The 576,716-nt window shown below is 38.4% G+C and overlaps 17 protein-coding genes and 4 long non-coding RNA genes across 28 annotated transcripts; 11 read left to right on the forward strand and 10 right to left on the reverse strand.

The window, feature by feature from the left end:
- Positions 1–874: 874 nt before the first annotated feature.
- On the reverse strand, positions 875–65,171 carry LOC120495098 (carboxypeptidase Q). Its single transcript, XM_039694508.2, has 8 exons — positions 65,088–65,171; positions 64,197–64,650; positions 63,909–64,116; positions 62,838–63,045; positions 24,776–24,887; positions 22,782–22,873; positions 13,043–13,244; positions 875–1,507 (listed from the first exon to the last, which is right to left on the reverse strand). Exons 1-8 carry the CDS (start codon positions 65,109–65,111, stop codon positions 1,347–1,349), a joined length of 1,461 nt encoding a protein of 486 aa, XP_039550442.2. The 5' UTR covers positions 65,112–65,171; the 3' UTR covers positions 875–1,346.
- Positions 36,899–53,249, forward strand: LOC148976968 (uncharacterized). The gene is made up of 2 exons (XR_016145694.1): positions 36,899–36,953; positions 49,688–53,249. It is a non-coding gene; the product is annotated as an uncharacterized LOC148976968 (long non-coding RNA).
- Positions 65,172–68,445: 3,274 nt separating the features above from the next.
- On the reverse strand, positions 68,446–103,822 carry LOC120495069 (syndecan-2-A). Its single transcript, XM_039694463.2, has 5 exons — positions 103,556–103,822; positions 74,603–74,714; positions 70,853–71,034; positions 70,409–70,541; positions 68,446–68,889 (listed from the first exon to the last, which is right to left on the reverse strand). The coding sequence occupies exons 1-5, from the start codon at positions 103,613–103,615 to the stop codon at positions 68,726–68,728; spliced, it is 651 nt and encodes a 216-aa protein (XP_039550397.1). The 5' UTR covers positions 103,616–103,822; the 3' UTR covers positions 68,446–68,725.
- Positions 103,823–106,382: 2,560 nt separating this feature from the next.
- Positions 106,383–116,187, reverse strand: mrs2 (magnesium transporter MRS2). Its single transcript, XM_039694560.2, has 10 exons — positions 115,534–116,187; positions 115,296–115,332; positions 113,696–113,808; positions 112,679–112,852; positions 111,836–111,966; positions 110,204–110,320; positions 109,897–110,049; positions 107,396–107,513; positions 106,902–107,015; positions 106,383–106,812 (listed from the first exon to the last, which is right to left on the reverse strand). The coding sequence occupies exons 1-10, from the start codon at positions 115,813–115,815 to the stop codon at positions 106,741–106,743; spliced, it is 1,311 nt and encodes a 436-aa protein (XP_039550494.1). The 5' UTR covers positions 115,816–116,187; the 3' UTR covers positions 106,383–106,740.
- An 803-nt stretch (positions 116,188–116,990) lies between these two features.
- On the forward strand, positions 116,991–132,230 carry LOC120495120 (lipid scramblase CLPTM1L). Its single transcript, XM_039694542.2, has 17 exons — positions 116,991–117,530; positions 117,626–117,720; positions 119,095–119,269; positions 120,908–121,029; positions 121,119–121,206; positions 121,300–121,417; positions 121,554–121,648; positions 121,738–121,822; positions 121,915–122,018; positions 122,122–122,166; positions 122,264–122,314; positions 122,438–122,520; positions 123,022–123,056; positions 123,155–123,210; positions 123,293–123,337; positions 125,282–125,397; positions 131,400–132,230. Exons 1-17 carry the CDS (start codon positions 117,330–117,332, stop codon positions 131,482–131,484), a joined length of 1,599 nt encoding a protein of 532 aa, XP_039550476.2. The 5' UTR covers positions 116,991–117,329; the 3' UTR covers positions 131,485–132,230.
- Positions 132,231–132,423: 193 nt separating this feature from the next.
- Positions 132,424–136,961, forward strand: LOC120495121 (ly6/PLAUR domain-containing protein 2). Its single transcript, XM_039694543.2, has 3 exons — positions 132,424–132,860; positions 134,082–134,198; positions 135,666–136,961. The coding sequence occupies exons 1-3, from the start codon at positions 132,722–132,724 to the stop codon at positions 135,881–135,883; spliced, it is 474 nt and encodes a 157-aa protein (XP_039550477.2). The 5' UTR covers positions 132,424–132,721; the 3' UTR covers positions 135,884–136,961.
- Positions 136,962–138,445: 1,484 nt separating this feature from the next.
- On the reverse strand, positions 138,446–171,352 carry cep192 (centrosomal protein 192). 3 transcript variants are annotated; one of them, XM_039694466.2, is made up of 48 exons: positions 171,154–171,352; positions 170,281–170,495; positions 168,021–168,131; positions 167,551–167,705; positions 167,310–167,371; positions 165,714–165,858; positions 165,490–165,602; positions 165,335–165,415; positions 164,983–165,132; positions 164,724–164,877; positions 164,432–164,637; positions 163,471–163,590; positions 163,000–163,399; positions 162,709–162,861; positions 162,014–162,078; positions 161,671–161,889; positions 159,677–159,818; positions 159,507–159,598; positions 158,322–159,408; positions 157,588–157,705; positions 157,237–157,381; positions 155,962–156,715; positions 155,713–155,861; positions 154,710–154,940; positions 154,431–154,556; positions 154,163–154,306; positions 154,026–154,089; positions 152,630–152,769; positions 152,403–152,495; positions 152,164–152,282; positions 151,763–151,948; positions 150,539–150,629; positions 147,316–147,495; positions 146,974–147,234; positions 146,665–146,786; positions 144,506–144,615; positions 144,255–144,417; positions 143,994–144,163; positions 143,735–143,858; positions 143,493–143,598; positions 142,461–142,668; positions 141,963–142,039; positions 141,775–141,870; positions 140,335–140,454; positions 140,080–140,192; positions 139,776–139,905; positions 139,469–139,527; positions 138,446–139,097 (listed from the first exon to the last, which is right to left on the reverse strand). In XM_039694466.2, the coding sequence occupies exons 2-48, from the start codon at positions 170,463–170,465 to the stop codon at positions 138,965–138,967; spliced, it is 8,172 nt and encodes a 2,723-aa protein (XP_039550400.2). In that variant the 5' UTR covers positions 170,466–170,495; positions 171,154–171,352; the 3' UTR covers positions 138,446–138,964. The 3 variants fall into 3 exon arrangements, with proteins under 3 accessions (XP_039550400.2, XP_039550401.2, XP_039550398.2); XM_039694467.2 differs by having other exon boundaries at positions 142,005–142,039; positions 143,994–144,175; XM_039694464.2 differs by having other exon boundaries at positions 143,994–144,175.
- An 842-nt stretch (positions 171,353–172,194) lies between these two features.
- On the reverse strand, positions 172,195–180,802 carry LOC120495129 (nucleoporin SEH1). The gene is made up of 8 exons (XM_039694551.2): positions 180,577–180,802; positions 180,390–180,440; positions 178,641–178,787; positions 178,055–178,266; positions 176,353–176,451; positions 176,110–176,250; positions 174,860–175,014; positions 172,195–172,927 (listed from the first exon to the last, which is right to left on the reverse strand). The coding sequence occupies exons 1-8, from the start codon at positions 180,685–180,687 to the stop codon at positions 172,779–172,781; spliced, it is 1,065 nt and encodes a 354-aa protein (XP_039550485.2). The 5' UTR covers positions 180,688–180,802; the 3' UTR covers positions 172,195–172,778.
- A 160-nt stretch (positions 180,803–180,962) lies between these two features.
- On the reverse strand, positions 180,963–182,276 carry LOC120495130 (protein Bouncer-like). Its single transcript, XM_039694553.2, has 3 exons — positions 182,077–182,276; positions 181,539–181,649; positions 180,963–181,448 (listed from the first exon to the last, which is right to left on the reverse strand). Exons 1-3 carry the CDS (start codon positions 182,180–182,182, stop codon positions 181,234–181,236), a joined length of 432 nt encoding a protein of 143 aa, XP_039550487.1. The 5' UTR covers positions 182,183–182,276; the 3' UTR covers positions 180,963–181,233.
- A 3,294-nt stretch (positions 182,277–185,570) lies between these two features.
- Positions 185,571–188,267, reverse strand: LOC148976969 (uncharacterized). The gene has a single exon (XM_089117525.1). The coding sequence runs from the start codon at positions 187,936–187,938 to the stop codon at positions 186,109–186,111; it is 1,830 nt and encodes a 609-aa protein (XP_088973651.1). The 5' UTR covers positions 187,939–188,267; the 3' UTR covers positions 185,571–186,108.
- Positions 188,268–189,909: 1,642 nt separating this feature from the next.
- ptpn2a (protein tyrosine phosphatase non-receptor type 2a) lies at positions 189,910–199,460 on the forward strand. 2 transcript variants are annotated; one of them, XM_039694488.2, is made up of 9 exons: positions 189,910–190,182; positions 191,170–191,260; positions 191,670–191,770; positions 192,594–192,692; positions 194,141–194,278; positions 194,374–194,583; positions 194,719–194,892; positions 195,473–195,657; positions 198,400–199,460. In XM_039694488.2, the coding sequence occupies exons 1-9, from the start codon at positions 190,126–190,128 to the stop codon at positions 198,590–198,592; spliced, it is 1,248 nt and encodes a 415-aa protein (XP_039550422.1). In that variant the 5' UTR covers positions 189,910–190,125; the 3' UTR covers positions 198,593–199,460. The 2 variants fall into 2 exon arrangements, with proteins under 2 accessions (XP_039550422.1, XP_039550423.1); XM_039694489.2 differs by lacking the exons at positions 189,910–190,182; positions 191,170–191,260 and having other exon boundaries at positions 191,670–191,790.
- Positions 199,461–201,217: 1,757 nt separating this feature from the next.
- Positions 201,218–216,001, forward strand: cep76 (centrosomal protein 76). Of its 3 annotated transcripts, none has more exons than XM_039694558.2 (12): positions 201,218–201,481; positions 203,058–203,216; positions 203,366–203,447; positions 204,281–204,505; positions 206,704–206,889; positions 207,175–207,272; positions 209,295–209,423; positions 209,503–209,691; positions 209,834–210,000; positions 213,476–213,809; positions 215,241–215,458; positions 215,635–216,001. In XM_039694558.2, exons 1-12 carry the CDS (start codon positions 201,419–201,421, stop codon positions 215,771–215,773), a joined length of 1,989 nt encoding a protein of 662 aa, XP_039550492.2. In that variant the 5' UTR covers positions 201,218–201,418; the 3' UTR covers positions 215,774–216,001. The 3 variants fall into 3 exon arrangements, with proteins under 3 accessions (XP_039550492.2, XP_088973652.1, XP_039550493.2); XM_039694559.2 differs by having other exon boundaries at positions 201,228–201,481; positions 203,058–203,213; XM_089117526.1 differs by lacking the exon at positions 209,503–209,691.
- An 8,247-nt stretch (positions 216,002–224,248) lies between these two features.
- On the reverse strand, positions 224,249–226,103 carry LOC120494999 (serine/threonine-protein kinase pim-1). The gene is given in 7 exon segments (XM_039694348.2): positions 224,249–224,352; positions 224,525–224,701; positions 224,804–225,185; positions 225,314–225,364; positions 225,445–225,481; positions 225,483–225,600; positions 226,094–226,103. Coding segments are annotated over 7 exon segments (879 nt in total).
- A 3,331-nt stretch (positions 226,104–229,434) lies between these two features.
- LOC120495061 (uncharacterized) lies at positions 229,435–233,032 on the forward strand. Its single transcript, XR_005625964.2, has 3 exons — positions 229,435–229,547; positions 230,893–230,965; positions 232,888–233,032. It is a non-coding gene; the product is annotated as an uncharacterized LOC120495061 (long non-coding RNA).
- A 24,332-nt stretch (positions 233,033–257,364) lies between these two features.
- LOC148976970 (uncharacterized) lies at positions 257,365–265,959 on the forward strand. Its single transcript, XR_016145855.1, has 4 exons — positions 257,365–257,403; positions 259,199–259,250; positions 263,923–264,007; positions 264,348–265,959. It is a non-coding gene; the product is annotated as an uncharacterized LOC148976970 (long non-coding RNA).
- An 88,847-nt stretch (positions 265,960–354,806) lies between these two features.
- id4 (inhibitor of DNA binding 4) lies at positions 354,807–357,375 on the forward strand. Its single transcript, XM_039694449.2, has 3 exons — positions 354,807–355,296; positions 355,751–355,809; positions 356,747–357,375. Exons 1-2 carry the CDS (start codon positions 354,964–354,966, stop codon positions 355,793–355,795), a joined length of 378 nt encoding a protein of 125 aa, XP_039550383.1. The 5' UTR covers positions 354,807–354,963; the 3' UTR covers positions 355,796–355,809; positions 356,747–357,375.
- Positions 357,376–422,649: 65,274 nt separating this feature from the next.
- Positions 422,650–495,954, forward strand: ncalda (neurocalcin delta a). 2 transcript variants are annotated; one of them, XM_089117528.1, is made up of 5 exons: positions 422,650–422,806; positions 429,848–429,925; positions 486,476–486,875; positions 491,202–491,307; positions 493,448–495,954. In XM_089117528.1, the coding sequence occupies exons 3-5, from the start codon at positions 486,498–486,500 to the stop codon at positions 493,543–493,545; spliced, it is 582 nt and encodes a 193-aa protein (XP_088973654.1). In that variant the 5' UTR covers positions 422,650–422,806; positions 429,848–429,925; positions 486,476–486,497; the 3' UTR covers positions 493,546–495,954. The 2 variants fall into 2 exon arrangements, with proteins under 2 accessions (XP_088973654.1, XP_039541214.1); XM_039685280.2 differs by lacking the exons at positions 422,650–422,806; positions 429,848–429,925 and adding an exon at positions 463,939–464,079.
- Positions 462,736–465,189, reverse strand: LOC148976971 (uncharacterized). The gene is made up of 2 exons (XR_016145695.1): positions 464,940–465,189; positions 462,736–464,031 (listed from the first exon to the last, which is right to left on the reverse strand). It is a non-coding gene; the product is annotated as an uncharacterized LOC148976971 (long non-coding RNA).
- Positions 495,955–500,231: 4,277 nt separating the features above from the next.
- Positions 500,232–516,580, forward strand: grhl2a (grainyhead-like transcription factor 2a). Its single transcript, XM_039685275.2, has 16 exons — positions 500,232–500,519; positions 501,419–501,605; positions 501,724–501,782; positions 502,151–502,499; positions 502,640–502,698; positions 503,977–504,133; positions 504,220–504,331; positions 508,755–508,849; positions 511,509–511,667; positions 513,108–513,192; positions 513,397–513,533; positions 513,704–513,741; positions 514,798–514,880; positions 514,983–515,068; positions 515,674–515,738; positions 515,848–516,580. The coding sequence occupies exons 1-16, from the start codon at positions 500,503–500,505 to the stop codon at positions 515,960–515,962; spliced, it is 1,803 nt and encodes a 600-aa protein (XP_039541209.2). The 5' UTR covers positions 500,232–500,502; the 3' UTR covers positions 515,963–516,580.
- Positions 516,581–517,536: 956 nt separating this feature from the next.
- Positions 517,537–527,659, forward strand: tapbpl (TAP binding protein like). The gene is made up of 9 exons (XM_039685284.2): positions 517,537–517,750; positions 518,920–519,132; positions 519,223–519,501; positions 520,618–520,815; positions 521,590–521,757; positions 522,676–522,779; positions 522,849–523,077; positions 523,788–523,862; positions 524,329–527,659. The coding sequence occupies exons 1-9, from the start codon at positions 517,714–517,716 to the stop codon at positions 524,334–524,336; spliced, it is 1,311 nt and encodes a 436-aa protein (XP_039541218.2). The 5' UTR covers positions 517,537–517,713; the 3' UTR covers positions 524,337–527,659.
- Positions 527,660–528,358: 699 nt separating this feature from the next.
- Positions 528,359–532,485, reverse strand: vamp1b (vesicle associated membrane protein 1b). Of its 2 annotated transcripts, XM_089117530.1 has the most exons (5): positions 532,396–532,485; positions 532,058–532,304; positions 530,986–531,118; positions 530,664–530,822; positions 528,359–528,482 (listed from the first exon to the last, which is right to left on the reverse strand). In XM_089117530.1, coding segments are annotated over exons 2-5 (366 nt in total). In that variant the 5' UTR covers positions 532,060–532,304; positions 532,396–532,485; the 3' UTR covers positions 528,359–528,410. The 2 variants fall into 2 exon arrangements, with proteins under 2 accessions (XP_088973656.1, XP_088973655.1); XM_089117529.1 differs by having other exon boundaries at positions 532,058–532,449.
- Between the last annotated feature and the right edge of the window lie 44,231 nt (positions 532,486–576,716).

Genomic DNA, 576,716 nt, shown 5'->3' on the forward strand with positions numbered 1-576,716 from the left:
TTTTCAGTCAGCTATCACTTCACCGTGAGGGCAGTAGCATAGCATTAGAAACCTCAGCTCCACTCATGTCCCGCCTCTTTGCCCATTTTAATTGATCCGGTAGTGATGAGAGGTGACGCACTGCCAAGATGGCAACGGCCGGCCCCGCCCAATTTAGGCATCAAAAACGCTCTTCAGAAACCTACGGGTGACGTCACAGATACTACGTCCATATTTTTTACAGTCTATGGTTTATATCTGGCCATTCTGACTTTATAACTCGCAATTGCACGTTTATATCTCGCAATTCTGAGAAAGAAAGTCCGAATTGTGACATAAAAAGTCACAATTATCTTTTAAATTGTTTTATTCCGTGGCGGAACAGACTATCAATGAAAGAACAGAAATAAATCGCTCAGATCTTATTAAAAATATCTTCATTTGTGTTTTAGTGATTAATGAAAGTCTTTTGAGTTTGGAAGGGCATGAAGGTAAATGAGTAAATGATCATTTTCATCTTACCAAATTTAATATTTAATATATACTGTATATATATATATATATATATATATATATATATATATGAAGAGTTCAGATGCAAAAGCCTCTAAATGCCATTTGAAATTTTCTTCTTTAATGATGATTTTTATCAAACTTGTATATTTAAGTTCAGTAATTTCACTTAAATAACAATTAATAGGTAATTATCATTGCCATTTAAGTGAAATTACTGAACTTAAATATACAAGCTTGATAAAAATGATCATTCTAGAAGAAAATTTCAAATGGCACTTAGAGGCTTTTGCATCTGAACTCTTCATATATATATATATATATATATATATATTACATTAGAGGAAGGATGACTGGATATTTCCATTACCTTGTTTGTTTTAGGAAAGCGGAACCGGGTTTAGTTTCCAAGGGGAAGTCATATGATCTGAGGAATGACATATGACATCATACCAGCATCACACTGTTTATCACTGTTTATATGAAATTGTGAAACCAAGACTATTCAAATTTTAGTCACGGATGCTGGATTTTTATTCAGTTTTTTTAATGTACATTTTAAGATTATTAACCGCCTATGTGTAAAAATTATTCAAATCAATAAATAAATTACAAATCACATTATAAAATAGGATAATAAGACAATTAAAAAAGAAAATGACACATGTATCAAAGTAGCAGTACATACTACATGACAGTGGAGTGATCAGGACTGTATCTGAGGTTATGATAAAGTCAAATCACAAAAAAAAAAAACCATCAGGCTGATAGAGAATTCTCAAGGTAACGGTTTGATCGACCGGCAGCTGTAAGCTGATGGAGAGGGGTTTGTTCAAGCGTTTATGAGAGACTCACTATCTGGGGAGCATTTCCTCCAGGTCAGCGACCACGTACGCCACCACAGCCCAAACAGCGGAACACAGGTTCATCTCCTCTGGGTTTTGGACGCTCATTGTATCACCGTCGCTGTGGTGGAACCAGAAGTACCGCTGGTCTGCAGTGTGCAGGCTGGCGCCTGGGGGAAAAAGACAGAATGAACAGAACAGTGAACACAGCTGAAATGGTGTGATTCTGTGTTTCACATGTGTGAAAATACTCCTTCTGCGTTAGAATATTAAAGAGTCTGGATACGTCTGCTCTTTAAAAGAGTTCACCCATAATTTACACATATAACAAACCAAAAGGCCATGAAAGCAGAATCTAAGAACAAACAAGACTTAATACGTTTGACAATATACAGGGAAAATTAGCCCATGCTAGTCCCATAAAAGCACCAATGGAAGTGGAAAGTTCTGGGTGTAATCTGCTGACGGGCAAATTAAAGAACATAGACGCGCCAGCCGGATCATTTGCATAATGACCTACTGTAAGACTTGAGAAATTAGGAAATGCCGGGCAGTCTGGCAACTCCCTGAGAAGACGAAGGACCTTACTGGAAATTAACATTTGAACTCTCTCTTGTCAAGTTAGCATCACCTCAGAATACATCTCTTTCTCTCTTCCTCCACTCCTTCTCCCTTCACCAAAATTCACCCAAGAATCAATATAGTTTAAAGGGATCATGAACTAAATTATTATTATATTGTTGTCTGAGGTCAACTTGCTTGGTTTTTGCGTTCAAAAACATCAAAATGAATAAGTAATAGGCTATTTTGTACCCTAGTTTTGAGCCTAGCTATAAAACGCTCGGTTTTATGGGCGTCTCACACTGAAGACTTGGAAGTAAACGCCCACTGCTGTGAGTGGATAACAGTTTTGCATATTACAATGAGTTTCAACTCACCCGTCGGTGAACTTGGGGGAAATTGTTTTGAAAATGTCCAATGTTGTAAAATGGCAACCGGAATGATTCGCCCATACATGTTCGACCCAGAGTCTGTGATGTGTTGCACAATTCCTGTCGGATCCAATATAGACGGCACAGCACCGTTCTTTACTCTTAATCGGTCTGCAAATCCAGTCTAGTTCACAAAACAATCCTCAGTGAAATGAAGCGAACCGACGGACAATGCTTTACCTCATCAGCTGGAACGTCATTAAAAATAAAGTTTATCCATGCAGTCCTATTGGAATCCAGAGGAAGCTTATGCAGCGACGGTCTTCTTCCACAACCAGGCACTGCACAATATTTTGTATTGCTTGGTAGCTCGATCCGGTTTGTCATCACGATGTAGGTATCTATGTTATTTAGCTATGCGTGTAATGCGTGAATCGGTGGGCGGGGCTAAACCGGCCGTGTTGAAGTAGGTGTTGATCTTCTTCTGCAGGGGTGGTGTTTTATCCTCTTTGACGTCATAGTTCCCCACTGAGCCTGGTGTCAATAAAAGCTTTTATTGGACAAACAAGGACGTTTTCAGTTCTGAAACTTACAGGATATTCTTATAATGTGATGACCTCTTAGATGTCAAAAGCTTGAGGAACTTTTATTTCTCAGTTCATCACCCCTTTAATGTGAATAATTATCATACAGTATTACACATGTTTGGTGTCATTTGAAACGTCTCAGTGTGTCTGGTACAAAGGTCTCATTCCCGAAGAGATAAACCAAAAGGTAATACGTTATTAAGAGTTTTAGGGTTAACCTGTACACAAAGGAGAGGTTTTCCAGGCAAATGGCACTCCTGCTCTCAAAAGGTGTAACCTCTGAATGCAAATTTGCATTGTTAACAGATGTTTCATGAAAGAGGTTTCTGTCTATATAATGATTCTGTAACCCAGACCAGCCTGTGATGCGAAGTGTAAGCATTCTGTGTTTTATAATGTCAAGGTATTGCATCTTATCTCATTCTCTTTATTCCAGAGCATTTGATGTTTTGTATCTATTATCTTTGAACTGATTATGAAATTGCAGTATATTTACCTGACATAATATTTTATTCTAATCAACTAGTCAAACATTCGCTCACATTTAATGATGCACTGACATGTCATTACAACTTTTTATTTTATGGAGTCAGATGAAGAAACAAGATGAAAAACAAGTTAAAGGAGTAGTTCACTTTTTAAAAAACTTGCTGATAATTTACTCACCCCCATGTCATCCAAGATGTCCATGTCTTTCTTTCTTCAGTCGAAAAGAAATTAAGGTTTTTGATGAAAACATTCCAGGATTTTTCTCCATATAATGGACTTTACTGGTAACCAAACGGTTCAAGGTCCAAAAGACCTTGTTCAAAGGGCTTTAAACGATTCCAGACAATGAATAAGGGTCTTATCAAGCAAAACGATTGCTTATTTAAAAAAAAATAATAATAACAAAGTTTAAGTTTTATAAGCTCAAATGCTCGCCTTGCTCTGTTCTGTGATGCACGTGCGTGACTCTCCTGTTCGAACTCGTTCATCAAAATGAGCAAATCTTTTTCCGAGTCAATTCGTTCATTTCATTCGCTGAATGAAGCAAATGACACCAAATTCATCAAAAACCTTAGTTTCTTTTCGAATGAAGAAAGAAAGACATAGACATTTCGGATGACATGGGGGTGAGTAAATTATCAGCAAAAGTTTTTTTTTTTTAAAAGTGAACTACTTCTACTAGTTCACCCAAAAATGAAAATTCTGTCAGTATTTACTCACCCTCATGTTGTTCCAAACCTCTATGTGTTTATTTGTTCTGCTGAACACAAAGGAAGATATTTGGAAGAATGTTTTAATCAAACAGATCTCATTCCCCATTGACTACCATACACTCTAAAAAATGCTGGGTTGTTTTAACCCAACTTTGGGTCAAATATGGACTAACCCAGCCGTTGGGTTAAATTTTTACATTACATTTTTAACCCAACATTTCGGGTTTGTCCATATTTGACCCAAAATTGGGTTAAAACAACCCAGCATTTTTTAGAGTGTAGTAGGAAAAATACATACTATGGTAGTCAATGGGGAATGAGATCTGTCTTTGTTAATGTCAAGTTGTCATAACAAAGACATTTTAAACAATGTCAACTTTGCAACTTTGTGTTACCAAAACGGTTCATCTAAACTGTTCAAACTATTCATCTCACTAGCACAAAAACAGATTCAGTGTTCCTCAGAATGAATAAAAACAGTGAAATACAAACTCAAAATACTACGTAGACATGCAATAATTAAATATGTTAAATAACACAAAAAATGTAGTGACCAATGTCTTTGCTGCTGACCTTCAATGATCCAATTCAACCATACTAATAAGCAAAAATGACTTTAGATGAACATCACATTTGTGTTTAATTTCATTTGTAAGAGTGGTGTAAGAGAATTTCTTCTGCTGCATCATATTAGCTGCGCATGTACGAGTCTAGAATACATTTTTATTTCTTTTAGCCTTAGGCTTATTTTTTTTGTTTTGTTGTTATTATGTCCAGCCCAAGTCAGAAAGCAATGCAATAGTATTGTAACATTACTTTCCATAAAAAGTAACTGAGTAACGCAATTAGTAACTTTTTAAGGGAATAACATAAGACATTACTTACAATAGCCTATTGTAAGACATTACTTTCCCCAATAATGGTATGGTGCTAAATATTTTTCAGAAAGTACACGTATATTTCTGAACACTGTCATATTTCGTTCAAATTTTAGGTGGATGTGGTTCTCAATTCAAGGATTCAGTGGTTTCTGCAGCAAACTGGTGAAGATTATATATTTTTCACACAAAGCTATCGACATGAGTCACATCAACCCATTTTATGATTGATTTATGGTGCTTTTGAGTCGTATTTGAAACGACTTCAGAATTTTGCTTCATGTGTTTCACTGCGCAAGGAAAGTCATATGAGTTTCAAATGACATGGTGAGTAAATTACCATTCATTTTTGTGCTATTACAGAACGACAGAAGGCATTTTCTTTCTTTCTATTTACTTTTAACTCTGAATGGTTCTAGGCCTTGATCCAAGTGATGCTGATGAAAGGCTGACCAGCCAGTGACTCATTAACACAGCATCACTCATTCATAATCAGTTTTAGATCAGTGTGCTGTAAAAACGTTTGCTATTTCCCACTGCAGGCCTCTTTCTCTTTGTTTGGAGGAGCAATAAAACATGGAGAAAAAGAATCCAGAATGCATGTGGTTGCAGTTAAAGACTGTTTGCCTGCCATCTATTTCTGTACTGATCCCATATGTGAACAGGCACCAGCCACAAGATTCTTTATTCCCCTGGAAATACAGTTTTGTTTGACCTTAGAAGGGTGCTTGGTGAAGCATTGCTTATTCTCTGCCCTAGAATCGATAGTGTGAGATGTACGGTGCAATGCACGCTACAGGGACAATTCTAAAGGGCAGTGAACAGAAAAAAAAAACGGCACAGGGTTGAGGCTATGTTCCAACAAACCTCAAATGTAAACACAGCTCAGTGATGTTTTTAATATGTATTTGGTTAAATATTTAAACAGTCATTTTTGTGTATGTTGTATTGTCTAATATTAATATAACTGTCTATCTATCTATCTATCTTGATCTATCATTCAAGTTTGGGTTCAGTGTGATTTTTAAAAAGTGAACACCACTATTTAGGATGCGTTCATTTGATCAAAAGTGACAGACTTTTATGTTGTAAAAGAAAATTCTATTTTAAATAAATGCTGTTCTTCTAAATATAAATGTATCACCATTTTCACAAAAATATACAGTAGCACACCGTTTTTAACTGTTTTATTAACAAAAATGTTTCTTGACTAACAAATCGTTATATTTGAATGGTTCAATTCTTCAAATTGATCACAGGAATAAATAAAATGTGAAAATATATTAATAGATTTAAATTGTAATAACATTTCACAATATTACTAATTTAGCTGTGTCACTGAAAAAAATAATATGCTTTATCTAACCAATAAAATTGTGGCAACATATTACAAGCAATGTTATTAGTTAAATTGTACAAATTAGAATTAATTAGAATGTTAATTTGATGAACTATTACTCAATTCTAATTTGTTCAATTTAATAAATAATATTGCTTGTAATCTGTTGCCACAATTTTATTGATTAGATAAAGCATATTCATTTTTACAGTGTATTTTTGATCAAATAAATGCAGCATTGCTGAGACTTCTTTCAAAAACATAAAATCTTACTGACCCTAAACTTTTGAACAGTATCAATCTTTATGCATTCATACATTGATTTGTATAAATCTTTTATTATCATTTTTTTACAGTACTTCAATCCAAATTAAGTAACTGGATTGTAATCTATGGAATTCTCAACTTAATTGTGAAAAGTGCACAAACCTGGTGCATGGTGAAAATAACACTGCACCTTTAACGCTAAAGATAAATGCTCAGAATCGTATTTTCGGTCCATTCTACAACATTCGACAGCAAACACAAACCGTAAGCTCCGCTTTGAAGTTGGTTAACTGCCATGACTGTAACAGGAACCATCTTAACTTACAACTTTAAACTTTAGAAGGGTTGTTCTTGAAAACAGATGCCAATATTTCATGTTTGAATTTGCAGCTTTGTCAAGGGGAAGAACTACAGAGCAACCAAATGCGGCACAAAATCTTCAGTTACTCTGTGTGTCTTTGGCTGTTTAGACAGCTGTGCGGGTGATTTCATTCGTTTAACGTGTTGGCTTTAAACTTCAGTGGAATTTTACCATACATTTCTACATGCCTCCTGCTGCGTTCATTTTTCTTGCAGTGATGTCATAGTCAATTCATCTGAAAACACTGTGTGCATTAGGGGAACAACCGATCCTCTTGTGTGCCTTAGTTCATTGGTGGTTAAAGCAATCAGACTGGTGACTAGACATTAATGAGATTTATCCATTCTTATGGACAAGTAATTTAATATGATGATAGGAGAAGGAAGTACAGCTGCCATGCTTGACTTCACAAGAGCTAACGTATGTTTATACAATTAAGTCCCAGAGTCTGAGAGCTTTTTTTAAACCAAAAAACCAAGAAATGTTATGAAATAAAAATTAATACCAAATATTTATATGACAACTCTCGGAGTGTTTGGCATGGTAATGGATTTGACAATGTTAATATGTTTGGCTTTGGTTGAATGGATCTGCTCAATGGTCTCGTCACCAACATACTTCAAAATATCTTCTTTTATGTTCAGCAGAAGAAAAAACTCATTTAGGTTTGGAACAACATACGGGTGAGTAAATAATGACAACATTTAAGGAAAAAGTAGCCTGCACCATCTAGAGTAGGGTTCCTCAAATCCGGTCCTGTAGGGCCACTGCCCTGTAGAGTTTAGTTCCATCCCTAATCAAACACACCTGAAACAAGCTAATCAAGGTCTTCAAAGTGCGTTTGATTGGGGTTTGAGCTAAACTCTCCAGAATTGGATTTAAGGACCCCTAATCTAGAGTATCAAGTGAAAAATAATAAAAGGTCAGATGTTCTTCCTTCAGCTGAAGAACAGGATGTATTTTGCTGGATGACATCGATCATCCAATCATTAATTATTCATTTAAACTTTTTACTCAAGTTTTATGCTGAAGAAAAAAAGTGTTTGAAATAAATGGATACTGCAGTCCAAATTCAAAATATTGGAGTGAGTTGTTAGCCCCGCCCCCTCCTCTTCAGACTCCACGCTCATGTGGGTTGCCAGATCTAAGGACACTAAGCAGGAGCGAGTGCAATTGACAACGAAATCCGAGGAGACTTACACACTATATTTGATGAGTTAATTTATCTGCATTTAATAGGCTCCCATTCATAGAGATTTTTATATGGACGCCAAGGCTTTTTAGGTAAGGTAATCTGCGATATCTGACACAGTTAGTTTGGCTGCCGTACACTGTATTCCTTCAACTGGCAAGAGTGTCAAAACAATATTAAATTGGCAGTGGGCGGGATCTCAAGGACCAAAACAAAAACAGACATTCCAACAAGGAACTCATTTAGGGGTTTGGACGTTTATTTGGAAGTTTTGGAAGGGTCCAAAATGGCGTTTTTCAAAAAATCTTCTTTTGTGTTCACATAAGGAAGAAATACAGGTTTGGAATGACATAAGAATTTTCGGTAACACACTGTAAAACATAAAATTAATATTTACTCAATTAAAATGAGTTAACTGCACTCAAATAATACCGAAACTTGAAGTGGCTGAAATGACTGAAACAGAACTCAAACTGAATGAGTTAGAACATTTCTAGAACCCAGATTGATAATTGATTGTATATTTACGTGATCAATTAATTGATGTTTGAGCATTAGTGATGAACACCTGCTGTTAACAAGCAGAATCACTAAAGGACAGAGGAACACAAGAAATACAAGGTTTAAGGTCACCATGATGGAGATCAGCATCTGCTTTAGTTTAACATTAACAAGGTTTTCTTTGGCTGCTGTAATTGTGTTTATGAAACATTTATTAACGCACAAAATTTAAGAAAGAGTATGATTGGTGATGATGGTCAAGGTTTGATGATGACAACCATCACTTAAAGACTTAAATCACTTTTCTCATTCAGAGTCAAATTTTGGACTAAAATGGTAACATATTATTAGTTTTGTTTGAAAATGAGAATATACAGCATAAGGACTTTTTTTGATGGTCCCTATAGAAATTTTGCTGTGTTGACTAAGTAATGTTGCATTAACGTCAACTAACACACATTAGAGTATTAGTAGACTGTCTGCTTAATATCTGCTAACTCTTTATTTAGATTCTCCCCCAACAGATATTGACTATAGGTAACGTTGCAAGTACATAAAGTAGCAACTTGTTCTACTATCCATAACCTTACCCTTAACAGTCTACTAATACTCTAGTGAGAGTTAGTTGACATGTTCAAAATAGAATGAATGACTGCAGCGTTGCTTTTTGGAGAAACGAGTATGTGAACTAAACATTCCTAAATCTCTGCGAACAAATTAGCCGTTTCTCAATATGTGTACTTGTCTGTACTTGTGTTCTTGTGGACTTGTGAAACGTCATCAGTCGCTGCCCAAGTACTGTTCCAATTCAAAGTTCACATCTAGCCAAGTCCAGTTCAAATCCCCGGATGTGTTCTTGATCCGCCCCGTTTACCGAGGATGCATCGAGAGGTGACTTGTGTGGACTTGAGATAGCCAGGTAACCCAGAATGCACCTCGCACCAACCAGCAAGCGTCAATAGGAGAGGAGAAAACCCTCGAAATATCAAAATACTACTGTTATCGAGTCATGAAATGTAATTTTAAGAGTGTTTCAGGCGAGAATGTGGTTGTTTAAATCTCAAATCTGTAGTTTATTTATAAAGATAGCGCCTATCTGAAAAATGCATCTGACGTTTTCGGAGTTCTGACATCCAAGCCTTCAGCGGACACTCAGCGAGATCAACCCCGACTGGAACAGCTTATCCTCGGCTAGACGTTTGCCGCCGGCTCTGATCTCTCTAGTCTAGTGGATAAACCTTGACGTATAATAATTCGTCTTTTGTATAAGTCTATCTTTGGTCTCATTAAACTATAGTTTGTTCCATGACAAAAAAAAAAAAAAAAAAAATTGTTTTGGAGGTTTCATAACTTTACGGCTATTTAACTTTAACAACATTTTTTTTAATATTATCTGTATGAGCAATAAAATAAAATGATATAACCCTGTCTCTGTTTGATAAATGTCAATAAAAATCAATGTTTCATAATATTTTTAAAATGAAAACAAAAAGATCATATGCAAATAAATATATGCAGTGAAGAGAATTGCGTTGCCTGAACCACATGGCCATTAGGCTAATATGTTGGGGGGTTTTTTGTTAATGAAAAGAGTCAGAGTGGTGTTTTATAACATATTTCGTTTTATTGTTGACGAAAAGATGCAGAGTTGTAGCAAATTTCGTTTTATTGTTGCCTGAAATATAGGCTATATAAAGAGATAACCGGAGTAGCCAGAGCGTGCTGAGTGACGCGATCAAGTACGCTCTGTTCCATTTGCAGAAGAACCGGACTTGCGTCCTCGCATCCTCGGGAGTTCGTTCTCCTGAGTCGAACTTGGCAAGTCTGAACTACCAAGGATGCAAGTCTGAAGTCTGCGTACTTGGTATTGAGAAACGGCTATAATGTTACGCCAGAAAGGTAGTGAAGACTAATGCTACTGGTACTGACATATATTTTTCTTAGGAAATATCGAAGATATTGTCATGGTTTGTTATTTTATTAGCAATAAAAAAGATCAATAGTCATAAAAAGCTAGGGCTGCATGTATTCTGAGTATGAAAATATAAAATGATATAGTACATTGCACCTCTCCAAATCTGCTCCTGAGGGTTAACAATAAGAGCTCACTGTACTTCACTTCTGCCAAGAATTCATGGCTTTTCAGAGCTAATTTCACAGATCATTGGCTGAACTCAAACAATTAATGCAGTTCTTTCAAGTCATTAGACTGCTGACGTCCCTTGCAGTTCATATGAGGGAGGTAGAAAAGTTGAAGATTGTAAATGAAAAGAAAAGCATACAAAAAAAAACAATACAAACGTGTCAAACCATGACTGGTTTAAGCCTTTTAAGTGAGTGGCTTCTTAGCTTGAATACAAATTAAAAACTTGAATACAATTACAAAATGTGAACATTGTTCCACAAAATATCCATATATCCTATTTGCTAAACCACTGTTTCCACTCATATTTCAGATGAAAAAGAAAAAAGCTGTTCAAATTTTCCTCACCAAGCTTGTGATTGTTTCATTGTGAAATAGCATTGCAATTTAAAATAACTGGTTTAAGTATATTTATTATGTACTTTTTCAATTCAAGTTTTGGAAGGGTCCAAAATGCCATTTTTCAAAATAGCTTCTTTTGCGTTTACATAAGGAAGAAATACAGGTTTGGAATGACAAAAGAAACACCCATTTTTTTGTGTTGACTAAGTAATATTGCATCAACATGTCAACTAACACACATTAGAGTATTAGTAGACTGTCTGCTTAATATCTGCTAACTCTTTATTTAGATTCTCCCCCAACAGATATTCTACTGACTATAGGTAACTTTGCAAGTACATAAAGTAGCAAGTCATTCTACTATCCCTAACCCTACCCTTAACAGTCTACTAATACTCTAGTGAGAGTTAGCTGACATGTTAGTCAACAAAATATTTAAAAGGCACCAAAATAAAGAGTAACAACTGTCTTTCTATGCTGTCTTTCTTTGCTAATTGTAACCAATAACAAGGCAAGAAACAACAGCCCATTCTCACCCCCAAGGCGTGACTTAACTGACGCCTTGGGAAGCATTTGGACATGCTTCAATATCTGACGCTTTAGACGCCCTTTAGCGTCAGTAAGGGCCGTTACATAGTCAACGCGAGCTACGCAAGAAAGCAACGCAAGTGACGCGAGCGACGCGCTTCCTTTCATAGTGTTAAAGCAGACGCAAGCATCACGGGCGATGCGTAAAATGCAATACACCGGTCACGCAACAGAGGGTAGTAGATTTTTCACTGCAAACCTGAAAAAGCGGTGAAGCTCGTGAAGGCGTGCGTGGCTCTCCACAACTTTCTGGCATCCACTGAACGTGCCAGATACATGCCCGCCACCTTTGTGGATGCGACGCCTGACATCGGAGAGGTCCAGCCTGGAGAGTGGAGTGGAGGCAGCACGTTGTTGGGGACCAGAACATGGTCGACGGACCACGGTTTTCGGTCGGCAGCAGCAGACCCTCCCGGAGAGCGGCACTTGTAAGGGAGCAGCTGGCTGATTACTTTTTATCAGATGCTGGCGTGTTTCCCCACCAATACAGTGTGCTACGATTGGGTGGCAATGACAAATAAATTGATAAAAGTTTGATTTGAAGCATGAGTTTTTTTATTATTATTTAACACTTTACACATTTTAACTTATTTGGTATTATGTGAAAACCATTACACATTTGTTTATCATTTGGTATTATTTAAATTATGTAAAAACCATTACACATTTTAACTAATTTGGTATTTTAATTCATTAATTCATATCCATAAATCATTAATTCATATAACCAGGCTGGTAAATTTGTCACGAGCACTTTTCCAGTCCGTTTTCACCTGATTCTGTCTTTCCCATCGCGATTGCAACCTCTCTACAGGCATTTTCCAACGCAATTTTATTTGAGTGTACTAATTGTGATGAACTGTCGTATAAATGCGGATGATATTAAATGCTGGTATAAGCTCGTATAATTATTCCTCCTCGCACGCCATTGTATTCAAACCTTCTTCTTCTGTTAACATATATTTGAATTAATGTACAATTCTTGCAATGTCGCCCCCACCGATAACGCATAGTATTGCGTGCATCAGTGCGTCGTGTATCAAAAACTAGGACGACACATTTGGCTACGCATCGACGCATAATGGCGGCCAAAGCGTAGCGATGCATAGCGATGCATGCGTTGACTATGTAACGGCCCTAAGATGACGCCCTAGGATCGCGTGTACCCTACCCCCACCCCACACCTAAACCTAACCGCGTCCTCTAACTGACGCTTTCCTTTAGCGTCAGTTAGATGACGCCGTAGGATCGCGTCATGTAAGTGACGCTAAAGGGCGCCTAAAACGTCAAATATTGAAGCATGGACAAAGGTGACGCCTTGGGGTGAGAATGCGTTGGAAACAAGACTGAATTCTGCTCTAAATGAAACTGACCTGGAACCCCAGCCGTCATCCACATGTTAATATCCGTTCCTTCTCCGTGTTCTTCAAGCGACGTGACATTGATGGGAGCCAACAGTTTCATCACCTCCTTCATGATTATCCGAGCTTTGTCGCTGCCAGTGAATTGCAGTCCCAGGGGGCTGAAGGTGCCTAGATCAGACTCCATAACCAGGTCAAAGTTTGAGATGTTGGCCTAAGGAAAAGTGACCACAAAACCAGAATATAATATACAATTTTAAGGAATGTTAAAGCTGAAGAATATTTCAATAATATTATATTGTACAATATGTATTATGTTTTTATAATCAACCCAATATAAAGTAGCACTGAATGATTTTTTGAGATCTGGTTTAATGTATCTGCCACAATTTTTTTTTCTACTAAAAGAATGATGGTTTGTTTCATTCTCAGCAGTGCATTGCCAGTCCACGTCATAGAAAGCTCTACCAAATATCTACATAATTGGATGTAATACAGTAAACATTTGGGTCAGTAGCCAAAACGCAGCATTTGAATCCAGCTTGGCCTGAAACCACCGCTCTATGATCAGAATCCAACCTCATAAAGTCAAAAACGAAATCCCATGGCAGTGCGCAGATACAATAGAGTTTTATGTCTGCTGACTAAATTGTTCCATACCATAAAGTATCACCTTACAGCGCACAGACCTGACAAATACGGTTTATTGCACTGTTCGCTCCAAAACCAGAAGAGTCCAAGTAAAACATTTTTGACAGAAATTTCATCCAATTTGCTCCTCCAGCTAAAATTAGGATCAATTCTGGGAGTACTTTCAGCATTAAAACAGACACCACACAGACCTGGTAAAACCTTTTTGTCAGATGCCATAATCCAAAACAGTAAAATAGGGTATTTAAATCATTATAAACAGGACTAATTGTGACGGTACTGTGTATTTTCAGGATAAGAGATCCTGATGGAAAATTTCAAAAAGTGCTCTCAAGGACAAAAGAGTACTCACATAATGAACAGAAAAAAATGTGCTACATTAAATTTATTAAAAGTTCTGTGTTTAACTGATACAGTCGTGGTCAGAATTATTGGCACCCATGGTACATACGATGTAAAAAAAAAAAAAAATCTGCATTGTTTATCCTTTTGATATACATATATATTTAAATCACCTAAATCCTAACCTTTAATTTAAGTAAAACGTATTAAAATGTCTTTTCTTTAATACATGTTGGCCACAATTATTGGAACCCCTAAAAATTCCTATGAGTGAAATATCTATAATACGTTTATTCCCCTTCATATTTACAATATTTACAGGGTGACTAGGAACAGTAAGTTAACCAGCCATGAGTTCCTGTTTCACAGGAGTATAAATATGAGGAAACACAAAGGCCATCATCCATCACAATAGGTACAACAAAAGAATATAGTTCTGATGTGCTGAAAGTGGCAAGAAAATAGCTAAAGCATTGAAAATTCACATTTCCACCATCTGGGATATAATTAAGAAGTTCTAATCAACAGAAAATGAATCTGCATGGAAGAGGACACGTGTTTGAGTGGCCAAAGACTCTCCAAGGATCACAGCTTGACAAATCCACAAGGGGTCAAAAAGCCTAAAAAAATAACAGCACCTATCACCAAGTTGTTCGGGAGGGTTTCAAGGAAAATCCTCTGCTCTCATCTAAAAACTTTCGCATATTCAGTTTTCAGACACTACTTGACCTTCAAACAGGATGGTCAGCACTCAGCAAACACTCAAGTGGATAAAAAAGTACCCCATATATACAATTAAACACACTGCTGGATTTTTAATGTTGTGGCATCGTGGATTCTATCAAATACCAACAGATAAAACATCAAAACCTGACTGTTTCTACTAGAAATCTTCAAATGGGCCATTGTTGGATCTTCCATCAGGACAATGAGCCAAAACAAATATCAAAATCAATACAAAAATGGGTCACTGAGCACAAAATTGAGGTTCTGCCATGGCCATTCCAGTCCCCTGACCACAATCCTAACTGAAGAGGAGAGTGTTTCAGCATGGATCTGGGAATCTGAAGGATCTGGAGAGGTTCTGCATGGATGAATGGTCTCTGATCTCTTGCCAGGTGTTCTCATCTCCTCATCTTAATTGTGGCCAACATTTATTTCATAATGTGATTTTCCCCCATTTTAAATTGTTTTAAATCAATAATGAATATTTTGAAAGAAGGTCAAAAGGATTAACAATGCAGATTTGTTTTAACAGGCTTCTTTGTTCATAGTTACCAAATGTGCCAATATTTCTGACCAGGACCGTATACCTACATTTAAAAGTGTTTTTCAAAGTACATCGAACATGCCATTAGTACAGACAACTCAAGTGATCTGTAACACATTCTAGAACAAGGTCACTTCATGATGCTTTAATAACTAATATGTTAGTAAATATATATGGGATTTACTAATTGCATCCACCAGACATTACATGTACTGTACCATACAAGAGTGAATGACATACGAGTGCCAACAATAAATAATAAGAACAATTGGTAACACTTTACAATAAGGTTCATTAGTTAACATTAGTTAATGTATTTACTAACATGCACTAACCATGAGCAATACATTTGTTACGGCATTTGTTCATCTTTGTTAATGTTAGTTCATGAAAATACAGCTGTTCATTGTTTGTTCATGTTAGTTCACGGTGCATTAACTATTAGTATTAGTAAATGCTGGAAATAACATTAACAAAGATTAACAAATGCTGTATATGTGCTATTCATTATTAGTTCATATTAACTAATGTAGTTAACTAATGTTAACTAACGAACCTTATTGTAAAGTGTTACCGAACAATTCTTAGAAATCTTAACTGTATTCTTTGTATTCATGTTCATATTTTAAAAGTTTCGAGAGAAAAGTTTCAATTAGTCAATCTAATAATGTAACCATTAAGTATAAAGTAACAACATATCAATGGTTAATGCTTAACATTATTATTATTATTATTATTTTTTTACAATTAATGAACTTATTAGTTCATGAACATCATTAGGTTTGGGGGATTTGCACTTCATGGCATTTTACAGCCTGAACTTCTCCTCAAATTATTTGATATTTTGAAAGACTTTAAGACCTTGACACAGTGTCACGAGTGTTTCTCTTTATGATATAATTTCCTCTTTTGCTATTTTTTTTTCTGGCTTTATTTCTTCATTATGTAATCAGGACAGTTGTGTCACCCAGATATTTTTTACATAAATGTCAGAATATATGATTGCCTTTTGAATGTCAAATGTCTTTTTGAATATATTTACGTCACTGACACACATATTAAATTGGTAATTAGTGAATATTTTTCAAAGAACTACACTGACAAGAAATGTATTTTAACTACCTACAGCTCTTGGTAAGATAACTAACTACAGTATATAATCCATCTAAAACGGAACATTCTCACAAACTCAGGCATAAAAAAGGAAAATAAACTGTGAGGATTAAATCAATATTAATGCATCACAATGCAAACATGGGAAAATCATCTATTTATTAATATTAAATAACAATAATATTTTCACGATACTAAATTAGCAGTCTACGTATGTCAGAGGTGATCTGACGATATGGGGATCTCGCTTGAGAGACCAATTCACTTCGAGTGTAAACTAAACAAGCCGATGCACATTGGTATGCGATGATTTGCAACAGCTGCTCTGCCTCACAACGTGAGCATGTAACGAACCGCAGGTGCGCCGCATCTCTGTCTTTCGCGTCGGAGCTAGACGGTGAATGCTGTTCCTGCTCTGGTTCTTCAGGAGAATGCCTCTTCAGACAGGTGTTGGTGTTACAGCGCAGACATCGCTGGTCGCAATCTCACAGAGCGTGTCGAGCTGCCGGCTGACAACGTGGGTTGTCATGGTAACCCAGTGCGCATCGTTAGGCGCTCTCGATGCGCAGTCTAGACTCAAGTGCCTTAAACGAGGTGGAATCCCTTTGCCTATTCTATAATCTAGTTCCTCTTCTTGGTGGCCACCAGAAAAGGGCTACTTTTGCACTGGTGATCTGAGGATTACAGTGAGCGTTCCTTGACAAGACCACTTCCTCGGGCCCCTCACTCCTCTAGCGCATCACAAACATGCAGAGACTGCATTCGTGGATGGTTTATGCTCTCTCATGAGACCATGACCACGTCGGCACGTTGTTCATCTTGCCTTTCTCATAAGGTGCTTGAGCGCTCAGTGTGCCGTGTGCCATCGTGTTTGACCGTGTGCCATCTGCCCAGATGTGTGTGAAAAACTTTGGCAGTAGCATATTGGTTCCGATATGGCAAGCAAAACATGGCAAAATCTGCAGAAAAAAAATCCTCTCTCACTACCCTTGCAGGTGGGGTGGCTCTGCTAATTGCAGACCGCCTCTTCCCTGTGAAGGCCACCGTACAAGTCTGTGGAAGGCCAAAAAACTAAATGCACGAGAGTGGTTCTGAGTTTGGGTTGAGTTGCGCATAACTCAGACCTAAACCTACCCCGTCACCTAACTGACGTTAAAGGTAAAGCGTCAGTTGTATGACGTCCCAAGATCGTCATGTAACTAACATTAAAGGGTACCCTAAAACGGCGGCTGTTGGCGTATGGTCAAAAGACCATATAACTGACGTCTTGGGATGAGACTGTTACTTAAGTCACATGGTTTCGGTCAGACGATGTCCACCCTGGTGGTCCATGACTAAACCTGGCAGAGGTGCAAGACATCATCAAAGTTTGTTTTTTCAATGCTTCTATGATTTGCCACTCCCGACCCCGTCCACCTCTATTGCCAGCAGGCAGCGATGTGCAGTTCAGGGACGCCAACAGGCCTTCAAACGCACCCTCTGCCCCAACAATTGGGTTGCGAGCACACTCAAGCAGAAGTGTTGCTTCCTCCTTGGCGCCTCACTGACAGATATATAATGAGCTGCGGGCTGGGCAAAACCTAGACTCTATAGCCTTCGCGTAGAGCCGGTATCTTCCTGTGTAACTGCCTCCAGTGGCCAGTAGCGCGAAGAACCCCTTCTTAGTGTTGGCTTGCAATGCCACTCCCGCCCGCTGGGCCGGATACGTGTGTCTATTTCCAACAGTAGTGTTCCCCAGAAATGGCTAATCCTGTTGAGTTCCTCCGTCACCCCTGCGTCAGTCAGACATTGCGGAGCGCATGACGCCAGGCCTACACTCGTATACACTGTGGAATCTGTGTTAGGCTGGGTGTCCATATGTAGTGGTTCCTGCGGCGACCCCATAAGTGTATTCTTCCACGGTCCAGCTCCTCTGCAAATGAGCCCGTGTCTTTCCCTCAACAGAGTCCGCTCTGTCGTCTCTGCTGGTGTTCTTCCCACCCTAGAACTATGCTGGAACCACCCCAGAGACTGCCATGTGTTGCACTACCCTGCTTGGCTAGTCCATATGTGTAAAGCCTGGAAAACACCAAGCTGACGCCGATGAACTAGCGCTGATCACGTCGGGGTAAAAAGCCGCACTTGAACACACCGAGAGAACTACTGCCGACTGTTGGCTAGAGTGCAACTGCGCCTGTGTGTAAATGAGACAACTGTCTATTTCTGCAGATATATTCATCTATATTCGTTATTCAAAAATGGAAACTTGCAGGCTGCAGATACACACCGTAAACCAGTGTTTCTCAAGCTTTTTCTGCCATTCCCCACTTTGAAGGTAGGGAAGGGTTCGTGCCCCACCCTTGCAATTAATAGCTGGGCACAAAATTACCACATTTTCTCCCGTTTGTCGCGCCCCACACTTTGAGAAACGCTGCCGTAAACAACGCAGTGTGTGCTAACCGTTTTGAATATCAATCCTGCTAAACAATTTCTTTATTCCAATCCGCTCATGTTAATACTGAAATATTCGCCAAGGAACACTCAGGTAAGATGACGTGACATATGTACAGCCTTCTATCTGTACCGTTTTGACTTCTTTGCTCGCTGTTTTGCCATTATTCTCATGCACTGACTCGTTCACTAAGCTGAACAGCCAATCAGAGTTCCCTCTTTCACCGACGGCCTGGCGCCGATTCAACGTCGAACCGGCCAAAACAAAGCCGAGGACCAATTTCAGCCGACGGTGCGGAAACACACTGAGAAGACTTAGTCGGCGGACGCACAAAAACTGCCCAACGACCGACCGTCAGCTTTACTACAGTAAAACCCTACCCAGGTGTGGCTTCCGAAGCGTCCCCTTCTCCAGGAAACGCTTTTCCAACATTATCCAATAAGTCACACTGAGTGGGTCTTGTGGAACAGCAATGACTGACCTTCTCTGCTTAGAGCTCCTACTCTCTGCCCAACACTGCAGTCAGGCCAGAAGACTCAAGCGAAGTGCTGGAAGGGCCAGTAGCAGTGGCGTGTTGGTAGATATCCCCATATCATCAGATCACTGAAGTACGTAGAGAGTGACTGACAAAGGAGAACGGCTCGGTTATGTATGGTAACCCTCGTTCTCCGAGGAGGGAACAGAGACGTACGTCGCCACAGTTGCTGAGTCTCTGCTGTATGGCCGAGTCACAAAGTCCGGCTCCACAACGGAAACACAAAGATGTGGCGCACCTTTCGCTCATTATATGCTCGTGATGTGAGACAGAGCAGCTGTTGGAAATAATCGCATGCCAATGCGATTTACACTCGAAGATGGATTGGTCTCTCAAGCGAGATCCCCATATTGTCAGATCACCTCTGACGTACGTCTCCGTTTCCTCTTCAGGGAACGAGGGTTACCATACGTAACCGAGACGTTTTACAGCTGTAAGTTGTGAAGGCATAGATTTGCATCTTCTTGTTCTTTATAATGAATTGAAATCATAGTTTTCTTAAAACCAGCTGTATTTCTGTTACAGAATATGACTAAGGTTCTGACCCTCAGGAATTCAGTAACAGTGTTTACTCATTTAGCCTCATTTAGACTTCCAGAGAATATGTACATGTTTTGTACTTAATTAATTTGCTCATACATACGTACGGTGGCCGAGAGAGCTCACCGCGCTGCAACCTGATGAAGACGAATGCAAATACAAAAAAACGTGTGCAACTATAAAAACGCGCGCAAATACAAAAAAACGTGTGCAACTATAAAAACGCGTGCAAATACAAAAAGACATCCGCAAATTAAGAAAAACATATTCATCAGTTCCACAACACACGTGTGCTCCAAGTACTCACAACACAACCAAATACAGAAACGCGCTGCAAACGTTCACAACACCACCAAATACAGAAACGCGCTGCAAATAACACGGTCCACAACGGAAATGTTTTCTGGGGAACCAAATAAGTGACGGACCCGACTGGAACCACAGGACGTGCTTACAGCAAAAAACCTTTATTGACAAGAAGTCAAAGCCTATATTTTTTTTATAAATAAACTATACTATTAAAATAATATTGTATATATAAATAATATTATACTATTATATTTTTTTATAGTTCGTCTATACTCAAAATTCTTTGTTTTATTTAATTTCTTTTGACTTTTCGAGATTCAAATTATTATGACATACAACTTGTCATATGTGTTAACAATATGTTCAATGTCATCACAATACAAATGAGAAAAGAACAATGATCTGAAAACTAAACTAAATAAATAAAAAAAGATCTAGAAGAACATGAAGGCAAGATATTAATCTATACATCAGTTACACTATACAAATAGTTTCATTTTATGTTTAAATTTTCATAAGAAAAGTTTCCTAAAAATGTTAGGTAATGTATGGCACTGACATACAGATATATAAAACGGATATTTTAACAGATTTTTATAAAGTAAAAATAAAAAATAAATAATTTATTTGCAACCGTTATGTTCATCATTATATTTCTGTCGTCAGAACAGCTATACAGCTGATGGACAAAGTGCTGTGTTGTCATAGGAACATCCAAGGTAAAAATAATTACATTACGTTGTCTGTTGTTGCTCCCTTCATCAAGTTCCAAGCGGCTACATAAATGACACACTAGGGGTGCTTCTCATTTCTTATTTATGCATCCTCGTTTCCTTCCCTTGCTTCCTTTCCTTGCGTCTCAGCTCCACCCCCTGTAGGACGCGAGGGAAGGAAGCGAGGAAAGGAAAGGAGGACAGAGGAATCGAATAAAACTTTTTTATATACATAGGAATACTTGATCACTCGAGCGTCACTCCACAGTGTCATCAGCAGCGCTAAAAAGACCTGCCCTTATGATGTTGAAGTTTGGTTATTTAATAAATTCATAATAAATAATAATAAAGATAGGCTATACTGTCGAAATATATGAGATGTGTGGTTTATATAAACTGCAAAGGTAAAGTATAAATTGAAATGATTGTGACCAATGTGAAGGGGGAGGAGAATTGACACGTGCGTCACGTTTAGTCAATATAACAGTTCCGCGTAGGATGCACCTGTGTATCCTCGCTTATGACTCCTCAGGAAGCCTCCTATCTCCTCGATCCTTGACTCCTCACGGTGCAATTAGAGAATTGAGATGTCCTTCAAGATGGCTGAGCTCGATCGGTTTCCGGGTCATAGGAGGGAGGACGGAGGAGCGAGGAGACGAGGAGGGATATTGAGAAGCACCCTAGGTGTCATGCTCACGCCAAATTTCCACTTGAAGAGCTTTGCCGTCTTCCCTTTGAAGGGAGTAGGGCATAGGGAAGCTTAGCTCACGAGCAATAAGCAAGTCCCAGTCGGGTCCGTCACTTATTTGGTTCCCCGGAAATATTTCCGTTGTGGACCGTGTTATTTGCAGCGCGTTTCTGTATTTGGTGGTGTTGTGAACATTTGCAGCGCGTTTCTGTATTTGGTTGTGTTGTGAGTACTTGGAGCACACGTGTGTTGTGGAACTGATGAAGATGTTTTTCTTAATTTGCGGATGTTTTTTTGTATTTGCACGCGTTTTTATAGTTGCACACGTTTTTTTGTATTTGCATTCGTCTTCATCAGGTTGCAGCGCGATGAGCTCTCTCGGCCACCGTACATACAAACAAATTAAACAAGTATTTTTTTTTTGTAGAAAGAAAATTGTCAGGTTTTTTTTTCTTTATTCACAACAATGTCTTTAGCATTTGTAGAGACTTAGCATGTTTAATTCTTTATAGGATGTATAGCACAATTGGTCACTATACATGCAGGATGTTCTCTGTGTGGATGTAGTTTTTATGTTACAGTGAAGTCCTGACAAAACTCAGCTTTGAAGGGAGAAGTTATTGTGTTATTGCCTATGTTTAATCTAACTGTGCTTGCAGGGGTTGTTTATTATTTTTAGAGGCATGTAACCATCACAGAGGAATAGTCTCTAGGAGAGTTCAACAGTGTCCCAGATGTGAAGAGTCCTTCAGGAATTTATGACTCACTTGTGAATTTTCTGTGACCCTCACCTGTGACCATTTCTTACACATAAAAGTATCAAAGTGTGTCCAAGATAATGTTTTTAAGTAACCTCATTTGAGTAAAGAACAGACTATCATGTTCGGATGCTGCTAAAACGATCTGTAGTGTTAACCTATCAGAACCTGTAGAAATGACGTCAACTGATAATCCATAATACTATAAGTACTAGTGTTTCTGGATCCAAAGTTAGTCCGAGGCTAGATACAATTAATGAACTTAACATAATTTTATACTTCATCATTTTATATTATACATTTATATTTTTCCCCCTCAAATCATTCCAGGGCTGTGTTTAACACCCTTGTTTTAAATCACCCATAGAACACAATAGTTTTAGTGTGATAGGGAAGAGTACTTTGTGCTGTTGGAAGTACTGAGCAGCTCCCACCCCGCCTGGCTCCTCTGCGGACCACAGCACCGTCCTCAGTGTTCTTTTAGGACGCAGCCCTGGGGACCCAAGCAATAGACAGTATGAGCCAACCTAGTAAAATTTCAGAATACATTTTCATAATGCAGACATTGTTATATTGCCTCACCGGCTGAGATCAAGGTTAGTGGCTTTCATCAATCTGATCATAAGCAGAAAAGGACAGGAGAATATTACATTTAATTTTAAAATAAAAGTGCATTTGTAAGGTCAGGTTCACACATCAGAGACTACATGCTGATTATTCCGGGAAGACACTGCTTGATGATCCAGGCACTTGATAACTTGTCTGTACTTCCAGAATTTGTAAGAGATATTTTGGGCTTAATTGTGTTGGGTTTTTCGATGATCCAGATGGGAGAACTGTCCATCTCCTGAACTGCAAAGTATACATGAAAACTGGTCACTGTTTCCAAGTAAAATGGCACATCAGATGATGCGTCCAAGAAAACATAAATTAATATACCAAAACATGCTAATACGAGTAGTTATATGGAAAATAGCTTACATAGCAAAAATAGAGCCAAGGACTCAATGAACTGAATGTTGTTGAACATTTAAAATGTTGTAGAGAATGCTTACTCTACCAGCATTGAAATGAATCATGTTGTCTGTGGTTATTGTGCACAATTATAGCTTTATTTTGCCAGTGTATGTGGACACCCTTTGCCAAGAGAAAGATCTTAAATACAAACGAGCACAACCCTTGGTATTGCCTGTGCAATAAAGCAACAATAGAGAGGAGAGGGGCCAAGAGACTCACACTGCATTACATACTGACACTCAGCAAGAATTTTAATAATCTCCATTATAATGGAATATTCTCTATACACTGCACTACTCATACTGTTGCTGCAGATGCCTGCAAAACCAAAACATTAACAATTACTTTAAATAGAAATGAAAAAAATGTTTATAATGTTAATGTTTAAATGTTTATAATGAAAATTATGTTTTTTAAAATGCGAATTGAAACACATGCATCTAACACAAAGCATTTTTATTGACAATTCATGGCTATTTTTTAGCAGAAATATTGGTCACATGGTTTTATGCAGTGGCATTATGCATAACATATATTTTTAGACCTGGATAAGTTTATTCTTACCTGTTATTTTGACATGATCCCACAAGTATTTGTATGTATTTTACATAAAGTGTGGTTCTGCACACATACAATTATATTGAGTTACATTGTTTTTATGTTACACAGCTATAATTGTTTAATCACTACTATTATGTAATTTGCCATTGAATACCAAAGGCATTTTTTAATAAATATGCTGTGCCTCAAAAAAAATACTATAAAATACACCAAAAATGCTGTTAACTACGAACCATTGCTTCAGGCCATCAGTCAGTACACTGTAAACGTCAGTGTACTGACTGATGTATGAGTCGTATGAATTATTATTATGCAAATAATGACAAAATTTTTATTTTTGGGTGGAGTATCCTTTTTAACATTTTCAAAAAAAACTGAATGAATTATTGTGATTACACTTACCAGTACCACACTTTCTTAATTTTTTCTTTGTACTGTAAATATTTTAAAGAAATTAATTGGGATCAGATTTAGAGGTAAGAATGGGATTAGCGGCTCAAAAATGTATATTTAATGGTGTGTAATGGCATATTACACTGCGTGTAACACAGCTCACATCACCGAACGTGTCATTGATTGACGATGTAAAACTCCGGACAAGTTCTCTTTCATCAAGTCATCCGTTTTTGACTGCCGTACAGTCTGACATTAATGATAACTGAGATCTTACAGTGTGACATGGCTTACGATTATCATGTTCTTACAGTCTGACAAGCAACAATCGTAAAGGACTAAATCACAATGTGCACCCAGCTTTAGTCATGTGATGGAGAGAGAGAAGAGGTTTTCCAAATGATACCATCTTTACAGGTCTCACCTAAGTCTCTGATCAAAGAAAGTGCCTCCCAGGAAATGGCAACTCCACCTCCATCATCCATAGCGCCCTGACCCACATCCCAGCTGTCCAGGTGACCACTGAGCAACACCACCTGAATGCAAAAAGCATTTGAATTGAACAGTAAAATAAATATTTAATAACATATTTTCTCAGCATAGTTTTTTTTTCATGTATAAAAAGGGTTTACATAACAGACTGTAAAGTGAAAAAAGGCTTCCTGTCAAACTTTTCCAGATGTTGGCTGTCAGTCTAAATGGATCTTGTCAAAGTCAGGCCACAGTGAAAGACTTTAGACTGATGCTCTAAATTAGATTTAAAGTCTAAACATCCTGCTCTCACCTCCCATAGTTCTAATACTGGCTAAAATATCTCCCTTTGCATCTTCCACCAGTTTACAATCACTTTCAGCAGAGCTAAATAAACTTTAGGAATATAGCTTTGTAGGAATACAAATGTATTTAAATGTTTAATTTAGGTTCCAGTAGAATAGTATATAAATCGACTGAATTTAGCATTTGAGGTATAAATGAGCAGATTACTGAGTCTCTTTGACTTTAATGGCTCTGGGAGCCCCTGGCTCAATTTGAATAGATATGCTCAGAGTGTCTCCCCCTCGGTGTAACCCCTCCCATTAAGCTCTATGATAATGTGAAGGTATGAAGGTGATACAATCCGGCTGATTGGATTACTATCACATGACACTGTTATGCTGATGAGATCAGGGCTGGGGAATTTCCGGTAACGAGCTGAATCCTATGCCTCAGTTACATGCTTTGTTTCAGAGTGTCTACACCGCTATGTAACCCATCACCCTTGTAAGGTATATGAACACAAAGTATTTTGCCTTTAGTCAGACTTGGCTAAGATTTTTGGACGAAGCAGACTACAGCAATGCAACAGCAATAAAGAACCCCGCTTAAAAAGATACTTCGAGTTTTACTTTAGAAGAAAAAAGTTCACAACAGCTTACAAATAATTCTCCCATTACGTTTCTCTACTGACAATATGACATTCACACAATAGCCTCCATGGGCTGGTCAAGGAGCTTGGAAATGTATGGCAATAAAAGTATAAATACTTTTAAAAATGATGAACATTTGGGGAATAAAACTCAAACAATGTCTGTTTTTGAGACTCGCCTCAGTTAAGTGAGAATTTTTTTTTCCAAAATCTCATTGGAAAATATACAAATGTGGCCTGGAGATCAGCCAATCCGCTTCAAGCCTTCTCCTTCCAAATACATTTTTGAATGTTATGACAGATTTTGTCTATAAAATACATTATCGTTTTGTTGTCAGTATCATAACAGGTTAACTCCCAATAGCAAGAGAAAAGGCTAACATTAATCAATGCCAACCATCTGTGAGTTTTATCGGTTGGACTCCAGAGCAACAGCCAACGTGCCAAAATTACAAAGACATGTAGTGGCCATTCTTTTGTTCAATGGAGAATAAATGATCTCATCTCGACATTGTGCTCTTGTGATCGAGACATCAGAAGGATGCAGATGGAAGCGTATAGCAATTCCAACTGTTCTTTAGTGCTGCTGAATTATTAAAGAGCAGACAAATTGGGTCGTTATTTAGTCATCCGCGAGCCATCTCAAACACGTTTGGTGTTGCTGTTTTCATTTTGAAGACATTTTGAATAATCTTTATGCAGCTCATTTACAGTATACAGTATACAGAAAGAAGGTCATAATGGCAAGTGTCAAGCTCCAAAAAGGATAAAGCACCATTAAAGTAGACAATATGATTTTTGCACTATTTTTCAAGACTGTAGAAGTCATACGATAGCTTTGTGTGGAAAAAAGAGAGACAATTATTATTCACTTATAATCTTCTGTTTCCCAAAGCTTTGAAATGTCATTCACATTTTGTGTTTAAACGGCCTGTAAGATTTTTTTAATATGTATTAAATGACAATTCAGCTTAGCCATCACAGGAATAAATTACATTTTAAACTATATAAAATGGAAAACAGTCATTTTAAATTGTAATAATAGTTCACAATATAACAGTTTTTACTGTATTTCTATTCAAATAAATGCAGCCTTTTTGAGACTTCTAATAAAAGGTCTTTCCGAAGACATTAAAAAATCTCAAACATTTGAATGTTAGTATAAATAATAGCAACATAAATATATATATATATATATATAATTAATAAAATAGATACAATTACATAAATAAATACATTTTAAGTAAATAATGAATAGAAGTCTTATTTACTCATTCCAATACCTTTTTATCCCTTGAAATTTATGTAAGAAAACAGTCATTGGTAACCCGAACATGAAATGTGGAAGTAAAAATGACATAATTTCCAGTATTATGTCACCACTTACTCAGAATCAAGAACAACTAAAAGTCTGAAAGCTTTATGTCAATGCACAAATCAACATAAAACTTTGTGTCAAATCTAGTAATTTCTGCAATTCTTTTCAAAGCCAAATCGCAAACAGAAGCTATTTTCCACTTCTTTCAAGTATAAAAAGCAAACGAACAAAAAGTTAAACAGATGTCACCAGAGACTGAAGTAAGACCGGTACTGCATACATTACTGGTTTGGCAGGAGGACCGGCCTAAATTGATGTGGTCCTGAAATATGGAACTGATGGATTAACCTAAACATGTTTTTGTGCATAAAGGAAAATAAAAATATTTTTCTAAATGCAGTTTTGGTTTTAAATATACTTAAAACTAACGAGCATTACTGACTAGCAATAATCATGCCGCCTGGCCAAACACACATCATGAGGTTGTGAAAAAAGGAAAAATAAAGAGAGATTTTGTAGCGAGTACGGAGACAAAGGAAGATATGTCTTCAAATTAAACTTAACTTCCTAATAACTATGTGACAGGGTGGAATGCAAGGGCTCACTGACCTCATAATTAAACACTATCATGTCACCGTTAATGAGCTCTGACAAGATGAGGCTATTAATTACAAGGCACTGAAATATGAATGAGGGAGTGAAATTAAGAGAATGCACAGAGAGAGGATGAGTTGAACCTAATGAGCCCGCTATACAAAGGGAATCATATGAAACACGTATTCAATCTTATGCAGCAAATCTGGACAAGACAGGGGCCAGAAGGAAGACAGAAGGTCTCCCTTCCCTACTCAGGGAACGAGGGTTACACACGTAACCAAGACATTCCCTTTCGTTGTCACTCCGAGTTCCGTCGATGACGATGAATGGGGTTACCAGTCTAATCACGCCAACTTCCCAGCTGTCTTCCAGTGCCCTGCGAAAATCTGAGATCCCTGTCGTGAGACTAGCACGGACGAAGGACTCCTATTTAGCACAGGAATTAGAGAATTAGAGGGGGGATTTAAAGACTACACATATGACCCAAAGGAAGCATATGGAAAACACTGGGGTGTCCAGCCGCAGGTGGAATATTTCAACTCCAGGGGTGGCAAGGTGGCTTGCCAAGGGAAAGACACACACCCGAGAGGCTTACAGTGGAAATACCTTTTGGTCACTCAGGGGAGGGACCATGCACACGGGAGGCACTTAGCCGACGCACAGGCAACAGACGTCAGCAGTGCTGGAGGAACTCAGGGCTTGTGAGGCTTACCTGAGGAGAATATCGCACGTATCCAGTCCGTGGAGTTGAATGGCGAGCAAGCAAAGACACCTGAGCGGGTTCTAGTACCAGCTGGTTGAAGTGAGTACACGGGGGGGACACTGGCTCCATTCGGAGATTGTAGAATCTGGCGAATGTGCAGATGTCTGTTAGCGAGGCGCTCTGGGAAGAGTGGCCAGCCACAACAAGGGGGCACAGTCGACCTTGCTGCTGGTATGCCAAGCAATGGCGTCCACATCCAGTGAGACAGCCTTTGCTTGGAGAGAGCCTTTCCCTTCAGCTTCCCACCATAACAGACGAAGAGCTGGTCTGAGGTCCTGAAACACTGCGTTCTGTCTACATAGGCGCGGAGAGAACGTACTGGACAGAGCAGTGCCATGGCTGGGTCTGCCTCCTCTGGGGGCAGCGCTTGCAGGTCCACTACCTGGTAGGAAACTTAGGCACACATCCAGGCCGGGGTCACAGGATCACGTGAGAGTAAGCCGGCTCGAATTCCATACACGCTTCGTCAACGGAGAATGCGTGCAGGTCCACTACCCTCTTGATGCAGGCCAATGCAACCAGAAGAGCTGTCTATAAATACAGGAACTTAAGCTCCACTAATTGCAAAGACTCAAGGGGAGCACTCTGCAGGGCAGTTAGAACCAGTGAGAGGTCCCAAGAGGGGACGAGAGGAGGGCGAGGAGGATTCAGTCTCCACGCTCCTCTCAGGAATCTGATGTTTAGGTTGTGCTTCCCTACGAACTTACCTCACTGTATATCATGGTGTGCGGTGGCACACCAGGGTGGAGGGACTGTCTCGATCGCACCCTTACCAGTAGGGTAGAAGCAACCTACGCTCTCATGATAGGGGTATACTGGAGCCATAGTGGAGCAGACTCCCCTGAAGCGGGGAGGAGATCGTGCAAACTGAATCGCATTGCCGACCATGATGGTTTGTGTGACCCAGTGGGACAGGTTGGGAAGCTCCAGCAAGATTTGACTGTGCCAACAGGGCCACGCGAACCACAGACGTCTCCTCGGTGGCTAAGCAAAGAACGTGGATGGCATAGCGGGGGCCTGCTCTGCCAGGGGTCTGGCAACAGTGGGGGATGAGAATGGTAAGGCCCGGGGCGGCACACACTGTCATCCAAGCTCTGGGACAGAGGAGGATAGGAGTGGCGAGGCTCGTAAGCGGTGCACACTGTCATCCACGCACTCTGGGGGCTCAAAGACGGGATGCAGACGGTGTGGATGAGGGAACTCTCGCTCTATTGAGCTCATTGAGTCTCGACTGGTACATTGCGATGGTCATATTCCCGCTGGGAGAATTTGACACATCCATGAGCACTGTCTGAGTGCGATCAAAGCCACAACACGTCAAAACAGCGCCTGCACCCATCAGCTGAATCTATCAGAATACCGCACTCAGAAATACATAGGCATATTGTCTTTAGAAAGACGTACCGCGTGCACGCTCTTTTTTTGAGAGAAAAACTCGCAGCAGTGCTGAAGCGCCCAGGGAGAAACACACACGCTGTTCAGTTCAGCAGGCAGGAATATGAAACTCGCTGGAACTCGCCATCACACCGACTGGAAGCTGTTCGTCTAGAAGATTCTCGAAGATAATCAGAGAACAGGCTGCTGGATTGAAGAAAACTTCTTGGCTCTGAGGCGAAAACATCTGCATATTGCCAGCTTCCTCCTTGATGCTACGTTCACACCGGACGCGAATAGGGCGTCAGGCGCGAACAATTTCAATGCAAAGACGCTTTACGCGCGTGAAAAATTCCTGCGGCGCGAATGAGCCGTGGAGCGCGGCGCGGAAGACGCGAATACGCCTCGTTCGCGCGAATGCCGCGAATTGAGCGTCTGGCGCACGCGCGAATGATTCAGTTAGTTTGATGCGAATTCGCGTCTGCCGCCCGAGTTGAAAAATCTGAACTTTGGCGTGAATTCGCGCCACGTTAACCAATCAGGAGCCTAGCTGCTTGCTCACGTGGTGAAGTGTCTGGATGCTTCAATAAATTATTTTGTTAATATGACTAAATGCATGTTGGGATTATGCACAACAAAGCAAATGTTTTATCACTTAAAACATTATTTCTATATACGAGACATGTTCATTTTGTATTGAATGTTATTCATTCCATATCTAGATTATATGAAATAGTATTATGTTGTAAAGACAATCAACATATGTGCATAAATTCGTGTCTGGACGTGAGAGAGAGAAAAAAAAAATCACAGGACAGGTTAATAACTTTTGAAGGCTGGCTCTATTTATCATCAAAAAAAAAATAAATGACAGCTAGATTAGATGGATGAGGGCGAGGGTGATCCTCGCTCCGATGCGGGACAACAGGTCATCAAACTGGGCGCGACAGGCGGAAGTACCGCTGACAGCGGCCGTCATCCAGCGCAGCTCCTGGAGCGAGCAAATGGTGAAACTCGCCAAACGGTTCGGCTCCGAAGGGTCGGGTGGACACAAATATACGGCGACGATGATCCCCACGCCACTGTTCTGCTCTCCAGAGTAAATACAGAGCGGTAACTCTCTTGATGAATGCTAGGTCGACATAAAAACAATGGCCGCCAACGGATTTCGATTCTGACGCGCGTCAATTTCGCTTCAAACTTTTGTTTTTACGCGCGCCAGTTTCGCTCTTGACACGCAAATTAACACTAAGTGGTCAAGCGTCAAACTAGATGCGTCAGGCGCGAATTTGATGCGCGATTCGCGTCCGGTGTGAACGTAGCATTATACCCACGAGGTGGGGCGGAGTTGAGCCATGCAAATTCCGCAGACCCATGGCATTTCTTTTCCATGGCCTCGTTTTGTAATACTCAAAGTCGATAGGATTTCTAAGTGAAACCCCATTCATCGTTATCCGACGTAACTCAAAGTGACAACGAAAGGGAACTAAAAGTTGAAAAAGTGAAAAACGCATCATTTTTTTTAATTAAATGCCATTTGCATTATTTTGTCCTATAATGTGAGGATATCCATACAATGTTTTGGGGGTAAATTTTAACTATAAAAGACCCTATTTACTATTAATTATTAACAGAGCAAAGTTTCAAATGGGTACACTGTGGCAGTGATGTAATGAAAAAGGGTGTGCAATATGTATACAATCTGAACACTGAAAATGCATCATGGTTCAATAACTATACAAATACATGAAACATTATCTCATGTTTATTAAAGAGATCTACCCAAAAATCAAAAATCCTTTCATAATTTACTCACCCTCATGCTGTTACAAACCTGTTTGAGCTTGACTTACTTAAAGAATATATTTTGAGAGAATTTTGGGAACCATTTTAGTAAAGGTTTTAGGTATGACTTCCATTATGTGGACAAAAAACCATTAGACATTTCATACCGGTTTGGAATGACAGGCCGAGTAAATTATGACACCGTTTTCGTTTTGAATGGCTTAATGTTATTATAAAAGTTATAATATATTATGTATGAAACTGAGAAAGAGGGAAACACATTCCATTTGCTTTTCTGAAACTTATAACTAAAGGGGGCCATGGGGGTTTTAGTGAATGAGGTCTTCTTTCTAAATTCTTAGGAATGTGGCTGTAAAACACATTAAAAGTGCTTCTCTCGTTTCATTTCATGACAAACATCAACCTACGGTTAAAACTAAAAGACTGCATTGACCAATAAAAAACCCAGTAGAGATGTTTGACTGGTCCACCACAACCAAGATGCTTTCCAAAAACACCAATGCTCATATTCTAACCAGACTGGCATCAACCAGACCCCTAAGACCCCTAAATTAGGTTTAACTACATTTGTACATCTCATTTGGACACACTCCCAGATTTTCTGGTTGATGAAAAAACATACTTCAAGTTTAAAAACATTTGTGTAACTACAGGAGATGTTCTTAGAGTATATTCCCTAATTTATTGAACCTGAATGTTTACAGAAAGGGAATTGTGTAACGTGGAAGTCATCATAAATATGCCCGTGCGTGGACAGACTGTCAGAAAGACAGAGGTTATACAAACTGTCCCTCACTCTCTCCACCCCCACCACTTCCTGAAACTTCAGTATTGTGTGTGCAGCGTTTAGCGCAAAACCAGAGAGTGGTTTAAACTTTAAAGAACGAGTGGTGAGAGAATGAGCAAGCTTGAAAAACGGATGTGGGGAAGAACTCACTGTGAAATAAACAGAAAAATACACTCAGTAAATAATCTGCAAATCAATCTTGTGCTGACTTTTTTGTTGTAATTCAAATCATCATGAAATAGAAGAGGACAAAACTGAAGAAATCAAAAGACAGAGATGAACTGCCTAGGTCCAAGAAATGTCCAAAATGCTGTTGCCTCAAGAACTGACAGGAATGAAAAATTGATTTTTTTTAAAGTTAATTATGTCAAAAATACAGGACATTGTTCTGTTTCAAAAGATTTTTAGGACAGTTAAAAAATATGGGTTCAAAACAAGTTAAGCTCTATCGCCATACAGAATCTGTGACATGACATTACCATTTTGCTGTTGATTACTTTTATTGTCAAAATAATGCACTTACTATGAAAGTCTATGGTTCAATGGTTTTTGGAGGGTTTAAAAGCCGAAATGCACATTTTCATATTTTTAAAAAGCTGATTATGAATTTTCAGACAAATATCCTACAAGCGTTTTTTTCTGTATGTAAACAGTCCATTTCAGATATTCTTTTAAAGTAAGAGTTTACATGGGAATACATAAGAGACTAAAAAAAAAAGGAATTTAAACTCAAAAAATGTATAGGCTATTTTTTCATGTTGATTCCTGTGTTCAGACTGTCTGATCTGTGCCAAATTTAATAACTTTTCCACAAGCGGTTCTATGGTTTGTATGTATATATTTTTTCCATTTTTTTTACCATGTATGTAAAAAATAATCATCATAGGCAGTCTTGATGACCATAAGTAACCTCTTACAAATTATTAAAAAGACATAATTATTCCAAAGTTTTGACAAGTATGCGCATTTAGGTGCCGGTTCCATTAATGAACAAATAATCATATTTAATCATCATTTTCTGAGAAAAGACCTAAAAAAAGAATTCATTTCAATTTAGGCAGATTAAAGCATTGAATAAGTATCACAAAAGTATTATTTAGACAACTAAATTGTTCGTTTATATATTACATAAATCTAACACTGGCCAACATACGCAGCAATCCATTTTGTATTAAAGAAATGTCTAAAAAAAATTGCTCTCTGTAAGTATGGTTTGATGACTTTGAGTTTCTTCTAGTAGCAGCCAGGGCTGTGCTGGCTGCAGAATTAACAAAAATATGATTTGCATTTAGGTAGCAATTCAAACATGCCACAAATTGCTGTCAATAGAGCTAACTTTATCTTGAACCCAGAATTCATTTAACTCGGGATACTGAAATCATGTAGATTTAAACTCTTAGAGTCTGCATGAATTACAGAGACTGAGACCGACAGATTGGTTGGTCAGTTTATTAACTTCTAAATAAATACATTTATTTAGCATTTGCATGGTATTAACTGCTCTGTAATAAATGTCAGCCAATTCCACTACCAGAAAACAAAACATCCCAACAAATGCCGCTGCATAAATTCAAGCACACACAAACATGTCTGGTTTACCATCTTTGTGGTGACTCTCGATTGATGTAATGGTTTTTATAGTGTACAAATGGTTAAATTGTATATTATATCCCCTACACCACCCCTATACCCCTAATACTTTCTGCATTTTTACATTTTCATTGAAAAAAAACTAAAAACTAAAAAGCAATAGGCAAAAAAAAAACTAGCAGCTGTATTTTAATTTTCTGCTCGTACCCAAAATTACACCGTCTGCCAAAAATAAAGTGACTTTTTCAGGTCATCCAGCCACTCTGTGAATTGAAGAAATGAAAACAGAGTCAGACTGATCAAATACACAGATGTACGTAATGAGGCAGACACCACACACTGAAGCTGTCAAATTCACTCTCAAATTCCCCAAAAACCATGAGCCATCAAACATACGCAGACCTTGATCACTTGCATTCAGTTACAGAACTGGAAAGTTTTCATGTTTGAGTTCATGCCAAATGAATGCAAACACTACAAAGAGAACACAGAGGGCTTCATTTAAAGTTCAGAATGGAAATTCAATGTAGATGGTGGTTATTAAGTATTTTATTTCACATTCCTACAAAATTGGGCACTTGGAGGGTTTTTCTTCTTGTAGGCCAAACCCCTAAAAAACAGACACACTTATTTTGAGTGGCAGGATATGAAGTCATCAGAAAACTGGTTTCATTTCCTTTGGCCATTGATGATTCTAGCAGTCATGATCATGACTCATGTGCATTATATTATGGTGCTGTTGGTGACTTTAACCAGTTTTAACAAGTCATAAAATTAACATTTTAAAATATAGTCTTCTTGTGTACCTCCAAATTTAACATTATTTTTTGGAGGGAACATGAGTCAAAGTCCTAGGCAAGATTTCAAACACCTTCATTGTTTAATTACTGAAGTGACTAAACTAATTCAAATAGAGTATTTGATTTATCATTTAACATTAATGATTTTCAATGTTGTGCTATAACAACTAAATTAAAATATATTTCCAATTAGTTAACCTAACAATAATGGATCGACGCATCATTATGCATATTCTAAACTCTTTTCTAAATACATGTTACAATTTAGCAGTAAATGGTCAGTATTATTCCTAAGCATACATTTTATTTCTAATAAACCCTCTATTTTAATAAACCAAGAATAACTGACCATGACAGTCAGGGAACACCAGACATTTACATTGTATGAAAAAAAAAAAAAGAATACTACAACTACAAGAGGCATGGATCCAAGTGCTGTAAACATTTATTAAAACAGAACAACTGAAATATCTATAGACACGATACAACCATATATTCAACACATTCTCACCCCAAGGCGTCACCTTTGACCATGCTTCAATATTTGACGTTTTAGGCGCCCTTTAGCGTCACTTACATGACGCGATCCTACGGCGTCATCTAACTGACGCTAAAGGAAAGCGTCAGTTAGAGGACGCGGTTAGGTTTAGGTGTGGGGTGGGGGTAGGGTACACGCGATCCTAGGGCGTCATCTTACTGACGCTAAAGGGTGCCTAAAGCGTCAGATATTGAAGCATGTCCAAATGCTTCCCAAGGCGTCAGTTAAGTGATGCCTTGGGGGTGAGAATGGGCTGATATATTGGCAACACTAGACAAGGAACAAGAGAAACACCGGGGTATATATATACAAAGGAAAACAAGGTTAAGGGGGAGTGATTAACTGGGAACACACAAGGGTAACCAGGGGAACTTACAGGACACATCTGGGGAGACTAATCAACATAAAAAACTACAAAATGTGGCACTAAGACAGGAAATAACAAAAGTCCTCACGAAAGACAGTGGAACGCAGGCTGGGATCATGACAATATAGAGTCAAATGATCAGTCAAATCTCGACTGGACTGACCAAATGTGAATTTCTACCACAGTATTTTACACATTTAAACTTTTTTAGCTTACAATAATCCTGCAATTTAACTTTCAGAAAGAAATAATAATATTTTTAATTTAAAAATAAATGCAGCCTTGGTGAGCAAAAGAGACTTCTGTTAAAAACATTAAAAATGTTACTGATCTCAAACTTTTGAACAGTAATATACACTCACCTAAAGGATTATTAGGAAAAGCTGTTCAATTTCTCAATAATGCAATTATCTAATCAACCAATCACATAGCAGTTGCTTAAATACATTTAGAGGTGTGGTCCTGTTCAAGACAATCTCCTAAACTCCAAACTGAATGTCAGAATGGGAAAGAAAGGTGATTTAAGCAATTTTGAGCATGGCACAGTTCTGCCAGACGGGCCGGTCTGAGTATTTCACAATCTGCTCAGTTACTGGGATTTTCTGTTGAGACATTCAGATGGTAGAGTCAGAATTTTGGCGTACACAGAATGAGAACATGGATCCATCATGCCTTGTTACCACTGTGCAGGCTGGTGCTGGTGGTGTAATGGTGTGGGGAATGTTTTGTTGGCACACTTTAGGCCCCTTAGCGCCAATTGGGCATCGTTTAAATGCCACGGCCTACCTGAGCATTGTTTCTGACCATGTCCATCCCTTTATGGCCACCATTTACCCATCCTCTGATGGCTACTTCCAGCAGGATAATGCATGTCACGAAGCTCGAATCATTTCAAATTGGTTCCTTGAACATGACAATGAGTTCACTGTACTAAAATCAATAAGTCACCAGATCTCAACCCAATAGAGCATCTTTGGAATGTGGTGGAACTGGATCTTCATGCCCTGGATGTGCATCCCACAAATCTCCATCAACTGCAAGATGCTATCTTATCAATTTGGGCCAACATTTCTAAAGAAATGGTTGTGAGTGAAAATCCCAGTACCTGAGAAGATTGTGAAATACTCAGACCGGCCCATCTGGCACCAACAAACATGCCACGCTCAAAATTGCTTAACTTACCTTTCTTTCCCATTCTGACATTCAATTTGGAGTTCAGGAGATTGTCTTGAACAGGTGGTCCAAATAATCCGTTAGGTGAGTGTATATATTTTTGTTTTATTTTTTGAAGTTGCACTTCCAAATAAACTTTACTTAGGGGGTATGTGATGTCAGTTTAAAAGGTCATAATGAACAATGAAAAAAACAACACAAAACTACATGAAAACTGTCGCTTAAGCTCTTATTTCACAGATAACAAAGGCCACATCTACAGAACATGTGACTCACTGGCTGTCACAGGCACCCTCATTAGCAGTGATGAGTAATCCTCTCCAAAGGTCTATACCGAGGGTTCCCGTTACCATCCCTCAGCGAGAACGATCAGTATTTTCAGCCATGTCTCTGGCTGTGACCGGAGTGTCATTGCTCGCTGTGAAGAAACACCAGGGCTCAAGGTTCTGTTTGTTTGCAGAATGAAGGCCCCCAGCTTGCACAAGCCTTAGTTCTAACTAGGGCAAAGGCTAGAGCAAAGCTTCACTCCCAAAAACATTGGCATCAGTGTTTCACGATGTAAATCAGTGCTTAACAGCACTATTATATTGAATATATGCAGTATCTCACAAAGGTGAGTACACCCCTCACGTTTCAGCAAACATTTTAGTATATCTTCTTAAGGGAAAATACTAAAGAAATGAGTAGTCAATATCCAGCTTGTATAGCAGCATATATTTAGTGTCCTCTGAAAATAATTCAACATACAGCCATTATTGTCAAAATAAATAAATAAATGACATCATGGAGCTGCTGGCTGTTAGACACATGCTACTTCTCCACCTTCTGCTTGAGGACGCCCCACAGGTGCTCAATAGGGTTCAGGTCTGGAGACATACTTGGCCACTCCATCACCTTCACCTTTAGCTTCCTCAGCAAGGCAGTTGTCATGTTGGCGGTGTGTCTGGGGTGGTGTGTCTGCCGTTCTGCCAAGTTTCTAAAGGGACGGCATCAAGTTCTGCGACATTCTGAAGCATGTTGGAATCCATGTTTTCCTCAATGAAGCTCAGCTCCCCAGTTGCAGCCCTAGACCATGATGCTACCACCACCATGCTCGACTGTAGGCAGTTGTCTTGGTACTCCTCACCAGGGCATCGCCACACATTCTGGACACCATCTGAGCCAAATACAGTAGGTTTATCTTAAGCCTAGTTCACACATGATTTTAAAACGTCTTGCTGAACTGTGCGGTTAATACTATATGACTTGCTCTCTGTGAAATCAGCAGTGTTCAAGTTGTTGAGCTGTTCACACCACTGACACGACACAACATGGTTGATCCGCAACAGGAGGTAGCGCAAAACACGAGTTGACAACAACTCTGTCACCCAACGATTCTATCTTGTCTACAAACCACGTTTTATCACGAAAAATCACACGATGAAATGAACCGGAAATGAAGCGAAACAGCACGCACGCCAATACCCAGCGAAGAAGACAAAGAAGAACACGTAAGGGTTAATGCCCGACGAGGTGTCCATTGTCAGGTTTTAATGGACGACGGCGAGGCGTGAACCGGCCGACGTGCAGCGGAGGACGGTTGCCTCCGCCGAAGTCCATTAAAACCTGACAATGGACACCTCGAAGGGCATTAACCCGCTTATACCATGGTCATTTGCCAAATAAAACATTTTTAAAACATTAGCTGCTGGTTTATATTTTAATTAGGCTAAATCTAGTTTTTACAAATAATAACTCGCCTGGTTTATTTAGCAATCGGAGATATTTATAGTCCGCTCAGCTTGTAGAACCCTTCAGGTTCAAAAATGCATTTTTTTTTTTTCATGAAACACAAAGGTAGGCATAGTTTTTTTTTTTTTTTAATTACACATAAAACAATTAATCAAACAGGCTTCTTAGGCTTGAAACGCTGTACTCTCCTCCTGCCGGTTGTCTGGACAGCTGCGTAAAACTCCCGCAGGGTCTCATTCAGAGCAGCAGCGGTGTAATTTTCTTTGCGACGTTTCTCCGTTTTATTTACATTTTTATTTCTTCAGCAGCATCCCAGTCGTCAAAGTTGTCATATTCTCCATAAATGTTAAAAGAAATAACGAAGTCGCTCATTGTTGTATTAGTAGGCTATGTAATATCTAACTAACGTTAGATGTTTGTTTTGATAGAGCAAATTGTTAACGGATACTTTGACTGCCTGTTGCTATGGTTACTCACAGCTGTTGTGGGCAGCGCATTTATTTATTCATTTCGAATGGTAAACAGGCAGTTTCACCAGAACTACTTTACTAGGTGTCCTCTATCACTTTTTAACGGACACCCTGCAGCCAATCAGAATTGAGTATTCACCCAGACCATGGTATAAAACAAGTGAATATGGACGTCAGACAGAAACTAGTGCTGCAAACTATTTGTGCGATGATTTGCTCAGAGAAAAAACGCAAAAAAGAAAAAAATAAGATTTATCTGGTGAACTCAACCCATGCCTTGCTCTGATTGGCTGTAGCCCATGACATCACGTGATGTTGAGTCGTGTGACAGCTCTGGATATCTAGCATGCTAGATATATTTCTGGGCCCAGCGACGTGTCTGCAAGGTGTCTGCGAGCGTCTTTGATGCATTATTGACTCTTTCATTCTAACAGATTGGCAAGCGTTCATCGCCCACTAATCGCCCGCAATTTGCACGCGATAACACCCTGACCTGTCGGCGAGCTCAACGATTTGCAAATCGGGCTTAAAATCATGTAGTGTGAACTAGGCTTTAGTCTCATCAGACCACAGAACATGGTTCTAGTAATACATGCTCTTGGACAGGTTGCTTTCAGCACTAACAAGCCAAAATGACATCATGACTTTTGCGTAAACATACACGCCACTTTCGAGTCAAGTGGCGTGTTATCTCTACGCATTTTGAGCTATCCACGTGTATGCGTGTATGTCTACGCCATTAACGTCCGCGTCATTCTGCATGTCTGTACACGCCGTCAAATGTCCGAGCAAAACGAAGCAAAATATACATCTACATCTGGGGAGCGATCTTTTTTTTTTATCCTAGGATGGTAAGGGAACAGTCATAAATGCCATTAACCCCAGTGACGGTTAGGTTTAGGGACGGGGTTGAGGTAAGTCATATATTTATATAACGTTATATAACGTATATAACGTATAATAAAGTTAAGTCAACGGCGTTCATAAACACGCTGAAAAGCGATTATGCGTGTTGATAGCACGCCAAAAATGGAAATACGAATTGGCGTGTCATACACACGCTACTTCATGAGATCAGTCTGAAGCTGACCTTCCGCTTCTGCAACATCTAAAGCAATGCTGGCAGAACTCATGCGTCTATTTTTGAAGCCACCTTCTGCACTTGACGCACAACACAAGGACACAACTTCTGTGATTGACCCTTGCAAAGCCTGTTCCAAGTGGAACCCGTATTGGAAAACCTCTGTATGACCCTGGCCTGTACTGTAACTCAGTAAACAATTCTAATTCTCAAATCCTTAGAGAGTTATTTGCTATGAGGTGCCGAACATCCAGTGGTCAGTATGAGAGAATTGTACTCAAAACACAAATTTTGTCTAAACTCCTCTAATACAAGATACACAAATTTGTATGGTCCTGTCAAGCAGGCAAAAACATGAAAAATATGAATAGGACATGACGGCTTTGCATGGTTAAACGACATACGGCTATTATCACGCTCACGGGTGAAAACGTAAAAATATTTTATCGGATGTGCCTTTCGTTTACACGGCGATGGCGTTTTTGAGGCTTAAAAACGCAAAAAAGTGAAACCACCCTCCAGAGTGGAAATCTTAAAAACGCTCCACCGCCGCGTTCCCGTGTAAACGGTAAAAACGCAAAAGTCTGCTTGACAGTGAAGGTTGTATGCAGACGCATGGACTTGGCGTTGTTGCAGTATGCACTCCTAGCCGCCTGAAGTGCATACTACATTGAATTTCACATACTTTTGCGTAACCATTTGCACATGAATTTCCCACACAAAACGCTCGTCTAAACACAGAATAAAAAGTGATGACGCAAAACCACTTTTGCATTTTCTCTTCAGAATCGTTTTTGTGTAAACATAGCCTTAGAGTGTACTCACTTTTGTTGCCAGCGTTTTTTTGACAATAATGGCTGTATGTTGAGTTATTTTCAGAGGACAGTAAATATATACTGCTATACAAGCAGCACATTGACTACTCTATACCATAGCCAAGTTTCATTTCTATATTGTCCCTTAAGAAGATATACTAAAATGTTAGCTGAAATGTTAACTAAAATGCTCATGTTAGAATGTTTTTTATGGATTTTACATCAGCATTTAATACTGTACAGCCACAAATTTTAATAGAAAGGCTGCGAGATTTAGGTGTACATAGCTGGTTAATTTTATGGATTGAGAATTTTTTAAGCAACAGGCCACAAAGAGTCCGTGTTAACGGAATTTTATCTGACTACATAGTCCTACATTCTGGATTACCTCAGGGATGTGTATTATCGCCTTTGCTCTTTTCTGTTTATACTAATGAACTTAAGTGTAACATTGATGATCTTACGTTGATTAAATATGCAGATGATTTGGTTTTAATTTCGTGCCAAACAGACAAGAACTGTCCCACCTACTTTGAGTATATCGAAAGCCTTGTACAATGGTGTGACAATAGTTGTTTACAGTTGAACACTGGGAAGACAAAGGAATTATGCTGTGGGAATCAGAATAAGAAATGTACAGGTGTCCTCCAATATGAAGAAGTAACTATAAAAGGTGTAAAGATTGAGCAAGTTAAAATTTTTAAATATTTAGGCACAATCATTGACGATAAACTTTTGTTTTTGGATAATGTGAACCACGTACATAAGAAAGCAAGACAGCGCTTAAGCCTACTTAGAAAGTTGCGAAACCTTGACATCGAAAAGAGGATCTTAACCATTGTATATAGATCGATGATTGAAAGGATTATAACTTATAATATTGTCTCATGGTATGGAAATTTAACAATGAAATTAAAGAATAAATTAACACGCGTAATAAATGAGGCAAACAAGATTATCGGCCATAAACAGAGCACACTACAAGAACTATTCTCAAATTTTATGGAGAAAAAGGCGCTAGTTGGGTTTTCAGATCAGACTCATCCTCTCCACTCATGCTTTGAAGTCCTCCCTTCGGGTCGCAGGCTACGTACACCGTATGCTAGGAAGAATATTTTTAAAAAGATCATTTGTCCCATTGGCAGTGACTGTTTTAAACCAAATTCTCAATTAGGGATGTTATTGTGAATTATGTGCACTGTATTTTTTATTGAATCATGTATTTATTAATTATTATGGGTGTATTATGTGTTTTATGTGTTAAATGTGGTTGTAGAATGTTGTTGAAGCCAGTGTCGAAGATGAATTTCTGTCCAGTTAATCTGAACAGACAATAAAGGTAAAACAAACAAACAAACAAACAAATGGTTTTGTATTGACACATGAAGAAAGGGAGGAGCAAAAAGGCATGGGAAGCCAAGACAACAGCTGAAAACTATCATTAATTAAAAAGCAATCCAGCCCTGTCAGTGCAAATTAATATCAGCTGGTTCAGTCATCAGAACTGATGGCCTACAAAAATGTCTGGCCGTTTCTCAATATGCCTTCTTGTCTGTACTTGTGTTCTTGTGAACTTGTGAAACGTCATCAGTCGCGGCCCAAGTACTGTCCCAATACACAAGTTTGCATTTCGGCAAGAACGGTAAATAAATAAATAAAAAACTTGACCCAGAAATATCCCATAATTCATTTCGGCATTCGTGGAAGGAGTAGGAAGCAGAGAGAGGCAGGTCAATTTTAAGTTACCTGAATATTACCGGCATTTTTTCCCACCATTGGCTGGTGATGTACACAAACAAACAACAGAAGCAGAATTAAAATGAGACAGGTGTTGCTTTATTGTTATGAATATACATTACATTGTAGTCTATAATCCCTGGCTTGGGTGATAAAGCCTGGCTGTTATCGTCAATAATTCTCATTGTTTGGGCACCGCAGACGCCGTCTGTGCGGGGGTAACGTTACTATTGCGCAATACCAGCAAGAGTACATCGTCTCAAACTGTCAGCAGCGTTCTGTGTGCTCATCACCTCGTGAGTTCCTTCTTCCAAGAACAACTAGCAAGAGCTTTCTTCCCAAGAACACAAGTCTGTTCTTTGCATTCTTGGTTTTGAGAAACGGCCTCTCATTGCCAAGGTGTCACATGATGGGTAAAAGCAAAGAGCTGTCTCAAGATCTTCACAACCTAATTGTTGCAAAACATAATGATAGCATTGGTTATTGGCTCATTTCTAAGCTTCTGAATGTTCCAGTGGGCACTGTTGGGGCCAAAATACGGAAGTGAAAAGACAATCATTTCACCATAAATGTGCCTCGACCACGTGCTCCTCACAAGATTTCTGACATAGGTGTGAAAAGAATAAATAAAAATATGCTAAATAAAGTCAACACATAAGTAGGTAAATTGCCTAAACTAAATTGCATTAACAAAAAAGTCAAATATCATATTACTATCAGCACAGCCTTCAACAACTAAGGATTTTGTCAAAGATTAGTACAGGTATGTGTATTTACTTTGCTCTCCTAACTATCCATAATTGTAAAGTTAGTTAAATGTAGTTTTTTAGCATAATTTTTGTTGAAACCCAATTAAAAACCACTAGTATAGACTGAGCGGTTATGGTAAAAATGTACGGTGTAGGAACACATTGGGGGAAAAGTTGGAGGGGACACATATCAAAGTCTTTAGAAAGTTAAATCTATCTTTCAAAAAGAGTGGAAATGAGCGTAGGTTATCCAAAAAGTGGTCAGTGATTGGGCCTCTGTAAAACATAATTTCTTAAAGGGATAGTTCACTTTGAAATACATTTTTGCTGTGGTTACAAGAAGTAAAAACGATATAAATACTGTTCGTTTAATTTGGACTATTCTGTGCATGCTTTTTGAGGTGGAACCTGGGTGGAGCCCATTAACCTCCATTAGATGACTGACACACAAGAACAGTTTGACCTAAAATTACCAAAATTGAAACTACTAAAAATGCTGGGTTGTTTTAACCCAATTTTGGGTCAAATATGGACGAACCCAGCCATTGGGTTACATTTTTAAATGACATTTTTAACCCAATGACTGGGTTCGTCCATATTTGACCCAAAATTGGATTAAAACAACCCAGCATTTTTTAGCGAGTGTGGAAACAAAGACACCTACATCTTGGATGCCCTTGAGATAAGCTAAAACATATCAAAAATTAATTTCAAAATGAACTATCCCTTTAAGGATAGAAAATGGAAAAACAGAAATGGGACTGAAATTTTGGAATATTTATTACCACAATATCCATTCGAAAAAGGAAACCCCAAGTCAAACTTCATTAAGTTGAGTTCAACCGAGCACGGCTGTAGTAAACCAATCAGAATTGGCAGGGTTCCATTCCATTAAACATGAGCCCAGTTTAAAAGCCAAAGTCGCCCTCTCTGAACCCCAAGAGTCATGAGTGCTGTGGACTCCTGTCATCTTCATACTGATGGAGCGTGGAGAGCAGTATAAACTCTGGTTTCCCCTGTGGAATCCCCCGCATACATCACAGGCCAGGAACAATAAACAGCCAACCCTGAGGTGGTTAAATCTGCTCTGGTGTTATCAGAGGATATAAACATCTCAACCTCATTCTGAGACTAAAGGATCAGTTGATGGGCCCAAAACGGAAAGAGGGCAGAGGAATGATGGACAGGGTGAATTAGGAGACAAAAACAACAAGCCAAACCCAAATAAAGAGGAGGAAACTACAATTGTTCTACTCATTGCTTCATATGAGAATGTTCTGGAATTGAGAAACTAACTGTTATTGGAGAGAAATGGACAGATGTGAGGTTTGTGGAAATACAGTCTGGACACATGGTAGTCTTTGCCTGAATGGACTGGGTCCATTACAGAGATGGGAAATGTTACGGGAAATGACAGGACCACATTTTTTGTATCAGTAAACACTCGACTGACTCTACTACACATTCCATAATAGTGGCTATTTTCAGTTTGAGAAGCAGTTCAATTTGTGGGGACAAACACTTTTAATTTCTTCTTCACTATTTCTCTCTTCCCTTTGTTGTTTCTAATTGACCAAACTTTTAACTGAAGCGAGTCTGCGAACAGTAATCAGACCAAACAGATTGCCCAGATACATTTGTGTTTTGCTTGTTTTTTCCCCCAGAAAAAAAAAAAGAAAAGCTGTACCAATATCAAGGACTCTGCAGTGTTTTTGTCCCTCTGACCCAGTAGTGTATACACTCTGGTGACTTTTTTTAAGGTACAACCGATTGTTAACACAAACATCTAACGAGCCAATAACATGGCAGCAATTAGGCATGTAGACAGGGTCCAGACGATCTTCTGGGGCCAGTTGTTCAAAACGTTTAGATCGATCTTTTTGCTATCCAGGATCTTCTTACTTTTGTGCCCATTTTTCAAAGGAAAATTGGATTGGATCACCCTGATCCAGATACAAACTTTCTGAGATTGCCAAATCTTGATTGCTAGTGCTCTATGGAGCACCAAAAAGGACATGGTGATGGAAAAAATATGAAATGGGAAAAAATATTTCAATGATTTTGCGTTCTCTCAGAAAAACTTTGTGTAGCGTTCACCTAAGAAACTTTGCGTTCACTCAAAGAACTTTTGACAGGTTCATCTCTGATGATTGTGACATGTAGTTTACGAACAGTGATTAAAAAAAACACTTTAAATATAATATTTTTATTTGATATTTACAGCACTTTGTGGATTATTTTATGGAACCAAAATCAGTTTTTTACATTTAGTTTAAAAAAATCTTTGTTCCTGAAATCCACCCTTCTGCTGGGATTAGTATAATCCTGATTTATTGTATCAAAAGTATCCCAATCTTAACACTATCTAATCAGCTCGATAGCAGGCATACAGTATACACAGCCTCGGAAGTTTTCTGCATCCCTCCACAACCCCGACTCCTCACTCTCGGCACAGCTGGGGATATGGGGGGGTAGGATTACACTGGGTTTGGGATATATTCCCAACATGGCCAATAGACTTACTTTCACCTTTTACTTTAACAGATCATTTGTAAGTGTGAACTTGTGAAACAACTGCCACAGGCAATCAGACATTATTTTATTTTTTATTTTTTTTTTATTAAAGATTTATTTTGGGGCATTTTTGCCTTTTTATTATATGATTGGACAGTGCTACTCAGGAAGCAAAAGTGGGAGAGAGAAAGGCGGGGGAAAAAAAGTCCACGAGCCAGAACTTGAACTGCCCATGAGGCTTTCGGCGCAGACGATGGGACATTATTTTCAACTTGACTGCAATGTTGCATTTTGCCTATACATAAATGAACCTTCAAGTTTTTTTCATTACAGATTAAAATCTAGGCTATAAATCAAAATATGTATTGCATTTATAAAGAAAAGGCTCAGCACACAAATAACAAATATTTTCATAACAACATGAGCCGCTTAAAATGAAGAAAGTTATCAACTGATATTCAAAATGGTAAGCAAGCGCTGCTTTGTTCACCATTTTGAATATCTGTGTATATATCATATATTGTTTCGCTTTCTGCTTTTGAATGACGAATATAGACTATTGATACCTGCTGATACAGAGTTAATTACTTAAGAGCAGGCACAGAACACGCATGCTAGTTTGTACTGTACTGGCTTTATGGTCCAGACGTAGCCGAGGTGAGGCGACAACACTGTCGGTTAATGTCGCTGCTAGTTGGCTTGGTGTGTCCCATGGCTTCAAAGGGAAATTCCTACAAGTGCACATGCAACAACTTCAGCTGCAAAAATAACCTTGTCTACGTCTTTTCATTGCTAATTTTTAACCAGGTGTCTTAAGTATGTCCTGATAGTAGTTTTTTAAAGCCAAAAGAGGGTTTACACTTGTGCAAGCTGATAATAAATCTGGGCCAAGACTAATTGTCACGGTTTGAGTTTGTTTTTTGCTCTGTTTTCCATGTTCTCTTCATGTCTTTTTCTACATTGGCTTTCTAGTATGTAGATTGGTGCAGTTCTCCTCCATTCCCTGTCTGTTTGTTTCTATGGTTACATATTAATTTGAGTCCTCAGTTCAGGTGTGTTTCATTAATTATCTCATTTGCTCCCTTGTTTGCCCATTCTCCCGTTCTTCTACATAAGCCCTCGCTTTCTGTTAGTTAAAGCGTAACTCTTGCCAAAATTGAACCTAGGCTCTTTTTGTTAATCTACCCGAGTCAAACTTTAGCGTAAAAGCATTATTGGAATGGTAACGCCACTTTTAAGATTGACCGTATTTTTGTTTTAGGTCAAATCGGCCTTTGGAATGGGAGTGCATGCGTTCACTGCTATGATAGCATCAAAATAGCTATTTTTTTAAAACCTTAAGAAAGCTCGACACAACATAAAACTGTGCTCACCAGGGGCTCTACACATGAACTTGAGCATTGACTACATTGTGTACACAAAGGTTACTAAAAAGAAAGGTTTTGAACAACTCTGTAGCTGTTGTTCTTCCCAGCCGGCATTTTGTCAGTCAAAAATAGTCGATCTCACTGAATCATTTCATTATTATATGAGGATCCTTTTTCAAATATAAGGTCAATATTGATTTTCACTAATGACAAAACAACAAATTATTCATGAATTTATATGGAACTAAGCTTTAGAAGCTTTCCATCTTCACTCTCCTCCCAGTTACGTTGCATTCGGATATCGGACTAGTTTTGACTAACAAAATCCTGGCGGCCGGAAAATCTAAGTGATAAAGTGAGTCGTACAAAACCTTTCTTTTTAGTAAACTTTGTGTACGCAATGCTCCAGTTCATGTGTAGAGCCCCTGATGATACTTCGAGCAAAGTTTTATGTTGTGTCGGTCCTTCTAAGTGTTTTAAAAATAGCGATTTTGATGCTATGCACTTCTATGAGTTTAAATGAAAATACGGTCAATCTTGTGTTGAAAGTGGTCGTTTCCATTTCTAATAATGCTTTTACACAAAAGTTTGCCTCATTTATATTAACAAAAAGAGCTTAGGGTCAATTTTGTCAAGAGCTACCCTTTAAAGATTTATTTTGAATCTATCCTTAGATGTGCGCATCGTTTTTCCTCACTTTCTGTTAGATTCTGGTCTTGCATTGTGGTTGTTTGATGTCAGTGTATTTGTGGTTGTGTTTCCTCCAAGTTAATCATTCTTTTCATTCTTGGATTAAAGATTTATTTTGAGTATCAACTTCATTACAGCCACCGCCCATGACTCTAATAAGAGACTTCTTTCAAAAACGCACAAAAAATGTAATATGGGCAAGTTCCATCAACTGGCCCAAAACTGTCTCATGCTGGCTCTGGACCAATGGCCCATCCTTATTATCATGCCCTCGATATCACTTCAGGTTTTTTTTTGTTTTTGTTTTTTGTGATTAAGATAAATTGAATACAGGCTCAAAACTCTTTCATTCAGAGATTCGAGAGTTATTTATCCATAACTGTGTGTTATGAGCTCACTGTTAAATAACAGAAAACAACCAAGGTTAAGATGCCCATGAAACGCAGTGTACAGTAGATGTGGAGTGTTATTCCAGTTCCCCGTCCTTTACTTGGTGGTATGAAGCAGCTATTCTGGGTGCCACAAGGTTTTATCACAGCTCAATGCATTATTTATAAGGCAGAAGCCTGGCCCCTGGAGCAGTAAAATGAATGGTTATGACAGGGTAAACCCCACAAGATGCCAGCCACTGTGCATTGCAGGCATTAGTTGAGTCCAGCTTTTCAAAGTTCCTCTGCTGTTTCTGGGAAACAATATGATACCGCATCTAGGACATTTGATTGTTTTTTTTATGACTGCATTATTTATTTGTCAATAATAGATGTTACAAAACACACAAACCTTCTGGTGGAATATCTATATTCCAGAAACAATCCAATGATTCTGCAGAGCATGAGGTTTATTCACAATTAAAGGGATAGTTCTCTCGTCATTTACTCTTCCAAATCTGTTTACATTTAATTTTTCAGTGGAACAATAAATATAGTTGTTTTGGACCCCATTGGCTCTCATTGTAAGGAAAAAAAAACAGTTGAAACATTCACACACTTTTATGTTCGACGGAAGAAAGAAAGTCATTCACGACACGAGAATTAGTGAATTATGAATATAAATTTTCATTTTCAGATGAACAGAACTATCACTTTAACAAAATTTCATCATACTGACGATCTGGCCAACAGCACACCCTTAAAAATGGCCTATATAAACTTTGAATTCTTAACCTACATTCTTCCCACACAGAATTATATCCCCCACTGCTTCCATATTCATATTTATATTTACTTGGCAGTTAATTTTTCTAGAACAGCTTTAACTGCATACTAAACCACAAATACAAGTCATGGTGTAATTTATCGTTTAATATAAAATTCATCTCCATAAAAATACTGGCGATAGCTATAATGAACAGATGCTAAACATTCATTGGAGATAATAAAAAAGGTTCTGATAAGCATTGACTTTCATTATATTCACTACATCTAATCTCCATGCCAATTAAACTGTTTTGAAATGCAACTCTGGCCTTTTTTTAAACTAAAAATGGAATTAATTGGATTGATTTAAGTAATAGATTTCATGTTTTATAACGAACCTTGTCCTTAATTTAAAAGAATCACGTTTAAAGTTGCATTTCAAAGCTCTTTATGAAATTCAATGGAGTAGGCCTGCTTTTAAAAGTGGAGCTCAGACATTTATTCAGTCTACGGTGTTATTCTTTTCAGACTACAGAAGATGTTGAGGCTGATGATCATGATGGGGATACTTTCCAAGGTTATTTCTTAGGAAATATAAAAGCCATACAACAGACACCATCTGTTGTAGTACAGAGAGATCAAAAGCAGAGAGAGGAAGGAATCAAAAGAAAGAAAGAAAAAATAAAAAAAGAGACTCATATGGGCATTGCCAGGATTAATAAGAGACTGAAAGTAGAACAAACACAGTCTGCCTCATGATATCTTCACTGGTGGTCTCATCTCCTTCGCTCCAGTGGGGTTGAATATGTTCTAATTTTGAATGCGACTGAATGCTACTGACATTCACAAAGTGGGGAATTCAATTAGGCTTTCTGACATCATGGCTGTCATATCCGTCTCCATTAGACCTGTCTCTTTATGGCAATCCATAGACAATCCATATCTTCTGCCCTACTGCTTGTTTTTCTTTCTTTTTTTTTAGTTTAGCAACTAAGGTAGGTAGACTCACAAGAGACAGTATTGTGAGATTGGAGATTCTCACCAAGCCAGACCATTGACTAATGGCATAAGGCCAGGTCCACATTGCAGCTTATTTGGTGTGCCAAACTCCACTTACTTAAACAAGAAGAGATGTTTCACCAAAATATTAAACAACCAGATTGCATTTTGTTTTATTATTACATGGTGTTTAAGGATTTTTAAAATATGCATCAATTTTTTAATAATTTAGTCAATTATTCTGCTTAAAGTTACTACACTTCAAGACTGTAGCTACAGTATGTTTCCATCCACTTATTTTTGTGCAAATGTTGCATAAAAAAATGCTGGATGGAAAAGTCAAAGATGCCCATAAATTCTAAAAATGTGTGTCCTAAAACCTAATGAAAGCTGTATAGACCTTTGAAGTCACTGAAATAATTTGGCACAGTGAAATTGAACTATAATGTGGAAAGGAGAACCCCTTTTTTTCTGTGTCTATACACCTTATAATGTTCATAAACCAATCAGAATCAAGCATTCAACAGCCTCGTAGAGTAAAGCATTAAAATAATTATCAGCTTATCGGTCTCGACCAAATGTTTCAAATCATTGAATCTCTAGCTGAGAGACCCCCATTCTTGCTCGATCAAGATATAAAAGTATATGTTGTTCTCCTGCTTCAGCCAGCCAAGCCATGGACACATTTAATGAACTGGCTCTTTTCTCAGGCCTGTTCCAACTTTGCCACTGTGGGGGAGGATGACACTGGATGTGCAATTACTGTAGACAGGACAAGCTACTCCCAGTCCAGCACAACACAGCAGAGGACAACATTTTGACACAGTGCAGAGCAAAACAGCACAAAGGAATGCTGTGTAATGCATCAACGCTAATTAAAACACAATAGGCCGTGACATGGCATAACCCCAGGAAACATCCTACACAACAACATTACTGCAGGACGGCATAACTCTTTAGGAAATGGTACATGAACAGTGATTCATAACTATGTGACTGTCAAGATTTTGTCAGTTTGTGCTGTCATCTACAATGTTCAACATAGTGACAGCTACGGTGGTTTAAGGCATCTCTACACAGCCAAGTTAAGGCTGCTCTGTGTCTGCTCCGAATTCTATGTAAAGACGCAATGCCACATAAAAGCATACTTAGAATATGACGGGTCTGACCTAGCCTGGTCCTACCAGACTCTCGAACACATTACATTTGTACAGAGTCTGGCCTCTCTCCATTGACAAGCATTAACTTCCTTGAAGGCGGGTACTCTGTTGACGATTGTATCTGCCATAACCAGTCGATAATGTTTGGTCGTGACGTTTGTCTACAACTCAAACTGGCGCACCTCAGTGTCATCGTTCTCAGCCAGTCCCTGTGTTCGCTGATTGGACCGGTAAAAAAACTGATCGGAGAGGTGAAGATCGAGGAGTGAGGAGGCTTCCATAGGAGTCATGAGCGAGGATACACGGGTGTATCCTATGCGGAAGTGTTTAATCGACTAAACGTGACGCACGTATAAATTCTCGTCCACCTTCACATTGGTCACAACCATTTTAATTTATACTTTACCTTTGCGGTTTGTATAAACCACACATCTCACATATTTCAACAGGGTATCTTGCTTTATTGTTAATTATTATGAATTTCTTAAATAAACAAACTAATACAACATAAGGGCAGATCCTTTGAGAGCTGCTGATGACGCTCCAGTGATCAAGTGTTCCGATGTATAATAAAAAAAAGCTTTCATTTGATTCCTCCGTCGTTCTTTTCTTGCCTTGCATCCTACAGGGGGTGCAGCTGAGATGTGAGGAAAGGAAGAGAGGAAAGGAAACGAGGATGCACAAATAAGAAATGAGAAGCACCCCCCAGATGTGGTAGTACTCAAGGAAAATGAAAATTGAGCGGAAGTACGTAGGAGGGCGGAGCCAGGCTAGGTCTGACCCACCTCAGCCCCTAGTTTCAAAGGTGATACTGTTTTGGTTGTGTGTGAATGAACGCAAACTTGTGCCATTCTAAACTATGTCATTAGCTGCGTTTCCATTACCCTTCAATTTGCGCAAATTGAAATTGCGAAATGAAAATACGCTCAATGGAAACACGTCAATTTCGCAAAAAAAGTTTTTACACTCGCATGATGTCATAACAACCAAAAGCAGGCCTGTCAGCTCAAGCGGTGTGAGAATCAAATCATATAGGCCTAGCTCCTTATTGTTATAGGAAAATTTTAAAAAATGTCTACCAGTGTTACGTTCGTAGATATTCTGTGGGCGTCTGTGTTTGTTTTCTGCTTGCGCGCTCTCTCTCTCTCTCTCTCTCTCTCTCTATCAATTTCTTAGGTCAGCCTTCACCGCTTGCTGATTGGCCCAGGAAACTGTCAATCATCATCAAGGGATGTGATGTGGACCCGCTGTCTGAGACGTCCTCACTACCAGTTTAAAGGACGCTGGAAATAGACTGGAAATTAGTCCCGTTTTGATTTCCGTTCCCTTTTTGCTGCCATTGTGATGTTTGTTTTCGTTTGATTTGTTAATTTGCTTATGCTAGTTGTATTTCTTCAGTTTGTTTTTGTTACTTTGTTTGATTACTTTGGATGACGTTTGTTTCGACTTGTGTAGAGCTTGTGCTCTTTTTTTTACCCTTTGCTCCAAGGAATGGGGGATAGGGAAGATGTCGTACGACTTCCATTGTGCAAATATCTAGACTAACCTTTGTATAGAAACACCAGGTAAGAGGTGAACGCCACCCTTGTATGTTTTAGTCTTGTGAGCTAGAGTAGGGAAGAACACGGCGCTCGGCGCTGAAGAAACAATTCTTTTTCTTTCCTTTTCTTTAGCTAGGTAAGAGGGTTGAATTTAATTAGAATTGTTTTCTTTTGTTTCTTTCTTTATTTTGGTGTCACTTTAGTCCCTTTTTCCTTAAGGGTAAATGGTTGCTTACTTTCTTTTATTTTATTTATGACTTATCTTTGTTTTCTCTTTATATAATTGTTTATATTTTTTTGGAGGCTGTTAGCTTCCTTACTGTTCCTAATTTATTTTATCATTCATTTGGTATTCCTTATCTTTTGAATAATAAATATCATTATTTTCATTGGCAGTTTGGTTTCGCTTATTGTTTCTTGACACACACTACCATTTCCACAGTTTTACAAGGTTTTCTTTAATGTTGCTCCTCTAGCCCCTAGATTAGTTTGGAGGGGTCGTAACAACCAGCAAGGGACAATGAAGTAAAAGAGTCCTGTTCTCACATCGTGAAGCAAACCATAAAAATCAGATCACCCAGCTTTGGACGCCACCTTCCAGAGTCTTCCTCTGGGAAGGTAACCCAGAAGAGAGACCAGCGCGGGGCCCAGAGGCGAGGACTGCACCTACACTTTTGACGTAGGCGACTCTCAATCTCAACATCCACGAAAGCTGCCTCACCGTGTTGAAATCCCAAACACGAGATACAGCTTTCATGACTTTCAGAGGGGGACAGAGCCTTACCACACCCAGAAACCAGAGTTGCTCTTTTAGGAAATGGGACCGTCACCAGTGCTGGAGCACCCAGGGAATGACCGCGGCAACACTGAATCAGCGAACTGAAACAATGAAGCACTCACTTTTCGCCCTCTAACCAGCCGTCAAACACACAAACAGTGAAATTTGATGCTGTTAAAACAGCAGTTGAGAGCTCAAAGCTCGCAATCACTGCTGCATTCGCGTTGGGGGGGGTCTTCGCACAAGAACACCATCACACTTGCTTGTTGAAACCAACAGCACTCTTCCGAGACATCCAAAAGATCGGCTCCAAAGTGAAAGGCAACTAGTGCATGCATCCACTTTCGAATCTATATCCGAGCCGCGGGGGCGGAGTGTGTGATGTCATTACGCATGCCAATTCCATTGGCACATTCAATAGTACTCGAAGACGATTGGCTCCCTAGCGTGATCCCCATTCAGTCAACGTCGACTACATCTGATGTTCTCGACTGAAAGGGAACCACTTATACTAAATGAGGCAAAGGTGTAGTACATGCAATGTATTTTATGGTATGGAGAATTTTCCATTTTGCAAAGGAAAAAAGTTTAAATATGTAATTTTTGTGATCAAAGATGAGTTTTAGGGGATAGCATGATTGACTACAGGAGGACTTTAAATAAACACAAAAGGAGGATATGCCTTTTGAGTCCTAAATGCCTAAAACCAATCACCAGGGAAGCTATTTAGTGGGTAATTAATTCATTCTTGCTTGGTTGTCAATTACATCAATATGACTTACAGCATGCTCATCTCTACATTAATGGCTCGTTAAAGGGCACAATGTGATATGTATAATTTCAAGCATGTCCCTTTCAACAATTCATTCTTTGAATGAGAAATCAGTGACTATAAGCTGCTCATAGTGTGGGCAGCAACACTATGTGTGTGGGAGATTTTTTTTTAATACCAAGTAAAAATGTTTCCCCTGCAGTCAGGCATTAGGCAGACATGTGGACACACAACCTGTCACACTATCGTTATGGCTGCCTTCAATCAGAGCAACCCACGCGCGTGCAAAAAAAACGTCACTCTTAGCTATCAGCCCTCTCTCTCAGCCCTCTGTCAAACACACACATACAGACACACACACTCAGGGGGCCCCAATCAACGTCATCAGAGGTCTCAGTTTCTGCAAATGGTAGAAATCAAAACTCAACAGACTGGTTAGTGTAAACACACCAGGTTAGTGACAGACACAAAGCTAAAACCACAAACTAACATTCACCATAAAAAAGGGTATATGGCTATAAATACGGTAAACCCAGAACAAACATTTCTGTTTGAAAGACACAATATGTCATTTCCAGAATCTTCAGATTTGATTAAAGTCAACATTGACCCTATTTACTTTCTCAGTACACGTTCCCAGGCTTATTGTGAACAATTCACTGGTGCATGTCATTCCAAAAGGGGAAAATGTTTGTCTTTGTAATCTTTCATCAAAATGCAAAAACTTGCGCTTCCTAACTTGATTTTCCTTGTCTGATGTTTTCCTGAAACCCTCTTACTTTTCATCCCCTCTCCTAAAACCACCCTTTTTTGTAATCCCCTTTTCACATTCCAAGAAATTCCCTAAGGATGAAATCCATCCCCAGTCCCGTCCAACATTTTTTCTCTGATTTAAATATCCTGTTTCGCTCAGAAATACATTACATTGCGAAAGAAAAATGGTTGCATAAAGCATTTCATACTTTAAATTTCTTCTTTGTAAAAACAGTCTTTGTACACCACTGCTCAAACGTTTGAGGTCTGTAAGATTTAATTTAATTTATTTATTTTATTTAAAGGATGAATTCAATTGTTCAAAAGTGACAGCAAGATATAATTTTACAAAAGATTCAAATAAATTCTGTTCTTTTGAACTTTCTATTCATCAAACAATCCAAAAGAAAAAAAAAATTACCACAGATTCCACAAAAATATTAAGCAAGACAACTATTTTCAACATTGATAATTATAATAATAAATGTTTCTTGAGCATCAAATCAGCATATTAGAATAGTGTCTGAAGGATCATGTGACACCGAAGACTGCAGTAATGATGATGATGAAAATTCAGCTTTGCCATCATAAAAATAAATTACATTTTAAAAATAGTAAATTAAATAATTGAAAACAAATTGTAAATTGTAATATTTCAGCGATGTGGAAAACACAGATGAAATTACAGAATCCAGTCATAAAAACAGAATTTACTGTTTTACTGAAATTTTACAGATTTTCTGAAATTCACGGAATTAGACGTTAGGGTAGACGTTACGTCGACGTGACAACGTAATTGGGATTAATTAATTGATTTTATGAATTCAATTAATTATACATAATTTATTTATATGTGGTTTAATTATACAATTAAAATGGAATCCAAAACTCTTAAAATAGAAAACAAAGAAATTAGTAAAAAAAATCAAATAAAACAGAATTTGAAAAAAAAAACTATGTATTTCATAGGGCCGTAAACATGTCATTTTTGTTTAACTTTTAATAAAGTGTTGTTAAATGAGTGTCATGATATCAATTATTAAGACTTTTTGATTAGTAAAATTTAATTTAACCATTAAAATGGAGTACAAAAAACTAAAAATGGAACCTAGATAGACTAAAACCAGAATCAGGGAATAAAATAAGACGGAATTTGTGGAAAAAGTAAACTGAGAGATGTCTTTAAAAAAATAAAAAAATAAAATATTACTGACTTCAAAAGTTTTGAACAGTGTACATTGTGAACTAATGTTTTTGAAAGTCATTTTTTGTTATGATCTCACAAGTAGTCCTCAAAAATATAGCACATTAAAAGCACTTTTTTATAGACTTAACTGTCTAATGAAGTCATACTTCTTCATTCTCCTGAATAAACAGTTTTAAAATCACTGCTGACAGCAACATTTTTACCAGTGGTATACTTACTCCGAATTTCCTGCCATTATATGTCAATTCTGCATAAATGGACTGGCTTTATGGACTGCGTCTGGTTTTAAAAAAAGGAGGAAATTGTCATGTAAAATGGCAACAGTGAAAGGTTATTCGATGCATGATTGTGCGTGTTGTGCACGTCAAAAGACACTCCTATGACCCAATGAGTCGATGGACAAGAAAAAATCTCTCAATACCAACACCATTATTGCTAATGTCAGATTATTAGAACACAAATACTAAATCCCAATTCAAAACTGAGCGGAAAACACTGACTGACATTGACCATTTCACCTGAAGAAACCTCAGGCAACTATTGCAACATTAGGAAGGAAAAGATCACTGCAAGAATTCACAAAAAAGAATGGTACTAGCTAAATATGAAGGACACCTTAATCCGCTTCACAAATTCATCTTCTTTTATAGGTAAACACAAGTTTACCTATTTTAAACCAGCAAAAAGCAGCATCCGTTGGACAGTTTTACATTTTGTATCCCCGCTCACAAACAGTTGCATCAAGCCCAGTGCATACATTACCTTTTTGGAAGAAGGGAACGCCACTGCCCCTTATCTCAGTTGTCATGTAGCACAGATTTATAATTTTTATTTTTATTTTAATTGGTTTTCTACTCTATAGACAGCCACGTTTTATGAAAAGTCCATCTTGTTACCAGTAAAATCTAAATAAGGCCACGCATGAGGATTGAGGAAGCTTGCGGGATTCACTTCACCACTTTCCTGAAGTTACAGACCTGTTTCCTCTTATTCAAAATTCCTTCTAATTCCAAATGAAGCACTCAAATCATGTTTAGTCAGCAAACCTAGCATTCTGTCTCGCTGAGATCATGAAAGAGGAACAAATCCAGCTTTCTGCATACTTGTGCATGTATATGAGAGAGTACAGAAGATCTCATTCTCTTCTTTTGATTGAACGAGTCACAGAAAAACATGTCACCCTTCAATGGTGATTCAAATTAGATTAACATTAACATCATGTCTGCTATTAGCAAATATACAGTACATTTGGCTGGGAACACTACAGTGAACTAATTTATTTATTAAGCAAGCATGCATTAAATTGATTAAAATGACACTAATGACAGTTACAATGTTAAAGCTGATTTATATTTTATAAGTTTCTGTTGATCAAAGAATCCTGAAAAAGACAATTTATTACAGTTTCCACAGCACAACCATTTTCAACTGTGATAATAACAAAGAAAGGTTTCCTGGGAATCATGTAACATCATGTTCACTATGAATTTATTAAATCATGTTTTTGTTTTTTATTATTTGTTCATTATCATGACTGTTTTCCCATTCAAATAATGCCAACATGGGAAGGATACTTCCAATACTGTTATAAAAAAAATTATTAAAATAAATCTTTCAATGGATTTCGGGGTGAAATATGACCCAGACATGTTCTTGGACAGTTTCACCCAATGACTGTCTATAAAACAATTTAACGTTGGTTTCTGTGTGAGGCTTCAGTTCCTCAAATTTCATTATCTCTCTCTCTCTCTTTCTCGCTCTTGTAGCTGTGGTCATGCATCCGAGTGTGAGGGATAACACAGACCACTCAAGCTGAACGTTTCCATTAATATTTAAGTCTGCAGAATGGTTCTTTTTCCCTTCACACTTAATCACACAGAATCTTTCACCTCCTCCCACAGAATACTTTAACAGGGAAGAGTGCTGAAAATATAACGCATAGCTGTGGAACTGACAGCGAGGGCAGCACACTAATAGAAGTAGAAAACTTTCCCTGACAAGTTTCTAATTAGATATAAGCTGGCAGTGGATGCTGGACAGATGTATGATGATCAGTCAAAGGGGTGTTAGCTGAGCAGTGGAAAAATCATCTACGGTCTATAATTGGGGATAAAGAAGTAGAAACCATATTCCTCTGACTCCTGACTAACAGATTCCTTTCCATAAACACAAGCAGATCTCTGTAATTGGTTCCCTGATATCCTGCTGAGCAGCAATGCAAACAAATGTCAGAATGACCTCTGCTTGGCCCATCATGGAGGCTAGGCATCTGCAGAGAATGCAAAAAATAATGGTTCTGTTCCAAAACCTGGAGAGCGACTTAATGGTCCACTGTTGCCTTCTAAATGAGGTGGAACCTCCAAACTGACTGTTTAGGCAGCGACTCCATGAGACACAAAAACACAGAAGACTCAGCACAAATATTGGATAAGAGTCCGTTTTTAAAGGGATAGTTCACTTTGAAATTATTTTTTGATATTTTTTAGCTTACCTCAAGGGCATCCAAGATGTAGGTGTCTTTGTTTCCACAGTATTTTCAATTTTGACATTTTTCAGTCAAACCGTTGTTGTCTATCAGTCATACACTGGAGGCTAAGGGGGTCCACCAAAAAGCATGCACAGAGAAGTCCAAATTAAACATGATTTAATGACTCGTAAATGTAAGTACACACTGATGGCCTAAGACACGAAACGAGCGGTTTGTGTGAGAAAACGAACAGTATTTATATCGTTTTTACCTCTTGTAATCATAGCCATGACAAAATGATCTGACGGCACGGGCGCTTTGGTCTGCGCATGCGCCGGAAGTGATCGCTTGCGCGCCTACGTCACTCTTTGTTTATACAGAGATTTCGGAAGTTTTACCTTTCACTAAACATATTTAGATATACGGGAAACTGCAATGCAAGACGATTTCGGTATATCTAAATATGTTTAGTAAAAGGTACCGAAATCTCTGTGTAAATATTGAGTGACGTCACACACAAGCGATCACTTCCGGCGTAACTTTGAACTGATTCAGTTCGGTTCAGTTGGACATTGCACAACTGATTCAGATCACTTGGACGTCACTGTGATTACACGAGGTAAAAACGATATAAATACTGTTCGTTTTCTCACACAAACCGCTCGTTTCGTGTCTTTAAATCATATTTAATTTTGACTTCTCTGTGCATGCTTTTTGGTGGACCCCCTTAGCCTCCATTATATGACTGATAGACAACAACGGTTTGACTGAAAAATGTCAAAATTGAAAATACTGTGGAAACAAAGACACCTACATCACAGCGGTGAGCAGCTGGTAACAAAAAGTAGTCGAAGAAGAACGGTCTCGTCTCAGTTCTCGCGCATGCGCCCATAAGGAAGTAATGGAAAGTCGAATAAAGTCGTTATTTACGTTTTTTTTTCGCACAAAAAGTAGTCTCGTCACTTGATAAAGTTATAGTTGAGCCACTTTAGGCACATGGAATATTTAAACCTTTTCTTTTAATGACTTTCTGGGCCGTCAAGAGGCAGTCCCTCAGGCTGTCTATGGAAAAGTGATCCAGCCCTCAGATTCAATCAAAAATATCTTTATTTGTGTTCCGAAGATGAACGAAGGTCTTACGGGGTTGGTACAGCATGGGGGTGAGTAATTAATGACTTAATTTTCATTTTTGGGTGAACTAACCCTTTAAGTTACTTTTCCATTGATTGCACTTGAGCAAACGTCACCAAACCAACCCCACGTCAATCTGATCGTACACCTCCAGTGATTTCCAGGCTTGGAATTGCTCACATGTGTAAAAACTCCTCACCAATACCAGATAATTGTACACATGAAAATACTGTATCTGCAGGCAAAGTTGCATAATCGGTGCTCTTCTTTTGTTGCATAAGGATACACACCATTTATGAATGAAATTTTCGCATTGTACCTCTCTATGTCTTGTTTTAATAGTCTCTTTATAATCTATTACACTTTGTCTTTTCATGATTTGCATAACAATATAAACAGACATAAATATTTGTTTGTAAAACGACATTCTCTGATAAAACGTTGTAAACGCCTATGGTAAACACAGCGGTTTTGCCCTCAAAGATGGCGTCTCCGGGGAGGTCACGTGACAATTTTTTTGCCTGTGGGAACTATGTATAGACGGTTCTCATACTGTGAAACTCTCCCCACATGGGGGAGTCCCCCACCCCACCCCCACTGTTAAACAAGTTACTCAGCAACTTTTACTCATGTTTGAAATTAACTACTTTTTACTTGAGTAAATATTTAGACTGGTATTTTTACTTTTACTTAAGTAAAAATGTATCAAAGTAATAGTAGCCTACTTTAGATTGAATAACATTCTTCCAGTTTCACCTCTGATATTATAACTGTAAGTTACTCTAAAATAGTTATGAATTATTAACAACAAATGACATCTTCAACGGTGTAGTTAGATTCATGTAATAATTACTATCTCTAGAAAGTATTGGTCTACATATTACTAATTACTAAATCCTATATCAACCTCAACCACTTGAACAATACAAGGAGGAGAGACAAGAAACTGCACTTTTAATGCTTTCAAATTAACAACATGCAATTGCATGAATTGATCAAAGTGTGTGGGGGGAGAAGGTTACATAAAAAATATACCTTTTAAAAATGTATGTTAAATCCACTATTGTTTTATACTGAATTGGTCTGTAGTTTATGCAGTAGCCTATTTAATGTAATTGCATCATATTTTATTTAAAATTACAGAAGAATTAAGAGTAATCCCTTTAATTTAATTACAATATTTAGATTACTTGGTAATTAATTACACCCAACACCTGTTTTTGTCTGGCGCTGTTGCCATGGTGACTCATAATATCTGCGCTCCATTGATAATGGCTTTTTATAGTTGTGGTGCACGTGCTTAACTCAGAGTCAGTCAACTCATTTCAGCTGTTCTGTAACCGAAAACTCAGAGTTTCCCATCTCAGGGTAAGTCAACTCAGAGTTCAAGCTTTAACTCAGAGTTGGTTGAACCTCCTTATTGAAACGGGCCCCTGGTGTGAGTGGGTGGAGGCGGGGCTAGTTTGCATATTCATAGAACCATGTCTCCTAAATGAAGCAAGGGTGTAGAGTTACATTCAAGCTATTTTAAGGCATGAAGACATTTTTTCAAGGAAAAAACTTTTAAATATGTCAATTTAATGATTAAAGTTGAGTTTTAAGGGACACAACCATAGGCGTAATTTGCGGATGGGACGGGTGGGTCATGTCCCCACCACTTTGCCAGGGTTGATATTGTCCCCACCACTTTTGAAACATCTCGCGGCATGGATGCAACTAAAATAAATAAAACATATCTAGTTAACTAGTAAAGCATTCATTTCGTTTGTTTGTTAAATATAAAAAACAGTGTTCTCTTGTGGCTCGGGCTGCCGTGCACAGTCTTCACAAGGACACACGCTTTAATCCGTTGCGGGGACTATTTGTTCCAGTGAAATCACAAAGTAAAATGCACACAAACGTGTCCCTGCTTGATATACAACCACTGAGAAACATAATCGGTTTTAATGAAGAAAAAAAAAAACGGATTAGAACCCAGAACCGACAAATACAGGCAGGTTTTGGTTTTGAGATCAATTATTTTGAATACTGAACAAGGATATGCGTGTTATGAAATTTGATTGAAATTTATCTGTGCGTATACATAAGGATGATTTACACAATTATAACTGAATGAGACAATGTGTTTTCCTATAGCTCAAACAATAATGAATTGCGCTATGGTCACGAGTTTGATTCCCATGGAAAGGCAAAAACTGACAAACAATGTGTGACAATGTGTGGCAAACCGTGTAAACAAACGTCTCTTTAAGCTTTTGTGTATAAATGCATAAATGAGAAATGCAGATCAAATAAACCTTGCCTTTTTCATCATTGCACATCATTCCAGTGAAAAAAATTCTTTCAACAAAATAAATAACTTGGTCAACCTGTGGGACAACATTCTTTTTCATCTGACATCGTCTAGGCCGTGCAAGGTTATTGGCTAATGTTAACAAATAGTCGAAGCATTTAGGAAATATATTTGAGCAAATCTTGACTTCATTTTAGCCTGAAAAAAATCCATTTCCAATTTCCAGTCTGGTCCTTCTTTTTTTTTTTTCTTGCTGAATATCACATTTAACTCAGAAATATGTCATATTACAGAAGTAAAATGGGCTGTAAATGCAGTTTCATGTTGACCTAGTTTTTGTGAAATCAGTCTTGACTGGAAACAATTACAAACTCTAAAATACTTTTTTTTACAAGAGCACATAAGTCAACATTCAGTTGTAAACCATTAGTAGTAACTGTAGGGTATTATCACTCAAATCCTTCACATCATGGTGTGCTTTGTGAGATTAGCTGGAGTACATATTTAATTCATAGTATATATTTAAGTGTGCTGTACAAGGGTAGTGGACAAGCAGTATATATTTAAAGTCACCTACCTGTTCAGGATGCTCGCTGCCTGTGATTTCAGCCACAGTGTTGAACGAGTCAACGTCTGGAAGTGTTTGGGCCGCCATTGTCAGACGCACCACAATCCTCTGGCCTCTGCGGGCCATCCTGGCCATCATCTGGGCATCCTCGATAGTGATGCAGGCGGTGGGGATCTGAACCACTCCAGGCTGGTACCACTGCCAGCCAGTGTGGGGACTGAAAACAACATCACATGTGGGTTAAAAACATACAAATCTGCTTTTAAATGTCTCATGGATAATTTTTTACAAAATACACCATTGATCAAAGGTTTTGAATGTATTAATGTAAGTCTCTTTTGCATTTATTTGATCAAAAATACAGTAACAACTAAGTAATATTATTTTTAAAACATTAATTTTATTTATTCCTGTGACGGCAAAGCTGAATGTTTTAGCATTTTTTTTTTATTTTTTTTTTTGTGGTAACTGTGATAACTTTTTAATGATTCTTTGATGAATAGAAAGTTCAAAAGAACAGCATTTATTTATTTTTGTAACATATGAATGTAACAATTAATTGAATGCATTCTTTAATGCAACTTAAAAGTATGACTATATATATATTTTTTTTTTAAATCCTGAATGGTAGTTAATCACGGTTGGTTTCCACAAAAAATATTAAGTTGCACAACTGTTTTAAATATTGATAACAATAATATCAGAGCACCAAATCAGCATATTTAAATAATTTCTGAAGGATCATGTGACAATTCAATATTAAAAACATTGTATGTAATATTTATTACTATAAATACTAAATATTTTACTGTATTTTTCATCAAATAAGTGTAGCCTTGGTGAGCATAAGAGACTTCTTTCAAAAACATTCAGTATTTCAAACTTTCAACCTATAATGTAGTGTATTTTACTTTAAGATACCATTCTACAAAAAACAAATAATCTCTGGAGCTTCAATCTTGAAGGTTACTTTTAAATTTTAATTTCCTTCTTTTCTTTAGACATTATTCAAATTTCTATTTGAAAAGCATGCAGCCTTTTGTTTACAGTGAGTCCTTTTAATGGTGCATTGATTCTGACCTGTTGATGGATAATGGAGTTACTGAACGGATGAGAGAGGCAACGGCTCCAACTTTAGCGGCCTCTGAGGCCCCTGAGGCCCGATAGGCTACAGTCTCCCCATAGCTGACAAACGGCTGGTTATACACAACGATTTTCCCTTTAGCCTCACTCGCTCGCTTCTTCAACTCTTCAAAAGAGTCCACCACGATTACCTCAGCCTCTATACCTGCCAGGAGAACATGAGCTTAGATATTTGCAGGTGCAGGTATTTAAAAGGTCATGACTAGATGAACTGTGACTACTAACCCCCTGGAGGAGTTCCTACACTACTACCAAGCCCAAGTATGGCTAAAGTGTGGTTTCTCGGTAGAAGCATCACTGCACTCTCCTCCCCCCGCACCCAGTGAGGGATCTTCACTGGCTCTAGATGCACGTTCTCCAGTCCGTCCTGTCGAAGGGCATTATACATGTACTTAATGGCCAGGTCTAGGTTCTTAGAGCCACTGACTCTGTTTCCAATGGTGTCAGTGAACTCAGCTAGCCTCTCGTAGGAACGGTTCTGGGCTTTTCCATATACTGCCAGGTTTATGATTTGTTGAGCAATGTCAGAGTACTTAGAAACCTCTCTGGATATTTCAGAAAGGGGTTTACTGTCATAACTGTGAGGCCTAGAGTGACACTGTAGAAGACAGCAGAGGATAAAAAGAGTCCGCAGCACCTGACTGGTGGAGTTATGACCCCTGCTTTTATTGCCAGTCATCTGAAAAGCACATGAGAGATAAAGAACAAGTCAATCATATTTGCCATTTATTCTGTAAAATGGAATAAGTTAAATGAGGCTTTAAATAATTTGTGTCAGATACAGTTCAACTGGTTATATTCAATAAATAGTTTCCTGGAACTGGTTGCAACTTTTTTCATAGTCGTTTCTGATATGAAAACATTTTATACATTTAAGCAAAAACATTTAAGCAACATTTAATGGCAACGCCATTTATGTTAGAATGGCACAGTAACAATAATAATCACAAACGTTATAGATGGCTACATAATAAAAATACAACAAACTGCTTGATATTATGTGCACAAAAAAATAGAAACGTAACGGCTTATTCTGGGTTTTAGAGGAAAAGCATTACAATAATTGTATGCATAATTTTAATAAGTACGTATTAAAAGTAAAATGTATACATTTACCGGCATGGTTTCACAACTGTACATTCCTTGAAAAACCAAAACATTGGGCGCTCATGTGGCTACGGCAAGCGCCCTGGAACAAACACACAAAACGCGTTTCAAAACAACATTCCCAAACCGTTGTAGTTTTATGAAGCAATTCGAAGACAATTTACCATTTATATATATATGAAAAAAAAATCTAATTCTAAATTTATGGATGAGGTATGTAGAGCAAGTAAACGTTTATTATGAAAACATACAAAAAAACATGTATCTATAATTATTATTAGTAGTGTTGTTGTTGTCATCTAACATTGCTCTTATGTCAAAATGATTGAGATGGCCAAACAGCCAAAAGAAGATGTATGTGATCAGAAACCGCACACATACACCCAGCTAACAAAAAAAAAGAAGGTCCACAGAACGTCCCCTAAATGGCTTGTGCGAACGTCCCCATGTGGAGTCTGCTTGATGCGGCTTGATGTCTCGCGGACCTTCGCGTTCGCGAAGACGTCCTCCAGACGTTCAAGAGGACGGGATGTTCCCAGGACCACCAGCGGGCGGCCATTCGGGACGTTTATGGGACTTTCGCGTTTAGTCCCCTGAATATCATTTTATTTTATTTTACTTCTGGCTAAGAAAACAGACACGGTGTAGGCCTAAGGAACAAAGTAAATTAGGCTATTTATTTATACAATTGTAAAGGTGCTATTTCCGTGTGTGTGTGTGTGTGTCTTCGCGCTGACTGCTGCAATTTCGAGTTTTGTGAAAAACATTTTACATTCATTCTGCAATTTTCTGAGATCTCTTTGTACCACGTGACCTCTGTACGACCTGCCGCTTCGGATTCATTCCCAGCCTCCGAAGATTAATCATTCTGGCTCCTTATATCCAGGCCATTTCCTCTTTGAACTGTTTCCGCACTTCCTCTTTGAACTGCAGAGCACTGAGCACCAGAACAGCCAGGCACAAGAAACGTTTCTTTCCTCAGGCCATAGGCCTACCCTTCATAAACAGTTTTTGCCCCCACCGTGCAATAAACATGTGCAATACAGAACACTATTTATAGTTATATTTATTTATCACACCATAGGCCTACCACTTATTTACACTCCTTGCATTTGTATAACATATCTGTACATAGGCCTACGTAATTGTCTGTTGTCTATTTTGTGTATAGCCTAGTTTTGTTTTTTGTATAAAATTTGTTGATAAAATTTTTTTGTTGCATCTGTCACCAAGACAAATTCCTAAACATACTTTGCAATAAAGCTCTTTCTGATTCTGATTCTGATCAGCTCCGAGTATAATGTAACGTGTTGTCTACAGTGTACTTAATCATACTTTTAAGTATATATATATATTCAAATATAGGCCAAATATACTTAAGACTTTTCTGTCAGTATAAGTTAAGTGCGTGCAAATTTAAGTGTATTTCTGAGAGCATATAAAGTTTTTAGTTTAAAAGATACTAATAGCACACTTAAATAAGCTTTTTTTTGGTAAGATTAAGAGGGAATGTGTCCATAATAGCCTAGAGGCCTATATTAGCCTGGCAACACATATTTGATGTTATGTCTGAGCAACAAGCAACACTAAAACGCTAAATAACAACAACAACAAAAAAGTATGAATAATAAATGTCAACTTGAAAATGAAGGGCTTGTTCAGCTATGCATATGATCATATGTTCAGCTCATGCTTCTGCATAAATTTTCTAGAATAGGTGTGGAAATGTGTTGTGACAAGTAAGTGTGAGATTCTTTTGGAATAAAACAGCCTAGTCTAGTACACTTTCCTGTCAGAGCTTTAACATCTAGGGACAACTCCCTGAGCAGTCTTCTTCAGAGGTGTTACATTTCCCCCACAGCTTGTGTTTCATGGTCCAAAGAGAGCTGAGAGACACTTGGCATGCATATTGATTCATCATGCACATATTCATACACACAGTCAGTGATTGAACAGTTGGGAATAATCACCAAAGAGAGGTGCAAGGTGATTTGAGTTTGATGCGCAAGAAGCGTAATTAAAATACCATGAGAAAATGTTTATTCAGTAGTGTTTTTTTATGAAATACAATACTGTTTCTGTAATTCTGTGACATTACCACTCATCACATTTCTCCAGTTCCAGCTTTTAACATCATTCCGATGCACAAATGTCCTTAAAATCCCTGTAGAACTGTTGCAGAACAGTAGGCACTTCAAGGGCTTCTAAAACATTTGTGAATATACATTTTCATAGATTTTTTTTTAACTAACATATTACATATAATATGTAGTATATAAATAATTATATTCTATAAATTATTGTATATTAACATATACAGAGACGTCGTTGACTCTAAATGGTCAGTCAGGTCTTTAAAAGAAACATATTGGAAATGCACATGAAGAGAAGAGTAAAAATGAGCAGATGTGATTCACGTTATTAATCATCATCACTGTTAACAACACTGTTTGAGTCTTTGGAAGGTCAGAGACATTCGGCAGAGTATGCTCGAGTCGGAAACAAAAGAGAAATTCTTTTTAAAAGCTGCTTTAGCGTGAGAGATAATATTACGAAATAAAGAAAAATGGCCTTCATTAGGCTTTCTGTCAAAAATGAACATTGCAAATGGGTCGACTGAGAAGAATGGGGGCATAAAAATATGTAAAACTGCAGACTTTTACTGGGTAAAATAAATGATGTTAACTTGTCATGGAAGATTCATTCTTGGACTCATTACACTTGTTATTAATCCATATCTTATTCTAATGAGCCTTTTTTCCATCCAAGTGTTGGGTAACTGGATCTCAAAAAGTTGTGTTAGGGGTTCTTGACCTTGATAAGCTTGTGTGCAATGCAGACTTATATCACAGTTACAGTAATCTTAATCATTTCAGTCAATTACTGCAATACTGAAGTATGCTATGAGTATGAATGGAGTTGTGGGAGACTTTGATGAAACTAAAAGACAGAAAAAGAGGGAATGAAGGAGTACAAGAATGGAGGAATGTGTTCTTAGCTTTAGGCAAAGTAGAATGTGAACTTTCAGGGACTTAACACTGTACCGACTACATTAGAATCGTGAAATATAACAAAATACATTTAAACATTCTGCAGTATGCTGTGATCTTTGCATGATTTCATATTGGCCAGACGAAAATACAAACATTCAGTTTGACTGAAGAACATAATGGCACAAGCCGAAGGAGAAAAATACCCTTTACGAAAACGATGAGATGAAAACTAAATTACTGATAAAGTCCACACTGAGATAATCAGTGGAAAATTAAAGGTATCAGATATAACCCAGGATTTCCACCCCTGGAATTGTCTTGTTCTTTAATAAAACGTACCTCTACTGTTACAAAGTAGTCACTGACTAAAAACCTGTGAGAAATGATTTACTTTCATATACTGACAACAGTTGTTTTCAAAAACCATAGAGAAACAATCTTTGACATTTTTGATCCCAAAAGAAAATACAAGCCCCGGTTGGGTTTGTAAAGCAAAATTACTTTTTTTTTTTTTGTTACATTTTTAAATAAGTAAAGGTTCCCCGTAAAAAAAAAAAAAAAAAAAAAATCCCCTCGATGTGCTACCAATCCAATGCTACTCTTGGAGAGGAGTTGCTTGTCATAATGATGTTACTGTTGGCAATGATTGGTCATTCAGGCGTAGAACTCTTTACTCGGAGCCTTCTGATAGGCTGAGCTGGGTGGCTTGCGCTCTCCAAGGTCATAGCTCCCCTCATCCTTCTTTCTCATACGGTACACCAGAAGGAGGATCAGGAAGATGGCAAACAGGAAGCCAATCACTCCGCCGGCTATCACCGCTGCACCAAGAAGGATGACACCATGTCAAACAAAAATAATATTACCTTTATAATATCTAACACACACATGCATCTCCAACAAAGGCTCACAGCTACAGATCAAATTAATCAAAATGTCAGTGAAATGAACACAGAGGTCCTGTTTACACCTGGTATTGAGATGCATTTTGGTTGTTTGGAACACAAGTGGACGTCACCAAATATAGGTGTAAAAGGGGTCTAAAACTTGTCTTTAACGTCTTAAAGGGATAGTTTTTGATATGTTTTAGCTTAACTCAACGGCATCCAAGATGTAGGTGTCTTTGTTTCCACAGTATTTTCAATTTTGATATTTTTAGGTCAAACCGTCCTTGTCTGTCAGTCATATAATGCCGGTATATGGGCATAAAGAGCATGCACAGAGAAGTCCAAATTAAACGTGATTTAATGACTCGTAAATGTAAGTACACATTGATGGCCTAAGACACGAAACGAGCGGTTTGTGTGAGAAAACGAACAGTATTTATACTGTTTTTACCTCTTGTAACTACAGCCACGTCCAAGTGATCTGAAGGCACGGGCCTTCAAAAAAAAAAAAAAAAATCAACGTTGTCTGTTGATATATATCGAAATCGTCTTCCATTGCAATTTATTCACAGCGAAGGGTAACACTTCTGAAATCTCTGTGTAAATAATGAGTGACGGCGCTTGCGCAGACAGAAGCGCCCTCGCCCTCAGAGTACTTGGACGTGGCTGTGGTTACAAGAGGTAAAAACGATATAAATACTGTTCGTTTTCTCACACAAACCGCTCGTTTCGTGTCTTAGGCCATCAATGTGTACTTACATTTAGTCATTAAATCATGTTTAATTTGGACTTCTCTGTGCATGCTCTTTGAGGTGGACCCCATAGACCTCCATTATATGACTGACAGACAAGAACGGTTTGACCTAAAAATATCAAAATTGAAAATACTGTGGAAACAAAGACACCTGCATCTTGGATGCCCTTGAGGTAAGCTAAAACATATCAAAAACTAAATAGAAATAGATTTCAGCCCTTTTCTTTTTTATTTGTTTTTATTTTTTATTTTTTTTATTTAATTTTTTTTCTCATTATTATTATTATTATTATTTGAATTTTTTTCATTACTATTTTTTAAAATATTAATATTTTTTATTTTTTTATTTTTTTTATTTTTTTTTTTGTAACCACCTCCTAGTGGACCTTCTCTGTATATGCAGGCTATTTGTCATTCAGGTGTTCCCAATCCAATTAGCATCTACAAAAGAGGGAAAAAATATACCCTGAAGAAGGCTGTTTGTGCCGCTACGCGTGGGTTGTATTTTTTCCCCCACATGTTTTTAACTTTTCTATCATGATATAGCCAGTTCAATAAAGGCTTTTTAATTTTCTAAAGAAGAGTGCCTTGGATTTCCTTTTTCTGATATCAAAAACTAATTTCAAAGTGAACTATCCCTTTATTATGGAACTGAAATTGAAGAATCACCCTTCTGTGTGCTGTTCATTTTAAACATACCTGCCAGCACTTCTGTCCTTTGGAAGAGATTCTCTGTGCGAACCTCATGAAGCAGATCAGCATCTTGTTCAATACTCGGTGAGCTGGTGGCTTCAACGGTGACCTGAGCCTTTTCTGTCTGATCGTCAGAGATCTAAAAAACAGTGAGAGAGGGAGCGAGAGAAAGACCGCTTAACATCAAAATTGCTGACACAAAAAACAATTCAGCTTGTAGATGGTGTCGGAAAAGATTCAATAACAAGATTGAAGGATCCAACTTAACAGTGGTGTTCAGTAAAACTGCGAAAGACAGCAGGTCAGTGTGTGCGTCAAAGAGAGGCAATATCAAAAGTATCATAAGTTGTCACAGTTTTGCAGGCTGTGCAAGTTTTCGGAGAAATGAGTGTCAGCAAAAGCTTTGATAGTGTCAGAAGCAGTACGACTGAAATGGGCAAGCAATTGCACCTCTGGTCCCATGTCTGACTCGATGAATGTCTCTATGCTGATTTTGTCCAACTTTCTGGAAACAGAGGACTCCAAGCTGGGGTTGCTGGTGTAGACAGGCTCCTGAGTAGACCCCGCATTGAATTCTGGGTACCGCACAATTACCGTGGAAGTGTCTTCATCATCATCTGTGTCACTAGAACCTAAAGAGATGAGGGAGAAATAAAGAAATGAAATAAGTCAGTCATTAGAATATACAAATGAAATATAGTTTGTTGCGATCCTTGAATTTGATTGGTTGAGCAGAGTTTTTTACTCAGCTTGTTTTTTTGTTTTTTTTTGTGCATTCCAAAACCTCTGGAATTTTTAATTGTCTCTTTCTGTTACAATAATATGCCAGCAGGTAGAGAAATACGAGTCTTTATGAGTGAGGCATTTGAATCATTCACTCAACCAACTCATTCAAAAACATTGATTCATTTATGAACAAAACAAGTGGCTGTCTTTATGAGTGAGTCATTTGAATCATTTACTCAACCAACTCGTTCAAAAACATTGATTAATTCATGAACAAAACAAGTGGCTGTCTTAATGAGTGGGGCATTTGAATCATTCACTCAACCAACTCGTTCAAAACCATTGATTAATTCATGAACAAAACAAGTGGCTGTCTTTATGAGTGAGGCATTTGAATCATTCACTCAACCAACTCATTCAAAAACATTGATTCATTCATGAATAAAACAAGTGGCTGTCTTAATGAGTGAGGCATTTGAAACATTCACTCAACCAACTCATTCAAAACCATTGATTAATTCATGAACAAAACAAGTGGCTGTCTTTATGAGTGAGGCATTTGAATCATTCACTCAACCAACTTGTTCAAAACCATTGATTAATTCATGAACAAAACAAGTGGCTGTCTTTATGAGTGAGGCATTTGAATCATTCACTCAACCAACTCATTCAAAAACATTGATTCATTCATGAACAAAACAAGTGGCTGTCTTTATGAGTGAGGCATTTGAACCATTCACTCAACCAACTCATTCAAAAACATTGATTCATTCATGAACAAAACAAGTGGCTATCTTTATGAGTGAGTCATTTGAATCATTCACTCAACCAACTCATTCAAAACCATTGATTAATTCATGAACAAAACAAGTGGCTGTCTTTATGAGTGAGGCATTTGAATCATTCACTCAACCAACTCATTCAAAAACATTGATTCATTCATGAACAAAACAAGTGGCTGTCTTTATGAGTGAGGCATTTGAACCATTCACTCAACCAACTCATTCAAAAACATTGATTCATTCATGAACAAAACAAGTGGCTATCTTTATGAGTGAGTCATTTGAATCATTCAATCAACCAACTCATTCAAAAACATTGATTCATTCATAAACAAAACATAAGTTCATGAGTGAGTCACTGAATCATTCACTCAACTGTTTCATTCAGGACTGAAAATACAACTGTCTATAGCTTGAAGGAGCGCTTATGTTAATTCTGCTGTGGCAAGTTTGAAACAATGTTTCACTGACGGAGCAAAAACAGATAAAGTCACTGTTTGAGTATAGTGTCTAAAATATAATTTCCTTAATAATATTACCTTCTATTTTATTTGCCTATGGTCAAATCGTGATGATTATGAAAATATGAGGTTTTGCAAATGTTGACCTATGGTGTGATGAGACTATAATGACATACCAATGCCCGGAGCTTTACTTTGAGCATTCCAAATGTCTCACTTTCTTGGACTTTTAGTTAATAAATACAACAAAACAGAAGAGGAATGCAGTATCAGCACTTTTGCTTAAAGTGTTTCCAAGAGAAACAGGTGAAATGCATAAAGTGTATAAATATTTCAACCGTTCTCTCCATTTTGCACTGTAATTGTGCCAGGTACAAGGCACTGCAGTCCAGCAGTAAGAGGTAGAGAAATGACTTATTAATAATGCAGAATTTTTGTATGGAGCGGGCATCTGCTGAGTGACTATGGTGGTCTTGGCTGACCGCGTTTGACTGCAGGTGAAACATCTGTCCGCTCAAAGGGTGGGCAGCATTGTCTATCAACCTCCTACTGTACAGTAGTAGACCTTCTATTAACAACACTTTAGACAACCTTTAGCCACAACAACACAGGCTCTGTGGGTTAAATGTAAATACATCATTAAATTGTTTTTTCTAGTACATGTACTAAACATGCCCCAATGTTAAGTAAAAAAGCAGATATAAAAGCTTAATTTTGCCTTTTTTACTCGATTATATAGGATAAACATTACAAGACTCTACCTAGACAATACTTTTCCATTTTTTACTCAAATCAAACAACACAAGTGTTTTGGGTGGTTCCCAGGGCATTTCTATGCAGTTGGTTTTAAAGAAGTAGTTCACTTTAAAAAAAAAAAACTTTTGCTGATAATTTACTCACACCCATGTCATCCAAGATATCCACATCTTTCTTTCTTCAGTCAAAAAGAAACATTCCAGGATTTTCTCCATATAATGGACTTTAATGGGAACCAAACGGTTCAAGGTCCAAATGAGAGTTTTATTGCAGCTTCAAAGGGCTTTAAACGACACCAGACGATGAATAAGGGTCTTCTCTAGCAAAACGATCGGTTATTTAAGAACTAAATGAAAAAGTTTAAGTTTTATAAGCTCAAATGGTCGCCTTGCTCTGTTCTGTGATGCGCATTTGTGACTCTCCTGTTCAAAGTCGTTCATCAAAATAAACAAATCTTTTTTCGAGTCATGACTCGAAGGATCCTAGATAAGACCCTTATTCGTCGTCTGGTGTCGTTTAAAGCCCTTTGAAGCTGCACTGAAACTCTCATTTGGACCGTTTAGTTCCCAATGAAGTCCATTATATGGAGAAAATCCTGGAATGTTTTCATCAAAAACCTTAATTTATTTTCGACTGAAGAAAGAAAGACGTGGACATCTTGGATGACATGGGGCTGAGTAAATTATCAGCAAAAGTGAACTACTCCTTTAAGTGTTTTAAGTACATTGTCTACAGCTACTTCCTGGTCCATGTGTTTCTATGCTCCTATTCCAAGTGGCACATTTGGTGTGGACTTGCATTGTCGGACTCGTGCTAGTGTCTGTGATGTCCACAAGACCGGAGTCCCAAATGGTGTCCCATTTTTCATTGTAGGTTTCAAAAGTCCAAAGCTTTTCAGGATTTGGAGGAGAAAGAAAGGAGACAGGAATTTTGAGCGAAAAAAACATCCATTGTCCATTGCGTAATAGTGTAGACTTGTATAAAGCTCACATAGAAGTCACTTTCAAACCTTTCTGTTGGCTTAAGTGACTTAAGTGATCAACTTGAACATGAGTGATATCTGCATTGGGAGCTTTTTCCCCCTCACTCGAAACTCCCGATCATGTGGTTTTCTATGACTGGATTTTTGTTGAGCAATGTTAAATGTGACCTCACCTTTAGGCTTGCATTTGAGACAATGCCTTTGATATTCTAGCCTCTAGATCACCACCAATGATCTCTAGGATCAACTAAGGCTCACAATGCTTTTGGGAAATGCAACCCTGTCCACTTGGGGGCAAAAGTAGCAATATCTCTCCTCAACAAACCACATGATTAGAGATTATCATTCACAAACAGTGTGGGAGTTATGTGCCAAAATGGAACATTTGGTGTTAGGGGTTTGATGCACAGTATGGTCTCTTGAGACTGAATATGCCTCAGAACACCAATAGTCATAAAATAAACTGTTTTAGAACCAGTAACAGTGACCTTACCAGATCCTGAACCAGAATTGAAGTCATCATCATCTACAGGGTAGTCACCAGACTGCTGGTCATCCAAATAGAGGTCATCAGCTGAGGCAGGGGACTGACCCGAGACCAGTATCTGTGCAGGTGAACACAAGTAGAAATTTCAGACTAATTTTATTTAAGGTATTTTAACATCTAGTAAACTTAACGGCAAAGGTTTAGTCATTTCCTTAGTAGACATTTCCACTTAAGTACCATTAACATAATAAACATAATACATTTTTTTTAAACAACACAGAAGAAAACCTTGGCTGATTTTGTTTTAAGCTGAAGACATAAACAACAAAAACGCCTGCCCAAGGTTCCTCCCACTTCTGTTTCCCTGGAAACTACCTCAAAGGAAACTAATATTTGATTCTCTTCCTCTGGAGAAAACTCTGTGGAAACTCTCTGACCCACTAAACAGGTGCTAAAAACCAATCTAAAAGTCAGCATCTGTCATTTTTTTTTTGCACATTGTGGAAGTAACAAAAGGTTCATCGCTCTGAAGTAATACTTCAAGGTTGAGGGGTGGCGCAAACAGACAGACACGGTCTAGCAAACAAACGCAAGAGGCTATCATTGTTGTCAAGAGAGGGGCAGATGGACCTATGTTTATTTCCAAAACCTATGACCCTTTCTTTTTCATCATGATGGTATCACATCCTTCAGCGACTTCGTTGTCTCCCACATACTTTTCCATTCACGCTTGCTGAAGCTCAGCCGTCTCTGATCTTCTCTATCCATATTAACCCTTCAGCAAATCACAAAGAGCCAGCAACAGCCATGCTTTGTGTACCTATGTGTCATTGTATTTCGTACGTGGACGTGGAGGGCAAACAATGAAATAGTGCATGAAAGCGCTGATATTGTCTGTATGTGTGTGTGTGTGTATTTGATTAAAGTCTACAAGAGCGCCTGACAACGATATTGGATAATACTCCAAGCACCTTTGTGTGTAATCTGAACCCTCCCATTCACTCGCCTGATAAATAATGACACTCAGGTGATAAGGTTCAATATTATAGGGGTCACTCATGCAGGATAAAAAGCCAGGAAGAGTGAAGGGGTTGGATTCAAAGCCTGTACAATAACAGGAGGCTGGAGCGGGTGCTGTTTTCAGAGGCACTGAGGGGGAGATTAAACGGGACTTGAAAGCCAATGGAAGACTAAATAAAGCCACAGAAGAGCCAGAGCCTGTGATCAGCCATGGGTCCCGCTCAGGACAGCTCAAACATACATCAGCCTCTGTTTGACTCTTCACATTTTTCACAGTCTCCTCACAAAGCGAAGGCTTTCATTAGCCGTCATTGCTCATCGTGACAGAGAACACACAGGAAGACGGCTTACAAAAACCCTGTTTAACCTTCACAGCTTACGATAACTGAATTTGAGTGACATAAAGGCTGTGTATGTGTACAGTCAGTGACTAAACAGCCGGTGTTGTTTGTATGAATGTTCCTAAGCAAATTGGTTTCACAAAGACTTCCGAGCCACCGTAATCCCAGACAGCAAACTGACATTGAATCAACGTGGAAACGACGTCTCTCATGACATTGAAACAACGTTGATTTGCTCATCGAATTAACGTTGAACCAACGTCAGACGCGGCGTTCTTCAAAGCTAAATGAAATCGAAAATTGGTTTGCTTTCATAACGTTGAAACAACGCGTTGATTTCAAGTTGATTTTCCGTTAGTTTTGAAAGAATGACGCATCTGACGTTGGTTCAACGTTAATTCGATGAGCAAAACAATGTCATATCAACGTTGTTTCGATGTCATATTTCCACGTTGATTCAATGTCAGTTTGCTATCTGGGATGTCACCTAAAATGATTCAGAGCAAATTATTAACGCGAGCTTTAGACATTTCTGAAAATATTTAAAGGGGTCATGAACGTGATCAACTTATGATGTTCGCTTGGTTTTTGCATTCAAAAACATCAAAATGAATAAGTAATGGGCTATTTTGTACCCTATAGTTTTGAGCCTAGCTGAAAAACGCTCGGTTTTTATGGGAGTCTCGCAATGAAGACTTGGAAGTAAACGCCCACTGCTGTGAGTGGACAACAACTCACCCGTCGTGCACGTGGGGGAAATTGTTTTAAAACGTCAAATGTTGTAAAATGGGAACCGGAATGATTCGCCCATACATGTTCGACCCAGAGTCTGTGTGTAAGATCCAATATAGACGGCACAGGACCGTTCTTTACTCTTAATCGGTCCGCAAATCCAGTCCTCAGTGACAATCCTCAGTGAAATGAAGCGAACCGACGGACAATGCTTTACCCTCATCAGCTGGAACATCATTAAAAATAAAGTTTATCCATGCAGTCCTATTGGAATCCGGAGGAAGCTTATGCTGCGACTGTCTTCTTCCACAACCAGGCACTGCACAATATTTTGTATTGCTCGGTAGAACAATCCGGTTTGTCATCACGAGGTAGGCATCTATGTTATTTAGGTATGCGTGTAATGCGCGAATCGGAGGGCGGGGCTAAACCGTCCGTGTTGAAGTAGGCGATGATCTTTTTCTGCGGGGGTGGTGTTTTATCCTCTTTGACGTCATAGTTCCCCACTTTTAAAAACGAGTCGTTTGCTGAGGCTGGTGTCAATAAAAGCTTTTATTGGACTTTATAGTCCCATTGACTTCCGTGTATGGAAAAGAAAAACACATTTCTCAAAATATCTTCTTTTATGCAAACAGGAGAGGTAGAGGAGCGCTTCCTGGATTTTAAAGTTTGGTTAAAGTAGAGGTGCTCTTTGGATGGGAAACTAAATATCAAGAATCAAACAAGAGAACTCCAAGGCACTATCAAGTGAAAAAGTTACAAATTATTATGGCTTGGTCAAATTAACCATCTAAAAAACTCCGTGTTTCGGCTACATGCCTTCTTCTGGGGATAAAAACTATCTTCTTTTATGCTCCACAGAAAAGATTACAGAATAGATTACAGAAATGTAGTTTTTGGGTGAACAATCCCTTTAAGGAGCTATTTCTACCTGAACTTACCTTTAAATACTACTTTTGTTAGTGTAACTTAATGTAGTCAGGTTAATTTAATGATAAGAATCATATTCCATATGAATCATATTTCATTCATGTTACCAATTGAATCACATTTTACCTAACAAAATATCTTTACTGCATCTCTGCATAATACCTTTCAGCATATTTGGCTTTTTACTCTCATACTCATTCTCTCTCTCTTTTACTTCCATATAAAGAACATAATATAAAATGGTGTTTTCTTGAGTGAAAGTCACTGCCGTGATGCTAGCTGCAATGCTATGCATTTGCTAAGGTGTTCTGATCTGCTGTTTTTTGCTATGTGGTTGCTTATTGGTAAGTGGTTTTTAATGTGTTCTGGGTCGGGTTTCCCAAAAGCATTGTGAGCCTTATTGATCGTAGAGACAATTGGTGACAACAAGTCGTGCCTGTTTTTTTAGCTAAGCACTAAATTTCTAAAAATATAAGATAGAGAGTACAGAAGTCAAAGCATCTGAGAATCTGGAGCATGTGTTTCATAAAAACAGCACGTTTATTTGTTTTAAAGTTTAAACTCAACCACCAGTATCAAATCCTAAAATAATTCCAGCATACATTTGTCCCCATTTTTTTCTCTCATAAGAAAGCGTAAGTCTCTGTTGCTTAATCCGTCTTGCAGTGAGAACGATTTTGATCCCTGTGATTTTCTCACCCGTGTGTTCCACGAAAACTCCCTTTAATGAATGGCAAAAGTGATTTAGAAAGTTCTCAAGAAAATCCTAGCGTTTAATTGAATGGGAATGCTCGGAAGAGCTTCGGTGAAATTGCTAATGGGATGAAGGGACTAAAAAGCCATGAATTTAAAAAACTACTGCAGGTGGAGGAGTCAGATCTCAGATTTCAGACTGAAGTCACTTTATTTTTCTTTACTTTGAGGACGGCCATGAAAGAGAGAGAGACGTGAGTGAGGAAAAGAGAAAGAGCGAGAGAGTGCGGTAAGAGTGTGATGGATAATATCTCTCATTCCAAAACAAACTCCTGTCAGCCATATGAAGGTGAGAGCCACATTCCTGAGTTCCCGGACTGCAACACAAGTGCTGTATTGTGCGAGGGACTGAGTCCCTCTCTTTCAGCCCGTGCCAATGATACAGCTGGACAGGAAACTCTGAAACTCACAACCAGCTCACTCTTCTTACTCAAACAGCCTTGCCAAGCAGCCCAGCACAAACTCTCTATCTCTCTCTCTCACTCTCTCAGCACACCGCCACCAACTCGTATGTTACACACAGTGTCCAGCCAGCTGTACGCAGCTGCCAAGTCGCAGAGTTGAAAGCAGAGAGACACATATGGTGGATTTGGCAAGCAGAGGTCTAAAGTACATAAAAGGAAAACATTTACTGCTGACCGAAAATGAGGTGAATAATTCAAAGACAGGAAGCAACAAGGGCAAGAAATTAGAAAAGCTGTCCGTGCCAACATTAAAACGTCTACATCTATATTGAAATTTAATGTGATTTTAATATGATTTCACTTGCCCTTGACATAGAGAGTGACAGTGGCAGAAGCTAAATGCTAGTGGCAGTTCTCCAGGGGGCTCTGTCTGTTTCCCCACCCTGTGAAAACTTGATTGATTAAGTCCACTCAGGCTTCCCTCACACTCTTGCCACAGGATACATTGTGCAAAATACACAAATGTGGTAAATTGAGCTAACAAATGTAAATGCAGCCATTTTTTTCTATTGGCCATTTGCTCTCAAGTCAACAACTTATGTTGAAGTGGATAGGCAGACTCTGGGGCTGGGCTGAAAAGCAGTTCTTTCTTTTAGTCTAAATTGTTAATGTTAGTCTTAAAGGTGATGTATGTAATTTTTTTTGACTGTACTAAAGCATCAAAATATGTGCAGATATGTAGCAAACATGTTCAGTTCACATTGTTTCTCTGAAAAACAATGCTACAACCAGTTATTCTACTTTGAAATGAGTGTTCCGTGTCAAACCGTGTCCACTGCCAATTTACCCAATCGACACAATTTACCCAGTATTTCGACACCCCTAGCTTGCCAGTTGGCAGAAAATAAATGCTTTGCAGTCACGGACGCAAGCAAATTAACTGAGTCAGACATTGCAGATTCTACACTACGTAAAAAAGCCTCAGCATCCATCTGTCCAGTATCTATCCAGAGACATATTAAACATGGATAAATCAACTCAGCCACTTACAGTGTAAGGTTCCTTCCAGTGTTCTTAATCTAGCAACTTGAGTGTGGAGGAAAAAAATTATAATATAACACTTTTTTAAATACTTTTATAATGTAGTACTACTTCTAATACTCAATAGCAATAGCTGTCCAGCTATAATAGCAGGGTGGGGCCGAGAGCCGCGGGAACGGAGCGAGGCCAGTGAGCATCACCTGCGCACCACACCAGTGCGCACCTCCGGATATTTATGTTTGTGTTTTGTTTTAAGCTATGCGGCAGTCGCATATTCCTTTGTCATTTATGTTTATTTTGTGTAGAAAGTTATGTTGAACATACACAAGTTCCTTCTTCTTTTTTTCCTGAGCCTTGAACATCCATACAGACTGCTTCCCCTTACAAACTGTCCTATGGTCTTCATTGGCTGCTCACAAACACTCTCAAAACACTCTTTCCGGCCTCATGAAGATAGGGCCCTGTTTACACCAGATATTGAGATGCATTGGATCACAAGTAGACAAGTGAGACACATTCTCGTTTACACCTGGTGTTTAAATCCATCTCTTTTGTCCACTGTCAACCACTTCTGCCCTTTCTTCAAAGAGAGTGTCTATGCACGGGTAAATGTATGGGCTTTTTCAGATCTTTGAATCTAATGGATGAAATAAGCTCAAGCAATTTACATACGAGTGTAAAAGGAGACGGCGGGAAAACATACAGAGGTTTAGTTTCTGCTTTGACAGCCACAAGACCACACCAAACACTAGAGCCCGACCGATAAAGGATTTTGAAGGCCGATACCGATACAAATATTTTTGGGTTTTAAAATCCGATATGCCGATATATCGGCCGATATTTTATTTTTATTTTATTTCAGAAAGGCGCAACAAAACATTAACAGATTTCCCTAACATTAGTTATTTGTAGTTATTTATGAGTTTTAACCAAAATAATATGATAATGCATTTTAAAAAGAAACTTTCTAAAAGTTTCTTTTATTGTCACAACAGAACAGACTGATGATAGTGGCATTAGCTAGCTTTATGGTTAGCTAGTCTGTGATGAACCATAATTTAGCAATGGATTACGTCATACTGCAAATTGTAAAACATACATTTTCAATATAACAGGCCAAGGAAACTTCCGCCGGCCACAAATTTTTTCATGCTTATTTGAGTTAAGAGAACTGATGGGGATGTTCTTTTAATTTTTATTCAAGCAATGTATGTATCGTGACCAACTCAACGAGTGTTGCCAACAGGGACGGTGTAGAGTGCCCTCTGGTGGACAAACTACACAACACTCATGACATGGTTCAACCGTGTTTCGTCCATTTTTATTTTATTTTTGAAATATTCATTTATCGGCCATTATAACTGCCGATACCGATAGTTTGGAAAATGCCTAATATCGGCCGATAATATCGGCCTGCCGATATATCGGTCTGGCTCTACCAAACACCATGAGTGTGTGTTAGAAATCAGGAATGGTGAGAGAACATTGTGCTTGGTACGTTTTTCGTCTTCAAACCAAACTTTTTGATTTTTAGCCAACAAAGTTTAAATTCCGTCTGGATAGTGCGTTTCCCATAATGTTTCCACATTAAGTCAGTAGACATAGAGCAGCTGTTTTTTGTTTTTTTGTGGCTGTTCAAACATATTCAACCACACGAGCGTTTACACTACGAAAGCAATCCGGTCTAAAGCGTTTTCGACTCTAAAAGTGGTTGAAAGTGGACATGCTCAAAATGTTTTAGAACCCGTTTACACGTTGTGTCATCCACTTGTGATCACAATCAGATTGACAAAAATGCATCTTAATACCAGGTGTAAACAGGGCCTAGAAGATGCTTTATCCTTAATAGTTAGCCAACAATATACCAAATGCATAAGTCAATCATTCCCATCCAAATTGACTTACAGTCCTCTGGGAGTAACCAGGGGTTGAATTTGTTTGTTTAAGTGGGGTGTACCATTCTGGTGGTCCTATTTACATGATAAAAATAAATTAAATCAAGTGAGTCAATGCAAATAAACCAGCATAAAAGAGCACAGGCTTTGGCTTATGAAAAAGAAAAATACAGCAAAAAGAGAGAGAACAGTTTAGAGACTGAATTGAAGACACTGAATGTACGAGACAAAGCAGGTTTTTTTTAGCTGCTGGGTGAAGCTAAAGCTCACACTGCCAGACTAATATGATTATTACACACCGAACGGCCCCTTTACACATTCCAGACTGCATTCGGTTCCCTTAATGTAATCTCAATATTCAGCAGACTGCTGTGTTTCCTTTGAAATTCCTCTCTATGCTCCTGAGGCCTGGTTGTGTAATTTCACATAGTCTGCTGCTCCGCTCCAGCCGCAGGAAAACGTGGTGTATTTTCCTAGTTCAGACTGACACCTATTACACAATGATGCCATAAAGCCACCATCTTTCCTGGCGGAAAACACAGGCAGAGCCAGCATTTGCTTTGGTTCTCTCTGATCAGAGGTGCAGAGAGAATTACCCACAGAGCTAAATCCAGTATGACCTCAGTTGTCTACATCACTTTAATTAGCAGACATACAGTACTTCAAGATTCATGTGTGAAGTTCAATTTAAATTACATGTTGCATATTGCAAACTGTAATAGCTAGTTAGTTGAAAATACACTTAGAGGCTTTTCCCACTGTGAATACCCGTGAGTTAACATAGTTTTTAACCTTCAGGCTACTATTAACCTTGGGTTAAGCAATGTTTCACCCTTTTAATTTTGAATGGGGCTTAGCACTATTTTTTTTTGCTCTGGGTAATGAAGCCCTGCTTAATGCCAACAGATCGCCCACAGCCTAGAACACAAAAATGGCACAAAAAAAATAAAAAAAAATAAAATATATATATATATATATATATATATATATATATATATGTTGGTTTAACTTAAAAAAGTAAGTAACCTGGTTGCCTTAAAATTTTAAGTTGATTGAACTGGAAAAAGTGAGTTAATACAATGAAGGAGATTGATTTAATCATCAGAAACTCAAAATAATAAGTTGTCTCAACTAAATAAATTATTTAAGTTGATTTGACAAAAGAAAATTTGTTGTGATAACAAATCTTGAAAATATTTTTTTTACAGTGACTGGATTTGCCTAAGGTCTGTGGATAAGGTTGGTTTCTTTTATGACATAAAATACACCAGTAATACCTTGATTTTTTTTTTAACACTTTTACATCTCGCAAACAATTGGCTAAATAAGATTACAGAGGTTGTCTGGACATAAAATAAACTCTTTTGCTTTTGCAGCCTTTACAAAATGTGTAAAAATCATCAACTTTTGTTAGCCACAGAGCTTATGTTCTGAAATAATAATAGAAAAAAACAATTTGTCAAGGGAACCAGGGCCATGAAAACTTCCAGGTTGGCCTACAAAATACATAATTTAAGCACTGTATATTGAGCTTTATTTGTTTATCTGTAAAGCACTTACTACGGATGCACAGTCATTTTTATTAAAAAATAAAATATTTGTATACCACTTTTATGCAAATGTTATTTCTTCTGGATCAGAATATTTTTTTCTGATTTTTCAAATAAACCTGCCCCAAAATGGTACAGTACATACAGACACAGTACAGTGCAAATAAAAACAAGCTGTGATTGGTTGCTTTTCATGTCAGTCTGATGGCTCTTCCTGTGTAATAATAAACTGCAATATAGCTGTCTCCGAAAATACCTACTATCCTATATGGTATGCGGAAAACGTTGTACACTAAATGAGTGTCTGAAAATAGTATCGATAAAACAGCAGGCAAGATTTACTGCTTGCGCCAAAACTCTGAAATGTGCACCATGAGAGCTATTCATATTAATATATGTTGGAGAACGTCGATGTGGATGACATCAAGAAATTCAACATCAAAAGTGGTCCATATACTTTGTACTCTGACTCAATTTTGGAGTAAAAGTTATGTGCAAGTCAACAAATTCTAAACTAAACAATGCTTAGTTCCCTCAGATGCAAAACAGTTAAGGCAAGCACCTCCACTGCAATAATAAAAAAGCTTTTCTACAGACAGAGAAGGAGTTAGTGCCTGACATTAACCTCATAAATATGCAAATAAGAATGCTAATGCAGCGTTTAGAAATGCACAGTGTGAAATCTCGAAACTACCCAGTAATAATAATACTACTCGGTAATAATAAATAGAGATAACCCCGGATTACAGTAACACAGTTTAAAGTATGTAAAGTTTTATGTTAACGTATTAGAATATGTGTATACATTCTTTTTCTACTCTTATTACACATTGATGTGGGGGTAATGTTATTCATATGATCAATCAACTTATTCTTTACGCATATTTCATTTTTCAATCCATTTTTTTTTCTCACTACCTTCAAAGGGCAAGAAGATATAAAAGCACAAGAAATTCAATAGAAACATCTGAATCATTCACTTATGTTTTGAATTTAGAAATGAATATGAATCAATTTTGCAGCACAAGAAACAAAATGAAAGGAGAGAAGCTTGAAAAACCAAAAGCACACTGTGTAATGACTATTGGCTAATGAGCTGAATGTGTTGAAAGCTACAGATGTTCTTCTGTCAGCTCGTGTGCAGAGACAAAAACTTGAACACCAAATTGAGTGTGAAAACCACACTGAAATGGAAATTAAAATAGGTTTTTTAGTGTTTCTCAGTTTGAGCTTTAGCTAATAGATGACAACTGGCTGAAACTCTAATGAACCATGAAAGCCAAAAAATATATGTTTAGACCTGTAACCATGTCCTAAGGTATAAACCAAGAAGATTTCAAGTACATTACACTTTCAAGTGTATATTCAATACAGTTAAGCAAGGGACAACTTTATATTTACTTGCTTTTTTGCATGTATGACCTTTTTCAACTAAACCACACACAGTTTGTAGACTAAAACCTTGAGGACAGCTGTCAACCCTGAAGATTGACTGGAAGATTTGAGACCAGTGTGCATGTGTCAGGCCTCCAGGCCTCAGGTAATGATCAGGTCTACCGGACAGTGTGAGAACGCAGCTGAGAATGACTGTGATATCAACCCCAACCGGCTGAGCTCTCGACGCACAGATGATATAACGCCTGACAAGCTGCGGAGATTCAAACAAATAATGCTGCGCACACAGACTAAAACACTTACACTTCACTGCCCATATACACAACATCCATCAGTCTGCCATAACTGTCCAGAATATGCTGGATGGAAAGTGGGAACCAGGATGAATACTGTCCATTCAGACCACAGGCATGTCTGGTATTCCTAAAATGCCTTCTCAAATACAGGTGCTGTCGGGAGAGCAAAAGAAGCAAATAGAACGAGAGAAATGAAGGGTACAGAGAAGGATCGCAGGAGAAAGAGAGATGGAGAGGAGATCCAGACAAAAAAGGGGCTATACATAACAGGGTGCAAAGCTAAAAATAACATTTTTCTTTTGTAATATTTTCTAAAAATTGTACAAGCTGGTTATTATTCTTTATCTATCTAATAATAAGCATTAAAGTGCCCCAGTTATGCTTTTTCGAATATTACTTTTCAGACAGCGTGTTGTATAGCTGTTTGTGAATGTAAAAGGTCTGCAAAGTTTTAAAGATCTAAGTGCATACAGTAACTTACAGGGTACATATCATGCTTTTAAATCATTCATTTTTACTTATAAATCATACATTTGTGGTCAACATAAAGCATAATTGCAATGCTTGGGTCTGAATTCCTCATTATTATAGCTCCACAGGCCCCTTTTCTACCCCTTTTCTGATGTGCGTCTGTGAGCGACCCGTTTCAAAGCGGCCCCTTTAAATAAAATGGAGTTGCTTCTTTCCCCGCCCGCTCTCCAGGTTGCTGAGTTCACGGTCGGTTCAACTCCCCGCGTTCGGCCATTATTGTAGTTTGATAAGAGATATACGATTAATATAGCTTCAAAGAACATTTTTAATCACTCGTTAACAAAATGTCAACAACGGAAGACTTGTCCATCAAGCCTTACATATTCGAGCCAGAGCGAGCGAGTTGATAAAGTCGACGACGAACCTGCAGAACAACGTCTTCATATGGATGCAGTGGTATGTACTGTAAGTTAACTATGTTGTGTTATTAGTGAAAGTCGACTATTTCTCTTGTTAAAACAAGCACACTGACAAGATAAATGACTGCTGTCTGATCTTACCACTAAAAACCTGTATTGATAATAATATAATAACTTATGTTTAGAAAAGCGTCAGAAAACACAGCAGCTAAATGATAGAAGGAATTGCCCCCTCATTCAGACGAAGTCGATCGGCAAACCCTTTTTTATACTGGCGGGGGTTTTTGAAGTGGGGATCCTTGAAGTGCTTCATTTTGACTTTTCCTCTCGTAACTTCTGCATCATTGAGCTTGGACAAAAAATAATAATGGCGGATTGCTCGAAGTGTAGGGCCGGAAGTCAATGTCCTTATTTGTCAGTTCCGCTGCAAATACTGTGACGTAATTGTTCAAAAAACGTAATAGAGAGAACAGAAAAATCTGAACAGGTTGAAAAATATGACCAAAACAGAATATAAAGGTATAAACGAAGCACCTGAAGAGAATAATTTCATCTTTTCTGTACTTATAAACACTCCAAATATACAACAAAATGCATTTAAGGGCTAAAAAAGTGGATTTTGCATGATATGTGCCCTTATTGTCTCCAGAAAGAAAGAACCGATACAAACCTACCTAATATTGTAACACATCTGCATAATCCCAGCCTCTGGTCTTCATTGGCTGCTTGTGAACAACATCTACATGGACACTAAAACACTGCAGTTGGTGTAGTTTGGTTTGTGTTGTCATCATGTCGAGAAGATGCTGTTTTCTGTGCTGCAAAAGCAAATCTATTTTGCATGCAATTCATAGGATGAGATTTGATACGGTAAAACCGAAACCATCGTTATTGTTCGTGTCACCGTGTAGCAAGCGCTTAGGACGCATCTGGAACTGAAATTCAGATGGTAACGAATGTTTCACTTCCAACATACGCTGTAAGCAGAAGACCAATCACAATAGACTGAGCCATCTGACCAATCACAGCAGAGGAAGCTCTCAGAAAGGAGGGGTTTGGAGAGACTATGGGCGTTTTCACACCTGAAAGTCCGCACCAAGGTCTGAACTAAAGTTCACGTTTTGATACATTTTATACTTTCAGAAAGTTTTGGTTTGGTTTCACACTGCAATTATGCGAGCGCACTAAAGAACATTACGTGACATGCTTGCGTTTGACATTGACTGATTTTGTAAATGGATGTGCGTCTGACGTCAGCGTGTTGTCAATTTGGCGGGTAACTTTGACAACATGAATGACAACAAAGGAGGAGAAGCAATCATGCGAGCTCTGGCACCTCCACTTGGGGAGAGACCAAGGTGAGTCTCTGGCAGGAACTTCCTGTAAAAGGTCTGAAACCATACAGAGATGCTTTCATGCTAGAAACGAACCAAACTTTTGTTCAGTTTGATGCGGACCGAGACTACCTCTTTTCGTCTGACCAAATTTCATCTGTTTGGTCCGGACCGTGGTCCGGGGGAGGTTTCACACCTGTAATTTTGATTCGGACCAAACTGAAAAGGGCCCTAAATCCTTTAATGAACCATTTCAGACACTGTGAGAAAAGAGCTGATTATGAGAAAATGAAAGTGTTTTTTGACTTAGGATGCATGTACAAACTATTGTAGGACGCCTCCTAAATAAAATCAGGAATCTTTAAAATAGCATAATAGTTGAATTTTAAATACATATCTAAATTAAATATTTAATATGAGTCAGATTTAAAAATGGCAGAATGGGTAACAGGGTTGAATAATTTAGTAAATTAGACTAAATTATTATATACAGTAAAAATATTTTCAGAGTATAAGTAAGGGCTAATTACTTCACCCAACTAAACAGATGGTAGATGGTAGTGGAAAGTTCTACGTGTGATCTATTGACGCATCGCAAATTAAAGAACAGACACAGCCGGATCAATTCTATAGTGACCAATGCAATCTACCAAGAGCAGCGCAAATATGCGTCTGGTTTAAGATGTGCTTTTTAGGGGGGCATTAAATAATGGGACAAATACCAGTAAATTGACCAGTGCAAACCATAGTAAATCCAGCCCGTTCTCATCCCAAAACGTCATCTAACTGCTTTTGACCATACGTCAACATCCGACGTTTTAGGGTACCCTTGAACGTAGGGGTGGGCGATATGGCAAAAATATCATACCCCATTTTTTTTTAGGAAAATCACGATCACGATTTTTTATCACGATTCTTTTTCAAATTGGTTTATTTTGCAAGTGGCTGTTCATTACAGCCAAACTACTGTCCCTATGTTAAAAACAAAGCCTTAGGTAACAAAAGAAAAAAAGAAAGGCATACATTTAGGCCAGTGGTGAAGATAAAAATATTTGTCATTATTTTCTTTGTTATAAAAAATTTAGACAAGATAAACATTACAAAGATTAATATTCAAATTAAATAAACAGTGCTTTATTTTTATTTTATTTTTGGTACAGTAGGTGTATTTAGCAGTAGCATTGAAGAAAGTAATTAAATGAACAAATATGAAATAAAAAACACTAGACTTCACTGTATAAATGATTGATTCTTATTAAAGCTACTATTAAAGTTCTCAGTCAGTGAGTGATTTTCTCCTTGTGTTTTTTGTTTTATTAACACTAAAGGGATAGTTCCCTCAAAAATGAAAATTGTAATTTAATTTACTCTCTCAAGATGTTTTAAACCCGAATAAGTTTCTTTCTTCTGTTGAAAATAAAAGTTATTTTGAATAATGTGGGTAAACAAACAAGTTGCTGGTCCGCAGTGTATAGTTGTTGTTGGTTTTTTTTCTCTCCTGGATGTTAAGGGACTAGCAACTGTTTGGATACCCTCATTAAAAAAAAAAAAACATGTACTATTTACTACTGTCGCTTTTAGACCAGCACGTGACGCGTTTAATATAGATTCATTTTACACCAGATTTTCTCTCAAATGTTTGCTTTCACTTTAGACACATATCTGTTTATGTAAGCATTGTGTGTATTTAACAGTATTAGCAATAGCATAATAAGACTGGAAAGATAACTTCATTTAGTATTCAGGCGCAGTTTGACAGGCTTCTGGTGCCTGTGAGTCGCGTCGGGGGTGTGCGCTCAGGAAAGCGCACGTTAGAACAGCGCATTACAGTAGTTTTTTAACGTCAAAATAAGGTTTGAGCTGACGCAAGCTGTACTGTAAATCTGGCTGTTAGTAAGTCGCGGTAGCAGAACACTTGAGTGCTTTTTTATTGCCTTTTTTCTCTATCATATATTTTAGCCATCATCATAAATTAAGTATAATTCAAAAGACAGAATTCATCCTGTTTTGAAACTGGACATTGGGTTTCCTTAGATATGGTACTTTACAACTAAAATTTTTCAATATCAATTCCAAATTTGAAACACAAATTGGTTAGACATACGGATTTGATTTTCAAGCAATTTTTGAGACCAAGTTTGTAAAATATTTATTTTGTATAATTTTTTTTTTTGTTCCATACATTTGCTTTACAGTAAACTTAAACTTATTTAACTTTTTTACACTTCGTAGCATCTTCTTCAAAAAGAGACCTGAATTCCAAAGTGTTCATTTATTAATTACAACCAAATTCAGATCTACACTGAAAAAGCGGGATGACAGTTAACAGATTAATACTACTTTTTAATACTATTACTTTAGTTTAGATGCATTCAACTAATCAAAAAGGACATGAAGACATTAAAAATAATATGAAAAAACGGCTTTACAACTGTTTTTAACATTGATAATAATACGAAATGTTTATTGATCAGCAAATCTGCATATTACAATGATTTCTGAAAGATCATGTGACACTGAAGACTGGAGTTATGATGCTGAAAATTCAGCTTTGCCATTCCAGGAATGAATTACATTTTAATATATATATATATATATATATATATATATATATATATATATATAAAATAGAAAAAAGTTATTTAAAATTGTATTAATATTTTACAATATACCGGTACTGTTTTTACTGTATTCTTGATCAAATAAATGCATCAAAACCTTTGAACAGTAGTCTATCTAATAGAGATCACAATGAAAAGCAAAGAATTTGTGCCTCTAATGCTTTAAATGTAATGGAATATCAGGCTTTACTCTATTGGTAAAGTTTATACCTTTATATTGTAATAGACTGCTGAGTTATGATGAAGGAAGGGAAAAAATGACGGTTAAACAGCAGCATGTGAGGTCTACTGCATCTGGAGAACAGGTGAAAACACACACACACACACATACATATTAGTGCATATACTGTACATATATGAAAATGTTCCAGGGTATTTCCAAAAGAGAGTGTATGACCTGGTCCGTGTACAGTTTTAAAGTGACGTTATACTTCAACTTTTCACAGCGCATAAATCAGTAAAATTTTAAAGAGGTTTTAAGAGGTTTTCCAAAGGCGTCTCTGAATTCCACAGTCATCGGTTTTCTGGAGTTCTCTGATTTTATTGAGCGTTGGACTAACCACTAATCCGTCTATTCGACTTGCAATTTATGTACAATTTTTAAGCTAAAACATCAAATACGTCATGTGTAGCCCCATAAAGGTGTTGACTGCTGGTATTTTTTAACGATCTTTAAAAACTGCAAGCATACTGTCTGTCAGTAACTTAAAACCTCATACCTCATTTTGCCATTTCTAAGCACAGTATGTACCATTGTGTCGGTGCACACCTGGGGCTCATGTGGGCTCTTATTTGAGAGTCCTCTGGAGAGCTCAGGTAACCCATTGGGTCATGAAGTGCACACCTGGTTATTCAGACCTCTGATTTACAGCACATAACACACCTGAGCTCTCACATACAGTATATCTATTCACATGAGTGGACAATGAAACTCGAGGACTGATACGGTGAGTTAAGACAGACGGGTCAATCTGTACATAGTCTAAATCTGTTATGAGATCTGCTGTGGGGTCAATGACAAAAAGACTGTCCAAGTTAAAGAAAAGAATGAACTCTTCAAAATGAACTCTTTGAAATCATGTTGAAAAAAGTAAAGATTCTAGTAAACATAGTCGGTTATCTCTTAAAGGAGTAGTTCACTTTTAAAAAAAACTTTTGCTGATAATTTACTCACCCCCATGTTATCCAAGATGTCCACATCTTTCTTTCTTCAGTTGAAAAGAAATGAAGGTTTTTGATGAAACCAAACGGTTTAAGGTCCAAATGAGAGTTTCAGTGCAGCTTCAAAGGGCTTTAAACGACACCAGACGATGAATAAGGGTCTTATCAAGGACCCTTCGAGTCATGACTCAAAAAAAGATTTGTTCATTTTGATGAACGAGTTTGAACAGGAGAGTCATGAACGCTCATCACATAACAGAGCAAGGCGAGCATTTGTGCTTATAAAACTTAAACTTTTTTATTTATTTTTAAAAAATGACCGATCGTTTCGCTTGATAAGACCCTTATTCATCGTCTGGTGTCGCTTAAAGCCCTTTGAAGCTGCACTGAAACTCTCATTTGGACCTTGAACCGTTTAGTTCCCAATGAAGTCCATTATATGGAGAAAAATCCTGGAATGTTTTCATCAAAAACCTTAATTTCTTTTCGACTGAAGAAAGAAAGACATGGACATCTTGGATGACATGGGGGTGAGTAAATTATCAGCAAAAGTTTTTTTTTAAATTGAACTACTCCTTTAAGTGAACATAAACAGTTGTCAAAAAGCAAATGCATGGCATGTGTACAGTATGAATCAGTATATTAGATCCATGCTTCCACTCTTAAAGTGACAGCAGCTTAATATACCTGCTGCTGTATGTGCTTTTTATGTTAATTAAACAACTAAGGACAAAGGAAAAATCACTCGCCGCTCTTCACTTTTGTAACTTTGATAAGGATTGATTAATATGGATGTTTAATTAATACAGTGAAGACTATGCAGTGTTATTTTACATTTGCTTATTTTATTACATTTTTTGTACATGAAAACTACTGTTAGACCTAAGTTTACTTGTCTTTATTAAATTTATATTAGGCTATATATATATATATATATACACACAAACACATACACACCTGGGCAAAGTGACAAATCACTAATCAGGAAATCAGCAAGGATTGCACAAATACTATAGATAGCCTTCTCCATGTTGCAGACAGCTTTTTACAGGAAGAGTCAGTGTTGTTCCACTTATTGTAATGGCTTTAAATAGTATGTTAGTAGTTGAAAATGTCTCCCAGATCGTTTGAGTTATGAGACCAAATATTCACTATCAAGTTTAAATCTGGAGGCCAAACTGTGAGCCTGATGGGCTTGTTCTCAAGCCACTTCTTGATTGTCTTTGAAATTTGGGCAGGAGCATTGTCTTGTTGAAAAATAACATCTGATCATGCCTCTTTAGATAACAACTTTTCATTTGTGGGGAGCAAGCCATTCTCCTGAGCATTAAAAGACTTTTCACAGCAGAGTAGCTCACCAATGCAGCAGCTAAAAGGCTCTCCACACAACCACAGTCTCTTCCTCTCTGCTTCACTGTGCTAGACATGCATTTATTATTATATTTCTCAGCAGATTTTCGAAGACACTTCTCTGGAGCATCACACAACAATAGGTTGTACTCCGCACACAACTTCCCATATTCTACCAAAAAAACGTATTTTTCTGAGAGAGCAATGGCTTTTTAAAAGGACACTCCACCCATTTGCATTAAGATTTCCATTGTTAGAAATCCAGTCATACTATTGAATGGTTGTGCAACACTCTCATTTTCCCTTTTACCTTTTTCATTTCCTCCTACAAATCGTCATTTTACGTCATTGTAGGAGGAAGTGTAAGAGGGGGGGATTTCTGTAAAGACTACAAGCACTAGTTCCCACGCTTTCAAACCCGCCCATAGGGGGCTGAACCTAATGCGCTAACAGACCAATCACAGATCAGTGCCAGTGCGTCTGATTTCACGGGCAGAAACTTTTTGAAAATATGGACGAAGGTACTGAACTAAACGCGGTGCCAATAGGGAACCAGTTCCGACGTAAACGGTAATAACCTGACAGAATAAGAGCGAAAATGTCGGTGCCTGAGTCTAGGTGAAATGAGCTGCAAACACGCAAAGTCTCCCTTGAGAGCGCACTATACGGTTTGGAGCACAGTCTGATCTGTCTCGCATGCGCACTCTCGCTCACTCGCTCTAGAATCCGGGAGATTTGAACAAATTATGAATATGCCGGAGACTCCCGGAACGTCTGCTGATAGCGAGGGGATTAATGAAGATGCCGAAGACAAACGCTCCAAGGTTTGGCTGCATTTCACGAGTAAAATTACGCATCAGAGTAAGTGTGGCGATTGTCTGAAGCCCATATAGAATCACCCCAATCCATTGACTGATGGCGCGGGCGCCGCCTTGACGCTCTTACGTCGTCACATTATATTAGCTCGTATTATCTGATTTCATTGTGCAAAATGATTTCCAGGTGGTAGCGTAGAGTGGAGCTCAACTCTAGTATACATTGATGGGCGGAGTAGTGGGAGTGGCTTACGGAGCTGAGCATTGCAATGCACTATGGAGATTGTTGTCTACAATCCACAAGCACTAAAAAGTTATTTTCTGCCTTTTATCGGCCAAGAAGGACCCAAATTAGAAATTTATGATACTATTCTACTACATATATGACCCACTTTCAATACATGTTCATGTCTCCAACAGTGGAATTACCCTTTAAGTACATTAGTGCATTTACTTAAATGTTGCTAATTTCCTGATCAATAATTAAGACAATTAAAGTGTTTAGCCATTTGGGGCTTGGCCTATATATATATATATATATATATATATATATATATATATATATGAAGAGTTCAGATGCAAAAGCCTCTAAATGCCATTTGAAATTTTCTTCTAAAATGACCATTTTTATCAAGCTTGTATATTTAAGTTCAGTAATTTCACTTAAATGACAATTAATAGGTAATCTTCATTGCCATTTAAGTGAAATTACTGAACTTAAATATACAAGCTTGATAAAAATGGTCATTTTAGAAGAAAATTTCAAATGGCACTTAGAGGCTTTTGCATCTGAACTCTTCATATATATAGGCAAAACTATATTACATAATATTCTTTTTGAGTATTATGTTTAGCTATTTTTAGACTTATGTGCCCCCAAAAAATAATTTTAATAATTTTAAGGGGTCATGAACTGGCTTTTTAAGTTTTATTATATTGTTGTCTGAGGTCAACTTATGACGTTCATTTGGTTTCTGCGTTCAAAAACATCAAAATGAATAAGTAATAGGCTATTTTCTACCCTAGTTTGTAGCATAGCTGAAAAACGCTCGGTTTTTATGGGCGTCTCGCAATGAAGACTTGGAAGTAAACGCCCACTGCTGTGAGTGGATAACAGTTTTGCATATTATAATGAGTTTCAACTCACCCATCGATGCCCTTGGGGGAAATTGTTTTGAAAATGTCCAATGTTGTAAAATGGCAACCAGAATGATTCGACCCAGAGTCTGTGTGTTGCACAATTCCTGTCAGATTCAATATAGACGGCACAGCACTGTTCTTACTCTTAATCGGTCTGCAAATCCAGTCTAGTTCACAAAACAATCCTCAGTAAAATGAAGCGAACAGACAGACGATGTTTTACCTCATCAGTTGGAACGTCATTAAAAATAAAGTTTATCCATGCAGTCCTATTGGAATCCAGAGGAAGCATAAGCAGCGAGTGACTTCTTCCACAACCAGGCACTGCAGCACAATATTTTATATTTTGTCAACACGAGGTAGGCATCAATGTTATTTAGCTATTGAACCGGCCGTGTTGAAGTAGCCATTGATCTTCAGAGCCTGGTGTCAATAAAAGCTTTTATTGGACTAACAAGGACGTTTTCAGTTCTGAAACTTACAGGATATTCTTCTAATATGATGACCTCTTAGATGTCAAAAGCTCAAGGAAAATTTGATTTCTCAGTTCATCACCCCTTTAAAGCATTTTTGAACAGATTATTAAATCTGGAAAATAGAATAAAACAACACAACGCTGCACAAAAAAGGTCATAATTCACTCACCACATTTAATTAAAAACATTCCAATAACTGCTGCGATGCATCTACGCTTAAATATGTGCATGAAGCTCAACAGTACCAGTCCTCCATTATCTTCATTGCACTCCTCTTTTTGTGTTCCTCAAAGGACAGGAGTAAATACTATTACTATTTTTATTTTATTTTAAGATCCTTTAACATGTATAACAAGGTGTAACATTTAAATGAAAAACTTCACTTGGTGCAACAACACAGCTTGACATCTTGCAGTTGATCAGCACCTTCAAAAGGGACATAACTGAGGCATGAGCCTCTCTCATTCTGAGCAGCGTTCCTCCATCTGTGCTGCTGGAGGCCGGCCAAACCAGCTCCCTCTGGAAGGATAACCAGGCTCAAATTTACTGCTTACTTCTAAAAACTGAGCAGACTTTGGTGGAGTCTTTCGTGGACTTTTCTCTGCGCTATTCCAAAATAGCACAGTCACAGTCAGTATCAGACATCTTTCATGAATCTTGCAGGCTGTAAACTGTTTTTTCGCATTCCATCATTTCTAAAAGGGAAAAGTATTATCTCTTCAGAACCTAGGAAACTGGGGTTACTTTACAGGAAATTACATATAGAAGTTTTCTCTAAAATTCAAATAAAAATAGGAGACAGATCATTAGTTTTACTCTAGTCCCAAATGTACACTTCATCGCCCAAGGGTAGTTATGTTTCAAGGATTTTTATAATGCCTTCTCTAAGGTCTGCTGGTTCTTAAACTATGGAAAATCTCAAATGAATATTAGAAATGTAAAAACACTTAACATAAAAATCCACCTCAAAATATGAAACGTTAAATTCTTGGCCCATCAAAGAAGCTTGTTTCTAAAAATATGCCTCAAATTCCAAACAGGCTTTGCTTTGGTAGATAAAAGTGGAGTGAAGAGGGAAAGAGAGTGTGAGTGAGAGATAGGTGGAGGAAAAATACATTAAATCAGATATGATATGTCAGCTTAAACTCTGATAAAATGTATCGGCCACATGAAAGGATCTTTCGTGGTCTGCAGGGTGCTATCGGCTAAATAAGGTTCAACAAAAACAAATCTAAAGGCAAAAAAGAGATTGCGAAACATTACGGAACCCAGAAGGCTTATTCCCCCACCAAATGCAGACTTACTCTATGGTTGACCCGTATGTTAAATGATTCCCAAAATCCCCTAAGCTAAAGATTTTGAGTGATCTGGGGCCGGATTCACCAAACATTCTTAAGGATAAAATTCTTCTTAACTGACATTTTCTTATTATTTTCTTACTTAAGAAAAAAGATAAGAATGTTTTGCATTCTCAAAAACCTTTCTTTAGAATTTTTATTAACTTCTTTTTTCAGGAGATTTTTGTGAATTCTGCCCCAGATTCTCATGATGTGGATTTGACAAGTTAAAATGTTTCCAGGTGAATGATGCTCAAAAAAAAAAGGACTTAAAGGGATACTTCACCTCTGGAAAGATGAATGTGTATTTAAAATGGGTCATTTATGTAAAAGAAATGTGAAATTATTTTTGAATTTGGAGCTTTCTAGGTTCAGAAAAGCCAGAAAATGTATTTTTGGCTTATGTGGATGAAAGACAACAACTCCCAGAATGCACTTGCTTCGCTGCCCTAGGAGGCCACGCCTACCGGTAACAGAGCGCAGTAGTTATAAACAAGTCTAGGCTCCTAGTGAGTCTCTGTGATGAGTCTGCCTGAAAATGTGTTTCGCCCAAAATGTCCTGGATTTGGCTTTTGCGTTCTCCAGACGATGACGATTTTTGCATCATCTGAGGATTTTTCCAGACAAAAAAAATACATAAATCTCTCGTCTCAGGGGGATATGAGGGTGGAAATCAAGGTAATTCGAAAATACTTCAGGTTTTCCACTAATACAAAGCTTAATGCTAAATCCTGAAGTATTCCTTTAAATGCAATGAAACCAAAATATCCACCCATTAAAACAACTTTTCTTTACCGATGACCAGGGGCGGCTGGCCAATAGAGGGCGCTAGGGCACCGCACAGTTTATGAGCCAAATACAATAAATAAGTAAATACATAAATAATGTATACAAATTGTCAATATTAGTGTGTTTGAGATGTTAAATGCACCCAGTTTATGTGAAAAATAAAATAGAAATTAAAAATGTCTGGTTTTTCTACACGTCCACTTCCTGTAGTGCACGTGATCAGCTCTGGGGTGCTGGAGAAATCGCCCCAGGAAGGCGGGTCTCTGGAGCAGCTTAGCTAATCGCTGATTTAAGATATACATGTTTGACATAAACTGTAGCCAATCGTCTTATTTCCTGTACATGTGGAATATTTGCTTGAAAAATCACTCAAAATTGTTGTGGGGTAATACTTTATTTATTTAATCAGCTAATTAAGTAATCACTAAATATATTGTTTGAGTTCAATTTCAAATGGAAAATGTATGCAATATGTGTGTTTTGGTGCAAGAATGCCTCAACCTTTTAATATTGGCATTAAATAATTACTTTTTCACAGAGCACTGGTATCCTTAAATTGGGTGGTTATTAATTATAATAAGAATTGTTAATTATATAGCCTTTCCAACACCCTAGGTTACAATATAGGTTAAGAAATTTAAAAAAAAATAAACCTCAACATCAAAGATCACAGAAAGTAATATTCAGAGGTTACTTACAATAATCTCTTACAATATCCATAACAAGGCAGAGGCCAACATCAAAGCGTATTTAAGCATGTCATGGAACCTTTAAAGATTGTGAGCTGAAGAGTAATATTCAGATTTTTTAAAAGTGTTTTTAAGTGGTTTTTGATGGAGAGAAGGGTGGATTCTTGACAGATGTCTTGAGGAAGAGCATGCCACAATGCTAAAAGACCCATGTCCCATGGTTACCAGACTGAAAATGCCAAATATGATAGATATTCACCAGCTGCCACTGCCGATGACATCACTTAGGCCGCATAGGCTACTTGATAATGTTGACCAGTAGGCAAATAGCTATAGACATTGTTGGCGCAAATGCGCAAATGCTAATTTCTGGCAAACAACACCTATTGGATCCCTATAAACATTGTAATCTTGCTAATTACTTACAAAGCACTAAATGGTTTATCTCCCCAGTACTTGAGCGGACTTAATGCATTATAGTCCTTCACATCAATTGCGATCTCAAAACTCCAGCCAGATGTCAGATGATAATACCTAGAATATCAAAATCGACTGCAGGCGTTAGATCCTTTTCCTATTTAGCACCAACACTTTGCAACAGTCTTCCTAGTTAAATCAAACTTGTGTTAAGCTTGTGTAAGCGGCCCCTAACTTTAATAACTGATATTTACAAAGAAAATGAATCAATTAAAACGTACTGACGCTGGACAATGACTTTCTTCTAGAGCTGTTGTACAACCAAAACAATCTTTGTTGCATTTATTTATCACTGCTGTCTGAATCGGTATTGTAAAAAGCGCTATGAAGGTGACTTGACATGACAATCCAATCAAATCTACAAATCTTTTTTAATTTGTGGTTTTACTCATGACATAACAGAAGTGAAATGGGTTGCAAATGTTTGATGTTTTGTGTATTTTCGCAGCGGTGCTCATTAACGTTGTAGCTGGCAATCCAGAGGAGGCAGATTTTAATGAATCCTCTGTGTAAATTTGTTATTTATAGGGATACATTATACATAAATATAAGCAATATATCTCTAAAAATAAAAGAGAAATCATTATATAATGACAGATTTAGAGCCATTAATCTTAAAGTTTTATTAAAACCAAAATCAAAATCATATGAAACAAACATGAGCATATTTTTCAGAACTTTCTGTATCTTCTTTTTTTTCCTTTTATTCGTCACGGACACTCTTCTTTGCCATTGACAAGTTATAATTATGCATTTTGATTGCATAATACAATTTAGCACAAAAAGTACTCGGGATTCATAAGCAAACAGCTATATGCCACATAACCCAGCTGTTCTCACACTTCCTCTGTTCCTCTTTCGCTGCAAGTATTCCACAACACAAGCTACTCCCACAGAGAGAGCACGGGAACATCTGCATCTTGTACATACAACATCTGGCGTAGATGTTTCTGCATTCTGGACAATAGAAGCATATCCATCTATGGGATTTACGCAGGGCTAGGGACTCTCACGTCGACGCATTCCTCCAAAGTCCGGCAGACAGCGGGCTAATCTGTCTGCGGTATGCAGGATCTGCTATGTCAACACACTGGCATGCCATGGAGAGAAACACCTAAGGAACCATTACTCACTTCAGGACCATATCCTCCCAGATGAGCTATGGCAAATACAGGCACAAAAACATTCACCTTCAACTGGACAGACCTGGACAACCCATTCTTGTGTAGATTGCAAACTAAACAGACCTACACAACACTGATTGACAATGACAACGCTCCAGATTTATAGCTGTTTTAATGAGTGGAACCCACGTAAAACTGTGGACTGACATGTACAGGAAGCAAATTTACCCAGTGTTACGTTTCCCTTTCGAAAAAAAAAAAAAAAGTCTGTACACTGTAAATACAGATGTGTTTCTGAAAGCACGGCCACAACAGATGAGAATACCACACGCCTCTGGCAGACACACTGCTCTTTTCAGATGCTAAATTGGTCTTCAGTATGGATAAACAACACTTGGACTGTTGGCTCATTTTTATAAGCACTTTAATATATCATAATGACATCGTGATAGAATATTGTTCCAAACAGTGCAATTTTCATCTATTACAGCTTTTGTGTACCCTCATTGCAGACATTTTCCACTCAAAAGTGAAGTAAATTCACTATGGTTAAAATTAGCCTAAATCAAAGCGGCCACAAGGCTGGTGAAAACTGTAAACTGACTTCTCTTAGGTGTATTAATAGTTCTTTAGTGGTTTGCAGTGTGGGGTTTTACTGCTACGTGTTATTCACACTTTCACTCCACTCAGCCTACCACCTCTGCACAAAGTTTCCAACTCTCTATCTCTCTTTCTTTCCAATGTTTTATCACTTCCTGTTGCAGGATTCATCACTAAAAAGTGAATATAAACAAGGTTGGCCAAAGTCAATGACACATCCATTCATCCAGACAGACAGAAGTGGCTAGCTAGCTAGCTAGCTAGCTAGCTAGCTAGATAGATAGATAGATAGATAGATAGATAGATAGATAGATAGATAGATAGATAGATAGATAGATAGATAGATAGATAGATAGATAGATAGATAGATAGATAGATAGATAGATAGATAGATAGATAGATAGATAGATAGATAGATAGATAGATAGATAGATAGATGGATAGATAGTCGAGCCAGACCGATATATCGGTAGGCCGATATTATCGGCCCATATTAGGCATTTTCCAAACTCGGTATCGGCATTTATAATGGCTGATAAATGAATATTTCAAAAATAAAATAAAAATGGACGAAACACGCTTGAACCATGTCATGAGTGTTGGAGTTGTATAGTTTGTCCACCAGAGGGCACTCTACACAGTCCCTGTTGGCACACTCGTTGAGTTGATCAAGATACATACGTTGCTTGAATAACTATTAAAAGAACATGCCCATCAGTTCTCAAATAAGCAAGACAAAATTTGTGACTATCATGTCCAATTTTGCTGCTGTTAAATTAGCCGAGAGTGAATTAGCTAGTAATAGTTACGTTACGTTGTTACAGTGTAGTTGACTGACTGTCCTTTTAACTTTTGACAATGTGACTGAAGTATTTCTTTAATAGCGCGTGACAGTTATAGCAATGAGACGTATCATCTCTCCTCGGCCTGTTATATTGAAAATGTATGTTTTACAATTTGCAGTAAATTATGGCTCATTATAGACTAGCTAACCACAAAGCAAGCTAATGTTACTATCAACAGTCTGCTCTGTTGTGACAATAAAAGAAACAAGTTTCTTTTTAAAACGCATTATCATATTACTTTAGTTAAAACTCATAAATAACTACAAATAACTAATGTTAGGGAAATCTGTTAATGTTTTTTTGCGCGTTTCTGAAAAAAAAAAAAAGAATATCGGCCGATATATCGGAATATCGGATTTTAAAACCAACGAATATTTGTATCGGTATCGGCTTTCAAAATCTTTTATCGGTCGGGCTCTATAGATAGACACTGTAAAAAAATATGTTGGTTCAACTTTAAAAAATAAGTAATGCTGGTTGCCTTAAAATTTTAAGTTCACTGAAATGGAAAAATTGAGTTAATACAATGAAGGAGATTGATTTAATCATCAGAAACTCGAAATATTATGTTATCTGAACTACATAAATTATCTAAGTTGATTTGACAAAAGAAAAAAAAATGTTGCGATTACAAATCATGAAAATATTTTTTTTTTACAGTGAGACACAGACACACAGGTAAACTGTCTGACAACATCCCTGTTTCATGACTTCCTCTGCCTGAGGTTATATTATGCAGTCAGCACACAAATATTGTTCAGATACTGGCATTACTAGAAGCACACACAGGTGTTCAGAGTGGGAGTCTGTTTACGCCCATGAATGAGGTGTCAGCACAGTCATACGTCTGTCATAACATGTTGTCTTGGCAATGGGTAGCCTACAGTTTATGTTTGGTTACATCATATTACCATGACATTATTTTGTGAACACCACAATAAGAAAGGTCGTAATAATCTTTTACCAAAAGTTAGTCCCTAAAAGTAATATGTTACATGGTGCTATTTATCCACATGTTTTTTTTTTCTTGCCCAAACCCCTTTAATTTAATGGTAATTGGTAATTGTTTCAAAGTTAGAGCATTTGTGGCTTTGGATGAGGCTATGGCGACTCCAGGCTTCACATTATGAGAATCCTCACGGTTGAGGTATTGAAACACGAAAAGAAATTAAACATGAAAACCAATGGGGAACCACTTTTTGTCATTTTCATTGATTTCATTAGCTCTAAGAATCATGAACATATAAACTTCTGATTTAGAAAACATGTTAGTGTTACAAGTACAGCATTAATATTCCACTCCCTTTAATGTTGAAATAAGATGTCACCTTTTGAAACAGATTGGCTAATACTTAAATAAGGCTGACCAGACTATTTGCTCACTATGAATGATTAGCACTGATAAAACTAGATGTGGTGCAACTTGTTGGATCTCAGGGACAAACTGAAAATCATTGCCAAGGTTACAAAAGGATAGGGAAAAAGATCTCACTTCAGGCCGTTATGAAAAAACACAAGGGCAGTTGCTTCTCTCACACAACAAATCAATAAACGGTATTAGAACAACTGCGCAAAAGCTTTTCAACAATTTCCAAACATCTTCCAGTAAAATTACACTGCGGTAGCTTGATTTTATTGCTACTTTGTAATGGGTTTCATCACAGTTGAGAGCTAAAGGTAATTAACACATACAGATCTGCGCCCTAAAGCAACCTGCCAATTGCTTGACAGCACTTTGAAAGCAGTGTTGCAATTGGGAATCGATGTGCTGCGTTCGTTGCTTTGCAGTCTAGTTCACACAGAGAATAAAATAAAAGATGCAGCCTTAAACTTCTGAGTACCATCAACTTGGATTTGTGAGTCATTGCAACTTAAATCACATAAAATGAGTTGGATCTTGTTGAAATTGTAAAACTAGTTGAAAATTGCCTAACTTAATTTGATGAGTTAAAGCAATGTGAAAAGAAATGTTGTCATAACTTATTGATCATATTATTTTTTACAGTGCGGAACAATCTCTGATAAGCAGGAATTGAAATTCTTCGCATAAACCAAATCCCATTGTTCTCTTCAATGGCTCAGAGCTCTGAAACGGAACCATGACTATTTTTGTCTCAATTTGAATTTGATTTGCGACACACGGGGGTTTTCAGTTTCAGAACTGAAAAAAAAGTCGACTGGATTTCTAGAGAGTAAAACTGGCTGAGAAATTAAGTTCTAAATTAAGTAAGATTAGGGTTCATTGCCTGGGTGACTAAAAGTAAAAGTGTCTGAGAGACACTGAATATGAGCTCTGGAAGGCCAATACATTTATAAAGTGACATTGAACTTTACTTTTAGATATAAAGGTTCAAAAAGGGGGTTTTGACAGTCCATTTTTGGTACCCCAAAGAACCTTTCAGTCAACAGTTCTAAAAAGAAAAAAACATGAAAATCAAAAAAATGTTAAGAACCTGTTTCCAATATAAAGAACCTTTTTTGTGGAATGGAAATATTCCATGTATGTTAAATGTTGGAACCATCAATGCCAATAAATAACCTTTATTTTTAAGAGTGTTCAAGTGAATCTTTTGAGATCGAAATGCAATTGTCATTAGAGTAGGCTACACTAGTAGCTTGCTCATGAATCTCTTCAAGATTTTTTTTTTTAGAAATTTGGACATCCGTGTAAAAAGAATGAGCATTATCACTTTAATGTCTACTTCATAACATCATCATGCTGATGTTACAACAATCCCATAACATGATGGATTTACAGGTCTTCCCAAGATCAAGTTGACACTTTTTCTTAAGCACAAGATTGTTAAGAATCAATTAAACAGTATAAAATAAGCAGCATGTGTGTCATAACAACTCCACACATATGTTTATCATATGCCACATAGGAAGAATGTACACCATCAAATAACTAGTAGACCGGCGCGCAAAACAACACGAACTGAGCTCAAACTCACCTTGTCGCTGGACAAGCAGACAGCGGCGGAAAGTGTCAGGAATATCCAAATGTTCCTCATTATTCCCCTTAAAGAAGTCTTTTGGAAAGAATTCGCTGATGGCACTCGTCTGCGCTCCTTAAACCACTTGCTCTCTTCGTTCTCTTGTACGGTTTAACCTAAAACACAAACGCAAGATCCTTTTCGAGAGATGTTTGGCGTTTTGATCCACCTGATCAAACTTCTCTTTTGCCTTTCCAAACGGGAACTACTGAGAGTGTCTTGTTGTCTTGTTGATGTCTCGGGTCCATGTGAGGCAGCACGGCTCTGCTCGGATAGAGGATGTGAGAGAGAGAGAAAGAGAGAGAGGGGGGGGGGGGGGGGTTTAGGGGGATGTCACACGCTTGACTAATAGGACTTGGACCAGACTAGGCTACATATTGTCTGAGCATCATTTTGTCGTAATTTCCGGCAAAAAAACGTTTCTGTGTACAGCTCATTCATGGGATTTGAGACTGACTTCAGCTAAATGAACGGTAAAATTTACTATAACTAGCTTTAAAATGATATGACAAGTTGGTAGCTGTTGTTGCTGGAGTAGGAGGCTTTACCAGGTTCATTTGTCCGAGACAATATGCCCCTCTGCTAATTCTGTTGTAATAAAAATAAACTGAAAACTATTAAGTTTAACTTTAACGTTACAGCCTTATTGAAAAAAATCATTTTTTTGCCTTTTTAATTTCTAAGATATGTTAATAACTAAAAGTAAATAACTTATATTGGGGCCACGTTTATGTATTAGTGAGCCCTGGTCCAGTGCTTTAAAACAACTAGGAACCATGACCAGATTGCATAAATGTAAATAAATAGCCTAGTGTAAATCAAATATACTGTAAATGAAAATTTCAATTACAAAGCCATTACAGGCAGTGCTACAAGTTTAATCAAATCAAATGTACAGCTTATCATAGTTATTATTGTTCTGTTTATTTGCTTGTAACAGCTGTTGCTGTAATCACATGATAATCAGCCACCAAAGTCATTATCAAAGATAAGGTCACAGATTCTGAAATCTTCTCATAGGAGATCCTAAATTAGTAATGTTTTACAGAGTAGTAACAATAACAGTCCAATTGTATTTTAACTCAAACTATGGTTGTTGTTTTAACTATTGACATGGGTGTAAGTAATGCATCATTAAGTCATTAATTACTTTAAATAAAAAGAGATCACTCTTAATTTTCTGTAATTTAAAGGGTTAGTTTGTCCCATAATTTACTCACCCTCAAGCCAGGTGTATTTAACTTTATCTTTCAGCCAAATACAATGTGAGTTATATTAAAATATCCTGGATCTTCCAAACTTTATAATGGGAGTGAAAAGTAGGTCTAACTTAGATTTTGAAGCACATCCAAAAAAGCACATCCATCTATCATCAAGGCAATCCATACAGCTCCAGGGCCGTCTTAAAGGTGCTATATGTAACTTTTCTTCTAAAATAAATCCTTTTTTATTGCCTGTGTGTGAAGGGGTTGTAATCACACATTACAATGATCCACTTGTCAGGTTTTTCTACCTCTGAACGCCAGTATTTCTTTTTGAAGTCTCTCCGGGTCGGATTTTCTGCGAAATCCATCGGATGTGACTTGCATGCGCGCTCCCGAGCCTCTCTCCTTTTTATATACGGTCTATGCGAATAAAAAAAATCTATCTGCTGAAGCTCGTCAGGCAAAACGTGAAACGGATCGACTTAGGACGAAAACACGGATCAACATCGGCAGAGCGTTTGAATTATGAAGATAGATAACACCACAAATGTAATGTTATCATTGTACGAGTATGGAGCATTAGTTCAACGTCAAGCTGCAGTGAGAGTTTACATGAGTTTCCAGCATGTTGTGAGATGCTTTCTCCGGTGTGTTGAAAGTCTCAGTGTGCTCGCACGTGTTGCAGCATGAGCGCGCTTGTAAAAAATGGTTGCAATCTGAAACATCACAGATAGAGGTCGCTAAAAAATACATATAGCACCTTTAAATGAAGCAATGCATTGTTGTAAATAATAATAATAATAATAATAATAATAAAAAATTCCATATTTATAACTTTACAAACTATAATCAATGGATTCCGGTAACAGCCGTACACAAGCCGAAGAGTGAACTCTGATTGTTAAAATGTGTTTTTAATGAAACCTTGGTCAGATCATGAATCATTTATGGAATTTAATATTTATATGAAATAATTAAAAAGAGCAGTTTCATGTCTATCCTTGTTTTTTTTTTTGTCTGTTAAATTGGTCAAGGTTAATGTGGGATTTAGAACATAAACTGCAGTAAGTAAAGCAGTACTTGGAGAGTAATTAGTCAAGAAGTCTGCATGGCTAAATATGTTTTTAGCTAGATGCTAACTCGATTCTTTTTAGAGTAACTTACCCAACATTGATTATTTCTAAGAAAATGTAATAATATACTTTTAGAACACGTTTCATCTTTTACTGTAGATTGTATTATTTTCAGAATGATGAAACCATTTTAATTAGTAAGATAATGTTTGTTCGTAATGTGAATATCACCATCTGGGACATTCAACCTATCTAAGTGAACATTTTCTGAGTGGGACTTTGTCTCCCCCTGCTGTTCTGCTCGATATAAGCACACATAACACAAGCACACTTTAGAATACATAATGCATTATACACTGCTTTTATTGAGCGCTTTTATGCAAATAGAGGTTCAGAGCATTTTAATTAAAAATCAAAATTTGAATAATGTATACATGAGGGCTTTAGTGCTGCATCAACATCAGATTTTTTATTCTAAATCCCAAAAATAAAAAAACACACAACAAATACAAGTTTTTAATATTTTATTATAGTTATATATTCATAAACATCTGTTTTTTTAAAGGGTAACGAGGGAATCTGAGTAAGTGGCAGATAATTTTGCTCATGAAAGTATGTCAGACACTTTACAGTCTATAAAAGATATCGGATCATTATGCCGTTAAAATATTCACAACAATAAATAGAGAGATTATCCCCAAATAAACTGCAAGACAAAATGTCACGTATAGCAGAATAAAAACTGTCTACATGACACCACATAGGACCTGAATAGTTAAATGTGATTTTAAATTAGACTGAGGTGAGCGAGGTGAAATGCATTGGGGGCTATAGAGAAGATATCGAAAGCGCAGCAGTCACACTATCATCTAATTCCAGGTTTAACGTCTGTTCCTTTTAAGGTGCCAATATGGTTTTTCCTCCAAACAGGGGGAATCTGTCAAAAGACAAAAAAAAAAAGTTACAATCATCACTATAAAGTTGTAGCGCTGTTGCAAAGTAAACATGGAGTGTTGTGTTACGCACAGGAGGTGGAGAGCTGGGTTCTAAGTGTCGGCCCAGGAAAGAGAGAAGTCTTCTCCAGATTAGTCCACTGCCCAGGAACATCAACCCGGTCACTAACCAAAACACACGTGGGTCCTACACACACACACACACACATCAGTGTGGGTCGATAAACATGTTCTCAGTCAGACAGATCTCAGCCTCAGACACTAATATAAAGGCACACAAACGTCGTCTTCTTCTGACTCTTTAAAAAGTGTCCAAGAGTTTTACAAGTCGGCTTGTTAACGAAGGGACATCAACTTCACATTTACACATGATTGGTTGCTTCATATTTGTCAGTCAGACGGCCTGTAGTCTAGACGGTCCTTGGTCAATGAAAGCGGTTATGGAGTCTGAAGGTCTGGCAATGCGAGACTTTCAGATTGATAACACTGCACACAATGCTGGCTATAACACCGAAGTAAAACGGTAGACGGCAATAAAACGGTAAACTGAAGAAAACCGGTACCAACCTCTTCAAAGGAAGATTCTAAATTCATTCCAAAAGCCACACCCATCAGACCAAATAAGGAGAGGGAGAAGGTTCCCATGGTGAGCTGGAGGTTCAGGCGCATCATGACATTCCGATGGCTAAAGGCAAGACACCACAGGTGAATATGGTAACTAATCGGGATCATCATCCTTCTCCCTGTATGGCAAGCCGTTTGAACTTTTATTCATTTCCAGGATATGAATTCTTGATATCAACAATTAAATTCTTGATATCAGCAATTACATTTTTGATATCAAAAATTGAATTCTTAATATCAACAATTGTATTTTTCACTAGTGAAATGTCACCATAGGCTGCCATTCAAAAGCAATTGTTGATATCAAGAATTGATTTCTTACTAGTTGAAATTCCAATTTCACATGTCTGAAATACAATTATTACTAGTAAAAACCTTTATTTTTGATATCAAGAATTCAATTGTTACTAGTTGAAATGTTTATTCTTGATATCCACAATTGCTACTAGTAACAATGGTTATTTTTGATCTCAATAATTCAATTTTTAGTACTGACAATGTTAATTTCTGATATCATGAATGAGATTGTTACTAGTAAGAAAGCCATTTTAGATATCTAAAATAATATTGATATCAGAAATATATTTTCAGATATCAAGAATGATCATTTTTACTAGTACCAATTGAATTGTTGATATCAAGAATAGACATTTCAACTAGTGACAATTTAATAATTGATATGAGGAATTCACATTTTTACTAATAACAATGTAATTACTGATATCAAAAATGATATTTCTAATAGTAAAAAATAAATTATTGATATCAAAAATTTATTTTGAATGGCAGCCTATGGTGAAATTTCACTAGTGAAAATACAATTACAGATATCAGCAATTCAATTGTGGATATCAAAAAAAGTAATTGTTGATAATATCAAGAATTCAATTGTTGATATCAAGAATTCATATCCTGGAAATTAATAAAAGCTAAAACAGCTTGCCATACTCCCTGGTGATTAATCACAGTACATTAAAACAAATGATTTGTATTACAAATTTTTTAAAATGTTATGATTAAATATGCAAAGAAGACAATGGGCCCTATTTTAACTATTTGAAACGCAAGTATCAAGCGCGAAGCGCAAGTAACTTTGTGGGCAGGTCTTGGGCGCTGTTGATATTTTACCGGCGGGATAAAGGACTCTTTCGCACGTTTTTCACAAGTTTAAAAGGGGTTGGTCTGAAATAGCTTCCTTATTCATAGGTGTGGTTTGGGCGTAACGTGAAATAAACCAATCAGAGCATCACCCAACATACCCTTTAAGAGCAGGTGCGCATGTTGCATGGCGGATTATTATTATTATGGTGAATTTTCCAGGTGATTTCGCAGTCTTCAGACTTTTTCTTGATGGACAAACTAATTTGTCAGATGTTCATATATAAATATTTGTCTTGCCACTATTGGGCAAACAGGTCTGATCCATCAATACTACAATTATCCTGAAAAATTTGGGTAAATGTGTAAGCTAGATTTAGGCTACATTTTTTTTTTTACATCTTCATGGACACCACAATGATTTCTTTGCTATAATGTATGATTTGCAAAAATAAAAACTGCTGCATCTGTGTTGATGAGAGAATCAAAGTACACGCGCGTTGTGCACCCACTACATTATTGCCAAGCATGCATGCTTAAAATAGCATTATGAACACGCGCGACTGACTGTAGACTAGGTTTTTTTTTGGTCAGTTGTGGAATTGTTTTCTGGAACTGCAAAATAGCACTAGGGAATGTTTGCGCTGAAACACGCCTCCTTTTTGCGTCGACCCGCCCAGTGAGCGCAAGTTCATTTCCTAGTTTACTGACGTGCGTCTGTGGAGGGAAAAGCCCGCTTTGAGCGGGTGCAAAATAGGAATGATACATGCGTCAATGTGTACAAAGTAATTTGCGCTGGGTGCAAGATAGGGCCCATTATCTAATTAAGCTGGCAATAATTTGCATACATTCTTCAGAACAGAAATGTTGATATTGGATAAAGCCATGTTCAAAAGTCTTGTTTCATTTTGATGACGTATTAGTTGAAGGTTTTTATGAAAGGTAATTTTGGATATCTTTTTTTTATCTCTCCTAGGAAAAAAACATGTTCAAAATGTTTTTAGGAACAAAATATGATATAAATCAGGTAAATATGGACAAACCTGACACATACCAAAAAAGTTTGGTATATGTACTGTAAGTGCATATATGTAAGTGCACTGATTCTGAAGGGGAGATTTATGGAAGAAAATGGCCTTTAAAAGACATGCATTGTAATAAAATTAAAATGTGTATTTTGGATGTTCACTTTCTACAAGTCTGAAAGATAGAAGAGAAATAGGGCAAAATTGAGCAGTGCCTGAATGTGTATTGTGTCTTGTGTCTTGATGTGTATTGCATCATGAGGTAGAGCCCTAGAGCAGCTAAAAAAGGCATTATAGAAGATGAGTTTGCCACTGGAGTACCTATCCAGGTTAATGAAGATGACGCTTTCAGAGTCATCGATGAGGTCTTTCAGCTCTCTGGCTTTGTTGCCAAGCTCCTCTGCTTGCATGAAGTAATTCTCCAGCAGCAACTCCATCTCTTCAGCGTGATCTATACCCAGACTACTCTCCTCACTGCCTCCATGTGAACACATACACACAAACACAGGCACACCAGCAGATAAAAGACCCACACAACAATTATCAGATATTTACACTGACACCAAGAATATTTGTGTTCATTGTAAACGTGTTGCTATGAAGTTGAATTCTGTGATGGGTCACCTACAACACTTGCGGGTCGCTCCACTTGGTGACACAGAGTTCATCTATCAGTTCATCCTCATCCAGGATTTTTAGCAGACTCTCTTTAAACATTCTAATGTCCGTCTCTAGCTCTGAAAGGCTGCAGGGAGATAAAAAGATTTTTTCTCTCAAAGAAAACGATAGATCATGCTAGTTCAAAGCTTCTGCTGTAAAAGAAACACTGCAATGACTTCAATATACTTCAAAAATGAAATCATTTTCTTCTACCAGACAGAACATGTTGCCAAGTAATAATGAGATGTGGACTAGATATGTCATTTTATTAGGTTCACTTTATAACATAGCTAGATGTGTCAGATATAGGTAGATGATAAACCATGATACAAATTACTGATGGTTAGTATCGCCATTTCATATTTTAATTATCATTAAAAACCGTTTTTGATTTGAAAAACTAGCGGTAAATACTGTTCAGCATTAAAGGCAGGATAAGTGCTTTGTTCCAGAAACATTTTTTTTTATTATGTTGGTTAAAAGTCTCTGCACATGCTGAAATCAATCACTAATTTAAGTGGTCTAAATGTATTTAGATGTGTGTGCAGTCGTGCTCAACAGTTTACATACACCTTGCAGAACCTGCAAAATGTTATTTATTATGTATGCAAATTATTTATTTAATCCTGATTCAGATATTTTATGTTAATTTATAGAATTTATAAAAATAGTAGTTAAAAAAATAGTTTTCTAATGCTTTAATGCTCAATAGTTTAATATATAATTTAACCAATAAAATTATTATTTTTATTTTACAGCAAAATAGTAAAAAAAATATATATATACATTATTACATAATAACCACAATAAAAAACACAATTATTATTTTATAGTCATACTGAATGAGTTGGTTCTTATAAGAAGTACACCCAACTGTCAATTACACACATTTTTCCCAAGTTGCTCAGTGCTAAAAGGCTGTTAAATTATTATAATTCTATGCAGATGTACTCCCCTGCAAAACAACCCCAACCATTCTAGTGCAAATTTTTCTTTCCCAATTAGAAAATGTATTCATGTTTTTTCTTTTTCATAACGCAATATCCATCACAGAAAAACAAAATGAATAAAATATTAGATACTATCAGAGATAGTACTTTTAATTAACCCTAGTGATGAGCAAAACTACATATTTTCAAAATTGACAAGACAACTTGGAAGCTCTTAATTAGGCTTTTATACCACAAAACTTTCAAAGACTTAAGCGCAAACACAGCAAGCATTCTCCTTTAGATCACCACCACCCAAAAAAAATATTACAGATACAAAGACAAGAAAAAAAACTAAGATAAACTCACTAGGGGACATTACTAACAACCTAATCAGCTGTTAGACGGTCAAGTCGACTATCCTGACTCATCCCTAATTAACAAGAAAAACACAACAAAACAATCGTTTTATAACTCTGGATAAGCTTAATAGCAAATAGCCTTTAAATTATGTTATAGCGATCTTTCATTAAGATTAGCTAATAAGAAAGTAAGGTTCTTAATTGTGTAGTTAAATGCCTCTCGCATTTGGGGACATAATGTTCTAAATACAACAACATGGCTAGGGAAAGGCATTTAGCGCAGCTTTTTAATGAAGTTAATGAACTCACCTCTTGCTATTAAGCAGGAGCAAATGGAGTTTGCTTCGGTCGGCAGAGAGGAGCTTTGGGTCGACCAACGACTCCAGACAATCCAGAACCTGAGGCTGAACTTCATTCAGTCGCATCTGCAGCAAATTCACCTGTGCACAAACACATGCAACAACACATGATTACACGTACAAACATGGACAAATAATCAAGTAGACACAGAGATCAAGAACAAAAACATGGACAAAGATCAGACTGTGGTACGAAACAACTCCACAGTAGCCATGATGATCACCAGATAGCGATAACAAACTTATATATTTTATGATACATAGATATGATCACTATTTCTGATCAGTCAATTTCACTCACCAATGCTGCATTTATTTGATCAAAAATCCAGTAAAAACTATAATGTTGTGAAATATTTTTTGACACATAATATAACTGATTTTCATTTTAATATATTTTCACTTTTCATTTTTAAAAAGCTGAATTTTTAGCAGCCATTATTACTTCAGTCACACAATCCTTCAGAAATCAGTCCAATATTGTAATTTAGCGAATCATTATTAACAATATTGAAAACAGATCTTTTTGTGCAAACCATGTTTTCAATAGAATTCTTAGATGAACGGAAAGTTAAAAAAGAACAGCATTTGTTTGAAAAAGAAATATTTTGTAAAATCATGAACATATTTACTGTCCCTTTTGATCAATTTATCACATCCTTGCTGAATAAAAGTACAGATTTCCTTCTTCTACTTTTTTAAAAATCTTTCCAAGCCCAAAATTTTGAATGGTAGTGTATTACCCTGTTGTTATTGTCATTTATTTATTAAAAGAATAACTTTAAATACTCACCCTGTGTTGCAGAATGGCTTCCAGAGCTCTGAACTCAAAGGGCAGGGAGTAAGTAGCCAAATTTCCATCTCCCGCCAACTGTGGCCCAAGTTCTAACACCAGCCATTTCTCCAGGCCGAGACCACGAAAATCCAGCACCAGTAAACACTCCGGGGTGACCACTGCCTTCATGGACTACACATTAAATAATGAGGGGGGGGGGGGGCTTTATAATTTAAAAAATATATATTCATTTTCCAAAGACAAATGAGTTTATCTTTAGAATGTTAATTGTATTTGGTATTAAAGGAGTAGTTCACTTTTAAAAAACTTTTACTGATAATTTACTCACCCCCATGTCATCCAAGATGTCCATGTCATTCTTTCTTCAGCCGAAAAGAAATTAAGGATTTTGATGAAAACATTCCAGCATTTTCTCCATATAATGGACTTCAATGGGAAGGGAACCAAACGGTTCAAGGTCCAAATGAGAGTTTCAGTGCAGCTTCAATTGGATTTAAACGACACCAGCCGACGAATACGAATTCGTCTTTCTAGCGAAATGATCGGTCATTAAAAAAATTATTTAAAACGTTTAAGTTTTATAAGCACAAATGCTCGCCTTGCTCTGTTCTGTGATAAGCGTTCATGACTCTCCTGTTCAAATTCGTTCATCAAAATGAACAAATCTTTTTTCGAGTCATGACTCGAAGGGTCATATCACCCTTATTCATCGTCTGGTGTCGCTTAAAGCCCTTTGAAGCTGCACTGAAACTCTCATTTGGACCATGAACCGTTTGGTTCCCATTGAAGTCCATTATACGGAGAAAATCCTGGAATGTTTTCATTAAAAACCTTAATTTCTTTTCGACTGAAGAAAGAATGACATGGACAACTTGGATGACATGGGGGTGAGTAAATTATCAGCAAATGTTTTTTTTAAAAGTGAACTACTCCTTTAAGTATAAGATAAAGATCATCTTTTATGTTTATGAAACAATCTTCAGAAGTTTAGAGTGTGATGACGTGTGTCCATACCTCCATGCGTATGATGATGGCATTGTTCCGGGCCGTAATACTTGTTAAGTGCTGGAATCTCAGATCTCTCGCCTGCAAACTAAGCTCCTGATACAATTCAGTCTTCTTCTTTTCTAGAGAGCAGAATAAGAGCCAGATCCATCCATAAAAATCTAACATGGCATATTTTGGCCTTAAAAAACTAATGAACAAAATTAAAGACAGAAGGATGCTCTCTCTCCTTGTCTTTTCATAAAGAATTTATTGAATGATAAAACAGATTAAAACATGGGTTGATAATACACAAATATATTTTAAAACCACATTATTTCATGGGACTATGTGTAGGTTTTTACTTTAAGATAGAGTCTTTATTTGTACATTAATGAGCAAACCATAATGTAATACAAAGAATGACTGTCCACCACGGTTGCCTCTATCAGCTTGTATTGGCTTTATGTAGCTCCTTATTTCCCGTCTGCCATTATTGGCGAAGCTTGATTAATTCAGGTGTGTCTGTGACTACTGAGGTCAGGCACACCTGAATGAATCAATTTGTCCAATAATGGAAGTAAGGAAACAAGGCGCTGGCTTAAGTTCAGGAAGTAGTGCAGCTGTGCATAAAGCCAATTGTGTGTGGAGGAATCAGGTCCGACGAACTGGCGTGAAAATTCACAAAATGTGACATAATGTGCGTTCTCGTCTACTTGGGCTTACATCTGTACGGCAGCCATTAGTAAGCAGCGGCAATCGCTAGCAGTAGTGTTTCAAATGGACTCTGCGGACGGAAAGAAGCGACCAGCCTCCAGCACAATCCAGATACCCACGGAAACTCCTCATAAGTCAAAAAAAAAAAAGCCTTATCTAGTGCGGCCAACGAGCATGCGCACCGAGAACGAGAATGAGACTGGTTCTGCAGTGCTCCTTTAACATCCTTAAAATTTAATAGATTGAAATAGGTGGTTGATAATAAACAAGATTAATTACAAAAATACACCATTTAAAATTAGAAATAAAATATTCTTCAAAAAAGAAAATAATTTCCCCCAAAAGCAAATATTTAAGATTCATAATATTGGGGGATGTATAGTAAGGGCATTGCAAGATAAAATAAAATCTCCATAAAATGTAATAATATTTTTTATATGATAATAAGCATTTACGAATTTTCAAATTTATTCTCTCTATTGTTAAATAAGTTCAATTTTGCACATTTTTGTTTGTGAAGACACTATTTTTCCAAGTTCAATTGTGCATGTGTGTAAGAGCGTAAATTTCAAATATAATTTATTAGTACATGCATTGCACTGTAATGCATTTCTCCATTAAATTGTATATTTCTTTTTTATATATATATGACAAACATTACTGACTTTTTAAGTGACTCACTTTACGGGTAAAAAATAAACTATATTTTGCACATTTTAGTTTGTGAAGATAGTATTTTCCATAGGAAATACAGATGTTGACAACATACTGCATCTTGCTTTTATTTGAGTAAGAGCATATCTTTTAAATATAACTTATTATTAATATTAGATCAAATGAAAAGGAACTAAGAAAAGGAACATCATACCAAAATCTTGAAAATACAGTAAGTTTGTGAAAGCATCCAACTCACCAAATGTTGTCACATTCCCATCACGCTGAAATTTCATCTGTTGAATGAGAACACAAATTAGTAAAGGTGAGTGAATGACCTTTTAATGGCCAGGTTTCACAGGCAGGGCTTAGATTAAGCCAGGATAATGTCACTGAAACATGCATTTTAGTCTGGGACTAGCTAAAGCCTCGTTTGTGAAACCGAGGGATACAGTGTGTGTGATTAAAACTAAAAGGTGCACAAATGTTTGTCTTACCACAACAAACACTGGAGCCACACTAGACAGGGCTGCCTGGGATGCATCTGTGGCTCTTTGGCGACAGCAGAAGTCTGGCAACAGAAAGAAATGTTTTACTCTGGTTGTGCAACAGGGTCCATGAACTCTCTGCAGAAAAGTGCTGTGATGTGTCCGTCCACACGCTGCTGTAAGAGGGCGTTTGACAGATGATCTTGAGCACTTCACGGGTCTCCATGTCCAGCATTTCATAGACACTTTCCTGAGACTCTCTCGACACACAGACCTCAAACATGGCTCCATATTTAAAAACTCTTGAGTTAAAAGTCCATTTTACCCCGACACCCAGGTGAGGTTACTGTGCGATATGACACACTTGCTTGGGTCTTTCTATAACTCCATTGGAACCCGATTATGTTGCCAAAGTAAAGAACAACATCTCCGAAATCCTGGTTTGAAACGTCCTGGTTTGATGTGTTTAGCTGTCCTGCTAACTCGCTTCTGCAGGTACTTCCGCTTTACTATTATCTCGTAATATATTCAGTATACGAACACATAAATGCAGCAATAGTTCAGCGAGTTGCTGACTTTATCAAAAGTGGTTGAAAGGCATCTTTTCGGAAACTGTTGATGACGTGATGCATGCGTACAGCACGCGCTCGCTGGTTATATGGGTAGTGACGTCACACATGAAGCCGTTAAAGAGATAGTTCACCAGAAATTCAAATTCTGTCATCATTATGTTGATCCCTTGATCCAAAATTGTATGAGTTTCTTTGTTTTGTTGAACACAAAAGAAGATATTTTAAAGACTATTGGTAACCAGACAGTTGACGGTAGCCATTGACTTTCCTACTAAGGAATCGATGGGTGCTGTCAGTGCCATCTGTCTGGATACCAACATTCTTCAAAATGTCTTTTGTGTTCAACAAAACAAAGAAACTTTTGTTGCTGTAAACAAATAAAATTCTGTTGCTGTAAATATTAAGTTAAGGACTGTATGTTGTATATTATTATATTATAGCCTATGTTATTATTATAAAAACAAAGACGACAGAGGGCTTGAATCTACAGTTAGTTTATTTATTTTGCTAGCAAATTTTTAATACCACACATTTCCATAAATAACTTGTTTTTTAAAATGAATTTATGCTACAGTGCAAACTTTGTTAGGTCTTTTTTGTACTAGTGGCCTATTTGTGTCCCATAAGAAATCTTCAAAAAGCTGCATATGTTCCCTGGATGCAATCAATGTAAACAAAGTATTGTTTTGTTGTTGTTTTGTGTGTGTGTGTGTTTTTTTTTTTGTTTTTTTTTTGTTTTTTTTTTGCTTGTCCGCATCTTTTTATTATTTACTTATATTTGAATTTAATTAATTTACAACATTTTTTGGAGGGATGGGGTGGATGTTTCTGGACGTAAAAAGTCACAAGCGCAGATTGTCTTTGCGGCCACACGATGGCGCTCTCCCCATTCACACCACTCAACCCTGCCAAGTGCCCAACACAAATACGGTATAAGATGCTGGTGGTCATACATGAGATCATACGGTTGCATATTCGGTATTTGGGAAATTACATATAAATGATTATCTCCGGTCCAGTTTCTGTGCTCTGGTGGCACTGAAACATCACCTCGCTGCTGCTGCGCTGATGCTTTACAGCGCCTGGAAAAAAGACATCATTTCCCCTCCGCGAGCGCGCAATGAATGAATGAACCAGGCAAGTGTTGCTGTGCTTTGCCAGCTAAGGGGAATCGCTAAAAGAACATTTTCTGCATTCGTCCCCTTACAATAACGACTTGACATCGGCGTGAAGATGTTCCCGTCGTGCTATTCCAAGCCCAAAAATGGCTCTCAGTTCAAGATGTCTTACACTAAAGTGATTTGTGGGGTGTTGGTGGTGTATGTCCTGCATACGTGCTGGGCCATATACGGCTTCATTCACACCAAACCCTGTGACAGCGCCAAAGGGGACAGCTGCGTTACATCTTATCTCACTGTCAAGCCTCGACTTCAGGTGAGTTTATCTCATTTAACTGTCTTTGTCAGATGTATTGTAAGTCACCCGTTGCTTCAAAATCTTAGTTATTAATGCGTGTTATCTGTCAACAGCTCAGTGTTTATTCCGCTTTGGACCCCAGTGATGAAGCTGGACACAACCTGCTTTTCAAAGTGGACAGATTTGATATAAACGCCAAGTTCGAAAGGCAAGCTGATTTTTTATTTTTTTATTTTTTTTGTGAAATAGCATAACATTAATACCGTATAACGGAAATAATAGGCCCTGCATTAAAACTATATAAGCTAGCTACTTAAGTGTGAAGTGAATGTAATAAATTGCAATTCAATTAAAATGTCTTCTTGTATTAAATGTCAAAATGTTTTGCTCCAGCAATATTCAATGCAAACTTCTATTTCTCTATTTCAAGAACGTAGAGTATGAAAAGCACATTTTTATTAAGGTGTCCCCGTGGTACCCTATGCTGATACTGTCAAGGATTTATGATAAAATTGAATGATTTAATAGCATATTTGTAACAACACATTTGTAATTATGAAGTTGCAATTTAGTACATTTAAAATATATTTACTTTAAATTAACTTAGCACACTACATTTAAAATGATAATCAAGTTCTTTACATCTGCTCAACACATCAAAATAAGTGTACTTAAAATATGACAAAAGATAATTAAAACATAAGGATTTAAAACATACTTTTAAATAAAACCTTCAATTTAACCTTTTATTCATTAGTATTATATTACAACCCCAATTCCATTATGTAAAATGCAGTAAAATCAAGAATCTGTGATTTGTTGATTTTCTTGAACCTTTATTTAGCAATTCCCAATGGTCAAATTAATATTTTGTCAATTTTTAACAAATTTTGATTTTGATGGCTGCAACACATTCCAAAAAAATTTGGACAGATGAAAAAGCTCCACAGACATTTGAGCCAATTATTGATTGGGACCAATTAGGTCAAAGTTATTGCAAAATTGCTAGTTCTGTTAGTTTGTCCTGATAAAAGGTCTAACATTAATTTGTTTGCAGATGTTTTGTTTTAAGCCTCTTATTGTTTGATGTCCCTCATATTGCTTTTAATGCATTCTGATCACCCTGTCGGGGTTCATTCTGGCTGGACGTACATTATCCCTTATGTGGCACTCTGAGTTATGTACATGTATTAATAAAGTGTTATATAAATAAAATGGCCATTTTCCTTGCAAATGCCACTTGGTTTGATGATTTTAATAATAATTTAATGAAATTCAGAATTGTTTTTAAATGCGGTTTAAGGGAACAGTAAAGTATTACGGTGTGATACCATATGATTTACCATGTGATCCAGTATCAGATCCATGTAGATCACCACAGTACATTTTCATTAGGGCTAGATGAAAATCTTATTTCCCATTTAGTTGCAGAAAGTACACTGTGGCTCAGAACTGGTGATCTGGTGAGAAATTGATTCAATTTGAGAAACGTACATTAATATGGTTTTTGGACATTTTTATTGTACAACTGAAACTGCATTGTTTGGTTCCTCAGATAGCATACAATGTTTTGTGATTAAAGGAAGGTGAGTGTCGCGGTTCCAGAGATGACCCATAACAACGGGAGCGTCCATGCCGTGGTGTTTGTGCACAAAAGCGGAGTTTCTCCTTGGAAAGACAGCAGACACGTGCGTCTTGTGACCCGTCTCACCTCTCAAGTGATCCTTCTTCAGTCTGGCACCAGCACTAACCCTGAGGTATTGTCGCAAAGTATTACAGCCCACACTTCTTCAAATATTGTGGCAGTTTATTTGGTACCCTTATTACCCTTGTGAAAAACAAGTACATGATTTTAGCATACTCTAAAAAGGACTACTTTTGCAGAAATAATATGCTTTAAAAGAACATACTTGAGTGCAAACTGGATGTAATGTCTCTCTGTTAACATTATATATGGATTATCGTTTAAATTTATATTAAATTCATTTAGTTTAACTTAAAGGAACACTCCAACTTTTTGGGATTTTAGCTTATTCACCATATCCCCCAGAGTTAGATAAGTCCATACATACTTTTTTTTTTTATCTCTGTGCGTGCTGTAACTCTATCTGACCCACCCACCGCTAGCCTAGCTTAGCACAAAGACTGGATGTAAATGGCTACAGCTAGCATAATCCCAATAAGAGACAAAATAACGCAAACATTTTCCTATTTACATGTTGTGATTTGTATAGTCACAGAGTGTACAAATAACAAGGTAATATGAGACAGGTATCTTTTAACCGTATAAATATTGGGAACTATATTCTCAGAAGGCGAAGCGCTCTTCTGAGAATATAGTTCCCAATATTTATATGGTTAAAAGATGGCTGTGTCTCATATGACCTTGTAATTTGTACACTCTGTGACTATACAAATCACAACATGTAAATAGGAAAATGTTTGCGTTATTTTGTCACTTATGAGGATTAGTATGCTAGCTGTAGCCATTTACATCCAGTCTTTGTGCTAAGCTAGGCTAGCGGTGGGTGCATCAGATAGAGTTACAGCATGCACAGATATGAAAAAGGTATGTATGGACTTATCTAACTCTGGGGGATATGGTGAATAAGCTAAAGTCCAAAAAAGTCGGAGCTGCGTTTTGACCCACTTTCAAGAGTTAAGTACATATTTATGTAATTTTATAATTACTTCTGTTATGTTCTGCCAAATGTACCGACAATATACTCCTCTCGTACTAGAGCCCGTACGCACATGCACACTCTTCAGAAACGTTGCTTTAAAGGAATAGCTCACTTCAAAACGAAAATTCGAGAAAAAAAAAAAAACGAAAAAGTTTAATAGACTAAAATCAAAAATGCATCATGACAGATAAGATGAAGAGATAACTTAAAGGGATAGTTCACTTTGAAATTAATTGTTGGTATTAACTGTGGTTTTAGCTTGCCTCAAGGGCATCCAAGATGTAGGTGTGTTTTGTTTCCGCAGTAGTTTCAATTGTGATATTTTTAGGTCAAACCGTTCGGGTCTATCATATATTGGAGGTCTATGGTCACCACCTCAAAGAGCATGCAGAAAAGTCCAAATTAAACATGATTTAATGACTTGTACATGTAAGGACACATTGATGGCCCAAGACACGAAACGAGCAGTTTGTGTGAGAAAACGAACAGTATTTGTATCGTTTTTACCTCATGCTCTTTGAGGTGGTGACTATAGACCTGCATTATATGACTGATTGACACAAACGGTTTGGCCTTAAAATATCAAAATTAAAACTATTGCGGAAACAAAGACACCTACATCTTGAATGCCCTTGAAGTAAGCTAAAACACATCAAAAATTAATTTAAAAGTGAACTGTCCCTTTAAATGTGGATACTTTCCTGTGTAAAGGCACCAGAAGAGCAGCAGATAGTTTCTTACTGGAAATCACGACTTCCCTTGAACGTAATGAATGAGGATTTCACCTTCAACAGTGCAGCGGTGCCCAGCGACCTTCGCCGCTATATGAAAATGTGAGTTATTGTCTGAAACCTTGATTTGTGTGTATATATTACCTGGAAAATTCAACACTGTTTCTTTTACTTTCATTTTATTCCCTCAGAGTTGAAGATGGAAAAAAGGAAAAAAGGAAATTGTATCTGCCACTTTTACTGGTCGATGAACTAAGAAGCAGATTAAAGGACTTGATTGTATGTAAAAACTCTGAGTTTCTATTTAAAATGTAAAAAAAAATTGAAATGCGTTCGATTTTTGAATGCACGTTTACATGTTAAATTACACAGGAGATAAACAGCACCACAAAAGCAGTCCCACTGACAATATCATATGACACCATTACCTTACGCAAATTCAGAATATGGATCCACATACAAGCTGTCATATACTCACTCAAACATTTTGGTGAGTGACATACAATGCATGACATATATGCATAATATACAAAAATAATTCAATAACTAGATTTACAAGTTTTCTCCGATTTATTGTTTAATTCTGTATTAATCAGAAGCACGTTTCTCTACTTTCCTTCTGGCAGGATTTTCGGAGCAGAATCTAGATGAAATTAAAGCCATGTTTGTTGATAGTGGGCTGCACATCTTGGCTTTGTCCATTCTAGTGCCTGCATTCCATGTAAAAATGCTTTATTAAGATATTTATTTTTATTATTATTATTATATATTAGCATTATCTTACCAATAATGTAATATTCTGTTTTGCAGCTTTCGTTCGAGGTCTTTGCCTTCAAGAATGACATAAGGTTCTGGCGAGAAAAGAAGAGTTTAGTTGGTATTTCTAGAAGATCAGGTACTGAATAAATAGCTGCAGTATGTCGGTGCGACAAGACGAGCCACAAATAATTGGGAAAAATGCCTATAAAATCGTGTTTCTGTCTGCAGTTGTGTGGAGATGTTTCAGTACCATCGTAATATTCCTCCACCTGATAGAAGAGAAATCCAGCTGGCTGATTCTGCTTCCCACTGGGATCTCGGCTCTAATTGAGGTATAAAAATAGGTGAAATGTGCTCATTTTGGACAGCTGGCCTTTATTTCTGTTTAAAGCTAACATAACTTTTCTCCTCTGTCATTTGTTCTTGAATTTGTAGTTATGGAAAGTGAACAAGGTCTTAGCACTTTCACCCAAATTTCATGTAAGTGTTTATTACTTGTGCTTAGTAAGCAAGCACATTACGGTCTTTTTAAGGGATATGCTACACATCGTACTCACTGTAATTTGTTTTCTTGAAGGATGAAAGAATGGATGATTTTGAGCGCACAACGGAGGACTATGATTCTAAGGTGTGAACAAATTATTTTCATTGTGTTCATTGAACCATTTAATTCATGTTACCCGAGTCCCTATAGAATTTGTCATTTATCTTTGACAGTTTTATTTTTAGTAGTTTCTCTTTACTTGTACAGGCCATGAAGTTCTTGTCATATCTGATGTATCCATTGTGCATCAGTGGGGCCATATACTCATACTTGTATCTCCAAAATAAAAGGTAACGTTTTTACTTTAAAAATAATATTAATAGAAAGGTTCATGCTTTTCTCCATATATATATATATACTTACTGTAGTGGTACTGCAAAATGTGTGAACCCTTTAGCATCTTTTATAAATTTGACCAATATTGAAATCTTCCTGTAAGTCTCTAACTAGATAAAGAGGAATCCAATAAAACAAGTAAAACTGCATACTTTAACTTAATTATAAAGCAAAATAAATATGTTGTTATCTGGTATGACACCCTTCAGCAGCGATAACAGGAACCAAATGTTTCCATGTAACTGTGTAATCAGTTCTGTATCAGCTTAACAAGTATTTTGGTCCATTCATCCTAACAACACTGCCTCAACTCGTTTAAATAAGAAAGCTCTACTTCGAATTCATATTTATAAAGAAAATTCACAAAAAAGGTTCACAAACTTTTTAGAGCCTCTGTAAATTGATATCTATTAATATATGTATTCATGTTTTGTTGTGTTGTGTACTCTCAATAGTTGGTACTCTTGGATAACCAATGGCCTTATTAGTGGTAAGAGCTTTAATTGTAAAAATGTTAATGAACACTTAATTACTTACTGCACAAAGAATTTCTAAATAAAATTCCTCTTCTTTTTTTTAAACATTAAGGTGTTTATGCGTTCGGGTTTCTGTCAATGGTTCCTCAGCTGTTCATCAATTACAAGGTTTGTTTATAGGTTCAACTCAACTACAGTTGTCTTTTTCCCCAGAATGTTCCTTAAGAGTGTCTCTTGCTTTTCTTCACAGTTAAAATCTGTGGCTCACCTGCAGATGTCCGTCTTGATGTATAAGGTAAGTTACAGTGTTAATTTAAAAATAGAAATCGATTGAAATCTGTGATCTTATTGAAAACATACTGAAACTCTCAGAAAGAGAATTAAAAAAGAGGCTGTTCACATAGGATGCATTTATACTGCAGGTCTTCCTATTCTGACAATTTTGGGTAATTTCATGACTTACTGACAACGTACGTACCGTGTTTCATGCTTGTATTTTCTAAAAGTTTATTTGAAAAGTTTTTTTTTTTTTGTTTATTCTTTGACTATGCACTCCGCGACACAGCGCACCACCAAACACTGACTTAGAAGAACTGAATATAAAATGTGTGAAAGCTTACATGTTCCTGGGTGTGTGTGTGTAGCACCTACAGCTCTGCATATCCTTCAGAAGGATCTTAAAGTTAGGGCTGAAGCTTTAGGGCTGATTTAAAGGTACAATACGCAGGATTTTTACAGTAAAATATTCAAAAACCACTAGGCCAATGTTATATATTTTGTTTAGTTGATTACTTACAATATCCCAAAAAATCGTGAGAAAATTGAGATTTTAACCAAGGAAACGGGGCGTGTGAGCAGGGGTGAGGAGTCGCCAGTCAATGGCGTCATGTCTGCGTTACCCCCGGTTTCCGCCAGGTTTGACCTCGTACTGCAATAGTAACCATGGCGACAGACGTCAACAACTGTGTCATGCCGGTTATGCCTAAAAGGATGCTCACTGTTGTTTTGTAAAACATTATGGACCATGGCAAGCAGACTTTGAGACAAAAAGCGGACTAAAACATCTTTCGAGATGCCGAGAGCTCCACGTCCGCGACTAACTTTGACTTGACAGAGTTTATCAATGTTATAGAGTATATAAGACAGGTGAGTAAATTAATGTATATAAAAGTTATCAATGTTATATAGTTCAACATGTTGAAAAGTTAGAATATGATCTGTATGTTATTCTATAATGTTAATCTAGCTTAGTCTACAGCCAACAAACAACCTAACTAACAAAATTCAACACACTCAAATGCCGTTTATTGTGATAGTGGAACTGTTAGAGCAAGTGAAACAGTACTGCATTACCTCAAGTTTAATTCCTCTAATAAACTGACCTGTGTGAGTATTAATTCAGCATTTGCGTGTAGTTTGGTAGAAGGAAATGTCCTTATTCCTTTATATCCGCGCGACTTGCGTTGTGTGTGGCGCTGGTATACGTCTAGCAATCGCGCCCTGCTTCATACCACAGTCATGTTAAAAACATCAAAGTATTCACTCATCCATAAAAGATCCATCAGCTTGACGACAAGATCCATAATTTCGCATAATGCGGAATATACGTCATTTAATATACACCTTTGTTATCGTAAGAGGTTAGCGACACCTGGTGGCGAAAAATCCTGCAAATTGTACCTTTAATATTGAATAATATTACAATGGCCATAAACTAAATGACTTTGACTTTTAGATGCAAGAAAAATCTCAGATGAAAAAATAAGATAAAACGACCTTTTAATATATATATATATATATATATATATATATATATATATATATATATGAAGAGTTCAGATGCAAAAGCCTCTAAATGCCATTTGAAATTTTCTTCTTTAATGATGATTTTTATCAAGCTTGTATATTTAAGTTCAGTAATTTCACTTAAATGGCAATTAATAGGTAATTATCATTGCCATTTAAGTGAAATCACTGAACTTAAATATACAAGCTTGATAAAAATTATCATTCTAGAAGAAAATTTCAAATTTTGGCTTTTGCATCTGAACTCTTCATTATATATATATATATATATATATATATATATCAGAACAGTAACTGTTTTTAAATGGGGAAAACCAATATAACATTTATTTTAAGTTGTTTCTGCTTAATAGGGAGTCTTAAGACTTAAATATAAAGAGACCCTTTCCAAAATAGACACACTACTGTATGATAAATTGCTTTTGCTTCTCAGGGTTTGAACACATTCATCAGTGATGTGTTCAGTGGAATAATAACAACCCCTGGACCCCATCAGTTGGCATGCTTCAGAGATGATGTGGTCTTCCTCATCTACCTCTATCAGCGCAGGTGGGGTGCATGTTTTACAGTCGGTGCATGTAGAATAGGATGAAGGATTGAACGAGTCTATCCAGAGTAATTTCTGTACAGTAATTCAAAGTAAAAATCTTAGTAATCTAGCTACATTTTCATAAGCATGACATTAGTTCAGTTCTTTTCCTGACAGTATCCAGTTTTCCACAAGCAGGTTATTTTTTTCCAGTAGGTTTCAGTAGCATTAATAAAACACATTCTCCCAAACTGTCTTCTATTTTTGTTTAGATGGATTAATTTAATGATTCACAGATTTCTTTTCTAATCCCTGCTGCTTTTTCCAGTTTTACATTAAATATGTAGTGAAACGGTTTATCACTATGTTTTTCGTACTGCGTTATATAAATCACTTTCTGTATTTTACTTCTTGTATTTAGGTTTTTAGGTTTCAGGTATATAGGTTTCAGATGAATACAGTTCACTACCATTCAAAAGTTTGGCATCAGTAATTGTTTTTGCAATTAGCAATACTTAAGTAACTGTTGTGCAAGGCCAAGGACACATCGAAAGGGACAGGTAAGACATTTATGATACAAATACATTTTATTTTAACAAATGCTGTTCTGTTGAACTACATATTCATAAAAGAATACTGAAAAAAATATCACTGTTTGCACAAAAATATTAAGCAGAATTAATTTTTTTTGGGTGAACCCTTTAAAGAGTGCCAAAAAGGTTTTATTTTTATTGATTTGAATTTTGTAATAAATTTGACAAAGTGTTTCATTACAAAAGTAACCTGCTCTGTGTCTGTCGGTGAGTTTTTTTAAGTTAACTGCTTGAGAAAATGAATGTGTGGCGTGGTGAGAGTTGGCAGTCCTGTTATGGTCAAGGCAGGTTACATATCATATCAAAAATAACTTGATCAAATTTGATAGACAAATGGAACTGTTTTACATAATAGCCTGTTGTTACTCCTGAACGAGCATGCGCATTCGCAGGACTAGCCTGACAAAAACACTTCTTTGCATGAATTGTCAATTGATGATATCTGTAAAGAAGGACTTGCTATTTATGTTCGGGGTAACGGGGATCAGCCAATCAGCGCCGTTGTTTGGGGTCACAGAGAGGGCACCTGCTTACGCAGACTGATAAGTTTCGTTTTTGAGTTAGTATTGAGAACAGCGGATGAACAGAGTAATTTTCATTCCCGCCGAGCAACAGAGTATATATATTGAGGTGCTCAACCCACTATCCCAGACTTTTGTAGAGGGGACCCACGCGAGTTTGCTAGGCTAAAGACCTCCCTGAAAAATACGGAGTAGGTTTAAATATCAGATTCTAGTTGACCATCTCAAATTTGAAGAAGCAATTCTCATTGAAGACTCATACACCAACTGTGCGTCTGTGAGCGACCCGTTTCAAAGCGGCCCCTTTAAATAAAATGGAGTTGCGTCTTTCCCCGCCCGCTCTCCAGGTCGCTGAGTTCACGGTCGGTTCACACTCCCCGCGTTCGGCCATCATTGTAGTTTGATTAGAGATATACGATTACTATAGCTTCAAAGAACATTTTTATTCACACGTTAACAAAATGTCAACAACGCAAGACTTGTCCATCAAGCCTTACATATTCGAGCCAGAGCGAGCGAGTTGAAAAAAGATGACAACGAACCTGCAGAACAACGTCTTCATATGGATGCAGGGGTTTGTAACGTTAAGTTAACTATGTTGTGTTATTAGTGAAAGTCGACTATTTCTCTTGTTAAAACAAGCACACTGACAAGATAAATGACTGCTGTCTGATCTTACTACTAAAAACCTGTATTGATAATAATATAATAACTTATGTTTAGAAAAGCGTCAGAAAACACAGCAGCTAAATGATAGAAGGAATTGACCCCTCATTCAGACGAAGTCGATCGGCAAACTCTTCTGTATACTGACGGAGGTTTGTGAAGTGGGGATCCTTGAAGTGCTTCAGGTCACTACATCCACCAACCGAACATTTTGACTTGCCCTCTCGTAACTTCTGCATCATTGAGCTTGGACTACAAAATCGGAGCGAGAAATAATAATGGCGGATTGCTCGAAGTGTTGGGCCGATAGTCAATGTCCTTATTTGTCAGTTCCGCTGCAAATACGATGACTTGATAGTTCAAAAAACGTCATAGAGAACAGAAAAATCTGAACAGGTTGAAAAATATGACCAAAACAGAATATAAAGATATAAACGAAGCACCTGAAGAGAATAATTTCATCTTTTCTGTACTTATGAACACTCCAAATATACAACAAAATGCATTTAACTGCTAAAAAAGTGGATTTTGCATGATATGTGCCCTTTAAGCAACTGTTTTCAAGAGAATGAAAGAAATGTTCTCCATCTGTCTGGTGTCGAAGATGGACACTGGGGGGTCAAAGTTGTGATCTCGACTCATTTTCTGGCTAAAGAGAGAGTCACCTCAGCCACTCTCAGCGCTGGTCCTTCTGCAATGCACAAGGCCCCGACGGCTAACACTAAGGGATATATGAGGGCAACAACGGGAGCATTTCCGTAGGGTCAATCCCCACAGGCCTCCCATTCCTCTCCTTGCATGTTGCCTCCTGTGGAGTTCCCGGATGAGTTTGATGTTGCGTCACATGGCGCAACATCCGGTACGGTGGCCCAGTCTGAGTGTGACTCTGAATTGGTGGCCATGCTTGCTCAGGCCGCCGAGAGCCTCGGGCTAGAGTGGAATCTCCTGTCCTGTCCTAACGGTTATCGGTTGGATTGGTATCTGGGCTCGGAGCACGGCTCACAGTTGCGCCCCGCCTCAGCACCTTTCTTTCCGGAAGTGCACGAAGAGCTCACAAAGTCAAGGAAGGAACCTTTTACAGCCTGGTTCCGCTTTACAAGCTCTTCCACCCTCACTACCCTCAACGGTGGGGCAGCCAAGGGGTATACAGAGGTTCCACAGGTGGAGCGTGCATTTGCGATGCATTTATGCCCGCAAAATGATGCAACCTGGCGAAATCGTACCAGACTCCCTTTCTAGGGCTTTTAAGTTAACTTTGTCTGTAACAGCGAAGGCTTTCGGTTGCTGGCACCTCCACCCTGCATGCCATGGCCATCTTGCAGGTCCATCTGGCTAAACCTCTCAAAGAGCTGCACGAGGGTACTTCTGTCAGGATTGATGCAGGAACTACGCTTAGCGTCTGACTTCACTCTCAGAGTGACCAAAGTCTCGCCGGAGCCCACAGCCAGGCTTCAGAGTCGAGTTGCTCCCTGGAACGCAACACAGCCCACTCGTCAGGCGACCCGACAAGAACATCAAGAAGGCTTTGAAGCGTCCCTGAGACGGGTGACCCAGGGATGGCAGGATCTGCTCTTTCCCAGGAGGTAACAAATTCAAAGCTCCTTCCCCTGGTGGTGGATGCACGCCAGATCCTTTTATAACCATATGTCCGGGGGAGAGGCGCATGTAAATTCCACTTGTCAATTCTCATTGACCTTTTCGGAAGTATCAGAGGAATCCAAGTATGCCCCCTAGTGTCAGTCTTCAACACCATGTCTCATTCCATCCATCAGGTGACAGAAGTTACAACAGCAACAGAGACCTTTCTTGAACACCAAATCAGCATATTATGGCGCTTTTCCATTACCATCACCAGCATGACTCGCCTCGGCTCTCTTTTCGTTCCGTTTTCCATTGCAGACTAGCCTGACTTCGTCATACTCATATTCTGGTCAGAATAATATTCTAATAATGAATAATATTCATATTATGAGTCTAAGACCGCTCCGTAAGGCTTTGATTATGAGGCGTGTCTTAACCGAACCAGGAAAAAAAAAAACTCTGCACTCAATTGGATAGTCGGAGAGACCTACAACCAATCAGAGCAACGCAGTCAGTCAAATACTTTGCATAGCATAGTTGTCAACAACAGAACTTACTTATTTTAGAAGTAAAATAATGAGTGTTGCTTCTTTCACTTCATGAGTGCGACCAAAGGAGAAACCACAACGACCACATGCTTTTCATTACATCCCATCTTCTTAACTTAGCGACCGTCAGAGCCAGCTGATAAGTTACACATTTTTGCCGAATATCTTTTCGATCGACAAATGCCTTGATTGCAGTTTTCTGTTTGTCTATTAAAATTAATGGCCTGTCGATTAATTTTAAAAACAGACGCGACAGCGGAATCTATACATCTCAATTCTCCAGCTGCAGTCATCTCTGAGGGAAACCAGTTAACGTTAGCGCTCTTTGATAACGTGATGATTACGTCCCTGCAGATCATCTATCCATCATCGTATAAAGCCCGCCCTGGCAATCTGATTGGCCCGATCATTTTTTGCCTGATCATAATTACTCCTCAATGGATCGAGTCCAGACCGAACTTCCCGACCAAAAAATGTTGTGGGCGGAGTTCGGGCTGGCATCCAGGCCAAAAATAGTACCCGGTAGTCATAGCGACGCCTTTCATTCCTCGTTGCCCTATCAATCTCTCGCTGGATCCTCTCTTCGGCCATCAAACAAAGGACAGTCTGCACCTCCTCGTTTGACCACGGCGTATTCTTCCGAGTTGCCATAATAATAGTAGTTAGTTTAGTAACTGTCTCTGGCCTAACTATTTAAAAATAGCTGGGTTATTATGGATACTCCATCTGGCACGTGCAATGATGACGCAGTGAATGGTGACGATTCTCTCTGACCAATCAGCAGTCAGCATTGTTTTCACGTGACATTTTAGTATCGCCTTAGCTCGCTCAGAACCTCGCCGGAGGTGGTACAAAAAAAAGTACCTGAAAGCAGGAACAGGTACAACTTTTACACAGTGGAAAACCAAACAAAGGCGAGCCGAGTCGAGTCGAGCTGGTACTGTGTAATGGAAAAGCGCCATTAGATGGATTTCTGAAGGATAATGTGATTGGCTGCTGAAAATTATTTTTTTTAATAATTACATTTTAAAGGAGCCGTATGTAAGATTGTGGCCAATTTTAAAATTACTGTAGAGCGGTGTATCCCCTCCCTCCTGACTTTTTTTATCCAACACGTTTGTATCTGCAACTGTGGTCACTAAGCAGAGCTGGCAACCCGAATGCTGCAACACAACTGACTTTGTGATTGGTTGATCGGTGGAGGGTGGAGCATCAGACCAAAACACAACATGACAACATCAACATCAGTTCACTTTTTAAATGACAATATCCTGGCTGGACTACAGTTGTCAGTAGGGTTGGGTATCGTTTGAATTTGAACGATTCTGATTCCGATTCCGATTCCTTGTTTCGATTCCGGTTCCTAACGATTCTCGATTTCGATTCTTTTAAGAGGCAGGGTCAAAAAAGTTTAGCTAACCTTGCTAACCAACGGTCTTTCTGAAGGAAATACTCCTTCTGTCACAAATACTTGTCACAAATTTTGCATTTTGCCGAGATTTCGTTAATTTTTAGAAAAGTGAAGCCACACTTTGGACCGCCGACGTAAGCTACTCATGTTCGACTCGCGTGGTTATGCCAACACTTCCGGTAGACGCTTCTTCATTGGTGTTGTTCAGCGGTTTCTTCTTCCGCTTGGCGGACTGTGAATATTGAAACTAGGAATTGAAATTTTAACTTTTGAACGATTCCGGGAAAAACGAAAAGTTAGTCTCGGTTCCAATCGATACTCGATTCTCGATACCCAACCCTAGTTGTCAGTGATATAAGTATTTGAAATGAACATGATATCAGGGCAATTTTAGGATAATTTGAAATAAATTTCTTGCATACAGGTCCTTTAAATATAATAAAATAGTAAACAGATATTTTTTTTATATTTGTAATAGCCTAATATTTCACAACATTGACATGTTTCACTGTATTTTTGATCAAATGAATGCAGACCTCAAACTTTTGAATGGTAGTAACTAGTAAGCCTATGTAAGCTTGAATATACACGTGACATTACCAGTAGCTTTTAACTTGATACAGTGACAGAGTAGTTTTCCAGTCTTTATTGAGGAGACAGTTATTAGCCATGGCTAACAAATGTTAATTTCACTGTCCTCAGGATTTATCCAGTGAGCAAGTCCAGGTCGCGTGATTTCGGGGCGTCGCACAGGAAGAAACCCAAAGGAAAGCTACATGAAGACTAAGGGTCCGCAACGTTCTCTGACAGCTTGCGCTCTCCATGCATGCAATACAGGAGAAATGCTAGAGCACTGAAGAAGGGCATTACAGTCGTCGAAAGTTCTGTGTATTTTTGTAACGATCCTGCCTCCTGCTGTCTGCTGCAAAATCTACACCTACTTGAACTAGCCAGAACTGATGAGAATAGCAGAGCACACCTGCTTTAGACTAAATCAGTGTGTACTATTCACTCAGGCCGATCCATCCAACAATTAAAGTGATGTAAGCTCTAAAAAAAAAAAACTACAGCAACACCCACCTGGGCTTTTACGTCCTTTGAAAGAATGACTGCAATGGCAAAACCTGTGATTACTAAATCTTCACAACTGTTTTTAAAGGTCCAAAATAACACTCACTAGTGGTTTTGAGCAGAAATGCACATTCTACAGATTTTGAAACACATTGAGTTAGCTGCTTTGCAGTTTCTGTTTGAACCATATTTGAATACACAGAAGAACCTTTTTGACATGCTGTGCACTTCAACAGGAAATGAATCTGTTGATAAGGTACTGACATTTTCATTTTCTGAAATAGCAAGCTTCAGTACAGTATTTATTGCAAATGTTTAAAGAGTATCAGTCTGTCATGTGCATTATTTGGTCTTGTTTATTATGAAAGTGTCATTTTACATGAAAAAAGTCAACTATACATCTTGTTTGACTATATCTTATCTGACTTTTAAAGAATGTTTTATTAAAGTTTGACAACAGAATTATTTTCTTCTGGGTTTTTCATCTTGTTGCCTAAACAAAAAAAAGGACATGATTTTTATCTGTGTTGTGGTAGTTTCAACCATTAGAGGAAGCAGTCCGACCTGTTTAGTCTGGACTCAGAAGGGAGGGAACATATTGTACACACCATGATGATGATATCAGATAAACAAACCATATTTACAGACTCGAGCTAGAGTGTAAATGTGCCCTCGTATTTTATGATTGAATAAATTGCTACTGAATTTTTCACTAAAGTCAGTCTAGATTAGTCTGAATTTTCTTACACTAATACGTCTCAGTCGTAAAGCCGAGAAGGATATGACATCACCCGTGACTACAAAATGCTCTGTTTGTAAAATTCAAATCTAACAGTTGTCGTGTAAGAATGCACAATGTGACACAAGGCCAAAAGTATGAGGGAATGCCAGCTGTGCTGACGTGTGGCTTCTTTCACTTGTTCTTTCTAAAGGACAAGTGAAGGAATGTCTGCATGGGTGGATCTGAGGAGACAGTGAGTTTCAGTCAGAAGCAGAAACACCCAGCGAACTTCTCCCACACATCCAGACAGTGCTTCAGCAACATGGAGACTCTTTCTAGTCTGCTCTTTTTACTTCTAACTGTACACTCAGGTATGGCTTTTCATTCACTTGCTTGCATTTTGGATTGTCAACGTGCTTTCATGGTTAATATTTTGTAATCCATTTTGAAAGAACAGTTCTGTCTAATTTTGTGGTTGAATGAAAATCCATTTGCTATTTCGAAACAGTGGTAAGAATTAATGTATGGTTAAAAAAGGATTGATATTATCAATTTCGAGTCTGTAGAATTTTGAATGTTATATAGCCTATGTTCACTAAAGCTGTATTTAATTGATTAAAAATACAGTAAAACAGTATTGTGTACAGTATTACTATATTAATAATTTTATTACAACAGTACTAATAATGTTATAACAGTTTTCTATTTTAATAAATTTGAAAGTTGTATTTATTCCTGTGATGGCAAAGCGTCCAGTCTTCCATGTCACGTGATTCATCGGAAATCACTTTAAAACGGAAACTTTGTGGAAACCATACTTTTTCAGGATTTTTTTAGTGATAGAACGTTCAAAAGAACAGTATTTTTAATCGTCCTTGCTAAATGAAAGTATAATGTTTTTCCAAAAAAAGAGAAAAATATCCCCAAACTTTTAAACGGTAGGCTACCATATGTTCTAGCCCTTTCCATGATTATGTAAGTGACTGTTAATGGGCTATATGCACGCATAAGTTCCGCATTTGACGTAAGGATGCTCGTCCATTTCCGGTTGTGTAGATTAAAGCGGAGGAAAACCGGAGAAAACGGGATTATGGCAGAGTCTTCAATATTTACTGTCCTCCCGTCTTTGAAACGAAACGTACATACGTTTAGATGTAATTTTATATATAGTTATGTTTATTTAATATAATTTAAAAAAAAGCATAAACACAACGAGGGGTGTCTGTTTTATCTGTTTTTGTGACTAACGTTTCATTAGTATAACCATGGAGTATAAAATTCAATATAAATTCTCGGTATTGCATTGGACTCTATGATCGGCGGAAGTTATCGAGCATCCCTAATGCTTCACCGGAAATAACGCCGTGCATAGAGCCCATATTTAGCCCGACCTAACCTGAATGTGTATTGTGTAAACTAAACAACATTTTCCAGCACTAACAGTTTCAAAGGTGGTGAAATATTAGAATACAGTGTTCTTTATTGTGAATTTCAACTGTTAGATTGCATAATAAAAATGACAATTCAATTGAATATTGATAACATAAATTCATGTATTTCTTTAAGAACAGCCTTTGTTTGTTCTTTTGCAGTAAGTGCGCTTAAGTGTTACATGTGTGGCTCTGTGACATCAAATCAAGACTGCAACAAAAACTCTCAGGACTGCCAGGCTCCTCTGGACACCTGTATGACCACTGTAGGCACAAAAGGTGAGCACATTACCTCAGATCACTGTGGTACATACCCTAAAAGTCCATGAAAATGAAAGTAAGATAAGACACTCACAAAATATGTTGCCAAACTTCTTTTATCCGAGGTCTGTAATATATAATACATCTGGGTTTTATGGCTCATATTATGACTTAAATGAGCTCATTTGAAGAGGCCCAAACATGAGCAAATATATGCAATTTGTTGCAGCTGCAAACAGTAAGATGAAATTCTGATAGCTTGTAATGTAGCCTGCCGTGCGAAGAGAAACAACAAGAAAAACAAAACATTTACCGCCACATCGGAAGAGATATGAAGCAAACAGGAGGCACTTCCATTCTGGGGAACATAAACAAAAAGGCTGAAACGAAACATTTCAAATAAGCTTTGCCCTACAAATGATCCTTATCCGCCAGTGTGACAGAATGAACCGTCAATTCCCCTTATTTTCAGACGTTTGACACTTTAATATGTGATATAGGCTTAGGCTAACACAAGAATATCTATGGCAAGATATTTTGTCAGTCTCTGCATTCAGTGACACTTGCGGAATGCAAAGAAAAAAGAATGTAACCCTGCGTTCTTTTCCTCATTATGTTCTCTTATATGCATTCCACTGTAACTGTTAAAGAAAAAAAAAAAGAAAGACAATATTACCCATGTTAGGCTACTGCATTTGTGGTCTATTCTACTGATTTAATTTACAATATCCCATAAAAATCATTAAAGGAGTAGTTCACTCATTTTCTCCATATAATGGACTTCATTGGGAACCAAACAGTTCAAGGTCCAAATGAGAGTTTCAGTGCAGCTTCAAAGGGCTTTAAACGACACCAGACTATGAATAAGGGTCTTATAGGACCCTTCGAGTCATGACTTGAAAAAAGATTTGTTCATTTTGATGAACGAGTTTGAACAGGAGAGTCACGAACGCCCATCACTGAACAGAGCAAGGCGAGCAGTTGAGCTTATAAAACTTAAACTTTTTTATTTGTTTTTTTATTGACCAATCAGTTCACTCAATAAGACCGTTATTCATCGTCTGGTGTCGTTTAAAGCGCTTTGAAGCTGCACTGAAACTCTCATTTGAACCTTGAACCGTTTGGTTCCCATTGAAGTCCATTATATGAAGAAAATCCTGGAATGTTTTCATCAAAAACCTTCATTTCTTTTCAACTGAAGAAAGAAAGACATGGAAATCTTGGATGACATGGGGGTGAGTAAATTATCAGCAAAAGTTTTTTCAAAGTGAACTACTCCTTTAAAGATTTCATAGTAACATAACCTGAAGTTTTAGAATTAGGCTATACTAAGTGGCCTTGCTAAAAAAAAAAAAAAGAAAAGAAAAAAGAGAGCTTCTAAATCATTGAGGCAAGAACAGATTTCAAGAGGTAAAAAAAAATAAACAATTATTCAACATGGTAGAGGGAAAACTACTGTAGATAACTTTGTATTTGTCTTTTTAGGAAGTCTAACAGCCATTGTGAAATCCTGCTCCTATTCAAAAATTTGCGCAAGTGCCGCTGCATCTGCCTCTGTGGACAGCAATGGAGATGGAGTGCAGGTGACATGCTGTAACGGTAACCTGTGTAACTACAGTGGAGCCGCCAGCGTTTCACTGCACAGGTGGCTGATGGTCCTACCTCTGCTCCTCATCACCCTCCTCTTCAGGCAGAACACTTGAAATGAGAAACAATCAAAGGGTATTGATGGATTCAATCCCATCATGGACTAAACTGTTCTTCATATTGAACCTTGTAACTCAGTGGTTCTCAAACTTTTTCAGGAGGAGTCCCCCTTGTGTAGGGTGAATCCTTTTGTGGCCCCCCAAAAGAAAACTCATAACGAAAACATCCTCAAACGTACAATTTTACTTACAAATTTTAGATTGTACCAAAACCAAATGAATTTGTACAATGCTGGAACAACAGTTCTGTTTGTAGCTTTATGTCTTTGAATATACAAAATTAGTTAAATTGTACATTTCATTAAATATAACAATTTTTTATAAAAAATGGTTTTGACAGTTAACAGTAATATTGTCTGAAAAGTGCAACAAAAGTATTGAATACTGAACATTTGTGATGTTCATAGTAAAAGATGAACACTGAAAAATTAATTTGCTGATTGTAAAAAAGTGCATTAAACTTCTTACATTTTAAGGTAGTAAATGACAGTGGCTCAAGTTTGGTTTGCAAATTTGAACAGCAATCTGTTTTTTCAGCAAGAAACAAAAAAAAAATTCTACTCTACTTAAAGAAATACTTTTTCAATATAGAAGACATACAATTTTATACAAGTTTTACAATATAAAAGAAATCATGCAATGCAGATTTCACATAGGACAATCCAAACTTACATACAGGTAAAATAATTTTTTACAAATAATTTCATATTCTAGAATTTCTTTGCGGCCCCCCTAGCGCCATCTAGTGGCCCCCCAGGGGGCCACGGCCCCCAGTTTGAGAACCGCTGTTGTAACTACTCAACTGAGCTATCTAGAAAATGTCATTTTCCCTGCTTTATTAGCCTACTAACGTCATTTTTGTGGAAAATAAGGAGGCCAGTTCATTAGCCTGGATACCAAGTAGCCTATTCCAGACATCTGATGATATTTAAGTAATTGTTTATGAAAACGTATGAAGAATTTTAAAGTTGGCAAGAGTTGCACAAATTATGGCCTGTGTATAATGAAATGTTAACAATTCAGGCCCTTTATTTATGATCTCTGTTTTTGCTTAAATAAAAAACCGCGGTACTAATATTCTGTTTCATCGTAACAAATTAACTTTCAAAACTTACTTTTAAATGGTAATGATACACTATGGAACTGTAAATTAAAACTCAATGCATTTTGCGAATAACCTTGTTTTGTTGTCCTACTGCTGATAAAACACAGCCTAATAATGGGTGTGACGACAGTTTGATTCGTGAAGAAGGATAAGGCGTGGAGAGAAAATTATTAATTGGTCGCGAAAGTGGTCTGTCAGGGTGTAGGGCAGGGTTAAGGTTAGTTTCTTTTATAGAAATTCACCTCTCGGCACACCCATTACTCCAACCTGCAGCTATCCGTGTCTTGTTTTAGATGGATGATCTCAAACTGGGGTGCGTTTCCCAATTGTTGGTTACAATGCAATTTCCCATTGCCAACCAACAAGTTTCTAACAGGTGAGCAACTATGGTGTTGGGAAACGCACCCCCTTGCCAATCGGCAAAGCAATCTGTGGTACACGCCATTTACCAACAAGCGATGGGTAATTCGTAAAGCACAATGCTATTTTCTGTTTTCCCAGCACGATCCCATAGAATGGCATAACGTAAAAGGTTTGAGAAGTAAGAGGCTGGGCATCAGTTAAAACATTTCAAAGTTAAAGTTCAGGCAAACGGGTATTAACCCTCTGGGGACCAAGGTGTATTTGGGGTCCTTGAGATGTTCTGACATGCCCTGACATCTGTGCTTATAAACATATTAATGGCACAGGTGAAATTACACTCTATTTAGCACAAACAGGGCAACCATAAAATGTGAGCAACATGTACATGTTTGTATTTTTGAGATAATATTTCTTATGCGTGGTTATTGAAAAAACAAAAAATGAAAATTTCTGAAATAAGGCCACAAAACACATACGAAATAAGCGTCCACAAGACTTTTGAATAATGGATGTTGTCGCCTAGAGTTTTTTCTTCACAATGACCTGAAAATCATCCTGCCTAATCGTTCACATAAAACTGTCATTTGGGTTATATCATGTATAATTAGGTGATTCTCACCTGAGAGAAACAAAAGACCTGCAATAATAATGAGCCTTTCATTCAGGTGAGTCAGACAAGAAAAAATTGAAAGGACAACATAAAAAAATAAATAAACATTTTAGTCATAGCTGCAAATCCTGGTCAAATTGGTTATATGGGCAATTGTGTAGAATTGGTTCAAAGTTAGAGTTGGAAACATCTTGAAAAGGAAATTCTATTTCCATATTTTTAAAGTAGACCATTTACATTTTATAATACATATTTCAAAGTTAAGGATTCATTATTTTGATATGTGCATTGCATTAGCTTGCATTGGATAACAGTTGATTAGTTTGCCTCAACATTAGCGTTTGAACAGTGCGCGCTCTCAGTGGGCGGGGTCACATTAACATGTCATAAGCTATAATTAGGTGAACTTTAACTGATGCCCCGCATAAATTACATAGTAAAAGGTAGGATACACATTAGTGGAAGACAATTCACCAATAAATAAAATTATTTTTTTATTCATCAAGAACTGATTTAAAATAAATACCTACGACAGACAAAAAAAACAACAACGATTTTTGTGCTGAATAGAGCATATGCAATCTTCAACTAATGGTGATTCAAATCTCTTTAAAATATTAGTCCAGCCTCATTTTGTGATAACACTTCTATCAACAGGTGAGCTCATGTTAATAGTTACACAAAATGAAACAAATCATTACAACAAGGCAGAAAACATTACATCAGTGATACGAAGGTGATAAACCGTGGCAAACACATACAAATGGTGACAAAAGTGGAGAAGTGATGCTGGATATATAATATCCATATTGCATGGTGCTTATATCCAAAGAAAGTATAAGATAGTTGACAACTAGAAAAACTAAGGGTGGGGGAAAACACAAAGCTTGACATTCTTTTGCAAAACATTTACAAGAAAAAGGTTCAAGTATGTCTCTTCATTATTATCTTCATCTTGCAGTGGCCTCTGCTGGCGGTGAGCGGTATGTCGAGCAGGTCTTTATGGAAAGGCTTCTCCGTTGAGTTCTATGGCCAGTTTAGCGTCTGTGCCCGTCTGTACGAGTAACGTGCCGAAAAACTGGCCCGCAGTGGCCGGCACGAACTGTACAGGGAGGTTGATGTAGTGTTGTGATCTAGAAAGACGCATGGAAAAATGTTGAACATGAATTCCACAATACAAAAAAAAAAAAATATATATACATATATAACATTTAGTACACAAACACATGCATACGGTGCAGCAAACTCAAATGAAAAATTATTTAACACCACACACACATTTAGTACACATACACAATCACACAATGCTACAAATAAAACATTTTAAAAAATCTAGCCGACCTGTGGCAGAGCTCAGGTTCAGAGCCTTCACATCAGGCATTGGCAGCAGGAAGTGACATGGAACGCTTCAATAAAATCTCTACTTGCTTATTTCTTAAATTGGCTTGAGCAAACAGTAAGACTTACTACTAATAGAGATGAAGCAAGAGAAAATTTAACTCACCTTAGAGAATAATCTGAATGCTTGATGTGGAAAGGCTCTTTAGGACTTATGAATTTTAGCTGCAAGTTAATTAGAAAAGCTCAAAATAAGTCTCATGCCAGACATTTAGGAGCAGCAATAATAACACTGCACACATCAACATGCAATATGACTGAAGTTGTTAGGACTTGAATGTATTTTATAGGTAAATAATTGCTCTGTGAATTCTTCTCCTCATAGAAACAGAACTTTAAACTACTGTGAGGTGTCTGTATTGATTAGTTATTGCCGCATTAATGACCTTCAAAAGTAGTAACATAACACTCACCTCATGTGTGTCGAAAGAGTTATTTCTGAAGTTAACCTTCAGCGTGCTGGTGACGCCCACACGCGTGGCAGGAAATGTGTACAGACTTTGGGGTGCATACACTCCCCTCTTTTGGTTCTCAGTTGAAGATCTGAATGAATCAAAGAAACAGCAAAATATGCCCTATGAAATGTTTGAAAAATGAAAAGGAGAAAGTTCAATCTTTCTCTACAATCTGCATCTTAATCTAATCTATAACGTTGAGTTCTGCATGTTAATAAGACAGACGGTCAGTAGTCCTTCAGTGTGAAAAAGACCGTCTTACCCGCCGGTCTTTGAGCCTGCAGACTCCAGTCTCTTCCGGTTCTTCACAGTGGCTTCCGTTTTCACCAACGAGCAATTTTCTTTAACACTCGCTCCTTCTCCTGCTCTTATGCCCTGCACACACAAACATTAACACACTCAAAAACTGTGAAAGACTGCCATTCCCAATTAGATCACCCATGTATTGTATTACTTATTGATTCTAGGTTGGTATGGTTATAAAGAAACTACAGAGCACTGGATTCAAGAGACTTACAGAGCCGCACAGCTGGAAGCGAACGCGGCTCTTGTGCTGAGGTTTGGCTGCAGGGTGGCATTCCAAATCCCAAAACTGGGCATAATCCCCTCGGTCACGTGGGAGGAAAGTGAATGGAACCTTTTAACAAAACCCCACCAAAGAAGGGTTAAATCAGGATAAATTGCATTAGAGCTGCCAGAGATGACAAGTACCCCTTTTCCACCGAAAAAAGAACTGGTTCAGAACTGGTGCTGGTTCAAAGTTGGTTCAACTTGCGAACCCATTCAGAACCTGTTTGTTTATCCACTGACTAGAGCGCCCAGGGAACGATGTCGTTACGTCACTGTGCACGTCGCTAGAAACGCTTGCAAGTACATTATTTAGTGGGATTATCTCGAACTCGTGTACCAAGAAAACTTTAAAAACAATTAAAATATGCAAGTCTTTTAATCTTTTCGTTTGATATGCAATTTGCCAGCAGCCATATCACCCTGTAGCCCAAGACTGGTTGCCCATTAAAGCTAAGCAGGGCTGAGCCTGGTTAGTACCTGGATGGGAGACCTTCTGAGAAAGCCAGGTTGCTGCTGGTAGAGGTGTTAGTGAGGCCAGCAGGGGGTGCTCACCCTGTGGTCTGTGTGGGTCCTAACGCCCCAGTAAAGTGATGGGGACACTATGCTGTCAAAAAGAGCACCGTCCTTCGGATGAGACGTTAAACCGAGGTCTTGACTCTCTGTGGTCATAAAAAAAAATCCCAGGATGTCTTTCGAAAGAGTAGGGGTGTAACCCCGGCATCCTGGCCAAATTTGCCCAGTAGCCTCTGTCCATCATGGCCTCCTAATCATCCCCATATACACCAATTGGCTTCATCACTGTCTCCTCTCCACCAGTAAGCTGGTGTGTGGTGAGCGTTCTGGCGCAATATGGCTGCCGTCACATCATCCAGGTGGATGCTGCACATTGGTGGTGGTTGAGGAGATCCCCCCCTTCTATGTGAAGCGCTTTGAGTGTCCAGAAAAGCGCTATATAAATGTAACGAATTATTATTATTATTTATTATTATTATTATTAATCTTTTCTGATAAGTTATGTACCCCTGTCTTGTGTCTTTTCTTTCCATTTATTTGTTCTATATCGTGACTGTTTACTTCTTTGCTTACGTTTCAAATAAAAAATAAATAAAAACGCTTGCGCGTTTCTGCAGTTTCTCCTGGTTTTGCGATGGTCAAAAAATATGTTTAAAACACATCTAAACCCGCCCCCGACGTAAACATGACGTGCTAAAAGAACGGTTCTAATCCAGAAAAGAGTTGGTGCCGCTTTGGAACCAGTTTTCCCAGCCGCGAACCGGTTCTTTGGCTGTCGAAACAAAAAGAACTGGTTCGCGCGCAGGCACCGGCTCTGAACCGGCTCTCAAAATGCTTTGGTGGAAAAGGGGCTAAGATGTTGACACAGCCCTACCTTCATCCTCTCTTGAATCCCCAAAGTCCCAGATACCTTCTCACACCTGAAGGCAGAGTATGTGGCACGGTAAACATCTCCACTGCTATCAACGCCCTGAACCAAGAGACAACAGCAAATTCAAAATCAATAAATCCCTCAGGAATGAAAGGTTTCAAAATTCTTACAAGTGCCAACATATCACACACCTTCACATATGGAGGTGCAAATGAAGAGAGGTACCACCTCACCTCCTCTCCATGATTCTCCACCTCCAGGGAACACTCTGTACAAAGGAAAGAAGCTTTCCTTACACAATCTTAATAGGCCAAGATTTCCGACTTCTATTGAAAGATCTAATGCAGGGTTTCTTAAACTCAGTCCTGGAGGGCCACTGTCACTTCAGAGTTTAGCTCCAACCCTGATCAAACACACCTTAGCAAGCTAATCAAGGTCTTCAGGATCACTAGAAAGTCACAGGTAAGTGTGTTTGATCAGGGTCAGGACCGAGTTTGAGAAACCCTGATCTAATGTCTCAAACTGATCAAAATCCTGTTACTGGACAAATAACGACAGTTGATTTTTGAGAAAGTGACATAGCGGACATAAAACGGGACAACTGGGCCTTTTATATTGAAGACAAAATTACAAAACGCAATTTTAATTAATGATAATGATAAAGTTCAGACGGCCGGTTCTAAGGATACCTGATGACTCTCCAGAGGCAGTGGGTGAGAAGACCAGGGTTCGGTTCTTGATCTCCACCTGAGGTTGGGCGCTGCTGCTCTGAGGCTTCTGTCCTAGTACGGGAGGGGTCTCGGCCTGAGGTGGTAGTGGGTATAAAGAGCGGTCTGTGGCACAGCTAGTGGAGGAGACATCCATGGCCAGATCCTGTCGAATTTGGACTTTGATGGACTTCAAAATAGAGACATAAGAATAGATGTTATGGAGAGAGCAACACCATGATGATTTATTTGCACCCACAGTAACACATCTGCATTTTGTACAGAAGAATTTAAGTGTTTTTTTTGTTTTTTTTTTATGTACATTTGTTGAATGCGTTACACCATATGCTTGTGCAACTGTTCACACCATCAGTTCAAATCTGATTATTTTTCTCTGACTGGAATCTGATCTAAAGGATTGACTGTCCCCATTGTGTATCGCAACGGTTTAGATCCGATTTGTTTTCCCCATGGAGCCGTTTTGTTTCAGGAATCTCTGCATTGACTTCTATGGCGAAGAAATTTCATTTCCAATGGCAAATTAGCATTAGCAACACGGAGAGGTTTGCAATTCATATGCGGTCTTACAGGATGTCAATGGTAAGCCGCGATGCTGGACTACTACACTATCTATGAGGCAGCGGCAGAAACGGGTGAGGCTGGCAAACGTAACTCCTGCCATCTCCGCTTGTCTCAAAAAAGGAGTGTAGGCCAGGCGGACAAGCAGTAAACTGAAATGTTCTGCTTGATCTGCATTTTGCAACAACCTTGTTTCTGCAACAATTTCAGCATGTTTGCATTTTACGTGGCATAAGAAAGAGACAGGCAGAATAGCTACAAACAAATCTGATCAGAGCAGTCAGACTGAAACGGAAAACCAGAAATATGAATAAGACCATTACGTTAAAATGATTTTCTGTGGTAAATCAACAGCATGTCTCACCTGTTGATATATAAACTAGAGACAATCCTTGAAAACTATTTATTTATTTATTTTTTTGAGTGAAACTATACCTTCTGTTGGTTATCACATTGTAAATAGATCTGTCCACTCCAGGGCAGCATTGAGGATTTGGTTGCCAGAGAGGGATTGGGACTGATAAGGATTTGCAAGTGGCTCCTGAAAACAAAAAAAATGGCTATAGATTAATTTATTGCCAAATATTTATGTGCTTTAAATGAAATGTGAGAGCAAAATGTTAAGGTGAGTGCGTTTCATTGATTTTCCTGGTGTTGTTTATATGCAAGTCTCGTACTGAGGTTCAATGACTCCGTGCTGTGGGGTGATGGTAAGGCAGTGGGCAGGCCAGGACAGCTCAAAGCTCAGCTCTCTGTTTGAGCGGTTCAGTATTTGCACATGCCTGGTGTCAGCTGCACTGTCTGCAAATACACCAACAGAAAACAACATCCCCACTATGTTAAGTGCATATGCTTCAAACACATACTAATGTTCTAACACTTAAACCACTTGAGGTCATTTTCAATATCACATTCCTAAACTCAAATGAGTCTTACTGATAGTGGGTGCAGTGAGAACCAGCTGTTCAGGCTTGATGCTCCAGGTGTTCTCCGGGTTCAGCTCCGTTTGTTTCAGCACCGGTCCCGATGGGCTTAATGGAGGACCTTTGACTGGCAGCACGTCCAGAGAAACATTACTGATGTAACGGCCCGATGACCCCAAACCGCTGCGTGGAGAACTACACATTAACTTCATAAGCACCTGAAGTCTGAAAGCATTTATTTGTGCTCACTATGTTATCCGTTGATGATGATTACCTGTCCGATTCAGAAGCCTGCCGTTGTGAAGGTCTGATGGACTCCATATGGTCGCTCTCTCCAGAGTCTGACATTTCCACAGTGCCAAACAGTGACAGCATCACTTTGCTCATATTGCTATAGAAAATTTGAGCTTCATTTGGCCTCTGAGGCAAATCATAGGCTGAAAACGAAGCAATCATAAAGCCAAAAAATAAATAATTCACAACCAAGGTCAATTGAGTAAAAGATTCAATTTGAGCATATCTTACCCTCCTGAACCTGCTCCTCCCCGAGGAACATTTCATCAAAGGGGATACTCTTCAGTAAGCTGTTCTCAGACAGTACTTTATTCCCTGCTTCTGGTTTGATTTGTAGTAGCCTTGAAAACATATTAAAATACTAAATCATAAAACATGATTTACCATCACACAATGTCTAAAAATCCTCACATATTCAAATTCGAATCATGAATTCGATATTTAATAAGGACCTCAAGGAGGTAATGTCCTCAGCAGGTAAGTGTGAATCATGTTTAATTTCCAAAAAGATCTCCAGTGCACTACGGACGGCTACATGCAACACTTAAAAAAAAAAATGTAATAGTCAAGTCACAATTATTTATAGAGCGCTTTGTAAAGCTGCTTTGAAACTATCTGTATTGTAAAGAGTTGGTTGCCTCCACTGATCTATAGAATGATATTAAATAGTATATAATAATATAATGTCATCCTATATAGATCAGTGGTTGCCTCAGATTAAAACACATTGCCCCATGTTCAATTAGAAGCCTCTAAGAAAATACATTATTTGGTAAGTTTACTTATTTTTTCATTGGAAAAGTACATAAATTGAGAATATCATTTATTTGAAAAAGAAATTTAATTTTACATTATGAATCTATTAACTTATTAGCCAGAATGGATCAAAATGATCAAAAGTAATGTATACTGTATTTATTCATCTGCAACAACATCTGTAATATATATGTTACAGATGCAGCATTTTGACTATTTCTGCAGGAGAAAACACGTTTTAATAATTTCTTGGGTCAAGAAAGAGTCGGATTTTGCGATATGTCCTCCTACCAGCGCTCTCTCTACCTGGATGCACTTCACATATGCGCACTTGAATAAGCCCAAAGAACGCGGGTTAATGTGTTTTAAATGCCGGGGGAAATCAGGGTAAGGGGAAAAAATCTGAGTTGATCGGTTTATACAAACTTATGACTTGACTGATAAAGAAAAACGGGTTAATGCGTTTACATGACCACATATTATTTAGCATAATCGGGTTAAGGACGTGCAAGTAAACACGCTCATTCCCTGAATGTGAAAATAAAACCGGACTGTGCTTTCGGCATCTGTCGCTGCATTAACGCCGCATTCTCTCAGAGACGACGATGGATATAATGGTAGGCCTATAGCGACTATCTTAATTTTACTGACTTAAAGGGATACTCCACTTTTTTTGGAAATAGGCTCATTTTACCACTCCCCCAGAGTTAAACAGTTGAGTTTTACCGTTTTCGAATGTATTCAGCCGATTTTCTGATATTTAGAAGAATATTAGTAACCAGACAGTTTCTGGTCTCATTGACTTCCATAGTATATTTTTTTCCTACTATGGAAGTCAATGAGACCAGAAACTGTGCGTTTACTAATATTCTTCTAAATATCAGAAAATCGGCTGAATGGATTCGAAAACGGTAAAACTCACCTGTTTAACTCTGGGGGAGTGGTAAAATGAGCCTATTTCCAAAAAAAGTGGAGTTTCCCTTTAATATTTTTAACATTAAATGACAGTGAAAAAAAACAGAAGAATATTTCTTGTGTTTAAAGCCGTTTTTGATTTTCACAGATGGCAGAGCTGTGCTGTGTTCGTGCACTAAAGACTGTTATTACCTATATCATTTTAGTGATAAAAATTAAGTAGCCTAATTGTATTGTTTTTAGTGTTATTAGTGTCATTAAAAGTTTTTTTAATGTGCTATGGAAACAGATACTGACGAAAAATGCAGTTTTAATCTTTTTTCAACAATTTTGCGTCTGTTAAAACAAGAAATCTTGACAATTTGTGAATGAATGGATCACCTTGCAATTCAATTGTGATGTGGGATGCAGTTTTTAAGTCAGTTTTAAAAACATTTTCTTAGGAGTCCTCATTTACACGTGTTGGTGTTGTAGCGTGATGTTATGAATTTAGGCAAGGCAAATTAATTGTAGTTCCTAATATTAATTTAATAACAATACCATCTTTATAATAATGCTAAAAGTTGCCAAATGCATCTGCCATTGGCGAGATCTATTGATGATACTATCGTCAAAACCCTAATAAATAGTTAATTGAAACCACTTATGAAATATTTTACTAAAATTATCATTTAGTCTGAAAATTCAGTCAATCGAGTCAAATGAGAAAAGTCACTGACTTCCTGAACTGTTGTCGAGAGACCTCGTCCCCACAGAAGAGGCAGACAGTTGCAAGAAGAGCGGCAGCGGACTGACAGAGTGCCTGCTCTCTGCGTGAAGCCTTCATCGCTATTGTGATCACCTGTAGAAGCAGCAATGATAAATCTTCCAAAAAAATACAGGTGTAAATATGGATGGCAGTCCAAAAAGCAGTTTATGAATAAAATCTATAAATGTTATGTGGAAGAAATATTTTCTAAAAATCACCACCACAACAAAATATTAAGGTTTTTTTTTTTAAACTAAAGTAAAATGTGCACTTGGCTCACCTCCTGCGTTCTCTCTTTCAGAACAAACTGTGAAGGGGATAAGCTAATAATGGTCGAGTCCATGACAACTCGATTCTGAAGATTGCTGTAGGGTACCACTTTTACGAAGGCAGCGCGTGAGCCCGTGTTCCGCACGCACACGCAGAGTTTACTGACACGTCCGGCCTGCACTCCACCAATCGTGGCCACATAGCCATCAGAACGCTTCCTCAACTCCTCCAGGATCACGTTACTTGTGCCGCCATATCCCGACAAAGGGATCTGAGAACATCATGATTAAGTGTAACACCACCTATTTGTGACACGATATTACGGTTTATCAGAGATTATGAATAAACTCACAGTGAACTTGACCCCAGGCTGGGAGGCACGAGGAGCAGACTGCTTGATCTCCAGTTTGGCTAGCATAGAGGCAACGCGTGTGGGAGCAAAGAGCAGATGAACAGTCACATCCTCTTTGGGTTTGATTGACAGCTCTCTGTTACGCGTCAGTCGCTCATCTGGGCCGAATGAACTCTGCAGCTGGAGGGTTGAGACAGAAAGACAAAAGAGAGAGAAAAAAAATAAACACTCTGATGTGAATATACAGCCACTGGTTCTACAAAACTATTGGCCTAGGATAACCAACTCCTTAGAGTGCAACAGTTGGGTTCTGGAAGTGAAAAAAAACAAAACACACATTTAAAAACAGACCTACAGTGAGTTCAGAGGTTGTTAAAGGGACAATGTGTACTTTATGTATTTTATTACTTAAAATCAATATTTTTATTCATAAATATGTCCTCAATGGTGTACAAATACCTCTGCCAATTATCTGACTTGTCATGAAGCTGTTATTTTGGCAGAAAACTACAGAGTCTATTTTGTTGACAACAGATTCATAAGCAATTCTTATTTCAAACATGGGAAAAAATGGTGTCGTGTTGCATTTTCAAATCCACATAAGCAAACCAAAATCTCTGTACTAAGGAGTTCACGTGGAGCAGTATTTACTGCAAAACCAGGCTGTCCGAGACACTCAAAATAATAAGCTGCTTGCATGTAACTTATCGCAGAGCTGCGCTTTACTCAAAAACATGCAGCAGCAAGTTACCAATGCTGGTGAACATCAGTTTCGTGTATTTGGCAGCAAAATGAAGAATGTAGGGTTGCCGCGGTGAGGAAAATTTCCCACCGGTTAATCGACGTGTGACAACACCGGTAATCCCGGTGTCACCGTGGAGGGCAGGGCGGGGGGGTTAAATATCTTTTAAATGTGTGCGCGTTATACTTTCACTTTCGAAATAAGCGTCAATTGCTTGAATGGACAAAAAAAACAACTCGCTGATAATAAAACTTTTATTTATAGACAGAACTTTTATTAGCATAACGAACGAATAAAAATAACCCCATGCATAGGCTGAAAAAAGTGAAAATCGGCAAAATGTGGGCCCAAACAAATAAGAACCATAAAACGTTTATTAACGAATAAGAAAATAAAATAGGCCTAAATAAATTAGCCTACACAAAGTTTAAATGAGATAAAACCAATTAAAAAGAGACGAATATAAAATAAAAAAAAATAAAAAAATAAAACGGACCTTAGCCTACATAAATGACATAGGGCCTACTTTCACTTTCGAAATAAGCGTCAATTGCAATTCAGCGTCAATTGCTGGAATGGACAAAAAAAAAAAAAAAAAAAAAAAACAATAAACTTTTATTTAGACAGCACTTTTATTAGAATAATAAACGAATAAAATATAGACAGAACTTTTATTAGCATAACGAACGAATAAAAATAACCCCATGCATAGGCTGAAAAAAGTGAAAATCGGCAAACTGTGGGCCCAAAAAAATAAAACGTTTATTAACGTAGAAAACAAAATAGGCCTAAATAAATTAAACAAAGTTTAAATAAGATAAAACCAAATAAAAAGAGACGAATATAAAATAAAAACTTTAAAAAGGACCTTAGCCTACATAAATGACAGCACTCTAAAAAAAAGTAAAACACTATAAATTGGCATTTATTAACATTAATATATATTGGCCAAAATATTGCCAAACAGGCGCTTTTGCATTGCGTTTTGACACCAAATCTTCCGCCATTATCTTGCTTTTCTGTAATTTGACTCGTTCTCGTCTCCACACGTGCTAAATGGAATCCTGATGCTTGCTGATCTGTGACGTGACGGCACACGTTGCGCAGTTCATTTTTAATTATAATGCTCTCTTCAGAAATAAATAATTGAAAATTATTATTTTTAATTAATTCAAATAAATATTTTAGCAAAAAACGAATACTTAAAAAAAAAAAAGTCAAGACATCGCGGTGTCACGGTGGGAAAGTGATGTCACCGGTGATGGGGCTTAAAACCGGTAACACCGTCAACACAGTCTATCGCGGCAAGCCTAGAATGTACACAACTCTTGTCCCAATTTACATACTATCCATCCTAAATAGTATTCCGAATTAGTGTGTAAAACATACTCATAGTATGTTATGGACTTAGATATGTTATAGTGCAGATCCGTGCACACTCTAATGGCTAATATTGCCCACAACCCATTGTGCGATGGACATGGATTCTATTAAAATTATAATCATGAGTAAAACTTTTATAAAGGTATAATACTTGGTTATTAAAGGTTCTCTAAGCGATCCTGGGTGTTGACGTTCGGAATATTTTCAAACAAATCGGAGGCTAGCTAGACCCTCCCTCCTCCGCATCTCATCTCCTCCCCCTCCCTTCTGTGCTTCTTGAAATAATTGTGAACGTGCATTTCTAGCAAATTATATCCTTGTGTGGGTTTGGCGAACATAAGCGTCAATTTAGAAGAAAAAAAAACATATTAACGTTACCCACCTGTCCAGCAAAAACAGAGCAACCTGAATGTCGGACTGGAAGCCCTTCTGCCGCCGGAGTTCTCGCCATCGTTAAAAAGCTTTGCTACCGATGTAAATTCGGAACTTCGCACGTTCTTTATCCGACCCCTTCTTTTTAATTTGTTCTTCAGAACGACGTCTATTTGGTCGTGTCGGCCATTTTTCAAACTTCCCTCTGATGCTTCTATCTCCTTCACACACACACCCCCTTCATGTGCACGCGCACTAACCCCCCAGACCCACCCTCAAATACTTCTTGCCAGTGATTGGCTGGAACACTGTTTGTTAGGTTTCGTGGTCCGGGTGAGACATGATTGTTTTTGTTGCTGTTTTTGGAGCCTGTGGTGTCTACAGAGACCGCGTTTTTTACAGTGTGTTTAGGGGACAGGCAGCTAGCCGATAGTGAGGAGACGTTTGATGTATGTGACAAAAAATGTTTTGGCCCCAAATTACTTAGAGAACCTTTAATCTGTAAATGCATCATTATGCAAACACATGAGAAGAGTTCTCCGCATGCAAGATTCTCGACTGGCAGATCAACGTGCTATTACATTTCTCTCCAATTTGGAAGGAAATTGAAAATGAAAATCGACAATTGTGTCTCTAACGGACCACTCTGATTAAGTAGTAGGTCCCAAACCTTGCCTACTATTATGCTACACACTCACAAAGCACACAGCAACTAAGTGAGCTTACCTGGAAACAATCTTGGTCTTGACCCCTGATGAGAAGTCTGAGTTGCTGTGATGTTGAGGGTGAATTGTTTCTTAGCACCAGTTTCTGTTGCCTGCAAACACGAAAGCATCATCCACACACATTTCATTTGTATGTTTAAATTTACAGCAGTTTCTTTGACTTTCTATTAACGGTTCTTAGTGAAAAACCAAACTGTATCGTTCTCCACCCACGGTTTCGGAACGCATTTGCACCGTGGTTAATCTCAAATCTGCCGACGCATCTGTGATATGGTTTGGCAATTACAACTCTCAAGTGATTACACGCATACGTTTCATGCGAGTAGCTGTCTGGTCAACAGTTAGTATGTAAATCTGTTGCTGACATCAGTTCTTTACATGCTGGTGTGTTGCAATTCAGCATGATAAGTGAAGGAGACACGCCACTGCATTTAAACCAACTGGGCCAGTGCTATTATTCGTACAGTATATACACGTGTAAAGCCTTGCCAATTTAAACATTTAAGCAAAAGATGACGCAACATAACTGGCACATGTTTTGAGAGGTTTTCTGTGAATAAATTGAGTTTCATGTCTTGTGCTTGAACAGACAATTTTACACAAAATTATGTTAAAATGCCTGTCTTGGTGAGCCAAACAGTCGAGAAAGACAACACGTGTATCAGTACCAGTTAAAAAGTATGTTGCTTAATGTTTCACATGCAACAAGGGGAGCCAGTACACAATTATTTTATGCATTTTAATTTTCTGTGCATAATTTATTGTTAAACTAAATAAATACCATTCTCTGTACCTTATCCTAACTGTTACAATAAAACATCAATTGAGCAATATTACATGCATTTATTCAGTATATAAGCAATATTTTGCTTTTTAGGTTAAAGACACTACTGATACCAGGAGAAATTTACATTCACAGGAAAATAGCCACTTATCAGTTAATCGATCGAGAAGGTCGATCAACTAACAATAAATGAATTAATCCATAATTTGCAGCCCTAATGCTTATTAATCTAAAATAATTATTTTAAGCTTCAGAATCATAAATATATTAATTTCCAAACCCAATGTAATACCAAATTTAGCATTATAAATCAACTGTACATTTTTTTGTTAACCTTTTACCATTCTTTTTGGAGTATCACAATATCATATAGTGAGTTCAGTATCGTGATATGTATCGAATCATGACATGAGGGCATTGTTACAGTCTATGAGTACTCACACTGCTCTGCCCAGCGTAACTCCTCCCCACGCCATGAACTGTTTGTTGGAGAGGATGGGTGGGACTTCAGCCTGTGAGAACACAGCAGGTAGGGATGCCACTTTCCCAGACACTCCTTGGACCATCTCTCCTTTCAACATCACTTCATATTGAGGTCCACTGGGTAGAACCAAAATAGTCAACATGCTAAGAAAACAAAAACAAAAAAACATTAAGTTACTTGAAAGTGCAGCAATATGATGTAGCAAGCATATTTTGAACACACACACACACACACACACAATCTGAACAGTGTCGCATTTAAAATAAGCAAAAAATACAAACCACTAATGAGGTAAAAAAAAACAAAAAAAAAAAAACATTAACATCCACAAAAACTATATCTATATGAATGAACATGCCTCTCCTTGTGTTTCTGTGTGTCCTGGGCAGTAAAAGAGACCACTACGCCTTGCTCCTCCCCAGCTTTCAGAGTCAGCTCCTCTGGCCTCACAGTGAAGCAGCGGTCACCATCAGCACTCTGAAAAACAGCCAGAATGAAAAACAAAGCTTTTGAGACATATTCTAAGATATTTATTCTAGAGTATGTCACTGTATGAGAAACATCGAAGTGTATTAAAAAGTAAAGCTCATCAGGTACCTTTAGTTTGAGCAGAACATCAATGTTGCCAGCATTCTTTAAGGGAAGAGTCTGCTTTGCAGTCTGCCCCAAAGGAGCCTGAAGACACACCGTCTGTAAAGACATTCATGTCGAAAAAAAGTGACCAAGCAAACAAAACCAAGCTAAAAACAGAAACTGAACCAATTTCATAACCCCAAAAAGGCCATGTGTGTCTAGGAGGAAACATTCTCTACAAGCTACATTACCTGTAGGTCTTTGGGTGCATGTACTCTTGCAGTGCCTGCTCTTGCCCTTAGGGCTACACTCTGGATCACATGACTGGGGCCTGGACTGTCCACCTCAATATCCACCCGTGCACTGTATTCATCAGCTGGCCCCAACTCACCTAAATACAAAAAAAGAAACACCAGCTCATGTTCATTGTGTGCCTTATTTTACTGGATAGAGGGCAGGGTTATTATAGACTGGGTTTAACGCCACATGTATTCGTATTGAACTGAAACAATACCGGCGTCACGGTTCGGTACATGAATTTACACATAGAATACACGGAATGAAAATAAAGCTAAATAAAATGTATTTAGTTTAATAATAAATAAATCTGGTGTGCAATTAATGTAATGCGGAACTACTGTTAGATACGTGGGTTCTTTAGGGACACATAATCTGTAGCCGTGCCTAGGCGAGCTCTGCATATGGGCAGTTTATCACTTTATTTACATTTTTTTTAATGTAATTTAGTTAGGAAAAAAAAAAACTAAATTACACCAAAAAAAATTTAAAAAAAAAACTTTATTTCAGGAATTTGCCAAGGCATAATTTCTCACTTTCATTAATTTAACTAAATAAAAGATTAGAATTGAAAAAAAAAAAAAAATCTAAATCGAATAGAAAAAAAAGGGGAAAAGATACAAATAAAACACGAAACACAAATATACACACCCTGATCAGGCATAACATTGACCACCTTCCTAATATTATGTTTTGACCCCTTTTGCTGCCAAAACAGCCATTATGCAGGTATAGTGCAAGTTTATATTTTGCTTCCTAAAATATATTTACACAATGTAAAATTTTCTTTGTTTTCTTTAATTTATTTATTCTTTAAGGAGATCCACTGAATTTTGGTGAATAAGAGGACCTATTTTATTTTGATGCACATGTACATTAGCAGGAATGTAGCACAATATAGATGTGAAAGCAGTTATAATAAGCCTATATGACAATAACATGTGTTTTGATTAATTATCACGATTATTTGTTGATTAACCATGATCCCAATTTTGATTAAAATAATCGTGATTATCACTTTGGCCCAAATTGTGCTGCCCTACTTCTTGAGCAACAGTAGCTTGTCTGTTGGATCAGCCGACAAAGGCCAGCCTTCGCTCCCCACGTGCATCAATGAGCCTTGGCCGCCCATGACAAAATGTTCACTTGCTGCCTAATACATCCCATCCACAAACAGTTGCTGTGATGAAGAGATAATCAGTGTTATTCACTTCACCTGTCAGTGGTCAATGTTATGCCTGATTGGGGTGTGTGTGTGTGTGTGTTATTTTAGTATCACTGATATGCAACTACTACAGGATGAACATTTCTCAACTTGTGTCAAGTTTTTAGGTTTACATACAGACATACCTGAACTTGAAATGTACTTCTGAGGGGCAGTGAAATGAACCCACACCAGGAAGCTTTCTTGATTCTGGGAAAAGACATGCATTTAAACACTAAACTCTGCCATCAGTTCAGAAAAAAATATTTAGAGAGAAATTCACCTCTGAATAACTGGCATGCAGCACATGGTTTATGACTGATGAAGTTGAAAGTGAGGTCATGGTTGAGCCAGAATGAAGGGAACCGTCTGTGCTCATGGCATCCGGGCTCTTAGAGAAGCCGAAACAATGCCATGCTGATGCATTCTATGAGAGACAAAATCTAGAAACTGATTAACAAGCCATTGAACGAGGTCTGCCATTATCTGTCAAGTCTCATAAGCAAAATGTTTAAAACAGGGTTCAAAAAATGGTGAAAGATCTCACTGACCGCACTGATAACCAGTCGAATAGGCACAGTGGCATGAGTCCTGTTGACCACTTTGAGTGGCAGAGTCTTAGTACTGCCCCCTGCCAGGTCCCCGAATTCCAAGCAGCCCGTCTTTCCAACATCTACCTATTTATCAAAATAAGAGAAAGACTGTGTTTTCTGCTTGGATATTACGTGGATTAAAACAAAACTTCTAAAAGAAACCTACAGAAAAAGAAAGTGAATTAGATGCAGTTTTAGTGCTTTGAACTAGCAATAAGGGCAAAGGAAACTCTTAACCTCTATTGAAGGGTTCTCAGCCACAGCGATCATCACCACTTTCTTGGCAAAGACTTCCGCGTGAGCAACCATCTCCATCTCTGCAGATGCAGGCCAGGATGACACACTGAGAGTACATTGATACAGGCCAGCCCTAGGAGCTATGAACAAAACCTTCTGTTCTTCTGTACAATTAGGTCCAATTATGGTCTTATTCTTTACTATCAGCCACTGGAATGGGAGAGACTCCACCTGAGATGCAATGAAACAATTACTGTATAATACTACTACATACAAAAACACACAATAAATAAGACATTTATCTACAAGAGATGGTTCAGATAAACCACTTTTTGGACAGAATTTGCTAAATTTAGACCAAGGCCACCATTATCCACACCAAATATTTGAAGGCCCAATACTCATTTCTAGTTTTTATAAATTTTTATAAAGCAGGACTCCAGACGTTTTAGGAGCTGAATTGTCTTCAATGTTACCACTGATAAACCCATTTACATGCCTTTTACAGTCGTTTATAACCATTTGAGCTTGGCCTCCATGTACAACGTTTATAAAATGTCATGCGAATAGTGAAAAATGTATATTTTTCATTAGAAAAATAATTCTCATTTACATGATTTTCACAAGACATTTTTTTATTTCATTAGAAAACCAAATTTTTTTTAAAGATTATTTTAATACTTTCTTTATCCTATTCAATTTTACATAGTGATGCACCAAAACAAATATCTTACTGAATTTCTTTTCATTTTCAGTGAATGAAAAATTTTAAAGTTCCTTTAATAAAAAAATAGGATTCATTTATTATTAAACACTCAAACTGCGAGTTGTGTATAAAAATGTGTATTGCACAACTGGCAACGTTTTAATTGTATATTAAATTCATTCCTGAAACAAACTTTTAAATGCATCATTCATATCATCTCAAAGCCCCACTGAAATTTAGCTGAGGCCTCCTTGTTGAGAACCACTGATCCAGACAACATTTGACAGATTTTCTCACCTTCTCTCCATCAATGGATAGGCTTGTGACGGAGATGGAAACTTGCTGCCAGCGCTCAGAGGGGTTGAAGATGTTGAGGGAAGTCTGAGAGGCAATTCCCACACAGCAAGAACTGGGAAACTTCAGCTCATTTGGAACTATCACTTGAGCTAAAGTGAAAGTGAGGAAAAAAAGAAAATTTTTTTTTTTATTTTAAGAAATTCTTTCACAACACTGATGTCTTTGAAATACATAAAGATTTCCGCTCACTTCTAAGATCTGCCAGATCCCGTGCAGCCCATGACCCAACACTTGGCTGTCCATAAGTCTTGCTGACTGGATAATGCGAAGGATGTTGTTGACCGGTGTTCAGGTAGCCAGACTGGAGACTTGTAGATCCAGGGACATGCATATGTCCCATTGATGGATGGTTTGCAGGAGGCATTGCAGCTGATACTCCATACAAACCAGATGGCCCTCCAATCTGATAGGGATGAGCATGTAGAGGACCCTCTGAGCTCAGATACTGCTGTGCCAGTTGGGAACTGAAGAGGGAACGTCCTGTTAGGAGGCTGGAAAGGTTTGGCAGGAGACCCTGAGAGCTGTAGCTCGGAACTGGCCCATATGAATGTTTGGTATTGTTGTCATCCGCAATACCAAAACAAGATCCAGACCCCAAGACATGAGGCAACGATTGGTGGGCCGGTTCTGTGGCTGTCCCAGGTGGATGCTGAATGTTTATCTTGCTCGAGTACCCAGAATCCCCTTGAGTGTACAACCTCGGCCCAGGCTCAGACTGGCGGTTGCCATTAGCGTATCCGTTTTCTTCTTTATGGAAGTCACATTCACTCTGGCTACGTGGGCCCAGTTCTGAGGTTTTTTGGTTGAGTCCTGGAATTTTAGAGTGGCTAAGAGGCTCCGGACTCTTTAAGGAACTCAAAACATTCCCATTATCAAACGGCTCCACTGGAGGAGTTGGGCTGGCTCTGATTATAGTGGTGCTTAAAGAAATTGAGGTGTTTTTCTGAAGAAGCAGAGAATAATATTCTTCAGTACATTTAAACCATAAAGCAAATCAGTGGAAACACGATTACCATCAGATAGTGGTCACCTAATATGGACTTCCAATGGCCAATGTCAGTATCTAAAGATCAAGGTAGCTTGCTTGAATTTTACCCAAACATTACTCTGAGAAAATTATCCAATAACAGATATAGCAGAAAATGTTTTTTATAACAAACTTTGCTTTTGTACATGCTCTGTCATCTGATTATATTTAAATTAAAAAGACCTTTTAGTATAATTCTAGAACTGTCGTGATGCACGTCTTTTTTCTGTTAAAACTTTACTGATTTTTATAAAGTAAACGTAAGAATACATTTAAAATGGTTAGTAATATTTAAAAATGAACATTTAACTGAAGCAACTTAGGTTTTTGAATATCTGGGTTAAATAAAGCAGCAACAACTTTACATCCCAAATAGCCAATTAATATTTTAATCCACATAAAACTAAAATGGGTATTTAAAAAAAAAAACCCCTCACCTTATTCTGTGGGGTGGGCATGCATGTGTTCTCATTAATGGAGAGGTAAGTCAGCCTGCTGAGAGTTGGGCTTGAACAATGAGACTGTGAGGAATCAGGATCTCCACCCTCCTTTCCACTACTGGGTGAGCACGGAGACGTCTCTCTATTTCCAAAACACACGGATAAGTGTCAAATCATTTCATTGAGGTTCAATAAATTCAGTAATAACTGCTATGGCTGATTACTAAACAACCAAAACAAGTAATAATATACAGAGAAATTTAAATGTGGCTTACACCAAAAAAAAAAAAAAAAAAAAGTGAGATGGAAATCTGAGCGATACAAGTATACAAGTATTTTATTTTTTACCCATATCCACTTGGAACGGAGGTCTGGCTTGGACTGGAGTGAGTAAGAGGGGAGGTGGACGGTCTGAAATTACAATGGGTCACATCCACAACACCAGGAGCACCACTCTCAGGCGAGCCTTTAATAATAATAATAATAATAATAAGTAAATACAGTTAGTGTCCCTAATTTTCTGAAGCTTGTGTCATGCAAATATAAGCACAGACAAGAGATTAAATGAAAAGAAGTCTAACAAGGACTGATAACAAAATGCATCAAATTATATGATATGCCATTAATCGCATTTAGCAATCAGCATCTCACTATTTGCAGAGTAATACCTGTCTGATGTGAGGCCTGAGCCAGTCAACTTTATAAAAGGGCTGTCAGTTTAAAAATTTAATTAAGTCATGATGAAATGAAGTAGTGACTGATATCTTCTTCAATATTGTGAGTCAAGTATAATTATATTTTTTTTTGTAGGTTTGGAACTCGGTTCTATTCATAAGTTGCTGATTGTATAGAGGCAGGCCTGAAGGCAAGCTTGTGGTGGACTAAGAAATGGGTGAGATTTATGTGACCTAAATGAGAGAGAAGTCTGCCGTTTCACCAGTGATTGCATGGATGAATTGTTCACAAAAAAAAAATAAAAAATCAAAAACACTGATTTAGAAAATAAATAGGATTTTCATTTAATCCCAACTATAGAACGAGCAATATGACAGGATTAACATGTTAAAAAATAAAATAAATACCAAATTTTTCCTCTGTTGCTGGCAGTGAATCTTGACGATCAGGTGCAATTTTGTCTTTTGAAACAGACTGAGAAGCTTTAGGGCTTTTAGGTGACCGCGCCTGGTTTATGACAGGTTTGTCTGTCTGGCCTCCTGTTGTCCTGGGTTTGTGCGGGGAGGTCTTCAATGATGAGCTGCCACCACTTCGGAGGCCAGGTGAGGTCTTTGGGGCAAAAGCAGGTGTTGATGTGGACCCGTTACCTTTCAGAGATCGCCGGTTACCTGTGGTGGAACTGCTGGCTACTTGTGATTGAGCCGTTCCTATTTTGATCTTAGATTCAGCGACACTTTTATTGGTGGATGTTGTTGCACAATAGTCTTTTTTGTTTTTCTCAAAGCCAGGTTTTGGTTTAAAGGATGTGGAAGTTGATGACTGGCCAGAGCCTAACGATCTTTTACCAGGATGCGCAGAGGCAGTGGCAGTTGGTAAACAGCTCGACTTAGGTCGAGGAATTGAACTTCGTCTGGCATCTGACCTTGGATTTGGTGAAACAACATAAGTATCCTCTATGTGTTTGGATCCTTTACTTGCCAGAACCTGACATTTTTTGTTTACTGCTTGCTCTTCCATCAATGAATACTCTTTATTTTTATGGGTGGTTCCATTTTCTAGAGTCGCCGACTGTTGAGTCTTCTTATTAGAACTGGCCAAACTATCAGCCAAAGTGAGGATGTCCAAGCAGGACTGTGAAGTAGATCCATCACTGTCGCTACTTGAGGCCTCAGCCCTCTTCAGATATTTCTCCATGTCGGGAGTACTAAGGTCTCCCAATGATGTGGTCTTCTGCGGGTCTTCCGGTTGACCATTCTGATGTAAGGCTGCTAAAGGACTGATAACTGACTCCTCTGCTACTTGCTGGCGGCTTTTAGAGCGACTCCGTTTGGACAGCTCCATGATCATGGCAGCAAGCTGGGCTGGATCCGAGCTGATGGAGGCATCAGCAATTGCAGAGGCAATTGTACTGATGCTGAGCATAAGGTTGCTGCTGGAGTTGGGCGATTCTGAACTATGGCCAGAAACCTCCTTATCTCCGTATTGTGCAGAGATCTAATACAAAATTAGACAAAAAGAAAAAGGTTTCAAAATTATTGCACATTTTTAACAGACTATATGGCAGCAGTCCAAATCTAAATGGTTGTGAATACCTGGGATACCGGCTCCTCATTTGATTGTAGTTGCACATTTTTCTCATGTGCAACTTCAGTCGTGTTGGGCTCAAGAGTCTTATCTAGATCATCTGTAGTTCACATAAAGCATATCAAATTAATTATCAAAAATAAATAACTAACTAATGTAAGAAGTATGTTGAATGCACCTTGATTAAGAGTTCCATCAGCATCACTTTGCTGACCCGTCTCAATGTGGACGGAGCTTCCTCTGGAGAACAAATCTGAGGGCCGGAGTAATGCAAACGGTTCCCTCTTCTCAGGAGAAGTAATTAAATACCCAAATGATGGCTGAAAAACAAACACCAAATGGTTGACAATCTGTCAGGTTAACTTGGTTCTGAAGACTCGACAGTCAGGGCGTCCAACCTTGATCCAAGAGGGCCACCTTCCAGTAGAGTTTTGCTCTAGCCCCAAATAAACACCAGAATCAGCAGTCTTCAGGATCACTAGAAACTTAGACTATGCAATTTCGGACGCAGCCTAGGAGTAAGTACTCAATTTTGAATAAGTAATCATTTTGCAACTGCTAAAACAGATGTTATATATATATATATATATATACACACACACACACACACACTTTAGTATCTTGCCAGAAATAGTAGGTCATCTAGGTACTTTCCACCTACTTTATGAATACTGTGAATTTGGACTTACTACTATATTTCTCATACTGTTTTTACTTACTATAGTAAGGGACTATGCAATTTCAGATGCAAAAAGGTTGGAGCTAAACTCTTCAGGAATGTGGTCCTTCAGGAGCAGGAGTCAGGACTGGTCAACTCTGCTCTACGGCAGGTGTGCCCAACCCTGCTCCTGCCGATCGACTGTCCTGCACAGTTTATCTCCAACCCTAATCAAACACACCTGAAGCAACCAATTAAGGTCTTCAGGGTCACTTTGAAATTAAAGGCAGGTATGTTTAATTAGGGTTGGAGATGAAATATGCAGGACAGTCGATCGGCAGGAGCAGGGTTGGGCACCCCTGCTCTACGGCAACCCAAGTAAAAAACTGACCTATGGCTAAGCCATGCCCTCAAACGCGATGAGCCAATCACAGTGCGCAGCTAACCCAATACACTCGGACATCCTCTGCTTCCACGTCCATTGAAATGCACTGAAGTTAGTCGGTTTTTATTAGTTATTTCTTGTCATTTTAAGCTTAAAATGGTCAAACAGTGTGCATGGCGTACATGCAACTCCGACACTAGGTTGCCGAGAGGCTGGGCGACGGTGTGTATTTTTACCCTTTCCCAAGCCATATCTCACCCGATATAAGCGTCTGCTCTGGATTAAGTTATGCGGTAGACCACACCAACTAAACGTGGATAAATTAAATAAGGATGTCTGCATCTGTTATAAGTTAAGTCAACAACGTATTTGAACGTTATCTTTAAAATCTCTAACGTAACGTTAGGCAAACATTAGAAAACGTTAAATTTAGCTTCTAGCTGCGCTGTACATCATGTCACTTAGCTTCATTATTGTATCTGTAAATAAGATAAAAAAAAGTTAACAATGTTGTGTTGAACGATTCATGTAAATACAGTAGCACCAAACAGTGAAGGCAACGATATGCGGGTTATGTTTACACTGTGATCTGTACATCTCTGCCTGGAGCTGAAGCTTTTCATCGACCTTCAACAAAATTATTAATATAACCCTCCAATGCATAGTTAAAGTCCTTTAGGTGACTTCGAGATGATATATAATCTTTCTGTCTCCAAAAATCACCAATTGCCTCCAGTGAAATGTCTCCTACTGTGACAGCGGCCATAGCGCCCGTCCCGAATGTTGACTGTTTGTCCGAGTGAGTGGAGGGGGCGTGGCTTAGCCATAGGTCAATTGATGCAATGATTGTTAGAAAAACAGCTGGCCAAATTCTAAATGCACAATTGACTTACACTCCATTTAAGATTTCCATGGATACCATGGAAAGCAAGCCCAAGATTTTTGCATTGCCATCTCCTTACAGTGTAATCTACAGTCAGATTATGAAATCTTGATCGAGTTGCTAGTACACTTTGCATGGCATACAGTGTTTTCCAAATTACTCAACATCCTAACTGCAAAGTAACCTCAAAGATGTTTAGGAGACACTTTCCCAAACTGGTATTTGGGACAGACATATAGTACTTACCCTTTTAATATTGTCCTCGTCACTGCTACCAAGACACCCCAGAGCTTCAGAGCGCCTCTGAAAAAACTCCCCCAGTGAAATGCGCAGATAACTTTGGTTCTCAGCCTCGAATTCAGAGGAGACCTGGGAGGCCCTCAGGAGGACGTTGTTATTTGTTGGGATTTTCCAAGAGGTGTCTCCAAGAACTTCACTCACATTTACAGCTTGAATCTGCTCTTCCTACCAGAACAAAAAGGAAAAACAAATTTGTTGGTTCCTAAATCACATATTTGCATCATGTGTAAAATGGACTTTAGGTTTTTTTGAGTTCAGCCATACTGGAACTAAGGAGAACCATTCATACCTGCATAAACCGGTGCTCCTTTTCAAACTCCTCCTGATCCTCAACTATCTTGTCCATAGCCTGGCCTAAGGGAGGATAACGTAATCCTTTAAATTAATTATTGATTTTTATGGCATAAATGTGCCAATTTACAAATTTTTGTGTTGTTCCAAACATGTTTGACTATCTTTCACAAGTGGAACATAACAGGAGAAATTGAATAACCCCCAGGTGGTAAAAATTATTTATTATTATCGTCATTTTTCATTAAAATGCATCTCATTAAAATGCAAAGGAAATCAGTGAATAACTTGTCACTTTTCTCATCATACAAAGCAATAATATAGCTTTGGAAGACATTTACATTTAGGCATTTGGCAGATAAAACAAAATAAAAAAAATTAATCTGTCAAACTCAAAATGCTTTTATTTATATATAAAATGCTTGCAATTTGCTCTGGACAAAGTGTTAGCCTACTCAATTGTCCCCTCATTAGGAATACTTTTAGCTTTAGCTATGCGTCTTTGTAGCTATTTTGTTGAAAGTAACCTACTTTTATCCATTGAGACATTTCTTTACATGCACCTGTAAGAGCTGTGTTTGGGATTTGGGGGGAGGTGCAATGCATGAAAGGGTAATTTGCAAGGTTGTTTGAACATTTTTTGCAATTACATACTTCCCCTTTAAAGATGAGAAATCACTGCATTCCACTTACTTCCAGCAAGAAAATCTTCAGACTGGAACTGCACAGCAACTTCCTCAGGCATATTGGCCTCCATTTCCTTCTCAAAGGAAGAGTAATAGGCCAAATCAGTGACCCACTTTCCCTCTTCATTCTGATAGACCACGCTATGAGTGGCATTTTCGCCTGAGGAAATATTGAACATTTTATTTCTAGATCATGTATATGGTTTCTTAAAGTATATTTAAAAAAATCTTCATGTAATACTACAAATTTCATAGAAATTACTGACATAATTCAATTAGAAATGGAAGAAAAAGTTACCTTGCTGTAACTCAAGCTCCACATTATCCGGCTGACTATTCCAAATATCATTATGATCCTCATGATTCTCATTAAAGCTCTGGGAAAGGTACCTAGCATCAAGAGATTCTTCAGGTTGATTATCTTTACTGCTGGTGCTTTGCTCCTTGTTGAGACCTGGAGAATCTCCAAGAGGGCCATCACGTAGGCCCATGGCACCGCTGTCCACAGTGTTAGCCAGGTAGACCCTTTCATCTGTTTTATTATGGGATTCCTGAAGAATCTGAGAGAGGTGGAAACTGCTCTGGGTGCCCTGAAGGAAGGGACTGACTGAAGCAGAAATGTCCTGAGGGTTGTGACCAACACCTGCCCTCAAGTATATGGAGTCCAGATGAACTTCTGCTGGGTTATCCATTGCATCCTGTTAAGGAGAAAAGCGTTAAGGGCATCAACAATTTTTACTACAGCAAACGGAAACAGAAAAAGACTTACAAGAGCCTCCTGTCGGTCCAGACTCATGCTCCAATCGACTGGGCATCGACTGACAGGTCCAGATGCCACTGCAGGATTACCAGCCTCCCCTGTGCCAACTGGACCAATACGATCACCCATCTGAAAATATACAAATAATTGCACAATTACAGATTGTATTTTAGTTTATTTTGGATAATTATGGTAGAATATGCACAAAATAAATAACCAACCAGTGAAGCAGTGAACTTTGATCGCTTTCTGTATTTAATACATATTTGTCATGCCTCTAACTACACATTGCAAAGTCTCTAGATTGACAACCATATTTAATTGCGTGATAATTGCGAGTCTGATTGATAATGATAACCATAACAGTAGACAAAATAAAACAATCTGATCAGGAACGTCAAACAAATTCTTGGAGTGTAAATGCAAAATAATAGACCTGACACTTTTTCTATGTAATGTGATGCGTTTACTTTCAAATCAGTGACTTTTTACATATGAATTAAAAATGTTCCAAGCAATTTGTTTTATGATGTTTATTTAATGAATAAATATTTTAAGTTAATATTAAAAACTGTTTCTTTGCATTTACTTTGGATACATTTTCAGTATTGGGCTCAGAGTTCATATGGGTAGGGTACTTAATACTCTATGTGTGGATGGCTGTATTAGTCTGCCACCACAGAAGACCATTTTTGACCCAGGAAAAACCCCGGCAATAATAAAAACAAATGAATAAAGAAAAAAAAACAATAACGATTCTGAATTTTCTTTTAAGCTTTTTAAGGGAAGTACATATGCATGTTTTCAGTGCAGTAAGCTATGTTTTGTTAGCTTAGTGCAACTCTTAAAACAGGAAGCTTAGAAAAACAGTTTGAAGGTAACTTCCTCAAAACTAAATGGCATTTTCCAGTTTGAAAATATAAAATTTTACATTGATCATTATTAAATGCTTACATGCCACTAACTTTACCTGGTCATGCACAATCATGCCTGATCTGCTTAGCAAAGTCTGAAGCTGATCATCTCGGGTTTCTCTGCTTCCACCCACGATGCCCAGGCCACGCAGCACATCATAGGTGCTCTGAACTGTGGTGGGAGGCAAAGGAATGGTAGATACGCCTCCATCATTTCCCTCCTCATCACTCCCACTACTCCCATCTCCTCCTCCTCCATCACCTGACGCCACAGAGAAACACAGTGAGGAAATTCCTGGGATTTTATTTAATAAACATAGCTTTTATATTTAATCAAGAGCACTTTACCAGTAATGGGCGAGTTTATGACCTGTCCCTCCGCAGAGCAGCGCTGCTCAATGCCTGTCCTGGTGTCAGTGTTCCTCCCTGCAGTCTGTAACTCATCATCAGAGCTCCCTCCTTCCAAACCTGGTCGAAAATTAGGCCGATGGCTCTCCCCAACCTGACCATAGAGAAATATTGCATTACAAAATTATTTCCGTAGTGTTTGAATCTGGTCAAAATAAAAGCCATAGATAATGTAAGCAGAAAGGAGTCTAAGACAAACCGGTTGTCTGGAGGTACTTGGTAGCAGGAATCTTGCTCTGCTCCGGTTCTGTAAAGCCTCTAGCTCATCCTCTGTATCCTCTTCATCACTTGCAGGACAAGAATCCATACCTGTGGCTGCCAGACGTACATCAGGCATGTGAAATTCCCTCTGTGGATTGACAGCGCAAGAGCAAACATAAGCCGAACAGTTTCAGAAGCCAGGGAAATTTAATACGGTAAAAGATTAAAAAGACAAATTCTTTGTAATGTTATTAACATGGATATCAAACATTGGTAACAATACCAGAAACAGGCATCATGAAAGTAAATGTGGTCCATTTTGATTTAATTTTAGAAAGATTAGCCCATACTTGGTCATAGTCATCATGGAAATTGTGTCTGTTCCTTTCTGGTTCGGTAGAGGTGGGTTGAGATGAACTGGAAGGCAACTCCTACAACAGGAACAGTGTGTTATTTAAAAAAAAAAAAAAGTTTTTGTAAACAACCAGCAAAAGAGAGAACTCACAACAGAGATTTCTTGTCCTTCCACACGGCCTCTCTGCATTGGAGGTGGGATCAACTTGTTGAAGTACAGCTCCAATTCCTCATCATTGAGTTGGTTCACGTCAATATCATCATCTAGAGGACATAAAAATAAAACAAATTAAAACTAACAGTAAATTTTTGCATTGTTAATGTTTATCTTGGTCCTTTAGAGCTCTTTCGGACATATAACTTGAATTAACCAACCAGTGATATCACTGTCCATGCTGTCCAGAGACATCAGTTTCTCATTAGCCAGGAAGCTGGCGATGCTGCCACAGCACCTTTCACTTCCTGTCCCTTCACTGGCCGAGCCCTCCTCTTCCTCCATCATCACTGGGAGCAATGCGGTCTAAGAAGAACAGAAGAAAGCTTAACCCTACAGCATCTTATTTTGAGACACAAATTACTGTAAATTTACAACATGATCAAAACTTTGCTGAATAACCTGTTGTGTGAAATCTTTATATTTCTATTGTTAGTGTATATTTTAAGACAAACACTCAGTGAAGCAATTATGTATCAAATATAACACATCAGGCTTTTGAGGAAACGTCTTTCAATCATCATTACATTGCATTGCATTATACGTTTTGGGCACGCAATAAAAAATTAAACCTAGAGCTTTGATCAAAAAGCTAAGCATTTAAAAAATATTTCATTCTATATTTATGAACCGTGTTAGTAACAACTGAGAGTTAAATTTAAACAGTGTTTACCCGTTTACCCAGTGTTTACTCAGTGCGGCCACTAAAATGCATCTTTGATCATTTAATGTGAAAAAACCTGCTGTTTTGCAGTACTGGTACCTTTAAATTGTTCCTGTGGGTGTTTGTGTGAGCACTCTGAAGAAGAGCATCAAATGTTTCTATATAAACAATTTTTTTGCAGTGTTGAGATTTGTAGCCAATCCCAGACACGAGCGCATGAACACAATGCATTCAGATGGATTTAAGGTAGTCAGAATAAGTTGGACACCACTCGATTAAATCTGATTGAAAGTGATTTTTAAATATAAAATAGTTCTAAGCACTTTGTTTTGTGATCACTATAGTATTCGCAATACCACACACTGTGTATAGGACGAGGCAGTACAGACCACACATTTTACAAGATATTTGCTAATGACGCTTAGGATCTGTTGCGCACCAAATCCTCTGCTGCCTCTCATAAGTCAAATCTGTCTCTTGCTGCACTGCAGCTTGTTCTGTATGAAGCAGAGCAGATGCTTTGTTTATAACTGTAACGTTGTTGTCCAACTAAATTAAGTTTTTTTTTTTAAATTTCTATAAAAAAACAAAATGATAGTGGGGTAGTGCCAAGTAATGCAATTGTTGTACGGCTGAACAGCTGTGCAAGCCTAACTACAAATGGTTTCTGCGCTTACAAACTGTTTCTTCAGTACTGTAAGACCAGTATTGACAAATTTTTATTGGTCAGTACTGGTATCGCAGTTCACATAGGTAGGGTACTTTGTACCGTGTGCTTGGGTGACTGTTCGTCCGCCACCACCGAAGATAATTTTTTACCCAAGAACAAAGTAAACCCATTACATGAATTTTATAACAATTTCACGGATTTAAAATTACAATATATCAGAATTTAGATTTTTTTTCCTGCTTGAGTATGAGCTCCATATTCTTCTAAATCATATTATATGAGCCATAAAAGCCTGATGTATGAAAAACAACACTCAAAAAAAAAACACATGCAATTCTTATTTTTCAGATTTTGTCTAAAAATGTTCAATAATCTGTTACTTCTTTTATATTATATTTATCATTTCATATAAAAAAAGGGTACCTGATCTGCCATTGTTTGTTTGTCTCCAAAATGAGAGAATGACAGTAGACCAGTTGAGAGGTCTAATGAAAGAAAAAATATATTTCAAAATACTTTTCTCAGCTTGAACAAGTTACCCAAACTCCACTATTTTGCAAATAATTTGTCAATAAAGCATCATCAATTAGACATCATTAGGCCTGCCATTAAATTTAAGACAAGTCTTTAACCAAAACTAAAAGGAAAACAGCAGATTACGTACCTGTATTCCGTGGAGCAACAGAAGCTGACACAAGAGGTGGAGCCACCCTTCCTGATGAGGTTTTGGAAACAGAAGTAGATTCGGTTTCATCCAAATTAACATTCACCAACAGGTCAGAGAACCGATTCACAGGAACAAAGTCATCTACATTGTCTCTAAAAAAACATTTCAAAAAGGAGAGAGAGGGAAACCAATTTCTTCAATGTTTCATAACTGGCTGACGGCAGATACAATATATATATATATATATATATAGTTCTACATAATACAACTTAAGACTCAATTGTAAAATGAAAGCATTTTAACCTACAATAAAAAAAACAAGTTCATAAAGGTTGTTTGTAGACAAAAGGAAACTAGCAGTGCAGTCAATTCTGAAATAGACAATAATCTTAAAAAAAATGGCAAATACTGGCAGATTTCTTGGACATTTCAGTCTATCACAATTCTAACAGCTGTTGAACACTTACAAATCTTCTTTGATGCTGAGAACAAATTTTTCCCTGCCTCCATCCGACCTCTGGGAATGCATGAGTGAAAATTGTCCATCCTCTAAATATGATGCTTGGACATCGGTAACTCTGAAAAGGACAAATGATAAAAACCTCAATTATCTTTGTATGTGTTTAATGGCAGTATAATCATTTCAGTTAGCAGCAATACATGTGCAGCATGTGACCATAACACTAAATAGCATTTTTTGACCCTCCACCCATGGATGTAAAACTGCATGAAGATCTTTAAGCTTCGGTCACAACAGAGTTCACAAACATGTCTCAATTACATGTAGAATAAGAAATGCTGTAATCGTCTGTCCACAAATGTATTTTGGAAATGATGAAGCAAAAGTGGCACACATTGCATTCCTAAATGCATGTTAAAATCTTAAACTTCAACTGCATGCATTGCAGAGATTAAGGGCCTGTTCCAATATATATATATATATATATATATAGTCATCTTTCTTGTGAACGGGGCTGTAGAGGATTTAGTGTGCGTTAAAGGTGCCAGATGCAATAATTGAGGTAAAAATATCCAAAAAAATGAGCTACACACATCAAAAGAATGAGAAGAAATAAGTGCAATGATGTCATTAAAAAACTGACAAGTTATAGTGCTGCCGAGATGCAACCTAAATTAGCATGCTAAATTACTAGCCCCGGCCCGGCAGGTGTCGTAATACCAGTTTCGGCCATGGGAGGCGGTATGCGGGCGGGCAACGTTACCACCAGCCAAACTGCAGTAACACGAGTAAGTCGCGCCGGCTTGTGTGTACTTGAACCTGATGTCATGTCGTGATGTCATGTGGAAATACAGCCCACTACTAAATTTCAGTTCAGGGATGAGTTAAATAAATGATTGGTCGATATTATGCATAAGGAATACATTTTGGTAAGTTGTAACATATCTTTCAACAGTGTTCATGTTCTTTTACCATTAGCTAGTAGAGATGATCGGTTCACGTGCGCTAGGGATCTGTCGTCTAACATTTACAAGCGCCAAAACTGCATTTATTGTTTGAATTGCGTAATAAAATTAACAGAATCTGAGAGCTGAGATCGATCTCTGTGTCCTTTTCTGTGCATGACAAAATGGATGTGGCCTGAGAGAGTGTGAAAAGTTGTGTGTCTCACGGTGAATTTGTGAGAGTTGGCAGCTCTGAAAGACGCTAGCTTGGTCCACATCAGGGAATGCTGTCTGTCAAATTAATTCAAACTAAAGATAAAAATGTAACATGAACAAAACGAATACCATAAACTAAAAATGCCTGGGCTTTAATTTTCCCATATCGTCGAAATGCTCCTGCTTGTCTATGAGACGGCCTTTATAATTTAGTATTGAGATGTTGTTCATTTAGTCTCTAATCTCTTAAAATCTCCAAATGATCCACGTGAAACTGCGGTTTTCCAACCTTTTACTATTAGTTTTACTGATTAATATGCGAGAGGGAGACCCGCTCTCCCGTGTTGTTTGAAGACATGAGTGCGCGCGGCCGCGGAGGTATTTTTCTGGAGGTATACTGCCCCCATCTGGTATGGAATATGGTGTATAATTTGATTTTTTATCCCAGAGGGCATCTTTAAGGGCACTGAGCTTTGGCATTTATCAGACTTAGGACAGTCTTGCACATTTACTGTGCCACAGTTTCTTGTGAAACTAAACCTATATTACTTAATCACCATGAAATCAAAAACTGACCATTCATATTTTTTTTATAAAGAATTTTTTTTTATTTTATAAAAAAAAAATCATGTGTAATCTTTAATCAAAAAAACTGCTCTGATGACACATTTACTGGCATGAGGGCGGGACATGTCACTCACATGAGCAATAGCAAACAATTCAATCCAATCAATTCCCAATGGACAAAGTCAAGCCCTGTTTTTCCGAGTCGATACAAGTTGATGAGTCACAATAGGGAAGAAAAAACTATTGCAACCTCCATTTTATGCTTACTTTAAATCATAGCCTCTAAAGATTTGATAAGCGCACAAAGCCATATCACAATTTTGATTGTAGTTTGTTTGATGAAAGCCATTACACAAAAATGGCCTGTCTGTGGTTTTACAATACCAATGAATGCATGTAATCACTCAAACAAATAAATCCAAGTTTACAATTATTGGACTACTTGAGATGGACCCCTTTTTAACACTGTTTATCAAACAAGAAACTAAGGAAGTCAACATGGTCACAATATTCATGAGATTAAATGCAGAAGTTTCCCACCTGTTGTCTACTGGAGGTCTAATTTTAGCCACGGTAGAGGCTGCCATGGGCATCCCGAGTGTGGAGCCCAGTGTCAGGTTGCTGAGAGTGGAGCGGCCACTACTGCCCAGCGAGGCGTTGGAAAGGAAGCTGGGAAACGGCTCATCCTCAATGTTTTGGAAGTTCTCCATGTCTGTGTGACTCATTGACACAGGGCTTCAGCACATGAGGAGTGACTGCAAAAAAAAAAAAAAAAGAAGTGCATATTTCAGGCATGCAGAGTGAACTCGTGAGTTCCCATAGGGAACCAGTGCTAAATTACATTATTGTCATACTGTGCCAGTTTGTTTACTGGACATGTTTGTAACTCATATTGTTACACGGATTGAGCTGACATCTGTTGACATGGCAGCTAACTTATGTTGCATTTAAATAAATATAAATTAATAATTAAGCAACATCGTAAACTTGACTGTCTCTTTCCATATAGCGTTTGCAGTCATCAGAAACATTACCTTTATCAGTTCAATAACCACTTTAACTGCACATCAAACGCTGTTGTACGTTATTAAAACCAGAATAACAGTGTTTGCGGGTGGACTGCCTAAAAATGACATGATGAATAAGGATAAAAGGGCTGTTTAACTTAATTCATAGAAACCCCATGCAACCGTAAAGGCCATGATGATACGAACACTTCAACCGTGTGACTTAAACAGTTCAACAAAGGCAAACAAAGTGACACTTAAGATGTCATTTAAACAAAAAAAGACGTTTTTTTCGGGCTCAATCTTACTTTCTTCGACCAGTCGTTGGCGGAAACCTAAACCGTGACAACAACACTGGAAAAGATTTGCAACAGCTGAGAAGAATCTTGTTTCGAGGAGAACTTACCATGAGGAGAAAAGCGGCACTTGTGCCTTATAAAGGAAGTTAATTCGACTACTTTAAACAAATACAGACAACAATAATCCATATAACAAGAAGAAACGTTGATTTTATAGCGACCTCCCCGCTTTCTGAGAAGAGTTAGTCGAAGTATGACAATGAAGTGAAGCCATTACGAGAGAAAATCCCGCCTCTAGTTTCTCTTTGCATGGGCGGGGCTTCGACATAACGGCAATTTTCATTGGAGAATTCTGTCTAACTGAATTCAACGAGTGGCTTAATCACCTGCCAATCAACTTGTTGGTGTTTTGAATGAAGAAGCTGTTTGTTTCAAACACTTTTAATACATAAATGTGTTCTAAATAATGCTGTTAAATATATACTTTACGCGTAGTAATAATAGTACAGAAGATAATTTCTGAATGCATGAGGACTTGGCTGGACTTCAAATTAAACAATTAAAAAAACGTTTTTTTTTTTTAATGAATAAATATTTCGTTATTAAAAATGACGTTCCTTATAAACTAACACGAACGAGATGGTGAATGAATCTCTGGAGCAGATCCACAGAACAGCTGAGACAGCAGCTGTGTGGGACCCTAACATGACAGTTGCTTACTAAACACGGTCATAATAATCACCAAACGGCATATTTAAATAGCCTGATAAAATTAAGACTGGAAATAAATACCGTCACACAAGGCCATAAGATTCCTAAATACAGTACATTATATCTGGTTATCATACACCATAACAATATTAGAGTTGTAGAAAATATTTCTTTTGATCACTTAAAATATAAAATAATTTAATGTCAGTAATTACATGATCCATATCATTACTTCGGCACTAAATTGTTTTAGTATTTCAAGCCCTAATCATTTTTTTTCTGTGTAATCTATATAAAAAAAGGTATTTAATACAGCTTGCCCTTTTAATTTTAATAAATATATATACATAAATTAGATTTTAAGGAAAAGGAACAAATGACCTCCAAACAAATTTTATATTTTTATTAATTTTAATCGTTTTTTTCTTTCTTTTGTTATTTTCTATATTTCTTTTTTAAATGTATTTTTATTCACACTTTTTTATGTATGCATCTTTCTTTAAAGAAACGTTTGGCCATGAAACAGAAAATACTAAATCACTTGCATCATAATACAACAGTCCAATACAGATTATGACAACTATCTGTATAGATATTAGTCTCATTCAGTAACACAAAAGAGTGAAGACAATTAGACGACATTTTGGCAGTGTAATAATGCCAGCATATTTTTTCCTTAATAATGTCGACGATGTGACAAAATAGAACAGAAATAAAATGTAGAGTCCCTTTTGTGATCAAGGCATTAGCATCCATTTAAGGATGACAATATAACAATTCTGAAAGCCATGATTTTTTTTTCCACAGAATTCATTCAGATCATAGTAAACCATAATAATACAGATAGAAAGAAAAGTAAACAGAGATCATTCCTTAAAGGCAGTTCAAAATAATGGACCCATGTTAAGTGCCAGTCTTGTCACATGTCCAGCAAGCACAATCAGTTGGTCTCAGTGTGAAGTCCCGAATCATAGAAGTGCTCAGCTCCAGATTTCCTCAGGGTGGTACTGTAGAAAGGCATCTATCGTCCAGTGGCCCCGTTTAAAGCACTCTGTGCAGAAGCAGAGCCCAGGACGGCACTCAGAGACCCAGGCTGACCAGATGACCCATATACTGGACTGCCATCTCCCTTCAGAATACTAGTGCATTTCCAATTGGACATGTAATTTGCTGGTGAAATGTGAAAAAGAAAAAGGCAAATTAAAACATTCACCATGAAATCAAAATGGAAAATTCTTAATTGTTAACTGCAGTAATTATAAATGATTTATCTGTACATATATTTTATTTATTTATTTTTTAATGAATGTGCCCCAGAAAGCTTTAAACAAATTAACTTCTCCCTCTTGCAGCAACATTCCTTCTCTTATGACACATTTACTGGCAGGAGGGGAAGACATGTCACTTAGGCCCTGTTTACATCCGGTATTAACAAGTATATTAAGTATATACAAGTAGACCACGCTAAATACAGGCATAAACAGGGTCTAAAACGTAATCTGACAAAAGAGACGGATTAAAACATCCCAAGTGTAAACAGGAATGTGTCTCACTCTTCTACTAGGTGACCACCTGTCTCGCTTTGCGTTGTACAACACAGCATTTTTACCCCTTGTCCCGCATTTTCATCAGTCTATTGGTTTTAATTATCATTAAGAAAACGTCCATGTGTTATTTTGGCTTTTTAAGAAAGCATTTTATTTATTATTTTGCAGCGAGCGCTTCATCATAAGTACAAATACAACAGCTGTTTTTTATATCCTATCCAATGGTTGAAAAGAAAGGTAAACGCGGTCAAAAATAGGTTGTGACTGCTGTCAGTCAAAATGTGGAGCGGTGATTCGTACCATGTGTTCCCTGTCAGAAAACAAATGGATAATTCGGTCAATTAAAAATTTAATTTAATAGAATTTATCTGTTGTTGTTTAACCTGTTGCATGCTGTGGTGGTTATAATTCACATCCATTCTAAAAATATGAAAGTTTTTGGTTCTTAATATATAAGACTATCTAATTTCATGTTGCTTTTATATTTTATTTGTTCATGGTTTATTTTGTTGGATTTTAGTTTAGAAATGTTTCTAAAATAGTGATCTGCATGAAGCCCACTGCCTTTGGGCTCAAGTGATGCTGAATTTAAATGACATTTTTTTTTTCTGGAAGGGACTAAAGAACAAATAATTTTTAATCAGCTGAAAGACAGAATACACATGTTTTTATTAAGTTAGACAGACATTACATAACAGTTTCAGGGTATGTTTTAGAGTTGAAATGTCCCGCAAAAACTTATTATCGTCCCACTTTAGGTTTGATTGATGGTTTGGTTTGCTGATCTTCTTGTGATCCCATCGACCAAAATGCATCTTAAAGGAGTAGTTCACTTTTGAAAAAACTTTTGCTGATAATTTACTCACCCCCATGTCATCCAAGATGTCCATGTCTTTCTTTCTTCAGTCGAAAAGAAATTAAGGTTTTTGATGAAAACAAAACCAGGATTTTCTCCATATAATGGACATCAATGGGAACCAAACGGTTCAAGGTCCAAAAGACAATTTCAGTGCAAACTGCAAACTGTTCAAAGGGCTTTAAACGATTCCAGACGATGAACAAGGGTCTTATCAAGCGAAACGATCTCTCATTTAATAAATAACAAAGTTTTATAAGCTCAAATGCTCGCCTTGCTCTGTTCTGTGACGCACATTTGTGACTGTCCTGTTCGAACTCGTTCAACAAAATGAACGAATCTTTTTCAGAGTCATTTGGTTCATTCAACTAACGAAACAAACAAATTGACTCAGAAAAAGATTCCTTCATTTTGGAATCCTGGAATATTTTCATCAAAAACCTTAGTTTCTTTTCGACTGAAGAAAGAAAGACGTGGATATCTTGGATGACATGGGGGTGAGTAAATTATCAGCAAAAGTTTTTTGAAAAGTGAACTACTCCTTTAATACCAGTTGTAAACATGGCCTCACATGCGATCATAGAAATTGCAAACCACAACCATTCAATCAATTCCTGATGGACTAAATCAATGCTGACGTTAATATTCTAGTAGTTGCATACATGATCATTGCAATTACAAATTCTTGCAAACACTCACCTTTCCACAGTCTCACACAGCCATCATCACCAGAGGAGGCCAGAATTGTACTGGTGATGTTCCAACTGACGCGCCACACCTGAGAGTTATGACTGTCAAACTGGGCCAGCACCTGCACCTCGAATTTAGTGGGCGCCGACGAAGAGCTGTCCTTTCTGTTAGTCAAAAAGAGGCATGCAAATTGTGGTAAATCTATAGACCTTATTCACAGCAGCGCCACCTTTGATTTTTAACAGGAACGAAAGTGACGCAGTGAGGGATAGACATCTCTTCAATGGGTTGTCCTGTTACTCAATGTGTTTTTGGACTGTTCAGCTGATGAACATGAGCAGTGGGAAATTATAAGTGATCTAGGAGGTTTTTATAGTAGATGCCATTGAAAATAGGCAAGTCTATCCCTCACAGCCTTGCTTTTATACCTGTCATGGCTCTGCTCTGAATAAGGTCTATTGGCATACAATTAAAATATTTTGAAACCAAATAACTCTGAGTGGAGTGGAATTCTGAAAGGAACTTTTTCAAAACTACACATCTTTTTATTTATTTTAGCATTGCAGTCCTGATATTTTCCACACTCTCCAACGACAGACCGAAATTCAATAATTTTCAATGAATAGTCCAGGAGCTACGTGGAGTTCTGACCATATGCGTACATTTCTGATTGGACTCAAGCTTCAGACGCATTTACATATTTTAACTTCTGTGGCTAGATTGTATGCAACCATCCGAATTTGATGTATTGTAATCATAACTATGAATGTGAGGTCAGCATTACCAGCATTTTTCCACTGAAACATTATCAACATTTCTGAAAGGTTAAGTCACTGGGATGTCAAAATGGACAAATCTTATTTTTATGGAATATCGCAGTATTCATTACAAATGATTTATTTGTGCAGTTCCTAAAATTAATGTAAATGGTAATGGCAGTGACATCTCTTTCTGTGATCAGAGCAACAACAAACCCCGAACAACCCCAAGAAAACCTACAGTTTCTCCTTCAGACATATCAGGAAGCCATTTGTTTAATGTGGATACACTCGATATATTCATTGAAATCATTGATTTTGAAATGGTGAAAAAGCTGAGGGTAACGGCTGCTTTAAGACCACTGGGGGTGAAATGTGACAATATTATGCTAATACTGGAGATGGTGGAAAGGCAGTTTTAGAATAATAAAGAAAAATTCATGCCATCATTACACAAGATGAGAATCTACTGTAATACTTATTTGGCTTAATTTCTCTCACCGAAGTGGAACCAGTTTGAAGATGCGAACGTCTTTGGTGGCAATAGCAAGCACGTGGAAAGACCGGCCCAGATTTGGAGCGAATGCAATATCATGTACCGCATCTGTAACTGTCATCAGTGTCTCCGCTTTGACATATTTCCTACAACCATCAAAAAAGATAAATTAAAACTTACATATTTAACCTGTGGGGATGTGAGTTTTTGCTGGATGAACTAGGATACAAAATGATTTGAAGGCAAACCTTGTAACGTCATTATACTCGTATATCTGAACCTTGCCGCCATACGTCACATTGCTGTCATCACTCCCCACTGCAATCATAGGGGCGTGAGCTCGAGAACTGTAGAGACAAAAGAAAAATATCTTAAATGATCAGTTTACCCCAAATTAATGCGAGTAAATGACAAAAAGATTTAATTTTTGGGTGAACCTTTAAGTAATCAAACATGTGCCTTTATTGATTCAACTTGCTAGGACAATACAGTCTCAAAGTGGCCTGAGAGGTCTTGAAAACCAAAAGAATCTTGTTGGAAATGTAGCTGAACATCTATTAAATTTGATGTTACTGTTGACAAGCATGTAGAACATCTGTGATATTTGCAGCCAAGATCTAATGAGAAGACAGAGGTTTCACCCTTTTGTGAAAGTCTATTTCAATGACTTTTACATTCAGTATACATTAAAGGATTAGTTCACTTTTGAAAAAACTTTTGCTGATAATTTACTCACCCCCATGTCATCCAAGATGTCCATGTCTTTCTTTCCTCAGTCGAAAAGAAATTTAGGTTTTTGATGAAAACATTCCAGGATTTTTCTCCATATAATGGACTTCAATGGGAACCGGATGGTTCAAGGTCCAAAAGACAGTTAATAACTGTTTCAGATGCAGCTTCAAATGTCTTTAAACGATATCAGACGATGAATAAGGGTCTTATCATGCGAAACGATCGGTTATTTCAAAACTTATTCCAAAAATGTAACTTTTCTAAGGACAAATGCTAGCCTTGCTCTATTCTGTGAGGCGCGTTTGCAACGTCACGTATTACGTAATTACGTTCAAAAGGTCACGGGCGACGTAGCCGAAAGTACAGAGTCAGTGTTTACAAGTTGAACGCATAGGTTGAACGTGCAAACTAGCTCAAACACCGTTTACAAAAAAAAGGAATTAAAAGGAAAAACAACGATGTCGGACGATTTTGATTCTGTACTTCCGGCTACGTCGCCCGTGACCTTTTGAACGTAATTACGTATGACGTGACGTTACAAACGCGGCTCAGAGAATATAGCAAGGCTAGCATTTGTCCTTAGAAAAGTTACATTTTTGGAATAAGTTTTGAAATAACCGATCGTTTCGCATGATAAGACCCTTATTCATCGTCTGATATCGTTTAAAGACATTTGAAGCTGCATCTGAAACTGTTATTAACACTATCTTTTGGACCTTGAACCATCCGGTTCCCATTGAAGTCCATTATATGGAGAAAAATCCTGGAATGTTTTCATCAAAAACCTAAATTTCTTTTCGCCTGAAGAAAGAAAGACATGGACGTCTTGGATGACATGGGGGTGAGTAAATTATCAGCAAAAGTTTTTTTTTTTTTAAAGTGAACTACTCCTTTAACTTAAAATTGAGACAGAAATACATTTCTATTGTACCTCAAAGTAATAATAACAATAAAAGGGCTGACAAAATTAACGCGTTAACGGAGACAATTTTTTTTTCAGTTTAACATGTTAAAAATATGTAACGCAACATCCATTTTTTCCCATGATCCTTTGGCTAGCGTCACATTATATGATCACGCTCTTATTCCTAAAAACGCTTCAAAACCATTTAAACATGATAAGAAACAAATGAGAACTCTGTGAGTCTCCTGACTGTGTAACATGCACGACTGTGACTATGTTGTAGTTGTGTATATCTCTCATCAGTGCGCTCTCACTTGGAGGGGTTCCACGAGATGCAGGAGCAGGAGAGTTTGGACGAGATCTCGTGTTGCAGGGACCACTGGCTCAGGTTCATCACGTCAGGGGCCTCGTAGATTCGCACCACCCCGTCAGCAGAACATGTGGTCAGCATCAAGCCCATGTGCTTCGGGGCAAACTTCACATCGGTCACAGATGTCCGACTGTCCACAAGTGTGGTTCTCTTGATCTGATGTGAGAACAGGGGAGACACTGATGCTGACATTTTCAGAGTCCTAAAGTAATAAACAACCTATGTTCGGAATAGAATAAACTGATTCTGTGCCTTGCCCATGTTATTATTGCAAGAACTAGGCTAAACAACTACAAGACAAAATGCATTAAACAGTAAATCTATTTGCACTACGAACCTGTTTAAGGTTATGATAAATTAAAATAATATGATAAATACCACACCGCAATATCAAACAGCCTAACAGACTGTTTTTGTACAGCTAAAATAACTGACACGGGAAGCCTCGCACATTCAAGTTAGAAATGGCTCTTTGATAAAGCGCAGGAATCAACTGATAAAAGGCAAATGCCAATTCGAATCTTATTTACCCAGTGGCTTTGCCCTCGTTGTTTGTCATTGGACTCTCCCACAATCTCCTCCCACACTATGGCAGTACGGTCAAAGGAGCAGGACGCCAACACCTGTCCAAACTCTGGATGGGCCCAGGTCACTCGCCAAACTGAGCCGCTGTGAGTCTACAAAACAACAGTTTGTCAAATTACAGTCCAAAACCCAATGCACCCCAATAACAACCAATCCTAGAAGTATTCAAATATTCATGATGCTGAAAAGTGTTTAATTACAATTTGGGGTGATCTTATGGCAGTGGCTCTCAACCTGTTTGACCCAAAGGCACCACCATATTTCTAGGACACCACCATTTTATATATTTCAGTTGAACTGTAAAGCCAAAGCTGCTTGTTTTCCTTAAAGGGATACTCCACCGTTTTTCTTTTTTCATACTAAACTACGATATTCCCCCAATCGCTCTGGCGCGCGAGACACTTTGATAGCACTTAACTAGCCCAGTTCAGTCAATATGGGCCAAGCAGAGAAGCGACCAAACACCTCCACGTTTTCCCGATTTAAATACAGTTACTCGAGCAGTGTAACTCAACCTAGGACGGTGACACAAAATAAAACGCTGCGCTTTATTAATCGTGTAAAGTGGATAACTATATTGTATGGCGCACTTCGACTCGGCGCAGTAATATCATCACTCCAGAGAGTGAGAGGGGGAGAGGACTTTTCAGGAGTGATGATATTACTGCGCCGAGTCGAAGTGCTCCCACTTGCTATGGTATTCCGCCATACAATATAGTTATCCACTTTACACGCTTAGAAAAGCGCAACGTTTTATTTTGTGTCACCATTCTTGGTTGAGTTACTCTACTTGTGTAACTGTATTTAAATAGGGAAAACGTGGAGGTGTTTGGTCGCCTCTCTGCTTGGCCCATATTGAATGAACTGGGCTAGTTAAGTGCTATCAAAGTGTCACGCGCACCAGAGAGATTGAGTGCACGCACTGAGACGACCGAGGTATTGTATCAACTCGTCTTAGTTAAGGGAATAACATAGTTCGATATGAAAAAATGGTGAGTATCCCTTTAACACATCACGTTCTTTAACAGTACGCCTGGAAACAAAGATGCCATGATGCCAAACCCTCTCATGGAAGAACAGTGTCGTGTTTACAACCGTGACAATGAGCGCTTATCAGGATCAAATAAAACACTGAAAAAAGTATGTAAAGTTTGCAACTATACACCCAAGAGCTTTACACACTTGTTGTAGGGACATTGTTACATTTTCACACAACTAAACATGACGCAAAACTAAAACTCTGACTGGTTGCTTTACACGTCAGTCATACACGGGTAATGGAAGCTGCTATGGAGTCCAGACATTCTGCAGTCAGTGTCAAAGTCTGGCTAGTGGCTAGCCTTCAAGTGGCTTTGGAGAAATTTCACACAGTCAGGAACTACAGGGTTAAAAACAGGCTGGGAAGAGAGCTGCAACAATGTAAAATATGTAAAAAAAAAAAAAAAAAAAAAGATTGCATTTTTGAACATTCAAGAATGAAAACCTATTCTAGTACACCCCAAAAACAAACCAAGACTTTGAAAAAGGCACAATGGTTCCTCGTTAAAAGGGGAAGTGTATGGAGTAACATGATTCCAATCATAAGTAATTGCATTTTAATTTACAGCATTTTCATTTAATTTACTCATTTAAATACTTCATATGGTCCCAGGACCCTAGGTTGAAAATCACTTTTAGTTTAGGGCAAGACCTACTTTCCAGCTGGCTGTGCAGTTCCATTCTCCACTATCCCCCTTGTCCCACACCTAGGAGAAACATTAAATAAGTAAATAATTGGCACACTTCTGGTGAGATTCAAGTCTACATTGTAACAGATGTGGTTAACGAGCATGCAATGTAAACCAACTTCAGCAGGCCATAGTGGTGTCAGAAATAATTTACCTTAATGCTTTGGTCGCTGGAACACGTCGCCATTCTTCGGCCGTGAAAATCATATGAAACATCGTGGATCAGATCTTTATGATCAGCTGCGATGCTGCGCGCGACAAACATACTTTATTGTCTGCTAGATTCTTCCTGGCACGCGGGACGTAAACAGTACACACTTGCCCACTTTTTAAACGTAAGGTTGCAACCGGTCCACTCACATGTGACACAGGAAGCATCCGTTCTAAGATCTTTACACACTAAGATCAGTTTAAGTGTTTAAGAGGATGATGTGAAGATCAGCGTCAATAGGAGCATGCGCAGTAAGACAGCGCAACATTAGTTAAGTAGCGCCCTCTATAGGACGTGGTCATGACCGTACAACAAGACAGGAAACCATGAATGTTTGACTTCATTTATTTAAAGGTAAAACCGCAAAAATGTGTTAAGAAAACATGCATTTATAAATATATTCTGTAATATTTCCTCTTTTTGGATGAACAAAAACTAAGAAACACTATCCAAACGTGCTCTGGCATGAAGGCAGGCTGTTTTAGGTTATTCACAGTAAAATGAACAGTAATAGTAGCCTACATGAACAAGTGTAAACATGAAAAAGCTTTCAATCCCTTATTACAAATAGAATTTGTCAAGTTGAAAAAAACCAGCACATCAAAACACACCCATCATCTGGGCAATGAGAAGGATGGTGAGCAAGAGAGGAGCTATGGACATCTGAACTGCGTGGGCAGAGTTGCAGAAGTCTTCCTCACAACAAGTGGTCTTCATGGTGTACAAGGTCTTGTTGGGAAGAAACTCTACATATGTTGTCTTGTTACATTCCTCCATGGGAAGACAACCCATCACCTTTATATCCAGGACAGAAGCTGAAAAAGAAGGCAAAGTTAGGCAGAGTAACAGAGGGAGACTGGTTTGCCAAAAGAATACGGCAAAAACTGAACATCGGCATAATTTACCTGCTTTACCAGTTCCCACATAACACAACTCATTCTCACTGCAGTTTGTCTTTGTAGTGTAACACAGATCCCAGAATCCAAGATCACACCGAAAGCACTCAAGTGATTGTCCTGCAAACAAAATACTACTTTTAAATGGTGTAGTGCACACACACAAAGAAAGATCAGCATGACATGTTAACGTAACTTTAAGAATAAGCTGATCAATTTAAACGTTTTACAACTCAAGTCAGTTTAATGTAATTTAAGTTGAAGCTACATAACATTCAAGTTGATTGCACCCAAGTTAATGCAACAACTTTTTACATCAGAGTTCCTTAGTTATAATGGCACAAATCATAACTTTTGCACATGTGGTACCAAATTACATAATGTGAAAAATGGTATCCATTAAACTCATATTATACATAGCCTAGGGCTAGGCTACTCAAACTAATAATCACACTCATGTGATTTTTAAAATGCTGTATGAAAATAAGTGTTTCAATCCATCTTTGATTTGAACAAAGCATTATAGACTAAATGGAAATAGACTTACCCAATAAAAACAAAGACATCAAAATCACAGAGGCAGTTAAAATATTTCCTCTCATGTTTAAATGAGTTTTAGGAGTAGATGAACCCATAAAGGTGAACGCAGCCATTTGAAATGGATATGGTCTTTACAAACAAGCACTACCAAACAGACAGCCAGATTACCCAATCGCCTACGACTGAGGATTGTGTTGTACAATGCACTACGACGTGTGAGGGGGATAAAAGCATTATCTTATTAACCATTTATTGGAAGCAGCTGGTCTCGTGGAGCACGTGAACATCAACTAAATCCACGTTCTCTTATTAATCACATTAAAGCCTGTTTGGAAAACCTATAGGCTATCTACATCAATTGGACGGTCTAAGGCCTGCCTTTACGAAAATTAATCTTATAAAACTAACCATATGGTAGGCCTATTTGTAGTGACCGAAGCGTTTCGAGTGTCGAAAATGGTTCGTTATTCGAAGCCTGAGCCTTATTCAGATAGAAATTGCAGCACCATCGCCTGGTGAAGTAAATATAATGCAACAAAGCTGATGATCATAAAATGCAAGGCTTGTTACGTGTTTACCGAGGCGATAAAAGCTGAAGTGCTGTGAAATACATTTATGTAGGTGAATTTTACTGATACTGATGAATTTCATGCTTGTGTTCAACTTGATAAGAAAACATTAAGCATGATGAGTGTGTAAAATTATTTCTTTAGACAAGGACAGAACATCAGACCAGTTTAAAAAAATTGGAAACCATCACAGAAATTCAAATGGTTTCTATTAAAATACCAATAGGAACCATTGGCTTTTACCACATAATCCACCACAGAATTCTTTTTTGAAGTATGTTTGGGACATATTCCATTAGGGTTTAATGCCCCCAACAATAGAACCCAACACATTTATCTACAGAGACCACTATAATTCAGAGACAACTAATTCCCATTACAACCATTAAATCCAATAGAATTTCTGTAATGGTTGCTATAGTTTTTTTTAGCAGGGCAGTATCATGTGTGAAAGCTTTATCTTGTTCAGCTGCAGAACTCTATAACTTGTTAACTGGTGGGTCTAAAATTTTTGTATCTCCAAAAGGATGTGCTTGTGTAACTGGTTGCAGAGGGTTTTTGAAGTTTCTGTCTTTGATGATGATGTTTTTATGTAACAATGTTCATATGTTCTATAATTAATTATAATAATAATACAAAAATGTGGCAGAGGGTGTGCTTTGGGTACATCATGCATATTATTGCATGCATGCATATCATGATATATTATTATTAAGCAAATATTATTTTCTACACTTCACTCTTTGGTGGAAGCCGATTTTTTTTTTTTTTACAATTTCACCAGCTTTAGAGAATATCCTCTCGCATGGAACAGATGATGCTGGAGTACACAAAACTGTTTAGAAAGCTGGTATAAATTATGATATATTGCTTTGTACGAATGCAGAACGCTCCAGTGGGGGATCGGTCATTTAGCGCTGGACCTCTATGGTTGCATCTAATGTCTTTTGTTCCTCCTTGCATACTTGCATCGTTGTCCAGCAGCTCCTAAAGATTCACCTCATCTGCAAGGGAAATTATAAACAAAACCATGTTATGACGAGTAATTAATAAGTAACCTTTTGATTTTTACTTTACCTTGACCTGTAGTTTTAAGATTGTGTGCTGTATCTGGCTGTGCTGAGTGGCTGGGTGTTTGATGAGCTGTATCTTTAATTAATGCTGTGCACGATGTTAGTCATCCAATTGCCGTCTGGGCCTGTATATGATTATGAAACCAAAATGTTTTAAATCGTGGATCTAGTAGTGTAGCTAATGCCAAAAGACTTGTCGATTCCCCCTTAACCCCTATCTGGTCCAATGGTACACTTCATTTCTCACTGATAGAGTTCAGAGAGTCAAAGTGAACAAAACTGTGTCGTCTGCAATCATTACAAATGTCGGAGTCCCACAAGGTTGCGTTAGTTCTGCCATACTTTTCACCTTATATACAGATGACTGTCGAACTGACGTGTCAAATCAGTACATTTTGAAATATTCTGATGACACTGTTTTAATATCTGTGATAAATGATCTGAACAGTCCTGAGTTTCATCAGCAAGGTGTGACTAAATTGAATGAGTGGTGTGAGAATAATGCCCTTGTCATTAACACCAGTAAAACTGAGGAGATTGTATTTGGGTCTGTGTCCGATATAATGCCAGTTCTTATTAATAAGGAGGAAATTAGATCGGTTAAGACATATAAATATTTAGGAGTGATTATTGATGATATGCTGTCATGGAAAGATCACATTGACTCACTGTGTAAAAAAACAAAGCAGAGAATTTATTTTCTTCGTCGTCTTAGATCATTTGGAGTAAGTAAACAGATTCTCCTGCTGTTCTATAAGTCTGTGATAATGAGTATACTGCAATATTGCAACTCGATTTGGTATAAAAGCTTGTCTGTTGTGCTGAAAACAAAGTTGTATAATCAATTAAAAATTTGCTCAAAGATTATAGGTCAGCCCCTTGAGAAGTTCTATGACTTAGCCTACCATAACAATTTGCTAAGGCTAGCTAATACTATAACATCTAACCCTTTGCATATTCTGCATAAAGAATTTGAACTTTTACCATCAAATAGGAGGTATAGAGTGCCCAGATTTAACAAAGTGAGGCTGAAACACTCCTTTGTGCACCAGGCTACCATAGCGTTAAACAAAATATCCAATTAGAGATCAAGTGTGAAGGTGTTAAAAGTATAAGTGATGTACTGTTTGGATGGTATAATATGTGATGTGTAAGTGTATGTCGATGTAGAATGTATGTATATACGTTATATGTATGTAGTATTGTAATATGTGATGTGTAAGAGTATGTCGATGTGGAATGTGTGTTGGATGTTGCAAACATATACACTGTTATGCAAGAAAAATTTCAGATTCGTCTGACAATAAAGTAAAAAAGTAAGTAAAGTAAGTAAGTAAGTAAGTAAGAGCTGAAAATATATCTGCTGGACAGATTCGGTCCCAGCTGGATTGCAGTGTCGTTGAGGGTTTCATTATCATGGGAATGAGCCAGATACTCTCTTCTCCTCAGAAAGTTCAATGGTGCTTGCACTTTCATGCGCTCAGATATTGCCTGATATTCTTCTGATGCCACAGTTCTCAGTGTAGTGCTCCCACTGGTTATCTCTCTTCATATATAATCCACGTAGTGCTCCATATCATGTAAAAATATTTGTATGCAGAAAGGTCAACGAAGAACGAACTAACCTTATTCAGGGAAATAAGTTTAAAGTGTTCCCAAACTCTTTCTCGCTGGCTCAATAAACTCAATCCACTCTCCTCAACAATAACGCCAATCCAAACACTGACTACAACCCACGATGTTGCCATGGTTTGGCTTCACTTTTATAAGAAATACAGCTGCCAGCTTTCAAATCTGTCAACACTGGATTGGGCTGTAAAAGCAGGTGGTTCACTATAGGAGTGACCCAGTGTTGTCATATGGCTTGGCTGATGAACCCAATAGCAGACAGCAGATGATGTGCAAAGGGTTTATTTGTGACAAACAGGAAAATAAAACCCACGAGGGGGCAAAACAAGGCAGGGTAGAACACACCAGACTAAGACTTGAAACTAAGACAGGAACAAAGCTACAACATGAACAGACTCTTCTCAAATAACAGCTTACTCAAAGAATTACTTACAGCTTGAAACATGCAACGTCAAACAATGAACCGACACAGGACAGCAAACACAAGGGGATAAAATAGGGAACACTAATGACGAGGACAGGTGAAGCTGACTAGACAATGAAGCACTAGATGAGGATAACAAGGGGGCGGGGTGAGGATAACAAGGGGGCGGGGTAACTTAACGAGACAACACAAGCACATGGCCCAAACAGGCCATGCGCTTGCACACAAAACATGATTCTGTCATGATCCTGCCTCACGACTAGAGGAATTCAAGGACAAGAAGGCAGAATCATGACAGAACCCCCACCTTAAGGAGCGGCTTCCAGACGCTCCTCAAGGGGACATTAAACACGGGACATGACAGACTGTGACAAAGACACAAACCAACAGTACATGGCAAAAACTAACAAGGGCATACAAGAATACACAATGACAGGGTTGGGGTGGAATATCAAAAAGAACATACAATGCAGAGGAGGTGGAGGAAACACAGAGTCTTTGCTTGACAGTCCAGGGTGGGTGGGCGGGACAGGGGTCCTGGGACCACGGGGAGTGGGCTTAGGACAAGAGGACCGAGCAGGCTTGGGAGGAGAGTTGTGGGACAAGGGAAAAACAGTCCGGGGTTGAGCCATGACAGGGGAAACAAACGGAAGTCCAGGAACAGTGGGGACAGGGACAAATGGGGAAACAGACCGGGAATTAGAGGAGCCAGGGGAGACCAGAACAGACGGGGATGCAGTCTTAGTGGCAGCTGGCCTGGGATCAGCATCTAAGTCAGCTGGCTTAGGACCAGCGCTCACTGCAGTAGGACTGCGATCACGACTCTCACTAGATGACTTGAGAACGGTGCTCTGTGCAACAGGCTTGGGATCAGTGAAGACAGCAGCTGGCTTGAGATCTGTGCTCGGTGTAGCAGACTTGGGATCAGTGAAGACTGCAGCTGGCTTGGGATCTGTGCTCGGTGTAGCAGACTTGGGATCAGTGAAGACAGCAGCTGGCTTGGGATCTGTGCTCGTTGTAGCAGACTTGGGATCAGCGAAGACTGCAGCTGGCTTGGGATCTGTGCTCTGTATAGCAGACTTGGGATCAGCGCTGACAGTTTCTGGACTGGGATCGGCGCTCTCTGGAGCATTTGAAACAGGGACTGGGGACGAGACAGGACTGACTGGGACATCAAGAATTCTGGCCAGACGGGATAAATACTCGGACAGGGTTCTGGCAGCGATGATGACTGGCATCTCCTGATGAGCCGAAACGGACTGTACCACCGCCCTTGCAGCGGAATCGACTGCTGCTCTCTCTTCTGCAGACACGGCAGAAGACTCAGAGACGACATTCACAGTACAAGTCTCTGGAATGGATCTCCCCAACGCCGACTGGGAAAAGGCGCTTTCTGCAGCAGGTTGTAGAACGGCATCTCCTGTTGCAACAACCGGAGCCACGCTTACAGCAGCGGGACAGGGAACAGCGCTTCCGACTTCAGCGGCGGGTTGGAGAGCCATCACGGGCTCAGGAGGGGGTAGAGACGGAGAACCAGAAGGTCCTTTCCTCCTCTTCTTCCTCCTGGGTCGTGGGGCGGAGTAGGTAGCCAGACTAGTGACCGGAGAGGGGGGTGAAACAGAAACTGTTACCGGAACAGGTGAGCTCACTGCAGGCGAGGAGGATTCCGGGCAGGAAGACTCTGATGCTGACTCCCATGACGGGTGCCTTCCACGCTTACCATGAAGACTGATGGACGTGGAAGGTGTCTCAGGAGTCGCAGCAAGACTGGGTTGGTCCCCAAGTGTAGCAACGGCTAACAGACGACCCTCAGGGATCACAGGAAGTGTAGCGGAAGATGAAGACCTTGTAGCACCCTGCAGCTCCCTCTGTGACAGACTGTCCACCATCTTGTGGAACGGGCGGCTGACCAGTCTCTCACGTTCAGCTAGAGGAGGATGGACGTTAAGACCCGCGATGAAGTAGCGGTTGACCAGAATCTCCGGCAAGAAAAACCTCCTCTTCTCCACGACCTGGGCGTACTTCCTCAGGGTCAACTCTCCCTGAGGAGGGAAAGGAAGCTTGCCTTCCAGGCTGTCGGTGATGGCCGACTGCCACCATTGTTCGGGGTCTGACGGCTGCAGAGTAGGATAAATAGGCTTGCTGTCTGCTGGGTTTCTTAGGGGTCGGTTCATTCTGTCATATGGCTTGGCTGATGAACCCAATAGCAGACAGCAGATGATGTGCAAAGGGTTTATTTGTGACAAACAGGAAAATAAAACCCACGAGGGGGCAAAACAAGGCAGGGTAGAACACACCAGACTAAGACTTGAAACTAAGACAGGAACAAAGCTACAACATGAACAGACTCTTCTCAAATAACAGCTTACTCAAAGAATTACTTACAGCTTGAAACATGCAACGTCAAACAATGAACCGACACAGGACAGCAAACACAAGGGGATAAAATAGGGAACACTAATGACGAGGACAGGTGAAGCTGACTAGACAATGAAGCACTAGATGAGGATAACAAGGGGGCGGGGTGAGGATAACAAGGGGGCGGGGTAACTTAACGAGACAACACAAGCACATGGCCCAAACAGGCCATGCGCTTGCACACAAAACATGATTCTGTCATGATCCTGCCTCACGACTAGAGGAATTCAAGGACAAGAAGGCAGAATCATGACAAGTGTGTTTGCTTCAGAAGTCATTTTCACGTGACTAGTGACGTACAAATACAAATGACGTACAAATACAAATACAAAATCCAAAGCAGTGGTTCACTGCAAGGACCGTTTGCAGCAAGCTTCGGAGAGTCGGCGTGACGGCGTCAGACCTACCTATTTGTAGTAAAAATGCGGTTGGTAGTCAATCCGCCAAAATAGTTAGCTACACATTTAAACATGGTTTTCGTAAGTTTTTTTTTTTATATACTGAAATTTCGCTATTGTGGCCACTTTAAATCCTTTCTTAAAGCTACACTGTGTGATTTTCACCCCCATGTAGCGGTGAAAAGATATATGACCATCCAGTGAATATTAGTTTCCGTTTCTCTCAATTCCAATTCCAATTTTAACTCCTACGGTGGCCAATGTAGTCCAAGATTAACATGGCTTCCAGTTCGACCTCGTCTATGAGTGTTAACTCAAACGTAATCTTGAATTATCGGGTCTGTCCCTCTTTGGCTAATGTACTTTCAAGATGGAGGGGCAACATGGCGACAGATATTATATGTATTTTCAATGGCATATTATACACTCACGAGAATACTTTAGTACTTGAACGAAGAAAATATACATTAATGAGCACATATATTTTTGAAAGAACTAAGTGTTTTCAGCTAAGAATAAACTAAAAGAGTTACACAGTGTAGCTTTAACTGTAAATCCAGAAAAACGTTTTGATAATGTTTTTATTTGATGTCAAATAACCCTAAATGTCACTTATGGGCCTAAAATACAACAGAAAAGATGACCACTATAAATTAAAATGACCCTATGGCCTAGAGCTCTTTTCATTGATTTTTCCTGGAAGTATAATTTGTGAACACATTAAATTGAATAAATTGTTGGCCACTGACTCAGTGAATTCAGAATAGCCTCTATAGTTTCTGGCTTATAGAGATAAATATGGCATAGTAAGATTAGTGTTCCGAATTCAGCTCTCTTATTAGTTCGCTGTTTTGAGTGAAATTTCAATTTAATTGAAAATTTTAGTTGAAATTTTAATTGAAAAGCACTAAATATATTACTGAAACTATTTAGTCTTTTAATACTGTCCCCTTTTCTGTAGCTTGATAAATCACACTCAAAGTGAATGTGGGTGGTGAAAAAAAAGAGCTGATGCATTTGAGGAGAAACGTGATTTGCAGGCAAAATAAATTTCGTGATATTTGCTTGCTTTATTGGGAACCACAATCTACCAACGACTTATACTTGTATTAGGCTATATCTTTCTATGGCTGGCAGAGTTATCCAAGCCGGTTCCGAATTCAGCACGACCCCTCGCGAAGTGTCACCTGCCTTGAAGAAGAGCAAGTGAATGAATGGTGAGGTGATTCAAAAGATTCGAGTTATTGGAATGAATCTCATGTAAAAGTTTCTCCACCTGGAAGTAATCAAGGTAGCCATGTCGACTCTTGCAGACAGAGGGCGCCGTTTCTCGCTTTCCTCTCGACTGACACACGGAAGTAGCCGATGGGGGTGCTGAAAGTGCTAGTAATTTTATCCTCTTTGATGAGGGTTAACATCGTACTGCTCCGTTCCTCTTGCCATTTTCGGGATCATGACAATTTTTAACAATGGAATAGTGGCCCCTCGTTTGATCTCAGACGACATTTGATTGAAACATTTTCCGTTTGAATTTCCCCGAAAAAAATGGATCAGGAGTTTGAGAACATCGATTCAACTGGACAGTGGCAAAACCTTTATAATGTAAGTCATACTGCTTTATTTATATATTTTTTAGCTTAAATATGAGTCGCTCCTTAGATGAACGCTTGGGACACCAGCAGTATTTTGCCCTGGTAGATTTGCAATGTTTATCTAATTGTCCTAGACAAGTACTCGGCCCGTGAGAACGAATGGGTAATTCAGCTTTGCGTTAGTGCGCATGCGCGTAATACCGAGAAATACAGTCCACATTGACTTACTGCTAAATCTGAAATATTCTTCTTCTGTGAATCATTTCAGCTCGGTAAACCTGAACACGAGTGCTTATGTTTTTACAAGAATATTGAGTTAAATTTGTTTATATATTTTGCATTCTTGTCAATAAGCAAAATGAGAGTAGGCAGCGTGTTATTGTAGTAAACCATACAGCGAAATACCATATGTCAAAACAACTTGACTGGCAGTAATGTGAAGTGCATGAGTGCTCGAGTCACATTGCGGTACATTAGAGCAGCTCACTAGGTGCTTCCTGTGAACACGTGGGATGTGTCTCAACACCTAGCGAGCTGTTTACCCAGACAGCATTTTCAAACCACTTACTCGTGCTGTATTTTTTTGGTAACATACCACAAGGGTTCCCAGTCCTAGCACCCTAAATGCCATGTATTTTTGCCACCTTCAAACCCCCCTGCGTGCGTTTATGCTGCCTAAATATGCTGTCAGGTTAGGGAGCTCGCGAGGTTTTGAGACGCAACCATGCACTGATATGGTTTCTGAGAACTGACGAGCACTTCCCAAGAACTGAAGAACCGAAGCTGTCAGTTCTCTATAAAACTCTGCCAGATAGGCATGCCCAACCCCCCCATTTGATGGATATATTATTCTCTTTTTAAATTTAATTTTAAAAACACTCCCCCCTCTTTTTGTTAGAATAGCTTTAAATATTTTATAAGTGCTTTTTTTTTTCTTTTAAGGGATGGATCTTAGGGTTCTCACAATGATGTTTGTTTTTTTGTAATCTCTTTCTAGGAAATCCGTAACCAGTCTCAGGAGTGCGCCTGCAAAGTGGCAAAGTTCCCAGAAAATCGCAATAGGAATAGATATAGAGACGTCAGTCCCTGTAAGTTTCTTCCCATTGTAAACCATTTTTAACAATGTTTCACTCATTTTGTAATCTTGCCCTTAAAGGGATAGTTCATGGCGAAAAAAGACCTTATTCAGCATCATGTTGTTCCAGATCTTTCTGACTTTTCTGTATGTGAACTACAAAAGGGATGTTAATCAGAATAATTCACTTCCATTAAGTATGAAAGAAAAATGCTGTGAAAATAAATTGTGACCTTGTGTGGTTCTATTGAGAAATTGTCATATAGACTTGAATTACATTAGAGCGAGTAAATGACGAGTGTATCAGAATTATAATCTTTGAGATAAAACTTTTTTCTATAAGCTTACGTTGAATTTCACACAAATTTATGCCAACATGTTTGTTTTGACTCTGGCTTAATAATCCGCATTTTTGTGTTAAGATGATCACAGTCGGGTGAGATTAGAAAATTCAGAGAATGACTACATAAATGCAAGTTTAATTACCGTGGAGGAGGCCCAGAGAAGGTACATATTGACACAGGTATGACAGTAATGGAAAAAGTAAGTCCAATGTTTGCATTTTACTAACTTGCATTGATGTGTTATGTGGCCTAAATACACATGCGGTTGTTTTAAACAAACAAGTTTAATTTACATTAAACCCTGTTTTTATAGGATTTCTAAAGTTTAGATTCACGAAACCTACTTTTTTAACTCTTTCCCCGCCATTGACGGAATTTTTTGGCTTTCCGTGTTTTCACTGTTTTACGGTAGGGGCGCTATTACGCATCTACTGAATCTCCTGATCAAACCACATGCGAAGAAGATGCAGAAACAAGCGATAGCATATGTAAGCAGATACTTATGTAAAATAACATCATCAACATTAAACGACATATAAATTCAAAACTGCCTAACTTTACCGAATGAAATGCGACCCAGGACAAGCTATAGGGCTATGGACTCGACTACGTTTTGATCACCGTTCTGAATCTGATCAGGATGTAGTCTTTAGATTTTTGATGTAATTTTTATGAAACTTACCCAAATGCAAGTGTTGATAAAAAACAAATGTATAACGAATGCATTATTTTTAAAGCACAGGCTCTATTCTTTCTTTTGATATATTGCATTTTCAGATATTCATGCATCTAAATATTCTGGGGGCCATGAAACTTTTGCGAAAATGATCAAAAATGCTAGTGTTGGCTGGCACCTTTTTCAAAAAACGCTGGCCGGGAAAGAGTTTTTGTAGAACAAAGAAGGATGTCTCATAGATTGTTTCCATTTCTTTTGTATTGGGCAACTTGTTTAAATAGTTAGCATATTCAGAAATGTAATTAGATACTTTTCTCTTTCTGCAGGGTCCCCTGAGGAACACTTGTGGTCACTTTTGGCTAATGATTTGGGAACAACGTTGCAAAGCAATTATTATGCTTAACAGAGTTATAGAAAAAGGCTCGGTGAGTGAACACACACATTGTTGTTTGGCTTGCTTGTTATAGACATGTAACCGGCAAACGGTAACACAGTATATTACGACAATGGACATGTAATGTGCAATATTGTTATTGTGGGCACTTCAAAATACCACAAATAATTCCTTATTGTAAATCATTTAAATTAAGGATGCATTTTAAGAAAACTCATTCACCTGTTAAACCTGCCTGTATGCTGCGTCAATGAGGCACGCGCACACTCTGATATAAACGAGCCCAACGCGTATGAGAAGTATATCAGAACGAGAGAAAGAGAAAAGCTTAATAAAAATGAACATTCACTCTATGGAGCATCACAGTCCCGCCCACAGCCGGTGCCGGAAGTAAAAATTCAATACAATTTCTCCATTGACAGTAGGGATATAAGCCATTAAAACGTAACCATACATGGTAGACTTAAAACCAGCTACGGCTGTACTAAGTTGATTGTATATGCTCATATAAATAAAGTTCATGGGGCACTAACCTTGTTTTAAGATAAATCCCTATAATTCGCGATATATTGGATAAGTACTTCATTACCCACAATCCTGAACAATCCCACAGTGATTCATCTGATTGGTGGAAATCGTGTAAGGTGTCTGAAACCCTCGAAGGCACGTGAAGACTGAACATCGTGTTATGACGTAGGGCTAAGTTCATTGGTCGCACCTCAGAGACACCATTGGATGTGCGGTTGCCGCAGCACAGTGAGGCGCGGTGGTTTATGGGAGGAGTAGTTCCTTTACTCGGAAATGGAAATATGTACACAGGCTTGTACCCTTGACTTTTTTTGGATTTTCTCTTAGTTTTTTCACTCGAAATGATATGTTGTATACTTATGAGTTCAGCCGTAGCAGGTTATCCTCAGACATGCTCTAAAACTCTTTAGAAATGGATTTTACAAAACGTCAATGGGAGAAATGAACGGGAAATTTACTTCCGGCACCAACGCTCTCTCGGGCTGTGGGCGGGACTGTGATGCTCTATTGCTGCGTCCCAATTCAGAGGCTGCATCCTTCGAAGGCCGCAGTCGCAGGCCGATAGCGTCTAGGCTGTCCCAGTTCCAAATCTCTTTTAGATGCATCCTTCGTTTCTCAGGCAGTGAATGATAGAACAGATGGATCGTTCGAGGCCTAATCTACCCCAGAATTCATTGCGTTGTTCAGGTCTATGTCCTGGATTTTTTTTTTTGATTCTTTATCATTGTTCCGTAATTTGTTTTGGACTTCTGAACAGTAGAGTAAATCATTGTTATTTGAAATAATTGTCGTGAAATCTGGTAGTATGTTGATAAATAGTAATGCATAAGCAGATGTGGATTTAGATTTGGATGTGGATTAAAAAAAAAAATCTTAATACTGGTAAACATTTTTGAAATTATTGAAAAATCCCGCTTGTGTTCTTTTGCTTTTTTCGTTGACGCTGAACAGGAGAAGTGTGCACAGTACTGGCCGTCTAAGGAGGAGCGAGACATGGATTTCAGTGACACTGGGTTTATGGTGAATCTGGAGTCCGAGGAGGTCAAACCCAATTACACAATAAGAATATTAGAACTTCGCAATACCAAGGTGTGAATGCAATGTCAAATTATCACGTCGTTGAATGCTTCTCTAAACAGGACATGAAAAATAAATGTTGTTTCAATTTTGTCCCATATGTTTAGACAGGAGAAACCAGGGATATCTACCATTTTCATTACTCATCGTGGCCTGATTTTGGTGTTCCAGAGTCCCCAGCATCATTCCTCAATTTCCTTTTCAAGGTTCGAGAGTCTGGCTCATTGGGGCCAGAGAACGGGCCCGCGGTGGTCCATTGCAGTGCAGGAATAGGGCGGTCTGGGACCTTCTCATTGGTTGACACCTGCCTCGTCTTAGTAAGACTGCAGTTACACAATAGTTAACAATTCCAAAGGTTTCACAGAGATTGTAATCATTTCTCAAGCTGCTGTTATCAGGTATAATAAATGACATGTATTATGTGGAACTGACTTGTCCTTTGCTCTTTGTAGATGGACAAGAGGAAAGACCCTTTGTCTGTGGACATACAAAAGGTTTTGTTAGATATGAGAGAGTATCGAATGGGTCTTATCCAAACCCCAGATCAGCTTCGCTTTTCATACATGGCAGTCATAGAGGGAGCAAAGAGCATCCTAAAAGAGACTACTCAACAAGTGTCAAGCACGGTGCGATTGCATTATTACATTTGATATTTGATTTAGAGCAGTATATTATATTCAGTGTTACAATACACAGTATTAAAGGGATAGTTTACCCCAAAATTACAATTCTGTTATCATTTACTCACACCTCATGTTTGTTTTAAACCCTATTGACTTCTATAGTATTTTTTTTAGAAATAGACTACTATTAAAATTTTGGGGGTCGTAAGTTTTTAATTACATTTTTTTTTTTAAGATAATAATACCTTCATTCTTTTGAAATTTATAGTCATTGAAGAATACTGAAAATAATAGTTATCAAAATATTAATTATCACAACTGTTTTCAACATTGATAATAAAAGTGAATGTTTCTTGAGCATAAAAATCAGCACATTAGAATGATTTCTGAGTGATGATGCTGAAAATTCAGTTATATTAACTATTGTAACTATTTTGCAATATCACTATCTATCTATCTATCTATCTATCTATCTATCTATCTATCTATCTATCTATCTATCTATCTTTATTTATTTATTTATTTATTTATTTCATGTAATGTGTTTGTATGTCTAACTCTGAACCTTTTTCACTGAAAGCAGAAGCGTCATGAAGAAAGGCAGGAGGCCGAAGCTTATTTAGTTTTGTCGTCTCAAAGCCCCATCTGTAGTTCAGAGAAACACAACGGACAGTCTGACTCTTGTACGGAGCCACAAGATCCAGGAGGAGAACGAGACAGGATACAGTCACCAAAGGAAGAGCAGCTTACGGAGTTAAAAACATTTGGGTAAGAGGAATAAATAAAAGTGTAACATTTTATCTAGTAAACTGATAGCTGAGTTGTAGTAGTCTAGTTATATCATCTGTGATTGTAATAAAGAGTGTTAGACTGTTAGAGTGTTAGAGTGTACAGAGTTGATCAAGAGCTGTATATAAAACATACATTACCGCTCAAAAGTTTTGGGTCCGTAAAAGAACGTTTTTTTATGGTTTTATTCAGCAAGGATGCATTAAATTGATCAAATGTGAAAGTAAATACTTTTTCATTGTTTCCAAATATTTCTGTTTCCACAAAAATATTAAGCAGTACATCTGTTTTCAACATTGATAATAATAATAATAATAATAATAAATGTTTCTTGAGCACCAAATCAGCATGTTAGAATGATATTCAGCTTTGCCATTACAGAAATAAATTACGTTTTCAAATATTGAAATAAAAAAGTTATTTTAAATTGTATTAATTACTGTTGTCACAGTATTTTTGATCAACTAAAAATGCAGCCTTGTTGAGCTTCTTCTTAAAAAGATTACCTTCTCCCAAACTTTTGAACTGGATTGCAAAAGTGGTTAAAAATTATACTTTAGACAGATTTTTACAGATCCTTTTACAGATTTTTACAACCAGAAGTTTGATCAAATATACATTTTTTAAAAAGACATGCATTAAAGGAGTAGTTTACTTTTGCTGATAATTTACTCACCCCCATGTCATCCAAGATGTCCACATCTTTCTTTCTTCAGTCGAAAAGAAATTAAGGTTTTTGATGAAAACATTCCAGGATTTTCTCCATATAATGGACTTCAATGGGAACCAAACAGTTCAAGCTCCAAATGAGAGTTTCAGTGCAGCTTCAAATGGCTTTAAACGACACCAGATGATGAATAAGGGTCTTATCTAGCGAATCGATCGCTCATTTAAAAAAAAAAGAAGTTTTATAAGCACAAATGCTCGCCTTGCTCTGCTCTGTGACACACGTTTGTGACTCTCCTGCTCAAATTCGTTCATCAAAACAAACAAATCTTTTTTCGAGTCATGACTCGAAGGGTCCTAGATAGCCATTTGAAGCTGCACTAAAACTCATTTGAACCGTTTGGTTCCCACTGAAGTCCATTATATGGAGAAAAGAAAATCCTGGATTGTTTTCATCAAAAACCTTGGACATCTTGGGGGACATGGGGGTGAGTAAATTATCAGCAAAAGTTTTTAAAGTGAACTACTCCTTTAAAGGTGGAATACCTAAGATTTTTGCATTAAAATATCCCAAAATCACAAGGTCAGTGTTATATATTTAGTTATGATGATAACTCACAATATTCCAAATGTTTCAAACAATGTTTAAATGGTGAGAAAATTGAGATTTTAACCAAGGAAATGGGGCGTATGAGCAGGGGTGAGCTGGGAGTCGCCAGTCAATCGCGTCATATCCGCTTACCTCGGTTTCCGCTCGTACTACGTGTAGTCCTGGACAAATGCGGTAGTTGTAGTTGTGCGTTAGCTTCTATCAAGCAACAAACAGCTTGTTTCGCGCATTTGTTATGGAATGGAGCACAATTATTCTTTTCATTTATTCTCGGAATGTGAACTGTTGGCTGTAAAGGGGGTCACACACCGAACAAGAAGCATCGCGCCACGTTTAGGACAACTCCACAGTAACGTTATCGAACACCGGACGCGCACTTTCTCATCAGTGTATGGCCAGCAATATTGTAATGTTTAATGACATGAAATGAAGATAATGTCTGTTCTATGTTATGATTGTACTGTACAATTAAATACAATCGTTGCTGAGTTTGCATTCTGAAAACTTTACCTTAGATCATCCGTTCACTGAATGAATTGAGAATCTCACCTGAAAAATCTAATAATAACATCAGCAATTGTCATTCAAGCAGCTGATTTCTGTAAATGACTGCAAAACTAAATGCATATTGCAGCATAGGGCGAAGTCAGGATCCATTAGCAACGATTTGAGACAAAAATAATTTAAATTTTATATAAAACTATGTAAATGGCGCTCTGTGTCACGGTCCTGAGGCGTTGTTGCTGGGCGCCGCGGACAGATGCCGAATGGCGCCGCCGGTATGTATAACGTTACACTTATAGATAATAATGTTTTCGAATTTTAAAGATGTGGCGCGACGCTGCGCTGCAGCTTCTCGTCCGGTGTGCGACCCTCTTAACGTTAATTTTTTGAAACTGTAGCTGTGGTTGAATACTTACACAACATGAAAAGATGTGTCAAATGTACATTAAATTGATTTTTTATTTTTATAAAGTTACCAAGGAGGACCAGCCACGTCAACTCCTTGCAAGAGACCTGCCCCTTCAAACCCTCTCCACCATAGCTTCGTCCAGTGACTCGTACAGTAACTAATTTACTTTTAAACCTGACTTTTCTTGCGGTTATTTCAGTTTAATGAAAAACAAGCATGTCATTAAACGCAAAGTTTATAGAAATCGAACTTTACCTCATCCATGACAACTAATTTTCGATTCCCGTCTGACTGATTTATCCACGGTGGAGTTGAAAACAACAGTTCCCATCATTCCGCGTTCCTCCACGTCGTCATCAAGCAAAGCCATTGTTGTTGTTTTGAATGTAGCGCCTTCTAGCGGCATCTAAATCTTAGGTATTGCAGCTTTAAATGATATAGTTCAGCTCGAATCAGTAAAATTGCTCCTCTTTCTGTTCTATGAAGGGAAATATGAAGTAATTAACCATGTGTGTGTTGCTGTTTCTTCCAGCCTACGCAAGAGGAACCGTGAGGAGCGAATAGCCAGCACTGCACAGAAGCTGCAGCAAATGAAGCTGAAACTGAGCGATTCGGAGAAAAAGAAAGAGAACTGGCAGTTCTGGAGACCAATCCTCCTAAATGTCGGTGCTGGTGCTGCATTAGCACTAGGACTGTGCATGTGCTGGGCCTTTCTGTCCCAGTAATGCAATTTTGTTCCCCAGATTCCTCCTCTTAACTTTTATTTTGCCCAGGGACCTAAATTATGGTACTCATATCAGTAGGTGCTTGGATGTTTTTAGATAAGGGACAACATGTAGAATGATCGTGTTTACAAGCATTCAATCCCGGACATTCTACACAAGTTACTGAATGTTTGTGTTGTGGTTATTACAGTGTAAAGAATGATGTAGTTACATTGTAACTGCTATTGTAATTCCATCACGGCAAGTTCTCGAGGCCTAGCAAATTTCACTGTACAGTATTTTGTCTGTTTATCCGCAGAGCATTGTTAAATAGTAGCTTGTTTCCGCCACAAAATGAATAAGATAATTGTGACTCACAATTCTGACTTTTTTGCGAGTTTATTTCTCAAAATTGCGGCTTTAAATCTGCAAGAAAAGTCACAAGTGTGTTTATATCTCGGAATTATTTTGATTTCTCAAAATAGCAACTTTAAATCTCACAATTCTGAGAAAAAAAGTTTGAATTGTGAGATTTAAACATGGAATTGCAGAGAAAAATAGTCAAAATTATGTGATTTTTAAAAAGTCACAATTATCTTTTCATTTTTTTTGTTCCCTGGTGGAAGCAAGCTATACTAAAATAGACCCCCACCGGTCCTTCTGAGTCAGTTTATTAAATGCTTCTGTCTTCAAGTTTGCGCATGGATATTCATAGGGTGACTCATTTGTTTCAGTAGGTCAAAGCCCAGTGAGTTTCCGTACATGCACATCTCAGGATCTTCTAGTAATAAACTGACTGTAGATTCAGCCAAATGTAATAAGTGGTCTGGTTTCCACTTTCAAAATGTACATAGTAAACTCTTTACTAAAGAAGAAACATTGCTGTTTATTTGTCTCTGGCATCTTCTGTGTGCATATGCTTCTCTGTTCACGCTCATTTGCATCTATAAAATGGTATTGAAGGGGTAAAACTGACGTATGAGTGCGAATAAATGCAGATTGTGTTAGAGTTCACTTGATCCATGTTTACAGATGTCTACAGTGCAGTGTTAGGCCTACTAGGGTTAATATTTAGACGACGCATGCTAAACTAAGCCTGTAGCGATGTATTTTCGTCTTCTCCAAGGATCAAAGTTTGTTTCCAGCTCCCATTACCTCACACTGTTCATTGTGGGTTTAATGCCAATTACTTAGCAGAATCAATGCGAGTCAAATTAGATGTCTGTTCCTGCCATGGTTCCAGGAATTGATCCAATATTTCCAGAAGTGGCTAATGGTGGAGTGGTAATTTCATTCCATCTAGCCAAGTGACCAACCGGGAAAGACCGATCCTTTTCCTCCCAGCTGACTTGTCACAAATACGGGAAAATGTCTTATCGGAGCCAGGTTTTGCTTAAGGGATGACCTCTTAAAAGCTCTTTAAATTGTTGCAAATATTGCGTTTTTGAGTTTATATTTGGTTCTCAGGTTTCAAGGTACATTTATAGGGTGTTCTCGAGGGTTGCTTGAGTTATTCTTGGCATGTGAATGTAAAATTTTGTTAAAATAATTAAAGATTGACGTAAAAAAGTATTTTCGTAAATATTTGACAGTTTTTAATTTAAAACTTTTTAAAATATTTTTTTCTTCTTTCATTTCTATGTTAAAGTCAGCTCAGACTGAAGAGAATGCACATTTGCAAGCCATGGATACTTCTGGATTTTTTTATATATGATTTTAGAACAGCAGTTTTAAGTGTAAAATGTCTATGTCTATGTTTACATTTGAGACTTGAACGTTTTGTCTTATAACATAAATTACGCATTCATGAATTACGCATTCCCGCAATCGTGAATTTTAAAGCTATGTGTTTTATTAAGCATAGACAGTATAAGAAGGTTTTAAGGAACTAATAAAATGCTATGCGAGGACTTTCAAGGACGGCTTCGAATACCGTAACTGAAAATGCACTCGGTAACCATTTTAGTGTTTTTTTTATTAACATTGACATCACACAGTATGTTTGTTCAAATCAAATGCAAATATTGAACATTATACAGTTATGCATAGAAAAAAAAAAAGAAAACTAAATGCAACTAGAAAATAATACATATAAAAATCACAACTGTACAATTAGGTATACTATATCAAATTAAAATTGAGCTTTAGAGTCTAGCTTTATTCAAAGAGTAGCTTATTGTTTCCAAAAAAATCATAGAATTGGTTTATTAGCAAACTTACATTCATAAGTGAATGTGAGATTCTGTTAAAAATGTAAGTAAATTAATTAAATGCACTTTTCAACCTCTCCATATTCAGTGAAGCCAAAAAGTAGCCTACACTCTCCCATAAAAGGTCTTGAGACCATAAAAGTAGTTGCGTTATAGTTTTACAGAAACTGCAAAACGTTAAATATTCTTTCGAGAACTACAAGATCCAGGAGGCAACTTTTCATGACGTAATTTCCTAAGGATGAAGAGGGGTCAACCCTGTGCCTGAATTAAACAAAATAGGTTAGTATTTCCTATAATCTCTGAATTCGTTTAACATTAAAGCTCACGAACATAATCTTTTTTTTAAAGTAATTTAATTTGTTTTTTGTTTTACAGATTTTAGAGTATTTTAAAACATCAACTGCGAATATACACAGGCGCTGTGTCGACAGATTCCCGCTTGCCTTTCCGCCAGGATTTAAAATGTCAGTTGCAGGCAGGAGGCGTTGACATCACATCCAGCAATACAACAACATAAGATAATGAATATGTTAAATCCCCGCATTTAATGCAGACGTTGACTTTGACGTTGAAATGCTTAACTTAGTTATAGACTTTTAGATTAAACTTCTGTCGTATTTTCACGCTCGAAAACATGTCCCTGCCACCAGAAAAAGCAACTGAATTAAAGCAAATAATTCATGACCATTTAATCAAGGTAAGGTGATGATCAGTTCGTTTTTACTTGCAAATCATGACGTAAATTATGCCCGTATATGACTGTGAGTAAATTGTTTACGTCAAAACCCATTATATTCATGTTTTACACAATTTTATATACATATTTATGATTCATTTTGAAGATCTAAAAGAAATGTATTACGGCCCCGGCCATAATGGTAAATGGTTTTTGCAAAAACGGGCAGTAATGACACCAACATTTTAGATACCAGTGAAATTTAACATTTCTCTAATCCAATTTAACAAGAACAAATTATTAAATTACAAGCAAAATCACAAATAAATACAATATAACAAAGATACAAATGAAATAGACAGTAGTTTTCAGGTAGTGCCTACAGAAATGTTATAAACTAAACAAATGTAAATTAACACTGCATAGTCTTCTCTTCACTGTATAAATTAAACATCCACATTTATTAAAGTTACTTATTAAAGTATTAAAGTTGCAAAAATTAATCAGTCAGGAGCAGTGAGTGATTTTTGTTGTCCTTAGTTGTTTGATTAATATTAAAAGACAGTTAAAGGGATAGACTTTGAAATAAATTTTTGTTAGCTTACCTCAGGGCATCCAAGATGTAGGTGTCTTTGTTTCCACAGTATTTTCAGTTTTGATATTTTTAGGTCAAACCGTTCTTGTCTGTCAGTCATATAAGGGAGTTATATGGGGTCCTCCTCAAAGAGCATGCACAGAGAAGTCCAAATTAAACATGATTTATTGACTTGTAAATGTAAGTACACGTTGATGGCCTAAGACACGAAACAAGCGGTTTGTGTGAGAAAACGAACAGTATTTATATATTTTTTAAATCTTGTAATCTTACATTTACGAGTCATTAAATCATGTTTAATTTGGACTTCTCTGTGCATGCTCTTTGAGGTGGACCCCATAGACCTCCATTATATGACTGACAGACAAAAACGGTTTGACCTAAAAATATCAAAATTGAAAATACTGTGGAAACAAAGACACCAACATCTTAGATGCCCTTGAGGTAAGCTAAAACATACCAAAAATTAATTTCAAAGTGAACTATCACTTTAATGCAACTTTAAGAGTGAATGCACGGATCTAATATACTGATACTGCGTCTTTCTCAACTGTTTACGTTATAACCGGCTATGTTTATTAGGAAACTCGCAATTTTTTTTTTTTTTACAGACTTTTGTGTTAATTTGTACTCTCAATCGAAAGAGAGCTCAATTTAGTATTCACATGCTGTCTGACGTGGCTTTCTGGGTGTGTTTCGAATGTGTGCTGCTCACACAAAACTTTCCACACGGAGTGCAAGTAACTAAATAAACTTCCTCTTGTGATTTCTTATCAAGGCTTAAACTTTAGTGACGATGAAGTGCTGGCCCGTCAATTATGACCAAAAAGCTTCCAATCCTTACCCTACCCCTAAACCTACCAATCTCAGAAATATTTCACTATGTAAGTGAGGACATTTGGCCCTCACAAGTATAGCTAAACCTGTACACGCATACATACCTAAAACTTGTTCTTGGAAAAAAAGTAGTTTAATGTTATTTGTCAACTAACCCATTTTCAGATGGATATCCATGGTAAGATTCGTGATGTTTTAGCGGAGACAGTGAGGGGTGACGGACCACATGGACAGCGCTCGCTCTCTGAGGAAGACTTTATTCATGCTCTTCAGCGGAGGGGAATCGTAGATGATGTGATGAAAGATCTCCACTTTACAAATGTGGTATGAGTATTCAGATTTTTGAACCTTAATACATACAGTACATTGAGATTACAAAATGAAACTATAAATAAATAGCTAAATATAATATAAATAAATATAATGTAAAAATAAATAAATAAATAGCTTTATAAATGTTGGTTTCTCACCAGGATGTTTCTCACACTGAAGCCGATGCTGTGAACAAGTCTGCGACCCGTTTTGTGGACCAGAACGTCACACAGCTGAAGACAAGTGAGTGCTTGCTTGAGGGTCACCATTTACTCAACCTGATGTCATTCCAAACACATAAGACCTTGGTTTATCTTTGAAACACAAATGTTGACTTTTTTTTTTAATGAAAACTGAGAGGTTTCGGTCCCTTAATTGAAAGTCTTTTCCACAAAATTTTTATGTTAATAAAATTCAAGCAGGCATGGTTTGATGTGCTCATTGGTCAATCTTAATAGACTAAAGTAAATCTATTCATCATATAAAGTGAACTTGTCTCTTCAAAACACCTAAATTGCTTTTTTGAAGCGTCAATTTTTTGAAGCGTCAAAGTTTTAGGAAAATGGACTTTCAATTGAGAGGCAGAATTTATTAATAATCAGGTTTCATTAAATATCGTCATTTATGTTTTGAAAAAGAAACAAAAGTCTTGAGGAATAGACTTTAGTCAGGTCCGAAGAAATTGCATTTAACAAATGAAAAAAAGTGTGTGATAGAGAGACTTATATTTTTTTTAAATGGCATGCAACTTTCAAAAGTGTTTTATAGTTTTTGTCTACTGAAAGTTTTTTTTTATTTTTATTTCGTCAGCTTAACAATTGGTATGTTGTTAAACAACAGTACAATTTAACAGAACTTACTGTACTTCTATCCGTCACATTTTCATTCCTGTCAAAAATGAAGTAAGCCTCTACCCTACCTGACTAAGATGTATTGATATCACCTTCGTGGTTGGGAAAAGAACCACGTAAGCCTTCTGTCTACCATCTTTTGTGTCCCACTGAAGAAAGAAAACGAGGTTTACATGATGAAATTGTCATTGTTGAGTGAACTAACCCTTTAAAAACTTTCACCAGCTAACATCAGTCCACTACGGAGATACCTCTACCTACAAGTTCTGGGTGGTAAGGCGTTCCTGGAACACTTGCAGGAGCCCGAGCCTTTACCTGGTCAGGTGTGCTCTACATTCACCCTTCATCTCCACTTCCGCAACCAGCGCTTCCGCTCCAAACCAGTCCCATGTGCTTGTGAACCAGACCTACAGGAGGGCTTTCTTCTGGAAGTCCACAGAGATGGCCCAGGTTTCTCATGCAACCCAACTTGTATTAGCAGTCTATAACGTACGATTTCAAGAACATGTGTAAAGGAGATGGTTTTATGGCTTTAAGACTCATTCTAAATGTAAAATAATAGCAGAGTCCACACCACACCTATAATGATATGGGACAGAGAAACAATGTCGTTGGAATCACTTTCACAACGATTTTATTTTTTTTATCCAGCTAATGAACCATAAAAGCTTTGACAGCCAATCTAAATTCATCCTGCTTTAATGCCCGGTACACATTGTAAGATTTTGGGCTGTCCCAGACGAATGATGACCACAATCGTGACGATTTCTGTGGTCGTGGCTCTTATGCTGGGGGTTTCTGACAGTGACAGAGATTTAGCATGATCATCTCTAAGTGTGTTTGCTGCTACGACCTACGTCTACTGACTAGCCAATAAAAATACAGCGTGAAACGGCGTATTGATCAACGCGAAATTTACCTCAAGCTCCATTTACAAAATTGGCATGCCATGTTGGCCTCTTTTCCCTAGCAATCACTGTCCATCTTCTCCTTTTTCGCTTACTCTTCTTTTTTTCAGTGCACATAAATACCAAACCACAACTGCCAATTTGTTCACCACTAGCACATGCTGATGACGTTTTATTCTCCTATACTCGTAGCCTACGATTCAATTGGTGCCATCAACGTACAGTCTACATGCATGTCGTACCCAAGTTTATTAGATCCATTTCATACGGTGTGATTTGTAATGATCTTATAGGATTGCTGAAATCGCACAGTCTGTAGCAGACATGAAGAGTTTGAGTATTTAAAGGGATAGTTCACCCAAAAATGAAAATTCTGTCAGTAATTGCTCACCCTCATGTTCCAACCCCATAAGACTTTCGTTCATCTTCAGAAAACAAATTAAGATGTTTTTGATTAAATCTGAGAGCTGGATCACTCCTTCATAGGCTGCTAGGTAATTTCACTTTGCCGGCCCAGAAAAGTTTGTAAAGACATTGTTAAAATAGTCCTAGTGTAGTCCCCCCCCCCCCCCCCCCAAAAAAAAAATCTTCCGTGTGGGCCTCTGACATGAGTTCACAAGAGCGCCACGACGCATGCGCGAGAACCAAGAAGAAGGGTTTCTGTGTAGTGTTTTAAAGTGTGCATTTCCTGGATGTCCGAATCATGAGAAACCAACGAGAAAGCATAAAAGTGCTTTACCAATGCTGCAAAATGAATGGCTTACCTTTCACACTTTTCCATCAAATGACTGTGAGCGTCATCTTCTCAGTTCTTGCGCAAACGTTGTGGCGCTCTTGTGAACTCACGTTAGAGACCCACACAGAAGAAAATGAATAGTTGAATAAAGTCATTATTTTTTGGGGGGTTGTTTATTTGTCATTTTTGTTTGTTTGTTTTTTTGCGCACTAAAAAGTATTCTCGTCGCTTGATAAACTTATGTTTGAGCGCCACTGTAGTCACTTGGATTATTTTCACAATGTCTTTAGTAAGTTTTCTGGGCCGGCAGAATGAAATTACCTAGCGGCTTATCAATGAGTGAAATATCTTAATGGGCTCTATGCACGGCGGTATTTCCGGTGAAGGTGTAAGGATGCTCGATAACTTCCGCCGATCGTAGAGTCCAATGCAATACCGAGAATTTTATATTTTTTTATTTTATACTCCATGGTTATAATAAAGAAACGTTAGTCACAAAAACAGATAAAACAGACACCCCTCGTTGTGTTTATGCTTCTTTTTAAAATTATGTTAAATAAACATAACTATATATAAAATTACATCTAAACATATGTACGTTTCGTTTCAAAGACGGGAGGACAGTAAATTTTGAAGACTCTGCCATAATCCCGTTTTCCTCGGTTCTCCTCCGCTTAAATCTCCACAACCGGAAATGGACGAGCATCCTTGCAACAAATGCGGAACTTATGCGTGCATATAGCCCATTTGTGTTCCGAAGATGAACGAAAGTCTTATGGGGTTGGAACAACATAAGGGTGAGTAACTACTGTCTGACAGAATTAAATTTTTTGGGTGAACTAACACTTTAAAGCCATAGGTAATATAACTGCTATGCATTCTTATAATAAACAGAATGATATTGTGCATTGGTGTGGATGCTGATATAGTTATTGTTAAAGTTATCTTTATAGTTATCATTCCTTGTGGGACAGGGCCTTAACTCTGGGATTGTTGTGTTATAGGAGATGCTAGCAAGATGGCTGATGCTACCACCATGTTGTCCATCTGTGATCCAGTGCATATGGTGCTGATTAAAACGGACACGTCTGGGGACACGACACTTGTGTCGTCTTATTTTCTTGACTGGCGGACAGTTCTCGGTGCTCCCAATGGAAAAAACGGCGTCTCAGTAGAACTACTAGGAGTGGGTGAGCAAAAGTCATATTAAATTATTTCCTTTCAAAAATACTGTTCACCCAAAATAACAAATCTGCTTTAAGATATTTTGAAGAATGTTTTGTCCATGCATTAAAAGTCAGGAGAGTCTAAATTTGGACCAACTAACTTTCATTGTATGGACAAAAACAGTTGAAACACTCTTCAAAATATCTACTTTTAGACATTTTTCCGTTTTGGTTAAAGTATCCCTTTAAGTTGGTAATCCATGAAAGTTGTTGATAGGTATGTATGTGCGCTTATATATTTTTGTCCAGGCAGTGAATGTAAAGTACCTGCTGGTGTTCTGAATCTGAAGTTGGAACTGTATCCTCCCCTTACTGAGACCCTGAGCCCTGATGTCATCGCCACCCAGGTGAATCATCATTATAAATACTTCAGTTCATTTACGTCTTTGTGATTAGCGCCAGTCATAACCATGTAATATAACCAGTCCCTATTTACATTACAGGAAAAAAAATGGGATTATGTTGGTAATGCATAAACAAAAGTTCATCTTCGTAGAAACCGCAGTTCGATTGCTGAAAGGACTATGCAGACAATGAATCAAATGCTTTTGGATTTAAATATTGTGAAATGTCTTGCCCTTTAGACTTCCATTGTATGTGTATCACTAGCTGTGTTTCCATTACCCTTTAATTTGCGCAAATTGAAATTGCGAAATGAAAATACGCTCAATGGAAACACGTCAATTTCGCAAAAACTCCCGTTTATCGCAAAAAAGTTTTTACGTTCGCATGAGGAGGTTTTTCAGGCAATTCGAAAAAGGATTTTTTCTGCAATGGAAATGGGTTTTGCGCATTTACAGTCACCTGACTTAGAAGACGGAGTGTGTTTTAGGACCGTGTCCGCAAATAATAATAATAATTATCATCATTAGCCTATTATAACATTTATTAGGCTACATATGTAGAAGACGCTTTTATCCAAAAAAGGAACAAAGCAGTTCGTCACATCTAATTAGTACAGGTTGGACAATAATAATAATAGGGCTAAGATTATCACAAATAAACACTCGATTTTGTCAAATATCCAAGAGTGTGTGCGGAGTTTGGAGCATGCACTGGATGGCAGACAGTCGCGCGCCGTGAACACTTTCATTTTCCCATCAACAGTGGAATCATTTCTGGTTATACAGAAAATAATAATACATTATTCGCAACTACTTTTATTTGCGTAATGTCACAATAACAAGAAAACGCTGTGCTTTTGTAAAGTAAAATAAAATAAAACAATCTGGTTTATGATCTTTGTGAACTGGAGCGCGAGAACTGAAACAATAGCCTTTATAGACTAAAGCTTTAAATGTCCACTTTAAAAGTAACAAATTCGAATCGTCAGCTAATACCTTCTGATTATGTAATCCGTATGAAAGGTGCAGCTCTCTCTAAAGGTGCATCCGAGATTATGTTTTTAGCTCGTTATTTTTTCAGAAGCAATTATAATAACTCACTTATACAGCACTGCGGGAAAAATATCATAAATATCCAGGTTATAATTTAGCCTTAGAAAACCAGTAAAATCTACATTTTTTTCCCATATTAATTTGTGAATATTTTAAATGTTTTAGGGGGCAAAAAGTCATAAACAAATATCTGAAAATTCGTTGAGATGTATATAGCGCAGCAATGGTGTGGTCAAACTAAAATGTTGGTGTTCAACTTTGCGTTTTAAAAATACAACAACTGTTCATTTTTCGTTTTGCAACGACTTTTTGGGACATAATACGTGATAGATTTCTTTATTAAATTCATTAAAAAAAAGAAACAATGAATACAGGAATAGCCTCTCTAAACCTCAAAGAAATGCCATCAAGACATCGAAGCAGAAATAAGGGAGAAACACCCAGGAACTCCGTGTCTTTCCCTGCCATTAATGCTTGGATAACACACCACGTCTCCTTCCTTCCATTAATAATAATAATGTCTAGTGCGGTGCATGGCTGTGAAATAGGTTATAAACCTACCAAAGTCCGTTGCATGATTTTTGGAATGACTTATCGCGAGAGAAAAAAAAAAGACGTTTTAGTCGCATAACATCGGTTAATGGAAACACCGTCATTTCGCAATCGTTTTTTATCGACATTTGGAAAAAATGGAATATCTTCCTCTTCTTTTTCTTCTTACTCTTCCACTCCTAAGTCTATGGCAGGCCATAGAACAGTAGATATGACATTTATGAAAATATGTCAAATAAAAATAAATGAGGTGAACATTCCTATTAAAGTTTGTCCTATAAACATCATTTGTCCAAAAAAAGGTGATCGTAAATCATCAACAAAGTTTTCTCGTTCTTATAATTTCTCTGTTTTTTTTTTTACAACGGTTTGTCTAAAATAGAATGTTTTTGGGAAAAAAAACTCACGGTCTTTTTCCAGCAATCCCTGGAGAGACGGAAAACAGCAGAGAAGGAGAGGCTGTTTTTGGTATATGCCAAACAGTGGTGGCAGGAGTTCTTGGAGATTCGACCCTCGCACCAGTCCAAACTGGTGAAGATCTTTGCACAGGTGACTTTACTTAGCATCGTACTGGTGAATGTTGAATGTGCATAACAGTATATGATTCAGATGTCTCATAATACTCCAGGATGAAAATGGTGTGAACCGGCCCGTGTGCTCATATGTACGTGTACTGCGTGCTGGAAGGTTGCTTGAGAGCCCGCGGCAGGCGGCGCGTTTCGTTAGCCTGTTAGCTCAGGAGAGAGCGCCTGTGGTTGGGGGAGGAGTCAGGCAGGAGCAGTGGTGCTCTATGATGGCCTTTCTGTGCAGGAACAAGGCAAGACATCCTGTTAAATGCTGATCTAACACGAGCACTGAAACTGAATAATCAAACACTAGAGTAAAATATTAGAATGTACCGTTTTTATTTCAATAAATTACAATAAATTACATTTATTAACATGTTTTTTTGTTGTCAGGGTGAATGTGAGGATCATGCCACGTTGCTGTGTAGTCTGCTGTTGGGATTTGGACTGGATGCTTATGTGTGTGTGGGCACCAAAGTCAAGAACATTCCACACACCTGGGTCATGACCTGCGGTACAGACGGCTCCATCACCTTTTGGGAAAGTTTCACTGCACACAGGTAATAATTCATTATAATTATTCTAAACTTCCTCTGACATGGCTCCGGACTAAAATAAAATGACATGTTGTGCTTTTTCAAAAAAAAAAAAAGGCCAATTATTGTGTTGATTATAGTGTCAAAATGTCACCCACCATGCTCCAATCAACATTCAATCCAAAAAGTAAAATCAACATAAAAATTGTACCTCACTAATGAAACAGTTTTTTTTTTGTTAAAGTCCCCCTGTGGTGAAAATTTTAATGTTGTTTATATGTCTGTGTGGTGTTTTAAATTTGCTTTAAGACAAACCATGTGCAGAGTATTTCCTCCTTAAAACTGCAGTGAACCAAAGACAGTCTCACAAACATGGCTTGAAATCTCTGGTGTTTCTGATGTCACAAACTACCTTGTAACCAATCACGCCAAGGTGTGGATCTCTGAGCTGGTGTGAGATAGTGGAGATGGGTCTAATTTGCATATTCATAGAACACGTATATTAAATGAGGCAAGGGTGTTTTAGGGGATACAATTATTGATTACAGGGGGAGTTTTTTTTTTAGAATATCATTATACACTTTATTAGGTATACCTTGCTAGGGAATGTAAACCAGTTTGAGTTGATTTGAGCTTTGTGACATGGCGTGTTATCCTGCTGGAAGTAACCATCAGAAGATGGGTACACTGGTCATAAAGGGATGGACATGGACATGGTAAGAAACAATGCACAGGTAGGCTGTGGTGTTTAAACAATGCTCAATTGGTACTAAGGGGCCTAAAGTGTGCCAAGAAAATATTCCCCACACCATTACACCCCCAGCCCTAACCATTGATACAAGGCAGGATAGATCCATGTTATTTACACCAAATTCTTACCCTACCATCTGAATGCCGCTGCAGAAATTGAGACCCATCAGACCAGGCAATGTTTTTCCAATCATCTATTGTCCAATAGAGAGCCTAAGTCCCGCCCCTCCGCTTCCGGCTCATGGGACCTTATTTCGGAAAAAATATGAATGGTAGTCAATGGCGAGAGACAACTTATCTTTTTATTCCGTCTGAACTGTGCCCTCAATTACACATATGATGTTTGTCAATTTAAAGGATAATTCTGAAAGTCAAAAACGTCGCAGTTTGTCATACAACAGAAGAGTAACATTTAGTTTTATGTGAAAATCGCTCTGTGAACTACATCTCGAACTACAGCGAAACGAGATCCGCTGCTCGTGTGTGTGCAGTCTGGTACAAAACACTCAGGTATGACGGCGTAACGTTACGATTATAACGTAAGACTGTAGAAACATCATTGAGAGAAAATGTGCGCCTTTGGGGTTTGTAGTCTTTGTAATTACGTATTTTCAGAGTCTTATACCTCAACGGTTTTACATCAAACTGCGACTTTCTTTACTTTAAAATGTATCTTTTAAATTGACAAACATCATGTGTGTAATTCAGGGCACAATTCAAACGAGATCAAAATATTTGTTGTCTCTCGCCATTGACTACCATTCAATATTTTTCCGAAATAAGGTCCCATGGTGGTCGACCGGAAGAGGAGGGACTTAGGCTCTCTATTCTGGTGAATTGTAGCCTCAGTTTCCTGTTCTTAGCTGACAGGAGTGGGACTTGGGTGCAGTGGCGCCTCCAGAAATTTTTCGTAGGGGTGGCCAGATGGGGCCAGTTAAAATCTTGGGGTGGCACACCAAAACTACAGTATAAACCATAATTTCAGAATTGTTTACTGTTGTAATAAACCAGCCTGTAGAAAACTATCAGAAAGACTTAAGGAAACTTCTACTGATATACTTTGGTTTATTGTGTAATATTTAATGTTACTAATGATATTAGTAGGGCCCAACTAATATATATTACATTGTATATAATGATATATATTATATGATATATAAGGGTCCTTGCCCCACAGCAAATTTCCAGATACTTACATAATTGTGATGAATTTAATCATTTTTAAGTTATTAGTTTGCAGTGTAAGATTACAGTTAACACCTTTAAATATTACATATATGTATTATGAATTTTTAATACACTTAATGAGTGTATACATCAGCAGCAAAAAGTAATTCTTGAAAAAATCTGCACAGTAATTTTATAAAATCTAAATATGTTAATAAAAACAAATTACTATTAGTTCTCTTTTAAAATTCAATCAGGCAATCATGTCACAATTTTATATTTATATATTACTGTCAAGAATTCAGAAGTGCATAGCCTAAACTACAAATAAATTATATACAATTAAATTATGCTTATTTAAAATGTATTGAGCAGGCTAGGTATAACAAAATATATTGGCTTTTAATAATATTTCAGTGCGCAAACCCATGATTGAGCCCGTTCTTGTATGATTACATGAAAAACATCGCGGGTGCAGAATGATGTGCTCAAAGCAACATGGAGTCACAGTGTGCAGCAGCACTGCGCTTCATAAGTGCGCATTTAAAAGCTCATGTCACAAATCGAAAAAATGTTGAGCACACAAATCCAAGTGCGATTTGTTCCTTTGTTTCACAGTTATTGTGCGTTTGATGCCGATTCATAGGCTAATCCTTGTGATATGTATGTGTGATCTAACAGAACACGGTAGTGAGTCGCTTAAAAACAGCAACAAACTCCAAGAAAATAAAGTAATTTGATGCGAATATACAGACTTTTATCTACAGATCATGCATTTATAATGTCAATATATCATATTGGAGAGAGTTTTACCGTGCATCCAAGAGGCGCGCGTGCTGTTTGAATATGAATGGAGAATGATGACAGTCGCAGAGGAGGGAAAACGAGTTTATATTTTAATGATGTAAATATACTTCTGTCCCTCACATTAAGCTATGGAATGACTTCAGATGACTTTGTCACCCAAACTGACGTGAAAAAAGCGGGAGGCGCCGAAAAGCGGGCTGTTTGCATCCCTGCCTGTCCAAACGTGGCAAAAACACACCTAAAAGCTGCTGTATACCATTTGGCACTTAAAAAGCACGTCACGACACATAATTCCCCGTCTTCTTTTAGTTAAGAATATTTTTGACTTATTTATAAAATGCATAACTGATGCTACAAAAATTAATACTGGCCATTGGGGTGGCCAATGGGGTGGCCAGGAGTCGGCCAGGGGTGGCCATGGCCACCCCTGGCCACCCCCTGGTGGCGCCATTGCTTGGGTGCTGTTGCAGCCCATCTGCTTCAAGGTTCCACATGCAGCATTCAGAGATGCTCTAGTAACGAGTGTTTTTTGAGTTACTGTTGCCTTTCTATCAGCTCGAACCAGTTTAGTCATTCTCCTCTCACCTCTGGCATCAACCAGGCATTTTTGCCCACATTACTGCCGCTCACTGGATTTTTTTCTCTTTTTTGCAGTAAACGGTAAACACCGTTGGTCTCACTGAAGATGTAACAAATGAAAGATCAACAAACCTCTCTGTTTATTTGTTGATATCTTGCTTTAAGACTAGCTTTCCTGCTTTATTTTCTGTACTAGATACCTCCACCGTCCAATAGACCCAGATGCACCTCCCATGGTCCCCCAACCAAAACCCACCCACCCTTACCGGACACTCGGCTGCGTCTTCAACCACAAGACGTTCTTGGCGAACTGTCAGCCGTCAGATGCCGTGGAGCTGTGTGTGTTTGACTTCGCAGACGGCTCCCGCTGGAAGGCCATGAGTGAGGAGGCCGTGAGATCTGTATGTGCTCCCGGCTCCACCTCTTCTCTCCCCCCGACTCCTCCTCTCTGCTCTCCTTCTTTAGTTCCCAATGAGGCCAGCAACCAGCTGGAGCTGGAGATGCAATACCTATTAGCAGAGCATAGAAAGGTAATAAAAACACAAATGCACATGCAACCTTTGACACAAATGCAACTTGTGTAATGTGCATTTCTGAAAACAGTCAAAGCGAACTTTAACCCTAAAATGAAAATTCATCATCATTTTACACTCATGTCAGTCAAAAAAATGACTTCTGAAGCTGCACTACTGTTTTTGAAAGATGCTCACCAAGGCTGGAGTTTGTTTGATTAAGGCCGCGTGTCCACCAAAGCTTTTTTCCACGCGCCTGGCGTACGTTTTCAAATGTTGTCAATGGGAGCGCCATGAGCGTAACGAGGCGCTGAGCGTTTTTTTTCATGCTGAAGCGGCCAGTGTTTTTTACAGGTCGCCGAGAGTTGAAAAATGTTAAACTTTGGATAAAATGCAGCGCTCATCACTGTCACTTTATACCCAGCCGTCCAATCAGAGTGGAGGAAGGGCGGGACTAAACCACACTGACCAACTGTCACAACATTCTTTCTGTACAACGACATCAACCAATTGAGCAAACCGAACAAAATGGATGAAAAATAAATTTTTAGTATGAAACAAATTATCTGCGATATCAGTTACAAGTAAACTGTGCTGCGGATATTCTGTATCATAGCAACGAAACGTCTCAACGGAAAAAACGCTGCGCTGCCAAAACGCTCTCAAGCGCCCAAAGCACAGCGTCTTCAGCAGAGCTAAAAACGCCTTGGTGGACACACGGCCTAAAAGTAATATATATATATAGATAGATATAGATTTTTTTTTTTTACCGGTATTATTATTTTTTACAATTTTAACAAACTGTTTTCTATAATTTATTCCAGTGTTGGCAAAGCTGAATTTTCGTCATCATTACTCATCTTTTTTTTTTCAGGATTCTTTGATGAATAGAAAATACAGCATTTATTTGAAATATGTATATTTTTTTAGAAGTAAAATAGAAGTAAATGTCTTTATTGTCACCTTTGATTAATTAAATGCATCCTTGCTGAATAAATGTTTTTCTTATTATTTTTTTAATAAAACCTTACTGACCATTTTTCTAGTGCATAGAAATGTTGTAGTTAATTTTAGCACAAATTGTTGTTGAGCTGTTGCTGTTGTTGGTTCCTCCTAGATAAAAGTGTTGTATGACTTTAGAAAAACTTTATATTATGCATATTGTATATTATGGAGTTGTATGAACCACTTCTAAATGGATTTTTTTTGTCATTTTGAAACTTGACTTGCCAAAAAAAAAAAAAAAAATGGATATGAGAGACCAGCGGATTCTTATTTTAATGTTCAGTGGAAGAAAGTAACATTTGAGAGTCTTTTGGAGCAAGTATTAGTGTATTTTAATTCCTTGCAATTGAAAAACAAGCTGAAACTACGGCTGACAGAAACTGATACTTGGATATTTGGAGATACTTGGCTTTTGGAATTACTAAGTGTAACGTCTGTCTGTAGGATCTTGGTCTGGCAACGGTCTGGGATGATCACCTGTCATACCTGCTGTCAGCAGCGCTGTCGGCGTATGAACTAGAGCGCTGTACAGGTGTGTCATGTGGAAACGAGGAGTTTCAGGATGCTGTGAGAAGGGCGGTGCCCGATGGACACACTTTTAAAGGCTTTCCTATTCATTTCTTGCACCGTAATGCACGCAGGGCGTTTGCTACATGCCTCAGGTACTAATCTACCTTTAAAATGTCTTTTTTAACTGATATGTCTTAAAACGAAAAGCTGTTTAGAAAAGTACTTTTTGCAATTTCATTCGGTGCCTTTATTGCTCCGGAAATCACACACTGCAGCTTTAACAAAGACAAACAACTAACATCTACTTACTTGTTCTCTTCTGTATCAGGTCACCGTTCTGTGAAGAGATTGTTTGCTGCAGGGGGGATCATGTGCGACTGGCTGTGAGGGTTCGTGTGTTTGCTTATCCGGAGTCCGCTTGTGCCGTATGGATCATGTTCGCTTGCAAGTACAGATCCGTGCTGTGACAGAAAGAGGCACGATCTTTCACCTCAGGTTTACAGAATTCACAAGTCTTGACTGTATGCTAGGTTTAGAGTACTATTATGATTTTTGGAATTGCATGTATGACATGTTTATACTATCCATGCTGCTCATGTATGTTCAGTACAACAGTATGTGTGTGTTATATGGAAACACTTTCAAAATGGTATTTATGGATATATTTTTCTAAATAAATTTTATGTTATCCTTGATTGTATTTAGCTTGATTTCTTTGTTGTGCCATTTAAATCACTGCTACTTAGTACTTGAAGGTTGTCAGCTTTATTGGTGAAAATTTTATTTTTTTAATCAAAAATATAAATATAGTAAAATATAATTACATTTTAAAAGAACTTTTAAGAAGAAGGATCATGTGATACTGAAGACTGGAGTTATGATGCTGAATATTCAGCTTTGCCGTCACAGGAATTTGGAAAATATAATAAAATAGAAAACAGTTATTTTAAATTGTTATACTATTTCACAATATTATGTCAACCTTTTAACATTTTTAAAAATGTTGAATGGATCAGATTTGATATTGCATCATAAAATGCTAATGTTTTTTTTTTTATTAGCCTAAAATATGTATGAAACAAAAGCATTTCCACCCTCTTAATGACACACAGGTGTATCATTTAAATGTTAAACATGTATTTTATTCAATTGTTCTCTATATTTTTTGTGTTTTTTCCCAAATGATTAGTCACTTTTTAAAAAAATATTTTTAAATGTAAACAAGTGATAATGAAGTGGCTTTGAGATCATTACATTGAAATTTTGGATCTGTGGCCTGGCAACTCCCTTGATCTGAATCCCATAGAGAGCCTGTGGTCAATCCTCAAAAAATGAGTGGACAAGCAGAAGTTCACAAATTGTGATCCACTCCAAGCACCAATAAGGCAGGAATGGATCTTCATCAGTCAGGATTTGGCCCAGAATCTGATGTCCAGCATGCCAGAGCGAATTGCAGAGGTTTTGAATAATGGTCTACACTGTTAACACTGACTCTTATATTGAATGTTTTTGTTTAAAGCGTTTAAAAATTATTAACCCTCTGATAGTCCTCGGTCACTTCTGACTGAATAATTTTCTGTTTTGAATTTTAAAAAAATCACAGCTTCATTGGAAGGTTATTATACTTGGTGAATTTTTTGGCATTTGGTATGTGAATAAAGAAAAAGGAAAAAAAAGTGAGGTCATGAGCATGCTAAGTGGTCATAAAAAAAATAGTCACACTCGTGGTCTTGGGTCAAAAATGACCGACCCATAGGAAATGAATAGGAAATTTACAAAAACACAAACATTCTCAGAATTTTTGTCTATACAATCTCCAAATCGGCCACGATTCTAAAAGAAAGTACACCGCAGTAAAGGGGTGACACTCTACAACATCAAGAGTGCAAAAAAGACCCAAGATTACCGACTAATGGCAATGGAGAAACGACAACGACCGCAGTATGCTGGAAAAACCTGCAAAAACAGCCCTGGTCTAAGAATCCACCAAGCCAGGATGAAGCGTTTGGAGAACGAACATGTGTCACAGCGCACAGATGTTACATCTGATGAGACGCAGGAGGAGCCGAGCCAGGAAGCACCCCATAGCGCTCAGAGCCTCCGTGTGCCACTAATCGTCCCCCCAAGTCTTCTGCCCCAGACAAAGGTGCGAATCAAGTGGCCACAGGCCTGTAAGACGGCAGTCTGGAGGCAGTTCGACGAGGACGTTGACAAGGTGCTTGAAGCAACAGAGAAGGGAGATGTGGATCGAAGGCTGCAGGCAATGACGACCATCATCTCCAGGCTAGCGCAGGAGAGGTTCGGTGCCGAGGAGAAGCGATCAACTCCAACCACCCATTCCATGAACCACAGAGCAGCGAAGATCCACAAAATCCGGTAGGAGTTGAAGTCCCTCAAGAAGCAGTACAAGGAAGCCAGTGAGGAGCAACCCCAAACCCCCCGCCCCCTGCAGGAGTTGAGAGCTGTCATGAGGAAAAGGATGATGACCTTGCGCAGAGCAGAATGGCACAGAAGGCGTCGAAAGGACAGATCCAGAAAGAGAGCTTTGTTTATTGCCAACCCCTTCGGCTTCACTAAACAGCTCCTGGGACAGAAGCGCAACTCGGCAAGTTGCTCTGTTCAAAAGAGGAAATTGACCAGCATCTGCACAGCACTTACAGTGACCCTCTCCGGGAGGAAGAGTTGGGCCAGTGCAACATCCTTATAGATCCACCTCCCCCACCAAGGAGTTTGACAGCAGGGAGCCACTGTTGAAAGAAGTCCAGGAGGTTGTGCGTAAGGCACGATCTAGCTCTGCCCCTGGACCAAGTGGAATCCCATACAAGGTCTACAAGAACTGCCCCTTGCTACTCAGGCAACTCTGGAAGATCATTCGAGTCATTTGGAGAAGAGGAAAGGTGGCACAACAGTGGAGATTTGCTGATGGAGTCTGGATCCCCAAGGAGAAAGATTCCAAGAAGATCAATCAGTTCAGAATAATATCACTGATGAGCGTGGAAGGCAAGATCTTCTTCAGTATAGTAGCAAGGCGTCTTTCCAACTTCCTCTTAACTAACAACTACATAGACACATCTGTGCAAAAGGGAGGAATTGCTGGAGTCCCAGGGTGCTTAGAACACACGGGAGTGGTGACTCAGCTTATCCGGGAAGCTCGTGAACACAAGGGAGACCTCACGGTACTGTGGTTAGACCTAGCCAATGCATATGGCTCTATCCCCCACAAGCTGGTCCAGACCACCATGACCAAGCACCATGTGTCACAGCATATTGCAGATCTGATCTTGGACTATTACAACCATTTCAGGATGAGAGTCTCTGCAGGAGGTGTGACATCAGATTGGCACAAACTGGAGGTGAGAATAATCTCAGGCTGCACCATCTCTGTGATCCTATTTGCGGTGTCTATGAACATGATTGTTAAATCGGCAGAGCCTGAGTGTCGGGGGCCGGGATTAGCGGTTGCCTGGAGGGGTCCGGCAACCGCTAACCAGAGCATTTATGGATGACCTGACAGTCACCACAGAGTCAGGAGGCCAGGAGGCAGGTGGATACTCCAAGGGCTGGAAAAGCACATCCGGTGGGCTCGGATGAAGTTCAAACCAGCCAAGTCCCGTTCGCTAGTGCTGAAGAAGGGCAAGGTCACGGACAGGTTCCATTTCAGCATCGAAGGAGTAGAGATACCATCACTGTCAGAACAGCCAGTGAAAAGATTGGGAAAGGTTTTTCTGAGGCAAGACAGTAGCCTCAGAGACTTCGCATCAGTCAAGTTAACCGTTCAGGAGCTGGACAGCTGGTTAAGAGCGACAGACCGTTCTGGCCTCCCCGGCAAGTTTAAAGCCTGGATCTACCAACATGGTATACTGCCAAGAATACTCTAGCCGCTACTTGTGTATGAGGTTCCCATATCCACGGTGGAGACCTTGGAACGAAAGGTCAGCAGCTGTCTCAGGAGATGGTTAGGGTTGCCCAGGAGTCTTAGCAACATCGCCCTCTATGGAAACACCACAATGCTCCGGTTGCCTCTGAAATCCCTGGAAGAGGAGTTTAAAGTGACTCGGGCACGCGAGGTTCTGAAGCCAGTTGCACCAACAGGGATTACGCCTGGTCTTAAGGTAAGTAGGTCTTAACTCAACATTCTAAGTCCGACCTAATAGTTACGGCCGTTGCACCATCCAGACTTAAGTCCTCTTCTCGCTAAGATCGGGCGTAAATCTTACGCCTAGTCAGTAGCAGGCGTAAAGTCAAAATCTAGGCAAGTTTCTATAGTGACCACTTGTTGATAACCGATAACTCAGCAATAAAGACATGGCGCGCCTTATACACAGACTTTACAATCAGCGGGCTATTAGACGGGAGAGAGTTATTAGGGACAGAAACAATCCATTGGACATTTACAATGATGAGGAGCTGATTGAGAGGTTTCGATTCTGTCGGAGAGATATTTATGAACTTGTTGATGAGCTGTCACCCGACTTACAGTTTGTGTCGAACCATACCGGCATTACAGCTCCTAATAGCGCTACGTTTTTACGCAAATGGTGCATTTCAAAACACTGTTGGAGACATGATTAATGTCCACAAATCCACCGCATGTCGAGCCATCCGCAGAGTCTCACTGGCACTGAGCTGCCGCCTTCCGCGATCTGCTCACCTCCCCACTGAGGCTGAGTGTGCGGTGATGAAACACCGACTCCGCCGGGTCTCTGGCATTCCTGGTATTGTGGGCTGCATCGATGGGACTCACGTCCGGATCCAGGAACCATCTGAGCATGAGTATCTGTATGTCAACCGCAAGGGATACCATTCAATCAATGTGCAGATTGCGTGTGACGCCAATTATAAAATCTTTAATTTGGTGGCGAGATGGCCTGGATCTGCCCGTGATGCACGCATCATGATTTCGAGGCTGGAAGAATAAATGGGCTGCTTCTCGGCAACAGTGGATACCCACTGAAACGCTGGCTGATGACGCCTATAATTGCTCCGAGGACTGAGCAAGAACGACGGTATAACACCATCCACACCACCACTGGGTCAGTCGTTGAGCGGTGCATCAGAGTCCTCAAGCGCAGGTAAAATCCTTTGCCTGTGCCGCTATCCATGGCACTGATGAAGTGCGATCACTGAAAATTATACTATACTAACTATAGCCTACTAACTATACTGAGACTCTCCTCATATTAATGCATAATAATACATTTAAAAGTCAATGGCCAAACGGATCTTTATAAAAACCCACATTGTTATTGCAGATAAAATATAACACGGATTTACATTTAATATATATTTTTTTTATCAGGTTAAACTTTGATTAGTCACCAATCAAAGTAAGTAATCATTAATTATTTTTTCTAGGTTTCATTGTCTTCATAGAGGGGTACGGATGCACCCTGAGCGAGTCTGCACCGTAATAGCAGTGTGCACTGTCCTCCACAACATCTGTGTCACCAAGAGGATCCCTCTCCCTAGGCAACACCATCAGCCGGTGCCGGAGGAAGAAGTCGAACCTGTGGACCATGCAGGGCATGAAGATGTTGGTGGACGACTAGTCCCTACACACATTATTAATTCTTTATAAATGTAAAACTATAAAATGTAAATGTAAACTACTGTAAAACTATTGCTTCACCTAAAATAATTCTACTTATTCTCTGCAGGTTTTAAACCATAAAGCATAAAAAATAAACAACAAAGAAAGTCCCAGTAGGTCTATAATAAACTTTTTTTAATGTACATATTATTGTCATTGATTTATTTCACACAATTTGCCATTAGGCTTATTTACAGAATTACAAAAGACTGCCCATCCTCTTCAGAAATAGGTGAAGATGATCTATTTAGGCCTATCTGTGTTTGGAGCAACTTTACAGGGGTTGGACAATGAAACTGAAACACCTGGTTTCACAACACAATAATTTGTTAGAATGGTGAGGGCCTCATTTTGCATCCAAATACAGCACCAATTGACAGATAGAAGTCCTTCACAGTGACCAGAGGGATTATGAGCAGTTCCTCTTCCAGAACAGTGTCCAGGTCACTATATGATGCTGGTGGACTCGCTCCTCCAAAACACCTCAATAATATTTAGATCTGGTGACTGTCAGACCATGGGAGATATTCAACGTCACTTTCATCTTCATCAAACCCTTCTGTCACAAGTCTTGCTGTGTGTGTTTGTGCATGAACATGCGGTTTGAGCGGTTTGAGCATCAGGTGCTCATGATCCTCCAGAAAGGTTTGGTAGTCCTCGGCAGTGTCGTGTCCATCAAATACAATCAGGATTGTCATGATATTGGAGCTCAAACCATCACTGATCCACCCGTGCTTCACTCTGAAGATTGGCCGCCAGGCATATAGATGTGAAACCTCCAACATTGGCCAGTGTTTCAGTTTCATTGTCCAACCCCTGTAGAAGTCCTTCACAGTGACCAGAGGGATTATGAGCCGTTCCTCTTCCAGAACAGTGTCCAGGTCACTATATGATGCTGGTGGACTCGCTCCTCCAAAACACCTCAATAATATTCAGATCTGGTGACTGTGCAGACCATGGGAGATGTTCAACGTCACTTTCATCTTCATCAAACCCTTCTGTCACAAGTCTTGCTGTGTGTGTTGGTGCATGATCATGCGGTTTGAGCATCAGGTGCTCATGATCCTCCAGAAGGGTTTGGTAGTCCTCGGCAGTGTCGTGTCCATCAAATACAATCAGGATTGTCATGATATTGGAGCTCAAACCATCACTGATCCACCCGTGCTTCACTCTGAAGATTGGCCGCCAGGCATATAGATGTGAAACCTCCAACATTGGCCAGTGTTTCAGTTTCATTGTCCAACCCCTGTATATATTTTTTTTTTTTCGATATACAGAAACTTATATCTTTTTCGAGTACATACACAATATGTTGTCTATGTGATGGATGCACAAATTATGAGCTAGCTTGGGCTGATTATCGGATGCTAGACTGGTCAGTCAATTGTAACCTGGCGTGTGCTGGTTGTTAAATGCCAGACGGATGTAGAGACACTGAGCTGAATTGACTTAGGCTGGTTGCTGGATGCCAGACTAGACCACAGAATGCAAACTGTCTTGGGCTGGTTGTTGGATGCCAGACTGGACCACAGATCTGAAGCTGACTTGGGCTGGTTGTTCGATGCCAGACTGGTCCACAAATTGTGAGCTCGCTTGGGCTGGTTGTTGGATACTGGACTGGTCTGCCGATTGTAACCTGACATGTGCTGGTTATTAAATGCCAGACCAGTCTACAGACCGTGAGCTGACTTGGGCTGGGTGCTGGATGCCAGACTAAACCACAGTTTGTGAACTGACTTAGGCTAGTTGTTGACTGCCAAACTGAGGCGCAGATCGTAAGCTGACTTGAGCTGGTTGTTCGATGCCAGACTGATCAACAGATTGTAAGCTCGCTTGGGATGGTTGTTGGATACCAGACTAGTCCACAGACTGTAAGCTGGCTTGAGATGACTATTAGATGTTAGACTAGTCTATAGGCTGTGAGCTGACTTGGACTGGTTATTAGATACCAGGCTGGTCTACCAGTTGTGACTGGTCCACAGAGTGTGATCTGGCTTGGACTGGTTGTTGGATGTCGGATTGGTCCACAGATTATGAGATAACCTGGGCTAGTTGTTGGATGCCAGACTGTGAGCTGGTTTAGGCTGGTTGTTGAATGCCAGACCGGTCCACAGATTGTGTGTTAACTTAGGCTAGTTGTTAGATGCCACATCGGTCCACAGATTGAGAGCTGGTTTAGGTTGATTGTTGAATACCAGACTGGTCCACAGAGTGTGATCTGACTTAAGGCGCTTTTCCACTGCATAGTACGGTACGGTTCGGCTCAGTACACTTCGACTCGGCGCGGAACAGTTCGGATCGCTTTGCGTTTCCACTGCAGTAGTACCCCTTCAAAGTGTGTGGGACTGATCGTTATTTGCGCGCGCCTCTACTGCAATGACATCATCTTAAAAGCGCCACATTTTCAAACCCACAACACAGGAACAATGGAGACTATCGAGGGGATGGTGTTCCTGATTCTCGGTATGTGGTTGTTTTTAACTGCTAGACGGAAAAATGTGTTTAAAATGAGGCTGATGGCAGCAAAACAAAAATACTGCTAAAAAAGTGTCTTGTGTCTCGTGTCGCAAATCCAATGACGCTAGTAGTGACGCTGGTAGTGACGATTCTGTCTGACCAATCAGTGATCTGCAGTGTTTCACGTCACATTTTAGTACCGGTACGGTACGCTTGGAACCTCAACAGACCAGGTACCATTTAAAGCGACCTGAAGCGAAACGTACTGTACCGTACCATGCAGTGGAAAAGCACCACAAGTGAGCCGTACCGAACCGTACCGTACTATGCAGTGGAAAAGCGCCAATAGGCTGGTTGTTGGATGCCAGACTGGTCCACAAACTGTGTCACAAACATTTTCAACAAAAGAGCAATTTCTGAAACATCTGGGTCCCAAGAGGGCTTGGTTGGTGGTCGACGGCGCTATGCCTTGTCACCCCCGAGCCCCTCTTCCATCGCCAGTGAGCAGCAGTGGCTGTGTCCCGGACGCACTGACACCTCCGCACACTCCCTCTGCCCTTCGACGGAAGCGGGTCCGTGTTGCACCACACACTCAGACCTCCCTCCGGGCTGCTATGCCGTACGGGTCGGGTCCCTGCATCCACCCCGGGTACGTCTGTGGTGTTTTGTGCAGTTATAATACATTGCACAAAATTGATTATAACCAGATTCTAAAGAGATCAGTTTGATCTCTTTTTTTCTTACAGGATGGCCTGAAACAAAATACAGAAAGTTATTGTCTTCAGACATTATATTTAGAGATTTGACTTCAGAATTGTGTCACAAACAATAAAGATACAACATATAAAAACAAATGCTTAATAATAGGGAGTCAAAATGTGAATACCTCTTCTGATCATGGGCTCAGTGGCTGAAACCATGAATGGGACAGGATTTCCTCCAAACCAATCCGCCGGCTTGGGTCCAGCTGCAGGAGACACTGAATCAGAAGACGGCATTCTGTGCAGAACGACGAGAGACAAAGAGAGACGGGGGAATCAGATTATGACCTTGAACTTTACATCTGCTATCTTTGTAATAAGCTGTAAGATTTGAGATTCTAAACTGTAAGTTCAGAACTTCCAGAATTCCTGGCACAGGTTTTATCTTTTTGTGTTGAATACCATCTTACCATGTGACAAGCCAGGCTGATTCCAAGTGCCCGAATTAATCACCCGCAGTTCACTGGGTCCTGGAAAGTGTCCAAACACAATTCTGAATAAGAGGACTCCTAGTGACCACACAGTTGCAGGAGTCCCATGGTACCTGCCCTTTGTTTTGAACTCAGGAGGGCAATATTCACGTGTGCCTGAAGGAAAAGCCATTGTGTCTGATGAGTAGGCTGGAAATATATTTCTAGGACATGCTACAGTTTAAGTCCTAAACAACAGTTTTAAGTCTTAATACATACCAGAGAAATAATTATATGCAGATTTCTTCAGGAGATCCCCGCATCCAAAGTCAATCAGTTTAGTCTCTAATGTTTGTGGATTGATCAGTATATTCTCCAACTTAATATCTCGGTGGAGAACTCCACTGGCACTGCATGCGTTAGCGGCATGCGTTACTTGCCACATGACAAGTCGCGCTCCAAATTCGCTGAGAGTTCCTCTAAAGAGACTAATGAAGTTACGCAGATCTGTGCATGGTAAGGGGCGCTCCAAAACCATGATGTAGTAGTCGAGCTCGTCCTGCCAGTCCAGTAGCTGAACGATCTGTGTAACTTTAGGCTCCCTATTATTAACCAGGATTAACAGGGCGACCTCTAATGGAAGGGGTGCGGGATGACCAGGCTAGAAGAAAGATCATTGTTAGATGGGGGTGCTTTCCCAAATCAAGATTTAGCCCAGTCTTGAACAAATTGTTCACATGTTTTAATTTTTAAAAATGTCAAAGAACATGGAAAGAGTAGTCTACTTACAATGGAAATGTACTGCATTTTCCTCGGCTTTCTGGCAATTTTTACTGCCACCTGATCAACAGAACAAATCAAAACAAGGGCACTAAAAGTGGACATAATATACACTAATATTGTATGTAGAATAATGATACCTCAAGGCCATCCTCCAGGCGTTTCCCTTCATACAATGCCGAATCCTCCCTTACCAAGTATTCTGCCAAACTGATACCGGCTCAAAATATCTGGCGGATTTGCAGGCGACTGGACTTCGAGGCCACTGAAATCTGCCACTACATTTTGATAGAATTCTGAAAATATTAACCAAAAACATGATTAAATTAAATAATAATGACATCCTTCATTCTCATACATTATGATGATTCTTCAGTTAGGGGCATTTATGATTATGCTTAAGGTTAATTAAGCTTCCATTAATGGATGCTCATATCTAGCTGAAGGATTATGTCAAGTTTTTGTTGTACAGAACAAAAAAAAAACAATTAATTTAGCATGTCTCTCGTATATCGGCACAGCAGTCTCATCCTGACCCGGTTCTGAGCTGCCTTTCGGGTCACAGGAAGAGGTATATACAGAAATGCATGATGAGCTTGCCTTCTCTTTTCTAAGAACTCTAGGATGACCTTTGTGATTGTGTTCCTCTTTCCATTTAAGAGCCATTAACAAATATGCCCAAGTATTCAGAGAACCTGCACTAGACCACAAGTGCACATTATCAATTCATTATTTAGCTCTCCAAGGTCACATGATTTTTTCCTCCATAAGCTTCTAATTAACAGGTACCAGTTGCCATGACTGCCAGTGCCACCCAATTCCACTTAGAGTTGACACATTGTGTTGTACACAAACAAATATGCTTTTACTAAACAATGGTATTTTGTTTAAATCTTGAAATGTGGTCTGATGATTAAAACGCTAGTTATTAGAATCCATTCATGCTTATTAAATTCATTTTTGCAAATGAATTAAATAGCACAACATGCTGGGTGGAAATTGAACACTTACTTAAGTAACAAACTGCAAATGAGCATTGTGGAACAGACATTATGCATTTAGCATTTACTTTTCAATATGAAGACAAGAAGTGTTTGATTTCCGATTCATTAGTTGCTATAGGTAAATAACTAGAAGAACAACAACATGTTGTAAACTCTAAAACTATACAACTGTGTTTATGATCGTACATTAAAACAATGTTATAAATAACAGTTTGCATCATTTCTCCAATAAGTGGAGATTTTTCAGTGAATCTTTCTGTAGGTTACATGGTTGCGTCAGTAGGTGGCGACAAGTAGTTCACTTTCGAGTGAGTCATTGAATCATTCACTCAACCTTGCAGTGTTGCCAAGTCCGCTTATTATAAGCGACTTTGGGCTTGTTTTTCTGTAAAATCGCTTGCAAATATTGGTTTCTAAAATGTAGTTTCTTATTTGGGCTTGTTCCCATCTCGTTGCCCAGCAGATATTTTCTATGTGATTTAAACGTATGAGTTTGTCTTGCCTGTTCCCTCTCTCCCTTTACCCATTCAAAGAGTTTTTTTTCGCACCCACATCCTGCTTCTAATTGGCTCTGACCCAGATGGCAAAGGGTACCAGCCAATCAGAAGCAGAGCGGGGCAATCGTTGCTTTTGTTTGTTTGTTTGTTTGTTTGTTTGTTTTTGTCTTCTAGTTAGGAAAACGTCATGCGAGTCGTGCGAGTCTGGACTCTGGACCGTCGCGATTGATAGTGACTGGACTGTTGGAGAGTTTTACATATTATTAAATAATTAGATATTACAGATATAGATATTATAATTTAATTTCGTTTAACCCTTTAACTGTCACTCTCCCTTTTTTTCGCATAGACATGAAAAGTACTATTCAAAATTAAATGGTTGTAATTCAAGAATGCTTTGGAATGTAGACCTATTTGGTCTTGTTTTAAAGAAGACATTTGCCAAATTATTTTTGAAGTGAAGTATTAATGAAATTATGAAAGTGAAACGTTATAAGTTTGAGTTTATGAAAATGAACATTATTTCTATTTTATATAAAATATGTATATTACAAAATATATTTTACTCTAAAGGCCCATATACACCGGGACGGATATCAACGCACGTTATTCGTCAGCGTTTTTCAACACGTTTTTTGTGTTCACACCAAGCGATTTTTTTCTGACGATGAGCCGAGTGAACATGCAAATTCATTCCCTGACATTAGATGGCGCCAATTTGCTCTGCAATACCACTCCATATCAGTTTTCTTTTTTCAAGATGTTTGTAGTCCCTGTCGCATTTGTCATATAGTTCTTTATGTTCCAGCACCAACGAGAACAGCAGCTCTACATTCATCTTGCCTTGCATCTTCCTCGTCTCAATTCTTCCTGGCTGTGTAGACGGCGACGCTACTTGGCGTATCTTCTTCGCCGTTGCATATGTGTGCTCGGCAAGACCGTTTTGTGTTTGAGCGCCCCCAAGTTGTGTTTTACTGTAACTTCAGAAGCTCCAAACACGTGAGCAAAAGCGCCAATCTCATTGGTCGGATAATTTTTGACGCAGCACGTCAAACAAAAAAAACCAACCCGAGGCATTTTTAAAAAAAAATCACGCTTTTACGCGTGGCGTTTTATGCGTCGGTGTGCACGTTGGCGCCCTTTGTTTAGTCACGAGGCGTTAAACGACGGCAAATAACGCGCGCAAAATTCGTCCCGGGGTGTGAACAGGCCTTGAAACTGCAAGAAAACGTAAGCCAAAAATCTGAAGAAGTTGTGTTCCAAATTTTAAGTTGATATCTCAAAAATGAGCTTTCAGTCAGATTTTATTTGGGTGCAGTACCAACACTAGATGAACAGCCAAGCTTCATTACAAAAGAAAAATAAACTGTACCGTGTGCACAGTTTTACAAAACTGTGCACAGTTTACCAACCAATCTGTCCACGTGGATGTAAATTGACAATCACAGTTTAATACCATCCGATCTGTCCCGACGGATTGTAAAACCGTGCACACAGTTTATTTATTTTCCTCGTCCCGGAACCTAGGGGGGGCTCCGTAGAAAAAGCTCTTTTACTGTCTATTGAAAAAGTCTCATGTTTTGGGCTTGTTTTCACCGGCCTGGTTGCTTATTTTTCTCGCGAGATCTGGCAACACTGCCGATTCGCTCAAATGATTGCAATAGGGGATTATCACGCTTCCGGGTTTCATGGGCTTTATTTGTCAATTTTGTGCATGTCCTCTTCCGACGCAGTTCAACAATGCCTGAGACGAATGCTATATATGAAGAGTTCAGATGCAAAAGCCTCTAAGTGCCATTTGAAATTTTCTTCTAAAATGATCATTTTTATCAAGCTTGTATATTTAAGTTCAGTGATTTCACTTAAATGGCAATGATAATTACCTATTAATTGTTATTTAAGTGAAATTACTGAACTTAAATATACAAGTTTGATAAAAATCATCATTAAAGAAGAAAATTTCAAATGGCATTTAGAGGCTTTTGCATCTGAACTCTTCATATGTCACTGCTCTGTTCCACTTTGTAAATCTAATCAACAGCGCCAACCCTACTTAAGTTTTCATGGATTCCCGACTGAATTGAGTATAAGGAAGAAGTGGATTAAAACTTTAAAATAAAACAAGGTAGCACGTTTGTTTGCAGCCGGCACTTTAGTGAGTCAGACTAATTTTCCAGGGATGCCGTAGGCTATAAATAAACTTAGTGTAGTCCTTCATCAGTTCACCAGCGAGATCGGTGATTCAGTGCACAAAGATCACAGAATCCGCTGTGATCTGTGCACTGCCACTTCCGTTGAATCACCGATCTCGCTGGCAAACTGATGAAAGACTACACTAAGTTTATTTATAGCCTACGGCATCCCTGGTAAATTAGTCTAACTCACTAAAGTGCCGGCAGCAAACAAACGTGCTACCTTGTTTTATTTTAAAGTTTTAATCCACCTCTTCCTTATACTCAATTCAGCCGGGAATCCATGAAAACTTACGTACGGTTGGCGTTGTTGGTTAGATTTACAAAGTGGAACAGAGTAGTGACATAAATAGCATTTGTCTCAAGCATTGTTGAACTGTGTCGGAAGTGGACATGCACAAAGTTGACAAATCCCGCCCATGAAACCCGGAAGCGTGATTATCCCCTATTAGGAAGTAAACTGAACACCACATTTGTGGCTCGTGGTCACGATCGACGCAGTGGAGGATTTTGCTTGATTTAGTTTGGAACAAAATAGAGATTGGGCAATGTAAGTTTCTAAATGGTCAGAAATATTAACTTTTCCTTTGTTGAAGTGTTTAACTTAGTTTACATGCTCCAAGGGTCTAGTTCCGCTTTAAATCAATGTCACTATTGTGCTATTGGTTAGAATATCATAATCTCACATTGCTGCTATTAAAAGCATTTGTATAAAACCATAGGAATGGCAGTTGAAGAAATGAAGATAATGTTGTGCTTCTTTAATGATATTGAGGAAGACTGCGGTCTGATCTTATCACTTAATTTATGTTCTCGCAAAGTTAAATGGGATTCAATGAGATAAACTTCTTCAAAAACGGTTTATTCCACGTGGTGCATTTAATCCTCATCTTGCATCGTTGCATGTAATTTCCCTTCTGTCCACCAGGGGGAGACAAAATACAATAAACACTAGAGCCGCATTGACGATGTTTTTTAAAGCAGTGTTTTCTAACCCTGTTCCTGGAGCCTGGAGGCACACCAACCAACAGTACATATTTTCGAACTCTTCCTAAGCAAACACACATGATTCAACTCATCATTTCATTAGTGAAACGACTCCAAGAAAGACCACAAATAGATGGGCCAGATAAGAGAGAAAATACGGTTGGTGTGCATTCAGGAACAGGGCCGGGAAACACTGGTTATTGATATTTTTGAGTGATTGCATGTTGTCACATTTTCATTGGAGATTTCGTGCTTTGCTGAACTAAAAGCTTACATGCCATCATAAGATATTACTATTTGCCTGTTTGTACAAGGCTCCATTTCATTGCAAGTGTGTCGAGTTCAGTATCAGACTCATAATATGAAGAAGCAATGTGCATTCCAGCACATGAGCTACGCTTAGGGTCGCAAAATGCATTGAATCGTGTGCTTTTCCTCCATTTCATTCTGAGTGTACTGGATATTTCACTTGCATATTACTTGTGAACTGTGTGGAAATCAAATTATATCCGACTTCGCCATCTCTCGCTAACAATCCTGCGTTCACCTCACAGCCACTGAACATGTGGAGGACGAGGAGGAGTGTGTGTGGCATTGGGGGTTGGAGTTGTAGAAAGGTGATTTATGTTAATGAATATTTCCTTTCTAACCGAACCCCACCTCCACTTTTAATCACATTCCCCATCTAGGAGAGGAAGTGTTTGATGGTGCCAAACAAGTATTGTCTTCACTGCATATGAAATGCCTTGAACTGCAGGTGCAATTTTCTAATGGGTCTGCAGGGACTGACTGAAAATCATCTCACTAGACCAGTGACAAAAACACACTCTGCTAACACTGACAAAAGTGGCTGTTGATTAGAAGAGAAGTTTGATTTAATGTGTTTTGAATTTTTTTTTGTTTTTCAGACTCTGGTAATTGGTCAGATCGTCTTGATCGTCAGTCCTTGTGTCTGCCAGAGTTCAAATCTTATTGATACAGGTATGTTTTTTTTTACATGTACTATGCTAGCTTTCTTAATTTTTAATTTAACAGACAAAAACAAAAAAACTATTACCTTAATATCTTAGCTGATTCTACTAGTTTCTACAAATAAAACTAGTTTCCTTTTTTGTTGTTTTCATAAAAAACTTATTTTTCATACTTGTACTTTCAAAAAAGTGAATATCTTGAATATTGATATTACAACTGTTGCATTAATCTTTTCATTAATTACTTAAGCTCATCCACAGATCATTTACTAATATCAAAAAGATCATGATGAAACATAAATGCTCACGACCGAGTCCAAAAATGTCCCAGTTTGTAATTACACGGCATGCATCTATCCAATTACAAACACCGTGAATTGCGAATGAGATACTTCAGAGTAGAAAAGCATAAAAGGTAAAATGGCTTAATTTATCTAATGCAAGAAAGACCTGCCACTTTTGTAATGAAACAAATAACACTTTTTTTCTCTCTCTCATTAATGAAACAAAGGCAATTATGGAACAGACATGTGAAAACAATGTTTAAAGATATTAAATGCTGAAGTAAATAATTGAATTTCTGTGAACACCTGTTCCACAAAAACAGTTTAGGCAATTAAGCCCCCCAGTGCCCCCCATCTTGTTAATGTTTTCAGATAACAGACAATGGAAATTTACAGTCATTAACCATCAAGGGTATTATTAATGTATTTTTTATTTATTTATAGTTATAAAATTGTTTTAGCTGTATTGCGGATGTGCCACAAATACTCAATAATGTAGAAACTTTAGATGGTTTAAAAACAAATATAGAAATTAAATACATTATATTCAAATATAGAAAATAAATACATTATATTCAAAAGTCCATGGTCAGTCAGAATTGTTTTTAACTAATACAATTTAATTTAATCATCAAGGATACATTACATTGATATGTATCAAATGTAAAGTACAAAATAAAGTACAGTAGTAAGGATTTACATATATATTAAACATAATATTTCAAATAAATGTCTCTCTTGTACTCTCTATTCATGAAATGGTATCATGGTTTCCATGAAAATATAAGCAGCACAACTGTTTTCAACATTGATTATAATTAGATGCGTTTCCTGAGTAATAATAATCAGCATATTAGAATGATTTCTGAAGATCATGTGACACTGAAGACTGGGGTAATGATGCTGAAAATTCAGCTTTGGAATAAATTCTGTTTTAAAATAGAAAACAATTATTTTAAATTCACAATATTCCTGTTTTTAATGTATTTTGATCAAATCTCTCTCTCTCTCTCTCTCTCTCTCTCTCTCTCTCTCTCTCTCTCTCTCTATATATATATATATATATATAATATTCATACACACACATAAATCTGTATATGAAGAGTTCAGATGCAAAAGCCTCTAAATGCCATTTGAAATTTTCTTCTTCAATGATGATTTTTATCTAACTTGTATATTTAAGTTCAGTAATTTCACTTAAATAACAATTAATATGTATTTATCATTGCCATTTAAGTGAAATCACTGAACTTAAATATACAAGCTTGATAAAAATGATCATTCTAGAAGAAAATTTCAAATGGCACTTAGAGGCTTTTGCATCTGAACTCTTCATATATTGTTTTAAAATGAACCTTTACAAAAAAATACTTTTCAGAAGTTGGAAAAAATCTTGCACCAAGGTATTTTCCGCAGCATCCTCATTTCTTTGTACCGATTTTCCATCTTTCATCTGTTGTTTTTTTTGTGTTAAATGTATGAAGATTCTGCGTTGTGTATGGGTGTGCATGTGACAGTAAAAGAGAGAACGTGGGGTACAGGAGAAACATGCTGCATTGCCCAGGGCAGTGTGGGTAATAAAGTCATTAATTCAGCTGATTAAGTTGGCCTTTGGGTTAAAGAAAAATCATATCCGTCTCTTTCTCAGATGTAACCGGGGACGCACAGAAGAGGCGAAAATGCCAGCTAATTAGCAGACGAAAAGAGAGGGAATGAGCACGGAGGGAGGGAACGCCGGATTCGGGGGACAGAGAGGTGCTTCTACTGAACTCTTAATGAGACATCTTTGGGGGTGAGGGGGTGACGTGCTCATCAAACCGCACACACGGCAATCTCGAAAAATGTGTGCTTCCTCTGAGCCGCACAATGCTAACTAATGATCTGCAACTAGAGCGGGAGCGAGAGGGGTAAAATGTCAGCTGATGCACAGTTTTAATGAGCTTGTTGTGAAAGGCGAGCATGGGCGAGGGAAAGAAAATGACAGCGACAAACATCGACAGGACTGACCCATCACGCTTCCCTTGAAGTCTCGAAATTGCCACGGGCTTTGCTTGATTTGCCCATTTAATAGAGGCAACCTGTATCTCTCGAGAGGGCTTTGTTGAAGATTGCTTCGTGCCATTTTCTCTGGAAGGACAAGGTCAGGGAGATCTCTTTCCCTCCGTGGTAAAGTCAGAGGACAGCGGATGACAACAGATAGGTCTTGTAGCCCTCTGATTCGCACGGTAGTATCAGACGTGTCCTTCATCCTCTGCCTCCCCATCTTTTGTGTGCGCGTCCAGAGCTCTTGTTTTGAGTGACAGGCATTTTCCAGGCGCGTCACGTTGACTGACGGGGCACGGCAACCCGGACCTGTCGATCACGAGGATTCGGTGGTCGATCACACCACCAGACGTACAGGTGCCAGGGTTCACTTGTCAGAACTCGCTGCTTGCTTGACACGGGCTTCCTTAGTGCTTTAAGCCATTTCAAATTCAGTGGTAAAAACACTGCCAAAGATGAAATTATAAATGTGTTAATTGTATTAATGAAATCACATTAATTATAATACAAACACAGTATGTTGTGTATAATATGAATGTGCACCACTTAATAAACATGAAGTATAGTTTATGTCATTTTACATCACTTCAGTATAAACCCTGATCACTTTTACAAAAACTTTTGCTGATAATTTACTCACCCCCATGTCATCCAAGATGTCCATGTCTTTCTTTTTTCAGTCGAAAAGAAATTAAGGTTTTTGATAAAAACATTCCAGGATTTTTCTGCATATAATGGACTTCAATGGGAACCAAGCGGTTCAAGGTCCAAAAGACAGTTTCAGTGCAAACTGCAAACTGTTCAAAGGGCTTTAATCGATTCCAGACGATGAATAAGGGTCTTATCAAGCGAAATGATCGCTCATAAAAAAAAAACAAAGTTTAAGTTTTATAAGCCCAAATGGTCACCTTGCTCTGTTCTGTGATGTGACTCTCCTATTCGAGCTCGTTCATCAAAATGAATGAATCTTTTCCCGAGCCAACTTGTTCATTTCGTTCGTTGAATGAACCAAATGACACGAAAAAAGATTCGTTCATTTTGATGAACGAGTTCGAACCGGAGAGTCACAAACGCGCATCACAGAACAGAGCAAAGGCGAGCGTTTGAGCTTATAAAACTAAAATGAGCGATCGTTCGCTTGATAAGACCCTTATTTATTGTCTGAAATTGTTTAAAGCCTTTGAACAGTTTGCAGTTTGCACTGAAACTGTCGTTTAGACCTTGAACCGTTTGGTTCCGTCCATTTTATGGAGAAAAATCCTGGAATGTTTTCATCAAAAACCTTAATTTCTTTTCGATTGAAGAAAGAATGACAAAGACACCTTAGATGACATGGGGGTGAGTAAATTATCAGCAAAAGTTTTTTTTTTTAAAGTGAACTACTCCTTTAATATATTAGCTAAAATTAATTTACTAACAGCAATATATTTGTAAAGCATTTGTTAATCTTTATTATTGTTAGTAGAAATAAAGTTGTTCATGTTAGTTCATAGCAATATAACTAATGATAACAAATACAAATTTTTACAACATTTTACAAATGTTGACAATTGAGACCTTATTGTAAAGTGTAAATATTTAATTCCTTAAACCAATACTTTTAAAATCCATATTTACAAGTACTATGAACTTCATTTGAGTTCACATGAAAAAAAAAAAAAATTAATTATTTAGTGTTGTATAGCTAAAACTGAACTACTGTACATTTAGTAAAACCATTCTCATGACCAACACAAAAAAATCTATTAAGTACAATGAACTTATATCGGTCATATTTAAGGAAAATGTCACAATTGCTTAAAGTTTAAAATAATCCTACTAGTCAATTCAGACCTGCTGTACAGTATGTATCAAATGAATAGATTTCATTTTCATCATTAAATTGTATTATTTACATTTATACTTTTGGCAGACACTTTTATACAAAGCAACTTGCGTAGCATTTGAAGGAATAAAACCTGACCTTGCCATTACTCATGCCATGCTCTTATTTAGCCTTTATTTAAAAAACTTTAACTTAAACAGTTTGTTTCGTCCCACTTTATATAAAGTACATGAATTACTTTGTAAAAACATTTAAATTGGATACAATGCACTAATAATTATATTACAAAAACACTTATGTACACACTATTAAAAAAAAAAAAAAACCCTGCATGTAATTAAAGCTGTAATTAATTTCCCTTAAACCTAACCAGACCACCAATCCTGTCCTAACCGTACCCATATCCCAGTTCATAGTAGTTAAAGACACCTAATATAAAGTGTGACCATTTTTTCCCCCTTTGGTATTTAGTCACATTTCTATATCCTCATGTTTAATTTGATCTAATGCAAGCTGATTTGAGAAAAAAAATCTGCAGTCTGAACATCGCCTAATAGATAGTAATGCAAGATGGATGATCATAGTTTATTTTGGGGGGAAATTAGACCTGGGAATCTTGTTTTTTAAGTCTGATGTTATGAAGTATTTACTGAATTATGCATAAATTGCAACAACCCCAATTAAGTAGCTCAAATCAAAGCATGCATGACTTCCGTTTTAGAGCAACTGTCAAATGAAAGAGCGCATAACAAAATAATGGATGGCAGTGCTATGAAAATGCAGTGGTACACTGTTTTGTTTCACATAAATGGATTGATAGGGGAAAAATAATACCCAGCACCATTAAGTAATGCTTGAACACAACACAAGTATAACCCTTTTTACATCTAAGATTGTTTCTGTTTTTGATGTAATATTTTTAAGGAACCCTAGTTCAAATGAACATATTTTTATCCTTTAGGTCTGGACAAATTGCTTGTATTTGGTTGATATGCAATCCCTCAAATGATAAAGTCATACATGAAAATGCCTGTGCTTTATTTTCCCAGTGCACTGTTGTTTTGGATCAAAAAAGTGGAATAATAAATATTTAAAATAATTATATATTCTAAATACTTTCTTTTGACCTAGTCATATTGTGAAATACTGGACAAATATTTGACAAATGTTAGAAGGATGCTGGATCCAATCAACGAAGATATTGATTTGACACCATAAACTGTCTCATCAGTTCTCTGGAGAGGTGGTGTCCTTGCACGACTTCAGTTCTGCATTGTGTAGATCTCAGGAGGAAAGCAAGAGTGCTGTGTTCGCTTCAGGCACAAGTCAAGTCCTAATAGCAAGTCTTTTCATATCCACATTGTGTGTAACTTTACGATTGTACTTTGAAAATGGCACAAAGCTGGGGAGTTGATCTAATTTAACATCAGACTTCTGCGTCTATGTAATGCGGCTTGAACATTAGTCATTTAGTGGCTGAAGAGTGATAATTCCATTTAATGTTTAATAGTTATGGGATGGTGATCACACTTGGGTGAGGAAGTAATTTCAAAAGAATGAAAAATTCGATTAAAAGAATGTTATCTGTTGAATTAGCAATGAAGGCCGGGGTCTCTGTTGGTTTGTATTTTGAGTTGACTGACATTCTACACACATTTCAGCATTGCATTTCCCAGCAGATCTAACTACTAAACCTGCATAAGAAAACGCCGCTAAATATTGCAGTGTTCTGTTATTTGCTTAATATACTTTATAGACTGGCTTGTGTTATTTATTGAAATGAAACTCATATTTTGAAACTTAAGATTACCTAAAATGATGTTTCAATGATACTTCAGAATGATACTTTATTTTTAGGTAAGCATTGATAAGATGCAAAAGATCAGCACAGTCACTGCTAATAAAACAGAAAGCCATTTAGATTTAAAACGTCCAGTGACGGCTCACAGGATAGCCCGTTGAAAGTGAAAAAAAAAAGGTTTACATGACAATGGTGTTTAGTTGACAAAGTTTTTTCTTAAAAACAGACAAGTCAAACCGACCACACTGATCTACAAAAATGTTTTCAGTAGTCTGCGATGTTGTTGACTTTGTAAAGAACCACTACGCACCCATAGACTGAATACGTAATACTCATGATGTCACCGTTTTCATAAATTTGCGTTTTTGTAGTTTAAATTATAATAAAAATTTAAGCCTTCACTGTATAAAGTGACATTGTGTAATCAACTTGTTTTACTTGATCTGGCCATGCGAATTTACTTTCATTTGTGTAACTTGTGTAGTCAAGCCACATTCAGTCATATTCAATATTGAATAAAACCAGTTCATGCTAAATATTTGGAATATGTGATAACAGCTTTTTGACTTTTGTAAAGCTTCAGAAGACTTGGAAAATAGCACATTATTTGGTTGGACTACTTTTATAGTTACACTGTAAAAAATATTTTCAAGATTTGTTATCACAACATATTTTCTTTTGTCAAATCAACTTTATAATAATTTATTTAGTTGAGATAACTTATTATTTTGAGTTTCTGATGGTTAAATTAATCTCCTTCATTGTATTAACTCACCTTTTCCAGTTCAATCAACTTAAAATTTTAAGGCAACCCAGGTTACTTACTTTTTTAAGTTAAACCAACAATATTTTTTACAGTGTAGTAATCACAACATTTTTTCTTTTGTCAAATCAACTTAAATAATTTATTTAGTTCAGATAACATATAATTTTGAGTTTCTGATGGTTAAATTAATCTCCTTCATTGTATTAACTCACTTTTTCCAGTTCAATGAACTTAAAATTTTAAGGCAACCAGGTTACTTACTTTTTTAAGTTAAACCATCATATGGAAAAGCTACACAAAGATACTTCAAACAGCATATGGATTTGAAACAACGTGAGTCGTCAACAAGTATGACTTAATTTTTGGGTGAACAGTTCCCTTGTGAAAAAAGTAACATACTTAAACATAAAGCATACTTATTATGAAGAAATATAATTTAAAAGAATACATTCAGTGTAAACTGGATGTAATTTTTTTTTTTTAATGCAAACACATTTGCATTTTAATAGCAATTAAATGAACGTTTATTGGTTTATATTAAATTCAGATAATAACAAAAAGTATTGGGACATGATCAACAGGTACCGTAATGACATCGCAATCTAATTACAAAGACATTAATATGGAGTTGGTCCCCCTTTGCAGCCATACTGTAACAGCCTCCAGGGTTTCCACAAGATTTTGGAGTGTTACTGTGGGAATTTTCGCCCATTCATCCATTTGTTAGGTCAGGCTCTGATGTTGGACAAGAAGGCCTGGATCCCAATCTCCGTTCCAGTTCATCCTGACGGTGTTCTATTGGGTTGAGGTCATAGGGCTCTGTGCGAGCCAGTCAAGTTCTACCACACCAAAATATCAAATTGTCTTTGGACCTTGCTTTTGTCTACTGGGGCACAGTCATGCTGGAATAGAAAAGGCTTTCCCAAAGTATTTCTCACAAAGTTGTCCAAAACACCTTGGCACGCTGAAGCATTAAGATTTTCTTTTTATTGGAATTAAGAGGCCTAGCCCAATCCCTGAATGGCACAATGCTAAGTAAGTTCTTCGGGCATCTGCCAAACCCAGACTTGTCCATCAGACTGCCAAACAGAGCAGCGTGATTCGTCACTCCAGAGTTTCCAATGCTCTACAGTCCAGTGGTGCCGTGCTTTATGCCAATCTCTCTGACGCTAGATTGGTGATTGATTAGTCATTGCACTTGGGGATGCGAGTCTTGCACGCAGATGTTTGGCCATGGAAACCTATTCCATGAATCTCCCGCCGGACAGTTTTTGTGCTTATAATAATGCCAGTGGAAGATTGGTATTCTTCAGCTAAGGAATCAGCAGAGGGTTGCCAACTTTTATACACATTCACCTCAGCAAACTTGTTGCAAAGGTGGCATCCCATGACAGTACCATGCTTGCATCCACTAATTTCTTTAGAACGACACATTTTTTTGCACAATGCAAATGCAGACTGCATGTCTAGGTGAAAGTTTTTTATACACCTGTGGCAATGTGTCTGATTGGAAAACCTGAATTTAATAATTAAGAGGTGTGTCCCAATATTTTGTACATATAGTGTAGCCAAATATTTTAATCCATTTAAAGGGTTAGTTCACCCAAAAATGAAAATTATGTCATTAATGACTCGCCCTCATGTTGTTCCAAGCCTGCAAGACCTCTGTTCATCTCCAGAACACAGTTTAAGATATTTTAGATTTAGTCCGAGAGATTTCTGTCCCTCCATTTTAAAATGTATACACGGTATAATGTTCTTAAAGGAAATTAAGACATCATCAAAGTAGTCCATGTGACATTAGTGGGTTATTTAGATAACATTTTGGTCCAAAAATAACAAACTTTATTCAGCATTGTATTGTCTTCCGGTTCATTAATGACATCATTTTCATTTTTGGGTGAACTAACCCTTTAAGTAGATATTTACATGTAATTTTATAATTTTTAAACACGGCCAATGTGTATTGAAGTTGTAAATGTTGAATAACACACTACAGTTAAAATTATGACCAAGTACTTTATGTTATTCTTTATTATGTTATTTAAAACATCCAAGTATATGTACCTTTTTAAAGCATGACAACAGTTGGTTACACTGTATTTCGATAGTCACTTTAGACGTTCTACTAATTATAAGTAACTTTTCAACTACGTGTCAACTAACTTTCATTAGAATATTAGTATATTATAGTAGACTGTCAGTAGACTGTTAGGTTATGGTTAGGTGTTTGGCTTTGGGTTTACTTGTAGTCGCCAAGTTACTTATAGTCAGTTGAATATCTGTTGGGGGACCAACAAAATAAAGTGTTTGCATATATTAAGCAGACAGTCTACTAATACTCTAATGAGAGTTAGTTGACATGTAGTTGAAAAGTTACTTATAGTTAGTAGAATGTCTAAAGTGGACTATCGAAAGTGTTACCCAAAAGTTTATTAAAATGTACTTTAAAGTAAAGTGCACTAAGAATTAAGAAACATAGTCAAGTATACTCTCATTGTATTTATTCGTGCCATTTATACACAGAAATGAGTTGTTATGTGAATGTGATACACACTAAACCCCTTGGGTGGGATTAGAGGTGTGAGGTAGGTGCGTATCATATGCACATAAAAACTCATTTTCGTTGCACGATAAATAAAATGCATGCCATAGAGACACATTTCATGAGATCAGGCCGACACTTAAGTGGCCTTTATATTATTATATATATATATATATTATCTGCAAGCAGCCCATAATTTATATATTTTTTTGGTAACACTTTACAATAAGGTTCGTTAGTTAACATTAGTTAATATGAACTAATAATGAACAGCACATATACAGCATTTGTTAATCTTTGTTAATGTTATTTTCAACATTTACTAATACTTGATTAAAATCTTGTTAACATTAGTTAATGCACCGTGAACTAACATGAACAAACAATGAACAGCTCTGTTTTCATGAACTACATTAACAAAGATGAACAAATGCAGTAACAAATGTATTGCTCATGGTTAGTGCATGTTAGTAAATACATTAACTAATGTTAACTAACGAACCTTATTGTAAAGTGTTACCATTTTTTTTAACATATTTTAAAGATTTGAAGTGCAATACAAATGCACATTTAATACAATTAAGCACACTTAATTTTCACAAGGGTTCCTTTCAGTGTTGCTGTTACTACACAAGGCACTTTTAAGGTATTGAAAACTTCCGAATTTCTATTTTACTCTAATATTTTTGCAATTCATCTTGTAGCTTGGTGGATTGTGGACTATTTTTTCTTAGTGGAAGCTTAAAGATGTTATATCTTACTGGATAATTAAAAGATTTCAGTCACTTTCTTTTCTTATTCGTTCTCTCTCTTGTTCTCTCCACCCCTCAGTATTAGCACAGTGCAGTGAGTGCTGGCGTACAGCAGCCTCTTCCCTTCAATAATGAAAATATCACAGGAGACCCAGAGGGGGGCTGCTGACCTTTATCGGGCCGGTGCATTATCGCCACGCTTGCTTGCTCTTTCGTAAAATGCCTGGCCACACTCTTCTCCCCGGGGCAATATGGCTGAGTGACTGCAGTGGATTGAGTGCTTGTAAGATCCATACCCTGTGTAAATAATTTATCACCCTCAGATGCTGCTAAGGACGGGGAGAGGGGAAATAAGAAGCAGAGTGTAAATGAAGAAAGGGCTTATATTTGTGCACTGCAATGCACTCAATTACTGACTGACTTAGAAACGCTGGGGGAGAATTAAGTTGAGCTCGACTGAAACAAAGCAGGATTCGCCGCTCTCTGGTCGGGAGCGAATAAAGATTCAAAACATGTTTATAGTATAGCAGTTTTAGCCATATTAAAGGAAGATAAATATCATCTATGAATACATTTTTAATAGTATGCTGAGATTTGGAGTCAATGTCATTATAATGAATGTATAGATATATTTTTTGACGAGCAATTTGATTTCCCCCTAAATCTAAAAAGTGTTTATAGTGAATTTTTTTTTTGTTGTAAATGATATGTGTAATATTTACATTTGTCATTTAGTCGATTCTTTTATCCAAAGCAACTTGCATTCAAAGGATAATTTTCTCTTAATAAAAATGTTTGAAGAATTAATAAAAAAAATGTTCTTAAATCTTTTTATTTTGTAGTAAATGGCTAAAGTTAAATATCTAACAGTGCCCTTTAATTATGATTTGTATAATAGATTTTGTGACAAGCTATTAGATTATTATTTTTTTTGTCAGTTTAACATTTTGAGCCAATTAGTGTTTTGTGTATCTCTGAAGGAATGTCTGTTGATATTGGTTAATCTCTTTCTAAAGATGCTGGAGGTGTTGGACCCTCACAGTAGGGTCTTTAGTAATAGAGTCTCTGCCATCTGGAGCTGGTGAGTTTTGTAGAACAGAGGCCCAGGCCGTATTGAATATGAATTGCCTCTAACCCTTCAGAACTATTACTCCAGAACCCTGCTGTGTTCTGTTTTCGGTACCTGGGCAGTGGGCCAGAGTCATTGTTTGATACCGACTTGTTTCAAACTGCTGTCAAAAATATGCACCCAGATATCATATCAGAGGGGTTTGTGGTCTGTGTCCACAAATGATGTTTAGATTTCCATCGGAAGACCCTTGAAATCGTCAAAACATTTTTTCTTTAAATTATAAATCACTTAATTAGACTAATTAGAATGAATTAGACACATACATTACAACAAGGCCATTTTATTATGCATTTCATAACCTGCAAATGTAAACCAGATGGTCAGATAAACTATAAATGTTCTTGAAAAAATAATTAAGTTGGGTTCATTTGTATCTTCCTCACACATTTTTTCTCCCCCACACGACGCTATTGTTTGACTTGCGTTATCGACCACTTTTCTGATGTATTAATGGTGCTTTTGCATGAAAGTTTCAGTCTTCATTCATTGTAATTGCATGGAAAAGAGCGACAAGCGCATTCTTAAATTTCACAACATTCATAAAGGGTTCCACAGAGGTAGGGGGTTCGCTATAAAAGAATCATTGTGGTTCACCAAAGAACCTTTAAGTGAACTGATCTTAAAATACATTTTTTTTTCTTAGTGTCAAGAATAAATCTTGTCAGAGCCGATAGCCTTATGGGCAGCGCTCCGATAGCGTGGTTGTGCTTCGGGCGACCTGGGTTCGAGTCCCGGCTCGTAGTTTTTTTCCATGGATGCAAAGGTTCACTATAAAAAAAAGAAAAAAAACAACTTAATTTTAATGGTAAAAGACCGTTTTTGGAAGTAAAAAAGAGTCATCTTATTATTCACAGTGAAACAACGTAAATTGACATTGCAAAATTCTTTCGGTTGCCTACTTTATAGGTCCTGGTGTTAATCAGGATTTTGCAGAGTTAAAGGAGTAGTTCACTTTTAAAAAAACTTTTGCTGATAATTTACTCACCCTCATGTCATCCAAGATGTCCATGTCTTTCTTTCTTTAGTCGAAAAGAAATTAAGGTTTTTGATGAAAACATTCCAGGATTTTCTCCATATAATGGACTTTAATGGGAACCAAACGGTTCAAGGTCCAAATGAGAGTTTCAGTGCAGCTTCAAAGGGCTTTAAACGACACCAGACGACGAATACGGGTCTTATCTAGTGAAACGATCGGTCATTTCAAAAATAAATAAAAAAGTTTAAGTTTTATAAGCTCAAATGCTCGCCTTGCTCTGTTCTGTTATGCGCGTTCGTGACTCTCCTGTTCAAAGTCGTTCATCAAAATGAACAAATCTTTTTTCGAGTCATGACTCGAAGGATCCTAGATAAGACACTTATTCATCGTCTGGTGTCGTTTAAAGCCATTTGAAGCTGCACTGAAACTCTCATTTGGACCTTGAACCGTTTGGTTCCCATTGAAGTCCATTATATGGAGAAAATCCTGGAATGTTTTCATCAAAAACCTTAATTTCTTTTCGACTGAAGTAATAAAGACATGGACATCTTGGATGACATGGGGGTGAGTAAATTATCAGCTAAAGTTTTTTTTTTTTAAAGTGAACTACTCCTTTAACCCTGCATTGCAGTGCCAAAAAAATGTGGTGTTAGAATGTTACAACTAGATGCTTAACAACAGACAGACAATTGCGTGCTTTGTATCAAGTGCTTAGGACAGTCACAGGAATTTGCATGTTGTATAAACAGTTGTTTTAGCGTTTGAGACAAACAATGTCAAATGTTGATCGAAAATGTAATAATTGGATTAAAGAAGAATCTGTTTAGGGCCTTTCACAGTTCACTTAACCCCATTCTAATTCCCGCTTTTAACCCTGGGTAAAGAAACTATTCACATTTGTAATTTAGAAGCAGGAATAACACTGCTTTTACTGTGCCAAACTTGTACATTGTGAAATGATGAGGTGTTAGAATGTTACACCCAGATGCTTAGCAACAGAGAACCATTCGAATGCCTCATATTCAAGTGCTTCGGTCAATCGGAGTGAAGAGACTGTTTCATTATTACCTGTATAGTCCAAAAACTCCATTCAGCAAAAATTTGATGGCAGTCAGCAATATATAGTATAAGGATAACAATATACAAATAGGTTGCTTGCTGCATTTGTCCAATCAGGGACACTGACAGCGCAAATATGCAATTACGAGTGTTAGCCCAGGGTTAAGGAATGTGAAACTTATGAATACCCAGGATTAAAGGAGTAGTTCACTTTTGAAAAACTTTTGCTGATAATTTACTCACCTCCATGTCATCCAAGATGTCCATGTCTTTCTTTCTTCAGTCGAAAAGAAATTAAAGTTTTTGATGAAAACATTCCCGTATTTTTCTCCATATTATGGACTTCAGTGGGAACCAAACGGTTCAAGGTCCAAAAGACACTTTAAGTACAAACTGCAAACTGTTCAAAGGGCTTTAAACGATTCAATGAATAAGGGTCTTATCAAGCAAAACGATCGGTCATTTAAAAAAAAATAAAAATAACAAAGTTTAAGTTTTATAAGCTCAAATGCTCGCATTGCTCTGTTCTGTGAGGCAGGTGCGTGACTCTCCTGTTCGAACTCGTTCATCAAAATGAACGAATCTTTTTCCGAGTCAATTCATTCGTTTTGTTCGTTGAATGAACCAAATGGCTCAGAAAAAGATTAGTTTGATGAACGAGTTCGAACAGGAGAGTCACAAACGTGTGTCATTTGAGCTTATAAAACTTAAACTTTGTTACTTATTTATTAAATGAGAGATCGTTTCGCTTGATAAGACCCTTATTCATTGTCTGGAGTCGTTTAAAGCCCTTTGAACAGTTTGGAGTTTGTACTGAAAGTCTGAACGTCTTTTGGACCTTGAACCATTTGGTTCCCACTGAAAATGCTGGAATGTTTTCATCAAAAACTTTAATTTCTTTTTGACTGAAGAAAGAAAGACATGGACATCTTGGATGACATGGGGGTGAGTAAATTATCATCAAAAGTTTTTTCAAAAGTGAACTACTCTTTTAATTATTAACCCCTGGTAGTGAAACATGAAGCAAGATAAACCAAGATTCTGTTTACCTGGGGTTAAGAATGACCCAGGGTTAACTAGTTCAATATTAAAAAGTCCTTGTGAGAAGATGAAATACTAGAATGGTCCATGCAAACCGCAGTAAAAACGTAAAACTACATTTTTACCTTTAGCACCCATTTCCAGCTTGAAGTCTTCAAACGAAGGTCTCTGCAGAGAGGAGATACACTGCTCTGCTCTTAGAGCACAAACCAGGAGAACCCAATTAGCAGTGATTTGTGGCAAAGGAGGAGATAGGGACGTGAACAAATGACGACGGGTGAGAGAAAAGACAGAGCAGTGATTAATGTGGAAGCTGTAAAGCACGGAAATGGGAAAGACAGGGCAGAACAGTGGGACGCTGTCTGACAGGTACCACCTGACACACCTGCTATGAGAAGAAAAGAAAAAGTACAAAAGGGAATTGGCTTCACTGATCCACTGGGACTGTTTTTGTAAATAGGTTAAGAAAATGGAGCATTTTTTTTTTAACAGAGAGAAAAGCTAATGAACATACTAGTGGTAGACTGATCTCTAGGCATTTTGAGCTTGCATTGGCCAGTAACTGTGCTCAGTTTGGCTGATTAGTTTGAGTTTCTAAATACACATCCTTATCAATGAACATAGTACTTTTTTAAATGTAATTTAAGGCACTGTCTATTTATACTGAGTGCATTGGTAGTTATACTGGTTGCTGCGCCTTGTGAATATTTAACAAATTATTACTTTATTTATTTAGCAAGTATGCATTAAACTGCTCTAAAGTGAAAGGAAAGTTATTATAGTATAATGATTTTATAAAAGATTTCTATTTTAAAATAAATGCTGTTGTTTTGAACTTTGTAAAAATTCAGTTTGCCCAAATGTATGAACCGTTTTCCACATTTATGATAATTTTTAACATTGCTTGAGCAGCAAATCAGCATATTAGAATGATTTCTGAAGGATCATGTGACACTAAAGACTGAGTAATGATGCTGAAAATTCAGCTTTGCCAACATCAGAATAAATTATAATATAATATAACATAACATAACTGTCAAGTCTGGTCTGTGTTTGAGTTTTGCAATATTTCCTTGCATCAGTGTTTGTTTGATTCAATATTTTATAGAAATCCTCAATGACAAAATGCATGACTGGAAAAATAGTCTGCTGGTGCATTTTGATTTTTTTTTTAACTAATAATCCTGTAATGAATGTCATTTCAGTTCTAATTTATGAGTATGAATTATCATATGAATTGAAAGACCACTGTATACAAGAACTGTAAAATGTTTTGCCACAAATTCAAATGACTGTACATGAATTATGAGCTTCCAAAACTTCTTATTGAAGGCTGTGTGTGACCTGAACTCCTTACCACAAATTTAACATAGAAATAAAAACAGTATAAATAACAACAATAAATAGAAAAAAAGTCTTAGTTTTAAGTGCAAACAATAAGTGCAAGTGCAACCATAATCAAAGTACTCTCTCAATATGCGTCAAGTGCAAACAGAGACCAGAGCCACAACTACTCGACCAGAGCCACTCATCTACTAGACTACACAACTGTACAGAGATAGCATTGAAATTGAGAAACAGGCTATGTATATAGCCTAATTTGTGAGCATCAAGGAGCTCTTGTTTTACTTTCACTTTCAAATTCGCTATCGTATGGTTTCATAAGGCATTCATTAGAAATTTAGGCTCTAGGGATGCAACGATTCACTCGCAACCAGTTGAAAATCGATAAAAATGTGTGACGTTCAAGTCGTTTGAAATGTTAAACGAATCACAATACACGTTTTAAACAGCAGGGCGCGTTTACTGTATAGTCTACTGTGAAGTTGTGAACCTCGCTTTACAGGCACAATAGCAGCGAGCACACACTGGCGCGAAGCTAGCGAGTGTTTTCACTTCATTCATGGATCTTGATCTTGTGTGAGTCAAGCTCAACTTCCATAGGAATGAACTGAAAATGCTCAGTTTGCTCCGCTGTGTGCCATAGACTGATTTGCCCGTGCCGTCAAACAGTTAACATGGCGACGGCAAGCGTAGATGTTGACTAATTCAAATCGTAGGTGTGGTGGCATTTTGACTTTCCGTAGACTAATAATAATCTCCACCGTGAGAAGCACCAGTCACCTCCGTTTTCATGTAAAAACCATTAATACGACAACTGGGAGAGCCATGGAGATCACAAGGTGCATCAGTGTTTCCGTGGCAACCAGGTGTTGTATTAATTTACTGTTGTATTAATTTAGTGTTGTATTTATCTCTTTCTCTAAATGTGTTTTTTTTACTCTTACTAGTGTAATGATACAAATTATAGCAAAATTTGAATCTTACCTTTATTACAATGTAAAACCCTTGTCAATCTGGTACTAATTTTAGTCTTTTACATAAGTGTGCGAACCTACCAGTGGAGCCAGATCTCATGAAAGTTCGTATCTATAGCCCAAATGTCATTTCTCGCGGCATTTATACGGCAAAAACAGTTTTTGAGTGTATATGGTATGCGTTTTTCTAATAAATATACAACTTTTAATAAAATGTTAGCCATTTTAAAATAAAAGGTGTACAACCATACAATGTGATTAGAGGGAAGAGTCTTTATATTTAGGTGCTAAATGACTTCCACTTTGGCACAGCGCAGTGATGTTTTGGAGACTTTTCAAACAGTCTGGGTCTCTTTTTAGTCCTATAGGTCATTAACTGGAGGGAAACATCGCCTTGAGATGGAGTCAAACACTCAGCCTGGCACTCAATTTCTTAGCTAAATATTCCTAGCGTGTCTGGCTACCCGGAACGCTGTTCTGTGGCTGTCATGGTGATGGGTCGGTATGTGGAGTATCCCGTGGAGGACTGTTCACTCAGCTAATTAAAATGCAGGAGATAGTTATGGGGCCGATACACATCCTCTCCCTCACCAGCATTCAGTTCCCAATCTCTCTCTCTCTCTGGCAACTCTAATTGACCAGGGGAAGCACAGCAGCAGTTCTCTCTCTTTCCTTTCGCTCCATCCCTTCCTTTTTCTTTGTATCTCTCCACGTTTTTCCTCTCTAATGGAAGCTACTGCCGCCCTTCTCTCTCCTGTCTGGCTCTGCTAATTAAAACTGTGTTGAAACAGAAAGCAGAGGAGGAGGCGCATATAAATTCTGCTGTCTGATTATCCAAAGAATTCAAGAGCTGACTGTTCAACAAGACCTTGCTTTTGATCACAAGTGATTCGGTGCTACACAAGACCGGTTACATCAGTTTTATAAAAAAGGGTTCTTACTTTTGCCAAACCTTCAAACTTTCCTTTTGAAATAAGTGCCTTTCAAGGCTATTGAAGTGATTTAGAAGTCAACACATATAATTTGGTGACTCATGTTAGATTTATTTTGTTTTATGTTATGTTTGTCAGTCCTTACTCTTTTACACTCCACTTTTCATTCCATTGACTTCCATTCACATCATGTATTACTTTTCTTTGAGTTTCAAAGTTCGAACTCTGAGCTGTGAATTCAGTCAAAGCAATACAAGATTTATATCACGTTTTGACCTCTTGGTCTTAAAATAACAAACTTTAAAGCTGCAAATGTGTAATTTGAAAGAGGAGTAGACTGTATATTTTTACATTAAAGAGTTTATATATATCTATATATATATATATATATATATATATATATATATATATATATATATATATATATGAAGAGTTCAGATGCAAAAGCCTCTAAATGCCATTTGAAATTTTCTTCTTTAATGATGATTTTTGTCAAACTTGTATATTTAAGTTCAGTAATTTCACTTAAATAACAATTAATAGGTAATTATCATTGCCATTTAAGTGAAATTACTAAACTTAAATATACAAGTTTGATAAAAATGATCATTAAAGAAGAAAATTTCAAATGGCACTTAGAGGCTTTTGCATCTGAACTCTTCATATATATATATATATATATATATACTGTATATATATACTGTATATATATATATATATATATATATATATACTGTATATATATATATATATACTGTATATATATATATATATATATATATGAAGAGTTCAGATGCAAAAGCCTCTTAAGTGCCATTTGAAATTTTCTTCTAGAATGATGATTTTTATCAAGCTTGTATATTTAAGTTCAGTGATTTCACTTAAATGGCAATGATAATTACCTATTAATTGTAATTTAAGTAAAATTACTGAACTTCAATATACAAGTTTGATAAAAATCATTAAAGAAGAAAATTTCAAATGGCATTTAGAGGCTTTTGCATCTGAACTCTTCATATATATATATATATATATATATATATAAATATATATACAGAAATGTGTGTTGTATGTATTTATTTAAAAATGCAGCAGAGTGCGACATCATATGACCGTTGCAGCATCCGAATAAATTTTGCATGCTTGAAGTCTGTGACTGCGGCTTTAAAGGGAAGAGTTCACTCAATAATACAATTCTGCCACAATCTATTAACTATTATATCTAAAAGAGAAAAGGTAAATGTTTAGTAAAACTCATTGTGTTTAATTTGTCTCAAAAATTTCCACCCAAGATGATAAATTTGTCAATATTTACTGAGCTTTATTTATATTCTTCTGGGAAACAAAATGTGATATTAAGCAAAATGTCAAAGGCATTGAATTTTACTGCAAGGCTCAGAAAAAAAGAACAAAATCTCAAAAGTAAAAGAATATTAGAACAAAGACTGGTATTCATTGAAAATCTTCTCATTTATATTGGATCAAGTCAAGCCACCTTTATTTATATAGCACTTAATGCATTACAGATTGTTTCAGATTGTTTTACAGTGATAAACAGGAAAATAACAATTTAGTGATGCAAACAGAATTCGATTCTGCTGTAAACCAGCTGGTAAACTGCAAATACCGCACAATATTACACAGTCATTATATAGATGAAATCAGTTCAGAGTTGATGCAGTTCAATGTCAAGTCAATCAGTTATGGAATGAGTTCAATTTATCCATAAAGCAGCTCTGGTTAAATCAATGATGTCATCATCCAGCTCAGTTCATTTCTCATCCGTCAGTGCAGGCAAATCCATAATATTGCATATTGAATCAAATAATTAATTGATTCTAAACACCATTAGTTCTTGTGTCACATGACCATATTTTAAGAAGTAATTTATGATCCTTTTATGGTGCTTTTTGAAGTTTGCACTTTCATTGATTGGGAAGAGCTACACAGATATTCTGCCTTTTTTGCTTAACAGAATGGTCCCACTTTATATTAAGTGGCTTTAAGTACTATATACTTGCATTGAAATTAATAACTTGATACAATGGACTTATTGTGTACATACATGTTTTTATATTGTACTTATATTTTAAAAATACGAGCATGTAATTACAGCTATAATTACTTAATGTAATTACATTTGTAATTACACAGTTGACCCTCCCCTCATAACTTAACCTACCCTTAAACCGACCCATACCACCACACCTGTCCCTAACCCTACCCGTATCACACCTCAATAGCAGCAAAAGTGTTTTACAATACAACAGGAACACAATAATACATTGTACTTATTGTTCAATGTAAGTACATAGTACGTAAAGCTATTTAATATAAAGTGGGACAGAGAAGGTCCGGGTTAGCAAATTATGACAAAATTATATTTTTGTTCAAACAAATAAAAGCCAGTGAGTTTCATTGTTGAAAACCCTCTAACCTTTTCTCTTCAATACTTATCTCTCTTTTTACTCCCTCACCTTTCCGTGGATTCTTTGGTTCTATGGCCGCCACTGCACTCCTTTGCCTTTCCTAAACCCCCTGTGATAAGTCGCAGACCCTCAGATGCGTAAGGGGGGATGGGAATGAAGTGATGCAGGTGAACTCTGGCTGGCGTCCAGGGAGGGAAAGGCAGGCCGTTTGTAGGTCAGTGCTGATGGGAGACACGGAGGAGTGAAGGCCTTGCTTGCATCGCAGTTCCAGCCCAGTCTCCAATTACTGGTGGAACTCTTGCATCTCGCTCTGTCTTCCTTTCTCCTCTCATCCTCCTTGAAACCATGCCAGAAAAGGCCTCCCTAAAGACACAGGAAGACAGAAACAAGACAAAGATTTTCAGGATCGGTGGAGGGGAAAAGAAAGGTTGTGAAATATTAAACATGACGAGGTCTCATTGGAATGAAGTGGCATGTTTTTCTTTTGGATATTTCTGGGTCTTCTGAAACGTGCAAGTGGCAGAATAACAGCCCTGCTATCTGTCTATAATTAGGAAAATTTTAGTCAAAAAGTTGTATCGGTCGCTGTTGTTTTGGCCTATTTTTATGTTTCTTGTTTTTATAACCCACTGACATTTACTAATTTCTTATATAAAAAAGTATTCTGAAAAGTACAGCAAAATCAATGCAGGTTAGACAAATTACTGGTATTTAATAACCAAAAATGCTGTGTTGTGTGATTATTTTTGTGTTCATTTGAAGTCACCATTATGGTGATCAGTGTTTATATTGGCTGTTATTTACTTTTCATTCATTTTCTCCAAGGTCTAATAGCTAATAATCCCTTGTGAAAAAGAAGTATACTTTAGCATACTTTTAAAAAGACTACTTGGTAACACTTTACTTGAAGGGGTGTGCATAAGACTGAAATGACACCTTCATAACCATGACATATGTGTCTTGAATATGAAGTAAGGTTTATGCATGTTTATGACCACTGTCATTAAAGGTGCCCTCTGGGAAAAAAAATCAAATAATACACCATATTCCATACCAGATGGCGGCAGTATACCTCCAGAAAAATACCTCCGCGGCCGTGCGCACTCATGTCTTTAAACAACACGGGCGAGCGGGTCTCCCTTGCGCATATTAATCAGTAAAACTAATAGTAAAAGGTTGGCAGACCGCAGTTTCACGTGGATCATTTGGATATTTTAAGAGATTAGAGACTAAATGAACAACATCTCAATACTAAATTATAAAGGCCGTCTCATAGACAAGCAGGAGCATTTCGACGATAAGTGTCTTTCGCCCAATAATGACATTTTGAATGCAAATATGACATTGTTTAAGATGTCTTTGTTATGACACCTTGATATAAACCAATACATCATAACCTGTCGGTGTCTTTGTCATGACAACGACATAAACTTAAGTTAAACTGTCATGGTTGGCTTTGACATTGGCTGTCATGAGGCCATTATACCTGTGTTTTGAATATTTTTCGTGACCTCAACTACAGTGATGCTACTAATTGAATTTGTCATTAAAAAGTTAGTCAAAAGTCCAAACCAACCACCTGACAGTTTAATTTAATGTTAACCAATGAAGCTACAGTATGTCATGTTTATGACAGGTTGTGTTGTCTTTGTAATGTCAAGTTGTGACACTGCATTGACAGGTTACGATGTATTGGTTTATGTCAAGGTGTCATAACAAAGACATCTCGAACAACGTCATATTTGCATTAAAAATGTCATAACTGAGCGAATGACACTTAATGACAGTTGTCACAAACATGCATAAACCTCCTTCATATTTCTTTAAATAAAAATACTTCATATTTTTAATTCATTTACTTGCATCTTGACATACATTTAAATAAATTAAGTTACAATTTAGTATTTAATGTAATATCACATAACATGCTATTAATTCTTTTTATATAATGTGCTTTAGTAGTCAGTCAACACATCAAAAGAAGCGTACTTCTTTAAAACATGACAAACGATTATTGAAACATAATGAAATGATGTACTTTAAAGTACTACAAAGTGAACTTTTTAAATATAGTAGCACCTGCAGTAAATATACAAGATATTACTGTAATGCAGAGTCAATTCTAGCACCTGAAGTCACAGTATAGTTGTAATTTAATTGTAATAATTAAAATTTACAAGAAATATGATTTATATTATACTTAATAAACATTACAGTGAAAGTAAAAAGCAACTAGTCGGCAGGCAAATTAACGCTAAAGCTCACCAGTCGAGATGCAAGAGCTGTGAAAGGCTTCCAGTCTCGAGAGTAAAGAGAAGAAGAGATTTCACTTCCTCAGTAGACCGTAGGGCAAGCGTGGGTCTTTTCATTTAAATATTAATGCCACCACTGAAGTAAGCAAGCATGACGAGGATGCAATTATAACCAAAGTAAGCCTTTGATAAGTCTCGCCACAAAGAGGGGCTGTGTTAGTAAATAAACACATTGTTGTGCCTGTTTATGTTTATGGGGAGATCTGTGCTCCTAAAGTATCCATTAAACACTTGAAGAGAGCATTAGTGCCACAATTTAATATAAAGTTTATAGAGGGAATAAGAGAGAGAATGAAAAAAAAAAACAAAAAAACTGTAATGATAGCTTTTTCACTCATCATCTGAGCCATTTATTATGATTGTGTGCGTGTTTGTGGCATTAGTGTGCATGTGCAGGCCTGCCACACAGGCTCGTCGTGCATGTTAAGTGCATGTGCGCGTGTGTACCAGCCCATGTGTTTATTGGTGGCGGGCCAGTTGTCTCTGGCTTGTTTTGCTCGGTCGATAATTTCCTCATTTGCTAGGGGGAAAATAGCTAATTAAAACCCTCTTCAGCTAACAGCCTGTTTGGGAGTATGCTAATGCAGTCCTGTGCTGGCTTCTGTTCCTGCCCCGTTCCCAACACACACACACACGCCTGCTTCCCTCCTATTATGGCGGTGGTTCGGGACATTGATTCAGTGCTCACATCACTGCGGTGAGCCAAAAAGCCCATTTTCTTCATTCAGAGAGAAACGCTTTAGATCAGACTGAATAGCAACTCGTTACATTGTAATAATACGTGAATTAGATGTTTATTACACAATGTGTTACTACACTGTAAAAAAATATTGTTGGTTTAACTTAAAAAATGAAGTGTTGCCTTAATTTTAAGTGCATTGAAATGGAAAAATTGAGTTAACAGAATGAAGGAGATTGATTTAATCATCAGAAACTCTAAATATTATGCTATCTGAACTACATAAATTATCTAAGTTGATTTGACAAAAGAAAAAAATGTTGTGATTTACAAATCATGAAAACGTTTTTTTTTTAATATTGTATAATATGTATAATTGCAATCACACAGTATTTCTTTTCATTTTTATCAAGAAAGCAAATGGCAAACTTTCTAAAAAAATAAATATTTACAAAATATATATGATTTTAATAGTCTAATACTTAAATGAGTATATATATAAGAAGTTGCTGGCTTATAAATTTAAGTATCAACATGGATGTTTAAGTCATTTCAACTTATATTACTTTAAACTTACGTAAATGAGTTATTGCATTGAATTTTGAATCGTGTTTCTTGCAGCTTATATAAAATAGTTTATTTATAAAACTTTTACGCTTGTTTTCAGGAGAAATTAAATTTTTATTCGTGATGTTAGCACTCATGTCTTGGGGTGAACTTGCTTAAATCTGACAGCACAACTCCAGAGAGTACAACTACAAGGCTGTAGTAATTAACTGTTTTTTACGACTGATATTTTTTATTGATGTGTTGTTTTTCTTTACTGACTTCCTTTGTAATGCCTTGATGAAAGAGGCTAACGAAGAGAAGAGGCAAACAAATAAAAGATTACAGCTTTCATCTCCTCACCGTTCTTTCAGCAAAACTTTGTGTTATTTATCAAGGTCACCCGACTTCTCTCTCTGTCTTCTTTTTCAGCTTGTTACATTTGACGAACCTCTATTAAGTGTTGTTGCAGAATTAATTGTGCTGAAATTGATGTCAAGCAGATGGAGGGAATACATATTTTTATTTCTGAATCACATCCTTCATGACACCTTCTAACTAGGTCACACGTAATAAGAGATATAATCTTTTGTCTTTTGTGCAGAAACTGGCATTCATGACTAATGCATTTCAGAGAATCTAAACGGTACCTCATTCAAATTTAACAATCATGATGGGACATTTGAACAATGCGCAGAGATGATTCACTTAAGCTTTGCCATTTAAACTGTCTTTCTGAGAATTGTTCATTTAAGAATAATTATACAGTTGTACACCGACTTTTTCATTTCATGAAGTTGACAGATGCCTTGTAAAGTGTCATTCCTGTAGCTGATGGAACTACAGTATAGTTCCATCACTACAGCTACAGGAACGACACTTTACAATAAGGTTCATTCTTACGATTAATTTCCATATTTGTAAGTTGTACAAATTATTAGATAATGTATTATGAATGAATATAAATAAACAAAGAACAATAGTAGCCTACATTTATAAATTAACACTTAATAAATGTTCTGCTGTACTTGCGTTATGATTAAAAAAATGCTAACAAATTTAACCTTATTTGGTTTCCCCTTATGGAAAAAAAACACTTCAGCAATAAAAATCACAGAAATAATACACTTGAAAAAAATCTTTTGATGCAACCTGAACTTTGTGGAATGTTATTTACAATTAAATGAAAATGAATTATAGTTTAAATTTATATTCAACGCAATTTTTACCTACTTAAAGTACATCTTTATTTGTAATTTGATAATTACTTCTGTTGTTTGTGAAATGGTTAAATACTGCTGAATGTAGACTACTGACAAGCATTTCAACTAAAATATACTTTAATGTCATTTCTATTGAAACTATGTATTTAAATATACTTGCAATTATTTGTAATGGTGAAGTTGCAATTTAGGACATTTAAAACATTACCTTTAAATATCCAGGAATTTTTTCTGCACAAAAATTAAGTACAATCAACTTGGATGTTTAAGTCATTTAAACTTAAATTACATTAAACTGAGTTAACAAAAAAATGTTGTATTGTGGTAAACTAATAAAAAAGTAACTTATTTGATGAGTTAAAGCAATGTAAAAACATGTTGTCATAACGAAGAGGTCATTTATTTTTACAGTGTACAGTTAAAAATATAATCAATATTTTACATATACGCTCATCAAAATACGTGCACTTCCTTAAAACACAATTATTATTACAAATTGCAATTTACTTTAAGAAGCATAATCATGAAAGTGAACTCATAAATGACCTTTTAACTTATTAATTTTATCATATGCATAAATATACAAATATATATATCAGAAAATATTTTTAAAGTACAGTACACTAAACTATAACTAATAAAATAAGCACAGTTCTTTTTTCACAAGGGACTACAATACTTACATTAAAATATTAGGTTGTTTGAAACTATTTCAAGTTTAACTTAAACTAGTCAAATATAACGTGCATTGTGATAGGTAATTATGAAAACTTCCCTGGCCTACAACATAATGCACTGCATCTCTTGAGTGCCCAAACGAAGAGACGTTCCGAGTGACACAAAAAGGCTATAGATTGCAAGCTCAGGTTTCTCTCTGCAAGGCACTTGATTGCTCACAGAGACGTTTCTGAAGCTGTCAGAGGCTTTTTGTACAGCTGCCAATTATCACTGCGCACAGTGTTTTTCAACAATACTGTGGCGAGACATCATTTGTCGAAAAGTCACACGCTTTCAAAAGTTAATTGGATTTTAAAAACCAATATAAAATTCCATCGCTATAATCGCTCCTTAAAGATTTTTCTTTCATCAGAGTTGGCTGCTAATTGCGTGAGCCTGAATGGAAGTGGGCGGATGAAATTGCCTTGAGTCTGTATCATAATACTGCAAACTATAGACAGGAAATGTATGACAGGTTGAGAAAAGATTTGTGATTTTTCACTAGTGGACGTCAGACAATTAAGGAAGAGAGTGCTTTAAGGTGGAGAAAAATTCAAATGTGATTAAAATCACTCACAGTGGATGTTTTGAATGTTACAATAAAATTCTGCCCTTATATACTCCTTTATGTAATTCCAAACCTGTGTGCATTTCTTTCATTTGTGCAACACAAAAGAAGATTTTGAAAATTAAAAAAGAGGCTTTTTTGCAACTCATCAATTTGCATTTAATGGACAAAAACAGTTGAAACACATTAACAAGGCTCCATTTGTTAGTTAACTAAATCATTTACCGTGAACTAACAATGAAAACTATTTAAAAAACATTTATCAGTGAGTTACTGAATTTCAATATTTACTAAAACATTATTTAAATCAAAAGTTTTAATGGACAACATGAACTAACAATGAACAGTTGAATTTTTAGATAAACTTTCACATGTATTGGTAATATTAATTGATGGGACCTTATTGTAAAGTATTACCAAACATTGATTAAAATGTCTTCTTTTGTGTTCAGCAGGAAAAAAAAAAAAAGGCTTTGGAACGACATGAGAGCAACCGAATTGTAAGTTTATTTTTTAACCCTGTATCTCAGTTTGTGAAATTTTATTTTAGCACCAATTTGCTCAATCAGAAATGTCAGTAATTATGAACACAATCATTCTAATTGTGGGTAGTACTGGTGATTGTTATTTCACAAATAAGTGCTCAGGACTAACCACTGAAACTGCAAATTGCAGCCCTGCAATGTTATTGAAACTAGACTCACAACATGAATTTCAATTATTCAGAACAATCTAGGGCCTGATAAACAGCGCATTTCTCTCGCTGCCACATGTCCTTCACCAAGAACAGTGCAATTACATCTCTGCTGGGAATAGGGGGGCTGACAGAATACAAGAGGCCAGTAATCAGAAGAGGAGATGTCCGTCTTTTTTGTTAACAAATTACACACCAGAGCAACACTGCATGCTTCCAATATCCCTGAAGTCAAAATGTAGACCATCTCTTCTGCATTTGGCCTACTTAACTGTACACATGCTTATATAGACACACACATGCACGCATACACATTCTGAAAGGTCAGTAGTGTCAGCATTGTATCTCACTCCACAGACGCTGTTTGTCTCGTATGTGTGATCATATAAGATATTGAGATGGATGAGCCTTTGAAATGTCATAGTGATAAGACTGTTTTCTAACAGAAAAAGAAGAACTGTTGTCAGTAGACTTTAAAGGAATAGTTCGTTCAAAAATGACAATGCTGTCATCATTGTTTCACTCTCATGTCTTTTAAATGTGATTGAAGGATATGTTTGACTGTTTTCCAATGAGCATGAAGAATGGGTTCCACAGTTGTCAAACAAGATTTTCAGAATCTTGTCATCAATAATAATGACTTTATTTTAGTTTAGATTTGAGGAGAGTTGGAATGTTCATAAACAATTTAATGTTTTTTTTATTGTTTTTTATGTTTATGAATTTTTTAAGTTCAAAAAAATTCATAAACCATTTTTATGTTGCTTTATTGTTGTTTTTTGTTCTTTATAAGCATTTTATTGTATTATTTATTGTTCTAGTATTTGTTAATATTTTTATGTTTACATATTTTTTTTAAATCTAATACTTACATTTTATTTCAGCTTTATTTCAAGTAGTTTTATATACTTTTATTTTTAGTTAACAATGCCAGCATTGTTGTAGAATTTGACTGACTTTAATTGTATAGAAAAGAGCAGCTCAGACATTTTACTAAACTTCTCCTTTTGTGTTATTGTCAGGGTTATTTTTAGTTCTATTTAATTCTTACTGACCGCCAGAGACAGTGCTTCCCACTGAATATCTCTCTTGCTCATGCACAGGTCGAGTCTAATAACAGCAAAGTCATCACATGACCAGGTACGTCACAGGGTTAAATACCCCCTCTATTTAACCCTGTGACGTACCTGGTCATGTGATGACTTTGCTGTTATTAGACTCAACCTGACATCCTGCAAACTGTCCCTGTAATCTTCTCGCAAACGTGCAAAGATTACAGGCCAAAGAGAAAAACGTTCATTCGGAATCCTTGGATTCCATCTTTCACAGCCTCGTAACAATCATTTTTTGTTGCGCGTCCTCCAGAGGCTGTGGCGAACCGAAGACAAACTTACTTTGTTGGAATACCATGGCTGTTTATTCCGGTCGCTGGCAGAATGCGATAAGTTGCTTTCATAAGCACCAGATATTGTTTCTTTGATGAAACGTGTATAGTGGCATCTCAGAGTAGTTTCGCTCCAAAGAAAAGCCATATAGTGATTAATTATCGCAGACAGTAAGAGTTTGTGTGCTCCAGGAACGGCAATTATTTTTCGTTACAGACTGACGGCGTTCACTGCTGTTGGTTGTATTCATATTGAGAATTCAAATTAGGTAAGTAAGTATCTTTATAGATTATATAGCCTTTCACATGTAGCTATGTACATGACAGTTTCATTGTTTTTGTTTGTTTTTCTTATATTAGATTGGTATATTTCAAGCAGTTGCATTTTATACGAGTGTTTTCTTTCTGTACTGCTACCTGGTACTTATATCAACCGTGGGATAAGTATTACTACCACTAATTTGGCTGTGTAAAAAAAATAATAATAATAATTTGGTACCTTACTGTTATAGAATTTTTGTGGCAACCAGAGTGTTCTCGCTTGGCCTTCAATAAAGCACTGCTGTGCTGAGGCAGTATGGAACAGCTTGAGGCCCGTACACACCGGGACGAATATCAGCGCGCGTTATTCGTCAGCGTTTTTCAACGCGTTTTTTGTGTTCACACCCAAGCGATTTTCGCTGACGATGAGCCGAGTGAACATGCAAATTCAATTCCTTGACATTAGATGTTTGTCAGTCCCTTGTAGTCCCTGTCACGTTTGTCATATAGTTCTTTATGTTCTATCTAGCACCAACGAGAACAACAGCTCTACATTCATCTTGCCTTGCATCTTCCTTGCTGTGTAGTGTAGACAGCGACGCGAATATCTTCTTCGCGCATATCTTCTATCTTCTTCTTCATTGCATATGTGTTCTCGGCAAGACCATTTTGTTTTTGAGCGCCCCCAAGCTGTGTTTTACTGTAACTTCAGAAGCTACAAACACGTGAGCAAAAGCGCCAATCTCATTGGTCGGATAGTTTTTGATGCGGTGCGTCAAACTAAAAAAACGAACCCAAGGCGTTTTTAAAAAAAAAAAAAGATGCTTTTACGCGTGGCGTTTTATGCTTCGGTGTGAACACTCACATTGGCGGCCTTTGTTTAGTCACGAGGCGTTAAACGACGGTGAATAACGCGCATGAAATTCGTCCAGGTGTGAACAGGCCTATAGGCTGACGTGCACTGTGTGCAGGGCCAATTTACAGCAGGACTATGGACATGACTGCTGTCCATCCTGCTTCGGATTTGAAGCAGGTCCTCACTGAGGATGCGTATGAATTGTATCTCCATGTTGTGGGAGTGGAGATCTTCCAGACTAGCTGCAGTAGAGGCACTCTTGACCTAAGAGGCGCCTCAGCAGGGAAAAGTGTCGACTAAGTGGAAAACAGTGAGTGTCTCCACCAGTAAGAGACATAGAGAGGATTCTTTAGCCAATAGAGTGGAGGTGCTGACCTCAGAGTTTGCCCAGATTAAGTCTTTAATTCTAAATCTGCAACTAATGAAGAATTATTATCAGTAAGCCACTCTCAGTTCTCTCATGATGACTCTCAGAATACGGCACAGGGTTCGGCTGAAGAAGTAGAATCAGATCAAGATGTGGTGAGACAAGCCCTCCAGATTGCGTTGGCACACTTAAGCCAGGACACTGCCCCTACAGTGGCAGCTCCCTCCCTTCAGAGGAATGGCAAAACCATCTGCCATTCCCCCATCCAAAGATTATATTTGAGAACTACAGAGGTGCTGGGCTAATCCCAAATCACTTACTCATAATTATACAGCAAACAGGGCCTTGGCAGCAATGCACAAACTAGACTCTTATAGCCTGGGTCAGATGCCGAAAGAGGATCCATTTATCGCCTCTTTCAATATATCACAGGAGGACACGAGTATATCACGAGGACAACAATTAATTCTTGCTCCAAGGGGCAAGGGCGTTCATTTGGGCTGTCCCTATCCCCTCGGGTGTTCACCAGGTGCATAGTGGCAGCGTTGTCCCCAATAAAAGCCAGGGGGTATAGGTGCGTCCTTATTTGGATGACTGGCTCCTCTGTGCTCCATCTCAAGGGCAGGCAACAGAACACACCAATCTGCTGATTGCCCATGTCATTCATTTGGGTCTCACGGTGAATTTCAGCAAGAACTAGTTGATCCCATGACAGTCGGGCTCGACAGCCTTAGTCAAACGGGTTGGCAAGTATGGTTGGGTTGCGGAGAGATTGTGGTTAGGTCTCAGCAGCAGGAGGGATGTAGAGGTCAGTAAGCTGGGCTGAATTGAGTGGGAGAAGGAGGGGGTGACTCTGGAACACCAGAGTCACTGTCGAGCCCTCTTGTGGGCTAGTCGACGAAACACTGAGGACGGAAGGTGCCCACTTGAATTCTAGGGCACCTTCCACAAAGGATTATCTATTCTTACAGGTGGAAGCTTTTCACTGATTGGTGTACACCAAGAAGTTTGGTCCCAGACCACTCCCCTGTGCCAATGGTGTTATGTTTTCTGCAGTCTCTGCTAGACAATAACAGGGTTCCATCGACTCTAAAGGTATATGTGGCTGGAATTTCTGCCCAACATGTAAAAATAAATGATCAATCACTAGGGACACATATTCTAATCACCTGCTTTCTGAAAGGTGCTCAGCAATTGCACCCTGCTCCAACTGTTAGCGTATCCGCATGGGACCTCAGTCTGGTTTTAAGAACACTTATACAACACCCATTTGAGCCAATAGAGCATTGTGACCTCAAGTGGCTTTCAGTAAAGACGGCATTCCTTTTGGAAATAAAGTCAGCTAAACGTGTTGGTGAGCTCCATGTATTGTCAACCAATACATCCTGTATGCATTGGGATTGCGGATGGAACAACGGTGACATTGTGGCCTAACCCCTCATTCCTACCCAAAAAGCTCTCAACATAATTTAGGAATCAACCAATTGAGTTGGTAGCACTTAATCGTTCTGTGTCTGCCTCACAAGAGGGCAATCTAACGGAACAATTATGCCCAGTGCGAGCCCTTCAGGGCTATCTGAGTGCCACAGAGAAAGACAGTCAGACCAACTCTTTCTCTGCTACGGTGGGCCAAGAAAAGGGCAGCCTCTGTCAAAGCAGAGATGTCCAGGCATATAAGGAAAACAACCTGACATTGCCAGCTGGCATAATATGCCATTCAAGTATCTCAACATCTTGGGCAGCATTAAAAGGTGTACCTCTATTGGACATTTGTGCAGTGGCTAATTGGTTATCCACTGATACCTTTTTTTCAGATACTACATGGTTAATGTGGTAGCCCCTGGTGCTATGGAAGCGGCAGTACTCCTGGGACCCTTAACTTCAGCTTAAGGTTAGGAGTAGCCTCCTTGTGACCTTGTTGTTATGCGTCATCCAGTGGGAAGCACTACCTCTGACAGTCATTAATAACGAAATAGAATGAAAGTTACAAATGTGACTATGGTTCTATGAGTTCTGGATGACCGCCAGAGCACACTGTCACTCAGAGTCTCACAAGAAGCTTCTATAGAGACAGTTTGCAGGATGTCACAAGGTTAAATAGAGGGGATCCAGAGACTGCTTACGACATGCAGAGACTGCTGACGTCACGTCTGCCGATCCAGAGACTGTTCACGTCACTTCTGCTGAGCCAGAGACGCTTCACGTCACTTCTGCTGAGCCAGAGACGCTTCACGTCACTTCTTCAGAGCCCGTGTCTACGGACAAGATGGTCGATCCAGAGTCTATTTACGTTACTTCCTCCGAGCCAGTGTCTACAGACAAGATGGCCAATCCAGAGTCTGTTCCCGAGCCAGAGTCTGTTCCTGTTCCCGAGCCTGTGTGTGTCCGTTCCTAAGCCAGTGTGTGTGTCTGTTCCCGAGCCAGTGTGTGTGTCCGTTCCCGAGCCAGTGTACGTGTTGTCTGTTCTCGACCCATTGTGTGTGTTATCTGTGCCCAAGCCAGTGTGTGTGTTGTCTGTTCCCAAGCCGGTGTGTGTGTTGGCCGATGGACTGCCTGCTTCGACCTGGCCGCCCGAGGGGTCGTCTTTGCCCTGGCCACCCGATGGACTGTCACCACCCTGGCTGCCCGAGGGGTCTTCTCTGCCCTGGCCGCTTGAGGGATCTTCTCTCGCCCTGGTCGCCCGAGGGATCTTCTCTCGCCCTGGTCGCCAACGTGGCCTGCTCCGCCTTGGCCTCCCACATGGCTTGCTCCGCCCACGTTCCATGGCCCAGGTCCGCCCACTTTCCATGCCCCATGCCTGCCATTGCAAGACCCTGGTCCCGTTCGCTGCGCGGACCTGGCCCTCCGTCCCTCCCCCAAGACTCCGCCTCCGCTTCACCACCCTCCTGAACTTTTTTTTTAATGGGCGTTGGGAGCTGCCCATAGGGGAGGGGCTATGTCACGGTGTGGGTTCATGTCTTGTTCCTGTCTGTCTTGTGTTCCCCCATTATTGTGTATTTGGTTGAGTCCTGTTCCAGTTTTCCCACTCCTCGTTTAAGTTCATGTTTTCCACCTGTGTGGTTAATTTTCCCAACTGTGTCTTGATTCACTCACCTGTTCTTCTGTATTTAAGCCCTGTGTTTTAGTGTAGTCCTTGTGAGTTCTTAATGTTGTAGTGTTTGCTGTCTCTGTGTTCCGGTTTGAGTTTTCCCTGGATTACCTTTTTGTATATTTAAAATCTGTGCTTGCACTTGGATTCTGCTTCTTCCTCTTCTGCTGCATCGTTACAGTTTGGTGAGTTTACGTATATATCAGCCACTGCACTAGTCATTATTTTTAATCGAAATGTAGGCATGTTATCCAAGCATTAATGTCAAGGAAAGCCCCTTATACTTGGGAGCGGAGGTGTTTCTGGGTGATTCTTCCTCAAATCTGCTTTGAGGTCTTGATAAATTGTGGCATTTCTTTGTTGTTTCAGAATCCAGTATTCCTGTAATTCTTTTGTCTTCTTTCCAAACATGCCGTCCCTTCTTTGAAGAATGATCGACCTTTACGTATGCCAGGTAACCTGTAAATGTGAAAACACTGGTCAGTGGCCTTTAAGTGTGGTTTGAGTTCATTTAATACTACTTCCTTGAATCTCTTTGTGCCGTGCATGTTGTTAAGCCACACCAAATCGTGACCGACAACATACAATATTAATAATACAAATAATAAAATAAGATCAATTTTCTTCTTTTTATTTCTTCTTTGCATACTTATCGATCTATTAGGCCTATTTTTTTTTGCTCTATACAGTATTTGCATATCTCCTGTGCATAAACCCATGGCGAATTTGCGCATCTGTCAGCAGTCCCACACGTGCTGCAAATTGATATTCCATTATTTCTCATATTATCTTAGATGAAAGGCTTTCTAATTCTACACAGAAAGAGTCAAACAAAGGAAAAGCAGCCCAGGGTCAGTAATGCCGCAAGCAGCGGGACTCCACCTCCTCCTCCACCTGTCACTCAGGAACCTCTCCGTCCAAAGCCCAATTAAATCTCTCCCCTCCACGTGAGCTGACCCCGCTCGCATGAATATGTATGAGAGCCAATGCAAATAAAGCGCTTCACCGCTGTGCGCGTAAGGGCTTCGAGGAAGAGTATAACAAAGGGAAGGCCCACAACGAGGCACGGATGCCATCACTTCCCAGAATCATCACAGGCTGAACGGAACACGGAACCTGCCGAGACGTCCTGGCCGGCACCACGCGTGTGTGTGTGTTTGACCATTATCTGTACTACAAAAGCCTTTTTAATGGCTCACTAGACAGCTGGCGTGCAGGAAAAGGGACATCAAATAGCATTAAACTTTTTAATGTGCTTGGTAAATATGGATCTGAAGGGACATCTTTTTCTTAGGAGAGAAGAAAAGCCATGAATTATATATGAACTCTGAATATCATTGAGTGGACTGGTACGGTTAAAGAACAATAGGATACAGAACTGATAACTATTGTTATAAAAATCATTAGTAGCCATATCTTAGAAGTAACGGCCGCAGATAATATATTTCGCTCTCTGTGAAGGAATTAAATGTAAAACTGTTCGGCCGCATGCGTTTCCGCCGCTCGATTTCAAAGCCGATGTTTGGAGGTCAGAATTAATACCCAAATAAAATAAGTAATAAGGGTTATGGCTTCATAGATAGTGACATTTAGTGCAGGAAACGTGGCAAGTCGTCACAGCGTACAGGGGTGTGCTTGTAAATAATTAATCTTTGCTCTTCATGTCTACTTGTCAGTACAGACTGGGGGCTTGTATCCTGGCAACGCGCCATGGTTTCCACATGCTGCAGGGAGAGAGAGGCCCTCAGGGGGGAGCCAATCATCTCTCTGCCTGAAGCTGAAACACAAACACACACACACACACACACACATGCACGCATATATGCAAGTGCAGGCTTACTCCCGCAGAGAGAGACGACTATGTATGTACATATGCTACCGTAAACCGGATACATACACACACACACTCGCGCTCTAAGTGTTATGTTCTGTTTCCTTCTGGCTTTTATTCCTTAGACGTCTTCATTTCACAGCCCGGCATATCTCAGACCCGCGTCATTCATATTTTAGCATGGCTGCTTAGCTTACACCTGCCTTGTACATGAAAATACAGACACTTTTATCTAGTTAGTCCCTTTGAATGACTTGACATATGTTACAATATGAATTAGGTGCTTATAATAAAGAAATATAAAAACACACTAATTTTTCAGTCAAAAAGAAAATCTTTAGGAAATACTTTAAAAAGCAAGTATTTATTATGGACATAATACACTTTAAAAGAATACACTTTGCATGTTAAATGGAAGGAAATTAAAGGAAACTATTTTGATATATGTTAGTTTAAATTTACATTCAGTGCAATTAGCTTAAATTTCAAGTGCTTTTTTGACACTTTATATGCAATTTCATACTTATTTTTATTATCTTTGAAATGTGGTTAAAGTGTATTGCCAAATGGACTGAAAATGAGTAAACTAAAATATACATTAATTAGTTATTTTTATAGAAACTTGAATCTTATGCATTTAAATATATTCGTAATTAGACACATTTGTAATGATGATGTTTGACTTTAAATGCAACATTACAGATAAAATTATAATCAATTCACAACATGTGCTTTAGTATTTACACAAAATATCAAGTGCACTTATTTAAACCTTGAAAAAAGATTGTTAAAATCTAAGTTCTTTAAGTGTGTTGAGAAACTGTCTTGAAAGTGTACACTTAATTGGCCTTTTATTTAATGTTAATACTGTATTATTTGCAAGTAGAGTTTGTTTTTTTTAATATTCAGATTACTTAAAACCTTTTTTTAAGGTATTCTTATTACAGTGTAATTATACATTTAGGTCCTGAGTAATATTAACAACATAAAGGGTTAGGTTTGACTTAATTAAATAAGTTGAATCTTGTAAAACTTATTTTGATGAGTTAAAGTAAAAAAATGATTTTTTTACAGTGTAATTTTGCATAATTTACTATAATTAATACTATAGTGTAAAAAGTGGACACTATAAAATAAAGTGTGCCAAAATATTCTTTTAAAAAATTGAATCAATACAATTAAGCATACTTCTTTTTTTAAAAGGGCTTAGTTGTGAAAGCCTGAGCCTCCTTGACATAAATATTTTATTTCAAAGGAGTCACAAAATAAGTTCTTTGGCCTTTTACACCGAGTTCATATTAGGTCATTGTGTTGAATTCACCCTTCCGTGTCAACGCCAACCATAAGACGTTCTCAAAGGGGTCAAACGTCACAGTAACAGTGTTGCGTAACATCCCAAGAACAAACAGAAGCCAAATCCCACTGACGTAACCGCATGACCTGTTTTTAATAACCAGTCTTTAGTGTCAGATAACCAAAACTCACTTTGCGCACATTCACCATTCAGTCCCAGGATTCTAATTAGGCAGCGAGAGCTGCTTCTGTCTCTCCAGAGTCTCAGACAACAGAAACTTCCAACTCGGTGCTGCAATAGGCAATTAAATGTTATTATTTTAGCCTTCAAAAATGAATAATTAGCACATAAAAGAGGTTTGAAGATTAATGTTATAATGAGACAGAAAATCAGGTACATTAGTGCAGCCCCTCCAAATGAAAACGATGTTCATTTTTCTTTTCACTAAATACATGGTTAATAATACTATAGGCCTATATGGAAAAGACAATGATGTGTATGGTTTTGATCTTGTCAAGAGGACTTTTTGCTGGAAGAGGGGAGAGACGATCAGTGGAATTTCAAAACGATATAATAAAACAGACATTTTCACATTTCTGTGATGCTGATTGTAAGGTTAGATGTGTGCCTGCATGTGAGCATTAAGTGCTCCTGCCTCTGGGCTGTGTGTGTGTATGTGTGTGTGTTCTTGAGGACCCAGCAAAGGCCTGCCTCCAGGGTCAGCCTCATTAAAATTCTAATGGCTTCTCCGCTACATGCAAATGGCTCTAATGGCAAAGCTAAGTGAGAGAGAGAGAGAGAAAGAGAGAGAGAGAAAGAGAGCGGGCAAGAGAGACAGAAATTATTCAAAATTAGATGCATGTTTTTTTTTTTTTTTTTAGCAAACATCAAGACCGTGTCTGTCTCAGCTCATGTGTATGTGTACAAGTGGCATATTGTTGTTCAGTCAAAGCGTTCATCTCTATAAGCCGTGAAGACAGTTTGATTATGCTGCTTAAATGATACTGGAACACTGATGGAAGAACTATATTACCCATATTTCATTTCAAGAGTTGCATTTTAAATGCTCCTTAATGTTGAATCATAATGCTGCAAAGGCCTTCATTTTTCACATACATTGGTTTTCCAGAAAGCAAATATGCAGATTAAAACAACTCCTGGTTGCTTTGTTTGGTAACACTTTAGGTTCATTAGTTAACTAGCAATGGAATAGCCTATACTTTTCATTTGAATATTTATATATTTCTTAAATTAAAAGTTGTACCTGTTAATGTTATTTAATGGACCTGAGTGAACAACCAACAATGAAAATTTGTATTTTATTCATCAAAACTAACAAATGTATTAGTTATTTTTTAGCTAATGCATTAACTATTCCATTAACTTCGTTTGATAGTTTGGTGTGCACATAAATACTCCCAAAATTTGCTTTATTCACTTTATTTAAACTGATAATAATAATAAAAAAAGGTGTAGAAGGATTTTTACTCAGACATTGCTAGTAAATTTCACAAACAATTACAAATAAACTGAGTAAAATAATTAAATGCGAAATTTTGAAGTAGAAAGACTGAAAAAGTGTTTTCTTTTAAAACCTTCGAAAAATATATATATATATTTTTTTACAGTGTACTCGCCTGCATGGTGTTTCGTGTTCTGCTCGAAAAAAGACTTAAAGCCATACGTTTCCATTCAGTGAAAGTCAATGGGGTCCAAAACCTTTACTTTTTCATTGATTAAAAATATTACAAAAGAAAGTAGGTCATAGCTTTGAGGGTGAATATTTAGTTTTTACATTTTTGAGTGTGAACTATTCCTTGAAGTAAAAAACGATCCAGACATTCATTGTGTTTTCGCAGTCCCATAAAGAATGATTTCATTAATTGGCAATCAAGCACAGCCTGTGCAATTGTCTGCTCGTCGACTCAACATGGCTGAAATTCTCAGTTACCACAGCGATAAAACGCCTGGTGATGGCATTTCATTCAGAGAATTAAATGAGAAAACAAACCACAAAGCAAGGGCTGTTTATTCAAGTTTATGCACGGGGAGATGCTGAGCGAAAGAGAATAGTATGGAGAGCGAGAGTTTAAAATACATTCTTCCCAGTGTGTGTGATCCCTGCAGTGAAAGCATATCTCTAGCTGCCAGCGCTCCGCTATTGAACTCTATGTCAGAGCGCTGAAGTTCTCTTGTGCTTGCAGCTGTGGGGCTGAAGTGTTGTTTCCCAGCAAGTGAGCCAAACACTGTCCCTCAGCTTAAAGACCCCCCAAACACACACACACACTCTCACAGACATGCACACACGGAGCAAGCACAATGGATCCAGAAAGGGCTCTCATCTGAAGAGTGCTGGCTTCTGTCTTTGAGTGTCAATTCTGTGTTTCTTTTCCCAGGCTGGATTCCTCTAGTTGTGAGACAGTTTAAGGGTCTTAGGCCTTGATTTTCATCTTCATGTTAGCTTGTATTACTCATTTGTGTTTGTGAAGGGCAGACTGATGGACATGAGTGACGTTTCAGAGCTCTTAACTTGTGACTCTAGATTTAGACTCGCAATAAGTCAAAACATTAACTGTAGTTCAATTGTAAAATGCTGGTTTTTACTTTCATATTTGTCAGACACTCTAGAGTCAATATGAAATCCATTTGAAATTCATTCTGTTGTTATGTAAAACATAAGATTTAATGAGAAGTATTCAGTGAGTAAAAACAATGTTTTTCCACACTATATTGGGCCAGTGGAAGTTGTGGTAGGTACAGCTTTTAGAAAACCTCTTAAGGTGTGAGAGTATGCAAATGAGTAAGTATGCATATTTGTTAAATGCACATAAGAGACAATGCACAAAAACCGATATCACTGGTTTGGGGGTATGCAGCTAGGGTTTAAAAAATATATATTGTGACAATGTTTCAGGTATTATGGAATGGCAAATTGGTGACAGTATAGTTTGAAATTTATAACCAAATCAAATAATGTTATTATTATATGATATTATACAACCCGGTCTCATCCCAAGACGTCATATAACTGACGTTTTGGGACGTCTTTTGACCATACGTCAATATTCGCCTTTTTAGGGCCCCCTTAAACGTCGGTAGATGAGGTTATGGGATCCTAACTCTACCCCATACCTAAACCTAACCCTAAACCTAACCCGTCACCTAACTGACGTTAAAGGTAAAGCGTCAGTTGTATGACGGCCCGGGATCGCCATCTACCGACGTTTAAGGGGGCCCTAAAAAGGCGGATATTGACGTATGGTCAAAATACGTCCCAAAACGTCAGTTATATGACTTTTTGGGATGAGACTGTGTTATATTATACTTGTAATGTCATTATCTACTCTACTTAAACTATTTTACTTTAAAATAAACTATAACCTCCATCATATAGGTAAGGTATGTCCATGAAATGGCCAATAAAGACAAAACACAATCAGGCTAACACACATGCAATACACTAAACTAATTCAATAAATATTAACTAAATAACTGAAAATGTAACATTCTATTGTACATGAATAAAAACATACATTTTTACAGTAGTTTACAGTAAAACGTATGTAATGTAATGTGATGTTACATTTACAATTTTCACCCTATATGGTATAGGTAAATTACAGTTAACCAATTAAATGTTTTTACTGCAGCATTTTTACCTGTTGTTCTCTAAAAATTGCAAATATTTTTTTACAACTACATGACAGGCAGGGAAGTGTTGAAAAACAAGAGGCTTTGATAATGCCAGCGGAAATATAAAGTTGTTTCAATGGTGTAGCAATCATAATAATTTTTTGTTACCTTGTTTTTTCCCCAATTCACTAGTAAATTGTTCACAAGAACAGGCACTTGCATTAAGAGAGTAAATGTGGACAGTTTTATGTTGTATATTTTAAATGTGACTTTAAACTACATTCAAGGCATAAACTCATGACGTTAGCATTGCTAGCATCACGGTCTACTAGTTTAGCTATATAAACAATATGGGATTTCAAACACACTCATTAAGACTCATCAAGTCTCAAAATCCCAATTTGTGAAGACATTTTCCATTCAATATTCAACACTAAGCAGAATGTTCTTTCCTACGAATGCTTTGCTTTTGTTAAGAATTTAATTCCTATCCACTCATATTCAAACACTTATCTATTACACCGGTGGCTAACATGGGCCATTAGGACTCACTGGGCAGAACAGCTATTATGTACTTCATTTCAAACCGCCTCCAGCAGACATTCAGTGCCACTGGATAATTCATTTCTGCAGCAAAGTGACAAATGTCTACATTTTGAGAAACATTGGGTTCATATCAATGGCCATTTGAAAGACTCTGAGGTGCCAATCTTCAGTTGCGTCCTACCACCGTGCCTCTGAGGTTGTTGTGGTTTCTATTGTTCTCTGGTGCATCTGTGCCTGTCAGTAGGTGGTCAGCACACCTCAATCTGCCCACTTTGAACCTTCAACCTGACCTGCATGGCTTCAGCTGCTCCTGACATGTTCATAAATCCAGGCGTGGATGGCATGTGAAGATGAACACGCGGCAGACATTTCACCTGCTGTCTACACGCAGCTCGTGCCCTGCAGAAAACCTCCCCTCCTGTGGATTCGGTTACAGAGAGCGTTTCTAACAAGGACGTTGCTTTTGATACAGGGTCAGAAATTAACTTTTCTACAGAGGCGTTGTCTTTTATGTGAAATAAAGCCAAATACTTAGACTGCTACCGATAAAATTTCGGTAGCACTTTATATTACAGTTCTGTTCCCCATGAACATTTATACCTATTATAGTAATTACAATAACTGGGTTATAGTTGGGTACTAACCCCGAACCTGCCCCTAAATCTAACCTTAACCCACGTAGTTACCTTAAATTACCCATATTTCTCTAGGTAAGTACACGGTAAGTACACATACCGTAAAATAAAGTGCAACCAAAATTTTATATCAACATCAAACGTCGTCTTTACACAGCAAGGGTGGAACAGAAGCTGTATTGTATCTGACATTGTATTTATGTTTATTTTAGTACTGTAACTATTCATTTATTTATTTATTTTTTCAATTGATTAATCTATTGATTATTTTCCTCGAATAATTTTACGATTTATTAAGAATGTTCCCCATTAGTGAAGCTGTCTACACTGCAAAATGAATCTCTTATTTCGTATTTGCACATTGTTCATGATGAGAGGATTTGCAATAGTGCAGAATTCAGACAGTCAACAAAACTTTGACGTATTCAGCAACAAAAAAAGCATCAAAAAATATCTGATGCCACTTGAACAGAAATAAATATAATGCTTTTCATTCAATTTAATGTGAAATGATAGCCTTAATAGATTTAGTTGAATTGTGCAGGGGCAGTTTTTGCCTCTTTATCTTGAATTTCGGGGGCACTATTGTTCATCTTAATGGTATTTTTGCCCCAAGCCACGTTAATTTACGACCCTGTTTTGATGCCTGCGGACTCTGTACTGTTTATGAATATAAAATGATGACTCTTTTCTCTCATTTATTTAAGTCCCGCACCTCCCCCAGTTTAGCACCTCCAAAAAAAGCATTATTCCTGGTCATGCCCTGTAGTTTGTGTGATCTGCTGTCCTACCAGGTGAGAATGAGGGATGCATGTGCCATCAGCGCACAGAAGAACTCGCACCTGCGTATGCAACCGCATTGACCTAGCAACTGCCATGAGAGCATTTGGTTGTCAACACCGGATGCCTCTCCATCTGTTGGCCCAGCGGAGAGCTTCGCTCGGCCCAGGAAGGGCTCGGGGAGTGTGAACCTGCTGAATTTGACCGTGTTGCCCAGCATGGCACCATAGGTGGGCTGTCAGGCCGATGTCTAACATGGACCTGACTTCTGGTGCCTTTGAACATTGACCCACTTTGCTTGTTCTTGATTTCAGTGCTTGTCAAAGTCAAACGAGGACCAGCAAGGGTGTTTGGGACCTTGTTGACTTTGAGAGGATGTGAAGAGAATAAGAAAAATTACATCCTCTTCATAGTTCTTACTGATCCAAGATCAGCAGCTGTTGTACATCGTTTTCTTGAATGATTCAAGTGCCGTTGAAGCCTAGTTCACACTACACGATTTTAAGCCCGATTTGCAAATCGTTGCGCTTGCCGACAGGTCAGGGTGTTATCGCATGCAAATCGCGGTGGATTAGCGGGTGATGAACGCTCGCCAATCTGTTATGCTACGTTCACACCGGATGCGAATCGCGCGTCAAATTCGCGCCTGACGCGTCTAGTTTGACGCTTGACCACTTTGTGTTAATTCGCGTGTCAAGAGTGAAACTGATGCGCGTAAAAACAAAAGTTTGAAGCGAAATTTACGCGTGTCAGAATTGAAATCCGTTGGCGGCCATTGTTTTTATGTCGACCAAGCATTCATCGAGAGAGTCACCACTCTGTATTTACTCTGGAGAGCAGAACAGTGGCGTGGGGATCATCGTCGCCGTATATTTGTGTCCTCCGGACCCTTCTGAGGTGAACCGTTTGGCTAGTTTCACCATTTGCTCGCTCCAGGAGCTGCGCTGGATGACGGCCGTTGTCTGCGGTACTTCCGCCTGTCACGCGCCCAGTTTGATGACCTGTTGTCCCGCATCGGAGCGAGGATCACCCCCGCCCTCATCCATCTAATCTTTTATGTAGCTGTCACTTATTTTTGTTTTGATGATAAATAGAGCCAGCTTCCAAGAGTTTTTAACCTGTCCTGTGGTTATTTTCTCTCTCACGTCCAGACACAAACTTATGCACATGTTGATTGTCTTTACATCATAATACTATTTCATATAATCTAGAATAACATTCAATACAAAATGAACATGTCTCGTATATAGAAATAATGTTTTAAATGATAAAATATTTGCTTTGTTGTGCGTGATCCCACCATGCATTTACTCATATTACAAAATAATTTATTGAAGCATCCAGACACACCACGTGAGCAAGCTGCTAGGCTCCTGATTGGTTAACGCGGCACGAATACACGCCAAAGTTCAGATTTTTCAACTCGGGCGGCAGACGCGAATTCGCGTCAAACGCGTGAATGCACAAATGGCACTAACTAAATAATTCGCGCGTAATGCGCTTACTGCGCCAGACGCTCGATTCGCGCGAACGAGGCGTATTCGCGTCTTCCGCGCCGTAGGAATTTTTTACGCGCATAGCGCGTCTTTGCATTGACTTAACATGGAAATCATTCGCGCCTGACGCGCTATTCGCGTCCGGTGTGAACGTACCATTAGAATGAAAGTGTCACAGTCTACGTCTGCACCATCCTGTCTGCGTCTCCTGCACTACACTTCCCATGATCCTCTCGTCTGCACACCTGAACTCACTCCCTCATCAGCCTCCCGTTCAGCGTCCTGTTCCATCTGTTTCACCTGTTTGCTCCTAATTATGTTTGATTCTTCCATGTATTTAGTTCCCTCTGTTCCATTCAGTCTTTGTCGGTCAATGTTGATGTTACCCTGTGTTTGCTCCTGTTCATCTTTATCCTTGCCTGTTCCTTTTGTGAGTAAAAGTTATATTAATTGAATCTTGACTCAGCCTGTCCTTCTGCCTGCACCACACCGTGACAGAAAGAGCCAACAACGCATCAAAGACACTCGTAGATGCTTCGCCGAGCCCAGAAAAATTTCTAGCATGCTAGATATCCAGAGCAGTCACACGACTCAACCTCAGTGATGTCTACAGCCAATCAGAGCAAGGCATGGGTTGAGGTCACCGGGTAAATCTTATTTTTTCTTTCTTGCATTTTTTCTCAGAGCAAATCATTGCGCAAATAGTTTGCAGTCTGACGTCCATATTCGCATGTTGTGTTCGTCTTCTTCGCTGGGTATTGGCGTGCGTGCTGTTTTGCGTCATTTCCGGTTTGTTTTATTGCGTGATTTTTTTGTGACAAAACGTTGTTTGTAGACAAGATAGAATCATTGGGTGACAGAGTTGTTGTCAACTCGTGTAGTGCATTACCTCCTGTTGCGGATCAATCACATTGTGTCTTGTCGTGTGAACAGCTCAACAACTTGAACACTCCTGATTTCACAGAGAGTGTCATGTAGTGTGAACCGCACAGATCAGTCCGATGTTTTAAAGTCATGTAGTGTGAACTAGACTTTACACAACACCATTTTCAACTAAAAACTGAAAACTTTGTATACATTTTGGTCATTAATTTAAATGACAACAGCGTTTTGGGGGCCTGAAAATGCAAGATTTTGAAAATTGGTTTCAAAGTGCAAGTTTTTGAAAACAATAGCGTTATTGTCTTTGTGTAAACAATAAAAACGCACATTTTTGTATATTCTGTCTAGTGTGTAGTGTTTCCTTACAGAGTTACATTGCCAACTTCTGGCCTGGCATAAATCATACAGAGTTTTAGTCATTTTTGCGAATCCCTGAGAAGGGATCGTTTTGACAATGTTGTCGCCTGTACGGAAAAGAAAAGAAAAGAAAAGAAAAGGAAAAACGTTTCCATTTTTAGTACATCATCGTCATGTAAACGAGCCCTTAGTGTAGCTTGTTTTTGATTTGGAAGATTATTTATAGATCTATCACCCACATTGTTGTGGTATGCAATTGTTTTAATTGGACATATCCTTTACATTTTGTAGTCAATGGAAATAACATTTAAGTTGACTAAAGAAGTGGAAAATTAAACCAAATATTCATTAATTGTATGTATTTAAACATATAAAAATGTAACAAATACAAACAATATATCCTTGTTGTAAGATTTCATATGCTAATCTAATAAACATAATTTTGCAAACATTGACAGTATTTTAGATTGTAGAACAGTGTTCACAATGTGACATTCTGACTTGCATGTTACTTCAAGTTCATTTGTACATGCACTTGTACGTGTCGTATTGTGCAGCAAGTTACATTTATCTTGTGTACGTATCAGATTAATCATATCTATACACTGTAAAAAATATGATCAATAAGTTATGACAACATGTTTTTACATTGCTTTAACATTGAAGCAAATTTCCACTTTTTTATAAGTTATTCAAGATTCAACTAATTTTTTCTACTTTCAGTTTTATGTAATTTAAGTTGAATTGACTTACACATCCAAGTTGATTGTACTTAAACATGTGAGGCAGTAACCATTTTGCAAGATGTAAACAACACTGGTCCAGAAACACTTCCTGTTTCAGTTTGTAACTGTTTTCTTTATTTCACATGTAAAGAAAACATCTTAAAGATGTTGTTTAACTTTTTGATTCAGTTGTATGTGTTCCGTTGGTTGTATTTTATCCCAGCTTTTATGTAGTGTTAAAAAACTGAAACAGGAAATGCTTCTGGACCAGCGTTGTTTACATCTCGCAAAATGGTAATTATTAACCCTATTGTAAAAGAGTTTAGAGTTTTCACTCTAAAATAATTATTTAATGACAAAGATGTCGAAGATTAGCAGACAGGATGTCATTAAGCGATAAACTTCATTTAGCGATTTCATTAAGTGATAAGCTTCTTTTAAACGTCTTTTAAACTTCTCCTTGCCAATGAACTGTTTTTTCTTTTAAAAAATACCACCAAGGAACATTTTTAGTCATTAATTTACCCCCAAAACTCTCATCTAATTGTGAACATTTCTGTGGGTGTCATTGTGGGACAAACATATTTGACTGCATGTCAGTCTTCTCGATCTTTTGAAAAGAGGTATAATTGAGTTATCAAACGGAGTAAAGTTCATGACCCAAGGTCAAGCAAGTCTTTATTAAAAGAGGTTTCAAAAGACTGACAGGAGATACAAAGGACTGAAAGGCAATTGATATAGCAATTAGGAAGGATGTCGTTTTTAACAAAAGGAGGGGGACAGAAAAAAAATTTCTAGAATTCTTTGTGGGTAATAGAGATGTTAGTTATCCAAGGACATGCCATCATCATGACAAAGCAGCCAAGGTTTGAAGCATGTCAATTGGGGCGTTTCACTGATTTTTGAAATCTGCTGTCTGCAATGGAGCCAAATCTGATTGGTTGTGGCTGGTCTGAAATAAATGGAAAAATTCTTCAGAACACATCTAGTATTGATTTTAAAATAAAATAAAAGATCCAGTGTGAAATTTGAAATCCTTGCATGGTCAATCAATAAAGCGCCAAACAAAAGGCACAGTCTCTGGGTGTGTAATTGCTGGTCCACATGGGCAAACCCTCGTCTCTTTAAACTCCAGTCAGCCACTTGATGGGTATGAGATTATGTGAGACATGTAACAGCTATAAAGTGCCAGGATGATCCACGTAGGAGAGCGGAGGTGTGTGTGTGTGTGTGTGTGTGTGGTTAGATGAGATTTGAGCTCGCCTGATGGTGTGACTCCTCTCACCACCTCCTCCATTTACTCCTCATTTAGCCTGGAGCAGATGGCAGGCCTTGGTTCCTCTTAGTATATGTGTCTGTGCCTGAGCATGTGTGTTTGTGTGACTCATAAATGCGCACCGACTGTCCAACATCCTCCGTGGGAATGAAAATCAAGAAAAACTGTTTTTTGATAATGTTTTGTGGAAATTTGCAAAACGGTTGAAGGAATCTATTTCCTGCTATTGTGGATGGGGCGATTTTGGAGTTGGGTTTATGGTTGATTGGAATTTGTACTTGCAGCCAAGCTACTCCTTTTGATAAAGTAGTACACTTTAGCATACTTTAAAAGTGCTGAAATATAATGACGGAAATAAACGGCTCTGTGGAATACTTGATTCTGATTGGTCAATCGTAACCTCCAGCGGTAAGTTATTCTCCGATAACAACCTCTAAAAACTGATAACAGAGGCTCATCTGGGTAACTGAAGTCAGGGGCGGCCTTACTATGTTTCAACCGTTTCAATTGAAACGGGCCCCGCCCTCCAAGGGGGCCCCAACAGATCGGCAAAATCCCGTTCATATTCTCTGTTGGATATTGATTTTCAGTCTCAAACACGTGGCTCGCAAGTTGCAAGCTACCAGTAGCTCGCCAAGGGGCCGTTCACATATCACGTCTTTTGCGTGTTCAAGTTCGTTATTTCAAATATAGGCGAGCGGAGAGTGAATTGAAGCAACACGCTCATTTTTTCCAGGCGCAGCGAGATGAAAAAATGGCTAATTTTCAGAATGCCGCAAGCGCACCGCAGGTCATGTGACAAGAAACAACCAATCAGCTTCACCCTTTCCATAACAACATAAGCTCAGTCAACATGAAGGATGAGGGTGCACCCAAACACTATGAGTGTTTTTCCTCTTCTCCGTAAATAAATCTTGTAGCAAAGCTACGTTGTGGAGAGCAACGATAGATGCCACGTCAAAATCGGACTGAATTTTACTATTGATAATAAAGGATAAGCTAATGTGCATGGTAAATGTCAGTCTTTTTGTATCATTCTTTTTATAAAAAAATAGGCTGAAATATGTGAGGTTTATCTACTATAAAACCTTTTTTTGTCAAAATTTAATTTGAACTTGTACATGTTAGTAGATAACATGTTGCAAGCTCCTTTAAAATCTGGCCATCATTTTTAATGTTAATATTTTAATGTTTATGTAAACAAAAAGTCCATTATTGACGCAAATTTTATTTGCTATTTGCTGGTTTTCGACAAAACTTGGTTTTATAGTGTATTATTAGTACTTTTTGAACAGGATTCTGTGATAACGTGATCATTTTGGTCACCATAATTATCAAATGAAATTTTCATGCCATTACATCTCTAGTTATGATGTACTATAAAATCAAATATAATTGATTTTTAAATTGCTTTTATAATTGACTATAATTGCAGTATAATATGCAAAGTACAAATTTCTAGAATTTATTTTTTTTTTTATCTCTGGTTCTGTTATTTTCTCTGTCGTATATTTAGGCCTATATATGGTACAATGTAGCTAGTTCTTCCTAGCATTGATTGTTAAGACTTCTCGGAGAAACATTAACATGGGAAATCAAAGAAAATGCTCTGAGCACACAAGTGGTTCATTGACCACTATAGGCTAGATGAAGTGGCTCTCTTTTAATGCTATTTGTCATGCAGTTCTCTCCCTTTTTCCGGCTGAATTGATCAGTGGGTCCGATCAATATGCTGGTGTCTGCGAGGCCTCATTGTGTCCTTCTAAGCACACTAGACTAGAGTGTAAATTGAGATGTACGACTGAGAGGAAATGAATGAGTATTTGCCCTCGACGCACCGCTGAGCAACAGCTGGCGTGGGTCAAAGAGAAAGATAAGCCTCTCTCTCTTTTGGAGTCTTCTCTTACTGTCTTTCTCTCTTTGTCGCACCTTATGTACGAATCATGGAGCGGATAGACATATGCTCGTACTACTGTAACCTTCTCGGTCCCAGGGTGGTTCTCTTCGGTGCGTCGCAGATGGGAAGCCATGATGAGTCAGCTAAAAAGAACCCGTTACCTGAAAGATAACTGTGCACTAGCATCTGGGCGCAGGTCCAGAATAATTCATGAAAATGACCTTTGCAGCGTCTGGCAGTCCCATCTCTAAGTCGCATAACCATCCCACACCCTCTTCTCCTCACATGCTCACACATACACATAAAGTGTCACTAGACATCCAAATACATGATGTGGCTCATTCCTCATATTATTCATTGTCAATCTGTTTCTCTTACCCTATGTGCCCATTCCCTCAGAAGAAATCTGTTCAATACCGCCCAAAATGCCAGATCTGCTGCTTTGGAACTGTGTCTGTAAAATATATAATACTGGTAAGTGTCATATAGTCACATTTACACAGTAGGGAAAAAAGCTAACTTTCAATTTACAATTTAAATTAAACTAAAGTGAAAACAACTAATTTATAAAAAATGCTCCACTGTTTATTTACGCTAAGTGCAAATAGTGTGATGCTTTATTTCGATGGTCCACTTTAAGACATTCTACTTGGCAACTACACGTCAAATAACATTCATTAGAGAATTAGTAGACTGCAGTAGACTGTTTGGTGTTAAAGGGGTGATGAACTGAGAAATCAAATTTTCCTTGAGCTTTTGACATCTAAGAGGTCATCATATAATAAGAATATCCTGTAAGTTTCAAAGCTGAAAACGTCCTTGTTAGTCTAATAAACGCTTTTATTGACACCAGGCTCAGCAAAGACTCGTTTTTCAAAGTGGGGAACTATGACGTCAAAGAGGATAAAACACCACCCCCACAGAAGAAAATCAGCGCCTACTTCAACACGGCCGTAAGCCCCGCCCACCAATTCGCGCATTACACGCATAGCTAAATAACATAGGCCAGCCTATACCTCATGATGACAAACAGGATCGAGAGTGAAACTCGTTGCAAAACTGTTATCCACTCACAGCAGTGGGTGTTTACTTCCAAGTCTTCAAGGCGAAACGCCCATAAAAACCAAGCGTTTTTGAGCTGGGCTCAAAACTAGGGTAGAACATAGCCTATTAGTTATTCATTTTGATGTTTTTTAATGTAAAAACCAAGCTAACGTCATAAGTTGACCTCAGACAACAATACAAAAAAATGTAAAAAGCCAGTTCATTACCCCTTTAAGGTTCAGGTTAGTAGAATAAGTTGACAACATGTAGCAAATATTAAGCAGACAGTCTAGATTCTAATGACTGGTAGTTCACGTGTAGTTGCTTAGTTACTTATAGTTATTAGAATGTCTACTAAAAGTGGACCATTGAAATAAGATGTTACCTTAGATGCTATTGTGGTAGATACTTTATTTGCACCTCATTGTACTATAGTACATTGCACAGTAAAATGGTATGAACTAATTACAACATATTCAGTGTTTATGATTGTTAAAATCATAAATGGATGCTGCCTTAAGACCTTATTTTATAATATTTTCTTCATTTTTATTTAGAATAAAATCCTTATTGAGCTGAAATGCAATATGAATAGGGAGAATAACAGGATCAGGTAAAGGTAAAGGCATACTCGAACTTGTGTTGGTCGCATCAAAAGCTTTATCAACCATCCTTACTCAGACATATTTATTATGTAATTTTGTCTGGTCCAACCAGACAATTAGGTGGAGTTCATGTAAAGCTTTAGAGCTTTATGTAGAGCTTTTGCCAACGAGGAGGGCTATTTTCACTTACAAAATAAATAAAAAATAAAATTAGTGCTGTCAATCAATTTAAAAAAAGCTAAATAATCATATTTTTCTGTAATTAATCAGGATTAATCACACCTAACATTCAAATGTGAAATATGATTGTATTTTTGAACAGTATAATTTCCCACTGAAATGTAGAAACAACATAAATAAGGTATATTTTAAATATTTGCTTGTACTATGAATGCTACTGATGTTAATTGATTTGTTTCTAAATTTCTAGGGATGAAATGAATAATTATAGCCTTTCAACATTACAGTATGTTTGAGAGCCTTCACCATTAAAATTTAATAGGCTTGAAACATAACACAGTCTCATCCCAAGTCGTCATATAACTGACGTCTTAGGACGTCTTTTGACCATACGTCAACATCCGCCTTTTAGGGTACCCTTAAACGTCGATTAGTTGACGATCCCGGGCCGTCATACAACTGACGCTTTACCTTTAACGTCAGTTAGGTGACGGGGTAGGGTTAGGATCTGATAACGTCATTTAACCGACGTTTAAGGGTACCCTAAAAAGGCAGATGTTGACGTATGGTCAAAAGACGTCCCAAGACGTCAGTTATATGACGTCTGTGAAACAATATAACTTTTAATTTAAGTGAACCTCACATAAGCCCATAATAAATGTCAAAGTTAGCTGTGCCTAAAAATATAGCAGGGCTCAACAATCAGGATTTTTATTCTACTGAACATTGTAGAACAGTGTACGGAACACTGACTTGCAAACAGAGAAATGCAGTGACTGGATCTTTATTGACAGCACAGACTGAATGGCAGTAAAAAGGTGAGTAGACAGTGCAATGAGACTTTCGATGAATGGAGATGGATAATAATGGAATGTCTTTTCCTTACAGATGTTGGAGATCGTGGATGGCTGAACTGACAGATGGCTAGAGCACACACCTCGCTGATGGGTAAGTATGAAGAACACACACACAGGAAAGAAACGGGAGTTACTCTGGGGAATAGATGCTGGAGATAGATGTTGGATGTCATAGACATCCAACATCCTTGTGCTTTAACAACTAGCTATAAGTTATAGATGAATTAAGCAGGAGATATATAAATGCTATATGTTATCCTCTGTGGAGCCAGGCTCTGTTGAGACAGAAACAAGAGGGTGGTAAGGTATAATCAGGTAAATATAAAATGAAGGGTGAAGGGAGTTCGAGCTGGAAGATGACCGGGTTGATCTGGCGGGTGATGGTGAAGGGGCCAATGTATTTGGGACTTAGCTTCTTGAAGATTTCTCTTGTGGATAGCCAAACCTTCTGTCCTGGTTGGTACGTGAGGGTCATGGATTGGCTTGGATCTTTTGACGCCGCGCTGGCCACTGAAGCTGAGCTGCGTCCCAGACCCTCTCGCTCTCCCGGAACCAGTAGTCGGCCGATGGATCTTTCGAAGGATCCCCAGACCACGGGAACAAGGGTGGCTGGTAACCGAGCACAAATTCTGCACATACTCGGCCCATCCCAAAAACATGTTCCAAAAATTGTCCAAAAACATGTTCCTGGCAGAAGGTTAGTACAAAACGCCCTATGTCCTCCATCCTGACGAGAGACTCACCAAGGAGAGCGAAGAAAGCCTTCCACACTCTGGAGATCAATTGGGGCCCCTGGTCCGATACAATGTACTCGGGAACCCCGAAATATCTGAATACATGGTTGAAGAAAAGTTTGTCAGTTTTGATGTCTGTGGGCAGTGCCTTGAGAGGAAGCAGACGACATGATTTTGAGAAACGATCAATGACCAGAATGCAAGTGTTACCATTAGTGGGGGGGGGGCAGGTCAGTGATGAAGTCCACTCCCAAGTGTGACCATGGACGTTTGGGAATGGGCACAGGAAGAAGCTTGCCAGTTGGTAAGTGGCATGGGCACTTGGATATGGCACAATCAGCACAGCCTTGGAGGAACCTTCTCATATTCCTGGCCATGTTGGGCCACCAAATTGAATCCTTTAGCAGCGAGCGCCATCTGGCTTGGCAGGGGTTTAATCTTTTAGCTTCTCTTAGATGTTCTCAGTTGTTGTGGTCGGTCAGGACTGTGAAGGCATGTTGAGCACCCTCCAACCAATGCCTCCATTCCTCAAGGGCTAGTTTTATGGCTTGGAGTTCTCTGTTGCCAATGTCATAGTTCTTCTCTGCCGGGGTGAGCTTCTTGGAGTAGAAAGCACATGGATGGAGTCTGACCAGATTACCCCACTGCTGAGATACCACCACTCCTACCCCAGTGGTTGACGCGTCCACCTCCACCACGAAAGGCAGACTGGGGTCTGGTTGAACGAGGAGCGAATGAATGCCTCCCTGAGTAGATGGATTGCTTTGGTGGTCGCCGGAGTCTAGGACAGAGGACTTGGGCTTACCCTTCAAAACAAGTTGTTTAATAGGCTAGTAATGGAGCAGTATCTTTTGATGAAATGTCTGTAGAAGTTCGCAAAGCTGAGAAAGTGCTGGAGTTCTTTGAGGGTGATGGGCGTGGGCCAGTTCTGGACGGCTGCCACCTTCCCCTTCCTGTTGATTTGATAACCATGGAACCGCACTGTGGACTGACTGAAAGAACATTTTTGTTTGTGTGTTTCTGTCCGTTCAAGCGTGAAAAAGAACTCAATGTGGAACTCTTAAAGAACTTGTAAAGTCTTAAGCGGCTTTCTGTTTGCCTTTTTTGTGAGTGAACACAGAGAGCCGTTTCACAGACTTTGCACTAGTAGGCTATAGGCTATTTGAGTTCTCTTTTGCGTCTTGTCGCACTTGAATGGTTTAAAAGCACTTGAGAATGAATGATATAGCATAATCATATAAGGTAACGCTAGCCAAAGGATACCAGAAAAAAACAGATGTTGCGTTAATTGTGTGTTTTAAAAAATTAACAAAATTAACACTTTAATTTGACAACCCTAATAGGAATAATCGTTATGATAACAAAAAATCACTGCCTTCTTCATCATGATTGGTTGTTTTACTCTCTTATTTGCATGCAGTTGGGCATTTCTCAATTTTAATGCTCTCATTGCTTGTTCCATGTGTGAATCCCACAATCCCCTGTCACTCGTCTCCAATGAATGAATTTAAAGCTTAAAAAGCTGCTTTCTTCTACAACTCATACTGCATAATTCATAGGCCTGATTTTGTTAAGAATTTGTAATATTGCTTGAATGCTGTCTTTTTATGTCTTTTAAGAGACAGTTCATGTTTATCCTGCAGAGCTGTTGGCCACATGGTAGGACAGAGGAAATATTTCTGCAATATCGTAAAATTCATTTTAATCATAAAATGAAGTGCATACAATTTTGTGATCGTAAATCTCCCTTAAGGAATAGTTCACATAACAATTTTAATTCTCTCATTTACTCACCCTCAATCCATTCCAAAGTCATATGATTGTCCAAAGATGTTTAAGAATTTTCAGCTGTTTTTGTCCATACAATGAAAGTCAAAGAGTCCAAAAGTTTCAAGCTTTAAAGATGTTGCATAAAAGTTATCCATACAACTTTGATCACTTTTTATGATGTATACAGACCCAAATTTAAAGGGGTTACTCACACTCAAATCAAATCAAGTAATTGGTCAACTCATGTATAGAGAACCCAAACCAAATATTACAAGACCATGACATAGAGTAAGTTCCAGTGATGTTTGATGTTTAGTAATGTGACATGTAAGAACATAGTTTCTTAATATTAAACCATAAGAATAAATCATGTAGTCATAGAAGTTTGGAACAGCAAGAGGGTGTGAGAATGATGACAGAATTTTCATTTTGAATAGAAAAAAAAAAAATCATATCTTTTCTCACGAAGGAGAACCGTCAGTTATATCAGTATAATAATATGTTATCAGGGCTGCCTGGCACATCATAAATGTTCACAAAATGCATTCCATCACACAATGGCAACTTCATATTAACTTCGTCCATTGGTATAAGCCTCTCTGGTTGAATTTCTTAAGATTAATTTATGCTGCCTTTTCCCTCTTTTTTTATTTATTTATTTATTTTTTATTACTGAAAACCCCTTTGGCCCATCTGTGGTTACCTGCCTCAAATGACACTTTTATTAAGATTTTGTGGGCATTTTGCTCAAGTCCACTGGGATTCTCCCTCTTCCTAAAGCTCCCAATATCCCACCTGAGGTCCCAAACCCGTTTCCTGAACATGGACGAATATTAGAAGCAAAATAAATCCTTATTAAGAATAACACACAAAAGATGACACGCTCACACTTACCCTTCTGTCACACACATCCAAAATGTAAGGAAAACGAATTAAACCCCCAATCAATCAGCAAGCCGCTTATCTCTCTCATATAAACTGAAACTTCAGAAATTAGCTCATTTATTTTGGACAATTAGGCTTATTGGAGTGTGACAGGGAAAATTTGCAGTGCGGTGAGGCATGCAGCTGCTAACAATAGAAAGAGAAAACGACTGACAGAGTGAGATGGTCTTTTTTACGCCGTGGTATTTTACTTATCTGTGTAACCGCTGCAGTGACGCGATCTCGCTGAAGCGTTTCCACTCCTGTGAGTGAGAGAAAGACGGAAATCATCCTGGGAAAAGAATGAGATGGTAATGATAGACTTGAGCAAAGAAATGCATTACATGAGGTATTTGCGCATTGGAATTCGTTTTCTAATCGAGTCAACTGTTGAATGATCTCCATATAGCCAACTCTTGGATTTCTTTGTCACTTTACAATGATTAAAATTTCGCTTCAAAATGTCAAAAGTCATGAAAAAAGAGTCAAAGAAAAAAAATGTATCATGGTTTGTAAAAATCTTTCATCAATTAGCTTTGCCATCAAAGGAAAAGCAGACATTTGAGTCTCAAGTGAAACGATCGCTCATTTCAAAAATAAATAAAAAAGTTTAAGTTTTATAAGCTTAAATGGTCGCCTTGCTCTATTCTGTGATGCGCGTTCGTGATTCTCCTATTCGAACTTGTTCGTCAAAATGAACAAACGAATCTTTTCCCGAGTCGACTCGTTCATTTCGTTTGTTGAATGAACCAAATGACACGAAAAAAAATTGTTCATTTTGATGAACGAGTTCGAACAGGAGAGTCACGAATGTGCATCACAGAACAGAGCAAGACGAGCATTTGAGCTTATAAAACTTAAACTTTGTTTTTTTTTTTTTTTAAATGAGCAATCGTTTCGCTTGATAAGACCCTTATTCATTGTCTGAAATTGTTTAAAGCCCTTTGAACAGTTTGCACTGAAAGTGTCTTTTGGACCTTGGACCGTTTGGTTCCCATTGAAGTCCATTATATGGAGAAAAATGCTGGAATGTTTTCATCAAAAACCTTAATTTCTTTTCGACTGAAGAAAGAATGACATGGACATCTTGGATGACATGGGGGTGTTTGTATGTTTTAGACGTATTTACACCTGTCCAACTAGCGTTGTCCACTTGTGATCGGATTGACAAAAACTAATCTTATTACCAGATGTAAACAGGGCCAAAAATGCACACCTCATTTCTATTCAGAAGACGTCAATTCATCCACTGAAGTCATATGAACTATGACTGCTTTGTGGAGCACCAAACATTTTGGTGCCAATTCACTCGTCGAATTACATGGGTTGGGTTATAGAGATGGGTTATTTTTCTAAAAATCTTTGTGTTCATCTGAACTCCCTGCAGACATTTACATCTTCTAATTGTTAAGCATTTAAAAGATGAGCTGAAAATTAAGAGATAAATAGAGATGTTTTGTAGGGGTAATTTGCCAAAAATAGCATCACTATCCGTTTTCATTAGTAATACAATTTCATAAACTCATACAATACTTGCAATACTTGTATTTGGAGAGGTAGAGTGATTGGGATATTTGACCTTGTCATCATGGTAAACATTTGAATAAATGTAAGCCACACACAGGCCTTTCAGTATATCACCTCAATACTTCAGAGATGAATGTTATTTATTCAGAAAGAGTGCCTCCTTGTGCTTTAACATTTACCTAAGCACTAAAATTAAAATTTAAAAACAACCTCTCGACTTTTAATTTCCCCATAGCTCTCTACATAATTCATCCTGTGCTTGTGATTCTGATCTGTCTCTTGAAAAGAATGAAAAGAATGATTTGCTCTTCAAATCACATGCGGCAGCAAAGCTCGCACTCTTTCGCGCACTCTTTTCTTTCCTTTCCTTTCTCTCCTCTTGGTCTGTTCAGAGTAAATCGGAAAACAGAGGAAGCCATTTATCTGATGATTAATATTTAAGGCAGGGTGTTAATAAATAATACTACTCCACATAAAAGAGAGGTTTGTTATGGGCTCTTGTCTCATTACTGATGCAGGTGTCGTGCTTCTTCCGCCATCAGTATCTTTTCAATATTAACACTCGCACAGATGGAGCACTGATTGCCTGACAAAATATGTGTTTCTAAATTATTATCACTATTGCCTAATCATTATTAATGCCTTTTATGTTCATTAATTGTGTTTACAGTAAAAAAGAGGATTCAAAGATGCCCATGTTCAGTTAGATGTACTTTTTTGATATATAGTTAATTTGTTTACCCTCTGAATTTGTAGTGTTTTAACCAACCCGAGAACAAATGCCTGTGGTGACATTTTATTTACAACCAACTAACGGTAAAAAATTAACCGTACCATTCTCCACCCATGGTTCGGCACGGACTTGCACCACTCATCTCAAATCGGTTGGTTTGTTGAAAATAATGTATTAGTTCTGCTAATGTATCAATCGATGGATATGCATTCTGGCTTCCTAATACGTTACACAGCCTATTCTCACCCCCAAGGCGTCACCTAACTGACACCTTGGGAAGTATTTTGACCATGCTTCAATATCTGACGCTTTAGGCGCCCTTTAGCTTCAGTTAGATGACGCCGTAGGATCGCGTGTACCCTACCCCCACCCCACACCTAAACCTAACCGCGTCATCTACCTGACGCTTTCCTTTAGCGTCAGTTAGATGACGCCGTAGGATCGCCTAGGCGCCTGAAACGTCAAATATTGAGGCATGGTCAAAGGTGACGCCTTGGGGTGAGAATGCGTTGCGTTACAACAGTGATGATCAAAAAACATGAACAAACCGGTCCCTCTTTGTTCAATACAAGTGCCGTATATATACACTTTTCCATTCCACTACGCTACTTTTCCATTGTTTTTCAATGTAAACGTGTTATACAGACTGTTTAACTGTTCACATCGCATGGCATTTTAAAGTTAAAAGAAGTTAAACTTTGAAAAAATGCATATAGACCTTGCGCTTTTTCCGTTCCGCTGACCTGCTTCTGTGTGAACCGTCCCTTAAAGTGACAGCAACCTAATATTCCTGCTCTGTTTTTAATCAATGATGTTAATCAAACAACAAAATACAAGGATATCACTCACTGCTCTAGCTTTTATAACTTCAATGATGATTATTTACCTGAAAACTACTGTTAGATGCCTGAAAAACCTGTAAAGTACTGTTTATTTTTTTTTCTATCTTTGCTCTTGTATTTATCTGTGCTGTTGCTTGTAGTTGAATTATTTTTATTTTCTTTATTTTTGTTTGACAGTAGTCTTTTTTTCCCTGAACATAGCACACACTGAATCATACCGAAACCGTGACCCAGACCTGAAACCTAGATAAAAACCGAACCGTGAGTAATTTAAACTTTTACACCCCTATACTGTCAATGACAAAATTGTATTATGTTGCCTCTTGCATGTTTTGTGAGTGGTGCTACAAGTAAATTTAATGTAATAGAAGTTATTTTCAAGTAGTAGGATTTTATATGTGTCTTAGAAATATCTAAGTGCACAATAAATTGAGTTTATTGAAAGAACAGATTCTGAACTGCCTGAAACTAGTCATCAGTTTTTCCTCACAAACCTACAGTGGTTTATAACTAATATGCTTAATTCCAGTCTATGGTCTCATTCGGTTGTCAAACGAGGGGTTTAGAGACATTAGATGCATGTAAAGTTTAAACCTATTGTAGGAGACCTCCGAAATAAAATAGGGAACATTTCAAATAGCATAATGGGGCACTTTAATGGCAACAATGATTCATAGAGTCCCAACACAAATTAAAAAGAATTAGAATTTATTTTAATGAAAAACGAACAAGCAGCAAAAATAATTGTAGGCACTTTTGAAATACATTAGACACTGATGACTAAGGGTACGTTTACACGACAACAATGTACTAAAAACAGAAACAGTCTTTCCTTTGCGTTTTTTTTTTTCTCGTTCAGAGAACGTTATCAAAACTGTCCCTGTTCACAGGGAAAACGTTGCATTCTGCTGCCAGGCCAGTAGTTGGCGATGTCACTTTGTAAAGAAACACTACACACTTGTAAACTAAACGCACAATACACATACGCATGATGTCATCATTTTTTAAAATTGCCATTTTTGCCGTTTCCAGAGATTATAACTTTATCAAATTTCAAAACCTTACACTTTGAATCCCGTTTTCAAAAGTTTGCGTTCTTAGGCACCCAAAAACACTGTTGTCGTGTTAACGGCCAAAATTCATAAAAGGTTTTCCGTTTTTAGTTGAAAACGGTGTCGTTTAATCGGCCCCTAAAATCATATCTGCCCAGTTTTTACCAAATTATCAACTTATAAACAATGATGACAGTCACATAATTTATTTATTCTAAAGCGTCTCATGATTCACATTTAACCTAACACAATATGTAAAACGGTGTCAATATAACAGGTGTGTTTGCAGGTACAATTATAACTTTGAACTTAACCACAACAAGAGCCCATCGCTTACAGGCCAGGACCGTATGAATTGCGCTGTAAAAGCATGAATTGAGACCTTTCTAACACATGGATACTGACGGAGAGGGTGAGAGAGAATGAGAAAACAGGCTGTGAAGCAGATTGGGGCTGCCAGCCAAGAAGCTTGGCACAGCTCCTAATGATGCCAGGCATGAGTCGGCTCCCAGTGCCACCTAGACATGTACCCTGCCAGCTCCCAGTCAGGTATGGATGTCTCTATTAGTCACATGCTTCTCTATGTGTGAGAGAGCCAGAGAGAAGCCCTAAGAATAAATGCACAGCCTGGAACAACAAAACCATGATATATTTCACATTCCCTTGTGATCAAACCTAGTGAGACGTAGATTTTCTTCCATTTTTGACTGAGTATTGCATATTTCCATGTGATGAATGATGCAATAGCTTAGCAACAGGGTTTGTGCTTTAAAGAGACTTATTACATGAGGTCCACTTCCTCATCTTGGGAAGCGATCTGGGCTCGCAGCTTCCAATTTAAGGTTATATCACTCTCACTCCCGAGTCCCGCCTACTGTATATTTCAACTAATACTGCTGGCTGACGCACTGCGCTGTTGGGTATTTGAGATGGTATTAGTAGGTCAGTGGGAATCCATTTGTCTATTTTAGGCTTATTTTCAGTGCAATTTTAATACATTTAATCTCTCTGGACATTTTGAGTTTGGACATTCGCTGAATAAAAAGTATTTGGACACTGAAGCCACTTAAATATGTATGACATTTGATTGAATGGCAAAATGTCAAACCAAGTGATATTTATTTTTTTCAAGATTCATCCAAAAATGAATATTGTGCTATTTACTAACCCTCATGTCACTTCAAACTCACATGCTGTTATTATTTCTGTGGAAAATGACGGTTAACATTTCTGAAGAATCTTCACACACATTTGCAGCTTCTCAGTCATGGTCATTTGAAACTGTCAATGAAACAGATCTGTGGGAAGATTCTTGCAAATATCTCATTGTTCCATGGAAAAAAGAAAACCATATGGGTTTAATGGTAAATTTGAGTGAATAATGACAGAATTGTCATGTTTGATGAACTTTAACTTTATCATGCACTTTTCAAGCAAAACATTGTTTAAGATGAAAATTGTGAAATAAATTAATGAAATAAAAAGAAATGGTCACTAAGTCAGCAATCAAAATAAAAGTTTTATATATGAATACAAAGTCCAAAACAACAGCATTTATTTGAACTAGAAATATCTTTTATAATATTACAAATGTTAAATACTGTCACTTTAATGAATCAATTTAATGTACTGTATTACTGACCCCAAAAAATTTTAATAGTAGTGTAGGCTAAAAAATAAAAATAATAAAAAAAAATTCGGGGAATCTGATGGCATAAATGCACCAAAATTTATGATTAGTTAGTTAAATCAAGTTACACAAATGGTTCATAAACATGAAATTCTAATGTGATGACATTCATGCACTTGTGTGTGGCTTTATTATGTTTAGGGGTCACTGTGTCGTATATTTTGTAGTGCATAAGGTCAGATGTGTTCTCTTCAAAGCATTTAAAATGAAAGGATGGAATTTCCCAGGCACAGAGTAAGCCCAGTCCTGACCGTTGACAGCTCAATGTATTTTAGAACTTGTCTTAAGCTCTTTTTGGGACGTTGCCCATGGGACAGTATCTGTATGTGCATTTGTGCGTGTGTGAGCATGAATATGAAAGTGTATTTGTACAAGACTCCTGGCTGTTACCATGAACTATTAAGGCCACGGTCATGTGAAATGGTCAATGACAAATAAGAGTGTCCACTTTTAAAAATCTGGTTGTCCCAAGTTCTTATAAATGTATTCTTTGTATTAATGTTGGTTTGTGGTTTTGAAACACTTTCATACCTAATGTATGCAAAAAAAAAAAAACAAAAAAAAAATCTAAAAATGTCATCTGGTGTGACAATAAGGAAATCAAAGTAATTACAAGTAAACAGATTTTCCTTATACCTTATACTGTAGATGTGATATTAACCTTTGTCTTCAAAAAATACAATATTTTGAAGTATATTTTTCAATATAAAAAGTATTTATATAATGTGATTTATTAGTTCACAGATATCATTACATTTGAGGAGTCATGCCACATGACATTTGTTGCCTGAGCTAACATTGCCTTGTCATAAATATGTCAAATGATGTGATTGTCAGAGAACAGACTGGAGAGATCGGTGAGTATCAACATTACAACTCTTTCACAAGTTCACACTTACATATAATTAGAGTGCATAAAATTAAATGCGCATTTGGTGTGCTGTCCGGGGGGAGGGCTCCGAGCTCTAAAAAATTGGCCCGAACCCAGAATACTCCCGCCTAAGTAAGTGTTTAGGCCTGGAAGTGTGGAGAAGGGGCGGTGGAGGGATGTTGCTAAACTATCGATGGAGTGAGGTGAGATTGCTGAATCTATATATTACTCTTATCATTGATTGCTGGATACATTTGGTGAGAATATCTAGCATTAGGTTGTCTGACGTCAGAATAGGTGGGCTGGGATTTTTGGATCCCTTTGATCAGCAAGGAGATTTGTGTATTATTTATTTCAGGGGAGGGAGCGCCATACATCAGTTTATGGAAAAACTGGATGCCGATCCTGTAGTCTTTAATGTACCCGACTTGTGAGCCCTTAACACTATTAAGGTAGGAAATAAATGAGGTGATTGAAAGGAGAGAAAAATCAGGGAATGGCATGGGAGTGGCATCAGAGCAGGTGAATGGGAACGGCCTTTATTAATGCAATGCACTGTTGCGTCATTTTTGCAATGCACTAAAATGCTACTAGCAGACCATTCTTTTCCCCACAGAAAAGTTGCTTTCTACAAGAGGGTAGAGCTTGAATAGAGTTGAGGATTGAGATATGTCCTGAAGCTGCAGTGGCCACGGAGACGCAAACCAGCGACCTTGATAAAATCCCCCGAAACCGATTGAGCACGGCGTCTGTGAACAGCTGGATGTCAGTGGGGGACGAGACGAGATTGCTATATAGAAAAAAAGTAAGGCCGTTCCATTGGCTTATAAATATTAACCATAACCGAGTTCGTGAACTCGAATAGTTGCCATGAATCTGGATGGATTGGCATTACTTTGAAAGCAGATGTAATGTCGAATTTAGGAAGCCAAGCACCCCGACCTGCGATTTTGGACTGCAACTAAAACTACACAGTCCCTCCAGGATTTCACGATTTTTTTTTTGTGATTTTTGCGATCAAAATGACTGATTTTGTGGTGGTAATTTCCAAAAATTTGTGAAAAAATTTGCGACTTATATATAACTGTGGTGAGCAGGACGGCCGAGGGACGTGAGAGAAAGTCGCGAGGCCGGTGTTGCGATCGCTAATGAGCAGCACCTGCGAAGCACACCGGTCTCGCATCTCTCACGAAGGAGCGGAGCCATAAAGGGGGAGCGACGGAGTGGATGAGCGAGAGAGGAACAGGCCTGCTTTTGTTTGTGTTTTATATTTTATTTGGTAAGCCAGCAGTCGTCCGCGAGGGGCTGCTGGCCGGTATTTTATATTTTATTTTCGGTAGCCAGCAGTCGTCCGTGAGGGGCTGCTGGCAGGTATTTTGTTTGTTTATTTTATTTAAATAAAGTTTTATTTTATTATTATTATCCGGTTCCTGCCTCCTTCTTCCCTGAACCTTGTTACAATAACATTTACCATAATAGTATTCAGTCCTTCCAGAAAAACGCGGAGTTTTTTTGTGATTGTTGCGGGCAAAAATTGATGGATTACGCGGTATACTACTGGCAGCTGTGGTTGCCAGCATCATACCGTAAATTTATGCAATTTTATGCGATGAAATTGCAGGAATTTGCAAAAATTGAGGGAACTTGCAAAAATTGCAGTTTGATGAAAAAGAGAAAAAAAAGTGATTCCCCCAACACCCTGTTCTCACTAGGTTAATGTAAGAGTCATTTCTTATTACTTCCTTTGATAAGCAAGCATACTACATCATAGAAAGTGCTGGGAATATTTAATTTCTCATCTTGTTTTATTTCAGACTGTAACGAGTGTAAATAAGGTGTGGCCCCTTTAAGAGCTGCGCGCTCCCTGTTGAACTCTCTGCAGTGTTATATGTGCGCCTCGAACGCCCCATGTGTGCGGGTAATTTCTGTTTGATGCTACTTCTTATATCTTATGTTGTTTATTAAGTAACGATGTGACGGTAGAACGTGTGACAGACAGTTATACGAGTTCGATTTGTGAGATGTCAATTGCCTCCGTGAGTCTGTCTGGCGTCGCGTAATTGCGTCACTTCATAACGTTCCCATGGAAACACAGGGGGAAATGGCTGCTCTTGTGTGAAGCTTTTTTTTTTTTTTTTTTTTTTTTTTTGCTCTTGTGTGAAGCAAACGCAACATTTTTCAACTTTCTGCTAAGATACATGTGACTTTTTTTGCAACGAAAATGCGAGGATTATGAAATTATGCAAACCCCGCATATTTTGCACAGAAATCGGCAATTTATGCGGCGAAAGTGCGGCGTATTTGAAAAAATGCGGCCCCCGCATAAATATGCGGACTTTGGCTGATTTTGCATTGAATTCAGCGATCGCATAATCGCGTTTTTCTGGAGGGACTGACTACAAGATTCTATCCTATAAATATTGGCCAACATTTCTTAAGAATGCTTTCAGCACCTTGTTGAATCAATGCCATGTAGAATTAAGGCACTTCTGAAGGCGAAAGCAGGTCAAACACAGTATTAGTATGGTGTTCCTAATAATCCTCTAGCTGTGTAGTTCTCCAAAAATCTTTGTTGTATTTACAACTTCATAAAATGTATTTTATACCATGTATATTCAAGTCATTGTTTGTATTGTTTTGCAGTTGAAAGTTTTTTTTAAATAAATTATTAGATCCAGACAAGCAAAATAGCATCATGCCAGTGACCAGAAAATGAACATTTGTGAGCAGTGCAAGTTTCCAGTTGTAACACAGCTGTGTTTGTGAAGTACACCTAAGTGCTGACAGATTCACTTCATTCTCTGAGCTGAAGAACAGGTTTATTCTCACTCTGGCTTTAACTTAGAGCATTGTTTACATGTGAAACTTCATTTAAGAGATAAGAAAAAAATAGCGGTGAATATTACAACCGCTACAACAAAAAATAACCATGTCATTATTACTCATGAAAGTGAGATTGTCATTCGTTGCGGATTGAATGTAGCTATTGGCGATGCACAACGCATTCTCACCCCAAGGCGTCACCTTTGACCATGCTTCAATATTTGACGTTTTAGGCGCCCTTTAGCGTCACTTACATGACGCGATCCTACGGCGTCATCTAACTGACGCTAAAGGAAAGCGTCTGCCAGAGGACGCGGTTAGGTTTAGGTGTGGGGTGGGGGTAGGGTACACGCGATCCTAGGGCGTCATCTAACTGACGCTAAAGGGCGCCTAAAGCGTCAGATATTGAAGCATGTCCAAATGCTTCCCAAGGCGTCAGTTAGGTGACGCCTTGGGGGTGAGAATGGGCTGCGATGCAGGTGCTACTGTCTCTCTCTGTGTGTGTGGTCTGAAGCACTTGAAACTGTACCTGTAACCACAGGCTCACCTCCTGACAGCACCTGTGGTCATGGGAGACAGGTAAAATGAGGTGGAGAGAGCTTCTTCTGACGGAAACAGAGCAGGTGTTCCAATTAAGAACAGAATAAACAAACTCACAACACTCACAATTAATAAAAGTTGGTGGCCTGGAACTTTCCACTAAAAATCCTTTGGGCGTGGATTCAGCGTTTTCTTTTATGCATGCCAAATTAGAAAGATAAAGCAGACGAAGTTCTCAGGTGCAGCTCTGAGAGTCAGACGTGACCGTAATGATGGAGCCAAAATTAAAAATGAAATGAAAAACTCCATAAATACACACAATACTATTTATTTATTTATTTTTTATTCTGATACTTGCCCAAAAATTTGCACTATGTACATCACTTTTTAAAAAGTTTGTTAAATAGTTTCTAATACTATTAAAATTAAACAAAAAAATTGGGTTACATTTTTATTTTTATAGTCCACTTTAGACTGGATTTGGGAAGAGGAGGCTGGAGAGGGTGGCACGCTGGGAAGTCTGGAGACAGTGGAGACTTCTTGCCATTGGGGTCACATGAAATTTCATGCTGTGCGGAGCCACCATGGACACAGGAGACTTTGAGTTGGAGCCTAGGGGGGCGGCAGGAATGAGAGAATCAGGGAAATATCCTCTTCCAAATCCTCGAATCAATACACCGAAGCCAGCTGCAGCTCACTCTCAGCGGCGTGTTGCAGAGTGTTGGCGGTGGCTGGCTGGGCTCTGGGTCTGGTGATGTCCTCTGCTGGGCAGCGCCCACTCCACGAACACGGCAAAATCCTCCCTGCATGGACTGTTCACTGGAAGGTGTGTTTTGGACCGCTTGCTGAGGCTGGTGTGGTTAAAAAAAAAAATGCAGGGCTTATATCCACGTTAAGTACAGGGAGAACAGAAACAGGTGTGATGGATTAATGAACAACTTAAGAGACTTAACTAGGGAACTAAGGAAAACAGGAACACTGAAACAAAACAGATTATGTAATAATATTAAGCAGGTGTACTGCTCGTTGACATGTAGTTGCAAAGTTACGTATAGTTAATTGAATGTCTAAAGCGGACCATCAAAATAAAGAGTTACCAAATTAATTTACTAATGAATTTATCTTCATGTCATTCCAAACCTGAATCACTTTTTTTCTTTTGTGGAAGACTAAAGATATTTTGAAGAATGTTGTTAAACAGACTGTTTTAAAAAACTTTTTTTTATTTTACATTTTAAATTTTCTTTTGTGTTCCACAGAAATATTTATAATAATTCCACAGTAAATGATGCCAAAACTTTCAGTTTTGAATGTGGTTTCCTTTTAAGCAGTTCTGAGTTAAAGTTAATTGTAGCTATATCTACTTTGTCTCAGATGTTTTTCTTAAAAGTTCTTACAAATAAAGCAAAACAGCTGATTGAGATATATAGAGTTACAATTACAATTAAAAACAATTAAAGAATACAATTAATATGAATGGCAAAGCTTAGATAAAATAAGCAATATTGAGTTTCTAACTCAGCATTTTTCGTATTTAGATTTTCCATATCGTATTTTGCATCATTATTAAAATAATAATTAAAAAATCTAATTACACTATCATTTCTCCCCTGTTTTATAGAAGAAAAAAAAAATTAAGTCACTTTTGCTTATTAAGAACCTGCTTAAGTTCCGCAAGGCTGCAAACATTTTTTTTGTTGTTGTTATAAAATAAATATTCATGCTAATTTGCAATGTTTCCCAACAGGATAAGAATATTACATAAATGTTATTGGTCATGTGAGTGTTTCCTATGTGAGGTTTGTCCTGATTAAATCTATAAGATCTGCATAGGTCTTGCTGAATTGCATTTCTCTGTAGAGCCTAACATTGCCTGTCGTGTCGAGCCCTTCTGTCGGCTTTCTAGATTCAGCTTCTCTATTCTCTGAAAAATACATTTCTGCATATGAATTTTGAAGCTGTAGCAGAGATGGCTGAGATAAATAATTTCCCGAGGCCTTTCAGTTTCAGCTGATTCAGCACACTGAAATGCTTTTTTATATGACCATCAATTATTAATGCACTATTAGCATATTAGCTCATGCGAAAATCCATCTAGGTTAGTAGGGTAAGATATATTTGCATGTGCGTGTATGATAGAAGTGTAAGGATATAAATGTGTGAATATGTGTCTACACACATGGAGACGCATTTAATGAGATCGGGTTGGTAGCATATATGTTCATGTTTATAAAATGTGTTGGTGTGTAGGAAGCTATTAGAGCGTTTGTGTGTGTTTCCGGCTGTTGACTCTGTGCAGGTCGCTGTTATTAAACAGAACTGTGGATGTGCTCTGACAGGTGGATTATGAGACGATTATTTACGCCGCTCTTTTAATTAAAAGAAAAACTGCCTATTACTCTTCCCTCGCTCGCTCGTTAATATCTGCCACCAGATTTGGGTGTTGACGATGATCTGTAATTAAAAAGAGAAGAGGCAGCTTCATGGCAGAGTTTGGGGAACATCAGGAAATTGCTTTGTGAATGACACACACACAGTCTTGGTGTGAAGAGGTCTGGAGTATTAATGAGAAATATATTTTCTTTTTAATATGAAAATTAAATCATTAAAGTAATATTGAAAATACGCCTGAGCTCTTTCAGAATGCAAGCATGTTTATTTGCATTTAAAGGGACACACAAAAATGGCGCAATTTTGCTCACACCCAAAAAGGGGCAAATTTCACAAGCTATAATAAATGATCTGAAATTTCTCAGACACATTGCTCTGAGCAGAGTGTTAAATGAACACTGAATCAGTGTTAAAGTTGATTTAGAGCCAAACTAAAACACATTGATCACCATAATGGTGACTTGCAAATTCTGGTTTTCTCATTCAGTGATTCTGCTTGTTACAATCAGGTGTCTTCAATAATGATAAATCATCCCTCAATTATATATGTCATTATCTCATTAACTTTAACACTGCTTCAGTGTTCATCGCTTAAAATTACTTAATTCCATTATGTTGAAGTTACATGAACTAAGTATGTTTGTTTAACGTAACCCAGTTATGTGGAACCTGTTAACATAAAAAAAGTCAATTAAAGCCAACATATAATTTAGGAGATCACTTTTATGCTATCTTGTGTCCTTTTTGGCGTTTGAAAAATTCAGTCTCCATTGACTTTCATTGTGTCATGAAACTGCACATGGAACATGGACAGAGGTGATCCAAACGCAGGCTTTATTAAAGAGGAGAATCCAGAGACAGGTACAAGGAAACAGGCAGGGGTCAAAACCAGGTAAGCAGTCCAGATCAGCAATCCAACAATTCAGGGATAAGGCAAACGGGAAGACCAGATACAGGCAGAGAGTCCAGGAACCGTGAAACTAGGAAATATCAAGGAAACTAAGAAATACTAGAAAAACATACGCAGCAGTCAGACACTATACACAAACAATACTGAGCACCGAACAAAGGGGAAACTCGGGCTTAAGACAGGTGAACTAAACAAGATGATAACACAGGTGCATGAAATAAACCATAATCAGTCCAGGGTAAAACATGAATGAAACAATAAACCAGGAAGGAGTGCCCCCCAGAGGCTCAAGCGGGCACTCCAGCCGCAGATCATCACATAACCCCCCCTCTAAGGAGCGGCTTCCAGACGCTCCTAGAACAATTCAGGCGGGGGGCAGAGTGAAGGTGATCCCGGGGGAGGGACGGAGGGCCAGGCCCGTGCAGGGGAACGGGACCCGGACACAGGCAAGGCGGGCCTGGGCCGTGGAGCGTGGGTGACCAGGTTGGAGCAGGACGTGATGGCGGCCAGGGCGGAGCAGGGCGTGATGGCGGCCAGGGCGGAGCAGGGCGTGATGGCGGCCAGGGCGGAGCAGGGCGTGATGGCGGCCAGGGCGGAGCAGGGCGTGATGACGGCCAGGGCGGAGCAGGGCGTGAAGGCGGCCAGGGCGGAGCAGGACTTGATGGCGGCCAGGGCGGAGCAGGCTCAGGCAGAGACGAGGGCGGAGCAGACTCAGGTGCGGTCCATGTCAGTGTCGCCTCCAAGGCCCCCGCAGAGTACCTAGTGCCCCCCCCCAAAAAATACTTGGGGAAATTCACGGGAGGAACCTCTGGGTGGTAAACGGGTTCAGGAAAGGTCTCCCGGAGCTTGAGGGGCGCAGTCAAGGCGATGCGCAGAGGCGGGGCCGGCAGGGCGAGGCGCAGAGGCGGGACCGGCAGGGCGAGGCGCAGAGGCGGGGCCGGCAGAGCGAGGCGCAGAGGCGGGACCGGCAGAGCGAGGCGCAGAGGCGGGGCCGGCAGAGCGAGGCGCAGAGGCGGGGCCGGCAGAGCGAGGCGCAGAGGCGGGGCCGGCAGAGCGAGGAGTCTGGGCACGCTCACCGGGGCCTGGCGAACCAAACGAGTCCTCCTTCTCCTCCTCCTGCGGCGGCGCGTCACCGGGCTAGACACACTCGCTGGGCTGGACAACTCACTCACTTGAACTGGAGATGCAGCGCTCACTTGAAGAGGAGATGCAGCGCTCACTTGAAGAGGAGATTCAGCGCTCACTTGAAGAGGAGATTCAGCGCTCACTTGAAAAGGAGATTCAGCGCTCACTTGAAGAGGAGATTCAGCGCTCACTTGAAGAGGAGATTCAGCGCTCACTTGAAGAGGAGATTCAGCGCTCACTTGAAGAGGAGATACACTCACTTGACTCGATTTGGACCTGGACACACTTGACTCACTTGATTTGGACCAGGACACACTTGACTCACTTGATTTGGACCTGGACACACTTGACTCACTTGATTTGGACCTGGACACACTTGACTCACTTGATTTGGACCTGGACACACTAGACTCGGCCGTTGACTCACTAGACTCGGCCGTTGACTCACTTGACTCGGCCGTTGACTCACTTGACTCGGCCGTTGACTCACTTGACTCGGCCGTTGACTCACTTGACTCGGCCGTTGACTCACTTGACTCGGCCGTTGACTCACTTGACTCGGCCGTTGACTCACTTGACTCGGCCGTTGACTCACTTGACTCGTTCGGCCCGGCACTTGACTCGGCTGGCACGCGCACAGTGGAAAACTCTTGAGGCAGGAATGCAACGGAGCTCACGTGAAGTGTTAGAACAACAGGATTCACATGTCGCGTGGATTCGGGGGACTCCTCACCAAGTGCTGGTTCAACTGGGCTTTTATGTAGCGCAAACTCGGCGGAGCACGTGTGAAGCGCTGGTTCACCGGGAGACTCTAGATGCGTGGATTCAGTGGGTACCTTGTAGAATGCCGAATCGTCGGGTCCTCTGTGAAGCAAAAGTTCCAAAAAATCCACAGTAAAAAGCGAACCGCTCATGGAAAGGGCCAGATCAATATATTGGGAAAGAGTCCAGCTTGGACTCGGAAACGGTATATCAGAGCCGAGCGGTTCAGACAGTCCTCCCCGAAAGAATATCATTAAACAAAAATCATCCAAGTAGGACTGATGAGAGAGCTTCAAAAAATCCATCACAAAAACCTTGAGAGGACGTGCTCCTTGGCGGAGGCATACGATCTGTGCTGTGGGATCCATTGCGAGGTCCGTGTTCCTCTCAGCCGCTGGATCAGTAGTGGCTCAGTATTCTGTCATGAAACTGCACATGGAACATGGACAGAGGTGATCCAAACGCAGGCTTTATTAAAGAGGAGAATCCAGAGACAGGTACAAGGAAACAGGCAGGGGTCAAAACCAGGTAAGCAGTCCAGATCAGCAATCCAACAATTCAGGGATAAGGCAAACGGGAAGACCAGATACAGGCAGAGAGTCCAGGAACCGTGAAACTAGGAAATATCAAGGAAACTAAGAAATACTAGAAAAACATACGCAGCAGTCAGACACTATACACAAACAATACTGAGCACCGAACAAAGGGGAAACTCGGGCTTAAGACAGGTGAACTAAACAAGATGATAACACAGGTGCATGAAATAAACCATAATCAGTCCAGGGTAAAACATGAATGAAACAATAAACCAGGAAGGAGTGCCCCCCAGAGGCTCAAGCGGGCACTCCAGCCGCAGATCATCACACATTGGTTGAAAACTGTCGAAAATTCCGCAAGAAAAAGGAAAATCGTAACGTCATCTTTTCCTTTAAAGGTGCACTATGCAGGATTTCCAAAAAGTATAGACTCTTATGATCTTTTGATGCTTTGAATCTCTTTACAAACTAAAAAAACCTAAATGCTTATTTTGCTCAAGATAAGGATTTATTGAGTCCACATGTCATGTAAACAAGACTAATTGGGAGCGGTCGTTCCAAACACACAACTTTTCGATGCTCTTTGTGAATGTTCATTTGAACATAGTTGGCCAACAAAGTTTTCTGAAACACACCCCAGAGCGGATAGCAGGTGCGGATTTATGGGCAGGTCTGGGTGGGCAGATTGACAGGTGGCCCACCCAAACAGATTAAAAAAAAACAATTTAAATTTTTAATTCAAAAAATAATAATGAATTAAGTTTGGTCATACGGCCCGCCGAACACTTTATATGATATGACAAGCGCTGAGCACGTCCATCTCTGGCTAAGCGCCAGTGAGCGCACAGTTTGAATCTGGCAGTGATGTCATGTCACTGTACATATTTTGTCCAGACTTCGACACCCTTGCAAGGAGAGCGGACGAGGCTCATTGTTCACATGAACACCGTGTCTTGGAAAGACAAAGAATATGGCCCGTTCACAGATCGCCTCTTTTGCGCATTCAAGTTTGTTATTTTAAATGTACGCGCTCATAATGGAAGCAACGTTCTCGCGACAGACGTGGGTAGACATCTGATTGACTCATCAAACGCGTGCGTTTCGACAGCCAAGGGATGCGCGATTTACCATAAAAGCTTGCGTTCTTAACGTGCGCTTTGTGGTCACGGTAAACGCACATCAGAAACTCCCGGTTTTGCATCAAAACGTGCGTCCTTGACGTGTGATCTGCTATTTAAACGAGATTGTTTCTGTCTGCAGGTGTTTTATGCCTCAGAAGTGTTTTTGTAACAAGAAAAGAAAAACAACTCTCGGTTTCACGTTCACTGTTTTTTATTTCAGCACCTCGGACAGTCCCTAATCTCTTTGTTCGAGACACATCGCGCAAATTTTCCAGGTGTAATTCCGGTAACACTTTACAATAAGGTTTCATACATTATTTAAAAAAAAAAAAAAATGCATAAACCGTTTCTTATGCACGTTTCGTTACCGCAAAGTGGACATTAAGAACGCGCTTTTATGGCAAATCGCGCCTCCCGCATGCTTTTGACAGGTCAGTGTGCGATCAGACGCCTGACCAGCGTTTATGAATATTTTGGCTTGCCAATATGCATGTGGTGCAGGCTGCAGCGCGCTTGATTGTCCAGGCGCGCATATATGCCGCAAGCGCACCGCAGGTCTTGTGACAAAAAACAACTATCAGCTTCGGCCTTTCCGTAACAACTTCGAAAGCTTGATCATAGCTGTACAGTGCAGTTTTTATTTCTCATCTCCATAAACATAGCCTATCTAGTAGTAAAGTTAATACAAAATCTAGAAACCCTAGATTCTGACCCACCTCAACTTAATCCAGGCACACCCATCTGTCACGTTCTGCATCCGCCACTGGCAGGTAGTGTAGGACAAGTTACACTGATACATTATTAAAATCATAAGTTGCATCTATTAATCAGAGGTGGAAAGAGTACTGAAAATTTGTACTCAAGTACAAGTACAAGTAGTTCCTAAAATAATACTCGATTACAAGCAAAAGTACTGGTGTTAAAAATGTACTTAAGTAAAAGTACAAAGTACCCCTCTCAAAAACTACTCAAGTACTAATTACTAATTACTTTTAGCCTGTGATATTTATTTACTTTTATGGAAACCAAGTTATAAACATGGTCTAATATGATTATTATTATTAATGAATTATAATGCAAAATAAATAAGCTTATTGGGTTATTTTATTTATAAACTTCTTTTTTTTTCTTTCTTTTTTTTACAATAAAGATTTCCAAAAGTACCCTACTAATATTTCAAAAGTTTCAAAAGTTATCAGCATTTAGCACACAAATGTGGCATCTAGACAGACTGACAATCAGTGCAGTTACACTGTTATGCCAGTGGGTCATGGCCAGCAAGATACTGTTTTTATGAAAGAGTCATTATTAAACTCTTCATTCTAAGCTTAAAACACGGATTCAATATTAATAAAACAATGTGTTGACAATGACATACAATATAACTTTTTAATCTAAGTTTACAATGTTAAATCTTTATTATGGTAGGCTATATGTGCTTGTCACCAGAGTAATGCTGAAGCTCATGTTTCAAGTGATGTTTTTAGTCAAATTATCGTGAGGTCTACCCAACTTTAAAAACAAAAACAACTGAACTATCACATATCACTGCAGAAACAAAGTTTCTATAAAAAAAAAAAAAAAAAAAAAACCCTGTCTTCTTTCCTTCCTCTGTATAAGAACAACTCCTCCATGTGGGGTCATGGGCACTCGTCATCTGGTATTTCTTCTGAATTTTCAATGAATTTAGTGTCTCGAATGTCCATGTCCATTACGGCAAAGTTCTTTGATAACACTAAAATACAAACTGATGGACGTGTGAGGACGAATATAGCTCTCCAGGAACCGGGCTTTTTTCCCGCTCTAAATACAAGGGTTTTTATTGGCCCGCCCACGATCAGTTATTTCCATTGGATACCCAAATGCTGGTCAAAGATTTGAATAATTGTTGAATTCAAATTGTACAAGTACTTTGTAATTAATGGGATTTTTAGAGTAGTGAAGTACATTACTTAACTAAATTTGTACTCAAGTACAAGGAAAATTACAGACTAAAAAATGTACTCATAAAAGTACAAGTACACGAAAAAACTACTTAATTACAGTAATCTGAGTAGTTGTAATTCGTTACTTCCACCTCTGCTATTAATATTATTTCATAGACCTAAGCTTGCATGAACAACTAACGATAACAACAGTCATCATCCTCATGCAGGAAAGAATAGCATGACTCTTTACACAAGGACACAAGCACAGTGCAGTTGCATTACAGGAGCAAAACCTGTTCGTCACTCCTAAGCTTTAGCAGCTGCACAAACGTTGCCTGTGCACTTTATTAAACACTATTCAGATAACACCATCCAACTGTTAGAGCGTTTCCTCTTTTCGACTATAAGAATGGCCTTTTATTTACATCCGTGTTGATTTTGTGTACCCAACCTCTGAATACACACACACACACACACACACCTATGCGTTTGATTGACAGCCTCCTCCTCAGTTTAAAATGTGAGGACTACGCCAACTCACAGTACTGGGATTTAGCGAGCTTTAGCAGCTTTTGATTCCTGATAGGCCAACTGTCTGTCACCTCTAATGGAATGTGGACGTGTGCGTGTGCGTGTGTGTGTGTCTTGGAGTGAATGACTTTGACCTCACGGTTGCACACCAAGCACACTGGTCAGAGGGTATAGGCGTCAATCACACTCCGGATATGGTCAGAGCAACACTCTTACACACAAACACACGATTCCCAGTTATTTTCAGCTCAGTATGAATGTGTGTGTGTGCCTGCAAATATGACTCAGAGAATACAAAACAAAACCACCTGAAAGAGTCCAGGATCAGGACACCCTTGGGTGTGTTGCTTGTCTAAGCTTTCTAATCCCAGTATTAGGTTGGTAAATCCTGACGTTAATCCTGCTCTGTTTAACACATCTTCGTTATGAATGGCTCTTTGATTCAATGCTGTTACAGTGGTCATGTGAGTGTTTCCGAATATCAAACAGCCCACGTGTTACAACAACACAATCAGAAACACGATCTGGCTAATCTTGGGCAACGACAAAGGCAGTTTTCTTTATTAAAATAGGATGAGTTAGTATGTGTTCTTATGTGTACTTACAACATCCTTACCTAAGAAAGTACTGCATATAAGGCAACTACAAGGGTTAATGTTACGTTTAGTTCAAATAAGTTACTTTTTCAAATAAGTAACACAATTTACTTTGTTTTCCCATCTATTGACACCTCTCCTGTCCACATGTTGTGAGAAATCGATAATGAAGCGCAGAGGAGTTGTGTTTGAACATGATGTAACATTGTAGTTCTGGACTAAATGTGAGCAGGTATTTACTCATCTCATTTGCAAAAACGGATTCAGTCTTACTCAACATAATTAAAAACGGCAAAATGCAAACTCAGAATATTATGCAAACCTGCAATATATTCAACCTACCTTTATTAGCCAATGTCTTTGCTGCTGACTTTCAATGATCCATTTCAACCGTACCAATAGGCAAAAATTACTTAAAATTAACATCACATGGACCAAGAGTCTGTAAATAAAGGTTGATGATGATGACATGTATGATTAATTATATATATATATATACGTCTGTGATCCAGAACGACAGCACAACTGAAAAGTTTGTTTGAGCTGCACCCTTCACTGTACAGGTGTGAATTTGCATTTCCTTCAGCCTGAGGCTAATTCATTTCACTTTTGGTGTGAAAAGGCCTTAATATTTGCCAAAAATACTTTGTTGTTGTTGTTGTTGTTGTTAAAAACAAACAATCAAGCCCAGCCAACACTCTAAAAAACGATTCGTTGGCTGAACAACCATTACTTATAACACTAATTAGATTAAACACAAAAAAATAAGTATTCATAACTTTTCCAATATTTGAGTTCACGCAACATTCTTTACTTAAAAATATATGCATCATATTACATATATTTTTAAGAATGTTGCATGAACTCAAATATTTAAGTACATATAACAAAGGTTTTCTTGTTAATTTTAAGTAAAATTATTCCAAGTTGGGATTACTCAAAAAGTATGATGCAAAAAGGTGCATATATATTTTAAGTAAATCCAACACATCATTTTTTAGAGTGAAGGTGAGGAATCGTAATGCAATGTAACATAAGATATGTAGGGAGTAATGCAATATTGTAACACATTACTTTAAAAAATAACTTTTCAAACTCTGCAGGAAAAAAACGCCATGTAAATGACACCACTGTGGGACTATTTTTATTTATTTATTTATTTATTTTAATAAAAAATGATCATTAAAATGTTTTTTTTTTGATTATTTAAATTGTTGTTTAGATGATCATAGTATAAAAAAAGGTAATAATTCATACTTTTTTATTATGGATTTTCATGTATCTTATTAAAAGTCTGGGACAAGCATAAAACAAAATCTAAGCCATTTAAACAGCTTTAAGAAATTCCAAGGAATTTTAATATGATCTTCATATCAAAAAATAGATTGGCATTGGTAAAATGGTGCAAGTAGTTGTACAAAACACTTGTGAAATGACTGTAGTCTTTGTGGGGAATTAGTTTCTTCCAAAACTAATAAGTACTAATTGCAATTTTGTACAAAATGCCTCTGAAAAAAAAATGCTGTGTGATTTTAGCCATTTCTTGTAATTTGTGTAAAATTTGTATCAGTGCAGGGTCTCAGCAGAATTACTGACTGACTGTTTCACAGAAGTGTTCCTGCAGTATAGGATGATACTGCATGTAAGCTCTTTGGCCTCACATGTATCAACAACATCTTCACTTTGCTCATTTTTAAGTACAGAGTCCCACTGAAGGTGCTGATGTTTTTTATTCTCTGTAAACGGCCACGGCAGGGAGCCTGAGCCTCAGCACCAGGTGTTTCTGTGTTCGTCGTCTTAGCCATAAATCTCTCCAGGCTCTGCTCCACCGCAGATGTAGATGGGGAGAGATTACTCTGCCCAAAACAACAGTCAGATCCTGACTAAAGCTGGCCGTTTAACTAAACTGAAAAACGGTGTGTGGGTGGGTGGGTCACAGCACTGAACTGCATCTTAGTCTTGCCAACCCAATCTCACAGAAAAAAAATAACCAACATAAGGTGGTGATTTTGTTTGAATTTGTACAAAGTAAATTATGCAGAAATGGACAAATCTAATATTTTTGTTTGAAAAAAGTATGAAGGTGCACCTCTAACCTTATGTTTCAGCACGGATGAAAAATGTTTCAATGATTTGACCATATACTGAAAAAAGTCAGTGGGGCCCTATTGACCTATTGACCTGTTGACCTATTGAATTTCATTGTATGGACAAAATGAAAATTTTTTTCCTGAATATTTTATTTTTCTTTGGCCTTGTAGTTGCCAAAAGACAAAAGACAGTCTCTCATGACAACTCTCAGAGTGTTTGGGTAATGGATATAACAATGTCGAGATGTTTGGTTTTGGCAGAAAAGATCCGCTATTGCTGCTGCTGCCAGTTATTGTTGCTGTTGGTTATTGTTCCTGCTGTTGCTGTAGGTTATTGCTGCTGCTGCTGCTGTTGTTTATTGCTGCTGCTGCTGTTCTTGCTGCTGTTGCTGTATGTTATTGCTGCTGTTGCTGCTGCTGCTGTTGGTTATTGCTGCTGCTGCTGTTATTGCTGCTGCTGTGGGTTATTGCTGCTGCTGCTGTTATTGCTGCTGCTGTGGGTTATTGCTGCTGCTGTTATTGCTGTAGATTATTGCTGCTGCTGCTCCTGCTGTAATTGCTGCTGTTGGTTATTGCTGCTGTTGCTGTTGGTTATTGCTGCTGTTGCTGCTGTTATTGCTGCTGCTGCTGTTGGTTATTGCTGCTGCTGCTGTAGGTTATTGCCGCTGTTATTGCTGCTGCTGCTGTTGGTTATTGCTGCTGCTGTTGGTTATTGCTGCTGCTGCTGTAGGTTATTGCCGCTGTTGCTGTTGGTTATTGCTGCTGTTGCTGTTGTTTATTGCTGCTGCTGTTGGTTATTGCTGCTGCTGCTGTTGGTTATTGCTGCTGTTGCTGTAGGTTATTGCTGCTGCTGCTGTTGGTTATTGCTGCTGCTGCTGTAGGTTATTGCTGCAGTTGCTGTTGGTTATTGTTGCTGTTGCTGTTGGTTATTGTTGCTGTTGCTGTTGGTTATTGTTGCTGTTGCTGTTGGTTATTGATGCTGTTGCTGTTGGTTATTGCTGCTGTTGGTTATTGCTGCTGTTGCTGTTTGTTATTGTTGCTGCTGCTGTTGGTTATTGCTGCAGTTGCTGTTGGTTATTGTTGCTGTTTGTTATTGTTGCTGCTGCTGTTGGTTATTGCTGCAGTTGCTGTTGGTTATTGTTGCTGTTGCTGTTGGTTATTGCTGCTGCCGCTGTAGGTTATTGATGCTGTTGCTGTTGGTTATTGCTGCTGTTGGTTATTGTTGCTGTTGCTGGAGTAGTTTTCTCTCCCTCCTGCAGGAGGCGCTGTAGTTGTTGCAAGTGTCATTATTAGCATGAGAGTAAGAAATACAGCACATGTTGAAACATGACTGACAGCAGTATTCACTTCTGACGTGATCTACATTCATCCTTCTTTGTTGTCTTACAGAAAGCATTGCTTGTGAGTATTTTATGTTTAATATGAGTCTTTAAAATAATATTTGTGAACATTTTTGTTAAACAATATTATATTTGATAGTTTAGTTTTGATGAATGTTAGCTCGACTTTGCATAAATACATGTGAAAATACATTAGAATACATGCTGTTTATTTGTTTCCTTCTGTAGTTTTACTCTGTCGGTTATTGAAGGATATATTAAATAAAACGACATCACAACTGTCAATTGAGTTTATCTACTGTATCTGCATAGCTGTGTCTGAGTCTAACAGTGAGGGCAGAATAGTTGCTGTTGGTTATTGCTGCTGCTGCTGGAGAGTATTATTGATGCTGCTGCTGTCGGTTATTGCTGCTGCTGCTGGAGAGTATTATTGATGCTGCTGCTGTCGGTTATTGCTGCTTTTGCTGTTGGTTATTGTTGCTGCTGCTGCTGTTGGTTATTGCTGCTGCTGTAGGTTATTGCTGCTGTTGCTGTAGGTTATTGCTGCTTTTGCTGTTGGTTATTGTTGCTGCTGCTGTTGGTTATTGCTGCTGCTGCTGCTGTAGGTTATTGCTGCTGCTGCTGTAGGTTATTGCTGCTGCTGCTGTAGGTTATTGCTGCTGTTGCTGTTTGTTATTGTTGCTGCTGCTGTTGGTTATTGCTGCTGCTGCTGCTGTAGGTTATTGCTGCTGCTGCTGTAGGTTATTGCTGCTGCTGCTGTAGGTTATTGCTGCTGTTGCTGTTTGTTATTGTTGCTGCTGCTGTTGGTTATTGCTGCAGTTGCTGTTGGTTATTGCTGCTGCTGCTGCTGTAGGTTATTGCTGCTGTTGCTGTTTGTTATTGTTGCTGCTGCTGTTGGTTATTGCTGCTGTTGCTGTAGGTTATTGCTGCTGTTGCTGTTTGTTATTGTTGCTGCTGCTGTTGGTTATTGCTGCAGTTGCTGTTGGTTATTGTTGCTGTTGCTGTTGGTTATTGCTGCTGCCGCTGTAGGTTATTGATGCTGTTGCTGTTGATAATTGCTGCTGTTGGTTATTGTTGCTGTTGCTGGAGTAGTTTTCTCTCCCTCCTGCAGGAGGCGCTGTAGTTGTTGCAAGTGTCATTATTAGCATGAGAGTAAGAAATACAGCACATGTTGAAACATGACTGACAGCAGTATTCACTTCTGACGTGATCTACATTCATCCTTCTTTGTTGTCTTACAGAAAGCATTGCTTGTGAGTATTTTATGTTTAATATGAGTCTTTAAAATAAAATTTGTGAACATTTTTGTTAAACAATATTATATTTGATAGTTTAGTTTTGATGAATGTTAGCTCGACTTTGCAGAAATACATGTGAAAATACATTAGAATACATGCTGTTTATTTGTTTCCTTCTGTAGTTTCACTCTGTCGGTTATTGAAGGATATATTAAATAAAACGACATCACAACTGTCAATTGAGTTTGAGTCTAACAGTGAGGTCAGTCTGAGTCTAACAGTGAGGGCAGAATAGTTGCTGTTGGTTATTGCTGCTGCTGGAGAGTATTATTGATGCTGCTGCTGTTGGTTATTGCTGCTTTTGCTGTTGGTTATTGTTGCTGCTGCTGCTGTTGGTTATTGCTGCTGCTGTAGGTTATTGCTGCTGCTGCTGTAGGTTTTTGCTGCTGCTGCTATTGGTTGTTGGTGCTGTTGTTGTTGGTTGCTTCTGCTGTAGCTTATTGTTGCTGCTGCTGTTGCTTATTGCTGCTGCTGTAGATTGTTGATGCTGTTACTGTTGGTTATTACTGTTTTTGCTGTTGGTTATTGCTGCTGCTGTAGAGTTTGTGTTTATGTTTATTGTGGTTCCCATGAGTGTAAAACAAATTCCCCCTTGGGGCAATAAAGGTTTCATTCATTCATTCATTTTGTTGATGCTGCTGCTGTTGTTTATTGCTGCTACTGCTGTTGGTTGCTGCTGCTATAGATTATTGTTGATGCTGCTGCTGTTGTTTATTGCTGCTGTTGTTGTAGGTTATTGCTGCTGTTGCTGTTGGTTATTGCTGCTGTTACTGTTGGTTATTGCTACTGTTGGTTTTTCCTGCTGCTTTAGGTTATTGCCGCTGTTGCTGTTGGTTATTGCTGGTGTTGCTGTTGTTTATTGCTGCTGCTGTTGGTTATTGCTGCTGCTGCTGTTATTGCTGCTGTTGCTGTAGGTTATTGCCGCTGTTGCTGTTGGTTATTGCTGCTGTTGCTGTTGGTTATTGCTGCTGCTGCTGTTGGTTATTGCTGCTGCTGTTGGTTATTGCTGCTGCTGCTGTTATTGCGGCTGTTGCTGTAGGTTATTGCCGCTGTTGCTGTTGGTTATTGCTGCTGCTGTTGGTTATTGCTGCTGCTGCTGTAGGTTATTGTTGCTGTTGGTTATTGCTGTTGTTGCTGTTGGTTATTGCTGCTGTTGCTGCTGTTGGTTATTGTTGCTGCTGTTGCTGTTGGTTATTGCTGCTGTTGTTGGTTTTGCTGCTGCTGCTGTTATTGCTGCTGTTGCTGTAGGTTATTGCTGTTGTTGCTGTTGGTTATTGCTGTTGTTGCAGTTGTTGCCGTTGGTTATTGCGGCTGTTGCTGCTGTTGGTTATTGTTGCTGCTGTTGCTGATGGTTATTGTTGCTGCTGTTGCTGTTATTGCTGCTGTTGCTGTAGGTTATTGCTGATGTTGCTGTTGGTTATTGCTGTTGTTGCTGTAGGTTATTGCTGCTGTTGCTGTAGGTTATTGCTGTTGTTGATTATTGCTGCTGCTGTTGGTTATTGCTGCTGTTGTTGCTGTTGGTTATTGCAGCTGTTGGTTATTGCTGCTGCTATAGATTATTGTTGATGCTGCTGCTGTTGGTTTTTGTTGCTGCTACTGCAGAGTTTTGTTGATGCTGCTGCTGTTGGTTGCTGCTGCTGTAGATCATTGTTGATGCTGCTGTTGGTTATTGCTGCTGCTGTAGACAAATGTTGATGCTGCTGCTGTTGGTTATTGCTGCTGTTGCTGTTGGTTATTGCTGCTGTTGCTGTTGGTTATTGCTGCTGCTGCTGCTGTTGGTTATTTCTGCTGCTATTGTTGCCGTTGCTGTTGGTTATTGCTGCTGCTGTAGATTATTGTTGCTGCTGCTGTTGGTTATTGCTGCTGTTGCTGTTGGTTATTGCTGCTGCTGCTGCTGTTGGTTATTTCTGCTGCTATTGTTGCCGTTGCTGTTGGTTATTGCTGCTGCTGTAGATTATTGTTGCTGCTGCTGTTGGTTATTGCTGCTGTTGCTGTTGGTTTTTGCTGCTGCTGCTGCTGCTGGTTATTTCTGCTGTTGCTGTTGGTTATTGCTGCTGCTGCTGTTGGTTATTTCTGCTGCTATTGTTGCCGTTGCTGTTGGTTATTGCTGCTGCTGTAGATTAGTGTTGCCGCTGCTGTTGGTTATTGCTGCTGTAGATCATTGCTGTTGTTGTTGCTGTTGGTTATTACTGTTTTTGCTGTTGGTTATTGCTGCTGTTGTAAAGTTTTGTTGATGCTGCTGCTGTTGTTTATTGCTGCTGTTGCTGTTGGTTGTTACTGCTGTTGTAGATTATGCTGTTACTGCTGTTGGTTATTGCTGCTGTTGTTGCTGTTGGTTATTGCAGATGTTGGTTATTACTGCTGCTATAGATTATTGTTGATGCTGCTGCTGTTGGTTTTTGTTGCTGCTACTGCAGAATTTTGTTGCTGCTGTAGATCCTTGTTGATGCTGCTGCTGTTGGTTATTTCTGTTGCTGTAGAGTATCGGTGATGCTGCTGCTGTTGGTTATTGCTGCTGCTGCTGTTGGTTATTTCTGCAGTTGTTGCTGTTGGTTATTGCAGCTGTTGGTTATTGCTGCTGCTATAGATTATTGTTGATGCGGCTGCTGTTGGTTTTTGTTGTTGCTAATATAGAGTTTTGTTGATGCTGCTGCTATTGGTTGCTGCTGCTGTAAATCATTGTTGATGCTGCTGCTGTTGGTTATTGCTGCTGCTGTAGATTATTGCTGCTGCTGCTGTTACTGTTGGTTATTTCTGCTGCTGTGGAATATTGTTGATGCTGCTGCTGTAGGTTGTTGTTTCTTCTGCTGCTGCTTTTGGTTATTGCTGCTGCTGTAGATTATTGTTGCTGCTGCTGCTGCTGTAGAGTATTGTTGACGTTGCTGCTGTTGGTTATTGCTGCTGCTGTAGATTATTGCTGCTGCTGTTACTGTTGGTTATTGCTGCTGCTGTAGATCATTGCTGCTGCTGCTGTTACTGTTGGTTATTGCTGCTGCTGTAGATTACTATTGCTGCTGCTGTAGGCTATTGTTGCTGCAGCTGCTGCTGGTGGTGGTTATTGCTTCTGCTGCAGAGCAAGGATGGCTTACTACTGCCAATGAGCTCACAACATGCTGCTGTGAGCAAATAAGGCATGCTGCTGGACAAAATAGCATACATGAATTACACATAGCAGATCTATTCAGGTGGAGCTGGGGAAGGTGGAGGGTTCTGAAAGCGTGCTGCAACTGCTACAGAAAATGCTGGTTCAGCAGCAAGCTCATTGGCTATTGATACAATAGGAACCAATCAGCTGTGCCCTATAGAGAATGATGTGATTGCTAGCAGATTGAGTTAAGGACCTATCAACCTGCGCCATCTAGAATTTTATGACAAATCTTTGTATTTAGGTTTTAAAATGACATGAGGATGAGTACTGCACATTATGATAGAATATTTATTTTGACCAATCACTTGAATTGATTATAGACACTGCAACTTTCTGGTCTGAAGCTGTCCCACACATCTTACAGTGTTTTATCTCAGGTGTTAAATCTTTGAAAGCCTCTGTTGACTTATATCTGCCACCTAAAATATATGCCCCAATAAAGATGCACTGACCTAACACAGATCAAGAGCTCTATTCATGTATAAAAGTAACACAGCAGTAGTTTTGTTAGTGTGTTCAGTTGTGTAACAGTGTGTCAAGAGCTCTTATGTCGGCAGGATATTATGGTAAGTAAGAGAAACCCATCAACGGTACTTGAGAGAGATTGTCAAAAAAGCAATGCAGACACACCCAGTATTGTGGTGTAATGAGCGTAATTAAATGTAATGAATAAAAGCTGCATGCTCGTAAACAACACAATAACCTTTTTATATGTGTGAGATTATGTAGAATAAAAAGCTCTCAGCCTGAGCTCTGCCCCTCATACTCTTCCCTGAGCTGTCTTTATTTATCTCTGTTAGGGCAATATTCCCTTTAAATGACATCTTTATGAAAGAAACGATAATCACCTCTGCATAATATTGTATTTAAATAGACATTAGACACCCATGTTTGATACAATCATGCCAATGAGGGAATAATCTGCTGTAAATGACATTAAAGCTTTTGTTTTTTGACTATCCATCAAAAAGATATATACATATTTCTATCAATATTAATTTAGTAAGAATTATGTATTTTTGGATAGACACTGCTTCATCATTAAAGGAATAATTCATAACAAAATTAATATTTACTAAAGCTTATGTCATTCCAAACCCATATGAATTTCCCATTCTGCTGTGAAATGCAAAAAAGAAATGTTTCATGCAATTTTAATGAATGTGGGCTGGAGATTTCAAGCCTCAAAAAGTATGCAAAAAGAAAACAGGGAAGAAGTCCCATGCTGATCCATAATACCTGTGCACTTTATTCAACTCTTCTAAAGTCGCCAGAAGAACAAACCAAAATTTAACTTGTTATGCCGGTATAATCTTTCGGACCAGTAAGTAAACCGTTCTAGCCACATCATTCAGTCTGATTTGTGAATTTAAAAAAAAAAAAAAAAATCTTTGTGAACTGGATCATAATATGGGCAAATGTGAAGATTTTCAGTGAATAATAACTTCGGTTTCATTCTGTTTTTCTCGGTTTCATTCCACTTCTATTATGCTTCAATTATGCTTTTTTTGTTTCATTTTTGTGCTTTTGAAATCCCAGTCTTTATTCACTTTGTGTATTGATAAAAAAAGTGACTTTTACATTTTAATTTATATGTATTTAAAAAAAAAATGCTTTTTGTGTTTTCAATTAAATAAAGAGGGACCCTCTTTATTTCATTGAAAACACAAACAGTATTTTTTTTCATGGGTTTCACAAAACAAGGATGAGTAAATTATGAAAGAATGTAAAACATTTTAACATTACAGTAATATTTTACAGTAAAGTTCATTTAGTTAAAAGGAATAGTTGATTTTGAAATGAATTTTTGATATGTTTTAGCTTACCTCAAGGGCATCCAAGATGTAGGTGTCTTTGTTTCCACAGTATTTTCAATTTTGATATTTTTAGGTCAAACCGTTCTTGTCTGTCAGTCATATAATGGAGGTATATGGGGTCCATCTCAAAGAGCATGCACAGAGAAGTCCAAATTAAACAAGATTTAATGACTCATAAATGTAAGTACATGTAGGCTACAAAATCTGCTTCAAAATCCCAGCGCTGTCGTCATCATGTAAAGCCCACCCCAACGTTTCTGATTGGTGCCGCGATTTCTGTGGACTGAAAATGGGTTTGAATGAGCTCTTTGCCAGACTAACTTTCAGAGCAAATCTAAATTTGCCGAAAGTTGTCTGGGTTTTCCCAGGCTAACGGTTTGACCTAAAAAGATCAAAATTGAAAATAGTAGAAACAAAGACACCTACATCTTGGATGTCCTTGAGGTAAGCTAAAACATATCAAAAATTAATTTCAAAGTGAACTATCCCTTTAATGCATTTGGTTAATGATAATTTAGGTTCATGATAATGTATTAAAATGGTTATTGTTCTTTGTTAAAGCACGTTAATTCACACCATAGGTAATAATTTACAACAAGAAGTCATAGTTCATTATTAGATTTGTTATCAAATGTTAGCATTATATGAAAAAAAATAACTGTAAAAAATTATCTGTATTATTAAACGCTGTAAAAACTAAAACGATAACAGCTTTAAATGGGACAGATCATGCACAATCCACTTTTTTAGCCCTTAAATGCATTTTGTTGTATATTTGGAGTGTTTATAAGTACAGAAAAGATGAAATTATGCTCTTCAGGTGCTTCGTTTATATCTTTATATCCTGTTTTGGTCATATTTTTCAACCTGTTCAGATTTTTCTGTTCTCTATGACGTTTTTTGAACTATCACGTCATCGTATTTGCAGCGGAATTGACAAATAAGGACATTGACTACCGGCCCAACACTTCCGCCATTATTATTTCTCGCTCCGATTTTGTAGTCCGAGCTCAATGATGCAGAAGTTACGAGAGGGCAAGTCAAAATGTTCGGTTGGTGGATGTACGTTAGTGACCTGAAGCACTTCAAGGATTCCCACTTCAACAACCTCCGCCAGTATAAAGAAGGGTTTGCCGATCGACTTCGTCTGAATGAGGGGTCAATTCCTTCTATCATTTAGCTGCTGTGTTTTCTGACGCTTTTCTAAACATAAGTTATTATATTATTATCAATACAGGTTTTTAGTGGTAAGATCAGACAGCAGTCATTTATCTTGTCAGTGTGCTTGTTTTCACAAGAGAAATAGTCGACTTTCACTAATAACACAACATAGTTAACTTAACGTTACACACCCCTGCATCCATATGAAGACGTTGTTCTGCAGGTTCGTCGTCGTCTTTTTCAAATCGCTCGCTCTGGCTCGAATATGTAAGGCTTGATGGACAAGTCTTCCGTTGTTGACATTTTGTTAACGAGTGACTAAAAATGTTCTTTGAAGCTATAGTAATCGTATATCTCTTATCAAACTACAATAATGGCCGAACGCGGGGAGTGTGAACCGACCGTGAACTCAGCGACCTGGAGAGCGGGCGGGGAAAGACGCAACTCCATTTTATTTAAAGGGGCCGCTTTGAAACGGGTCGCTCACAGACGCACATCAGAAAAGGGGTAGAAAAGGCTATAATAATGAGGAATTCAGATCCAAGCATTGCAGTTATGCTTTATATAGACCACAAACGTATGATTTATAAGTAAAAATGAATGATTTAAAAGCATGATATGTACCCTTTTAAAAAATATAGCCGTTTATTATGGGGAGGGAAAATTATTTTCATGAATACAACTCGAACACGTGCAGTCTTCCAAACTCGAAATGCTTCCTTCCAGGCCCTGGAATAAAAGCGGTCTCGACCAAGAATTCAGAAATGAGCATCAGGGGAGTGAAGTCTTGCTTTCTGTCTAGCTTGTTTTTGTATTGTTCAATCAGCCAGTTACCCCTGCTGTCAAAACGCATGTGCGTCTCCGTGACAACCCCCCCAGTCAAATCGAATTTTCCTCCCCCGTACGGAGGACTGTGTAAACTTCCCCACTCCATCTTTAGGATGAGCTTTCGCTCTAAATAAATCAAAAGCTCTGCCTCGTCCTTGAGGTATAGTGTGTGATTTTGATACATGCGGATCTTGTGAGTGTTTCTATGTGAAAAAGAGAGCAAAAGCGAGTGGATCTGCTGTGTGGAATAATGCAATTAACTCAGTATGGCATCTCAGGAGACAGAGGGATGGTGAGGGGGAAGAGAGAGAGACGGGATGCTCTTTATAAATGTCTTTGAGCGGAGAGAGAGAGAGGGAGCTGAAAGACTGAAGCTGTCACGAGCACATCCCGTTTTCCCCATCATACTCAGTCAACAAGCTGTCAATCAAACTCCACAGAGCTGCTTGTAGCTCATTATTATGAGTCAAAGGGACACAACCCCACTAAACATGTGAAGCTATTTCAATCACTCGAGAAAACACTGGACACAATGTTCACAATGAGCCGTACTGCACACTTCAGCTAAAGAACATGCGACTTCAGATGAGTTGCATTTTTTTTTTTTTTGTCAAATGTACTTAATAGAGATATGCACGCAATATATTTTGTCACACTGCCATTTTTACATTGCTTTAATAGACCGACAACAGATGGAGGAGTCGGACGCGAACATTTGCTTCAAGCATCTGAGTTACAGTTAAGGTGCTGAAATCTGCATCCAGAATATTTTGGAAAGTAATTACATATGGCAAATATTGTGGGGGTCCAAAAGTTCACATTGAAAATCTGGGATTTAAAATCTTATTTAAACCTCGAAATAAATAACATCCTTGCATTTTGAAACATTTGTTACATTATGAGCTTGAATAGTATGTATTTATTATGTATTTCTTTAGTCACTAAAAGCACATTTATGACAGAATGGAGATGGTCAGATATTCTATCACACTTTAGTTTAGGGTACAATTCTCACTGTTAACTATTAACTACTGATGCCTCCATAAACTCCTTATTAGCTACTGCTTATTAAGAGTTAGTAAGTTGGCTGGTATGTTTGGGTACTGGGTAGGATTAAGGGTTGTAGAAATTATGATCATGCAGAATAAGGCATTAATTTGTGCTTTATAAGTATTAATAAACAGCCAATATCCTAGTAATATGCATGCTAATAAGCAACTAGTTAATAGTGAGAATCGGACAATAAACTAAAGTTAATACCTGACATTCTTGATTGCAATGAAGCCTAAGATGCTCTCTTAGTTATTCTCAAATCATGCTGGAGAATTATAGAGTTAATGCAGCTTAAATGAGGTTGTCATTCATTCAAAAGAACAAATACGAAGAAAATATGAAATGTTACATTTTCAATTTCACGGTGATGCCGATAGCATAAATTGTGATTTTAATGACAGTTGTAACAAACATTAATAAATATTCATAAGATATATCATGTCATGATTATGAAGGTGTCATGTTAGTCTTATGCACACCCCTTCAAGTATTGCCCCTACTTTATAGCATTATACTGGGCTCCAAAAGTCACTGAAATGCTTCCATATTGCATTTTGAATTTAATATGTTGTTTTAACCTGTTAACCTTCACCCCCAAAAGGTGTCATTGGCTCAGTTATGACATTTTTAATGCAAATATGACATTTCGTGAGCTTAGAATTATAAGGTTCTTTCTCCACTTTTGGTCGAAATTGAGTTTTTGACATAATCAGAGGTGTTTATTAATGCCTGTGTGGTGTTATTATTTTTGTAAAAAAAAAAAAAAAAGGATTAATAGATAAAGCTATAATAGAAGATTATACTACATCACAGTTTTGCCAGCTGGGATGTAAAAACTTTGATGCTCAATATCTCAGAACTACCCTAAATGGAGATAGAACCTTATAAATCTAAGCGTCTTTTTTGCGTTGGCCAACTAAGTTTCCTCGGTGTGATATGCACGGTTCCGTGCCGTTGGCTAAAAATAGTCCTCGTCGGCTTTATTTCGCCCGATTCAACATGTTGAATCGGCGTCGGGCCGTTGGGGAAAGAGAGAACTCTGATTGGCTGTTCAGCTTAGTGAACGAGTCAGTGCACGAGAATAAAAGCAAAACAGCAAGCAAAGAAGTCAAAACGGTAAAGATAGAAGGCTGTACATATGTCACGTCATCTTACCTGAGTGTTCCTTGGCGAGTATTTCAATTTAACATGAGTGGAGTGGAATAAAGAAAGTGTTTAGCAGGATTGATATTCAAAAAGGTAAGAACGCGCTGCTTTGTTTACATTATGTGTATCTGCAGCCAGTGTTGTAGTACTCGAGACTCGGGCTCGTCTCGGACTCGGTCTCGAGACCATATTTTAATGGTCTTGGTCTTGTCATGGACTCGTGTCCATTTGGACTCGGAATTGACTCCTACTCGAACATTTTTTTTTTAGGACTCGGAATTATTCCCGAGTCCACTCGAGTTAAATTAAAAATATTTTTCATTATTTTTAATGTATGTTAATAAAATATTTCTTTGAAATTGATTGACACGCCCAGTGATTGGTGATTTTCTAGTGCGCAACTGCGCATGACAAATTGTAATAAAATTACTTTTAACACCACCTACTATGTGGCCTTTTTCCCCTAAACTGATCATATTTTTTAAAGTCTAAGTAAATTCAGAAAAAAAAAAGGATTTCTCTAAGTAAATAAAAGTAAATTAGGTAATCAACCCTCACTGGTCTCGGTCTCGACTCGGACTCGACCGTCTCTGGTCTCGGACTCGACTCTCTATGGACTCGGTCTTGACTCGGACTCGACTCTCTCTGGTCTCGGTGTCGACTCGGACTCGAGTGAGGTGGTCTCGACTACAACACTGTCTGCAGCCGCAGCGTCGGTTTTCCTTTTTGAATGACGACTAATATATCTGCAGAAATAGACAGTTGGCTCATTATAGAACACACATTTTAGCTGACGGTCGCCTGCAGTTCTCTCGGTGTGTTCAAGTGCAGATTTTTACCTCGACGAGAGGGGACGAGAGGCGACAACACAGTTGGCTTTCATCAGGGGATACACCGCTCTACAGTAATTTGAAAGTGATTGCAGTATCAGTTTTGGCCACAATCTTACATACAGCTCCGTTAATTCTGATAATTAATGACAAATTCAATTAGTACCACTGTAGTTGAGGTCATGAAAAATATTCATGACACAATTATAATTGCCTCATGACAGCCAATGTCAAAGCCAACCACATGACAGTTTAACTTAATTTCATGTCAAGTTGTCATGACAAAGACACTGACAGGTTATGATGTTATGGTTTATATCAAGATGTAACAAAGACATCTTAAACAATGTCATATTTGCATTCAAAATGTCATTATTGACCGAAAGTCACTTAATGACAGTTGTCATAAACATGCATAAACCTTACTTCATATTCAAGACATATGTCATGTCATGCGGTTTATTAAGGTGTCATGTCAGTCTTATGCACACCCCTTCAAGTAAAGTGTTACCAAAGTAGGTCTGTGGATAAATATGTTCTCATATGTGAATTTTGCCTTTGATATATGGCTGGTTCATGATGCTTTAGCAGGCTCATTTTCTTTGGCAGAAATACTCAGGAAAGACTCTGCAGTGGAAGATGTTGGAGTTTGATTTAGAGGCGAACACAATTGAATTTTTAAAGTAATCAGAGCTGTAAAAGTGAAAGATGATGTGGCAACTTGTTTAATCACATTAAAGATTAAAAACCAAGGAGACGTTATGAGACATCTTAAGAATCTGCAGTGGGGCTGAGAAATCCCATTTGTTAGAGTTGCAATGCATCTATAAATTACAACATCTAATGTTCACAATCATTTTGGAGTTTCAAATACACTCCAAAGAGTTTGGCGAAATAAATAATATTCTTACCTTTTTGATATAAAGCTGACAAAAGTGTATCTTCAAAAACGTATAGTGCAATATAGTATATAACAATGTATGAATATATGAAGAGTTCAATATATGAATATGTTCAATATATGAAGACTATATGAGTTCAGACAAAGCCTCTAAGTGCCATTTGAAATTTTCTTCTAGAATGATAATTTTTATCAAGCTTGTATGTTTAAGTTCAGTAATTTCACTTAAATTGCAAAGACCTATTAATTGTCATTTAAGTGAAATTACTGAACTTGAATATATAAGCTTGATAAAAATGATCATTCTAGAAGAAAATTTCAAATGGCACTTAGAGGCTTTTGCATCTGAACTCTTCATATATATATATATACATATATACTGTATATAGTCACTGTTAACTCATTGCATTGCTGAACTATTCTTTTAAAGGGTTCATTCACCCCAAAAGGAAAAATTATGTAATCTTTTACTCACCCATTTGTCATTCCAAATGCATAAGATGGCTTGTGTTCATCTTCAAGTTTTTAATATTCCTTCATTTTTACATCTATTGAAACTTTACACAACCAAAATGTGCATCCTTTAAAAGGCATATAGACATTGTTAAAGTATAGATGCGTGAGAATCTTGAGGTTTGCCTTTGCGCATTAAGCAAGTACAGTTGAGCTTCTTTTTACCATGTTTTATATTTGAACAAAGTGGGCCTGTAGAGAAATGGGACAGAACACATTTCACATTTCCTCTCGACATTTGATTCCAAAGAAAATGAGCGAGAACAAACTATCATGTTTACCTAATCATAAAGGAACCAATTTTGGCAGCATTCTTTAGCAGCGAGCATGGACGGGACTAATTTACTAAACACACCCTCCAGTCTCATAATTACATGTAATTTTACCGGCATAATTAACTAATTTAATTACTGCTCCTCAAGAGCATCAATTATTGATATTACGAAGCGTTCAGACAGGCTGTGGTGACACGAGGAGCATCAGAGGACGTGAAACACATGCTGGCACTTTGAGAGCTTTGGCATGGGTACAGCAATACGAGTGTGTGTGTGTGTGTGTGTGTGTGTATGAGACCAAGAGAGGGAGAAGGAGATGCAATATCAGAGTGGCACGGAGCTGGACAAGAGCCCAGACTGACAGCAGCCTCTGTAGAGTGAGTGTGTGTGTGTGTGTGAGAGAGAGGGAGAGAGGCCTCAGCTCGGGTATCACAGGAATGCAAAACTTCTTTGATTGTCAGTTCAGAAATAACTCTGAACTAATAGAAGATATGGTAACACTTTATAATAACTGCACGCTATTAATCATTTGTTAAGCATGACTGCATGAGTAAACAGTTTAAGAGTTGTCAGTCATTAATAAGATCACTTAGAAAGTTTAAGTAAATGTAGTAAATACAGGTAGTTATAAAGCATTTAGTAGTGGTCAGTTAACTATTTTTGTGAGCTCATCTAAAGTGAGGACTATTCATGCCTTTTAAAGCATTTATAAAGGAGATTTAAAGGCACATCAATCTTCTAAACAGTCAAATGTTTATTTTTATTTTTATTTTATTTTTTTTTTCTTTCTCTCTTTTGTGTTACATGATTTATGACATGATTTCTAAATGACTGACCGAAGAAATAAATAAATAAATACAAAAAATACAATACAAAAAAAAAAAAATGTAACAAACACAACACAGTGATACAGTACATAGAAACTACTAAATGCTTTATAACTACCTGAATTAACCCTGAATTACAGCATAAATACATGTTAATAAAGCATTTATTAACACACTAAGTAGTCATCATTATGTCTGAATAATAAGATGTACGAATGCATATTTAAATAGTTTATGAACCACTGAAAACTCTTAAATAACTGGTTTATAAAAAATGCAATTCTTCATTTAGAAATGATTAATTGATTATTAATAAAGGATGAAAATACAATTATTAAACAAATCAGGAAGAAATCATTTACAGCTGTATTTATAAACTGCTTATTAATGCTTTATGAATGATGAATTAACTGTTTACTCATGCTTAACTAATGATTATTAGCGTGTAGTTACAGAAGATTTCATAACCACAAAAGTGAGCCAGTACTGTACCTTACCAACTTACTAGTCTGTGATTGGATTGAAGTTATTGTATTATTATTATCTTAATTATGTTAATGCTAATTATTATGTTAAGTTATTGAATACATTATTGTTGCATTTGTTAATCAAATTAGGGGGTTGTTTGTCTGCTGCCATTGGATTGCAAGAGATGCGAGGTTTCCATGGTTTGATTAGATTTTAAGGCCATATTTCAAAACGGACCAAACTATGTTAATAGACCCTTTTACAGTTGGTAAACATGGTGACTTTTTTTGTGGGCGGAGCTTAGGTGGAGGCAGAACGATCCCTCTGGCCGCTTCACTAACGCTAGTTAGCAAGGATTGTTAGCTTGTTTTTTAACAATGACTGGAGAAAATCCGATATCTTAATGTGTAAGGTCACTCACTGAACAGGACCGCGATTGTTATTTCCAATTTGGTAACACTTTACAATAAGGTTTGTTAATTAACATTAGTTAACTACATTAGTTAATATGAACTAATAATGACTAGCACATATACAGCATTTGTTAATCTTTGTTAATTTTATTTTCAACATTTACTAATACTTGATTAAAATCTTGTTAACAGTTAATGCACCGTGAACTAACATGAACAAACAATGAACAGCTGTATTTTCATGAACTAACATTAATAAAGATGAACAAATGCAGTAACAAATGTATTGCTCATGGTTAGTGCATGTTAGTAAATACATTAACTAATGTTAACTAATGAACCTTATTGTAAAGTGTTACCAGTTATTTTTAACGGACAGACCCAGATTGGCTGACCCATAGCCGCCTACACGCTCACTCAATGCATGGACGATCTGACAGGATTATAACGTTACGTTACCTCGGGTGAGTGGCCTGACTTTACACCTACCTTATAGAGAAACCGATCGTAAAGAGAAATTGAGGGCATATACATTTTTAGATGCCTATAACTAAGCGCTGAATGATCATTTACAAGACTTGTGTGTACGATCCGCAGTTCTGCCGAGCCAGCGCCGAGACGCCAACAATGTAAAGAGTGTCATTACGGTTCGATTTTAATCATGTGAATATTTTCTAGAAATAAAAAATCCAGATACAGCATATTCATTTTTCAACACAATAAGATGATATTTAATAATAATAAAAGTAATTTAAGCTCCTTATTATGTAGCCGAATCTGTGCTGGTTTGTATTGGCCGCCTCCAGTTTTCACTTTGTTTTGCCTCCAGCTAGCGCCCTGACGTAACTGTGACGTCAGCGCAAAAGGGGTTTATAAAAGTCACTTGACCAAACTCTATCCTCATTGGTCGGCTAGTTTCTCTCAAAAGTAATCTATATTTCAATGGTTGATGTCTCATTGACATGTTAATGCCTAATTTGAACCAAACTAAAGAAGAAAACTGCATTACACCCGTGTCACTATAATAAAATGCAACAATTGATGTTGTCTCCATTGGTCAATGAAACAACAGCCGCATTTTAACTGTACAAAACAATGTTTCTTTATGTGCAATATACTTTATTTTAACAATACACACTTTTAATATACATGAAACACGGCAGCAGCAACTAATAAAAGTGAAGCATAAGATGATAAACCTTGAAAAAAGTGAGAAAATTAGGAATGTGACAGGTTCTCATTGAGCTCAAACGTGAGCTAAAATTACACGCACATGCACTCACACACACAAAAGAGCACCTACAGGTACGGTTTGCCTACACATAAAGAAATATCTGTATGCACGTTTCCGGAGGCATACAATGCTGTCTTGGCTCTTGTAAAAAGCACTGATCCGTCTTTAATGAGCGCTGGGTTTTATGTGTGTCGTGAAGGGAGAGGCTGTGACCGTGCGTTAATATCTGCCATAATACCAGACGCTTCACACACACACACACCGTAACACAGAGATTTCACTTTAGAAGCGTGGGGTAAATAACAGCACGCATTAATAAGACTGCAGCGCACTTGAGACATGCTGCACAATCCAAGACCCTCAGAATCTGGTTTCCTTTGGTTTTGTTCAAGGAGCCATCCAGGACTAATTCAACAGAAATATGATTTTGTGCTCCTTTGAGTGTTCAGATCAGATATCCTTGCAGGGTAAAGGAATGGAAAAATATCATTTACAGACTGGGAGAGAAAATGAAAAGGTTGGAAATGATTAGGGGAAGAAAGTAAATAATGAAAGGCAACTATAGTTCATTAACGTCAAGACACGTCTGCAGATTTTATGGATTTGTGGGAGTCAATAGTTCGCACACTTCGTGCTTCTTAAGCATCAGCGAGGTTCTGTTTGAAGCCGGCAGCATTCGGAGCTTGGGTTTCAATGATCAGGCTAATGGGTTGGTGCTAAAAGCCACAATTGAAACTTCTCTCACAAGTGCAGGTAAATTGAAACAATTTCATCCAGTGCTATCTTTTTCTACACAGAGGTGCAAGAAAAAAGCTCTAGTCTGACTGGCCAAAAAGTACAGCATGCCAGACTGAAATAGTGAAGAGTCCTCTTGTGACTTTAGTGTGAAGTTCCTCTGCTCCTCCATGCAGCACATTAACAAGGAGAACTGTCAGGATCATTAACTGGTCTTGCCTCTGTGCCTTTAAGAAATTCACCTTACATTTGATTTATTCTTTGTGCTTAAAAGGCTTATTATTATTATATAGATATCAGCCTAATATATGATGTATACTACTGTTCAAATGTTTGAGGTTGATCATGTTTTTAAAATACGTATCTTATAATCATCAAGAATGCATTTATTTGATCAAAAATACAGTAAAAACAGTAATATTGTTTTATTTTAATATGTTTTTAAAAGTATTTTAAAACTATATACTTTATGTTTGAATCTCTGATTATTAATGAGATGTTGTGAACTTGTGATGCATTAGCTGTGTGAAATCAGACCGTTGCTTAAAGTTACTTTAAAACACTATTTACTTATTTTTTTTGTAGTTTGGTTTCAGTAAGCTCTTTTGGTCGGGAGAGATTTTGATTTTGAATGATTTCATATAAAGCCATTTTAAAAAGTGAACACAACACCTTTAAATATTACCCATTAGTTCACATTTGCCCAGATGATATATGACAGTTTAATATCTGTCCCTTTAAAAGGATAGATGCAATAAAAGGTTTATGCATACATAAATCAAACACTGCGTGACTCACATCTTACACTAAACCAGATCCAATCTACACAGCACATCTCATGCTATGTTTTAATTCCATAGCTGAAAATTCAGTAATACACATAGTTACAGATTTACAGAGGAAGCCGAAAACTCAATTTTCACAATTTCTTATTTGCGTCATTAAAATAATACAATTGCAAATGTAGGATTCATCCTGTGCATGCAAAGGATTTGTCTGTGGATTAAAGGCATAAAGACTGCAAGCTGTTGGGAGCTCAGTGTCGGCATGCGGGCAGGATGGTGATATAGGACAGTGGCACCATCAACTAATTAGATTCATAACATCAGGCTGAATGTGGAGGCCACATGATGAATATGCTACCCCGGTGTGACTTCACCAGCGGGACTCTGGGATACATCGACGGCTCACAAAATGTGCCCTGAAGCACGAAGCCGAACATTTCGCCTTGGAGCAGTACACCTCAATGGGTCATTTGCTTTGCTATTAAAGAGAGTGGTCTGCTAGAGAACAATATTGCATTAGCTTGTGAATTACTCGCTCAAAATGTCACTGTTGTGGACTTGTGGTGAGATCGAAGCTGAAATTTTTCATTTTTATGTTAAAATAACTCTCTTTTCTCCACTTAATATGCAAAGATAATTGTAGTTTAGCTCTTTCAGTTCATTCCCCCCAAAATGTGGCTCTCGTGGACTATTTGCTTGTCAATGGGGGACCTACTGTATGTCCAAAACTGCAAATTGTCAGGAAATGAAAAAAATAAACAAAAAAAACAACAACCTGTCTTTGGTTTTACTAGTAATTAAACGCTGTAATCAAAGTTGATATTTAAATATGGTCAGACACTTGCATGTTTTAATATATTATTAACATTTTAAATGGAGTTATGATGCTTTTCACCAGGCATATCAGCCACATCTGAGATAGTAAGTGCATTGCAATAGGTTTTCATCAACTTACAGGTTATAGAGTTAATTGTATCTATGTGGGCTCTCAGTTTTCTCTGTCATTTTGCCAAAATCTCATGTTATAAAAGATGAAGTGCTTAATTCGAACAGTGCTTCACTTATAAGCTGTGCTTTTGTGTGCAGTATTTTTTATAAATTGCACACATGTTGTAATAGCACAGTCTACAGTATTGTTTTCAACCAATTAGTAATAAGAAAAAAATGTTTTATTATTTCTATAAATGCGGCAGTTTCTTCTCCTTCTCCGCTGTCCAATTATCAAACTCAAGGGTACGAAGATACACCAGCTCCTCCTCGCATTCAATGACCTGTCATTACAAATATATCTCTTCAGTATATACAACCTCTCGACTGTCAACAACCCCCAACTTACCACATCTAAATGTCTCGTTTCTATAGTATCAAAGCATATGCCGTATGAGGCCCCCGGTCCCACAGATCCAGTTTGGCGGCGTGGCGAGAGGCCCCCTGATGCTGAGCAACCACTGACGCTGGCTTTGACAGACCATCTGTAATTATGTCACATTGGATTATGGTCCAGTAGGGTGAGTGGAAGAAGAGGAAAGGGATATCACAATAGGGATGGAGCGAATGAGAAAATAGATGAGGGGATATGGGTGGAAAGATCAAACCCACTCCAGGAGTGAAGCCTCAATCAGACAGGTTCTTATCCTGGAAGAGAAGACTTAATCCTCCCATCCATCCCTCCGTCCCTTACTCCCTTATCGTGCCGGCTGCCTGGCTGAGTTGCCGAGGGACACGGGTACCGTGACAACAGGGGTTTTGTGGTCCCCATGGGAACCCAGTGATGAGACTGATCAAGGTGCACAAAAACCCCAGGGTTTCGGAACAATGTCTCTGCGGATGTAGGAGGATGGGCACACGCATATAATACATACAAAAACACATATGGGTTTTGAACGGTCACATATTTTGGTATATTTTGGCAAATTGTGATATACTGTGGAATATTTCGGTGTTTATGGTTTTGCTATTAATATAAATAATTGGTTTACTTATTTGACTTTTAATAATCTATAAGTAAGTTTGAAACTACATGTCAGCTAACTCTCCTTAGAGTATTAGTAGACTGTGGGATAGACTAAGGGATAGTTCACCCAAAAATGAAAATTAGCCCATGATTTACTCACCCTTAAGTCATCCTAGGTGTATATGACATTCTTCTTTCAGACGAATACAATCAGAGTTATTTAAAAAAATGTCCTCTTCCAAGCTTTATAATGGCAATGAATTGCGTTTCTGTTTTGAAGTCCATAAAAGTGCATCTATCCATCATAAAAGTGCATCTAACCATCATAAAAGTGCGTCTGTCCATCATAAAAGTACATATCCATCATAAAAGTGCATCTACCCATCATAAAACTGCATCTACTCATCATAAAAGTGCATCTACCCACCATAAAAGTGCATCTACCCATCATAAAAGTGCATACCCATCATAAAAGTCCATCTACCATCATAAAAGTGCATCTCTCCATCATAAAAGTGCATTTATCCATCATAAAAGTGCATCTGTCCATCATAAAAGTACATCTATCCATCATAAAAGTGCATCTACCCATCATAAAAGTGCATCTACCCATCATAAAAGTGCATCTACCCATCATAAAAGTGCATCTACCCATCATAAAAGTGCATACCCATCATAAAAGTCCATCTACCATCATAAAAGTGCATCTATTCATCATAAAAGTGCTTATACCCATCATAAAAGTGCATCTCTCCATCATAAAAGTGTATATACCCATCATAAAAGTGCATCTACCCATCATAAAAGTGCATCTATCCATGATAAAAGTGCATCTACCCATTATAAAAGTGCATCTACCAATATAAAAGTGCATCTATTCATCATAAAAGTGCATCTACCCATTATAAAAGTGCATCTATTCATCATAAAAGTGCATCTATTCATCAAAAAAGTGCATCTACCCATCATAAAAGTGCATCTACCCATCATAAAAGTGCATCTACCTATCATAAAGGTGCATCTATCAATCATAAAAGTGCATCTAAGTGCATACCCATCATAAAAGTACATCTATATCCATCATAAAAGTGCATGCCCATCATAAAAGTGCATCTATCCATCATAAAAGTTCATCTATCTATCATAAAAGTGCAGATAGCCTTCATAAAGTGAATCTACCATCATAAAAGTGCATCTAATCATCATAAAAGTGCTCCACACGGCTAGATGGATAGATGCACTTTTATGATAGGTAGATGCACTTTTATGATGGGTAGATGCACTTTTATGATGGGTAAATGCACTTTTATAATGAATAGATGCAATTTTATAATGAATAGATGCACTTTTATGATAGATAGATGCACTTTTACTGACTTCAAATCAGAAATGGCAATTCACTGCCATATAAATCTTGGAAGAGCCAGGACATTTTTTTTTTTTAAATACATCTGATTGTATATTTGTCTGAAAGAAGAATGTCATATACACCTGTGATGACTTGAGGCTGTGTAAATCATGGGCTAATTTCCATTTTTGGGTGAACTATCCCTTTCAGGTTCAATATAGTAGAATAAGTTGACATGCAGTTGCAAATTTACTTATAGTTAGTAGAAAGTCTGTTGGGGGACCATTGAAATAAAGTGTTATATAATTTATACAAAGTAAATTCTGTAATTATTAAGAATTATTTATTCATTTTTACTCGAGAATCTCTCGGTAATAGTCCTTGTAAGTTCCTCTCTAAGAGAGTATTTGCGTAGGATGTGTGTGGTCCCACAAAGCATGATCTTCTGCACTTGGAAAGCTTGTCATTCTCCTTCTCCACTATGTTGTGGTCCACTGGGATCAAGATGTCGATGAGCAGGAACAGCTTGTCCTTCTTTATGTTGACAATTTTTGCACTGATGACCAGGTCTGTAAACACACCATTGTCCAACATTATTATTCAAGCCTGAGACAGTGGAACATTGCAAATTTTAACTAATGCCACAATGCCATATATATACAGTATATATATATATATATATATATATATATTTAAACTTTTTTAAAAAATAAACTAAAAAAATATTTACAAATTATTAGCATGTTTCAGAAAGTCCCCGGAGGAAGGTTTAATTTCAGATTTCGCACACAGAGAGATCGCTTCACCTGCCTCAGCATACCTCCTGGAATGCACAGATGGTCATCTAATACTTGACATTCAGCAAATGGTGACAAGAATGGTGCGATGCCATTTCTCCTCTCTGTGATCTCTCTATTACTAGAGGACAAGAACTGAAACAGATGTGATCGCCGGGTATAGTGGACCTTCACTAATGTATAGAAACTTCACAAGCCACTGTCTGTGACCAGAGCTTCAAAAATGTTCCGGATGATGAACAAGCAAATTTTAACTAATGCCACCGTGCCATATGCTCTGCAATCTCTGACTCTGCTGCAAGGTGTGGAACTGCAGAATACGCCTGGTTGACCTTCAAACACTTTGTAGGGATGCAAGGAGTTTGATTTACCTTGATTAGCCAATTGTATGTTGGGAATCATATTAACACATTGGATCAAGTAACCCTCCAGTCTCTTCGATTTACTGGCAAGCTTGTTCATGAATTTCATTAGGGAAAGAAAATTTTACCACAATTTAAAAAGGTCCAAAGATACAATTAAATGTATATTCATTTAATACATATCGTTTAAAGGCAGCTTTATGGAAAATGCATGTTTCTACATTACAATGAAGAGTAATTTGTTGAATATATACAAAATTTTGCAGTTATGTGCTGGTATGTTGATTCAGAATTGGTGTCATAAAGTCTTGTCGGGTCGGCATAATCTCTTCACATGTGTTGGGTCTTCTGAAATCTTCATAAGAGGCTGGATACAAACTGGGCATCCCGAGGTAGAAACAGAAAAGCAAATGGAAAATAATTAGCATAGCTACTGTTCACAACAATTCAGTAAAAATTCCATCATGTACATTTGATCTGATATAATTGAAGGTTATGAGATGTATTAAGTGAATGATTGGCTGAAGAGATGTGTCTTTATTCTAGATTTAAACTGGGAGTGTGCGTCTGAGTTTAAGAGCCAAATGTGAAAATGCTCTCCCTCCTTTAGTGGACTTAAATATCCCATTTAGTACAAGAGTTTTCAAGAGTTTTGTGACCATAAAAAAGAACGTGATGAATTGGATGTATTTTCTTGACCTTTCTTGAAGAAATCAAGATGTTTATAGAGGGAATGCATTGAAATCACTTTCCCGCCAGAACAACCCCCTCAGCCTGACTGAGTGGCAAATGATCTGTTGCGTGACTGGATTTAATACATTACAATACAACATTTATGGGTATTTTACACCTAAATTCAGCATGTTGACACAAAATGATAAAATCCACCTTTCGCTGACTGGAGTCCAGTTGTTTCTTTGAATTGCAGATGAAGGATAACCACCTAGTAGTGCATGACAGTAATCCAGTATAGAGGTCATGTATGCATGAACTAGTGTTTCTGCATCAGAAACAGATAATGTTCCATAGCTTAGGATTGTTTTTTTTAGATATGAAATATGATTTTTGAAAGACAAGTCAAATATAACAGCCAGATATTTAACTGGAGGGGATGAAATAACACTACATCCTTCTGAATGCTAATTGTACTCTAAGAGATTCTGTGTACAGATTTTTGGTCGAACATGTACTGTAATACCTCAGTCAGTCTTATACGAATTCAGTAGAAGACAATTACTGGTCATCCATTATTTTATATCTTTAACACAGTCGACTTGGATAATTTAGAGATTTAATTTGGTCAGAATGAAATATACGACCGAGTATCATCTGCATAACAATGAAAACCAATTTCATGTTTTGAAAATCAAAGGGGCAGCAGGTTCTGTATATTGAAAATAGCAGAGGGCCTAAAACAGACCCTTGTGGCACTCTTTAATTTACTGACGTTAACTTGGGTAAATGGTTACAGTCTGACAGGTACGATCTAAACCACTTTCATGCCTGTAATGCGTACGCAATCTAAGAGTATGTCATGATCTATAGTGTTGAACATAGCACTAAGATCAATCACTAAAACTAGTAATGAGATGCAGCCTTGGTTAGAAATTAGAAGTAGTCATTAGTAATTTTAACAAGTGCAGTGTCTATGGGGTACATACTGAAATTTTTCATGGATATCATTTTTTTCGTTTGTAGGAAAGAGCGTAATTAAGTGGACACAACATTTCCTAGTATTTGAGACATAAATGGAAGATTTGAAATGGGTCTGTAATTTGCCAATTAATTTGGATGTGGTTTCTTACTGAGAGACTTAATAAAAGCCAGCTTGATCGGTCTTGGGACATGGCCCAGAGATAGAGACGATTTAATAATATTGAGAAAAGGCTCTTTTACAGAGAACTTTTCCTGTCTTATAGCTGTAAAAAATATTTTCATGATTTGTAATCACAACATTTTTTCTTTTGTCAAATCAACTTAAATAATTGACGTAGTTCAGATAACATAATATTTAGAGTTTCCGATGATTAAATCAATCTCCTTCATTGATTTAACTCAATTTTTTCATTTCAATGAACTTGAACTTGAAACGGCAGCCAGGTTACTTTATTTTTTAAGTTAAAACAACAATGTTTTTTACAGTGTAGCTGTAAAGCACTGCAATTGTTGTTTAGGGGCGATAACTGAGAATGAGTCATAAAACGCTGTCAACGGATGTACATTTACAATTGTATTTCTGATGTTTTTCGATTTTCTGTGTGAAGAAATATTCATAAAGTCATTACTTCTAAACTGTAATGGAATATTTAGTTCAGGTGATGTCTGTTTATTTAACTGTACTAAATTGTAAATAAAAACCGTGTGTAGTTTTAGTTATTTTCTATTAGTTTGTGGAGATGCTTAGCCCTGGCTGATTTCACAGCCTTTATGTAATCAAATGTATGCTTTAAAGTGCAATTAAATTGCAAAGCAGGGCTATTTTATAAAATAAATAGGACTGTAGGATAGAAAACTACCATGATTATTAATTTTAGAGACCATAAAATTCACATAAATCTAAAAAAAATATCAGTTTGTGAATGAAATAAAACCCAGAGTGACTGTCATAAGCACTCACTATGAATATGCTAATTTGTTTATTAGGCATATTTTTATGAATATATTTGACAGTGACGCTCTCCTGAGAAAATTATGGAGTTTAATAAGGTTGGAAGTAAAGCAATACAGAGATCCGCATAAATATTGCAATGAGGTCTCAACGATTCCCCTGAGCGCTCTCTTGGCAACAGAACAGGTGAATAATGCATGGCAAAGCCTTGGAGGAATAGTGGTATATTTTTGAGCGAAGCTCACTGGGAATTTTTCGAGAGTGCCTTTTTTATGCATAAAAAGAGGTATTTCTAGCTACACATCACATTTCCCTGTAGGACAAAAAAAGTCACAAATGAGATTGCTTTAATATCTCAATTGTTTCTCCTTGACAGCTACATACACATTTTAATAATCTGAGACTTTTGCCTATGTCTCTTGCTTATCAGATTTGTTTCTTGAGAAATACACACCAGTGATTTTCACTTGTCTTCTCTGGAGTTTTAGAAGAGATCTCAACAATCAACAAAATTATGGATGGATGGATTGGTGCGATAAGACAAGGTGCGGTCGGCCATCTTTTATTTGTGAACTTCTTTCTATTGACCTATATTCACTTAAAAAGAAGAAAATTGAATTTGCAGTGAGATGATAATGGAGTAGAGATCAATTTAATCCTATTTGCTCTGTATGAGATGGCTCGTGTAGCCATTTAACGTTTGGAGTGTTTGATGCTGTATTGGCTACTTGGAATATTTCACAACTTTGGTTAATGAGGTGAAACTGTTGAGCCCACATTCAATTTAGTATATCTTTTTTTACAGGCAACTTTGATCTACTCCATGAAATTAGAATATTAACATGATTTTTTCCTTCCATGATGTAAATGAAAACTCTCTAGGGGGTGAAAATCAATCATTTATTTATTATCACAAATGATGGATTTTCTCTAGATTTCTCTAAACTTCTTAAAACATAGTGTTTTTTTCTTTATTTTATTGCATGGCTAATGAAGTCTGTACATGCTTGAACTCATTTTTTTGGTTATTTATACCGATATATATATTTATGACATTCAACATTTTATGTAAATGAGGCATGATTACATATAAAGGATTCTACAAACTTATACAATCTAATTAAATTCTAATATGCCAGATATTTTCATCCTTCATTTGCTCCAAAATTTTAGCGCAAATAGCACCACGTGAAAATTAGCTTGCTAATTGTAATAACGGTGCAGCTTTGTACTGTACCTTGAAATTGACTCAAGGTCCACGTGGAGGATGTGAAATGAATAGCAGAGACCCCTTTTTGCTTCATGCTTCTACACACCCCTTTCAACTCATAAACAAATGTCCCACATCTAAAGCATTCCCATAATTGTTATGCTAACCTTGGCGAAGGGAACCAAGCCATTAGCATTTGAAGGAGCTAAATATTAGCCAAGAAATGGGCTTCTCTCTTTTATAAAGGCATTATGAAGGAAAAGTGCCTCAGAATCCAACCATCTGTGCCATCCATCCTCTGCACAAAGGGAAGAAAATATTTTACCATAACCTAGAAAAACAAGTTAGTCTGATTCAATGTCTCAATTCAATCTGATTCAATCTATTTATGTATTTAATAAACAGATGTGTCTGAATTTAGAAATTTTGAACAATAATGTGTGATTTTCTTTACTAGTCTTATTGAAAAATTGTGCCTCGTATTGCATACTAGTGGCAGTAATACACCAAGTTATGATAACAGGGGCAGATTTTTAATTAATAAAGACTTATTTTAGTTTTTCCTTGAAAAACACTATTTTGTGACTTCAAGTCACTTTAAGTGCATGATTTGCAGACTGATACAGTTTGATGTTTGCGTCACAAATCCATCTCCATATGGCTCTTAAGGCATAGTAAACTTTCTCGAGCTCACTTAGAGCTCTGAACATTAAAACTGAACGCACTTTTAACATCACTCAATGGACATTTCACTTTGAAAGGGTCTCAAAACTTGAACACACCAAGAAGCGGCATAATATAATTTTGTAAAAATGTAAACACTGGCACGTTATTCCAATGAGCCTGCTTCTTCTGTGATTTTCACCTTAAAGGAGTAGTTCACTTTAAAAAAAATGTTGCTGATAATTTACTCACCCCCATTCAAGATATCCATGTCTTTTTTTCTTCAGTTGAAAATAATTGAAGGTTTTTGATAAAAACATTCCAGGATTGTTCTCCATATAATGGACTTTACTGGGTACCAAACGGTCCAAGGTCCAAAAGACAGTTTCAGTGCAAACTGTTCAAAGGGCTTTAAACGATTCCTGACGATGAATAAGCGTCTTATCAAGCGAAACAATCGGTCATTTCAAAAATAAATAACAACGTTTAAGTTTTATAAACACAAATGGTCGCCTCCCTCTGTTCTGTGATGCGGGTTCGTGACTCTCCTGTTCAAACCAACCCGATCTCACAACCAAGTCGTATGAATTTGACGAATGATTAAAAAGGGGCTAATTCGTACGAATTCATACGACCTCACTCGTACGAATTAGTACGATTTTGCTAAATCGTACATATTTTACAAATTGGCCAATTCGTATGAATTCGTACGAATGACCTACCCCTTACCCCGCCCCTACACCTACCCATCACAAGGGTTTAGACAAATCGCACGAATTCGTACGAGTGAGGTCGTACGAATTAGACACTTTTTAATCATTCGTACGAATTGGTAGTGATATAGGGTAGGTTCAAACTCATCCAACAAATCAACACTCAAAATTAACAAATCTTTTTTCGAGTCATTTGGTTCATTCAACGAATCTAAAAAAAAACCAAAAAAAAACCATTGAAATTTCCAACGCATTCTCATCCCAAGGCGTCATATACAACGCTTTTGCCAAAGCGTATACATCCAACGCACATGGCACCCTTTAGCGTCAATATAACACGCTTCGGTTATAGGTAGGTTTAGGTCTGGGGTAGGGTTAGGGTTAGACCACTAGGAGGCGCCTTCTGCCCCAAATATATATCTGCGTCTTACATTGATGCTAAGGGGTGCCATGTGCGTTGGATGTCTACGCTTTGGCAAAAGAGTCGTATATGACGCCTTGGGATGAGAACGGGCTGAAATGTCTTGCTCTATGTTATCCTACTACTAACCCTGAGAAAAAGTATTCACCTCAGATGTCACACACACATTGCTGCCAATTTACAATTTACACATTTGGTACACACCTGGAATTACTCTTGCTTTGGAATTATTGGAATTATTATTGCTTTCAAGCTCCTGCGGATTCTTAACTAACACTTTCAATGCTGGGGCTGAAAAGTTTGACAAAAACCTGAAAGACAATTTGCCAACCGACAAAACAGCAAATATTGATTTAGGACATGGCCGTTTCTCAGCCCAAGAGGACAGCAGCAATCTCTGAACACCGGAGAATAATTGGGGTGAATGAAGGGATTAAAAGGGAAATCAGATGAAAGACGGTGGATGGGGGGATGAGGGTGAAAAGATGAGTTAATGAGTAGGGATCAGGCTTTGGCCTCTCACACTCATTACAACCCACACTACTAATCCTGCGCCATTCCCACAAGTGCGCTGTTTTGTTCCCTTAAAAAACATTCCTTCGCAAACTCTGAGAAAGGCAGAAGGCGTGTGGGTCTCTGAATGCATGTGTGTGTGTGTTAAAACCGAGGACAAGAGGTGGCGAGAGGGAAAAAAACTGACTGGAGAAACAAGAGATATCGCCGGAATTTCTAGAAACAATGACATTCAACTAGCCATTTTCTCACTCTCTCCCTCTCTAAAGGAGTGATGTTCATATAGACACCCTCTCCCCCCTCTCTTGTTCCTTCTCTTAGAATTAGCAGAGCATTCCATTCGGCGCAGCAGTGGTGTTAGGATCGGGATCAGAGCTGGGAAGAGGCCGTCAGCAGCACTCAGGGGTTGCTCGAAAGAAAGGAACAGCAGATGGTGGCCTTTAGTGAGGGCCCTGCTCTTTCAGGCCACAGGACGCACGGAACTGTATGAGAAAGAGCTCTCTTTAATTAATGCCCGTTTTCACTTTCTCGTACCAGTTTGTAGGTATGAACCTTCGCGAGCAGATGGTAAGATCATTGAGAGCTATTAATTCTTCAAGAGGGTAACGTGTTCTCTTAGGAGACTGGTTCCTCTGCAGAGAATGTGGGTTTCAGTAAAAGAAAAGACTTAAAAAAGAGAAAAGAATTAAGGGACCAGGCTTTTTCAGTATGACTTAAAAATCTCCAAAAATACTCAAAAAAGAACACAAAATGAATCGTTGTTAATGAATTTAATAACACTCCTAGTTTATGTTTATAAAAAAAGTTTAATGCGCAGTGCACTGATACAAAAAGTGAAAAGTCCTCCAGAACCTGATTTCACCAAGTGTAACATGTTGTTGGATCAATGTCTGTGTTGATCCCAGAGCAACATTCCAAATAACCAATCGGATTTGCAACGCATTCTCACCCCAAGGCGTCACCTGTGTCCATGCTTCAATGTTTGACGTTTTAGGCACCCTTTAGCGTCACTTACATGACGCGATCCTACGGCGTCCTACGGCGCTTTCCTTTAGCGTCAGTTAGAGGACGCGGTTAGGTTTAGGTGTGGGGTGGGGGTGGGGTACACGCGATCTTAGGGCGTCATTTAACTGACGCTAAAGGGCGCCTAAAGCGTCAGATATTGAAGCATGGTCACATGCTTCCCAAGGGGGGTGAGAATGGGCTGGGATTTGAGGGAAAAGTGTACAGTTTATGTCAAAATTAGGGTTAGGTGATTCAACATCATATTCACATTTAATTTCCCTTTTATTTTAGTGATAACTTGTTAGGTTTTAGGGGTAGGGATATGGGTAGGGATATGGTTTGAGGTACATTTTCGGACCAGAATTTTGTTCCATGATCAACAAAATACGTTGACCCATGAATACATATAACCTGGCAAAAATTAGGATGGGCAAAATTGCCAGTGATATAATACTATTTATCAGATCTGAACGCTTCCCAATCAACCAATCAAATTTGATAACTGGAAGACCCAATTTTGTTCTGAAAATCATTTTTGGGTTGCGACTCATCAGGTGATATGGAGGTTTCCAGACACTTTTTTTTTCAGTATTCATCCTCAGCCCATTCTCACTCCCAAGGCGTCACCTAACTGACGCCTTGGGAAGCATTTGGACATGCTTCAATATCTGACGCTTTAGGCGCCCTTTAGCGTCAGTTAGATGACGCCCTAGGATCGCGTGTACCCTACCCCCACCCCACACCTAAACCTAACCGCTTCCTCTAACAGACGCTTTCCTTTAGCGTCAGTTAGATGACGCCGTAGGATTGCGTCATGTAAGTGACGCTAAAGGGCGCCTAAAACGTCAAATATTGAAGCATGGTCAAAGGTGACGCCTTGGGGTGAGAATGCGTTGTCATCCTCAACACTATCTCTACAGTTTAGTCCACAACTAAGCCTGATCTACACACCATACTCAATTTAGACAAAATGGGCAACATTTTCTCTTCTTGCGAAAAATAAATGTGTAAGTAAGCATTTACATACCCAAAAGAGTAATGTGTTGTAATCTCCTCAAAGCTAAAACAGATGGAAAAATTACCAGAATGAAATCATCAAGCTATGAACATAATTTATCGTAAGCTGGAGGGGGAAAGCATTTATAATCATAAAAATTATAATCATGAAACGTAGTGTCAGTTCTGGCAGGTTACATTAGTCAAACTCGCATCAGCTGACTCTCAGCTGATCCACATCTACCTATAGAGGGTATGCGCGTGACGTCACCGTCGGCCGGAGTGCCTGCATTTACTCACAGTGAGTGGCAAAAAGCCTGAGCGGCTGTATTTGTTTTCAGCGTGAATGCCGCGAAAAACAAACACAACACATATAAAGTGGGAAAGAGCTTTGCGATTGACTGTACAACTAGATTTGACAAAAAATCTGAGGTATATTTTTACAGACTGCTATAGAAAGAGGAGCAAATGGATCGCTGCAATTCATAGAAACAACTGGACTCCAGTCAGCGAAAGGTGGATTTGCAGTTGTGCCAATGCTGAATTTAACTGTAAAACCACATATTTTGTATTGTTATATATTACATTAACAACTCATCAATTAAATATTTATCATTGCATATTCTGCATTATTGGATGTTTTTTTAATAAACACTGACCCAAAAAAAAAAAGTTTTAGGTTTTAGGTTATAAAGTTTTAGGGCTAGACGATATGATGATATATTTAGACTATATATAACACTGATATAAATGATCACCCGGATTTAGACCTACCTATATTGTATTTATATAAAGCGTTCACAGGCAAATTTGCTTTATGTTTAGGTCTATATTGCTTTAATTTCCCCGGTGTCGAAATCAGGCAACACGATTCCTGGCCGCATGTCAACATCCATGGATCACTGGATCTTTAGTAAGTTGTAAGGAACACTAGCCTATATTTAGTCCAACATTTAGTTTAAATTGATAAAATAGTTTGTTTTAGTCGCATTTTCGCACATTCCCCCATTAAATCCTGTCACGCAGCAGATCTTTTGCCACTCAGTCAGGCTGAAGGGGATTGTTCCGGCAGGAAAGTGACGTCAATGCATTCCCTCTATTGGAATACAACACTTATCACTGTATACTTTACATATAGCTCCTTCAGTATTATCAGCAACTATCACGTTATCAGAAGCTTAGTACCCTTCTCCATGGCCAGCACCACTCGTCAGTCAGGATTTGGCCTTCTGATTCCCCTTGAATCTGAATAAATTCTCGAATTATGTTGTACTTTAAAATCTTGAATTAATGGAATCTGCAATACATTCGTGTTTGGTTTTGTTCTGTTACCCTAACTGTATGCTAATTGTCAATCGTATTTGACGATAGTGGTCCTGACAGAAATGAACTCATTCTCATGTTGTTGCAAACCTGCATGACTTTCTTTAGGGGAACACTAAAGGTGTCTTTGTTGCTCTTTTCCAAGCAATTACAATAAACATGGATGAATACTTTCAAAATTCAAAAGGAGATCCAGAAAGTTCTTCTGAAACAGAAGCAAAGTAACTGAAAACAATCATCGGATTCGTAAATAAATCATTCATCATCAGACCTTTTTCCAAATAACCAGGCAATCCTGTTCTCAAAAACAGTCAAAATGATATGCTCACAAACTGGACTCATCTAGATCTCCATGATCTGGTCACAACACTTAACAGCTCGCTGCAAAGAGATAATGATGAGAATTAGTGACTGATGACTTAAAGTGCCAAATTTTGCATCTGGCTGTTACCCGAAGCAATTGGTGATTCTATAAAGTTGTAAATATGGATATTTTTCTTACATAAATGCATTGCTTTGTTTCAGAAGGCCTTTATTAACCGCCTGAAGTCGTATGGAGCCAAGACATTTTTTTTTAACGTAACTTGATTGTGCTTGCCTGAAAGAAGAATGTCATATTCACCTAGTTTGAAGGTGAGGATGATTTTCATTTTTGGGTGAACTAGGCTAACCCTTTAAAAAAAGCATAATAGCGGTACTTTATAATTCGATTCAAATCTGTCATATTGCTTCAGAATATGAAATAGTGAATGGGTTTTGTAATATTTTTGGGGTGCTTTTGGATCTTTTTTTAAAGCTTTAAAATGTCACTTCACATTCATTGTAATGGCATGGAAAAGAGCGAGAATATGTCGTTGTGAATATGAACGAGTCATCAGGGCGAATGATAGAATGTAGATATTTAGGTGAATTAGGTGAACTGACTCATTGCAGATGAATCCTTACAGTATTTATTCTGCAGGTGTGTGGGTGCGTTTATGTCTGTATGTTTATGCATGTGGGTTTATGTGTGCAAACACGCCCATCTTCAAAAGCAGCCTAATGTTTGGAAAACACTGAGCTATCATTTCTGCATCACAGGATCATATAACCCGTTTAGACAGTCTGAGTCTGTGTTAGACTTGCATAATGTGCTATAATTTTGACACCATGGCAGGAAACTTACAAAGAGGGTGGAGCGTGTATTTGCAGACGTATATGTCTATATGTGGATAGCAACTGCTAGCACAGGTCTCTTTTGTAAATACTGTAGCACCTGTGTAAATGAAGATGAGAGCTCTGTCGAGCAGGAGGATAAGAGACAGCCAGACCCACTAAGTAAACTCCCTCTCAAATAATGATAGACAGAAAAACAACCACCCATCAAATGACAACAGTTTGCATCACTGATCAAATTTAATTGAATACATACACAATTGCCAAGGCTTATACTGAAATTATGATGGTTTGTTTAGTCTGGATATGAAGCACAGCAGTACATCAGCAAGGAACAACACTGGTCATACATTTGGCCACAATTTACTTGGATGAGATATATTTCAGTTGTCATTCTCTCTATTGTCTATTAAAATTGTATATTGAATGTAATTATAGCTGAACTTTAGTGTGCTTTATTAACCCACTTACGTATTTATATAAATTTCCAAATTACTTTATTTGTTGAAATGGTTAAAATGTACCGCTGAATGTACTCAAGGAATTATGGTAATTATCAGTGTTGGGTGTAACTAATTACTAAGTAATTAGTTACTTTAATTTAATTACTTTTCCCCTGAAAATGTAAAGTAAGGGATTACTTTTAATTTATCTGTAATTTAATTACAGTTACTTCTGATGTAATTGAGGTAAATACTGTGTATAGATAAATCCGATCTCACAGCGATTCATATGCATTTTATGAGGTGTCTAAATATTACAACGTACGAATTCGTATGAATTATTCAACCCAACTATTGTAAAATATGTATGAAAAAAGTGTGAAATATCATGAGATCAGACATAAAACAATAGTGGGTTTAACATCAAAATGTATTGTCTGATACTAAAAAGTATGTTTTTATAATGTAACCTTCTCCACCTTGGTCAGTTAAAGGATAATTCATGCAATTTTATAGTATTTATTTGAAAGAATTAAAACAGATTCATGGCTATCCTTGTATTATTCAGCTGGATGAGATTGATATGCGATTTTGAAAGTAATTAGTAATTAAAAGTAATTAAATACTTTTTAGAGAGAGTAATTAGTACAGTAATTTAATTACACTGTTGAAGAGTTAATTAGTAACTAGTAATTAATTACTTTTTTAGAGTAACTTACCCAACCCTGGTAACTATAAATATCTTTCTGTCATGACAACTCTCGGGAAATTGGTATGGTAATAGAGATTGGCATGGTAATGGATATGGAAATGTTATGTATTTGGTCTTGGTGGAATAGATCTGCTATGCTACTGCTACAGAGTAAGTAGGAAGACTTGCATTCACAGATATTACATTCTTAAGACATGCTGCTGCTGCACATGTAATAGACTGTACATAAATTAACCCCCCAACAAAGCAGGAAATAAGATATATTATATTTATATTATCTGTTCACCTCTTATATGTAGCCTACAGCAAATTTCAGGACTTAAAAATCATAAGTTAGGCAAAAAAAGTGTGAAAGGGTTATTTTTTTTGAGTTATTTTTTTAACTGTGTCTACAGTTTGTGTTTTTGGATACTCCCCGGCTGTGTTGTATTTTGGAGTTCATTCATTGGTGTTCAGGAGCGTGTTTTAACACTGGCATGCCAGGCTTATGTACACTCAGATTGAGTTGATTTTAACTAACAGGGAGTTTTTCCAAAAAACAGAATTTTCTGTGTAATAACTGAGGAATGTCTTATGGTTTAGCTATCTGTGAAGGAGGTGGCCTTTCCTTTATCAAGTGTGAAGTGAGGTGCCAGAAATCTGGGTCCGAGGTCATCTTAGACTGAGGAGGATAGAGGGGGTTAGCGGTAAATCTAACCCAGCTAATGAGTCCTATAGCTTGTGGAATTTTACAGGGAAGGCTGGGCTTGAAGTAAATAACCTTGAGAGAGATATAAGAATGTACTCCGGCCTGTGTTCGGGGCGTCATTTCACTTCGCAGTAATCTGTGTTGGTGACTGAGCCTTATTGTTCTTGCAAGAATAATAAACCTTTTTTCCTTTTATTAATTTGACTCTGAGGGCCCTATTTTAACGATCTAAAACGCAAGTGTCAAAGCACAAAGCGCAAGTAAATTTGTGGGCGGATCCCGGCGCTGTTGCTATTTTCCCGGCGGGATGAATGCCTCTTGGCGCAAATCTAAAAGGGGTTGGTCTGAAGTAGCTTCATTATTCATAGGTGTGGTTTGGGCGCAACGAAAACAACCCAATAAGAGCGTCGTATCACATTCCCTTAAAGATCATGATGAACGAGGTGCGCTTGTTCCATGGCGCAATTCTATTTTAACGGCGCATTTACCAGACGCACTTCACAATCGGTTCACAGCCGAGGAGATCGATGTTCTCGTCAGGGCCGTAAAAGAAAGAGAAGGGACATTGGGGATGGGACAAACCCACCCAAATTAGCTTCGGTTAAACATGCATATAATAATACCCCTACTTGGGTAAATGTGTAAGTTTTATGCCTATTTTTCCCCATCATCATGGACACAACAATGATTTCCCTCATGTTTATATATTTTTTCTTATAATAATGTATCATTTGCAAAAATTAAAATGCATCTGTGTAGATAAGAGAATCATCTACAATGTATGCGCGTTGTTCACTCTCTGTATTATGGCCAAGCAGACGCGCTTAAAATAGCATTATGAACAACGCGCAACGCGCCACGCGCCACGTGCCATTGACTTTAGACCATGTTTTTTTCTGGTCATTGGTGCAATTGTTTTCTGGAACTGCAAAATAGCACTAGGAATTGTTTGCGCCGACACACGCCTCCTCTTTGCGCCAACCCGCCCAGGGAGCGCAAGTTCATTTCCTAGTTTACTGACGTGCGTCTGTGGAGGAAAAAAAACCCGCTTTGCGCGCGTGCAAAATAGGAATGATAAATGCGTCAGTGTATAAAGTCATTTGCGCCGGGTGCAAGATAGAGCCCTGAGTGTCTTTTACGTGGTGATGTCTGTTTATTGAATTTTTGCCTCAACAAGTTGGTGTCAGAAGTGGGATGCACACCTGTTCAAGTGCTGACAGACAACAATGGTGCTCCTCGCCATCCTCCTCTGTGGGGTCTCACACAGCGGTGAAGGTCGCAGAGAGGGCTACGTGGGTTCACGTGTTAACCACAGATCCCTGCATTCTAGTTGTGTGTTTGAGTGGAACAAGATATCAACTGCAGGGAGGAGACTTGGAGGAACAGGCAGTGCTCTTCGCTCAAACAGCACCTGGCTGGACACCGTTAATCAACAAAGCAGATAAGACTATAAGGGCTCTGAGAACTGAACTCCCTCACACTTACTGACAACTGCAGGACTGTTCAAGCAGACAGAGCAAATGAGCGTCCGAGACCATGGCACCCCTTCCGGGTACCGGGAATGTGTGATTTGTGTAAGAGCACATGTATATTGACTCTGATTTCATTGACTATAGACCTTATGCACCAGAGAAACGTGGGCGCCGTCATTTTTAGAATATTGTCTTTGAACTTCCGGTTTTGCGGTCGCTCTGTATATTTCTATGACATCGCTGCTGAGGAGTAATTAGCTGGTGAAGTTGATTTGCTTATTGTAGAGTTAACAAAAGTTATCATGAGCATTGTAATGTTTATCATAAGCATTGTAAAGCAGATGTCTTAATAAATGTCGCCCGGGAATTTTTACGAGCAGTTTATTCATACCTAAGCAAGATCGCTGTGAAAATGCAGATCCAAAAGTCAAAAGACAACGCAGCGCTGAAAAGGGGCGGGGCTACATAAGGTCTATATGTGTGATAATATTGTACTTCACCGAGGGCCTGAGAGCACTGCCAATGGAAAGCTACACAGATGACACTGACACATTTGAGCTGAACAGCACGGACATCCGACACTACACATCGGGGCCTGGAGCCATCACTGGACTCTGGTCTAGGGCTGGAGCCATCACTGGATTCTGGTTTAGGGCTGGAGCCATCACTGGACTCTGGTCGGGCCTGGAGCCATCACTGGACTCTAGTCTGGGGCTGGAGCCATCACTGGACTCTGGTTGGGGCTGGAGCCATCACTGGACTCTGGTCTGGGGCTGGAGCCATCACTGGACTCTGGTCTGGGGTTGGAGCCATCAATGAACACTGGTCGGGGGCTGGAACCATCACTGGACTCTGGTCGGGGCCTGGAGCCATCACTGGACTCTGGTCTAGGGCTGGAGCCATCACTGGATTCTGGTTTAGGGCTGGAGCCATAACTGGACTCTGGTCTGGGGCTGGAGCCCTCACTGGACCCTGGTCTGGGGCTGGAGCCATCACTGGACTCGGGTCTAGGGCTGGAGCCATCACTGGACACTGGTCGGGCCCTGGAGCCATCACTGGACTCTGGTCGAAGCCTGGAGCCATCACTAGACTCTGGTCGGGGGCTGCAGTCATCACTGGACCCTGGTCTAGGGCTGGAGCCATCACTGGACACTGGTCGGGCCCTGGAGCCATCACTGGACTCTGATCTAGGGCTGGAGCCATCACTGGACTCTGGTCGAAGCCTGGAGCCATCACTAGACTCTGTTCTAGGGCTGGAGCCATCACTGGACTCTGGTCTAGGGCTGGAGCCATCACTGGACTCTGGTCTGGGGTTGGAGCCATCACTGGACTCTGGTCGGGCCCTGGAGCCATCATTGGACTCTGGTCTAGGGCTGGAGCCATCACTGGACTCTGGTCTAGGGCTGGAGCCATCACTGGACTCTGGTCTGGGGCTGGAGCCATCACTGGACTCTGGTCTAGGGCTGGAGCCATCACTGGACTCTGGTCTGGGGTTGGAGCCATCACTGGACTCTGGTCGGGCCCTGGAGCCATCACTGGACTCTGATCTAGGGCTGGAGCCATCACTGGACTCTGGTCTAAGGCTGGAGCCATCACTGGACTCTGGTCGGGGCTGGAGCCATCACTGGACTCTGGTCTAAGGCTGGAGCCATCACTGGACTCTGGTCGGGGCTGGAGCCATCACTGGACTCTGGTCTAAGGCTGGAGCCATCACTGGACTCTGGTCGGGGCTGGAGCCATCACTGGACTCTGGTCTAAGGCTGGAGCCATCACTGGACTCTGGTCTGGGGCTGGAGCCATCACTGGACTCTGGTCTGGGGTTGGAGCCATCAATGAACACTGGTCGGGGGCTGGAACCATCACTGGACTCTGGTCGGGGCCTGGAGCCATCACTGGACTCTGGTCTAGGGCTGGAGCCATCACTGGACACTGGTCGGGCCCTGGAGCCATCACTGGACTCTGATCTAGGGCTGGAGCCATCACTGGACTCTGGTCGAAGCCTGGAGCCATCACTAGACTCTGGTCGGGGGCTGCAGTCATCACTGGACCCTGGTCTAGGGCTGTAGCCATCACTGGACTCTGGTCAGGGGCTGAAGCCATTACTAGACTCATCACTGTGGCCCAAACAAACATAGTAGCAGCAAGATAAATGATAAGGACCACTTCTTCGATCCCACAAGGGCAGTCCGGAAGGGCAGGCTCTGGAATTTCACTCACTGGAATGGACTGGTGAATTTCACAATTAGAATGGACTGGGGAATTTCTCATACTGGAACAGACTGGAGAATGTCTCTCACTGGAGCGGACTCAGGAATTTTTCTCACAGGAGAGGACAGATTAGTTGGACTGCTGGCAAGTCCATGCATTATATTAACGATGCAAAACAAGGAATTAACTGAAACAGACGGCTTAAATACAGAACAAAAAGAGTGAGAAACTAACTAGATAATAAACACAACACCTGAACTGAGGAACCGAATCAATGGGTAACTGTAACAAAGATCGTTGTTATGGGATTTTAATAATAATAAAACAAATAACAAAACTAAGCTACACAATACAAAACTAAATAACAAGTAAAGACGGCAGCCCTTCACAGACGAGTGCTGCCACATATAAACAAAACATCAAATAAAACAGTTCAGGCCTGTTCCTCTCTTGATCTTCACTGTCATCACCTGATACGAGAGCGGTACATCACGCAGGTGTCACTCATCATCAATCACACCACTGGTCTCGCGCCGTTCTCTCACGGCCCTCGGCCTCCGGCCTCCTGCTCACCTTAGTGACCATGGTGGCAAACAGGTAGGGAACCGAAGATGAACTGAACTAATTAACATGTTAAATGATGCAACCAAATAATCGTCTTGACAAATAATCAATCAGACTGAAAATCCTTCATGCAAACGGTTGAGCTCGATTCAACTGAAATTTTGATCGGATTGAAAGGGATATTTTATTCCATTTCTAATCCGATCGAGAGAACATGTAAACACTTGATCGGATTGAAAAGGACTCTTCATGTGACGTAGCAATGGCGTAAGAGCCCCTATCATAGCATTTGAAGCCCCTATCATAGCGTAAGAGCCCCTATCATAGCATAGTTGAAGAGCCCTTATCATAGCATTTGAAATGTTCCTATTTTTGTTTTAGGAGTTCCCAAAAACATAACGTGCATGCAAGGATAAAAAACACTTTATTTGTCTTATAATATGCATTTATTTTTAACTGATTTGCTCAACGACTCCCAAATGATTAGTTTTCCCAAACACCTCCTTTGAGTGACGCGAATCTGCAGCGATTGGTCAAATGACCCAGTCAGTTGTTATTGGTAAACCGTAGGCAGAGATTGTCGGTAACGGAACGCACATAACCAGGATTATAGCTTGTCAAGTGTTGAAAAATGTATATAGTGTTTGAACCAACGTGTCAGAAAAATTGCACTTTCCACACGGTCCCTTACTCGCGTCTCCGTCAAGAACAAGCTTTCCCGGCGAAACTCACATTGCGGTGGCTTTTGAAGGGCAGTGCTTATTATATAGAGCGAAGTCATATTTGGCTAAGTCGTTTAGGAGGTAATTGCCATTTTTCAATGAATGTCTGGTGAATATCAAAAACAAAACTAACTTTACCCCGCTTAGAAATTGCGCGGAGTGTACACAACACACACAACACAATATAACTATATTGTGCATGCTACAGAAAACATAACAGCAAACATTATTAATATTACTTACAGATTGTGATTCGGAGGAGGACGAACCAGATCCATGTACACTGGATGCTGAGCCCTCCTTCAGGAACAACCGGCTTGTGAATCAACACATTTGAATTCATTTAGGTTTTTGAATTTTGAATGATTCGTCATTAAAATGATGAGAACACAAGGTTCGGGCTATACTGTTGCAAATATGAACTCTGACCACTGATTCTTCACATGCTCGTCCCTGGACAATGGAAACAAGTGGCTGAACTGTCTTTGCAATGTAGAACACAGCGTCTTCTCGACATGATGCGATTCAACTGAAGTATTTGAATGTGTTCTAGACGTCACTTCAAGTTTACACTTCCGTCTGCGCGCGCGCAGTTGTTGGGAGCGGCCAATGACCTATCTACGTCACGATGTAACAGCTAATGACTCGTTTCAAAAACAATTCATTTCATAGACTCAGAGTCGACTCTCACTTTTGAAAGACAATAACTTTATATACGGTGCACTTTCAGATATAAATCTTTGCAGGATGTTTTCATTCCCTTAGAGCTATAGTCCACACTACATGAACAGTCATTTTCAAAAATCCATGATAGGTGCTCTTTAAATAACTTGTGTTATTAAAAAATTCTCCTACCACTCATTGTCTGTGAAGTGGAGCAGAACAACGCCCCATCAGTCCTCGCTTCATTACACTTTATTTTGGGTGTGTGAAGGGGTGTTTTTACTGTTTGATAGATTTAAGCAGCACAGCACGGCATAACGGTTCGTGTGCTCATCGTCTCCTAATCAGTTTCACGTTTCAGATCATTCCGATTGAAACAAAAGGTGTGCATGTAAACATGAAACCATGCATGTAAACATGAGCGTGCATGAATGCGCATATAAGTCAATGAAACTCTGGCTAGAACAGAACAGAAAAACAGATCAAAAACAAACTAAAAACGTGACATAATAGTCAACAAATCAAAATAGGTGTCTTTAAAGCATGACAAAAGATGTTAAAAACATTGTACTTTAAATTAAAACGTTTAATTTGACATTAATACAAAGAACACTTTTTAAAAGAGGCCTTTTATTTTATTAATATTGTATTATCTGCAAGTATTTTTTTTAATGTAAAAAGCCTACTTTTTACATTTTGAAGTACACTTCAAGTGTGTATTACTCTATTCTATCTGCCATTGGTTGGACAAACACATAGACCCGCCCCCAAGCTCACACTATTGGTTGAATCAGTGTTGCTGTTTCAGTTTATTTCAGTGTTTACACTTTTTGGGGGAATCGGGCTATTAATTAATTGCCTTTGCATATTAAGTTGGTATAAAGTGTTTTGAGTTTTGACATAAAAAATGACACAGTTCATCTTTAAATAAAACATATTTAAATAAAACAAGTGTGCCAACATTATACATGTACAATTTTACCAAAAAAATTACATTTAAGCATTCAAGAGGTTCATTTGCGAAGAAACTTGTATTTTGTTGGATGAAAGGATGGAAAGACACATTTGATAAGTTCTGTAACGGTGCCTGCAGACATCAAGCTTTACAGTGTATCCTGTTGCCTGGGGGTTGAAATAGAGAGTGAAAGAGAGATGGAGAGGTATTCTGGGAAAGGTTACCATCAAAGATTCATACACTTGTCTCTTTTGAAGAGCTGTCTTTGAAAAATATAGTGAGATGTCTGTTCTCTTCACCTGAATGGACACAAACCCCTCCAGGGATAATGGCAAATAACTACCAGTACACAAAACACAAAATGAAGGCAGGTTAAAAAGTCTTCCAAAATATTAGCATATTAAAGATAATCTGAAATATGATTGTGTTTTTAAAAGTGTGCCAAGTAGATTCATACTATTTTCATGAAATGATTACTTATAATGACTCTAAAAACGTCATGTGGTGTAACTATAAAGTAAAAAAGTAATAATATATTTTGATTAGAGTGTTCAAAATTATGATTCATTATCTTCAACAATTCTAAATATATTTTTAAGGTATAATTATCACGGATATTATTTCATAAATATTATTATGTTTTTAGAGAGTTGCACCACATGACATTTGGTAACACTTGATGATAATGTGCCTTCATTAATAAATTACTTGGAACAAATGAGTGACGCAATATTAACATTTTAGTATAGCTATTAATGAAAAATAAATTCCAGTTAACAAATCAGTAAGTAATAGAACTGTTACTGTTAGCTTTACTGTTAGCTAATCGACTACTAAGAACTGAGCAGATTCATAATTAATGTGGATAATGCATAATGTGTAATTAATTCTTTGTCTCAAGATCAAGCGCTCATTGGCTCTTGCTTGCTTCGTCAAAGACAGTGACATGCTGTTTTGATGTACATTTGAAATTGGTAAATGCGTACCTTCACGGAGTACAAATTCATGTCTAAATCATTGCCAAGTATTTTGTCCTTAAAACTGCAGTGAACCAAAGACAGCCCCAAAAACGAGAAATCGCTGGTGTTTCTAACATCACAAACTTCCTTGTAACCAATCACGTCAACGTGTGATCACATACACTCACCCAAAGGATTATTAGGAACACCATACTAATACTGTGTTTGACCCCCTTTCACCTTCAGAACTGCCTTAATTCCACATGGCATTGATTCAACAAGGCATTCTTTAGAAATGTCGGCCCATATTGATAGGATAGCATCTTGCAGTTGATGGAGATTTGTGGGAGCACATCCAGGGCACAAAGCTCCACCACATCCCAAAGATCCTCTATTGGGTTGAGATCTGGTGACCATTTTAGTTCAGTGAACTCAGTGTCATGTTCAAGAAACCAATTTGAAATGAGTCGAGCTTTGAGACATGGCGCATTATCCTGCTGCAAGTAGCCATCAGAGGATGGGTACGTGGTTTCCATAAAGGGATGGACATGGTCAGAAACAATGCTCAGGTAGGCCGTGGCATTTAAACGATGCCCAATTGGCACTAAGGGGCATAAAGTGTGCCAAGAAAACATCCCCCACACCATTACACCACCACCACCGGCCTGCACAGTGATAACAAGGCATGATGGATCCATGTTCTCATTCTGTTTACGCCAAATTACGCCATTCAAACCATCTGAATGTCTCAACAGAAATAGAGACTCATCAGACCAGGCAACATTTTCCCAGTCTTCAACTGTCCAATTTTGGTGAGCTCTTGCAAATTGTCGCCTCTTTTTCCTATTTGTAGTGGAGATGAGTGGTACCCGGTGGGGTCTTCTGCTGTTGTAGCCCATCCGCCTCAAGGTTGTGCGTGTTGTGGCTTCACAAATGCTTTGCTGCATACCTCGGTTGTAACGAGTGGTTATTTCAGTCAAAGTTGCTCTTCTATCAGCTTGAATCAGTCGGCCCATTCTCCTCTGACCTCTAGCATCAACAAGGCATTTTCGCCCACAGGACTGCCGCATACTGGACGTTTTTCCCTTTTCACACCATTCTTTGTAAACCCTAGAAATGGTTGTGCGTGAAAATCCCAGTAACTGAACTGATTGTGAAATACTCAGACCGGCCCGTCTGGCACCAAAACCACGCTCAAAAATGCTTAAATCACCTTTCTTTCCCATTCTGACATTCAGTTTAGAGTTCACGAGATTGTCTTGACCAGGACCACACCCCTAAATGCACTGAAGCCCTGTGATTGGTTGATTAGATAATTGTATTAATGAGAAATTGAGCAGGTATTCCTAATAATCCTTTAGGGGAGTGTATATATAAATAGAGAGAGATAGATGGAGAATAATAGAAAAGATTGTAATGATGTATTTATGGATTATAAAATCACTTATTTTCATTCTTAATCTATGTTTTTGTTTGTAATCAAACTGCATGCTGAATATAATGATCTATTTAAAGCCTCCCAGCCCTGAGTTGAATGTGTGATGTGACAAACATTCCTGTAATGGCCCTGCACGTTGCCTTTTAAATGAAGTATTACCAACCAAAGCAAGTTCTGACTAAACAAGAATAGAATGCAGAGGATTTTTGTTGTGATGTGCTAATTGCAGAGCTTTGTGCATCGTAAGTGGTTTTGTTTTCAAAGGAGGACGCCAGCGCTCCGTTTTGAGGACCCCTTTTCAGAACATGACGGATAGCGCTATTTGCAAACTCTTTGCACCTGCTAAGCTGCAAGGTGTTTGGCCAACCCACCTGCAGAAGGCAAGTAGAATTTTTCATGACAAAGACTCATGATTACCTAATACATATCACACACATGCAACTTCTAGTTCTAGCCAGGCAGAACGCCACACGATTCCATGCATCAATGTGAGAGGAAAGGCAAAGCGGATTTTAACTTGTTGCCACCAGCGGGGGAAGCATTTCCATCGCCTTGGCAACTTGCCCTTAGATGTGTGACTATTTGAAAGTGGGCTGCTGTGAATACGTGACATCACGGCGCCGGTCCGTCGGTAGCGCGAGACCCATGAATCTACCATAAAGACTATGGTAATATGGCTCTGCACTGTGGCAAGGCTGGCACACAAAACGAATGTAATGAGTTAGGCTAAATGGTGATTCATTCACTCTACAGAAACAAAACCTCTTCTGGAGAATGCTTGAAAGAAAGATGCGTTAATGACTCCGTGACCAATCATAGCCTTTGTGAGCAACTGGATGTTGTCATAAACATCAACAACATCCTTCTCTTTCAGTGCTTCAATGTGAAGTGTTTGATCACTTCATAAGAATTTTGCAAATGAATATTGACTGATTCCTTTTTGTATGTTTTATACAAAATGTTTTACAAAATTGCTTTCCTACTGTAATTAGAGAGATTTTTTTCAGTTCATTGGCATAGCTTCCGTACTTCCGATCATGTTTTTATGGCAACACTTTATAATAGTTGTCAACAGGCCATTATGTTCAATTATAAATACAGTATGCATACTTCTGGGCTGTTGAATGCTTGATTCTGATTGGTTAATGAAGATTAGGTGTGCAGTTATTTTCCAGTAAACACACTGCTAAAGTAGTTCTAGGTCTAGACTATATTATATTTCTGTATCACTTCACCAAATTGTTTCAGTTATTTCAATGGTCCTTACAGCTTACCATGACAGAACCCAAAACCCTTAAAGATAGAGCAAATAAACATAACAATAGGATTGGAATGAAAAATGTTTGTTTTTTTTCTCATGAATTAGGCTACTTTATATTTTCTATGGAAAGCATGCTTTATTTTTAAATGCACACACATACAGTACACACACACACACACACACACACACACACACACACACACACACACACACACACACACACACAGGCAGAAACCAGTCAATCAGTCATTCTGTCTCTTTATCACTGAGGGAAACTCACACAACTTGTCCCAGTAAAACTGCCTTACTAGAGATTGAATGATGAAAATCTCTTTCCTGAAAACACAAGGTAACACTATACAGTCCGTTTCCAATTGGTAAAATTACGTGACTACATTATTTAACAGAAACTAACAATGAAAAATACTTCTAAAGTATTTATTAAGACTTAATACTTCATAATGTTATGTAGCATAATGCATATGTTCATTTCAACATTTACTAATACATTATTAAAATAAATAGTATCGGCCAATATTTTAATGGACCTGCACTAACATGAACTAAGAATGAACAGTTTGTATTTGTATTAAAGTTAACAAAGACTGTTAATGCATTATTAAATATTAACTAATTGTAAAGTGTTATTATTAGCCTATTGTTGTAAAGTGTTGGCAATTTCAGTTAAAATCTGCTTATAGTTGCCCTTTGATTGAATAGTAAAGTTTAAATGTGTTCACTTGTTTAGTTCAAAAGCTATAACATTTTAACTGAATCCACAATAATTCTAGCTTTTCAATAATTTAAGGGGGGTTTGAATAGGTGGATGAAATCAACAAACCCACTTCTATGGATCATTTTCATTATTCGATTTTTGATTAACAAATGGGTTATTGGGATATTACTTAAAATTCCCATTATGACAACTTGGCATGTTTTTTTAAAAGCACCATAGGCAAACAATGACATTATGTTTGTTAAGGGTGACCAACAGTCCTGTTTTCCCAGGACATGTCCTGTCCTGGCCATCCTAGCTGTTTTTTTTATAAAGTGATGAAAAAGTCCAGGTTTTCAAAAACTGCTGGGAAAGATCAGCTCTACAGCCAAATGTAGATGGGCAAACAAGGAGGATGAGGAAGGAAAACAGGAAAAAGAGGAAGAAAACTAAAGATATAAATATATTTTGTAAGTTATTTGTAAGTTTGTGAGAGCTATTTTTGTTCAAGATGGATGTATTTCTCTTAGTTACTTATTATTTATATATTTATTTTCTAATACAGAAAAGAAATTATTTCATTCATTATTTTTGAAACCTGTCATAATACAACATATTGAGTAACCTCTAAGAAGCCTATCTGAATTTGTGTCTTGTAATATAACAATTTTCAATCCATACAAAGGAGGCATAGCCTGAGTAAACTTCGAGTATCATTTGATTTGAGTATCTGTTTGCCGGGCCGAGTTTCCTGGTATTTGGTAATCAAAATATGGTTACCCTTTGTTCATTCTTAGCGAAGAAACAATTTTTTTTTTTTTTTGTATCTGTTTTGGAAACACACATACACAAGTCCACACGCGTACACACCCACACACAAGTTTCACAGCAGTCTCTTACAGTATGTGCGCTCGAGCCCCTCCGCAGTTACAGGTCGCGCGCTGCTCCATCATTACAGGAGCTCGTGACTGACCGGTTTCTCCTCGCGCAGTGACTGTCAACGCTCGAGCGGGTGGCGCCTCCCCTTTTCCTCTATATATGACCAGCCTCAACTCCTCCGCTGTCTTACACAGTGCGTTCACACTCGGAGAGGAGATGTGGTCAGGATAGAACTGCTCTTCTTTTCTTGCGTGCACTAAATTGCGTTTTTACGCGAAACCTCTTGTTGCGTCCCGCGCACGTTTGTTGTTTTCGTTCCCGTTTCTCGTTTAGCTTTTTGTGGTTTTATTTATTAAAATGAAGGCCAGCGCACCGGTTCGCCCTCACAAGGTTTCCTCTGGCTGCAGTCAGCTCCCCTTGCGTTATTTGACGGAGCGCAGCCGATGCAAAATGGAAGAGGAGGATCTTTTCTGTCTGCAGTACGACATGAACGACTGCTACAGCCGACTCAAGCGCCTGGTGCCCACTATTCCGCAGGATAAGAAAGTCAGTAAAGTGGAGATCCTCCAGCATGTCATTGACTATATCCTGGACCTGCAGCTGGCGTTGGAGACGCACCCGTCTCTCCTAAAACAGACGAGCCCACCCGCCTCCACACGGACCCCTCTCACACAGATCAACACAGAGCAGGTAAGCAGCACCCGAAACATTCACTTAAAGACTGTGCTGATAATGCTAATAAAGGTGTAATAAAGGCACTGATAAAGGCTCGGAACGCACGGAAGTGAGTGTTTCTAACTGCACCAAAACACATGAGATGCTGTAGACCAGACTGCTGGAGGCCTGTGTTTCCTTGTTCTTTGCCAAAATGTTCAAACAATTGAATGCCTTCTTAGTGTTCAGTGATCTATCTAATCTTGTTTATAGCCTTCATGTCAAATATAGAGATATGTATGCAACAGTACAATAGTATTACATCTAAATCTTTGCTTGTGTGTGTAAATATATGATAAATGATCTCCTCTGATCATTATAATTTCATGTGACTCCATGTACAATTGCTTACTGATGGTTATTGTGGCCCTCATGTCACCTCACCATTATCCGCAGTAAGAATGAATGCACCTGTTTCCTTTGCTTTCAGAGGACGACGGGTGTCAATAAGGAGGACTCGATTTTGTGTCGCTGAAATGTTGCACGCCGGTGAGTACATAAAAGTTCAATATGAAATATTCTCAAAGGGCTCATTTCACGTCTCATGTGTGCTTACGTATAATAAATCTTCCAATACACTGGGGAATTCTCACTGGGTCTAAAGAAAATTCGTAGTCCTGTAATTGGTTTTCATGAATATATATACCGTATAGTGATGATTTCCCATCACTGTCGCACATTCCTTTGCTTTCAAATCACGACACCTGAATTTACACTAATTATATCATTACCATATTTTTTTTTTTGTTGTTGTTGTCAAAACATTTCCACATTTTTGTTGCTAAATCAATTGCTATTTTGCCACTTTCTTTTTTGATGCAACAAAGCGCCTGCATTAAAACACACCAAGCGTTTTAATCGTCCCGCATTAAGACAATTTCAGACAAGCTTGGACACATGAATGCAGCAGCGGGAACAGCCACAAAAATGCTTTTCATTTCCCAGAATCCACAGCTAAAGAACAGGGCTGAACTGTCAGGATAATTGGGTAATAGACTTCTAATGCAGCTGCAATGGCCATTATTAATAGTCATGACTGTAAAAACCTCATAGATGCGAGTTATTACCATAATATTCCTGTTAGTATGAATGCTGTTTTTTGTGACAGTCTATCCGGACCGTGTAACTCTGGCTCCAGCTGTACGTTACGCAATATCTGTCCATCTTGTGGTGGTCTTGCTAACAGGGGGGTTTGTTGGTAGCTTCAGACTGAAGCGTCAAGGACGTTTGGCCCGCAGCTGTGTGTTGGAGCGGGTGCATATGTGTGTGTGAGGTTAGCGGTCCGGGCCCCGTGTAGCACTGCGCTTGTTGTTTGACCTGGTTTGTTTTGGGTTGTTGATCAAGCATGCCCTCTGTTTTGTCGGTGGCGCCAGTCAGTCTGGAGCACACAGTTCACACACCCCTTCTATTCATTCCTCTCTCACAGGTGTGCACTGAACCCATCCAAAGCCAAGCCCAGCTTCACCAGGGAATCCAACACACACCAGGCCCAATCGCAGGGGAGCAGCACTGAAACTAATAGCTACTAAATCATAATATGTAAACATTTTAACGTCAGCTGTCAAAGATGCGGTGAAGCCAGCCAGATTTCTCTCTCAGGAGGGGGGAAATGCTGAATTTGGACAGAGAGTCGCCCCCCCATCCCCTTCACATCACTGAAATTTTAATTTGAACAAGACACCTCAGATTGAAAAAAAAAGAGAAAACCTGCATCTAATTTTACTAAAACCATCAGACTGTAAAGCTTTATGACTCAAAATGAAAATGTAAACATCTGACATCTATCGTCAGGTGATTTGTGCTGAACAGGGATTTCCCTGCTGTTTAATATTGTAAAGAACTACGATAAGTGTTGACTTAAATAATGCTGTACATAACAACGAGGATGTTCTATAAATGTAAGTGTAAGAGAATATATGTTCAACCAGCTGATTGTAATTATTCGAAAATATTTTTTATCGAAAATGTTTGGTTCTGTAAATATTGTGTTTTCACATAAGTGTAGTGAATGATTACATGATGTTCTGCTAATAAAGGTCTCACATCATAAACGGATTCGCTTGTGCTCGCTTTTCTGTGCGTTAAATCAGCTGCGAGCGCAATTACTGAAGTCGTGCGTTAAGCTGTTATTGGATTCCTGTGGTAGAAACTGTTTCATTTAAATCAGTTAACTTCACTGCAGCGCTGCTTCGCTGAAGGCATGGGATATTATTATATTCCAATTTCTTGAATACATTATTTGAGATGAAAACATTTCTAAACAATAACTCACGCATAAGAGAAAGGCATTTACAAAACCCTGAAAAATGTTTTCAATTTTAGGAATGGAGACTGAGGGTGTTTACCATAAAGGTGGAAAATAATTTCATAGCATGCATAATGTGTGTGCAGAATATTGTCCTGTTCTACTATTATTCCACTCAAATTGCTGCTTTACGTGTGATCTTTTGAGAAAATTTAAATTCTAACTCAAATGTGCCTATTCAAGTTGGCCTTTTTTGCCAACGAAAAAATCTTTTTTAAATAGTTATACATTTTTTATTAAGAAACAAAGCAAATAAACAAATCAATAATAATGCCAAATCTTACTACAAACTTACAGTGCTCATCCTAGATAAAAAGAGAAAAATAATAATAAATAAATATCTTAAAAGAACAGAAGAATAATAAATTCAAAATAAATTAAATTAAAAGGGCAATTATTCAATAAGATTGTATAAAAAAGAAGCAAGTTTCTCAGCATTCTTGTTGTTAACCAAAAACAAAGAGTTATAATATTATATAATATAATATAAAATCAGTTATAAAATTCTCCAATGAGTAATGTTAGGAATCATCTTGTAAAAACGACATTTATGATTGAAATGTTTACTTAAGAATTACGTTGTTAATACCAAAATCATTGTAGTATTCTGCAATTGTTACGTTAGAGAGCTATTTCTTCCTGATCTTACACTCTTAGAAGAAATGGTTCTATTTAGAACCAAAAATGGTTCCATCCCCCGCTTCATATATGGAACTCCAAAATGGTTGGCCAAGTACGGAACCCCAGGGTTCTATATAGAACCCAAGTGTATAGAACCTTTTAGGGGTTCCAAAGACGTAGCGCTGATAGAACCTTTTAAGGTTCTATATAGAACCTTTTCTTCTAAGAGTGTGGTATTAAACAAGTTACATTAGTGTAACCCAATATATTTCGGTTAAATCAGTCATTTTAATATTCATTGTCAGTATTACATTTTGTGTTTTTTGTTTATTTATTATTTTTGTTTTTCACATTATAATTGTATTGTGTGACTTATTTTTAGATAAAATGTACTGCAAATGATTAAGTTTTTTTGTTGTTGTTGTTGTTTCTCAAAAAGGATAAATTATGATATTTTGTAAAGAGAAAACAGATGCCGTTTCAAATCTAGATTTGTAAAAAGGGGAAGGTAAATATAGCTTCTTCCTTCTCTTTTTTTTCTATATTCTTTTTCTTCTCTTTTGAACATGCTAAGATTTTGTTTTTATTAATTTTTTTGTTTAAATATGCTCTGTTATCAATGACCATGTTCTGAAGAGGAAAAGGAAATGAAAAGAAATAAAATTATTCATTCATTCATTCATTTTAAATAGCATTTTTTTATTTTATTGAGTTAAAATCAATGAATTCAGATGAAGCACATTTTTAGGTTACCTTTTTTCCCCCTCACTTTATGTGATTGCATTCAGTAACCGCAGTGGATAAAATAGATCATGTTTGAGAGAATGAAAAATGTCTTCAACATGACTGTCATTTATTTCGGCTTATTCTCTGTCCTGAATCTGGCGGTCTGTTGTTTGTTATTTCTTGCTTGCAAACAAAAAGATTCGATTTTTTTTCTTGCCCTGTATATTTTTTTATCAGACTTCACTTACAGTATGGCGGCCTTCATTGTTAGAACACAGGAATCCCCCAAAAATATGTGATAAATTGACAAAAATGTCATATATTATAATATATTCTAGCAGTAGAGATAAAATGATGTGACTATTTGTAAGTTTAGTAAAACTGCAATTGAAAAACAATACCAGCTCATCTTTTTATTTGTATATTCCAACCAGAGAAATGTATTATTTTTAATTATTGCATTGTTCAATGTTTATCTGTGGACTCGCCTGCAGTCTCTTCTCTGATTGTGCCCCCTAATGGACTGATGTATTCTAGAGTAGATTATGCAAAAAATAAAAACAATAAGACAGATGAACCAAATATGCAGATTCTGCAGGTTATTCTACGTTTTTATCTCACATTGTTTGCATAGTAAAATCAATTCCGCCAAAAGAAAACCCCAAGCGTTTTTGCACGGTTAGCAAATCCCCCTTTTCTCTCTTTATCCCTCTCAAGGTTAAAAACAACGGAGCCCGGAGATGTCCGTGGGATGCTGTAGATACCGTCTGCAGATATGCAGCGTCTCCCAGCATGCTCTGGGGGTCACAGCGTCACATGTTCTCAGATTCTCAGGTTTTGTGCTTCTCAGCTATTTTCAGCCTCGCCCAAATGAAAAACTCCAAAAGAGCAGGGGAATATGCTATACCGTGCACACTAATAGAGGCTCCTGAGGGCCCCTCATTCCCAGCAGGTACCAAACGCACCTGTGTTGCAGTTGCTACTGCAAACAAATTCAACTTACTGCAACGTTGTTCACACAATAGAAACAGGCACTCCTCACCGAGCTGTCAATCCTCACCGATTCTAGTCAATTAAACAGATTAATTCAATTAATATTCCAAAATATTTTTTGTGAAAACATCACAACATTGCTCGCTTCCTTTTTTTCCACTTAAACAGCAATCCTTTTTGATCGTTATATTGCTTTCCATCTGCAAGTGGGAAAGCGTGTTTGTGAGTCTGCATTACTCTGTTTGTTTGATTGGTGGCGTCTTGTCTGGCTCTAAGCAGTGAAGAGGGACTGTGGAAAATGATCACATCCTGTTTGATAAGAAAAGGCCTCTGTGTAGCGTTGGTCAAACTCAACAGAGCAGCAGTCAAACAAGGATCAGTGGTCTGGAAATGTTTTCGGCCAACAGTGTTATTATCAAAACAAGCAGCTTGGGCTGCTGTTGTAAAGTCGGGATTGTTTGAACAGGTGTGAGACAGTATGACATCGTGTGTGCGCGTGTGGGTAAATGTTTGTGTGTGCGCATCTGTCTTTTTCAAACTGTATTCAATCATAAAAGTCATCATTTGAAAAATAGCAAGCCAGTTTGGGCAGTAATAAATATAAGATCAATATCTTTAAGATTCTTTATGTAATTAACGTTCGGACACGCTCGACTCGATTGATGTTGCTCATGATCTTAAAAAAATATTACATCTAAAAGCTTAAAGGGACACTTTGAAACTATTTTTTTGATGTTTTTTAGCAATATGTAGGTGTCTTTGTTTCCACAGTATTTTCAATTTTGATATTTTTAGGTCAAACCGTTCTTGTCTGTCAGTCATATAATGCAGGTCTATGGTCACCACCTCAAAGAGCATGCACAGAGAAGTCCAAATTAAACATGATCTAATGACTCGTATGTACAGTAAGTACACATTGATGGCCTAAGACACGAAACAAGCAGTTTGTGTGAGAAAACGAACAGTATTTATATCGTTTTTACCTCTTGTAACCACTGCCACAAAGCGCCCACGCCCTCAGAGCACTTGGATGGTTACACAAGGTAAAAACGATATAAATACTGTTCGTTTTCTCACACAAACCGCTCGTTTCGTGTCTTAGGCCATCAATGTGTACTTACATTTACGAGTCATTAAATCATGTTTAATTTGGACTTCTCTGTGCATGTTCTTTGAGGTGGTGACCATAGACCTCCATTATATGACTGACAGACAAGAACGGTTTAACCTAAAAATATCAAAATTGAAACTACAGCGGAAACAAAGACACCTACATCTTGGATGCCCTTGAGGTAAACTAAAACATACCAAAAATTAATTTTCAAAGTGAACTATCCCTTTAAATGTTTTTTTTTTTTCCGAGAACGATCTATCTATTATTTTAAAGACATTAATACTTTTATTCAGCAAAGATGCATTCAATTATCATGAATAATGTTAAAAAAATATTTCTATTTCAAATCCTTAATGAATGACCTATGAATCCTCAAAAGTATTGTAAAAAAGGCAGCACAGTTGTTTTTAACATAAAATAATAATTATTTCTTGTGCATGAAATCAGAATGATTTCTAAAGGAGAACGCCATGATGAAAACTGAAGTGGCTGATAAAAAAAAAAACTAAGATTTGCCATCATTTTAAAATGTTTCCCTGAAATCACAATTTGTATATATGAAAGTGATTATTTTGTAATGTTCCATTATTTGCTTATTTTTAACATATAAAACAGACAATGACGCAAATATTGGAACTATTTACTAAAGCGGTTTAATAAGCATCTCAGCATACACACCCTGAAGAGAAGGAAAACGTCCAGAGCTCGCAAAGGCTGTAGACAGTTTGATAGAAATACTGCTGTTCTAAATGGCAAACAGAAATAATAAATATTAAAAGCATGTGTCCAAACTTTATTTGGTTGTAAATACACCATTATATCTACAGTATACATCAGTGCCTCCCATTTTGGGTACCCAATTTTACCTGCCATTTAAACAGTTAGCACCCCCATTTGCATTAAAGCAGCCCATCAAGACTAAAAAACGCAATTTAGTCCTATACGATTTTCCTCTCAACCATGAACATTTAGTCTTCATTTTATGGTCATCAAGGGGCTTGATTCCCTCTCCTCCAGCTTCCTTGACCCCCCACTGAGAGAAACGGACAGGGAGAGATGGAGTGAGGGAGCGAGGGAGCAGAACACGCCGGGTCCCGAACAGCACCTGATTACAGGCTAATAGCCTCGGAGTGATTGAACATCTCAGGCTTCTGGCTAATTGGTGCTATTTAAAGTAGCTATTAGCACACAATGGCAGTCACTCACTCATAAACAAAGACAAGATCTTGCCCCTGAAAATATGGCAAGATGGAAAGATGATTTACATTTGGAAAGATTAGAAACCGATTTACCAGCATTGAAGTAACTAACAAAAAGAAACAATACTATGTTTTTTTTAGGAGTGTGGTGGCTCAGCTACAGATATATAAATGCAGATCAATATCTTTCAGATTTATTTTAATACAATACATTTTAAATTGTAATTAAGTATTTATCGTCTCTGTGTTTTTGAATCAAAATCTTTAGTTCATTGCTCTAAAAAAAACAACAGTTATAAACATTGTTGGTTTAACCTAAAAAATGAAGTAACCTGGTTGCCTTAAAATTTTAAGTTCATTGAAATGGAAAAATTAAGTTAATACAATGAAGGAGATTGATTTAATCATCAGAAACTCAAAATATTATGTTATCTGAACTATATAAATTATTTAAGTTGATTTGATAAAAGAAAAAATGTTGTGATTGCAAATCATGAAAATATTTTTATACATTTATTTATTTATTTATTTTTAAACATTAATAATGTTTTATGAATTGACATTAATTGATATCGTTATTGGTTTTGTGGCAAATACACCTGACTGATGAAACACACACACACACACACGGTATAGTGTAAACAAAGTAAACTACATTTAAAAAAAAAAAATCATAAATAAAACATAATTGCTAAATTCAAATGTAGTACCATATACTACACGTTTTATTTGCAGCAATGAGTGCATGCAATGAAAATAATTTTAATAATAATAAAAAATTATTTTAAACAAAATGATCAAATATTCAAAAAAAAAAAACAATATAAGGCTGGTATATTTAAATTGAATACAAATTTCGTATATTAACAATGCATTACTGTTCTCAGGTCAACGTCTGACATTAGTGTTGAAAAATAGTTTTTGGATTGAGTCAGTGTTCAAGCGTATTATTTACGGTCTGTGAGGTTGAGATGTGGTTGGTCATTATTAGTTTGAGAGGTGCTTCTCAAAAGCCTCTCATTTCATTCAGGACAAGTATGAGTTTTTATAAATAAATATAGATATTGATATTGAATCTAAGTCATTATGCAGCAGCATATGGAAGCACTCTGAGGGCTTGCGTGTCTGATTGTAAGTAAAATAGGTCTATGCAGTGAGCGTGTTTCTTTCAGCCGCCAAAACACCCCATTTATTCAAAATCAATGTTTCTTATTGTGCCAGGCAGCAGAATAATCATACAGGAGAGAAGAAAGAAAATGAAGAGAGAAAATAGGGGGACAAATGATTAGAAGCAAGAAGGAAAAAGTCAAATAGAAAAGAGTGGGGAGCGAAGTATGAAAGAGAAAGTAATGAAAGAGAAAAGGCTCGGGTAGATTCATTGCCAACGTTCAGGTCCTGAGAGACGGAGAATGAATTACAGAAATGAGCCTTGTAAACCATGCCAGGGCCTTTGCCTCTCATTCAAATGACTCCTCCCCCCATTCACCCTTATATCCCTGGAGAACGAGTGATTAGAGAGGAGGGTGAGGGATCTGGATCACTGCTGTCAGGAAGGGACGCCAGCCGTGCTAGAGGAACACGACCCTGAGGTGGAATGATCACACGGGCAATAGGTCACAGCAAATGCCGGTGCAGGGTGCCAGGGCCACATCCACAGGTTTCCTGGCACACAGACACTTGGCACCATGTTCATACGCCCGCTGATTACGCTTGACATGAAATGGCTGAACCACTTGTGGTTCTGTGAGATAGATTTTTTTTTTTTTTTTTTTGTCTCAGGGTGTTCTTTCTGTGAACTGAAAGTCATAAACTGTAACGTACGGACAGAGACGGTCGGATCCATGTGCAGCACTTTATTAAAACAGGCAGACATGAAAACTAGCAAACACTTAAACAAAGGGGCAATCCGGAAACTCGTGGTCTAAACAGGCAATGGTCGAGGCAGGCAGCACAGGTTCGAGAGCAGTCCAGGAAACAGGCAAGGGTCAAGAGTCCAGGGAAACACGGAGACACAGAACAGGGAATAACGCTCGGAATTGTACGCTTACAGGGTAACAAGACTTCGCAAGGGACACAGGGAAAACTCAGGCTTAAATAAGGAACTCAATAACCAATGATGAAACACAGCTGAACATAATGAAACACAAAGAGTCCAGGGGAAACAAACATGGGGAGAGGGTGCCCTCTAGTGGCTCTCGAGGGCACCACGGCTGCTGATCGTCACATAACCCCCCCTCTAAGGAGCGGCTTCCAGACGCTCCTAAGAGCTCCGGGGGGAGGTCAACGGGGGCTGGGATGGAGGGCCAGGCCCATGGAGAGGCAGGAGGCCAGGCACATGGAGAGGCCTGGGGCCGTGGAGCGTGGGTGACCAGGAAGGAGCAGGACGTGATGGCGGCCAGGGCAGAGCAGACACAGGCGAGGTCCATGACAGCCTCGCCTCCATGGCCCTCACGGACTCAGAGGTCCATGTCAGGATCACCTCCATGGCCCCCACAGAGTACCTACTGCCCCCCCCAAAAAAATACTTGGGGAAATTCACGGGAGGAGCCTCTGGGTGGTGAACTGGTACAGAAAAGGCCTCCCGGAGCTTGAAGGGTGCAGGCAGAGCGAGGCGCAGAGGCGGGGCCGGCAGAGCGAGGCGAAGAGGCGGGACCGGCAGGGCGAGGCGCAGAGGCGGGGCCGGCAGGGCGAGGCGCAGAGGCGGGGCCGGCAGGGCGAGGCGCAGAGGCGGGGCCGGCAGGGCGAGGCGCAGAGGCGGGGCCGGCAGGGCGAGGCGCAAAGGCGGGGCCGGCAGGGCGAGGCGCAGAGGCGGGGCCGGCAGAGCGAGGCGCAGAGGCGGAGCCGGCAGAGCGAGGCGCAGAGGCGGGGCCGGCAGGGCGAGGAGTCTGGGCACGCTCACCGGGGCCTGGCGAACCAAACGAGTCCTCCTTCTCCTCCTGCGGCGGCGCGTCACAGGGCTAGACACACTCGCTGGGCTGGACAACTCACTCACTTGAAGAGGAGATGCAGCGCTCACCTGAAGAGGAGATGCAGCGCTCACCTGAAGAGGAGATGCAGCGCTCACCTGAAGAGGAGATGCAGCGCTCACCTGAAGAGGAGATGCAGCGCTCACCTGAAGAGGAGATGCAGCGCTCACCTGAAGAGGAGATGCAGCGCTCACCTGAAGAGGAGATGCAGCGCTCACCTGAAGAGGAGATTCAGCGCTCACTTGAAGAGGAGATGCAGCGCTCACCTGAAGAGGAGATTCAATTACTTGAACTGAAGACTCACTGGACAGACTAAATTCAACACTGGACACACTTGATTCACTCGGCTCAGCACTTGACTCACTTGACTCGGCACTCGATTCACTCAGCTCGCTATTTGACTCACTTGATTCACTCAGCTCGGCACTTGACTCACTCGAGTCGGCTGACACGCGCTCAAACTCCGGTTCGACCCGCGACACCTCCGCTGTTTTAGGAACAGCACTTTTAACAGGGCCAGTGCGGGATACGGGCTCGAGGGGTCCGACATGATGAGTGGTTTTGGCAGGAACGATATGCTTAGAAGCTCCTCTGACGGTCCTTAAGGGAGGATCAAACAGTTTAGCGAGCTGAGGCTTATGCGGCGTGCGGAGTGAGTGAGAGAAATCCGCCGCATACGAAACTCCCCGGCGCAGGGAAAAGAGCAGTTCCTCGAGACCCTCCTTTTCTGCGGGGAGTTCAAAAGCCTTTCTGAACAGGGCGGTAAACACGTCGAAAGGAGGAAACGACATCCGACCTGGTTCCCAAAACGTGCCTGCCCACTCCAGAGCCTTTCCAGTCAACAGTGAGCAGATGAAAGAAACGCGGTCGGTATCCGAGGCGTATAACTGGGGCCGATGACTCATGTACCAGCTGCACTGCTGCAGAAATCCTTCACACGCTTCAGGTGAGCCATTAAACTTCTCGGGAAACGGCGTACTGGAATTACTGCATGCGGTACTCACACAGGGTTGCGGTGGAACAGGTGCAGCGGGGGTTTGGGCTTGATTAGCCGCTGTGCTTGAGCTCTGCGGAGACCATGATTGCACGGAGCTAGCTAGTTCCTCGAGGAGAGAAGTTAGTCTCGCCAGCTAAGAACTATGAGAGGCTAGCATTGAAGAGTGGGTCTTGACCACGGCGGATAGATGCAGAAAGTCTGCTGGATCCTCGTTTGGCGAAGTCTTCTGTAACGTACGGACAGAGACGGTCGGATCCATGTGCAGCACTTTATTAAAACAGGCAGACATGAAAACTAGCAAACACTTAAACAAAGGGGCAATCCGGAAACTCGTGGTCTAAACAGGCAATGGTAGAGGCAGGCAGCACAGGTTCGAGAGCAGTCCAGGAGACAGGCAAGGGTCAAGAGTCCAGGGAAACACGGAGACACAGAACAGGGAATAACGCTCGGAATTGTACGCTTACAGGGTAACAAGACTTCGCAAGGGACACAGGGAAAACTCAGGCTTAAATAAGGAACTCAATAACCAATGATGAAACACAGCTGAACATAATGAAACACAAAGAGTCCAGGGGAAACAAACATGGGGAGAGGGTGCCCTCTAGTGGCTCTCGAGGGCACCACGGCTGCTGATCGTCACATAAACAAAGTTTGGAAGATTAGAAAGATAATATTCTGAAATAAATAGATTTTTTTTTTCTAATTAAATATAAAATGTCATTTATTCCTGTGATGGCGAAGCTGAATTTTCAGTTTTCAGTCTTCAGTGTCACATGATCCTTCTGAAATCATTATATGCTGATTTGCTGCTCAAGAAACATTTATTATTATTTAAAAAAAAACTTTTGCTGATAATTTACTCACCCCCATGTCATCCAAGATGTCCATGTCATTCTTTCTTCAGGCGAAAAGAAATTAAGGTTTTTGATGAAAACATTCCAGTATTTTTCTCCATATAATGGACTTCAGTGGGAACCAAACGGTTCAAGGTCCAAAAGACACTTTCAGTGCAAACTGCAAACTGTTCAAAGGGCTTTAAACGATTCTAGACGATGAATAAGGGTCTTATCAAGCGAAATGATTGCTCATTTAAAAATTAAATAACAAAGTTTTATAAGCTCAAATGGTCGCCTTGCTCTGTTCTGTGATGAGCGTTCGTGACTCTCTTATTGGAACTCGTTCATCAAAATGAACGAATCTTTTTTCGTGTCATTTGGTTCATTCAACTAACGAAATGAACGAATTGACTTGAGAAAAGATTCGTTCATTTTGATGAACGAGTTCGAACAGGAGAGTCACGATTAATACTTTTATTCAGCAAGGACACAAATCAATTTAAAGTCACAGTAAAATCCATTTTAAATAAACGCTTTCAAAACTTTAAATAAACTTTCTATTCATTGAACAATCAATAAAGCAGCAAAAGTTGTTTTCAACATTGATAATAATAATATTAATAATACTTGAGCACCAACAATACTTGATAAAAACATATTTAAAAGTTACATTTTAAAATAAATAGAAAACAGTTCTTTTAATTATAATAATATTTCACAACATATTTCATAATATATATTTTTAAATAAAGAAATAAAGAAAAAAAGAGCCTAAGAAATTCAAAAATATAAAAAAAATCAGATTTTTACATACATACAGAACATACATATATGCTACATACACACACACACATACTGTATATAGGCTATATATATTTAATGATAATCATCTTTCCAAATTTCGTGAACGGGCAGTGATATATATCCAATCACACCTGCTAGTGGGAAAAAAAGCTCATTTCAGGCTAAGCTAATGTGTAACTGAAATTACGTTAAAGAATAGTGCACTCGGTGTGGATGGTGTGGCCCGAGGGGATTCGTGTCAGAGAAACGTCATCCGTCGGCCCAGAATGATAAATGAAACCTTCTGTTCATGAATCAACTGTATTAAGTTAGAAGATGCATTCTGTCCAATAACAGTAGACTTCAATTCGTCACGTCTATAAAATGAAACAATATCAGAGCAACGCTCAAAAAGATATTTATTGCCCAACATATGCTTTTATATCTGAATGGAATCTATCTTAGAAAAAAAAAATGACAGCCTGATTTATTATATTATATTATATTGTATTATATTATATTATTTTATTACATTATAAATGTATAGTAATATATATATATATATATGACTTTGAGCTGTTTTATGGGTTGCCCGGGCTGCTTAATTTGGCACCTAATTCAGACGTTAATTTGTTCCAGTTGAGAGGTCACTTTAAAAAGGTTTCTTCATTGACTCAGGATTATTGGCCAGATGGGCAGCCCATTAGAACATGGTTGTTTGTGTGTTTGGGATTCCCGTGATATGACCAGCGCTGGCAATAACAACAACATTCCTCACCGTGGTAACTGCAGGTTGTCATGGACAGAACTCTCGGTGAGGTTCCTTTTACCACAGTATTGTTCAATTCAGTGGGTGTCAATTCAGCAAACCATTGAGGAATGTAACAACAACAACAGCAAAAAGTTCTCCGAATCAACTGTAGATTATGCATAAACAACAGGGATGCTATAATAAAATACAATTTGTCACAGTGAATCAGGCATTTATCATAACTTCAAAGCATGTTATGATCTGGAAAAAAAATCTTCCTCCCTGTGGCCCCATTTTTTGTCAACTTTTGTGAAATATTATCTTCACATCACACAGTTTTAGTAAACTCAGGAAGCTCGTTCAATGCATTCAGTCAATGCAAATTAAGTAATCAAATGAGTGCTGCTCATGAATAAAGAAAGTAATAATTTGGCTCCTCTTATAATCTCACACTTAATTAAGATGGACACGGTCTGAATTATGTAAATGTTTATTTGACTGGGCAATTTTTTGTGGAAGCTCCTCCCACATTCTTTTTATTTTAAAACCTGATCTATCTACTTTTCATTGACTCAGTTATTATACCTTGACAAAGAATAAATTACAAAAACACTTTTCACACAGCTAATAATAATATCAATCAGGATTAAAAATGATGAATTATGTACACAATGCACTAATATTTCAAGTTTGAGTTTTGGTCATAACATTTTAAGTAGAACACTATGTTTTTTAATGTTTTTGAAAAAAGTCGCTTATGCTCACCAAGTAAAATTGTGACTTATTATTGCAATTTAAAATAACCGTTTACTATTTAAATATGTTTTAAAATGTATGGCAGAAAAGAATGTATAATAATAATAATAATAATAAAAATAATAAATGTCGTAAAATCTTTAATGTCACTTTTGATTAATTTAATGCATCCATGCTGAATAAAAGTAAAATATTAATTTCTTTCAAAACTACTACTTCTTAGTCTATTACTACTACTACTACTACTACTACTACTACTAATAATAAGCTTACTGGCACCAAATATTTGGGCAGAAAAGCTGAATCTGAACTCAACCCTAAAAAATAGTCGAATCATTTAAATACACAAAACACTGTATGCTATTTGCTGGCGCGAGATCCACTGAATCTTCTGTGAATACAGTGATCTTGCGTTTTGCTCAGAGGACAAACAGACAGAGTTCAGGATGGTTCTGTGGATCCCATAATCCTTTCTTTATTAAAGCAGGAGTAGATGTACTGTAGCAGAGGTGCAGCTGTTCTGCTCTCATCTTGGCCTGGCTTGGAAGGGTGGCATGGCGACAGTCTCTACTGCACTCCAGAGTAATCACAGGCTATATCTGAAGGCAGGAGGACATTGGCGGTCTCCAAGGCTCCTATCGGCCACCATACTATCTCCACTGGAGTGAGGGTAGATGGCCTGCCACATTAACCATCCCGTCTCTCTATCTGTCTGTCTGTTTTGTCTCCTTCTCTTCCTCTATCTCTAGCTCATTAGTATTAAGGAAATGAAAGATCCCCAAAGCTGGCAGCGGCTGGGGTGAAAAATGAGGCCCACTCAGCCACCTATCTCTCATTTAGCATTTTAATGTGCTCACAAGGTGGAGAAAATGCCAAGGTTTAGATTCTGACAGAACTTGACTATATGTTCTTCATTAGCTTCTTGTCAGTGGTTATATTTTTATTATTTTTCAATTATAAGTTACTTCCAAAAAATAGATTCATGATACATCAATTAAATGAATAAAAATAAAATAATAAAATAAAATGAATATCATGCTTTGTACCTACTAAATATACTCTTTTCTTAATTTATGAATCTGAACTCTCTAGGCTATATGTGGGGTGCTTGCTCATCAATTATACACTACTGCGCAGTCTCATCCCAAGACGTCACATAACTGACGTCTTGGGACGCCTTGTGACCATACGTCAACATCCGCCTTTTTAGGGTACCCTTAAACGTCGGTTATGACCAGTGTTGGGAGTAACGCATTACAAAAGTAATACATTACAGTAATATATTACTTTTTGCTGTAACGCAGTAGTGTAAGGCATTACTAATCAATTTTCAGTAATATTTTACTCGTTACATGATCAGTCAGGCTTGTATTACAGTTGTATTACAGTCTATTTTACTTCTTAAAGGCAACAGACTATGTGAAAGTTTTAAAGCAGTCTTTTTGTGTCAGTTCAGAGCGGTCGTGTCTGTAACATTGTTTTTCCCTCATAAATGCGAACACGAAAACTAAAATGCCAACCCCTCCTCATCCGATTTGCGCAGTGTAATTAACAGAATTACAAAAAATATATTTTGCCTCCTATTTTTTTTTTCACGCATGAATGTGTGTCTTTTCCCTAATATTAAAAATAAAACATAGACTGATTTGTCTAATGTCTAATGTCTGGAGTCCTTTAAGGAAATAGCCTATATACGTTTCAATACATGTATTTTCTGAGAATTTTTATTTCAAGTTTTGACTGCAAATGTCATGTCCATAATGCTGGACTTCCCCAATTTTAAATAATTTATCCTCAACTAGTTTTGTGGTGTAGGTCTGCGTATTTAAAATGTTAACTTCAAATACTAATAGCCTAATTTTAAGATAAGGCAGCATTGGATCTGGACGGTAAGGAAAATAACGCTGGAGTTGGAAGAGGTGTTTCGCGATTCTGTAGGTTCGTGGATCTGAGTCGTGTGGCGAATAAAGATTTCGGTTTCATATTGCATATCGTTACCGTCCCAAAGTTAAGTACTACTTAATTATTTTGGTGAAAGTAACTCAAAAGTAATACATGAGTAATGTAACGCATTACAATTCTGAGACAGTAATATTGTAAGGTAATGAATTACTTTTAAATAACAGTAACAAGTAATACCTAATGTATTACAGTTTGGAAGTAACTTGCACAACACTGGTTATGACGTTATCGGATCCTAACCCTACCCCAGACCTAAACCTACCCCTAAACCTACCCCGTCACCTAACCGATGTTAAAGGTAAAGCGTCAGTTGTATGACGGCCCGGGATCGTCATGTAACCGACGTTTAAGGGTACCCTAAAAAGGCGGATGTTGACGTATGGTCAAAAGTTATGACTTCTTGGGATGAGACTGTGTTAGTTCAAAAGTTTTGGGATCAGTAAGATTTTTAGGCTTTATTTTATTTAATAAGATGTAATTCAATTATGAACCTCAGCTCCTGTTAGCTTTTATCCATTTTGTGGGAATATTCAGCCCGTTCTCATCCTTTAACGTCATATAGAGCGCTATATGACAAAACGGCGCTATACTACGCACATGGCACCCGTTATCGTTAATATAACACGCGAACCCAAGACGTTATAAATCCTTTAGCGTGAATATGACACGTACACCCTACCCCACACCTAAACTTAGCCCTCACAGCACGTGTTATATTAACGATAACGGGTGCCTTTAGCGTAGTATAGCGCCGTTTTGTCATATAGCGCTCTATATTACGTTAAAGGATGAGAATGCGTTGGAATATTTTAGTCAGTGACTTGAATTTGAGAATTTGAATCATTTTTATGAACTGGATCAAACAGTTCACTGTAAAGATCAGACTCAGACGAATTATTTGTTCAAATCTGACATTTACAAAGTTTTGTCATGAAACTATGGCACAGACTAATGGTGCGTTCACGTGCTATGGAAAATATGATATTTTCCACTCGTGAACTGGTATTTACCAGTGTGTTGTGTTCAAGTGTTTTTGTGGTCGTAATGTGGTAAAAAGATGGATATTATTTAGTTAAAACTTTAGATTGCTTAAGTCATCTGTTATGCAAGAAAATGATTTATCAAAACTCAAACGGTAAATAATATGCGTTATATTTTTCTTTTTCATGAATCGTACATATTTTTACCATTCACAATTCTCGCGTTGCTCTCCGCCATTTTGAAAAAGGTCGAAGGTTATCCCATCTCCTCAACTCAAGCATCAAAATATTCTACGAGTTACCCGGTGGAAAATGCCACATGAGGGGGTGTTCATGTGCATTTTCCACGTCAGCTTTTGGTATTTACCATAATTACATACCGTCCTTAACCTGTAATCACATCTCTAAAGGGCACAGCTGATTGGTTCCTGCTGTATCAGTAGCCAATGAGCTCGCATACTCGAACTTGGTAAGCATTTTCCTAGCAGGTCAGCATGCTCTCAGAAATCTCCCCCTTCTCCAGCTCTACCTGTATAGATCTGCTATAGGTAATTCATGCATGCAACTAGTCCTGTACTTGTTCTGCAGCAGAAGCAGAAATAATGATAACCAGTGTTGTGCAAGTTACTTCCAAACTGTAATACATTAGGTATTACTTGTTACTGTTATTTAAAAGTAATTCATTACCTTACAATATTACTGTCTCAGAATTGTAATGCGTTACATTACTCATGTATTACTTTTGAGTTACTTTCACCAAAATAATTAAGTAGTACTTAACTTTGGGACGGTAACGATATGCAATATGAAACCGAAATCGCGATTCGCCACACGACTCAGATCCACGAACCTACAGAATCGCGACACACCTCTTCCAACTCCCAGCGTTATTTTCCTTACCGTCCAGATCCAATGCTGCCTTATCTTAAAATTAGGCTATTAGTACTTGAAGTTAACATTTTAAATACGCAGACCTACACCACAAAACTAGTTGAGGATAAATTATTTAAAATTGGGGAAGTCCAGCATTATGGACATGACATTTGCAGTCAAAACTTGAAATAAAAATTCTCAGAAAATACATGTATTGAAACGTATATAGGCTATTTCCTTAAAGGACAGACATTAGACATTAGACAAATCAGTCTATGTTTTATTTTTAATATTAGGGAAAAGACACACATTCATGCGTGAAAAAAAAATAGGAGGCAAAATATATTTTTTGTAATTCTGTTAATTACACTGCGCAAATCAGATGAGGAGGGGTTGGCATTTTAGTTTTCGTGTTCGCATTTATGAGGGAAAAACAATGTTACAGACGCGACCGCTCTGAACTGGCACAAAAAGACTGCTTTAAAACTTTCACATAGTCTGTTGCCTTTAAGAAGTAAAATACACTGTAATACAACTGTAATACAAGCCTGACTGGACATGTAACGAGTAAAATATTACTGAAAATTGATTAGTAATGCCTTACACTACTGCGTTACAGCAAAAAGTAATATATTACTGTAATGTATTACTTTTGTAATGCGTCACTCCCAACACTGATGATAACCAACAGCTGCAGCAATAATAACCATCAGCAAAAATGACAATCATCAACAGCAGCAGCAACCATAGCCAATAGCAAAGGCAGCAGTAACTAACAATAACCAGCAACAGCAGCAACAATAATCAACAGCAGCAGCAATAGCAATACAAATCTTTTCTGCCAAGACCAAATACTGTATATGAACATTGTCATACTCGTTACCATGCCAAACACTCCAAGAGTTGTCATGACAAAATATAAAGGGCCCTATCATACATCTGGCACAATGCAGAGCCAGACATGACGCAAGTGTTTTTTTGTTAGTTTCAGCTCGAAGCAGTTATCATTTTCATGTCCTGCACCATGTTGTTTGCGAGCCCATGCTGGTCTTAAAAAGAGGTATGTTCAGGCGCATTGTTGTGCGTTGCTTTTTTGAGGCAACTGAAATAGATTGTGCCATTGCCCAACAAAAACCTGGTCTAAAGTCAATGGGGCCCACATTGTCACATAAATTCTCATGAGCACACCAGAGCTAGGGATTTTCAGTGAATAAAGACTTCAGCTATCATAAGGAATATAGTAAAACGTAGTGGAATATGAGTTAAATGCCTAACTTTAATTAGACAGAGGTGTCAAGTAACAAATTACAAATACTTTGTTACCTTAATTAAGTAGACATTTTGAGTATCTATACTTTACTGGAGTAATTATTTTTCCAACTTTTTACTATAAACTAAATTTTACTTACACTGATATTCAGTAGCGAGACCTTTAGTTGTCCTCTTTCAGACAGCTATTTTCTTCTTGCTGTGTACATTTGTTTAAATTCTTAATATTTTAATACTTTTATTTAATAAATGAATTGTGCTGATTCTCTCACAAGAAATTTTTTAATGAGTTTCACTCATTCTCAGCATGTGATTGGCTGTACTCCTAAACTCAGGAGCCACATCCTCCTAAATGTCAGGATCACGCGCATTGAGCGGACAGTCACTCATTTCGGTCTATTGTATTTCGCACGTGGAAAAAAAACGTTTATAATTTATTTAATATGCCGCAGTGCCTAAAATTTCTCTGGCCACGCCGCTCTCACTATGGAACCCGCAGGAATACAGCGCGTCTCCCCTGGAGTTCTTAGTCGAGCCTACTTATCAGCCAATCAAAAAAAGAAAAAAAAAGAAAGGGGCTACACAATAGCCAATCAGAAAATAACACTATTGTATCTGGGTGAGATTCAACGCAACAACCAATGAAAAAAAAAGCATATCCTGGAATTGTTCGAGTGATTCTGTCACTCAAAACTTGAGAGCCTTTCTATATAATTGAACATACACACCAGGAAGGTATCAAGCAGGACTATGAGTTATTTTTATTTTTTGATTAATCACCTGGATTTAATGTATATTAAACAACCATACACAGGTATTTGTTACTAAGCCTGCCATGAGTACACCAATTTTCTTGTCTGTTGCCCTCACAGATTCCTGCACCTAAGTTTATTATATTCCAATAAAGGATATTGATAACATGCCTCAAAAGTTTGACTTTTTGCATTATCTTCCACTCCATGAAACACGTTAATGCTCAGTAGTACACATATATGGTTCTTCATTGTATTTGCATTGTTCACGTGTTCATTTTCAATGGGCATACGACACTTTTGCAAAAGCGTAAACATACAGCGCACATGGCACTCTTTAACGTCAAATGAGACGCAGATATATTTGGGCAGAAGGCGCCTCCTAGTGGTCTAACCCTACCCCATACCTAAACTTAACCATAAACGAAGCGTCTCATTTGACGCTAAAGTGTGCCAAGTGCGCTGTATGTTTACTCTTTTGCAAAAGTATTTGACGCCTTGGGATGAGAATGCGTTGGCACACTGTATATGCGGCTGAAACAAGTAGCCTAGTGTATCCCAAATTTTTCAACATAGCATAGCATAGCATTTTAATATAAAATTATGGCCTTAAGAATTTTTTTTTTTTTTTTGAGGAGGTGGTAGTGTGCAATATAGGCCTCTGTGGTGTGGCCTAAGCTTTTGTCTTTAATGGCATTTTTCCCTTCCATTAATTTTACTGTTATACTTTAAGTAGTTTTGAAACCAGTACTTTTACACTTTTACTTGAGTAAAAAGCTTGAGTTGATACTTCAACTTCTACAGAAGTCTTTTTAAACCCTAGTACCTATACTTCTACCTACTTCTAGTAATGAATGGGAATGCTTCTCTGCTTATCTGGTCCTTATGTCATCCTTTTTGAAGCTTGAAATGCTTAGTCACTATTCAAAACAGAGGGAAGTAACTTCTTCAAAATTGGCTCCTCTTGTGTTCCACGAAAGGAAGGAAGACATACAGATCTGGAAGGACATGAGACATGACATCAATTTTTATTCTTGGCTTCACTGTTCCTTCAAGACATCTTTGATTAATATTTGAAAACATCTCTATTTTAAAAATCAATTAGCATGCTGACAGATTTAGCACACTTTTTAGCACACGTACAGAATGTCACTGTACAAACCAGGACTGTCCATTCATATGAGTGGAGAAAGTAGTTTGTCATTTGCAAGTATAAGGTGTTGACAGAATATCAGGCCGCTTTCAATTATCAGCCAGGCTCTTCAGTGACCGGCGCCATGTCCAGACATAAAGAGACACTGCTGGACCAGGCTTGTCCGACATAACACAGCTGTGTGTCTGAAAAGCTGACAGCTGTGTGTGGATTTATGTGTGTGTGTGTGTGTTCCTTGAACCACAGTTCTTTATAAGTCACATCATCCATTAGCATTGGCAGAGAAAATATGTGTGCGTATGATATTTAGAAAATAAAAGATTCGATGTGGTGGTAAATGCCTGCTGCTTAAATGATCTGACCAAATAAGGTGATAATAATATCTGCTGTGGCTCAAAATGTCTCATTTATGTTTAAAAAAAAAAAAAAACGCGCAGTGTACTGCAGGGACCAGCCGAGCGGGATCGGGATAATTGGCTAAACTGATGCCTGCATTTTCACCGTTTTCAATGGACCCAAGAGGGGTCATGGATTCCACTGGGCCTCCGCCCAGCAACCACATTTGGATCACTAGTGCAGCTGTGGCATATTAGCAAGGTGCCATCAATGCTAATTTATGCTGATTCAACTAAAAGCCCCTATGCCACAGCACCCTGTGCTTCAGAACCCCCCAAAATACATAACCCTGATTATTAAACCTCACATATGCTCTCCCTGTGTAAGACTAGCAAAAGGTTCCTTTAACCCCTTTGTTTATTACAGGAGTGGCTGTTCGTACACTCGCACCGTTGTCACGCTCTCATGCAAGTCAAGCATGCAGCCGTCAGCACACCAATCTGACTTATTTATTTATTTCACAGTGCAGATATTTATTAATTTGTTTTCATTTGCACTGTGGTTAGATTGAGTCTAATACAGCCCCCTCAGTAAGGCACTGCTCTATTTGGCCCATGTAAATTTCATCAGCTATTCAGGTCCATCCCTAATATGCTTAGACAGCTGAGAAACATGTATTATTCATAACTCTGGATTTTTTTCATATAACCATGGTGCCGCTCCCCAGGATGAGGTAGCGTTGTGGTAATATCCGAGGTTCATCCATATTCTGGAAATAATGAGATGGGTTGTATGGTTTATGAAATGTGATCCATCATGATTACAAAAACATCAACTCTTCCCCATTATTTATATTATTTAATAGAATTGAGGGTATATTTGCTTGTTATATGGAATTAAGATGATAGTTTTCTCAGGAAAATAACATCTTTTAGCTGCCCTGACTATTTTGCTGTTGTTTAAATTTCATATTGTAAAACAGTAGGTTTAGTGAATGATACTGTATCAATGGTGTCGCTATACACACAGCAACACTGCCTTTGAACTAAGCTTTGCATCATCTCTCTAAAACATTTCATGGGCAAGGAGATATATATATATATATATATATATATATATATATATATATTAGGGCTGTCAAACAATTAATCGCGATTAATCGCATCCAAAATAAAAGTTTTTGTTTACATAATATATGTGGGCGCATTGTGTATAATTATTGTATATATTTATATATATATATATATATATATATATATATATTAGAACTGTCAAACAATTAATTGCGATTAATCGCATCCAAAATAAAAGTTTTTGTTTACATAATATATGTGGGTGCACTGTGTATAATTATTGTATATATTTAAATACACACACATGCTTGTATATATTTAAGAAATATTTCATGTATATACTGTATATAGATTTATATATAATTTATATTATATATAAATTTAAATATTTTATATAGAAATAATATAATAATACTTTTTTTTTCTTAAATATACATGCATGTGTATATATATATATATATATATATACACACACAAAATATTGATACACAGTGCATCCACATATATTATGTAAACACAAACTGCGATTAATCGTTTGACAGCCCTATATATATACATATATGTATAATAATAGTGTATAATAATAATATAATAATAGTGTATAATAATAATAAAATGTACGGAAATGAATCATATGTTACTACAGTAGTAGTGAGGCAGCTTCATGTATTATTATAATTGGAGAGATTTAGTTTTAATGCTATAGACATTGTGAAATGCAGCTCTGCTTCTAGAAATATTCGGTGATCGTGAAATAATATGATTTTTTGTGTGTGTGTGTGTGTTGTGTAGGGGTGTAACAATACCCTCATGTCACGATTCGATACTAATAATCATGACACTGAACTTACGATACAATATTTTTGCGATACTAGTAAAATGCTAAATTTGGTATTACATTGTGGGCGGAAATGAATAGGCTTGGACTTGGTGCTGATAACCCAATGCAGACACTAGAATAGAGACACTAATACAAATATTAATGATTCTGAAGCTGAAAATACATAATTAATTTAGACGAAAATGCATACACTCTTTCACTGACTATATAATGTACGCCACTTTTTACTGGTAGCATAAGACACTTGGCATTGTCAGGACCCACAAATATTCTCCCATTGCATTATTACTGACGCTAAAATTCAGAAAAATTGAATTTGTTCTCACACAGTAATTTTTATTTTGGGTGGACTAATACATATTGTCACTTACTTTCCATGATACATAATATTGTTGCATTTTTGTACTGCAAAATATTGTGAGACATGACATATTGCTACACCCCTAGTGTTGTGTTTCTGTGAGTGTTGTGTTACAGTTTACAGGGTTTTGTTGTGCAGTATTCCTTAAGGCTGATGCTCGTGCAGTATAAGAGCCTGAAGTTGTCAGGTTCCCTCATCCTCATCCCTCATTTAAAGGAGGAGGAAGCATTGCAGTCAGAGATGATTCTTCACTGATGAGTGGAATGCATTCATCTCAGGCAGTGCACTAATTGTTTGATTATACAGGGCTTCTCTTTAATGAAGCTCCTCTTTGGCATTTGGGAACATGGAGCGCCATCGAATTACCCACGCGACACTCACGCTGAGAAAGTTGATCACTCATTAGCAGTGACTGAGAGGTAAACAAGCTGAGAGTACAGTAGCAACACACACACACACACAGTGTTTATTTCTGAGACTCCCTGATCAGATCTAAATTCAACGCAGTCAAAATCACCCAGAGCTCATAATTCAGTACTCGCCTCTCTCAATGGGGTGTCGGGAGATGAGACATATTCAAGAGATATGTACATCTATATATTTGCTTTTCTTGCAACACAAATCTTATTTGACATCTTCCACAACTTCAACAATATAACCGTTCACAAGTACTCACCAATACTGAATTTAATTGATAAATTACAGTAACACACACTTGCTACTGCTAATAGATCCACAGACACACTGCTTGTAAGATATGTTAATAAATATACATAAATCCTGTAGCAGATGGTGGAAGGTTTCAGACGATATCTGGCACATTACAGGACCCCACAGCAAAAGACTGAACCAGGCAATTTAAATGTTGAGCAAGCAATCTCATTGGCTGCAGGATCAGCAGAGGCCAATCAGCTTGTGTCATGTGGTAATGATGTGATTGCTTGTATACTGCATGTAAAGGACCGAAAAGTCTGCGCCCTCTAGAGTTTCATGACTGAACTAGATACAAATTTATCTGTATGGATATTCCGTCTGAAGGGTTAGTTTCTTATATGTAATATTTAGCTGTATCACACATTTTGCATGCAACTCTTACCACGAATCATCAGGTTTAACCATTTAACTGTTACACAATTTATTGTAAGATTTTTTTTTTCTTTAATTGATGGGATATAAACATCAATCACTAAAAAAAAACGGCGTTTGACTCCAAACTAGCTAGCTTATATTAGTTTATTTACTAAAGAAGGAAATAAGGAAAGAAAGAACAAGTGAGAGAAGGAAAAGAAGAGCTAGCATAGAGAACCAGCTGGTTAATCAGTAGTCATGACTGTTGCAATGAGACAAAAGTTAATGAGGGCTAAAGACCGACTGTTTTGTGAGGTGCACAGAACTTCCTCCAAGCTTTGCCACCTCTTATTCCTACTACAATATAGAGGTGACAGATAGAATGAGAAAGAGACAGGCAAATAAAGACAGAAGCAAAAGCTATAAGCTGCCTATTTCGAAGCATTTAAAGAAACATGCTCACTCCTGAAATGAATACTTTGAAAGTATAGACACTAATTTTATGCCATCTTACAAGAAATTTTGTTTTAGACAAATTCTAAGGCAACATTTCATGTAACCTATCTATATAGCGCACATCTTGATTTTGCCAAGTTAGATGCGTCAGCATATTTGGTTGATCCTGGAACATTCCTGTCCATAAATTCAATCCTAACCATCCCTAAACTGAACCCCATAAGCTATCCCTAAAATCAGTTAAGTAAATAACACTGATGTTGAAGCACCTAACCATGGTTGTAAGCCTAAACTTGTAAGTTTGTCCCTCAAATCTGATTGGTTGATACGAATGCTGTTTTAGGAACAACAAAGATGTTGATCCAGGAACATGTTTTACTCTGTGAAATCACGTTCACAATGCATTCCAGCCATAAAAGATAGTCATCATGACAGGCTTATTGAAAAAATGGCAATCAGGGACTTCCTCCAAAGGGGCGACAAAATTTGTGATTTTTTTTTACTAATACTATTTTAATGCTATTAATTAGAAATATTACCAAATAAAGCAAAAACACAAAACCCTAACAAAGTCCTCCAACTCAACCTGGTTCGCTGCATCAATCCCCAGTCCATTGAGTGCTTGAAGTGCTTCAGAAATAGTTACGCGCGATCAGTTCACCATTAGGAATTAGTTGTGTCGCGTCGCCTCTCGCCACATCCAATGCTATCTTTTGGGGGTGATAAATATAATATACACCCTAAATGACTATTCCCTATACATTAGTCCACTAATATGGTTCACTTGAAAGAGTGAATGAAAATGAGTGAGTGAATTTGGACAGCTGTTTAGCGTACATGAGTTGTACACTCGTTATTGCGGTGCAATGTGGGATTGGGATTGAATGATTGCACTCAATATTGTCCACTATGGTTTCAGACACCACTACAAATGGCTGTTCCCTCAATTAATGCCCTATTTGAGGGTATGGGGGGAGAGTATCTTTGTTTTGGTAAGCCTTTCTCTGCAAGCATGTCAAAAAAATCAGCCAATCAGATTCCGCTCTCCTTCTGATGTAGGAAGGGGATCTTATTATAATATTACCGCCCCCAGTGGCGCAAAAAGTGGGTATGCGCTATATGCGGCACATAGGGGCGCAGCACAATGGGGGGCGCCAAAGCGATGGTAAAAAAAACAAAAATTATATATAGGCTATATTGTATTTCTATATGTTGTGCGTTTCTAAATCATTTCTGCATTCCTTCAATGTTATATAAAATTTTAGAGGACTAACAGCCAGGCTAGAGTAGGCGCCCTCATGGAGAAGGGGGGCGGGTAATATCGCGAGCGGGCGGGGGCGCCGTGAGCTCTGAGCGAGCAGGTACGAGTAGTGAGTTGTCGTCGAAAAAGATGGATAAAACAAAATGCTGTGGGGCTAAAAATAGAAAAAGAAAGAGAGAAAAGGAGATGGCATGTCAATTGATGCGACAGCAGCTAAATAACTGCATGCATTGCTGAAAGCCAACAGGTAGGATTTAAAATGTGACATCCAGGCATGGCCATCGGGACTACCGGGAGATTCCCGCTGGGCCGACGTGCTTTTCAGCCAATACATTTCATCCTTTTTTAGGCGGCCCATTTGTTTTGTTTTTTGCTTAATTGGCAGCGCTGTGCTGGTGTAATGCATTGGTCAAAAAAAGTCAGCTTTAGTTGTTTTTTTTTTTCACACACAGGCCCATGAAATATGTCATTATGCGCTTATATCTTTCAAGTATAGAAATTAATGCAAAACTAATTATGAAAGTTTCCTTTATTTTTCTGTGCATTTGTTTTACAATAGCCTTTATGGCTATTACTATCATGGGATTAATATTATAACTATTATTATGTAGGCCTAGTAGTGTAATGTAGACAGACACTAACTAAAAGAGGTTCAAATTTTTCTCTGTTCACCCTGAATATGGGTTGGAGCTTTTAATTTTGAACTCTCAAAGTGCACCAGACTGCTGAATTTAACATTACAGAACACAACATTTTCTTACGGGGGAGCATGCCCCCGAACACCCCTAGAGAAACAGAGGTCCACCTACCACAGTTTTACCTAAAATCCTGTGAGAAACACTGGTGTTGCTGTTCCAATGGAGCTTATAGTTTTCTTAGGGGGGGTTCATCAAGGTGGAGTAGCTATAATATAATTGTGTTAATAAACGACAATTTTGCACTTATTTTTTTCTGTTAGCTCTCATTTCTTCCTACTCACTTATTACACAGCACACTTACATTACATTTATTTTTCCTTTTTTGGGGGGTGGGGGGGGCTGGGGGGGCGCTAAAATTGTTGCTGCATACCCCTCTGAAACTGGGTAGTTGCGCCCCTGACCGCCCCCAATCTGCTCGGTTCCACCCACAGTGCCATTTGGTTTTCGCAAGTGACAACAGTGTAACCAGTTCTAACGCAATGGCAACAGTTCGAGCAGAACATGCAAACTGTTACTCCACAACAACTACATTAATGTATCCAGTAACCATTCAGATACGTCCGGGTGCAGTCTCAAAGTTGCAACCTCCTCCTGTAGGCTGCACTACAGGTTATTTCTGAAATTTGACTGAGATTTGCGTGTTTTGTTATAAGGGATTATCATGCTTCCGGGTTTCACGGGCGGGATTTGTCAACTTTGTGCATGTCCACTTCCGCCGCAGATCAACAATGGCTGAAACGAATGCTAGATGTCACTGCTCTGTTCCACTTTGTAAATTTAACCAACCCTAGAGATCAGTGATTCAAAGGAAGTGGCAGTGCACAAAGATCACTGAATCCGGAAGTAATACGTATCAGCGTGATAATCCCCTATTGCCCGGAGTATCCTAACCTCGTGTAATGGATCGGTCCTTCTCTTAATGGAGGCGGGGAGTAGCAGCTCATTTGCATTTAAAGGGACACTCAGGAAAACCCCACATTTTTCCTCACACCCAAAAAGGGGAAAATTTGACAATGATCTGGGGGTATTTTTACCTGAATTTCACAGACAAATTTATCCTAGGGACTATTAATCTATGGGAAACCATAGATTTATATTACATCTTGTGAAAAGAAACATAATATGTCACCTTTAAACTCTATGCAAACATTTGCCCCAGACAGTGTGATTTTGTAACAATCATGTTAGTTTTTTAAATGCATGTACAGTAATATCACTTTTTTTATCAATGTTTTTCCTCTACAGTTGTACTATTTTGGGGGTATATATTGCATTTTTTAAAAAATTAATTTGCCAAAATTAGTGATGATATACAGCAGGGTTCCCCAAACTCGGTCCTGGAGGGCCACTGTCCCTGCAGAGTTTAGCTCCAACCCTGATCAAACACACCTTAGAAAGCTAATCAAGGTCCTCAGAATCACTAGAAACTCACAGGTAGGTGTGTTTGATCAGGGTTGGAGCTAAACTCTGCAGGGACAGTGGCCTTCCAGGACCGAGTTTGGGGAACCCTGATATACAGGTTTATGTAAAATAGCAACATTTTGTGTTCAATTCACAATAAAAAAAGATCATCTCTAAGTTTTATTCATGGTGAAAACATTAAACGTGCCCATTTAGTGGAAGATTGCTGCCATATACTGAAAAACAAACACTTTTGCTGGAGCTCAATGAATAGTTTGTACATGAATGCTATACACGGAATTACTCTTGCTGTTTGTATTTAGGCTGTAATGTGGATAAGTGCTATTTTACATGTACATTTATTCATGTTGCAGCCGCTTTTATCAAAAGCGACTTACAAATGAGGAATAAAGCAAGCAATTCATTGTGAAATATGAGGCAAATCAACAAGTACTCAAAATACAAAGTTTCAGACATTGAGAGTTGCATAAACTAGAATAGTTTGGTTTTGTTTTATGATGAGTTTAAGTGCTCAGGGAAGAGAACTCTTTTGCATGTTGTCAGGGATTCTTCCGGATAAAGGCAGGGAGATCATGAAAATGTTCTGGAGAGTGACTTTGTGCCTCTCTGTGATGGTACCACGAGCCGTCGCTCATTTAGCGATCGTAGGCGTCTGGTAGGGATGTAGACTCTTAAGAGTGAGTGAAAGTAAGAGGGTGCTGAGCCTGTGGTAGATCTGTAAGCAAACATCAATGCCTTGAACATGATGCGAGCAGAAAGGGGTAAACAGTATGAGAGATAAGGTTTGACGTGGGTCCTTTTGGCCTCGTTGAAGACAAGACGTGCTGCAGCGTTCTGAGTCATTTGTAGAGGTTTGATTGCACATGATGGAAATCAAGCCAGAAGAGCATTGCAGTAATCCACCCTAAAAATGACCAGGGCCTGGGCGAAAAGTTGTGTTGCATGCTCAGTTAGGATAGGTCAAAGGTTGCAGCATGAACGAAAGTTGTCAGGATCTTGATGAAGTAGCTTCTTTTATTAAACAAACTCAAAACTTTACAAGACATTTGAAGAATCTTGGAAAACTAGAACAACCAACAAAATAATGCACCAAACAAGAGGAACTAAATAGACACCTTAACAGAACTAATGCAATCACTTAGTTAGAAACAAACAGGTGGGGGACGAGGAAGAACCAACAGACCAACAGAACTAAAAGAACAACAAAGAAACTCAACCATAAACAGAACAGAGAAACAGAAACTGTGACATAATATTCCTGATGTTGTGTATTTTTAACCATCATCAGCCTTTAAAAAAAGCTCGGAAAGTACTGCGTAATTAAATCGATTTTACAGCGCAACCTTCAGCAATTATAGTGCACCTTACAATATAAGTAAGTATAACAATCTTACATTTGGGAGCAATTTAGCAAGAACATACCTTTTTGAAATAATGGTGAACCAGTACATACTGTACAGAATTTTTCAAAATTACAGGGTAAATATCTATGCATTTATAAAGTAATATTTTTTACAAAAGTGCACTGAAAACGAAAACTATTGCAACTTTTGCTTAAATAATGGGGAAAGATACTCTTGTTTCATGTAGTGGTGCTTGTTACCCACTTTTTTCCTTTAGTTGTTATAGGGTAAGTGTGGCATTTCAGGCTTTAAATCAAAGTGGTGTTTGTTACCCTCTTGTTCCATGTAGTTACTAGGTAAGTACAATAAAATTGCATACACAATCTTATATCACTGACTCAGAAACCTTTATTTATTATACAAGCACCACTTACCCTGTAACCACATGAAACCAGACATATTTCCCAGTATATATATATTTAAAAAAAAAAAATAGTCTTAGTTTTTTTGCCTTGAAACATGTTAGCCCAAACATAAACATTTGCATTTTTGCTATCAATTTTTTTGTATTTTTATAAATGCATAGATGTACCCTGTCATTTTTAAAAAGCCTATACAGTATGTATTGATACATAATTGCTACAAAAAGGTATGCAGTGTATGTTCTCAATAAGTTGCTCCCAAATGTGCAGTAAGATTGATAAAATCTTAATAGTAGAATATGTACCCCTTAGTTCTATAATACTTAGAGTTTAAATATTTATTTAATTCTACTGATTGTTACCCCTTTATTCCCCAAACTTTAAATATTGTTCCCTTATATACGTACATGTAAGTACTTTATACGTACACTATAATTACAGAAAGTTTCACTGTAAATTCCTCTTAATTACACAGTACTTTCCGGGCTGTAATCTAAAGCGTTACCTGGCTATCATGAACACAATGACGGGATGGAATGGCTGTGATGCAAGTAGGTAAAATCTTGCCTATATTGGACAGATTATGGCTTTAATTTGGCCCTGGTTGCAATATTTTAAAATAAAGTCCCATGCGTTAAGTTAATGCATTAACTAATATTACCTAAAAATGTGAAATACATTTTGTTACAGTATTGATTAATCTTTGTTAACATTAGCTAATATTAATATTAAAAATATAACAAATGTTCGTTGCTAACAAATGGAACCTTACTGTAAAATGTTGCTGAGTTGTATGATACATCTATTTTTACACTTAGAGTATCGTGGTGTTAGCTTAGAAATGTTGACAGCAGTCAAATTTATCATGCGCTTGCTTCACATGATTTTCACTGTTTGTGTGTGCTGCATATATAGAGAATTCCAAATTAGTCATTTATGAGGCATAAAGAGACATTACATTATGCAGAACTCCTTTTTGCATCTTCCTTTTTAGTAACAGCGGTTGCAGGCCGTTATACGCTTATTATCCACATATGGGTGGCTCTAATTAGAGCATTCTTCTGTGAGACACACCATGAGATCCTGGAGCATCTACTGTCCTGAGGCTTGTGAAGCAGCACAGTGTTCTATCATAGCTATTGAACACAGTCACATTGCCGATGACAGTTCAGGGTCACAATTAATCATAGTGGACAGATATATGGCTGAAGTTTTGCTCCCCTGCATTTCATGGGTTTTAGATTGCTGCGGAAGAAATACTGGATGTATTAGTGCATACTAAGGCGAGCTATTATTCCTCTACTTAATAGCTCAGGATATTGATGATGTTTGCTAACACTACTCTAAGAGTTGTTTGGTAAGAGGGTTTGGATGCTGACACAATGGTTTTGAGGGTGTGTTCACACTTGACATGTTTGGTTCAATTACAGTGTTGGGAGTAACGCATTACAAAAGTAATACATTACAGTAACATATTACTTTTTGCTGTAACGCAGTAGTGTAAGGCATTACTAATCAATTTTCAGTAATATTTTACTCGTTACATGTTCAGTGAGGCTTGTATTACAGTTGTATTACAGTGTATTGTCTGCTTTTACTTCTTAAAGGCAACAGACTATGTTAAAGTTTTAAAGCAGACTTTTAGTGCCAGTTCAGAGCGGTCGCGTCTGTGACATTGTTTTTTCCTCATAAATGCGAACACGAAAACTAAAATAAAATGAATATTTTAAGTTCTATGGAGACTGGAGAGCCAACCCTTCCTCATCCGATTAGCGCAGTGTAATTAACAGAATTACAAAAAATATATTTTGCCTCCTATTTTTTTTGTCACGCATGAATGTGTGTCTTTTCCCTAAATATTAAAAATAAAACATAGACTGATATTTGTCTAATGTCTGGAGTCCTTCGCGTTTCAATACATGTATTTTCTGAGAATTTTTATTTCAAGTTTTGACTGCAAATGTCATGTCCATGATGCTCCTTAACTAGTTTTGTGGTGTAGGTCTACGTATTTTATAATGTTAACTTCAAATAATACTAATAGCCTAATTTAAAGATAAGGCAGCATTGGATCTGGACGGTAAGGAGAATAACGCTGGGAGTTGGAAGAGGTGTGTCGCGATTCTGTAGGTTCGTGGATCTGAGTCGTGTGGTGAATCGCGATTTCGGTTTCATATTGCATATCGGTACAGCCCCAAAGTTAAGTACTACTTAATTATTTTGTTGAAAGTAACTCAAACGTAATACATGAGTAATGTAACGCATTACAATTCTGGGACAGTAATATTGTAAGGTAATGAATTACTTTTAAATAACAGTAACAAGTAATACCTAATGTATTACAGTTTGGAAGTAACTTGCACAAAACTGTTCAATTAAAACAAACCCTGGTGTGATTGTTAGTGCGGTTCGAATGAAATATGAACGCGACACAGATCAAATACATGTAAACGAACCTAAAACAGGACATGATGTCAAAAGATGTGACTCTAAAAAGGACAGAATGCTCAAACATACCTGTTTTGTGTCGTTGTTGAAGAAATCAACTTGCTAGTCACGACTGTTTACCGAAACCATGTTGTCGCAAAGTGGTCGTTCAACCACGTCGGTTTATGCACACTCTTCAAAAATGTTGCTTTAAATCTCTTGAAATGGTATTAACCCCAGTGGTTTAGGGACGGGTAGGTTTAGGGATGGGGTTGGGGTATTTATACAGTAATGTAACGTTAAGTCAACGGCGTTCATAAACACGCTGAAAAGCGATTATGCGTGTTGATAGCACGCCAAAAATGGAAATACAAATTTCATGAGATCAGTATGCTCTTGACAAACTAAAAGACGTAAATGACATTTGTATGTTAATAAAAGATATAGATTGTACTGAATGTGACCTTGCTTAGTTTGCTCAAGGATTTGAGTCCACATGTCATGCAAACTAGAAACTATGCTTCTAACCATAGGTCATAAGCTGTCGTTCCAACGATGGTTTCGGGAAACACTGACACGTTGAACTATGCTGATAACAACGGAACTTGCGAACATAGTTGGTTAACGATGATTTTGGAAAACGAAAAAAAAAGTTTTAAAGAGCCCCTATCATGGTTTTCATATGTTCATATGGTGTGGACTATAGCTCTAAGGGAATGAAAACATCCTGCAAAGATTTATATCTGAAAGTGCACTGTATATAAAGTTATTGTCTTTCAAAAGTGAGAGTCGACTCTGAGTCTATGAAATGAATTGTTTTTGAAACGAGTCATTAGCGAGTCATTAGTCGTAGTGACGTAGATACATACTGTCCGCGCCCAGTTACTGCACGCTCAGACGGAAGTGTAAACTTGAAGTCTACACATTCAAATACTTCATCATAGCATCATGTCGAGAAGACGCTGTGTTCTACAATGCAAAGATAGTTCAGCCACTTTGTTTTCATTTACCAGGGACGAGCATGTGAAGAATCTGTGGTTAGAGTTCATATTTGCAACGATACCACAACAGTATAGCCCGATTGTGATCTCTTCATTTTATTGACGATTGACGTTAGTTCAAAAACATAAATGTAGTAACTTACCCAGCGTATATGGATCAACTTCCTCCTATGAATCACAACCTGTAAGTATTATTAATAATTGTTGCTTTTATGGGTTTTGAACGATTTTGTAGCGTCGGGGCGCGAGGAGGGAAGGCACAATAAGTATGTGTGTGTGCGTGTGTAAGTTACGCTCAGCGCAGCTTCTCTCCAATGTCAATTTTTTTTTTAAATATGTGAAATGTTTGTCGCTGTTATTGGAGTTTTCATTAAAAATAGAGCATCTTGTAGTACTGCAGTGCTTTATCAATATGTGTATGCGTTATGCTAAAAAACAATAACTGACTGGGTCTGTCATCTGACCAATCGCCGCCGATTAGCGCCACGCAAATGAGTGGTTTGGAAAAATGAGTCGTTGTACGAATCTTTTGGGAGTCGATGAGCAAATCAGTTAAAAATAAATGCATATTATAAGACAAATAAAGTGTTTTTTTATCCTTGCATGCATGTTAAACTGTTTTTGGGAACTCCTAAAACAAAAATAGGAACATTTCAAATGCTACGATAGGGGCTCTTTAAAAAAAAGAATTGTGGTCCGAACCAAGCAACTAATGTTACGAGTGTTCTAAAACACACAAAAATAATATCTAATATCTTTTGGTTGTATCAAAATATCTACTTTTGAATGATTTGGGCTTAAAAATCGAGCTACAAAAAAAAAATCAGATATGATTAAATTTAAGAAGCGACTCAAGCTATATATAGAGACCAGAATTAAAGAGACTTGGAGTTGGCTCTTTCTGACCAGTAATCAACACCCCATTAATCACATAACAATGCACAAAAACATCATCACAATATCTAAGCTATGCAATCTACAGCAATGGTTGTGTGGTCGTGAATTTTTCCTTTCCTTTCCTTTTTTTTTTACGTTCTTTTTTGTGACCTAAATAAGGTTTTACACCCCCCAGATCATGGGCTGACTGTCTTTGAGAAGCGATTAAGGCTGTAATAATAAACAGTGAATAAAAATGCTTAGTTAATGTCCTTTCACTGTCTCATTTTCTCTTCCTCGCTTTCTCCTTTCCTCCATCTGTGTTGGGTCCAGGTGTAGTGGCCTGATTCCGAGGGGTGTCATCGCGCAGTAAATGCTCGCTTTGGACCTCCTGGTGACTGAATTAGCCCTGCGTATATGGCCCATTGGTGTCAGGTGTGAGGTCATTATCCCGCCACACATGGATGGGACAGGTGTCTGAGAGGCTTTACACCACACTTAGGTAGCAATAATGAGCCCTATTCTCTCTTTACCAAAGCCTGTGTGTGTGTGTGTGTGTGTGTGTGTGTGTTTGGATGTGAGCACATGTAGAGAACTCCAGCTGGGACCCACAAACACACATACATGCACCAGCTCAGGGAGAGCACACAAACACCTGACAGATGCATGCTGGGAGCTTCATTACCCCTCGAACAAAGGACACAAGACAATTATAGGAGCATGGGTGCATCCCATACAGGCGAACCGTCCGGATGATGGTAACAGCTTTGGGGCAATGAGGAAATTATGCTAAGAAACAGAGCAAGCGAAAGATTCCAGGTGTGATTAACTCCATTTTGTTCCTATTACAGACAATTTTAAGCCTGTTAAGAAGGTTTAGTTTATCTTCATGGATGGAGTTAATATGTCCTAGATCTCCACCAACTATAAAACATCATTTATTTAATACCTTTCAAAATAAATTGACGTGAAGCCCAGATGTCATCTTCAGGATTAATGTGTCCCACATTCTAGACATGACATATGAACAAAAGTGGGATGCCAGAATTATTGGTACCGTGGCAGAAAAAAACCTATTTTAAGAGCCAAGTTTTTATGCGAATACATCTAACATCTAGCTATCTTGCTTATAACAGTTATGTATCCATTACCTTAGAAAATGTTCACTATTTTATTTAACTATTAAAATATTATTTAATGGTTCATCATCAGCACAGTATGCTCATAACTAGATTTTTCTAACCGCATGTTACTCTGGATGCTCAGTTCACACGTGGACAAACTACACAAGTTGATAACACTGGTGTAGCTTAGCATACACCAACAGCTCGCTTGGGGACATATGGTGAAAATTATGTTTCACTCCACCACAGAATTTTCATTTGAGGTGAAATTTATTTACAGTCCCAAAAATATTTCATTGTGAATAAAAGGCTAAATTCAATCTGTTCATCTTATAAAACAATCATGTCTCTAAGGAAAATTTGGAATAAAACGCTCAATTCATATGGATTAGTTTTATGATTTCTTTATGGACTTTTTAAAGCTTTAAAGTGATAAAGCTGCATAAACTGTCAATAGAGGAACAGGAATCTCTCAAAATCCACTAAATCTTAATTTGTTTCAAAGATGAACAAAAGTCTTACAGCTTTGGAACGACGTGAGTAATTGGTGACAATTTTTGGAGAAAAAAATCATTGAACACTTTAAATACATATCAGAACTCGTATTACACCTCATTCTGCTCATTGAAGAAAAGTGTGCTAATAAATTTCTAGTAATAGTATGATTTTGACAAAACAAAAGTCCTGTAGACCAACAAATTATGCATAACAACCTCATTGCAACACCCTGGCGACACAGAAGGGAACGGACAGTGGATGAAAAATAAACTGTTTATTGACAGAGCGGGAGCAAAACAGAACACAACAGGTGAAGGATGGTATTGCTATGATATGTAGGACTTAGCTGACTGAAAGAAGTAAGATTGATGATGATATAGATCAGGGAACCAAGACACGGAGTTAATGGGGATCCTAAGACTGCAGACGAATGAAGACGAAGATGAAGATCAGGTACAGGAATACTGGTAATCTCTGTTGAGAGCAGGAAGAGTCTGTGTAATGTATGATGAGACCAGACAGTGAACTGAAGGGAGTGCGGGCTTGATATAGTGAGGCTGAGGAGGGTGAACAGGTGCAGGTGATTCGAATTCCGGTGATGATGAACGAGTGGGCGGATCTGGTGCTGATGGCTGATGAGTGGATGGTGTGAGTGACTCCGTGACAGCATGGACAGGAACCATTAGGCTTGTTTGAGATGAGCAAAATCTGCGCAGAATCGATCACCGGTGATCAGCGGGAGATGCATGCCGGTTAGAAATGTGGCCGAGAACGGTCCGCCTGGCTCTGATGTCATGCCGACGTATGTCAAAAAACTCTCGCGAGCGCAAGGCGGAAGGGTCGGATTCTGCAGTCGCGCGCAGTTGCTCTCCACCGACTGCGCTGATCAAAAGCATGATGGGAAACGACTTGCTGACGACACAGCTTAATGCTCATTGGTTTAAACAACAGTGATGAAGGTAAATTCCATATTCATTAAGCTAAATTCTCCAAATCAAGGCCATGTTTTATTTATTTATTTTATTTTTTTTCAAATTGAAACTGATATATATTGTGAATCTCTTAAACGGGTTAAAAATAAGAAAGCTATGGTCAGTAACTCAAATATACTAGGCCTATTTCAAAAGGTTCAAGTGAAAAATAGCTCTTCATTTTATAGATGATGAAGTTTGTAAGTCTGTCTATTTAAGCTAAGCTTATTTTGATTTATTTATTTATTTTATTATTAATTTTATTCTGATGTTTATTTATTTGTCGCTGTATAATAGGCCTATTTGTTTCACGAATTGTGGTGCTTGTAGGTAGGCTTGTAACTTGCATTCTAATAAAAAAAGTAAAATAAATAAAAATAAAAGAACAACAGATGAATTGTTCTCTTTTAAAATGTTTGATTTTAAAACTGATATCATGTTTTATGTGTATACATATGGGTGAATAAACTCTCTGACAGTGCCATATGGGTTATATTTCATTTTTGTTAAAACAATAGGCTATATAAAAACACGTCTGTATTAAAGAAAAAAAAGATTGATAAACACATATTTGGAATGTAATTAAATAACAAGTACTTTGGGTGTCTTGTTCATTATATTTATTTTTATATAAAAGCAACAGAACTTAAATCACATCCAGTTTATTAGCAACACGTGCACGAGCGTGAATCCCGTTAATCCCGCGATATCCGCCTTTGATCTCACAGGTGTCTGATTCACTGCGAGAACCGAGATTTGTCCGGCTTTATTGCGCTTTTTTCACTTCTCCCCTCACTGCAGCCGCCTAGCCTACTCTCGACTACATTGCAGGCGAGGCAAGGCAAGGCGCATCTCAAACAAGCCTATTCTCATTTTCGACAGAAAATGTAAAAATTACAAGCACCAAGTCATATGATTTTGATACAATTAGTTTATTTAGCCTACTATAGTAAGAATGTTAATAACTAACTATATCAGAAATGGATGACAATGATGTGTGCTCAAGCTCTTTAACTCTTTCCATGCCATTGATGAAAATTTCCAGCTTTCCACGTTTACCTGTTATACGGTAGGGGCGCTATTACGCATCTTCTGAAAGAGTAGAATCTCCTGATCAAAACACAGGTAAAGAAGAAGCAGAAACAAGCATCTTGTTGCATGTGTAAAATAATGCAATCATCAACATTAAATCCAAACGTAGTCTTTGATTAAAACGCAATTTTCTCTACTTTTTGTGTTGCTTTTTTATGAAACTTACTCACATTCAAATGTAGATAAAAATGCATGAAGCTAGAATATGCTTGGTCTGTTCTTTCTTTTGAGACATTGAATGTTCAAATGTTCACACAAAAAAATAGTGTGGGGGCCATGAGACTTTGTGAAAATTATGAAAAATCCTTGGACTGGCTGGCAACTTTTTTTCCCAAAAACGCTGGTGGGGAAAGAGCTGAAAAAAGTTTCAGCAGCGTCATTATAGTTACACAGTAGTTACACAAAGGAGACTTTGCTATTAGAAAGATAAACCTAAAACTTTATAACGTTATCATTATATTTATGGTCCTTGGTGTGAATAGGCCTTTATATAAAACAGAAGTTGTGATCATCTTTTCTTCCCTATTATGACGTATTTGGATCTTTGTTGTTTGCTAAATGCTGTGATTTCACGTGTGCAAGAAAATGCTGGAGGAGAGGACAAATCATGACAATCAAGATGTGGATAAATAATTTAAGAAACACTGCAATATTCCATAAAGAAAATAAGAGTTGTCCATTTTAAATTAATTATGACTAACAAAAAGCAATTACGCTAACAGCTTTGCTATTAGCTAACAACATACAGCTAACTAGATTAAAGTTACTCAAGAGGGCGATACATTTTTTAGAAATATAACTATAAAATAATATAATTCATAATTAGATCAGAGCCATATTTTTGCTGGCACAAAAATAAAATGGGTTTCTACAGGTACTTAAATGGTGAATCAATTTGGCCAGACTTCTCCAATTAGTCAATTCTATTCCATTCAAATGGCCGCAAGCTCACATTCAGATCTCCCTCCATCCAATCAATAACCAATGAATAGAAACAAGTCATACATTTTTTTCTTTTTCAATAATAGTCAATTTCACTTGGATGTAAGTCACAATATGGAAAAAGATCTGTCACTACTTATGTTTATAGTGACTTTAAGGCCTGCAGCCACAACAATCAATCTTGGAGTCTCACCTCATTCATCCTTACTGCCACAATGCATAATTGCTTTGAATGTGATCTGCATGATGTCCAGCTGTATCATTGTGTCTGTCTGTATGCATAACAGATATGTGGTTATGCGCTCGCCTGATTGGGTGAATTCATTTCCTAAGGACCACTTCCCATCAAGTGATCTGAAACTCTTTAGCCCAGAATGAGAGAGCACTCCTGCATGCATTGGTTAGTTAGTCTGAGTATGTGCTACTATCATTGTTATAAACACTTCTCGGAGCTCCACTCCACCGGAGTGTACAGAGACTCGGATTGTTTGTGCGTATGTGTTTATTTGCACGTCTCTCAACAGCCTCACCACCCTCTTCCGCTCTGCCTCCGCTACGCGCCACTAATGCAACACAACATTAGCATACCGTTTGATGTTGAGTTAGAAGACGTTTAGGCGCTCCGTGTTTAACAACTGTGTCAAGTGTTTGCACCGTCTACATGCTTCAATAACAATACACAGTCACCGCAATGTTCCCAGTGCAGGAGCTGTTAGCTTTGTCTCCTCCATCTATGCCTTCTGAGGAAGAAATGGCCTCAGAGCGCAATGAATAATAAAGGACAAATCTCTTCGCCAACAGGGACCTCCATTACGGGCCAGAAGAAGACGGCACACTCAGAGCAGGCCACTGCAGGGAGCTGCATTCATCAGATTCTACCTTCCCCATTTTATTTGTGTATCTGCTCTTCCTTCTTCAGTCAGATAAAAAGAGCCATCGGGTGGACAGGCCAAGTCTGATGAATACAGAAGGGAAGGAGGAGGGTGGGAGATTAGAAGCCTGGAGAGAGAGAGAGAAAGAGCTCGCTGGAGAACGAAAGATAAGAGGAAAGAGGTGAACAGGAACACTTGTCACTGCAGATGCCGGCTTTGATTTCGCATGGGAGGGAGGGAAGATGGTCGCGAGTGTGGCTGGACATAATGCAGTGGCCAAATGTGTAAGGTCTTCTTCGCAGAACTCTGTGACAGCAGCACTGTTCACTAAAGATATGGACCAACATGTTCATAAGGTCAGCGAACCAACAACAGTTTTTCTGCTAAATATTAAAGGAACTTTCGGTAACACTTTCTATGAAGTCCAAGTAATCATAGTTCTATTTATACTTATTAAGTATGAGCATGTGCATTGAAACAGCAAATGCATGACTTATAAGTAATTATATATATATAAAAAAATGTATAAACATGACTATAACAGTTCTTATAATGCAGTATAATGTAGGTCTTAATGAGTCTTTAAATTTATTACGGATGCACCGATATTTTAATAAACTTAAACTTTACATTTGAAAGCCGATAACAGATATATTAGCTGATAAATCTAAATTCAAGTTTGAATATACTTTGATATACTGAATACAAAAACAAAAGACTAAATTGGCTTTGATATCTGCCAAATTTTATTATCGGATCGATAACGATATCATTAAAAATGACCATTTATCATCCAATATCGATATGCGGTCGATATATTGTGCATCCCTAATATTTATACAAAAATACTCATTTAGAAATAATAAGTAATGGCGCTTTAAAGGTGCTCTAAGCGTTGTCGGTGACGTGACTTCTTGTTGACGTTTAACCCCTTAACCGTCACCGTCCCGGTACCGGGACGCCTAACTTTACTTCACTATATTTCTATTAAATCCTAATCTAATTATGACAAATTATATATTGTTGGAAAGGTCTAAGACTTCTTAATAGATATTCTACCCCCGTTTTGTGTTAAAAATTATGCAGGAAGAGTAATTGATGAATTTATGACAAGAGTGCACCTCAAAAAATCTGCATCATAACAGGAGTTTTGACCTTTGTCACAAAAAGTTGATGAACCCACTTTTAATCATTGAAAATTCTGTTTTTATGCTAAAAGTTCCTAATAAACATATAATCTAGTATTTTTCAAAAAAAAAATAATAATAGTACAATATTATCCTCTAAAAATGATAATATTTATATTTATTATCCTCTAAAATATATTTTTTTTTTCGCCTTTTTTATTATATCACATATTTTAGTAGTTATCATAAATTAGGTATCATTTGAAAGCTTATAAACTCAGAATTCATCGTGTGAAAACTATTTTATAATTGAAAGTTGCGTTACCAAAGAAACGGTACTTATTTTATCAGGCTCCTCCCCTTTTGGGCATCATTATATTTCATAATTTATGATCAAAACCTTTTCTAATCTTGACAAAACTGATATTGTCAGAAAGGTCAGAGTCTCAAGGTTCCAAATTTTGTGACAGAATTGATATTTGGACAGAAATGTATTAATTTGTTAAGGCAGAATGTGTACAACTAAATTCAATGGAATTCAATGGCACCCGGTGGCTATTTTTGGTACTACGCCTAAACAAAATCTCATGGGAACTTCAATTTTTGTGATATCAACTTCAAATTTAGAACATAACTTGATAAGATGTATGGCTTTGATTTTATAGAAATTTTTGAGTAAAAAATATTTTATAAATATATATTTTATATAAAATAAAAAATAGATAGTACAGTATATTTAATTTACTGTAAATTTAAACTTCCATAACTTTTTCATACTTTCATTTTTTTGAAGTATTTTCACTTCAGCAATATTCTGCTGAGTGCTTTCTTTAAAACAAGACCAAACTTGGGTATATATTGCAAAGCATTCTTAAATTACAACCATTTAAGTTTGAATAGTGCATTTTAACAATTTGAATAGTGCATTTTAGTGACAGCTAAGGGGTTAAAGTATTTTCAAACAAAACGGAGGCTAGATAGACCCTCCCTCCTCCTCATCTGCAAAAAAAAAACGTGTGACATTGCTTAGAGCAACTTTAATTATTTATAGGCATGGACTTTATAGAAAGTGTTACCAAATGTTCCATATTCAATACAAGTTAAGGTCAATTAACAGCATTTGGACATGACTTTTCCCTCCTTTTCTTTTTTGTTTTGTTTAAAAAAGGGCAAAAGTCAGGGTTAATGTCGGCAAAATTTCAAGAGCAAAATACAGTCATTTCAAGAGGAATCTGCATGCTCTGGAGTTTTGCATGAGGGTAGAAAAGTTCCTACACAGATCTCACCTGTGGTCCTCATATAGGAAACTCACAATAGTGATTCTCATTCCTCACCAGTGTTGTGCAAGTTACTTCCAAACTGTAATACATTAGGTATTACTTGTTACTGTTATTTAAAAGTAATTCATTACCTTACAATATTACTGTCTCAGAATTGTAATGCGTTACATTACTCATGTATTACTTTTGAGTTACTTTCACCAAAATAATTAAGTAGTACTTAACTTTGGGACGGTAACGATATGCAATATGAAACCGAAATCGCGATTCGCCACACGACTCAGATCCACGAACCTACAGAATCGCGACACACCTCTTCCAACTCCAGCGTTATTCTCCTTACCGTCCAGATCCAATGCTGCCTTATCTTAAAATTAGGCTATTAGTATTTGAAGTTAACATTTTAAATACGCAGACCTACACCACAAAACTAGTTGAGGATAAATTATTTAAAATTGGGGAAGTCCAGCATTATGGACATGACATTTGCAGTCAAAACTTGAAATAAAAATTCTCAGAAAATACATGTATTGAAACGTATATAGGCTACTTCCTTAAAGGACAGACATTAGACATTAGACAAATCAGTCTATGTTTTATTTTTAATATTAGGGAAAAGACACACATTCATGCGTGAAAAAAAAAATAGGAGGCAAAATATATTTTTTGTAATTCTGTTAATTACACTGCGCAAATCGGATGAGGAGGGGTTGGCATTTTAGTTTTCGTGTTCGCATTTATGAGGGAAAAACAATGTTACAGACGCGACCGCTCTGAACTGGCACAAAAAGACTGCTTTAAAACTTTCACATAGTCTGTTGCCTTTAAGAAGTAAAATACACTGTAATACAACTGTAATACAAGCCTGACTGAACATGTAACGAGTAAAATATTACTGAAAATTGATTAGTAATGCCTTACACTACTGCGTTACAGCAAAAAGTAATATATTACTGTAATGTATTACTTTTGTAATGCGTTACTCCCAACACTGTTCCTCACTAAAAAGAAATTTGAATTACCTGACCAGCAGTATGCTATTAGTGAACATCCACCAGACGCCGTCCATGCTGCTGGGAGTGACGTTTAGATGAATATGTAAATATGTACTTTGTGCGTTCCTGTCGATAACAAAGTAAAAGCATTACAAATGACAGTGCTGAGAATAAAGCTTTTAAGAAAGCATCTAACCCCAAAGCACACCAACCTATTACATAATCGCCACAGAGCAATGGTTGCACCTTCCACATATCATTTGTATTTTCATTTTACTGAAATAATACAGTTATCCATTCACCCTGCACTTGAAACATTATAAAAAAAAAATGTTATGAGCTAAGAAAATGTTAGAAAATAAAAGGAGCTTGTCAAAATAAAGCTGATCTTTTCCATATGATGAAAAAGCATGTGTCACTAGTTGTATATAAGTAGGTGCACAAAGATGAATAGATCAAGGGAACAGTCTTTACATCGAAGAGAACAAAATGCCTCAGGTTACCAGTGTTGTGCAAGTTACTTCCAAACTGTAATACATTAGGTATTACTTGTTACTGTTATTTAAAAGTAATTCATTACCTTACAATATTACTGTCTCAGAATTGTAATGCGTTACATTACTCATGTATTACTTTTGAGTTACTTTCACCAAAATAACTAAGTAGAACTTAACTTTGGGGCTGTAACGATATGCAATATGAAACCAAAATCGCGATTCGCGATTCACCACACGACTCAGATCCACGAACCTACAGAATCGCGACACACCTCTTCCAACTCCAGCGTTATTCTCCTTACCGTCCAGATCCAATGCTGCCACATCTTTAAATTAGGCTATTAGTATTATTTGAGTTAACATTATAAAATACGTAGACCTACACCACAAACCTAGTTGAGGATAAATTATTTAAAATTGGGGAAGTCCAGCATTATGGACATGACATTTGCAGTCAAAACTTGAAAATAAAAATTCTCAGAAAATACATGTATTGAAACGTATATAGGCTACTTCCTTAATAACACAGTCTCATCCCAAAAAGTCATATAACTGACGTCTTGGGACGTTTTTTGACCGTACGTCAATATCCGCCTTTTTAGGGCCCCCTTAAACGTCGGTAGATGGCGATCCCGGGCCGTCATACAACTGACGCTTTACCTTTAACGTCAGTTAGGTGACGGGTTAGGTTTAGGGTTAAGTTTAGGTCTGGGGTAGAGTTAGGATCCCATAACCTCATCTACCGACGTTTAAGGGGGCCCTAAAAAGGCGAATATTGACGTATGGTCAAAAGACGTCCCAAAACGTCAGTTATATGACGTCTTGGGATGAGACCGGGTTGTCCTTAAAGAACTCCAGACATTAGACAAATATCAGTCTATGTTTTATTTTTAATATTTAGGGAAAAGACACACATTCATGAGTGACAAAAAAATAGGAGGCAAAATATATTTTTTGTAATTCTGTTAATTACACTGCGCTAATCGGATGAGGAAGGGTTGGCTCTCCAGTCTCCATAGAACTTAAAATATTCATTTTATTTTAGTTTTCGTGTTCGCATTTATGAGGAAAAAATAAATTTACAGACGCGACCGCTCTGAACTGGCACTAAAAGACTGCTTTAAAACTTTCACATAGTCTGTTTCCTTTAAGAAGTAAAAGCAGACAATACACTGTAATACAACTGTAATACAAGCCTCACTGAACATGTAACGAGTAAAATATTACTGAAAATTGATTAGTAATGCCTTACACTACTGCATTACAGCAAAAAGTAATATGTTACTGTAATGTATTACTTTTGTAATGCATTACTCCCAACACTGCAGGTTACACATGTAACCATGGTTCCCTGAGAAGGGTAACGAAACGCTGCGTCCCCTAGAGGGTGCTATGGTGAATGCCTTTGGCGTGACTGGTTTCTGAAGCACGTGTCTAAACACAACAATGAACTTGACACTGGCCAGCGACAGCCGATGATGTCACTTCAGGTGCGAGCATGAGTATAAAAAGGCACCTGTGAAATACGTCATCCACTTCTTGTCTGAAGGAGACGCCCGTTCTCATCCTTTGGCGTCATATAGGTGACATTTTGTCGAAATACAGCGCACATGGCACCCTTTGGCGTCAATATAACACCCAGAACACAAGGCGTCATACAGATGACTTTAGCGTCAATATGAGACGCAGACCCTACCCCAGACCTAAACTTACCCACAACAGTGCGTGTTATATTGACGCTAAAGTGTGCCATGTGTGTAGTATTTCACTGAAATGTCATATGGCGTCACCTATATGACGCCAAAGGATGAGAATGTGTTGGAAATGCCTGAAGGCAAAGAGACGCAGCATCTCGTTCCGCTTCTCAGGGAACCATGGTTACATTCATAACCTGAGATGTTCCCTTTTGGTGGGAACTTGCGCTGCGCCCTCTAGAGGACGCTATGGGTAACGCAACACCCACGCCACCATGCTGAAGGGATGAGTGTTAGTGGCTTACATAAGTCAAAGATTCAAAGGAGTCCGCATCCCACAGGTACACACCAGTGGCTTTCATGATTGATTCCCAATGGCCAGAGCACAATGCTCAATAGCTTGGTATTCATTAGAACACCTTTAAAGGGTATGATACACAGGGCAACTTTTTGGGCAGCGTTGCTGTCAATGGGCAACCAGGTGAGACACAGGGCCCACAACCGAATCTAAAGTATCCAGATAGAAATGTGTTGCCCATTCTTAACATCGCTCTGCAACATTTCAACACATTTTAAAAGTCCATTTACGTTTAATCATTTAGCAGACTTACAAATGAGCAGAGCAATAGAAGCAAATAAACTAACAAAATGACAACAGCATGCAAGTGCTTTGACTCTTCCCAGTTTAGTCTAACGCAGAATCATTTAAAAAAAAATTAATTTCATTTAATAGATATAGAATGGAAAATAAAAGAAAGTGTTAGAATTATTGGATCAAAAGTAACCCTTCCAACCCTTGCGTTCATGGAATATGACTGCAAATGCGTTAACTGCCGTGTCTATTTAGCCTTCATTTCTGCATATTTGCGTGTGTGACACATCCGCACTTTCACATTGACATGTCCTCGCAGTGGCAAGAGGAGACGGTGGTGCCCTTTATGAAATGAAGAGCGGGTAAAAGGTTATTCGCTAGAGGTTGATATGTGTCAATCACGCTTTGGAGAATGTTTGCTGTCACTGCCTCCTTCTCCACGCAACCTCACACACACACACACACATACACACTCTCTGATAATGCTCCAAATATCAGGTGAGAGGAGAGAGAGCTGGCAGAAAAGAGATTGCCTGACCTTATTGTTTGCCTTCGTCTCCTCTTTGTTCTTCACAAATAAAGGTTTTTAATAAACTGAAAGGGTCCTCCGCCACAGCCTGGGGAACCAATGAAAGGGAGCACTGAGGTATGGCACAATGTGGCAGCACAGAAAGAAGCAGCTCATCAGAAAATAACAAAGGTGCAAGTTAAAGATAAGGCTGCTGTCAGAGATTAATCCCACCAGCCTTGATTGTTTTCTTTAATACCGGCCCTGCTACGGCAAGCGATAAGTTTGCTGAGTAATTTAGTTTTTTTCCCTATTTTTTTTTTTTTTCTAGAATGGGAGGTAGCGGAGAAGGATAGGACAGGAAATAATATTCAGGTGTGCCCAGTAATTGATTTCCTCTCTCTCCGTCTTACTTTGCCCCAAATAAAATGAAAGCCAAAAGTGCTTTCGTTCCACTTTCTCTCGTCTTTTTTCTGCCTCTCACTTTCTCAGCAGATTAATAAACTTGGTTTATTCAAACCATTAAAGGATAAAGAGACTGCCTTATGAGGCTTCTTTTTTTCTTTTTTCTTTTTGCGGGGGATTTTTTAAAGCAAACTGAAGGCAGACCACCATTAGACGGCATGAAAAGCTTGAGTTGATTTAAGGTAAAGACTGTCTCTTTGTGATGAACGTGGCTCAGATGGTGTTAATTAATTACAGTACTGATGACGACAGAGGAGACTGCCTAGGATGATAAATTTGCCTTATGGCTGATTGAATAATCTTAAAAAGATCTGCTCTGTATGAAAAATGAAAAAAAAAAGAAGGTTTTGAGTAAACAGAATATCAGATTTTTTTTTTAAATAAACAATAATGTACAAGTCATGCTTTTCAGTACAATCATGGCAGCCTGCAATGTTGTTTAAAGCTACACTGTGTAACTCTTTTAGGTTATTCTTAGCTAAAAATACTTAACTCTTTCAAAAATATACATGCTCATTAATGTATATTTACTTCGTTCAAATAATAAAGTATTCTCGTGAGTGTATAATATGCCATTGAAAATACATACGGGTAAGGGGTTCTAATGTCGGTCGCCATGTTGCCCCTCCATCTTGAAAGTACATTAGCCAAAGAGGGACATACCCGTTAATTCAAGCTTCGCCTTTCGCGTTTACGTTTGAGTTAACACTCATGGACGAGGTCGAACTGGAAGCCATGTTAATCTTGGACTATATCGGCCACCGTAGGAGTTAAAACGAAATCGGAATTGAGAGGAACAGAAACTAATATTCACTGGATGGTCATATACCTTTTCACCACTAGATGGGGGTAAAAATCACACAGTGTAGCTTTAAAAGATTTCAATTTATTACTAAACGCTCTGGACAACTTGATTTTGATTGGACAATCGTGGAATTCAGCAGTCAGATACACTCCTGTTCAAAAGTTTGGGGTCAGTCAGAAAGACTTTCAAATAAATTCATACTTTTATTCAGCAAGGAAGCATTAAATTGATCGAAAGCGACATTAAAGGTTTTTAATTTATTAAAAAAAAATGTCTATTTCAAATAAACTGTTTTCAACACTGATAATAGTATGAAATATTTCATAAGCACCAATAAAAAATACCTACACTGATTCCTGAAGCATCATATGACACTGAATATGTTGGTAACAGTTACTTTTAAAAGTACATGTTACAATATTGCATTATTTAAAAACTGGGCTTCCTTGCTTGTTTCTTAATAAATATATATATATATAAAAAAAAAGTTTTTAAGACCTTTTCACACCAAAACTGAAATGAATAAGCTGCAGTCTGAAAAGAAAAATGCCTGTAGAGTAAAGGGCGCAGCTCAAACAAACCTCTCCGCTGTGCTGCCCTTCTGGATTGCAGAAGAGTGGGATGCAGGAGAACAGACTTCAACACTCTTTTTCATACATTTTTGCTCATTGGTATGGTTGAATTGGATTTTCGAAGGTCAGCAGCATTGACATTGATTGTGAGATTAAATATAAAGTGTATTCTTTAATATTTAATTCTCGCAGGTTTGCTTAATATTCCGAGTTTGTATTTCACTGTTTTTTTTTTATAATTCTGAATAATACTGAATCTGTTTTTGTGCAAGTGAGATGAGTAATTACCTGCTCACATTTAGTCTAGAACTACAATTCATCTGTGCAGTCATGTGACCATGGATACCTGGCGGGCAACAAACGCTGACAAAATGGCGCCAAACAGTGGCCAGCCAGGGGAATTGCAGCCTTGCAAATTTCCAATACTACAATCAATGAACTATTTGACCATTATGTCACCGAATGTTAATTATTAATATCAAGAAAAGATTAACACACTCAGAACGTGTGATCCTTACACAGCACCCGCTGATGTTTTCATTGCTTAGAAGCTGGCAAAGTCTCGGTCAGACTTTGGAGATATTTACAGAGATATTTACAAAAAACTTTTGCTGATAATTTACTCACCCCCCATGTCATTCAAGATATCCATGTCTTTCTTTCTTCAGTCAAAAAGAAATTAAGGTTTTTAATGAAAACATTCCAGGATTTTCTCCATATAATGGACTTTACTGGTAACCAAACAGTTCAAGGTCCAAACGACACTTTCAGTGCAAACTGTTCAAAGGGCTTTAAACGATTCGACGAATAAGGGTCTTATCAAGCGAAATGATCGCTCATTAAAAAAAATAAATAAATAAAAAAAGTTTAAGTTTTAACCTTTTTAATCTGACTCCTTCTCTCATCATGACCACATCAGCGAAGATCAACTGGAGCCTCAACGAAGACCATTTTGAGTGAAAATGACTGGCAGACTGTACATTATCCCATTCTTGCAGGATAGATTTTCTCACTTACTCTATTTAACAAAGGATCTAGAACCATCTTCTCAGAAATTCTAGAATTCTGAGCTCATGAAAAAGACTGACAATTGCAGTGCTAGAGCTGCGTCTGTGTTTGTTCTGCCTAGCGGAGTGGTGGTCTCGCTAATAGACATCTGTCTTAGTGACAACTGCCATCCAAATGAGCACTGCCAGATCTTGACGTACATTGACATAATCAGCCGTGGGGTGCAGGGAACTTGGGGAAACTGGCAGGCGTGGGGCCCAGAATGCATCTTTCATTTATCATGCTATCTATTCAGTGACAAATCTTCTTATAAATTCTTGCTCTGTTCAAAATGCATACGTGAATCTGCTTGATAATCTTTTATTTGTCCCTTATTATCTCGTTATCTCTGTATCTCTCTTTCCTTCCAGGCTCTTCTGAAGATGGACACACTTCAGGGCCTTTTTTTCCAATTATGGAGTTCCCTTTGCAATGAAGGTCATCATAATTAGAGCACCATTTAGCTCCTCTCAGTCAAAAGCACAGAATAGCAGTTGCAACTGTGCCAGTGACCGCTGGATTGTCATTGCAGGCCACTCAAGTGCCTCTTTTATAACTGCAGGCAAATGCATTAGAAGAAACCTGAAGATTAGCCGTGGGCGAACTGAAAAGACATCTCGCATAGAGAAAAAGCTTTCAAAATCAATATTAGCTGGCATCTATTGTGCACTCAGCAGTGGTTTGTGTAGTCCTGAATGGTATGGTAATGGAAAGTGAAGGGAGGTGTACAGACTCTACTGTATATTACATTTCTCCATTATCACCATTACAGACATGGGTGTAATCATGGTTATAACAGTGACTAGAAAGGGGTGGGATATTGTTAGGCATCTTCAGCACACCCTTCTCTACTAATTTCCTATAATATGATGGATAAAATATCTATTTTCAACTGCAGAATGTGAATGGTCATCAAAGAGTGTGCTGTTTTCATGTTCAGAATGCCAGCAAAAATCAGATTTTTTTCATATCTAGATTTTATCCAGATGATTTTTTGGAAAGTCTGGACAGCAAAAAACATTAAATCAGATTTTTTTTTCCCCCCCCAAATCTGATTCTAGCCGCATATGGAGGTTTTTTGAAATGTGATTCAAATCAGATGTGTCTCAGTGTGGATGCTCTGGCTGCTCAAATCGGACTTGAAATTGTCTTTTGTGTCACTCTTAATGCAACACACAATGTGAAAACTGGAGATAAAAATGCTAGAGGCATTCATATGCTATATTCAAACGGTATGTCCAAAGATTTCGGCATGTTCATGGATTCAAACAAAGAGGGGAACACTACTCAGTGGACTGACCTAGAGGTCAAATGCTGGCACTTTGGGGGGAGGCATCCGTGCAGGCAGAACTTATCTCTGAGGGTTTTTTTATGTGCTTCAGAGGAGTTCTGCACCACAACTCGACATTCGTTTTGAAAGCCTCATCACATACTGTACATGAGTGTGTCTACGTCGCTACCATAGCATCCCGTGCATTATGTCTGGACACACAAATCTTATTTGATCACTTGCAATAAATAGTGCGGTGCGGACAGTCAGTCTGAAAATTTGAGAAAAAAATCTAATTTGCCTGCAGTCTGAACATATCCTTTTTCAGTCTCACCCATATATTCCTTTCTCTTTCTGTGTGTGGATTATGTCCTCTGTGTAGTATTTGCATTCATCTTTGTTGCAGAGAAAATGAATAAATAAATAAAAAATCACTGATCCCTCACATCCCTATTTCCTGTAGAATATTTACCGAGCTTTTGCGCTGTGTGTTTGGAGCAGATGGTGAGGGACTCAAGCTCCATGGTGGAGGGAAGGCGTCTAATTGCTTTAAGTAAATCGATACGGGACTGCAGCTATAGCAGCAATCCCTCACTCTACATCAGCCCTCACTGCAATTACCGCATTGATTGGCCACTGCTAATTGAAGGCCTCGTTATTTCAGCCTTCATGCAGTCATGGTTACGCAGAGTTCAGACCCAAGCGACGTTTCTTTGTTCTTCTCATATATATATATATATATATATATATATATATATATTATGCTTATTATCAGATTATGAGCGCCAATGCCATGATGCTCTTTTTTGTGTTGATCTATTAATCAATTAATTTATTTACTGTAAAATACATTAAAAGTGCAAATCATATAAACAATGACTTCTGTAAATATTTGAGCATGTTTATTATTTTTTAAATCACAATTCTTTTGAATATTTTTGGGTGGCATGAAGCAAAATATTTCAGGGTAATACAACTGTCCAAATACCAAGAGTCCCAATTAAAATAATGATTTTTGCAAGTAAAACCCAAGTAGTTTGGCATAATCTTTTATTTTTTTATTTACATGTAGATGCAATTCATGAATGATATTTGATGGATAATTCATGATATTTGATCTTGCTGTAATCTTGAAAAATATATTTATATTTAAAATTATTCTTGTACACCAAAGTCCTTTTAGTTAAGTCGTGCCACTCGGCCGCCATCTTGGCAACGCCTCCGGGCAGCTATTTCGTACTTAACAAGACCAGGCTCCTATCTAAATGAATGGGCAGAGAGTCAGAACTGCACTTGTCACCGGGACATAAAAACAGCTTGTAATAGAAACAGTAATAAAATATGATAAAAATCGCTGAAAAAGTTTGATGACTTTGCCCCAAAATAAAGTTTAAAACGGCGTTTTTTCCACAGGTTATACTTCTTCTACGCATGCGCAAAGGGTTATTTCGCTCTCTGTTGCACACGCTGCAGAGTTTGAAAGACAGTATGTGCGCACTCAATCAATATATGTCCGCCATCAATCTGCGGGAGACACCCGGAACTTCTGGGAGACTTGGGATGTCTGATATTTACACAACGCACACATACACTGCACATCAAATCTGCCGCCTTTTCAAACAGTAACGTATTTTCCGCTGTCACAAACATCAGCTGTGCGCATGCGTCGGTGGAACCAGACAAAAGGCTTTAATGTTTCCCAGCTTGACTGTTAAAGCAGACGATTGGCTGTCTAGCGGGACGGGCGGGACATATGCATACAACCGCCATCTTTGGTGTTATGGGTTTTCCCTATATAGTTGTATTAAGGATTGAGGAAGTGGCATGTAAATAGTCTCTGTTGTGCACCCACTTTCACGGTTCAGGGTGCTTCATCAGCTTACCTGTTGTCTGTGTTGTCCTGTCATATTTTTTAGCTCAAAACCAGGGCTATCAGCGCAGGTGTTTGCAGATCACAAGCTTGTTCCCTTTTCCATTATATTCTCTGCTGTGTCTTCCCCTTGTTTTCAGTAGATTTATGTGTGCATCGCCTCTTATGTTGGACATTTGTGTCTTACTCTTGTCTGCCGCTGTGCCCAGGACACCAGGACGAGAAGTTTTACAGCTGGCCGTTGGCTTGCTGTCCTCTGTCTCTTCTTGCTCCCCGTACACTTGTCTCTATATCCTGTGTCTGCAAGGGTCTATATACGGATGGCTCTGGAGCTCTCACACATCCATTGTTGTCCGTGTGTGTCACGGACAACATATACACTTTGGATATTGTTTCCTTAGAGAGTGTCTAATAAACTGTTGTCCCTCTGCTTTTCCAAAAACTCTCTTTACTCGGCAGAGGAAGCAGACGTTCACCGAATACTCAGGCAGGAGGCGGGGAATGTGGCAGGAGGAAATCACTGCCTCTCGCCATGCTTACTCTGAGTTGTCACTCCAGCTGACCCAGCTCATAGAACGACTTAATCGGTTCCAGATCAACCCTCCCGCAGCTCATTGCACCAAGTTCACCTTAACCTGAGGTGACCATTCCCTGTAGTCATGTGGATGGACTGCATGATTTTCTTCATGGGCTGGCAGAGTGCATCAAGGACAACATTTATTCTCTTGAATTACCTCCCAGCCTCGATGGGCTAGTCGACCCCGCCATCCGTATTGACAACCGGATAGCTCTCTGTTCCTGGCATCGGAGGGGCGTGTCCTTTCACAAGCTCTTCTCCAACTTGGCCTCTGGAATGGGGGGTGACGCGCCTTCTCCACGTCTCATTTTGCCTGAGTAGGAGTCAATCAGTGGAGATTTCTTTAAGACTGCAAGGGAAGCTCAGCTTCCCCTATAATGTCAAACAAATAATGATCAAATGTGTACTATTGTGTTAACATTTTAATGAGTAAAAATGCGTTAGAACACGGTAATCTCGAAGACGAGTTCGTTCAGAATAAGCAACAAATAGCAGGTCGGCTGACTTGATCTCCTTCTCATGCATACCTGTAGCGCGTCACAGTGCATGCGTTTTCCTATGGCATTTCCCCGTTGAAGCTCGGCGTCCATTGACTTCAATGGGGCTGCTTTGAACAGTTTTTTTCAGTGCTGTTAAAGTAGACGGTCATTGGATAAATGCTGCGATCATGTCCCGCCCACGGACGCCGGGCGTCTCTGGGTTTAATAGGGAAGTGGGCTGCCCTGGCGTCCGGGCGTCCGCGTGATGATTGGAGGATTGCATCTCCTTTTGATTGACAGTGATTTCACCCAATAAAAAAATCGCTGACGCGGAAGCTAGTTTAAAGACTTCGAGCTCAGTCTCGTCGCGAATTTTGTGTGTATTTTACTCGAAAGACGAACTACTGTAACATATTTCTTAGTATTTGCAATTTTCATCAGATATTTCACAGTTCAACCTTATTCCCACATTTCTTCCGTCGATGTCAGGTGTCTTGTTACATGTGCGGGCGTGGTGTTTGAATCACGGCACATCTGTCTAGTTTGGTTTCACTTTTGTGTTGGGATTCGGACATGCATTCTCCGCGTGTTTGTTTTCGGTTGTGAGTGCACAGGATGACCTTATGGTCGTACTCATGCGTAACGTTAGCGTTCTGTCTTGTCGTGTTCGCTCTGTTCAGTGTGTTGTGTATTGTGTGGCACATGGTTTGTGTTTACATCGGCCGCGTGCTTTCATGTCATGTTTTGTCTTGTGCTGTGTAGCACACAGCTTGTGTTTTAAACTAGCTGTGTGCTTTCATGTTTTGTCTTGTGCTGTGTAGCACACAGCTTGTGTTTTAAACTAGCTGTGTGCTTTCATGTTGTCATGTTCTGTGTGAACACGTCTTATGAGTGTTCTCATTCTTCAGGTCTCATTTTGTGTGAGCACAATTGCTTTTTAATTTGTTTTATTGGTCATGTGTTTTTGTCATGTTTGGTATGAGCACATGGCTTGTGCTTGTCATGTGTTTGTTGTGCCATATGTGCTTTCCTGTCATTGTGACTCCCATCTTGTTTCCTGATTATTAGTTATTTTGCCCCACCTGTCCTCCCTCGTTACCTGCCTTTTTTGCTCCCAATTTATTCCCCTTGTTTGTTTTTTGTTTGTTTTTATCAATAAAATAAAGCCCATCAACTCTGCATCGAGTCCTCGCACTTTTCACCATCCCCACACCTGACAGTCGAGTTTAAAGAAGAAGAAGGAAAAAAAAGAGCTTCCCCTCTTTGAAAGACCAGCAGCCGCCACTGGAGTCAATGCAGATTGGGAGAGCCCGGCTGAATCCCTGAGTGGTGCCATCGTCTCGCTAACTTCTTTGTGGAGAAGAAAAGTGGATCGCTCTGTTCCTGTATAGATTATCGTGGCTCGAATGACATCACGGTGAAGAATCACTATCCTTTGCTGTTGATGTCATCTGCTTTTGAGCACTTGCAGGGGGAGACCGTTTTTACAAAGTTGGACCTCCGCAATGCTCCTCATTTAGTTTGGATTAGGGAGGGGGACGAATGAAAGGCACGCTCACTGTGTCATGCAGATGGACTATGAAGGTATCATGATCTTCGTGGGTTGGCAGAGTACATCAAGATGATCACCTAGTTCGGATTAGGAAGGGGGACAAATGAAAGGCCGCCTTTAACACCCCCACGGGACACTTTGAATATTTGTTCATGCCTTTCGGGCTTTCAAACTCCCCTGCGGTCTTCCAGGCACTCGTCAATGATGTGCTCACAGACATGGTGGACTGGTTTGTATTGGTTTACCTCAACAACTGATCTTCTCCCAGAACGAGCTCGAACATGTCAGCTGCTTGAGAATCGTTTATTCGCCAAGGTGAAAAAGTGCAAGTTTCATGAATGGTCAAGTTCCATTCCTTGGATTCATTCTTTCACCTGAAGGTCTTGGAGTGGATCCTGCCAAAGTGAAAGTGGTTGGTGATTGGCCCAACCCAGTTAGTCATGGAGCGGTCCACTGATTTCTGGGGTTCAACAATTTTTACAGGCGGTTTATTCTGAATTTTAGCCAGGTCCCCCGTCCTCTGACTGATGTACTCAAAACTCCACTCGAAAATGTTTCTGTTGGTCGTCGCAGGTTAAGAATCCCTTTGTTCACTGTGGAGGTGGGAAATTTGGTCTCCGCTATCACCTTTGGATTCAAGAATACTTTCCTGCGCCCTTTTTTTTATTGTTTAACCCCATTGGAAGAGAATTACAATATCAGGAATAGGGAGTTACTGGCTGTTAAGTTGGCACTGGAGGACGGGTACCACTGGTTAGAGGGTATGGAGGTCCCTTTTATCGTTTGGACCGATCATAAAAACTTCAGAGTACATCCACACTGCTAGACAGAATGAGAGCCTTTTGTTTGTGCCGGAGTCGGTCCAAACTAATGCTCTACAGTGGGGTCACTCATCCGTACTAGCTTGCTTCCCAGGAGCGACTCATACTAGCACTTTAATCAAGCAGAGGCTTTGGTGGCCGACCATAGCGTGGGACCCTCGTCAGTTCGTGACAGCCTGTCTGGTTTGTGCTGTGGGCAAGGGCTCCAATCGACCCCAGGCAGAGCTACTCCAGGCACTGCCTGTCCCTTCAAGACCCTAGTCACACATAGATGTGGACTTCGTCACAGGCCTACCCCAATCCAACGGCAACACATTAGTCCTCACTGTGGTGGACAGGTTCTCGAAGGCAGCCCATTTTATTACCCTTTCCAAATTGTTTTTAGCGGGAGTCCCCAGTTTGTCCAGCCCATTCTCATCCTTTAACATCATATAGAACGCTATATGCAAAAACGGCGCTATACTACGCACATGGCACCCTTTATCGTTAATATAACACGCGAACCCAAGACGTTATAAATCCTTTAGCGTGAATATGACCACACCTAAACTTAGCCCTCACAGCACGTGTTATATTAACGAAAACGGGTGCCATGTGCGTAGTATAGCGCCGTTTTGTCATATAGCGTTCTATATGACATTAAAGGATGAGAATGCGTTGGTTTGTCTCAGTTCTGTCAACAGCTGGGGGCGACTGTGAGTCTTTCCTCCTGCTATCATCCGCAGACTGAGCGTTGACTCAGACTCAGGCTGAGCGTTCTAACCAGGATCTGGAGAGGGTCTTGCGGTGTGTGGCGTCTGCTGAACCGCCCTCTTGGAGTTCCAGATTAGCCATGGTCGAGTGCGCACATAACTCCCACCTGGTCTTGTCTAAGGGTTTGTCTCCCTTCCAGAGCTGTTTAGGCTACCAGCCACCATTATTTCCCTCCCAAGAATCCGATGCCTTTTTTCCGTCCGACACTTGTTTATTCAGATACAGCTGGACATTCACTTGCTGTCCACTTTCTGTCTAGCTCCCCATCCCGTTGGGCATGCACCTGAAGTGCTCTCTATAGCCTGTGTCCGCAAGTGTCTGTACGAACGGCTCTGGAACTCTCACACATCCTTTGTTTGCTGTGTGTGTGTCACTACACTATATTGTTTATTTGTCTATATTGTATTATTTATTCCCTAGTGTGTCTAATAAACTGTTGCATGAATGCCCTGCGTTTGAATCCCCCCTTCACGGTCCCTGACACCCACATGTATTTAAGTGTAAAGAAAATTGTAATTTTACATGAGGATTATACTCTAACCTATGACATTTTAAGAGCCATTACATTGAAAATTTTCTTGAAAATAGTCTAAATATTTTTTTAAACCATCATCATGAAAATTTTTATCATTGACCTTAATTTTGATGTTTATTATATACCAAGACAGGAATTCCTATAGGATGTTTTATTACTAATAAAAATAATAAAAACATTTGTCTAGATAATAGAAATAAGAATATTAATACACTGACTGTTATTTCTATTATCTAGACAAATATTATTTTTATTAGTTGCTTATTGATTTCCAATAAGCACTTTATTTCTCTTTAAAAAATGACATATAGAATGAAATTTTGCTATAATTATTTTACAATATTTTTTACTCTTTTACCACAATCAGATCTCTATCCAAATTTGCTTTGTGGAATGTCTACAATAGCCGTTAAAATGTGTTCAAGATTCATGGAATAGCAGTAAAATGTTAGTTTTCAACAGGTTAGCAGAGATGTCCACCACAATGATGACCATTCTCTGTTGGCTCATCTTTATTTCCCATGAGCCCTGGTTAAAAATGACCTTCCATACCTCTCCTCTCTGCTCCAAAACCCCTCGAAGAATAATAAGGGCGCCAGACACATTAATTAGACGCTCTATTTAGATAAATGTCTGCGAGCGAACGTGAGGTAGTTATTAATATTTCAGATTAAAATAATTAAATTCAATTTTTCATTTGAGCGAAATAGAACATCTACATTAGCGTGCGTTGCTTTCTCTTCTTAACTCCTTCCTGGTGTGTGCATTTTTTATTAAGCCTTTTTTTCTTTTGCACACATTTTCCTGCTCTTGCACTTGCAATGTTCCCTCTGCAACACTGATTGGGTCAAAGTGCCACATGGAGAGAAGGTACAGGAAATGACTGTTAATTAAAGAGCTGACAGCTCGCATGTAGCTTGCTGCGTGTGTGAATAGGAGTGTGTGTGTGTGTGACATTGTGAATGTGTGTGTGTGCGCCTGAACCCGAATACATGGACCATCCTTGATCAAATAGGTAACTAGATCTGTCAAAAGACATTTTTACAACGGCACTTTTCTCAATTGTTTCAATAAAACTCTAAATCAGCCTTAAAGTTCCCTCATCTTCAGTTTACGTCTCTTTTCCCATCCTTTAGAATCTCATCTCATCTTCTGCAGTATCACATTGTAGGGCACTTTTGTGCCCCTGATCTCTTCAAGGTTCAAATCCATCAGCAAAAATCTTAAATGCATCTATTGTCTCTTGTGTGGGAGGTCAGTTCTCTGTTTCACCTGACCAGAAAGAGCTAAATGGTTGCCAGGGAGACTGGAGATCATTTGTGCGTGTGTGTGTGTGTGTGTACGCACTTGTGTCTGTAGTTCTTATGTGTGCAGCGCTTTAATACTTCTATCAGCCTTTAGTCATGTTGGTGTTATATGGAGCAATAATACCAAACCTTTCTCCTGTTTCTCCGATACCCAATAGCATAAAAGGCACCCCTGACCTTTCAAAGAGAGGACTAATAGATGAATGAAAGGAAGCCAGGAAGTATGAGCAGTAAGGGCAGCCTCCTGTAGGGGAAAAAAGCCATTCCGACACAGGAAGTACAATAGATGTAGAGCTGAAGCAATCACAGAGTGTTACACAGAGAGTAGCACACAGAATAAATTAATTACCTCTGCAATAAATGGAGCAGAACACCTTTACACCGAGAACAAAGAGCACAGACTCAGTAGCTGCTATGAAATGTGCATTCAGGAACATTTATATTCCTTTAGTTCTTATGAAATGTGCGCCAATTGAATTCAGGTAAAGTTGGCCAATTTATTTGAGTTATAAGGTCCAAAATCCTGAGGTTATAGTTATATATTATATTTATTATATTTGTATACATTTATTATATTTATTATTTTATAAATGTACTATATTTATTATATATGTTTATATTTATATTTATTATTCTATATTTATTTATTAAATTAATATACATTTATATCAATAAAATTATTTGAAATAAAAATGACGAGTTTCTTATTGTAACAAATATGCTTATTTGGTCGATGACTTTCGATAATGAAATACTGTTTATAAACCCTCGCAGAATTATTAAATATATATGTTTTTCAATTAATTAGTAAATTTCAGAAGCTACATATTTACATATAAGACAAAATAACTATTCACAACATCCTGTTTAAACGTTTACATCTTCGTGTTTCTTAATGTTTTGTCGCACCAATGAATGTTCCGAGTCCCTCGAATTTCCTAAGAGTGAGTAACTGGGACATCAGCCACTGTTAGGATGTGCTCAAATTTGCAGAAGTTGCCGGAAAATCAAAGAAAGTGCAGGACCCGGAGGATTTTTCAGAAAGAACTTGTGTGTAGTTTCACAAGACAAAGCAGTTACTCATTCACAATTATTACAATACAAACCATGATCATCAAAGAAAGCAAAGTTGTAGGCTTTGAACAGAAATGTAGTTTCCTTTGTGTGATAAAAGAATATTTAGGGCACTAATAAATAAAATAAAAAAATATGAAATTGTATGATTACACTTTATATATATATATATATATATATATATATATATATATATTTAATACAGTATGCAAACTTATGTACTTAACTTCAGAGAAGAATCTTAAATTCTTTTCAATAATTTTTCCTTTTATTCCCTGTATATTGTTGTGGTCTTATCCATTTGAACCCACTCCTTTTCTTTTATTGATTTTTTGACATTCAAATCAAGAGAAAAAGAAAATGTTGTCTTCCCCACACAATTATTTTATACCATGTCATACAGTGACAACAGCTGCACACCATACAGTTCTCAAACCGAACTTAAAAAGATTTTGGCCTTTCAGTCTCCATCTTTTCAGAATAATGTTAAATAATGTGCATTTGTTCATGAGTTAGCAGTTTGCCGGCTGATGATTAGGCAGATATGGGGAGTATTTAGCATGTTATTCTCCCCCTGCTCTCTTTTGGACTCCTCCTTGGCTCTGTGCCTAGTGAGTGTAATTTGGATGAGTACTGCTCGCTTGCCTTTGGGCTCATTAACAACAATATAAACAGTAATTACAGTGATCGCCTAATTAATTCATTGAAAAACGGGCGAAAAAAGGAAAACACTGAATGGTTAAGAAGCAAGCGCAAATCTTTTGCCAAGATAACAATTTTATGGCAACATTGTTGACATAATTAGCAATTTCACGTGCCACAATACAACTTCAATAATTACAACTCTTTTTCTAGAATTCACTTATGAGAATTCCTCTGCTTATTGTTTGCAGTGTGATTGTGATTGTATCTTCTCTGATATTTGATGAAATCTTCAATTAACAATCTACTTCTTTTGTTTCATAGGCATTAGTGATTTTTTTTTAATCTGGGCAAGTATGGTTAGTCTAGAGAGAGAGAGAGAGAAAGAGAGAGAGAGAGAAAATATGCTCATGTGACTCTAAGCTCTTAATTATTGGTCTTAATTAGCTTAATTAGTGTAATTACTTAATTGTGGTTAGTTAAAAAATGACAAATACCTACCGGTAAAAGATGAATCGCTTGTAAGAGAAATTAATGAGCTTATATTTCATTAATATAACTTTGACTCAGAGTATATTTTTCCTTTGAAATTCCATTCATCCTTTTTTTCTTATTTAATAGTCCCACCTATTACCTATATGCGTTACTTTCTCATAAGTATATATATTTGAAATACAATTAATAAAATAATAATATTAGCCTTTTATTATGAGTTAAAAAATGAAAATAATATTACAGGCCTGCACATATATCCAGATGATTTTCAAATGAGCAGCATGTTGATCTGAGACGGTTTTAAGTAAATGTGTTTTACCTTAAGGTAAAGAGCAAGGTATTTTAGTGGCAGACACTGATCATTGATCAGCAGTGAAAAAAAGCATGAATGAGCTTTTGGGCCACATGGACACCAGGCTGTAGTGGTGCCAGCTGACTGGTCGCCAGCAATGGAAACTTCCCACAATTAACACAAATTACTGACAGTCTGCCAGCCATCAGTGCCTGGCATCAGCCTCGGGCCTGGCAGCCATGCAGAAATAGGAGGTGGGATCATATACAACAATGATAATGTGTGCTTCTGTGTGTTCATCCATTATCACCAGTGTCACTGCCAATATGTGTCTCATGTCTCTGCATGTCATTTCTAAGTGGCACACAAGTGTGTGCATGTGTGTATGTGTGTGTGTATGTGTAAAAATGACTGTTAAGATAAAAATTGTTAAGATTAATCATTCTATATTATCAAATTTAAATAGGCCTATATTTTAAAGTAACATGCAATTCAAAAGGCCAATCCAACCGTTTATTTCCCTGAAGTTCACCTGCATTTCCGATCATTAGGGTGTAGAAAGGGTTATTTTACTTCTCTTGCCCAATTTTTATTTAGTGAGCCTATATAATTCATATTGTCCCAAATCCATCTTGTCTGTAAGAGGAAAACGGAAGGATGTTATAATGAGAAATGTTGCCATTTTGATTAGTTCCACAGAAAAGGCTCAAATTGTTACAATTTCATATAACAGAGTTATAGCTCCATCTACTGTTGAAAAGTGCACGGCAGATTTCTATTTCAGATTTCAGATCACTGGAAAATGTTTCGTTTCATGAATCTAAAACTACATTTTTGTTGCGTTCTACAGAGTTTAAGCAGATGCAACAGTATTAAAGGATTTAAAGTGCTCTAGTCAGAGCCCTTCCACAGCAACACAAACAACCAGATCATATTATTTTTTATTATTATTATTTACAGCTTGTAAAACAATAATGCAGCCCTCAAACCGTATTCACTTTATAGCCCTTAATCCTGTAATTGTGGACAAATGTGGGCACAGATGACTCAGGTGTGATCCTAATTTTTATTTATTATAAATGTTATACCACCGTCTTCGATAAAGTATTGTCTATCCATTTATGGTGTGTGTTTTTTTTTTTTTATTTTGGCGGTATTTTCGAATTTATTTACTTCAAAAAGTAGCATATTTTTTATGTAAATTATGCTTATTTTTATGTTTTATTTTTTAATTTTTTTTAACTACATTAACATATCATTCCAATAAGTTCTTAGAGCTAAAACCTAAAGATGAAGTGACTTTGCTGTCACCTGGTGTCTTGTTTTGGTTTATTTTAGAATGCTCTAAATTTCAGTTTTTCCCATTAATTTCTATGGGTGCCCATTTTTGATACAAGATTAAGGAGGTTTTTTTTTTCACCCACTTAACATTGTAAAATTGAGTCAAAAAAAATGTGTGTGTTCAGGGGACAAACTTAAAAAAAGAAGCCAAGTCTTGTACCTCCCAGATCAAGGGAAGTATTTTTTAAAAATAAAAATCAAAACTATTTTGCCCACATTTGTCCTGAATACAGTTTTAGGGTTAAATTGTTAGCTTCAGGAGAAGGCAATGCCAAAATAAACAAAAGCCCTGCCTTGGAAATGAAACCTTTAACTAAACTGCTCAAGGAAAAATAAATGAACAACAACACTAACTCCCTACTGTCATGTTTTGGGTTTTGTTCATTGTTCCTGTTTCATGTATGTCATGTGATCCCTTGTTCAAGTCATGTGATCCTGCCACGTGTTCCCCTGTCTGATGTGTCATGTTGTCATTGGTTCATTGTTTCATTGTGCACAGGTGTCCCTTGTCTAGACATTAGTCTTTTGTATTTAAGCCCTCATGTTTGTCCTGTGTCTTGGTCTAGTATTGATTGTTTAATGGAACCACTGTTGGTGGCTCTGTTGGTGGTACTGTTGGTGGCTCTGTTGGTGGCACTGTTGGTGGCTCTGTTGGTGGCTCTGTTGGTGGCACTGTTGGTGGCACTGTTGGTGGCTCTGTTGGTGGCTCTGTTGGTGGCTCTGTTGGTGGCTCTGTTGGTGGCACTGTTGGTGGCACTGTTGGTGGCACTGTTGGTGGCACTGTTGGTGGCACTGTTGGTGGCTCTGTTGGTGGCTCTGTTGGTGGCTCTGTTGGTGGCTCTGTTGGTGGCTCTGTTGGTGGCTCTGTTGGTGGCTCTGTTGGTGGCTCTGTTGGTGGCACTGTTGGTGGCTCTGTTGGTGGCACTGTTGGTGGCTCTGTTGGTGGCTCTGTTGGTGGCTCTGTTGGTGGCACTGTTGGTGGCTCTGTTGGTGGCACTGTTGGTGGCTCTGTTGGTGGCACTGTTGGTGGCACTGTTGGTGGCTCTGTTGGTGGCACTGTAGGTGGCTCTGTTGGTGGCTCTGTTGGTGGCTCTGTTGGTGGCACTGTTGGTGGCTCTGTTGGTGGCACTGTTCGTGGCTCTGTTGGTGGCACTGTTGGTGGCACTGTTGGTGGCTCTGTTGGTGGCACTGTTGGTGGCTCTGTTGGTGGCTCTGTTGGTGGTACTGTTGGTGGCTCTGTTGGTGGCACTGTTGGTGGCTCTGTTGGTGGCTCTGTTGGTGGTACTGTTGGTGGCACTGTTGGTGGCCGCCTGAAGTGCATAGCCTATAATACTACATTGAATTTCACACACTTTTGCGTCACCATTTGCACACAGATTTCCCACACAAAACGCAGAATAAAAAGTAATGACGCAACGCCACTTTTGCGTTTTCTCTTCAGAATCGTTTCCGTGTTCGGAAGGGACGATAGCGAGTGAAGGGCATGACAATTTTGGACTGGAACGCAGCCCTGCAGAGTGTAGCTCTAATTAAACACACCTGCACCAGCTACAAAATATTGATGTTTTAACTTAAAAAAGTAAGTAACCTGGTTGCCTTAAAATTTTAAGTTCATTGAACTGGAAAAAGTGAGTTAATACAATGAAGGAGAATGATTTAATCTTCAGAAACTCAAAATTATATGTTATCTGAACTAAATAAATTATTTAAGTTGATTTGACAAAAGAAAAAATGTGATTACTACACTGTAAAAAATATTGTTGGTTTAACTTAAAAAAGTAAGTAACCTGGGTTGCCTTAAAAGTTTAAGTTGATTGAACTGGAAAAAGTGAGTTAATGCAATGAAGGAGATTAATTTAACCATCAGAAACTCAAAATAATAAGTTATCTCAACTAGATAAATTATTGTAAAGTTGATTTGACAAAAGAAAATATGTTGTGATAACAAATCTTGAAAATATTTTTTTACAGTGTAATCTTCAGGATTACTCGAGACTTCCAGGGAGTCGTTTTGGAGCTGGTTAAAGCTACACTCTGCAGGACAGTGGAGTTAAACACATGTGTCTGCTCGAATAGGGAGGGAGACATCTAAAATGTGAAGTCAGCGCAGTTGTGTGTACTCCAGGACCAGGGGCCTGTACCATGATGGTAGTTGGGCAAACTAATTCAGGGTTACAGGATTAGTTTCGAGTTGACAAAAAAACAAAACAAACCAATCCAACCAAGCTTTGTTGGTACCATGATGGTGATCATCTCTGTCAACAGGTTTTTTATCCTGAGTTTAGGAGTTTAGGGGTGACATCATTAGCGAACAGCCAATCACATGCTGAGAAAGAGTCAAACTGCGATTCATTTCTCGGGAGAGAAGTAGCACGACTTCACTTCTCTCTTCTGCAGAATATTACCAGATTAAGAAAAATATTAGGAATTTAAACAAATTGCCACAGCAAGAACGAAATAGCTGTCTATGAAAGAGGACAACTAAAAGAAAATGTCTTGCTATATTAATGCAAGTAAAAGTTGTTAAGATTATTTGTACAGCTGATAAAGGTATAGAGAGAATTGAACATTTAAGCTCAAATGTAGTCATTTTATAGCTTTATTTATTGATTCTAAAGCGTATTTATATGACCATTATAGACTCACCTAAAGGATTATTATGAACACCTGTTCAATTTCTCATTAATGCAATTATCTAATCAACCAATCACATGGCAGTTGCGTCAATGCATTTAGGGGTGTGGTCCTGGTCAAGACAATCTCCTGAACTCCAAACTGAATGTCAGAATGGGAAAGAAAGGTTATTTGAGCAATTTTGAGCGTGGCATGGTTGTTGGTGCCAGACGGGCCGGTCTGAGTATTCCACAATCTGCTCAGTTACTGGGATTTTCACGAACAGCCATTTCTAGGGTTTACAAAGAATGGTGTGAAAAGGGAAAAACATCCAGTATGTAGCAGACCTGTGGGTGAAAATGCCTTGTTGATGCTAGAGGTCGGAGGAGAATGGGCCGACTGGTTCAAGCTGATAGAAGAGCAACTTTGACTGAAATAACCACTCGTTACAACCGAGGTATGCAGCAAACGTCTAGTGTAGCCTTTCAAATTTACCGGGACAGTGACTATTAAGCGTCTCTTACTGATCTCCGTATTTTTCAGTCACTGACTCTGAACGAAAACGAAAACCTGACGAAAACCCATTGAGGTTGGCGGTTTTTGTCCCTCTCTGCTAAGTTTTTCAAAATGGCGGAAAGACATGCAGCCTCGTTGGACTTACCCGTCCAATGTAAATAAAGAAAAGAAATTCTTCTTACGAGGATAAGTCAGATTATTGGGTAATTTTACACCAATTAGGACATGTTTATGAATAAAGACATTGATTTTAGCTAATAGAATACTTAAAAAAAAAAAAAAAAACTACACGTGTACCTTTAAAATGTTAATTGCTGCACTGCTTTGTGTGATGAATCACTGAAACATGAAATTCGCTATAAAAATAATTTGGTAACACTTTTTGCACCTCATTTCATTTATTTAATTTGTTTATAAAGCACAAATAAACACAACAAAAGACCACTTCCTTGCTACAAAGGAAGAAAAATCTCTATGAGTTAAAAGAGACCAAAGTTAATGAAATGCAAGGGTAAAAGTTAAGACTGTAATTTTGATTTAAATTCATACAGACGATACAGACCTCACAGATAAAGGAAGACTGTTCCATATCGGCCACTGACTTTTTCACATTAAGATCTAACGAAGGTGCTAGACCAGTCAAAGACTTAAAAACAAACAACAACATTTTAAATTAAACTCTATAACAAACTGGCAACCATTAAGAGACACTATCGGAGTGTGTTCTCGAACCTAACTGCGGCATTTTGGACCACCTGTTCCTTAACAATTTATTAGAATATCAGAACTATAATAAATATTTAATTAATTACATTTTAATTTAAATTATTATTGTAAATGTATAGCCTAATGTAAAAAGTTCATTTCTGAGGGGGAAAAAGTAGGTTGTGGAAAAGGTTGCTGGTAGCGTGACTTGATTTGATCCAGCAGGACGTAATTATATATTTTAAAATTGTAGGCTATAATATGTTCTAAAATTCGGATCTTTCATTTAATAATATTTGTACTCGTTATGATATAACTATTATTACTTGCAGAAGTTTCTTTAAAAAATGTTATGAAAATGTTGTGTTTAATAAATGTTACTGTAATATTCACCACTAGATGTCAGTAAATTCATAGATTTAAGAATATTTTCCCCATGACGTTTGATTCTTGTCATTTGGGTAAAATATATACGAAACATGCATGAGGTAAAATCAGATGCTTTCGTTTTACAAACTGCATATTTAATCCTTGTTATTGTATTTAATATTACCAAATAGTATGAATTAGCCTAATATAAATAAAAAGTGAAAATCGAACACGTGGATTTGACGACTTAATAAGATAAGACTAATCTAAAATCGTAGCCTATTTGAAAACAAAAGGTTGGTGAAGATGCACCCAGATTCCTAAATTTATACAACAAAAACGATATCAATAATTTCTAAGAATAAAATCCTCAAGCTTGATTCAGCCATGAGGAAGGCGTGCCGTGCGGGTGACGTCATCAGACATTTATCGATTCGTGCCACATTCCCCAAACGGCGCGAGTGCAAAACCGTTCTCGGTTTATTTTCTCTACAGTTCTCTTCTGTTGTATTGGACCCCACAGCTGCGTTTGTTTCTAAGCTTCCTCCAGTCGTCGGCAGAAAGTTTGTTACCGTGAGTTTATCCTTTCTCCTTTTTCTAAACTTTTCTTCAAGTTTGCCGATGTTTGTCGTCATTTCTTTGAGCTCTGTGTTTTTGTTGTTCAACTCATCACTCTGTTCGACGCCTATCATAAACAACATAAAAGCAGGTCAAGACGCTGACTAACAACAAACAGAGTTTCCTGTCATTAATAACCGATAACGTCGTGCGTATTTTTAACACAATTCGTGCGCTGATACAACGTGTGCTTTTAGCCAGTTAGCTTGATAGTAGGAAGCCAGCCTCCTCAAAACTAATTTTGTTTTTGATTAAGGTTCCTTGACACTAAACAAAAGGGGGAGACTCGTTACTCTGAGTTCTTCCAGCTCGTGACAAAATATTTTGACTGGCTTCTGAAGAAAATTTTGTCGTAATGCATTACCGTTAGACATTAACATTAAACAGATGATCCCCCAGTGTTTTGATGACGCATGTTATCTTTACAGTTCACGAACTCTGGTGTTTCCTCATTTCAATATGCTTGTTGTAGATGTTGAAACGTCATGAGTGAAGGTTCTCATGATTGTATGTTGGATTTCTTTATCACTGAGGACTTCCAGATCTCAAGTGGATGGCTGTACACTGCCATCCTTCAGAACGTGAGAGGATTGACATTAGAGTCAGTGTTTTTGTCTTGGTGTGATATTGCCAAGGAGGCTGACTAAAGCAGTTTTTGATTGTGAAAATCCTATCTATATAACCATTTCAGTCGTAACGGACTCTTGGTGACTCTATGGCCAGCAGAGAGACTGTCCATTAATTTTCTTCGCAATGATTTTTTTTCTGGTAGGTTGCCAGTTCTTCCCACAAACCTCCCCATTACAATTCACCTGTACTACATGTTTTTCGATAGTGGTGGAAACCCATGCAGACACAGGGAGAACATGCAAACTCCACACAGAAAGCCCTTCTGGGTCAGCAGGGACTCGAACTGGGCACCCCAGAGTTGGACAAAGTACACAACTTCCTTGAATGAAAGTACAGATAGTACTGGTCAAATATTACTTCGTTACAAGTAGAAGTTGTAAAGACCGATTTTTACTTAAGAAAAAGCACAGAAGTACTTGGTTTTAAAAGCATGAAGTACTTGGTTTTAAAAGCACAGAAGTACTTGGTTTTAAAAGCACAGAAGTACTGAGTTTTAAGAGTTCAAGTATCAAAAGTAAAAAATAAATGTCAATGCATTGTTTACTGTATTCATAAGCTAGTGTGCTCCAAAACATTGACAAAATTTGCGTTTAGAAGTGCGAACCCAATGTTGAACATGAAAATCAGGTGGGTTCTGACGTCAACTCAACTTTCATTTCCAACATCTTTCCAATACGATATTTCGTCTTTCAAATGTAGTGAAGTTGAAGTAAAAAATTTACAAAAATAATAATACTCCAGTAAAGTACAGACACTCAAAGTGTAGGCCTACTTAAATGGTTAGTTCACCAAAAAATGTAAATTGTCATTAATGACATGTTCTTCCAAGCCCGTAAGACCTCCGTTCATCTTTGGAACACAGTTTATTTTAGATTGTCCGAGATCTTATTTCCCTCCATTGAAAATGTATGTACGGTATACTGTCCTTGTCCAGAAAGGAAATAAAAACATCATCAAAGTAGTCCATGTGACATCAATGGGTAAGTTAGAATGTTTTCAAGCATTAAAAATACATTTTTGTCCAAAAATAACAAAAACTACGACTTTATTCAGCATTGTATTCTCTTCCGCTTCTGTTGTCATTCCGCGTTCACGAGCCCGCAGTGAAGTGATGTTGATGATGTAAGATGCTGCTGACAGATATCTGGTGTGTCCATGTATTCAGGTTCAAATAAATATGGCTTGGCAAAAAAAAAAAAATGCGCGTCTTCCTCTGTGTTGAAATCCTTATACATGTTTGCAAAGATTGTTTTGTTTTCAGTGTGCGTCTCAGCAGCGTCTTACGTCACCGCATCACTGAACACGGCTTGACATCAGAACCGGAAGAGAATACAATGCTGAATAAAGTCTTAGTTTTTGTTATTTTTTTGCACCAAAATGTATTTCCGATGTGTCTAACCCACTGATGTCACATGGACAACTTTGATGATGTCTTTATTTGCATTCTGGACAAGGACAGTATACCGTACATTTTCAATGGAGGGAAATGAGATCTCGGACAATCGAAAAATATCTTAAACTGTGTTCCAAAGATGAACGGAGATCTTACGGGCTTGGATCGACATGAGGGTGAGTCATTAATGACATAATTTTCATTTTTGGGTGAACTAACCCTTTAACCCTTATGCTGCATTAGGGACAATTTTGGTCTTTTGCAGTTTAATTTCTTTGACCATTTTGGCTGTTTTAATGCAAATGGTATGAAATTTGGCAAAATTGTGACTTTTTGGATACATGTAAAAAATGTGATCCCATTTTGCAAAATATGTATAACACACACTGTGTAGATCAAATAGTAACACTCAGCACCATAAAGACCAAAAATGGCCCATTGAAACCCATTAAAACGTTGTTTAAATCTGAGGCTGTCAGTAATACATGAAACATGATTTTTGCACAAACATCCTTTCATTTTGAAGCAAAAGCATTATATTTGCATTATATAGTGTATTCCACCAGATGACGTCACTAAATATTTATTCCCTATGGGTGGAAATGCACCTTATTTTAGGCAATAGGCAATGTTTAATAGGTGGCCATTTTTGGTCTCTAACGCGCTAAGTGGGATTTTTTGCAAAGTGGGACTGTGATAATCCAAATCTAAAGTTTTCTCTTTGCATTTAGTTTATTGAAAATAATTGAATTTTTGTGTTTTTTCCTCTAATACAAATCGATGGTTTCGCAAACAAAACTGGTAATTAAAGGGTTAAAATCCTGAAATTGAATAAATTTTTGGTAGTTATGATGAGGACTGATGCTGGTTAAAAGATTTAACTTGGTAAAAGTGGAAAATAATAATAATATATTATATTTTAGGCAATGTTTAATATGTGGCCATTTTTGGTCCTTAATGCACTCAACGGTGTTAAAAATCTAATGCTGCACAAGGGTTAAATACAGTACTCAAGTAAATGTACTTTGTTACTGTCCACCACTACGTGATCATATTTAATGTGAAAGATTTGTCAGATTAATTGTGATACTGAAGAAATCCTCTTGAAATAGCTATATATCTTGTTTTGGAATGGCTGCTTGTATTTGAACATCTTTACCAGCCATGTTTGAAGAGTCTATCCATCCATGCCCATTACTTTTCCCAAAAATGAAGTCTTTTGGTCTGTGTACTTTCATGACTGCGGTTGAGGAGCCCAGATCTGCCTCCTCCCTCATTCTCCCACTAATGCAGACCAGATGGAAATTAGAGCCACTGATGCTAGCCAAGTGATAACACTCACAACCGTGTGTTCCCATGCCAAATCCAACCCCCCCCCCCCCAAACAAGCACACGCACGTCTGTGCTATCTGTTGGCCAATTTCTCTTAAGCATATAATTTACTGTCATGGAGGGAGTTGGCATACAGCGGCCACAGGCGGCTGATCATTCTGCTGTCGCTTTGCATGAAGAAGAGGCACTTAGAACATGCATAACATGTTGTGGAGATGTGAACCTCGCAGGCATGCAACCCAGTAGCACTATGGGTAGCCACCTGACACAAGCAGGTTGGCATGCGTGACAGTGCTGATTGTGGTCAAGGACATGTAAATATGTGGTCTCATAAATTGACAGGGCTTAATGCTTAGTTGTTTTTTTTACCTAGGTGATCATGATCTCCTAAGTTTAGTTTTCGGAGAGCATGAAAATTCTTTATAGTGGGAGCCAAAATGACTTCCACTGTAATCCCGCCCTGCAGCTAATTTCATTTGGTTAAGTTTGAAATGATGTGTAGGTTTAGGGATCAGTTGCGATACTGTGATTGACATGACCAATAACAACTTAAAGGGGGGGTTGACTGCTTTTTTTTCTTTGCATGATTGTGTTTATGGGGTGGAATATAACATGTATTCGTGGTTTTTCTTTTTTAAAAAGTCTTATTTTTTATAAACTTCACCTTTATTGTCAGCTGCGCTCTCCTCTGTCCTCGAACGAGCGGTTGACTTCCTGATTCTATGAAAACACTCCCTCAGAAACACGTAGTGGGCTCAGATTGGTTAGTTTGGCCCGGTGTGTTGTGATTGGCTAAACTGTCGCTCACGTTGTCCGGAAGGTTAACGCCCATTACCTTTACGGGCGAAAAGTGCATGTCATGAGCTCCAGTCCATATGTAAATAAGGTAATGAATAGTGTCGAACTGCAGTATCAGTTTGAGGCAGAATCAGATCGAGAAAACCTGCGATGAAGAGAGTTAAGCAGAAACTCACCACACATGGCTCTTACTAAACCTTTCTGAATGATAATTTGCCACTTTTTTAACTTTATACACGTTTGTTTTACACAATAGCATCTGACTGGCAACAACAGCAACTGACTGGCTACTAAACAGCGTTGGCATTAGTTTACGTTCTTGATCAAATCGAAAATAACGTCATAAAGCATATTTACAACATTAGTACTTATACAAAATTCAGGTCCATAATGTTTGTACGCGTATGTCGTAGACGTAGACACAAAATAGCATAACTAGTAGCCTAGTGGCTATAAAGCCAGCGCTGGCATTTGAAAAAAATAAAACACAAGGCTACGTCTGGAATTATACATGCAAATACATTTAAAAAGATTTAGTCTTAGCCTACTTACAGGTTGTGGCCCAACAACTGCTGCCTCTGGTTTTAAAGTTGGAACTACTTAAAGTTGAATCCTGCATTGAACTCGTATCGAACTTGTGAACTGAAATTGTATTCATTGTTGTCGAAGTACAGCATCTGTGGGAAGCTCGAACACAGAAGACCTGACAGCTGGATGAACACAACACTCGATGAGCCGCAAAAATATGGTCATGCCCTTTTCTACATATTCTGGAGGGAGGGTCGATGCAAATGTGTGGGTTAGTGACATCTAAAACCCAGCTGTAGTCCCAATCGAGTCGTTTTTGTAGGCAATTATACTTCCTGATTTTTAAAAGACGATATCTCTGCTTACACTAAACTTTCAGCGCTGCAACTTTGCAGATACTGTTCATGCACCAACAGCAACATTACTAAAATCGCAATCTGAAAACTGGCAAAGTAGCTGCCAAACAGCAACTTTTTTTTGTATGTTCGGCAGACAGGGTGACCACCATCCTCGGTTTTTGGCCCCGAAGTTTCCCTCAGGACTTTTGTAAAAACCAAAACATGACCACTCCTCAGATTTGATCCTCTTAAAAGGCTGTAAAATCTCCCGATCACGGTCACTGCCTTGTGCCTTCCGCCATTCCTTCTCGGAAAAAAAATAAATAAAAATACGCTGAGCACCTGCGTCAGACTGTGTACATGATTTATAGTGAGTTATTAAAATTGCTATAATCAAACACGGTTTTAATGATAATTGAATTTTAAAAGATAATACTAACCGTCAGTACATTTTATTGTGGTTTATAGTGAAACTGGTAATCGTCCCCAGACTGATCTCATGAAGTAGCGTGTGTATGACACGCCAATTCGTATTTCCATTTTTGGCGTGCTATCAAGACGCATAATCGCCTTTCAGCGTGTTTATGAACGCCGTTGACTTAACGTTATATAAATATATGACTTACCTCAACCCCGTCCCTAAACCTAACCGTCATTGGGGTTAATGGCATTTATGACTGTTCCCTTACCATCCTAGGTAAAAAAAAAGATATGACTTACCTTAACCCCATCCCTAAACTTAACCGTCACTGGGGTTAATGGCATTTATGACTGGAGATTTGACTGCGTGTACAGACACGCGGAATGACGCGGACGTTAATGGCGTAGACATATACGCATACTACACGCGGATAGCTCAAAATGCGTGGAGATAACACGCCACCTGACTCGAAAGTGGCGTATATGTTTACGCAAAAGTCATGATGTCATGTTGTCGTCCCATCCCTAATTGTGCGGGATTAAATTCTCAGAGTTTTTGGAGGTGCGGGCGGGAGTGGACATACATATTGTGGGAGCGGGCGGAGGTGTAACACATACGTTGCGGGAGCGGGTGGTAATGGTCAGAAATTCGGCGGGTGCGGGCGGGAGCGGGATGAAGAAAACAGTCCCGTTTTGGGCTCTAAGCTGAGGTGACGTGACGGCTAACAGACAACAGACAAACGGCTAGCAGTGACAGCGGCACTAATCCACCTGTCACTCAAATGGCCAGACCCTTAATTATGCAGAACTTGAAGGCTTAATAATATACATTTTGTGTCAATATTGCTCACCCTTAATGTGTAGTTTTCATTTTTGTTTCTTCAGGTCTTATATTTGAAAAGCCTTAAATTTTACTTTAAAAAGTGTGCAGCAACACTGTAAGACTTTAGGCTGCACAATTCCTGGTTTTCCATTCCCAAATTTAAATCATCATAAAATGAAAATTAAGATGCGTTTTAAAACATTTAACTTTAAGACCTTAAATTTTGTAATTTTTTTAAGGGCCTCTGGGGACTTTTGCACATATGCTACTAAACACATTTTACAATTCACTGACATGTATTTTAGTCTCAAATTCGAGTGAAGCGTTTGCACTGTCGAGCGCTGCCTATTTTAATATCAAATCAGCCCTATTATATTGTATTTCATAGCTTGTGTGTTTGACGTGTGTATTTAACCAGGTTCAGTAAACATCAAAGGGCTGATGAAGAATTGATAGCAGATGTACAGTCAAAGCACTAGGTTCTGTTGTTTTATATATATTTTTATGTAGCTGTTGAACAACATTAGAACAATGAGGGGATGAGTCGAGGTTTCTGTTGCTTAGAAACAAGAGCACCCACCCAGAAGACAATAACCTCTTTTTTTTTATCAGCATCAACCCATTCTTCCAATAAATAGTGTTTTTGCCCTCATTTCTGCAATTCAACCCCTGACTGAGATCTCTTGTTTAATACAAATGACTTCTCTAATGGGAATTTTTCTTTTGTCTTTCAGTTGAAGAGTTCCCTGGTCGGCAGCTGAAGAAAGCAGCCTGGTCAGTTGGTCAAGCCTGTGGATTTCTTCTCGCACTTGGTGAGGATCTGTGTTTCTTTAAGAATAACGTTCACCGTTAATCTATCTGTAAATTTGTTACAGAACATTTGGTGGGTTTTGTTTTAACCAGAAATGGAAGGAAGTGACCTTGAGGTTCATGTTGTTGAATTACTTAATCGGTTGCATTTGTTTTTAGGTAGTAATGACTAATGGCGCTTTCAAGAACGTAACTTAGAACTTTCTTTGAGCTGCTGTTGCCTAGTTACAGAACGGAAATAAAAGCCCACCTGTGTCACTCAAATCAGTACATTTCTAGCATGGTGACTGTCTATTGAGAGCACTGAAATGACTGTTTTACGTCATGATGTGTAGCAGTATTCATGTAATATGAGTTTTTCTTGTCAACACCAAGAACTGCATCCAAACAAATTTAGGCTGACAGACATTTGTTGCCATGGTGAGGGGATATAACTGACCATTCCCGACTGAGTCCTATTGCGTGTTCTCAAAACTGGTGAAGATCAGCTGACTTTCACAGGAATTTTCTTCTGAAAACCACTGTAGTCTCGCTGCCCAAATCATGGTGCAATGCCTGAATGATTACGCCTACTGGCTCTCATATCCGTGATCATGAATTGCCTGCAGAGTTTGAAGTCTCACGCCTGCTCTGTTCTCACTGGCTGTATTCTTCTTTTTCTCAAAACCCTGCATTAAAGTCTCAGACCTTTTCTATACTATTAACATAAAAGCCATCCTGTTGGTTAAAGGGGTCATATAATGGTACATGCACTTTTACAAGTTGATTGTACTGCAATGTGTGTTGTCAGTGCCTGTACACATTACACAACCATCATTTAATGATAAAAATCCATCCAGTGGTTTTGTTTTAATCTTCTTAAATGTTTTCCCCTGTCTCAAATCAAGCCGTTCGACGCCCCTCCCGCGGTTGTTGATTGACAGCAGTGTTTCAACACAGACCCGCCCTGAGCGAGCTGTCATCATAGACTATAATCCGTCATTGTTGTTACACTGGAGCAGAATGGCGTTTAAGCGGTTGTGTTGTTCTGTTCTGTTCTGTTCTTGGGTGTAATAACAAACACAGAAATCATTCTGATGTTCCTAAATTTGAACAGCTGAAGACTTTCAGCTGAATTCTTTTGTTTGAGAATTTTGGCTGAGTTTTGTTTACGATGAGAATATTCCACACGATCAACGTCAATACTTTCTTGTTTGCGCGAATCATTTCTCACCAGACTGCTTTATAAACAAGGATCAGTTTTAAGCTGGTTTTGCTAAGAAGCTGCTCCTGAAAAAATAATCTGTACCAACTATTTATGATCCCTCTGCACTTTAAGTTTTATTAATCTTTATATTAATCTTTGCAAATCACGGGAAAAAAGTTTTTCAATCTGTCAATGAACTGTATACATCAGTAAACACAGCGTTCGCATCTCACTACTCTACTCTGCCAGTGCATACAAAGATAGAACAAAAGCCCTATTCGCACGGGATTAGTATTATCTGATGACCTGTAGTAATTTGTAATAATTGCGGAGTTTGTCTGAGATCTTAATCCCGTGCGAATCGGCCATGTCTGTAATTAGTAAAGTAAAAATTCCCCCCCCCCCCCAAATTACCTACTATATTTCGCCGAACAGCGAGGTTCTGTGATAATATTAGTCCCGTGCGAATCGACATCTCTGTGATTTGGCCGGATCGTATATCATTTTTTCAAGGTTTTTGTTTCATCTGCGCCTTTTTATCCATCTTTCGCGAAGAATAGAGGCTGAGTTGGAGTGGAGTGTTTTGATAGTATTTTGGGTGCGGGGTAAATACCCGCTCACGAGCGCTCACTCTTAACAGACACACTGGCCCCGGCACTGCTCATGCGTCACAGAATGTTCATAAAGCGCTCCCCGTTCACACAGTAACCGGGTTGTCTCATTCAAAACAGCCAGTTGTTGCTGTCAGAGAGCCGCCGCACATTGAATACTCGTATGAGTCAGGGTGCTAATGTAAGTTACGTGCCCGCCCCAGTGCGCTCACGCTTACTAAATAAACGCCTCACCTCCGGCGCCACGCACTCGCTACATTCCCTTTAGCCTTTAGCACATCTAGTGGATGGATAACGCAAACCCAGTCAAACGTTTGACTGCAGTATCTTATGCGCTTTATAATCCGATGCGGCCTATATATGAAAAATGTTCTATAGGTCAATTTGCAGAAAGAGACAGCTGAAAACCATCAGAAGAGCAAAAACAAAAAGAACGATTAGATGGAGATGAATGACATGTTTAGCAGCATATGGTAAGGACAATTCTTCTGTTTATTAGGCTATATACAGCTATAATAACGACAAGACATTTCAAAGCTATAGCCTAATGACATCATATCCGCAAGATAAGTCAGTAAAATCACAGGCTTCGTTTATCCCGTGCGAATGCGCCACATGAAATTCAAATTCACACGTGGTCCCCAGGTAATACTAATCCTGTGCGAATTGGACTAAAATAACATTACGTTAACCAACCGTTCAGAAACGTCCTCAAGCCTTGATTGTCAAACTTCTTTGCAGTGCGCCTCCGGTTCAAACTGATACGGTTGCACAGATGTGTTCTCAGAGACTCCCGCTCCCATTCTCTCTTCAAAACCTTCAACTGTTGTCAAGGCAACACTTCACGTGCGTTCACGCCCGAAGAACAGAGAGGCGGGGTTTAATATTTAAAGACATATGCACTGAAACGGATTGCTGAAAACAAGAGCTGATTTTGACCAGGTAAATGGTGTTTTCTTAAAATACTAATGAGAATTTTTAATAAAAGTATATTACAAAGTTTTCATTTAGACCCTAAACATTCATATTAACTTGTACAAAAATGGCATTATATGACCCCTTTAAAGCTACATGATTATGGATTAATTGACCCTTTCGCAAAGAGTTTGATTGACAGGTGATCTGACCAATCATAATCCGCTGAATCCGTCATTTTTGTCTGACAAAGCAGTCACAAGAGTTTATAGATTAACGTTGGGGGGTTTGAACTTGAAAACGGAGTATACTGACGTCTTTCTGCGGTTAAAACAACATTCTTTCCTATGTTCATTCGTGTTTATTTGATGCTATAAATTAACTGGAAGAAATGATCGGTTCATGAGCAGCTTTAACTGAGGCTCTACAGCGATCAGTCAGACACATTAAAGAGCCACAAAACGGTATTTATTGTCAAAATTTCTTTTCAATAATGACCAAATTTGAAAGTTGAGACTTTGGTTATGTTTACATGGAAATTATTCTGAAGAGAAAACGCAAAAGTGGCGTTGCCTTATCACTTTTTATTCTTCGTTTAGACTAACGTTTTGGGTAGCAAATCCGCGTGCACATGGTGATGCAAAAGTGTGTGAAATTCAATGTAGTATGCACTCCAGGTGCCTAGGTGGCAATGTGGAGCACTGGAACACAACACCACCAAGTCCGTGCGCCTGCGTTCAACCTTCACTGTCTAGCAGACTTCTGCGTTTTTACCGTTTACACGGAACGCGGCAGTGGAGTGTTTTTTAAGATTTCCACTCTGGAGGGTGGTTTCACTTTTTTGCATTTTAAGCCCCAAAAACGCCGTCGCTGTGTAAACTAAAGGCACATCTGTTAAAATATTTTTACGTTTTCACCCGCGACCGTTCTTCTGTAAACAAGGCCTATGTTTCATATCATAAGCAACCTGGTCTGTCCTTTCTGTCAGCATGTTGTCAGTGTCCTCTCTGCTCCGCAATGTATTTTTGACTGTGTGAGAACATGGTGGGGCGCGAGAGCGGCGATGCTTGTCGGACATAGCAACAGTAACTAAAGGGGGCGGGTCTTTGCGAACGGTCAATTGAGAATAACATTTTCTTTTATTTTTTTTGCAAATGGAGATCACAATTCTCCCAGAAGCAGACAACTAAATAAAATAATGCAATTTACTTTTATATTAATATTTTGTCAATTAATATTTTGTCAGAGGTTCTGACAAAATATTAATTGCTGCAGTTTATTTAAAAAGGTTTGAATGAATGTTTATTTGACTCACTCATAAAGACTTCACGTGTTTCATTACTTTATGAATAACCAATTTTTGAATGAACCTCTTGAATGAATGATTTAATGACAAATAGGCTATTATTTTTTTAACAGTCGCTTGTTGCCACCTACTGGTGTAACAATGTATGCAATACAATCATTGCTTGAAGCGCCAAGTTGCTTTATATTTTAATCGCTACCATAGACATCAGTGTTTATCCGAGCTATAAACTGTTATCCCAGCACTTCTGTGAGAACTTGAATTCTTGTAAGACAGAAATAACAAGTGTGTTTGAAAACACTGTTTGTGAAGCTGTTTAATACCTATACACATAGCTGGTGGGTGAACCAACTCCAGGGTAAAATGCAGGAGATACATTTCCTCTTTAAAAACGCATTTAAATAGAAAGTCATGAAATCGTTTCAAGTTAAATGTCGCCTAGCTAGCAACCACCTACACGTCCCCGGATCAATGCTCCCAATTCATGATTTGTTAATGATGCAGCTATGTTCACAAACCACTATAATTTAAACAGAAAAGCAAGCATATTATATGCGTGATTTGGTAGGGCAGCCAATTTGAATAATAAATAACCATTGCCTTAACTAATGCAACAAAGCATGTTTTATGCAAACTCTGAACTCTGGATTATATATCGCCTAGAAAGCCTGCAAAGAGCGCTCTATATAAAATAATATACTTAACAAGCTGTCACTCATCTCAGTTCATCCTGATCTCACAAAGTCCGCTATGATCAATACAGCTCAATGAGTCTCTTGTATGGGCTATATGCACGCATAAGTTCCGCATTTGACGTAAGGATGCTCGACTATTTCCGGTTGTGTAGATTAAAGCGGAGGAAAACCGGAGAAAACGGGATTATGGCAGAGTCTTCAATATTTACTGTCCTCCCGTCTTTGAAACGAAACGTACATACGTTTAGATGTAATTTTATATATAGTTATGTTTATTTAATATAATTTTAAAAAGAAGCATAAACACAACGAGGGGTGTCTGTTTTATCTGTTTTTGTGACTAACGTTTCATTAGTATAACCATGGAGTATAAAATTCAATATAAATTCTCGGTATTGCATTGGACTCTATGATCGGCGGAAGTTATCGAGCATCCTTAATCCTTCACCGGAAATAACGCCGTGCATAGAGCCCATAGCCTATTGGTAAAATTATTAACTGTCTTCTTTTCCCTAAAAGTGTAAATGTAAATAGGCTCTCAAAAACAGTTTGGCAGGGTAATAAGATGTAAATAGCATAATGTCAAGTTTAAAATTATACCAGGTTTAACCATATCTGTGAAACCAGAACTTAACATTATAATATAGATTTTTGACTCTTAATTTGACTACTATGTTCAATCAGTTATCTTTGAAAAAATAAAGCTACTACTGTGTATTCAAGTAACTTCATGAGTAAATTCATTCTCAAATCAAAGTAGATGTTATGGAAATGTATGCTACATTGGAGAAACATGATAGAAGGCAAATAGAGTCTGAAAATCCAAACAAAACCATGTGTTTATAACTCCCATCATTATAACATTTACGTTTTATGTATGTTTTTGCAATGTTGAATATCATGATCCACAAATGCAGTTCAAAATAATATAGGCCTATCTCCACAAAATAGGCCACTGTTTCGAGGGGGTTTTCGCACCAAAGTCAGAACCCAAGTTTGCGTTTTGATACATAGTAGGGAATCGGGATGTCAATTTTCACAAATTCCCATGATCGATCGTCATTCAAATTAACGATCAATTAATCGATTAATCGTTAGCCTTAATACTGCAATATGCGTTGCTGCAGTGTCATATGGCCAACAACAGAACAGGGTCTCTAAATGCTGCTCTAAACGCTATGTTCCTCACCAAATTAATGAGAATGTTTTTTTAATCTAAATAAAGGGCTAGTGGGTTTGTAAAATGTTTCGATGTGATTGATAATTAAGTTTATTATTTAATAATCAAATAAAACGACAATATAACGTGTCACCAACCGCCTCAGATGTGCTTGTCAGAATGTGTGACTGTTGTGGACGTGCTCTTCCTGGAACAACGCACTGAAAACGGCAACTAAACCCAATGATTTTACAACGAATTAATAAAATAATGTTCTCATGTTAGGGAATGTGACAGTTCCAAATTAATCATCGTTATTATTAGTCGTGCATTCTGCTTGAGCGGCGCGCGCTGTATGCATAACCATTGAGCACTTAGCGCGTTATTTAACTCAAACAAACGCATACTAAATGAGATTAATCAGATATATACATAATATTACAGTTTATATCTGCACAAAATGAGGTGAATGCACAAGTGAACTTGAACTAATTATGTGCCATTCAGAATGACTCTTCCTGGAACAACGCGACACGGCAACTCAACTCAAATAATTCACAATGTTTTATTACAATATTGTTTTCTTTATAATTTTATGTAATATGACAGTCCCAATAGTCATTATTAGTTGTGCATCGCCGTTTGAGCAGCGCGCGCTAAAGATCATCATGCTTTATTAGCGTCAATTCTTAACCAAATACATCCAAATATGAGATGATAAAGCAGATATAGATAGGCGTACACAAAATAAACAACTTACATTTGCACAAAACAAGAGGCTGCGAATGCACACGTAACTTATTGTCATGATGAAGGTGTAAAATAGTCCCAAACAACTCCGGCGCACTCGCTTACAAGTTTCGTGGTGGAGCAGCACGCGCATGAACACGCACGCTTAATCGATGATCGATAAGTTTTATCGATTAAATGTATTGTCGACAATTAATCGATCATCGATTAATCGTTGACATCCCTAATACATAGTATACTTTTTGAAAGTTTTGGTTTGGTTTACTGCAATTATGCGAGCGCACTAAAGAACTTTTCGTGACACTTCTTGCTGTCGTCATCATCTATGTTGGTTGCGTCTTGACATTAGTCTTGTTTGAGATGAGCAAAATCTGCGCAAAATTGATCACCGGTGATCAGCGCAAGATGCATGCCAGTTAGAAATGTGTCAAGGTGAGGTCCGCCTTGCTCTGATGTCATGCCGACGTATGTCAAAAAACTCTCGCGAGCGCGAGGCGCACCTGTCGGATTCTGCAGTCGCGCGCAGTTGCTCTCCACCGACTGCGCTGATCAAAAGCACGGTGGGAAACGACTTGCTAACGACACTGCTTAATCCTCATTGGTTTAAACAACCGTGATGTATTGTTCTCTTTTAAAATGTTTGATTTTAAAAGTGCTATCATGTTTTATGTGTTTACATGGGTGAATAAACTCTCTGACAGTGCCATATGAGTTATGTGATGTCATTTTTATTAAAACAATATATAAAAACACGTCTGTATTAAAGAAAAAAATATTGATAAACACATATTTGCAATGTAATTAAATAACAAGTACTTTAGGTGTCTTGTTCATTATATTTATTTTCATATAAAAGCAAGAGCACATATCCTGCACACGAGAGAGGAGGAGAGAAGAGAGTTGGCAAATGTCAGTTCAGTCGTAAGTTAATTCTTTATGTGTGTAGGGGTGTGGGACGTGTATTGTCTATTATGATAATCTAATTGTTTTAACGATGTACGAGGCACTGTGAGCTGACATCACATTTGCCTCGTGCTTTCACTGCGTGATGTGTGCAGTTATAGGCATAGACATGCATTTTTTTATGTCTATGGTTATTATTATAGCTATGTCCCCAGATTAGTTTTGGCCTTATATTTATATCATATTATGTTCTTATATTAGAATATCACATCAGTAAGAGTGCCTTTTTCCCGTGCACAAGTGTGATATTTATGTTATACAATAGTTAAATTAAAAATAAAATGACATTGTGAGTTAGTTTTTAGCGTTATCAATATTGTTTGTTTTACTTTTATTTCGCCAACTAGAATTTCAAAATGAAACTGTAGCAGAGTCTCAATGCAAAAGACAGCGATGATTTCTTGAATGAAATCCGCGTTTTGAACAAACAATTTTAACGATTCAATGAACAATCACTTGCTTCTTTTCTGAATGAACCAGCCGTTTGAACAAATCGGTTGAATGAATGACTCCCTCAACTCGCTTATGAAGACAGTGACTTGCCTACTGGCGGTTTTAGTTTCATATTAAAAGTAAAACGTTAAAATTAGAAATCATTTCATATTTAAATATTGAATATTGATTTTAAAATCAATAATATAAATTTTTATTTATGCAATTGTAAATGTAGTGTATATATTAATGGCACTTCTGATGCTCCTTCTGTGTCACCTCTGCACTGCAAAGATGGATTTTTGATTGAATGAGTTAATTTGACTGCTAACAGTACTGTATAATTATTGTGTAATTAAGTATTATTGTATAAATAAGTATAATTACTTTATAATTTAATTTGAACGTTAGTATTTGACAAAAAAAAAAGTGATGCATAACTCTAAATAAGTTTAGAAAAAAAATCTCCATAAATAGGTGAAAATGCCCCTGGAAGCCAATTTAAGGTGGCTAATATTGCACATTTATTAATCATTTCTGTCACTGCTGTGAACTGACCACTGCATATAATATGAAAAATATGAATATCTCTGCAAGTCTGCTGTCAACAACAGGCCAAAACCAGCCATGGCACCAGCACAAAAACACAATCATTAAAATATAATCTAATTATTATCAACAAAACATTGAAAATATAGAGATATATTTTTGTCAATATTGCACACCCCTAATGTATGGTATTAATTTTGATTTCTTCAGGTCTTAAAAAGGTCTTAAAAAGCCTTAAACTTTTTTAAAAAGTGTGCAGGAACGCTGGGATAAACTTTGTACTCTTAAGTGTATTCTTTGCGCTTTTAAGTGCCTTATCATATTTATTGTGTTGCCGGCAGCAATTGTCTTGTCAAATATTTCATCACGTGCTTCTGGCATCAAGTGTGGTTCGTAGGTAGGTACACTTTTGATCTTTTCCACACATTTTCTATCTATCTGGGTTGAGACGTTCACACACGCACTACAGCCTCACATGCGACGAGCCGCATCTCTGGGCAACCGCGTAAACTAACATTAGGCAAGGCAAGTTTATTTATATAGCACATTTCATACACAGTGGCAATTCAAAGTGCTTTACATGGAAGAAATTAAAGTCAGAATAATTAAAACAGTTTAGAATAAAAAAATCATAATAATAAAAATAAAATGCAGTGTCAAATAAAATGTACAGTACAGTAACACTCGGACAAACAGTGGCACAGTGCTCATTCAGTAAATGTAATCAATATAAATAAAAACAGTTAACAGTAAAAATAAAATAAAGTAATACCCCTATCTGAGATGGAAGAGATTGAGCTGGTTTACGGTGCTACTGGGCCTCCAGCCCAGGGACTTCTTATATTCTCAGCACTAACTTACTTCATTCACTCGTCTCATCGGAGTGAAGACTCTCCCGCTCTCCATCAAAATCTCTTCCAGTATACCCCTATCTGAGGTGGAAGAGATTGAGTTGGTTTACGGTGCAACTGGACCTCCAGCCCAGGGACGTAGAGCGTCGTACGTACTCTGTTTGGGTGGTGCTACACCAGTAATGCCCAGCGGGGCCCCCACAGAGCACTTTTCTCCTCTTAACGACGCTCTCAGCGACTTCTTATACTCTCAGCAGTATAAGTAACTTACTTCTTCACTCGCCTCATCGGAGTGAAGACTCTCCCGCTCTCCATCAAAATCTCTTCCAGTATACCCCTATCTGAGATGGAAGAGATTGAGCTGGTTTACGGTGCAACTGGACCTCCAGCCCAGGGACGTACTCTGCTGGGGTGGTGCTACACCAGTAATGCCCAGCGGGGCCCCCACAGAGCACGTTTCTGCTGCCATTACCCTTAATGACGCTCTCAGCGACTTCTTATACTCTCAGCAGTATAAGTAATTTACTTCTTCACTCGCCTCATCGGAGTGAAGACTCTCCCGCTCTCCATCAAAATCTCTTCCAGTCAGAGCAGTATTAAATCAGTATTAAAGCAGTTAAAGCAGTACAGTAAAAACAGTCAGACGTACAGTGGCACAGTGCTCATTCAGTAAATGCACAGCTAAACACATGTGTTTTGAGTCTGGATTTGAATGTGACTACTGTAGGAGCACACCTGATCTCTTCTGGAAGCTGGTTCCAGCTGCGGCTGGCATAATGGCTAAAAGCAGACTCTTCATGCTTAAGGCCAATTTATACTTATGCGTCGAGGGTACGCCGTAGTGTACGGCGTTGGCTTCGCACGTAGGCGACGCCGTCGTGAGCATTTATACTTCTGCGTTCAGGTATTGGTTGCTCTGCAGTACTGCTCCGAAACACTAGTTGGCGGCGGAGGGTTTTAATGTTCCACTGTGTTTAGATTCCTCGCGGCTAGGTTACTACAAGCAATAGCGACTGAAAGAGAGCTGATCATGTTGGAGTTGGAGCTGTTTGGGGTGGAAAAAGAGTTCATTTTAGTGAAATTACTAAAACTGAAAGGCAGAAATGAGAGAAGACGTCGGAGGAGATGATACGTGTGGAAATGCGTGAGAAGGTACGTGCGGAAATGCGTAGGAGGAAATGCGATGCTACCAAGCCGACCAATCACCGATCTTGCGGTCCGCGTCGTCGCGACGTGTAGTTACATTTTTGAAGAGGTCCGCGTCAGGCAACGCGGAAGGGTACGCGGTATGGGACGCGTCTGTGCGTATGCTACGCCGTACCTACTGCGCGCACCCTACGCAGAAGTATAAATTGGCCTTTAGAGTGAACCCTCTGTATTTCTAGCTGATGTGATCCTAGTGATCTGAGCGATCTGTTGTTTATATTCAGTGAGCATATCTGCAATATATTGAGGTCCTAACCCATTGAATGATTTATATACCAGTAATAATACTTTAAAATCAATCCTAAATTTAACTGGGAGCCAGTGTAAAGACCTGAGGACTGGTGTGTTATGTTCATATTTTCTGGTCCTGCTCAGAATCCTGGCAGCAGCGTTCTGTATGAGCTGCAACTGTCTTATGGTCTTTTTGGACATTAGTGTTTTTCCGCCACAGCAAATCATGCTGCATGCTTATCGTTTCACTGCAATGACTAGATTAGCCCCTTTGGTATTGAAATTTGATAGCAAAAAACAAGACATGTTTCGATGTTCTGTAGTATCGAGGCAATTCGTTCGGTACCTAAAGAGTAACAAACTCGATACCCAGCCCTACACCTGTAATTTTGATTCGGACCAAACTAGGGGTGCACGATATTGACAAAAATGTGATATTGCGATATCGATAATGAATATTGCGATATCGATATTAATTTCGATATTTTTAAACGGATGAAAAAATACAAAAGTTATTGGAAAACGCATCAAAAAGATTAATAAATAAAACAAGTTTTCTTACAACATAAGATTTATTTCAACTGACAGTAATAGTGGACTGGTACAGCATTAATAAATAGGCCTAAATAATATGTCAACAGAACAGGACATGTTAGTTGTGTACACTACAGTGTAAAAGATAATAAATAAATAGCAAGTCTACAGAACACACTATGCAACATAAACGCCACTATATGTGTTTTCTTTGACCGGATAGCTATGACCGTGAAAAGACCAGATGTAAATGCCCCGTGAAACGCATTCGTGACGTATTTGAATCTAATCGCTCAAACCACTTCAGGAGGTGGTCTGGGCCGCATTTCAGTTGAAACTGGACAAATGTAAACGCATCTCGTTATTGAATAAACCACATATGTAAAATGTACTCCTTCCAAAAACGCTAAAAAATGAGAACGTTACAGGCTCGTCATGTTATGGCTAGATATGACGACGCGCGCGACTGCAACACGCATCACCGCAGATGAGCAGCTGCTGTGAAAATTTACTATCAAAGTGAAAGTAAGTCGCAGACGTTTTTCACAGTTATCTTCATTAAAAGTAAATAAACGAAATGATCTTATTTTACCTGATGATCATAAAACGCAGCTCATAACTGTTGTTTTCGGTGACGTGCACTCCATTAAATCTGCATATAGCACGGGAATTGAAGATCGTATTTTGATAAATCAGATAGCTATCCGATCAGTGAAAACGCATGAAGTTGCCAGGTGGACCGTGGCCTGATGTTTATACTTGTGCGCTGGTGCCGCCGTCGAGCCGCCGGCAAGTGTGTGTGTGTGTGTGTGTGTGGGACTGTGTGGTTGGAGAGCAAGGGAGAAGTGAGAGAGTGACGGCGGTTAGCTTTGGAGCGAGTAGCGACTTTATATTGAGAAAAACAAAGTGTCTCCCCCGTTCTTTCTGACCACTGTGGGAAGTCTGTAGCATGAAAAGTTAAACCTCTCTTGATTTAATATTGTTTATGGAGAAGGAGAATCAGGAAATGAGTCGGGGGGAAATGCAACGGTGCATGTCGGACCAGACGCATCATAAACAAAATATTGCGTAAATATCGCGACACTTTCGATATGGATATCGAGCAACGTGATATCGCGATAACGATATTAATTCGATATATCGTGCACCCCTAGACCAAACTGAAAATTCCGAAGGTCCGGACCAAACAAGGTAGGCGTGAAAGGGCCCTAAGATGAGAAATAGCTTGCAGCGTTCTATAAATAATCTTAAACCTGATCTTTTTTTCATCTTATCTCAGAGCAGAAGCGTTCAAAACCTGGCTTAACTCCATAGCTGATCTCATTTAACCCAGTGGTCGTGTTATCGCATTGCTGATTTTGGTTCAAAAGGTGGTTTCAATGAGGCAGTGAAACATTGTTTTTCTGTCCATGTTTAAAAGACTTGGCTCAGTCGAAAAGCCTTGGGTTATTTCAAACTGAAAAAGCAACACCTTTTATTGCTGCGGGTACTTTATTGTCATGGGTTCTTCATTGTCTGCTGTTGGCTGAATCCCAGAAATGCACTGATGACTAGTGCTAGATGTACTCTCTTTGCTTTATATGGTTGGAATAACTTGTTAGTACTCCATAATTAATATTTATGTAATAAATACATTTTTAGTTAACATTTAATATGGCATTCAAAAATACTTGTCTTGAACACTTGTTTTAATAGTTATTGTAAGTCATGACATTAGCATTACAAAAATTAGCATTAATATTGAGACTTTTTTATAAATATAGGCTAAATGCAACCATGCAAAGTACTATCATGAATCAAACCGAAATAAAGAGTCTATTTTTGTTCACCTCAAATTTGTAGAAACATTGTCGAACACCTGTTCTTTTGTATGTGGGTCAGGTTTAATAGGCATGACAATAACCTGTGGTAACTTGATGTTTTGTTTGTGGAAAAATTTGCAGATACATTTTTGCATGTTGTTTTACTTCGTCAATGTCTGTGACCAGAAATATTTACTGGGCTTAAATGAGACTCTGGATTGATGATGTGTCATGAACCTTCATTTGTGTGACTGATTCTTACTCGATGTTGAGCTGTCAAACCAAAAGTTGTCATTTAATACCTGCTGACTTAAAATCCTCATAATACTTCTAAATCATTGGTGGCTACTAGAAAGAGTGTGTGACCAGAATGGTGAAGTCAGGAAAAATGTGTGCTTTACAGCTGCAGTGTATTTTAAGTGTGAGAAAACTGTTCCTGTTTAGCTATGGTTTGCATCTTGGTTCATTTTCAATTTTTTTTTTTTTTTTTTTTTGGTGGACAGAAATATTACTAGTCACTGGAATCTGGCTGTGTCGTGCCTGGTTAGGATATGGTTATTAGTCCTTGATAGGCACACAGTTTCCATTGGCCCAGTCATCTCCGTTATTACATAATAATCAGGGTATTTGTATGAGAAAATCTGTGGTATTCGATTGAGACGTTCTGTCTTGACAGAAGGATGTTGACGTGAATTAAGCTCGCAGCCACATCCCCATTCTCGCATTCAAATGTCATCTTGAACCAACTGTGTGGAATCAATGAAAACTTAAATGCAACGTGACAACAAGGTGTTATTGGTGATAGAAAAAATGAATTGCCATTCTGTGAGGATTTAAGGGTAGAAGAGGTCTTTCTTAATGTTCTGATTCACTATAAGAAAGCACTCTTCTGCTCATCTAGAACAGAAAACAATGAATCAATGAATCAAGAGTGCAACTGCAGAATAGCTCTGTGGGAAGCATACAGACAGCCATACGTCGATAATGTTTTACCAAAGGCTGAGCTGATGCCGTCATTGCTTGAATAATTATGTCTGTAAATGTCATTATTCTCCAGGTGGTCTGCTGAAAGGAAGTCAATAACAGATCATTCAGCCTAAGCACAAACTGTCAGCAGACACATGCCACCAGAGTGCTGCCTACTGAACCCACATCACTGCAGCACATTGGGGCTGGGAGAAAAAATCGATTCACCTAACTATCGCGTTTTTATTTAGTTATTTATTTATTTAATTTTTAAAAAATCTATTTTTTTTTTTATTCCAGAATCGATATTAATTCAGACTGAATTGCTTTATTTTTGTCCTTGCTTGTAGATGAGGTTGACAGAAGTTAACCACTTTCGTTCAACAGAGGATGAAATGTGTCGTTATCTATGAGTGGTGAGTGAAGAGACGTGAGACTGAAAGCACTCGAAAGGCCTCGTGCTACTCGTATGCTGAGAGAGAGATAAGACTAAGAGTTGCACGATTCATCTTTAAAAGACTGATCTCGATTCAAACACCCACGTGATCTTTCAATTCGTCTGTCTATTAAATTTTGACAATCATATCGCAACAGTCAAAGCTGTGTTGACACTGCCGCTGACCCAGAGAACGCGTGAAACGGTTTCACAAACAGTCTTTTCAATGGCTAGTACCAGTATTTCTGTGATGTAATGGTTGTCATAGAAGTTCAAATATGAACACGGATGTCTACATTAGAGGGTATGCACGTGACGTCACCGTCGGCCGGAGTGCCTGCAGCTACTCGCAGTGAGTGGCAAAAAGACTGAGCGGCTGTATTTGTTTTCAGCGTGAATGCAGCGAAAAACAAACACAACACATATAAAGTGGGAAAGAGCTTTGCGATTGACTGTACAACTAGATTTGACGAAAAATCTGAGGTATATTTTTACAGACTGCTATAGAAAGAGGAGCAAATGGATCGCTGAAATTCACAGAAACAACTGGACTCCAGCCACCGAAAGGTGGACCAGACCAAACCAGTCACATTTCTAAAAAAAAAGTGCAGCAGCGTGGATGGCGTAGGACCATAAAATGTTTGTTCAAAAAATGAAGCGATACCATGTTATCCCTCTCAGTCAACGGGTTTTTGCATAGCAATTAGAGGCCAACCGATAAAGGATTTTGAAGGCCGATACCGATACAAATATTTGTTGGTTTTAAAATCCGATATTCCGATATATTGGCCGATATTATTAATTATTTATTTATTTATTTATTTTTTTTCAGAAACGTGCAACAAAATATTAACCAATTTCCCTAACATTAGTTATTTGTAGTTATTTATTAATTTATTGATTAATTTTTTAGTTTTAACTAAAATAATATAATAATGCATTTTAAAAAGAAACTTGTTCCTATTGTCACAATAGAACAGAGGAACATGAAAATATATTAAAGTTCTGATAAAATAATAATTAGTCCCTACATTGCCTTATAAGCTACCTTATAATTACAACGTCAGCTTGCTTATCCATTTACCTGCACTTTTTAAATTCTTTCCATCAAGCTACATCAAACCATTTTTTTCTATCATCAATCATAGAGAAAAAGTAGCCTGTTCACATGCACATTGTACTGTACATCAGCGTGTTTCACATTTGCTGTGCAGACAGAGCGATGGCAGGCTGACAACCTAACTTTCCTTCTGAACCGACAAGTGGCAAGGATCTCCATTTCAGGTTTGACAGTACAGGTCTATGTACTGCTGACTTTGCCAAATGCAGATAAGTCAGGAAGATTCGACTGTTTTGCCACTTGGAGGGGAGGATATGTACATTTTTTTTTGCATTGAGTTGTAAAGTTGTTTATAAGTCATTTTATGGTTTGGTTGTTACTATATCTCTACCCCACCCCATGGATTCATTTTATTTGTGCAGGACTTAAGGGGTTAATTCTCCCTAAAATGAAAATTCTGTCATTTACTCGGCCTTGTGTCATTCCAAACCCGTAAGATTGTTGTTCATCTTTGGAACACAATCATTAATGTAATCCAGTGGTTTGACACCAATTTCTAAAACAGTGCAAGTGCTTGCTTTGCGCAAAAAAACACCCACATAATTTACCACTTTATTTACAAAATATGAATCGCATGTTCGCATGTACATCACTGGAAAGGGGATCTATTATGAGGAATCATTTGAGATAAGAGCTTATTGTACCACCATAAAGACGTGCTGCTTTTCTTCCGTACCAGTAGACACACAGGATAATGCTTCTTTGTGATTGTCATGTATTGTTCCTTCCACCTCAAACAGAAGTGAAACATGCATCTGCAAAACAGACTTAAAGTTTAAACTTCTCCTATTAGTATTGGTTGTTATTGAATGGCTTATGGACTAATTTAAATGGTTAGTTCACCTAAAAATAAAAAAAAATCTGTAATTGAATTACTAACCCGACCCTAACCGATCCAAATCAATGTGATATTCATTCACCTTCAAAACACAAATATAGAAATAAAGATCATTCAGATAAAAATGTTTTTAACATTCTTTCACAATTTTTGCCCATCCATTGAAAAAATATTAGTGCGAGTAAATGACAATTTAAATTTCTGGGTAAATTAACCCTTTTGAATCACTTCCGATCGACCAATGATGGATTGGAAGTAAATGTATAGTGCCAGTTAGTGTATTAAAATGTGAGGACCCTATTGGAATTAATACATTTTACAAAATGGTTAGTTCGTCCGTGGTCAAGAGCTGTGCTTTATTCACGATAAAACACGGCTATGACCGCTTCACCCAACGGTTCTATTGATCGCTGCGCAATACTGCAGTTCATGTTGCTGTTATTTGAGCTTTCATTCATTTTACACATTGGAACGTTGTTGCTGTTCACGCTCATGGACTTTTTTCTAGCGGAAGGAAGGCTTTTAGTGATTTTACTTCAAGAAATTTGCTCTAAAACATTGTTTTTTTTAACTTTAATATTGTGTTTAATATTGTTTTGCACTCGAGGCAAGTGTTGTATCGTGAATATGTAACGGCTGAAGGGGTTGCAGGTACAGCACAGCCTCTCGTACCTTATTGCTTGCTTATTTTCAAGCAAGTGTGCTGCACGCATCCTGAAAAGTGAAACACATTTCGATCACCCCCTGTTGTCTGGCTGCAGTATAAGTCAGTTTTACAGTCTGTGTTCAAGTAGTTTTTGCATTAATTACAACAGCATAATTGGGATTTGATGGTGCAGTCCTAGTAAAGACTTCGTCTGATGGACAAACAATAGAGTTGTGACATGGTACTTTGCGTTAGAACACTATGCAGTTTCATTATTATTTTCATTATGCAGCATTTACTTGTGTCATGTGAGTTGGTTTGTGAGACTGGGCTGTTTTTAAGTCTGTGGTAAGGAATGTTAATAGCTTTGGCAACTTTCCCTGGAAATGTTTTAAATTTTTTGGACTGCTTTAACAGGAAAAGTTTTGAGTTACCTAATATGTTCATGAAAAGTTTAAGAGTGTAATATCAAATTTATTTCAGCTTTGTTTAAAGTCGGCCTTTTCACTGTTACTCTGGGATGGGTGAAACCCAGCAGTGTGGTGACCGCTTGCGAGAAACACTGTTGAGAGGGCTAACTAAGGGATGCTGACAGCCCTGACTTCACACACCACATAGACAGATTCTGGCCTTACCCTCCTAAACTGGTGAAACAGTCCTGATGCATAACAGAAGCAAGTTTTTGGGAAAGGTCTTTCTACTTTGTTGCAAAAAAAGTAGTGTTTGTTTTTTTTTTTTTAATACTTGTTAAACCTGTATTTGCTACACTGATTTGGCTTTAAAATTCTGTAGTAAATCTTAGATTATTTTATTGGGTGGCATCAGACCACTGTTTCCTGAAGGCATAACACAATACGTCATCTTACTGTGTGAAATCAACCTGTTAAACCAGTTTGGTATACTATCAAATATCTATAAAATAGGGCTTGTATTAAGAATTGTTTAGGAAAGTTCCATTTAAAACTGCAGAGCTGTTCAATAAAACCTGACAAAGAAACACTGACCTGCAACAAAGACCAGTAATGACGGTGTAAAACCGCCAGCTTTGTCCATTATGTTAAACCACCACAGCTTATATTTCCTCCCACTTACTGGATGCTTTTTCTCCATTAATGCCAAATACATTGGCTCACATATTCGCACCCCCATTACACTCATGCTTCATCATTAATTCATCACTGATGATGTGCCCTAGCTTAGCATCAGCAGATGTATCGTTACAACTCACAAGGTTGAAAAATCTCACTCTCTAGCGTTTTTTTTTTTATATGGTCTATATCACACTGATTAAAATCTTTATAGCAAATCTTCCTTATTTTGTGCTGTGGTGTGAACTTAAAATATGACATGAGGGAAAACGTGTGTTATGTGTTGGCAGAGACTTTCATTTGTTTTTTACTGTCTTTCAGGTTAATCTTATATAATGATATCTGCACTCCTGGACTTGATAGGAATCTTTATATCAGACGCCTACAGTCTTAGAGACCAATACCATTGAGGATATTCTCTCAATGGTTCGCCACATGTGGGCATAGTAGTGTTGTCAAAATATCAATATTTCAATATAGGTACTGAAATATCATAAACGTTATCATAACGTTTTCAAATATTCCTTTTCTGCTGTTTCAATCCTGTTTCAATGATACTAGCTGCGTGTTCTCGCTCTCTCTTTTCTCAGACTGTAAATTGTCGGTTTGACACACACCCGCCTCTTCTCATTCACTTAGGTTGAATAGTGTTGGTGTTACAGGTCCTGAATTTCAGAGTGAGTTTGCAGGTATTGTGCATAATTTTACTCATTCATGCAGGTTTCACGCTCGCACCAAAGCTATCCGCACCACTGATCTAGTGCCACTGCCACGCACCTGTAAAGTCGCCTCTCAAACCGCTCTTGAGTACCACATTTTACTTATTGCACCTAAAAGGGCAAATACACACAAAATTATGTCAAAATGCCCGTCTTGGCATGTATTCAGGAAATCATTTTTAAAAGAATTAATTGAGATGGAAAACAAATGTTGGGTGACCGTAAGTAGGATCCGTGCATAAACTCTTAAAGTGACAGCAGCCTGATATTCCTGCTGCTCTCCGTCATGTTATTTAGAGAACAAAAGACAAGGAAAAATGAATAACCGAATAACGTTTGTAACTTACCTTGTGCTTGTAAGCATTGATCTGTATTTCATTTTTTTTGCAATGAAGACTATCCCTGTACTGTAAAGCTATTGGTGCAAGATTACAAAAAGTATAAAAAATTACTTTATATAATATAAAGTCTGTTTTCCCCATGGTATCGAATAAGTTATTGTATCGAACTTAAAATTCCAGTATTGTGACAAGACTAGAGCATAGGAACCTAAGATGTACAAATCCAGAAGTCTTTAGCAGTGTTTAACATGCCTGTCCATGTGCGTTAATCTAAATTGAATCGTAAAAGGCATCACCCACGCGTCTCTGTTGACAGAATAGGACCACTGCAGAGGGATGAATCACTCTTTCTTTCATTGTTTCGTGACCATCTGCACTCTTGGTAAGGTGTGGTGGCGGGGGGTTGGTTCGGCGCCACATGATGAACAGCAACATTGTTACAAATACATCAATTGCATCTCTTGCTTCCCTCCCTGCCTGCCTATATGAAATAGGAGGTTCTGCTGTGTGAGTGGGCAAAGTCGTGACAGTCGTCTCTGCCGTGAGGAAGAGAACTGAAACACTCGTAGGAGTGCAGCTGCCCACGCACTTTCATATAAACCTATGTGCGTCCACGACTGTACAACTTGCACACCTCAACAGTCGAACATCTCCATAGCAGGTGTCCAAGAAGATAGGCACACAGTGGTTCATTCGCAAAAGCTGTATGGCCATTGTGGGAATGATTGCGTTTCTGTGCATGATGCCAAATATCATGGCAAAATTATGTATTTGACTCTCTAATAATGGAAATGGATGCAGCTCAAATAGTTAGTTTGACTCCATATAATTCATTTAGACTATTTAGATTTTATGTAACTACAATGGTGGCTAAACTACCAACAGTGCAAGCCAGACACTCACTACTCAGCAGTTTCTTAAATATTCCTTGTTTCTTTGGTCTTATTCTTAGTTAAAGAATAATAGTTTATTAAGTATATCCCTTACTCTAATACTCAACAAGTTACCAAAATGACTCATTTTAAACAATGAATCATTGACTACGTTTACATGCAGCTAATTTTCGGGTTATGGTCGGGTTAAGGTCACTATTCAGCTTTCCCGTTTACATGCATGAGCAGAGAGAGTTTCTCATGGAATTGCAATATCCCGATGTAAACAGCGACGCATGGTTAGCGTCTAGACGTACGGACAACCTTAAGACGCAATATGCGTCATTTCCGATTTTTCTTCCTGTATCCAAAGACGACGACAACAGCAGCACGCGGATAATGAATAGTTCGCTTTGATGCTGGTAACATTCGGTAACAAAATGCTGGTAACAAAACCTCGCTTCAAAAGTATGCTGTGCTTTGTTTCACCTGGTCTCGCCATGTTTACTTCCGGTATACTGCACGTGGATTTCTGTATACGCAGAGAAGTTTCTCTACTCAAAAGACCAAGATTCTTTGCGAATAGAACATGTGCAGAACACAGATCACTATGGGGATATGCCGATACGCGTTTACATGGCCAAAAATTCGGGTTAGAAAAGGGGTACCCCAGGTATAATATCCCGATTTTTAAAATCCGGGGTATGAGCATATTTGAAAGAACGAAAAATAACTTTGCCATGAGTATATCGGGCCATTAATCTGTATGATCTTACCTTTATGCTATAGAAATACAAACCAGAAGACAAAACGCGCACAACTCTAAAAGGGCAGGGCTACATGAGGTCTAAATGCAAAGGCTTAAAAACTAACTTTGCCACACCTGCCAATGACCGGTGACTTGAGGAAACTTACCAAATTTACAAAGATGTCGTGATGCCAAACCCTTTCATGGAAGAAGAACGGTGTTGCGTTTACAACTGAGACAATGAGCGCTTATCAGGATCAAATAAACGCTGGATTTTCTAAAGTATGAAGTGTGCCAAGTTTGCGGAATAGATTCTTTAAAATACAAACCCAATTCCATAAAAGTTGGGACACTGTACAAATTGTGAATAAAAACAGAATGCAATGATGTGGAAGTTTCAAATTTTAATATTATATTTAGAATACAACATAGATGACATATCAAATGTTGAAAGTGAGACATTTTGAATTGCCATGCCAAATATTGGCTCCTTTTGGATTTCATGAGGGCTACAAATTCCAAAAAAGTTGGGACAGGTAGCAATAAGAGGCCAGAAAAGTTAAATGTACATATAAGGAACTGCTGGAGGACCAATATGCAACTTATTAGGTCAATTGACAACATGATTGGGTATAAAAAGAGCCTCTCAGAGTGGCAGTGTCTCTCAGAAGTCAAGATGGGCAGAGGATCACCAATTCCCCCAATGCTGAGGCAAAAAATAGTGGAGCAATATCAGAAAGGAGTTTCTCAGAGAAAAATTGCAAAGAGTTTGAAGTTATCATCATCAACAGTGCATAATATCATCCAAAGATTCAGAGAATCTGGAACAATCTCTGTGCATAAGGGTCAAGGCCGGAAACCCATACTGAATGCCCGTGATCTTCGGGCCCTTAGACGGCACTGCATCACACACAGGAATGCTACTGTAATGGAAATCACAACATGGGCTCAAGAATACTTCCAGAAAACATTGTCAGTGAACACAATCCACCGTGCCATTCACCGTTGCCGGCTAAAGCTCTATAGGTCAAAAAAGAAGCCATATCTAAACGGGAACCAGAAGCGCAGGCGTTTTCTCTGGGCCAAGGCTCATTTAAAGTGGACTCTAGCAAAGTGGAAAACTGTTCTGTGGTCAGACGAATCAAAATTTGAAGTTCTTTTTGGAAAACTGGGACGCCATGTCATCCGGACTAAAGAGGACAAGGACAACCCAAGTTGTTGTCAGCGCTCAGTTCAGAAGCCTGCATCTCTGATGGTATGGGGTTGCATGAGTGCGTGTGGCATGGGCAGCTTACACATCTGGAAAGGCACCATCAATGCTGAAAGTTATATCCAAGTTCTAGAACAACATATGCTCCCATCCATACATCGTGTCTTTCAGGGAAGACCTTGTATTTTCCAACAAGACAATGCCAAACCACATACTGCATCAATTACAACATCATGGCTGCGTAGAAGAAGGATCTGGGTACTGAAATGGCCAGCCTGCAGTCCAGATCTTTCACCCATAGAAAACATTTGGCGCATCATAAAGAGGAAGATGCAAAAAAGAAGACCTAAGACAGTTGAGCAGCTAGAAGCCTTTATTAGACAAGAATGGGACAACATTCCTATTCCTAAACTTGAGCAACTTGTCTCCTCAGTCCCCAGACGTTTGCAGACTGTTATTAAAAGAAGAGGGGATGCCACACAGTGGTAAAAATGGCCTTGTCCCAACTTTTTTGAGATGTGTTGATGCCATGAAATTTAAAATCAACTTATTTTTCCCTTAAAATTATGCATTTTCTCAGTTTAAACATTTGATATGTCATCTATGTTGTATTCTAAATATAATATTGAAATTTGAAACTTCCACATCATTGCATTCTGTTTTTATTCACAATTTGTACAGTGTCCCAACTTTTATGGAATTGGGTTTGTATGTCCAAGAGTTTTACACACCACTCTATTGTTGTAGGGACATTGTTACATTTTCACACCTCTAAACATGTTGCAGAACAAAACACACTGTCATTGGTTGCTTTACATGTCAGTCATATGGCCTCTGGGCAGTCCTTGGGCAATGAAAGCTGCTGTGGAGTCCAGACCTTCTGCTGTCTGTCTGAAGGTCTGGCTACATGAGACTATCTTTTAGGTAACTTAAATGAAAACAGGCCATTGTTTAAGTCCCTCTTTTGTGTTCAGGCCAAAGTTTTATGGACATGCTTGCTATTATTAATAGAAATTGTTATGGGTCACAAAAATGATTACTCTGTATTTAAATCCTGTCATAACACGACCATGTAGTCTAAAGAAACAGAAGAGATTCAAAAGCGAAAAAAATCAACATATTAGCTTTAAAACTTCAACATATTAGCCTTAACTTGTTTTTCCATTGCAGTGATGTATTTTCAAGGTTAGTTCAGTGAGTGTAAAGAGCATTTGTGTGGAAATTCCATATAGTGCATAAAATACATGGAAAAACTCGGGTAACTGCTCCAATGGAAAACTAGATTATGGATGGTAAATTGATGACTGTGTGAGGACCAGTAAAGTCAAACGCTTTGTGGGTGTCACCTGATGAACCTTCTGCTCTCTTCTCATTTTTGAGTGGCACATGTCAAAGTTTCTGGTTGGAGCATGTGGCCTTTTCAGGGGTGTCTTGTCAGACATTTTGTCCATCAACAGCCGTATCTGTGGCAGTAAGCGCATCACACTTCGTCAACAAATAACTCCCACAATGCACCACATTGCACAACTCCGCAACCCACTCCCACTAACCCAGAACAGCGCCTGTAAGGTATCCCCCTATCAGAGAAATCACACAGGTCTGCCATAGCCTGACAGTGTCTCTATCGCTTTTACTGGCACTATGTAACTTCGGGGAGCGGGTAGGAACCCGAGCACAAAAAGAACTACAAAATTCGACTGCTTTACGGCATACGTCACTTCCCCAACTTCCGCAAATAGCGACGCGAGAGCCCAACGACAAGCGTTTTTTTTTTTTTTTTTTTTTTTTACCTTTGTATGTTGTCATGGCTGAAGCAGAAAGTAAAACCAAGAAGCCAAAGGTTATGTTGGAGGACAGTAGAAAAAGAAAAAGGGAGAGTGGCACAATAAAAGGCTGGACGAGGATCAATATTGGTCCATTATTAGCTCACAGGCGCCACTCATCCATAGGGTACGCCAAAATGAGCGAACGAGTGATTTTTTTTTTTCTAATTCTGTTTTAAAAAGACGTAACTAAGTCCCCCAACTCCGGTCCGGTGCATCAATCTTCCCCCACCTTGCTAATGTGAAGTGCGTCCGCGAAGTGGACGCAAAAAGTGCGCACGCGATCAGTTTACTGTTTTGTGTTGTGAAGCTTCGTCCCTCGCCGCATCCAATGTAGACTGCATTGCTTTCTTTTGAGGACGTTTAACACACTCAAGCATCCCCGTAGAGCCGGGGCGGGCAGCTCGCGCCTGCTCGAAACGTGAAAGTATACTGATTACTGAGTTTGGTAGGGGCTACATTCTTGCAAGTAAATTATACCTGATTAGACGGATAAAATAATCAATCAGGATAAATATCCTATGTCTGCAGCCTGATAGTCATGTTTGTTATTTATTTTTCTGGTGAAAGTGTCTTGCCTCAGGCTTTAATGCAAATCGATTTTTCAAATTTGCAGATTCATCTATGGTAGCTTGATATTATAATATTGACAACATGGCTATTATCTACCAACAAACATTAAATTAGCATATCCATTATGTAAAACAGTAGCCACTAGCCAATAGGTTAACGTTACTATAAAGACGCTGGCTTGTAAACGTGAGCTACGCGACCTTTTGATGTTTGAAAAAAATAAAAAATAAAGCCCATGAAACTATATTCATAAAACATGTGAACAGAACTTCTGCAGAGTTTGGGAGTATTGCTTGTCAACAAATGTACGCTTGTATTCCATAGTGTAACCATGACAAATTTTATACAGTAGCAGAAGACAATACTGTTTCCCAACTGTAGGGGGACCCCGAGAGCAAAATTTCAAAAGTAACATAATGCTGCTTTAATAACTTGGTTTGAATTAATGATTCAATGACTCATAAATACTTTCATTACTGAATGAATCAGTGTTTTTAACTCTATTTTTTTTTTATCTCTTAAATGAATGATTTAATGACAAAGACATTTTTTAACATTCAGTTGTCGGTTAGAGGTTTAATACGCACAGGCTATTTAAGGCAGTCTGGCTATGGTTCGATGACAATTGTTAGTTTGCCATCAGTTGACAGAAATGAATATAGATATCTGGTGTCAGCACTGTTCAATGCATTGATCTCTATTCAGCTGTTCAGCGTTACCCAGGTGATGCATTGCTCATCGATTGAGCCTTAAAACGTTGGCACTCAGTTAAATCAATTTCAACAACTTTACATTCATGAATGAATCGCTATTTTTAAGCTTAGTAGTTAAATGAATGGTTTAATGATGGCTCACTTATAGAGACAGTCCCTTGCGCCCCCTTCTGTCGTAACAATGTAACTGCACTGCACTGATTGACAGCCTGCAATTGTTCAGTTTTAAAGTCTTACAGACTGATCTCATGAAGTAGTGCGTGTGTGACACGCCAATTCGTATTTCCATTTTTGCCGTGCTATCAAGACGCATAATCGCTTTTCAGCGTGTTTATGAACGCCCTTGACTTAAAGTTATTACTGTATAAATATATGACTTACCTCAACCCCGTCCCTAAACCTAACCGTCACTGGGGTTAATGGCATTCATGACTGTTCCCTTACTATCCTAGGAAAAATAGAGATCGCTCCCCAGATGTAGATCTACATTTTTTTTTCATTTCGCGCGGACATTTGACGGCGTGTACAGACACGCGGAATCACTCGGACGTTAATGGCGTAGACGTTAATAGCTCAAAATGCGTAGAGAACACGCAACTTGACTCGAAAGTGGCATGTATGTTTACGCAAAAGTCATGATGTCATGTTGAGTCTTGTAGGCTCTTTCTTTAATAAGCCAAAGTATCCTAACATGAATAGTGCTTTGCTCAAACTCTGTTTTTAAAGGCCTATTAAAATGTTAATTGTAAAATATACTTAAATAACGACTTTATTCAACTATTCATTCCCTTCTTTGTTGGCCTCGAGATTTCACGTAGCTGCGCAAGTGCACAACGCTTCTAGGTTGTATGTCACACACATGACAAGCGTCAGCCAGTAGTGAGCCTGCGTGTGACGTACAACACAGAACCGTTGCGCAGTTTCACTATGTGAAATATCGAGGCCCACAGAGAAGGAAATTAATAGTTTAATAAAGTCGCTATTTTTGTTTGTTTGTTTTTTACACACAAAAGTATTCTTGTCACTTGATAAACTTAAGATTGAGCCACTTTAGTCACTCTGACTATTTTAACAATGTCTTTAATAACTTTTGGGCTGGCTAGTTTCGATCCCTTAAGAAGCCTATGGAGGAGTGATCCAGCTCTCAGATTTAAAAAAAAAAAAAAAAAAGTTGTGTTCCGAAGATGAACGAAAGTCTTACGGGTTGGAACAACATGAGGGTGAGTAATTGCTGACAGAATTTTCATTTTGGGGTGAACTAACCCTTTAAGGAACACTTGTTTGAGCCCTTCACTGACACCGAGTTCATTTCCTTCAATAAAGGACCTACCCCTCATCCTCCTGTGTCCAGATTAAAATAATCCTGTAGTAGTCCTTTCATTTTTGCATTTATGTAGTGCTTTTCCTGTTGTTCAAAGCCCGTGTAATCAAATGTAATTGGACCAGATGCTCAGGAAGTGAAGATAAAATTAGATATTTGCTTAGTGTTTTAAGATTCCTTTACTCCTTAAATCATTTTTGACACTTTTAATTCTTAATACAATTTTTTAAAAAAATCTATTGCCTTACTATGAAATAAAATAATGCTTTAATAATAAACAAGTAAACAAGGCATTGGATAACACATATAAAGAATCAAAATGTATGTGCAATGGATAAAATGTAATAGCCTGTGCATGGACAATAATTAAATAGTTTATTTAAACCATATTGTAGATGAAAATGAGAAAAATAAATAAAACTGCTAGTTGTTATTATTAATAATACATCAATGTTTTTTTTGAAAAAGAAACCTATTAAATTTGTTACCATTTTAAATACCAGTATTTCTGTTTTAGCTGATTGTTCTGAAGCTGAAAGCTGAATGTACATCGGTAAACTGAAGCGCTTTGTTAGTAGGTTAATTAACTCAACGGCACGCATCTATATGAGATGAATCAGATATTCATGCAACATATATGATAGTCCCAATCATAGTTATTAATGTTGTGCATTGGTGTTTGAGCTGTGCAGTGAAGCTAAACGATGATCACCACTAAACTGAAGTGCTTAACAGTCGCGTTATTTAACTTATCCAAATACATAAAATAAACAATGTTGCAACTTATAATTGCACAAAACTTGATTGTGATAGTCATGAAGGTGTGTAACTGTTGCAAAAGTGCTTATTCCATAACAACACGCTAAAACGTGGGCACGTAAAGAATTCGCAACCTTTTACAGTAGTTTTCTCATGTTTTTACGGTATGTACATGAAAAGTCCATTATTTATTGACTTTAATACATCTGCCTAATCTAATTTTTGCAAAACGTTGAAGCTGAATCATCTGAGTAAGGCTTGAAATGCCAGCTGCTCTTGAGTCAGCCGTTCCTATCTGACGGCAAGTTTTCAGCATCCCATTACTCTAAAATCTCACCGTTAGTATATCACAATCAAAAGCATTATTTTGTGTGGGAGTGTATGATGTGCCGCAGTAAGTGCATTATCTAATGCACTGCCATGACATTTTAGACATGCGTTCTTGGGTTATCTTGACAGGCAAATGTTAGAAAACCTGTGTTCACCACACTGAAATTTATTCAGGGTTTATGTAAATCAAGAAGAGTAAGACAGTAAAAAAAAAGAGTTCTTGCATTGGAATAAGATAAAGTGTGGTATACGTTGGAATTAATTTATCAAAAATGTATTTATTACATTTATGGTCCTGTTACTACTAACTATTAGGCCCGAAGGTATTCACTTTCATTTTTAATCGTTACATTTTAGTCTATTTTTACTTGGCCATTTATGACATTTGAATACATATCCATCCTTAATTTTTACTTTGTTCAGTGTGATTCCAGAGGGTTAGACTAAGAAAAAAATCATTGTGTGCAAGTATATTTTATTTTATTTTTTATTTTTTTGTATGTTGATTTTCAACACCTAATTCATGACTGCATTAATTTGGAAATTGTTTGTGAATTCTGTCCTCAATACTAACTTTATAGCTTTAATTGTTTTTATTTTTTCGGTAAACATTTCCTGGAATACACTGAGGCAAGAGTCTATAACAGAAAAAAAAAATTAACCTAATCAGCCATAAAGAGATCTAGAAAAAGGCTCTCATTTAATTATTCATACTGTTGTCACCCAGTTTAGGTTAACAACAAATATTATTCACAATATTTGAAGTTATTTGAAGAATTTAGGACAAAACTAATTCTGACATGAAGCAAGACCTCCTCACATACAGTGAAAAGCTCTCGAGCTCCACTGAACATCCAAACAAACAACAAATCAGACTAAAGGCCATTGCACACTGAGCACGAAATATTCGTATGCGTATTTTCGTGTTCGTCAGCCTAAAAATTCGTCACGCATAGAAACCTTGCACACCGAGTCTGTTGCGTATTTCTTAAACCTTTGCGGGAAAAAACGCAAAAATACCAAATGGATTCGTCAAGCAGTGAGGATGATTTTTGCCCTCTCTCTTATTGAAAAGAGAAGAAAGAGAAAATATTACGTCCATCCAATCCTGAAATTGCGCCGAGAGGAAGGAGAGTTCCTTATCAAGGAGTTGCGAATTTATCCTGAGCGATTCAAAATTTACCTCAGAATGTCAGTGGGACAGTTCGATGCTTTGCTAGCGATTCTGGAGCCACATATTAAAAACAAGACCACCAATTTCCGTGAACCAATCGATTCTGAACGGAGACTGGCAGTGTGTCTGGTATAGACCAGGTATGGACACACACACACGGACAAACACACACCCGCACGCGGCCCGTTGGAAGCGCTGGGCAGACAGAACAGCTAGGCTGTTATTGTGTATATTGTGCCCAAATAATACATTAGTTATCGAATAGGCTGCTCAATCACACCTTATTCGATCCTAAATTTCAATCTGATTGAAAGGGGAGGTTTATTAATTTCATAATCCAATATAGAGAAGAGAACATAAACACTTGATCGAATTGAAAACCGAAACTGAAAGCACGGCGCATATGTGCAATGATTTGAGGACGAGCTCCCCCCGGCCCTGAATTGTTAAAAGACCTCTCAAAATGCTGGCTCTGGATGCGAAAAACGCAGAAAATCGAACCCGATCCGATTAATTTTATGACGGACGAAAGTTTCGGAGGCGGTGTGCAAGCGTGACTGACATAACGTGAGGTCGAATTTTTTTTTTTAACGTGCGAAAATTTCGGATGTGAATTTCGGACTCGGTGTGCAATGGCCTTAACTAAGAGCTTTTGTGACTTCTGCACATCTCAGTCAAATCAAATGTTTCTTCATACGGAAGTCTTTACATTTTAAGCAATTGGCATTTCTTGTCAAAAACTAATTGTAAATGTCTTGTAAGCTGCTGGCCATAGGGACAGGCAGATGAATGGCCCAGCACTGTCCTAAAAGCACCTTCATTTGGCTAAATGTAGTAATTTCATGGTTACTTAATACTTAATGACAGGATCTCTTTTATCTAATTTATGCATGGGCCATGTTGTCACAGAAGTTCATAGTTTGAAGTATAATTTGAGACTTTATTTGGCATCTTATTTTTCCTTGTATGGTCTTGTACAAACATCCGTGTTTCTCAAGCATCATCTCCCCCTACTCTACCCATCAACTCTTCGGGGGAAGCTCCCCCTTCCTCTCTGTGCCAGATCTCTCCCCCTGTGGTGCTCTTATTTCCTGACCTTGCCCTTTTTCTGTTGTCATCCTTTCTTGCCTCATTTTAGAGGCTTGGTTACCTCTATTCAACTATCCACCAGATGGTATTCAAATTAGACCCCTTGCATGAAAGCAGATTTTTCCACGCTCTTGGGCCGGAGAGTGGGCGGGTTCACCCTGGAATAGTGACCCAGAGACGCCTGTACTTCTCTTTCCGCTGTCTGTAATGGAGTGCAGAGACCAGGACTCACTCCCTTGGCTTCTTAGGCCAGTGCTGCCCGCAGAATCTTTTTTTTGTTTCTGGAAGACACAAATAAGAAAATGTGCTGCCTATTTTTCAAAGTTATGTTGAAAGGGAAACCACACATATGCTGAAAACCTAATGCTAGAGTTTAATCGGGTTGCATCCCTGGATGTTGATTAGAGTGGAAAAAGTGTTTTATGACTAGAGCACATTATTTTTACGCTACTCTCATCTAAAAAGCAATTTCAGTTTCTAAATCCTGCAGATCTTCTACTAATTCAAGTTTAGAAAAACTTCTTCTGAACTTTTAGCCTATACCGTCTAACATCGTGATGTCTGTCAGCCATCACAGAGACAATTTATATAGAGACATGCCACTTCCTCAATACAACTATATTGGGAAAACCTGTAACACCGAAGATGGTTGTATGCACATGCCCCGCCCCTCCCGCTGGAAAGCCAATCATCTGCTTTTAACTGTCAAGCCGGGAAATGTGTAAGCCTATCTTCTGGTTCCACTGACGCATGCGCACAGTTGATGTTTGTGCCGGCGGAGACGAGAACCCTTGCGCATATGTAGTAAATGTATAACCTGTGGGGAAAAAGGCGATTTACATCTTATTTTGAGGCAATGATTTTTATCATATTTTACTGCTGTTTCTATACAAGCAGTTTTCATGTCCCGGTGACCAGTGGAAGTGCAGTTCTGACTCTCTGCCCATTCATTTAGATAGGAGCCTGGTCTTGTTAGTCCGAAATAGCTGCCCGGAGGCATTTCCAAGATGGTAGCCTGGTGGCATGACTTGCCTAAAAGGACTTTGGCCATCGCGATGAACGATGATATCATCCAGCGGCCCAACCCTATACAATACTTCCTATCCCCTTTTAATGTGCAGAGAGAACTTTATGTAAACAGTTTGTAGGTTCATTTAAACACCGTGGATCTGTTTCACTTGAAGTATTGCTCATTGTTTGCATTGCCTGACATTCGATCAGTCATTGACATGAGTTTGGAGCAGCATCCAAACCCCCCTGTTTGTCCAAGCAGCGGAAGAGGTCATTATTTTGCACGATTTTGTTTGGTGCCACTCAAGGCAAATAAATTACACACCCAGATAGGCCTGGCCCGTGGGTTTGTGTCATAATATTAGAAACTTTGCAAACATGCATTGTTGTTGTGCTGTTTTCTTTTCCCCCTGTCATTTATGAGATCTGCTTTCCCCACCATTGACATAGTTCATGAGTAAAGAATCTCTGGATCAAAAACGGACGGAAACGAAACCGATTCAAAAACGATATTAAAATATGCGACCATCAACATTAAACAGCATATAAATCAAAACTTTACTGAATTAAATGTTGACCCAGGACAAGCTAGGACTATGGAGCTTTGAGGGTGTTGATGGACTCGATTGACTTCTGCTATGTTTTGATCATCATTCTAAATCCGATCTGGATGTAGTTTTTGAGAAAAAAAAAATGCTTTTTGCACAAAATGTTGCTTTTTATGAAACTTATCCAGATTCAAGTGTTGATTATAAAAATAATGCATTATGCTAGAATAAAGCAGTATTTTGTTTAAAAGCAGAGGGTTTCTTTCTTTTAATATATTGTATGTTCAGATATTCATGCAACAAAATATTCTGGGGGCCATGAATACTGGCGCTGGCTCTCAAAAATAAACAAAACCTGCTGAGAAAATAGTTAAAAGAAAGCTCTAAAATGTAATTAAAATGAATTATATCACTTGTGTGATATGTGTGTCTTATCTAAGTCCTTCCTTGTATTTGATCCTTAAAAACTGTTTCTGTCATTCAAAAGTAGGGCTGGGTACCGAGTTCGGTACTTTTTAGGTACCGACCGAATTGCCTCGGTTCTACAGAGTATCGAAACATGTCTTGTTTTTCGGTACTAAGTTTCGGTACCTAAATGGTTAATCTCGTTAACGTCAGTGAAACAATAAGCACGCAGTATGATAGGCTGTGGCGGAAAACACTAGTTTACGCGGCTGCTCAGAGACGTAGCTCGTCGCACGTGAGTGTGTGTGTGCGTGCCTGCGTGTAAGCGTCCCAACATAGATGGATAGAAAATATGTGGAAATGATCCAAAGTGTAGCCTACCTATGTGCCAGACTCAATGCCAAAAGCACGCGATGCAATATTTTCGACAAGATAATTGCTGCCAAGACCATTAAAACACGGTAAATCTGATACTCGCACAGACACTTGAGAGTACAAAGTTTATCCGTCTTTGACTGCAAGAACTGGAGCGGGTCATAGATTAACCGACACTCAGGCTCAGCATATCGGTACTTGCCTCATAGACATGAGAAATAGGACTATAGACGGTCAAAATATGTATACTTTAAAACGAAACGATTAGAAATTAGTTTGATTACCTAATCCATAGGCGCGCACATTCACTGCTGCAGGAATGACGAGTCAACATCGCCTGACTTATTAAACACTTGTTCATTAATAAACAATTAAAATATATCCTTGCTGTTGTTTCCCGACACATCCATAATCATTAGGCTACTGTTGCCAGTGCTTCGCGGCAAGCTTCATGTGTGCTGAATGCGAGGCATATATCCCGCCCCCAGTAGCCTATATTTAATTTAATTCACATTTATGTATAGCGTTTTTCACAATACATATCGTTTCAAAGTAGAAATGCATGTTTTACAAAAAATGCATGTTTCTAAATTACAATTTAGAGTGATGATCTGTTATCCGAGGTGACAGTGTAATGCATTTCAATTAATTTTCATTCAGTTTCATTGTTAAACAATGCATTAAGATAAGGCAGAAACAATGAGCTCATTGAAGTAAAGAAAACATGTTGTTAAATGATAGAAACAGAAAACTTTAGCATTGGTGCTTTTTTATATACTCAAAATACAAGTGTGAAAGTCATCAAACTGAAAAATAAAATAAAAATGTAGGTAATATTATAGTAAAAACTGGTTAAAATAAAATAAAATTGGTATCGAATAATTGGTATCATAAAATTGGTATCGAAGTCAAGGTATCGGTATCGAACATTTTGTTACGATACCCAGCCCTACTCAAAAGTGCCTATTGTTGTGACCAGCCTGGCTTGCACTCGATTGCTCAGTTTTATCAAGTTGCTACTATTGATTCTGAACTTTAACCATTAAAGATTCACTTTCAGTTTAAGGAATTGGATGACGATACTAGGTGTTATTGCATCACTCAAAAGCAAAAAAAAAAAAAAAAAAAATCCATTCAGGCAGTTTGAACACACTTGGATTATACTTGGAGTTGAAGTCTGTTTATGTTCTGCCTTCCTCTGTGGTTCTGATTACCAAAGAATGTTTATAATCTGGATTCAAAGTCTCATGGGAACCATTGACTCAGCACCAGCCACTGTCATGACTGAGAAAAGCATGTCTGAAACGGCTGGGAACTCTGCATCAAGAAGCATTGAGGAATGGAAAGCAGTTTACTACAGTGGAACAGTCTGATTTCGCAAATCGTTGCACACTTCATGCGGTTTCTCTTTCATCGTTCGATGCAGCTTCCTGTCCACACTGAAGATTTTCAGCTTTTCTTCCACAACACTCGCTTATTATCACTGCAGGATTAGACTGTGGTTTTGTGAGGGTCTCTTTCACTGCAGCTTTGACAGATGACCTATTGAAATCACTACAGAACTGTCTGCCTGTTGCCAGGGCAACACTAGCTCACTTCTGCTTTTTATGCGCTCACGTGACTGGCTGTTGACGTCACCGGGGGAGGGACGCTGCCAGAGTTTGGTCCACTCTTGACTGCATAGGGCTTCGAAGAATCTTGAGGACTTGTTGAATTGACACGGTTAGTCTTAGTCTTGGCTGTCTCTTCGCTGTCTGTTACCACTGTCATCATCATCTTCATCGTCGGCAGGTGTAAATAGCCGGGTTATGGACTGTTGAAGGCAGTGGATTGCAGGGGAAAAATAAAAATAGAAAAAGAGGTAAGTCATACTCCTTATTTTTCTTTGGTAATGTCCAATAATTTTAAGGATTATTTGAGTATGTCATGTCTCAGAACTAGTGAGATTTTATTGGTTGGGTTTATGCAAGATGCCAGTGTGATTATTCGTGCACAGCTGTTGCATGCTGGCTCACGCTAAGGGCGCATTGGAGATCTATGAATAGGAGAAAGATGTAGTTAAGATGTAGTCATTCACTCGATAAACTCCCCGCACACGCAGATCATCTCCTCCAATGTTTCCCTTCCATTTCATATCCTATCCATCTCTTCATGTTATAGGTTTGTTTGTGGACGGGTTAAATGAATTGGAGGGAGATGGTCCACTTACCACTCGCCGCCAGCTCTGATATTGTCATAGCAGAAACAGCTACATTAGAGAGCCTCGTGGGAAAGGAGGAGAGATGAGGAAGCTTGCATAATGTTTCCAAATTCTTCCTCTTCCCCAACTTTTAATTTCCACCTTCCCCCACACTTGCACTGCTCGCTTAACTCATGCATGTGGGTGAGCGTGTGTGTAAAGAATGCTCTCTCTGAGGAGACGCACTTGCACTGAATACCAGAATAGCCCCATCCCCCCTGTCGCATTGAACGTGGGTGGAGGGTGATCTATGGCAGGAAGAAAACGGTTATTGCTAATTGCCGGAGTTTTTTTTTTTTGTGGTCTCAACGGTTGGCTTTATTCAAAAATAGTTTTATCACAACCCCTAGAAAAGAGCTTTCTAGCAGACAGTGCTTTTCGCACTTTCATTAAAGTAAAAGATTTCTTCTATTCCTAATGGAGTAATCATCATATACATCACTAGCTATTTTACCAAGAACTAAATTAAGCTAACGACCCACCTGAGGAACAGACTTGAAGCGCGGCTCAATGCTCGGCTCGACTTCTGCTGCGAAGACATATTGGTTATTAGATGTTATCGGGTCCCCGTAGTGATGTGACAGTATTTCTTGTGCACACACAGCCTACTGGTAGTTCAGAAACACATGGCACCAAAGACAAACACACTTCTGCGTTGGAGGCCTGCTGGCAGTAGGGATGAGAGACGCTGCTGGCAGCTTGTTCAGCACGGCCCACGTGTGTGGGAGGAGATTATCCTCGCTGCAACCACTGCTATTGTGTGTTCTCAGCCCTGTCTGTCATTACAGAGTGTGTGTGTGTGTGTGTGTGTATGAGCAGTGTGTAGGTGCTGCTTGTGTGTTGTGTATCTATTAAATGGCTTAAATACAGAGTGCCAAGTGAACATGATTTTTTTTTTTCCATTATCAAGCCTCTAAGTGCAGTTTTAATAGCTTTCTCACCGTCATTATCAGTCTGATGAGCACTTAATGCCATAATGTATGCATCACAAACCTACTAGTGTTTACTGAAGCACTCATTCATTTTCAAGAAGAATGTTTGAAACGAAACTAATTGTTGCATGCAATCTGGATTCTTACTGTATTTACACATTAAAGTCGTTACATTCCAATAAAATTGCAAGATTGAGTCTTAAGTTTGAGTTATTGGTTGGCCAGTTTTGTTTGCAGTGCAATGGGACATCTCTCAGTGTAAAAAAAAAAACTGTAAAAACTGTAACAGCATGTGAATATTTGTCATTTTGACCAGACGCATTAACAGCCGTTTGGTAGTGTGAACAGGCCTTTTTACCTTGCTTTTCATCCAAAGTAGGGATGGAACTACGAAAATTGTTCGATTTGTGTGAAATGCATTGATTCGTCACTCTGTTTATGTTCCCCAATGATGGCGGCTTTCTCTAAAGTGAAATCATATTATTGTTATTAGGGTTGGGTATCGTTTGAATTTGAACGATTCTGATTCCGATTCTGGTTCCTAACGATTCTCGATTCCGATTCTTTTAAGAGGCAGGGTCAAAAAAGTTTAGCTAACCTTGCTAACCAACGGCCTTTCTGAAGGAAATAATCCTTCTGTAAAAATACTACTTTTGTCACAAATTTTGCCGAGATTTCGTTATTTTTAGAAAAGTGAAGCCACACTTTGGATCGCCGACGTAAGCTACTAATGTTCGACTCGCGTGGTTATGCCAACACTTCCGGTAGACGCTTCTTCGTTGGTGTTGTTCAGCGGTTTCTTCTTCTGCTCGGCGGACTGTGAATATCGAAACTAGGAATCGAAATTTTAACTTTTGAACGATTCTGGGAAAAACAAAAAGTTAGTCTCGGTTCCAATCGATACTCGATTCTCGATACCCAACCCTAATTGTTATGAATTGAATAGAATGGACATATTGTACTTGCATAGTACACAAATGCCCCCTTTCCCCCAGAATGGGTTTGCGTTCTCGGCCAGGCGAACTGGAGTGTCGCAAACTGGCCACATTTCCATATAATTCACTCACTCTCTTGCAAACTGGGGGCCCTATTCTAAGCGCATGGTCTAAAGCTCCCAGCGCAAGTGCAGTTAGGGCGTGTCCAAATCCACTTTTGCTAGTTTTTTACGAAGGGAAAAATGATCTAAAAGGGCCTGTTCTCTTAAGTAATTGTGTGTTTTGGGCGTATACGTGCAATAAACCAATCAGAGTCTCATCTCCAATTAACTTTAAAAGCCAGTTGCGCTCTCACCATGGCGGATTCACTATATACATTGCGGCACACCAGCAGACCATCTACGGGACAAGCCGGATTCCACCATATCTTTATGTACACAAATATTATCTTTTACATTGTTATCCTTTTCGTTTTAATATTTGGCTTGTTTGTATGCTGCTGTGCGTCCGTCTGTGCAATAAGAAGCCGCGCGCACCCGCCTATAGGCTTATATTACTAATGCGCCCTTTAAATAAAATAAAAAAAGCCTTTGACTTCTGGTTTCAGTTGGTCAATGGCACCGTCTTTTTCAGTTGCCTCAAAATAGCAGCGTGCCAACAATGCTCCTGAAGTGCCTCTTTCTCATACCAGCACACCCATTGATGCACAAATGAGCGCAAATGCTTTTTCTTATTTAAACAACATGGCGCGGGACGTGAAAACTGGCTGAAACTAGCTAAAAACGCATTGCGCCGGGTGTATGATAGGGCCGTGAGTCTCTCTTTCATAGTTTCATATGTTTAGATTAAAGAGCAATATAGTGCAGTGTTACATTTCTCAATAGTTTGCCAGTATGTCTCTCCATCCCCCAGTTGTACTAGTCTTTCCAGCCTGAAACCCCCTTTTCTGCAATGGTAATGTATGGAACGGTTCGAAAATGGTCAACGGCCAGGAATCCGCACCAGAACAGTTTCAGCGGTAAAGGGGTATTATTGGTCTTATCACAAATAATACCGCCCCTCAACAAAAGGTTCTGGAATGAGTTTTTGCATTTGGGATTAGAATGATTAGATGAAGTTGTGTAGATCGCTGTCTGCTTGTCTTTGAGTAGATATGATGAACTTTCTCAGTCTGCTGTTTCCATTTCAACTCCCTTTCTGTCTCAGGACAAAAACTGCACTATGAAAGAGGATTTGCTCTCAGTTTGAAATAAATAGGAGTCATTTTTTGCCGTGTTTGTGTCCAGCTCATTCTCTGCAGGGCTCTGCATGTCAAAAAATATCCTCCACCATGCTGAGTGCTGGACACAGCTGTTCTTGTTTTGTTACACTTATGAGTGTTGCACACTGCTTTTTTCTCCCCATACATTTTGTACATTTCTGGAAAGATGCTGTAGTTTAAATGAATGTAATTTTATAGCTTTAAGTCTCTCGCGACTCGCGAGATATCCATTTTTTTTCTTTGTCTTCAAAATGTGTGCCCTGAACAAGAGAAAACTAAAAAGGATTAAATTGTACCTTCTATTAGCACCATATTTCTGATATTTCTCACATCAAATTTGCTAAAAATATGGTTCTCAGAAAACTTGGAAATGGAAACTGTTGCGTTCTTCTTTTATTTGCACTATTTATAATGTGTTTCTTGGAAGTGTTAATAGTCATTCTGTTTGTTTCCTTGGTTCTCAATCTCTGTGGGAAACTTAATTCTCCTGTGCTATTGTTAAATTGATTGCCAATATGAAATGCCTGTTGTTGTTGTTGTTGTTGTTGTTATTATTATTATATTAGTCATTCTTTATTCCGGCTTCTTGGTTATTTCGGTTCCCTTTTGTCAAATGTGGTCTTGCAGTCTTTCATTTTTCAACTTACAAAACTGACCTTGAGCAATTATATAAATACTCATGGAAGTAAATGCAATCCTTGTTTAGACTGGTTGAGTCGTGTTGAGTGACATGGATAATGAGGGCAAGGCATGCACTACTGGACAGAACTGTGACTGAATGCGAGATCCTTGTTGAAGTTTTCATTCACTGAATTATATGGTTCTTCTACAAAAGAACTTAAGATTATACATGTATGTTGTCTTACGGGTTGTCCTGTTGTGATTTTTGCAGACTCTGCTAATAAAAAGAGATATCATTTAGCCTAATGATTTGGACTGCTAAACCCTTAATTGCAATATCATTCATATTGCATATAGGATTCCATCAAGTCATTTCCGTTATTGATTTTCATTCTTTTTATGCTGTTCAATCTATAGATGTTATCTGAATATGCATAAATTCTTATGAGACATGAGTGGCACTAGAAAATAGTGAAATAAACCATGCACAAGATATTGAAACAGTTGAATCATGTTCCTTTACTGTCTATTTCTGTGCAGTGACGCTGGATCAATGTGAACGCAGTGAATGATTTGAAAAGCTAAGACTTGGTGACTACACCATTAAGGTTGCCATCACAACAGATCATCACTGTTGCCCTGGATTATGTCATTCAGACAATTCAGGAGGAAAACAAAATATTCTGTGGAACAAGAAATTGTTTCCTTTTAGGAGAGGACGCTTTCCTCTTTTACCTTTTAGAGTATTTTAGTTTCCTTGTGATCACACAAGTCAGACATCACTGTTGCTAGGCTTAAAGTTCTTTTCATATCATCAGATTAGATATTTGGAAAAATGACTAATATCTGCTACAAAGAGGTAGTTATCTGTCAGCTCTCTGTAGTTTGAGGTTCCCACCATCATTGCAGGGCTGTTAACTCTCACGCATTCAGTGTGAGCCTCACGCAATAGACACTGCTCTCATGCCACACATCCATTTTCTTTTGCAGTGAAAAATCGTGACGTTGAGACCGACAGACAAGACAGAGCAGGTTTTTTTGTGATGAGATGAAGCTTAGCTTTCAAGTTCTGTTAATTTTATTTGTTTGTCGCAAAAAAAATAACTACAGAGAGGATTATTTTGTTAAATATATCCACTATATTACATATTATATTTTTACTCTCATTATTCAGAATATTATAACGTTGTTGTTATATAAAAAAAACCACATTATATTAATTTGAGTTGTTCATTTAAAACTTTGTTAATAATTAGGGGTGCACCGATACCACTTTTTCAAGAACTGTATTTTCATTGCATTTTTAATTTTTACAAATATTGTGCAGAGAAACCAAAAGAATATGAATCAAATTAGTTGGCTGAGCTAATATATACATTAGTATAAACATTAAAGGGTTAGTTCACCCAAAAATGAAAATTCTGTCAGTATTTACTCACCCTCATTTTGTTTCAAACCTCTGTGTTTATTTGTTCTGCTGTACACAAAGGAAGCCACACTACCATAGTAGGAAAAAAATACGTACTATGGTAGTCAAGATCTGTTTGATTAAATCATTCTTCCAAATATCTTCCTTGGTGTTCAGCAGAACAAATAAACACATAGAGGTTTGAAACAAAATGAGGGTGAGTAAATACTGACAGAATTGGGTGAACTAACCCTTTAATAACATATTATATAGTAATATGGTCCTCATTTGATTTTTCTTTGCTATTGCCCTATCTGACCGAACTACAAATTTTCCAGGGATGTCTGAAAAATGGATGTGCGCTCAACAAACTTGTGCGTATGTACCGCTGCGTGCTCAATCCACATATGTTCTCTCACGGCCCTCGGCCTCGTCCTGATTCCCATAAATACTGTAACATCACCACAGTATAAAATGTCTATCATTAGAAATTTTGCTATACTGTGTATGTTGTGGTATGTGTATAGCACTATTGACACTTCAGATTCTAAAAAGTTGATGTTAAAAGTTAAGCACAATAAGCAGTAATAAGAAGGTGCATGCGCTGACTGACACACAGCATAACAGGTGCAAAGAAAGCCTCTCTCTGCATGTGATCACAAATTCAGTTGTCTTTCATAATACACACGCAATTATATCAAAATGCACATCGTGTTGAGTATTCATGTAACAGCTGGTTATGTCTCAAGTAAAAGTAAACATTTGGATGTAAACCGGATCAGTAAAATGGAGCCGCGCATTTGGACTTAAAGTGACAGCAGCCTAATATACCTACTGCTCTTGACTGAATAACTTGTTTTACCTTTTAATAGGAATACATTCATATTTAATTTTTACTGTGAAACATTGCAATATTTTATTTTTGATTATTATTTTTGATTTTATTTAATCATCACTGCACTAATTCTACATATATATTGTTATCATTCAATAATATTTCTCATATCGTGAAATAAGAATTCGGTCAGATCACCCACCCTTAGTCATGTGTTTTCTAGTTGTGCTTAGTTCTGAAGTATTGAATTGTAATCTCTATAAAATCCTTATCCAGTAATCAAGAACAACTGGAAAAGTCATGGATTTAGCCTACTGGACAAAAGGTGCAGGGTCATTACATCATGGAAATAGGATGAAAGCAGCAACCGTGTGGACTTCAAAGATCAACCTCTTAGACACTGTTCAGCAAGAGCTTAAGTAGAGTAATTTCTCTGCCATTAGCGAATTACCACCCATATCGAGGGCCCTTTTTATTTGTTTTTTGAAGATCTCATGGTCGACATCCTTGGGACTTTGGTGACCGGAGTGAGACTGTAATTTCAAATTAATTTTTGGTAACCCTTATTTTAAAAATGTCAGTCCTTGTAATGGCTTCTTTCCTTCTTAAGCCACTTCCGTGAGGGAAAGTATATTTGACGCTACATCTGTTTTAACAAGACTTGAGCTTTATTGTAACAAAAAGGTGAAAACTTGAAGACAAAACTCTGTGCTCCAAAACAAACAGTGTTGTGTAGTCTCTCTGCCCTTGCCACATCACTTCCTATTTAAGATGGCTACCTTCAGGAAGTCCCCAAAAAGGGGTTCAATTCCTTCCCCCTACCACAGGGGGGAGTGCAGACAGTAGTTACATACAACCGTCACATTAAAGGATTAGTTCACTTTTGAAAACTTTTGCTAATAATTTACTCACCCCCATGTCATCCAAGATGTCCATGTCTTTCTTTCCTCAGTCGAAAAGAAATTAAGGTTTTTGATGAAAACATTCCAGGAGTTTTCTCCATATAATGGACATAGGAGCCAGACGGTACAAGGTCGAAAAGACAGTTAATAACAGTTTCAGATGCAGCTTCAAATGTCTTTAAACGACACCAGACGATGAATAAGGGTCTTATCATGCGAAACGATCGGTTATTTCAAAACTTATTCCAAAAATGTAACTTTTCTAAGGACAAATGCTAGCTTTGCTCTATTCTGTGAGGCGCATTTGTAACGTCACGTAGTACGTAATTATGTTCAAAAGGTCACAGGCGACGTAGCCGTAAGTACAGAGTCAGAGTGTTTACAAGTTGAACGCATAGGTTGAACGTGCAAACTAACTCAAACGCCATTTACAAAAAAAGAATTAAAAGGTAAAACAACGATGTCGGGCGATTTTGATTCTGTACTTTCGGCTACATTGCCCGTGGCCTTTTGAACGTAATTACTTATTACGTGACGTTACAAACGCGCCTGAGGAGGTTTTTCAGGCAATTCGAAAAAATTGAAAGATTTTTTTCAAAAAACTGCAATGGAAACTGATTTTCCGCATTTACAGTCACCTGACTTAGAAGACGGAGTTTTAGGCCCGTGTCCGCAAATAATAATAATAATTATAATCATTAGCCTATTATAACGTTTATTAGGCTACATATGTAGAAGACGCTTTTATCCAAAAAAGGAACAAAGCAATTTGTCACATCTCATTCATAGTACAGGTTGGACAATAATAGGGCTAAGATTATCACAAATAAACACTCGATTTTGACCAATATCCAAGTGAACACTTTCATTTTCCCATCAACAGTGGAATCAACTTAAAATACTCTATCATTTATGGTTATACAGAAAATAATAATACACTATTCGCAACTATTTTATTTGCGTAATGTCACAACAAGAAAACGTTGTGCTTTTGTAAAATAAAATAAAATAAAACAGCAGGCGTGCTTTATGATCTTTGTGAATTGGAGCGCGAGAACAGAAACAATAGCCTTTATAGTAGGGGTGTCACCGAAATTAATTCAATGGTATCGAAATCGAAATAAAAAAATGGTATCGTCGATACTGCCACGCCCCATGTCGCGTCCGTGATGGAAAGTTCGGATCGTTTTACTGACACTATTGTTCAATCTCGTTCATCAAAATTAACTAAACTTTTTTGCTAGTCATTTCAGGGGCTTTAAATGTTATACTATTAACATGCAAATTCCCCGAACATTAAGAAGATGTACATATTGAATGCAGTGAAAAATAATTTGCAGAGAACATAATTACTTTACCTCCCGAGTCTTTTGTTCATTTGTCGCGTGACAGAGGCAATGAACAGATCGTTTATGATGAATGACTCATTCATGATGAACGACTCATCACAGTGCGGAAAACAAAACACCTGTTGAAAGGCTGCGAGTCCTCTAACTGACACATATGGCAACTATAGAAGACCCATCAACGGAACTTGAACACCCTCCTGCTTCTCTGAAGTCGCCGGTGTGAAGGTATTTTGGATTTGCAGTGCGGTATGTTGACAGCGTTCGCGTTGTCGACAAAACAGCCACAGTTTGCAAGCTCTGCTATGTGCGTGTACCATATTCGTCCTCTGGCAACACGATTAACATGGCTGCGCATCTCCGCAGACAGCACAAAAATATAGATTTGTCGGTCAAACCAACAACTGTACAAACTACTCTCCCGTCTTCATTTGGAATTAAACTTCCAAGTAACTCAACTCATGCAATTACAAGCGCCTTAGGAGTATTCATCGCTGCAGATATGAGACCTTTCGGTGGTGGAAAACTCCGGATTTAGGGCCGGTTCACATATCATGTCTTTTGCGCGCTCAAGTACGTTATTTCAAATGTAGGCGCACGGTATGCGCGCTCATAATGGAAGCGGTGCGGCGCGCTCTTCTTTTCCATGCGCGTCCGCGCCGCGTCGAGATAAAAACATCTCAACTTTTCAGAATACCGCAAGCGCACCATACGCACACAATAGGTCATGTGACAAGAACCAACTGAAGCGCAACCGCCCTGGCGCTTTGCAAAATGAAGAATGCGGCGCGCCCAGCGTTTTCTACGCGTTTTTAGGCGCTATATGTGAAACTGATAATAGCAGCTCTAAACAAAACAACATATCCCTCTTTAGGAAGAACATAAAATAATGAAAAATACAGTCATCATTCTCAGGGGATAAAAAGTAGTTATTTGTGTGGTATATGTTTTTTTTATAACAGAACATAACTGTTCGGAAATAGTTTAAGATGCTTAATTATTCAGAGAAGACTAGTGTGGAGTCTATGTATATTGCTGTTTTATTGCTTTTGTTTGTTTTGTTGTGATTGTGAACATAAAGCTCATCTTCTGAGAAGACTGCAGTTACAAAAGCAAAGTAACCTGCCATTTAGTTTCTCTTAAGTTTCCAATTGACTTAATAAAGTTATTGTTACATTTATGATGTTACTTGTTTTTGTTATATTTTAAATTTGGCAATGGTGTAGTGTACATTGTGAACAAATTTATATTGCATAATACATAAATGTGTAGTCTAAAAATTGCATAGCAATCTGCGCTTTACATTTTTTTTTTAAATCGAGAATCGAATCGAATCGTGACCTTAGAATCGATAACTTAATCGAATCGAGGATTTGGAGAATCGTGACACCCCTACTTTATAGACTAAAGCTTTAAATTTCCACTTTAAAAAGAACAAATTCGAATCGTAAGATAATACCTTCTGATTATGTAATCCTTATTAAAGGTGCAGCTCTCTCTAAAGGTGCATCCGAGATTGTTTTTACCTCGTTATTTTTTCAGACGCATTTACAATAACTCACCTATACAGCACTGCGGGAAAAATATCATAAATATCCAGGTTCTAATTTGGCCTTAGAAACCCAGTAAAATCTATATTTTTTCCCATATTAATTTGTGAATTTATTAAATGTTTTAAAGGGGGCAAAAAGTCAAACAAATATCGAAAATCCGTTGAGATGTATTTAGCCTATAGCGCAGCATTGGTGTGGTCAAACTAAAATGTTGGTGTTCAACTTTGCGTTTTAAAAATACAACAACTGTTCATTTTTTGTTTTGCAACGACCGTTGGACATAATACGAGAGAGTTCTTCATTAAATTAATTTAAAAAAAGAAACAATGAATACAGGAATAGCCTCTCTAAACCTCAAAGAAATGCCATCAAGACATCGAAGCAGAAATAAGGGAGAAACATCCAGGAACTCTGTGTCTTTCCCTGCCATTAATGCTTGGATAACACACCACGTCTCCTTCCTTCCATTCATAACAATAATGTCTAGTGCCGTGCATGGCTGTGAAATAGGTTATAAACCTACCAACGTCCGTTGCCATGATTTTTGGAATGACTTATCGCGAGAGGAAAGTTTTAGAGTTTTAGATGGAAGATCGGTTTAGAAAACACCGTCATTTCGCAATAGTTTTTTATCGACATTTGGAAAATATCGCAAAAGTTTTGCGCAATTCTGTAATGGAAACGCGCCTACTGTAAGTTGCTTTCAGTTAAAACTGAGTGGGGTGGTGATGGTGCAGTGGATAAGACGCATGCCTTTGGTGTGAGAGACCCAGGTTCGAATCCACTGTGAGACACCAATGTGGCCCTGAGCAAGACACTTAACCCCTAGTTGCTCCAGAGGCGTGCAACCTCTGACACATTAGGGTTGCCGCGGTGAGGAAAATTTCCCATCGGTTAATCGACGTGTGACAACACCGGTAATCCCGGTGTCACCGTGGAGGGCAGGGCGGGGGGGTTAAATAGCTTTTAAATGCGTGCGCGTTATACTTTCACTTTCGAAATAAGCGTCAATTGCTTGAATGGACGAAAAAAAAACAACTCGCTGATAATAAAACTTTTATTTATAGACTTTTATTAGCATAACGAACGAATAAAAATAACCCCATAGGCTGAAAAAAGTGAAAATCGGCAAAATGTGGGCCCAAACAAATAAGAACCATAAAACGTTTATTAACGAATAAGAAAATAAAATAGGCCTAAATAAATTACACAAAGTTTAAATGAGATAAAACCAATTAAAAAGAGACGAATATAAAATAAAAACTTCAAAACGGACCTTAGCCTACATAAATGACATACTTTCACTTTCGAAATAAGCGTCAATTGCAATTCAGCGTCAATTGCTGGAATGGACAAAAAAAAAAAAAAAAAACAACTCGCTGACAATAAACTTTTATTTAGACAGCACTTTTATTAGAATAATAAACGAATAAAATATAGACAGAACTTTTATTAGCATAACGAACGAATAAAGATAACCCCATGCATAGGCTGAAAAAAGTGAAAATCGGCAAACTGTGGGCCCAAAAAAAATAAAACGTTTATTAACGAATAAGAAAACAAAATAGGCCTAAATAAATTAAACAAAGTTTAAATAAGATAAAACCAAATAAAAAGAGACGAATATAAAATAAAAACTTTAAAAAGGACCTTAGCCTACATAAATGACAGCACTCTAAAAAAAAGTAAAACACTATAAATTGGCATTTATTAACATTAATATATATTGGCCAAAATATTGCCAAACAGGCGCTTTTGCATTGCGTTGACACCAAATCTTCCGCCATTATCTTGCTTTTCTGTAATTTGACTCGTTCTCGTCTCCACACGTGCTAAATCTGATCTGTGACGTGACGGCACGCGTTGCGCAGTTCATTTTTAATTATAATGCTCTCTTCAGAACTAAATAATTGAAAATTATTAATTTTAATTAATTCAAATAAATATTTTAGCAAAAACGAATACTTTAAAAAAAAAAAGTCAAGACATCGCGGTGTCACGGTGGGAAAGTGATGTCACCGGTGATGGGGCTTAAAACCGGTAACACCGTCAACACCGTCTATCGCGGCAAGCCTATGACACATGTAGCAATTGTAAGTCGCTTTGGATAAAAGCATCAGCTAAGTTAATAAACATAAATTTAAAACGGCTCAAATATGCATTTTAGTCTGTAACTAGCTTAAAAGGCTTAAAAAAAGTCAGTCAAAACAGGGGATTTAATTTTTTCATCCATTGTATTCTTTTATTTCAATTACCAAACACCGCTTTCAATAATTTTGAAATTTGAGTTAACAATGAAACACTGGTGTCTGATATTGATATTTTTAGCCTTTTCATAGCTAATTAACCTTACCAAATCCTAACACACTCTTGACCACTAAGATCCAGTTAAGATGTTGTTCTGTTCTGCTCTGAAAGTTATAGGTTGAAGTGTGACTTAGGTAAACCAAAAAGCTGCCTGATATGTTGTTGTTGTTGTTTGTTTTTTTTTGTTGTTTTTTTTTCTCATACATATTCTTGGCTAATGATTTGAAGATTACGTTTGCTTGCACTGGATCCCAAACTGAACTGGAATTAGGGATGCAAACGGTTAATCCATTATCAATTAATTGTCGACAAGAATTTACTCAATTAAATTAATTGTCGGCTAATTGAACATTGCGAACGTGACGCGATGTTCTCACGCGAGAGAGCCGACATAAACTTGAGGCGGCAAAAAATAAACCAAACATGAGGCGGTCAAAACGGAGTGGAGTGCATCGATATTGACTAGCAGCTACAGTGTGCTAACCTCGAAAATCCAGCTGTATTCTAACAATAACTTAGCTCATACTGTCAACACTCCCGTTTCCCGGGTTTCTCAAGTTTTTTTTTAGCCCTACCTCCCAGATCCCTCCCGGTTTGTTATTTTCCCGTGAAACCAGTTTAAATGTCTGTCACATTTTCATACATGGTGTGTTCACTTCGCATTGACAGCCAAAGGGTCGTTTGAGGCGCACGGTACAATACTGTTGATAGTTTAACAGGGAGCGTGCAGCTCTTAAAGGGGCCACACCTTATTTCCACTCTTACATTTGACTTCCCCCTCAGCCTGTATTATAAATGCTGAAAAAAAAAAGTTTTTTTTTTATATAAGTATTTAACCAGATAGATCATTATATGTAGGCTTAATATAGTGTAGGTAGGATGAGCCTACCCATATTGATTTTTATTTAAAATGAATTTTAAGTTGCTTAATGCAACAGGTGAGCCAGTGCACAATTATTTTTATGTATTTTAATTTTCTGTGCATAATTTATTTTGTTAAACTACATAAATGTCATTATTCTGTGACGTATCCCAACTGTTACAATAAAACATCAATTGAGCAATATAACATGCATTTTTATTCAGTATATAAGCAATATTTTGCTTTTTATGTTAAATTGATACCTTGAGAAATTTACATTCTCAGGAAAAGGCGCTTATCAGTTAATCGATCGATAAGGTTGATCAACTAATGATGAATGAATTAATCGATAATTTGTATCCCTAGTAGGAATGGTCAGAGATTGTATAGTTTTCTTGTGCAACACCACCCATACAATTAATCTCCTCTCTCCAAATGGCTGAAAACCCAATTTTATGAGGAAATCCTCTTGGAGCAGCAGTTTTCCGTCTAGAGACGTAAACATCTGTAGTCTCATTGATTTATTGTTTTCTCTCTGCTAACCAATGCAATGGAGTGTCTGTTTCCATAGCAACATGGCAAGAGGTCACAGAGATTCGTTATTGTACATGATGACAGCATTGCAAACTGCTTTGTAATTAAGCCCTAGTCTGTCCTCTTTGTTTAAATTGGATGTTCAGTTTAATCAGGCGCATTAATGCTGGATACTTAAAAATGCCTGTCAGCCATGACGCCTCTTCCTGAAAACTATTTCTGAGCACACGACATCTTAAATATAAAAATAACATTGATGAATGTAGCTCATAGTTACCTCAGCATCTGCTTTCCTTATCAGTTGGCAGTTAAAGATAGTTAAACGCATATAGGAATATAAATATGAATTTGGAGACACACAATCAGCTGTTTCAGTCTTCAACTCAAGGGCTTCTTGTTTGGACTCTCTCATGTGACTGTTGTTCGGTGTTTACTGCTATCATTAGACTGAATGGCCAGGTTCCTGGACAGACACGCAGTGATTTGATAGGGAATTTGGTTCCTGTCTGCTTTATATGTAGTTAAAGAACAAATTGTTTGTTCTTATTCTGGTCCTTCTCTGATTTCAGTCTTTCCATTTGGTTTTAATCTTGTTCTTTGTTCAATGTTGAAATGGCATGAAGTACAAATATTGCTAGTCAAACAAAACGAGGTGTGTCTGGTTGCCTTAAGGCTTTCATGTATTTTATCTTCCGTGAGACAAACCTCAGTGCCAAACCTGTCTTTTTATATTTATATATATATATATATATATATATATATATATCTTTTTTTATATCTTTTATGTATATAGGTATTAGTGGTGCAACGGATCATCACTGATCCGTGATCCGTTCGGATCAATGTCTTCGGTTCGGCACACACGTGATCCGCGGATTGATTATGAAAAAAAAAATAATAATAAAAAAACGTGCGCATGTTGTTCAGTCAACGCAGAGCTTCGTCATAGCGAGCGGAGGAACGGAGAAGCTTAAACGCCCCGCGTCATTTCAGGGTTTCAGACCAGACTGCGACCAAAATTTGAGAGTGTGCGACTTAATTTTACATCCAGTCGCACATGTGCGACCAGTAAATTTGCCACACGTTAAACGCATGGTAAAGCGGCGCGTCAATGAATCCGTGACAAGAATAGCGCGCGTAAACATCTGTGGGAGGGAGACGGAGACAAATATATCACAACCTGATGTGCGTCTGAGCAATCAGCGATCTATCGACTCGTTAGTCGTTACCTAGCAGCGAATGCAAACAAAATGAAAGTGGAACGAAAATACGCTACTCATTTATGATTAGGACCGTGGTCGGAGCAGCAGCAGCGATCCATTGACAAAAAAAAAACACCCAAACTTGACAGTCGCGGGCCGATCTCGCTCACGCAACACTGTAGATCCAGTGAAGAAATCCATTGAATTCGCCTCAGAATTAATAACATCAACACCACGAGATCCAGTGAGAAACACTCCGATTCGGCGCAGGTTTCTGTTATAAACCATCAGATCAAACAGCGCTGACGTGGAAACCAGGAGAAACACTTATAGAAGGCTTTCAGTCCACAAATCAGCCTATATGATAATGTGTAAGAAATAGTCAAATGCTTACAAGTAGCCTACTACACATCTTTTCCCAGCACTTCAATAATATCATAAATAAATGTTTTATTTTTTTGAATTTTTTATGTGATTACCAACACATTTTTTGTTTATCCTTTAAAGATTGTCCTAAAATGAAAAAAGTACGATGATATTTTCACTACTTTTATTAATTGATATTAAGACATTATAAATGATAATAACTAAGTTAATTTCATCTACACTCTAAATTAAGCTTAGTGATTTATAATGTCAGCCCCAGTGCTACCAGAATTTTTTTTTTTTTTTTTTTTTTTTTTTTTTTTTTGTAGAACTCGCTGTGAGTTCTCATTTGAGGTGATGCTGCCCTCAACTTTCAGTTTGGAACCATGTGAAGTTAAAATAAAACAGAATATCATAATGTTAAGTCTATTTATTATTAAAGAATTTGTCAGTAGGCTATTACAGTTATTTTGGGGGAAATTTTTTTTTTTTTTTTTTTTTTTTTGCTGATCCGAAAAACGATCCGATCCGTGACCCTGATCCGAGAAACGATCCGATCCGTGAGTTTTTTGATCCGTTGCACCCCTAATAGGTATATGCATATGTGTGTATATATATATATATATATATATACGTATATGTATGTGTATATATATATATATATATATATATATATATCCGTATATGTATATATATATACATATGTATATACACATACATATACGTATATATATACATACATACGTATATGTGTATATATATATATATATATATATATATCTTTTTTAATTTAATAATGTTACAAATATTAAAACAATAATACTGCCATTTATCATCTCTACAGTTTGCGGTTGGCAAGATTTTTTAAATGTTTTGGAAAGAGGCTTCTTTTGCTCTTATAGGTTTGTTGTAGGCTATTTGATACAAATACAGTACAAATAGTGTGAATTTATGAAACATTGTAATATGCTGATTTGGTTCTTAAGTAACATTTCTTATAACAGCTAAATGGTGGTGCTATTGTTTTGGAAATGTTGATAAATGTTCTTTTGAACTTTTTATAGAAAAAATATGTATTTTAAATGTGTAATTGTGTTTTTAATTTTGTGTAAATGTCTGTACTGTCCATTTAAATGTATCCTTGCTGAATAAAAGTATTAATTTGACTTGTGTATTATGTAGCCTATTAGTTGATATATTTGAAAGGTTTAAAGTCAGAATGCTTCAGTCCCTAGTGTTTGAAACCTTGACAAAGCATTGTCATCAGTAGATATGCTCATCACTTTAGTCTATTAGTTTTACAAGCCTGAATTTTGACCACGCCAAGAACTGTCAACTTGGATGTGAAGAAGCCATACTACTGGCATGCAGAATAATAAACCAGTGTTTGTTTTTACATGTCATTGTCGCATGCCAGCCTATTACTTTGGTAACACAGTCTTTAAGTAGAACAGCATTTGGCAGAGCCACTGCACACCAGACTCGTGAAAGCTTTTTTTTTTTTTTTTTTTTTTCTAGTTTCCTTTCACTAACTATTTTGTCTAACGTTAAAAAAACAAACATTAATGGTGCATACTAAGGTTCAGATGGCAGCGTTCACACTTGTTCAAATGGACTGCGTTAACAGAGCATTCCCACCAGAGTTTATTAAAATAAAATCAAACCTGCCAAGTGTGATCCCTCTGTGTGATCCAAATATATTAGAAATATATCCCAAATCCTTTTAAATCCATACTTGGAATAGCTATTTATGTTCAGAATAGTTTTTCAAAAAATGTATTCGTGTGAAATTGGCATAGAGAATCTAAAGCATCAGATTCAAAAATGATTCAAAATGATTCTAAAGATTCAAAATGGTTCCAATGGTTTTCAGCAAGGGAATTTATAAAGCCTAATCAGACACCAGGCACTGGATTCGAGAAAAATTATGATTATAAACTTCAGAAAACTTTCAATGCTAAGGTTTGCATTCATACAGGTGGCTGTCTGGTAATTTGATGGTAATTTAATGCCAATTATTGTCAGAATCAAAGCCCAGTGTGAATGTGGACCTTTTTTTACATGGCACCTGTTCCATGATGAAATTGCTATGAAATTCTTTGGTCTGCTTTAGGGTTGTTGGTTGTTTTTTTTTTTTTTTTTTTTTTTTTTTTCGTTTCAAGTTTTATGAAAGCGCTACAGCAATAAGGTGTTACCTTACATTATACCAAACAGCAGAGACAGGATGGAGTGTACTTGTAGACCTTAAACTGCTTTTCTTATTGACCCACACAAGTGTTCTTAAGTTTGAAGAGCTAGACTCCATTTCTAATCAAACAGTGACACCATCTCCTCGTCTGCCCTAACCTTTACCCCTCAGGTATAGCACGATTCATTCGGCTCATTTAAAAGTATTTATATTTTACACTGTATTGTTTTGTGTGCTTGCATCTGCCTAGAACATTAGTAAAACAGTTGTCTGATTAGTCCAAAGATCCATGACCCACATGAGAAACGGGAGTCAGTTCCTGCATATGGAGAAGTCCCGTAACAGCTGATGCTCTCCAGACCTTCCGGCCTGAATGGAGGCTCTACAGCTGGGGACTGTGAATGACCGGTCTCATGGACACATTTTTCATTTTTGTTTTGCCGTTTTTATTAAATGCTAGGCATTTATGTTTAGATATGTTTTGTCCTTCTTAGATTTATCAGAATGTCTTTGTTGGTTTTGTTTTGGCATGGTTTTATTTATGGTCTGGCTCATTTGTCTGATACTAAATCATGAAATGTGTAGTTAGCTATTGCACCTTTATAAAGAAAAAAAAAACTCAAATACTTTGAGATATTGAGGTTGAAGTCTTGTATATTATTGTCTCCCAAATGACTAGAGCTAAACATCGAGCCTTTAGAAGCAGTGTGAATACAGAGGAAAGTGTCCTAGTGTTGATGATTTGTTATTTTTTTCTTAACTTTAGTTTTTGTATATTATCATTCTGCTGAAAGGGAACATCTTTAGGGGTCTATGGTTGCATGATAAAAGGTGTCTTGTCTTGTAAAATCGGTTTATCTGGTTTAATTATGGAGCCCCACAACGTAATCTTTAGATGATGATGCTGCTTTGCAAAATGGATTACTGAGTAGAGTAATTGGTGTATGGCTTTACAGTTATAGTTCATAGTTTGTCTTCTTGATTGATGTAATTGACCGTTCGCAAAGACCCGCCCCCTTTAGTTACTGTTGTTATGTCCGACAATCATCGGCGCTCTCGCTCCCCACCATGTTCTCACACAGTGAAAAATACATCGCAGAGCAGAGAGGACACTGACAGACAGGACAGACCCGGTTATGATATGAAACAAAGTCTCAACTTTCAAATTTGGTCATTTTTTGTAAGGAAATTTAAACCATAAATACAGTTTTGTGGCTCTTTAATGTGTCTGACAGATCGCTGTAGAGCCTCAGTTAAAGCTGCTTGTGAACCGATCATCTCTTCCTTCTAGTTAATTTATAGCATCAAATTAAACATGAATGAACATAAAAAATGTTGTTTTAACCGCGGAAAGACCGCGTTTTTCCAAGTTCAAATCCTTCAAGTTTAATCTACTAACTCTCCTGACTGCTTTGTCAGACAAAAATGGCAGATTCAGAGGATGTCGGATAATGATTGGTCAGATCGCCTCTCAATCAAACTCCCTGTCAAGGGTCAATTGGTGTGTATGTTTTGAAAAGTTTTCATTGTTGGATTAGTTACTGCAGAATTGCAGCTAAGAATCAAATCTGTTTTTCAATTTTCTTTTGTCTCCCTATACCTGATTATAAACTCGTCAGCTCATTAGAAGAAACTCCAGGACCTGAAATGGGTGTCAGAAAAAGGAGACTTCTTTAAAAAATCAGTGTTGGGGATCCTGCAGGACCAGGGTTAAAGGGGTCATATAATGGTGCATGCACTTTTACAAGTTGATTGTAGTGCAATGTGTGTTGTCAGTGCCTGTACACAACCATCATTTGTGAGCCCTTAAAGGCACATTGTTAAGCTTGCTGTGGTTGTTGATTGCATTACAGTACATCATATTTCACTTATCACGATGTCGGGGGATTTGGAGCACAACAGATCCTTAGCGTCATTGATAAATATCATATATTGTAAAATGTGTGGTCAGTACTCTACTCCCTAAACACAGTATATGATCGCAAATTGGAAAGTGAAAGTAATAAGTGAGCGTGCATTCAAAAGCCTTTTTCAGTACCCTGTGTGTATTGATTATAGGGCTGCAGCTATCGATTCTTTTTGTAATCGATTAATCTAGCACTTAATCAATCAATTAATCAAGTAATCGGATGATTTGTTTATGTGTGTTTTTAAGCAACCGAAACAAATAATGCATTACGAAAATGATAAGGTGTTTGGCTTTTATTTCTTTAAAAAAATAGAGGTATTTATTCCAACTCCAACATTTGGCTCCACAACTAATTATTGCAATTTTTACCCATTAAGTGTTTATGTGCCAGTGCCAACAATTATATAACAATACAGTTAAAACAATTTGCTGTAAAACCTGTTACATGTAGCCCATAACATGTAAAACTTTGAATACAAACTTAAATAGTAAAGCCCATTTGGCCTTAGTTTTGTCTTCTTAATACAACATTACAAAAAAAGATTGCACCTTCTGCAAATTACCCACCTGGAAACAAAAATAAATTAATATAAAATATCAACCCAAACAGGTACACAAATGTATACACAATTTATAAAAAAAAAATGGAATCAGACTTATTCAACTGTAATCTCAAGACAAACATCAGAGTGTGTGTGTGTCTCACAATATTTGTTCCTCCATCACGTCCCGGTGTATACAGTGAATGTATGCTGAAATTTTTGTTGCGTGGCTACATAAAAGTTTAAGCATATGATGAATTGCCGCAATTGGTCTGACTGGCGCGTGAGAGAGGCATGGGTGCACGCGCTCGCTCTGCCGTCGTGCACCAGCCACGGTTAGGGGCTCAACATCTCGCATGCGCGCTCGCACTAGATTACAAGATATTTAACTTGCGAATTAATATGCGGCGGTAAAACTAGTCGATCACGAGTGGCTCAACGGGTAGATCTATAGACAAACTCATCTTTCAGGCATTTGACCGAAGGGATTGACACTTCAGCGTGAGAAATCGGGGGTATGGCGTGAGACTGAGAATTGGCTCAATTGCGCGAGTCTCACACTGAATGCGTGAGAGTTGGCAGCCCTGCCAGGTATTGAGAATGAGGAGTCACGTGCCTATTTGGGCGGGGTCTGAGCCGGTCGGCCATGATGGTAGGTGACGCTATCGGTTACCAGGGTTTCTATCGGTTTTTAACGCAGCAGTTACTTCCAGGCATGGTAAAACAGTGCGGTATTGCGAGAAACTCCTCTACTACCGAGCTAAAAACACATTTAATCAATACTGTTTTGTCGTGGGAATCCTACCAACATGGCGGAAAGGGGAGGGGCTCTGTACAATGACGTCAACTCCTCATTCTCAATACTTTGCAGACACATTGCATCTTGTTCTCTCCCTTTATAAACATATAAATATCCCAAACTTTAGACATTCTCTGCCATTTATGAAGTCAAATGTATGATGTGCTATGGTGTGCTTCCTGAACAACGGTCCGTGTGAAATAATCAGTTCCCTGCATGCGCGTAAAGTGCGCGTCATAGGAATTTAACGAGGCTTCGAGGCAGATTTTTTGCCTCAAGGAATTTTTGTAATCGAGTAACTCGAGGAATCGTTTCAGCCCTAATTGATTAGTGACTCTCTGATGCCCTTAAATTATAAAGTTTAATTACCCGACTATATAATTTTGAGGGAACACAAACATTCAAAAATAATTCAAATTTTTTTTTTTATTTTTTTTTTTTTTTTTTTACCATCACCATGTGCTTTTAGCAGATCCATAGAGTGCATAATTTCCTTTCCGAACATTCTGGTTGACACATCCCAGGGGCACATCCCTGATGAGGAAATCAGAGGCAGAACACATTTCTCTGAATTAGAACATTTGAAGCCGCTGGCTTTTGATGGCCTGATACCGTAACTATTTCAGTGACTGGTTTGTTTGGGTATTGTGGAAAAATTAGGCCTCATTGATTCACACGTGAAGGTCTGGTTTCACAAACAGGGCTTAGATTAACCCAGGATTAGACCTTAGTTCAATTAGGATATTTAAGTAGCTTTTATAACCATGCCTTTGGAAAAAAAAAAAATTACAGGTGCATCTTGAGACAAAACAATGGCTCTGACATATTTTAAAGTAGATCAATGCAAGTTGCTTTCAGTTAAAACCACTCAAACATGCATTTTAGTCTGGGGACTAGTTTAAGTGTTGGGACGGTGAATTTCCTGCTGCAGGTCACCAAGTGACTGAATATTTGGTGTTCAATTTATTGTGTTGTCTGACCATACATTAATGCTAAATTTTTTCAATAGGTTGCTTTTTTTCCATCATTTCCTGAATAGTACAGTAACCTAAAAAAAAAAAAACTCCTGAGATCCAAAATCTAAAGTCAGCGCATTGCTATTGCAACTTCATGACAACTGAGCTCGGGCGTTTCGCCCACGTTGGATGCGTCACATTTGCAAAGGAATTTCAATTTATGATTTTTAACAGTACAATTAAACAAAATGGAAATTTCATTATATTTACGATTAAATTTGTTTTTGTTTTGTTTGTTCTGTTCTTGTTCTTTGAACCAGTTCAGAGCCCTGCTGTAGGGTACTGAATGAACACTATTGAAATGTGAATGATGGCACTTCTTCAAAATAGGCCTGGTATTACATTCTTAACTGTGCCACAAATAAATTGGGATGATTGGCATTTATGGGCATAAAAGATCAAGGCAGATTAGGGTACCAAAATAATAAAACAGTATGTAAACTTGAATCTATAGAGCTTTCCATCTATGCTCATCTTCTCTCTTCCCTTTCTTTCTCCAGCGCTGTCTTGTGAAACTGAAACATGGGGAAGCAGAACAGCAAGCTCCGCCCTGAGGTGATGCAGGACCTGCTGGAGAGCACAGACTTTACGGAGCATGAGATCCAGGAATGGTACAAAGGCTTTCTACGGGACTGTCCCAGTGGCAACCTCTCCATGGAGGAATTTAAGAAAATCTACGGAAACTTCTTCCCTTATGGGGACGCCTCAAAGTTTGCAGAGCACGTGTTCCGTACTTTTGACGCGAACGGCGACGGCACAATAGACTTCCGGGAGTTCATAATTGCATTGAGTGTCACGTCACGAGGGAAGCTGGAGCAAAAGCTCAAGTGGGCGTTTAGCATGTATGATTTGGATGGAAATGGATACATCAGCAAGTCGGAGATGCTTGAGATTGTGCAGGTATGTCAGGCTACCTAAAGCTTTTAAGATTTTACCTTAATGTTGGCACTCTTTTAAAGCTTTTTTCATCATCGCCATGACTGCTTAAGTCTGAAATAAATCAGAAAATGCTTAAGGGGACACAAAAGAGAACCCAACTGAGTCCTGCTATACCCAATTTTCACATCGCATATGTTGTTGTTTCTCACTTGCAGAATGTAGTGCATTAGCTGCAAGGATAGCCGTGGTGTGAGACTGTCAGGAAGCTCCATACTGTAAAGAAAGCCTGAGTCTTATTTCTGTCTCTGATAAACAAGCTTTCATCAAAGTGCACTTCTCCACATGGTTATGTTTGCTGTTAATGCAATTGGCCTGATTTATCTTTGCTTTCCGCAAGTTATTGCTCAGATCTACAGGCCCTGTTAAGACCAAACCAAGTTTGAGGATTCGTAACTCGTACCTTACATTGTACCATGACATTTCAACGCATTCACATCCTTTTGACAATGCGTATACATCCAACGCACATGGCACCCTTTAGCGTCAATGTAACATTCTTCGGTTACGGTTAGACCACTAGGAGGCAATTCCACAATGACAAAGAAGAACATAAAAGGCAGGCTTGAATATGCTAAAATTAATTTGGATAGACCTGTGGATTTCTGGAAGAATGTTTTATGGAGTTATATGGCCCATGGATCAGCGGTATATCTGGTGCAAACAAGGCAACGCTGACGAGCAGAAGAACATCATCTCTATGGTCAAACGTTGAGTAGGGATGGGACGATAACCGGTTTCGCGATAAACCACGATAAAATATACTGACGGTTAGTAATATCGTTTAAAATGCAATTATCATTAAAACCGTGTTTGATTATCGCGATTTTAATAACTCACTGTAAATCCTGTCGGCCAGTCTGACGCAGCCGCGCGGCGCACGCAATGTTTACTATTCGAGAAGAAATGGCGGAAGGCAGTGACCGTGCTTGGGAGATTCAGCCTTTTAAGAGGACCAAATCTGGAGTGTGGTCATAGTTAGGCTTTTACAAAAGTCCTGAGGGAAACTTGATCGAGGATAGTCACCCTGTCTGCAGAACAAAAAGTCACTGTCCAAAAGAAACACTTAAAATCTGCCGAGTCGTCTTCTTGTGTAGCCATCACCCGCTGTTGTACAGCGAACACAAGGCAAGTTAACTTTGACTTCAATACCGAAACTAGGTCTGGGAAACAATTGGGCACGAAATGTTGTTTTGAGTTTAAACATTTTATGTCACTCACTTGAAATAGAAGTGAAGCTTCCGCGAAGAAAATTTTGCAGCAAGTGTCTTTGAGCCGACGAACGAACATCTTCAAATAAGATTATTATTAAGAGTGACGTTTTAAGGGATAGCAATGTATAGATACATAACGTATTACACCGATTTTATTTTTACCACATAATTACAGGGACATATTGAATTGATAATGAGTTTAGCTAATGTTTTAAATCTTACCCGTTTATAAATTCATTTAGTAAAACAATCGTCCAGACAAGATGATCACACCAATATTATCAAACTCTGTAAACAATAAATCAACTCTGATTTCATTTTCAAAACAATCAAAAACTGGAGACGCAAGACGGCCGGCAAGTTGTATTTGAATTAAACGAGCGCGTGTCCGTTGCGATATTGATGTGCGCAATGTGTGTAATAATGCGTTGCTATTGACGACGGCCATTGTAAAGAAGGAAATGCCATAGAATAGAATCTTGCTTAAAAAAACTGCATAGAGCTGCTCGTTTATTTGTTGTTTGTTGATTTTCATTCACAAAACTTCTTTTTGAACACTTTATATTTATATTTTTACACTTTATATTTTGAACACTTTATATCTAAATGTAAGAAAACCGTGATAATATTGATAATCGCGATAATTTTGGACACTATAATCGTGATATGAAATTTTCATACCGTCCCATCCCTAACGTTGAGGTGGTCCAGTCTTGTTATGGGGATGGGGGAAATCTTGACTGTATGAAGGACTTTATGAATTCTTTGAAGAATCGAGCCATTTTGGCAGCAATGGTGATTCTTTCGGTGCAGAGACTGAAGCTTGATGATTAATGGACTTCCCTGCAGAACATCCCAAAGTATACATACAAATCTAGTTAAACTTGGTTAAGGGATCAGTCGTTCTTGGGTGGCCTGACAGTCTGCAGATTTGCAGAAAATATTTGGTGGCGTTTGAAGAAAGCAGTGGTAGCCAAAGATTATCAGTGATCTGGGAGGAATGAGCCACGATTGGAGAGGTGACGTGATCCTTCAGAAATCATTCTAATCTGCTGATTTAATGCTCAAAAAACATTCATTGTTGTTATCAATGTTGAAAACAGCTGAACCTTGATGAACAGCATTTATCTGAAATAGAAAGCTTTTTTAACGCCATACAATACTGTTCAAAAGGTTGGGGTGTTTCTGGGGGGAGAGGGGGGGAGAAATAAAATAAATCACTACTTTTATTCAGCAAGGATGCATTAAATTGATCAAAAGTTACAGTAGACATTTTATGATGTTGCAAATGATTATATTTCAAATAAATGAAATAGAACTTTCTATTCATCAAAGAAGCCTGATTAGAAAAATGGCACACAATTGTTTTCAAGATTATAATAATAATAATAATGAATGGTTTTTTGAGCATCATGTTAGAATGATTTCAGAAGGATCATGTGACACTGAAGACTAGTGATGCTGAAAATTCAGCTTTGTCTGTGTGTGCACTTTGTGTGTGTGTTTTTAATCAAATAAATGCAGCCATAAGAGACTGTTTAAATATTTCTCAAAAATCTTTAAAAATATATATATATAATATATATATATTAGAGCCAGACCGATTATATCGGCAGGCCGATGTTATTGGCCGATATTAGGCATTTTCCAAACTATCAGTATCGGCAGTTATAATGGCCGATATATGAATATTTCAAAAATAAAATAAAAACGGACGAAACGCGCAATAGTTACGTTACGTTGTTACAGTGTAGTTGACTGACTGTCCTTTTAACTTTTGACAATGTGACTGAAGTATTTCTTTAATAGCGCGTGACAGTTATAACAATGAGACCTATCATCTCTCCTAGGCCTGAAAATGTATGTTTTACAATTTGCAGTATGACGTTATCCATTGCTAAATTATGGCTCATCGTAGACTAGCTAACCACAAAGCTAGCTAATGCCACTATCAGTCTGTTCTGTTGTGACAATAAAAGTTTCTTTTTAAAATGCATTATCATATTATTTTAGTTAAACCTCATACTGTAAATAACTACAAATAACTAATGTTAGGGAAATCTGTTAATGTTTTGTTGCGCGTTTCTGAAGAAAAAAAAATATCGGCCGATATATCGGAATATCGGATTTTAAAACCAAAAAATATTTGTAGCGGTCGGGCTCTAATATATATATTATATTATATTTGTAAGGTTCTATTTCCTATAAAGCTACTTTGGGGCAGGATTTATTTTGACAAGTTCTATACAATTATATTTTACTTGAACGTTTTCAGTTGAGTACTTGTTTGATGATCTTCCTTGAAGATCATCATACTGCACATGTTTCTAAATGATGTTTATGCATGCCACATTAGCTGTCTGTAGAGTCTGTGTCCGCTGCAGTCAGTCACGTGCTGATTATTCTCTCATCTATGAGTCTATAGTCTGGAAGTATCGACGTGGATAGAGCAAAACAAAACACTGGTCACCAATTGGAAGTCTCTAAAACGAGAATTTTTAAAGAGAATGGCGCAGGAGCTTGAGTTTGTTTTAACCGTGATAGGTGTCTAATCTCACCTAAGCTTATGCTATGCTTACGCCCTATGTCAGGTCAGAGGTCATAAATATGTTATAAATATGGATATTTTTCTAACAAAAACGCATTGCTTCGTTTCGTTTCAATAACCCTCCGGAGCCGTATGGATTACTATATTGATAGATTTTGAAGCCCAAGAAAGTGCATCTATCCATTCAAGGTACCATTCACTGCCATCATAAAGCTTGGATGTATTTAATATAACTGTTATTGGCTGAAAGATGAAAGTCATATACACCTAGGATGGCTTGAGGGTGAGAAATTATGGGATAATGTTTCATTTTTGGGTGAACTATCCCTTTAAGGCTTTCCACCTCGTTATAGTGATTCTGCTTGATTCATTGTGGTGTCTGACTTACATAATTGAAATTTCACATTTTACACAGTTGGGGTATGATAATGCTGATGATTGTAGCATTAATATATGAGATTACTGTATTTTGTGATGTGATAATATTTTTTGATAGAGGGAATCTCTTGTGCATTGTGTTTCCCACAGGCTATTTATAAGATGGTGTCATCAGTGATGAAGATGCCAGAGGATGAGTCCACACCTGAGAAGAGAACAGAGAAGATCTTCAGACAAATGGACACCAACCGAGATGGTAAACCCTTTTTTCCCCCGTTTTCATTAAAGCGGTCATGAACTGGCTTTTTAAAAAAATTTATATAGTTGTCTGAGGTCAACTTGTGACTTTCGCTTGGTTTTTACATTAAAAAAACATAAAAATGAATAAATATTAGACTATTTTCTACCCTAGTTTTAAGCCCAGCTCAAAAACGCTTGGTTTTTATGGGTGTCTCGCACTGAAGACTTGGAAGTAAACACCCACTGCTGTGAGTGGATAACAGTTTTGCATATTATAATGAGTTTCACTCGATCCGGTTTCTCATCACGAGGTAGGCATCTATGTTATTTAGCTATGCGTGTAATGCGCGAATCGGTGGGCGAGGCTAAACCGGCCATGTTGAAGTAGGCGTTGATTTTCTTCTGTGGCGGTGGTGTTTTATCCTCTTTGTCGTCATAGTTCCCCACTTTGAAAAACGAGTCGTTTGCTGAGGCTGGTGTCAATAAAAGCGTTTATTGGACTAACAAGGACGTTTTCAGTTCTGAAACTTACAGGATATTCTTCTAATATGATGACCTCTTAGATGTCAAAAGCTCAAGGAAAATTTATTAAATATCAAGGATTAAATTTATTTGGCAGTGGTTTATGAAAAATTTCATGGGTGGTCTTTGAAAATTCTTAAAGTCGGTAAACTGGTTAATTATGAGCATCATTAGTCCATACAGTAGCTCATTATTTAGACAAGGAGCTCTAAAGAGGAGCATTTTGCTCACACTATATTAGATATTCATTTGCACTATATTAGATATTCAATGAAAAAATTATTTATACAGTTTACTTAATGTATGTTTGAAAATCAGTTTTATTACACCCAACATTTAAATGTTTAAAATTCAAAACCAAATTAGCAACATAATATATAATTAAAAAGTATATATAAAAACGACATTTATTTTTTATTTTTTTGTATACATTTATATACAACTCTAAATTTGATTTCTGTTTTCCGGTTTCGGTAAAAATACATTTTGGTGTGTCACTATGTTAAATGTTACAATTTCCTGTTTTGTTTTTGTTTATATATATGTATTTTTATTTTTTATTTTTTTTTTCTTCTTACAAATTCTGCCCCTATGCTTTCTCTATGTAAAGTCTCTAACTTATTTAAATGCATCATGATTGAGTGATTTGAAGAGCCCCATCAGCTGTTAAACGAGGCTTCAGACTATCTACGTGCGTGTACAGGAAATTGAAGATCAACAAGCAAACAGATGGGAGTATACAGAGAAGAGAGTGGAAATAGTGGTCAGATGATCTTTTGCGTTTCCTGCTCTCTCGTGACCAGAGTCTCATGGGATGGAAACTGTGTGTATATTTGTGTATCTGTGGGCAGTTGTTTGCGGAAGCAGCACAAGCGTGGTCTCACTCGGACAGATACTTTATTGATCACAGGGAGGAAATGAAAGAACATAGGACCATGTTCATTTGTAGCAGTGTTTTTATCAAAATGCATGAGCTACAAGGACATGAGCTGTATGCTAATGTTATCACATGTGTGTGAGAGGACCTGTTCTGTACTATTTCATCACTCCTCACTTGGGTAACAGTCCGCACGTGTCCTTTGATTCTTCGCATTCCTTCGCCACCTCTCACTTTTGAACGCTGAGAGTCGGCAGCGCCCCCTGCTGTCCAATGCTGCGCATGGCACTTTTGGGGAACTTCAATCACTACATGTTTTTAGGGATGCCCCTATATTTAAAATCTGATTATATCCAATATTACAATTTTGCCATTTTTCTTGCAATAAAATGAATACTAAAATAATGTTTTTTTTATTATTATATACACATTTCAAATCAAAGTCAAATTTGATTTTGAGATTAAGATGAAAGTTTACATTACCTTATAATGCGAATGTTTCTTTGTTTTTTGACTGTCAAAATGGAGACCATATCCTGCCCTTTTTTAAACCCCAAGACCCGAAGGCTTATTAGATTTAATAAGCTAAAAAAAACCTCTTCCATTATTTCCATAACACATTTTTCTCTAGACATATTTTCACAGGTTGATTCAGATTCTGACGCAACGAGCCGGATATCGGAAAGCTAGCCGTCATTTTTCCATTGTAAATAATATGATTTTCTAAGAGCCTGTGTCCTCTCCTGTTTTATTCTAGGAAAACTGTCTCTGGAGGAGTTCATCAAAGGGGCGAAGAGTGACCCATCCATCGTGCGTCTGCTACAGTGCGACCCCAGCAGTGCAGGACAGTTCTGAGAACAGCCTCATGCGTCAACCTTTTATTTATTTATGGGTTTTAATTTAGTTTTTGATATAGTCGCAGCAGGGAAATGATGGCGGGTCAGGTGTTTTTTCCAGAGTGGGGCATCTGGGTCTCATCAGACTGAGCTTGGCCAGATCTAGTAATAGACACACACACACACACACAGTTATTGGCTGTGCTATCTCTGCAAGAGGCCTGTGATGGAGTGAATCGGGGGAACTAGAGTGTTCATCTGAGCTCCAATCACATCCTGATTAGAATAGAGCTTTCAATGTCATGTGAAATACATAGTTTTATTCTTATTTTCTCTGAGTATTAGATGCAACAGTTTAAGCGTGACCAAGACAGGGATTTAAGATAAGTAGAAGAGAATTCTTTTCTTTTTAAAACCGATGCCTGAATCATTGTTCAAACGTGACAGCAGTGGCATCACTAGTTTTTTGTCTAAACACCTCAGCCTTAGTGATCTAAATATCGGGGACGTTTTGAACTTTATTTAGATTAGATCATATAGTTTAGTTTCTTTCGACTGATTCTGTCTGGCAGATCACAGTATTATTATCCCATGGGACCAATGTAGATTTTGTAACTGTACAAGGAAGTTTCCCCACGTTATGCTTCCGATCTGAAGAGCCTTATTAGTGCTGGAAGCGCACATTCAGTTTAGTGTGGATTAGTCTGGTTTTGGTCGTACAGTCTACCGTTCAAACGACATGAATTGAACTGCGTTCTCTTTTTCCAGTTTTCTAATGTTTGTACTCTAGTAACCGTAGGCCTGTATATAAATCTGAAGTGTCAGACGCGTACGCATGCAAAAGTGTACTCAATAGTTCCATCTTAGGATGCAGCGATGGGTTTTATTGATGTTTTTTTAGCAAAAGCATGTAACATCAAGTTTATCTGCATTTGTGGACTGGAGAGTATTTGTGTGGTTTGTATGCACGTGTTGTGGTGAATATCAGTTACAGCCCTGTTCGCTCACCCTGGTTATCGGTGTCGTGATGCATCGTTTGCATTGGCGCAGAACGTTTTTGTCGTTGAACGAGAACTAAAGCTTGATTGATTCAAAGCTTCTTTGATTTTTAGAATCACTTTTCTCTTTATCTCTGGATTGTACACATGAACATCAAGTTACTGAATTGCCTTAAACGCACTCAATGTTTCTGTGGGTGAGTGGTTTTTATATGGCTTTTTTTTTTTTAATCAAGCTTAAGTTGCAGTAAATTTGCTCGCTTTTGAAATGATAATCCTTCACATGTTGGAGAGTTTAACTATGCTCTTCATTAACTATGAAGACTTTAACTATGCGTCCCGTTCACCCCTTGAACAGATGTAATTGTTGACAGCCTCTTACTGAATCACTCAAAGTGTGTAAATGGTAATACACTGTAAAAATGCTAATCTAATCAATAGAATTGTGGCAACAGATTACAAGCAATATTAATAATTAAATGTAACAAATTAGAATTGAGTAATATTTAATCAAGTTATTCATTAAAAGTTAACCATTTAAAATGAGTAAAATTGAAAACCGTAATTTTAAAACAAACCAAACACCAATCACCATAATGGTGACTTAAATGTATGTTTAAGGAATTAATTTGATTTAATTATTTCTCAATTCTAATTTGTTAAATTTAATTAATAATATTGCTTGTAATCTTTTGCCACAATCTTATTATTCATTTTTACAGTGTAGGACCCCATTGCTTTTCAAATGCCCCTTGCACTCATGTGGTACCTATACTCGTGTCCATTTCACTTGAATTCAACGGTAGGTAGGCGGCGTTTATTCAGAGCTCCTAATAGTTCCCATATCACCCTCTGTCGTGCTTTTAGTAATCATGCCGAAGCCACAGAGATCCACACTCCTCCTCCTCTTCCTGCTGATGTTCAGTGTTTTTGATGTCCCTGTGAACGTCAAATGCCTCACCGCAGTGCATTTGGTTCTGCTATACTGTTAATGAACATAATTGAATGTTTTTATCGTTTTATTTTAATCTTTGAACAACTGCTGTTTTGTAAAAATATTGAAAAAAGAAAAGTGGCAGGTCAAAACTGCTCGATTTCATGTTCGATGCATATTTTATGTAGTTTTTTTCGTTCTTTTTTTTTTTTTGTTCTTTTTAAACATCTGACGTAACATTTCTGTATCACAATTATATCGTGGTCAGGTGCCAAAAATATGAATGCATTATTGTATAAATTTATACTGTACAATTGTTATTTGTTAAACAAATTGTTTGTAATTGTTGAATTTTGTAGATTTTGTATGGTAATCTGTATTTCGTGACTGTAGATTTGAGACATAGAAATTTGTTTTGGTTATCATATTGAGCAGAAATTAAATCTGGAGAGAACGGAGTGTGTTGTTGCATTGATTTGCTTTTAGAGAAAAATAATAATAATAAATGTTCAATGGCAGGGACTAATAGAAGCTCCCCAAAAGTGGTTGAAATGTTGTAGTACCCACCTTGGCCACAAGATGTCATAACTGAAAAGGCTCCAAATAGAAACTTAAAGGGGTCTGTCAGGTGATTCATTTTTAGAACCGTTTAGAGCTTTTATGGATTGAGTTTTAATTAGTTTGTTTGATCCAGTGTTATTTATTAAACGTCTCATACACTTTATCACTAGGAAAAAAAATTAAATAACCTGTTAAACATGGAAGCATAAAGCTATACTTTTAGACATTTCTCTCTTTTTTTTTTACTCGTTGATTCTTGAATTGTTACATTTGATTCACCTTAATCCTTCTGTGGTTGCATTCTTGGCTTCGTTTAATAAAATGTGAACACAAATGGATGAAAAGCAAATAAACACTACTGTATTTTGTATAGTTATGCATTCTAAAATATTCTTTTCGTTTAAGTGACTAGATATTGCTATTCCATTTGTCTCCGCAAAATTGTCCACTCTTAAAATAGCATTGACTTAATACTTTTCTTTGACACACATGTCAAATTCCATCGCTTTTGAAAGTCTTTTATTCTTCCCGATGTTGTGAGTGCAGTTGAGACGTCCTGCCCAGCCCAGGGGCTTCAGTGAGGAAACATTACACATGTCTGAGAGACTCGCTGCTACTCTATATTACTGTCTTTGTACAGCTGGAAGATTAGATGGGTGATGAATCAAATCTGAAATGTCCACTTCTTCCCACCACCATGTATTTAAAGGGATAGTTCACTTTGAAATTGATTTTTGATATGTTTTAGCTTACCTCAAGGGCATCCAAGATGTAGGTGTCTTTGTTTCCACAGTATTTTCAATTTTGATATTTTTCAGTCAAACCGTTCTTGTCTATCAGTCACATAATGGAGGCTAAGGGGGTCCACCAAAAAGCATGCACAGAGAAGTCCAAATTAAACATGATTTAATGACTCGTAAATGTAAGTACACATTGATGGCCTAAGACACGAAATGAGCGGTATATTTGGATATACGGGAAATCGCAATAGAAGACGATTTCGATATATCTAAATATGTTTAGTGAAAGGTAAAACTTCGGAAATCTCTGTGTAAACAATAAGTGACCTACACACACAAGCGACCACTTCCGGCGCATGCGCAGACCGAAGCACCCGTGCCGTCAGATCAGTTGGACTTGGCTGTGATTACACGAGGTAAAAACAATATAAAAGCTGTTCGTTTTCTCACACAAACCGCTCGTTTTGCGTCTTAGGCCATCAATGTGTACTTACATTTACGAGTCATTAAAGCATGTTTAATTTGGACTTTTCTGTGCATGCTCTTTGAGGTGGACCCCATAGACCTCCATTATATGACTGACAGACAAGAACGGTTTGACCTAAAAATATCTGTGGAAACAAAGACACCTACATCTTGGATGCCCTTGAGGTAAGCTAAAACATATCAAAAATTAATTTCAAAGTGAACTATCCCTTTAACCTGTGGCTAATTCAATTGAAGGGACATGATTTGGATCAGTCGGCACACAACTTTCAATAAAGGGTCTGAGAATGCATAGGAGCAGAGCACAAACAAAGCCATTCAGCGGCAGGCCCGAAAGAAAAATATAGATATGTCCTTAATCAAAACCTGGTCCAGGTCCACCTTCCCTCAGGACAATGATGCCAAGCACACAGATAAGACAACGCACAGGCTTAGGTACAACTCTGTGAATGTCCTTGAGTGGCCCTGTCGAACATCTCTGGAGAAACCTGAAGATGTCTGTCCACTGACGATCCCCATCCTAACTGACAGAGGATCTGAAGAATTCACATCTGCAAAGCTAAAGGTGCTTCAACCGAGTACTCGGATAAGTCTATGAATATGCAACATCATTATTTCAGTTTCTTCTTTTTAATGTCACAAGGTTGATGTAAGTGTTTACAATAACAGTTCTCTTTTTTTTCAGTGCTTTGTAATGGGGTGAACCGTGTAGATTGATGTGGAAAAAAGTCATTTAAAGCTAAATCAAAATGGGGGGTATGAATTTTTATTTCGATAGTCCACTTTAGACATTCAACTAACTATAAGTAACTTTGCCGCTACATGTCAACTAACTATCATTAGAGTATCAGTAGACGGTGTGCTTAATATCTGCTAACACTTTATTTTGTTGGTCCCCCAAAAGATATTCTACTGACTGTATTAACTTAGCAACTACAAGTCAACTTGTTCTCCTAACCTGAACCCTAACACCTAACCCTAACAGTCTACTACAGCCTACTAATACTCTAATGACAGTTAGTTGACATGTAGTTGAAAAGTTACTTATAGTTAGTAGAATGTCTAAAGTGACTATCGAATAAAAGTGTTACCGAATACTTTTACAAGGCAAATCCAGAAGAACTGTGGCAACCTTCCTGCAAAGCTACAGTACTGTGACGAGTTTTTGGCAGTTGTGTAAAAATGCCTATCAATTAACTTCTATTAACTTAGTCAAATCAATATTTGGTGTGACCACCCTTTGCGTTTAAAACAACTTGGACGGCTTTGAAGGTCGGTTTCCTCGAGCATCGTGGAGACATGCGCAAGTTCTTCTGGGTTTCTGTTTCTTGTAATCACAGTGTGGAGCAGAGACCGGCTGACTCCTTGTGCGTACAAAAACCTCACTGGATTAAAACTAATGTCCAAAGTAATGTATGGAAATGTAAACTATTTCCTAACACACTACAGCGAAAGATATGAGTAGCTGGCATTTGTTTGGGTGAAAATAATAAGACTTTTGCACAGTATACAGTGAAAAATATATAAAATTATAGTTTTTTTTTCCACATGGAGTGAGAGATTGATAGAGAACAGGCAGGAGTGTGCTGTTGTAAACTGGTTTCTGTAGATTGGGGTGGGCCTTGTTCCCATGCTCAGGCAACAGATGACATCATGTGAATCATGTGAGTCAGCAGGGTTAGTCCTAAATTGCTCGCTGATATCTTCCCATCAAATTGAATTTAATATGCTGTATAAAGTGACAGACAGCATGTACACATCAAAAAGGTGGTGCATGAGAAAGATTATCTTCATTTAAATTATTATAACAATTAACAGACACAACATGAGGATACAAACCAGAAGTTGTTAATATCTCCAGAAGTCTCCTTTAGTGTAAAGTGTCCTTTATTGGACTGGCGCGACTGGTAAAATGTGTCGATTCAGTATGTGTGTTTGTGATGTATAAACTACTGTCACATTTTGCTAACAAAGCAGAATCGTTACCTGTCAGACGGGTCGAAGCTGAAGCGTTTCTCCAGGTCAAAACAGGTTATTTTTCTTTTCAGGCATGCCACACCTCCTGTGAAATGTCCCATGAAGTGTGATAAGGTTTTTTCTTTTTTGTAAAAGCAAATTGAAGAGGGGGGAAAGCAATTTAAAAAAATGAAAAACAGACTGATAATAAATGTATGTGTGCATGCCTCTCTCTCTCTCTAAATGTCTTCACGTTGGTGAAAATGTACTGAGGTGTCAGTTTCGGTTCCCATGACTGACAACTGTGGGTCATTAGGAGATTTCACCTCACTTCTAGTCTTGTTGAAGCCTGTTCATCTATGTCACATACACAATTACTCTTAAATTATGAAATTATATAGCTATATATTGGTCTGCTGAGCCCAGGACATCCGACAACAATCCCAGATCCCCCCCTCGATCCAAGAAAAAGAAGGAGCTGCACATTTGACGACTTTAAAACAGAGCCACACCTGTTAGTCTAACAGACACTTTTATTTGCAGCCCTAACAAACAAATATCAGTCTGCTGGTCAACAATAGCTGTATTTGGATAAGCTCAGACTGAGGGCTAAACGTGAACAAACATTCCCCTTTCCCAACAAGAACCGCTCAATGGAAACAGATATTTCATTATAGTCATTTGGTTAAATATAGACAACTCTGCCATCTGCCAATGTACCTAAAAATCTCGCTCCTTGCTGAGCTTCTCCAATCATTCATCTTTTTTTTTTTACTCTATAAACAAAGCGTAGGCCTATTGGTTTTATTTTTTACTAGTGATTAGCCAACATTTAAAAATTTTCCATAAAAACGCCTATCGAGTTATTTGTCATTGCGCAATTAATGAAAAATTCCCACGAACAGAATGATTCTCTTCTATTTCAGATGCATGTTTTTAACGTGCAGGTACCGGCCACGCCTTCTTTCTCCTTGTCAGCCAATCACCGTGTCCGAATCAAAGCCGCTGCGTGTGGATTAGCTGGCTCGTCTCCTCCTCCAGGTAACGAGAGCTCACCTTTGCTTGCTCACAATAACAGTCACCTTGAGACTTGCCAGAATTAACACAATTTACCGCTTGATCCTGAATGTTTGGCTGCTAACCTTTGTGCGGAACAGACGGAGGATGCTGTAATGAGAGTCGGATGCGAGAAGTTGTTTGACCTGTAGTCCGAGTTTTCTTTCAGCCGTTCCCTGCGACTCACCTGCCGCATCTTCACCGACCTGAAAGTCCAGTTTCACTGTGGAAGCCCCGCACTGCACATGGCTCAGGAGGAGAAGTAAGTCGCCAAATGTAAACATTTGCTAATGCTGTAAGAAATTGCTAACGTAATTAAATTATATAGCAACAAGTTTTTAGACTGGGGAATTTCATGACGTGTTGTATTTTCATACGTGACGTCACGTTATCGTGACAGGTTGTTGTGTGTTTGAAAAAATGCGAAGTAAATTTGTCAAAGCTTGCTTTGATCAAGTGGTTCTTTTATTACATTAGCCGGTAAGCTAAAATGAAAAAGGGAAAAGGGTAGAGTTCCACCAATAGAACCCTGAGGAACACCCTCTAATTTGTGTTATTATTATTATTATTATTATTATTATTATTATTATGTGATATAACAGATACAGATTACTCTAACTGCAAAGTATGTATTGTGAAAGGTGCTATACAAACAAATGTGAACTGAATTATTATTATTATTAATATGTTTAATTAAATGAATATTAGTTTTAAGAACAAGTGTGACAGAGTGATGGCTTTTCTTTTCCTTTTCCTCTTCTGTTTCTGTTTGTTTGCTGTAGAACAACTATAACGGTGGGCCCGGGCAGGTGGCTTATATTAGCTAACATCCTTGTACAGCCCCTCCCATGCAACCCTTCCTCACTGTAGTATCAATATCCACCAGGATATAGTCCATTGTCCCACAGGAAAAAAAGCAGTTGTGTGGAAAATGTAAAAGGATAGTTCTGGGAATTTCAGTTGTATGCTCCAGCCCTTTGTAAAATTAATGAACCCTAAGGTATAGAGTGAGTTGGTATTATTGGGATCAATCCTGTTGTCTATGCTTCAGATTGTTTGATGTATGTATATATCTTCAGTCTTGTGTGTATATATCATCATACTCGCACCTAGACATTTTTATGTGCCCTCTTATTAAAATAGCATGTCTGTATTTTACAGTAAGCGTCTGGTGGTGGTGGTCCCTAATGAGATGTCCATTCCATCCCGGCGTACCTTCACGAGTGAAGATGAGGCATGGAAATCTTACTTGGAGAATCCACTGACCGCTGCCACCAAGGCCATGATGAGCATTAATGGAGATGAGGATAGTGTGGCTGCCCTGGGAATCCTTTATGATTACTATAAGGTCAGAGGTCATCTGTTACACTCTACAGTTAAGAAGGAAATGAATGTGCCGGTTAAGGGTGTACATATTTGAAGGCATTGTGTCATGAAGTGATAATACCCATCTCTTTTCCCTTTAGGTTCCTAAAGAGAAGAGGCTCTTACCAGTACCCAGACTTCCAGAAGATCATGAAAAGAGGTCAGTCAATCACACAATTTGTTAAAGCTTGCTTTGATCGAGTGGTTCTTTTATCACCTTACCTAAAAGTAGCCTAAAAGTAAAAATGAAGAGGCCCACGTATAGAACCCTGATGGACTCCCATTTATAAAATAAATGTGAATTGAATTATTATTAACATAACAATTTGAGTGAACGATTGATCCTTGTTATCCAGCATGATTTGGGTTTTGATCGTAGCAAGTAAATAATGTACTTGCATTTTGTTTATAGAATCTTAAATATTTCTTTATTTTAGGTCTTTAATTTAATTCTTAATTTTAAAAAGTCCATGTTCCGACTGGAATAAATTGAAATAACCCCTTTGATTTCCGACCTCTTTCTTTCAGTCGGATCGGTCAAGATGGTTTTGAGTCCACTGATAATCGCATTCATGTCCTGAAGTCACGTCCAGTCAACCTGTCCTTGAATACGGACCTGCACAGTGCAGAAAGTAAACAAGACCTGTTCGATACCATGCCGGTTGAGGAGGGTGTTGTGGCCACTGTGAAGGCTGAGGTTTATCCTCAGTCATTCTCCAGCCACCAGCAGCAGCAGCAGGGGCTTCCGTATCAGCGCATGCTCTACCATTCTTTACAGGTCTCAGCGAGCACCAGCCACGACGGATACGCGAAGGATGAACAGTGTAGTACACCAGACAGTAGCACCTATGAGGACTCCTACCCTGAAGAGACTGTGGTGAGCTTTCTGCCAGTTAATGACGATCACTGGAAATGGTTGCCACAGGCCATTGCACATCTCAGTGATAATATGTAATGCAGTTTAGAACAATCTGTTTCTTCGGTACGTTCACACGTCTGTCATATACTGTTTTTCAGAAGTACAGAGCGCCCACCACTGTAGGGGCTGAACATTTCGGCCAGGCACATCCAGGGGTGTAAGTACAGCACCCCTTAATCTTTATTTACACTACCATTCATATATTAAACGTCTGTTTTCTTATGCTCAACAAGGATGCTTTTATTGAATTAAAGTACAGTAAAAACAGTAATATTGTGAAATATTAAATATTTTAATATTAAAATGTACTCAGGTGATGCAAAGCTGAATTTTTGGCAGTATTACTCCAGTCTTCAGTGTCACATGATCCATTAGATTTGGTGATCATGAAGCATTTCGTATTATTGTCAATGTTAAAAATAGTTGTGCTTTTTTGATGATTTGCAATAAAGAACAATTATTTGCAATAAAATGATGCAACAACACAACATTGTAACATATGTAAAAGTCTATACTGTCTCTTTTGATCAATTCAATGCAAATTTGATCACTTTTATTGCTGTAAAATGGATTAAACTTGATTACTCGCATCTAACATAAAAGTTTGGTTACATAATATATGTGTGTATTAAACACACATATATTATGTAAACACAAACTTTTATATTAGATGCGATTAATCACGATTAATTTATTTGACAGCGATAAAAAACAATTATTGAATCCATTTAAATTCTAAACTCAAATTACTTCTCTGTAAAAGTACATTTGAATGACGGTAATATGGATCTCTGTATTAGAGCGAGCAAATTCTGAGCCATGTCTCCGTATTTTATTATTTCATTAAATAGCAGTGGTCCTAATATTCAAAATCAGGAACTTTTCCTCTGTAGACTCTTTTATTGTTGATTTTTCTAGTAAAACTGATTGAAGAGAGGGATCCATCATTTAGACAACACTGATTATTATTGATGAATGATTATATATTAAATATTTATATGTTGAAGCCAATATATTGGCTAATATTTTATATATATATATATATATATATCTACATGAAGCTAATTACAAAAAGTGCCCACCTATAATGAAACAACAGCAGAAATCTTTCTTTTCCCTAATTATTTAACAAATATAAGCCTACTATGTACGTACAAAAAAGATGCAAGTGTGTGATGGAAAATGGAAGGTTTGATGAATTATTGACATACAAATATTGACTTTTATTCTAATCAGTCCCATACCATAAGTGATAATATTAAAAAAGTTGCATTAGCATCTCTTTTCTTAATGAAGAATGTGAACCATATAGCATATGAACTTGTGCCAAATCTTTTTTGCATGCAGACTTGCTTACAAATAATAGACAAACATATCTTTTTTTTCCCCAAAAAACATTCTATTCACACAAAAGTGTTCCCATCCTCTCCTATAGAGACATGTTCCAGTACAATATAGAAGCGAGTCGTTCGGCCCGTGAGAAGGCAGGCGAGGGACCCATGATCTACCTGAACAAAGGCCAGTTCTACGGCATCACTCTCAGTGAGACCGGGGCCAACAAGGGCCTCCGTCACCCCATCAGTAAAGTGCGGGTGAGTTCTGCCAAGCACTTTCAACCCTGCAGCGTATTTGATATGAAGGACCAGAAACATTGTAATGCCACTCTTGTCTCTCTCAGAGTGTAGTGATGGTGGTGTTTGGACAGGACAAATGTCGAGATGAGCAGCTCAAACACTGGAACTACTGGCACAGCCGTCAGCACACGGCCAAACAGAGAGTCCTTGACATAGGTGAGATTCTGCCTGATGTAGATCTTTTACTTGTGTCTTAAAGTGCCCCTTATGCTATTTTAAAGTTTTTCTAATTTTGTTTTGGAGGACAGTGTTTACAACAGGGGTGTTGAATCCTGCTCCTGGAAGGCCACTGTCCTGCATAGTTCAGCTCCAACCCCTATTAGACACACCTGAATCAGCTAATGAGGATCTCACTAGGCAAACTAGAAACGTCCAGATAGGAGGGTTGAGGGTAAGATGGAGCAAAACTCTGCAGGACAGTGGCCCTCAGGACTGAGTTGGGACACCCCTGGTTTGCATGCATCCAAGATCAAAAAACACATACTTTCTCATACTGCAGCATCAGCTCTTTGCTCAGTGTCTACGATCTGGAGAGAAAACGCAAAAGTGGCGTTGCGTCATCACTTTTTATTCTGCGTTTAGATGAGCGTTATGGGTGGGAAATCCGCGTGCGGTGACGCAAAAGTGTGTTAAATGTGATGTAGTATGCACTCCAGGTAGCTAGGTGGCGATGTAAATCACCGCCACACAACAACACCAAGTCCGTGCGCCTGCGTACAACCTTCACTGTCTAGCAGACTTTTGCATTTTTACCCTTTACACGGGAACGCGGCAGTGGAGCGTTTTTAAGATTTCCACTCTGGAGGGTGGTTTCACTTTTTTTGTGTGTTTTTAAGCTCCAAAAACGCCATCACGAGTAAACGTAAGGCACATCCGATAAAATATTTTTGTTTTCACCCGCAAGCGGCCTCGTGTAAACAGGGGCCTAAAATGGTTCGTTTAAGGATTCAGTCTCTCTAAACTCCTCCTTTCTGAGAGCCTGCTTTGCTCTGATTGGCCAGATGGCCCAGTCTTGTGATTGGTTTTACCGTATCAATTCCAGTCCAGTATATACTGTATGTCCAGTACAAATATATAAACATTCTTAAATCAAGATACAATTACTTGAGGCAAAAATTACTGAAGATGATGAAATTTAGCAAAATTATGTTACTTTATGCTTTAAACATAACAAAGTCACTATATTTTTAACAATTTGGAAAACAAGACTTCATACCTTAACCCTAAAACCGTATTCTGGACAAATGTGGGCAAAATAGTTTTGATTTATTTTCAAAAAAATACTTCCCTTGATCTGAGCGGTTCAAGACTTGGCGACTTTTCCTTAGTTTGCCTCCTGAACACAATTTTTTTTACTGAATTCTTCAATGTTAAGTGGGTGAAAAAAAAAACTCCTTAATCTTGTATTTGGGTCAAAAATGGGCCATAGAAATGAATGGAAAAACTGTAATTTAGAGCATTCTAAAATAAGCCAAAATAAGACACCAGGTGACAGCAAAGTCACTTCATCTTTAGGTTTTAGCTCTAAGAACTTATTGGAATGATATGTTAATGTAGTTAAAAAAAGAAATAAATTAAAACATAAAATAAGCATAATTTACATAGAAAATATGTTACTTTTTGAAGTAAATAAATTCAAAAATACCCCCAAAATAAAAAAAAAACACCATAAATGTATAGACAAAACTTTATCGAAGACAGTGATATAACATTTATAATAAATAAAAACCGGGATCACACCTGAGTCCTCTGTGCCCACATTTGTCCACAATTACAGGATTAAGGGCTATAAGTGAATACGGTTTGAGGGCTACAGGGATAGCAGACAGTTGACTGTAGCCATTGACTTCAATATTACTATTTTTTCCTACTATGGAATCAAAATATCTTAATTTGTGTTCAGTAGTAGAAAGAAATTCATACAGGTTTGGAACAACATGAGGATGAGTAAATTTAAGTTAAAGTTTAATTGTAAGTAATTTTGCTTCTCAACTTGATTTAAGGATGTTCAGATATTTTTACTGAAACAAGACTGAGGAAGAAAATATTATTTTGCAGTGTGTAAAATTCCCAATTGTGATGACTGGATTTCACATGCAGTGATTGGCAGAACAATGGTAAACATGACCATACCTTAAGAATGACAATATACGCAGTGTTTCGGGGTGTGTCTCTGTATGTGTGACTCTACGTGTCTATCTATTCTTCTCTCTCTTTTATTCTCTGCGTCTGTATCACTGGGAGACCAGATAACTGGAGTCCCCTCCTTTTGTTCATCTTTTTTTCTTCCCAGTTCTACATTCACTTTATTTAAGGTGTATCCTAAAAAAGGGTCTGCAACTTTAGCACAACGCTTAGGGCAAAGTATTCCATCATAACACCCAGTTGGGAAGCGTACGGACAATGGGGGGTCAGGTTAAAGGAAGTTTTTTTTTTTTTTTTTTTTGGACACCTGAGGGGCACTGTGATGGTCCTCTCCGTGGCAGCTGGCAACCTGACGTGGTTTGGGAATGATTTTGGAAGAAAGAAACCCGATCTGCTGATCCTGATGTTGTCCTGATTTGAATAACAGTATCCAGGGATTTTTCATAGCGCCTGAGGCTGAAGATCAGGATTTGAATAGGAGCGTTAACCGTTTAGGAGGGGGAAGTCGAATCCTCAGACAAACGGGAGCTTGGGAAAGGGTCCTGCTTCTTTGTAAAAAGAAGGCTTGAGTAACATCTGCCATATATTTAAGCGGAGTTATATTTACACAGCAGGCAGGGACCGTGTTATAGTCATGAAGCGTGTAACAGAACGCCCGCGTCTGAGGTCAATTTTTTTTTCTTTTGAATCTTTAAATGACTCTGAATTTAACCTGAAGTGTTCAAATTTGTTTGGAGCTTTGCATATTATATTCAAAACATGAAAATGCTTTCCCACATTTATCTGGTCTTCATGTTGTTTGAAAATACAGTGGGGTGAAAAAAGTTAGCATTTTGCAGTTAATATTTTCACCATAACTATTCGAGTGACAAGTTGAACTTGATAATTGGCATGAATTTGAGAATGTCTTTTATATAGGATTTGGTATTGTCCACCGAACAGCACTCAAGCTGGTCAAACCTGATGATCGTGTTCTCCAGCGTGATTTGAGCTTGTACTTCAATGAGCTGGACTTTTGCACAAAGGAGTTCAAATGGTCACGACTTTGGTTAGAGACTTAATGTTGTAGAATAAAATTTGTTAATATTATGATGTAAAACAATATGAATTATTTCTTATTCATTTACATCATGTAATTTCTTGAATTCAAATAAAATGAGTACAATAAATTCAGTGTTTTTACATTTGAATTATCTAAATATAATTGGATAAATCTGTTTTATGCTAAGTAAGCAATAATTTGCCTCGAGTACCTTATTGCTTTTATAAAACGGATACCACACAGTAAAAATATTAAAGTTAAAAAAATGTCTATTAGTGCAACTTTCATGAAGTAAAATCACTAAAAGCCTTCCTTCCGCTAGAAAAAAAATAGTCCCTGAGCGACCGTGAACAACAACAACGTTCCAATGTGTAATATGCATGAAAGCTGAAATAAAAACAACGTGAACTGCAGTGTTGGCAGTGATGAATAGGACCATTGGGTGAAGCGGTCATAGCCGTGTTTTATCATGAATAAAGAACATTTACCAATCAGAATCAAGGATTAGAACTAACCGTTTTATAAAAATAATTAATAATGTTGAATATTAAGTGTCCCCCATATATAGTGTTGAACCCCACTATACACTGTTAAAGGAGTAGTTATGTCTTTCTTTCTTCAGTCAAAAAGAAATTAAGGTTTATGATGAAAACATTTCAGGATTTTCTCCTTATAATGGACTTCAATTGGGAACCAAATGGTTCAAGGTCCAAATGAGAGTTTCAGTGCAGCTTCAAAGTGCTTTAAACGACGCCAGGTGATGAATCTAGCGAAACGATCGCTCATTTCAAAAATAAATACAATTTTACGTTTTATAAGCACAAATGCTCGCCTTGCTCTGTTCTGTGATGCCTGTTCGTGACTCTCCTGTTCAAACTCATTCATCAAAATGAACAAATCTTTTTTCGGGTCAACTCATTCATTTCATTCGTTGAATGAACCAATTGACTCGAAAAAAGATTTGAATCACGAACGCGCATCACAGAACAGAGCAAAGCGAACATTTATGCTTAAAACTTTTTTAACTATTCATTTTTGAAATGGCCGATCGTTTCGCTAGATAAGACCCGTATCCATCGCCTGGTGTCATTTAAAGCCCTTTGAAGCTGGAATGAACCTTTAATTTGGACCTTGACCCGTTTGGACCCCATTGAAGTCCATTATATGGAGAAATTCCTGGAATGTTTTCATCAAAAACCTTAATTTCTTTTCGACTGAAGAAAGAAAAACATGGACGTCTTGGATGACATGGGGGTGAGTAAATTATCAGCAAAAGTTTTTTTTTTAAAGTGAACTACTCCTTTAATGTCTTAAAGAAATTATATTAAAGAAAGTGAAATGATCAAAATATAACTAATATTATCTTTTCACTACTCCTCTTTCACCCTTCAGCTGACTATAAAGAGAGCTTTAACACCATTGGCAACATTGAGGAAATCGCATACAATGCTGTGTCCTTTACCTGGGATGTCAATGAAGAGGCAAAGGTGAGTCTTCTCAGTTTTTACCTGGATGTTAAGTTTGCTATGTGTGGGTCAAGCTGAAGTTGTTTGCTACCAGCCGCTCAGCCTTCTCCTCTTCTTCCCTGCAGTGTCATATTCCCTGTCAGGAGGTTTTTTCCTGTGCTTAACAGGCTTCCTTAAGTGCACTCTTAAGGGTGGAGGTCCACCCAGTGCTCATGGTCAATATTTGTCTTTTAAAATTGGCCTTTTGAAGTATCTAATTGTAATAGCCAATGGAAGACTTAAAGGGTTAGTTCACCCAAAAATGAAAATTAAGTCATTAATTACTCACCCCCATGCTGTACCAACCCCGTAAGACCTTCGTTCATCTTCGGAACACAAATAAAGATATTTTTGCTTGAATCTGAGAGCTCGATCACTCCTCCATAGACTTCCTAAGGGACTGGCTCTTGACGGCCCATAAAGTCATTAAAGAAAAGGTTTAAATATTCCATGTGCCTACAGCGGCTCAATTATAAGTTTATCAAGCGACGAGACTACTTTTTATGCGAAAAAAAAACATAAATAACGACTTTATTCGACTATTCCATTACTTCCTTATGGGCGCATGCGCGAGAACTGAGACGAGGACGTTCTTCTTCGACTACTTCTTGTTACCGGCTGCTCACCGCTTAGGAGTTTTACCGCCCCCTACCGTATAAGATGATGATCCATATATAAGGCGCTCCGGATTGTAAGGCGCACAGCACTGTCGTATTTGAGAAGATTAAAGGCTTTTAAGTGCGCCTTATAGTGAGGAAAATACGCTAATTGAAACGCATATGTACAGCGCGTGTCTTCCTCTGCTTGTAAACAGAAAGTTTTGCGCTTCCAGCTATATCAGCACATCATCTTATACGATAGGGGGCGTCAAGTGCCAGTCCCTTAGGAAGTCTATGGAGGACTGATCCAGCTCTCAAATTTAATCAAAAATATCTTCATTTGTGTTCTGAAGATGAACGAAGGTCTTACGGGGTTGGTACAGCATGGGGGTGAGTAAATAATGACTTAATTTTCATTTTTGGGTGAACTAACCCTTTAATAAAAGTCTTTGGAAAAGTGGTTTGGCAAAAAATATAAATTTGTATATGCTTTAAGTAGTTTTAAGAGCCAACTGATGGTGATTTGATAGTGTAGATGGTTGTTAAGAGTTCAGTGATATTTCCTCGCATGCACCCACACGCACATTTACACAGAAAGGCCGAGCCCACACTACTAGGGAGATTTGTCCGTGTAAACGTTTGCTAACGGATTCCCGTCAGAATTGATCACGTGGCCCTGAGAAAGCAAGTGGTTCTCATAACATTGAACAGCAAGCTCCTCTATGAAACAACAGCTACAGGCACAGACATGAAAGAACGGGAGACCGTCAGTGGGAAACTATTTTCACCTCGGGCTGAAAGATTCGCAAGCTTTCATCTTTCAACAGTCGTTTTTCCAGTGTCTCTTGATGTATTGGCATAAAACAGGTTACAGTTGGGAATATTTCAAATCAGTTTGGTTTTGCTTACTATTTTAATAAACCACTGACTGCCACACAATGAATGAGTGCTATGTTTTGTTTAGAGTCGCAATTTAGAGATTTTATTTGAAGATTTAACATTCAATGGAGAAAATGTATTATTCCATTATAAAGGTTTTTTAGAATAAAGGTTTTTTTTTTAGATTAAAGATGGACTAGTGCTAAAAAGATTGACATTTTTCTAAAGTCTGGGTCTGGGAAGCAATCCCAAAATAGCTTTTTAATCAGTACGAGTCTATTAATCAGACAGTCTGTAAAGTGTGAAGTTGAGGTGTGTCATTTCACCAGTCACCACCTCTATACATGTTTCCCAGAACCTATGTCTGCCATTGGTCAAACCGATAGTGCCGCCCCCTACCAATGATTGGTGCTAGTTCTGGACCGTTGCAGCACATCTTTAAAGCTTTTACAAGTACGAAAGATGCCATGTTAAAGGGATAGTTCACTTTGAAATACATTTTTGATATGTTTTAGCTTACCTCAAGGGCATCCAAGATGTAGGTGTCTTTGTTTCCACATATTTTTAGGTCAAACCATTCTTGTTTCAGTCATATAATGGAGGTCTATGGTCACCACCTCAAAGAGCATGCACAGAGAAGTCCAAATTAAACATGATTTAATGACTCTTAAACGTAAGTACACATTGATGGCCTAAGACACGAAACGAGCGGTTTGTGTGAGAAAACAAACAGTATTTTGGATGCCCTTGAGGTAAGCTAAAACATACACAAAATTAATATCAAAGTGAACTATCCCTTCATGTTAAAAATGCATTTTTTGGCATTCCATTGCACTGCCTTTTAAATGTTTTTTTATTATTTATTTTTAATATGTGCACACAAAAATGAGGAAAAACACATACAGAAGCATGTTTTCTAGTCTTGAAATGCAAAAACAGGTTCCATATGAACGGCCCCTTATTCCACCGTTTTCTATTTTTGAAAAGGAAAAGCGCAAACATTCCCCTTAAGGTTGAGCAGCTTGGTGTGGAAGAACTTCCCCCTGGCTCTCCTCTCATAAGATAATGAGACATGATTGCCTGACCATACTTGACATTTTCCGAGCTCAGAGATGCATGTTTTGTCAAGCTGATTTTTGCATGTATCTCATCATCTTCTTCAGGTTTTCATTACGGTGAACTGCCTGAGCACGGATTTCTCCTCACAGAAGGGAGTCAAAGGTCTTCCGCTTATGATCCAGATTGACACCTACAGTTATAATAACAGGAGCAACAGACCCATCCACAGAGCCTGCTCGCAGATAAAGGTCTTCTGTGACAAGGTTGGTGCGGCATCAGTGTGACTGCATTTGAGTCACAGACCTCAATCAAAAGTACCTACAGTTACAGTGCTAATTTCCTGTGTTTGTCATTGCCATTTCCTGTAGTGGCTGTAACCACTACACACTACATGTTAGTCAAGTAGGTTTCATTTGTATTTGTACATTTTTTTTCAATCTTTGTCTACTGGAATGATGAGGAATTATCACTTTATGTTTCCAAATGCTTTTATTTACACAATTAACATGTACTACATTCTCATTTAGGATTCATGAATTAATATACTTTTCATGGATTTGTTCATTTTGGTTAATTTAATTTATAAATATACTTTTGTACATTGTAATATCATGGTAGTATTTTAGTGGTATTACCTCACTTAATTTGAATTAGTCTGAGTAGAAATGTACATAACCCAAGATTTAAAAATGCTCTAAATTCACGTTAACTATTATGTAATCTTATTGTATACGCAGTCTTGACTCTTGATATATTCCCAACCAATCCTAAACTAACCACTTCAGTTAATAGTAAATAGCGGTGTCTTCACTTGTGAAATTTTCCGGGTATTATTCTTATAACTATATTTGTGTATATACTCATAACAGTAAACTCACTGCAAATTTCCTTTCAGGATCATCTTTGGGTGGTAGAAAGGAAAAAATACAATGAACAAAGAGCCTTATGTTATGCAGAGTTTTGTAATAAAATGTTACTCTGCAAAATGTAAGGGCCTTTGTTTACTTTATTTTTCCTTTCTAGCAGCCAAAGATGATGACACACACACATCTGACTGACAGATAAACCACACACTCATGTTAATTTTGTGGTTATTTCCGCAAACAGTTTGCTTCGCACATTCAGTTTAAAAGCAACACAAGTAAAAGAGGGCAAACTTCACTAATCTGTGAGCATTCATTTTACAATAGACTTCGTCTATTGCTTGGGCCATGCAATAGATGCGTGTTCTTGAATGAGTGGGATTTCTAGCATATTTACTTCAACTGCTCAGGTCATGTCAATGGTATGAACCATTTTAGGGGTGGACAAAATTACAATTTAAAATCAGAATATAAGCATAGCTCACTTACGTAATTGAAACTTTTGAGATCGTTTATTTATTATTTGAGATAGTTTATTTACTAGCATATTTACTTCAACCGCTCAGGTCACAATGGTTTGACCCATTTCAGGGGTGGACAAAATTACAATTTAAAATCCGAATATAAGCATAGCTCACTTACGTAATCGAAATTTTTGAGATACTGATTCAACACACTATTATTAAGCACCATTGAGTGGCAATGTGCGTTTAACCCTTTAACGCAATGATGGGTAGACATGTTAGTTTAAAAAGTACCGTGTAAAAAGCCAGCTCACCCCTGTTGCTCGGATGGCCCTCAACAACAGTATGATCGCACAAACTCATCTCTTCTGTACAGGGAGCTGAGCGAAAAATTCGGGATGAGGAGAAAAAGCAGCTCCGGAAGAAGGTCAAAGGTCAGACTGTCGGCCAGGGTCATGATGGTGAGGGTCGCGTCAATCAACCAAACATTCATTTATACAATGTGGTGCCATAATCCTTAGATGCTGTATCTGTGAATCATACATTTTGCTCTGATAATGGATAAAATGCACCTTAGTCATATCAGCTCTCGGTATGACTGTAAATGTACGACTGTAAACTTGCTGATTTTGACTTGAGTCACTGGTTTTCATTCACCCTGTTAGGTAAGAGAGGAAGTTTCGCCACTTTATCTCAAAAGAGGCCAGATATTACACTTTTCAAAACTTTGTCGGACCTGGAGTCCCAGCCTGTCCTCTTCATCCCCGATGTCCATTTGAACAACCTCCAGAGAGCCGGTCAGGTATGATCAATGCAGGTCTTAAAGTGACACCAACGTTGTTTCAGTACTGAATTTTGGGGGATTGATGTGGAATAATTAGAAGTAATTATTAAAGATCATAGTGACTTATTTAGAGAATATTTTGAAAGCACTGTTATTATGTCTCTATAATGTTTTCTCTTTGTTTATAGGTGTTCAGTTTTGGTGTTGAAGAAATGGAGAGTGATGGGTCAGTGTCATTACCGTGAATGTCCTCGTTTAATCTAATTGTATTGGTATTTGGTATTTAGGGATGCAAGATGGCTTTACCACATGGTAGTTTTTAGTGGTATTGCATCACTTAATTTGAATACTAAAATAGTTAGTATGAGTAGAAATGTACATAACCCAAGATTTAACCCTAAAACCATATTCTGGACAAATGTGGGCAAAATAGTTTTGATTTGTTTTTAAAAAATAATTCCCTTGATCTGAGCGGTTCAAGACTTGGTTACTTTTCCTAAGTTTGCCTCCTGAACACACACAATTTTTTTTGACTCAATTCTACAATGTTAAGTGGGTGAAAAAAAACCTACTTAATCTTGTATTTGGGTCAAAAATGGGCACCCATAGAAATGAATGGGGAAAACTGTAATTTAGAGAATTCTAAAATAAGCCAAAATAAGACACCAAGTGACAGCAAAGTCACTTCATTTTTAGGTTTTAGCTCTAAGAACTTATTGGAATGATATGTTAATTTAGTTAAAAAAAGAAATAAATTAAAACATAAAATAAGCATAATTTACATAGAAAATGTGTTACTTTTTGAAGTAAATAAATTCAAAATTACCCCCAAAATTAAAAAAAACACCATAAATGGATAGACAAAACTTTGTCGAAGACAGTGATATAACATTTATAATAAATAAAAATTAGGATCACACCTAATAGCAATGTAAAATGTAATCTTTAGCAACTCTCTGAATGAGTGTCTGTTTTCTAATGCTGTGATGCCTAAGTTTGCTTAATCCCTGATTTTAGTTGAACTGTTTTATTTTTAATCTGTTTATGCAAAATATTTTAGAATTATTAGCCAGTTATTCGTTTTTGTTCATCACCTTTTAATCTCATTTTATGATGCATCACCACTATTTGTGTTATTAAGCTCGGCAAACATCAGACCAGTAGAATCAATCCAGTTTGTTTCAAATATATCTTCATTTATTTCTTGCGGTAATAATTGTGACATTGAAATGTTTCATCACAGAAGTATAAGAATTATAGATTTATCTGATCTCCCATGCAGGCCGACCATGAAAAGATCGTTCCCTCATCGGTCAGAGGATGATGTTTCTCCGCCCGTCAAATACAGCAGAGAGGACAAGAGAGGTATGTGAGATGTACATGTCAAGGCAACAGAATATGTCCCATTCTTAATGCTTTTTGATATCCATTTATATATATATATACCTGCACATTATGTTTCTGCAGTCCTACTGTACGTAAGGAGAGAATCTGATGAGGTTTTTGATGCACTGATGCTGAGGTCTCCAACACTGAAAAGTTTACTTGAGGCAGTAAGTACAGTGTCACGCAGCACATGGGATTTACACTTAGTTTCTTAAAGGGATAGTTCACCAAAAAAAGGACTCAGCCTCATGTCATTCCAAACCTGTAGGACTTTTATTCATCTTCAGGAACACAAATAAACACACTGTGTAACACACAAGAATGAAGCTCGTTGGTTTTTGCAGAAGCTCTTACAGAAGCTTTACCACAACTTATGTGTGCATTGATAAATGTTTATATGTGAATAAAATCTGTTTATCATATAAAGTGACCTTGTCTCTTTATAAAAATTTTGGCTAATCTGCTCAATTCACGTGGGATTAGTTTTATGATCTCTTTTTGAAGCTTCAAAGTGGTAGTTGCGTAGACGGTCAGTGGAGGAAGAGAAAGCTCTTGGATTTCATCAATAAGACCTTCATTTGTTTTCCAAAGATGAACAAACGGGTTTGGAACGACATGGCCCTTTAAGAGGAAGAAGTAATTGGGTATTACACTGCATTTGGTAACGGGTCCGATTACTTTTCCATTGAATACAACAGAGTTGGAAATAAGCCATTCACTGAGGTTTTTTTTTGTTTAAGCTGCTGATTTTAAAGTCTTTTTCTCCCCCAAGATATCAGGCAAATATTCTCTTCCTGTGGAGAAGATGACGAAAATCTATAAGAAAAGCAAGAAAGGGTGAGTAAATATTTACCTGTACAAAATCCATTCTCTCAACTTTTATCAGTGCTAAAAAGCAAAAATATATGTTTTTGTATTGTTTTGTCCACTTTCATTCAACCACTAGTATCCTGGTCAACATGGACGACAACATTATTCAGCACTACTGCAACGAGGACACGTTTATCCTGGCCATTGACAATCAGGCCGACTGTTTCCGGGTCACTCTCACTGAAATTTAAGTGTTAGTGCCGCAGTAACCTGGTTCTACTGAGAGAACCTGATTGGGACCCTGAAGCAGCAGCACACAATTCAATCTGTGCATCAGCGCTCCTATTGGGTTCTTATGACATCTGTATTAGAAGATGAAAACGCCTTCGGAAGTCATTGACTTGGGAATGCACTTCAGTGGACCTGCTGGTACAGATTAAATTGTTTAAATAAACATGATGGAACTGTGGAACTATGATTATCATCATATGTCTGAACAGCACATAAAAATGCTCTTCCAAAGCACTATAATATGCCAGTCAAGTTAAATGGATTTTTTTTCTCTTTGTGCTGTCTCCCCCTTGTGGCCAACAGTGTGCAGCCGCCAAAAAAAGTACTAGATTTTATCTATACTTCGGTGATATTTTAACATTAAAGAGATCTTTACCATTCAAGAAAGACATATGTGTTTTTAAATTATATCCACAACAATGTCATGAATACACTACTCTTCAGCTTATGTGTTATATATATAGCTGACCCATATTCCTGATTGTGTTATATGTTGTTTTTGTTTTTAAACATACCTTGTACATATTTTTTTATGGCTGTATTTTATCTGTTGAATAAATAAGTCCAGAGCATCTTCACTGTTGTATATACACGTGTATTAATTTGGTAAACTGTTGACTGACCAATTGAAATTTAGGATCTTGTGGGCATTGAAAGTGGTTGTTATAGCTGTTAATTGAGGGACAGAAAGCTCTCAGATTTCATTTTAAAAAAAAATCTTTGTGTTCTGGGGATGAACGAAAGTCTTACGGTTTTGGATTGAGGGTGATTAATGACTTTTCAGAATTTTCTTTTTTTGGGGTTAACTAACCCTTTAAAATGTAAAGTATTATTAAAAATATCAACCATGTTTTTGTTATAAATTTGCATGAAATATGTAGGCTACGTGTCCTTGCTTTTACTATTAGTTAGGCCTAATTGTTTGTTTTGGTATAGTCTGTGCTTGTTCAGGAAAAAGAAGAGAGCTGAATTTAAAACCACTTATCATATCACACACACTCTTTGTCTGTTATTTGCTTCGCAGGCTTTAGGTGTGTAATTATGCAGGAACAGGTGTCTCCATCCTGGTCTATGTATAAGGAGGTTCGGTCTTTAACCCTAGGGGGATTTGCTTGCTTTGAGTCTGATAACTGCTGATTCCTGTTGCAGTGTTTTCCAATCGCAAACAATATGAATATTAAAACCTTAAGCATCTGACAAGTTCCCAAACTGGTTTCTGGTGTTTTCTGAGAACCATGATGCATAAATAGGCCTAACCCAGAGCTTGAGAAGTACTATGTTGAGTTGCAAAAACAACCTAGACTATTTATTTGCTTTTAAATTGTATGTATTAATTTAGCATTTGTTTTAGCCAATATGTTGATATTTTGTACATTATCTTGCTATCACCACCTTTGTAGCTTGTACTTACTTGTATCTTGCATTTGTGCAAGTCTATGCCATATTATAGGCTATGGGCCTATCTGTAATATATTATAATTCACATTGTGACTAAACTAAACAGAAAAATTCACTCTTATTTTGAACCTGCCCATGAGGAAGAGCTCAGATCAAAAGTGAAAGTAGAATATCACCGAATGCAACGGGTTTCGAGGTTAGCCAGGTAGAGTTAATGTTTTTGAATAAAATGCGTTTTAGCTCACATATAAATATATGCATATAAGCGACATCTAGCCAAATTATTAGTTATATTGTCAGGAGCTGCTCGGTGATGTTAACACTCTTCGTCGTCCTTTCGTTGGTTTCTGGTGAGTTTTCGACATTTATTCGTTGGCCTATTCCTATATTCAGCCGAGCTGCTTTTATAGATCATGTGCATCTAGGCTATAGATTGTATATTGATTAATGAAATATAAACGTAATGTTTTACGACGTTAAATAATCTATTAATGGATTTCGCTTTCGGTTTTATTTTCAATAGTCTGATTTTTGTCAGATTTGGCTCCCCCTGCTGCGTGAAGTGAATGTACTGTCCTAACTAATGTTAAAGGGATAGTTCACCCCAAAATGAAAAGTAGCCCATGATTTACTCACCCTCAAGTCATCACAGCAGGTGTATATGAAATTCTTTTTTCAGACAAATACAATCAGAGTTATGTTAAAAAAAAATGTCTTCCAAGCTTTATAATAGCAGTGAACTGCGTTTCTGTTTTGAAGTGCATCTACCCATCATAAAAGTGCTCCACACAGCTCCAGGGGGTTAATAATTATTTTACTTTAAAGTCCTTCTGGTGCAAAGCGATGAGTTTGTGTGAGAAAAATGTTCGTATTTCACACGTTTACAAAGTAAAATTCTAGTCTCCTGCCAAACGGCCATACGCCGTCTACTTTATGATGGTAGATGCACTTTTATAATGGGCAGATGCACTTTTATGATGGTAGATGCACTTTTATGATGGTAGATGCACTTTTATGATGGACAGATGCACTTTTTTGATGGGTAGATGCACTTTTTTGATGGGTAGATGCACTTTTTTGATGGGTAGATGCACTTTTATGATGGTAGATGCACTTTTATGATGGATAGATACACTTTTATGATGGAGAGATGCACTTTTATGTTGGGTAGATGCACTTTTATGATGGATAGATGCACTTTTATGATGGAGAGATGCACTTTTATGATGGATAGATGCACTTTTATGTTGGGTAGATGCACTTTTATGATGGGTAGATGCACTTTTATGATGGAGAGATGCACTTTTATGATGGATCGATGCACTTTTAGGGATGTCAGAACGTAAATAACCATTCGCTGCCATTAAGCTTGGAGGAGCCAGGACATTTTTTAATATAACTCTGATTGTATTTGTCTGAAAGCAGAAAGTCATATAGACCTGTGATGACTAATTTTAATTTTTGGATGAACTATCCCTTTAATACGGCTACTGTGCTAACTACTGTTCTGTGGTCACAGGTCTGGAGGGAGCTGATGTGGTCCTGTCCTGCTCGCTGATCGAAGAGGGGGGAGGGATGGGAGGCATGATGGGTGGGGCGATGTTCAAGCGCACTCCCTCCACGCTGGTGTTCAGGGATCTGGTTGGGAATGCTGACCTGTCGCCAGAGCTTGTGACCCCATTTAACCCCCCCGAGACCCCTAATGCTGACGAGCTGATCTTTGAGTTGATGTGTAAGTGCAGTGAACCTAAAGTCAGTAAGAGAATATGTCTAAATCAAAAACATATAGAATATCTTTCTGTATTGCTTCTCACCCCCACAGTACCATCCATCCAGATTCCTAATGCAGACTTGCTTCTCCACGCTGATTGTAATGAACAGGAAGTGGTTTGTGAGATCAGCCGTTATGTTCCTCGTGATGCTGATTTGGATTCCCTCCCTGCTCATTTCATTGGCTCAGTTCAGCTGGACGGAGGCGGGATCAGTCTCACGCTGGTCCTCCAGACCCTTCACAGTGAGACCACACAATCCCAAACGCCACCACTTGTGCAGAGTACACTGAACCTGACTCTCAGCCAAGCAGGAACGTTGCTGACAGAGGGTAATGTTGAAATATATTATTATTATTATTGGACTATGTGCATAAATACAAAGGCTGCATCCGAAATCACATACTTCCCTGCTATATAGTAGGTAAAAGAAGTGTGTCTGAATTCACAGTACTCATAAAAGAATAGGCAAAAAGTATGCAGTTGACCTACAGTACTTCTTCCTGTTAGATACTGAAGTGTGTGTATACAAAGGAAACTTTACTATCCCATGAGGCTACGGGAGAATTTGTGAATGGCAGTGAAGCGATGTAACTGACGCTGGTTGGTCACATGATAATGACAGCATGGCAAATGTAGTGCGTCTGGATTACATTCATACTACACACACTCAAACTATATATAGAACATACATTTTTAGCGGCCATAAGTACGTTAGTAATTACTTATTCAAATTAAGTGTTCAAGAGTTTATGTGGTTTTGGATGCAGCCACAGTCTCAAGTATAGCTATATGCTATATAGTTAAACATGTTGATGGAAAAACAATATGAGATGGGAGGAAAAATTATATTCAAAGCTCACAAAACTTTGAGTTCTCTCACAAAATGTTGTGTTGCCCTGAGAAACTTCCAGGAGAAACTTAGTTGACGCAAACATAGTTTCCCATCCAAACTCTTTTTCTTTTTTTTTAAGTTTTATGGGTGAACACACATTTTCTTGGGGGAACATACAAGTTTTCTGATTTTTTATAATGTACATTTAGTTTTAATGAATGAATTTTAATACTTATGCATGTGTAATACAAATGAGAATGATAGTTGTTTCTAATTGGCCTCTTAACACACAAAACAAACACTACACATAATAAAAGATCACAAATTGAAAATAAACTTTATATTCAATGATTTATTTCTTTTTGAACAGATAAAACTTTCATGAAAACATTTGCAAGAGGTTTGTGAAAGGTGTCATTGCACATTCAGCTTTGTTCTCATTGCATTTACAGCATGTTGGTAGTGTGTGGTGTTTTGAGCACTTCGAAAAAATCGTTGCCAGATTCTTGTTATGATTTGCTCTAACTAATCTTACTTTTTGCATGGATTGTAATGACATTTTTAACATTTCTCCACCTCTCTCTCTCTCTCTTCTTAATATCTCTCCACCCAGTTGTGTTTGTGGTGTTCTCGCGAGTCCCATCTATAGTGGCTCCAATAGGGGCTGATGTGCTTTTAGACTGTGGCTTTAGGCAGAAGAACTCCGTCCCAGGGCAGGAAGTGGCACTTGAGTGGCGCTTACAACATAGAGGAAATGGGCGTAAAATTCTTGATATGAAAGCGAGGGAGGAGACGGACATGGCACCAGAACGTAAGTGAGAAGTATTAAAGGGATGGTTCACTTTGAAATTAATTTTTGGTATGTTTTAGCTTACCTCAAGGGCCTCCAAGATGTAGGTGTCTTTGTTTCCACGGTATTTTCAATTTTGATATTTTTAGGTCAAACCGTTCTTGTCTGTCAGTCATATTATGGAGGTCTATGGGGTCCACCTCAAAGAACATGCACAGAGAAGTCTAAATTAAACATGATTTAATGACTCGTAAATGTAAGTACACATTGATGGTCTAAGACACGAAAGGAGCGGTTTGTGTGAGAAAACGAACAGTATTTATATCGTTTTTACCTCTTGTAACCACAGCCACGTCCAAGTGATCTGAGGCCGCGGGCGCATCGGTCTGCGCAATCGCTGGAAAGTGCCCTCAGATCAGTTGGACGTGGCTGTGGTTACAAGAGGTAAAAACGATATAAATATTGTTCGTTTTCTCACACAAACCGCTCGTTTCGTGTCTTAGGCCATCAATGTGTACTTACATTCACGAGTCATTAAATCATGTTTAATTTGGACTTCTCTGTGCATGCTCTTTGAGGTGGACCCCATAGACCTCCATAATATGACTGACAGACAAGATCGGTTTGACCTAAAAATATCAAAATTGAAAATACTGTGGAAACAAAGACACCTACATTTTGGATGCCCTTGAGGTAAGCTAAAACATATCAAAAATTGATTTCAAAGTGAACTATCCCTTTAAGAGATAATTAAAGTAAATGACATATTTGTAAGCATAATATTGTACACTACAGTATTTGTGGACCGGGAAGGCACGAGCGCTGAAGCAGATCTTCTGGTGAGGGATGGGAATGCATCTCTGACTATGCAGAGGTTAAAGGTCACAGATGAGGGCACGTACATCTGCACTGTCGGCTCTGGGGAGTTTCAGACTCAACAGATCGTGCAGCTGCACATTACACGTGAGTCTTGAATGGTCAAAATTTCCCAGATGTTTTCTGACATCCTATAAAGCTGTTTCTTCTGCTGTGCATAGAAGCTTGTTTCTGCCACGCAATTAAAAAATAATTGAAGAAATCTCAGAAAAAAACTTGCAACTGTGAGTTGTAAAGTCATAATTGTGAGTTTATTTATTATCACAATTCTTAGAAAAAAGTCATCTCACCATTGTGATTTCATATCTCACAGTCAGAATTGCACATTTATATCTCAGAGATCTGACTTTATTTCCCAGAATTGTGTCTAGGCCTATATCAGTTCAGACTTTATACTGTAACTCGCATTTATAAAGTCACAATTCCGAGTTATAATGTCAGAATTATGGAAGATAAACACAGAATTGTGAGAAAATACATCTGAATTATAAGATAAAATTGTTTATTTTATATTGTTTATTCCATGGTGGAAACAAGCTTCCATAGCTGTGAACATGGAAATAAGCTCTTAAAGGGATAGTTCACCCATAAAGGAAAATTATTAACATCCTAAATACACAATTCATATTTAATTTTTTTTTTATTCTTTGTTTATATTATCATATTCTTTAAGCATAATACTTCCTATTTTTATAATGTAATTTCATTGTTACAAGTCTAAAGCTGTAAAAAAAAGTTTAAAAAATGCAATCTATACATGATGAAATGGATATGAAAAGTATCAAAAAATGCATGATGATAAAACTTTTAATGTGAGCTGCCTTCCAATAACAAAAAGAAAAACTGAAATCTGTTTTTATAAAAATCCAAACACTGGATTTACAGTAAGTGTTCAAGGTTGAAGAAACCCGTAAAATTGATCACATCCATAAATCCTACATTTTATGTGAATGTAAGTAATCAGAGATACTGTATCATGCCATATCACACTCCATCTTTACCCAGAACCTCCTCATGTCTCACTGTCTGAGGAGAAACTGATATTTCAGGATTCGACGCCTCTGAAACTGATCTGTCACTGTCAGCGTTACTACCCTCTGGATGTGCAGGTCAGCTCACTTTCAGAACAGCCACAGTACAATGCACTTTAGTGTCCTGACGGCCCTGTGCTCCTGTAGGTGGAGTGGTTTTCCCAAGCACCCTCTGCAGAAGAGCCCGTCTCTTTGACAAAAGAGTCCTCTCTCTCCAGCCATCGGCAGCACAGTGATGGGACATACTCCCTCTCCTCTTTCCTCACCCTACGGCCCGACGAGCACCATTCGGGGACGGTTGTCACCTGTAGGGTCTCACACTCCGCCCTAGAAACACCGAGTGATGTCAGTCTGACTGCTGAGAAAACTGAGCCAAGTAAGTTTTCCTCTTTTTTTTTTCAAATATGATTTTTTTAAATATAAATTTAATGTTTATCACCTAGCAAAGTAGTCATGGAGAAAGTGCCACTATTATGCTTTTTTGAATATTTCCTTTCATGTAGTGTGTTTGCAAGGTTTGCAAAGTTGCAAAGTGTATACTTCTCATTAATGAAGTTATTGTTTCCTGAAAGAAAGGATTGATTCTGAACTGCTGAACAAATTTGGATTTGGGCTGGAATTGATATGATAAAACCGATGCCAACATTACTGTTCGTATCTATGTGTATCAAGTGCTGAGGAAGCCTCTCCGAAGCCGAAATTTAAATATGTTGATAGACATTTTTTTTTAAGTGGGTTGACCAATCACAACAGACAGGGCCATCTGACCAATCAGAGCAGAGTAGATTTGCAGAAAGGAGGGGTTTAGAGAGACTGAATCTTCGAAATAACCTTTTTCAGACTCTTTGAGAAATGAGGGGATGTGTAATTTATATTATGAGAAAATTAAACTGTTTTTTTTTTTTTTTTTTTTTACTTGGATGCATGTAAACCTATTGTGAGAGAGTCCAAAATAAAATGAGGAAACTTTAAAATAGTATAATAGGGGGACTTTATTATGTAACATTTTAGTGATTATTGCAAATCTTATAAATAGTCATGAAATCTGTTGCATATAAAAGCTGTGGAACTTTTTGAATTTAACAGGAAAAGCCCTCTGGACTGTTATCTTAATGTTGGTGATTTCAGTGGGGTTTTTGTATCAAGCATTCAGAGGTGCAGGTGAGTTTCGTTTTTTTTTTTTTTTTTTAACACATCAACATGTAACTACGTATATATAATATTAATTCAGCAAGGATGCATAAACCGTGACTGTAAATAGTGAAAGTAAAGACTATTTTATATCATTGTTAGAATTTTTTTTTTAAAATAAATGTTATTTTTAACTTTTTATTCATCAAAGAAGAAAAAAAAAACAATGTTTCCACTGAAATTTTTAATATTTTCAACATTGACAATAATAAAAGACTGTAGTGTGATGCTGACAATTCAGCTTTTGCCACAGAGGAATAAAATACATTTTAAAATAGAATAAAATTATTTTAAATTGTAATATTTCACAATATTATTATTTACTATATTTCTGATCAGGAACTTTCAGAAACAAATCTTTTGAAAGGTACTGTATACCACAAAATGTTAAAATTTTTTATTATGATAATTTGTATTATTATTATTGTCTTTTAAGAGAACTGAGGACCCGTCTTCATGCAAACTTGGAAGGAGCCATTTTATTTTTTTACTTGATCCATCAGTCCGCAACTGTCTTCCAGTGGATTTATTTTCATTCAACCGTGGTACGTTTGTTTAATAGAAGTTAAATGTCAAGAAAGGTTTCCTGCGTAACTTATTCTGTAAGCATTGTTCATCTTCTGATCTACTGGATGTTGTATATTTGTTGTACATGTTCCTTGTGTTTTATAAATAAAAACAAGAAACAGATCAGGTTTTGTTGATGGTTTTACTGGCATCATCTACAGTATCAGGGACATACAAGCATGCTGTTTATGCCATCACAGTCTAATCCTGGCATCAGGGCTGATGGCATTACCCCTGTGATATGGTATATGCTTTCATTCATTCATATTTATACATATAACCAATTGATCTTATAAGAGAAATAGAAGACATGTCTATAGTCTCCAACAGAACAAAATATAAAAGTCTGTGCTGACGAAGGAATGTGAACCAAGAGCTGTATTTTGCATGGCAGTATAGATTATAATTTATGCTCTTTTTTTGCATTGATTATCTGTTATTTTCTGTACATTTCAGTACATTTTGGCAGGGTTGTAGCATTCACAACTTGTTCCCCGGTGAGGCTTTTCCACAGTACAGGAAAATGAGGCTTATTTTGTACAGGCAGTTAATAATAATAAACATATTAAAGGAGTCTAACAGTGGGGTTATTCTGCCATGCAAGTCAAAAGACAATAAATGAACACCTTAAGTTTTCTGTGTTCTCATTTTTCCCAGTTAACACAGTTATAGAATTTTTTCACTGATTGTTTTCATTTACTTGTGCACCTCCAGGTAAAAACACAGAAAAAAGTACAAAAGCTGTCACTGGGGCGGTTCTCTTTCATATGTAAGTATGGGGTAATAACGCAACATAAAGCACTGAGGCTTTCCCCTGATTGCTGCCCGGAAAAAGATTCAAAGCTACAAGAGTGTCAAAAACGGCACCATCTGGTGGTTAGTTACAAATGAAAGCAGTCAAAAACCTGTGAAAAAAAAGCTTCATCAGATAAAGCAGCCACCACACACACTCGGTAGTTTTAAATGAGATCTATTAAGCAAAATTCACGTTTACCTGGTGTTTGAACATAAATGTGTGTCGGCAGTGTGCCTATAATGGTAAAAATCCACGACTCCTCTCTTTTAATCCCCATAAATCATCATAGGCATATACACTAGATGTCGCCTTCAGGTTCTAAGCATGCGTTAAAACCGCCGCCATCTTGGAACAGGGGTCTTCATAGGAAGTAGCTAGGTAATGTCGTCGTTTATCTGACTCAGTGAAACAATTAGCTAAGTAGATAAAGTTGTTGCCAAGTCACGCCCCGATACGGGGCTTCACTGAAGATTGTGCTCAGGAAATTGTGCTGTGTGATATGTTCCTCAAAGATTCAGTTTCATAAAAAAGAAAAAAAAAATCAGTGTCATATGTAACATCAATACTTTTATGTACTATTTTACCGCCAGAGTGACCACTTTTGTAGCTTTTTTTGTGTGTAATCTCATTGCATTCTCATAAATGATCTGTCTAGTTGTGTGTTTTTTTTTTATTTTTATTTTAAATCTGTATCTTAAAGGTGCAGTAAGCAATTTCTAAGAAACACTGTTGAAAGTGGATCGGACCGAGAGCCACAACACACTTAGCCAGTCAGCATTAGGAGGCGTGTCCACTCATCATGGGGGAGGAGAGAGCGAAAGTGAGTGAGAGGGAGATTTGAAGAAAGACTGTAGAAAAAGAGATAGCTGAGAGACATTACAAAAGAGAAAAGTTTAGATGATTATCACTGGAGAAAAAAGGGTTATGATCAGGGAGGAGTTTTAGGACCCGGGTTAATATTAGAAAAGCTTTCGAGAGCCAAGACTGAAGTGGGAAGATCTGAAACAGACGCAGAGGTTGAGTTGTTTCTGCTCCATACGTGAGTAACATTGGTTTTGCTATGTTTCATAGAACCAAGATATGCCGTTGTTGTAATGTTAGCTAACGACAAACTCTTGCTTGTATATACTCTTGTGTACTGTCTGTTTTTTGTTCTACCTCGTCGTTCCTTAATCATTTTCACTTGATTTTGCTTCGCTTTAGCTATGATATTGAGACATCCACTCTTGCTTTGGGTGTTTGTGCATTTTGGGGGCGGAGCAATGAAGAAAGGTGTGTTTAATTGGGTTGATTTCAAATATCAACATTGTATTTCTCAGAATCACTTACTGCACCTTTAATTACACATAAAGAATAAAAGTCAAAGGCGACAGCTCATGAATCGACTCTAAGTAACAGGGGAATGGCAACAGCAGTAGTGATAATAGGATGGGGGCGTATCTGCAGGGACAGATTATGTCAGTATCAATTTATAAAATTTCTCTGAAAGGTCAGATGAGAAAGCTTTGGCATTACAGGGACAGAAAGAATGTTTACCTGACTTTACTATCATCTATTCCCCCACCAACACACACACACACACACATGCATACTGACTCTTTGTCTCCTTGTCTCTCTCTCTCTCTCTCTCTCTCACACACACACACACACACATGCACTACCGTTCAAAGGTCTAATATATCTTAAATGTAATTTATTCCTGTGGTGGCAAAGTTGAATTTTCAGCGTCATTACTGCAGTCTACAGTGTCTCACCACACTATCCTTCAGAAATCCGGATGTTGATTTGGTGCTCAAGATACATTTCTTATTTCTTATTTTTCCACGATTTTTTGAGAAATAGAAAAGTTCAAAATAACAGCATTTATTTGTCTTTGCTGTCACTTTTGATCAATTTTATGCTTCCTTGCTAAATAAAAGTATTAATTTCTTTCAAAAAATAAAAAATCTTGCAGACCCCAAACTTTTGAACGGTAGTGTGCACTGGTTCATCCTCCTACCTTGTCTTCTTCACAAGTGTCACCACATTTTTTTCCTTCTTGGCTTCTCCCACTTATTCTTAATCTGTTTTTGCTTCTGCTCTCTCTCTCTTTGCTCTTTCTGTGCATTCATGTATGAATGTCTGCAGAAGGTTTGAATAATGCAGGAGATTCCAAGAGGGAGGGAAAAGGAGAGAGGTAGACAGAAACTGAAAGATATGGAGAGCATGTGACGTGTTCATTCTGATACAGGAGAAAGGAGAGCAGACATCTACATACTACATACACACAAACACACCCGAGGGTGCAAAATGTCTAAATGATTGAAGAAAGGAGTATTTGGGAAATAGGCGGAGCTCATGATTGTGTTTTCTTCGTTCATTTTCTTATTTGTTGCAGGTGGATCGGCTCAAGAGAAGAAATACACTAGATGAGGAAAGATAAAAAGGGAGAGTGTGAACAAAAGGTGCTCGATATTCCATTGCAAAAAGTGTCTGTTGTCGGTTCAGTAGCCATACGTACGGTATGCTATAAAAAGGCTGGGTTGTTGGGTCAAATATGGACACACCCAGCCTTTGGGTAAATTTATTAAATGAAATTTTTAACCCAACGTTTGGGTTTGTCCATATTTGACCCAAAATTGGGTTAAAACATTTTTTAGAGTGTACCATTACGCATAACTGCCCTCAATGAATAATTCACCGTAATGATGCATTATGGAGCTTATGCTGAGTTGGTCCAGTCTGAGCTCTAAACTCATGCAGGCGGTCGGTCTGAGAACCAGTACTGATGCCTCTAATAAAGCTAAGCATCACTTAAAGAAACGTGAGCATCCCAGAATGCTCTGCGTGCCCACGGCAGGGGTGACATTCAAAACTACCTTCCTTTGCTATAGTAAATAAATTCTTGAATATGATAAAAATAATAAAATAAAAATGTCAAAACAATAAATCTTTAAAGATCAAAGCTTTAAAATGTCCATATAAATACAGAATCAGAAATCCAGTTAAATAATAAATGGTAAGAACAGGTAATTGTGCTATTATAATGCAATATGATAAATAATTGCCTTTGAAACAATTATAACTAACAGACGTTCTAGAGTAATAAAATAATAGAATATAATGGCAAAGTTGTCTGATCATAATGTGTAAAAGCACATGCTTCAATTAACCCATTAAATGATTCGAAACTCACAGAAAATGATTCCAACGAAGAGGACTCCAATGACACCCATAATAATCATCATCTGAGGGAGAAAAAAACAAAAAAAATTACACAATTCATCCATGACTCTACATTACAAGAAGGAGGACAGCAACACAAACACAATCACAAACATCCTGGTTATCAAGAACCATCAGATCAAGAATCTGACAGCAAACGATTACAAATCCTTAAGTTTAAGTGTATGTAAAATATATTTTAGGTGCCTGCTCGAGCAACTCAGGGACTGTGGGATTGGTTAATTTTATCATCTGCCTAGCGTTTGTCAAAAGTACCGACTTCAGTACCAAGAAATGTAAAAATGTGACGATACCAGCATTTCCCTCTGGCATTTTGAGCGCTGTTGAAAGGACTAAACTCTGGTTGGCCATTGCATTCACACACTCAACATATATGTCTGTGATTGGCTACAATGATCAACGCTTTACAAACATATTGTCTTCAGCGTACTAATATGATATTATTACAGTTTCAACTTAAACAACTTTTCAACTCTTGCTTTCCGTAGAACCAGGCCTGAGACCAGTATGTCCAGAGACGAGTATATGAGAATTTCACATACCAAAGCAATCCTTTCTTTTTGAGTTGTGTATTCTGGCAGGTGTAATGCTATCGAATAAATTACTCAAATCACAGGGATTTCAGGAGACGGAGAAACAGCCAAATCTCAGCAAAATATGTTGAAGATCTTGGTTGTTGAAATAATTAAAACGTGACTTTTTATATAATTAAATGGTTGACAATTTAATTGACGTCTCTGAGGCCCCGTCCACACTACAGCGCTTTCGTTAAAAAACGGAGACCTTTTGCTATGTTTGCACCTCCCGTCCAGACTAAAACGGAAAAAACAAAGACCTAAAACGGAGAAGTTTAGAAACGCTGCAGCTCCGTTTTGCATTTTAAATCTCCGGAGGGCGTTTTAGGCTATGTTTACATGGAAACGATTCTGAAGAGAAAACGCAAAAGTGGCTTTGCGTTATCACTTTTTATTCTGCATTTAGACTAGCGTTTTTGGTGGCAAATCCGTGTGCATGTGGTGACGCAAAAGAGTGTGAAATTCAATGTAGTATGGACTCCAGGCGGCTAGGTGGCAACTTGGAGCACTGCCACACAACAACACCAAGTCCACGCGCCTGCGTACAACCTTCACTGTCAAGCAGACTTCTGCGTTTTTACCGTTTACACAGAACGCGGCAGTGGAGCATTTTTAAGATTTCCACTCTGGAGGGTGGTTTCACTTTTTTGCGTTGTTAAGCCCCAAAACGCCATGTAAACGAAAGGCACATCCGATAAAATATTTTTACGTTTTTTCACCAGCGAGCATTCTCGTGTAAACAGGGCCTTTGTGAAGACGGGACAAACGATAGAAACGATAACGCAGAGGCTCACGCTCGGCTCTATGATTGGGTGTCATCAGTCATGACGTGTCTTTCCCTGATTCGTCAGCCACCCATCACATGACCCGTTTCCTGTTTACACCAGCATGCGCATGCCCAGTGTTGGTGAATGGTCACATGATCCGCGTTTTCAGTCGTTTTAATGTGGACGGAGATCATTTCTAATAAGCAGATAAAACGCTGGTGTGGACGGAGATCGTATTCGTTTTAATTCTCTGTTTTTAAACGAAAACTGGGGCCTGAGATTAATGTCACCGTGGTTCCCTCTCGGCTGAAATTGCGGGGCCCCCAGAATCATCACCAGCATTTGCCCCGTTAGCGACGGCCCTGCATGTATACACTGTATGTATTTTTACATGTAAAAATACATTCTTAATAAATCCCTAAACAGAAATTTAAAAACATCCTCTACAAGGCAGTTTACTTTAATATTAGTCTAGATTCGGATCACTAGTAACAAAAATCCTACTCATAAAGACAGTACACAAAGAGATGAATGATGTCCAAAGTTTCTCTGCATCAATCGGTAATTAGCAAAACCCAGAAGCTCCAGTTTCCACACATATTAAACTAATTAACACTAGCAGCTGTTCTGAGGAAAATCGCTGAGCACAGCATGAGCAATAAGCACTGACCTATTTACTTCTGCGCGTTATTTCATTCACACTATATAGAGCTCTGATACAGTAGAATTATCTATATAGGCTACTATTATTAATATTTTGAAATCGTTTCTACAAGTATACGTTTTTCATCTTATTTATATTTTACTTCAGCTTTATTATTATATTTTCAGAATGTCCCACCTTGCAGTTCTTCCACCAGTATTTGTTCTTGAGTTTGGCAGCACAGCTTTCGAACTGTGAAGCCCCGGCCTGTAGAGCATCTGCCCTGTCGTCTAGCTCAGACAGCTTCTGGTCTCGCTCCAGAACCTTATCCACATTCACACGCATGATATCCACCACCTGCAGACCACAAACACACAGAAGACATGAGCCAGGAAACATCGACACTGGACACTTGTGTTGCAAAAGCATTGATTCATTTAGGAAAGAAGTATACAGAAAGTCTGCAAATCTGCACGTCTATGTCCATCCATAGCTAATCCGTCCATAAACACTCACTCACCTCCTCCACTTGTGCTTGTGTCTGCTGTAGTCTGCGGTTGCTGGTGGTGTTTGGAGGGGGTGGAGGAGCGGTTCCTCCGGGGCCACCTGGGGCTCCAGGAGCACCTGCAGGGTTGGCATCATCTGCAGAAGACCTGAAAGACAATCATGACACATAAAAACTGTTGACTGAATTTGTTTAACCCTTACAAAAATTAACCATTTGTATAACCCCAGTTGTAATTTAAATACCATTGTTAAACTATGGTTGGTTAAGCAAACCCATAGTTAATTTATGGTTACCATGGTTTAACTACAATAACCAATTTTTTTGGTTTTATTTGTTGTAAAACCATGGTTCATTTTCATAATATCTCTCATTTGATGTTCCAGTTATGTCGAACACAAGGTAGGGCTTCCTAAAAGAGTTTACTACATAAATTTGTACATTCATTGCTTCTATTATTTTAAGGTCTAAATTTCTGGTCGACCGATATGGGTTTTTCGATGTCTACACAGGCTGATTATGTATCCATGTAGGCTAATCAGGATAAAGGTTCAATGTTTATTATCCATTGGTTATTTGGTCTTTATAACAAGGGAGGTCTAGTTTATAGGCTATACTGGCCAACCAGAAAATGTAAGGCCTGGTTTTCACAGACAGGGCTTAGATTAAGCCAGGATTAGGTCTTAGTTCAGGATATTTAAGTAGCTTTTATAAACATGCCGAAGAAAAAACATACCTGGTGTGACAAAACAATGGCACTGACATATTGTAAGATAGATCAATGGAAGATGAGTTCAATTATACAGTTTAAACATGCATTTTAGCCTGGGACTAGCATTAAGCTTGAGTTTATGTGAAACAGGGGGTAAATATAAACATTTAATCGTGACAGTTTAGTGTTAGGCAACTGAGAGATCATCCATGACTCCAGAATCTCCAAAAAAAATCGATAAAAAGTCACTCACACTCATGGGAAATTAAGATTGAAAACTGTTTAGCTATAAAGTTAAGTTACATATCGTAACGTTAGCAAAAAAAAAAAAAAAAAAAAAAAAAAAAGGTAGAATATTTCTGCGAAAATACTTACATTCTCTTTCAGAGTACCTCACCGAAAGGAAAAGAGTCAAATGGTGATACAATTAAAATGAAAACAGCGAGGAAGCGGTTGAAATGTTTAAATTAGGAAGGCTGATGTGCAGGGTTGAAGCGGCTTGCTGCTGATGCAGGATCCCCGCGCGACTCATCAGTGCGATTGGCGCATTATCGAGGCACGCGCTGGACAGAAGCGGTCGCGTGCTCGGACGCACGAGCACATAAATCCTTTTCAGTTTTCTCTACAAAAAGTTACAAATTTCAACGTGAATTAGAAAAACACAATGGTTAATTATAACATACAGAATTCAGGCTAATTTTGAGTGCTCTCACTGGATTCTGTTCTTCAGGCTGGTTTAGTGCAGTAAATGTGCGCGCGCTGCGCTCCTGCACTGCGTCGCTACTGAATCTGAACTCATGAAGAGGATGATGATGATGATGCGCTGCGTGTTTTCACTGCCCCCATTCTCCCTCTCCCTCTCCCTCTCTCTCTCTCTCTCTGTGTACTGCGGTACTTCAGTGAGTTCAGTGTGCTGAGTCGGCTTTTTCTTTCTAAGTAAGGGGACGTTTCTTCTCTCTGAAAACTGGTTTCTCCACATACCCATACTATACTTCTCAAGTCCTGCGAGTGTGGGTCGCATAGGCCTGGTTTCACAGATATATATATATATATATATATATATATATATATATATATATATTGCATTTTAAATAATAGAACATTTCTCAGTGATCGTATAAAACAAAATTCCATTTTTCTCGGTTTAATGAAAACCTGACATCTACACATTTTCCAAAGAGGACTATTTAGGCTGCTTCATTAAAAATGTGACATTTAGACGTTTTCTTCGGCGTGGATCCAGGCAAATGAATCCTTTTCACCTTGAAATTAAAAAATGTCAAAAAATTTTTTTTTTTGCTTTTTAAATAATAGACCATTTCTCAGTGATTGTCAATAAAAGAAAATTCAATTTTTCTCGGTTTAATGAAAACCAATAGGTCGTGATGGTAAGTTTTAAGTGTAAGTTTTACGTTTGAGGGGGTTTAAACCGTGACGTTTTCAAAAGTGAACCAACGTGATTATTTCACGTCTTGTCACCATACCGGGTTGAAGAAATATTGTTTAGACCACTTTAGACCACTTACCAAGTTTCAGTTTAACCCCCTCAGACCTGAATTATGCTTCAAGTTTCTGAAAAATAGAAAAGTAAATTTTACCAGCTGATGAGGTTTCTATAAATTAAAACAAATGAAAAAATATATATATAATCCCGTCCCACGAACCCACTATTTGTCCAATAACCCACTATATTTTTTAAAGTTTTTCCGCAGTTCATTCAATATGCTGCAATTGGACGCGGTCCCATCGGCAATCTATTGAATGGGGATTCGGTAGTGTTTTTGATAGACATTTTAATTAAAGTTCCTGTCATGATAAAAACTATTTTACTGCACTCAGAGAGGCCCCCTGAGTCTGTGGTACCAAGCGCCATCCCATAATTCCACCGTCCACAAACCCACTATTTTTATAATGGCATAAATGCTACATGGGATGTCCATACCACTGTCGTTTTTTTTTTCGGGCCGAATTTTTGAGTTTCGATATCTCAGCTCTGGAAGGGGCTAGAGCCTCAATTTTTGCACTCAGGTCTAAGTCTCATGGCCCTCTATCAGAATCCAGAGTTTTGGGAAGATTGGAGAAACTTAATTTGTCGCCCGAAAAAAAAAAAACGTAAGGGGTACCACTGTCGTTTTTTTTTTCGGACCGAATTTTTGAGTTTCGATATCTCAGCTCTGGAAGGGGCTAGAGCCTCCATTTTTGCACTCAGGTCTAAGTCTCATGGCCCTCTATAAGAATCCAGAGTTTTGGGAAGATTGGAGAAACTTAATTTTTCACCCGAAAAAAAAAAAACGTAAGGGGTACCACTGTCGTTTTTTTTTTTCGGGCCGAATTTTTGAGTTTTGATATCTCAGCTCTGGAAGGGGCTAGAGCCTCCATTTTTGCACTCAGGTCTAAGTCTCATGGCCCTCTATCAGAATCCAGAGTTTTGGGAAGATTGGAGAAACTTAATTTTTCGCCCGAAAAAAAAAACGTAAGGGGTACCACTGTCATTTTTTTTTCGGGCCGAATTTTTGAGTTTCGATATCTCAGCTTTGGAAGGGGCTAGAGCCTCCATTTTTGCACTCATGTCTAAGTCTCATGGCCCTCTATCAGAATCCAGAGTTTTGGGAAGATTGGAGAAACTTAATTTTTCGCCCGAAAAAAAAAAAACGTAAGGGGTACCACTGTCGTTTTTTTTTTTCGGGCCGAATTTTTGAGTTTCGATATATCTCAGCTCTGGAAGGGGCTAGAGCCTCCATTTTTGCACTCATGTCTAAGTCTCATGGTCCTCTATCAGAATCCAGAGTTTTGGGAAGATTGGAGAAACTTAATTTTTCGCCCGAAAAAAAAAAACGTAAGGGGTACCACTGTCATTTTTTTTTTCGGGCCGAATTTTTGAGTTTCGATATCTCAGCTTTGGAAGGGGCTAGAGCCTCCATTTTTGCACTCATGTCTAAGTCTCATGGCCCTCTATCAGAATCCAAAGTTTTGGGAAGATTGGAGAAACTTAATTTTTCGCCCGAAAAAAAAAAACGTAAGGGGTACCACTGTCGTTTTTTTTTTTTCGGGCCGAATTTTTGAGTTTCGATATATCTCAGCTCTAGAAGGGGCTAGAGCCTCCATTTTTGCACTCATGTCTAAGTCTCATGGTCCTCTATCAGAATCCAGAGTTTTGGGAAGATTGGAGAAACTTAATTTTTCGCAAGAAAAAAAAAACGTAAGGGGTACCACTGTCGTTTTTTTTTCGGGCCGAATTTTTGAGTTTCGATATATCTCAGCTCTGGAAGGGGCTAGAGCCTCCATTTTTGCACTCATGTCTAAGTCTCATGGTCCTCTATCAGAATCCAGAGTTTTGGGAAGATTGGAGAAACTTAATTTTTCGCAAGAAAAAAAAAACGTAAGGGGTACCAGTGTCGTTTTTTTTTCGGGCCGAATTTTTGAGTTTCGATATCTCAGCTCTGGAAGGGGCTACAGCCTCCATTTTTGCACTCAGGTCTAAGTCTCATGGCCCTCTATCAGAATCCAGAGTTTTGGGAAGATTGGAGAAACTTAATTTTTCGCCCGAAAAAAAAAAACGTAAGGGGTACCACTGTCGGTTTTTTTTTCGGACCGAATTTTTGAGTTTCGATATCTCAGCTCTGGAAGGGGCTAGAGCCTCCATTTTTGCACTCAGGTCTAAGTCTCATGGCCCTCTATCAGAATCCAGAGTTTTGGGAAGATTGGAGAAACTTAATTTTTCGCCCGAAAAAAAAAAACGTAAGGGGTACCACTGTCGTTTTTTTTTCGGGCCGAATTTTTGAGTTTCGATATCTCAGCTCTGGAAGGGGCTAGAGCCTCCATTTTTGCACTCAGGTCTAAGTCTCATGGCCCTCTATCAGAATCCAGAGTTTTGGGAAGATTGGAGAAACTTAATTTTTCGCCCGAAAAAAAAAAACGTAAGGGGTACCACTGTCATTTTTTTTTCGGGCCGAATTTTTGAGTTTCGATATCTCAGCTTTGGAAGGGGCTAGAGCCTCCATTTTTGCACTCATGTCTAAGTCTCATGGCCCTCTATCAGAATCCAGAGTTTTGGGAAGATTGGAGAAACTTAATTTTTCGCCCGAAAAAAAAAAACGTAAGGGGTACCACTGTCGTTTTTTTTTTTCGGGCCGAATTTTTGAGTTTCGATATATCTCAGCTCTGGAAGGGGCTAGAGCCTCCATTTTTGCACTCATGTCTAAGTCTCATGGTCCTCTATCAGAATCCAGAGTTTTGGGAAGATTGGAGAAACTTAATTTTTCGCAAGAAAAAAAAACCGTAAGGGGTACCACTGTCGTTTTTTTTTTCCGGGCCGAATTTTTGAGTTTCGATATCTCAGCTCTGGAAGGGGCTAGAGCCTCCATTTTTGCACTCAGGTCTAAGTCTCATGGCCCTCTATCAGAATCCAAAGTTTTAGGAAGATTGGTTAAACCTAATTTTTCGCCCGAAAAAAAAAAACGTAAGGGGTACCACTGTCGTTTTTTTTTTCGGGCCGAATTTTTGAGTTTCGATATCTCAGCTCTGGAAGGGGCTAGAGCCTCCATTTTTGCACTCAGGTCTAAGTCTCATGGCCCTCTATCAGAATCCAGAGTTTTGGGAAGATTGGAGAAACTTAATTTTTCGCCCAAAAAAAAAAAAAAACGTAAGGGGTACCACTGTCGTTTTTTTTTCGGGCCGAATTTTTGAGTTTCGATATCTCAGCTCTGGAAGGGGCTAGAGCCTCAATTTTTGCACTCAGGTCTAAGTCTCGTGGCCCTCTATCAGAATCCAGAGTTTTGGGAAGATTGGAGAAACTTAATTTTTCGCCCAAAAAAAAAAAAACGTAAGGGGTACCACTGTCGTTTTTTTTTCGGGCCGAATTTTTGAGTTTCGATATCTCAGCTCTGGAAGGGGCTAGAGCCTCAATTTTTGCACTCAGGTCTAAGTCTCATGGCCCTCTATCAGAATCCAGAGTTTTGGGAAGATTGGAGAAACTTAATTTTTCGCCCAAAAAAAAAAACGTAAGGGGTACCACTGTCGGTTTTTTTTTTCGGGCCGAATTTTTGAGTTTCGATATCTTAGCTCTGGAAGGGGCTAGAGCCTCCATTTTTGCACTCAGGTCTAAGTCTCATGGCCCTCTATCAGAATCCAGAGTTTTGGGAAGATTGGAGAAACTTAATTTTTCGCCCGAAAAAAAAAAACGTAAGGGGTACCACTGTCTTTTTTTTTTTCTGACCGAATTTTTGAGTTTCGATATCTCAGCTCTGGAAGGGGCTAGAGCCTCCATTTTTGCACTCAGGTCTAAGTCTCATGGCCCTCTATCAGAATCCAGAGTTTTGGGAAGATTGGAGAAACTTAATTTTTCGCAAGAAAAAAAAAATACGTAAGGGGTACCACTGTCGGTTTTTTTTCGGGCCGAATTTTTGAGTTTCGATATCTCAGCTCTGGAAGGGGCTAGAGCCTCCATTTTTGCACTCAGGTCTAAGTCTCATGGCCCTCTATCAGAATCCAGAGTTTTGGGAAGATTGGAGAAACTTAATTTTTCGCAAGAAAAAAAAAATACGTAAGGGGTACCACTGTCGTTTTTTTTTTCGGGCCGAATTTTTGAGTTTCGATATCTCAGCTCTGGAAGGGGCTAGAGCCTCCATTTTTAAACTCAGGTCTAAGTCTCATGGCCCTCTATCAGAATCCAGAGTTTTGGGAAGATTGGAGAAACTTAATTTTTCGCCCAAAAAAAAACAAAAAACGTAAGGGGTACCACTGTCGTTTTTTTTTTCAGGCCGAATTTTTGAGTTTCGATATCTCAGCTCTGGAAGGGGCTAGAGCCTCCATTTTTGCACTCAGGTCTAAGTCTCATGGCCCTCTATCAGAATCCAGAGTTTTGGGAAGATTGGAGAAACTTAATTTTTCGCCCAAAAAAAAAAAAACGTAAGGGGTACCACTGTCGTTTTTTTTTTTTCGGGCCGAATTTTTGAGTTTCGATATCTCAGCTTTGGAAGGGGCTAGAGCCTCCATTTTTGCACTCAGGTCTAAGTCTCATGGCCCTCTATCAGAATCCAGAGTTTTGGGAAGATTGGAGAAACTTAATTTTTCGCCCGAAAAAAAAAACGTAAGGGGTACCACTGTCGTTTTTTTTTTTCAGGCCGAATTTTTGAGTTTCGATATCTCAGCTCTGGAAGGGGCTAGAGCCTCCATTTTTGCACTCAGGTCTAAGTCTCATGGTCCTCTATCCGAATCCAGAGTTTTGGGAAGATTGGAGAAACTTAATTTTTCGCCCGAAAAAAAAAACGTAAGGGGTACCACTGTCGGTTTTTTTTCGGGCCGAATTTTTGAGTTTCGATATCTCAGCTCTGGAAGGGGCTAGAGCCTCCATTTTTGCACTCAGGTCTAAGTCTCATGGCCCTCTATCAGAATCCAGAGTTTTGGGAAGATTGGAGAAACTTAATTTTTCGCCCGAAAAAAAAAAACGTAAGGGGTACCACTGTCGTTTTTTTTTTCGGGCCTAATTTTTGAGTTTTGATATCTCAGCTCTGGAAGGGGCTAGAGCCTCCATTTTTGCACTCAGGTCTAAGTCTCGTGGCCCTCTATCAGAATCCAGAGTTTTGGGAAGATTGGAGAAACTTAATTTTTCGCCCGAAAAAAAAAAACGTAAGGGGTACCACTGTCGTTTTTTTTTTCGGACCGAATTTTTGAGTTTCGATATCTCAGCTCTGGAAGGGGCTAGAGCCTCCATTTTTGCACTCAGGTCTAAGTCTCATGGCCCTCAATCAGAATTCAGAGTTTTGGGAAGATTGGAGAAACTTAATTTTTCGCCCGAAAAAAAAAAAACGTAAGGGGTACCACTGTCGTTTTTTTTTTCGGGCCGAATTTTTGAGTTTTGATATCTCAGCTCTGGAAGGGGCTAGAGCCTCCATTTTTGCACTCAGGTCTAAGTCTCATGGCCCTCTATCAGAATCCAGAGTTTTGGGAAGATTGGAGAAACTTAATTTTTCGCAAGAAAAAAAAAAACGTAAGGGGTACCACTGTCGTTTTTTTTTTCGGGCCGAATTTTTGAGTTTCGATATCTCAGCTCTGGAAGGGGCTAGAGCCTCCATTTTTGCACTCAGGTCTAAGTCTCATGGCCCTCTATCAGAATCCATAGTTTTGGGAAGATTGGAGAAACTTAATTTTTCGCCAAAAAAAAAACAAAAAACGTAAGGGATACCACTGTCGTTTTTTTTTCAGGCCGAATTTTTGAGTTTCGATATCTCAGCTCTGGAAGGGGCTAGAGCCTCCATTTTTGCACTCAGGTCTAAGTCTCATGGCCCTCTATCAGAATCCAGAGTTTTGGGAAGATTGGAGAAACTTAATTTTTCGCCCGAAAAAAAAAAACGTAAGGGGTACCACTGTCGTTTTTTTTTTCGGACCGAATTATTGAGTTTCGATATCTCAGCTCTGGAAGGGGCTAGAGCCTCCATTTTTGCACTCAGGTCTAAGTCTCATGGCCCTCTATCAGAATCCAGAGTTTTGGGAAGATTGGAGAAACTTAATTTTTCGCCCGAAAAAAAAAAAACGTAAGGGGTACCACTGTCGTTTTTTTTTTTCGGGCGAATTTTTGAGTTTCGATATCTCAGCTCTGGAAGGGGCTAGAGCCTCCATTTTTGCACTCAGGTCTAAGTCTCATGGCCCTCTATCAGAATCCAGAGTTTTGGGAAGATTGGAGAAACTTAATTTTTCGCAAGAAAAAAAAATACGTAAGGGGTACCACTGTCGTTTTTTTTTCGGGCCGAATTTTTGAGTTTCGATATCTCAGCTCTGGAAGGGACTAGAGCCTCCATTTTTGCACTCAGGTCTAAGTCTCATGGCCCTCTATCAGAATCCAGAGTTTTGGGAAGATTGGAGAAACTTAATTTTTCGCCCAAAAAAAAAAAAAACGTAAGGGGTACCACTGTCGTTTTTTTTTTTCGGGCCGAATTTTTGAGTTTCGATATCTCAGCTTTGGAAGGGGCTAGAGCCTCCATTTTTGCACTCAGGTCTAAGTCTCATGGCCCTCTATCAGAATCCAGAGTTTTGGGAAGATTGGAGAAACTTAATTTTTCGCAAGAAAAAAAAAAACGTAAGGGGTACCACTGTCTTTTTTTTTTCTGACCGAATTTTTGAGTTTCGATATCTCAGCTCTGGAAGGGGCTAGAGCCTCCATTTTTGCACTCAGGTCTAAGTCTCATGGCCCTCTATCAGAATCCAGAGTTTTGGGAAGATTGGAGAAACTTAATTTTTCGCAAGAAAAAAAAATACGTAAGGGGTACCACTGTCGTTTTTTTTTCGGGCCGAATTTTTGAGTTTCGATATCTCAGCTCTGGAAGGGGCTAGAGCCTCCATTTTTGCACTCAGGTCTAAGTCTCATGGCCCTCTATCAGAATCCAGAGTTTTGGGAAGATTGGAGAAACTTAATTTTTCGCCCGAAAAAAAAACGTAAGGGGTACCACTGTCGTTTTTTTTTCGGGCCGAATTTTTGAGTTTCGATATCTCAGCTCTGGAAGGGGCTAGAGCCTCCATTTTTGCACTCAGGTCTAAGTCTCATGGCCCTCTATCAGAATCCAGAGTTTAGGGAAGATTGGAGAAACTTAATTTTTCGCCAAAAAAAAAAACAAAAAACGTAAGGGGTACCACTGTCGTTTTTTTTTCAGGCCGAATTTTTGAGTTTCGATATCTCAGCTCTGGAAGGGGCTAGAGCCTCCATTTTTGCACTCAGGTCTAAGTCTCATGGCCCTCTATCAGAATCCAGAGTTTTGGGAAGATTGGAGAAACTTAATTTTTCGCAAGAAAAAAAAAATACTTAAGGGGTACCACTGTCGGTTTTTTTTTCGGGCCGAATTTTTGAGTTTCGATATCTCAGCTCTGGAAGGGGCTAGAGCCTCCATTTTTGCACTCAGGTCTAAGTCTCATGGCCCTCTATCAGAATCCAGAGTTTTGGGAAGATTGGAGAAACTTAATTTTTCGCCCGAAAAAAAAAAAACTTAAGGGGTACCACTGTCGTTTTTTTTTCGGGCCGAATTTTTGAGTTTCGATATCTCAGCTCTGGAAGGGGCTAGAGCCTCCATTTTTGCACTCAAGTCTAAGTCTCATGGCCCTCTATCAGAATCCAGAGTTTTGGGAAGATTGGAGAAACTTAATTTTTCGCAAGAAAAAAAAAATACGTAAGGGGTACCACTGTCGTTTTTTTTTCGGGCCGAATTTTTGAGTTTCGATATCTCAGCTCTGGAAGGGGCTAGAGCCTCCATTTTTGCACTCAGGTCTAAGTCTCATGGCCCTCTATCAGAATCCAGAGTTTTGGGAAGATTGGAGAAACTTAATTTTTCGCCCGAAAAAAAAAAACGTAAGGGGTACCACTGTCGTTTTTTTTTTTTCGGACCGAATTATTGAGTTTCGATATCTCAGCTCTGGAAGGGGCTAGAGCCTCCATTTTTGCACTCAGGTCTAAGTCTCATGGCCCTCTATCAGAATCCAGAGTTTTGGGAAGATTGGAGAAACTTAAGTTTTTGCCCGAAAAAAAAAAAAAAACATAAGGGGTACCACTGTCGTTTTTTTTTTTCGGGCGAATTTTTGAGTTTTGATATCTCAGCTCTGGAAGGGGCTAGAGCCTCCATTTTTGCACTCAGGTCTAAGTCTCATGGCCCTCTATCAGAATCCAGAGTTTTGGGAAGATTGGAGAAACTTAATTTTTCGCAAGAAAAAAAAATACGTAAGGGGTACCACTGTCGTTTTTTTTTCGGGCCGAATTTTTGAGTTTCGATATCTCAGCTCTGGAAGGGGCTAGAGCCTCCATTTTTGCACTCAGGTCTAAGTCTCATGGCCCTCTATCAGAATCCAGAGTTTTGGGAAGATTGGAGAAACTTAATTTTTCGCCCGAAAAAAAAACGTAAGGGGTACCACTGTCGTTTTTTTTTCGGGCCGAATTTTTGAGTTTCGATATCTCAGCTCTGGAAGGGGCTAGAGCCTCCATTTTTGCACTCAGGTCTAAGTCTCATGGCCCTCTATCAGAATCCAGAGTTTAGGGAAGATTGGAGAAACTTAATTTTTCGCCAAAAAAAAAAAACAAAAAACGTAAGGGGTACCACTGTCGTTTTTTTTTCAGGCCGAATTTTTGAGTTTCGATATCTCAGCTCTGGAAGGGGCTAGAGCCTCCATTTTTGCACTCAGGTCTAAGTCTCATGGCCCTCTATCAGAATCCAGAGTTTTGGGAAGATTGGAGAAACTTAATTTTTCGCAAGAAAAAACAAATACGTAAGGGGTACCACTGTCGGTTTTTTTTTTCGGGCCGAATTTTTGAGTTTCGATATCTCAGCTCTGGAAGGGGCTAGAGCCTCCATTTTTGCACTCAGGTCTAAGTCTCATGGCCCTCTATCAGAATCCAGAGTTTTGGGAAGATTGGAGAAACTTAATTTTTCACCCAAAAACAAAAACGTAAGGGGTACCACTGTCGGTTTTTTTTTTTCGGACCGAATTTTTGAGTTTCGATATCTCAGCTCTGGAAGGGGCTAGAGCCTCCATTTTTGCACTCAGGTCTAAGTCTCATGGCCCTCTATCAGAATCCAGAGTTTTGGGAAGATTGGAGAAACTTAATTTTTCGCCCGAAAAAAAAAAAACGTAAGGGGTACCACTGTCATTTTTTTTTTCGGGCCGAATTTTTGAGTTTCGATATCTCAGCTTTGGAAGGGGCTAGAGCCTCCATTTTTGCACTCATGTCTAAGTCTCATGGCCCTCTACCAGAATCCAGAGTTTTGGGAAGATTGGAGAAACTTAATTTTTCGCCCGAAAAAAAAAAACGTAAGGGGTACCACTGTCGTTTTTTTTTTTCGGGCCGAATTTTTGAGTTTCGATATATCTCAGCTCTGGAAGGGGCTAGAGCCTCCATTTTTGCACTCATGTCTGAGTCTCATGGTCCTCTATCAGAATCCAGAGTTTTGGGAAGATTGGAGAAACTTAATTTTTCGCAAGAAAAAAAAAACGTAAGGGGTACCACTGTCGTTTTTTTTTCGGGACGAATTTTTGAGTTTCGATATCTCAGCTCTGGAAGGGGCTACAGCCTCCATTTTTGCACTCAGGTCTAAGTCTCATGGCCCTCTATCAGAATCCAGAGTTTTGGGAAGATTGGAGAAACTTAATTTTTCGCCCGAAAAAAAAAAACGTAAGGGGTACCACTGTCGTTTTTTTTTTCGGACCGAAATTTTGAGTTTCGATATCTCAGCTCTGGAAGGGGCTAGAGCCTCCATTTTTGCACTCAGGTCTAAGTCTCATGGCCCTCTATCAGAATCCAGAGTTTTGGGAAGATTGGAGAAACTTAATTTTTCGCCCGAAAAAAAAAACGTAAGGGGTACCACTGTCGTTTTTTTTTCGGGCCGAATTTTTGAGTTTCGATATCTCAGCTCTGGAAGGGGCTAGAGCCTCCATTTTTGCACTCAGGTCTAAGTCTCATGGCCCTCTATCAGAATCCAGAGTTTTGGGAAGATTGGAGAAACTTAATTTTTCGCCCAAAAAAAAACAAAAACGTAAGGGGTACCACTGTCGTTTTTTTTTCGGGACGAATTTTTGAGTTTCGATATCTCAGCTCTGGAAGGGGCTAGAGCCTCAATTTTTGCACTCAGGTCTAAGTCTCATGGCCCTCTATCAGAATCCAGAGTTTTGGGAAGATTGGAGAAACTTAATTTTTCGCCCAAAAAAAAAAACGTAAGGGGTACCACTGTCGGTTTTTTTTTTCGGGCCGAATTTTTGAGTTTCGATATCTCAGCTCTGGAAGGGGCTAGAGCCTCCATTTTTGCACTCAGGTCTAAGTCTCATGGCCCTCTATCAGAATCCAGAGTTTTGGGAAGATTGGAGAAACTTAATTTTTCGCCCGAAAAAAAAAAACGTAAGGGGTACCACTGTCTTTTTTTTTTCTGACCGAATTTTTGAGTTTCGATATCTCAGCTCTGGAAGGGGCTAGAGCCTCCATTTTTGCACTCAGGTCTAAGTCTCATGGCCCTCTATCAGAATCCAGAGTTTTGGGAAGATTGGAGAAACTTAATTTTTCGCAAGAAAAAAAAAATACGTAAGGGGTACCACTGTCGGTTTTTTTTCGGGCCGAATTTTTGAGTTTCGATATCTCAGCTCTGGAAGGGGCTAGAGCCTCCATTTTTGCACTCAGGTCTAAGTCTCATGGCCCTCTATCAGAATCCAGAGTTTTGGGAAGATTGGAGAAACTTAATTTTTCGCAAGAAAAAAAAAATACGTAAGGGGTACCACTGTCGTTTTTTTTTTCGGGCCGAATTTTTGAGTTTCGATATCTCAGCTCTGGAAGGGGCTAGAGCCTCCATTTTTGCACTCAGGTCTAAGTCTCATGGCCCTCTATCAGAATCCAGAGTTTTGGGAAGATTGGAGAAACTTAATTTTTCGCCCAAAAAAAAACAAAAAACGTAAGGGGTACCACTGTCGTTTTTTTTTTTCAGGCCGAATTTTTGAGTTTCGATATCTCAGCTCTGGAAGGGACTAGAGCCTCCATTTTTGCACTCAGGTCTAAGTCTCATGGCCCTCTATCAGAATCCAGAGTTTTGGGAAGATTGGAGAAACTTAATTTTTCGCCCAAAAAAAAAAAAACGTAAGGGGTACCACTGTCGTTTTTTTTTTTTCGGGCCGAATTTTTGAGTTTCGATATCTCAGCTTTGGAAGGGGCTAGAGCCTCCATTTTTGCACTCAGGTCTAAGTCTCATGGCCCTCTATCAGAATCCAGAGTTTTGGGAAGATTGGAGAAACTTAATTTTTCGCCCGAAAAAAAAAACGTAAGGGGTACCACTGTCGTTTTTTTTTTTCAGGCCGAATTTTTGAGTTTCGATATCTCAGCTCTGGAAGGGGCTAGAGCCTCCATTTTTGCACTCAGGTCTAAGTCTCATGGTCCTCTATCCGAATCCAGAGTTTTGGGAAGATTGGAGAAACTTAATTTTTCGCCCGAAAAAAAAACCGTAAGGGGTACCACTGTCGGTTTTTTTTCGGGCCGAATTTTTGAGTTTCGATATCTCAGCTCTGGAAGGGGCTAGAGCCTCCATTTTTGCACTCAGGTCTAAGTCTCATGGCCCTCTATCAGAATCCAGAGTTTTGGGAAGATTGGAGAAACTTAATTTTTCGCCCGAAAAAAAAAAACGTAAGGGGTACCACTGTCGTTTTTTTTTTCGGACCGAATTTTTGAGTTTCGATATCTCAGCTCTGTAAGGGGCTAGAGCCTCCATTTTTGCACTCAGGTCTAAGTCTCATGGCCCTCAATCAGAATTCAGAGTTTTGGGAAGATTGGAGAAACTTAATTTTTCGCCCGAAAAAAAAAAAACGTAAGGGGTACCACTGTCGTTTTTTTTTTTCGGGCCGAATTTTTGAGTTTTGATATCTCAGCTCTGGAAGGGGCTAGAGCCTCCATTTTTGCACTCAGGTCTAAGTCTCATGGCCCTCTATCAGAATCCAGAGTTTTGGGAAGATTGGAGAAACTTAATTTTTCGCAAGAAAAAAAAAAACGTAAGGGGTACCACTGTCGTTTTTTTTTCGGGCCGAATTTTTGAGTTTCGATATCTCAGCTCTGGAAGGGGCTAGAGCCTCCATTTTTGCACTCAGGTCTAAGTCTCATGGCCCTCTATCAGAATCCATAGTTTTGGGAAGATTGGAGAAACTTAATTTTTCGCCAAAAAAAAAACAAAAAACGTAAGGGGTACCACTGTCGTTTTTTTTTCAGGCCGAATTTTTGAGTTTCGATATCTCAGCTCTGGAAGGGGCTAGAGCCTCCATTTTTGCACTCAGGTCTAAGTCTCATGGCCCTCTATCAGAATCCAGAGTTTTTGGAAGATTGGAGAAACTTAATTTTTCGCCCAAAAAAAAAAAAACGTAAGGGGTACCACTGTCGTTTTTTTTTTTCGGGCTGAATTTTTGAGTTTCGATATCTCAGCTCTGGAAGGGGCTAGAGCCTCCATTTTTGCACTCAGGTCTAAGTCTCATGGCCCTCTATCAGAATCCAGAGTTTTGGGAAGATTGGAGAAACTTAATTTTTCGCCCGAAAAAAAAAAACGTAAGGGGTACCACTGTCGTTTTTTTTTTCGGACCGAATTATTGAGTTTCGATATCTCAGCTCTGGAAGGGGCTAGAGCCTCCATTTTTGCACTCAGGTCTAAGTCTCATGGCCCTCTATCAGAATCCAGAGTTTTGGGAAGATTGGAGAAACTTAATTTTTCGCCCGAAAAAAAAAACGTAAGGGGTACCACTGTCGTTTTTTTTTCGGGCCGAATTTTTGAGTTTCGATATCTCAGCTCTGGAAGGGGCTAGAGCCTCCATTTTTGCACTCAGGTCTAAGTCTCATGGCCCTCTATCAGAATCCAGAGTTTAGGGAAGATTGGAGAAACTTAATTTTTCGCCAAAAAAAAAAAACAAAAAACGTAAGGGGTACCACTGTCGTTTTTTTTTCAGGCCGAATTTTTGAGTTTCGATATCTCAGCTCTGGAAGGGGCTAGAGCCTCCATTTTTGCACTCAGGTCTAAGTCTCATGGCCCTCTATCAGAATCCAGAGTTTTGGGAAGATTGGAGAAACTTAATTTTTCGCAAGAAAAAAAAAATACGTAAGGGGTACCACTGTCGGTTTTTTTTTCGGGCCGAATTTTTGAGTTTCGATATCTCAGCTCTGGAAGGGGCTAGAGCCTCCATTTTTGCACTCAGGTCTAAGTCTCATGGCCCTCTATCAGAATCCAGAGTTTTGGGAAGATTGGAGAAACTTAATTTTTCGCCCGAAAAAAAAAAAACTTAAGGGGTACCACTGTCGTTTTTTTTTCGGGCCGAATTTTTGAGTTTCGATATCTCAGCTCTGGAAGGGGCTAGAGCCTCCATTTTTGCACTCAAGTCTAAGTCTCATGGCCCTCTATCAGAATCCAGAGTTTTGGGAAGATTGGAGAAACTTAATTTTTCGCAAGAAAAAAAAAATACGTAAGGGGTACCACTGTCGTTTTTTTTTCGGGCCGAATTTTTGAGTTTCGATATCTCAGCTCTGGAAGGGGCTAGAGCCTCCATTTTTGCACTCAGGTCTAAGTCTCATGGCCCTCTATCAGAATCCAGAGTTTTGGGAAGATTGGAGAAACTTAATTTTTCGCCTGAAAAAAAAAACCGTAAGGGGTACGTACCACTGTCGTTTTTTTTTTCGGACCGAATTTTTGAGTTTCGATATCTCAGCTCTGGAAGGGGCTAGAGCCTCCATTTTTGCACTCAGGTCTAAGTCTCATGGCCCTCTATCAGAATCCAGAGTTTTGGGAAGATTGGAGAAACTTAATTTTTCGCCCGAAAAAAAAAAACGTAAGGGGTACCACTGTCGTTTTTTTTTCGGGCCGAATTTTTGAGTTTCGATATCTCAGCTCTGGAAGGGGCTAGAGCCTCCATTTTTGCACTCAGGTCTAAGTCTCATGGCCCTCTATCAGAATCCAGAGTTTTGGGAAGATTGGAGAAACTTAATTTTTCGCCCAAAAAAAAAAAAACGTAAGGGGTACCACTGTCGTTTTTTTTCGGGCCGAATTTTTGAGTTTCGATATCTCAGCTCTGGAAGGGGCTAGAGCCTCCATTTTTGCACTCAAGTCTAAGTCTCATGGCCCTCTATCAGAATCCAGAGTTTTGGGAAGATTGGAGAAACTTAATTTTTCGCCCAAAAAAAAAAAACGTAAGGGGTACCACTGTCGTTTTTTTTTCGGGCCGAATTTTTGAGTTTCGATATCTCAGCTCTGGAAGGGGCTAGAGCCTCCATTTTTGCACTCAGGTCTAAGTCTCATGGCCCTCTATCAGAATCCAGTGTTTTGGGAAGATTGGAGAAACTTAATTTTTCGCCAAAAAAAAAAACAAAAAACGTAAGGGGTACCACTGTCGTTTTTTTTTCAGGCAGAATTTTTGAGTTTCGATATCTCAGCTCTGGAAGGGGCTAGAGCCTCCATTTTTGCACTCAGGTCTAAGTCTCATGGCCCTCTATCAGAATCCAGAGTTTTGGGAAGATTGGAGAAACTTAATTTTTCGCCCGAAAAAAAAAAACGTAAGGGGTACCACTGTCGTTTTTTTTTTCGGACCGAATTTTTGAGTTTCGATATCTCAGCTCTGTAAGGGGCTAGAGCCTCCATTTTTGCACTCAGGTCTAAGTCTCATGGCCCTCAATCAGAATTCAGAGTTTTGGGAAGATTGGAGAAACTTAATTTTTCGCCCGAAAAAAAAAAAAAACGTAAGGGGTACCACTGTCGTTTTTTTTTTTCGGGCCGAATTTTTGAGTTTTGATATCTCAGCTCTGGAAGGGGCTAGAGCCTCCATTTTTGCACTCAGGTCTAAGTCTCATGGCCCTCTATCAGAATCCAGAGTTTTGGGAAGATTGGAGAAACTTAATTTTTCGCAAGAAAAAAAAAAACGTAAGGGGTACCACTGTCGTTTTTTTTTCGGGCCGAATTTTTGAGTTTCGATATCTCAGCTCTGGAAGGGGCTAGAGCCTCCATTTTTGCACTCAGGTCTAAGTCTCATGGCCCTCTATCAGAATCCATAGTTTTGGGAAGATTGGAGAAACTTAATTTTTCGCCAAAAAAAAAACAAAAAACGTAAGGGGTACCACTGTCGTTTTTTTTTCAGGCCGAATTTTTGAGTTTCGATATCTCAGCTCTGGAAGGGGCTAGAGCCTCCATTTTTGCACTCAGGTCTAAGTCTCATGGCCCTCTATCAGAATCCAGAGTTTTTGGAAGATTGGAGAAACTTAATTTTTCGCCCAAAAAAAAAAAACGTAAGGGGTACCACTGTCGTTTTTTTTTTTCGGGCTGAATTTTTGAGTTTCGATATCTCAGCTCTGGAAGGGGCTAGAGCCTCCATTTTTGCACTCAGGTCTAAGTCTCATGGCCCTCTATCAGAATCCAGAGTTTTGGGAAGATTGGAGAAACTTAATTTTTCGCCCGAAAAAAAAAAACGTAAGGGGTACCACTGTCGTTTTTTTTTTCGGACCGAATTATTGAGTTTCGATATCTCAGCTCTGGAAGGGGCTAGAGCCTCCATTTTTGCACTCAGGTCTAAGTCTCATGGCCCTCTATCAGAATCCAGAGTTTTGGGAAGATTGGAGAAACTTAATTTTTCGCCCGAAAAAAAAACGTAAGGGGTACCACTGTCGTTTTTTTTTCGGGCCGAATTTTTGAGTTTCGATATCTCAGCTCTGGAAGGGGCTAGAGCCTCCATTTTTGCACTCAGGTCTAAGTCTCATGGCCCTCTATCAGAATCCAGAGTTTAGGGAAGATTGGAGAAACTTAATTTTTCGCCAAAAAAAAAAAACAAAAAACGTAAGGGGTACCACTGTCGTTTTTTTTTCAGGCCGAATTTTTGAGTTTCGATATCTCAGCTCTGGAAGGGGCTAGAGCCTCCATTTTTGCACTCAGGTCTAAGTCTCATGGCCCTCTATCAGAATCCAGAGTTTTGGGAAGATTGGAGAAACTTAATTTTTCGCAAGAAAAAAAAAATACGTAAGGGGTACCACTGTCGGTTTTTTTTTCGGGCCGAATTTTTGAGTTTCGATATCTCAGCTCTGGAAGGGGCTAGAGCCTCCATTTTTGCACTCAGGTCTAAGTCTCATGGCCCTCTATCAGAATCCAGAGTTTTGGGAAGATTGGAGAAACTTAATTTTTCGCCCGAAAAAAAAAAAACTTAAGGGGTACCACTGTCGTTTTTTTTTCGGGCCGAATTTTTGAGTTTCGATATCTCAGCTCTGGAAGGGGCTAGAGCCTCCATTTTTGCACTCAAGTCTAAGTCTCATGGCCCTCTATCAGAATCCAGAGTTTTGGGAAGATTGGAGAAACTTAATTTTTCGCAAGAAAAAAAAAATACGTAAGGGGTACCACTGTCGTTTTTTTTTTCGGGCCGAATTTTTGAGTTTCGATATCTCAGCTCTGGAAGGGGCTAGAGCCTCCATTTTTGCACTCAGGTCTAAGTCTCATGGCCCTCTATCAGAATCCAGAGTTTTGGGAAGATTGGAGAAACTTAATTTTTCGCCTGAAAAAAAAAACCGTAAGGGGTACGTACCACTGTCGTTTTTTTTTTCGGACCGAATTTTTGAGTTTCGATATCTCAGCTCTGGAAGGGGCTAGAGCCTCCATTTTTGCACTCAGGTCTAAGTCTCATGGCCCTCTATCAGAATCCAGAGTTTTGGGAAGATTGGAGAAACTTAATTTTTCGCCCGAAAAAAAAAAACGTAAGGGGTACCACTGTCGTTTTTTTTTCGGGCCGAATTTTTGAGTTTCGATATCTCAGCTCTGGAAGGGGCTAGAGCCTCCATTTTTGCACTCAGGTCTAAGTCTCATGGCCCTCTATCAGAATCCAGAGTTTTGGGAAGATTGGAGAAACTTAATTTTTCGCCCAAAAAAAAAAAAACGTAAGGGGTACCACTGTCGTTTTTTTTCGGGCCGAATTTTTGAGTTTCGATATCTCAGCTCTGGAAGGGGCTAGAGCCTCCATTTTTGCACTCAAGTCTAAGTCTCATGGCCCTCTATCAGAATCCAGAGTTTTGGGAAGATTGGAGAAACTTAATTTTTCGCCCAAAAAAAAAAAAACGTAAGGGGTACCACTGTCGTTTTTTTTTCGGGCCGAATTTTTGAGTTTCGATATCTCAGCTCTGGAAGGGGCTAGAGCCTCCATTTTTGCACTCAGGTCTAAGTCTCATGGCCCTCTATCAGAATCCAGTGTTTTGGGAAGATTGGAGAAACTTAATTTTTCGCCAAAAAAAAAAACAAAAAACGTAAGGGGTACCACTGTCGTTTTTTTTTCAGGCAGAATTTTTGAGTTTCGATATCTCAGCTCTGGAAGGGGCTAGAGCCTCCATTTTTGCACTCAGGTCTAAGTCTCATGGCCCTCTATCAGAATCCAGAGTTTTGGGAAGATTGGAGAAACTTAATTTTTCGCCCAAAAAAAAAAACGCAAGGGGTACCACTGTCGTTTTTTTTTATCGGGCCGAATTTTTGAGTTTCGATATCTCAGCTCTGGAAGGGGCTAGAGCCTCCATTTTTGCACTCAGGTCTAAGTCTCATGGCCCTCTATCAGAATCCAGAGTTTTGGGAAGATTGGAGAAACTTAATTTTTCGCCCGAAAAAAAAAACCGTAAGGGGTACCACTGTCGGTTTTTTTTTCGGACCGAATTTTTGAGTTTCGATATCTCAGCTCTGGAAGGGGCTAGAGCCTCCATTTTTGCACTCAGGTCTAAGTCTCATGGCCCTCTATCAGAATCCAGAGTTTTGGGAAGATTGGAGAAACTTAATTTTTCGCCCGAAAAAAAAAAACGTAAGGGGTATCACTGTCGTTTTTTTTTTTCGGGCCGAATTTTTGAGTTTTGATATCTCAGCTCTGGAAGGGGCTAGAGCCTCCATTTTTGCACTCAGGTCTAAGTCTCATGGCCCTCTATCAGAATCCAGAGTTTTGGGAAGATTGGAGAAACTTAATTTTTCGCAAGAAAAAAAAAATACAAAAGGGGTACCACTGTCGTTTTTTTTTTTCGGGCCGAATTTTTGAGTTTCGATATCTCAGCTCTGGAAGGGGCTAGAGCCTCCATTTTTGCACTCAGGTCTAAGTCTCATGGCCCTCTATCAGAATCCAGAGTTTTGGGAAGATTGGAGAAACTTAATTTTTCGCCCGAAAAAAAAACAAACGTAAGGGGTACCACTGTCGTTTTTTTTTCGGGCCGAATTTTTGAGTTTCGATATCTCAGCTCTGGAAGGGGCTAAAGCCTCCATTTTTGCACTCAGGTCTAAGTCTCATGGGCCTCTATCAGAATCCAGAGTTTTGGGAAGATTGGAGAAACTTAATTTTTCGCAAGAAAAAAAAATACGTAAGGGGTACCACTGTCGTTTTTTTTTTCGGGCCGAATTTTTGAGTTTCGATATCTCAGCTCTGGAAGGGGCTAGAGCCTCCATTTTTGCACTCAGGTCTAAGTCTCATGGCCCCCTATCAGAATCCAGAGTTTTGGGAAGATTGGAGAAACTTAATTTTTCGCCCAAAAAAAAAAAAAAAAAACGTAAGGGGTACCACTGTCGTTTTTTTTTCAGGCCGAATTTTTGAGTTTCGATATCTCAGCTCTGGAAGGGTCTAGAGCCTCCATTTTTGCACTCAGGTCTAAGTCTCATGTCCCTCTATCAGAATACAGAGTTTTGGGAAGATTGGAGAAACTTAATTTTTCGCCCGAAAAATAAAAAAAACGTAAGGGGTACCACTGTCGTTTTTTTTCGGGCCGAATTTTTGAGTTTCGATATCTCAGCTCTGGAAGGGGCTAGAGCCTCCATTTTTGCACTCAGGTCTAAGTCTCATGGCCCTCTATAAGAATCCAGAGTTTTGGGAAGATTGGAGAAACTTAATTTTTCACCCGAAAAAAAAAAAACGTAAGGGGTACCACTGTCGTTTTTTTTTTTCGGGCCGAATTTTTGAGTTTTGATATCTCAGCTCTGGAAGGGGCTAGAGCCTCCATTTTTGCACTCAGGTCTAAGTCTCATGGCCCTCTATCAGAATCCAGAGTTTTGGGAAGATTGGAGAAACTTAATTTTTCGCCCGAAAAAAAAAACGTAAGGGGTACCACTGTCATTTTTTTTTTCGGGCCGAATTTTTGAGTTTCGATATCTCAGCTTTGGAAGGGGCTAGAGCCTCCATTTTTGCACTCATGTCTAAGTCTCATGGCCCTCTATCAGAATCCAGAGTTTTGGGAAGATTGGAGAAACTTAATTTTTCGCCCGAAAAAAAAAAAACGTAAGGGGTACCACTGTCGTTTTTTTTTTTTCGGGCCGAATTTTTGAGTTTCGATATATCTCAGCTCTGGAAGGGGCTAGAGCCTCCATTTTTGCACTCATGTCTAAGTCTCATGGTCCTCTATCAGAATCCAGAGTTTTGGGAAGATTGGAGAAACTTAATTTTTCGCCCGAAAAAAAAAACGTAAGGGGTACCACTGTCATTTTTTTTTTCGGGCCGAATTTTTGAGTTTCGATATCTCAGCTTTGGAAGGGGCTAGAGCCTCCATTTTTGCACTCATGTCTAAGTCTCATGGCCCTCTATCAGAATCCAAAGTTTTGGGAAGATTGGAGAAACTTAATTTTTCGCCCGAAAAAAAAAAACGTAAGGGGTACCACTGTCGTTTTTTTTTTTCGGGCCGAATTTTTGAGTTTCGATATATCTCAGCTCTAGAAGGGGCTAGAGCCTCCATTTTTGCACTCATGTCTAAGTCTCATGGTCCTCTATCAGAATCCAGAGTTTTGGGAAGATTGGAGAAACTTAATTTTTCGCAAGAAAAAAAAAACGTAAGGGGTACCACTGTCGTTTTTTTTTCGGGCCGAATTTTTGAGTTTCGATATATCTCAGCTCTGGAAGGGGCTAGAGCCTCCATTTTTGCACTCATGTCTAAGTCTCATGGTCCTCTATCAGAATCCAGAGTTTTGGGAAGATTGGAGAAACTTAATTTTTCGCAAGAAAAAAAAAACGTAAGGGGTACCAGTGTCGTTTTTTTTTCGGGCCGAATTTTTGAGTTTCGATATCTCAGCTCTGGAAGGGGCTACAGCCTCCATTTTTGCACTCAGGTCTAAGTCTCATGGCCCTCTATCAGAATCCAGAGTTTTGGGAAGATTGGAGAAACTTAATTTTTCGCCCGAAAAAAAAAAACGTAAGGGGTACCACTGTCGGTTTTTTTTTCGGACCGAATTTTTGAGTTTCGATATCTCAGCTCTGGAAGGGGCTAGAGCCTCCATTTTTGCACTCAGGTCTAAGTCTCATGGCCCTCTATCAGAATCCAGAGTTTTGGGAAGATTGGAGAAACTTAATTTTTCGCCCGAAAAAAAAAAACGTAAGGGGTACCACTGTCGTTTTTTTTTCGGGCCGAATTTTTGAGTTTCGATATCTCAGCTCTGGAAGGGGCTAGAGCCTCCATTTTTGCACTCAGGTCTAAGTCTCATGGCCCTCTATCAGAATCCAGAGTTTTGGGAAGATTGGAGAAACTTAATTTTTCGCCCGAAAAAAAAAAACGTAAGGGGTACCACTGTCATTTTTTTTTTCGGGCCGAATTTTTGAGTTTCGATATCTCAGCTTTGGAAGGGGCTAGAGCCTCCATTTTTGCACTCATGTCTAAGTCTCATGGCCCTCTATCAGAATCCAGAGTTTTGGGAAGATTGGAGAAACTTAATTTTTCGCCCGAAAAAAAAAACGTAAGGGGTACCACTGTCGTTTTTTTTTTTCGGGCCGAATTTTTGAGTTTCGATATATCTCAGCTCTGGAAGGGGCTAGAGCCTCCATTTTTGCACTCATGTCTAAGTCTCATGGTCCTCTATCAGAATCCAGAGTTTTGGGAAGATTGGAGAAACTTAATTTTTCGCAAGAAAAAAAAACCGTAAGGGGTACCACTGTCGTTTTTTTTTTCGGGCCGAATTTTTGAGTTTCGATATCTCAGCTCTGGAAGGGGCTAGAGCCTCCATTTTTGCACTCAGGTCTAAGTCTCATGGCCCTCTATCAGAATCCAAAGTTTTAGGAAGATTGGTTAAACCTAATTTTTCGCCCGAAAAAAAAAAACGTAAGGGGTACCACTGTCGTTTTTTTTTTCGGGCCGAATTTTTGAGTTTCGATATCTCAGCTCTGGAAGGGGCTAGAGCCTCCATTTTTGCACTCAGGTCTAAGTCTCATGGCCCTCTATCAGAATCCAGAGTTTTGGGAAGATTGGAGAAACTTAATTTTTCGCCCAGAAAAAAAAAAAAAGTAAGGGGTACCACTGTCGTTTTTTTTTCGGGCCGAATTTTTGAGTTTCGATATCTCAGCTCTGGAAGGGGCTAGAGCCTCAATTTTTGCACTCAGGTCTAAGTCTCATGGCCCTCTATCAGAATCCAGAGTTTTGGGAAGATTGGAGAAACTTAATTTTTCGCCCAAAAAAAAAAAAAACGTAAGGGGTACCACTGTCGTTTTTTTTTCGGGCCGAATTTTTGAGTTTCGATATCTCAGCTCTGGAAGGGGCTAGAGCCTCAATTTTTGCACTCAGGTCTAAGTCTCATGGCCCTCTATCAGAATCCAGAGTTTTGGGAAGATTGGAGAAACTTAATTTTTCGCCCAAAAAAAAAAAACGTAAGGGGTACCACTGTCGGTTTTTTTTTTTCGGGCCGAATTTTTGAGTTTCGATATCTCAGCTCTGGAAGGGGCTAGAGCCTCCATTTTTGCACTCAGGTCTAAGTCTCATGGCCCTCTATCAGAATCCAGAGTTTTGGGAAGATTGGAGAAACTTAATTTTTCGCCCGAAAAAAAAAAACGTAAGGGGTACCACTGTCTTTTTTTTTTCTGACCGAATTTTTGAGTTTCGATATCTCAGCTCTGGAAGGGGCTAGAGCCTCCATTTTTGCACTCAGGTCTAAGTCTCATGGCCCTCTATCAGAATCGAGAGTTTTGGGAAGATTGGAGAAACTTAATTTTTCGCAAGAAAAAAAAAATACGTAAGGGGTACCACTGTCGGTTTTTTTTCGGGCCGAATTTTTGAGTTTCGATATCTCAGCTCTGGAAGGGGCTAGAGCCTCCATTTTTGCACTCAGGTCTAAGTCTCATGGCCCTCTATCAGAATCCAGAGTTTTGGGAAGATTGGAAAAACTTAATTTTTCGCCCAAAAAAAAACAAAAAACGTAAGGGGTACCACTGTCGTTTTTTTTTTCAGGCCGAATTTTTGAGTTTCGATATCTCAGCTCTGGAAGGGGCTAGAGCCTCCATTTTTGCACTCAGGTCTAAGTCTCATGGCCCTCTATCAGAATCCAGAGTTTTGGGAAGATTGGAGAAACTTAATTTTTCGCCCAAAAAAAAAAAACGTAAGGGGTACCACTGTCGTTTTTTTTTTTTCGGGCCGAATTTTTGAGTTTCGATATCTCAGCTTTGGAAGGGGCTAGAGCCTCCATTTTTGCACTCAGGTCTAAGTCTCATGGCCCTCTATCAGAATCCAGAGTTTTGGGAAGATTGGAGAAACTTAATTTTTCGCCCGAAAAAAAAAACGTAAGGGGTACCACTGTCGTTTTTTTTTTTCAGGCCGAATTTTTGAGTTTCGATATCTCAGCTCTGGAAGGGGCTAGAGCCTCCATTTTTGCACTCAGGTCTAAGTCTCATGGTCCTCTATCCGAATCCAGAGTTTTGGGAAGATTGGAGAAACTTAATTTTTCGCCCGAAAAAAAAAACGTAAGGGGTACCACTGTCGGTTTTTTTTCGGGCCGAATTTTTGAGTTTCGATATCTCAGCTCTGGAAGGGGCTAGAGCCTCCATTTTTGCACTCAGGTCTAAGTCTCATGGCCCTCTATCAGAATCCAGAGTTTTGGGAAGATTGGAGAAACTTAATTTTTCGCCCGAAAAAAAAAACGTAAGGGGTACCACTGTCGTTTTTTTTTTCGGGCCTAATTTTTGAGTTTTGATATCTCAGCTCTGGAAGGGGCTAGAGCCTCCATTTTTGCACTCAGGTCTAAGTCTCATGGCCCTCTATCAGAATCCAGAGTTTTGGGAAGATTGGAGAAACTTAATTTTTCGCCCGAAAAAAAAAAACGTAAGGGGTACCACTGTCGTTTTTTTTTTCGGACCGAATTTTTGAGTTTCGATATCTCAGCTCTGGAAGGGGCTAGAGCCTCCATTTTTGCACTCAGGTCTAAGTCTCATGGCCCTCAATCAGAATTCAGAGTTTTGGGAAGATTGGAGAAACTTAATTTTTCGCCCGAAAAAAAAAAACCGTAAGGGGTACCACTGTCGTTTTTTTTTTCGGGCCGAATTTTTGAGTTTTGATATCTCAGCTCTGGAAGGGGCTAGAGCCTCCATTTTTGCACTCAGGTCTAAGTCTCATGGCCCTCTATCAGAATCCAGAGTTTTGGGAAGATTGGAGAAACTTAATTTTTCGCAAGAAAAAAAAAAACGTAAGGGGTACCACTGTCGTTTTTTTTTTCGGGCCGAATTTTTGAGTTTCGATATCTCAGCTCTGGAAGGGGCTAGAGCCTCCATTTTTGCACTCAGGTCTAAGTCTCATGGCCCTCTATCAGAATCCATAGTTTTGGGAAGATTGGAGAAACTTAATTTTTCGCCAAAAAAAAAACAAAAAACGTAAGGGGTACCACTGTCGTTTTTTTTTCAGGCCGAATTTTTGAGTTTCGATATCTCAGCTCTGGAAGGGGCTAGAGCCTCCATTTTTGCACTCAGGTCTAAGTCTCATGGCCCTCTATCAGAATCCAGAGTTTTGGGAAGATTGGAGAAACTTAATTTTTCGCCCGAAAAAAAAAAAACGTAAGGGGTACCACTGTCGTTTTTTTTTTCGGACCGAATTATTGAGTTTCGATATCTCAGCTCTGGAAGGGGCTAGAGCCTCCATTTTTGCACTCAGGTCTAAGTCTCATGGCCCTCTATCAGAATCCAGAGTTTTGGGAAGATTGGAGAAACTTAATTTTTCGCCCGAAAAAAAAAAAACGTAAGGGGTACCACTGTCGTTTTTTTTTTTCGGGCGAATTTTTGAGTTTTGATATCTCAGCTCTGGAAGGGGCTAGAGCCTCCATTTTTGCACTCAGGTCTAAGTCTCATGGCCCTCTATCAGAATCCAGAGTTTTGGGAAGATTGGAGAAACTTAATTTTTCGCAAGAAAAAAAAATACGTAAGGGGTACCACTGTCGTTTTTTTTTCGGGCCGAATTTTTGAGTTTCGATATCTCAGCTCTGGAAGGGGCTAGAGCCTCCATTTTTGCACTCAGGTCTAAGTCTCATGGCCCTCTATCAGAATCCAGAGTTTTGGGAAGATTGGAGAAACTTAATTTTTCGCCCGAAAAAAAAACGTAAGGGGTACCACTGTCGTTTTTTTTTCGGGCCGAATTTTTGAGTTTCGATATCTCAGCTCTGGAAGGGGCTAGAGCCTCCATTTTTGCACTCAGGTCTAAGTCTCATGGCCCTCTATCAGAATCCAGAGTTTAGGGAAGATTGGAGAAACTTAATTTTTCGCCAAAAAAAAAAACAAAAAACGTAAGGGGTACCACTGTCGTTTTTTTTTCAGGCCGAATTTTTGAGTTTCGATATCTCAGCTCTGGAAGGGGCTAGAGCCTCCATTTTTGCACTCAGGTCTAAGTCTCATGGCCCTCTATCAGAATCCAGAGTTTTGGGAAGATTGGAGAGACTTAATTTTTCGCAAGAAAAAAAAAATACGTAAGGGGTACCACTGTCGGTTTTTTTTTCGGGCCGAATTTTTGAGTTTCGATATCTCAGCTCTGGAAGGGGCTAGAGCCTCCATTTTTGCACTCAGGTCTAAGTCTCATGGCCCTCTATCAGAATCCAGAGTTTTGGGAAGATTGGAGAAACTTAATTTTTCGCCCGAAAAAAAAAAAACTTAAGGGGTACCACTGTCGTTTTTTTTTCGGGCCGAATTTTTGAGTTTCGATATCTCAGCTCTGGAAGGGGCTAGAGCCTCCATTTTTGCACTCAAGTCTAAGTCTCATGGCCCTCTATCAGAATCCAGAGTTTTGGGAAGATTGGATAAACTTAATTTTTCGCAAGAAAAAAAAAATACGTAAGGGGTACCACTGTCGTTTTTTTTTCGGGCCGAATTTTTGAGTTTCGATATCTCAGCTCTGGAAGGGGCTAGAGCCTCCATTTTTGCACTCAGGTCTAAGTCTCATGGCCCTCTATCAGAATCCAGAGTTTTGGGAAGATTGGAGAAACTTAATTTTTCGCCTGAAAAAAAAAACCGTAAGGGGTACCACTGTCGTTTTTTTTTTCGGACCGAATTTTTGAGTTTCGATATCTCAGCTCTGGAAGGGGCTAGAGCCTCCATTTTTGCACTCAGGTCTAAGTCTCATGGCCCTCTATCAGAATCCAGAGTTTTGGGAAGATTGGAGAAACTTAATTTTTCGCCCGAAAAAAAAAAACGTAAGGGGTACCACTGTCGTTTTTTTTTTTCGGACCGAATTATTGAGTTTCGATATCTCAGCTCTGGAACGGGCTAGAGCCTCCATTTTTGCACTCAGGTTTAAGTCTCATGGCCCTCTATCAGAATCCAGAGTTTTGGGAAGATTGGAGAAACTTAATTTTTCGCCCGAAAAAAAAAAAAACATAAGGGGTACCACTGTCGTTTTTTTTTTCCGGGCGAATTTTTGAGTTTTGATATCTCAGCTCTGGAAGGGGCTAGAGCCTCCATTTTTGCACTCAGGTCTAAGTCTCATGGCCCTCTATCAGAATCCAGAGTTTTGGGAAGATTGGAGAAACTTAATTTTTCGCAAGAAAAAAAAATACGTAAGGGGTACCACTGTCGTTTTTTTTTCGGGCCGAATTTTTGAGTTTCGATATCTCAGCTCTGGAAGGGGCTAGAGCCTCCATTTTTGCACTCAGGTCTAAGTCTCATGGCCCTCTATCAGAATCCAGAGTTTTGGGAAGATTGGAGAAACTTAATTTTTCGCCCGAAAAAAAAACGTAAGGGGTACCACTGTCGTTTTTTTTTCGGGCCGAATTTTTGAGTTTCGATATCTCAGCTCTGGAAGGGGCTAGAGCCTCCATTTTTGCACTCAGGTCTAAGTCTCATGGCCCTCTATCAGAATCCAGAGTTTAGGGAAGATTGGAGAAACTTAATTTTTCGCCAAAAAAAAAAACAAAAAACGTAAGGGGTACCACTGTCGTTTTTTTTTCAGGCCGAATTTTTGAGTTTCGATATCTCAGCTCTGGAAGGGGCTAGAGCCTCCATTTTTGCACTCAGGTCTAAGTCTCATGGCCCTCTATCAGAATCCAGAGTTTTGGGAAGATTGGAGAAACTTAATTTTTCGCCCGAAAAAAAAAAAACGTAAGGGGTACCACTGTCATTTTTTTTTTCGGGCCGAATTTTTGAGTTTCGATATCTCAGCTTTGGAAGGGGCTAGAGCCTCCATTTTTGCACTCATGTCTAAGTCTCATGGCCCTCTATCAGAATCCAGAGTTTTGGGAAGATTGGAGAAACTTAATTTTTCGCCCGAAAAAAAAAAACGTAAGGGGTACCACTGTCGTTTTTTTTTTTCGGGCCGAATTTTTGAGTTTCGATATATCTCAGCTCTGGAAGGGGCTAGAGCCTCCATTTTTGCACTCATGTCTGAGTCTCATGGTCCTCTATCAGAATCCAGAGTTTTGGGAAGATTGGAGAAACTTAATTTTTCGCAAGAAAAAAAAAAACGTAAGGGGTACCACTGTCGTTTTTTTTTCGGGACGAATTTTTGAGTTTCGATATCTCAGCTCTGGAAGGGGCTACAGCCTCCATTTTTGCACTCAGGTCTAAGTCTCATGGCCCTCTATCAGAATCCAGAGTTTTGGGAAGATTGGAGAAACTTAATTTTTCGCCCGAAAAAAAAAAACGTAAGGGGTACCACTGTCGTTTTTTTTTTTCGGACCGAAATTTTGAGTTTCGATATCTCAGCTCTGGAAGGGGCTAGAGCCTCCATTTTTGCACTCAGGTCTAAGTCTCATGGCCCTCTATCAGAATCCAGAGTTTTGGGAAGATTGGAGAAACTTAATTTTTCGCCCGAAAAAAAAAAACGTAAGGGGTACCACTGTCGGTTTTTTTTCGGGCCGAATTTTTGAGTTTCGATATCTCAGCTCTGGAAGGGGCTAGAGCCTCCATTTTTGCACTCAGGTCTAAGTCTCATGGCCCTCTATCAGAATCCAGAGTTTTGGGAAGATTGGAGAAACTTAATTTTTCGCCCAAAAAAAAAAAAACGTAAGGGGTACCACTGTCGTTTTTTTTTCGGGCCGAATTTTTGAGTTTCGATATCTCAGCTCTGGAAGGGGCTAGAGCCTCAATTTTTGCACTCAGGTCTAAGTCTCATGGCCCTCTATCAGAATCCAGAGTTTTGGGAAGATTGGAGAAACTTAATTTTTCGCCCAAAAAAAAAAACGTAAGGGGTACCACTGTCGGTTTTTTTTTTCGGGCCGAATTTTTGAGTTTCGATATCTCAGCTCTGGAAGGGGCTAGAGCCTCCATTTTTGCACTCAGGTCTAAGTCTCATGGCCCTCTATCAGAATCCAGATTTTTGGGAAGATTGGAGAAACTTAATTTTTCGCCCGAAAAAAAAAAACGTAAGGGGTACCACTGTCTTTTTTTTTTTCTGACCGAATTTTTGAGTTTCGATATCTCAGCTCTGGAAGGGGCTAGAGCCTCCATTTTTGCACTCAGGTCTAAGTCTCATGGCCCTCTATCAGAATCCAGAGTTTTGGGAAGATTGGAGAAACTTAATTTTTCGCAAGAAAAAAAAAATACGTAAGGGGTACCACTGTCGGTTTTTTTTCGGGCCGAATTTTTGAGTTTCGATATCTCAGCTCTGGAAGGGGCTAGAGCCTCCATTTTTGCACTCAGGTCTAAGTCTCATGGCCCTCTATCAGAATCCAGAGTTTTGGGAAGATTGGAGAAACTTAATTTTTCGCAAGAAAAAAAAAATACGTAAGGGGTACCACTGTCGTTTTTTTTTTCGGGCCGAATTTTTGAGTTTCGATATCTCAGCTCTGGAAGGGGCTAGAGCCTCCATTTTTGCACTCAGGTCTAAGTCTCATGGCCCTCTATCAGAATCCAGAGTTTTGGGAAGATTGGAGAAACTTAATTTTTCGCCCAAAAAAAAACAAAAAACGTAAGGGGTACCACTGTCGTTTTTTTTTTCAGGCCGAATTTTTGAGTTTCGATATCTCAGCTCTGGAAGGGACTAGAGCCTCCATTTTTGCACTCAGGTCTAAGTCTCATGGCCCTCTATCAGAATCCAGAGTTTTGGGAAGATTGGAGAAACTTAATTTTTCGCCCAAAAAAAAAAAAACGTAAGGGGTACCACTGTCGTTTTTTTTTTTCGGGCCGAATTTTTGAGTTTCGATATCTCAGCTTTGGAAGGGGCTAGAGCCTCCATTTTTGCACTCAGGTCTAAGTCTCATGGCCCTCTATCAGAATCCAGAGTTTTGGGAAGATTGGAGAAACTTAATTTTTCGCCCGAAAAAAAAAACGTAAGGGGTACCACTGTCGTTTTTTTTTTTCAGGCCGAATTTTTGAGTTTCGATATCTCAGCTCTGGAAGGGGCTAGAGCCTCCATTTTTGCACTCAGGTCTAAGTCTCATGGTCCTCTATCCGAATCCAGAGTTTTGGGAAGATTGGAGAAACTTAATTTTTCGCCCGAAAAAAAAAACGTAAGGGGTACCACTGTCGGTTTTTTTTCGGGCCGAATTTTTGAGTTTCGATATCTCAGCTCTGGAAGGGGCTAGAGCCTCCATTTTTGCACTCAGGTCTAAGTCTCATGGCCCTCTATCAGAATCCAGAGTTTTGGGAAGATTGGAGAAACTTAATTTTTCGCCCGAAAAAAAAAAACGTAAGGGGTACCACTGTCGTTTTTTTTTTCGGGCCGAATTTTTGAGTTTTGATATCTCAGCTCTGGAAGGGGCTAGAGCCTCCATTTTTGCACTCAGGTCTAAGTCTCATGGCCCTCAATCAGAATTCAGAGTTTTGGGAAGATTGGAGAAACTTAATTTTTCGCCCGAAAAAAAAAAAACGTAAGGGGTACCACTGTCGTTTTTTTTTTTCGGGCCGAATTTTTGAGTTTTGATATCTCAGCTCTGGAAGGGGCTAGAGCCTCCATTTTTGCACTCAGGTCTAAGTCTCATGGCCCTCTATCAGAATCCAGAGTTTTGGGAAGATTGGAGAAACTTAATTTTTCGCCCAAAAAAAAAAACGTAAGGGGTACCACTGTCGGTTTTTTTTTTCGGGCCGAATTTTTGAGTTTCGATATCTCAGCTCTGGAAGGGGCTAGAGCCTCCATTTTTGCACTCAGGTCTAAGTCTCATGGCCCTCTATCAGAATCCAGAGTTTTGGGAAGATTGGAGAAACTTAATTTTTCGCCCGAAAAAAAAAAACGTAAGGGGTACCACTGTCTTTTTTTTTTTCTGACCGAATTTTTGAGTTTCGATATCTCAGCTCTGGAAGGGGCTAGAGCCTCCATTTTTGCACTCAGGTCTAAGTCTCATGGCCCTCTATCAGAATCCAGAGTTTTGGGAAGATTGGAGAAACTTAATTTTTCGCAAGAAAAAAAAAATACGTAAGGGGTACCACTGTCGGTTTTTTTTCGGGCCGAATTTTTGAGTTTCGATATCTCAGCTCTGGAAGGGGCTAGAGCCTCCATTTTTGCACTCAGGTCTAAGTCTCATGGCCCTCTATCAGAATCCAGAGTTTTGGGAAGATTGGAGAAACTTAATTTTTCGCAAGAAAAAAAAATACGTAAGGGGTACCACTGTCGTTTTTTTTTTCGGGCCGAATTTTTGAGTTTCGATATCTCAGCTCTGGAAGGGGCTAGAGCCTCCATTTTTGCACTCAGGTCTAAGTCTCATGGCCCTCTATCAGAATCCAGAGTTTTGGGAAGATTGGAGAAACTTAATTTTTCGCCCAAAAAAAAACAAAAAACGTAAGGGGTACCACTGTCGTTTTTTTTTTCAGGCCGAATTTTTGAGTTTCGATATCTCAGCTCTGGAAGGGACTAGAGCCTCCATTTTTGCACTCAGGTCTAAGTCTCATGGCCCTCTATCAGAATCCAGAGTTTTGGGAAGATTGGAGAAACTTAATTTTTCGCCCAAAAAAAAAAAAACGTAAGGGGTACCACTGTCGTTTTTTTTTTTTCGGGCCGAATTTTTGAGTTTCGATATCTCAGCTTTGGAAGGGGCTAGAGCCTCCATTTTTGCACTCAGGTCTAAGTCTCATGGCCCTCTATCAGAATCCAGAGTTTTGGGAAGATTGGAGAAACTTAATTTTTCGCCCGAAAAAAAAAACGTAAGGGGTACCACTGACGTTTTTTTTTTTCAGGCCGAATTTTTGAGTTTCGATATCTCAGCTCTGGAAGGGGCTAGAGCCTCCATTTTTGCACTCAGGTCTAAGTCTCATGGTCCTCTATCCGAATCCAGAGTTTTGGGAAGATTGGAGAAACTTAATTTTTCGCCCGAAAAAAAAAACGTAAGGGGTACCACTGTCGGTTTTTTTTCGGGCCGAATTTTTGAGTTTCGATATCTCAGCTCTGGAAGGGGCTAGAGCCTCCATTTTTGCACTCAGGTCTAAGTCTCATGGCCCTCTATCAGAATCCAGAGTTTTGGGAAGATTGGAGAAACTTAATTTTTCGCCCGAAAAAAAAAAACGTAAGGGGTACCACTGTCGTTTTTTTTTTCGGGCCTAATTTTTGAGTTTTGATATCTCAGCTCTGGAAGGGGCTAGAGCCTCCATTTTTGCACTCAGGTCTAAGTCTCATGGCCCTCTATCAGAATCCAGAGTTTTGGGAAGATTGGAGAAACTTAATTTTTCGCCCGAAAAAAAAAACGTAAGGGGTACCACTGTCGTTTTTTTTTTCGGACCGAATTTTTGAGTTTCGATATCTCAGCTCTGGAAGGGGCTAGAGCCTCCATTTTTGCACTCAGGTCTAAGTCTCATGGCCCTCAATCAGAATTCAGAGTTTTGGGAAGATTGGAGAAACTTAATTTTTCGCCCGAAAAAAAAAAAACGTAAGGGGTACCACTGTCGTTTTTTTTTTTCGGGCCGAATTTTTGAGTTTTGATATCTCAGCTCTGGAAGGGGCTAGAGCCTCCATTTTTGCACTCAGGTCTAAGTCTCATGGCCCTCTATCAGAATCCAGAGTTTTGGGAAGATTGGAGAAACTTAATTTTTCGCAAGAAAAAAAAAAACGTAAGGGGTACCACTGTCGTTTTTTTTTCGGGCCGAATTTTTGAGTTTCGATATCTCAGCTCTGGAAGGGGCTAGAGCCTCCATTTTTGCACTCAGGTCTAAGTCTCATGGCCCTCTATCAGAATCCATAGTTTTGGGAAGATTGGAGAAACTTAATTTTTCGCCAAAAAAAAAACAAAAAACGTAAGGGGTACCACTGTCGTTTTTTTTTCAGGCCGAATTTTTGAGTTTCGATATCTCAGCTCTGGAAGGGGCTAGAGCCTCCATTTTTGCACTCAGGTCTAAGTCTCATGGCCCTCTATCAGAATCCAGAGTTTTGGGAAGATTGGAGAAACTTAATTTTTCGCCCGAAAAAAAAAAACGTAAGGGGTACCACTGTCGTTTTTTTTTTCGGACCGAATTATTGAGTTTCGATATCTCAGCTCTGGAAGGGGCTAGAGCCTCCATTTTTGCACTCAGGTCTAAGTCTCATGGCCCTCTATCAGAATCCAGAGTTTTGGGAAGATTGGAGAAACTTAATTTTTCGCCCGAAAAAAAAACGTAAGGGGTACCACTGTCGTTTTTTTTTCGGGCCGAATTTTTGAGTTTCGATATCTCAGCTCTGGAAGGGGCTAGAGCCTCCATTTTTGCACTCAGGTCTAAGTCTCATGGCCCTCTATCAGAATCCAGAGTTTAGGGAAGATTGGAGAAACTTAATTTTTCGCCAAAAAAAAAAACAAAAAACGTAAGGGGTACCACTGTCGTTTTTTTTTCAGGCCGAATTTTTGAGTTTCGATATCTCAGCTCTGGAAGGGGCTAGAGCCTCCATTTTTGCACTCAGGTCTAAGTCTCATGGCCCTCTATCAGAATCCAGAGTTTTGGGAAGATTGGAGAAACTTAATTTTTCGCAAGAAAAAAAAAATACGTAAGGGGTACCACTGTCGGTTTTTTTTTCGGGCCGAATTTTTGAGTTTCGATATCTCAGCTCTGGAAGGGGCTAGAGCCTCCATTTTTGCACTCAGGTCTAAGTCTCATGGCCCTCTATCAGAATCCAGAGTTTTGGGAAGATTGGAGAAACTTAATTTTTCGCCCGAAAAAAAAAAAACTTAAGGGGTACCACTGTCGTTTTTTTTTCGGGCCGAATTTTTGAGTTTCGATATCTCAGCTCTGGAAGGGGCTAGAGCCTCCATTTTTGCACTCAAGTCTAAGTCTCATGGCCCTCTATCAGAATCCAGAGTTTTGGGAAGATTGGAGAAACTTAATTTTTCGCAAGAAAAAAAAAATACGTAAAGGGTACCACTGTCGGTTTTTTTTTCGGGCCGAATTTTTGAGTTTCGATATCTCAGCTCTGGAAGGGGCTAGAGCCTCCATTTTTGCACTCAGGTCTAAGTCTCATGGCCCTCTATCAGAATCCAGAGTTTTGGGAAGATTGGAGAAACTTAATTTTTCGCCCGAAAAAAAAAAACTTAAGGGGTACCACTGTCGTTTTTTTTTCGGGCCGAATTTTTGAGTTTCGATATCTCAGCTCTGGAAGGGGCTAGAGCCTCCATTTTTGCACTCAGGTCTAAGTCTCATGGCCCTCTATCAGAATCCAGAGTTTTGGGAAGATTGGAGAAACTTAATTTTTCGCCCAAAAAAAAAAAACGTAAGGGGTACCACTGTCGTTTTTTTTCGGGCCGAATTTTTGAGTTTCGATATCTCAGCTCTGGAAGGGGCTAGAGCCTCCATTTTTGCACTCAAGTCTAAGTCTCATGGCCCTCTATCAGAATCCAGAGTTTTGGGAAGATTGGAGAAACTTAATTTTTCGCCCAAAAAAAAAAAAACGTAAGGGGTACCACTGTCGTTTTTTTTTCGGGCCGAATTTTTGAGTTTCGATATCTCAGCTCTGGAAGGGGCTAGAGCCTCCATTTTTGCACTCAGGTCTAAGTCTCATGGCCCTCTATCAGAATCCAGTGTTTTGGGAAGATTGGAGAAACTTAATTTTTCGCCAAAAAAAAAACAAAAAACGTAAGGGGTACCACTGTCGTTTTTTTTTCAGGCAGAATTTTTGAGTTTCGATATCTCAGCTCTGGAAGGGGCTAGAGCCTCCATTTTTGCACTCAGGTCTAAGTCTCATGGCCCCCTATCAGAATCCAGAGTTTTGGGAAGATTGGAGAAACTTAATTTTTCGCCCAAAAAAAAAAAAACGTAAGGGGTACCACTGTCGTTTTTTTTTATCGGGCCGAATTTTTGAGTTTCGATATCTCAGCTCTGGAAGGGGCTAGAGCCTCCATTTTTGCACTCAGGTCTAAGTCTCATGGCCCTCTATCAGAATCCAGAGTTTTGGGAAGATTGGAGAAACTTAATTTTTCGCCCGAAAAAAAAATACGTAAGGGGTACCACTGTCGGTTTTTTTTTTCGGACCGAATTTTTGAGTTTCGATATCTCAGCTCTGGAAGGGGCTAGAGCCTCCATTTTTGCACTCAGGTCTAAGTCTCATGGCCCTCTATCAGAATCCAGAGTTTTGGGAAGATTGGAGAAACTTAATTTTTCGCCCGAAAAAAAAAAACGTAAGGGGTATCACTGTCGTTTTTCTTTTTCGGGCCGAATTTTTGAGTTTTGATATCTCAGCTCTGGAAGGGGCTAGAGCCTCCATTTTTGCACTCAGGTCTAAGTCTCATGGCCCTCTATCAGAATCCAGAGTTTTGGGAAGATTGGAGAAACTTAATTTTTCGCAAGAAAAAAAAAATACAAAAGGGGTACCACTGTCGTTTTTTTTTTCGGGCCGAATTTTTGAGTTTCGATATCTCAGCTCTGGAAGGGGCTAGAGCCTCCATTTTTGCACTCAGGTCTAAGTCTCATGGCCCTCTATCAGAATCCAGAGTTTTGGGAAGATTGGAGAAACTTAATTTTTCGCCCGAAAAAAAAACAAACGTAAGGGGTACCACTGTCGTTTTTTTTTCGGGCCGAATTTTTGAGTTTCGATATCTCAGCTCTGGAAGGGGCTAAAGCCTCCATTTTTGCACTCAGGTCTAAGTCTCATGGGCCTCTATCAGAATCCAGAGTTTTGGGAAGATTGGAGAAACTTAATTTTTCGCAAGAAAAAAAAATACGTAAGGGGTACCACTGTCGTTTTTTTTTTCGGGCCGAATTTTTGAGTTTCGATATCTCAGCTCTGGAAGGGGCTAGAGCCTCCATTTTTGCACTCAGGTCTAAGTCTCATGGCCCCCTATCAGAATCCAGAGTTTTGGGAAGATTGGAGAAACTTAATTTTTCGCCCAAAAAAAAAAAAAAAAACGTAAGGGGTACCACTGTCGTTTTTTTTTCAGGCCGAATTTTTGAGTTTCGATATCTCAGCTCTGGAAGGGTCTAGAGCCTCCATTTTTGCACTCAGGTCTAAGTCTCATGTCCCTCTATCAGAATACAGAGTTTTGGGAAGATTGGAGAAACTTAATTTTTCGCCCGAAAAATAAAAAAAACGTAAGGGGTACCACTGTCGTTTTTTTTCGGGCCGAATTTTTGAGTTTCGATATCTCAGCTCTGGAAGGGGCTAGAGCCTCCATTTTTGCACTCAGGTCTAAGTCTCATGGCCCTCTATCAGAATCCAGAGTTTTGGGAAGATTGGAGAAACTTAATTTTTCGCCCAAAAAAAAAAAACGTAAGGGGTACCACTGTCGTTTTTTTTTTCGGGCCGAAATTTTGAGTTTCGATATCTCAGCTCTGGAAGGGGCTAGAGCCTCAATTTTTGCACTCAGGTCTAAGTCTCATGGCCCTCTATCAGAATCCAGAGTTTTGGGAAGATTGGAGAAACTTAATTTTTCGCCCAAAAAAAAAAAAAAAACGTAAGGGGTACCACTGTCGTTTTTTTTTTTCGGACCGAATTTTTGAGTTTCGATATCTCAGCTCTGGAAGGGGCTAGAGCCTCCATTTTTGCACTCAGGTCTAAGTCTCATGGCCCTCTATCAGAATCCAGAGTTTTGGGAAGATTGGAGAAACTTAATTTTTCGCCCAAAAAAAAAAAAAAAAACGTAAGGGGTACCACTGTCGTTTTTTTTTTCGGACCGAATTTTTGAGTTTCGATATCTCAGCTCTGGAAGGGGCTAGAGCCTCCGTTTTTGCACTCAGATCTAAGTCTCATGGCCCTCTATCAGAATCCAGAGTTTTGGGAAGATTGGAGAAACTTAATTTTTTGCAAAAAAAAAAACAAAAAACGTAAGGGGTACCACTGTCGTTTTTTATTTTCAGGCAGAATTTTTGAGTTTCGATATCTCAGCTCTGGAAGGGGCTAGAGCCTCCATTTTTGCACTCAGGTCTAAGTCTCATGGCCCTCTATCAGAATCCAGAGTTTTGGGAAGATTGGAGAAACTTAATTTTTCGCCCCAAAAAAAAAAAACATAAGGTGTACCACTGTCGTTTTTTTTTATCGGGCCGAATTTTTGAGTTTCGATATCTCAGCTCTGGAAGGGGCTAGAGCCTCCATTTTTGCACTCAGGTCTAAGTCTCATGGCCCTCTATCAGAATCCAGAGTTTTGGGAAGATTGGAGAAACTTAATTTTTCGCCCGAAAAAAAAAAACGTAAGGGGTACCACTGTCGTTTTTTTTTTTGGACCGAATTTTTGAGTTTCGATATCTCAGCTCTGGAAGGGTCTAGAGCCTCCATTTTTGCACTCAGGTCTAAGTCTCATGTCCCTCTATCAGAATACAGAGTTTTGGGAAGATTGGAGAAACTTAATTTTTCGCCCGAAAAATAAAAAAAACGTAAGGGGTACCACTGTCGTTTTTTTTCGGGCCGAATTTTTGAGTTTCGATATCTCAGCTCTGGAAGGGGCTAGAGCCTCCATTTTTGCACTCAGGTCTAAGTCTCATGGCCCTCTATCAGAATCCAGAGTTTTGGGAAGATTGGAGAAACTTAATTTTTCGCCCAAAAAAAAAAAACGTAAGGGGTACCACTGTCGTTTTTTTTTTTCGGGCCGAATTTTTGAGTTTCGATATCTCAGCTCTGGAAGGGGCTAGAGCCTCCATTTTTGCACTCAGGTCTAAGTCTCATGGCCCTCTATCAGAATCCAGAGTTTTGGGAAGATTGGAGAAACTTAATTTTTCACCCAAAAAAAAAAAAACGTAAGGGGTACCACTGTCGTTTTTTTTTTCGGGCCGAAATTTTGAGTTTCGATATCTCAGCTCTGGAAGGGGCTAGAGCCTCAATTTTTGCACTCAGGTCTAAGTCTCATGGCCCTCTATCAGAATCCAGAGTTTTGGGAAGATTGGAGAAACTTAATTTTTCGCCCAAAAAAAAAAAAACGTAAGGGGTACCACTGTCGTTTTTTTTTTCGGACCGAATTTTTGAGTTTCGATATCTCAGCTCTGGAAGGGGCTAGAGCCTCCATTTTTGCACTCAGGTCTAAGTCTCATGGCCCTCTATCAGAATCCAGAGTTTTGGGAAGATTGGAGAAACTTAATTTTTCGCCCAAAAAAAAAAAAAAAACGTAAGGGGTACCACTGTCGTTTTTTTTTTCGGACCGAATTTTTGAGTTTCGATATCTCAGCTCTGGAAGGGGCTAGAGCCTCCGTTTTTGCACTCAGATCTAAGTCTCATGGCCCTCTATCAGAATCCAGAGTTTTGGGAAGATTGGAGAAACTTAATTTTTCGCCAAAAAAAAAACAAAAAACGTAAGGGGTACCACTGTCGTTTTTTATTTTCAGGCAGAATTTTTGAGTTTCGATATCTCAGCTCTGGAAGGGGCTAGAGCCTCCATTTTTGCACTCAGGTCTAAGTCTCATGGCCCTCTATCAGAATCCAGAGTTTTGGGAAGATTGGAGAAACTTAATTTTTCGCCCCAAAAAAAAAAAACGTAAGGTGTACCACTGTCGTTTTTTTTTATCGGGCCGAATTTTTGAGTTTCGATATCTCAGCTCTGGAAGGGGCTAGAGCCTCCATTTTTGCACTCAGGTCTAAGTCTCATGGCCCTCTATCAGAATCCAGAGTTTTGGGAAGATTGGAGAAACTTAATTTTTCGCCCGAAAAAAAAAAAACGTAAGGGGTACCACTGTCGTTTTTTTTTTCGGACCGAATTTTTGAGTTTCGATATCTCAGCTCTGGAAGGGGCTAGAGCCTCCATTTTTGCACTCAGGTCTAAGTCTCATGGCCCTCTATCAGAATCCAGAGTTTTGGGAAGATTGGAGAAACTTAATTTTTCGCCCGAAAAAAAAAAAACGTAAGGGGTACCACTGTCGTTTTTTTTTCGGGCCGAATTTTTGAGTTTCGATATCTCAGCTCTGGAAGGGGCTAGAGCCTCCATTTTTGCACTCAGGTCTAAGTCTCATGGCCCTCTATCAGAATCCAGAGTTTTGGGAAGATTGGAGAAACTTAATTTTTCGCCCAAAAAAACCCAAAAAAAACGTAAGGGGTACCACTGTCGTTTTTTTTTTCGGGCCGAATTTTTGAGTTTATATATCTCAGCTCTGGAAGGGGCAAGAGCCTACATTTTTGCACTCAGGTCTAAGTCTCATGGCCCTCTATCAGAATCCAGAGTTTTGGGAAGATTGGAGAAACTTAATTTTTCGCCCGAAAAAAAAAACGTAAGGGGTACCACTGTCGTTTTTTTTCGGGCCGAATTTTTGAGTTTCGATATCTCAGCTCTGGAAGGGGCTAGAGCCTCCATTTTTGCACTCAGGTCTAAGTCTCATGGCCCTCTATCAGAATCCAGAGTTTTGGGAAGATTGGAGAAACTTAATTTTTCGCCCAAAAAAAAAAAAACGTAAGGGGTACCACTGTCGTTTTTTTTTCGGGCCGAATTTTTGAGTTTCGATATCTCAGCTCTGGAAGGGGCTAGAGCCTCCATTTTTGCACTCAGGTCTAAGTCTCATGGCCCTCTATCAGAATCCAGAGTTTTGGGAAGATTGGAGAAACTTAATTTTTCGCCAAAAAAAAAAAAATACGTAAGTGGTACCACTGTCGTTTTTTTTTCGGGCCGAATTTTTGAGTTTCGATATCTCAGCTCTGGAAGGGGCTAGAGCCTCCATTTTTACACTCAGGTCTAAGTCTCATGGCCCTCTATCAGAATCCAGAGTTTTGGGAAGATTGGAGAAACTTAATTTTTCGCCAAAAAAAAAAAAATACGTAAGTGGTACCACTGTCGTTTTTTTTTCCGGCCGAATTTTTGAGTTTCGATATCTCAGCTCTGGAAGGGGCTAGAGCCTCCATTTTTGCACTCAGGTCTAAGTCTCATGGCCCTCTATCAGAATCCAGAGTTTTGGGAAGATTGGAGAAACTTAATTTTTCGCCCGAAAAAAAAAAAACGTAAGGGGTACCACTGTCGTTTTTTTTTTCGGGCCGAATTTTTGAGTTTCGATATCTCAGCTCTGGAAGGGGCTAGAGCCTCCATTTTTGCACTCAGGTCTAAGTCTCATGGCCCTCTATCAGAATCCAGAGTTTTGGGAAGATTGGAGAAACTTAATTTTTCGCAAGAAAAAAAAAATACGTAAGGGGTACCACTGTCGTTTTTTTTTCCGGCCGAATTTTTGAGTTTCGATATCTCAGCTCTGGAAGGGGCTAGAGCCTCCATTTTTGCACTCAGGTCTAAGTCTCATGGCCCTCTATCAGAATCCAGAGTTTTGGGAAGATTGGAGAAACTTAATTTTTCGCCCAAAAAAAAAACGTAAGGGGTACCACTGTCGTTTTTTTTTCGGGCCGAATTTTTGAGTTTAGATATCTCAGCTCTGGAAGGGGCTAGAGCCTACATTTTTGCACTCAGGTCTAAGTCTCATGGCCCTCTATCAGAATCCAGAGTTTTGGGAAGATTGGAGAAACTTAATTTTTCGCCCGAAAAAAAAAACGTAAGGGGTACCACTGTCGTTTTTTTTTCGGGCCGAATTTTTGAGTTTCGATATCTCAGCTCTGGAAGGGGCTAGAGCCTCCATTTTTGCACTCAGGTCTAAGTCTCATGGCCCTCTATCAGAATCCAGAGTTTTGGGAAGATTGGAGAAACTTAATTTTTCGCCCAAAAAAAAAAAAACGTAAGGGGTACCACTGTCGTTTTTTTTTCGGGCCGAATTTTTGAGTTTCGATATCTCAGCTCTGGAAGGGGCTAGAGCCTCCATTTTTGCACTCAGGTCTAAGTCTCATGGCCCTCTATCAGAATCCAGAGTTTTGGGAAGATTGGAGAAACTTAATTTTTCGCAAGAAAAAAAAAATACGTAAGGGGTACCACTGTCGTTTTTTTTTTTCAGGCCGAATTTTTGAGTTTCGATATCTCAGCTCTGGAAGGGTCTAGAGCCTCCATTTTTGCACTCAGGTCTAAGTCTCATGGCCCTCTATCAGAATCCAGAGTTTTGGGAAGATTGGAGAAACTTAATTTTTCGCCCGAAAAAAAAAAAACGTAAGGGGTACCACTGTCGTTTTTTTTTCGGGCGGAATTTTTGAGTTTCGATATCTCAGCTCTGGAAGGGGCTAGAGCCTCCATTTTTGCACTCAGGTCTAAGTCTCATGGCCCTCTATCAGAATCCAGAGTTTTGGGAAGATTGGAGAAACTTAATTTTTCGCCCGAAAAAAAAAAAACGTAAGGGGTACCACTGTCGTTTTTTTTTTCGGGCCGAATTTTTGAGTTTCGATATCTCAGCTCTGGAAGGGGCTAGAGCCTCCATTTTTGCACTCAGGTCTAAGTCTCATGGTCCTCTATCAGAATCCAGAGTTTTGGGAAGATTGGAGAAACTTAATTTTTCGCCCGAAAAAAAAAAACGTAAGGGGTACCACTGTCGTTTTTTTTTCAGGCCGAATTTTTGAGTTTCGATATCTCAGCTCTGGAAGGGGCTAGAGCCTCCATTTTTGCACTCAGGTCTAAGTCTCATGGCCCTCTATCAGAATCCAGAGTTTTGGGAAGATTGGAGAAACTTAATTTTTTGCCCGAAAAAAAAAAAACGTAAGGGGTACCACTGTCGTTTTTTTTTTCAGGCAGAATTTTTGAGTTTCGATATCTCAGCTCTGGAAGGGGCTAGAGCCTCCATTTTTGCACTCAGGTCTAAGTCTCATGGCCCTCTATCAGAATCCAGAGTTTTGGGAAGATTGGAGAAACTTAATTTTTCGCCCGAAAAAAAAAAAACGTAAGGGGTACCACTGTCGTTTTTTTTTTCGGGCCGAATTTTTGAGTTTTGATATCTCAGCTCTGGAAGGGGCTAGAGCCTCCATTTTTGCACTCAGGTCTAAGTCTCATGGCCCTCTATCAGAATCCAGAGTTTTGGGAAGATTGGAGAAACTTAATTTTTCGCAAGAAAAAAAAAATACGTAAGGGGTACCACTGTCGTTTTTTTTTCGGGCCGAATTTTTGAGTTTCGATATCTCAGCTCTGGAAGGGGCTAGAGCCTCCATTTTTGCACTCAGGTCTAAGTCTCATGGCCCTCTATCAGAATCCAGAGTTTTGGGAAGATTGGAGAAACTTAATTTTTCGCTCAAAAAAACCCAAAAAAAACGTAAGGGGTACCACTGTCGTTTTTTTTTCGGGCCGAATTTTTGAGTTTCGATATCTCAGCTCTGGAAGGGGCTAGAGCCTCCATTTTTGCACTCAGGTCTAAGTCTCATGGCCCTCTATCAGAATCCAGAGTTTTGGGAAGATTGGAGAAACTTAATTTTTCGCCCGAAAAAAAAAAACGTAAGGGGTACCACTGTCGTTTTTTTTTCGGGCCGAATTTTTGAGTTTCCATATCTCAGCTCTGGAAGGGGCTAGAGCCTCCATTTTTGCACTCAGGTCTAAGTCTCACGGCCCTCTATCAGAATCCAGAGTTTTGGGAAGATTGGAGAAACTTAATTTTTCGCCCAAAAAAAAAAAAAACGTAAGGGGTACCACTGTCGTTTTTTTTTTCGGGCCGAATTTTTGAGTTTCGATATCTCAGCTCTGGAAGGGGCTAGAGCCTCCATTTTTGCACTCAGGTCTAAGTCTCATGGCCCTCTATCAGAATCCAGAGTTTTGGGAAGATTGGAGAAAATTAATTTTTCGCCCGAAAAAAAAAACGTAAGGGGTACCACTGTCGGTTTTTTTTCGGGCCGAATTTTTGAGTTTCGATATCTCAGCTCTGGAAGGGGCTAGAGCCTCCATTTTTGCACTCAGGTCTAAGTCTCATGGCCCTCTATCAGAATCCAGAGTTTTGGGAAGATTGGAGAAACTTAATTTTTCGCAAGAAAAAAAAACACGTAAGGGGTACCACTGTCGTTTTTTTTTCGGGCCGAATTTTTGAGTTTCGATATCTCAGCTCTGGAAGGGGCTAGAGCCTCCATTTTTGCACTCAGGTCTAAGTCTCATGGCCCTCTATCAGAATCCAGAGTTTTGGGAAGATTGGAGAAACTTAATTTTTCGCCCGAAAAAAAAACCGTAAGGGGTACCACTGTCGTTTTTTTTTCGGGCCGAATTTTTGAGTTTTGATATCTCAGCTCTGGAAGAGGCTAGAGCCTCCATTTTTGCACTCAGGTCTAAGTCTCATGGCCCTCTACCAGAATCCAGAGTTTTGGGAAGATTGGAGAAACTTAATTTTTCGCCAAAAAAAAACAAAAAACGTAAGGGGTACCACTGTCGTTTTTTTTTCGGGCCGAATTTTTGAGTTTTGATATCTCAGCTCTGGAAGGGGCTAGAGCCTCCATTTTTGCACTCAGGTCTAAGTCTCATGGCCCTCTATCAGAATCCATAGTTTTGGGAAGATTGGAGAAACTTAATTTTTCCAATCTTCCCAAAACTCTGGATTCTGATAGAGGGCCGTGAGACTTAGACCTGAGTGCAAAAATGGAGGCTCTAGCCCCTTCCAGAGCTGAGATATGGAAACTCAAAAATTCGGCCCGAAAAAAAAACGACAGTGGTACCCCTTACGTTTTTTTTTTTCGGGCGAAAAATTAAGTTTCTCCAATCTTCCCAAAACTCTGGATTCTGATAGAGGGCCATGAGACTTAGACCTGAGTGCAAAAATGGAGGCTCTAGCCCCTTCCAGAGCTGAGATATCGAAACTCAAAAATTCGGCCCGAAAAAAAAACGACAGTGGTACCCCTTACGTTTTTTTTGGGTTTTTTTGAGCGAAAAATTAAGTTTCTCCAATCTTCCCAAAACTCTGGATTCTGATAGAGGGCCATGAGACTTAGACCTGAGTGCAAAAATGGAGGCTCTAGCCCCTTCCAGAGCTGAGATATCGAAACTCAAAAATTCGGCCCGAAAAAAAAACGACAGTGGTACCCCTTACGTATTTTTTTTTTCTTGCGAAAAATTAAGTTTCTCCAATCTTCCCAAAACTCTGGATTCTGATAGAGGGCCATGAGACTTAGACCTGAGTGCAAAAATGGAGGCTCTAGCCCCTTCCAGAGCTGAGATATCAAAACTCAAAAATTCGGCCCGAAAAAAAAAACGACAGTGGTACCCCTTACGTTTTTTTTTTTTTCGGGCGAAAAATTAAGTTTCTCCAATCTTCCCAAAACTCTGGATTCTGATAGAGGGCCATGAGACTTAGACCTGAGTGCAAAAATGGAGGCTCTAGCCCCTTCCAGAGCTGAGATATCGAAACTCAAAAATTCTGCCTGAAAAAAAAAATGACAGTGGTACCCCTTACGTTTTTTGTTTTTTTTTTTGGCGAAAAATTAAGTTTCTCCAATCTTCCCAAAACTCTGGATTCTGATAGAGGGCCATGAGACTTAGACCTGAGTGCAAAAATGGAGGCTCTAGCCCCTTCCAGAGCTGAGATATCGAAACTCACAAATTCGGTCCGAAAAAAAAAACGACAGTGGTACCCCTTACGTTTTTTTTTTTTTTTGGGCGAAAAATTAAGTTTCTCCAATCTTCCCAAAACTCTGGATTCTGATAGAGGGCCATGAGACTTAGACCTGAGTGCAAAAATGGAGGCTCTAGCCCCTTCCAGAGCTGAGATATCAAAACTCAAAAATTCGGCCCGAAAAAAAAAACGACAGTGGTACCCCTTACGTTTTTTTTTTTTCGGGCGAAAAATTAAGTTTCTCCAATCTTCCCAAAACTCTGGATTCTGAAAGAGGGCCATGAGACTTAGACCTGAGTGCAAAAATGGAGGCTCTAGCCCCTTCCAGAGCTGAGATATCGAAACTCAAAAATTCGGCCCGAAAAAAAAAACGACAGTGGTACCCCTTACGTTTTTTTTTTTTTTTTTGGGCGAAAAATTAAGTTTCTCCAATCTTCCCAAAACTCTGGATTCTGATAGAGGGCCATGAGACTTAGACCTGAGTGCAAAAATGGAGGCTCTAGCCCCTTCCAGAGCTGAGATATCGAAACTCAAAAATTCGGTCCGAAAAAAAAAACGACAGTGGTACCCCTTACGTTTTTTTTTTCGGGCGAAAAATTAAGTTTCTCCAATCTTCCCAAAACTCTGGATTCTGATAGAGGACCATGAGACTTAGACCTGAGTGCAAAAATGGAGGCTCTAGCCCCTTCCA

The sequence above is a fragment of the Pimephales promelas genome, chromosome 12 (genome assembly GCF_988280905.1).
Source record: "Pimephales promelas chromosome 12, fPimPro1.hap1.1, whole genome shotgun sequence".
Taxonomy (NCBI): domain Eukaryota; kingdom Metazoa; phylum Chordata; class Actinopteri; order Cypriniformes; family Leuciscidae; genus Pimephales; species Pimephales promelas.

What these genes read in the sequence shown, in the direction of transcription:
- tapbpl (XM_039685284.2), top strand. Translation starts at nt 517,714, where the DNA reads ATGTTAACACTCTTCGTCGTCCTTTCGTTGGTTTCTG. An exon ending in AGGAACGTTGCTGACAGAGG is followed by an intron (nt 519,502 to 520,617) that starts GTAATGTTGAAA and finishes CTCTCCACCCAG; the next exon opens with TTGTGTTTGTGGTGTTCTCG. An exon ending in GACGGACATGGCACCAGAAC is followed by an intron (nt 520,816 to 521,589) that starts GTAAGTGAGAAG and finishes TGTACACTACAG; the next exon opens with TATTTGTGGACCGGGAAGGC.
- ncalda (XM_089117528.1), top strand. Translation starts at nt 486,498, where the DNA reads ATGGGGAAGCAGAACAGCAAGCTCCGCCCTGAGGTGATGCAGGACCTG. An exon ending in AGATGCTTGAGATTGTGCAG is followed by an intron (nt 486,876 to 491,201) that starts GTATGTCAGGCT and finishes TGTTTCCCACAG; the next exon opens with GCTATTTATAAGATGGTGTC. An exon ending in AATGGACACCAACCGAGATG is followed by an intron (nt 491,308 to 493,447) that starts GTAAACCCTTTT and finishes GTTTTATTCTAG; the next exon opens with GAAAACTGTCTCTGGAGGAG.
- LOC148976969 (XM_089117525.1), bottom strand. Translation starts at nt 187,938, where the DNA reads ATGAACCGACCCCTAAGAAACCCAGCAGACAGCAAGCCTATTTATCCT.
- LOC120495120 (XM_039694542.2), top strand. Translation starts at nt 117,330, where the DNA reads ATGTTCCCGTCGTGCTATTCCAAGCCCAAAAATGGCTCTCAGTTCAAG. An exon ending in TTCTAGTGCCTGCATTCCAT is followed by an intron (nt 121,649 to 121,737) that starts GTAAAAATGCTT and finishes TCTGTTTTGCAG; the next exon opens with CTTTCGTTCGAGGTCTTTGC. An exon ending in ATCTACCTCTATCAGCGCAG is followed by an intron (nt 125,398 to 131,399) that starts GTGGGGTGCATG and finishes CACTGTCCTCAG; the next exon opens with GATTTATCCAGTGAGCAAGT.
- cep76 (XM_039694558.2), top strand. Translation starts at nt 201,419, where the DNA reads ATGTCCCTGCCACCAGAAAAAGCAACTGAATTAAAGCAAATAATTCAT. An exon ending in AGTAGAACTACTAGGAGTGG is followed by an intron (nt 206,890 to 207,174) that starts GTGAGCAAAAGT and finishes ATTTTTGTCCAG; the next exon opens with GCAGTGAATGTAAAGTACCT. An exon ending in GAAAGTTTCACTGCACACAG is followed by an intron (nt 210,001 to 213,475) that starts GTAATAATTCAT and finishes TTTCTGTACTAG; the next exon opens with ATACCTCCACCGTCCAATAG.
- mrs2 (XM_039694560.2), bottom strand. Translation starts at nt 115,815, where the DNA reads ATGGAGCCATGTTTGAGGTCTGTGTGTCGAGAGAGTCTCAGGAAAGTG. An exon ending in CCATCATCATACGCATGGAG is followed by an intron (nt 112,853 to 113,695) that starts GTATGGACACAC and finishes TTTAATGTGTAG; the next exon opens with TCCATGAAGGCAGTGGTCAC. An exon ending in CTCCTGCTTAATAGCAAGAG is followed by an intron (nt 110,321 to 111,835) that starts GTGAGTTCATTA and finishes ATCTCCCTGCAG; the next exon opens with CCTTTCAGAGCTAGAGACGG.
- cep192 (XM_039694464.2), bottom strand. Translation starts at nt 170,465, where the DNA reads ATGAGTCACACAGACATGGAGAACTTCCAAAACATTGAGGATGAGCCG. An exon ending in CATAAACTCGCCCATTACTG is followed by an intron (nt 164,638 to 164,723) that starts GTAAAGTGCTCT and finishes CTGTGGCGTCAG; the next exon opens with GTGATGGAGGAGGAGGAGAT. An exon ending in ACGAGGACAATATTAAAAGG is followed by an intron (nt 159,819 to 161,670) that starts GTAAGTACTATA and finishes TTTGTTTTTCAG; the next exon opens with CCATCATTTGGGTATTTAAT.
- LOC120495098 (XM_039694508.2), bottom strand. Translation starts at nt 65,111, where the DNA reads ATGTACAGTTGTGAAACCATGCCG. An exon ending in ACTCCATTATCCATCAACAG is followed by an intron (nt 63,046 to 63,908) that starts GTCAGAATCAAT and finishes TGTTGTTTTCAG; the next exon opens with TCCCCACACTGGCTGGCAGT. An exon ending in GCAGCGAGCATCCTGAACAG is followed by an intron (nt 24,888 to 62,837) that starts GTAGGTGACTTT and finishes TTTTGCATTCAG; the next exon opens with GTGGTGTTGCTCAGTGGTCA.
- LOC120495121 (XM_039694543.2), top strand. Translation starts at nt 132,722, where the DNA reads ATGGGTGGATCTGAGGAGACAGTGAGTTTCAGTCAGAAGCAGAAACAC. An exon ending in ACTTCTAACTGTACACTCAG is followed by an intron (nt 132,861 to 134,081) that starts GTATGGCTTTTC and finishes GTTCTTTTGCAG; the next exon opens with TAAGTGCGCTTAAGTGTTAC. An exon ending in GACCACTGTAGGCACAAAAG is followed by an intron (nt 134,199 to 135,665) that starts GTGAGCACATTA and finishes TTGTCTTTTTAG; the next exon opens with GAAGTCTAACAGCCATTGTG.
- ptpn2a (XM_039694488.2), top strand. Translation starts at nt 190,126, where the DNA reads ATGGATCAGGAGTTTGAGAACATCGATTCAACTGGACAGTGGCAAAAC. An exon ending in ATATAGAGACGTCAGTCCCT is followed by an intron (nt 191,261 to 191,669) that starts GTAAGTTTCTTC and finishes TTTTGTGTTAAG; the next exon opens with ATGATCACAGTCGGGTGAGA. An exon ending in TAGAACTTCGCAATACCAAG is followed by an intron (nt 194,279 to 194,373) that starts GTGTGAATGCAA and finishes CCATATGTTTAG; the next exon opens with ACAGGAGAAACCAGGGATAT.
- LOC120495130 (XM_039694553.2), bottom strand. Translation starts at nt 182,182, where the DNA reads ATGGCTGCGTTCACCTTTATGGGTTCATCTACTCCTAAAACTCATTTA. An exon ending in GATGTCTTTGTTTTTATTGG is followed by an intron (nt 181,650 to 182,076) that starts GTAAGTCTATTT and finishes TTTTGTTTGCAG; the next exon opens with GACAATCACTTGAGTGCTTT. An exon ending in TGTGGGAACTGGTAAAGCAG is followed by an intron (nt 181,449 to 181,538) that starts GTAAATTATGCC and finishes CTTCTTTTTCAG; the next exon opens with CTTCTGTCCTGGATATAAAG.
- id4 (XM_039694449.2), top strand. Translation starts at nt 354,964, where the DNA reads ATGAAGGCCAGCGCACCGGTTCGCCCTCACAAGGTTTCCTCTGGCTGC. An exon ending in CACAGATCAACACAGAGCAG is followed by an intron (nt 355,297 to 355,750) that starts GTAAGCAGCACC and finishes CTTTGCTTTCAG; the next exon opens with AGGACGACGGGTGTCAATAA.
- LOC120495129 (XM_039694551.2), bottom strand. Translation starts at nt 180,687, where the DNA reads ATGTTTGTCGCGCGCAGCATCGCAGCTGATCATAAAGATCTGATCCAC. An exon ending in ACTGCACAGCCAGCTGGAAA is followed by an intron (nt 178,788 to 180,389) that starts GTAGGTCTTGCC and finishes GTTGTTTTGTAG; the next exon opens with ACTCACAGCGGCTCAGTTTG. An exon ending in CTGTGTGAGACTGTGGAAAG is followed by an intron (nt 172,928 to 174,859) that starts GTGAGTGTTTGC and finishes ACATTTCACCAG; the next exon opens with CAAATTACATGTCCAATTGG.
- vamp1b (XM_089117530.1), bottom strand. An exon ending in CACAAGCACAAGTGGAGGAG is followed by an intron (nt 530,823 to 530,985) that starts GTGAGTGAGTGT and finishes TGTGGTCTGCAG; the next exon opens with GTGGTGGATATCATGCGTGT. An exon ending in ACTGGTGGAAGAACTGCAAG is followed by an intron (nt 528,483 to 530,663) that starts GTGGGACATTCT and finishes TTTCTCCCTCAG; the next exon opens with ATGATGATTATTATGGGTGT.
- grhl2a (XM_039685275.2), top strand. An exon ending in CCTACCCTGAAGAGACTGTG is followed by an intron (nt 502,500 to 502,639) that starts GTGAGCTTTCTG and finishes ACTGTTTTTCAG; the next exon opens with AAGTACAGAGCGCCCACCAC. An exon ending in TGAAAAGTTTACTTGAGGCA is followed by an intron (nt 515,069 to 515,673) that starts GTAAGTACAGTG and finishes TTCTCCCCCAAG; the next exon opens with ATATCAGGCAAATATTCTCT.
- LOC120495069 (XM_039694463.2), bottom strand. Translation starts at nt 103,615, where the DNA reads ATGAGGAACATTTGGATATTCCTGACACTTTCCGCCGCTGTCTGCTTG. An exon ending in TCTGCTTGTCCAGCGACAAG is followed by an intron (nt 74,715 to 103,555) that starts GTGAGTTTGAGC and finishes TCACCTGCACAG; the next exon opens with ATACTGGTCTCGGGTCAGTC. An exon ending in CAATTCTGGTTCAGGATCTG is followed by an intron (nt 71,035 to 74,602) that starts GTAAGGTCACTG and finishes TCATCTCTTTAG; the next exon opens with GTTCTAGTGACACAGATGAT.